The sequence below is a fragment of the Phocoena phocoena genome, chromosome 13 (genome assembly GCF_963924675.1).
Source record: "Phocoena phocoena chromosome 13, mPhoPho1.1, whole genome shotgun sequence".
NCBI lineage: Eukaryota > Metazoa > Chordata > Mammalia > Artiodactyla > Phocoenidae > Phocoena > Phocoena phocoena.
In genome coordinates this window covers 28,767,207-29,343,922 of record NC_089231.1, presented here as the reverse complement: position 1 = coordinate 29,343,922, position 576,716 = coordinate 28,767,207, and the positions used below count along the sequence as shown (strand labels likewise).

The 576,716-nt window shown below is 41.5% G+C and overlaps 1 protein-coding gene across 2 annotated transcripts; it reads left to right on the top strand.

The window, feature by feature from the left end:
* The first annotated feature begins 167,553 nt into the window (after window positions 1-167,553).
* SETBP1 (SET binding protein 1) lies at window positions 167,554-519,926 on the top strand. 2 transcript variants are annotated; one of them, XM_065890467.1, is made up of 5 exons: window positions 167,554-168,039; window positions 338,463-338,516; window positions 409,645-413,104; window positions 496,128-496,298; window positions 519,301-519,926. In XM_065890467.1, the coding sequence occupies exons 1-5, from the start codon at window positions 167,554-167,556 to the stop codon at window positions 519,924-519,926; spliced, it is 4,797 nt and encodes a 1,598-aa protein (XP_065746539.1). The 2 variants fall into 2 exon arrangements, with proteins under 2 accessions (XP_065746539.1, XP_065746540.1); XM_065890468.1 differs by lacking the exon at window positions 496,128-496,298.
* Window positions 519,927-576,716: the final 56,790 nt, after the last annotated feature.

Genomic DNA, 576,716 nt, shown 5'->3' with positions numbered 1-576,716 from the left:
TGGGAGCCTGGGTGTGGTGAGTGGAAGCCCTGAATCCTCAGCCTTTACTTGTCTAAATACTACAGGAATGATTTGGGGAGAGATATTTAACCTGTTATGTGGTGAATGTTCATATCCCCCCAAATCCATATGCTGAGGCTCTGACCACCAACATGATAGTATTTGAAGGTGGCATCTTTGGTAGATATTTAGGTTTATGAAGTCATGAGAATGGAACACTCATGATGGAATTAGTGCCCTTATGAGAAGAAAAAAAGACACCAGAGCTCTCCCTCTCCCTGCACATACACCAAGGAAAGGCCATGTGAGCACACATCAAGAAGGCAGCTGTCATTAATTTCTATTACCAGTACATACATTTTCTGATTATCCACTCACTCTTCAAGCATGTTTTATGCTCCTACTGGATTCCAGGTACTCTACTACATGGGTGGTGCTGTAAACATAAAGAAAAATATTCCTACTCTCAAACAACTTTCAGTTAGCAAAGCTAGGGTCTGTAGCTATTATAAAGTGAGCTCATCAAATTCACGTTTCTAATCTCTAAGAAATCTTTTTTAAAAAAAGAGGAAGATCGTGAATAAAAATGATGTATAGTATTATCTTGGAGGAAATTAGAAATTATTAGAAAATTTTATATTTAGGAGAAGAAAACCAGAAAAGTTTTTATTCTGCTGAACATAATATTAATAATCTTTACTAGACCTAAAATAATGCTTGTTATATTCTTCTCTGGTTCTAAAAATACACATTGGTCTGAAAGCCAAAATCTAATTTGTAATTTATTAGAATCTATTTCCTTCCAAATTGTATACTAGTGGGCACTGCCACCAATACCCAAACAGTAGCCCAACTCAAAGTCCAGCAGTTCCCCTAGGGAGGGCCAGGTGGGTTAAGTTCCATTTATAGAATCCTGAAAAAGAGTACCTCTGAAGTAGAAGATATTCAGTCAACGGAAAGTTGGAGTAGAAGACCTTTAAGCCTTTTTCCAAACCGAGATTCCATCATTCTGATAGACTTTGGCTTATGAAATGTGAGGGACACCCTAACTAGGCTGTGAATGGAAACCAAGTGTTCTCATTTCAACTTGTGATTTTGTAAAGCAGGCTATGATATGTCTGGTCTATAGCTAAAGGTGTAATATAGTACTGTCTTTTAGTTAAGGGGAATAGTTTATAGGGCAAACAAATATGCAGATTAGCAAATCATTTTACCCAAACCACATCTAAGCCTCAGTTTATGGGATACAGATAGATATACACAAAGATATAACTTCACATAAGTTAGGCACTTAATAGTATAAATTTAGAGCTGAAAATTAGATTAATGTGGAATAATAATAGCAATAATAATTTAGAAAATAATTATACTTAATTCATACCTCTTATATTATACATGAGTAAACCATAATTCAAAGAGGGGACAACTTGCTCAAGAATACACAGCTAAGAAGTCTCAGAGACAAGACCATAAGTCTTCTAATTTCAGACTATTATTCTCTCTTTGGCATCATGCTCACATATGTTGGGGTACATACACACACTAAGCAACTCAGATTTCTCTATAGATTTATTCCACATAGATTGTTCCTTACACAAGGGAAAAAAGTTCCCAAATTCTGCTACCCACTCTATAAAATAAGATTTCCATGAAGAGTAAGTTCTCAGTTCACAATACCCTATCATCTGATGTTTAATCTATTTAATCATTTGACTCAGGATAAGATGGGTGTGTTCTAGCCTATGCTTTCCTTTATTTCCCATAGGCAATCACTGGTCATTCAGCAATGCTTTGGATGAGTTATCTGATATTTACTTATTAGTGTATTATCTTTTATAGTATTAACAATGAGATGTTTAAATCTCTAATCCCATCAGGCTCACCATTGTGAAATGATGAAACGATGTGGAGATAGTCCTGTATCTCCTATCACACACCCAGGACATATATCAATGGGTTAATCAGTCCATGACCCTGGATGAGTCAATAGAAGTTCTTGGGTTAGAATCCAAAGGGTTAGGAATCTTAAATGGAAGAGGCCCCTAGAGAAATTAGGCCCCTGTCCCTCCACTGTTCATTTTCAAGGAATCAGATGACTGAGGTGCCAAGAATTATATGCCCTGAGCCAAGTTGAGGAGCTGACAGGCAGAGGAAAGAGAACACTCCTTCCTCACTCTCAGAGGAAAGAATGGTTCCTTAGGAACCTTTGATAGTTCCTTAAGATCTTTGATAATTTAATCCCTGGGAACATATAATTGGGTTCTTTGGTCTCAATTGTTTGCCAATTTATTATCCCACTGAAGTCTTAAAACTATATTGAATACATACAAGGAGGACTGTCTCTTCTGCTTCAAGCTTCAAGATAGGACCCTTTGCTCCAATGTGGGGAACAGTCTCAAATAAGAATAAGATCAAGCCATTTGAATTCTGAATTACTTATCCAATGCCATAAAGATAAACTTACCATCCAAACTACCCAGAGGAAAAAAATACAGTTTTTCAGTATACCTGAATTTGTGAGATTGAGAAGTCCTTCTCACTGTCCTCATTGATATCAAACTTTATAGAGATTAGCATATAGTTCAGTGACTCTAAAGATAAGATTCACACCATTCATTGCATCTCTATATGAGCCAGAGATATATGAGCCTATAATGATCAATTTTATATAAACTACACCTAGGGGCTTCCCTGGTGGCGCAGTGGTTGAGAGTCCGCCTGCCGATGCAGGGGACACGGGTTCGTGCCCCGGTGTGGGAGGATCCCACATGCTGCGGAGCGGCTGGGCCCGTGAGCCATGGCCGCTGGGCCTGCGTGTCCGGAGCCTGTGCTCCGCAACGGGAGAGGCCACAGCTGTGGGAGGCCCGCGTACTGCAAAAAAAAAAAAAAAAAAAAAAAAAAAAAACTACACCTAATTTCTCTGTGAACACCTGCCAAACCACACCTTCAACCCCAGGTCCTCCTCAGCACAAATGTCACATTTCAAACTGTGCATTAGGATGTGCATTTTAGGATAATTTTCTGCCACCCGAAACTAATATATTTAATATTAAATTTACATTTTTTCAAAGTACTCCATATCTTACAATAGGCATGATACAAATACTTTTTGGTTAAATCCTAAAATTCTTCCTGATCCTGATATTAACATTCCTTACTACATCATTCCCCTAGTTCACAAGCCTCATGCAAGTCATTTTCTTTGACTGTGCCCTCGCCATGAACCCTCAAGTCTAATCAGTCACCAGTTTGTCAAATATTTCTTTGAGACATATCCACCCTTGTCAACACCCAGATTCAGAGATCTTATTGAACTTTATTGAACTTCCTACTCAGTTTCTCCCTCATTCCAATCTATCTTTAATCCATTTTTTTATCTTTTTAATCTACAGTTTCCAGCCATGGTTTTGACAGCAGACTTCCCATTTCCACAATATTTAAATGTGCTAGACAGTGCTCTAAATTCCTAGAGTTTTGACTTTTATTAAATTATTGCCAAGAGCCATGGCAGTTCCATTGAGAGAGGGAGTGGGAAGCCAAGTGGAAAGGTTTCGGGTCCTCTCATCTCTTCTTCAACCAAAGATAATCCCATCTTTTCTTTCTATTTTACATATTTGGGATCTGTATGGATTTGCTTTCAAATTGTCTCCATTGGCAAAAACAAGTTTGGGTATCAATGGCTCATGTGCAAAAGGCAAAACTCCTTACCCTGATTTACAGTCCCAATCTAGCCCCAAGCACTTTTGCAATTATAGCTCATTTTATTTCTCTTCGAGTTTTCTCACTGACTATCTCAATAGGTCTTAGGTGCTCCCTCCTTCCCTCTCATCTCCCTTGATTAAATGCTGCCTATCTGTGGTAGTCATTAGCGCTGTTATTCACCATATATTTCTATTTCTCTACTCTTCCAATGAAACACAGAATTACTCTTCCTAGGATCATGTTCGATCTGAAGCCATTTGAATATGTTACTATGTCACTCACAGAGAAGGGCATTAATTGATAGTTTTAGACCCCCCAAAATTATTCCGTCTTTCTCTCTGAGATTGCAATTGGCTACACTTCAGATAGTGGTTGCCCCATCAGCCTGGGTCCCCGAGTAAGGGTAAAATTGAGCAGATGCTTCAGCAATGCCGAGTGAGTGATGACTAAACATTAGCTGTTTTAAGCCACTAAGAGTTGAGGGTGTGTTGTGTTGTTGTCATCTTTCCTAAGCATCTATACTTCTTCAAGGATGAGCTAATTATTTTCAAGGTGATTTTTAAAAAAAACTAAGCCATTTTTTTTGTACTCTTATTTCTCTTCTTCCACCAAGAAAAACTGCTTCTCAATGAATGATATCAGTTGTATATCAAGTAGCCATTCTGTAGAATTACAAAAAAACATATAATAACCTGCACTCATTTGGCATTTAAAGTGATAGGCTTCCCCACATTGTTTAACTACATATATATGTGTATAACTGTCCCCATAAAAACCAAAAATTCTTCGACTTAAATATTCCTTAGTATATCTCAGGGTAGGGAGGAGTATTGTACTCTGTGCTTCTCCCCCAGCCCCACCCTAACCCCAGTGTATTTATTCCAGATGAAATTTGGTTAAACTAATATCAAGAAAAGGTAACCTCATAAAAATACAAATAAAACATGTGCAGCCTAAGAATTAAGTATATGTGGGTGTAAGGAGGAGGGTAAATGCCTCAAAAGCTCCTTGTAGTTATTCATTCACAATTGGCTCCCTCATTCTCCTCTGTCTATAACCTCCTTGATTTAAGACAGACACCAAGAGCTTTTTAAGGTCCACTAAAATGTAGAGTAAAGATGGTGACCACACTTTGCCATATCTCACACTTATCATCTGTGAATCCCAAGACTGTGTTCACTTTCTTCTGTCATATAGCCCCCAAGTGTCCAGCTCAGGAAAGCTTAACAAGCATTCATTTCTGGATTGATGGTCTTTTTCAATTCCCCACAGAGAATAGAGTTACTTGTATGGGCATATAAAATTAAATTAGAAAATTGGTCACTGCCTAGAATTACTAAAAATAGTTGACAGTAGTTGATACTTACTTTGTACTTTCAGTATGTCAGGTATTGCTATAAGCATTTTGCACATGTTAATTTGGTATAGCACGGTGGTTAGTGTGGGTGCCTGGGTCAGACTGCCAAGATTTGAGTCCTTGCTCCTTAATTACTATCTATGTGATCTTGAGAAATCTCTCTGTACCTCAGGTTTTATACATATGAGGTCATGAAGGTTCATAGGGTTGCTTTGAAACTTTAAGTAGCACATGCCTAGATCCTTAAACACTGTCCAGTATGTGCTGGCTGTTTTCATTACAAGGAAGCCAGTCAAAATATACACTCAGAAGCCAAAGAAGGTTTCAGATGGAAGACACAAAAGCAAACATCAAACATCACAGGTCTTAATATCATGTCAGGAGAGGCCTATCTGGAATCTCCCAGCTGGAGCCACTGCTGCTGTTTTGCATTAGAGAGTTTTTCTCACTCAAGAGATAACCAATAATACACTTTCACTTCAGAACCTTTCATCCCACATATTTACAAATGTGATAACAACTCTCCTAGCATTTGTTTCCCACCAAAGTAAGCCAGGCTATCCCTGGGTAGAGCTTCATGAGAATGTCCTGCTGCTGTTAAACAGGATAAAAACCAGGCCTAATATAATTCTCCAGAGAGGGAGAGAGGATACAGGCCTGAACTGCGATACTTCCTTTTAGAGCATAAGCAATTGCCAGGATGGAAAAGACAGACTATGTGGCAAGCCTGGGCTCTGGAATCCTGTTAGGAGATACTCTCAGGTTGCTGTGTCATCCAGCTGTTACCACAGCGTGTCAGGGTTTCACTTCTCAGAACATCCATAGGAGGTAAACCAGAAGTGAAAAGCCCAATACTTAGGTGGGTTGCAGACAGGTGGGTTGCAGACAGGTGGGTTGCTCATGAAAATGTGAAGATGGCAACCTTCCAGAGGCTGTCCTGGAGAGGGATAGAGGAAGAGAAACCCACTTCCGTTTCATCAGAAGAACCCAGCTTGGAAGCTTATTTCTTCTGCACTGGCTGCCAGGAAGGCACGTGAGAGGTTTTCTGAATGTTGAATGGTAGCCCTATTGGCCAACTTGGGCAATGTGAAACAGTAAAAAAAGAAATATTTTTGCAGTGCTTTGACATAATATTTGTACTGTGAGTTTAACTATATCATCATTGTAAATTTTTTTCAATATATAAAAATAAAAATATCTCTATTACTGAGTTATAACTTCACTTTTTCAATTGCCATTCCATGTTAATTTTTCCAACTATCGTATTTCTACATAAAATTTTACATATGATTATGATACTTATTTAGCCTTTTCCTCCTCCCATGCTTAAATAATCATATTGCCTTTAATTTCTTAAAATTGCTAGTCAGAGGTAAATGTATCTGAACATAAATCTCTAAATCTCTATCATCATTTCTGCCTACTTGCTTAGCATAGATTTCCAGCAGAAAAATTGGAGTCAAATAGTATGAGTATCTTAAGAGACTTGAGAGATATATATTTCTTTTTCAGGAAGAAATTTTATACTTCCACAATTGAATGTGAAAGAGCCAGCTCTTTCAAGCCTCCTAGCCTTAATGATTCATATATACATACATGCATACATACATACATATATACATACATACAGATAGGTTGTTGACTTAATATATTTTTTTAAAATCTTAAGCTAAATTTAAAAGTAGTGGAAGACTCATCCACGTGAAACAACATCATTCATGACAAGGTATCAAAGCTTTAAACAGACTCTAAGCCATATTGGAATTGAGAGGAATAGGAAATCAGTGAAACTGAGAATTGTCAAGGAAGCAGCTATTCTTAAGCTGAACCTAGAAACATTAGCATTGTTTGGCATTTATCGAGATAGGTAGGAAAAATATATGTATATCTGGAAAGGGGGAAAGCTGGGACAAAGATAAGAAGCCAAAATGAGCAAGAAAAACTGGGGGAATGGTTTGTCCTAACCAATATTTCCACATTTATTCATTCAAGCAAAATTTATGTGGTTCATATTAGGTACCTGGCAATGTGCTAGGTGCTAAAACTACAAAGATGAATAAAACACTGCATTGGTTTCCAAATTAAATTGCTTCCTAACTGGCCTCCCTGCCTCCAAGTTCAATCCATCATAATCCATCACTAACAGTGCCATCAAAGCATCCTCCAAACTATAAACCTGTTTAATATTGGGTTGGCCAAAAAGTTCATTCGGGTTTTTCCATAAGATGGTACAGAAACATCCAAACAAAGTTTTTGGCCAACCCAATATTACACCCTGGTTTTAATCCCCAGATCACTTTTACAAGGAAGCCAGTCAAAATATCATTTTTACAGGATTGGGAAACTTCAGTAGCTTAGCCATGCTTTAAAATAAAATCCAAAGACCTTAATAGGGTTTTCATGGCTTTTCTCTATCTGGAGGTTCCTACATCCCCTAGCATCTAGTCTCTCTTCCCTCTCTTTCCAGAAATAATAAGCTTCTTTCGGTTCCTTGAACTGGTCAAATGCAAACTCTTCACACAATGTCTAGACTTTGGAATTCACACATGCTATTTCCTCTTCTGAAATACCTACCCTACTGCTTCCCCTGCCCCCACCTCCCCAAGTTCCTGCCCCACCACATTTCACCTAGTTAACTTCTGTTCATCTTCTACCTGTCATCTTCTACCTGTCAGCTTCAGGGAGGCTTCCCTCGGCCCTGAGTCTGGGTTAAATTTCCCTGCTACATATTCTCAAAGCAGCTTCTACTTACCTTGGTGTAACTCTCATCACATTTTATTTGTATATTTATTTTCTCATCTCCCCCTAAATACTATAGGCTCTATAAATACCAAAACTTTATTCCTCATATTTACCTCTAAGTTCCTAGCATTGTCTATTGCACATAGTAGTTTTTTAATAAATATTTGTTGATATATTTTGAAGTGAATCTAGTTGCAGAGGGTGGGGTTGATGCTATCAACTCAAAGGAGTCAAACAGAATCAGCACAGGTTCTGAGTAGGTTCATGAAACTAAGTGATGGCATGTCAATATAATAACAATCTACTCAGTTTGAGCAGTTCACTTATCTTAAAATAAGTAAATTCCTACTGTATTATCATGGATTAGGGTTCAGGAGACAATATCCAAACTGGGAGGCTGCAGAATAAGATAAATTTGTCTTAGCCTATCTCCACTACTTTCTAGATGTATGAGCCTGGGCAAATTACTTAGCCTTTCTGAGACTCTTCTTTAAATGGAAATGCCAATGCTTCTCTCCCAAGTCCATGAAACCAACTGTGTAGAGCACTGAATGCAACACCCATTAAACTCTCACATTCACTAAATATTCATTCCTTCTCCCTCTCAGCTCTTCCTCTTACTCCTGTAGAAACTTGGACAAATCACTTTTTCCTGGACTTTCAGGTTCTCTGTTATAAAACTAACAGATTGGGGAAAAGCCATGTTTGCTGAAACTAGTCAAATCCAAGCAGCATCAAGAGAGCTTTGGCTGAAAATCTCCAAGGGTGGACTTGAAAGCCAGTTTCTTTATAAAGTTCCCCAGGTGATCCTGCAGCAGCCAGCCCAGCTCAGAACTGCAGTCCAGTGTCTTGGAAACACTAGCCTTTTCCAGCTTGAACAGACAATAGTTTCTTTTTTTTTTTTTTTCTCTGCTTCTCATATGGAAAATGTTTATTCAATAAATCAGAATATGACTCACCTGGCTGGCAGTTTTTATTCCACAAGACCCAAACTACGCCATAATTAGCAACAAAGGCCTACGTGTGTGTGCATGTGTGTATGTGCGTGTGTTGGGAGAAACAGAAGCAGCATAAGAAATGTCTTCCCTACTTCTAACTCTTCCTTTGCTTACTGGCATGAGATAGAACTCCCAACAATGTAGCCACAGTAGGATCAAGTAGTGAACAGCCTACAGAAGTCTGCTCTTAAGTGAAGGAATCCTTTAGTTTTCTACTATTATTACATCAATATCAATCACATTGAGAGGCTTGCCAATGGTCATTGCTCTATTAAGCCAATACCAGAATTTGTGGTCATTATGGAGTCTCAGAATCGAGAGGTTTAGTAAAGACAAAATCGAGACAAGTGAAGAGGTTTGCTGTTAGTTTAACAGAGAGCACGAATAGAATCAAATCCTGTGAGGAAAAAAAATGGGGGAGTTAGACAGCCACCTGATATAATAACAGAAAACACAAAAACTGAATGGGGCATGCAAGAGGATCATGGAAAAATCTTAACTCACAGCCTTCAGGATTGTATGAAAAATTCTATAAACATTTCTTAAGCTCCTTCCATAGACCAAATGTTGTATTATAAGTTCAGGATAAAAATCTATTAAGACGGGCTTCCCTGATGGTGCAGTGGTTGAAAGTCCGTCTGCCGATGCAGGGGACATGGGTTCATGCCCCGGTCCGGGAAGATCCCACATGCCCCGGAGCGGCTAGGCCCGTGAGCCATGGCCGCTGAGCCTGCGCATCCAGAGCCTTTGCTCTGCAACGGGAGAGACCATAACAGTGAGAGACCCGTGTGCCGCAAAAAAAAACTCTATTAAGACATAGTTCATCTCTTTGAAGGAATTTCAGTCTATGGATAAAGAAACTGGAAAAGAATGGTAATTAAGGAAACACTCTGTGATACCTAAACTTCATATCTTATTTAATCTTCTTAACAATCCTGCATTGTGGATACCATCAGATAGATTCAGCAGCTTACCCAATATTCAGAGCCTATATTAGGAAAGGTGGACTATCTCTTTATTATTCAATAATAATAGATGTACTGTTCAGAAACATCATATATCATACAGAAAATATCTCTAAACATTTCTTTCTAGTGAATAATCATAGTTCAAACATTCATCAAAGGAATACTTTCATTAAGAATCATTAAGCCTGATGAGTTTCTCTGTGACAGCCCAGAAACATAATGGTAACTAGAGTTTTAAGGTCAAAGATTTTGTTTCTTGAAATGTCATTGTCATTTAGTTATTAACCCTAATATTAGTCCTCGCCAAGTCATGCAAATCTGTTCTTCCCTTTTCACTAAGCCAGAATAAGCAAAGAAATTTGCCCTTATTTACACCCATGTAAATGACAGTCCAAACTCCAAAGAGTCATATGGAATGCTAGCTGAACATTAGTGGGCAAAGGATCATGCCAAAAGGGTGGGAGCACCAGAGACAAAATTCACCCAGTGGTGAACAAAAATCCACATATTTTCTTTCTTCCCTTACCAACAAAAAAATCCATCCCCAAACTAACAGTATATCTAGGCTAATAATTGAAAAAACAAGTATTCACTACTCCCCCAAACCCTTTTAAAAAGTCTTATTTCTAGAACTGAAAGAAGTAGAAATAATCTTTGTGTCTGATTGAAAACAGGTTTCCTGATTCTCTTGGGTTTCCACGTTTAACAGCTCATTCCACAAAAACAATCTCTCTTCTCTCTGCTTAGCCTAGAGAGTTTGTGACTTTATTGGCTCACTTTAACACAGACTGTCCCCCTTGAATGTGACCTGTCATCACTGAACTTTGAATATACAAATCTCAACCATCCCTTCCCCCAAATTAGCTGAACATTTCTCTCTGTTTTGGTTGCTGGTTACTGGTTGCTACTGAACTTGAAAAGGTTGTGTCTCACTTCCTGGCATCGTTGGACAGGTTGCAGATCATAATCACACTAATTAGCACATGGATTTCTGGATTTTAAGTATGTCAGGCAAAGGGAGATGTAAGGTAGGGGAGAGATGGCAGAGGAAAGGGTCACTCGGGAGAGAATGGAAGGGAGAGAACATGGGCAAAAGGAATTTGAATGACCTTATTTTATCCTCTGAAGCAGATACTCCCAAAGGATTAAATTCAGGAAAAATCCTTCAGTTTTAGGCTTACTTATTTGTTACACAGGAGTAAACCTTCCTATTCTTGTTAGATCTCTTTACCTCTTCTTTTGAATCATGGAAACATAACAGGTTCGGGAAGGTACTGAATTAAATTATCTCTGACTTTGCTGTCAACTGCAGTCAAGTCGACTGTAATCCTATCCATTAGATAAACTAGAGAAAATAAGTCTTTGTTTGAAAAATTTCTGAGCTAAGTTTTGTTCTCATAACAAAAATGGAAAGTTATCATCTTTTTTAAAAAGTATACATGTGCACACAATTATGTGTAAGTATGTGTGTGTGTATAGAGAGAGATATATACACAAATTCACATAAATATGTATATATACATAAATATACATATGTATATATATATATATATATATATAGAGAGAGAGAGAGAGGTAGCTAGGAAGATAGGTAGATAGACAGACAGGTAGGGGTGGATAGAGAGGCAGCTAGAAAGAGAAATAGAGATATAAAATGCTTCTCGTCTACCAACCAATAAAGGGGACTTTGCTGGAAAAAAATTTCTTCTCAGAACTTCCCATCCCACAAAAGTTCTTAAAAATGGAGACTTTCTTGTGTCATCCTCCTGTTTCTCTAAAGGCTCAGGCTAATGCACAGCCATTCTCTAATTAAGAATGTATTTGAGACATATCATAAGTAGATTGTATGTCCTGTTTTCAAACATTGTCTCTTTGCTTTCTCTGCCCTCTTCCCCTTTTCCCCTCCTCCAGCCCTTCAAATAGCCCTGTCCTAAATGAATCTTCCAGGCCAGTCTGATGTTAAAAGAGAAATGTTTATCTTGGAGTATAGAGATAATTGACAATTAGAAAAGAGGACAATTTTAGCTCTTGGTCAGGGCACTGTGCTCCTGCACAAAGTGCTCTTTTCTTTGAAGCAGGGTGGAGTGCTGAGTGACTCAGGCAGGGATCTATGTGTGTTTATCCTTAGGGCCTACCAGAGTCAAGAACTGGAGTTTTCTGGGACAGATTTTTCTACCAACAGGTCCCACACAATATCAATAACTCATAAAAGACAAGATTGAATGATTCCAGCTCTTCCTGGTAAGAATTTCTAGCTTTTCCTCCCTGATGTGTTTGTTTACAGGAATTGACTGATAGAGTTGAACTGAGATCTGCCCACGGGTTTTGTTTTCATTATCCACCAAAAAATATGCTATGAGAAAAACTGGCTTTCTCCCTGATTCCAATTTGAAAAGTCAGGTAATTTATGACATTTTGTTTTCAAAAATCATCATTATACTATTATCTCAAATGTGGCTTGCTCTATTATAAACCCATTGTTATTTTATGCATTTTGGACTTTTTACAATTTTCCTTTCAAAATCCACAACTATTATTTTCTCAACAAGGGTAAGCCTTCCAATGTGTTTAATGAGTTTCTTTTGTTTTTATGTATTCTTAAAGTTAGGTATATTTTATATAAGTACATGTCTTTCTATGTACGTTATCAAATTATATACCTCACTCTGTTTCTTGCTTTTTCCTCACTCTATTTTTAAGATACCTTCATGGCACCGTGAGCAGCTAATCTATTGCTTCTATTGTGTCCATCTACCACTTCTTACTTCTCCAATGCTCTCTGTTGCTCCCTAAGTCCAGAAATGATCGAGTCAACCTTTTAAAAGAACACTAAAGGATGGGGATTTACTCTATTATATATTAAGACATACTACAAAGCCATAAAATAAAAACAGTACATTTAAGGGTCAAGAACAGAAAAATAGATCAATAGAGATCCAATAGACAGATCCCTGCATATAAACAGATGTAATATACCATAAGGAAAGTGTTGTAAATATTGAAGAAAGGGGAGATTATTTAACAAGTGGACATGGGAAACCTACCGCAGCATATAGAGAGAAGTAACTAGGTATGTAACACCACATTCAAAGATAGACTATAGAGACTTCCGGGAAGATGGTGGAAGAGTAAGAGGAGGAGATCACCTTCCTCCCCAAGAATACAACAGAAATACAGCTACACGTGGAACAACTCCTACAGAACACCTACTGAACGCTGGCAGAAGACCTCAGACCTCCCAAAAGGCAAGAAAAACCCACGTACCTGGTTAGGGCAAAAGAAAAAAATAAACAGAGACAAAAGGATAGGGATGGGTCCTGCATCAGCGGGAGGGAGCTGTGAAGGAAGAAAAGTGTCCACACACTAGGAAGCCCTTTTGCGGGTGCAGACCACGGGTGGCGGAGTGGGGGAGCTTCGGAGCCGTGGAGGAGAGCACAGCAACAGGGGTGCGGAGGGCAAAGCCGAGAGATTCCAGCACAGAGAATCAGGGCCAACCGGCACTCACCAGCTGAGAGGCTTGTCTGCTCACATGCCGGGGCGGGTGGGGCTGGGAGCTGAGACTCTGGCTTCAATCGTAGCGCCGAGAGAGGACTGGGTTTGGCAGCGTGAACACAGCCTACAGGGCATTAGTGCACTGCGGCTAGCCGGGAGGGAGTCCGGGGAAAAGTCTGGACCTACCGAAGAGGCAAGAGACTTTTTCTTCCCTCCTTATTTCCTGGCGTGTGAAGAGAAGGGATTAAAAACGCTGCTTAAAGGAGCTCCAGAGATGGGCACGAGCCGTGGCTAAAAGTGTGGACCACAGAGACAGACATGAGACGCTAAGGTCACTGCTGCCACCACCAAGAAGCTTGTGTGCGAACACAGGTCACTATCCATACCCACCTTCCGGGGAGCCTGTGCAACCCGCCACTGCCAAGGTCCCGGGATCCAGGGACAACTACCCCGGGAGAATGCAAGGCGCGCCACAGGCTGGCACAACGTCACGCCAGTTTCAGCCGCCACAGGCCCGCCCCGCACTCCGTGACCCTCCCTACCCCTGGCCTGAGTGAGCCAGAGCCTCTGAATCAGTGGCTCCTTTACCCTGTCCTGTCTGGGCAAAGAACAGACGCCCTCTGGTGACCTACACACACAGGTGGGGCCAAATCCAAAGCTGAGCCCCCGGGAGATGTGAGAAAAAAGAAGAGAAAGGGAAATCTCTCCCAGCAGCCTCAGATGCAGCGGATTAAAGCTCCACAATCAACTTCATGAACCCTGGATCAGTGGAATACATGAATAGGCAACAAATCATCCCAAATTAAGGAGCCGTGTGGATGAACGGCTCTTGGTGCCACAGTGAGGAGTTAGCACTGTGCGTCTGAGGTGGGAGAGACAACTTCAGCACACTGGTCCACAAGAGGGCTCCCAGCTGTACATAATATCAAACGGCGAAAATCTCCCAGAGATCTCCATCTCAACGCCAGCACCCAGCTTCACGCAACAAACAGCAACCTACAGTGCTGGACATCCTATGCAAAACAAGTAGCAAGACAGGAACACAACACCACCCATTAGGAGAGAAGCTGCCCCAAATCATAATAAGTCGACAGACACCCTAAAACACACAACCAGACGTGGACCTGCCCACCAGAAAGACAAGATCCAGCCTCAATCAACAGAACACAGGCACTACTACCCTCCACCTGGAAGCCTACACAACCCACTGAACCAACCTTAGCCACTGGGGACAGACACTAACAACAACAGGAACTATGAACCTTCAGCCTGCAAAAAGGAGACCCCAAACACAGTAAGATAAGCAAAATGAGAAGACAGAAAAACACACAGCAGATGAAGGAGCAAGATAAAAACCCACCAGACCTAACAAATGAAGAGGGAATAGGCAGTCTACCTGAAAAACAATTCACAATAATGATAGTAAAGATGATCCAAAATCTTGAAAACAGAATAGACAAAATGCAAGAAACATTTAACAAGGACCTAGAAGAGCTAAAGATGAAACAAACAATGATAAACAACACAATAAATGAAATTAAAAATACTCTAGATGGGATCAATAGCAGAATAACTGAGGCAGAAGTACGGATAAGTGACCTGGAAGATAAAAGAGTGGAAATAACTAATGCAGAGCAGAATAAAGAAAAAAGAATGAAAAGAACTGAGGACCGTCTCAGAGACCTCTGGGACAACATTAAATGCACCAACTTTCGAATTATAGGGGTTCCAGAAGAAGAAGAGAAAAAGAAAGGGACTGAGAAAATATTTGAAGAGAATATAGTTGAAAACTTCCCTAATATGGGAAAGGAAATAGTGAATCAAGTCCAGGAAACACAGAGAGTCCCATACAGGATAAATCCAAGGAGAAATACACCAAGACACATACTAATCAAACTGTCAAAAATTAAATACAAAGAAAGCATATTAAAAGCAGCAAGGGAAAAACAACAAATAACACACAAGGGAATCCCCATAACGTTAACAGCTGATCTTTCAGCAGAAACTTTGCAAGCCAGAAGGGAGTGGCAGGACATATTGAAAGTGCTGAAGGAGAAAAACCTGCAACCAAGATTACTCTACCCAGCAAGGATCTCATTCAGATTTGATGGAGAAATTAAAACCTTTACAGACAAGCAAAAGCTGAGAGAGTTCAGCACCACCAAACCAGCTCTACAACTGCTAAAGGAACTTCTCTAGGCAAGAAACACAAAAGAAGGAAAAGACCTACAATAACGAACCCAAAACAATTAAGAAAATGGGAATGGGAACATACATATCGATAATTACCGTAAATGTAAATGGACTAAATGCTCCCACCAAAAGACACAGATTGACTGACTAGATACAAAAACAAGATGCATATATTTGCTGTCTACAAGAGACCCACTTCAGACCTAGAGACACATACAGACTGAAAGTAAGGGGATGAAAAAGGTATTTCATGCAAATGGAAACCAAAAGAAAGCTGGAGTGCCAATTCTCATATCAACAAAATAGGCTTTAAAATAAAGACTATTAGAAGAGACAAAGAAGGACACTACAGAATGATCAAGGGATCGATCCAAGAAGATATAACAATTGTAAATATTTATATACCCAACATAGGAGCACCTCAATACGTAAGGCAAATACTAACAGCCATAAAAGGAGAAATCAACAGTAACACATTCATAATAGGGGACTTTAACACCCCACTTTCACCAATGGACAGATCATGCAAAAGGAAAATAAATAAGGAAACACAAGCTTTAAATGATACATTAAACAAGATGGACTTAATTGATATTTATAGGACATTCCATCCAAAAACAACAGAACACACATTTTTCTCAAGTGCTCATGGAACATTCTCCAGGATAGATGATATCTTAGGTCACAAATTAAGCCTTGGTAAATTTAAGAAAATTGAATTTGTATCAAGTATCTTTTCCGACCTCAATGCTATGAGACTAGATATCAATTACAGGAAAAGATCTGTGAAAAATACAAACACATGGAGGCTAAACAATACACTACTTAATAACGAAGTGATCACCGAAGAAATCAAAGAGGAAATCAAAAAATACCTAGAAACAAATGACAATGGAGAAACGACGACTCAAAATCTATGGGATACAGCAAAAGCAGTCCTAAGAGGGAAGTTTATAGCAATACAATCCTACCTTAAGAAACAGGAAACATCTCGAATAAACAACCTAACCTTGCACCTAAAACAATTAGAGAAAGAACAAAAAAAACCCAAAGGTAGCAGAAGGAAAGAAATCATAAAAATCAGATCAGAAATAAATGAAAAAGAAATGAAGGAAACAATAGCAAAGATCAATAAAACTAAAAGCTGTTTCTTTGAAAGGATAAACAAAATTGATAAACCATTAGCCAGACTCATCAAGAAACAAGGGAAGAAGACTGAAATCAATAGAATTAGAAATGAAAACGGAGAAGTAACAACTGACACTGCAGAAATACAAAAGATCATGAGAGATTACTACAAGCAACTCTATGCCAATAAAATGGACAACCTGGAAGAAATGGACAAATTCTTAGAAAGGCACAACCTGCCAAGACTGAATCAGGAAGAAATAGAAAATATGAACAGACCAATCACAAGCACTGAAATTGAAACTGTGATTAAAAATCTTCCAACTAGCAAAAGCCAAGGACCAGATGGCTTCACAGGCGAATTCTATCAAACATTTAGAGAAGAGCTATCACCTATCCTTCTCAAACTCTTCCAAAATATAGCAGAGGGAGGAACACTCCCCAACTCATTCTACGAGGCCACCATCACCCTGATACCAACACCAGACAAGGATGTCACAAAGAAAGAAAACTACAGGCCAATATCACTGATGAACATAGATGCAAAAATCCTCAACAAAATACTAGCAAACAGAATCCAACAGCACATTAAACGCATCGTACACCATGATCAAGTGGGGTTTATTCCAGGAATGCAAGGATTCGTCAATATATGCAAATCAATCAACGTGATACAGCATATTAACAAATTGAAGGAGAAAAACCATATGATCATCTCAATAGATGCAGAGAAAGCTTTTGACAAAATTCAACACCAATTCATGATAAAAACCCTGCAGAAAGTAGGCATAGAGGGAAATTTCCTCAACATAGTAAAGGCCATATATGACAAACTCACAGCCAACATCGTCCTCAATGGTGAAAAACTGCAAGCATTTCCACTAATATCAGGAAAAAGACAAGGTTGCCCACTCTCACTACTCTTATTCAACATAGTTTCGGAAGTTTTAGCCACAGCAATCAGAGAAGAAAAGGAAATAAAAGGAATCCAAATCGGAAAAGAAGAAGTAAAGCTGTCACTCTTTGCAGATGACATGATACTATACATAGAGAATCCTAAAGATGCTACCAGAAAACTACTAGATCTAGTCAATGAAACTGGTTATGTTGCAGGGTCCAAAGTTAATGCACAGAAATCTCTGGCATTCCTATACACTAAGGATGAAAAATCTGAAAGTGAAATCAAGAAAACACTCCAATTTACCATTGCAACACAAAGAATAAAATATCTAGGAATAAACCTACCTAAGGAGACAAAAGACCTGTATGAAGAAAATTATAAGACACTGAGGAAAGAAATTAAAGATGATACAAATAGATGGAGAGATATACCATATTCTTGGATTGGAAGAATCAACATTGTGAAAATGACTCTACTACTGAAAGCAATCTACAGGTTCAATGCAATCCCTATCAAACTACCACTGGCATTTTTCACAGAACTAGAACAAAAAGTTTCACAATTTGTATGGAAACACAAAAGACCCCGAATAGCCAAAGCAATCTTGAGAATGAAAAACGGAGCTGGAGGAATCAGGCTTCCTGATTTCAGACTATACTACAAAGCTACAGTAATCAAGACAGTATGGTACTGGCACAAAAACAGAAAGATAGATCAATGGAACAGGATAGAAAGCCCAGAGATAAACCCACGCACATATGGTCACCTTATCTTTGATAAAGGAGGCAGGAATGTACAGTGGAGAAAGGACAGCCTCTTCAATAAGTGGTTGTGGGAAAACTGGACAGCTACATGTAAAAGTATGAGATTGGATCACTCCCTAATGCCATACACAAAAATAAGCTCAAAATGGATTAAAGACCTACATGTAAGTCCAGAAACTATCAAACTCTTAGAGGAAAACATAGGCAGGACACTCTATGACATAAATCACAGCAAGGTCCTTTTTGACCCACCTCCTAGAGAAATGGAAATAAAAACAAAAATAAACAAATGGGACCTAATGAAACTTAAAAGCTTTTGCTCAGCAAAGGAAACCATAAACAAGACCAAAAGACAACCCTCCGAATGGGAGAAAATATTTGCAAATGAAGCAACTGACAAAGGATTAATCTCCATAATTTATAAGCAGCTCATGCAGCTTAATAACAAAAAGACAAACAACCCAATCCAAAAATGGGCAGAAGACCTAAATAGACATTTCTCCAGAGAAGATATACAGACTGCCAACAAACACATGAAAGAATGCTCAACATCACTAATCATTAGAGAAATGCCAATCAAAACTACAATGAGATATCCTCTCACACCAGTCAGAATGCCCATCAACAAAAAATCTAGAAACAGTAAATGCTGGAGAGGGTGTGGAGAAAAGGGAACCCTCTTACACTGTTGGTGGGAATATAAATTGATACAACCACTGTGGAGAACAGTATGGAAGTTCCTTAAAAAACTACAAATAGAACTACCATATGACCCAGCATTCCCAGTATTGGGCATATACCCTGAGAAAACCATAATTCAAAAAGGGTCATGTACCAAAATATTCATTGCAGCTCTATTTACAATAGCCCAGAGATGGAAACAACCTAAGTGTCCATCATCAGATGACTGGATAAAGAAGATGTGGCACATATATACAATGGAATATTACTCAGCCATAAAAAGAAACGAAATTGAGCCTTTTGTAATGAGGTGGATAGACCTAGAGTCTGTCATACAGAGTGAAGTAAGTCAGAAATAGAGAGACAAATACTGTATGCTAACACATATATATGGAATTTAAGAAAAAAAATTTCATGAAAGACCTAGTGTTGAAACAGGAATAAAGACACAGACTTACTAGAGAATGGACTTGAGGCTATGGGGAGGGGGAAGGGCAAACTGTGACAAAGCGAGAGAGAGGCATGGACATATATACACAACTAAACGTAAAGTAGATTGCTAGTGGGAAGCAGCCGCATAGCACAGGGAGATCAGCTCGGTGATTTGTGACCGCCTGGAGGGGTGGGATAGGGAGGGTTTGAGGGAGGGACACGCAAGCGGGAAGAGATATGGGAACATATGTATATATATAACTGATTCATTTTGTTGTGAAGCTGAAACTAACATACCATTGTAAAGCAATTATACTCCAATAAAGATGTAAAAAAAAAAACAAAGATAGACTATAGATAAAGACCTACTTGTGAAGGATAACATGTAAGGTTATAACAAAGAAATACGAGTAAGTAACGTTGTAACCCAGGAAACACGTTTCAAAGAAAACCTGAAAGCATCAAAAAAGGGATGATTTGTAAATAATTAAGAGTTTCTGTTCAGTGAAAACTACCAGTGACAAAGTAATTTTTTTCTACTTACCACTTGGGTAATGAGTAAGAAATTATTATCACTTCTTTTCACTTGACCTGCTCCAAATTCCAAAGAACACTCATTCATTTTTCTATTCAAAATTGATTAGCAAATCAGCCTTCATTCTCTCCAAGCTCTTCATAGTTTTCTAGACTGGAAACACCTTATCTTTTTAATCTGGCCCAAACTAGTAGGCTCAAAATGGAAAAGGGAGTCTTGGAGAGTATCTTGATGCACTAAGCAAGAATGTGTGCATGGAGATATTTCACTTGTTTCAAAGCACCAGAACATATAAGCTTATTTCTTCCCCTTCTGTCTCAGGCCTGATACTAAACATGCATGGAATTCCTTAGATATTTCCTCTGAAAGAATCGTGAGCTTGCAGAACTAACAGAGATTGGGAGTGTGGTGGTAGAGGAGAGGTGGCTGAATTCAAGACCAGGTTTGTCCTCACTTTCAAAACAAGGATCCAGAAAAATGACTATTTGCTATTTAAGGTAGTAAATTCTTTCCAAGCTTCCTTAGCAGTATGATGAAATAAGAATGCATTTAATCACAGACACTGAAAGCAAGAAGAAACCACAAGGAATGAAAAAATCCCGACATCCTCCATTATGGCAAGAAAGCTGTAGTGGAGAATTCTTACATGACCAGCCCAGTGTCAGAGGTAGTTAAGTGAGCTAGAGTCATAACTCAGATAGTTGACTCTGCTCTGTTCTCACAGTTCCCTAACTGTATTAGCTAAGGTGTGTCAAAGTGCCACAGTGATCTCACAGGCTTTTTGTAAGATATTTTTAATTTTTAAGGGAAACAGTAGTTGATAGTGGTCAGAAACCACACAAACTACTAGCTCAAGGTAGTTTACAATTTCAAAATTAGATTGTGTTGCATTCCTTTTGATGATATCACATCGAAGTGAAGCTTGGTTTTCATCTATTCCTGTGATTAAAAGCAAATGCCACACAAAAGTCAGTGTGAAACAGGAAATGAAGATGATGACATCTAATCTGATTCCAAGATTTCAGTATTGTACAGGGCCCAACAAGCATACCGATTCCATCAGCAAGTAATTGTAGTTGGTTGAGAAAAAATTAAAATATAATTTTTCTCCAACATATATACTACCTATTCAAATGGCTACTAAATTGTTAGGACATAAGTACTTATAAGCTGCGTGGACCCAACTACTGAATAAATGGAATATTTAGATGTTTCCTTTGGCCTAGAAGCTCCATGAAAAAAAATTGCTGACATACAAAGGCCACCAAGAACCAAAAATATTGGGGAGCTTTTTCCCTGTTCTCTAGTCAGTCAGAAGGGCAACCTTCTCCATAGTTGTAATAGTGTCTCTTTAGAGCTTCTGAGACGTGGGGTGAGAATACCCATCTCAGCTTCAACAAAGCAGGTTCTTATTTACCTGCTTTACATTTTGTACATTTATATAGCCTTTCATTTGGGGAAAAGGTTGAGAAGCTGGGGATGAATTAATTGAATCCACGGGTATGGTAGACAGACTAGATTGGGATTAGAAGATGATAAAATTTCTCTTATTAAAAATGTAAGGTTAAAGCATGATAAATTTCCTCCTGATCCAGTAGATGATGCTAAAAATATAAAACCAAGGAGTACCAGAGAGATTTTTAAATATCCAGAGAAGCTCAAGTGGTAACATTCCTAGGCCTAGCCTCAGCTTCCAATTTAATCTAAGTTTCAAAGTATCTTTAGTTTTATCTTAAATCCTAAAATGATTTAGGTTCAGACTCATTTTTACTGATCCACAGTGTTATTCATTTCTGTTGTTAATATTACCATGTTCCAAATCATCTGGACTTGAAACTTAGAATTATTTTTGCCTTCGCCCTCTGTCTTACTCTCCACAGTCACTTCAGGCACCAAATCTTAGACATTTTACCTGAACAAGGTCTTTGACATCCAGCATATCCTTTCCATGGTGATATAACTAGTGGAAGTAAGGATGTGGTGTTGGTTTAACCAAGTGAAATGATGGTTTTCCTGAAGGCATGTAGGTAGTTTTAGGAATAAAATAAAGGAGGAAGGTATTGGTGTCATTTACATGGAAGAGATATTTGAAGCACAAAAGAGAAGGTCAAAAAGAAAACTCTGGAGAACATGTTAAACAGCAGCACAAGAAAGAGTGACTCTATAAGAAGGGACAGGAAACCAGTCACCCAGACAGAATTATCATCCAGTTCAGGATCATAGTGATCAAATGATGAAAGAGATCAGGAGACAAAGGGTTGAATACCAAGTATCAAACTGTGTTCACATATTATAGTGGCCAAGGAGAAAATAAAAATTTAAAAATAAAACTTCTGGTGCTAAAAACGCTATTATAGGGACTTCCCTGGAGGTCCAGTGGGTAAGACTCTGCACTCCCTATGCAGGGGCCCAGGTTCAATCCCTGATTGGGGAACTAGAGCTGCATGCCTGCCACAGCTAGGAGTCTGCATGCAGCAACTAAGAAGTCCACATACAGCAACTAAAAGATCCCATGTGCTGCAACTAGGACCCAGTGCAGCCAAAATAATAAATAAATAAATACTAAAAAAAAAATTAAATAAGCTATTATACAGTGGAGGATAGAACACATTCACAGAACAGTTTAAGAGTAATGCTGCCACTGGGACATCTTGAAAAGAGCCTTGGAGACTCCCGGGAAGATGGAGGAAGAGTAAGACGCGGAGATCACCTTCCTCCCCAAGAATACACCACAAATATACGCGGAACAACTCCTACAGAGCACCTACTGAATGCTGGCAGAAGACCTCAGACCTCCCAAAAGGCAAGAAAACCCCCACGTACCTGGTTAGGGCAAAAGAAAAAAATAAACAGGCAAAAGGATAGGGATGGGTCCTGCACCAGAGGGAGGGAGCTGTGGAAAAGTGTCCACACACTAGGAAGCCCCTTCGTGGACAGAGACTGCAGGTGGCGGAGTGGGGGAGCTTCGGAGGAGAGCACAGCAACAGGGGTGCGGAGGGCAAAGCGGAGAGATTCCAGCGCAGAGGACCAGGGCCGACTGGCATTAACGAGCCGAGAGGCTTGTCTGCTCACCCGCCGGGGCGGGCAGGGCTGGGAGCTGAGGCTTCGGCTTCAGTCGGAGCGCCAGGAGAGGACTGGGTTTGGCAGCGTGAACACAGCCTGCAGGACGTTTGTGCACCGCGGCTAGCCGGGATGGAGTCCGGGGAACAGTCTGGGCCTGCCGAAGAGGCAAGAGACTTTTTCTTCCCTCTTTGTTTCCTGGTGTGTGAGGAGAGGGGATTAAGAACGCTGCTTAAAGGAGCTCCAGAGACGGGCGCGAGTCACGGCTAAAAGTGCGGTCCCCAGAGACAGACATGAGACGCTAAGGACGCTGCTGCCACCACCAAGAAGCCTGTGTGCGAACACAGGTCACTATCCACACCCACCTTCTGGGGACTCTGTGCAGCCCGGCACTGCCAGGTTCCTGGGATCCAGGGACAACTCCCCCATGAGAACGCACAGCGCGCCTCAGGCTAGCAACGTCACGCCGGCCTCTGCCATCGCAGGCCCGACCGCACTCCGTGACCCTCCCTACCCCCACGGCCTGAGTGAGCCAGAGCCTCCAAATCAGCGGCTCCTTTAACCCTGTCCTGTCTGAGCAAAGAACAGACGCCCTCTGGCGACCTACACGCAAAGGCGGGGCCAAACCCAAACCTGAGCCTCTGGGAGCTGTGAGAAAAAAGAAGAGAAAGGGAAATCTCTCCCAGCAGCCTCAGAAGCAGCGGATTAAAGTTCCACAATAACTTTATGTACCCTGCATCTGTGGAATACATGAATAGAAAAAGAATCATCCCAAATTAAGGAGCCGTGTGGATGAACGGCTCTTGGTTCTGCAGCCAGGAGTTAGTGCTGTGCCTCTGAGGTGGCAGAGACAACTTCAGGACACTGGTACACAAGAGGCCTCCCAGCTGCATATAATATGAAACGGCGAAAATCTCCCAGAGATCTCCATCTCAACGCCAGCACCCAGCTTCACGCAAAAAACAGCAACCTACAGTACTGGACATCCTATGCCAAACAAGTAGCAAGACAGGAAAACAACCCCACCCATTAGGAGAGAGGCTGCCCAAAATCATAATAAGTCGACAGACACCCTAAAACACACAACCAGACGTGGACCTGCCCACCAGAAAGACAAGATCCAGCCTCAATCAACAGAACACAGGCACTACTACCCTCCACCTGGAAGCCTACACAACCCACTGAACCAACCTTAGCCACTGGGGACAGACACTAACAACAACAGGAACTATGAACCTTCAGCCTGCAAAAAGGAGACCCCAAACACAGTAAGATAAGCAAAATGAGAAGACAGAAAAACACACAGCAGATGAAGGAGCAAGATAAAAACCCACCAGACCTAACAAATGAAGAGGAAATAGGCAGTCTACCTGAAAAACAATTCACAATAATGATAGTAAAGATGATCCAAAATCTTGAAAACAGAATAGACAAAATGCAAGAAACATTTAACAAGGACCTAGAAGAGCTAAAGATGAAACAAACAATGATAAACAACACAATAAATGAAATTAAAAATACTCTAGATGGGATCAATAGCAGAATAACTGAGGCAGAAGTACGGATAAGTGACCTGGAAGATAAAAGAGTGGAAATAACTAATGCAGAGCAGAATAAAGAAAAAAGAATGAAAAGAACTGAGGACCGTCTCAGAGACCTCTGGGACAACATTAAATGCACCAACTTTCGAATTATAGGGGTTCCAGAAGAAGAAGAGAAAAAGAAAGGGACTGAGAAAATATTTGAAGAGAATATAGTTGAAAACTTCCCTAATATGGGAAAGGAAATAGTGAATCAAGTCCAGGAAACACAGAGAGTCCCATACAGGATAAATCCAAGGAGAAATACACCAAGACACATACTAATCAAACTGTCAAAAATTAAAAACAAAGAAAGCATATTAAAAGCAGCAAGGGAAAAACAACAAATAACACACAAGGGAATCCCCATAACGTTAACAGCTGATCTTTCAGCAGAAACTTTGCAAGCCAGAAGGGAGTGGCAGGACATATTGAAAGTGTTGAAGGGGAAAAACCTGCAACCAAGAGTACTCTACCCAGCAAGGATCTCATTCAGATTTGATGGAGAAATTAAAACCTTTACAGACAAGCAAAAGCTGAGAGAGTTCAGCACCACCAAACCAGCTCTACAACTGCTAAAGGAACTTCTCTAGGCAAGAAACACAAAAGAAGGAAAAGACCTACAATAACGAACCCAAAACAATTAAGAAAATGGGAATGGGAACATACATATCGATAATTACCGTAAATGTAAATGGACTAAATGCTCTCACCAAAGACACAGATTGGCTGAATGGATACAGAAACAAGACGCATATATCTGCTATCTACAAGAGACCAACTTCAGACCTAGAGACACATACAGACTGAAAGTAAAGGGATGGAAAAAGGTATTTCATGCAAATGGAAACCAAAAGAAAGCTGGAGTAGCAATTCTCATATCAACAAAATAGGCTTTAAAATAAAGACTATTAGAAGAGACAAAGAAGGACACTACATAATGATCAAGGGATCAATCCAAGAAGAAGATAAAACAATTGTAAATATTTATGCACCCAACATAGGAGAACCTCAATACATAAGACAAATACTAACAGCCATAAAAGGGGAAATCAACAATAACACATTCATAGTAGGGGACTTTAACACCCCACTTTCACCAATGGACAGATCATGCAAAAGGAAAATAAATAAGAAAACACAAGCTTTAAATGATACATTAAACAAGATGGACTTAATTGATATTTTTAGGACATTCCATCCAAAAGCAACAGAATACACATTTTTCTCAAGTGCTCATGGAACATTCTCCAGGATAGATTATATCTTGCATCACAAATCAAACCTTGGTAAATTTAAGAAAATTGAAATTGTATCAAGTATCTTTTCCGACCACAACGCTATGAGACTAGATATCAATTACAGGAAAAGATCTGTAAAAAATACAAACACATGGAGGCTAAACAATACACTACTTAATAACGAAGTGATCACCGAAGAAATCAAAGAGGAAATAAAAAATACCTAGGAACAAATGACAATGGAGACACAACGGCTTAAAATCTATGGGATGCAGCAAAAGCAGTCCTAAGAGGGAAGTTTATAGTAATACAATCCTACGTTAAAAAACAGGAAACATCTTGAATAAACAACCTAACCTTGCACCTAAAACAATTAGAGAAAGAAGAATATAAAAACCCCAAAGGTAGCAGAAGGAAAGAAATCATAAAAATCAGATCAGAAATAAATGAAAAAGAAATGAAGGAAACGATAGCAAAGATCAATAAAACTAAAAGCTGGTTCTTTGAAAGGGTAAACAAAATTGATAAACCATTAGCCAGACTCATCAAAAAAAAGGGGAGAAGACTGAAATCAATAGAATTAGAAATGAAAATGGAGAAAGAAAAACTGACACTGCAGAAATACAAAAGATCATGAGAGATTACTACAAGCAACTCTATGCCAATAAAATGGACAACCTGGAAGAAATGGACAAATTCTTAGAAAGGAACAACCTGCCAAGACTGAATCAGGAAGAAATACAAAATACGAACAGACCAATCACAAGCACTGAAATTGAAACTGTGATTCAAAATCTTCCAACAAGCAAAAGCCCAGGAGCAGATGGCTTCACAGGCGAATTCTATCAACCATTTAGAGAAGAGCTATCACCTATCCTTCTCAAACTCTTCCAAAATATAGCAGAGGGAGGAACACTCCCCAACTCATTCTACGAGGCCACCATCACCCTGATACCAACACCAGACAAGGATGTCACAAAGAAAGAAAACTACAGGCCAATATCACTGATGAACATAGATGCAAAAATCCTCAACAAAATACTAGCAAACAGAATCCAACAGCACATTAAAAGGATCATACACCATGATCAAGTGGGTTTTATGCCAGGAATGCAAGGATTCTTCAATATACGCAAATCAATCAACGTGATACACCATATTAACAAATTGAAGGAGAAAAACCATATGATCATCTCAATAGATGCAGAGAAAGCTTTTGACAAAATTCAACACCAATTCATGATAAGAACCCTGCAGAAAGTAGGCATAGAGGGAACTTTCCTCAACATAATAAAGGCCATATATGACAAACCCACAGCCAACATCGTCCTCAATGGTGAAAAACTGCAAGCATTTCCACTAAGATCAGGAACAAGACAAGGTTGCCCACTCTCACCACTCTTATTCAACATAGTTTTGGAAGTTTTAGCCACAGCAATCAGAGAAGAAAAGGAAATAATAGGAATCCAAATCGGAAAAGAAGAAGTAAAGCTGTCACTCTTTGCAGATGACATGATACTATACATAGAGAATCCTAAAGATGCTACCAGAAAACTACGAGAGCTAATCAATGAATTTGGTAAAGTAGCAGGATACAAAGTTAATGCACAGATATCTCTGGCATTCCTATACACTAAGGATGAAAAATCTGAATGTGAAATTAAGAAAACACTCCCATTTACCATTGCAACAAAAAGAATAAAATATCTAGTAATAAACCCACCTAAGGAGACAAAAGACCTGTATGGAGAAAATTATAAGACACTGATGAAAGAAATTAAAGATGATACAAATAGATGGAGAGATATACCATGTTCTTGGATTGGAAGAATCAACATTGTGAAAATGACTCTACTACCCAAAGCAATCTACAGATTCAATGCAATCCCTATCAAACTACCACTGGCATTTTTCACACAACTAGAACAAAAAATTTCGCAATTTGTATGGAAACACAAAAGACCCCGAATAGCCAAAGCAATCTTGAGAACGAAAAAAGGAGCTGGAGGAATCAGGCTCCCTGACTACAGACTATATTACAAAGCAACAGTAAACAAGACAGTATGGTACTGGCACAAAAACAGAAAGATAGATCAGTGGAACAGGATAGAAAGCCCAGAGATAAACCCACGGACATATGGACACCTTATCTTTGATAAAGGAGGCAGGAATGTACAGTGGAGAAAGGACAGCCTCTTCAATAAATGGTGCTGGGAAATCTGGACAGGTACATGTAAAAGTATGAGATTAGATCACTCCCTAACACCATACACAAAAATAAGCTCAAAATGGATTAAAGACCTAAATGTAAGGCCAGAAACTATCAAACTCTTAGAAGAAAACATAGGAAGAACACTCTATGACATAAATCACAGCAAGATCCTTTCTGACCCACCTCCTAGAGTAATGGAAATAAAAACAAAAATAAACAAATGGGACCTAATGAAACTTCAAAGCTTTTGCACAGCAAAGGAAACCATAACCAAGACCAAAAGACAACCCTCAGAATGGGAGAAGACATTTGCAAATGAAGCAACTGACAAAGGATTAATCTCCAAAATTTACAAGCAGCTCATGCAGCTCAATAACAAAAAAACAAACAACCCCATCCAAAAATGGGCAGAAGACCTAAATAGACATTTCTCCAAAGAAGATATACAGAATGCCAACAAACACATGAAAGAATGCTCAACATCATTAATCATTAGAGAAATGCAAATCAAAACTACAATGAGATATCATCTCACACCAGTCAGAATGGCCATCATCAAAAAATCTAGAAACAATAAATGCTGGAGAGGGTGTGGAGAAAAGGGGACACTCTTGCACTGCTGGTGGGAATGTGAAATGGTTCAGCCACTATGGAAAACAGTATGGAGGTTCCTTAAAAAACTACAAATAGAATTACCATATGACCCAGCAATCCCACTACTGGGCATATACCCTGAGAAAACCAAAATTCAAAAAGAGTCATGTACCAAAATGTTCATTGCAGCTCTATTTACAATAGCCCGGAGATGGAAACAACCTAAGCGCCCATCATCGGATGAATGGATAAAGAAGATGTGGCACATATACACAATGGAATATTACTCAGCCTTAAAAAGAAATGAAATTGAGCTATTTGTAATGAGATGGATAGACCTAGAGTCTATCATACAGAGTGAAGTAAGTCAGAAAGAAAAAGACAAATACCGTATGCTAACACATATATATGGAATTTAAGGGAAAAAAATGTCATGAAGAACCTAGGGATAAGACAGGAATAAAGACGCAGACCTACTGGAGAACGGACTTGAGGATATGGGGAGGGGGAAGGGTGAGTTTTCACAGGGCGAGAGAGAGTCATGGACATATACACACTAACAAAGGTAGTAAGGTAGATAGCTGGGGGGAAGCAGCCGCAAGGCACAGGGATATTAGCTCGGTGCTTTGTGACAGCCTGGAAGGGTGGGAGGGGGAGAGTGGGAGGGAGGGAGACGCAAGAGGGAAGACATATGGGAACATATGTATATGTATAGCTGATTCACTTTGTTATAAAGTAGAAGCTAACACACCATTGTAAAGCAATTATACCCCAATAAAGATGTTTAAAAAAAAAAAAAATCTAGGAATAAACCCACCTAAGGAGACAAAACACCTGTATGCAGAAAATTATAAGACACTGAGGAAAGAAATTAAAGATGATACAAATAGATGGAGAGATATACCATGTTCTTGGATTGGAAGAATCAACATTGTGAAAATGACTCTACTACTGAAAGCAATCTACAGATTCAATGCAATCCCTATCAAACTACCACTAGCATTTTTCAAAGAATTAGAACAAAAAATTTCACAATTTGTATGGAAACACAAAAGACCCCGAATAGCCAAAGCAATCTTGAGAATGAAAAACGGAGCTGGAGGAATCAGGCTTCCTGACTCCAGACTATACTACAAAGCTACAGTAATCAAGACAGTATGGTACTGGCACAAAAACAGAAAGATAGATCAATGGAACAGGATAGAAAGCCCAGAGATAAACCCACGCACATATGGTCACCTTATCTTTGATAAAGGAGGCAGGAATGTACAGTGGAGAAAGGACAGCCTCTTCAATAAGCGGTTGTGTGAAAACTGGACAGCTACATGTAAAACTATGAGATTGGATCACTCCCTAACGCCGTACACAAAAATAAGCTCAAAATGGATTAAAGACCTACATGTAAGTCCAGAAACTATCAAACTCTTGGAGGAAAACACAGGCAGGGCACTCTATGACATAAATCACAGCAAGGTCCTTTTTGACCCACCTCCTAGAGAAATGGAAATAAAAACAATAATAAACAAATGGGACCTAATGAAACTTAAAAGCTTTTGCGCAGCAAAGGAAACCATAAACAAAACCAAAAGACAACCCTCAGATGGGAGAAAATATTTGCAAATGAAGCAACTGACAAAGGATTAATCTCCATAATTTATAAGCAGCTCATGCAGCTTAATAACAAAAAGACAAACAACCCAATCCAAAAATGGGCAGAAGACCTAAATAGACATTTCTCCAGAGAAGATATACAGACTGCCAACAAATACATGAAAGAATGCTCAACATCACTAATCATTAGAGAAATGCAAATGAAAACTTCAATGAGATATCGTCTAACACCAGTCAGAATGGCCATCATCAATAAATCTAGAAACAATAATTGCTGGAGAGGGTGTGGATAAATGGGAACCCTCTTACACTGTTGGTGGGAATGTAAATTGATACAGCCACTATGGAGAACAGTATGGAGTTTCCTTGAAAAACTACAAATAGAACTACCATATGACCCAGCAATCCCAGTATTGGGCATATACCCTGAGAAAACCATAATTCAAAAAGGGTCATGTACCAAAATATTCATTGCAGCTCTATTTACAATAGCCCAGAGATGGAAACAACCTAAGTGTCCATCATCAGATGAATGGATAAAGAAGATGTGGCACATATATACAATGGAATATTACTCAGCCATAAAAAGAAACGAAATTGAGCCTTTTGTAATGAGGTGGATAGACCTAGAGTCTGTTATACAGAGTGAAGTAAGTCAGAAAGAGAGAGACAAATACCGTATGCTAACACATATATATGGAATTTAAGAAAAAAAGTGTCATGAAAAACCTAGTGGTGAAACAGGAATAAAGACACAGACGTAGTAGAGAATGGACTTGAGGCTATGGGGAGGGGGAAGGGTAAACTGTGACAAAGCGAGAGAAAGGCATGGACATATATACACTACCAAACATAAGGTAGATAGTTAGTGGGAAGCAGCCGCATAGCACAGGGAGATCAGCTCAGTGCTTTGTGACCGCCTGGAGGGGTGGGATAGGGAGGGTGGGAGGGAGGGAGATGCAAGCGGGAAGCGATATGGGAACAGTAATGTTGGAGGGGGGAGACCTTCAAGATGGTGGAGGAGTAAGATGTGGAGATCACCTTCCTCCCCACAAATACCTCAGGAATACCCCTACTTGTGGAGCAACTCCTACAGAACACCTACTGAATGCTGGCAGAAGACCTCAGACTTCCCAAAAGGTAAGAAACTCCCCAGGTACATGGAAGAAAGGAAAAGAAAAAAGAGAAAACAGAAACAAAAGAATAGGGATGGGACCTGCACCTCTGGGTGGGAGCTGTGAAGGAGGAAAAGTTTCCAGACACTAGGAAGCCACTTCACTGGTAGAGACAGGGGAAACTTTAGAGTCATGTAGGATAGCACAGAAACAGGGGTTCACAGGGCAATGGGGAGAAATTCAAGCACAGAGGATTGGTGCCAACCTGCACTCACCAGCCTGAGAGGCTTGTCTGCTCACCTATAGGGGCAGGTGGGGGCTGGGAGCTGAGACTTGGGCTTAGGAGGTCACACTACAGAGAGAGGACTGAGGTTGGCTGTGTGAAAACAGCCAGAAGTGGGTAGTGCACCACAGCTACTTGGGAGGGAGTCTGGGGAAAATCTGGGAACTGCCTAGAGGCAAGAGACCATTGTTTTGGGGTACACAGGAAAGGGGATTCAGAGGACCCCCTAAATGAGCTCCAGAGATGGGTGACAGCTGCAGCTATCAGCGTAGACCCCAGAGACGGGCATGAAATGTTAAGGCTGCTGCTGCAGCCAACAAGAATCCTGTGTGCAAACACAGGTCACTATCCACACCTCCCCTAGTGGGAACCTATGAAGCCCACCACTGTGGGGGTCCAGTGATCCAGGGACAACTTCCCTGAGAGAACACAGGGCACAACCCAGCCTGTTTCAACATCACACCAGCCTCTACATCTGCAGGCTTGCCCCACATGCCGAACCCCTCCATCCCCTCGGCCTGAGTAAACTAGAGCCCCCTAATCAGCTGCTACTTTAACCCTGTCCTGTCTGAGTGAACAACAGATGCCTTCAGGCAACCTACATGCAGAGACTGGGCCAAATCCAAAGCTGAACCCCAGGAGCTGTGCAAACAAAGAAGAGAAAGGGAAATTTCTCCCAGCAGCCTCAGGAGTAGTGAATAAATCTCCACAATTAACTAGATGTACCCTGAATCTCTGGAATACATGACTAGACAATGAATCATCCCAAACTTGAGGTGGTGGACTTTGGGAGCAACTGTAGACTTCGGATTTGCTTCCTGCATTTAATTAGTTTCTGGTTTTATATTTACCTTAGTTTAGTATTTAGAGCTTATTATCATTGGTAGATTTGTTTATTGATTTGATTGCTCTGTTCCTTTTTCAATTTATATATCTTTTCTTTTCCCTTTTTCTCTTTCTGTGAGTGTGTATGTGTATGCTTCTTTGTGTGATTTTGTCTGTATACCTTTGCTATTACCATTTGTTCTAGGGCTTTCTCTGTCCTTTTTTTTTCTTTTTAGTATAGTTTTTAGTGCTTGTTATCATTGGATTTGTTTCTTAGCTTGGCTGCTCTCTACTTTCTTTCTTTCTTTTTCTTATTGCATTTTTTAAATTTTTAATAATTTTTTATATTAATAAATTTTATTTTATTCTTTCTTTCTTTCTTTCTTTCTTTCTTTCTTTCTTTCTTTCTCCCTTTTCTTCTGAGCCAGTGGCAAACAGGGTCTTGGTGCTATGTCCAGGTGTGACGCCTGAGCCCCAGAGGTGGGAGAGCCGAGTTTTTAGGACATTGGTCCACCAGGAACCTCCCAGATCTGCCCACAAGTAAAACAAGATTTGAAGGATAAATTAAAACCATTACAGAAAGGCAAAAGTTAAGACAAATCAACACCACCAAATCAGCTTTACAACAAATGCCAAAGGAACTTCTCTAGGCAGGAAACACAAGAGAAGGAAAACACCTATAAAAACAAACCCAAAACAGTTTAAAAAATGGTAGTTGGAACATACATATTAATAATTACCTTAAATGTAAATGGATTAAATTCTCCAAACAAAAGACATAGATGGGCTGAATGGATACAAAACCAAGACCTGTATATATATACTGTCTAAAAGAGACCCACTTCAGACCTAGGGACACATACAGACTGAAGGTGAGGGGATGGAAAAAGATATTCCATGCAAATGGAAATCAAAAGATAGCTGGAGTAGCAATTCTCATATCAGACAAAATAGACTTTAAAATAAAGACTATTACAAGAGACAAAGAAGGACACTACATAATGATCAATGGATCAAACCAAGAAGAAGATATAACAGTTGTAAATATTTATGCACCCAACAGAGGAGCACCTCACTACATAAGGCAAATGCTAACAGCCATAAAAGGGGAAACCGACAGTAACACCATAATAGTAGGAGACTTTAACACCCCATGTTCACCAATGGACAGATCACCCAAATGGAAAATAAATAAGGAAACACAAGTTTTAAATGACACATTAAACAATACGAACTTAACTGATATTTATAGGACATTCCATCCCAAAACAACAGAATACACTTTCTTCTCAAGTGCTCGTGGAACATAATACTCCAGGATAGATCATATCTTGGGTCCCAAATCAAGCCTTGGTAAATTTAAGAAAACTGACATTGTATCAAGTATCTTTTCCAACGAAAACACTATGAGACAAGATATCAATTACAGGAAAAAAAATTGTAAAAAGGACAAACGCGTGGAGGCTAAACAATATGCCCCTCAATAACCAAGAGATCACTGAAGAAAACAAAGAGGAAATCAAAAAAACCATAGAAACAAATGACAAGGAAAACACAATGATGCAAAACCTATGGAATGCAGCAAAAGCCATTCTAAGAGGGAAGGTTATAGCAATAAAATCCTACCTCAGTAAACAAGAAAAATTTCAAATAAACAACCTAACCTTACACCTAAAGCAATTAGAGAAAGAAGAAGAACAACAACAACAACAAAAACCCCAAAGTTAGCAGAAGAAAGGAAATCATAAAGATCAGATCAGAAATAAATGAAAAAGAAATGAAGAAAACAATAGCAAAGATCAGTAAAACTAAAAGTTGTTTTTTTGAGAAGATAAAAGAAAATTGATAAACCATAAGCCAGACTCATCAAATAAAAGAGGGAGAAGACTCAAATCAATAGAAATAGAAATGAAAGAGGAGAAGTAACAACTGACACTGCAGAAATACAAAGGATCATGAGAGATTACTACAAGCAACTCTATGCCAATAAAAGGGACAACCCGGAAGAAAGGACAAATTCGTAGAAAAGCACAACATTCCGAGACTGAACCAGGAAGAAAGAGAAAAAATTAACAGACCAATCACAAGCACTGAAATTGAAATTGTGATTAAAAATCTTCCAACAAACAAAAGCTCAGGAGCAGACAGCTTCACACGTGAATTCTATCAAACATTTAGGGAAAAGATAACACCTATCCTTCTCAAACTTTTCCAAAATATAGCAGATGAAGGAACACTCCCAAACTCATTCTATGAGTCCACTACCACACTGATACCAAAACCAGAAAAAGATGTCACAAAGAAAGAAAACTACAGACCAATATCACTGATGAACATACATGCAAAAATCCTCAACAAAATACTAGCAAAAAGAATCCAAAAGCACATTAAAAGGTTCATACACCATGATCAAGTGGAGTTTATCCCAGGAAGGCAAGCATTCTTCAATATACACAAATCAATCAATTTAATACACCTTATTAAAAAACTGAAGGAGAAAAACCATATGATCATCGCAATAGATGCAGGAAACGCTTTTGAGAGTATTCAACACACGTTTGTGATAAAAACTCTCCAGAAAGTAGGCATAGAGGGAACTTATCTCAACATAATAAAGGCCATATATGACAAACCCACAGCCAACATTGTTCTCAATGGTGAAAAACTGAAACCATTTCCACTAAGAACAGGAGCAAGGTTGCTCACTCTCACCACTATTATTCAACATAGTTTTGGAAATTGTAGCCTCAGTAATCAGGGAAGAAAAAGAAATAAAAGGAATCCAAAGAAGAAGTAAAACTCTGGTACTTTTTTATTTCCTCTTTAATTTCTTCAGTGATCTCTTGGTTATTAAGTAGTGTATTGTTTAGCCTCCATGTGTTTGTATTTTTTTACAGATTTTTCCAGTAATTATTATCTATTCTCATAGCATTGAGGTCGGAAAAGATACTTGACACAATTTCAATTTTCTTAAATTTACCAAAAGCTTGTTTTGTGACCCAAGATATGATCTATCCTGGAGAATGTTCCATGAGTACTTGAGAAGAAAGTTTATTACGTTGTTTTTGGATGGTGTGTCCTATAAATATCAAGTCCATCTTGTTTAATGTACCATTTAGAGCTTGTGTTCCCTTACTTATTTTCATTTTGAATGACCTTTTCATTGGTGAAAGTGGGGTGTTAAGGTCCCCTACTATGATTGTGTTACTGTCAATTTCCCCATTTGTGCCTGTTAGCATTTGCCTTATGTATTGAGGTGCTCCTCTGTTGGGTGCATAAATATTTACAACTGTTATATCTTCTTCTTTGATCGATCCCTTGATCATTATGTAGTGTCCTTCTTTGTCTCTTGTAATAGTCTTTGTTTTAAACTCTATTTTGTCTGAAATGAGAATTGCAACTCCAGCTATCTTTTGATTTCCATTTGCATGGAATATCTTTTTCCATCCCCTCACTTTCAGTCTGTACGTGTCCCTAGGTCTGAAGTGGGTCTCTTGTAAACAGCATATATACAGGTCTTGTTTTTGTATCCATTCCGCCAGTCTATATGTTTTGGTTGGGGCATTTAATCCATTTACATTTAAGGTAATTATTCATATGCATGTTCCTATTACCAGTTTCTTAATTGTTTGGGGTATGTTATTGTAGGTCTTTTCGTTCTTTTGTGTTTCTTGCCTAGAGAAGTTCCTTTAGCATTTGTTGTAAAGCTGGTCTGGTGATGCTGAATTCTCTTAGCTTTTGCTTGTCTGTAAATGTTTCAATTTCTCTGTCGAATCTGAATGAGATCCTTGCTGAGTAGAGTAATGTTGGTTATAGGTTTTTCCATTTCATCACTTTAAATGTGTCCTGTCACTCCCTCTGGCTTGCAGAGTTTCTGCTGAAAGATCAGCTGTTTACCTTATGGGGATTCCCTTGTATGTTATTTGTTGTTTTTCCCTTGCTGCTTTTAATATTTTTTCTTCATATTTAATTTTTGATAGTTTATTAATATGTTTCTTGGCCTGTTTCTCCTCGGACATATCCTATATGGAACTCTCTGTACTTCCTGAACTTGTTTATCTATTTCCTTTCCCATATTAGGCAAAATTTCAAGTATAATCTCTTCAAATATTTTCTCATTCCCTTTCTTTTTCTCTTCTTCTTCTTGGACCCCTATAATTCAAATGTTCATACATTTAATGTTGTCTCAGAGAGTCTGAGACTGTCCTAATTATTTTCATTCTTTCTTTTCTTTTTCTGCTCTGCACTAGTTATTTCCACTATTTTATCCTCCAGGTCACTTATCCGTTCTTCTGCCTCAGTTATTCTGCTATTGATTCCTTCTAGAGAATTTTGAATTTCATTTATTGTGTTTGTTCACAATTTCATCATTGTTTGTTTGCTGTTTGGTTCTACTAGGTCCTTGTTAAACATTTCTTGTATTTTCTCAATTCTATTTCCAAGATTTTGGATCATCTTTACTCTTATTACTCTGAATTCTTTTTCAGATAGACTGCATATTTCCTCTTCCTTTGTTTGATCTGGTGGGTTTTTACCTTGCTGCTTCATCTGCTGCATATTTCTCTGTCTTCTCATTTTGCTTAACTTACTGTGTTTGGTTCCCCTTTTTGCAGGCTGCACATTCCTAGTTCCCATTGTTTTTGGTGTCTGCCCCCAGTGGGTAACATTTCAGTGGGTTGTGTAGGCTTCCTTTTTGAGGGGACTAGTGCCTGTGTTCTGGAGAATGAGGCTGGATCTTGTCTTTCTGGTGGGCAGGTCCACATCCGGTGGTTTGTTTCTTGGGGTCTGTGACCTTCTTATGATTTTAGGCAGCCTTTCTGCTAGTGGGTGGGGTTATGTTCCTGTCTTGCTAGTTGTTTGGTATAGGGTGTCCATCACTGTAGCTTGCTGGTCGTTGAGTGGATCTAGGTCTTGGTGTTGAGATGGAGATCTCTGGGAGATTTTCACCATTTGATATTATGTGAAGCTGGGAGGTCTCTGGTGGATCAATGTCCTGAACTTGGCTCTCCCATCTCAGAGGCACAGGCCTGACACCAGCCACAGCACCAAGACCCTGTCATCCACACAGCTCAGAATAAAAGGGAGAAAAAAGAAAGAAAGAAAGAAAAATAAATAAATAAATAAATAATATAAAATAAAGTTATTAAAATAAGATAATTATTAAAAATTAAAAAGTAATAAAAAAGAGAAAGAAAGAAAGAAGAGAGCAAGCAAACCAAAAAACAAATCCATCAATGATAACAAGCACTAAAAAGTATACAAAAAGAAATAAAATGGACAGTCAGAACCCTAGGACAAATTCCAAAAGCAAAGCTATACAGACAAAGTCACACAAAAAAGCATACATATACATACTCAGAAAAAGAGACAAAGAAAAAAATATATATATATATAGTTCCTCCCAAAGTCCACCGCCTCAGTTTGGGATGATTCACTTTCTTTTCAGGTATTCCACAGACGCAGGGTACATCAAGTTGATTGTGGAGATTTAATTTGCTGCTCCTGAGGCTGCTGGGAGAATTTTCCCTTTCTGTTCTTTCTTCACACAGCTCCTGGGGTTCAGCTTTGGATTTGGCCCCACCTCTGTGTGTACATCGCCTGAGGGCGTCTGTTCTTCGCTCAGACAGGACAGGATTAAAGTAGCAGCTGATCGGGGCCTCTGGCTCAGTCAGCCCAGGGTGAGGGAGCAGTACACAATGCAGAGCGAGCCTGCAGCGGCAGAGGCTGACATGACTTTGCAACAGCATGAGCCGCTCCGTGTATTCTCCTGGGGAATTTGTCCCTGGATCATGGGACCCTGGCGGTGGCAGGCTGCACAGGCTCCTGGGAGGGGAAGTGTGGATAGTGACCTGTGCTGGCACACAGGCTTCTTGGTGGTGGCATCAGCAGCCTTAGCCTCTCATGCCCATCTCTGGGGTCCACGCTGATAGCTGCGGCTGGCACCCATCTCTGGAGCTCGTTTAAGTGGTGCTCTTAATCACCTCTCCTCGCGCACCATGAAACAAAGAGACAAGAAAAAGTCTCTTGCCTCTTCGGCAGTTCCGGACTTTTTCTGGACTCCCTCCTGGCTAGCTGTGGCACACTAGCTCTCTTCAGGCTGTGTTCACGCAGGCAACCCTAGTCCTCTCCCTGGGATCCGACCTCCGAATACGGAGCCTCAGCTCCCAGCCCCCACCTGCCAAGGCGGGTGAGCAGACAAGCCTCTTGGGCTGGTGAGTGCTGGTCAGCACCGATCCTCTGTGCAGGAATCTCTCCGCTTTGTCCTCTGCACCCCTATTGCTGCACTCTCCTCCGTGACTCTGAAGCTTCCCCCTTGCCACATGCCCCACTGTCTCCGCCAGTTAAGGGGCTTCCTAGTGTGTGGAAACTTTTCCTCCTTTGCAGCTCCCTCCCTGAGGTGCAGGTCCCATCCCCATTCTTTTGTCTCTGTTTTTTCTTTTTTCTTTTGCCCTACCCAGGTACGTGGGGGTTTCTTGCCTTTTGGGAGGTCTGAGGTCTTCTGCCAGCATTCAGTAGGTGTTCTGCAGGAGTTGTTCCACATGTAGATGTATTTCTGATGTACTTGTGGGGAGGAAGGTGATCTCCACGTCTTACTCTTCTGCCATCTTGAAGGTCTCCAAGTCTGCCCAATTTCTATGTAGCTATGGTAATGGCATATGCACTGCTTACTTTGTAGGATTGCAGTTGCAAAAGAAGAAAATATATTTTTAGTGTTCTCTAAAAATTAGGAAAACAATCATTTTTTAAAACTAAAATTAGCCAAAAGTCATGAGTTCTAGGCCCAGTTCCTCCACAATATAGTTGTATGAATTTTCACAAGTTTCTTAAACTCTCTGGTTTCAACTGCAAATATTATTTTATTTTTCATGATTTTTGCAAGGTTAATCTCATTCATCAGTTTTAAAAATGTTTTTCTTGAACTAAAACCTTTATTACTTGGGCCAAACCCAGTGATGTATTAAATTGAGAGAGAATGAAAGTGGACTATTGAGCTGGGTTTACTTTATGGGCATGTCAGAGGCACATGGAGATGTTGATAAGGTATCTTCATTTGAAACCTCAGCACCTCCTGCTTTGGAACAAAACAGATCTCATCAAGAGTAGAGACCCAGAGCAGAGCTCAGAGAGGAAAAGCAGAGATATAAATGACTGGAGAATTGCTCCCAGGGTGCTGAGTCAGCCAAAACAGAGCCTCCTGCTGAGCTCAATGGATCTTTTCTCATTTGCCTGGAACATTGGCTGGAAGCTGCTTTGGCAGTGCCTGCTGGGAAGACAATTTTTAGTCCATTGATTCATTTGAGCTGGGCAGTTTGCCCTAGTACTTAGGCACTCGGACAAAAATACCCTTAATCGCTGGCAAACCCTGGGATGTAGAGACAGCCAGTGGCTCAATCAGCACCTCGGGGCTGCCCAAGGGAGAAGGAGAGTCTAGAAACCCTGGGATGCCAGTCACTGAGTATTTACACAAGTCAAGGCTTGATTTTTCAAGCCCAAACTCTAAAGAATCCCTGATTTGGGGCTCAGGAACATCCTAACTAAAGAGCACTGCACTCTATCTTTCACCTTCAGTCAAACCAAGAGCAGCTGGGGCACAGGTCCCCTCCTCATGTTCTCATGATCTATGCTGATCTGACTGCTACCTCTCTCAGGGTATGGCTTCCCCAGGAAGATTTCCCTGACCTCCCTCTTTCTCCTTGTTGGGATCAGGTCCTATCCTGATCCTCCTCAAAACCTTGCCTACTTACCAGTATTTTATCACCATCACAGCAAATTATAATTACCTCTTATTTATCTTTTCAATAAGACTCTTACATGAGACTGAGAACTTCTATTTAATTACTTATCTCTAGCACCTAGCACAGTCCCTAGCATATTAAACACCCTTAAATCCTTAAATAATTATAAAGAGAAGGAGGGAGGGAATGAACAGAGGAGGGACAGAGGCAGAGGTGACTACTCGGACGAAGTAAGTCATGTGTTGACCGAGGAACTAAAATGGTACATCCAAGTTGGTGACCAAAGTCTCTCAAAGCAGTGCTAACAGGAGAATCTGATGTCTCAATAGTCAATACAGTAAGTTGGAGGAAAAACTAATTCTGGAACTGAGAATCAAAAGGCCTTAGTTTTACTTTTGACTCCACCTCTACAGTAACTGCCTAATACAGGGCCACACAACAACATGTGCTCAGCTTCAGCATCCTCATCTGTAAAGCCTTGAGATGCTTAGACTCCACCTCTACAGTAACTGCCTAATGCAGGGCCACACAACAACATGTGCTCAGCTTCAGCATCCTCATCTGTAAAGCCTTGAGATGCTTAGGTGAAATAATTAGTGTACAAGTATTTCAGAAGTTTAAAGAGTCCTATGAATGCAAAGGATTATTAAAGTCTCTGTCAATACCCTGAAAGAATTAGGACTACTTTCATCAATTAATGGTTCCTTTCTCTGTCCAAACCTGAGGCCATATGACTCAGATAGGAAAAACAAAAAAGTATTATCTGCTCTGTTTATGAATTTGCCTTTTTAAATTTTATTTATTTAATTTATTTATTTTTGGCTGTATTGGGTCTTCATTGCTGGGAGCGGGTTTTCTCTAGGTGCGGCGAGCAAGGGCTACCCTTCATTGTGGTGTTCAGACTTCTCATTGCAGTGGCTTCTCTTGTTGCGGAGCACAGGCTCTAGGCATGTGGGTTTCAGTAGTTGTGGCTTGAGGGCTCAGTAGTTGTGGCTCACTGGCTCTAGAGTGAAGGCTCAGTGGTTGTGGTGCATGGCTTAGTTGTTCCACGGCATGTGAGATCTTCCTGGACCAGGGCTCAAACCTATGTCCCCTGCATTGGCAGGCAGATTCTTAACCACTGCATCACCAGGGAAGCCCCTGAATGTGCCTTTTTGTTGTAAGTAAAATTTCTTCATGAAGTAAAAACTCCTGTAACACAGAAAATACACCATGTTTTAACAATAATGACAAGGATGCCTTAAGCAGATACAACATCATAGAAAGTCCTCAAAACATACTCATGTTGGATTTTTACAAGAATTTCTTCATAAAGGCCAATCAGATAGGATAGCCCCAATTTACAGATGGTCAAAGTGAGACTCATTGAAGTTAAGTGACTTGTTCAAGATTGTATACTTGGTAAGCATCTGGAAGATTGCTAAGCACAAGGTAAGTTCAAAACTATTTATAGAAATATAGTGCTGGAAAGATCTGAAAGGTAAACAAATCCAACTTCCTGCGTACTGCAGGAAACCCTTCTGACAGAAGGATATACCAAACAACTGACAATTACTTAAACATCCTTTATTTTCCAGAAACAAAACTTTTTCCATTAATCTTTCAACTCAGGAGCCAGTTAGTTCATTGTATAAAATAGATAATAATTAATACATATTTCATAGGTTTTTATAAAGATGAAATAGATAATATGTGTAAATCACTTAGCAAAGACAATTTCTGGCACATAACAAGTATTCAGTAAATATTAGTTCTTATTACTCTTAGTACTATAATTTTCACTTGTCTACTTTTGTTTTGGTTTCTGGTTTGTTTTTCCTGGATCCTTTTTAGTCTCTTGCATCTTTTTGCTTCAGACTCTTTCACTGTTTCAGGTGAATAGAGGGAAATTCATTTTCATGATTCTCTAAATCATCCTCACTAGAGTGAAAATTGTTGGTCTTAATCTTTCTGTCTGCATCACAGAAACTTAAATATGTGATTAATTGACAACAGCTGAGTCAAAGGCAAAGGCTTTTGAGAAAGCTAGATTATTTTCTTCCTGAATCTGAAAGAAACCTATTTGGTAACTCTCCATTTCAACAGCATGGACCATGTGGCATCCAGTACTAAAAATGTAGATGAAATTCTTGTAAAATAAAGTTTTACAGTGACAACTTGTCATTGCTTAGAAAACTCTGATTTAAAGCATATTACCTAAAGTGTCTTATTTATGTTAACAAACTCTTTAAGTGAGCGTGACCCAGAATGTGGGCAAGACCACCCATTGGAATGTAGAAAGAAACAACTAGAATTTAAACTTTTATATTAATGTAATATCTTCTACTTGAATATTTATCTTTGAAAGGTTTTAAATGTCCATAATATATTACTGCAATTTCACATGTATAGAGTTTATTAGTAAATGTACATATATTTGGGGTCTATGATCATAATTTTATAGTTAAGGCATGTAATCAAGAAGGTTTTGAAACCTTGTACAAAACCAGAGATTAGTAGGTGTTTAAAAAGTGGCTATGTAACAATCCTCACCACTATCCATGAAAGAAAAATAGAAAAGATATGCTCATTTATAAACTAATATTGTCATTTTATTATTTTTTCAATATGAATTTGAAATTTGATAAAATTGGTTCAGTCCCTTAAATCTCTACTCTCTACCTCTCTTTATAAAACTTAATTCATATTTACTGTGATCTCTGTACAAAAGAATGTGTGGTATGCTACCAACTGTCAAAGGAAATATTCCTAAGGTTGATGGAAAAAAACAACCACAAATCCCACTGAAGATCTTGACATCCTTTATAGCAAATGGACCAAATATTAACTATATCAGCCAACATTTTCAGAAGTTTTCATGGAACAAACAGAGACAAATACCAAATGCCAAGTAACCAAGTTACCCCTCACTTCCTTTAGGCAGTGCTGTTATAAGCATGATTTTAGACCCCTCCCCTTCCCTCTCAAAATGTAGAAACAAACTGTGAAAGATGTCTTCTCCATGGTCCTCAGGGTTAGTTAATCTCTCAGAGATGGGTAGGTATTTGAGAGTCTTTCAATTTTCTTTCTCATTTGCAGTTGTTTTTCCTCTCCTGGTGGTTTAGTGATGAAAGATTATAGACTCTTTGTGCCTCCAAGTCAAATTCATTTGTTGAAACCTAAACCCCAATGTGCTGTTATTAGGAGGTTGGGACTTTTGAGAAGTGATTATATCAAAAGAGTTGAACCCTTATGAATGGGATTAGTGCCCATATAAAAGAGGCCCCAGAGAGCTCCCTTGCCCCTCCCACCATGTGAGGCTACAACAAGAAGCTGGCCAGCTATAAACCAGGAAAATGGCCCTCAGCAGACACTGAATTTGCCTGGCACCTTGATCTTGGACTTCCCAGCCTCCAGAACTGTGAGAAATAAATCTTTGTTGTTTAAACTAAGAAATGTATTTTTGTTATAGTACCTCATGTGAACTAAGACAGGGAACATAGTGGGTTAAGCACCATTAATCTCTGCAGAGACACCTAGAAACATCAGAATCTTTCAAGATTACTTTGAAGAAATATATTTCCACTGTGACTCCATTCTAACACTTTCCCACCTAATTTCCTTAGGTGGCCCAGCAGGCCTGGCAACCTAAGCTATGGCACCCTGCAAAACATACCCTTTCACAAATGAATGTCCAAGGCAGTGTTTTCCAACCATATATTAGTCATAAACCTTGTAGGAGAAATCATTCTGAATGTTCATCAAAACATTTCACTTTTCTGCTGGGCATCAAGAAACCTACATTTCTCAACTTTTTAAAATCTAAATAGGGCTATGTGATGGGTTCTGCCCAATAGAATGTGCAGAAATGATGTAAACCACTTCCAGGCTAGGACCTAAAGTGTCCTATAGAATCATCCATATGGTATATCTTTTATCATTAGGTGGTGGTTGGATTCAAAGTGTCCAGGGGAAAGAGACCATGGGGAAAAACAGAACACTAAAAAAAAGAAACTGAGTCACAACTCATGAAATAAGAAACTGATAAGTTGGACTTCATTAAAATTAAAAAGCTTCTGCTCTGTAAAAGACACTGTTAGAGAATGAAGAGACAAGACACAGACTGGGAGAAAATATTTGCAAAATAAATATCTGATGTAGGACTTATATCCAAAATATACAAAGAACCCTTAAAATCAACAACAGGAAAACAAACAGCCCAACTTAAAAATGGACTAAAGATCTGAACAGACACCTCACCAAAGATGGCAAATAAATATATGAAAAGATGCTCAACATCATTTGGCATTAGGGAATTTTAAATTAAAACAAAAATGAGATACACATACCTATTAGAATGGTTAAACTTTTAAAAACTTTCACTGAGTTTCGGGGGGCTCAGAAAATGGTGGCATCAGGCTCCAGATGCTGCTGCCCCAACCACTCTTCCCAAAAGAAGCCCCATCTTGAGGAATCTTGGAGCTCTACAGGGGCAGCATAATAATCCTGGGAGGAGAAACACCTGGGTTTCTTCCTCTCTCCACCTGGACCCGTGACAACACACTTATCTTTTTGCCATCTCCGAAGTTTTGTCCTCTCTGCAATGTCTTATGTGGTTGGGATCATGTGATATGTGACCTTTTCAGATGGCTTCTTTCAATTGGTAATATGCATTTGGAGTTTTCTTCATGTTTCCTCGTGGCTAGGTAGCTCATTTCTTTTTGTCCCTGAATTGCATTCCATTGCCTGGATGCACCCCATTTCACGTATCTTCTCACCTGTTGAGGGATATCTTGGTTGCTTCCATGTTTGGGTAATTACAAATAAAGCTGCTGTAAACATAAAAAAAATTTTTTAACTGACAATACCAACTGCTGACAAGGATATAAAGCAACAGGAATTATCACTCATTGCTGGTTACAGCTACTTTGGAAGATATTTTGGCAACTTCTTACAAAGCTAAACCTAATTTTGCCATACGATCCAATAACTGCACTCCTAAGTATTTACCGAACTGAAAAATCATGTCCACACAAAAACGTGCACATGAATGTTTATAACTCTATATTCCTAATTAACAAAAATTAGAGGTATCCTATTGTTCAGTAGGTAAATGGATAACTAAACTATCCATATAATGAAATGTTATTTGGTGATAAACAAAAGGAAAAGATGAGACCTATGAAACTATAAGGAGACACGTTAATCTTGGAGGCATGTTGCCAGGTTAAAGAAACCAGTGGTGGGGATAGGGGGATTGTATCACATTCCAGAAAATGTACCATATTCCACAAAATGCAGAATTGATGGAATGGTAGAAAGATCAGTGTTTATGCAGGAAGAAAGCGTTGAATAAGAAAATCACCAGGGATATTTGGAGCCATTGAAACTATCCTATAATGTTACTGTAATGGTGGACACATGACACTGTGAAATTGACAAAACGCATAGCCTTCTACAGAACAAAGATTGAACCTTAATTTATGCAAAATTTTAAACATAATTTAGGAGGTCAAGGAATCTCAGGATGGAATGCAAGATGTGGCAAAACAATCTAACGACATTACAAGTTCTTTTTTTTTTTTATTGGAGAAGAATTGCTATACAATGCTGTGTTAGTTTCTGTTTCACAACAAAATGAATCAGTTATACATATACATATGTTCCCATATATCTTCCCGCTTGCATCTCCCTCCCTCCCACCCTCGCTATCCCACCCCTCCAGGCGGTCACAAAGCACAGAGCTGATCTCCCTGTGCTATGTGGCTGCTTCCCACTAGCTATCTACATTACATTTGGCAGTGTATGTACGTCCATGCCTCTCTCTCGCTTTGTCACAGCTTACTCTTCCCCCTCCCCATAGCCTCAAGTCCATTCTCTATTAAGTCTGTGTCTTTATTCCTGTTTTACCCATAGGTTCTTCATGACATTTTCTTTTTCTTAAATTCCATATATATGTGTTAGCATACGGTATTTGTCTCTCTCTTTCTGACTTACTTCACTCTGTATGACAGACTCTAGGTCGATCCACCTCATTACAAATAGCTCAATTTAGTTGCTTTTTATGGCTGAGTTATATTCCATTGTATATATGTGCCACACCTTCTTTATCCATTCTCTGATGATGGACACTTAGGTTGTTTCCATCTCTGGGCTATTGTAAATAGAGCTGCAATGAACATTTTGGTACATGACTCTTTTTGAATTATGGTTTTCTCAGAGTATATGCCCAGTAGTGGGATTGCTGGGTCATATGGTAGTTCTATTTGTAGTTTTTTAAGGAACCTCCGTACTGTTCTCCATAGTGGCTGTACCAATTCACATTCCTACCAGCAGTGCAAGAGTGTTCCATTTCCTCCACACCCTCTCCAGCATTTATTGTTTCTAGATTTTTTGATGACGGCCATTCTGACTGGTGTGAGATGATATCTCATTGTAGTTATGATTTGCATTTCTCTAACGATTAATGATGTTGAGCATTCTTTCATGTGTTTGTTGGCATTCTGTATATCTTCTTTGGAGAAATGCCTATTTAGGTCTTCTGCCCATTTTTGGATTGGGTTGTTTGTCTTTTTGTTATTAAGCTGCACAAGCTGCTTATAAATTATGGAGATTAATCCGTTGTCAGTTGCTTCATTTGCAAATATTTTCTCCCATTCTCAGGGCTGTCTTTTGGACTTGTTTACGGTTTCCTTTGCTGAGCAAAAGCTTTTAAGTTTCATTAGGTCCCATTTGTTTATTTTTGTTTTTATTTCCATTTCTCTAGGAGGTGGGTCAAAAAGGACCTTGCTGTGATTTAGGTCATAGAGTGCCCTATGTTTTCCTCCAAGAGTTTGATAGTTTCTGGACTTACATGTAGGTCTTTAATCCATTTTGAGCTTATTTTTGTGTATGGTGTTAGGGAGTGATCCAATCTCATACTTTTACATGTAGCTGTCCAGTTTTCCCACAACCACTTATTGAAGAGGCGAGGCTGTCCTTTCTCCATTGTACATTCCTGCCTCCTTTATCAAAAATAAGGGGACCATATGTGCGTGGGTTTATCTCTGGGCTTTCTATCCTGTTCCATTGATCTATATTTCTGTTTTTGTGCCAGTACCATACTGTCTTGATTACTGTAGCTTTGTAGTATAGTCTGAAGTCAGGAAGCCTGATTCCTCCAGCTCCGTTTTTCATTCTCAAGATTGCTTTGGCTATTCGGGGTCTATTGTGTTTCCATACAAATTGTGAAATTTTTTGTTCTAGTTCTATGAAAAAATGCCAGTGGTAGTTTGATAGGGATTGCATTGAATCTGTAGATTACTTTGGGTAGTAGAGTCATTTTCACAACGTTGATACTTCCAATTCAAGAATATAGTATATCTCTCCATCTATTTGTATCATCTTTAATTTCTTTCATCAGTGTCTTTTAATTTTCTGCATACAGGTCTTTTGTCTCCTTAGGTTGGTTTATTCTTAGATATTTTATTCTTTTTGTTGCAATGGTAAATGGGAGTGTTTTCTTGATTTCACGTTCAGATTTTTCATCCTTAGTGTATAGGAATGCCAGAGATTTCTGTGCATTAATTTTGTATCCTGCTACTTTACCAAATTCATTGATTAGCTCTCGTAGTTTTCTTGTAGCATCTTTAGGATTCTCTGTGTATAGTATCATGTCATCTGCAAAGACTGACAGCTTTACTTCTTCTTTTCTGATTTGGATTCCTTCTATTTCCTTTTCTTCTCTGATTGCTGTGGCTAAAACTTCCGAAACTATGTTGAATAAGAGTGGTGAGAGTGGGCAACCTTGTCTTTTCCCTGATCTTAGTGTAAATGCTTTCAGTTTTTCACCATTGAGGACGATGTTGGCTGCGGGTTTGTCATATATGGCGTTTATTATGTTGAGGAAAGTTCCCTCTATGCCTACTTTCTGCAGGGTTTTTACCATCAATGGGTGTTGAATTTTGTCAAAAGCTTTCTCTGCATCTATTGAGATGATCATATGGTTTTTCTCCTTCAATTTGTTAATATGGTGTATCACGTTGATTAATTTGTGTATATTGAAGAATCCTTGCATTCCTGGAATAAACCCCACTTGATCATGGTGTATGATCCTTTTAGTGTGCTGCTGGATTCTGTTTGCTAGTATTTTGTTGAGCATTTTTGCATCTATGTTCATCAGTGATCTTGGCCTGTAGTTTTCTTTCTTTGTGACATCCTTGTCTGGTTTTGGTATCAGGGTGATGGTGGCCTCATAGAATGAGTTTGGGAGTGTTCCTCCCTCTGCTATATTTTGGAAGAGTTTGAGAAGGATAGGTGTTAGCTCTTCTCTAAATGGTTGATAGAATTCGCCTGTGAAGCCATCTGGTCCTGGGCTTTTGTTTGTTGGAAGATTTTTAATCACAGTTTCATTTTCAGTGCTTGTGATTCATCTGTTCATATTTTCTATTTCTTCCTGATTCAGTCTTGGCAGGTTGTTCCTTTCTAAGAATTTGTCCATTTCTTCCAGGTTGTCCATTTTATTGGCATAGAGTTGCTTGTAGTAATCTCTCGTGATCTTTTGTATTTCTGCAGTGTCATTTGTTACTTCTGCTGTTTCATTACTAATTCTATTGATTTCAGTCATCCCCCTTTTTTTCTTGATGAGTCTGGCTAATGGTGTATCAATTTTGTTGATCTTCTCAAAGAACCAGCTTTTAGTTTTATTGATCTTTGCTATCATTTCCTTCATTTCTTTTTCATTTATTTCTGATCTGATTTTTATAATTTCTTTCATTTTGCTAACTTTAGGGGTTTTTTTGTTCTTTTTTCTCTAATTGCTTTAGGTGCAAGGTTAGACTGTTTATTCGAGATGTTTCCTGTTTCTTAAGGTAGGAATGTATTACTATAAACTTCCCTCTTAGGACTGCTTTTGCTGCATCCCATAGATTTTGGGTCGTCGTGTCTCCATTGTCATTTGTTTCTAGGTACTTTTTGATTTCCCCTTTGATTTCTTCAGTGATCACTTCGTTATTAAGAAGTGCATTGTTTAGCCTCCATGTGTTTGTATTTTTTACAGATCTTTTACTGTAATTTATATCTAGTCTCATAGTGTTGTGGTCAGAAAAGATACTTCATACAATTTCAATTTTCTTAAATTTACCAAGGCTTCATTTGTGACCCAAGATATAATCTATCCTGGAGAATGTTCCATGAGCCCTAGAGAAAAATGTGTATTCTGTTTTTCTTGAATGGAATGTCCTCTAAATATCAATTAAGTCCATCTTGTTTAATGTATCATTTAAAGCTTGTGTTTCCTTATTTATTTTCATTTTGAATGATCTGTCCATTGGTGAAAGTGGGGTGTTAAAGTCCCCTACTATGAATGTGTTACTGTCGATTTCCCCTTTTATGGCTGTTAGTATTTGTCTTATGTATTGAGGTGCTCCTATGTTGGATGCATAAATATTTACAATTGTTATATCTTCTTCTTGGATTGATCCCTTGATCATTTTGTTGTGTCCTTCTTTGTCTCTTCTAATAGTCTTTATTTTAAACTTTATTTTGTCTGATATGAGAATTGCTACTCCAGCTTTCTTTTGGTTTCCATTTGCATGAAATACCTTTTCCATCCCCTTACTTTCAGTCTGTATGTGTCTCTAGGTCTGAAGTCGTTCTCTTGTAGACAGCAAATATATGGGTCTTGTTTTTGTATTCATTCAGCCAATCTGTGTCTTTTGGTGGGAGCATTTAGTTCAATAACATTTAAGGTAATTATCGATATGTATGTTCCTATTCCCATTTTCTTAATTGTTTTGGGTTCGTTATTGTAGGTCTTTTCCTTCTCTTGTGTTTCTTGCCTACAGAAGTTCCTTTAGCAGTTGTTGTAGAGCTGGTTTGGTGGTGATGAACTCTCAGCCTTTGCTTGTCGGTAAATGTTTTAATTTCTCCATCAAATCTGAATGAGATCTTTGCTGGGTAGAGTAATCTCTGTTGCAGGTTTTTCTCCTTCATCACTTTCAATATGTCCTGCCACTCCCTTCTGGCTTGCAGAGTTTCTGCTAAAATCCCTTATGGGGATTCCCGTATGTGTTATTTGTTGTTTTTCCCTTGCTGCTTTTAATATGTTTTCTTTGTATTTAAATTTGACAATTTGATTAATATGTGTCTTGGCATATTTCTCCTTGGATTTATCCTATATGAGACTCTCTGTGCTTCCTTGACATGATTAACTATTTCCTTTCCCACATTAGGGAAATTTTCAACTATAATCTCTTCAAATATTTTCTCACTCCCTTTCTTTTTCTCTTCTTCTTCTGGAACCCCTATAATTCGAATGTTGGTGCATCTAATGTTGTCCCAGAGGTCTCTGAGACTGTCCTCAGTTCTTTTCATTCTTTTTTCTTTATTCTGCTCTGCAATAGTTATTTCCAATGTTTTATCTTCCAGGTCACTTATCCATTCTTTTGCTTCAGTTATTCTGCTATTGATCCCATCTAGAGTATTTTTCATTTCATTTATTGTGTTGTTCATCATTGTTTGTTTCATCTTTAGTTCCTCTAGGTCCTTGTTAAATGTTTCTTGCATTTTGTCTATTCTATTTCCAAGATTTTGGATCATCCTTACTATCATTATTCTGAATTCTTTTCCAGGTAGACTGCCTATTTATCTTCATTTGTTAGGTCTGGTGGGTTTTTATCTTGCTCCTTCATCTGCTGTGTGATTTTCTGTCTTCTCATTTTGCTTATCTTACTGTGTTTGGGGTCTCCTTTTTGCAGGCTGCAGGTTCGTAGTTCCTGTTGTTTTTGGTGTCTGTGCCCAGTGGCTAAAGTTGGTTCAGTGGGTTGTGTAGGCTTCCAGGTGGAGGGTAGTAGTGCCTGTGTTCTGTTGATTGAGGCTGGATCTTGTCTTTCTGGTGGGCAGGTCCACGTCTGATGGTGTGTTTTGGGGTGTCTGTCAACTTATTATGATTTTGGGCAGCCTCTCTGCTAATGGGTGGGTTTGTGTTCCTGTCTTGCTAGTTGTTTGGCATAGGCTGTCCAGCACTGTAGCTTGCTTGTCTTTGAGTGAAACTGGGTGCTGGTGTTGAGATGGAGATCTCTGGGAGATTTTCACCATTTGATATTATGTGCAGCTGGGAGGCCTCTTGTGTACCAGTGTCCTGAATTTGGCTCTCCCACCTCAGAGGCAGAGCACTGACTCCTGGCTGCAGCGCCAAGAGCGTTTCATCCACATGGCTCAGAAGAAAAGGGAGAAAAAGTAGAAAGAAAGAATTAGTAGAAGTAGAAGGAAAGAAAGAAAGAAAGGAGGGAGGGATGGAGGGAGGAAGGAAGGAAAGATGGAGAGAAGGAAGAAAAGAGAAAGAAAGAGGATAAAGTAAAGTAATATAAAGTAAGATAAAATATAATCAAGTTATTAAAATAAAAAAATAATTAATAAGAGAAAACAAAACAAAACAAAAAAGAACGGATGGATAGAACCCTGGAACAAATGGTGGAAGCAAAGCTATACAGACAAATTCTCACACAGAAGCATACACATACACACTCACAAAAAGAGGAAAAGAGGAAAAAATCATAAATCTTGATCTCAAAGTCCACCTCCTCAATTTTGGATGATTCGTTGTCTAACGGAGGGAAGGAAGGAAAGAAAGAACGAAGGTAAAGTAAAATAAAATAATTAAAATAAAAAGTAATTATTAAGAAAAAAATTTAAAAAAAGAAAACAGAAAGAAATGGACGGACAGAACCCTCGGACAAATGATGGAAGCAAAGCTATACAGACAAAATCTCACACAGAAGCATACACATACACACTCACAAAAAAAGGAAAAGGGGAAAAAATCATAAATCTTGCTCTCAAAGTCCACCTCCTCAATTTGGGATGATTCGTTGTCTATTCATGTATTCCACAGCTGCAGGGTACATCAAGTTGATTGTGGAGCTTTAATTCACTGCTTCTGAGGCTGCTGAGGAGAAATTTCCCTTTCTCTTCTTTGTTCTCACAGCTCCCAGGGGCTCAGCTTTGGATTTGGCCCCGCCTGTGCATGTAGGTCGCCGGAGGGCGTCTGTTCTTTGCTCAGACAGGACGGGGTTAAAGGAGCCGCTGATTTGGAGGCTCTGGCTCACTCAGGCCGGGGGGTAGGGAGCGTCACGGAGTGCGGGGGCAGGCCTGCGGCGGCAGAGGCCAGCGTGACGTTGCCAGCCTGAGGCGCGCCGTGCGTTCTCCCGGGGGAGTTGTCCCTGGATCACGGCAACCTGGCTGTGGCGGGCTGCACATGCTCCCTGGAAGAGGGGTGTGGATTGTGACCTGTGCTCGCACACAGGCTTCTTGGTGGCGGCAGCAGCAGCCTTAGCGTCTCATGTCTGTCTCTGGGGTCCACGCTTTTAGCCGCGGCTTGCGCCCGTCTCTAAATCTCCTTTAAGCAGCGTTCTTAATCCCCTCTCCTCACGCACCCGGAAACAAAGAGGGAAGAAAAAGTCTCCTGCCTCTTCGGCAAGTCCAGACTTTTCCCCGGACTCCCTCCCTGCCAGCCGTGGCGCACTAACCCCCTTCAGGCTGTGTTCACACCGCAAGCCCTAGTCCTCTCCCTGCGCTCCGACCGAAGCCCGAGCCTCAGCTCCCAGCCTCACCCACTCCGGCGGGGGAGCAGACAAGCCTCTCGGGCTGGTGAGTGCCGGTCGGCACCAATCCTCTGTGAGGGAATCTCTCCGCTTTGCCCTCCACACCCCTGTTGCTGTGCTCTCCTCCGCGGCTCCGAAGCTTTCCCCCTCCGCCATCCACAGTCTCTGCTCGCAAAGGGGCTTCCTAGTGTGCAGAAACCTTTCCTCCTTCACAGCTCTCTCCCACTGGTGCAGGTCCCGTCCCTATCCTTTTGTCTCTGTTTATTCTTTTTTCTTTTGCCCTACCCAGGTACGTGGGGGGTTTCTTGCCTTTTGGGAGGTCTGAGGTCTTCTGCCAGCGTTCAGTAGGTGTTCTGTAGGAGTTGTTCCACGTGTAGATGTATTTCTGGTGTATCTGTGGGGAGGAAGGTGATCTCCGCGTCTTACTCTTCCGCCATCTTCAATATTACAAGTTCTGAAACAACCTTATAGAAGGGAACATGGACAAAAATTGCTGACCTACATAACTGGAAATGAGTAGAATCCATAAGTCTAAAGGCAAAAACACACAAACAAACAAAACTGACATAAGTATTGAACTCTTGCTGATCAAGTTTTCTCCCCTGGGTTAACAATTCTGATACCACTAATACATAATGATACAATTAAGAAAATGAATGACAGTTAGAGGGAACCAGGTTTCTCAGTGTTGGAGTGGGATATTACAAACAAACAAGGGGAGGAACCTAGAATGATGCATGTGGTAATGGATTAGAGTTGGAGACATCAGTATGCACTTATGTTTAGTCTAATACAGACAGATACAGATGGCAACACATAGAAAAATGTATTCATTTATGTATATACACATACATATCCTTGCTCTGTCAGCTGATTCTGTAGCAACAGCACACTTAGCACTCAGATATTTTCTAATATCATTGCCAAGTAAAAGAAACCAGGGTCCCTTGGAGAAGTGGCTGATTCTAGGACTGGGGCAGGAAATACACAACATGAGCCTGGAGCTTCTTGTAGTGCCAGTAAGGAAGTGTTCAGAAAAAAAGCATAATTACAGGGTATAAATAAATAAATAAAGATAGGGGGAAAGGGACAAATCTCCCTTGTAGAAGAATTACAAATAATTTATGTAGATATTTCACCCTCAAAAGAGGTAAAGCATAACTCACCACTCTTTAAACAGTTGAGCTGCACACAGAAACTTCCTTCCAAAGAGTACAGTAAGTATGGAAAGGGGGAAGGTGGCAAAGGTAGAGTAACTTTGCAGTGGAGAAAGACAATAAACACTACCTCAGTCAAGTGATTAAGGATCACCGACAATGATAAACCATGTTGATGATTTCCCTTAATATGCTTCAATGAAAATGGCACTTTACATCTGTGATCTTCCTCCCAAACACCCACAACCCCGGTATATGAAGCAGAACACACTCTCCCAATCTCCCCAACTGAACAGGGCCAGTAACAAGTGAGAAGTCAATCTTTAGGCCCACAGTGATTTTAGAGTTGTTTGTTATAGCAGTTAGAAAGGCTGACTAACACAGATTTCTTTGAAAATATAATGGAAGACACATTCTCTCTTAAAAGAGTAATGCAAATATGTCCATACACACAAAAACTGGTGTACAGATTTCAGGAGCCCATTTGTAGATTTCTCTGGGAGAAATCCTATAGCCAGTATCAACTCAGAGTCCTACTTATCCCTAGTGGTGCTTTGAAATCCTTCCACCATCACACCCTTTATTTTGAATAATTTTTATTTTGGGTTTGATTGATGTGATAAGTTTCCCTCTCATCATGCCCCAAATAATATGAAATCCATGTTATCTCTTGGTCTATAATTCCCAGGGAGACAGATGACCGAAGAATGACAGGCCTAGGTGTCTGCGGAGTCCAGTAATGCAGAAACTTTCTCTTTCTCACTGGGAGTAACTGAGCTCTTGATGTTTTACTGGCTCCCCAGGACTGAGGAGAGCTGACAGTTATGGAGTTTAACTGAACAGATTTTCTAGTTTTAACCATGTCAATAAAACATCATTTTCAGTATGGTTTCTCTATCTGACCCTCTTCTATGTTTCTAGACCTGGGCACGTTTATGAAGTTGTATTTGATATTGAGAAGCAACTAAAAGCAACTGCACTCCAACACTAATAGTGCCATATGTAACCTTGATGTTGGCCCCTGACTTCACTCCCCCCACACTCCCCTTCACTCAATTCGCATTATAATCAATATCTGCATCACCGCTTACCTTATTCCCCTAGCTCTCCCAGGTTAATCTATGGCATCTGGTGGTAAAAGCAGCATTGATATCAATTGTGTAATTTGATTTCATTTTAAAAATAAATTTGTAGGGTGTAGTTTTGCAGTTTTCCCAGTGTGTAATTTTATTTAAATTATTTGTGGAAATAAAAGTGTTTACTTATATATCTGCTTGTTTGTGAATTATTTAATTACTTACTGGCAATCTGAGCAGCTTTCTTAACCAGCAAACACAATGTGGCACTGCTGACATTTATAGCTAAATCACAATGGCTAGAAGCCCAGGTTTTCCCAGATTTCCTCTCCCTCAAGCAATTCTTAGAATCACCAAAGAGGCTTATATCTATCAAGAGTCAGCCAGCCAAATTAAGGTCACCCACAGCTTCCAGGTTCCATCAGCTCCCCAGAGTGGCCTTTCAGCTCTGTTAAGCTCCTTCACCTGATAAAGATGAGAACATGCTCAACCCAAGGCTTCTGGACCTAGAACAGGCCTGCTGCACCTTCCAGTCAGAAACGCATGTGGCAACTCCTGTGACAGAAGGTGATGCTTTCTATTTTATAGCCCTTCTGGAGATGGGGGCTGGGAAGGAGTAGGTACAAACTTAAGAGTCATGAACCCAAAAGTGTAAAAACTTTTAGTGATACAACCCTCAACTCATATATACACCAACTTTTACACAGAGGACAAGGGCAAGGCCAAGACTCAGCTTCAGCTGCCCTGCTGTATTCAGAACTTCATTTCCCAAGACTTTTTCACACAACGTTCCTCTGTTCCTTGATCCCTGTGTCTGATCATTCATGTAAATGAACACATGGGAGAGAAGTGTCACTGTATTTTTATCACCTTGTTTGCACCTAAGCCCTAGCATCAATGCAGTCAAGGTAACTTGGTAAGTACTCCATTGCACACTTACATAGTAACAAATAATAGACACAAACTAGTTTACAATAATGAGACTTTCTTCAAGCTTACCAGGAAAATTGCTTTTAGTATTTAGTCTTCCTTTATATTTTTATTCTCAGAAAAAGTGATACATATTTATGTATATACCTATGCTTAAAAATACCAATTAGCTCCCATATGCTGAAGAAAAAATAATAATCCAAGTGGAAACAGAAGTCAGAAAGGAAAGGTTTTATTCCCAGTTTGTTCATTGTTAAGAGTGTATTGTTTCTTCTGTCCTGATAAATAGAAAATTAGCTTTTTCTACAACATTACTGAATTCTAAGCACAAACACTTTGCCTTGAACTCATAAATGGTCAATTTCTGAATTGGTATTACTGATACTACTAGTTTTATTTTTCAGTGTCTGAAGGAAAAGATGTGAACATGGTACGGAAATGACAATGTCTATTAATGCATTATAAAGAATATACATAAAGCAATTGTCAGATAAATGTTAGAATTTCATTCAACTCACAGAAAACATTAAGCACAGAATATTGAGAGGTCAGACTATTTTTGAATACTAAGATATAGAGCTTCTGAATTTAGTAATCTCATTTTAATTCATAGTTGAAGAACAGTTAATGAGGTTGGGATATTTTATTAATCTACTTCTTGATTTTGGTTAGCTTCCAAAATAATTTGAAAAACAATGTAGAAATTTGTACACACCTTAGATTTTCCTTATCTATTCAATATTTACTTTGCAATGAAATGATAATAATAACTTGTATTTGTGTACTTCATAATTTTCAAAGCACTGTCAAATCCATTGTCTCACCTGACTTTCCAACATCCCTATAAGAAAGTAAGGCAGAACTAACACCTGGTTTTAAAATGAGGGAAAAGGAATATAAGCCAGACTCAGGATGCTTATTGAAATCAACACAAATAGAATATTGGAGTCTAGAAATCAGTTCTACAAAATCTCATTCAAAGTCTTTGCATATCTCATCTTGTCCAAAAAAAATGAGTAAAAATTTGAATCTGTCTGTAGCCTCCTTTGGCAAATTAGTCATCATTCCTAAGCCTCAGTTTCCTCATCTATAAAATAAGAAAATTTCTCACAACTTCATTAATGCTTTTGTGAAGATTTATGTAAAACCATGTATGTAAAATTACCAGACCTTGTATAAGTGCTCCATAAATATTCATTCTTTTCCTCTCACTTTCATTATTTACAGAAAGACCCAATCAGACCATCACAGTTCCTTTGAATATGAATCTCTGCAAAACCACAATCAGTATCCATCTGGAACTAGGAAGAGATTAAGTTAGGAAATCATATCAGGTGGGAAATTCAGTGGAGAGGGGCTGTCTGCTGGGCATTCTGACATCTCTGAACTGTCCTGCCCAACTTTGTGAGACAGCTTGCCTCATTTACAGGTCTCTATGGAGCAGCCTGTCTCAAAAAATTCACCTCCTTCCATCCACATGGTCATGGATGTCCTTGGCATACATCATCGTAGTTGGCTCAATTAAAAAGCCCCTGTGGCTTAACAGTATAGGAAGAGAATCATTTGGCTTTGGGTTGTACCCCACACAGCTAAAGAGCATTATTTTGACACTCTCCCAGCTGGAGTTCTCTGAGATTTCAAGGTGCCTTATGATCAGAGGAGTCAGTGTGGGACAGCAGTCAAGCACTGGAAAGGTTGAGGGAGACATGGGTCAGAGCCTTAATCAACATCTAAGTGTTAACTCAGTAAAGGTTTTTCACATATCTGAGCTTCCTATTCTTTGTATACAAAACACAGAGGGTAGATATGTAATTAGACCCATCTTTACAATCCTGTGAGTTTATCATGCAAAGCAGCCTTGCAGTTTTTGGTCCAAGGATGTCAAAAAACAAAATCACACAGAATCCAGTAAAGGAACAAAAAGAACATGGGAAATCTAAGGCAGTAAAAGGATGAATGAAATCTCATTTGTCAAGGAGTGAACCAGGGGCTGAAAGACTTGTCAACCAGACAATAAGAGGATTGGAAGAAACCCTAGATGAGATGGGTAAATTTGAGAGAGGGAGTAGGATGGGAAGTGTGGAAGAGAGAGGTGGAGGCAAGCAAAACTCCAAAGAAATTTGAGAGTGGCCTGAGGAGACAGAACCAGGCTAGGAAGCTCCTTCTGCGGAAAAATGTGTTTTGGCCACAAGGAGAAAAAGGTTTCATCTGGCCTGTTTATTCTAGGTCCCTCCTCCCTCCCAATTATCTTAACATTCGTTGTCAAGTTATTCATCCTAATTCTATGAGATACTGGCTGGGGTATCTTATTATGGGCTGTGTAAATGAGGTGTAATTTGACAGTCTCAAAAGATGAGTAGGAACTCATAGGTGGGGCTGAACTCCATACAACAGGAAGACAGAGGAGCATCTATTTTATGGAACATGCCTTTTTTTGCAGATTCTCTGTTAGGTGCGTTGCATGCATCTCATACAAACCACACAACACCACCAGGAAGTAATTATTATCCCCGTCTGAAAAATGAGGGAGAAGAGGCTCAGAGAGGCTAAGTAATTTGCCTGTGGTTACTCAGCTCCCAACTTTAAAACCTACACTAAGTCCATTATGCAATTTCCCCTTTCCCACTGTACCTCTCAACACATGCAAAATCATGGAGTTGCAAAAGAATAAGGTTTATTTAGAAAGCACTCTGCTTTCTCTGTAATCAGAGTAAGTATAGTTAAGTGGGATGTGACAATTGGAGATGTGGTTCAAAAGATAGGTTGAGGCCAGACTAGAAGTGGTCTTGAGAGTTTTAATGTAATCTTGTAGACAATGGGAGACCATTGAAGTTTTGAAGGGATGACAACAGAAGACAGACAAATTGACACCTAACTAGTCTGGTCTCTGGCATAGTGCCTGGGAATGCCTCGTGCCTCATTAAGTGTTTACATAATATTATCAGAATCATTTTTATTCTTGAGAAATATCATCATCTAGAACAGGTATAGGTCTTTCCAGGTTACCTCTGTTATCTGTGATTAAACTCCTCCTCTGTCATCAGGACATTAGGTCCAAAGGCCTACAGGTGTCAAGCCCATCCCCCTCAATCTAAGAGGGAAAGAATGCAGTTGCAAGCACCCAGCTCATCTTACCTATCAGACTCCAGTCAAGAGACTATACCCTTTAAATAATTATCCCTTGGTGGGGATCCCATCAGCAAGCCTCCACATCCAGTGGCACTCAGAGTTTTCATGTCCCCACTGGAATCTTGGATTCATGTCTCTTTCATGTTTTTTAAACCAAGACCAGCTTGTTGTAAGTTCCATTTTTTCCATTGTGCTGTATAGAGAATCAGAAGCTCATGTGTAAAAAATAATAAAATAACAATAGTAGTATTACGTTTCTCTGCTCATATCTGGCTACCTGCCTGCTGTACAGACCCAGAATTTATCACTCTCATGCCACTCTACACACAGCCTCTAGCAATTTGTCACAACTAACATGTAATTTCTTTTTTACCAGTTTATACCTCTAGAAGCTTCTGTTACAGGACATATTAAGAATGAACACAGGGGGAAGATGGTGGAAGAGTAAGATGCAGAGATCACCTTCCTCCCCACAGATACACCAGAAATACATCTACACGTGGAACAACTCATACAGAACACCTACTGAACGCTGGCAGAAGACCTCAGACCTCCCATTCCCACGTACCTGAGTAGGGCAAAAGAAAAAAAGAAAAAACAGAGACAAAAGAATAGGGACGGGACCTGCACCAGTGGGAGGGAGCTGTGAAGGAGGAAAGGTTTCCACACACTAGGAAGCCACTTCGCGGGCGGAGACTGCGGGTGGTGGGGGGGGGGGGGGCTCTTCGGAGCCGTGGGGGACAGTGCAGCAACAGGGGTGCAGAGGGCAAAGCGGGGAGATTCCCTCACAGAGGATCGGTGTCGACCGGCACTCACCAGCCCGAGAGGCTTCTCTGCTCACACGCCGGGGCGGGCAGGGCTGCAAACTGAGGCTCAGGTTTCAGTTGGAGCGCAGGGAGAGGACTGGGGTTGGCAGCGTGAACACAGTCTGAAGGAGTTAGTGAACCACGGCTAGCCGGGAGGGAGTCCGGGAAAAGGTCTAAAGCTGCCGAAGAGGCAAGAGACTTTTTCTTCTCTCTTGGTTTCCTGTTGTGCGAGGAGAGGGGATAAAGAGTGCTGCTTAAAGGAGCTCCAGAGACGGGCGTGACTCGTGGCTAAAAGCGCGGACCCCAGAGACAGGCATGAGACACTAAGGCTGCTACTGCTGCCACCAAGAAGCCTGTGTGAAAGCACAGGTCACAATCCACACCTCTAGGGAGCCTGTGCAGCCCGCCACTGCCAGGTTCCCGGGATCCAGGGACAACTTCCCCGGGAGAACGCACGGCGAGCATCAGGCTGGTACAACGTCAAGCCAGCCTCTGCCACCGCAGGCTCGCCCCGCACTCCATGCCCCTCCCTCCCCCCGGCCTGAGTGAGCCAAAGCCCCCAAATCAGCAGATCCTTTAACCCCGTCCTGTCTGAGTGAAAAAGAGATGCCCTCCAGCGACCTACACGCAGAGGCAGGGGCAAATCCAAAGCTGAGCCCCTGGGAGCTGCGAGAACAAAGAAGAGAAAGGGAAATCTCTCCTCAGCAGCCTCAGAAGCAGCGAATTAAAGCTCCAAAATCAACTTGATGTACCCTGCAGCTGTGGAATACATGAATAGACAACGAATCATCTCAAATTGAGGAGGTGGACTTTGAGAGCAAGATTTATGATTTTTTCCCCTTTTCCTTTTTGTGAGTGTGTATGTGTATGCTTCTGTGTGAGATTTTGTCTGTATAGCTTTGCTTCCACCATTTGTCCTAGGGTTCTATCCGTCCGTTTTTTATTGTTTTTTTTTAATTTTTTTCTTAATAATTATATTTTATTTTAATAACTTTATTTTATTTTACTTTATCTTCTTTCTTTCTTTCTTTCTTTCTTTCTATCTTTCTTTCTTTCTTTCTTTCTTTCTTTCTTTCTTTCTTTCCTTCCTTCCCTCCTTTAGACAACAAATCATCCCAAATTGATGAGGTGGACTTTGAGAGCAAGACTTATGATTTTTTTCCCTTTTTCCTCTTTTGGTGAGTGTGTATGTGTATGCTTCTGTATGAGATTTTGTCTGTACAGCTTTGCTTCCACCATTTGTCCTAAGGTTCTATCTGTCCATTTTGTTGTTGTTGTTGTTGTTTGTTTTTTAATTTTTTTCTTAATTATTTTTTATTTTAATAACTTTATTATATTTTACTTTATTTTACTCTATCTTCTTTCTTTCTTTCTTTTTTCCTTCCTTACCTCCTTCCTTCCTTCCTCCAACCGTCCCTCACTCGCTCCCTCCTTTCTTTCTTTCTTTCTTTCTTATCTTCTTTTCTTCTTTCTTTCTTCCTTCCTTCCTTCCTTCCCTCCCTCCTTCCTTTCTTTCTTTATTTCTTTCTTTCTTCCTACTTCTACTAATTCTTTTTCTTTACTTTTTCTCCCTTTTATTCTGAGCCGTGTGGATGAAACGCTCTTGGTGCTACAGCCAGGAGTCAGTACTGTGCCTCTGACGTGGGAGAGCCAACTTCAGGACACTGGTCAACAAGAGACCTCCTAACTGCACATAATATCAAATGGCGAAAATCTCCCAGAGATCTCCATCTCAATGGCAGCACCCAGCTTCACTCAACGACCAGCAAGCTACAGTGCTGGACACCCTATGCCAAACAACTAGCAAAACAGGAACACAACCCCACCCATTAGCAGAGAGGCTGCCTAAAATCATAAGTCCACAGACACCCCAAACCACACCACCAGACGTGGACCTGCCCACCAGAAAGACAAGATCCAGCCTCATCCACCAGAACACATGCACTAGTCCCCTCCACAAGGAGGCCTACACAACTTAGTGAACCAACCTTAACCACTGGGGACAGACACCAAAAACAATGGGAACTATGAACCTGAAGCCTGCAAAAATGAGACTACAAACACAGTAAGATAAGCAAAATGAGAAGACAGAAAAACACACCGCAGATGAAGGAACAAGATAAAAACCCACCAGACCTAACAAATGAAGAGGAAATAGGCAGTCTACCTGAAAAAGAATTCAGAATAATGATAGTAAAGATGATCCAAAATCATGGAAATAGAATAGACAAAATCCAAGAAACCTTTAACAAGGACCTAGAAGAACTAAAGATGAAACAAACAATGATGAACAACACAATAAATGAAATGAAAAATACTCTAGATGGGATCAATAGCAGAATAACTGAGGCAGAAGAACGGATAAGTGACCTGGAAGATAAAATAGAGGAAATAACTATTGCAGAGCAGAATAAAGAAAAAAGAATGAAAAGAACTGAGGACAGTCTCAGAGACCTCTGGGACAACATTAAATGCACCAACATTCGAATTATAGGGGTTCCAGAAGAAGAAGAGAAAAAGAAAGGGAGTGAGAAAATATTTGAAGAGATTATAGTTGAAAACTTCCCTAATATGGGAAAGGAAATAGTGAATCAAGTCCAGGAAGCACAAAGAGACCCATACAGGATAAATTCAAGGAGAAATACGCTGACACATATTAAAAAAACTGTCAAAATTTAAATACAAAGTAAGCATATTAAAAGCAGCAAGGGAAAAACAACAAATAACACACAAGGGAATCCTCATAAGATTAACAGCTGGTTTTTCAGAAGAAACTCTGCAAGCCAAAAGGGAGTGGCAGGACATATTGAAAGTGATGAAGAAGAAAAGCCTGCAACCGAGATTACTCTGCCCAGCAAGGATCACATTCAGATTTGATGGAGAAATTAAAAATTTTACAGTCAAGCAAAAGCTGAGAGAGTTCAGCACCATCAAGCCAGCTATACAATAAGTGCTAAAGGAACTTCTCTAGGCAAGAAACAGAAGAGAAGGAAAAGACCTACAATAACGAACCCAAAACAATTTAGAAATAGGGAATAGAAACATACATATCAATAATTACTTTAAATGTAAATGGACTAAATGCTCCCACCAAAAGACACAGATTGGTAGAATGGATACAAAAACAAGACCCATATATATGCTGTCTACAAGAGACCGACTTCACACCTAGAGACACATACAGACTGAAAGTGAGGGGATGGAAAAAGATATACCATGCAAATGCAAACCAAAAGAAAGCTGGAGTAGCAATTCTCATATCAGACAAAATAGATGTTAAAATAAAGACTATTAGAAGAAACAAAGAAGGACACAACATAATGATCAAGGGATCAATCCAAGAAGAAGATATAAAAATTGTAAATATTTACACAGCCAACATAGGGGCACCTCAATACATAAGGCAAATACTAACAGCCATAAAAGGAGAAATCGACAGTAACACATTCATAGTAGGGGACTTTAACACCCCATTTTCACCAATGGACAGATCATCCAAAATGAAAATAAATAAGGAAACACAAGCTTTAAATGATACACTAAACACGATAGACTTAATTGATATTTATAGGACATTCCATCCAAAAACAACAGAATACACTTTTTTCTCAAGTGCTCACGGAACATTCTCCAGGATAGATCATATCTTGGGTCACAAATCAAGCCTTGGTAAATTTAAGGTAATTAAAATTGTATCAAGCATCTTTTCTGACCACAACGCCATGAGACTAGATATCAATTACAGGAAAAGATCTGTAAAAAAATACAAACACATGGAGGCTAAACAATACACTACTTAATAATGAAGTGATCACTGAAGAAATCAAAAAGGAAATTTAAGAATACCTAGAAACAAATGACAATGGAGACACAAGGACCCAAAATCTATGGGATGCAGCAAAAGCAGTTCTAAGGGGGAAGTTTATAGCACTACATGCCCACCTTAAGAAACAGTAAACATCTTGAATAAACAACCTAACCTTGCACCTCAAGCAATTAGAGAAAGAACAAAAAAACCCCAAAGCTAGCAGAAGGAAAGAAATCATAAAAATCAGATCAGAAATAAATGAAAAAGAAATAAACGAAATAATAGCAAAGATCAATAAAACTAAAAGCTGGTTCTTTGGGAAGATAAAAAAAATAGATAAAGCACTACCCAGACCCAGCAAGAAAAAAAGGGAGAAGACTCAAATCAATAGAATTAGAAATGAAATAGAAGTAACGACTGACACTACAGAAATACAAAAGATCATGAGAGATTACTAAAAACAACTCTATGCCAATAAAATGGACAACCTGAAAGAAATGGACAAATTCTTAGGAATGCACAACCTGCAAAGACTGAATCAGGAAGAAATAGAAAATATAAACAGACCAGTCACAAGCACTGAAATTGAAACTGTGATTAAAAATCTTCCAACAAACAAAAGCCCAGGACCAGATGGCTTCACAGGCAAATATATGAAACATTTAGAGAAGAGCTAACACCTATCCTCAAACTCTTCCAAAATATAGCAGAGGGAGGAACACTCTCAAATTCCTTCTACAAAGCCACCATCATGTTGATACCAAAATCAGACAAGGATGTCACAAAGAAAGAAAACTACAGGCCAATATCACTGATGAATATAGATGCAAAAATCCTCAACAAAATACTAGCAAACAGAATCCAACAGCACATTAAAAGGATCATACACCATGATCAAGTGGGGTTTATTGCAGGAATGCAAGGATTCTTCAATATATGCAAATCAATCAACGTGATACACCATATTAACAAATTGAAGGAGAAAAACCATATGATCATCTCAATAGATGCAGAGAAAGCTTTTGACAAAATTCAACACCCATTTATGATAAAAATCCTGCAGAAAGTAGGCATAGAGGGAACTTTCCTCAACATAATAAAGGCCATATATGCCAAACCCACAGCCAACATCGTCCTCAATGGTGAAAAACAGAAAGCATTTCCACTAAGATCAGGAACAAGACAAGTTGCCCACTCTCACCACTCTTATTCAACATAGTTTTGGAAGTTTTAGCCACAGCAATCAGAGAAGAAAAGGAAATAATAGGAATCCAAATCGGAAAAGAAGTAAAGCTGTCAGTCTTTGCAGATGACATGATACTATACATAGAGAATCCTAAAGATGCTACCAGAAAACTATTACAGCTAATCAATGAATGTGGTAAAGTAGCAGGATACAAAATTAATGCACAGAAATCTCTGGCATTCCTATACACTAAGGATGAAATATCTGAAAGTGAAATCAAGAAAACACTCCCATTTACCATTGCAACAAAAAGAATAAAATATCTAGGAATAAACCTACCTAAGGAGACAAAAGACCTGTATGCAGAAAATTAAAAGACACTGATGAAAGAAATTAAAGATGATACAAATATGATACATATATGTGGAATTTAAGAAAAAAAAATGTCATGAAGAACCTAGGGGTAAGACAGGAATAAAGAAACAGACCTACTAAAGAGCAGACTTGGGGATATGGGGATGGGGAAGGGTAAGCTGTGACAAAGTGATAGAGTGGCATTGACATATATACACTACCATACGTAAGATAGATAGCTAGTGGGAAGCAGCCGCATAGCACAGGGAGATCAGCTCCGTGCTTTGTGACCACCTGGAGGGGTGGGATAGAGAGGGTGGGAGGGAGGGAGATGCAAGAAGGAAGAGATATGGGAACATATGGGAACATATGTATATTTATAACTGATTCACTTTGTTATAAAGCAGAAACTAACACACCATTGTAAAGCAATTATACCCCAATAAAGATATTAAAAAAAAAAAAGAACACAGGGGTAGAAGATGGTATTTGAAACCAGCCAGAGAACCTAGAAGGGTAGAGGGCATTTCTTCCTACCCAATAGCTGGGATGAGAATGGGATGCAACTTTACCTTCTGGACACTAGTTGCCCCAAAGCTGTTGTAGTACGAGATGCTGGGACACCTGACAGAATGCAGCAGAAGGTGAGAATTCCTACCATGTCAGTTAGTGTGCTGGATCTCTGCCTGCAGGGTCTGTTGGAAACAAGAGTACCGTGTGACTCACAGGGTCTTGGTGTTCCACCCAGGTGTCAGGCCTGAGCCTCTGAGGTTCTAGTGTCAAGTCCAGGACTTTCGAACACCAGACACCTCATGGCCCCATGTAATATCAATCAGTGAGAGCTCTCCCAGAGATCTCTGTCTCAAAACTAAGACCCAGCTCCATCAAACAGCCAGCAAACTCCAGTGCTTGATGCTCCATGCGAAACAACTAGCAAGACAGGAACAGAATCCCACCCATTAGCACAGAGGCTACCTAAAATCATACTAAGTTCACAGACACCTCAAAAGACACCATCAGACATGGCACCACCCATTAGAAAGACAACATGCAGTCCCACCCACCAGAACACAGGCACTAGTCTACTCCACCAGGAATCCTACACAACCCACAGAACCATACTTACCCACTGGGGGCAGACAGCAAAAACAATGGGAACTAGGAACCTGCAGCCTGTGAAAAGGAGACCCCAAACACAGTAAGTTAAGCAAAATGAGAAAACAGAAAAATATGCAGCAGATGAAGGAGCAAGGTAAAATCTCACCAGACCAAACAAATGAAGAGGAAATAGGCAGTCTTCCTGAAACACAATTCAGAATAATGATAATAAAGATGATCCAAAATATTGGAAACAGAATGGAGAAAATACAAGAAACATTTAACAAGGACCTAGAACTAAGTAGCAAACAAACAATGATGAGCAACACAATAAATTAAATTTAAAATTCTCAGGGAATCAATAGCAGAAGAACTGAGGCAGAAGAACGGATAAGTGACCTGGAAGATAAAATACTAGAAATAACGGCCACAGAGCAGAATAAAGAAAAAAGAATGAAAAGAATTGAGTACAGTCTCAGAGACTTCTGGGACAACATTAAACACACCAACATTTGAATTATAGGTGTCCCAGAAGAAGAAGAGAAAAAGAAAGGGTCTGAGAAAATATTTGAAGAGATTGTACTTGAAAACTTCCCTAAGATGGGAAAGGAAATAGTCAATCAAGTCCAGGAAGCACAGAAAATCCCATACAGGATAAATCCAAGGAGAAACATGCCAAGACACATATAAATCAAGCTATCAAAAATTAAATACAAAGAAAATATATTAAAAGCAGCAAGGGAAAAGCAAAAAATAACATACAAGGGATTCCCCATAAGGTTAACAGCTGACCTTTCAGCAGAATCTCTGCAAGCCAGAAGGGAGTGGCAGGACATACTTAAAGTGATGAAAGGGAAAAACCTACAACCAGGATTATTCTACCCAGCAAGGATCTCATTCAGATTCAACAGAGAAATTAAAACCTTTACAGACAAGCAAAATCAAAGACAATTAAGCACCACCAAACCAGCTTTAGAACAAATGCTAAAGGAACTTCTCTAGGCAAGAAACACAAGAGAAAGTAAAGATCTACAAAAAGAAATCCAAAACAGTTAAGAAAATGGTAATAGGAACATACATATCGATAATTACCTTAAACGTAAATGGATTAAATGCTCCAACCAAAAGACATTGACAGGCTGAATGGATACAAAAACAAGACCCGTATATGTGCTGTCTACAAGAGACCCACTTCAGACCCAGGAACACATATAGACTGAAAGTGAGAGGATGGAAAAAGATATTCCATGCAAATGGAAATCAAAAGAAAGCTGGAGTAGCAATTCTCATATCAGACAAAATAGACTTTAAAACAAAGACCATTACAAGAGACAAAGAAGGACACTACATAATGATCAAGGGATCAATCCCAGAAGAAGATATAACATTTGTAAATATTTATGAACCCAACAGAGGAGCACCTCAATACATAAGGTAAATGCTAACAGCCATAAAAGGGGAAATTGACAGTAATAAAATAATAGCAGGAGCCTTTAACACCCCACTTTCACCAATGAAAAGATCATCCAAATTGAAAATAAATAAGGAAACACAAGATTTAAATGACACATTAAACAAGATAGACTTAACTGATATTTATAGGAAATTCCATCCCAAAACAACAGAATACACTTTCTTCTCAAGTGCTCATGGAACATTCTCCAGGATAGATCATATCTGGGTCACAAATCCAGCCTTGGTAAATTTAAGAAAATTGAAATCCTGTCATGTATCTGTTTGAACCACAACACTATGAGACTACATATAAATTACAGGGGGAAAAACTGTAAAAAAAAAAACCAAACACATGGAGACTAAACAATATGCCACTCAATAACCAAGAGACCACTGAAGAAATCAAAGAGGAAATCAAAAAATACCTAGAAACAAATGGCAAGGAAAACACGGTGACCCAAAACCTATGGGATGCAGCAAAAGCTTTTCTAACAGGGAAGGCTACAGCAATACAATCCTCCCTCAAGAAACAAGAAACATCTCAAATAAACAACCTAACCTTATATCTAAATCAGTTAGAGAAAGAACAAAAACACCCCAAAGTTAACAGAAGGAAAGAAATGATAAAGATCAGATCAGAAATAAATGAAAAAGAAATGAAGGAAACAATAGCAAAGATCAGTAAAACTAAAACCTGGTTCTTTGAGAAGATAAACAAAACTGATAATCCACTAGCCACACTCATGAATAAAAAAGGGAGAAGACTCAAATCAACAGAATTAGAAATGAAAAAGGAGAAGTAACAACTGACACTGCAAAAATAAAAAAGATCATGAGAGATTACTACAAGCAACTATATGGCAATAAAATGGACAACCTAGAAGAAATGGACAAATTCTTAGAAAACCACAACCTTCCAAGACTGAACCAGGAAGAAATAGAAAATATGAACCTACCAATCACAAGCACTGAAATTGAAACTGTGATTAAAAATCTTCCAACAAACAAAAGCCCAGGAGCAGATGACTTCACCGGTGAATTCTATCAAACATTTAGGGAAGAGATAACACCTATCCTTCTCAAACTCTTCCAAAATACAGCAGAGGGAGGAACACCCACAACCTCATTCTACAAGGCCACCATCACCCTGATACCAAAACCAGACAAAGATGTCACACAAAAAAGAAAACCACAGGCCAATATCACTGATGAATGTAGATGCAAAAATCCTCAACAAAATACTAGCACAGAATCCAACAGCACACTAAAAGGGTCATACACCATGATCAAGTGGGCTTAATCCCAGGAATGCAAGGATTCTTCAGTATATGCAAATCAATCAATGTGATACACCATATTAACAAACTGAAGGATAAAAACCATATGATCATCTAAATTGATGCCGAAAAAGCTTTCAACAAAATCAACACCCATTTATGATAAAAACTCTCCAGAAAGTGGGCATATGGGGAACCTACCTCAACATAATGAAGGCCATATATGACAAACCCACAGTCAACATCATCCTCAGTGGTGAAAAACTGAAACCATTTCTTCTAAGAACAGGAATAAGACAAGGTTGCCCACCATCACTATTATTCAGCATAGTTTTGGAAGTGTTAGCCACAGCAACCAAAGAAGAAAATGAAATAAAAGGAATCCAAATTGGAAAGGAAGAAGTAAAACTGTCACTTTCTGCAGATGACATGATACACTACATAGAGAATCCTAAAGAGGCTACCAGAAAACTACTAGAGCTAATCAATGAATTTGGTAAAGTAGCAGGTTACAAAATTAGTGCACAGAAATCTCTTGCATTCCTATACACACATGATGAAAACTCTGAAAGAGAAATTAAGGAAACACTCCCATTTACTATTGCAACAAAAAGAATAAAATACCTAGGAATAAACCTACCTAAGGGGCTTCCCTGGTGGCGCAGTGGTTGAGAGTCCACCTGCAGATGCAGGGGACATGGGTTCATGCCCTGGTCCAGGAAGATCCCACATGCGGCAGAACGGCTGGGCCCGTGAGCCATGGCCACTGAGCCTGCATGTCTGGAGCCTGTGCTCTGCAACAGGAAAGGCCACAACAGTGAGAGGCCCACATATCACACACACACACAAAAAAAAAAAAAAAAAAGCATAAACCTACCTAGGGAGAAAAAAGACCTATGTGCAGAAAACTATAAGACACTGATGAAAGAAATTAAAGATGATACAAACAGATGGAGAGATATATCATGTTCTTGGAATGGAAGAATCGACATTGTGAAAATGACTGTACTACCCAAAGCAATCTACAGATTTAATGAAATCCCTACCAAACTATCAATGGCATTTTTCACAGAACTAGAACAAAAAATTTCACAATTTGTATGGAAACAGAAAAGACCCCGAATAGCCAAAGCAATCTTGAGAATGAAAAACAGAGCTGGAGGAATCAGTCTCCCAGACTTCAGACTATACTACAAAGCTACAGTAATCAAGACAGTATGTACTGGCACAAAAACAGAAAGATAGATCAATGGAACAGGGGAGAATGCACAGAGATAAAACCACGCACCTATGTTCACCTTATTTTTGATAAAGTAGGCAAGAATATACAATGGAGAAAGCACAGCCTTTTCAATAAGTTGTGCTGGGAAAACTGGACAGCTACATGTAAAAGAATGAAATTAGAACACTCCCTAACACCATACACAAAAATAAACTCAAAATGGATTAAAGACCTAAATATAAGGCCAGACACTATAAACTCTTAGAGGAAAATGTAGGCAGAACACTCTATGACATAAATCACAGCAAGATCCTTTCAGACCCACCTCCTAGAGAAATGGAAATTTAAAAAAAAACAAATGGGACCTAATGAAATGTAAAGCCTTTTGCAGAGCAAAGGAAACCATAAACAACATGAAAAGACAAGCCTCAGAATGGGAGAAAATATTTGCAAATGAAGCAACTGACAAAGGATTCATCTCCAAAATTTACAAGCAGCAGCTCATGCAGCTCAATATCAAAATAACAAACACCCCAATCCAAAAATGGGCAGAAGACCTAAATAGACATTTCTCCAAAGAAGATATAGACTGCCAACAAACACATGAAAGGATGCTCAAAATCACTAATCATTAGAGAAATGCAAATCAAACCCACAATGAGGTATCACCTCACACTGGTAAGAATGACCATCAACAAAAATATACAAACAATAAATGCTGGAGATGGTGTGGAGAAAAGGGAACCCTCTTGCTCCTTTGGTGGGAATGTAAATTAATATAGCCACTCTGGAGAACAGTATGGAGGTTTCTTAGAAAGCTAAAAATAGAACTACCATATGACCCAGCAATCCCACTACTAGGCATATGTCCTGAGAAATCCATAATTCAAAAACAGACATATACTACAATGTTCATTGCAGCACTAGTTACAGTAGCCTGGACATGGAAGCAACCTATGTGTCCATCAACAGATGAATGGATAAAGAAGATGTGACACATATATACAATGGAATATTGCTCAGCCATAAAAAGAAACGAAATTGAGTTATTTGTAGTGAGGTTGATGGATCTAGAGTCTGTCATACAGAGTGAAGTAAGTCAGAAAGAGAAAAACAAAGACCGAGTGCTAACACATATATATGGAATCTAAAAAAAAAAAAAAAAAAAAGTGTTTCTGATGAACCTAGGGGCAGGACAGGGATAAAGATGCAGATGTACAGAATGGACTTGAGGATACGGGGAGGGGGAAGGTTAAGCTGGGACGAAGTGAAAGAGTGGCATGGACATATATACACTACCAAATGTAAAATAGATAGCTAGTGGAAAGCAGCCACATAGCACAGGGAGATCAGCTCGGTGCTTTGTGACCACCTAGAGGGGTGGTATAGGGAGGATGGGAGGGAGACGCAAGAGAGAGGAGATATGGGGATATAAGTATACGTATAGATGATTTCTTTGTTATACAGCAGAAACTAACCTAACGTTGTAAAGCAATTATACTCCAATAAAGATATTTTTAAAAAGTAGTAATTATGGGACCAGCACCACATGACAGCAGCCATAACAGCTTTCAAAATCCTTTGAGTGTAAAAGTCTTACTTGTTTTATGAGCCGACACACGGAGCTAGTCTTAAAAATAAAAAATAAGAATAGTGTCTTGCAGTTCAGATTTCATAAGAAAAATATTGCATCTTTAATTAAGATTTATGGGCCTCAGTAGAGCCCAGCAAGAGGAGAGAAATGGCTCAAGAGTGTAAAAACTAACAGTTTAAGTGGGAAAATATGATTAAGGGCTTTAAATTCCTCTTTTGCAGAGCTTCTAGTGGCCCCAGGCAAAAGCAGGCACTTATTGTGTTTTAAATAGCATTATTCTTGGCGTAAAATGTTTATGAATTAAGATGAAATTTGTACGAATATCAACCTTACTTGGAAGGCTTCTCTTACAAGAAACAATATTTTGCTTGGTGAAAAAATATTCCTTAAGAGAAAAAACATGCATATAAGTTTACATACAAGGGAACATGCATATAAATTGATATCTTGCCTGGTGTTGGTTTAGCACCTTTCAGTTGTCATCATAGCATATGCTTGATCTCGCTGCATCTTCTTGAGAACCTTGAGAGGCAGTCACAGCAGATATTATGATCTCTACTTTGAAGATGAAATTCTTATTCAAGATGTTAGGTCACTTGTTCAAAGACTGGAAATGGACATAAATAAAAGTTTGATTCCAAATCCAGTGTTCACTCCACTATACCATAGAGCTGTTCCTCTAAGAGTTTATCTGTGCATGTTATTTATATGTCATGTACACATTTTTTTAAGTTTCATGAGGATATTTTTGTAAAGCATAAAGAATACACCTTAATATTTTGTATTTCAAAACTTTAAATATTCAAACTAAGCAATAAATATACCTTGTGCATTGATATTAAAATGTGGTTATGGAACAATATACAAATAATTTGATACAGAAAATGTAGTTCATCAGGTTTCAGCCTATGTCCTTCCTCAACACGTTGTTTGAGAATCAAAGAAAATCATTCTAAAAATACCTATAGCTATTATTGCCCAGCCATCACAAAGACAATTAATTATCCAATTCTATGTTTGTTATTTTATCAACAAATCATTCTCTCTTCTTTCTCTACAAACAAAATGAAGCATTTTCAAGAAAAGACTATGTCATCAACTGCTATTACCCTAGCTAAAGTTGGGAATGCTGTCAGTATTTGGTTTGTTGATTAAGTAAGATTTTAAAATTACTTCCTTAATGCCTCAAGGCATGCCCTCTTGATCTCATATTTTGATATTAATATAAAGCCCTTCCTTTCTTGATCACACAGCTTTAATTATCCATCACTCAATGTAACTTCTCAAATTCAAGTTCCAATCTGGTTCTAGCTCTACTACACACATGACTAGCCTATTCTTTCCACTGAGGAGAAGTAATGTCTGTGGATATCCACATCCAGCACTAACTTTAATAACCTTCATTCTGCTCCAAAGACTCACAGATCTGGTAGTCACTCTTCCAACAACCTCAACTTTCCAGAAAGAGAAGGAATCCTAAAAAGTAGATGAAAAAGGCTTCCAAAGAGCATTCAATATACTCATTATTCATAAAAGCAGTCCTTATGCTCTCCCCACTCTCTCTTGATGAATCACTTCCATGACTTTAGAAAATATTGTTATGAAGATGATTCCTAAATCAATGACTGTAGCCTCAAAACTGCTCCAAAACACCAGCCCTAAAGAGACATCTGCTTGAGAGACATTGTCATCTGTATGTCCGAGCAGCAATGCAAGCTCATTATATCTAAAATTAAATTGATGATTGTGTCCCTAAGCTCTGCTTCCTTATGTCCTCTAACAGTACTTGCTTTACTCGTTCCAATTCCTTAACCTGGAATAACTACATTTCTATCACTATCCCTTCCATTTTTCAATGATAGCTTGAATCTCATCTCCTCAATGCACACTCATAATCCCTCCTGCTAAAAACAATCTCACTCTCTTTTAAACTTGTAGAACCTATATTGTAATTCTAATAGTAACCAAAGTATCAAAAACTAGTGATCTGTGTGCTATCAAGAGAAATGCCTTTCCTGGAATAAATTTGCTTCAGTTTCCTAAATAAAAAAGAAGTTTAAGGGGAGTTGTCTCTAAAGGGAGTTGTACAAGGTGATCAGTGAGAGACAGAAAGAAAACAGAATTTTTATTGAAATTCATCTTAAAATTAGGAAATTAATTTTATCAATATTTAATATACAAATTGCCTGCATTGAATCTTGCGTGAAAAGGTCTCATATCCCATGCAACATACAGAAATCCTCAGGAAAAAGCAGAAATTTCTCAAAGCCAAAGGGTGGACAATGGGAGCCTTATTCTTCCATTTGCTTTCCAAGTAAGGTAATGTGTTACATTTTATTTGTGCCTAGTTAAGTGGATTTGTGTGTGATGTTGTCTATTGTTAACTAAGCACACAAAAAAACCACAACAAAGCAATAGCTTAAAATATTTCTTTCAAAGTTATTTGGAAAAAATGAAGTTAATAGCAGTAATAATATAAACATGAATGAATAATAAGAAAATGGCAGAGCTGAAGTACCTATGTGTAGTATAGATATATAGATATAGAGATAATATAGCTGTTCATCAGGAATGTTATGAGACAAAGCTAGATTATATAATTAGATATTCTTATTCTACTATACATAGAGCCTTGTGATATAGCTATTGATGGTTATGATGTCATGATATTTGGGGATACATTTTATAATGTTTTATCTTGCATTATTTGAAAATTATATTTTGGGAACTTCCCTGGTAGTCCAGTGGTTAAGAATCTGTCTTCCAGTGCAGGGGACGCAGGTTCTATCCCTGGTCGAGGAATGAAGATCCCAAACGTCATGGGGCAACTAAGCCCATACACCGCAACTAGAGAGCCAGCACTCTCTAGAGCCCACGCGCCACAACTAGACAGAAGCCCATGCACTCCAATGAAAGATCCCGCATGCTGTAACGAAGATCCCACGTGCTGCAACTAAGACCTGACCCAGCCAAATAACTAAATACTTTTTAAAAAAAGAAAAAGAAAATTATATTTCGGTTATATTTTTAATGTTCATAATCTATCAGTACTATGATGTCTTTTATAATTTATAAATAAATATATATTTATGTTTACAGGTGCTTTTTGTTTTGTTTCTTTTTACCAATAGAAATGTATAATGACATATTGGGCTGGCCAAAAAGTTCGTTTGGGTTTTTCCATAACCCGAAAATGTTTTACACAAAAATCCAAAAGAACTTTAGTCCAACTCAATAATTCAGAGACCACTTCCCTGGAGACCTAATTCTTTCACCAAGGACCTCTGGATAGCTCATTGGTGGAGAGGTGCTGGTTGTGATGGTACTGCAAAATCCCTGGTATCCCTCAGAGATGGATTGGGCAACCTAACACTGCTGGCTCCAATCTGGTGCTTCCATCTACACCACTGCTGCCACTTGTACAGATCTCAGCTGTGTAAACATCCTATAGAAAATCTGGCAGGCCTACAACATATTCAGCTGTTATCGATATTTTCTCCAGAGTAACAAGGTCAGAAAGCATCAGGAAAGCCTAGAGCCAGAGCTTATCTCCAATAATTAGTCCTGCTCTTCATTTTGTCAAAAATCCAGTATCTTGCCACCATCAACACTTCCTTAGCTCTGATAAATTTTCTCTCTTGAGACTTGTATATCGTCACTTTCCTCTAACTATTATCAGGGCCAACTTAGACTACCAGACATTTTTTAATTACTGTAAATTTGAAAGGAAGTAGTAGTACTTCTAATTCCTTTCTGCCAAGGGTCTTAAATGCCTCTTTATAGTTTCATGAACTCAGAAATGTGCAGGGGATCCCACAGGATCAGGGGCCAGATGGTCTGGATTCAACTCACAATTCCACCACTGACCTGCTGTGTTGACCTTGGGCAATCTACAAAGCCTTTCCGGCCTCAAATTCTTCCTTGCTAAAATGAAGAGGAAACTGAGGCACTGAAAATTCAATGAGCTAATTCTTAAAAATTCTTTGAATAGAATTATCTTTCACATTACAGCACCTAATAAATGTTAGCATTAAGAATTATCATTATTATCAATTTTCTATTTTCACCATGTGTTGTTCTCCATATTTACTTGCTTAAGGGATAAATTAAGAAATAGTTGGAAGAATGAACTATGAATAATGGATAATATGTTTTGCCTACTATATCATGATTGTTTTAGAAGTGTGAATTTCTTTCGTTAAATATAGTATAAGTTCCTCAATATTAAGATGGTTCCTAATTCATGCGTGTTCTCTACAGGGCCTCACCATGTTACAAATGTTTTTCTTGTTTTTTTGCTTCTCAATAAATATGAAATAAACATACAACAAAAAAGAGTATCTTTCAAGCAGCCAATGAATAATTTTTCTTTGTTGGCCTCCGATTTCCATGACTTTAACCAAGAAAAATGACAACTATGACAGGATTCTGAAAATGACATGTTCCCTTCTCTCCTATGCAATTTTTAGATGTTTGTGTTACCTGTCTTTCCCTCTGGAGTTGCCTGTATTCCTCTAATATGTTTTTACACCTCAGGGAACTCCCAGGAATGATCTCAGAAGAGACCTTCTAAACCTGCACAGGCCCACCATTAACATTTCCATCTGGTGAAACTCCTACTGCGTGGCCTCAATCTAAAAAGACAATAATCAGGAAACCTTCAGGCTTGAGCAGAGCCCTAGAGATACTCTGGTACCAAGCTGAGAGTAACTGAAAAGGTGAAGACATTGCAAAGTTTAGGCATGTTAAACACAACAGAAAATAATGGCAAGAGAGGATGTGACCAAGATATTCAACATCATGATATGTTGCCTGAAAATTGATTGTTTCTTTTGTTGAAAATGTACTCATTCCATGAGATATGAAAGCACAGAGTGAAGTTAAGGCATGTATATTTATAATGCACAGAGGAGAAATATGAATTTCATAAATAGCCTTTGGAAAGCACAGCTGATACCTGACGAATGCATTAAAATATATGCCTGTACAGAATGCTTAAGCAGGTGTTATACTGTTAATAATGTATGCCACTAAGTAAAGATACTCAGGTATCCTAAGGTACACAATCTTGGAGACATCGATGAGGGATTTTTGGTCTCCATGTGTTCAAAACCTCACATCTGTCTAGGTACATGTGCTGCTAACAGAACCACATTCTTTAAATATTTGAACTGGAGAGAAAGGTACCAAATGTCCATGCTGCCTGATTAGCCAAAGCCAGGAAAATGAACCAGTCATGTGGTTGCCCCATGTTTGGTTTTTTCTTGGAGCAGTTTGGCAACTAAAACTTCAGAAGTAACCAATCAGTTACTGTGTCAGTCAGAATGGATTAGTAGTGCTATAGTAACAAACACCCCAAAAATCTCACTATCTGAGAGCAACAAAGTTCCCTTTCTTGTTCATATTATTGATACATGTCCCTCTTGGGTGGGCTGAGATCTCTACTCCACTACATGCTCAATTTCAGGCCCCAGGCTGACAGAGCAGCCACTACCTAGAAGCTGATAGCCACTGTAGCATTAGGAAAGTGTGCTCTGGGAGGTCTCATCACTACTTAAATGCTCTGGCCTGGAAGTGGCATACAACAATTCCTCTCACAACTCATTGGCCAGAATTAGAATTGGTCCAAATGTTAAAGACCCAGTAAGTTTAATTTTCCCGTGTGCCTCAAAGGCAGAGAGACAGAAATAGTGTGAACAGCATCAAGAACTTCCTCAGCCAGCAAAGATGAACTAATATCCTATTGTGAACTTGAACATAGCACCAAGGGCGGGGGATGGGGGAGTATACAACCTAAACTTTGCCTTGCAACCTTTTCAGAGAAACAGATATCCAGAAAGACAACAAAAGTTAACTAGTAGTGAAGACCATTTACATTCACAGGGACTATGAAATCCTAAGTTCTAGAACACCAGAATAGCACATAATTTCCTCTTTAAAATGCTGTGAACTATAACTGAATATTTCAAATTACACCCTTCAGATCATTAATGGTTCCACATTCCACTCTTAAATTTATTCAAATTACTCTTTAAAAAATCATTATGTTATTGGATTTTTTTCTATTCACTTCTAGTAAGTAAAATTAAATACTTTCCATGCAGAAACTATTTTACACATGCACACGCACATACACATGCACGTGCACATACACACACACACCCCCTTCAGATTCCCTTGCATTCAACCTATTTTTCATTCAAAATTCACTTCTTTAAGTCTAAGAGAGATGAGGTGGTAATCTGCAGACACTCTTTTCCTAGGAACATTGGTCGATTCTTACAACAGGAAAAATCAGAAATATTCAGGCTAGGCTTTACCTGCTCAGAAAACCACTACTGGGGACTGGTAACCAGTATATTTTGTGGTCTCATTGGACTAAGAGACTATATTAGAGATTTGAGAAAAGTCATACGTGTCTGATTTCTCCATCAAGAGATTTGTCAAATTCTGAGAATGCACAGGGTAGAAAGTTAAAAGATAATCAGAAGGCTCTGAAAAGCAGGGCAGAACTGTTGGTAGTATGGCAGTCCTATGGACAGAAAGATTAGAATTCAAGAGCCACCACTCGACTGAAAGTTCTCTAGGGATACACCAGATTGAGTCTTCCAAAATTGCAGCCCAGGGTCAATTGAACTCAGTCCCTGATTGGAATAAAGATAATCAGCCACCATTGAATGAGCCTAGCAGAGGAAAGGGTGAATCCTCTCAGAAGAAGATATCTTCTTTCACTAACAATGTTTATATACAACATCAGGCGTTCAATCAAAAATTACTAGGCATGCTAAAAAGGAACAAGAAAATTGAGAACAATGAGAAAAACATAATAATAAACTGACAGTGATCTAGATTATACTTCCGGAAAGAATAAAAACTTTGATGTTAAAATGATAAATGTGTTTTTAAGATAGAGATATAAATAAAATGGGTTACAAGTAGAAAATATCACCAGAACTTGTACAAAAACAAAGAATCAATAGAAATTCCAGAACTTAAAATACTTGAAAATAAGAACCCGAGGGATAAGTTAAAACACCCGTAATACACAGAACACTAGATTAGATAGATTATAGGTAGATGATCTATAGATACAGATACCTTCCAATCTAAAGCACAGAAAAAAAATGGAATATACAAAAAGGTGCACAGATGCATATGAACACAAAAACAAATATAACTGGAGACACAGAAAAGGAGTCAGAGAATGGGCAAAAAAATATTTGAAGGAATCATCAGCTGAACTTCTATAGACTAGTGGCAAACAAATAAAAATTTTTAATATACCATTTAAAATTTATAATAGTATCAAAAACATCAAATACCTAATAATAAATCTAATAAAGCATATGTAAGAGGTGAATACTGAAAACTGTATTATTGAGAGAAATAAAAGAAAAACTAAATAAATTGAAGAATATACCATGACCATGGATTGGAAAACTCAATACTGTAGAGACTAATTCTCCCCAATTAATAGAGATTCAAGTCAATCCAAATATAAATCACAACATGGGTGTGTGTGAGTATAAATTGACAAGCTTGTTCTAATTTTATATGGTCATGCAAAAGGCTAAGAACAGCTCAGGTAATCTTGAAGAAGTATAAATCCTCTTCCTGGACATCAGCTGAAAGTTTTATATTTCCAGATGGCAAAACTTATTATAATGTTTTAATACTTGAGAGAGTGTACTTTTGGCAAAAGTGTAGCAAAACAAACATAAAGGAGTAGAACAGAATGGAGACCCATGCCTATAAAGTCATCTAATTTATGATAAAGATAACATATAGTACCTTGGGAAAGAGATGGGCTTTTCAATAAATGGTGCTTGTGGAAAAAAAAATCATAAATAAAAAAATCAGTTCCACATGGACTATATATCTAAATATGAACAGAAAACCAATAATTGTTTTAGAGGAAATCATAGGGGAATCTCTTTAAGATGAAGTAGGCAAAGATTGCTTAAACCCAATACAAAAAGTGCTTTAAAAAAAAGTGCTGAGGGGGGAGAGATAGATTGGGAATTTGAGATTGACATTGTACATACTGCTATATTTAAAATAAAATGCCTTGGGCTTCCCTGGTGGTGCAGTGGTTGAGAGTCCGCCTGCCGATGCAGGGGACACGGGTTCGTGCCCCGGTCTGGGAAGATCCCACATGTCGCGGAGCGGCTGGACCCGTGAGCCATGGCCGCTGAGCCTGCGCGTCCAGAGCCTGTGCTCCGCAACGGGAGAGGCCACAACGGTGAGAGGCCCGCGTACCGCAAAAAAAAAGAATAAATAAAAAATAAAATGCCTTTCCATGAAAAAAATAGTGCTGATAAATTGAGCTTTATTAAATTTAAGAACTTCTGTTTACAAAAAGAAGCCAATAAGAGTTAAAAGGAAAACTGCAATGAGTTAGACGGTATTTGCAATACATGAATCCAAAAAAGACTCATGCCCAGCATATATAAAGAACTCCAACAGGAAAGCCAACAGAAAAATGAGCAAAAGATTTGAAGAGGAACTTCTTGAAATCCAAAAGTCCAAAAGACAAATTAACATATGAAAAGGTTCTCATGTTCATTAGTTATCAGGACAATGCAAATTAAAACCAAAATAGTATACAATAGCACAGAATGGCTAAAATGAATGATGATGACTGGAACTTTCACACCTCAGTGATGGGAATGTGAATTATTAACAACCACTCTATCTGCTAGAGCTAAACATGTACATCCAGCTCAAAAAAAGAACACTCCTTTTAAGGAATTTAAGTAAATTCACATTTTTAAAATGATCCATTTTAACACAAGACGTAATCACAACAACTCTGCTGCTTTAGCACATGATCACCTAAAAAAAATCCATATTTGTAGATGTATGAATCAAGTTCTCCGATGTCAGTTGAGCAAAAAAGCAACATTCTTAGTATTTATGTCTTTATCTCCCATACCACACACATCCCTGGTCAAGATATCAGCCACCATTACAATGTGTGCTATTGACAGGAAAGATTTTCTTAACAGACTTCTCTGTCCCAGGAACATATGTCTGCAGTGGAAACATTTTTGCTTTTCAACATTGAACATAGTATACATTTCATCTGGAGTCTATGTGTCCCATCAATGTTTATGTCACAAACAGCTAAAGCTGTCTACTTTAGATACCCCCACAAATATCCATACTAATATTAATCTTCCAACAAAATTATCATACTTTATAGAGTATCATGGTAGTTATTTTTGTAAGTTTATCTTTTTTTTTTTTTTTTGCGGTACGCGGGCCCCTCACTGTTGTGGCCCCTCCCGCTGCAGAGCACAGGCTCCGGACGCGCAGGCTCAGCGGCCGTGGCTCACGGGCCCAGCCGCCCCGCAGAATGTGGGATCTTCGCGGACCGGGACACGAACCCGTGTCCCCTCCATCGGCAGGCAGACTCTCAACCACCGCGCCACCAGGGAAGACCTTTTGTAATTTTATCTTTTAAACAGCATAGATGTCTAAAAAGGATTAAAGACTTCAAGGTGTTAATGATCAGAGCTGATCATACCTTGATACCAATGAACAGTGGTTAGCAGTGACCATATAAACAATGCATGCTCATCTTCTGGGGCTCCCATCATTCTGCCTTATTGCTCTACACCGTCTTCCCTCATCAACTTCGCACCCAAATTCTATAATCTTCTGGATTATAGACATTTATTAATTAATTAAACCACAGAAGTCATTGCTTTACCTGTAATACCAACAGTATGAATTGAAGCTGCAGTTAACCACTGCAACTACTGGTGGCGCAGTGGTTAAGAATCCTCTTCTACCAAGAGAGGACTGAACTTTTCCAGAGTTTGCTTGGGTTATGGAAACTGATACTTATATTTTGGGTAAAAAAATGTTTTTGCGTGTAAGACAAATATGGTTTAAGTATTGCTCTCTTCCTGTAACCTTTTTAAAAATCTAAACACCCTTTAAAGGAATAATATACTCAGGTCTGAATACTTAATATAGGCTAATTATCAGATTGCTTTCCTCTCAAAGGAAGGACAGCCTAAGACCACAAAACCATGAAAATGATATATGGGGATATATAAGGGGGTACAAAAATTGAAAAGTGGAGGGGTAATTTGGAAACACAAACATTGGCTCCTTGAAAATTATCTCAGCGATAAAAAAAAAAAAGAAAAGAAAAACAGATTGCTGTTCTCTGCTGTGGCTGCCCCTTGAACATAAGAAGGCTTCCCATGTGGTACTGGGGTTGACATCAAAACTATAATAAAAAATACCGAATCCCTTTCTAAGCCAAACACTGACTGTTAGGTCCCAGGAGTTCAGAAAAGATGAGAGAAAGAGAAGCTTCTTCCTCCAATGAAGCTGGAGTTTACAGCAGCCAAAGTCATTTTAACCCATATTTGGCAAGGCAATCCAAAGATTGTACCCAATCCTGCAGCTAGACTAATCTCAACTTTCAGCACTGTCTGCAAACAGATTTAGGAGTTGCCAGCTGCCCGATTCCACTGGCCTGGGAAACATTCTTTAAGCTGAGAGATGCTCTGTTCTTTACTTCAGTATTGTTCTTGGGCTATTAGGTGGAATGGGTAACACCCATAGGACAGGATTTGAGAGGTGGCAAAATAGGCAGGTTCTCCCCTCTTTCATTAGAGGGGGTTTTGGAGAAAGTAAATTCTCTATTAAAAGGCAAATACAAAGATGAATAACAGCTCCTTACCTGCCATTAACATCTTTTAATGAGTTAGTCAGTTCTGAATTTTGGGCCAGCAAGTGCACCCAGCACTAAGTGACACACCCAAGGTTGATATTACTATAGATAGGGGAAAGAAAATGTGTAGGGCTTCCCTGGTGGCACAGTGGTTGAGAGTCCACCTGCCAATGCAGGGGATACAGGTTCGTGCCCCGGTCCGGGAGGATCCCACATGCCGCGGAGCGGCTGGGCCCGTGAGCCGTGGCCGCTGAGCCTGCGCATCCGGAGCCTGTGCTCCGCAACGGAAGAGGCCACAGCAGTGAGAGGCCCATGCACCAACAAAAAAAAAAAAAAAAAAAAAAAGAAAATGTGTAAATTGTCTTCAAGGAGGAACAGAAACTCAGTGAAGCAAAGCAATTAGCTTAGTACTCCAGTCTTAGTACTCCACCTTTTGGGAGAGACAACAATCAGATTAGGGGACAGCAACAACAAAAATCTGTGAGAGGAAAATTGTGAAGAATTTTGAATATTGGCCCTTTAAGACTGATAGAGGTGCATCCTTGAGGTAAGATAGAAGTCCTGCCCTAGGAATAATTGTCAAGAGAACTGTATCTGGGGGTGATCGCCAGCACTAATTCCCAGGACTTTCTCCTTATAATCTCCAGTCTATTTCTGGCCCCAGCAACCCCAGAAATGCCAATTCTTATTGGAATTGGGGGTTTCTATTGTGCTTACTGGGGATCTGACCCTGAATTTTTTCCCAGTTCTGCATTTTCTTTGCAGACTAAATCTTGGCATCTTGCCCAGGTTCCACTTTCCAGGGTTTGCCACTTTCTATTTTTGGCTTTGCTAGTCCCATCCCCTGTGAAGCTCTCCATGAGTTCTGATGGGAATGTACCAGAGACGAACTTTGTTTGCCTCAGTTTTCATGCCTCCACCAATTCTCTAGGGAGCTAGTGGGTTGGAGAAGTGTGCTGGTGGTGACACCACTTGTCTGATAGAGAAAGAGTTCCACAGTCTTCAGGATACCTTGAAAGGGCTAAAGAGGAAGGCACTTTAATGTAGGGACAGAGCTCTATTACATCCACAGCAGCCCTGAACACCAGCAAACTCAAGTCAGAAGCCGTTGCCATCACACATCTCAAAGCTCATTAGCATTTTAAGGAGGCCTGGAAGCTTCAATCTCCCAGTTAAACATGATTTCAACTGACAGCTTAAGGGAATCAAGGTATGACCCTCCATTTACTTACACATAAAGTAGAGATAAGCCCCAGTGCCCCTGAGGGAGGAAGGTCTGATTATCACAGGATAATCTTATCCCTTCAGGAGTAGTTGCCAAGCTCATGCAGTTGCTGCCCTCAGCTAGCCCGCTTCTCAGAGGACTGTCTCATTTGCGGTGAGGGTGGGGGCAATTTTCAGGTTTGGGAATAATTTAGTGAGGCATCAGGGTGGGATGCAATTGCAGTTAAAGGCAGGGGTCAGCACACAGTTTTGAACCTCACGATAATCCTTCAGAGGTTTTGAACTGACAGTGAATTTTCCTCTTACTCGAAGAGGAAAGGAAGAGCGTTTTCCCATGGAGAACGCCAAAGAGTGGAAAAAGAAAAACTTTGAGGCTCATACCAGGGGGGAAGGAGCAGGAACTATGAACTGTCCGTTGCTGAGTCTGAATATCCATCCCTCTGTGTGCACATCCCTGCAGCTATGCCACCCATCAGCACTCAGGAGGAGCAGCTGATGCTATTGCCACAGGACTCCAGGAAGGAAACATATCTCCATCTACCCATAGGTCTGAAGTTTGAAAAATAAATTTCCTTATTATTTCAGCCTCAGTAAGTTAGAAATCCTCACAAAATATTTTCTATAAAACAGATGAAAAAAGAAAAGCATTGAAACAGCTGTGTTGAAATAAAGATGTGTTTTACTAACTAACCTAAAGTCCACTCATAAATGGGATTGTCGCTACTCTCTTTGCTCATCTACCTTTTATCTGGGGAGCGAGTGTGCTGAGTCACCACAAGCTCTGCAGACCACCAATCCAAAGCAGAGTTTGGTGGGCACTGCCACTGAGTATGGTGGGACCCAGATCCTGCAGAACCCCAACCACTGGTATTACTGACCCAGAATGTGAACTTCCTGTGGCCTCCTCTGGCTGTGAGTAGGCTTCACTTAAAATCTCTAGTTCCCTAGAAAAGGAAAGTAATGCATTATTTGCCCTGCAGACTGTCTCCCTTTGGCTTTAAAGCATCTTAAATTGTCCTTTAAGCTGTCATTTTCACACCTCCTGGCAGTTCCTTTGATTTCTGCATTTGCAATCACTCCCCTAAAGCTATTTACTCCAAGTGGCTTGTCTGGACCATATCCACTTTCCTGTCATTTGACTTCCTCACCTAGTGTTCTAAGCTTATATCCAGGCTTATGGTCACTGACAGTCATCTGGGATCAACAGATTTTACAGTTATCCCTAAAGTCCATGTGTCTCAGTACAAACTCTTTATAAATTGAGGGATGCCCCCAATTTCTTATTGTTGCAAAGCAATAGCTATACTCATCCAATCTCTCTCTAGTACTCACTAAAAGGAAGTTTTAGATCTGGATACTAATTATTATGGGAAGAGTTATCTTGAGGATATATGGAGAATTGTTTCCTCCTCAGTGGTCTTTATGCTTTGAAGATCCATGAGGCTGGTATACATTGGAAGGGTTAGTGGAGGGAAGTGACATGAGGTTGTTATTAATCAGGTTTAGTCTGGGAAGAAGTATCATCACAAGTATCATGGAATAAGAAATTTATTATAGGAATTAGACCTTATGTGATTGAGGGAGTCACTGGGGAATAAAGGTTTGGAGTGGAAGGATCAGAGAAAAGTCATTAACTAGCCATGGTGTGACTGAATGAATTGGAGCTTGCAGGAACATTTGGAAGATAAGAGCACCTAGCTTCTGTAGTCCAACTGTGGGGAGGGCTATAGAAGTCTGTAGAAGGTTTTTGGTTCTACGCATTTACCAGGAAATGTCAGGTAGCAGACCATAGATGCTGCTGGTCATCAAGGCTACCAGTTGAGAAGATCAAGAACAAATTGGACCCCACCTCTTCCTTTGTGTCTCTCTCTCACCATGACTCATTGATAAGGACCTTCAAAGCATAATGACTTCTGTTTCACATCTACCTCCTAAATCTCATGCAACTTCACTTTTGTATAACCCAACTCAGAAAGTATCAGGCATTCCCACAAGATTCTGGGAAATCTAATTTCCAATGTAACACAATTGGCAATAGACATCCAGCATACTTATGCACAATCTGTAGCTATCCCATCACCACCATCATCGAGGCAGAAAGTCATCTCTCCCATATCTCCATGGCCCACCCATATCTAAACACTCCATTTCCTTTTTGTGACTGATGTTTGTTTAAACCTGATTTCACCTTAGTTGAATAAACATTAAGGGACACAGAATGTGTGGGTATATGGTATAGTTTTCCCTGAGAGGTCTTCTCTTGGTAGAGTCTGGTTACAGATAACTATGGAATATGCCCATAGAATATCCTATGAGATATGCCTATGGAATATGTCTCCCAGTATATCTTCAGCTGGCCTGATTCCCATCCTCTCACTGGCACTTAAATTTCCTGAATCCCCTTAGTGAACCAAAAAGAGGTTTTTTAGAGGACTCTAGACTCGTTTCAAGGTTTAAACTGAGACAGAGTGAATTAACTGTTGTCTCTGCCAACAATTGCAAATGCCAAGGCTGGAATTCAGAAGCCAGTTATGATAAACTGAAATAAACTGAACTTCTTGCTACAAAGTTGTAGCAGGCTCCATCCCTTTTCACTGTGACTTGCTCTAAAATGCAGTTCTGCCCCATGGCTGCCCTCACTTCTTCATATCTGAATTATATCTCAGTTTTCATTGTTGTTATTTTCCAGTCTCTTTCCTTTTCTCCAACTCCCTCATCTTTTTCTTCTCCATTTTCTCAAATTTAGTGTGAATGAATTTGCCCTTGAAAAGTTCATTGTGAAGTATGGACACAGTGTTTCTCAGTGTGATCAGTGAATTGCCTGTTACAGAAATGCTCAGGGTTTTATAAACAGATTCTAGGCCCTACTTCAAAGCCACTAAATCAGAATCTATGTTGATGGGCCCATGAATTTGAATCTTTAACAAGTATTCTAAATAATTCTTACGCAAACCCAATATTTAAAAGTACTGCACTAAAGGCTTTAAGGAAACAATTTATTTTTGTTATTAATGGTTGGCCCCTGATACATAATCCTTATGCCACAAAAATATCATTTACCTTCCCTTTATTTAAATATCTCCTAATTGTATTATTCAATATGTTTTGTTTTTGTTGAAAAGTCTTCCTCAACCAAGAGGAGGCCTAGCTTCCAAAGACCAGAGTCAGTTAGAACTGTGTTATCGGAAAGGAGTTGTTAGGAGATAGCATTGGTGTGGGGATGGCAGGGGCATCCTCGCTGATACTCTTCAGTGGAGGAAAGCCTGAGCTTCACTCTCTTACCTTTTCCCTTGTAAGATAGTCTTGGAGATCTTTATTATTTTCTGTTCTTTTTTAGTTGTTCAAGCTTCCTGAGTATCTTGGTCTGTTTAGGGTGCCATCAAAATACCACAGGCTGGGGGCTTAAACAACAGAAATTTCTTTCTCACAGTTCTGGAAGCTGCAAGCCACAGATCAAGGCCTAGAAGTGTTCAGTTTCTGATGAAGCCTCTTTTTCTGGCTTGCAGACAGCAACCTTCTCACTGCATCCTCACATGGCCTTTCCTCTTAGTGCACAGAGAGAGAGATGGAGCTCTTTCTTCTTATAAGGACACTAATCCTTTCAGATTATACCTCATTTAACCTGAGTTATTTCTATTAAAGCCCACATCTCCAAACACAGTCACATTAGGGGATTAAGGATTCAACATACAAATTTAGGGGAGGCACAAACATATAGTCCATAACATTGTGGTTAATGCTGGGACTTTGGACCAAGTGTATGGCTCTCAGACCCAAAGGGGTCAAAAGTTATCTTCAGAGAACCTTTGTGCATAAGCAAAACAATGGATTAATCTAATGATAAATTTAGAACCTCCTTGTGAGAATACTGGTTAACAATGTGTCCATCACAACTTCATCTCACCATCAAATGCTCTTAAAATGATTCACCTGTAATCAGACATCTCACCACCTTATTATCCTGACAGAAGAAATTATTTGGCCATTATGTTTGGAGATACAGTTTGTAAATGGCAGTTCTCTATCCTTTGTTCTTGGCCTTGCCCTCTCTCTTGAGCTGACAAGAACATCCACTGCAGGGTTTTTCAACCTATTGACATTTGGGGCTGGATAATTTTTTGTTGTGAGGGACTATCCTTTGCGTTCTAGGATGTTTAGCAGGATCTTTGACCTCTACCCTCTAGATGCAGGTAGCACTCTCCCAGTTGTTGCTACAAACAATGTCTGCAGTCATTGCCAAATGCCCCTTTGAGGACAAAATTGAATGTGGTTGAGAACTGCTTAACCTAACCATCAGTTTCTTCATTGTATTCCTTTCTAGGGACTTGAGTACCCATTTAACTTACATTGAGCCAGACATAACCTAATTCCCACTCTGTTTTTAATGTTGTTAGTACTCTAGGAAAAGTATAAATTTGTGCCAGTCTTCTCCTCCTAATGCCACAAGTGCATCCTGAGAGCCTCTGAGGCATCAGAGAGAAGGCACCCAGAGAGTTCTACAACCAAGCACACAGCAATGCTGTGCACTCAGAGAAGTGATTTGTCTTTGAATATTTTCATTTATAAAATGAAAGGGATCTGATTAGGGTTTGTTAAGGTCCCTTGCAGCACTAATATTCTATGAAATATCCCAATTTCTGTGTAAAACATCAGCAGACATTAAAAACAATTATACTTCTGATTCACAGCCGGAATAATTTAGCCAGATCTGAGAGTCAAGTTTCCAGGATGCAAGAGCAATAAAAGACATAGCCCCTGCTCTTTTCAAAAAAATTTTATTGAAGTATAGTTGATTACAATGTGGTATTAGTTTCTGCTGTACAACAAAGTGAATCAGTTATACGTATACATGTATCAACTCTTTTTTAGATTCTTTCCCCATATAGGTTATTACAGAGTATTGAGTAGAGTTCCCTGTGCTGTACAGTAGGTCCTTATTAGTTATCTATTTTATATATAGTAGTGTGTATATGTCAATCCCAATCTCCCAATTTATCCCTCCCTCCCCCTTACCTTACCCGGGTAACTATAAGTTTGTTTTCTACATCTGTAACTCTATTTTTGTTTTGTAGGTAAGTTCATTTGTACCTTTTTTTTAGATTCCATATAAGTGATATCATATGATATTTGTCTTTGTCTGTCTGACTTACTTCACTTAGTATGACAATCTCTAGGTCCATCCATGTTGCTGCAAATGCCCCACTCTTTTTTTTTGCCGTACGCGGGCCTCTCACTGTTGTGACCTCTCCCGTTGCGGAGCACAGGCTCTGGACGCGCAGGCTCAGCGGCCATGGCTCACGGGCCTAGCAGCTCCGCGACATGTGGGATCTTCCCAGACCGGGGCACGAACCCGTGTCCCCTGCATCGGGGCGGACTCTCAACCACTGCGCCACCAGGGAAGCCCGCCCCAGTCTTTTAAGTAGGTTAGAGTACTGGTCAGGAAGTGCTTGGGTATTACAGATGGCAAAGTTCAGTAATACACAAACAGATGGAGGAAGCAGAGAAGACTTCACAAAGGAGATGAAAATTAAGCCATCTCAGAAAACTATTACAATAAGAGAAAATAGTGCTTTGAGTTACTTGCATTGAATCTCAACCCTGACTGTATATTAGAATCACCTGGGGAGTTATTTATCTCCCCGCCCCCTCAGCCTTCACCCTAAATCAATTAAATCCAATCTCTAGAGATGACACCCGGTCACTGGCCTTTTTTTGCCAAAGTTGCCTAGGTGATTCTAATCTACAGGTAGTGTTAAGAATAACCACTAAGCTAGGCAGAGCAAGATGAGCAAGGCTCTCCTTATTTTAATAACAGTTAGCACCTGTGAGGTCTTTTCATGCTCTTGGCATTTAACTTGAAACACATATTAATTACTTTACCAAAAGAAAATCCCAAAAAGCCTTTCCTTGGCCCTCGACCTTAAGTAGGAGCATGAACACCTGGGTGCTCTCTGTGTGCCTCTGCTGATGAATGCTCACGCCTGTGCCTCCCCGCCCACCCACACAGCAGTTGGAATAAAAGCTCCTGCAGTGTGCTCCCACAACAGCCTGCACATACATAAATTGCAGGTGCTTATCAAGCTGCAGGGCAATGAACCTGTTTCTCTTTACTTCCCCCAACAGATGGTATAATAGTAAGAACAGTGCCAGCACATTTTGAGTAGCTGAAGGAATGAATGAACAAATAAAAGAAATAAACTCAGCCAAGGATACCAACACAGTTTTGATATCTTCTGCATACTGGAGATGTACTCACAAATTCTCTGACCTAGATCTGTCCTGGATAGCCCGGTGATAACTTCTTGGCCTCTTACGTCTTTACTGTCTATATTGAACTTTCTCTCTCTCCTATGTTCACTTATGGAGTGTGCATGGAATCCTCAACCTTCCCAGGTCCTCTGGAAACACCCTCTTACCTGACCAGGCTGCCAAGCTAAGCTCCATATCAAGCAGAGCCTCCAAGCAGCCACCCATGTCCCAGAGAAATAACTGATCTGGAGAATCTATGTAGAATGCACTGACAGTATACGTAATCCATAGACAATGTACTTAAGTTTTCACTTTGAAAGTTTGCTCCAATATACAGACGGCGGCTATGGAAAATATAAAAACCAAGGCATTCCTGCCTATAATAGTTGTATGACTGCTTCATGTGCCTCATTCAGGCTTTCCTTTGCAACTATTCTACAACCTTCTACTTGGAAAAATAAGCCTTATCTTTCTCATGTCATCCAAATCATTCAATTTAGTAACTGACTCGCCTAATCTTGTATCTTCTTTGGTCTAGTGTATTATTCTTGTCTCCCCGCAGAATTATAAGTTCCTTGAAGACAGGGAGCCTGTCTTTCACTTCTCATACACTCAGCATGGCAGCTAGAATGCAAACTCTGTGAAAAAAGGGACTGTTTTATTCATTGCAAGGTCTTCATAGGCTTCTTTTAGCACTCTCTAAAATGTGACAGAGAGCAAAAAACATTTGCTGTATGACGATAGTTGCATGAGGATATAGTTATACAGTTCTCGTAGCCAATCATGGATAAACCTCAAATTTAGGCTAAGTAGGTACACCTTTGTGTACCTACTTAAAAGAAACACCTTAGGTTTCTTTTCTTAACAGCCCAGTATCTGGTTTGCCCAGAATAAAATCTGGCTACATAAACTCATCCCCTACATTAGGCTGGCCTTACCCTACAAAGTATCACTTTGAGTGAGAGATCACAGCTCCAGAAGAAACTTCCTTCCTTGCAGCTCAGTGAGGTCCACCACACTCTTTCATTGGCTCAACTCAGTTTTCGGGAGAAAACAATTTATATAGACACATGTATAACTAACAGGCCTCTACTTGATCTCACAAGGTGTCTGCACTTTCAAAGAACACTTCTAAGCCCCAAATGAAATTTAAGAGATGAGAAAACTAGTAGTAAGGAATTGTAAACTTAACGACATTTTGGGATAGGGATGCTTTTTATTGGGAACTATCTTCTATTATGAATGAGAATGTGCTTGTTTTAGTCCTAGCTAGGTAATCAAAGGCAATTATTTTTTCTAAACTTCAAACTTCTTATTGAAAAAGTGAGGGTATTGAGCCACACCATCAGTTGTCAAATTTCCATCTTCCATTTCTCTTCCCTGGGATGAGATGATACAGGGGCAGTTAAGAGAGACAAGGTTAACTACAAGGAGTCATTGAATGCATATGTGTTCCCAAAAAACTGAATGAATGACATCTCAAGAATGTATTTTAATGTATATATATATATTCCATTATGATTAATTAAATACAAATTAATTTTAATAAAGCCTTACTAAATTTAGAGTATTTTCTATAAGGCATGTTCTCCCTCATAAGATGTAAACTATACAAACAGACTCTCATATTCATCAATATTGGCAATTACTAGTCTAAAGAATCACTATAGATCCCTCCAGTTGTTTTAGGGAAGAAAGTAGAAGTTATTCTGGGTATATAGGGTTTTATATAAGAATAAGGGGCTTAGTCAACTTTTAGAAGAGGTTGGAGAACAAAGTTCACTGAAGCCAAAGCCAATAATTCATAAGAGCTTGCCAGAAAGTCCCTTCAATCCACAAGAGCTGCCATGAAGCTCCCACCAATAATATTAGTTTGCACCAGTAATCAAAGTGGTTCTCAAGAGCTCACCATAAAACTCCTGCATATTTCACATTTACTCACAGATCTAGCTGCAACAGCCTCCAGAGAATGGTAGCTTCTCCTTTCATTTTGTCTTCTAAACCTTATGTAAGTGGAAGATGCTAAACTAAAACTATTTATGAAAGGATATCCTGGGAAATGTAGATTTTGTTTTTTCCTCTGCAATACAGAGGAGACCTTAGGAAGGTATGGTATTGATGCCAAGTTGCCAATAGACAGTCTAGCAGAGACAACATCATTCATCACCTCAGCATTCCTACACATGATTTACCCATTTTAACCTCCAAATAAGATATTAACATCATTTTGATATGACATGGTGTAACTATACCTCATATCACCTACTCATTTTCTGCCCAAAAAGTGACGTAAAGCCCTATGTGTCATTTTATCTTTCAGTAATGTCCTTCATTTTTAAGCTCAGACCAAATTTCCTTTGTTATCCTCTAACTTAAACCCTGAATAATATATTCACATATCTTTTATTAGAAATAGGAGATTCAGAAAGGAGAAGGGAAGAATTGGTCAATATGTAAAATACAAAAGAGCAAGGAAGAAAATATGCATAACTCCAAAGTTCTCACTTTTGTAACTCATCAGAGTTGCCAGAGTTGGCTTAATAATTTCCTTCTTATACCACACATTCCTTGTTTCCTTTGTCCTCAGTTGGTAATGAATCTCTACCTGGCAGGGTATTCCATGACTGTATGTCCCCAAATTGTGGTTTTGGAGGTACCACCGAGGGCAGAAAAAGCAAATACAAACCTAAACTGTATATATTCTAGTGAAGATACACTGTTATTCTTTCTGTGGTAGAAGAGGTTCATTCTAATCACCTGTCTGCAAGTGACAGTCTCTTCTCCCAGAGAATGGTACCATATAAGGGTTTCACTTCTGGTCTTTTCTATAGGCAGTTTTGACACTCAGCTCTGTGGTAGCCAGATTAGCCTTAATGAATAAAAGTCCATGTTGTTGAGTTCATGCATAACCCCCACCCCCCGCCACCAACACGGACCTAGATTTTGTTTATGAAACTAATGAGCAATGACTGGGGTATCTGAGGAAAGAGGCTAAATAACATAAGCAGCACAGGTCTTCTTATCCACCTAACCTGTGAAAACCCCTTCAGCACTAGTTACTCTTTGTTATGCATTTAACTGGACATCGATATCTCCATATTCTCTATGTATTCTGTTAGGCCCTTCTACAAACTTCTCCAATAGACTGTTATTACCAGTGTTCTAATCGTGCTCCTACTACATCCATGACCATCTAGCCTAATCATTCCTGAATAAATGTGTACCCCTGGTCATCTTTCCTCCAAGAAAACTGAAAAAAGATGTGCACTATTCTAAGTTCTGCCCATTTAGATGAATTTCTCTTCAGCACTATCCTCAAATGCTCTCCTGAGAGGGGCCATTGTACTCAGTCATCCACTTTTTGGGTGATTCTAACATATTGTACAGAATTATCTTTAAAACAGGTTCATTGTTTTTCTTCCTTATTCTTCTGGTAAGAGAGAACTCCCCACAGAGCCATACGTGATGATTGAGGCAGAGGTATCATTGTAGCAAGAATAATAATTGCCATGGAAATCTATGTATGTGCTTAAAATTGGCAATGACACATTGAAGTTCCTGCCATTAACTGGTAGAATCTATTTTCCCATCTCTTTAATCTGGGCAGCTCTTATTATCCTTGTTATCAAATAGAATGTGGCAGAAGTAACTTGGCCTTCTGAACATTGGCCTCAAGAATCCTCACAGTTTCTATTCTTGCATTTCTTGGAATTCTGCAACCTCTTTGCGAAAAATCCTGGGTTAGCCTTCTGAATGATGAGAGATACATAGTCCAGTCATTTTCATTGCCCCTGCTGATAGCCTGTCAACAACCACACATGTAAATGAGGCCATCCTAGATCCTTCAGCAATCAGCTGATCTGCCAGGTAACAGCAGACACATGAGAAAACCCAGCAGAGGTCAGTGAAACTGGCCCAGACCAGAAGAATGACCTAACTGACCCTTACATTGTAAGAATTATAAGATAAATGGTTGTATTTTAAACTATAAAATTTGGGGGTGCTTGCTATGCAGAAAAAGTTAACTGATATAGAGTCTTAGTCATGTGCTCATGCACTTCAATTATGTATTCAGATCCTGATCAAGCCCAAGCTTGTATATCCCATTTCCATGGAGTGATAGAATGCTGCCAAGCATGCCCAGATTCATGACTTTGAGAGTCACCTGTTACAGGTGGATATTTCATGTCATATAACAACTTGGTGTCCCAGAGTAAATGTTCATCTTTACCAGGGCCCTGTAGAAAGCAGAAGGTGCTTTTCAAAAGAACCATAGTTTTGTGCAAGAAACAGCATAGCTTTGCCCCCAAAATCTAAGAATCAGTGCTATGATTCTTCTGTTGGAATTATGAAGCATTCATTCCCTATCTTCTAAAGACACTTTGAGCACCGTGAAATCTGCTTGGTCTGAGAGCTCAAGAAGCAGAGTACCTTATAATTTCTACAGAACTTTACTTGGGCCCAACTCAAAACTGGCAACAGATAAATGGGTCAGGTTAGCATGCCCTCATATAGATAAGTTGTTTCTGGAATTCAAAGAGGTCCACAAATGCTGTGGCCTTTCTTAGAGGTAGTAGGTACAAGATGCAACAATTTGTTCCTCACCTTTGCAAAGAAATCTCAGTACTCCCCAGACAACTAAAAACTTCCTCAAGGTGGGAAATACCTGAATTTTTACAGGCTTTTCTTTCACCTTCTGACTTTCATATGACTTACCAAGGCATCTAGTTTATTTGTAACATCATGATCATCATTTCCAAGCAACATAATGTCATTGGTGTTATGAATTAGCACCATGTCCTGTGTAATAGTGAGACAGTCAAGATCCCTATATGCTAAATTGCAATAGAGTCTGAAGTAAAATAGTGAATGTATACTGACTGCTATCCATGCCAACTAAAAGCACACTGTTTATCAGATTTTATTTTTTTGCTAACACAAATAGAAGAGAAAAATAATTACCGGAGCAGTAGCTGGATAGCAGACATCAGGAGTTTAGTTGGTTTGTTCAATTAAAAACTAAACAAAAACAAAACAAATCGAAAACTATATCTGAAATAGCATCTACATTTGGAACTGACACCTGATTAAGTTCACAAAAATTCACTTTTATTCTCCAAATTCCATCTGTATTTAGGAGAGGCCAGGTACAACTATTCCAATCTTTGAGCATACCACTAATCTCTGTAATTTCCCCTAGTATGTTGTATTGGTTATGATTTTTTATTTTGGTGGAGATAAGCTATCACTTGGTTTTTCTTATCACTGTAGCTATCTTTCCACAGGTCAGGAAGGATGTGGAGGATTTTGCCAGTTCTTAAGTGTCTTTATTACAACCACTCATTCAGGAACTAAGAAAGAACTACTGGAATTTTGTATATCACGGAACCTGGTTTGAGATGGAACTTAGGCTAAAGCTCCATTCATCACTTGAACTTTATAAATTTCTATTCTACATTTGTAGAATAATGGACATTTTGAATACTCTAGAATTAAGCATCAATTTGGATGTCAAATGATTACTCAGGATTCTAGGTATAGAATACCTAGTGACTCTGATGCAGAGTCACCCTTACGAATAAGCTCAAGTCAATCTGAGGAAGAACAGGAGGAAGATACATGATGTACATGTTGACAGTGGAGTAAAGTCCTCCTTTAATGTGGTCACAACTTTTCCTCTACTTAAGAATCTTGAGGGATTTCCCTTGTGGCACAATGGTTAAGAATCCACCTGCCAATGCAAGGGACATGGGTTCGAGCCCTGGTCCAGGAAGATCCCACATGCCACGGATCAACTAATCCCGTGTGCCACAACTACTGAGCCTGTGTTCTAGAGCATGTAAGCCACAACTACTGAGCCCACATGCCACAACTACTGAAGCCCGTGCTCAGCAACAAGAGAAGCCACCACAATGAGAAGCCCATGCACCGCAACAAAGACTACCCCCTGCTCGCCGCAACTAGAGAAAGCCCAACTGCAGCAATGAAGACCCAACGCAGCCAAAAATAAATAAATTTATATATAAAAAAATCTTGGATCTGTGAAGTTAAGTCTGAGAACTGGGTCAGAAGCCATGACTTTCTATTGTGATTACTCCAATTTAACATTAAACTCTTTACTCCCTGGCCTAACACATATAATCTCGTCCTACACATAAACCACTATAACTTGACAAAATATTGTAATTATTCTTGGGTGTATGGTTCTTGCTTCTCAATCACAAGTTATGTTTTATTTCTATCCTCCTGGCTTTTACCAGGACTTAAGTCTAATTATGGGTCTTGAAGCAAAGAAAGGTAGTTTGTGGGTCTAAAAGAGAATCCATATTTCTTGCAAGGTGAATGCCTGAGTTGAAACCACTACAGGGTGGTAAGGCAGCAAAACAGATGGTGCTGCTTCTGCTGGCACAGGAGGCCTGGTAAGTTTGGTTTTCAAGGTACTTAACATTCTTCGAAATGTGCCCAAATGTCTCCTCTATGATTTTCAAGGTTCCGTTCCTTCTTGGTTAATGCTCTAACTATAATATAAGAGACCTAGTAGGCCTGTACATTCACCTTGAATTTCAATTTACCCACCTTCGGGATTATACTTTTGTTTGGGTTTTTTAAATATTGGCCAGTGGATACAAGAAAAAAGGATTTTCTTCAAGATACTAATTAAAGTCATAGTGTATGGTATTATTTCGTTCCTTGAATAACTAATTTAAAACGCTTGCTTTTTTTTTTTAAGTTCTACATTGCTCTCAGAAATAGCTAGCCCCACTCCACATTCCTTGTACTCTTTCCACTATAAAGTCTTATTACTACTACTACTATTGGTACTTTGCCTCCCAAAATCTTGCCTACTATAGATATACAAAATCCAGAAAATTAGAGGTGATAATGTGAATAACTGTTTTGTTACTGCATACCATGGACTATCAGAGACCCATTTTGTACTGGCAGTGAAGTTATTACTGTCTTCAATCATAATTCTATTAGAGAATCAATTAGAAATTTCATCCTTAAAGTTCCATTATCTCACAACCATTTGCAGAGTGAAAAATTAAAACCCTCTTTAGTTAGAGTTCAGTCAAGAAACAGAAGCCCCTGTATTCCAAGTGTAAAGAGCTTAAGTCAGGAAACAGGGGCTTCACTATTATAAGAACTTGAAGTCACAGGCTGGGGAAGCAGACATTAAAGATTTTACACCAAAGCAGAGAGTTTCAGGAGCTCTCTGGAAAGCTGTTTCAATCCTCAAAAATCCCTGAGAAGTTTGTACCAAATCTCTCAGTTCTCAGAGGTGAACCAAGTGGCTCTCACCAAGAAGTTACTGTGAACCACTCATCTGCCCATGAATTTGGCTGAAACCATCTCCAAGGATAGTGACTTCTTATTCTTTTCCTGTTTCCAAATAACATGCAAATGTCTCTCACTGATAAACTCTAACTTGAAACCATAGAGAGAAGGGATTCTGGGAAAAGGAGTCTTTCATTTCCTATCTATAATGCAGAGGATACCATAGAAGGGAATAGCAGTCATAACAAGTTTGCTGCAGATATAGTCCAGCATAATGATCTATCATTTTCATGTGATATACCTTTAAATCTTGAGTCAGAAAATGAATCCTTATATCCTATAATTTCCACGGACGCTACTTCACCTGCCTAAATCTTACAGAGGCATCCCAATTAAAAATGGGAATTTTTCTCACAATTCACCCTGGCTACTTTCCTTTCCAGTCCAGCAGGGAAAAAAATATATATCTCTCCTTTTTTTAAAAAAAAGAGAGATTCTTTAAAAAAAATAAAAAGAGCTTCAATCATCCCAGGTGTTGGTGATGTTAATATTTCTATGAGTTTTTATTACTAACTTCAAACGGTAAACACATCCAGAGGTTGAAAACAGAAGCTAATTTTGGAACATGGTCAAATCACATGAGCACCTAGATTCAATTCAACTAGAGTTAAGATCTTTTTTTAATTTAAATAGAGTTCATCTAGCATGGGATAAAGGCTAAAAGATTAGACTTTTACAGATTAGATTTTCCAGCCAAGGTGTTCCAAGAGTTACAATGAAATGAATTGTCTTGATTCAGAACTTCCTAATAGATACCTCCTAATCTATCCAACGTTACTTTGAGATGTCCTTTAATTTTCCTTTTCTTGAGACAATATTTATCAGAGCATGTAAATAAGCCAGAGAAGAAGATTTTCACTTTAGAAACAGCAGAAGACAAGAGAACTAAGAGAAGACTGTTCACTTTTTAAAAAATATTTTGTAAACATACATATGTATATATAGCCTATTGAAGACAACAAAATAAACATAAACAACAGAAGAGATTTAGATTTGGGTTTGGCAAATGTTTTTCTTGTCTGTACCAATTCCAGTTAGTCAGTAGTGGTGGCTAAATAAGCTACATTGAGAAGGATTCTGAGGCTAAAGCCTAGCTAGGGAAAAAGAAGAGAAAAGAAAAAAATAGGGCCACGATCAATTAGTAATGTCAGCCCATAGGCCCAGGAGAAGAGATGGTGACACTATATAGTTGCCATCTTTTGATTAATGTCATTAAAACCTTGCTAACCAATTATACTAACATACCTTATTTGGTCATACAACCTTCCCTAAATTAAGATTTTTGTATCATCCTCAAAAGTAACCAGGGAAGAAAGCAGTCCAGGTATCATTATTTACATTTTTACAAAGATGAACTCTGAAGCTTAGAAATATTCAAAGGTTGTCAAAGTGTGGATGACTTCGAATCATCACACCTAATAAGCTAGTAAGTGGCAGAAGCCACACTAGAACACATTTCTCTGTGTCATGTATCCAAAGGTTTTTCTAACACAGTCCACATAGTATGAGAATAAGTGGTCTACCTCTTATTGGAAGCAGAGGGCAAGTGTGAATGCAGCTCTTTAAGGTGTTATAACTAGTTCTCCATAGGTTAAGTTTGATAAATAAGACTGCATTTAGCATTACAAAGAAGACATTAGAATATCACTGAGCCATTTCTTATGTCTACCCTTTAAGGCTAATGCAATGTTTCATGAAGACACACCTAACTAAAGTCTGAATGTGTAACTAGGTGACTAAGGACCTTAGCTAGCTAAGGAGAAGAAGGGATTAATGAGATAAAAGAGAAATAACCATGCTGACCTAATTCACAGGGATGCAATTACCCAATTAGCCATTGTAAAGTACTTTGAAAACAAAGTATGGTATAAATGCTAACTAATATTATTACCAAAGCTAATTTCATGTTTCTATCCCATGTATTCATCAGACATATCTTGCCCTGCCAGCCCACTCCTGTGAGACAGCATGTTAAAAACTCCAAAATAGTCACTATATCTACTTTCCCACAGGAGTAGTAGGAGTATAGGAGAGTATAGGAGTATAGGAGTAGTCCTATTCTCCTTGAATTCACATTCTCATTTTTTCTCACAGCCATGACTTCACACCAAACTCAATCATGAAAGAATCTTGGGTTCAGTTATTGGCACTGAACAAAATGTCATTAAGCTACAATAGTTTCCCTCTTTCTTTATGATCAGCTTTCTTTTGTGGTTTTCTTACCTGAGCACAGTAGCCATGCCATATGCCAAAGGCTACTCAAGAAATGCTAATAATACACTAACACCTCATAATTTGTCTAGTCCTTTTATTTCTACAAAGCACTCTCCAAGCTGTTCTGTCATAAAAACTGTGAGCAAGACAGGGCAGGGCTGATCACTGTGGACAGTTGAGTCAACCAACACATTAAGAGTTTAGGTGACTCCATCAAGTTCCTATTAATATGGGGGTGGGGGATGGTTAAAATACTCAGCTCCACAGTTACAGCAAATTAGCACAGTGCTGGATACATCATAGGCCCTCAATAACATCTGCTGAATTAATGCATGAATGAACAAAATAATGAAGAAATGCAAGTGTGTATTGAAGTTTCAGCCCAGTGCTCTTTGCACTTGTCACACTGATACCACAAGGACAAAGTTCTAGTAGTTGGGGTTTTGCCTAGAGAAAGAGTGCCAGGGTGAAGTGAGTTCTGCTCCCACTTTTCCAGTAATCTGAGTTGAGTAGAAGAAGGTGCCAACAGCAAGCTCTGTTCCTTGGAGATTAATGCCCTATATCAACAATCCTTCTGAGAAGGAGAATGGGGTTAGAAACTGACCATTTTTATCAAAGATCATTTATTGAGGGCCAATTATAATAACTACTACATTTGAAACTGTTTTCCCGTCTATTAGTCCATTTGATCCTTCAAATAATGCCATGGAAGATATGTCACCATTACCTACATTTTGCAAATGAGTAAAATGTGCTAAAGGGAGGTTAGGTAATTTGCTCAGAGTTACCTAGCACATAAACAGATATGGCCTGCAAACAGAACCTACCAGTTTCAAAGTTAGTATTCCTTCTACTACATTGCATTGTCTTCCAAAATAGGGGACTCATCTTTAGAACGAGCAAGGGGAGCAATTTATGTCCATAGAGGCAAGACTGAGGAATAGCAGGATCCTATTTGGAACTGCCAACCCAAAGGAATGAATTTTCCAGAAGCTTTCAATAAGAATTTGCCCGTTCACTCTTTCCTGCAATTGTAAGTGCTTAACTCTCGGGCTTGGAAGATGCTACAATATGATGATGAATGGGAATGAATGACTTCTAAAACTATTTACCTAATGTCTTCCTGCTTTCATAAATTCATCTATTTCCATGGATTTTTTTTTACATGAGACAAGGTGGGCCTCACCCTTCCAACTGCAAGTCAGAGGCATTGGAACAACATAAATATATCCTTGCTGTAGAGTGGTTACTAGTTTTAATTTTTGCCAAATTTTTTTTGTTGATTGGTTTGAGTTTTGTTCTATTCTGCTGTTCTGTTTTCTAAAGGAGAGTCTGCTGATCAGGCAGGCCTAATAAGTCTTTTCATTTGTAATTCAAAGAAGCTCCAACAACTGTTAAAGATCAGATTAAGGATGTTAGGCCCTTCCTTCCACTCTTCCCTCAAGCTTACTGTCCATTTAGGTTACAGAGAAAGTCATTTGGAAGGGGGAAGAAAGAATTCAGATTTGAGAGTCATCATTAGAAAAGAGATTGAGGATTGGCTACTAACCCATGGAAATGACTGGAAGCAAATAGACTTACCACAGAAAACTGTGACTGTATAAGAATTAAAACAACACTTGAGTCCCCAAACCAGCACCAGCAGAAAATAGGTGACAAATGGTGGGCATCCCTCAAGGAGGACAAACTCCCCAACACCAACTTCCAGCATGTCCATAAGGAAAATGTTCAAAGAGAGTCCACGAGAAACAGTGCACAAAGGAATTTCTCCCAGAGGTATAATCAAGGTCTCATCCAGAACTTCCTCAACCCCTCCCATAAAGAAACTTTACAAGGAAGGGTCACCCAGCAGGATTTCATAATTGTTGAGGAACTTTGCAGATGAGAGTTTTTATAGCTGTTATCCTGTCCCTACTTTACAATGTAAACTGGGGGTGGGAAGGTGGGGTGGGGAGCTGTGGGGGTAGGGATGGGAGGGCAGAAAACGTGTCCTTAGAGTTCACAGGTCACCAGACCATAGGGAGTCACACGGGGGCTATCCTCATGGATAGGACATGCATCACCCAGAGTGCCTGAACATTGAGCTGGATGCACAGAATAGATGGGTCTTTGGGTTGTCTTCCATGGGGCAAGGACAAGTGTTCTATGGAGGAATGAAGGGATATTTGATGCCCAGAGGAGTGGGCTGGTTGAGAGACTACTACTATTGTACGTATTCTTTTCTTTCTGTGCTTACAGTGAGACTACATATTCCAGCCACTCTTGAAATCACACAGGGCCATGTTCTGAGCTCTGGTCAATAGAACAGAGTGATGTGCACCATGGCCTGACCAGGCCTATCTTGTGTCTCTTTTCCCCATCCACCAGCTATAAGTGAATGACTAGAGCAAAAGGATGGCAAAAACACTAGATGAAAGGAATCTGGGTCCTGAAATCATCACATGGAAGACAACCCACCAAACACTATGGTGAGAAGTCATTAACTTCTATTGTGTTATGCCACTAAGATTTTAAGGTGTTATTGTTTTGGTAGTTTGTGTCACCTAAGGATACACAACTGTATTTTGAATTCTGGGGAAAGGGTTTGAATCTCATTCCTCTCTGTTTCCTGCAACTCCTAACATAGCTCCTGATATACTTCTACATAGAGTAGGAGATGAAAAACATTTTTTTCAATAAATATACAAACAAATGAGTGAAGACAGCTACATCAGAATGTAGAAAGACAGAATTAGAAGTCCGCTAATCAAATCAAATAGGGAAAATTCCTTAGTTGTTTCATCTGGTAAAGAAAGATAGTACCTACTTTATAGGGATGAGAATAAAATTATATAATAGATGAAAAGTAACACAATACTTAGAACAAAATGAGCATTTAATAATTAGTAGGCTATTTTATTATTAGCTGTGAATTCTACACAGAGTGGTTTCTTGGTTACAACAAACCCTATCTCTGAGAACAGAGAGGAAGTGATTTTCTCAAAATTAAAACTGGTATCCAATCATGTTGTGTATCTCAAAGCCTCAAGCACAATCATACACACAGAGTTGCAGGTAAGGTTGAATTGCATTCTGTGGAAAAGGAAGGGAAGACGAAAAGTTATTTGAATTATATTAAGGAGAAACACAAATGTAAGAATGTAGATTAATAAATAATTCTATTGAAGATTTATTATTTCTGTGAAATATAGTGTTTGTGGTTTTGAATCAACATTGAGAAAATGTTTATTCTCATATAGATGTAAATTCACATTTTAGGGTTAATTGTCACAAACATAGCATAGGATTGCAAAAGGTCAGTATATTGCTGAAATGAAATCTCTTTAAGGGCTAGGATATAATAAAAATTTATGGAATGACTTTCATTCAAACCCCAAATTATTTGAGGATAAACATATATAGCAATCCTTTGATCATTTCAAACTTGGGAGTATTAGGAAGACATCTGAATGCTGTTAAGCCCCTATGAGACTTCCTTACAGGCATTTAGGTACAGTTAAGTATAGAAATAATTACTTTTTCTAATGTTTTCAGGTGATTCATGTTAAAAACAGAATTTAGTTATGAGAGTCAGAGAAACAAATTTTACTAGCCATCTCTTGAAAATTCAGTCTCATAACTTCAAACTAAAACTACAATATAATAGTATATCAGAAAATGAATTTTGGCATCAAAGCTATGTGTACTTAAGTGTGCATTTATTACCCATGGAATGGGATATGATGCAACAGAATAGATCCAAAGAGAACTACATGTCACCAAATGGGATTAAATGTTGATGATTTAAACAGAAATGTCAACTCTACGGCTCCTTTCTATGAGGCACACTAGGGACTTCCAACCTCAACCTCATTTCCCTCTCTTAGGTAAATGAATGACCTGAGTGTCTCTGGGTGCTAGGAATGGGTTGCCTGGGCACATTTCCAAACACTCCACATTCTTTGGAGAGAATATATTATCACTTCTCAGTGTTGAACCTTGTCATTAATTCAGGTGAATCATGGGAGAAGAGAGTTGTGGGTAGACCTCATGTTTCATAAGCAGTCATAGCAGTGATGCAGGGTGGAGGTTGGGGCAGGGATCCAAGACCAGTAAAGCTAGGAAAGGTGGTGATGGAAGGATGATTTTGTCTTGGCTTATGGGAGGGTGTGCTGTCAAAGAAGTCTGGGTTACCAGGCTAAGTGCCAGCACACCAAGTTCTTTTCCTTGGCCTTACAAGGACACAAGCACAGAGTTGATCAGAACTTGCACCAAGAACCTAGTGAGAACACAGGCCATGCCCTCTGGACTGATTGCCTAGGACAGGTCATTGTGACAGGAGCTCCAGTCCACCTGTAATTCCAGGATGTGGAGAGCCAAGGGAGCAGACAGCCAGGAGCACTGGGGATCTGATTTAACAGGTGACAGTGGCAGATATTATATATGCAGGCAGCTAAAAGGCTGTGTTTCAGAATGTCAGTGGCAAAGCAACCAACAGGACTAAGCAGAATTGTCAAGGTTATGGAGGGTTAGTAAAAGTGGCCCTACCGAGCTGAAAATATCAAAGAAGGAATGATCCTGGAGAAATATTCTCTACCTCATTCTATACTTCTCTTGGAAGCTGATTTCCCTTGGCTTATTCATTCATCCATTCATTCATTTGTCGTGAGGAAAATCAAATAGGATTAGAGGGCAATAGAGTCAGAGAGCTGCTATTTTACATATGGTAGGCAGGGAAGGCTGCTCTGAGAAGGGATCATGTGGGCAGATCCTGAGGTGAGTGCACATTTGGGGAGAGAAGCCTTCCAGGCTGAGGGAACCAGTTGCAAAGACCCCGGACGAATGCGTATTTGGAGGAGTACTTGCATGGAGGCCAGTGTGGCTATAGTGAGGCCAGTGAGGAAAGAAGTGAGACATGGGGTCATGAAGCCTGGATCAGGTACTGCCTTGTGGATTATTTAAGCTTTGGGGTGAGGGGGGTTGTTTGTTTTGGTGAGTGAGTTGAGAAGCCGTCGGAGGGTTTTGAGCAAAGGTCTGACATGGTATGATTCGAGTTTTAAAATAATCGCTCTGATAGGCTATGAGTGGGTGAGGGTAGAAGTAGGCAGACCTTTTGAGACACTGTGACAGAAATTCAGGGGTACCAGGTAGATGATCCTCTGTGACATCCTGAGACCCACACAGGAGTTCAGCTGCAATGGCAATGTACAGCTCCTACCCACACTCGTCCAGCCTCCCCACACAAGCACACCCAGCTTTGTTTCTCTGCCTGAGGATTTTCCTCTAGAGCTAGAGAAGTTTGCTCAAATTTCTGGTACCAACTACCAGAAATTTGACACCCTGGGGCAATCCTGTACCAAGGAGAGATAAATGCCTTGGTTTTCCAGTCCCTCAATGGGACAGCTCAGAAGTCCATTCACACAGACCACAGTGGGATTGAGCCCCAGTCCACAAAGCAGTCAGCAGTGTATGAACACACACTTTGCTGGCTTTTCTCCTTTACTGGACTTTCTGCTTCCTGGATCACCTCCCAAATCCAATTACTTGCCCTCTAGTTCTTTTCTCTGCGTCTACTTTCAGGAGGATCCAAGTGAATATGTCAAGTAAAAGGTGACAGTGGCTTGAACAAACGTGGTAGCTTGGGTGAGAAATTGTCCAATTATATTGAAATTGAATAAATAATATGCATGTTTTGTAGAAACATAAAAAGCAAAAGAGAAAAAAGTTATCCATAATTCTACATTTAGAGGTACATGCTGTTTCAATATAAGTATTATTATATACTACTTAATATAAGTATTATTCCTGGAAGTTGATTCTGCTTGGATATTGGTGCACAAGTGTGTGTATGATTTTTATATTAAAAGAATTATACTACACATACTATATTGTGGTTGCGTTTTAACTTTATATGTTATGAACATCTTATGTTTCAGTAAACTCAGTGATTATATTTATAAATTCAAACACTTAAAGGTTCACTCTACATAGCATTTTCTACTCCACATAGCATAAATTTCAAACCAGTTCCCCAAAGCTGAATATCTAGTTTATTTCCAAATTCTCAGTACTATTAACAACATTTCAATGAACACCCTTGTATAAACATCTTTCAACGTTTGTCTGGTTATTTCTTTAGGATAAATTCCTGAAAATGAGGCTTCTCTGTCAAAGCATGGTTACAATTTTAAACTTTATATATTTTCAAATTCTGCCACAATCTTTTACTAATATATATTCCTGTGAGAGTGTGTTTCCCTTTAATCATGAGCAATATGCTAATGCTCATTTGGAGAAAGAGAGATAGAGAGAATGTTTCTGGAGCACATCACAATATGTCAATATTTCTATTAGACTTAACTGATCTTAATTTAATCTGATGCTTAATTTTTAGAACTAGATGATTTATTAGCATTTAATTAATTGAAAGATTCCACGCTGATGTATGAACACTCTAATATATAAACTATTTTAAAGAGTATTTTTTCTTAAAAATAAAACAATAATATTACCCACTAGAAACTCTGCACTGTGTTCATATTGAAATCCATATTCCTAGTTCCCTGTATCTTTTTATAAAAGAAATAATGCATTTCTCATAAGCATGTGATAGACAAAAGTGACTTCCATAATTTTGAAGAGCAACAACAAAAATTTTCCAGAAGAGTATTAAATTCCACAAGAACAATGCACAAACCCTAATCTCAAAAATATCAAGCATTATCTTCATTTTCTTCTTTGCCAATTCATTTGAGAAAAAAAATAGTCTGGTATTTCATGTTGTTTTAATTCACATTTCTACAATAACTAATGAATATAAAATATAAGTATTATATATATACATATATAATCTGTCTGTACACATACATACACAAGCATACACATACACTTTGTTTTATCCTTTGCTCCACTTCTGTTTATTGAGAGATAATCGACATGTAACATTGTGTAGATTTAAGGTGTACAACATGATAACTTGATACATATATATATTGTGAAATGATTCCTACAGTAAGGTTAGTTAACAAATACATCTCAAATAATTACTATTTTTGTGTGTGTGGTGAGAACATTTAAGATCTACTCTCAACATCTTGCAAGTATATAATACAGTATTGTTAACTATAGTCACCCTGCTAAATATTAGATTCCCAGATCTTATTCATCTTATAACTGGAAGTTTGTACCCTTTAATGAACATCTCCCCGTTGGCCCCAACCCCTGGCCACCACCATCCTACTCTCTTTCTATTACTTTGCCTCTTCTTTCAAGTTTCACATGTTAGTGAGATCATAGAGTATTTGTATTTCTCTCTCTGACTTATTTCACTTAGCATAATGCCCTCAAGGTCCATCCATGTTGTTGAAAATGGCAGGAATTCCTTCTTTTTATGGCTGAATAATATTCCACTGTGTGTGTCTGTATGTATCCCACATTTTCCTTAGGTCGTTTTCATGTCTTGGCTATTGTGAATAATGTTGCAATGAATAATCACTATCTCTTCAAGATACTGATTTCATTTCCTTCAGATATATATCCAGAAGTAGAGTTGTTGAATCATATAGTAGCTTTTTAAAAAATTTTTGAGGAACCTCCATATTGTTTCCAAAGTAGTTGTACCAATTTATATTTCCACCAACAATGCAATAATGTTCCCTTTTCTCCACACCCTTGTCAACACTTCTCTTACTGTTTTGATAATAGCCATTCTAACAGGTGTGATATCTCATTGTGCTTTTCATTTGCATTTCCCTGATGATTAGTCACGTTGAGGAGCTTTTCATGTAGCTTATTAGCCATTTGTATGTTTTCTTTGAAAAAATGTCTTTGGATCCTCAGTTCATTTGTTTTATTGCTTTTGAGTTATATGAGCTCCTTATATATTTTGGATATTAACCTGGTATCTGATATATGTTTTGCTAATATTTTCTCCCATTCTGTAAGTTGCCTTTTAATTTTACTAATTGTTTCTTTTGCTGTGCAGAAGCTTTTTACTTTGATATAATTCTACTTGTTTATTTTTACTTTTGTTTCGTGTGTCTTTGGTGTCATATCTAAAAAATACTGCCAAGACCAATATCAAGGGGCTTCTTCCCTACGTTTACTAGAATTTTTACTGTTTCAGTTCTTACATTTAAGTTTTTAACCCATTTTGAGTCCATTTTTGTGGGTGATATAAATAGGGGTCCAATTTCACTCATTTGCATGTGAATATCCAGCTTTCCCAGTACCATTTATTGAAAAGACTACCTTTTCCTTATTGAGTATTTTTGGTTTCCTCATCAAATATTAGTTAACCATGTCTGCATGGGTTTGTTTCTGGGCTCTCTTTTCCACTATTGCTCTATGTATCTGTTTTTAAGACAGTACTATACTGTTTTGATTACTATAGCTTGAAATCAGGAGGTGTCGTGCCTTCTGATTTGTTCTTTCTCAAGATCACTTTGGCTATTCAGGGTGTCCTGTTGTTCCATACAAATTTTAGGATTGTTTTTTCTATTTTTGTGAAAAATGCTGCTCAAATTTTGATAGAGATTGCATTGAATCTATAGATGGTTTGGGATGGTATGGACATTTTAATGATATTAATTCTTCTGATCCACAAACACAGGATATTTTTCTATTTACTTGTGTCTTCAATTTTTTTCATCAGTGTCTTAAAGTTTTCAGTGTACAGATCTTTCATCTCCTTAGTTAAGTTTATTTCTAAGTATTTTATTGCTTTTGGTGCTATTGTATATCAAATTGTTTTCTTTATTTCTCTTTCAGATATTTTGTTGTTAGTGTATAAAAATACAGCTTACTTTTTACATTGACTTTGTATTCTGCAACTTCACTGAATTCACTTATCAGTTCTAACAACTTTTGTTAGAGTCTTTAGGGTTTTCTGTCTATAATATCATGTAATTTGCAAACAGAGAACACTTTACTTTTTCCTTTCCAATCTGGACGCCTTTTATTTATTTTTCTTGCCTGACCTCTCTGGTTAGGACTTAGAGTATTATATTGAATAGGAGTGGTAAGAGTGGGCAGCCTTGTCTTGTTCCTGATTTTAGAGGAAAAACTTTTGGCTTTTCACTGTTGAATGTGATATTCGCTGTGGGCTTGTCATACATGGTCTTTATTATGTTGAGGTATGTTCCTTACATATTTAATTTGTTGAGAGCTTTTATCATGAAAAGGTGTTGAATACTGTCAAATGCTTTTTTGCATCTATTGAGAAGTTCATGTGATTTTTTTATCCTTCATTCTATTAATGTAGTATATTACATTTACTGGTTTATATATGTTGAGCAATCTTTGCATCCTAGGGATAAATCCCACTTAATCATGGTGTATGATCTTTTTAATGTGGTACTGAATTCCTTTTGCTAGGATTTTGTTGAGAATTTTTGCATCTACATTCATCAGGGTTATTGATCTGCAGTTTTCTTTTCTTGTAGTATCCTTATTTGGCATTGGTATCAGGGTAATGCTGGCCTCCTAAAATGGGTTTGCGAGCGTTCCCTCGTCTCAATTTTTTAGGAAAGTTTAAGAAGGATTGGTATTAACTTTTTAAAAGTTTGTTAAAATTCATCAGTGAGGGGCTTACCTGGTGGCGTAGTGGTTGAGAGCCTGCCTGCCGATGCAGGGGAGACGGGTTCGTGCCCTGGTCTGGGAAGATCCCACATGCCGCAGAGCGGCTGGGCCCGTGAGCCATGGCCGCTGAGCCTGTGCGTCTGGAGCCTGTGCTCCACAACGGGAGAGGTCACAACAGTGAGAGGCCCGCGTACCACAAAAAATATATATATATATATTCATCAGTGAAACCATATGCTCCTGGGCTTTTTTGTTATTGGAAGGTTTTTGATTACTGATTCAATCTCCTTAGTTGTTAACAAGTTGTTAATTGTTCGTTAAAATTTTCTATTTTTCATTATTCACTTTTGGTAGGTTGTATGTTTCTAGAAATTTTTTCATTTCTTCTAATTTATCCAGTTTTTGGCATACAATTGTTCATAGTAGCTTCTTATGATCCTTTGTATTTCTGTGGTATCAGTCGTAATGTATATTTTTTCATTTATAATTTTGTTTATTTGATTTCTTTCTCTTCTTTTCTTAGTCTAACTAACATTTTGTCTATTTTCTTTATCTTTTGAAAAAATGACTTCAATTTCATTGATTTTTTCTGTTGTCTTTCTAGTCTCTATTACATGTTTCTGCTTTGAACTTTATTATAATTTCTATTTTTTTGCTACTTTGGGCTTAGTTTGTTCTTCTTTTTCTAATCCCTTGAGGTGCAAAGTTAGGTTGTTTATTTGAGGTTTCTTCTTCTTAATGCAGGCATTTCTCTATAAACTTCCCTCTAAGAATTGCTTTTGGCTGCATCCCATGAATTTTGGTATGTTGTGATTTTGTTTTCATTTGTCTCAAGACACTTTCTGATTTCCATTTTGATTTCTTTTTTGACTCATTAGTTGTTCAGGAGTGTGTTATTTAATTTCCACACATTTCTTTTCCTCTGTGAATTTTTCAGTTTTCTTCCTGTTATTGATTTCTAGTGTTATATCAAAGGTCAGAAAATATACTAGATATTATTTCAATCTTCATAAAATTATTAAGGCTTGTTCTGTGGCCCAACATGTAATTTATCCTAGAGAATGTTCTATAGGTTATATTTGAGAAGAATGTGTGTTCTGCTACTGTTGGATGGGATATTCTGTATATGACTGTTAGATTAATTTGGTCTATAGTACATTCAAGTCCACTGTTTCCTTATAAATTTTCTGTCTGGATGATCTATCCAATGTTCAAAATGGGGTACTGAAATCCCCTAATGTTATTATTGTATTGCTGTCTATTTCTCCCTTCAGTTCTGTTAATATTTGCTTTAAATATTTAGATGCTCCAAAGTTGAGTGCATATATATTTATAATTATTATATCCTCTTGATTAACTGACCCCTTTATCACTATACAGTGACCTTCCTTGTCTCTTGTGACCTACTTTTATTGAAAGTCTATTTCATATCATACAAGTATAGCCACCCCTGCTCTCTTTAGGTTACCATTTGCATGGAATATTTTTTGCCACCCCTTCACTTTCAACCTCTGTGTGTCCTTAAGCTAAAGTGAGTCCCTTGCAGGCAGCATATTGTCAGATCTTGTTTGTTTATCCACTCACCCACTTTGTGTCTTTTGATTGGAGAATTTTGCCCATTTCTATTTAAAGTGATTATTGATAAATGGGGACTTATTATTGCCATTTCATTCACTGTCTTTTGACTGTTGTTTTTTTTGTTGCTGTTCTTTTCTTTTTCTCTTATTGTCTTTTTTTGTTATTTATTTTTTATAGTGTCATGCTTTAATCCCTTTCTCTTTCTTTATTCTTGTACCTACTGTAGATAAAGCCAAACAGGCTTTTGCCAAGTCTTCAGGGGTACAGAGCTGTTTCTGTGTAGCTGAAACCACAATCAGCAAGTCAGTTGCCTTGTTGGGAGCCTGTCTTTTAAAAATAGCTCTTTTCAATCTTGGGCTGCACCAAAGTTTCACAGTCTCCCACCTGGATCATAAAGCTCTCATGAAAACACATTTATCCATGAATGGATGCCAAATTATTTTTGTTGAGGAAAGGATATACATGAGGGATGTCTTATTCAGCCATGTTGCTGACATCACTGACCCCTTTGCTTCCATTTACATTATTGGAATAACTGCCTCTTTTCTTATAGATTTTCAATACCTTTTTCATAATAAGATTATTAACTCTTATGTAAAGGAGAAAAAAAGAAAATGAGCATGATATCTTAAAAATTGTGAAAACAAATAAAATAGCTGTTTTGTAAATATTTACCTCAGATTGTCATTTCTCTTAGCTTCTTTTCCTACAGAAAAATTTAATTGCTTATGGTTAAAGGGATTGTCCTTCCAATCCCCAGTGGGCTCTACTTTTGGTATTATGCTGAGGAAGGACTTCTCTGTGATGAATTTTCTTCTAGTTTGTTTATGGATTCATTTTTTAGTATTTGAATTTCTAATCTAATCTAATTTCTAATCTGAAGTTTTATCATTGTTTTCCTAAATTGACAGCCACCAATGTAAATGCTTTGTACTGAATTATGACAATAATAATAATAGCTTCCTTTATTTTTAGCATTTACTATGTGCCAGATATTGTTCTAAATACATTTACACACATTAACTGATCCCTCTGATTCCATCTGATTTGAAAGTCTACTTTTACCATGGAGTAAATTATTTTATGTCTTGGATCTATTTCTACTATTGAAGTTAATCTCTAAAACAGATGTTCCACAGTCAGCCTGAAAGGGCTTCCCTACTCTGATCTCAACAGGGTGAGAGATCCATGCAGGGAAGGACACAGTTTAAAGCTCTTTAAGGCTACTTTTTTCACTCTCATCTGTGTATCTTTTATCCGGGTTCATAATTGACGAGGTGTCATGTTTGATTTATTTTAGTTTGGTTGTTTTTTTCTCCTTGGAAGAGTGATACATATTCCTAAGGAAGACAAGGAAAACCTAGTCAACTAGAAGACAGCTATAATTTCATCACTTTGAATACTTTGGAGCACTTCCAGCAGTCTTATTTTCCAGCATAGTTAGTGGAGGAAAGGTGTTTTGCACCCTTGTGATTATGCCATATGTATGGTTTTAATTTTTCCATGTAACGTTGCAATGCCAATATTTTTCAAAGTTAGTATAAAAGCTTTAAGATTAATGCTATTCTTCTAATGGAAATTACAGCTATTTTAATTTAACTAATTTGTTTATTATCCCAATGAACATTTAGCTTGTTATCTTTCTTTTTGTAAGTATATAATGCTGTATGAACATCTCTGTGTGTAAAAGTTTTTGTATTTAAAATGATCTCAACAATATGTTTCCAGAAGTAACTGTGTATAGGGCCAAAATCCATGAACACTTTAAAAATACATGCTATAAAATTGATCTCCAAAGTGCACTGTCTCCAACAATGTGTGATGCTGCATCAGAAAGTTATGTCAATATTAAATATACTCTTCTTTGTCTCGGATTATATCACTTGTGTTTTAGATCCATCAAGACCAATTACAGGCTGTCTGGTCTTTGGTCACAAATCTCACCCCTGATTTCAGTCTTTTTTTTATTTTTTCCATGAATTCAGAAAATCTGTCCTGGCTATATAAGAGATCAATTCCTGATGTGCAGGTTAAGTGAAAGGCTTGTATCCATAAATACAATGGTTTCTGTCATAAATCCAAGAATGATCTGCTTTGGAGTTCTGATCAAGCAAGCAGGACTCCAGAGCTGAGGATTCAGATGCTGTCATATTGGGAGAATATTGTTTCCCAGAAATTAGGGGAAAAGACTAGTCATGGCAAGACTACAAGGCTGGGCTGCATTTCACGTGGGAGGACTATTTCTAGAGAAAACACAGAATCCTGAAAGGATGATAGTATAATGTTCAGAGAAAGAGCCATGACTACAGTGTTGGATCAATGTGGGAGAATAAGAAGCTGGTAATAGCGAGGCCAGGGCTTGGGGAGGCACACTAACTCCTGAGTCTGTCTGGTAATAAAAGCTCTTATATTGGATCCTGGGGGGACTTCACTTAAAATCTCATCAGCTAGGGTCATTAATATATTTCTTCCTTTTACCATATTTATTTTGGAAAGTTAAATGGAACTGAAACTACAAGTAAGAAAGCAGAAGTGAGCCCAGTTCTAAAGAGCTAGGAGAGGCTGCCTCAGGAAAATAAGTCCAAAACATGCTCAATTTTCAACTGACTATAGGGCATCACACTCAAGATACCCACTAACAAGTCTCTACAAATTGGAAAGAATACTGAATACAGAGTCTGAGCCCAGATCCCCACTATTTCAGTGGCCTTGGTCAAATTGCTTAAGGACCCTGCCAAATTTCCTCAACTCCTGAGAGAGAGGACCATACTAGAATACTCATTAGAGCAGGGGTCCTCAACACCTGGGCTGCTGACCTGTACTGGTCCGTGGCTTGTTAGGAACTGGACCACACAGCAGGAGGTCTGCGACGGGCGAGCCAGTGAAGCTGCATCTGCCACTCCCCATTGCTCCCTGTCGCTCGCATTACTGCCTCCACCCCCAACACCAGCTGTGAAAAATTATCTTCCATGAAACCTGGTAGCTGGTGCCAAAAAGGTTGGGGACCACGGCATTAGAGGACAATGTGAAAATAAACTGTGGTACAGTCACAAAATGAAATACTGATATATAACTGTGCAAATGAGTGGATCATAGACATATATCAAAACAATTGGGCTTCGCTGGTGGCACAGTGGTTGAGACTTTGCCTGCCGATGCAGGGGACACGGGTTCAAACCCTGGTCTGGGAAGATCCCACATGCCACGGAGCAACTAGGCCCATGAGCCACAACTACTGAGTCTGCACTTCTGGAGCCTGTGCTCCACAGCAAGAGAGACTGCAACAGTGAGAGGCCCGCGCACCGCGATGAAGAGTGGCCCCCGCTTGCCGCAACTAGAGAAAGCCCTCGCACAGAAACGAAGACCCAACACAGACAAAAAATAAATTAATTAATTAAAAAAATAAAAATATAACATAAAAATATCAAAATAATGTCAATGAATCTAAACAGTATAAAATTGAGTGAAAAAAAAGTTCCAGGGGATTACCTGTGAATCATATACTATTTTTAAATGAAATTCAATATCAACAACAATGAAAGAATATATTCTAAACAATATACAGTTTTAGATACATACATATATAATAAAACTATATTTCAAAAGGAAGGAAATTATAACACAAAATTCAAGATAAATATTTTGAATGGGAGGGCAGAGTGTGTGAGGGACGGAGAGGTCAACATAGGCAGATGACTGTTTCTGATAATGTTCTGGTTCTCAGGTTGGATAGTAGGTTTATGGTGGTAATTATAAATTAATTAATAAGTAAATAAACAAATAAATAATCCAACAAATGCTATTCTACTATTTTTATTTATTCAGCAAGCACTTAATAGATATCTACTACTTGTCAGAGATACAGAAGAAAACAAAACAGAACTCATTCTTTTGGGAAATTGACATCCCTGTTTGGAAAATGTGTATGTTAAATGAATAAAAAGTGGATACATTATATAATGTCAGGTTGTCCTAGCTCCTATAAAGCAAAGTAAAGCAAGACAATGGGCTAGAGAGGGACAAGAAGCCAGTCTCAGATGGAGTGATCAGAGAAGGCCTCCTTAAGGAGGTTACCCTTAAGCAGAAATCTCAGTAAAGTGAAGGAGTGAATGTGAAGATCTGAGGGAAGTGTGTTCCAGGCAGAGGGAACATCAAGGGCAAAGGCTCTGGGCCATAAATGTGCTAAGCATCTTTGAAAAGCAGCAAAAGCACAACGTGGACAGAGTGAACAAAACAATAGGAAATAATTAATAGGAAACCAGGACCAGGTCAGCAAAGGCCTCTAGGCTGTGGTGAGAACTTTGAATTTTATTTTAACTGTAATGGAAAACCGTTGGAAAGCTTTGAGCAGTAAATCGACGAGAACTGCTTTACCTTTCAAAAGATCTTTCCAGCTACTGTATGGTGAACAGACTGTTGTGGGTCAAAATTGAGCAGACCAAATCTCTTCCACACACTGTTGTATGTAGCTCCCTTCCTACCCTGACATGTTATGGCCAGATCACAAATAAAATTGCTTGCAGTATGTGTATAAACAAACTCAATTCCCCTACCATATACATATATACATTTATAAAAACATATTTATATGAATTTTATGTGTATATTATAGCTTCAAGATAGATAATACACTGAAGATCTGGGAGCTGGTGAAGTGATAAAACATTTAGCCTATAAGTATGTATGTCATGTTCTTCTAGTGTCAAAAGGATTTTAATGATACTTTATTCTACAAACAGAGCTATTGCCACATGTAAATATTTGACCAATGGAAGAAATGAATTTGTGAAATTAATGCATGTTTTTGAAATACAATCTCCTTTTATTAACCCGGAGCCTCTGCATGAGGTGTGTCCTCTTAGTTAATCAAATACAACATCAACTTTGTGAATAGGTATGTAGATAAAAACACAACTCATAAATAGGTTAATATTTTTTCTCTGTGGTGGACAGTTCTGTCTTGAACCATGAAATGAGACCAGGTCCTAAGTCTCTCATGGTTTTTCCCATGGGTTGTACCTCACTTGAGTGAGAATTTATTTAAGGATGTGGAAAATGAGCTCTTGTGAACAAGGAAAGTTTCTGGATTTATAGATCATCACTACATCACAGTATTACACAAATCTACAAATTATTTCTAAAGCTTGATTTTCTAGGGTTATTTCTCTCAATGTGGGAAGTCTCATGAGCAATTCAAGTGTTCTATTATCTTCCAGAAAATAGTCCCATGTATGTCAGGAATATTCTTGCCTTCTAATCTTTCTACTCACTCCTTGGGATGACCTGCTGCATTCTTTACAGGGATCCCATGTTTAGAATCCAGATAAAGGTCCCTTGCAGACTTCTCATTCTCAGAGCCAAACTAAAGCCCTAGTAATCCCAGGGGACTTCTCTTAAACTCCTCAGAAGTAGTTACTTGTGCTATGCAATTTTACATTTAATTACACAGTATTCTTTCACGCTTGCATAGGGTGAGAGTTTTAGCCCTAGTCTGATACTAAATTACTATGTATTGGGTTGGCCAAAAAGTTAGTTCAGGTTTTCCATAACATCTTATGGAAAAACCCAAACAAACTTTTTGGCCAACCCAATATTTTCTGGATTTTTTTTTAATTTCACCAGATTCCTAGGAAAGTGCTAAGCACACATAAGATATTTAATAAAGCATATGGATTAGAAAAACATATATATATACATAAATATATACATTTATACATAAATACATACATATATAATATATTTGATTAAATGAGTATACTACCTGCTTGTGAAGTACTTTGGAAATTTTAGAACCTCCACATGTGTAATGCATTGTTACCAATATTAATATTAACTAGAATTAAAGTTACTACTAATAACTCATTCTAATTAATGAATGGCAGCAAAGTAAGATGGGACACCAAATGAGCAGTCAGGCACATTCTTGGAATTTAGGAGGAAAAGGCTCTGCATTACTAGAGAATGGAGAAGTCACATTGACCTGAGCGTCTGAGACCCCTCCAGGAAACCTGGTTCTGCTGAGCCTCCTCCATGAAAGGATGGCTTCCTTCCTAGAGGGGAAACTCTGTCCTTTGGCAAGATTTGACTGTGCATGTTTTCTTTAGCTGTGAATGTTCATTACTTGTATTTGTACCTGAGCCTGTATTTACAGATAATCTATTGAGGGAGGAAATATGGCTCAGGAGAGTGGGAGTGACAGGGCTGTATTTAATGACTACAGCAAATAACCTTCTAATGGCTGAAAGAGTGTCATATCTCACAGTTATGATGTCTTCAAAAGGTGATATTTCTGGCTGTGTCATCATAGCTGTGAAAAGCATTTTCTCAGCATCTAAAAAAATGAGAAGGCCGTGGGGTGATGGAAGTGCCCTCCAGACAGGTTGGTATTAATCACATCACCCCAGCCTCAACTTTTGTCTACTGTTAAGGAGTGGTATTTAGAGTAGCGGGGATGGGTGGGAAAGACACCGACTTCCCAGCCTTCAAGGTGGGTGGTTCAAGGCTATGCAACTATGATAGTGCACCATGCCTTGGGAAAATAGGTTAGGAGAGCTGGTTATCTGTAGTGGTCCACATTCTCCTTTTGCACAGCCTTTCTCTAGCAAAGCCCAGAGTTCCATGTCTATCATCTCATCCCACCTTATGTTTCTAATCCACTAGTAAATGTAAAGTGAGTTCTTCTCAATATACTTGGAATGATGCTGGGTGTTATAAGGCTATAGGAATTATAACAGAGCTCTAAGCTTTTGCCTCAGGTGATATTTCCTCTGGAGGCAAAAATCGTTTAGAAGTACATATTTTACTTACACTGTAAGCTTCTGCAAAAGAACTCACTGCATGATATAACTCTACGTTTATTTTCTTTATTTTAATATAAACGGTTGACCTGGGGGGTTGTAGAATAATACGAGGATTACTTAGGACTAAGTAGGTAGAAGTTCTCCTTAGGTAGAAGTTCTCCTTCTACCTCCACCAGTGCTGTTCCTGAAAACACATCCCCTTCCTCTCCACCTGCTGCAAGTCAGACCTAACTCAATCAAACCTTCTTTGTGGATCTAGTTCATGTTACCCTCTACCTTTCTTAACACTTTTTGTTCATAGTATCTCAGCATGGTCTAGTCTCAAGTTTTTGACCTAGAACTTAGCCTTATATTGGTAAAAAAGTGTCTTGTTCACTGCTTATTTCATGTGAAAACCTGAAAACCTATATGAGGAAGGAAGTACCATACATTTCTTTGTACTTCATGATATTTAGCCCAGATTAGGCACAGCCAAACCCTCTTGGTATGTAAAATTTGGTCTCCTGTTGCAGCCCTAAATTCCCTGCTTTCTTAACCACACTCTGAACCTAACTAACCATCTCACTATAATAATAATAACTATTATTATACATCAATATAGACAAAGAAGCTTTTATTATCCACATGTACCACAAATAAGGAAACTGAGGCTCAGGATAATGTTTTCTATTCAAAGCCACATAAAGCACACAAGAAAATATTTTTTCAGTACACCATTTTTTCTTGTGAAAATATAAAACATTATCACAAGAGGACAAGGAAAAGGATGTGGATAAAATCATGCAGTTAATTTCCAAACTGTAATATCATCTCATTGCATTAATCACAGAGAAAAGGTCTTAAACAGGAAAGGGTAGAGTTTAGGAAAGTGTCCTGTATGTGTCCATACAGAGCACATTCAATGAATGTTTGCTATTATATGGTATGTGTTATTATTATGCTATATGTTTATTATATCAGAATCATTTGGGAAACTTTTTTTCTAAATCCACAAAACTTCCTCACAAGTATGTATTCAAATAAATTGGGGATGGGGGAAAGCCATAGAGATGTGCAAGAACACTTGGAATAAGTCCCCAGATGATTCTGTACCTCTCTCCTGCCCTCCCCACCACCATTTCCCACATACACACATACAACCCCACCATCAATTCAAGGAACCTGTAGGTTATGGATCTGTACTCTATTGTTGAAGTGGAATTCAATTAACAAACATGAGTTGATTGTTCACTATTATTTTGTTTGTATGATGATGATAACAACAATAAAGGCGACTTGTCACTTTCCATCATAAACACGCTTCCTGATCCTGGTCCTATAATTTCTGCGGTTAGCAGCCACAACAGTGGCATGACTATTTGCAGAGTGACTGGGGACTCCACATAATAAAGGAGGAATGTTGACCCAAAAGAACATAGCCACATGTCATCCACAAAATATGTGATGCAGAAGGTGCACTGGCAGTTTGATTACTGCTTGTTTGGAAAATATGGCAGAATTTCTTGTGGTTCTATTGCTGAGAAGAGTTGTAGTTGTCCCAAGTGGGTGGCAGCAAAGTTTTGAGGGCAAGCCCCCTCATCACGCTTGTGTATCTATAAACAAAAGCTCAACAGGAATTAAGATCTCTATTCCATGGCTCCAAAAGCGGGTATCATTTACCAAGTTACACACACAACAACTGAAGTGTTTTCCCTTAAGGCAATTTGCAACTTGCAAAAGTGACTGTTCAGCTCTTGGATATCCCAAAAGCTAGACAAAGAGGAATAACTCAAGTTGAGAGCCTGGTGGAAAATATTACAGGCTATGCTCTATGCATGCATAAGCCTTAAATCAAAGGCAGGACAGGTAACTTGGTTCTGTTTGTTTACGGGAGTTTCCATGAGCACATAAGAACAATATCCCATTTATTGTGCAGCTTTCTTGTTTTGAGTTAATTTAGATGTTTTTATTCATCTTAGCCCAGACTTTTCTGTTAGAGTTTCTATTTCTAACAAACCTTTAGGTACTGAATACAGTGAAACTTTAGCTATTTGTGAAAAAACACAGGGAATAAATAATTAAAGACAATTGAGTTTTCTACATAAGCAGGTATTTAAGCATCAACATTAATTTTTATTCTAACCATTTTTAATGAAAGTCTTTATTCTTCCTTACCTTGTCAAACCTGTTGCATAAATACTTGCTATGGACCTGGCCTGAAACAGCAAGGTCTTCACAACTTATTGGGGTATGTAGATATGTATTTCTAGTTTAAAAAGCTCTCAGATGTTATACTCTTAAGTTGTTGTGTTTGTTTTATTTAGCTGTCGTCTCAGACCATGGTCCGTCACTTTCACTGGGCAGCAAATATGACTCTGTCAGTCCCTTCTCTAATTCTGTTCTTAGCACTGCCCTGAAATCCAAGCCAAATCAGCTCTACAGGGGGCTTTCAGAGGGCTCTTCTAAGAGTCAAATGCTCAAACGTTCATACAGACATTTGCAGAATCTGCTTTGCTACTGAGAGCTATTGTTTGCTTCTTTCTTTTTCTGTGTTCTGATGGTGAGATTGGAGAGAGTGAAATTTCAGAGAGGCGAAATGTTACTGACCTCTGTAGACTGCGTTTATTTTGCAAATAACTACGGGCTTTGTAGAATTTTCACAATGACAATATAGAAATCATCTAATAATAGCTACCCTCTATGACAAATCTACCAATGCCAGCTCCTTAATCTGAATGATCTTAATGGATACTCACTACAGCTACTATGGATATTACTACTATGACCATACTTAAGAGCAGTAACTGAAGTTTTAGAAGTAAAGATATTCATCCAAGAACGCAAAGCTTGTTAGTGGCAGAAATGATATTTGAACCCAAATGTGGCTTGTCTCTAAGGAATGTGTTATTTCCATTATAGACAGCCAGTAATAGAGAACATTTTAAACTGTGGCAAGATTATTCTGGGATTATTATATTTTCCAATTTCTTGGCCAAACTTCTTTTAAATATTGTACTTTCAGAACATGTGGTTAATAACTCTTCTAGGTGTATTTTTTTAAAACTGCCAAACAAAGTTGTTATTAATCTGAAACTACTGAAAATAGCCATAATGAAGAATTTCTTCACATCAGGAAATAGAACAAAGTGGCATAGGTTACTGGGGAGAATACTGGATTCCTCTCATGCAATCCCCTCATGGATTTCTCTCTCCATCTCTCTCTCTCTCTCGTTTTATTTTTTTTATTTAATTATGAATAGGTAATGAATTCACATGGTTCAAAAAAATTATTTTAGGAACATGTGTAGAGTCAAAAATCTCACTCTCCTTCTTATCCTCCTTTAGCCTCATACTCACTAATCTCCATCCCCATAAACCACTGACAAGCTTGTATATCTTCCAGTATTTATTTAGGTTTATATAAGTATTTTGTTTTTGAAAGTTAGCATAATATTTACCCTTTGATTTTTTCACCTAACAATATACCTCTTTCTAGTTTTGTGCATTCCATCATATGATTATACCACAGTTTATTTGAGCAGTCTCCCACTGATGGACCTTTGGGTTGTTTCCATTTGTTTACTTTTACAAATATTTCTGAATGAATAACTTTGGATGAAAGTCATTACACTTGTGCAAGTTATAGTATCGATTCTCATAAAAGAAAATCTGGGTGAAAAGGCTATACACTTATAATTTTGGGTATTTTTGACTTACTCTCCAAAAGGCATGTGCTAATTTGCCCTTCCATCATGAATGAGAGTGACTGTTGCCCCATAACCCTGGAATAGAATATAGAATCAAACTTTTGAATTTTTGCCTATCTGATAGGTGAAGAATAACATCTCAGTGAAATTTAAATTTGCATTTCTCTTATTATGAGGGAGGTAGAAAGAATCTTTACATATATGTAAAAGGTGTTTATGTTCCTTTTATTGTGAACTGTCTGTTCATTTGCTTTTCCCACTTTCCTATCAGGTTATTGGTCTATGATACAAATTGCCAAATACTTAGTTCTAGTCTGTCATTTGCCTTTTGACTTGCTTATGGTAGAGTTTTGTTTTGCTTTGGTTTTTGCTGCTAAAAAATCTTTTTTTTCAACGTAGTCATTTTTCTTAATCCTCTTTTTTATGATTTCTGGATTTTAAGTCATGTTTAGATGGATTACTTTGGCACTTTAGACAAGGCTTTGGATTTGATGGTGTCTAATTTATGCCATGGTGTAAAGCACGTTAGAATAGGACTCAGCAGGCTCTGGTGCTAGGCTGCTTGATGCTTACCACTGGATAAATAATGTCAAGTTATGCAACTCATTTGGATACCACCTTCTTGATTTCTGAATAGTGTTGGCAGTACATATTTTGGAAGCACAAATAGCTTCATAATTGAATAGCCAAATTGATCCTTCTTAATTGATTGAGAATAAAAAAGCCCAATCAATTTAACTGTGTATTTGTCAGCTTGGGGTGCCGTAAGAGAATACCATAGACTGGGTGGCTTAAACAATAGAAATTCATTTTCTCACAGCACTGGAGACTGGAAAGCCCAAGATCGAGGTGTCGGCCAATTTGGTTCCTGGTGAGAGCTCTCTTCTTGACTTGCAGATGGCTACCTTCCAGGTCTCTCTCGCCTCCTCTTCTTATAAGGCCACCAATCTTATCAGATTAGGGCCATACCCTTCTGACTTCATTTAACCTTAATCACCTCCTAAAAGTCCTACCTCTAAATATAGTCACATTAGGGATTAGGGCTTCAACATATGAATATTTGAGGTATGCAGTTTAGTCCATAGCAAACTGAATAAAGAAATTAACCAAATTTGCAATGCAGAAGCAAAATTTCTTCAGATATGGATCAAATACTGAGACATCAATCATTCAAAAGCATTAGAATGACAATATTAGGGCAATAAAGAGTAAGCACCAAAGTTAGAATCATGAGGCCCTATTTTAATTAACATTTGTTTTGTTTTGGTTTGCTTTCCTTTTTTAAGACAGAGTACAAATGAGGAGAATGGAGAATGGGAAAGAAGAGCATCTTTAAGAGAGTCTGATGGAAGCTTTGGCATAAGCATCACAATCAGACATAATGCCATGCACCTGCTCAGCTCTGTGCCAGGCGAAGATGCTAAAAAAGCCTGGCCCATCACAACTTCAGGCTGTCTTCCATCCCTGGAATCAGCTCACCTCCCAGCAGTCCCCAATTCCAGAGACTCAGTTTTCACTCCATGTGATATGCAGAAGAGCCAAATCTACAAGTACAGTAAAAATATTATGAGGCCTTCCATTGGCAAAATGCAAATATAAAAGTGTAATAACATACCCTCATCCACTAATTTTATAATTCTTTTGAGACAAGCTGTAAAGTTTTTTCTCCTGGTTTTATTTCTCTTTCTTTATATACACACATAATGTTTCCCACTGTATTCTTTATGTTTACAGTTAGTCTCTTTGCTCCATTACTTTCCTAAATCAGATGGAAATCACTTGCAGTGTTTCCAGGACTAAACAGGAGCAACAATGGGGAAAAGTGGCAAATTGGACACAAGGGATGGCCCTAAAACAAGCTGGTTTTACATGCTGTCTCCTTCAGAGGCTTTGTTGATCTGATTGATCTTAATTGATCTGATTAGACTGTACAATGACCAGTCCATTGATTAATGTACTGTCCACTTATACAGCACTTTAACTTTCAGAGGATTGCAACATTCATAAACCTAATTTGATCCTGACAGTAAGTTGAGTCATTAAGTGGGCAAGAATTTTATCCTCATTTTGTTGATAACTGTGGACCTGAGAGGTTCTAGATATTTGGTGTCCAAGCTACACCTCCTGGCTTAACTGATCATTTTGGCTTGGGCTGCCTAGATTCAGCCTGACACTGGCTGAAGTAACATGGTTGACCAAATCATTTCCAGTCAGAATCTCACAGCCTCACGCAATTGTTGCAGAAGGGAAAAAAGAGCTTTGGATCCATGTAGATAGCTACATTAATCATGTCTGATCAAATGTATTTATTACCATAATTATCTGATCAAAGCGGTTCAGACAACGTATGTCTGCACAGAGCAAAAAGATAGTGAGGAATTGAGTCAGTTAACTATAGATTTCTGGCTAAGGGTCCTACTTGCTTTGAATCACTAAAACTTGACCAAGATTCAGCTTTAACCTATGGATGTAGGGCTATTCTCCCAGGGAAAAAATGTTCTATGAACAGTCTTTTAATTAAATAACCATGATTGTATTACAGATGCTGCTAAAGAAGGTGGAATAAAGGAGTCACACTAAAGTGGGAGTGTATCCAAGGGTGAAAAGTGGGCTCAAGGGTGAAGGTGAACTCATACACATGCACATGTCACAGAGGCAAACAAACAAATGTGACTATAATATAAGGCTATAGGGCAGTAGAGCCTACATAGGCTGTAGCCGTACCTGTGACAGTTACTCTGTTCCTCCTCTCAACCACAAAAGGTCAGACATGGAATCATAGCAACTCAACATTTAAAATTCCTAGAGTATAGTTAATACCTTTCCTATGATATTTGTCACATTATATATTTTTAGAGAATTTGAAAAGTATAAAGAAAAAAGGAGCTTTTGTCCATATTCCTGCCACCCATAATTAACCACTAACATGGTATCTTTAGGGTCCATTCCTCCAGAAACTTGTTGTCTTTTGCTGATATTGTCTCCTTCACATGTTCCACAGCAGAGACACACCTGGGACTGCGCTCCAAAACGCAGATGTCTTCCTTCCCTCCCTCCTTCATCTTATCATGACAGCTTTGCATCCTGCTTCTTTCCCTCCATGCTTGACCTCCAGATTTCCAAGGATACAGGCCCCTAATCTGATAAAAAAAATCGTGCCAATGTGCTAATTAATGGATGGTACTGTGCAAATAACCCCACCCTTTAGTCTCTCCTGGGTGATCTGTGTATTCTAACTGTGAGATGCCTTCTGGAGGCTCTGAGGCTGGACTCAAATAGGTCATTATGGAGGCCAAGAGTAAGCTCTTTGAGGGAACCTTCACATCACACTGAACAGACAACCACTTATTGCAACTAGCACTGAATCAGCTCATTGACAGACAGTGACAAGCAGAGATAAAAGTCCTGAGATCCAACCCAAGCTAGCTATTGAGAGGTTCTGGATAAAGCTGGGTTCTAGGTACTCAGAAGGTGGGAGAAGGCAGGCAAACATTAGGCAAGTTATGAAAGTAGCACAATAGTCCTGGCCTTCTCTGAGCTTCATTTTTGCAAGGAGGAAATGGTAATAGCTAAATTAGGTCAGTCTGCTGCAGTGGCTTTAACAAAATAACAAAGGCAATAGCTTGCTGTGCAAAGAATTATAGGACACATGAAACCTCATGAGACCATCTACTCCATCCCTCACCAAGCTGAAGCTCAGATGTGCCCAGAGAGACATCTGTCTTCACCACAATACTGAGTTTAAAGATGATGATCTTGTATGTCCCAGACTCAGAACTGGTGAAAACTCCCTGACATCATCACCAGTGCTTTCTCATGTTCCTGGCTGATAGGTTGGTGATTGAATGAACAGATAGCCCTATACCTGCCCTAAATGGCTTTGGTTGATATTTGGACATTGTAATGGGCTTAGAAATGAACAATGTGTTTCAATGAGATACCACTTCACACCTGTCAGAATGACTATTATCAAAAGTCTATAAATAACAAATGTTGACAAGGATGTGGAAAAAAAGGAACCCTAGTGCACTGTATATGGAAATGTAAATTAGTTCAGTCACTATGGAAAACAGTATGGAGGCTTATCAAAAAACTAAAAACAGAACTACCATATGACCCAGCAATTCCACTTTGGAAAAAGAAAACACTAATTCAAAAAACTACATGCACCCCAATGTTCATAGCAGCTTTATTTACAATAGCCAAGATATGAAAGCAACCTAAGTGTCCATCAAAAGATGAATGGATAAAGAAGATGTGGTATATATATATATATATATATATACATATATATATACACCACAATGCATAATACACAATGGAATATTACTCAGACATACAAAAGAATGAAATTCTGCCCTTTGCAAAAACATGGATGGATCTAGAGGGTATTATGTTAGTGAAATGTCAGACAGAGAAAGACAAATAGCCTGTTATGAGATATATATATATATATATATATTCCAAAAAATAAAACAAACAAATGTATGTAACAAAACAAACACACTCACAGATAAAAAGAACAACCTAGTGGTTACCAGTGGGAAGAGGGAAGCAGGGAGGAGCAAGATAAGGTAGGAGAATAAGAGATACAAACTACTATGTATAAATAAAATAAACAGTAAGGATATATTGTACAGCACAGGGAAATATAGCCATCAGTTTATAATAACTTTAAATGGAGTACAATCTATAATATTGGATTACTATATTGTATACCTGAAACTAATATAATATTGTAAATCAACTATACTTCAATAAAAAAAATAATAATACTCATCAGAAAAAATAAATGAACAGTGTGTTAGATATGTTTTGCCTATACTTTATTATTTAAGCTTCATAACAATGATGAAGGCAGATTTTTTTAATGTCTTTACTAGAGTATAATTGCTTTACAATGGTGTGTTAATTTCTGCTTAAAAACAAAATGAATCAGCTATACATATACATATATCCCCATATCTCCTCCCTCTTGCGTCTCCCTCCCACCCTCCCTATCCCACCCCTCTAGGTGGTCACAAAGCACAAAGCTGATCTCCCTGTGCTATGCGACTGCTTCCCACTATCTGTTTTACATTTGATAGTGTATATATGTCCATGCCACTCTCTCACTTTGTCCCAGCTTACCCTTCCCCCACCATGTCCTCAAGTCCATTCTCTACCTCTGCATCTTTATTCCTGTCCTGCCCCTAGGTTCTTCAGAACCTTTTTTTTTTTTAGATTCCATATATATGTGTCAGCGTACGTTATTTGTTTTCCTTTTTTAAAAAAATGTTTATTTTTTATTTATTTATTTTTTCTTATTAGTCATCCATTTTACACACATCAGTGTATACATGTGAATCCCAATCTTCCAAATCATCACGCCACCCACCCACCCCCTGCTGCTTTCCCCCCTTGGTGTCCATACATTTTTTCTCTACATCTGTGTCTCAGTTTCTGCTCTGCAAACCGGTTCATCTGTACCATTTTCTAGGTTTCGCATACATGCGTTAATATACGATATGTGTTTTTCTATTTCTTTTTTTTTAACATCTTTATTGGAATATAATTGCTTTACAATGGTGTGTTAGTTTCTGCTTTATAACAAAGTGAATCAGTTATACACGTACATATGTTCCCATATCTCTTCCCTCTTGCATCTCCCTCCCTCCCACCCTCCCTATCCCACCCCTCTAGGTGGTCACAAAGCACAAAGCTGATCTCCCTGTGCTATGTGGCTTCTTCCCACTAGCTATCTATTTTATGTTTGGTAGTGTATATATGTCCATGCCACTCTCTCACTTTGTCCCAGCTTACCCTTCCCTGTCCCCATATCCTCAAGTCCATTCTCTAGTAGGTCTGTGTCTTTATTCCTATCTTGCCCCTAGGTTCTTCATGACCTTTTCTTTTTCTTCTTTTTTTCTTAGATTCCATATATATGTGTTAGCATATGGTATTAGTTTTTCTATTTCTGACTTATGTCACTCTGTATGACAGTCTCTAGGTCCATCCACCTCATTACAAATAACTCAATTTCGTTTTTTTTTATGGCTGAGTAATATTCCATTGTATATTTGTGCTACATCTTCTTTATCCATTCATCGGTCGATAGACACTTAGGTTGCTTCCGTGTCTTGGCTACTGTAAATAGAGCTGCAATGAACATTGTGGTACATGACTCTTTTTGAATTATGGTTTTCTCAGGGTATATGCCCAGTAGTGGGATTGCTGGGTCATATGGTAGTTCTATTTTTAGTTTTTTAAGGAACCTCCATACTGTTCTCCATTGTGGCTGTATCAATTTACATTCCCACCAATAGTGCAAGAGGGTTTCCTTTTCTCCACACTCTCCCCAGCATTCATTGTTTGTAGATTTTTTGATGATGGCCATTCTGACTGGTGTGAGGTGATACCTCACTGTAGCTTTGATTTGCATTTCTCTAATGATTAGTGATGCTGAGCATCCTCTCATGTGTTTGTTGGCAATCTGTATACCTTCTTTGGAGAAATGTCTATTTTGGTCTGCCCATTTTTTGACTGGGTTGTTTGTTTTTTTGATACTGAGCTGCATGAGTGGCTTGTAAATTTTTGAGATTAATCCTTTGTCAGTTGCTTCATTTGCAAATATTTTCTCCCATTCTGAGGGTTGTCTTTTCTTCTCGTTTATGGTTTCCTTTGCAGTGCAAAAGCTTTTAAGTTTTCATAGGTCCCATTTGTTTATTTTTGTTTTTATTTCCATTTCTCGAGGAGGTGGGTCAAAAAGGATCTTGCTGAGATTTATCTCATAGAGTGTTCTGCCTATGTTTTCCTCTAAGAGTTTTATAGTGTCTGGCCTTACATTTAAGTATTTAATCCATTTTGAGTTTATTTTTGTGTATGGTGTCAGGGAGTGTTCTAATTTCATTCTTTTACATATGGCTGTCCCGTTTTCCCAGCAGCACTTATTGAAGAGGCTGTATTTTCTCCATTGTATATTCTTGCCTTCTTTATCAAAATAAGGTGACCATATGTGCGTGGATTTATCTCTAGGCTTTCTATCCTGTTCCATTGATCTATATTTCTGTTTTTGTGTCAGTACCATAATGTCTTGATTACTGTAGTTTTGTGGTATAGTCTGAAGTCAGGGATCCTGATTCCTCCAGCTCTGTTTTTCTTTCTGAAGATTGCTTTGGCTATTTGGGTTCGTTTGTGTTTCCAAATAAAATATTTTTTTCTAGTTCTGTGAAAAATGCCATTGGTAGTTTGGTAGGGACTGCATTGAATCTGTAGATGGCTTTGGGTAGTGTAGTCATTTTCACAATATTGAATCTTCCAATCCAAGAATGTGGTATATCTCTCCACCTGTTTGAATCATCTTTAATTTCTTTCATTAGTGTCTTACAGTTTTCTGCATACAGGTCTTTTGTCTCCTTAGGTAGGTTTATTCCTAGGTATTTCATTTTTTTATTGCAGTGATAGATGGGAGTGTTTCCTTAATTTCTCTTTCAGATTTTTCATCATTCGTGTATAGGAATGCAAGAGATTTCTGTGCATTAATTTTGTATCCTGCAACTTTACCAAATTCATTGATTAGCTCTAGTAGTTTTCTGGTAACATCTTTAGGATTCTCTATGTATAGTATCATGTCATCTGCAAACAGTGACAGCTTTACTTCTTCTTTTCTGATTTGGATTCCTTTTATTTCTTTTTCTTCTCTGATTGCTGTAACTAAAACTTCCAAAACTATGTTGAATAATAGTGGCGAGAGTGGACAACCTTGTCTTGTTCCTGATCTTAGAGGAAATGGTTTCAGTTTTTCACCATTGAGAACAATGTTGGCTGTGGGTTTGTCATATATGGTCTTTATTATGTTGAGATAAGTTCCTTCTATGTCTACTTCCTGGAGGGTTTTTCTCATAAATTGGTGTTGAATTTTGTCGAAAGCTATTTTTTGTATCTATTGAGGTGATCATATGGTTTTTATCCTTCAGTTTGTTAATATGGTGTGTCACATTGATTGATTTGTGTATATTGATGAATCCTTGCATTCCTGGGAGAAACCACACTGGATCATGGAGTATGATCCTTTTAATGTGTTGTTGGATTCTGTTTGCTAGTTTTTTGTTGAGGATTTTTGCATCTATTTTCATCAGTGATATTGGCCTGTAGTTTTCTTTTTTGTGTGACATCTTTGTCTGGTTTTGGTATCAGGGTGATGGTGCCCTCATAGAATGAATTTGGGAGTGTTCCTCCCTCTGTTACATTTTGGAAGAGTTTAGGAAGGATAGGTGTTAGCTCTTCTCTAAATGTTTGATAGTATTCACCTGTGAAGCCATCTGGCCCTGGGCTTTTATTTGTTGGAAGATTTTTAATTACAGTCTCAATTTCAGTGCTTGTGATTAGTCTGTTTATATTTTCTATTTCTTCCTGTTTCAGTCTTGGAAGGTTGTACCTTTCTAAGAATTTGACCATTTCTTCCAGGTTGTCCATTTTATTGGCATATAGTTGCTTGTAGTAATCTCTCATGGTCCTTTGTATTTCTGCAGTGTCAGTTGTTACTTCTCCTTTTTCATTTCTAATTCTATTGATTTGAGTCTTCTCCCTTCAGATTTTTTTATAGAAAGTAAAATTGAATCTCAAAAATGTTAAGTAATGGACCCACGGCCATGCAGTTAGTAGAAGGTCAGAGACAAAATATAAATTTGGACCTATACAGCCCTGAAGAACTTCTTTCTACTTTTCCAGTTTTCCCTGAGATTCAGATACATCTAGGGAGATTCACAGATGTTTTCCTTTTGGTCGTCTCTATAAAGATCATATTATACATATGATATTCACCCAAAGACTGAAGACAACACATGGATAGAATGGCAATTCATTGTTACCTTCAATTCTTCAATTCACCCTCAGAATTTCTCCCCTCATCTTACTGTATTTATTCTTTAAAATACTTGTGCATTTAAAGCATAAAATGTAAATTTTACGAAGGTTCAGCACAAACTCCAAGTTCCCCATCACTTTCAGTAACTACTTAGGTTCCACTCAAGACCTTCTGAGTGTTTTTCTTAAATGACAAACCGAAGTCAGCCAGGAGTCTCCAGAGGTTTTTTACCCTGTTCAGAACTATGACTGTATCAGTTCCAATCATTGTTTGTCTTCCTATAAGCTAATGCAAATCAGTGTTTCCTGGGTTTCCCTGGTGGCGCAGTGGTTGAGAGTCCACCTGCCGATGCAGGGGACACGGGTTCATGTCCCGGGCTGGGAAGATCCCATATGCCGTGGAGCGGCTAGGCCCGTGAGCCATGGCCACTGAGCCTGCGCGTCCAGAGCCTGTGTTCTGCAACGGGAAAGGCCACAACAGTGAGAGGCCCACGTATCGCAAAGAAAAATAAATAAATAAATAAAATGGCCAAACTATCCAAAGCAATCTACAGATTTAATGCAATGCAATTCTTCTCAAAATACAGAACATTTTTCACAGAAATAGAACAAATAATCCCAAAATTATATGGAACCACAAAAGACCCTGATTGTCAAAGCAATCCTGAGGAAAAAAAGAACAAAGCTGGAGGTATAACCATCCCAGACTTCGGACTATACTACAAAGTTACAGTAATCAAATACAGACACATAAACCAATGGAACAGAATAGAGAGCCCAGAAATAAGCCTCCCCACCTACCTTCAATTAATCTATGACAAAGGATGCAAGAATACACAATGGAGAAAAGAGAATCTCTTCAACAAGGGATGCTGGGAAAGAAGGACAGCTACATGTAAAACAATAAAAATATAAAGTTGAAATAGTTTAAAGACCTAAATGTAAGACATGATACTAAAAACTCTTAGAAGAGAACATAGGTGAAACACTCTTTGACATAAATTGTAGCAATATTTTCTAAGATCAGGCTCCCAAGGCAAAAAAAAAAAAAAAAAAAAAAAAAAGAAATAAAAGCAAAAATAAACAAATGGGACCTAATCAAACTTAAAAGCTTTTTCACATCAAAGGAAACCATCAACAAAAGGAAAAGACAACTTATGGAATAGAAGAAAATATTTGCAAATGATACAACCAATAAAAGATTAATATCCAAAATATACAGCCATCTCATTCAACTCAATATCAAAAAAACCCAAACAACCCAATCAAAAAATGTGCAGAACTGAACAGACATTTGTCTGAAGAAGACATACAGATGACAAACAGGCACAGGAAAAGATGCTCAACATCACTAATTATTAGAGAAATGTAAATCAAAACCACAATAAGGTATTACCTCACACCCATTGGAATGACTATAATCAAAAAATCTACAAATAATACGTGCTGGAGAAGATGTGGAGGAAAGGGAATTCTCGTATACCATTGGTGGGAATGTAAATTGGTGCAGCTACTATGGAAAACAGTATTGACGTTCCTCAGAAAGCTAAAAATAGAATTACCATATGATCCAGCAATCCCACTTTTGCTTCTATATACACAGAAAATAAAAACAGTAATTCAAAAAGATACATGCACCCCAATGTTCATAGCAGCACTATCCACAATAACCAAGACATGGAAGGAACCCAAGTGCCCATCAACAGACAATTGGCTTAAGAAGATGTGAGAGAGATATGTGTATGTGTGTGTGTGTGTGTGTGTGTGTGTGTGTGTGTGTGTATGCAATGGAATATTATTCAGCTGTAAAAAGGAATGGAAATATTGCCATTTGAAGCAACATGGATGGACCTAAGGAATATTACGCTTAGTGAAATAAGTCAGACAGAGAAAGACATATACTATATGATATTACTTAAATGTGGAATCTAAAATATAATATGAATGAATGTATATACAAAGCAGAAACAGACTCACAGACATAAAAAACAAACTTATGGTTACCAAAAGGGAAAGGGAAGGGGGAGGTACAAATTAGGAGTATGGTATTAACAGATACAGACTGCTATACATAAAATAGATAAGCATCAAGGATTTACTGTATAGCACAGGAAATTATTTCCAATATTTTGTGATAACCTATAATGGAATATAATCTGCAAAAAAACTGAATCCCTATGCTATATGCTTGAAATTAACACAATATTGTAAATCAGCTATATTTCCATTTTGAAAAAGAATATTATTTATGTAACACACATAAATACAAACCCAAACATATATAATTGACAATAAGCTCGTCAACAAAATTTTTTGCGAAAGCCAAAGCTTTTTGTTTCTATTTAAAAAATGACTCAAAGCATCTCAGAAATGCATGCATGCATACAGGTCAATAGTAAGAAATCCAAGGTGTATATTACCTGGCAAAATCATTTCAAGTTTTTGAATCATGAGCCTACATACAAGTGTATAAGAAGCTACTTAACCCTTTTCAAAATGTCAATATAATTTACTGTATATTTGTTGTCTTTTTCTATTAATTTCTGTTATGATTATTTTTTAATCTTTATTATTTCCTTTCTCCTACTAGCATTGGCTTATTTTGCTGTGCTTTTTCCTAACTTCTATAGCTGCATAATGGGATTGTGATCTTTCAGGCTCTGCTGTTTTCTATTACATACATTTAGGACTATAAATTGCACTCCATGCATGTCTTTAGCTGCATTCCGAAAGTTTCAATATGGTGCATTTTAGTTATTATTTACCTCTAATCTATCACTGTGATTTTTTTCTTTGAATCATTAGCTATTTAGAAGTATATTGTTTAATTTCCAAACATATGGGATTTTATGTTATTTCTGGGCTCTTTGTTCTTAATTTCTAGTTAACTCCATTTTGTCATAGATCATTCTCTGAACTGTAGAATATTTTAATCCTTTGAAAAATGTTAAATCACTGCTACATAGTTCATGTTCCAGGCATATCTTTTCTGTATTTTTTATTAGTCTATGCTTTAGTCTGGATCTCTTTTGTTGACCTAACTTCCAGTTTACCATTCCTCTCTTAAATTGTATCTAGTTGGCCACTGAACCCATTTACAGAGAACTTACTTTCTGTTTCTGAGTTTTCTTCTTCTACAATTTCTGTTTCTTTTTTCAGTGAAAAGTATGGATCTGGTGAAATTCTGCAACTTTTCTTTTTTTTCTTAATATGCTAATCACAATTATTTTATAGTCCATGTCTGATAATTCCAAATCTGAATCAACTTTTACTCAGTTTTAATTGTCTATTTTTTCTTTTCTCCATCTCCTTGAATGCCTGTTACCTTTTGATTGATGCCACGTCTGGCATGTGTATAAAAATTACAGAAGTTCTAATTCATGTTATTTTCCTCCAGAGATAACGTTCTTTTGATTCTCGCAGGCTGTTCACTTTAATTTAATCAGATATTGAATTAATTTGGAGCTGGGCTTCTAATATTGTAAGGTCTTCTAATATTGTAAGTAGTTTTTTAGTTTACCCTTACTCCTAAAATGAGAGACTTCCACGATTCCAAATGAAAGTGTGGGAATATTTACCAGAATCCATCTTTCTCAGTGGGGCCTGAATTGGAATACTTTTATTCCCATGCTACATATTCCTTAGGAATCATCACATTCTGTGAGAGGAAAATCAGTACAAGAGCTTACTTCTCTGTGCTGTACTTCTCTCTGCGACTCTGGCTCCTCAAGTCCTGGCTGCCTTTGAAGTCCTAAACTACTTTTTTTGTCTGCCAGCCTCATGACATACTTAGACCCTACTCAGCTTTTGTGCTTTTTAGTTACTCCTTTCCGCTTGGTTACTCGGACTCTTACTCCACGTAGGGTTTCTGAATCAGCAAATGTCTCGAGGGAACAAAACAGTGCAGAGTATCTGGCTTTCCTCAACACCTTTTCCTTCTTTTGGGGATCCTGACACTTCATGTTTTGGCTTCTTAGATGCTATCAAATGCCTTCAAACAGATGTGCTTTGTTCTTAGAGGGTGGGTAGGTATGATACCAGACACTTCATTAGAGCCAGAAGTAGAAGTCTATTTATCTCTCCACATAACCAAAAGCCTACTGTAAGTCAGCATAAATCATAACCTTAAGCCCTGCTTAGCCAGTGGAGACATGTAGAAGGGTAGAGAGAGCTTGGGAATATTATTAAGAGAGTAGAGGGGATAAAAATTGGGAGGAGCCTGGCTGGAGGTTGCAAATCATCTGATATCTACCACTGTAGAAAATGATTAAGCTAGCCATTGCCTTCCCTGGCCAAAACTCTTGACTGTTCTGAGCTGACCTGCTCTTCATCTCTGGGCTTCTCCTTCCTACCTCTGCAAGGGCAGAGTCTCCTAACTCAGTATACATGGGCAGGTAGAACCCCATGTTTCTGGCAGCCCCTCTTTAGGGTGGTAAGGACTAGGTAGACAAGTACTTTAACCAGGCACTGTAGAAAGGGATTGGTGATAAATACAGAAAATAACCCATGCGGAAGATTGTGGGGCAGTGGTGGTGGTGGTAGGTATCAGTTGTTGAGGAGGAGTTGCAGCAAGAGAGAAATCCACGGTAAGGAAAGTCTCTAGCAGTAGTTGCTATTCAATAAATACTTTGAAAATGCTGAAGTAAAATGCTTGTTTCTCTTCCTGATTCACTTAAAATCCACTGGCAAAACAGAACACTTGTATTCATACTAATTCATATTAATCCATATTCAATTAGATAATAATTCTAATTTTTTCTAAGTTAGCAACTTTTAAAAATTTACTCTTGAAACCAACTAACTAAAAGCTAGATCCTGGGTAGAAGCTGTTTCCTAATATAAATGAAATTGTATTTACAACATATAAGGACCTTTTTAACAACATCTCTCTGCCATCTCAGTTCTTCTGCTGGTATCTTCCTCACCTTTCCATAGTAGACAAATTGATTTCTACACAAAAGTTCAACCACTCCAGTCTCTCCATTCTCTTCTTTAAGCGATAGGGTGATGCTTAGAATCCAATCATTGTGCAAGTAATGTTGGGGCCGCCTAACATGATCTGATGCTGAATATTTGATTTCCTCCCAGGATAGTCTATTCCTGTACTAATATTTGACAGGACTCACTGCCCCACCGGGGCTTCATTCTGACTGCCAGAGTCCCTCCATTTGAGTTTCAGAGCCAGAGATAACTTCTTGGGCATCACCACTCTACAGTGGGCTCAGAAGACTCCACTTTAGCTTTAATCTCTATTATGACTACCATTTCTAATGAACTGGTTTGATCTGGGTCCCTTTCTTACTCTGACAATCTCCTCTTTCTCCCAAGCCATGAACAGATCTCACAGATGTTACCTGCAGAGTTTTGCTGCCCTGGATTCACTTTCATCATGCTCTGCCTGCCTGTTGGCACACCAACAGCTTTATCGTTGACCCTTTATAGAAGTTGTGACTAAACATTTATATCTCTGTTGGAAGCTTGCCCTGCCTATATGGCTGATCCACTGCTTTCAGGCGGCTTCCCCCCCAAAGTCTGCCACACCTTCTGAACTGATATAACACTAAGCTCTGACCCTTTACACACCTATCCTGGCACAACTAATAAATACATGAATCTTTAGATAAGGAATAGAATTGCTTTTTATCAGTCTTGTGTCTGAACTAGCGAAAATGCTTAGTCACCACTTTCACAGGGTGGCACCCTTATTTAAAGAACAGCATTATATAAACAAGCCAATGCTTATCTTATGCACTAAGGTTAAACAAAATTAAATTTTATTAATTTGCTCATTTCATTTATCCTTTGTTCTTTCAAACTTGAGTATATTAGTTTGAGATAATTGTATTATGTATCACAACTCTGCAACTATATACAGGTTGCTCCCATGGTTAAAGCATTAGATACAGATAGTAATAATCTCCAAAGGATGGTATATCACCATGAGCAGAATTTTGAGTTACCTGAAGAAATGAGAGTTCAAACAGAAGACAGAGAAAGATAATCTAACACTACTATATGTAAAATTGACAAACAAGGACCTACTGTATAGAACAGGGAACAATATTCAATATCTTGTAATAACCTATAACGGAAAAGAATCTGGAAAAGAATATATGTATATGAATCACTTTGCTGTACACCTGAAACTAACACCTAACACAACATTGTAAACCAACTATACTTCAACTTTTAATAAAAGATAATCTAGGTGGGTAAGATAAATGGAAACTATTCCCATCTGCCTACTTGCCAGCCCATTAACCACTGTGCTTAGTATTTTGTACACATTACCTTATTGTCTAGAGAGAAGGAATTGACTGTTGAGAAACTGAGAACTAGGTTGGAAATACAAATACACACACAAATAATTTAATTGATTGTAGAAAGTCTTAAGGCCTGATGGACGTTCATCCTGCATGCCAGTTTCTTCGAATTTTAAATAACAGATGATACAGATTGATTACAGACAATATAATCAAATATGGGTACCCAAATATCGTCTACAAGGGAAATCATTTATTTATAATACTATGTGAGATGTTCAGAAAATGATTGCCTTAGTAAAATTAACTGAGGATCTGGATAAGTAAAGTTGTAAGTTATTGTATTTGGGCATTATTTCTGATTGAACTTAGAATCATCTTGAATCAACTTCTCTGCAGACCTGACACTAAAGCTTGTGAGTTCCTGTCTAGATTGAGAGTGCTTCCCATGCTGGGATGGTATACTACCCTTCTTTATACATCTCATAGTGCTTATCATTATGCCCTATACCCAGTGGCTTGCAAGATGGGTGTATGAATCCTATATCTTTCAGTATGAATATATGACATTATAATTGATTTTGCTTTACCAACTGTTTTCAGAAATATCCGACATGCAAGTTCATACTTATAGTTTATACTTTACTTCTCTAAATATTTTTTCTTCTACTTTCCTCTAATATGTCTTCTTACTCTCAATTATTACAAGACAAAAATTAGAGTAATTGCTGAGAGAATATCAGTCTAACCATGAGGCATTCAACCCTATTTTCTTTCCTCTGAGCTACAATTTGGAGTAAAAATGGACAATCACAAAAGTATATGCCAAATTATTTTCTCAAAGAGAACATGCCTAAATCTCCCTGTTTTGGAGGTTCATGGGTATGTTCATTTGGTGAACCTCCTAATTCTTAGTTCTCTTTTTCCTAGTCTGAGTTGGTCTGCAGAGGGTACAACTAAAGCCCTGGCAGCTGAGTATAATGGGAAGGGCTCTGGAATTGCCAGTCCATTGTGCTGGTTTCTAAACCTGGCTTTGTCACCTGCATGGAAATTTGGGAAATTTATCAGTTTATCTTTCTGGTTCTCAATTTTGTCTCATCTCTAAAATGAATTTCTTGGTCCAAATGATCCCTAAAGAACCTGCCAGCTCTATAATTCAAAGTTTTAATGTTACTATGATTTTTTTTTATTTAGAAGGCTGAAATCAACAAGCTCATTCAATACATTCTAAAGAGGTGATTTAAGGAACATCCAGGTGTCTCTGTGCTGCTTCCTGGCTATGCATTATTGCAAAAGAGCAGCTGTATGGGTCTGTGAATAAGAGGGTGGGCTCTGGACTCAGACTACTGAGCTTCGAAGCCCAGTTCCACAAACTAGTACTGTAACTTTTTTTTTTTTAACATCTTTATTGGAGTATAATTGCTTTAAAATGCTGTGTTGGTTTCTGCTAGTGCTGTAACTTTGAGCACTTTGTTTCAGCTTCCTTAGCTGGTTCCATTTCATGGCCCTTGTGCTGAATCATTTGCAACTGGGTTTAAACCAAAGCCATTTTGAAGATCTGCCTAGTGTCAAGATCCAGAGCTCTATATTTGATAGGTGTACTGACATTAATAGCTTAACTATCAAGGGGCAAAGAGGGATTCTGTGGATTCCAACTCAAGTATAGAATGAACCCATTGGTGATGAAGCATGGCTCAAATTAATGTTTACCGAAGCTGTCCTCCCCATATGAGCATTAGGTCTTTCTAATGTTCATATGACGTTGGTCAAGCCATGAGACAACTCCAAACAGCAATAATGAGCTGACACTTCCACATGCTTATAATTTATCACATGGTAAAACTGAGCTACCCATACTGAACTACCCAGTTTCCTCTTGATCTATGTCCTTTTTTTTTTTTTCAGGAAGTTCAAGTTGACTGTAAAGGCTTCTATTTTAACTGTAGCTTACTTGGATTTCTTTTTCTTTTCAACTCTTAGTTTCATAGCATCATGTGGATAGACAGCACTTTAAAGATCATCTCACCTAATCTCTTTCCTATGAGGGAATCCCTTCTGCAACTTTACATTTGTCAGTAGCAGGCACAGTTTGTATTTTTAATTTACTGGTTCACATGTAATCTTGTCTGCCAAAATTTGATTGCAGGCTGCATGAGGTCAGGGAAAAGCTGCATACAGAAGACTCTCCTGCTATTAATAGCTAGAGTTGGCCTTGGGCAAGAGGTCAAGAATGAGTCAATCTGGTTTTCAGGTTCAACCACTAAGAAATGAAGAGGGTGGAATGACAGTCGGGTTCTAACATTGCCTGGGTCTCTTTTGCTAGACTGAAATTTCTCAAGGTAAAGGACACATCTTAATAGTTTTTGTATGCCTAGTAAAAAGTACAGGTCAAACACAGTAGTTTCTCTATGAAAGTTTATTGACCAAAAACTATGCTATGTATCTTCTGTACTTTTTTATAGTATCTAGCATAATCTTGGCCACATAGGTCTTTTCATACATTATCTCATTTAATTGCACTTAATCCTCACTAAAACCCTAAAGATTTGATGCTACTAGGAGTAGGCATATTTTTTTCAGATGAAGAAGATCAAGTCTACTAGAAGTAAAAGATCAAGAAGAAGATCAGGGCTACTAGAAGTAGCCTGTCTAATTTTTCTCAGAGTGAGTCAAACCCAAGCCTGTCTAACCTCAAAGCTCAAGTTCTTCCCATGTTGCAAGATGACCTTGGTGCTGGAAACCTAAGTTTCCTGAGAGTTTTAACTCTTCATTCTAAGTATTCCTGGAGTTCAAGTCCAGCCCAGGCCCCATCATAGATATATTCCCTACAGTCCTCCTGAAGAAATGCTTAAGGCTGTAGAGCCATGTGTGTGCCAGCCCCTTGGCCACAGTCATGGGTACCAGGAATGTCCTTTTGATGCACTGGGAGGCAATCAGATATTTTTCTATGAGGAAATGGAATCACAGAAAGGATGGCAGGTGAGGGTTGTCATGGAGGATAGGGTAAACTAAAGTCAGATAATTGCCAAAGTTGTGAAGGAGCAAAACTAAGCAGCTTGCAGAGAGAATTTGTCTCTGAAAGGATAAAACAGATAGATAAAAAGAGGCATGGACAAGAGACAGTGTGACCATGGAGAGGGAGAGAGAGAGGAGCTGCCTGGCAACTTCCCAGTTCCCGCAAGGCCTGGTGTACTTCCGATTTTTGCCTTCCATGAGGTTCCTCTTTAGCTTTTCAATAAATTCCCTTCAATATAAACAAGCCATCCTTACAACACATTTCTGTGCGTACTTCTGTCTGTTTTAGCCCAAGTAGATGGATTTTTAGGGGCAACGAAGAGCCTACATCCCCTGTGGTATTCCTCCCAGATCTCCTTTCGGCTCCTGTGCCATACACAGTGATATAAACATAAATTCCTTATAGCTGGGCTCCTAAGGCTCAGTTAAGAATTGTGAAAATTCCAAATCTTGCTGCAGATGTAGGGCACTCTGAAATCACAGTGAAAAAAATGTGCCAGGGAGCCAGAAAATGAAAACCCAGAAAAATGCTCCTTTCCCCACCTTTCAAGTAGTGAAAGCTGGTCTCTTGGAGCATCTGCAGAAGGAACCACGTGATGAGAAATCTTCCTGTAGTGAATTTCTTGCAACCAGGAAGGCAAGGATTCCAAAACTGCAATCCAGTCATTGTCAGACCTGGAATTCCCTTCCTGGGACAATTACATTTTGTTCCTGCTTAGCTCCCTGTTGCTTAGCAACCACAGTAGCATAAGGGGAAACCACTGGAGAGAAGAGCCCTTTCCAAAGTGGGGCTGGGGTGGGAGTAATCAGGAGTAAAAATTGCCTTCTCACTTCCTAGAAGAGAGAAAAATACATTGTGATCCTCAGAGGCGGGTAGAATTAGGCTGCATCCGGAGGCAGTGATTTAAATGTCCACATCATATTTAATTATCAAAACAAGTATTTGAACAGAATTATTTAACATGCAATGTAACTTTATATCTGATATTTCCGGTAAGACTCATGATGATTGATACCTTAGGATAAGATTATGATTCTCAGTTTACACATGAAGAAACTAAGGTAGAGGGGGCTGAAATAATGTCTTCAGCTTCACCCAGCCAGTTAACGGCAGAACAGGACTAGAGTCCAAGTTTATCAGTTTCTACCTCTCCACTGTAGCTTTTATTGATTGATTCATTCTTTCTTTCTTTCATTTTTCATAATATAAAACCAATGTTAATCTAATATACATAGATAGGCCTGATGGTGTTAAAATATTAGAATTTTTAAATAACTATTGCTCCAAACTCACCCCATACCCTTCACTGTATCATCCTGTCCCTCCTGAACCTCCAAAGGGTCCAAAAACTAAAGAGATATCAACTGGCTGAGCAAGGCCATGTGTCAGTATACATTCTGACCAATTGGCTCCATATCATATTGACTGTTAACTATTTTTGACATTCCATGAACTCTTACTGGACGTGTATGCTGGGCTCCAGGTACAATTTTATTCAGTGACAATACGGAGGTATAATGCAAAGCCCTTGACCTCAAGGAGTTCACAGATTGTGGTTGGGGGAAGTGAAAAATAAGGGTACACAATCTTTCCCTGAGCACTTCTCAAGGCAGGGAGCTCATTACTATTTAAGATGATCTGTTCTCTTAGGTCCAATCATGGAATCATCTTACGTTCCATTATATTGAGCTGAGATTTGCCTCTTCATTACCTGAGCTGATTGTGGCTTGCTATGCCCTATAGAACAGAGTCAAACAAACTAATCCTTATTTTTCCAAAATGTCTTTCTTACATTTAAGGACAGCTTTCACATCCCACTCTGACTGTTCCCAATATGTTCTCACTGTCCTATTGGGACTCTCTTGTGTCCCGGAATCAAAAATGGAGAGAATTCTACAGCTGGCTTGGTCCTCAGAAGACTTTAAGATAAACTTCCTTTTTCAAAAGTGGGATCCTAGAGTCAGAGAGATGAGAGGACTTTCCGAATAAGCTTAGAAGTTAGTCTCCTTAACAATTTGGTCTGTGGTCTTTTCCTTACATTGTTGGAACATACTCCCAATTTTTAGATTTCCAGAATTGCTCCCAAACTCCAAAAATCACTACAATTCACTGTGGCTATCACCTCCGTTGGTTAGGTACAACTTCTTTAATGCTACCTAACCTAAGAGGATAGGAGCTTTCGAAGTATCCTGATCACATTATGGGGCATGCCCTTCCTATTGGGTCAGTGATTATCAATGCTGGTTGCATATTAGAAGCACCCAGGGCATTTATTATTATTAAGACCAATTAAATCAATATGGGTCTCAAGCATCAGTAATTCCCTCAGGTAATTCTGATTCACAATAAGTGTTGAGAAGCACTACATTAGATAATACTACTTCAGTTTCTAAAAAGGTGAAAATCAATACAGTATTTGAACTGAAGAAGGGAAGATGACTGGCTCTGAGGATTTGATTATACAATTTGATCTCAACTTCTTACAAAGGAATAATGGATGTGTTTGACTCATTTCTTTCTACCTTTAGTTTCAGAGATGTGAAAATGACATGACCAACCTTTGTACTTTGAACTACACATTGCTTATATATGTGCCTTTTATCTAGCTCTCAAGCCATGTAGGGACATGATTAACTTGCAGCTCCTTGCAGTATCTCTCGTGTGGAGCCTGGAGTGAGGGGGTACTATTATGGTCATTTTACCAGTTAGTCACAGGGATGCCTAAAGCACAGAGCAACAGCCCAGCTGGCAGCAAGTCAGTTATTTGGTGATATCGGGGGACATTTATTCTTGCCTATATTTATTGACATTGCGTGTGCAAGGAACAGCCCTGTCCTCAAAACTTTTACCTTTGGTTGGAGAAACAGGTTATGGGGAAAAAAAGGTATATGTGTAAGAAAGTGGAAAAAGAAATATGTATGTTAAATAGATATTGGGTTGGCCAAAAAGTTTGTTTGGGTTTTTCCGTAAGATGGCTCTAGTAGCACTTAGTTGTCATGAACTTCGTTCGAAGCAGTTTTGTTAGATTGTATTGTGACAACTGTCATATCAGCATGCATTTAATAAAAACTTACCAAAATTGGTGAATTTTTGTGTAGCCATTTTAATATTGAAGATGGAAGAAAAAAATCAACCTTTTCAGCATATTATGCTTTATTATTTCAAGAAAGGTAAAAACGCAACTGAAACACACAAAAAAGATTTGTGCAGTGTATGGAGAAAGTGCTGTGACTGATCAAACATGTCAAAAGTGGTTTGCAAAGTTTCGTGTTGGAGATTTCTCGCTGGATGATGCTCCACAGTGAGGTAGATGAGTTGAAGTTGATAGCGATCAAATTGAGACATTAATTGAGAACAGTCAATGTTATATCACGCAGCAGATAGCTGACATACTCAAAATATCCAAATCAAGCGTTGAAAATCATTTGCTCCAGCTTGGTTATGTTAATCGCTTTGATGTTTGGGTTCCACATTAGTTAAGCGAAAAAAACCTTCTTGACCGTATTTCCACATATGAATCTCTACTTAAGCATAATGAAAACATTCCATTTTTAAAACAAATTGTGATGGGCGATGAAAAGTGGTTACTGTTCAATAATGTGGAACGGAAGAGATTGTGGGGCAAGTGAAATGAACCACCACCAACCACACCACAGGCCAGTCTTCATTCAAAGAAAGTGATGTTGTGTATATGATTGGATTGGAAGGGAGTCCTCTATTATGAGCTCCTTCCAGAAAACCAAACAATTAATTCCAACAAGTACTGCTACCAGTTAGACCAACTGAAAGCATCACTGGATGAAAGGCATCCAGAATTAGTCAACAGAAAACACATAATCTTCCATCAGGATAATGCAAGATTGCATGTTTCTTTGATGACCAGGCAAAAACTGTTACAACTTGGCTGGGAAGTTCTGACTCATCTGCCGTATTCACCAGACATTGTACCTTCAGATTTCTATTTATTTTGATCTTTACAAAATCCTCTTAATGGAAAAATTTCAATTTCCTGGAAGACTGTAAAAGGCACCTGGAAGAGTTCTTTGCTCAAAAAGATAAAAAGATTTGGGAAGATGGAATCATGAAGTTGCCTGAAAAATGGCAGAAGGTAGTGGAACAAAATGGCGAATACGTTGTTCAATAAAGTTCTTGGTGAAAATGAAAAGTGTGTCTCTTATTTTTACCTTAAAACAGAAGGAAATTTTTGGCCAACCCAACCCATAATAAATGTGCAGCAGTTCTCAAGAAGATATGGTTTATGACTTCACCCTTCTACTATTTCTGCATCTGTGCTCTGTGTACTTTGTAAACATCTCCTTTCTGATATTTCCATATATTAGATGTAGTTAGAAGTTTGCATGTCAGTCTCTACCACTGGGTTGTGAATTCTGAGTTTGAATCTCTAGTTGCTACCATCTTGTCTGGTATAATTCATGCTACATAATTATTTGCTGAGTGACTGCAAGATGCTGACATTGGAGACTGTAGGACTAAGAGATATGTATTGTGTGTATTCCTGTCAGCTGCTCATATTGCCCCTTTATTTTCTCAAGGATCCTGGGGCAATGGGAATAGGTATCTTAAAATTGCATGGCACTGATTTTCAGACCAACTTCTTTACCAGTTAGGACTTTCTGTGTTTTAGGATCTGGTTCTCAGATAACCAAAAAGTGGCCTACCAGGGAAAGAAGATAAGAATTCCTGTGGAGCTTCCCTGGTGGCGCAGTGGTTGAGAGTTCGCCTGCCGATGCAGGGGACACGGGTTTGTGCCCCGGTCCGGGAAGATCCCACATGCCGCGGAGCGGCTAGGCCCGGGAGCCATGGCCGCTGAGCCTGCGCGTCTGGAGCCTGTGCTCCGCAACGGGAGAGGTCACAGCAGTGAGAGGCCCGCGTACTGGAAAAAAAAAAAAAAAAAAAGAATTCCTGTGATATTTAGCTAGGATTTGAATACAGGTCCCCATTCCATCAATAAACATATTGTTCAGGGGTGTGGCTTTAGTTTTTTCAGGAATCCCTTATTATTATATACAAAAATTATATTATTAATGTTATTATATGCTTAAAATTTAAAATATATCCAAAATACAGTATATGTAATGCATATTAGTATATGTAGATATACACATATATATATATGTGAATATGTATGTGTGCTTTATATATAGCTATATAAAACAAAGAGTGAGAAGACCTCCCTTTCCTTCCCCTCCTCTCACCCTCATGATCAAAAAATGGGCTACATGTATGGAAGGAACATTGACTGAGAAGTCACAGGACATAGAGTCTGTTTATGGCTTTGCCTTAATTTAATGACTTGGAGCAGTCCACTGCATCTCTGTCTCTGTTTCCTCAATTTTAAGATGATGGGGTTTGACTAAGTGATCTCTCAGGTAAACTTTTACTGCACCATAATGCTGTAGACTTACCATCTATTATAGTGAATTTTTAATATGCCATGTGCTCTCTGAGCTGCTCTTCAAAGAAACACAACACAGTATGCAAGACCCTGTAAATATGCTAAGGTTAAGAAGGGAAAGGACTTGGGCAACAAGCTTTAGTTCTGGCTCAGATGACACCAGCCAGCCATATGCTCATGGGCACACCCTTCTGATTTCTGGAGCTCAGTTTCTCCATTTGGAAAGTGTAGGCAAAAACCCACATGCTATCTTAGTCCTCTGTGGGCTTTGGTATAGGATTTCAGAAATCTAGGTACAGAAGGAATCAGGCAAAGGTCATCTGATTGCACAGAATCTTTGTTTGTGACATCAAATTTTGTGCCTAGATCTTTATTTCTATTATCAGTTCATATGTCCTGCTGATTTTCTTTTCTAATTAAGCATTACCTTTCCACTAATAAAAACAGTATCCCAGTATAGGGGTAAGAGAAGACCTATTGAAACATTGCTCTAACAGAGGTCTTGCAGTGATGAGTAACAGAGGAAACGTTTTTGGCCAATCAGAACATTTCTTTGAAAAAAAGAAGACAGTAAGGGCACTTTGGTCAGTGATCTTTTCAGAATCAGACTGAACCTGATCCAGGGACATGGACCAGGATGGGAGTTACGGGGTCTGTGAAAAGAGTGATGAGAGTGAAGAAGCTCTGTGACAATTCACACGAGCAAGCGACCCAGGTCTTCAGTGGCTGATGTGGTTGGTGGGGGTCATTCCCAATCACTACCAAATCATTCCTCAATCCAAAGTCCCAGAACACTCAATATAAAACGTGGTAAGCAGGAGTTCTCTCACAATCCGAGTTTTGAGTAAACTCTACACAAGGTCTTTAAGCAAAACCACTTGCAAACCTTCCTGAATCCCTATCTGTCCTATAATGTAGAAACACCCCTGAGGGGTTACATTCCTCAGTTGCCTGGGGTTGCAACTGAGTGGCCTGAATAGGTCCACTTTTGCAGCCCCAATACAAATAGTCAAAGAGATTAAAATACCACTGTATTTTGTATGAACTGAAGACATTCCACCTTATTCTTTTCACCATCCTTAATAGAGAATTGCATGCCAACGTCATCTCTCAGTGTCTTTCCCCTCATCAACTGTCGAATTTTGGTGAATAACGAGAAAATGCACACAAGCATCTGAATGCATACATGTCGCTTAACAAAAATATAACCCCCTGAAATGTAATTACCAGGTTAAAAAAATGCACCCAGTTTCAGAGCCTATCACATCTCGCGCCTCGGCGCGCAGTTCCCCCAACACTGCTCCTGTTGTGTCAGATAGTGGCAGTGTTGAGCCCGGGAGCCGGTGCCGAGCCCGCGGCGGTCCCCGCGGCAGCCCAGTCTCCGCGGCGGACTCCGGCGCGCAGAGCCACTGGGCCTCTAGGGCGTAGGGGAGCGGGAGGGGCGCGAGGGCGGCGAGGGGTCCCCGGTCCGCCTCCACGAAGTGTTTTCCTTCTCCCCGGGCACAAGCCCCACTCCCTCCAATTGATCGAAATTCACAGAAATTCATTGCAGGAGGGTGAAGGGAGAGGTCGCTCGCCTGTTACTGGCTGTGCCTCCCCCGGCTCAAGTCGGGGAAGCGGCCCCCGAGCTGCTGTTCGAGCGGTGTGGGTTCCCGCATCCCCTCCGAGGCAGATCGCGGGGTGGCTGTCCCCGTTCGGCTCCGCCGCGCTGCCGCTCCGATCCTCCCCCTCCCCCGCCCGCGCCCTCCCCCTTCCTTTCACTAGGACTCCGGGACTCGGGAGAGGGCGCGGGAGGCAGCCACTCGGGCCCGACCCCACTCCAGCGCTCGCCGGGGACGCGGGCGGGTGGCGAGGGGACGCGGCGGGGGCGCGGGTCGGGCGCGGCCATGGAGCGGCGGCGGCGGCGGCGGCGGCAGCACTAGCGACCGCGGGCGGACAGGCTGGCGGGCTGGGCCGCCGGGCGCCGCGGACCGAACTGCACAGCTCAGCAAAAGCGCCCTCGCCCTCCGCGCGCCGCCTCCTGCGAGCCCGAACCCGGCAACATTTTTTAAGGCTCCAATCCATCCTTTGAAGAAAAGAAAAAAAAATAGCATTGATTGGAGAGACTGGGATATATATAATTTGGGGGGTGGGGGGGCTCCTGCTAAAATTAGCCAGGCCCGCGGCGCGCGGTGTGCGAGTGTGTGCGTGCGGGCGTGTGTGTGTGAATGTGATTACTCCAGGACTCCTCGGGCTCCGGAGACGCCATTTTCCCCCTTGATATCTCTCTCCGTAAATCGGTGGCGCGGCGCAGGCGGCAGCGCCGGGCGGGAAGCGCGGGGCCGGCCGGGGCGCCCGCCGCTCGCCTCCGCCTCCGGGCGCCCGGGGGCCCCGGCGCCCCCCGAGCGAGGGTGGCCAGCCCGCGGCTCGCCGTGTGACAGATGCTCATCGCCATGGAGTTGCCGCAGCAGCACCTTCGGGGGCTCGGGCGAGCGACGGGAGCCGGGATCTGAGCGAGCGCCGGGGCCAGCGGAGCCGGAGTCGCCGGGACGTGGGTGAGCACGCGCGGCGACCTTGGCCCGGGAGCCCGGCGCCCAGCCTCCAGCCACGCCGCGGGCCGCCGCACGCTCGGGGTCGGGGGCGGTGTGTGTTCCCTGCATGAAAAAGTTAAAGCTGCCTCGCCGGGGCTTTGACTTTGCACCGATGGGAAGGGGGAGACCGGGCCGAAGGGGCGGGATGCCGGTCCCAGCGAGGCTGCCGAGGATGGGCGCGATTACGGCCCGCCGGCGGTGGGCAGAGATGCTGGCTCATTTGAAGTGACTCGTTGGTGGCGGCGTTGGGCTGGAGGTCTGGGACCTTATTGAGTTTGGCCTAATCTGATCCGCCCCCCCCCCCCCCCCCCCCGCCCCCGACCCCGGCCTTCTCCTTCCCCACGTCTTTTGCACCCTCCCTCAGTCCGGCCGCTGACTGCCGGGGCTGGCGGGTTTGGCGTTGGCGGAGTGGACTAGAGAGGGGGAGGGGGGAGGGAAAGGGGTGGGAAGGCGGCAGGATATTTTTTTCTCTCTCTCTTTGTAACTTGCAGGTTAAGTGGAGCTAGAGAGCTACATTGTATCTAGTTAGATTTTTTTTGGGGGGGGTGGGGGGGAATGTATCAGAATCTAACGTGTCGTTAATAGAAAGAAGAACAGGGAAGAAGTGGTCCAGCCGGCGAAGGTTGGTGTGTGCTTGCGTCGTGGGTCTGTGTTAGTCTTTTTCTTAAAATCTTAATCAATGGATCTGAGTCTCTTTCTCGTGCTCTCCGGTTTGGGGACTCTGAAAAGACAGGAATTCCCTTAAAAGCAGACGAATGCCTTTTTTGAAAGCACGCATTGTGTGTGTTTCTAGAGGAGCCGTGGTCTTGGGAATTAACGACAGGCTTCCCTGTTCGGTGGTTTCCAGTGGGAAATAACTCTTGAAAGGGAACACTTCAGTATCGATTTATTGTTTTTGTCTTTCAAACGATTATCTCTTTGACTAAAATACTGTAGAAGTTCCACAAAGTCAGGTAAACTGGACTGGGCAGATCTTTAGCAAGATGGTGATAACGCTGATGCTGTTTTTGGTGTGTATTTGTGATGGAAGCATTGTTGGGTAATAGCAATTTCTGATCGGTAGAGCATGCTGGCTCTACAAAAATAAGGAACTACCGAAATGCTGTCTTCCAGTCCCCATCCCCTACAGGCTGCACACACCCCTCCTATCACAACCCACACCAGTTACAATTCTGAAATAGGATCCAACTGGAAGTATTTTCTTTGGAGATCGGAAAGTTGTGCAGTTGGAAGTATGAGATGAGGCTAGAGGTGCTGGGAGTGTGGGGAGCGGGTTCTTATTGCCCCTTGATGCTGCATTTATTCTTTATGTGTGTCTCTGTGGCTTCTGAGGGTTTGTATATTGGTCTAGGAGGACTGTTCAGGGAAGGATTTCCGATTCGTTTCCGCTTCAAATAAACTGTCCTGATAATCTCATGGTTGACATCTAATGCTAAAAGGCCAATTTGTGTTTCTCTGTATCCCTGCAGAAGCTCTCCTCCGAAAGGGCAGTTTATTTTGGAATTCTACCACAGCTACTTTTCCTTCCAAGCTTCCCCATCCCCTTCATCACTATCCACATCTTTTTTCCTAAAGTTAGTTGGAGTCTATGGTATTTATGGAGATACTAATATTACTTATTTTCCTCTTACATTATGTTATTCTCTTCCTTTTCATTCCTTTACTCTTCATCCTGTTTTTCTTCTTTTCCTGTAGTTTTATGCAAAAACTAACTTCATAAAGTCGCTATTGCCAAAACTATCTGGCAGTCCTGCCCCATCTTTTACTCTCCTGTAGTTTACACAGGTAAATCAGATGTGCCCTTCCTAATCCATCCTTATCCTCAAAACGTGTGTGTATGCGTGCACACACACACTCGTGTGTTTTGGAGGGGCAGGAGTCGTTTGGGAAAGAAGGACGTGGAGAGGAGAGGAAGGGTGTTCTATGCAGTCCACATCTGCAACACTGGGGCCAGACCAGGATGGTCTGGGAGAGTTATCCTCACACACCCAGTTGGATGTTGTCTGGCTGGGATAGGGAGGCGGAGCCAGCTGTCCAGGGGCCTGTGAGGGAGGAGAAAGTTTGTAGCACTTTAAAATGTAGCCAGTTTACAATCCCAGGTCACTCCCTCCCCTTTCTCCTGCTTTCTGCCATCCCAAGACTAGTGGAGGGAGGAGTGATATCTTTTGCCCTGACTTGGAAGTCCCAGGTTTCAGTTAAGCTGAAGATGCAGTATTTTCCTCTGTACTTAATTGCTTTGCCTGCTACCAAAGAAGGGCTCCAGGACAGATCAGAAGAGTATGGTTAAAACACAGAGTATTTGCAAACTCCAGGGTATATGTAGCCTGAGAAGATAGGAGACCAGGTACTCAGAAAGTGCTGCTTTGCGCACCATCTCCCCTCCCCCATTAAGGAAATAAAAGTCTTAGTCTTTGGAAGTTGAATTGGTGTTAGAGCTGGGCTCTGGGAGCTGCTAGCCACTATAGTAACCTGAGCGGGGCTGGGGGGAGGAGGTGGTGAGTGAATGCTATTGGGAGCCAGAGGAGGGAAACAGACTTGTCTACCTTAGCAGGGAAAATAGATGTGTCACTGGAATAAACAAATTGGAGGTGGGGGATGGGATGGCTTGTAGTGAACATAAGGAGGAGTGGCTGAGAGGCAGTGATGTGGTTCCGAAGGGGGCCACTGAGAGCCTGGGAGAAATTATCAACTGCCTTATATGCTCACAAATGGGGTAGCCAAGTGAAGGAGTGTAATCCAATCTTTCGTATGTTAACATCAGAACATCCCATAGGAAGGCACTGCTGGCAGGCCCATTTCTGGAGTTCACACAGGGGAGTCCTAGGGGGGGTACCTGAGTGAACCAAGGAGCCCCTTTGGTGGTGCCACGAGGGCTTCTGGTCCTGTGAGTGCATTTATTATTCATGGCAAGCTAGTTTGTAAATCACCTGACCTAAATGAGGGCTGGGGGCAAAGAGAGAACAGTGCTTGGAATCTCTGTAGAAAGTTTAGTTGAAAATGGTCAGTGGGGAGAGGCAGGAGTTTGCTGAGGAAGAAATAAATAGGTAGGCACTTTCCCCTGGATCCTTGATTCCATTTCTGCTGTTATCTGGACTTTCAATTCCATTAGGAGCGGAATCAATACTTCTCTGGCACAAAAAATGTATCTCTAGGAGGGCAGAGTTCTTTCAACCTGGTCATTATTTTTAGTTGTACTTTAGTCTCTGCTCTGAAGCTTCTATATGATGATATGCAAAAGGAGGAAGATGAGAGGTGGCTGGCTGGATGGAACTTCCTTTCTGAAATCTTGTAGAGACACTGAAACTTGGCTGGGCCTCAGCGGCCCAGAATGCCAGTTTTTCCCTTGGAGACTTGAAGTTTTAATTGAAACCAGATAGCTATCAAGAGTGGACCTGGCCAAACAAAACCTTGTTTTCTTCACTGCTCAGGAATGGGAAATAAATAATTTTTTGCTGATGGCATTTCAAGTTGCTTCAGTTTTGCTCCTGCCAGAAGAATGGGGTAAATTATTATTAACACATTAACATTGTAAGAAGTTGCAGTGCCTTAAAAAATGAGATAATGTTACCGAGTTTGCTTAGAGACCCACTGTGTGGGAGAGGTCTATTTGGGGGTGGAGGTGGAGACAAGAGGCTGCTCTTGTCCTGGAGGGGTGGCAGCACTGCCCTGAGAAAAGGAGGCTTATAGAGTCCTGGCCACACATCACTATGCTTGGTCCTTGGGTTCCTGTGAAGAAGTGAGCAAAACAGTCCAATTCCATTGCTATCCTATGGTATATTGTGAAACCTGGCGAGCTTCCCAAAATGTTTTGGGTCTGGATTGAATAAGGAGTACAGCCATCAGACCTATTGCCATAGGTGTGAGCTTCATTTAGGGTTGTTTCTAAAGGAAACCCTGGTGTTTCACAAACTCTCCATGAAGTTGCAGACACTTTGGGCAGCCAAAGGCTTGTTAAGTGCAGAAAAGTAAACACCAAGTTGCCCGCAGAGTGTACTACTTCATAAATGCAGGGGAAAGATGCCAACTTACATTCTTGTTTGGCTTTAAGTATTTATTTCCATTTTCACTTAGCCTACTACTAGATTCTCATGCCTCCTTAGACATACCAGATTGGGGCAATATGAAGTTTTGGGGGAAACTGGTGACCTTAGATAACTGAGTCCAACTTAGTGGCCCTTACATTTCACATCTGGAATTTTCAGAGTCGGGTCAGAACAGCTTCCCTTTCAGAGTTGGTTTTTTACCCCCTTAGAGAGTACCATCTAAGGTTGAGGAAACATTATTTTTTTAATGGCCTTTGGTGTGGAAACCCACAGTTGACTTCCTATCCAGTTCAGAGCAAATAATGCCAGGGTCAAATGGAGAATGTGAGCAGCCCTGAAGTCCACAGGATCTCTTGGGAGGAAGCAGCTACCCCTCCCCAGGAGCTGATGATGGATTGTGATCTGCAGATCCATGAGAAATAATTACAGGCAAAGCCAGCTGAGCTAACCCCCAGGCAGGCAGAGGCTTCTACCTTTCCAAGTGCTGGGAAGGGAGAGGGGATGAATGGAGAGCAGGTAAGAGTTTCAGAACTTTGCCAGCTTGGAAAAATGTTTCTTTGACCCAACTTATCTTTTCCTATCAAAACATACTCCTTTTTATATGCATGGCACTTTTTTCTTTTCAAAAACATCTTTATACCACATCTGCCCCCTTGATTTTCTAAGGAGGGAGGCTTACAAAGCATTTTATCCCCTTTCAGAAGATGAGGCCATTGATGTGCTGACTTGCTGAAATGACACAAGTTGGTGGCCCACATGGGACCAGATGGCTCTGTTAAAGTGTGAAGAGCATCACACCTGAAGTGACAAGATCTGCTTTGGATCCTGTCCCTACTATTTCCCAGCTAAATGTCCCTGGAAAGTTATTTAACCTCTTTGAGCCTCAGTAAACTAATCAGTAAAATAGGGATAAAATATGCTTACCCTGCCTACTACATAGGGGTTCTGCAGATTAAATAATACCAGCTAATTTCAGTAATTGAACTCCGAGAGGATTTCCACACTGCCTCCTGGAAACTGATGTCTGGGATTATTGTCACCATCGCTTGGAGGTTAATAACCTCTTGGCTTGACCAGAAATGCCTGTAGAGGCCCCTTTTGTTCTAAGACAGTCAGGGAATAGTTGCTTTGTGCTCCTGAGTTGACCAAAGGGGAAAAAAAGTGTGTACAGTATATGTATTTTTAAATCAGTTGAATTGTTGGATGCCTACTTTGCATACACATCTGAGACTCAGAGTCTCAGATAGTATGCAATTTTGACTCAAGGATGTATTGGTGCTCAGGAAATGCTCTTTGAGTTAAGAATGAGAAGGAGAAAGAAAAAGACATGGAGACACACAGAGAGGAGAGGTAATGGGTGGCGAGTGCAAGGGGGAGAGTTTTCATCAGGGAGCCACAGTGGCTGAGAAATGATATTCAAGACAGAATTTGTATCCTCTCTAAAGAACAGAACTGAGAGCAAGATTGCATCTGTCCCGACAAACCCAGCAAGTTCTCTCGAATCAGGGAAGTTCTTCACAGTCCATTTGCTGTCTGACTCTTCTGTATTGCTCCTCTTTCTCTTTCCCACAATTCCTGGCTTGCCCTGTCCAGCAGCCTGTACCAGGCATCTTGCAGCACTCTTGGGTGAACCCCGTTTTATGCAGCATGCAGAGGCCTCTGCTCCCATCAGACTGATTTCCTTGCTGACCCTGGGCACTATGTACACTTGTCCACCTCCACACCTCTGCTCCTTCTGTATCAACGACTCCTCTCTGGAAGGTGTCCCTATTGGTTCCTTTTAGCCAAAGTGTCTACCTCTTCGGACACCTGACCAGCTCTTAGCTCTTCACTGCCTTCTCCAGAGCCCTTCAGGACTAAAGTACTTGCCGGGCATCTGGCACGTGCTGCTTTGTTCTTCGTTGTCACTCACCTCTCCAGGCTGTGAGTCCTTGAAGGATGGGGCCGAGTTTGCCTCACAAAGCCCTACTTATGAATGATTTCTGTTGCATGAATGAATCACAGAATTTATGCAGAGATAGAATATTAAAAGTGAATGTTGTTTAAGATACACTAAAGCTCTGCACGGTGAAGCAACACAACGAGGACCTCTTAGACAAAGTGAATAATAAGTACTTAAGTCAACGGCTTTTTATACTTTTGGCTATCTTTCAGGGGCAATTGCCCACTCTCAGTTTCTCCCTCAACCCTAAGAGTTAATGTTTTACTGCATGTTACATCCTATCAGTCACTGATTCACTCATTCATTCAATCATCAAAATATTTATTAAGTACCTACTAGAGCCTCCTCGCCCCTCTCGCACACATAGCTCTTGACTTTCTCTGAAAATTCCAATTGCATTTTTTTGTCCACCACACTCATTTTGGCACTTAACCATGCAATCTTCTTTGTTACTTAAGTCTAAGTACTTCCCACTCCTCGGTGACTGAGTGTGCCTGGCTGCAGTGGAAAAGAAGGCTGAGCAGAGAAATGCACTCAGAGGGGAAAGTTCCAGGGACAGGCTTCTGAGAGGCAGGATGCAGGCTGGGCTGGCTCCCCGTCAGCGCGTGGTACAGGACAAGCTGCACTGCCTTTCTGCTCCTTAGCTTGAGCCATGGTAAAGAGAAAGAGTTTGGATTGATGTGGAGGGAGGGCCCCTTCTGAAATTCTGTGACTCTATAGGTAGAAGTGTGCTGGGAATTTTAAAGGTTTCTTAAAGCTCAGAACTCCTGGCACCCCAACAACTGTTCACACCACTCCCACTGAGGATCAGTGAACTTTGCTAAGTGTTTGCTGTGGATGAGAGTTACCTTCAGAAGGGGAACTGGGACCAGGAGAAACTCCCTAGTGAGCACCAAAGAGCCAGACTTGGGGACACGGAAAGGAGAGGAGGAGATGGTGAGCTAAGTGTGAAGAAGTACTGTAGTGAATAATGTGGAAGGAAGAAAAGGATTGATCCTCTACATCTTTTGAAAACTGGCCCCCTTTGGTGAAATGACTGAGTTGAGACAACGGGAATGAAGCAGACAAAGACGGCTTCTGGAATATCTAGACTATATTCTCTATCTGGGCTTTGCTACTGCTTCCTGTGCCCAATAGGCATTTGGAATCTCTGCCATGGTTACTTTCGGACCTCATGGATCTCGGTGGCTAGGCATTGTTTTCTTGTGTAGATTCTGTTGGGCATGAAGGCTAGGGCTGTGCCTGTGCTCCCGGGATGTCTGCTCAGTCCCCACAGCAGAGTCTGCCCTTTCATGGCCTGTGTTCAATAACAATTAGTGAGTTGGTTTGTATGCATTTTGAGATGAAAGTGAGTGACCCGCAGTTTGTCCAAAGCCAGAGGCCTCTGAGATTAGGGTTGGGGTGGAATCAGAAAGCTGGGTTTTGACCTGAGTTCAGAGGGCATTCTGAGTCACCTAGGAGCACACTGCTTGAGTATTTAGGAAGAGCAAGGCTCTACAAGCTACTGAGATGCTGCAATTACTTTTACTCTAGGACTTGGAATAGAAAAAAAAAAAAGGCAAGGAACTCAATTAGCCTAACTCCGTAAAAAGCAATTTCTTCTTTATTCCTTTTATCTGCCAAAGATTGAGAGTTCTGTCAGTGGAAAGAAACTGCTTGGGGTTTGAACTTGGGCCTGGAAAGATGTAGTTGCTGGAGATGCTGAATTTGATGAATTCAATGCAGTGGCCTGAGAACTCTCATTAGAGGCAGTTGGGGCACAGTTGTTGTGCTTGTAGCAAAATAATGAAATCTGGGTGGCAAGTCCCTTGCAGTTGTTGGGTGGTATGTCTGTGACCTATTGTTATTCGAGCAATGAGAGCTTTGGTTTTTTTTTTAAAGTATTGATTCATAATGGTGACTAAAAAGGATGATTTGATGTGAAAGCCCTGTGGGCCTTCTCTCTGTTCATTATTTTGTACTCCAGAGCTTGATTACAGTTGGTTTTTGGATCCACATATGTTTATTAAGGTCTCAGCATTGCAGTTTGTTCCATTGTTCTTGGCACTGTTGGGTGAAAAAGGTCTGGTATGAGACATGGCTTTTGCCCTTGGAGAATGGACAGTATATCTGGAGAGACAGGCTTAGCTCAAAAGGAAAGCATCCGTCTGAAGCCAAAGTGGGAGCATGATCTACGTGGAATTATGCTATTTGGTTGATCAGGCATAAAGTGCAGTCAGGGAAGGCTTCAAGGAGGAGGTGGTTTTGGGGTTGATGGTGGAACTGAAACAAGGGGACATTTTTGGTGGGTACAGTAGCAGAGATGGGACAGAGTTTGAATGTGAATTTGGAATTGCCACAAGGAAACGAATGCTAATCATGAACATGTACTGCATCTGGTAGGAGCAGGGAGGCCTTGATGCAGAAGGTCCAGCTGGCTGATATTGAGGCACAGGTCACCCATAGCAGGCATCTTGCTGGTCTGAGGTTTCCTGACAGCAGTGCGAAGGACAAAATTCAGGGCTAAGTTGGACCCAGTCTTAGCTGTCCAGAGTTTTCATTCAAACTCCTCAACTTTTCAACCTTCTGATTCAGCAAACTTGGTTTGCTCATTCACATTTAAACATGAGTATGATAGACTCTGATGGTGCTGTGGGGACCTCAAGAGATAGAGGAGGTTGTCTCTGTTCTCAATCTGATGGAAGACTCCATGGGAACTCATGAAAACCAGTGGAGGAGCAGCGACAGAGGACAGTCATGTAGGGCTCTGTGGAGTGTCAGTCAGCAAAACAGACAGGATGGGGTCCCGTGAGGAATAGGCCAAGGCTACATCTCCCCTGAGCTGAGATGGGAGCCATGACTGGAGTTTTCAGAATGTGAGGAGGGTAGGTGTGAGGAACACTTCCACGCATGCCATACAGGAGAGAATCCTGACATCTGACTGTCCTTCCCACTACTAGTCCTGTCAGCCACCAACTCTTCAGTCTGGAGTCCAAAAGAGGCACCTTTAGGACAAAAATAAAACTACATATAAACATTCAGAATGGGGATCAGCCACTCTGGGAAACAAAGCTCTGTGATACAGGTACTCATTTCCAGGAGTTTAAAGCATAATTGGAGATTGAAGTTTCAAGTAACAATGCAATATTTAAATGACCATGCCCGAAAGCTGAAGGAGAAATATCACAAAGGACAGGAAATGGAGCCAGTATTTGTTTACTCTCTGGTATGCCTAGCATCTCCTTTGTGGCAGAAGCACAAACATGAAAGTGTCAGATTACACTTTACATTCAGATGACAATAAGCAAAGCGATTGCTGAATCGGACAGTTGAGAAGTCAAGGAATTTGAATTAAGACTGAACAGGTAGTGGGGTAAAAATTAAAGGGCCTTGAAAGAATGACTAGGGAATTTATTATCTGTTTGATTATTCAGTTTAGCTGCATTGCCCTCAGATAAGTCTACCATTTTCATCCCAGTTTACACGTGGTACGGTGGAGGATCAGAGTTTAAGTGACTACTAATGCTGGATATTTAAAGACTGGTGGCATTATGGTTCAATGGAAAGCAAATGACAGTTGGAGTCAGACAGAACTACCTCTGTGATTTCAACAAATACCTTAATTTCAGTTTTCTTATCTGTAAAAATGGGTACATCTCAGGGTTAAATCAAAGAATAAACTTAGAGCACTTATTATATACTGTTTCCCTCTTCAAAGTTAGGATCATTTTCTTTACCATGTGGATCTTCTTTAATATACTTGGACAAGAAGTATTATGATCACAGTTATTTCTTACAGGCCAACCCTACATATTTAACCTATTTAGGTGCTATTCTGCATATATTATTTACTTTTTTCCTTGGAAGAGTCTGTGAAGAGATCAGGAGGCCGATGAGAAAACTGATGCCTAGAGAGTTTAAGTGATGCGGCAAGTCAGATGGCAAACTGGTTTTAGAGCTCCTATGTATAGAAGTAGCTATAGGAGTGCTTGGCCAAAAGCTGGCATCACTTTGTGTTTTAGAGACATCAGGATCTAAAAGTCAAAGCACAGACTTTGGAATATCATATAAGCCTGAATTTGACTGTGGCTCTGGCACAGGTAGCATGTGCCCTTGAGCAAATTATTTGCCTTCCTGGACATTTACATTTACATTTCCACATCTTTAAAATGAGGATGGGTCTTCTGCATCACAGGGCTGTTTGGATTAAATTGATAATGGCTGTAGAGGCCATTTGTTGTATTTAACCCCCTCTCGCACTACAAGTGTGTGCTTTTCTTGACTGAGTGGAAAAATGCAGGCAACAGGTATTATGCCAAAACCAGAGCTCCACCTGTAAATTTGAGGATTGGCCTAGCCAGTGCTGTGGAGACCTCTCCCCGGGGCCGAAGACCCAGGGCTCGTGCTGTTGTGTTGTGTTATTGGTTCCCAGAGGAGGCACTGTTTTTGCTGCTAGAACTGGAACTGTTGGTTAACAGTGTGCTTTCGGCCTCAGGCCTCAGGAATTTGATTCTGCTTCTCTCCCTGTCATGGAGATCCCTGGGCACAGGGACTGATTCTTAGTTTTATGTTAGGTTCAGCCAAGCAGACCTGCAGAACCAGTAAAACCTATGCAGAGGTGTAAGGTACCAGCTCTGTCTTTGAAGGGCTTCTGGTCATCAAGTTGAGGAGAGAGGGCTCAGCACCTGAGAAGGTCAGAGCTGGAGGGCCACAGAGCTCACCTCATCACCTCCCGTGTTCTACAAATGAGGATGGGGAGACCCAGGGAGAAAAAAGAACTTGCCTAAGTTCACCCAGCTCCGAATGGCAGAGCAGGGAATTGAGTCTGGAATTCATGGCTGAACTAAGTCTTATTTCCTCCACAAGACAAACTGGGTAGAAGAAGAAAGCGATAGTCAGACAACAGCAAAACACTCACGTTAGTAGGTGCAAATTAAACTACTTGTTTGTGCTTCCCATTGTAAAGGGAGGTGGAGGAGGTTGGTCTCCAATGCCCAACTCTCGGGCTTTACTTGGGATCTGCAAAGAAAAGGCAACATTTAGCCAAAAGCCAGTGTGGGTGACATAGACTACAGGAGTAAATGAAATTTACCAAAAGTTTTGAATGCCCACTAAGGTGATCCCAACATGATCTTTCATAAATATCTTATTTAATCTTCAGTTACTTCTCAAAACAGCCCTTGAGGTAGGATTATTACCCAATTTCCAAATGAAACTTGAACGGTTTAAATGTAATTTCCAAGAACACTACTACTAAACAGAAAAAAGAGGTTAAGAAATCTAAACCTGCGACATTAAATCAGTGCTGCTTCCGTTCCTCCTTTCAAGGGGAAACGTGGCTTGGACACTTGCTGTTGGACACTTACTGAGTATGTTCACTGCCTTCAGAACTGTGGCAGAGACCCACTTAAAACCCAGCTGTTAACACTGCAATACAGTTTGCCAAATGCTTTTTTTTTTTTTTTTTTTTTTTTTTTTTTTGTGGTGCGCAGGCCTCTCACTGTTGTGTTGTGGCCTCTCCCGTTGTGGAGCACAGGCTCCGGACGCGCAGGCTCAGCGGCCATGGCTCACGGGCACAGCTGCTCCGCGGGCATGTGGGATCTTCCCGGATCGGGGCACGAACCCATGTCCCCTGCATCGGCAGGCGGACTCTCAACCACTGCGCCACCAGGGAAGCCCTGCCAAATGCTTTGATAGCAGAATGCCCAGGGAAGTGAGAGCAAGACTACCTGTGAGTGTGAGTGTGAGTGTGTATAAGTGTGTGTGTATACATGTGTACACACAAGGGGAAAGGAGGAGAAAAGGAAGGCCCAGCCAGTCTTCATGAAGGAAGTGAAACTTGACCCAATTCTTGAAGGATGACTTAGAGGTAACCAGGTAGAGAAAGAAGAAAGGATGGGCCAGCCAGAAGAATTAGGGAATTATATGAAGTTAAGCAAATCAGTGGGATTTGGGGGAGCTGCCACTCAAGAGATGCTGCTGGGGAATGTGGTGGGTGTAGGACTCAGAGAACGCTGCTTGGAGGAGGTGAACTGTGATCAGGAATGTACCACACAGGTATGTAATATAAAAAAGCCACTGAGTCTGCTCTTCATTCTCTGCTGGAGACCACTGGTGTGTTTGCAGGGTCAGAGAGCTGTGGCAGAGCTGCCTTTGCCCTCGCTGATTGAGAGCTGGTAATGGTTGGGTTGCCTGATCACTTTATCCGTGTTTATGGAGCTTTTACTCCGTATGCTTCTGCAGCATGTGGACTTTAGAGGCACAACATTCAGAGTCATGGGCATCTGAGTCAAATGGCACCTGGCAGGTCTTTGACACAGCCTCTCATTCAGCATTCACACAGTGAATAATTTGGATCCATGGATCAGGAGCTGTGCCAGGCCCTGGGGGTTCCATGGTTAGCTAAACAAACACAGCATGTACCCTCAAGGGCTTCCCATTTAGTGGGGCAGGCAGAGTTGAAACCAAGAGTGGCACAAGTATTAATTATAAAATATAGTAAGTGCTAGGAAAGAAAAGCTCTATGCTCTAATGGCACAAAACAGGGAGTCCTGATGTGGTTTGTGAAGCTCAGGAAGTACCCTTTGACCTGGGCCTGAGTAATGAAGAGGTGTAAACTTGAGGGAGCAGAAGAGGATCCCAGACACATATAAAGTCCCCCAAGAGGAAAAGGCCACTTCTGACTCCCCACCTAAATACCTCAGAAGACATATAGGGAGATGAACGCTCAACCACCCCAAAGCCAAAATCAGACAGATGGTCAGTCTCTTGCCAGAACCTGAGAAGGGATTTCTTATAACCGTAGCCAATGAACCTAAGTTGAAGATGCAGCTGCTTTGCTATCTGTTGTCAGGTAGGCTTACACTCCATCCTTTTACACAGTTTGTTCCCCTAAGATCAGAAACTCAAATTTCTGTCAATAAGAAAAATAGGCAGTCATCAGATCTACTGCACAGACAACTTTGATAAAACAACCAAAGACTGTCTTCTCCCTAACATCTTTATACATATTTTCAAAGTCTACAGCTTTCAGAGAACAAATGGGCAAGACTGGAGGAGGGAGGTTTGGGAGGAGTCGTTGACTTCTGGGCAGAGATGTTTCCTCAAGGAAAGTTCTGAGGTAGACATAAAGAGTCTATGTGACAGTGCACATTGTGGATTTAAGCTCCTCAGAGTTGCAAAGAATCTGACAGAAGAATCCCCTTTTAGTCACAAATAAGAGTAGTAGGTAGATGTCTGCTATCAGTTGTGTAAATGCTTAACACCCTGTTCTCTTGATTGTTTCTAAGCCCTGATTTGTTAAGTTTGCTGATTCTTGTGGTGTAAACACTCCTACCATAGCCAATTTTCAAGCTATCAACTTGACACCACAGAAAGTGGACCTGGGATGAGACTCACATGGGTGGGCTCTCATGAGCCCCAACATACCACTGTTACTATTCACTAGGAACTGAGGTGACCAGATCACTGATAATAGCGATAGCTCTGAGAGAAGGACTTGACTGACTTCAGGATGGATGGATGGCTGGAGGGTAGCAGTCTAGTGCTTTCTCTGTAGACAAGACTGCCCTGCATGGCTTTTTCCTCAGAGTGTGAGTGAAGAGAACTAATCAAACACAAGACCTTAGGCGAGAAACACTCAGAACAAGGAAAAAAAAACAGTATTGTGATATTATTTACTACAATAGCAAAATAAGAATTTTAGATAGCTGCCAGACATCTGCAACAGGAAGAGGCATGACCCCCGATGGAAAAGGAACATAAAGTAACAAGGAGAGAGAATGCTGAGATGAAAAAGCATCAGAATTAACAGAAAGAAGGATGAATAAGGTTAGATTCCAGGGATACAAAATGTGCAATTGCAAAATTAAACATCCACAGTGAAGTCAATAAAGGCAAAGGGTGGATGGAAGACAGAATTAAATTGGTGTTATGGACCTTAGATTAAGGAATGCTCTCCCATGGTGCAAAAAACAGTGAGAGAGAGAATGAGAGAAATGGAGAACAGAGATGAGAATTCTAAACTGAGGTTACAGGAAAAAATTAGAAGCCAGAACCACTGAATAGAAGAAATAACTAAAGGAATAATTGAAGGGAACGGTTCTGAACTAGAAATAACCTGCACTATAGATCCAAAAGACACACTATATTCCAGGAAAAATAAAAGAAGTGACATCCACACTACTCATTTTGTCATTAATAAAATTCTATTACAGTGAAGAAAAAATCTGCAATTAGAAAAGCATGAAACAAGTTACTGACAAAGGAAACAAAACCAGGCTGGCTTCCATTTTCTCTTCTGTTACTACAAATGCTAGAAGACATTCTACAGAGTTTTAAGGGAAAAGGTTCTGACCTGAGGATTGTATAGGCAGCTCAGTGTCTTCTACATGTAAAGATGAAAGAAGTGTCCAGCCTTATGGGGTCTGCAGAGTAAGGAGCTGAGGATGAGGAGTTTGGGGGGGAGTTTGGGAAAGGTCAGGAATGAGGCAGCAAACTCTTCCTGTATTTGTCATTGTTTGCCTTTAAGACCTTATGAGGTGCATTTGCTATTAAAAAAAAATTTACAAGAAGCATATAGTTCCATTAGAAAAAAAAAAAAAGAGATAAAAACTATAACCTAATGAGGAAGACCAAGAAGACATTTTTTCTCATTTCATTGATGAGACACCAAGGCTGAAAGAGGGCTTATGAGGGCTCCTAAGTGGCAGAACTAGGTCCAGAATCCGCATCTTTTGACTCCTGTTATATATGCCAAGGGCTGTATCAGTTCCACCATGTTGACACTTGGGAAAGCAGTGGTCAGGGTGATGATGGCCTGAATGTGCCCTGGAAGCAAAGCAGATGGGAGAGGTGGATGATGCTGGGAAGCCCAGCCCAAGCTAGTTTGTTTATTTATTAATTCAGTCAACCAACATTTCTTGAGTGCCCATTATGCACTGGGTACTGTGCTAGGCATTGGGATTGCTTAGATGAATAAAATGCTGCTGATGTCTGTTCTTAAGAGACTAAAAGTAAAACTGTAAGGGAGAATTCCCTTTAAACATAGAGCAGTAATGCTCTTTGGTCAAGTCAGTTGCTAAGGGTAAGCACATAGGCAAAGCCTAAGCCCATCAGAACTGCCTGGAGGCCTTGGTACCAGCCAGAGTGCTGGGCCCCACCATAGGTGGGGCCTGAGAATTTGCATTTCCACCAAGTTCCAGGATTAGTAAGAGTTCCCTCAAGGCTGCAGGTAGTGAATGTGTTCTAGACTAGGAATAATACTTCCATTTTGTAGATCATGGAGGAGAGAGGATGTACTTACTCCCTGGGACTTATTTGGGTCATGAAGCACATGGAGCCAAGCAGGATTCCCCTGGGCCCTCAGACAAATAATTCTGTAGGCTCACACTACCCACTTTGGTCTATGGCTGTGCAGTGTATAATCACACAGTCTTGAGTATGGAACAGACCTTGGCCCTGCTCAGTTCATTGCTGGGATAAGTATGGAGTAAGGGACTCAGAGTGACTTGTCTAGCATCTCACGGTCGGTGAAAGGCAGGCCTAGTCTTTGGACTGCTCTCTCAGTGTTCTTTCCCAAGCACATCACAGCCCCTCTCCTCTCCACTCTATTCTCCTGGAACCTGCTGAGTGGTCATTTCCTAAGCAAGCGTTATTGTTCCTATGCTGCTCCTCTCATTTCAAGTCCTGCAAATAGCCACAGAGGGGTTAACTTTTGTTGGCCTGAAAGCCTGAGCCAGTACAGAGTGTCCATTGTGCGCTGCCCCCTCTGGAGTCATTGCTGGCTGCTGGAATGTGACAAGGCAAACCGTTTTCACCTTGCTCTTGTTTTCACCCTCCTCTGAGTGCGTTGAGTGAACGTGTGCGTGTACTCACAGGACACGTTGGCAGTAGTGCCACGAGAGGACTCACAGTGGTCTCTCTGATGCACCAAAAAATGGACTGTGAATTTGGGGTGGTAGGTACGTGCTGGGAGAAGGCAAAAGGAGAACAACAACCTTGTGTGCTTGTGAAGTAAACAAACGGGTTATGTTTCTTTGCTCTTTACTTTTGAAAGTGTCTCTCTTGCATGTGGTCATGAGGGGCATAGACAGTGAACTGTGCAGGGGCCGCCTGCCTGGGTGGAGCTACAGTTGGAGTAGTTTGAACCATAGGACTTTGATGAGCTGTCAGGGGCTAATTCATTTTCATTCAGAAAGAACTCCATGAAGTCCTCCATGTGCCCATCCTGCACTGGGTGCTGAAGCAAATGTAAGTGTTGTACAGCTACACTTGGTCTCAGCTTGAGCCTGAATTGCAATAGAGTAAGGAAAATAAGAGTTGTGTACTGAAACAATGAGAAGACAGTGTATGACTAGTATTTAGTTGCAAGCTCTGCAGCTGTGAGCAGTGTTAAGTCAGGCCAAGGAGTGAGTGCTGTGGTCCAGAGTTTGCAGTATGTTGCCATGGAGAAGTGAAGACTTGGGCATGACCTTGAAATGTGGGAAGGCTTGGGATCTGTTTGTTCATTTGCTCATTCATTCCTTCATGCAACAAACATTTGGAGAATACCAGTTGTATGGCAGGCATCACCTGCATGGTTGGAAGAGGGTATAAGAAAATATTCTACAAAAATATCAAGGCAGAAAGAACTCTGTGTGTGTGTAATGCCACTGTGGAGAGTGGTGTGACTTGATAGGGAATGCAGCTTGTTGGCTAATGAGCCCTAAGACTGAATTCTTAAGGTAAACCAGTAGGGAAAGTCTGGAATTGATGTGCTTCTGGATGGGATTATTTGAAATTGCATTACTGTTTCATCTCTAGTTTTTATACTTGCACTGCCCTGGTTTGGTCCTCCTGCAACAAGAATTGAATTTCAGCCGAGCCTCTTTATGGTCCCCCTGCCTCTAATATCAGGTTCCCTTAATTCAGCCCTCACACCACATGCCGGAATTATCTTTCTAAAGCATAACTTTAATAATACCCCTTCCCTACTGACATCCCCTACGTAAATGGCTTCCCATTACCTTTAAGATAAAATCCAGCTCATTAGCGTGCCATTCAGTGATGTCCATGATCTGGCTGTAACCTTTTATCTCCAGCTATACCTCTTACCAGTCACCACATTGTACCACACCTCCTAGCCAAACCTCAGCTTTTTCTTTCCTGAACATAACCCTGTGTGCTCCTGCCCAGGCCTTGCCTCATGCTGTTCCTTCTGTTTGCCATGTCTTCCTTCCCACTCCAGTTATTGAAGCCCCTCAAGGTCAGAGCCATATCCTATGCTCTCTTGAGGACTTCCTGTGTAGTTTCCTATCTATCAGTCTACACCTTGCCCAAGTGGAAAACTCTTTCTCTTCCCTTTGTTTCTATCCCTTATATAAAAATCTGTTTTGTTTTTCAAATCGTTCTTCAAGAGTGTAACCTCCTTGAGGAAAGAGATTGTATTTAAATTGTGTATTTTAGGATCTTGACTGGAGGAGAACTGAAAAAAAAATTGTTGAATATTCTTTTTTTTTTTTTTGCGGTACGCGGGCCCCTCGCTGCCGTGGCCTCTCCCGTTGCGGAGTACAGGCTCTGGATGCGCAGGCCCAGTGGCTGTGGCTCACGGGCCCAGCTGCTGCGCGGCACGTGGGATCCTCCCGGACCGGGGCACGAACCCACGTCCCCTGCATCGGCAGGCGAACTCCCAACCACTGCGCCACCAGGGAAGCCCTTGAATATTCATTTTTTGTGGATCTCTTACTATTTGAGTTTCAAGTTTTGGAACTTTGTCTTCTATATTAATTAGTTAATGATTTATACTACTAAATATAAGAAACTCTGAAGTGAGTCATTTTTTAAAGGGAAGATACTTTCTCAATATAGATAATTTATCCACTTCGTACTCCTATCTATTCCTCTAAAGTTTAGATTTTACTTTCTTTTCTCTTATCACAGAACCTGCAGTAGCTATTGACCTACTCTGGTTTAAAGGTCCAAATAGATTTAGTTTAGGAAATTTTATGGAGACTATGCCTCAGCTTTTGCTCTGACCAAAGGAAGCTTTACAGGTAGGTACCAGGGTATTAAAATGTAACACTGGAGATTCCTGCCAGAGGGAGTAAACCACTGAACACTGTTGCCATAAGAAGCATGGCTACCAATTTGTATGGTTTTTTGCTCAGTAGAGGTAAATAGGGACAGGTTCTCAGGCATCTTGATGCCTCCAACAGCAGTGTGTTACCTGACACTAGTAAGAGAGGCCTCAATGAATGTTGACTTGAATATGACTTTTTAAAACCTATGTAAAGGGCTTCCCTGGTGGCGCAGTGGTTGAGAGTCTGCCGCTGATGCAGGGGACACGGGTTCGTGCCCCGGTCCGGGAAGATCCCACATGCCGTGGAGCGGCTGGGCCCGTGAGCCATGGCCGCTGAGCCTGCGTGTCCGGAGCCTGTGCTCCACAACGGGAGAGGCCACAGCAGTGAGAGGCCCGCATACCACAAAAAAAAAAAAAAAAAAACCTATGTAAGGTTTTGGGCAGGTAGGCAGATCAGTCTAGATGAGACAAGAATCTCACAAGTAAAGGAAACATAGTGTCATCTGGTCTAACTACCCTCCTCTGCTCCTAAGTGGGGACTTGGTCCCTTTTGTAGCATGGGGCACAGGTGGCAGTCCAGTGTTTGCTTGACAACTTTGGGGAGGAGCCTCATGTTCTCACCAGGCAGCCACTTCTCTTTCAGAAGTGCTGCATTCATTGGGTTTTCCCCTAAGTGGAAGCAGTTGTAAATGTGTCTTTCTGTGGGGCTGCGCAGTTTCCAGGAGCTGAGTATGTTCCTGGGCTTCTCTGGGGAGCAGGGTCCATGTTGAAGCCCTGCTGCCTTGCTGGCTGTCTTCCTCACAGGGCATCAGCTGAAAATGTACTGATTCCAGTGGGAGGAAGTACCCGCTCGGTTTCCAGTTCTTGGCTGTTCTGAATGTATGTTTGCAGGCATTTTTTGGCATTTTCTGGTGGGCACATTTGCTGGTCAATTCCTTAAATTGATGGGTTCAAAGGTAGCAGCCTAAGTTATGCTGTAATGCCTTCTGCTGACTGTTCAGCCATTTGTGAAGGCTTGGATGTAATCTTACCTACAGCCAGGGGTAGAAGGAGATGATGTCTTGAAGTTGAGGGTGGCCCCAGGGCTTGAAGTTTTTCTCTTGAGAATGAGCATTTGGGCTTTCTTTTGAGCTTTAAAAATGATGAGTATGAAATTGGGAATAATGGGACATGGAGTGAATAAGGGTGAAGGATAGTTTAGCTGATCCTATGATGGTTTGGTGAGGAGGAAGGCAGAATAAAAAATCCTGGGGGGATTCCTGGCACTTCCAGAGGCCTGTGAAATGCTCCCTCTCTCCCCTCTCTTTTTTGTTGTTATGTAGACATACGGCACTTTATTTAAGGTCTAGGAAGGGAATTAAAACTGTCTCGGGTGACTATTTTTATCTAAATGAGGATAATGATTAAATAACTTTTGTGTTAGAAACATTTTTAGCATTTGTTTTGCATTAATCACAGCATTAGAAGTAATTTCTCACTGAACTCTTTTTGTTTTCCTTTTACAAGCCTTCACCTAAGCTTTGCATTTGTTTATTTTAAGAAATAAAGACAAGACTTGTGCATGATTAAAATAATTCATAGTGAAAGATAATAAAGGAAGAATGGTCCAGAAGTTCTTCTTCTGAGGGGATGGAGAGATTGGCCCAGGCAGCCCAGGGTTGTGTTCAGCTTTGCAGACTGTTCTTCACATGTGAGAGGGAAGTTGTGCAAGAAGCCAGCCAGATGCAGTTTCCACAGACCTGAGCATCAGCACTTAGACCTCCTTTCATCATGGTTGGCTCTGATGATGACTCAGCCAGCTGTGGCTTTAGTATAAGAAGCATCTAGCTTGTTACTGGACTGGAGGACTCACCTCTCTGATCTTTATCCTTGGGTCCACAACCATAAAAATTAATAACAATTCAGTGGAAGGCTGTGTGTGTGCGTGTGTTTCCCCCTCTGCTCCAATATAATTTGGGGATGTGCACTTTCTGGTTTGATTTCTTTCCAGTCATTTTTTTCTGATGCCATAGATAAGTGAGGTGGGATGGGGCTTCTGGAACTTAGTTTGAGTTACCTTTGAGGTCATTTTCCTTCCTGCCATGGCTAATTATCTCTCTGCTTCTCAGTTGCAGATCTGATCCCTTCTGAACAACCTCACCGTGTCTCCATCCCTGGGACTCTGAACCCAGCAGCTGGACCACTTTCTCCTTGGAATTTTGGCTGCCCTTTCTTCTCACCTTTCCCTTTTCCCTTTTCCCCATCCTCCTCCTGAGAACTCTTGGAGACTGTAGGATTGTCATGGAGTCCAGGGAAGTCTTAAGCGGTTCCCGGCAAAGGGGGAGCGAGTCGGAATTCCTGCCGGTCTCCTCAGCCAAGCCCTTGACTGCTCCTGGCTGTGCAGGGGAACCTTTGCTCTCTGCTCCGGAGACTGGGAAGGGGATCCCAGTAGGCGGAGAACGCATGGAGCCAGAGGAGGAGGATGAACTGGGCTCAGGACGGGATGTGGATTCCAACTCCAATGCAGACAGTGAGAAATGGGTGGCAGGAGATGGTCTGGAAGAACAGGAGTTTTCGATCAAGGAGGCAAACTTCACAGAGGGGAGCCTGAAGCTGAAGATTCAGACCACGAAGCGGGCTAAGAAACCCCCAAAGAATCTGGAGAACTATATATGCCCACCCGAGATCAAGATCACCATCAAGCAGTCTGGGGACCAGAAGGTGTCCCGTGCTGGGAAAAATAGCAAAGCCACAAAGGAGGAGGAAAGAAGCTACTCCAAAAAGAAGGTAGGGATCCCTGTTGACTAGGTTTTTTCTGTTTGTTTTTGCCATTTTATCCTCAAACTTTAAGGGTCTATTTGCTTATTACTTAATTATTTATAAATTACTAATCTCCTTGGTGGCATACTTAGGACCTGCAGAATAAATGTCTGTGATATCTTGGTATAGTATCCAATTTATAATTATGGATACTATCGACCAAAAACAAAACAAAACAAAGCAAAAAAGAAACTACTAGAATTATAATTGTGAAAGTTCCTATTTATTGTGTAGCAGCCAATTGGCTGGGTCAGATCTGGCTAAGCTGTGACAAAATTTGAGAGTGTTTTTTGTTTTTTTTTGCTTTAATATTTGCATTTGTTCTCACAGTCAAGAGTAGGATGTTGAAAATTTTGGTCAATCAGAACAGTCAAGAACAGTTTTAACCTCCTTTTGGTTTCAATCACTGCCGTAAATCTTTCTACAATAGATAAATCACTTACTTGACTGAGGAAGCCCAGTCTTTGTAGTAAATGAGGCTCTTCTAGGGCTGAGAGATCATTATCCTGGAAGCCAGTGGTGAGCTTTAGAGCTGGAGAAAGGGAAGGGGTAGGGGACTGGCATGAAGCTTTATCTAACAAACTGTAGACTTTTAAGGTTGAGTGTTGAATGAACTTGGTACATGGTCATTTTCCTCATAAAAGTCAATGTGGCTGTGGAGCTCTCTAGGTGATTTAGTGATGTTCTTTGGTTGGGAATGTATGGATCTAGGTTTCATTGTATTTATTTTGTGTCACAGAGGGTTACAGAGACCTCCCTTTCTGGGAGGGGTGTGGCACTCAGCTGTGATAGCAGAGGGCTGCCCTAGTCTAGAAAGTTTTTGTTTCCAAGAATCTCTGGGTCTTGTGAACAGCTCTGAAAGGAGCCCTCTTGCTGACAGAGTTTTGCAGTTCTAGGTAGTAGATGTTAACCAGAGTCTTTGTTAACTCTTTCCCCCACATAATTTTTTGGACTCTGGACATGATGGAAGATAAAATGGTCTATATGAATGAATCTCTCTCCTTTATAGCCCAGAGATAATCTGTAGTGTTTCTGTTGACAGTGGTTTTTGAACTTTGGGGTAGTCATTTTCAATAAAGCTGCTAAGGATCATGTTGTTTCTTTAGTGTAGGGCTTGTGCCCTTCCTTATGCTAGGCATTTTGGCAGATTTGTCGAAGTTAAAATCCAAAAACTTGGACTAGAAGAGATATTTCTGGGTGACCAACACCCCCAGTTTGCTGAGACTATCCTGGTTTTTAAACGGAAAATCCTGCATCCAGGTTCAGTCCTGGGCAAGCCAGGGCAGTTGACCATTTTACTTTAACATTTGGACCACAAAGGAATCTTTACAAATTGGTGTGTTTTTATGTAGCATAGAGCTAGTGCTTTCCCCTCTCCCCTCCCCATTTACAACTTTGTGATGCTTTCTGGGTTCTCTGTCATAAAACCAAGGATTATCTAGATGCACATGGAAACTTTTGAGGTTTTTGCAAGCAAATGCAAAGAAATGCAAGCAGGCTCAGAAAGTTAGCCTTTGCTTTGGAGTCGGGTCTCTTCAGCTTTGAAAATGAGTGTCTTTGTCCCTGGTCACTGAGATGGCACAAAGAGTGTTGTTGGATTTTTGTGTGGGTGACCAGTCTTGAAAACTGTGGTAACAGTTTTCCCTCCATCCCCATCACTGCCAGAGTTTGAGTAGCAGCCCACAGTTTTGGGTGTGCAAACCCAAATTCACTATCCTAGAAAGAGAGTAAGTTGTCCTGGTCAGTACTACTTTCCTAAGGCCATAAGATTGTTCCCAAATATAGGCTTCTGTCTATTAGAATGCCCCAGAATAAAACTCTGGAATTTGTGACATGGGGATGATTTCAAAGCTGAAATGTGTAATGGACCTCCACTCTCATATCTGAAATTCTCAGGCTGGTCATTCTCACCCAAAAAGTTGGATGCCCTTTTGTGCTTTATTGGAAAGAGAGAAGAAATTGCTTCTTTGAATACGTGACTTACCAAGTATGCATTTCTAAGCCTGAGCAATTGGAGGGGGAAGAAAGGAAGGAGAAAGGCTGAAATTCAATGTACAGTGCTGTGTTATGCTGGCACTGTAATGGGAATATCTATGAAAATTTTAAATTGTTAGAAGCTTGCTTCATACTGTACTCCTTTATTCTTCCTACGTTATGCCTAGAGCTGATTCTTTCCAGAGATGAACGAATAAAGTTATCGGTACTGGGTCTTAATCATTTGATAGATGATAGGAAGTTCTCTGATCTCTATTGGAATAGAATGTGAACTTTATTACTCTTCAAGTGCCTGTTGTTTTGCAAACAAGGAGTAAGCAAAAGCTGGAGCTGAGGTGGAGAGGTGGAAACCTTGGCTTACCATTTGTAGGGAAAAGTTCAGTGGAATGAGCTTGCAGAATTTATTTATTTGTATGAATGGGAAGTACATGATCAGTAATTTGAGATAGGGAAAAGGATGAGGATGGCATTTTGTAAGCATCAGATCAGTGTCTCACTCTAAAACTAGTCTTCTGGATTTTTTATTTTGAGGCAGGTTGCTCACTGAAGAAGTGTACATGGAGTGGCCCCTGGGACTCAGGTCCTTTGCTAAGAGCTTGGAAAAAGGCTCTGTTGAGCTGGTGCTTGAGCAGGTGGAGATGCCTAGTTGGGTATCACCTGATCATATATGCTGACTTAGAGCAGGTTTGGCAAACTGTAGTCCGTGGGCAAAATCCAGCCCCCCGCCTATTTTTATACAGCCCACAAGCAAAGAATGGTTGGGAAAAAATCAAAAAGAGAATAATATTTTGTAAGATGGGAAAATTATATGAAATTCAAATTTCCCTGTCCATAAATACATTTTTATTGGAATGGAGCCACATCTATTTATTTACATTTCGGCTATGGCTGCTTTTGCACTTCGACAGCAGAGCTGAGTAGTTGTGACAGAGAGTGTATGGCCCTCAGAGCTTAAACTATCTGCTATCTAGTTCTGACCAAAAACACTTGTTGACCCGTGACTTAGGGGAAGGACAGTGAGTTTTAGGATAACAAGGATTTTGTTTTATTTCATTTTGTTTTGAACGATTCAGCCTCCAAACTTGGAGGCTGGGTAAAAATGAGCATTAATCATTATGTGCTTTTCTTGTTGTTTTTTTGTTTTTGTTTGTTTTACTTTTGCAGACCAATCAGTTTTGTTCAAGTCATTGTTTGACAGCCTTTGGCAAAGACAGCTTATATTGGATCCCAAATGATTTGCTTTCTCATTGTTTTTTGTAAAAAGAACGTTCTGTAGGATAATTATGGCATTCCTTACATATCACAGCTAGTTTTCTGCTACTTCTATCTGTACACGTTCTACTGCTGTGGGGTGAGGAGATGTGGGGTGAGGAGATGTATGTGTGGTATGCTTAAGAGCTTTATTCCAAATTTCAAACCTAGGCCCAATCCTCCAAACTGGAGAGTTGTTACAGATTTTCAGGTAACAGCGCCACTTCAGTAGTAGGATGTTAGGAGGGGCCCATGAAAATACCACTTAATTGGCTCAAGGATGCGTGGACTCTTCTAACCAGCCGACAGATCACCTCCCTTCCATGTAAACTTAGGATGGCACTTGAGATGCTGCCTGGAAGAGGGTTTATGATGAATTGATTTATGTGAGGTGTAAGAGCAGCATTTGGTAAGAAGTGGAGGCTGAAAAGAGAGCTGAGAACATATTTTAGGGCCTCAGAATTGTCCTTTGGGCAGGTCCTGAGTTGCAGATGGATGATCCCATAAATGCACCTTGCTCTTTATCACAGCACCCATGTTGTTGCATCTTAGACTGACTCAGGTAAGTGGTATAATAACTTAAGCTTCCTCTACTTTCCTTCTAGGTCACTCAATAAAAACAATAGAGAACATGAGAATGAGTCTCTAGAAGCAAGTTCAGGTATAACACGTGAACTTAAAATGTTCCAACAGTGACAGGTTTTTTTTTGTTTTTTTTTTTAACATCTTTATTGGAATATAATTGCTTTACAGTGGTGTGTTAGTTTCTGTTTTATAACAAAGTGAGTCAGCTATGCATATACATATATCCCCATACCTCCTCCTTCTTGTGTCTCCCTCCCATCCTCCCTATCCCACCCCTCTAGGTGGTCACAAAGCACCGAGCTGATCTCCCTGTGCTATGCGGCTGCTTCCCACTAGCTATCTGTTTTACATTTGGTAGTGTATATATTTCCATGCCACTCTCTCTTTGTCCCAGCTTACCCTTTCCCCTCCCCGTGTCCTCAAGCCATTCTCTACGTTTGTGTCTTTATCCCTGTCCTGCCCCTAGGTTCTTCAGAATTATTATTATTATGTTTTTTTAGATTCCATATATACGTGTTAACATACTGTATTTTAAGAGGCTCTCAGCTGGGCAGAGTTTAGCAGCTCTCCTCTTTCTGAGGACTTTCTGTGGGTGTCAGGACACCCACCAGGTTCAACGGCGTGAGAAGGAGAGGGTGTTCTGAGACAAGCACTGTACAGTGATCCAGGGTAGAAAATGTGGTGTGGTTATCTGCACCAACTGTCTTTGTGACTCTGGATCTGGAATATAACCTTGCTGAAGCCCTGGTTTCCTCATCTGCCAAATTGAGATGCTAGTTTCCACATGATATAACCCAATGTAAGATTTTAGGAGAAAATGGGTAATTTACAGAGCACACGTCATAGTAATAGTTCCGATTTACTGAGCCATGTGGCAGACCCGCAGCTAGCTCTTTTATCTGTATTCACTTTCTCTACTAGTCCTATTACAGTCCTGTCGGACAGATGGTATTTATTTATTTTTATTTATTTTATTTTACTTTATTTTTTTTGCGTTACGCGGGCCTCTCACTGTTGTGGCCTCCCCCGTTGCGGAGCGCAGGCTCCGGACGCGCAGGCCCAGTGGCCATGGCTCACAGGCCTAGCCGCTCTGCGGCATGTGGGATCCTCCTGGACCGGGGCACGAACCCGTGTCCCCCACATCAGCAGACGGACTCTGAACCACTGCGCCACCAGGGAAGCCCCAGATGGTATTTATTTACAGATGAGGAAATTGAGGCTCAGTGGCTTCAGATAAGCAGGAGCAGAGTTGGCCTTTGAAGTCAGTTCTTCTAGACTGTTTGGCCAATACTGGAGTCCAGGCCTCAAGTGCCCACACGAGACAGGATTTCTGGGAGATGAGGATCCAGCATGAGGGCATTTCTCTCCCACTTTCCCATATTGGCGAGGATGGCAGGATCATAACCTGGCCTGCTGTTTTAAATTCCAAGTGTTTCAAAGCCTAATGAGTTAGAGTATTATTTTTTCCTTTATTGTGCTTATGGATTGTTATTTGCTTCTATTTTGTTTCCTTAGACTTAATGTTCCCCTTCCCCCAGCTTCATCAGGAGAACCTATTTTCTCTAGCAGCAGAGACATCAACCTCATATTCCTCAGGGCCTGCGATGGTCCTAGGAGCATGATCAGGATTCCTTCTTAGTAACCCCATGTACAACATCATCACATGTGTATGGAAAGACCCTGTATTCTCTTTTGAGCACTCATAACCCTCTCTTGGGAAGTCTGATAGGTCACAAATTCATGTACTGATACTTCAAATAGCACCTTCCTCGTGTCAAACACACAAAGTATGGGAGAGAAAAAAGGCTTTTTAGGTGATGTAGATGGGAAGCTAGTCTGGCATCAGATTGCAGAGAGTGATGAATACCAAATAAATGAATGGGTTTGCATTTAATTCTATAAGTAATGGAAGTGCTCAGCAGGCTTTGAATTGGGGAAAGGAAGGGTTGGGGGTCCAGGGAACATGATGAAAGTGATGTAGGGAAGAGAAGCATAAAAGGAGAGTCTTGGTAGTACAGTTGTCAGTAAGGAGGGCTGCACCAGGGTTCTCCATTTACCCTGTAAACTGCTGAGATGCACATTTCTCGCCTGACCCTCTATGGGTTATAGCATTTTGGAGGGGCTGCAGGAGGGAGGGCATGTTGGGCAGGGGATGAAAGGTGGCTCAGATTGCTGGACCTCTGGTGCTGCACCCATTTCCATCTCCTCATCCACTCTGATGGGTGGTCCTGAGCATCCAACAGAGAGCCTTCCACCCTCCTTAGGGTTCAGGCGTCCCTCCCTCGCCATCATTTGTGCAGCCCCTTCTCTGGTCACTCCGAGGTGCATTGCTTGGCTGAGGGCTTGCCCTCCCTTCCTCAGGGTATGTGAATGTGGTGCTTTGAACTCCTGGGAGTATATGAGCTTCTTACCCTACAACACCCTCAACCTGGCTGGGAGAGCAGGTCTGGTCAGCATTTCTTCACAAGAAGCTGAATTTCCCCTCTCGTTTAATTTTATATTTTCTCTCTATAGATTTTTTTTAAAAGCAGCACCATTCCTATTTATTCATCAGAGTGCCTGAAAATTTTGTTTCCTGATAGGTTTCTCTATAGTTATTTTAGAGTTAAAAACCTTTTCCATAAAGTAATTGTATCTACCGAGCAACAGGTTACATTTGACATCTGGAGTTGGTGTTCGGGAAAGAACACTGGACTTGGGGACAGGAGCCCTAGGTACCAGCTCTGCCTCTGTTATTAACAGCTTCAATAAGAATGCTTTACCTTCCTGGATCTCAGTTTTTGCGTGTTAAAAAAAAAAAAAAAAAGAGAAAGAAAAAGAAAACAAACAGCTTTTGACCTCTGAAGCCTTATTTCTCTTCCCAAAACTGGAAACTTCAAGAGTCATTCTGTTAGATGAGGCAAGACTTTCTCTTTAAGAAAACTAGTTACTATAAACAAAATTTTTGACCTCTCTTCGGGACCCACTGTTCTGTTATCAGATTGTTTCCTTTTTGCCCCAGTGTCAAAAGGCCTAAAATCGTGGGAGCAAATGTCAGAGTTGAGCTTAAAAAGTGGTGAGATTTATCAGACTTGCATTCCATGAAGATATTCTGGGAATGTTTGGTTCCCGTCTTCCCTCCTTGTGTGCTTCTTGTTTTCTTCCTGTGTTTGGGATTCTCTGGGGGTTTAAAGCATGGTGCTGGCTCTTTTCCTCTTGGTACTTAGTTTCATTTTGGACTTCAACAAGGAACATCCTTTGGTGAACTCCGTGCCATTGAAGATAAACCTGTCAGAGTAAAAGCAAGAAAATTGTGTTCTCGTCTGATAGAGAGTCATTCATTCCCTGAATTGTTCAGGTAAGAAATAAGGGATCTGTTAGAAAGAGTACCTGTCCTGAGAGTGGATTTGAACTCAGATCCCCTGATTCTAGAGCAGGTTCTCTGCAGAGAACCTGCACTAGAACCTGGGCTCCCTATAACCTTAAGCAAGTTACTTAACCCCTTGAAACAGTTTCCTAACTGTGAAAACCAGGATAATAGTAGCATCTCTTTGCTTGTGTCTTGTGGAGATGAAAGTGCCTGGTGCGCTTAGCACAGCACCTCACTCAGTGTGCATCACCTTTATTCCCGTTCTGCCTCTCTCTCTTCCAGGTCACCCACAGGACCCTCCTCAGTACAGTCACAGCTAGGTACACAGTGACCTGCAGTTGTGCTGGGTGCCTAGGAGGGGTGGGCTGTCTAAGAAGCCATGTGTTTCTTTAGGCTGATCCTGTTTTAATACTGCTCGTGGCTATGTTGAATTGTGTTGGCTGGGTGGCGGTGCCAGTGTCTTTATTTCTGATGCCTGCACAAGCATCTACTAATAAAGCATGCCACTAATGCTTTTTTTTCTTGGTGGTGAGAATTGGTATGGGATTTATTTAGAGATGATTCAAAGGTCTTTTATCTCTGTGGTCACTTATCTGCCAAACCAGGATTGCTGCTAAGCTCAAAGCATGACTCAAAATGAAACTTTCGAAGTAGTGTCATAAGAACGACCAAGTGGGGTTCAGCTGGTGCTTCCTTGCACCCCTGCCATGCTCCCAGCATTTGCAGAGTCACCCGCCCTTCTCCATCATCCCAATTCTACATCCTTGAAAAGTCCTCTCTTAAGGCATTTCCAGTTGACCTTCAGTTGCATTGCCTTTTTTTATTTTTAATAAAAGGCAAGAGAAATAATCCTGTTTTGCCCTTCTCTACCCCATCCTTTGGGTCTTCTGATTCCTGCAACTCTAAATGAAAAACATCCCACCTTCCAAACACTACAATGCAGGACATCCCAGGATGTCCCTCTCCTGCCTTTCTTGTTCATGAGACATGAGTCACTTTGGTCAGGAAGTCGCTGGGTCTGGTTAAGGGTTTCCTAGGCAGAGAACATGGGGATGTGGCAGTGAGGTTCTCAAAGCCTGGGCCCCAGGCATTGGTTCAGGCTCCTGACTGCCTTACATACAGAAATCAAACACATGAGCAATGAAGCCTTGTGTTATAGGGGTTTGGTTTATCCACAATAAGCTAAAAATTCGTGTTATAATTTTCACATGGCCAAGTTACTTTGGGGAAATGGTTTCAACTCGTTTGGTCCTCAGGGTGACTTGACTTGGAAGGTGGCATTAAGACTCTGCTCCCCGCATGCCCACAAGAGGAGCCAGTGGCCAGAGGAAGAGGCTGCCAGTGGGAAGGCAGAAACTCAGTAGAGCCAGGTTCCCAGGAGGTGTGCAGACAGACACAGCATGCAAACACCCACATGGACTAGCTGTTGTATGCAGTGTGTGCAGGAGTCTGAATTATGTGCTGTCTGGCAAAGCTGCAAGCCCTTGGTGCAAGCTGAGGCCGCATTCAGAGCATGTCAGAACACAGATAGCCAGCCCAATCCCTGGACTGAGGGCAGGTTTGGATGACATAACTTCTAGGGCTCCTTTCCACCTTCCATAGTATTCCATTGGATCTTGGCCTATGAAGGCAGGGGGCCTCCGTCTGTACCTGGAGTGTGCCTTAGCCTCTGAAGTCCCAGGTTTGTTTTTTTTCTTGCCTGCCCCTCCCTCCTCAGACTAACTTCCCTCACCTCCCCACCAGCCTCTGACCTCACCAGGGGAAAGAGTGGAGGCCTTTATTGACTCTGAAAAATCCAAGCAGTTCCCATCTTGGTACCAGGCCCTTGAGGCCATTTGATAATCATCATTTGTATCAAATGCGGGTTGCTTCAGTGTGTTTTTCTAGACCTTGTTTATGGTGTTTTTCCCACAGTGTCTTTTTCGGCCCTCACAAGTTTCTAGCCAGTTTCACAGTTGGGGTGGGGTGGGGGAGGATTGGTGGAGATGGAGCAGAGTGGGTAGAGAATTCTTGAAGGGACAGGGACAGACAGCAGTTCTGTCCTTCAAGGTGGACCACCATGCCTTGCCAATAAGAAGTAATCATTTGCAGATATGAATGTGCCCGGGAACGTGGGCAGCCTTTCATGCCAGGCCAGTTAGTTCATTTGTTCAGTGCTGTGAATGAGAACCCATTCACAACACTAAACAAATCGGGGGTTTCAGCATTGTTCACAACAGACTGTATCTCTGGAGAACAGCCTTAAAGGAGTGGATCATGGGTGTGGTTAAAGGAGATCTATTTGTAGCATACAGTGGGAATCTCCGTGATTTCTCCATCCTTGTCCTTTCAGGGGAGCAAGAGGTGGACACGGGTTTATTTGGCTGTGGGGCTCTTTCTTGCACCATCAGGTTCCTGAACTTCCCAGTCTTCCCACTGGATTATTGCCATTGAGTAAGCGGCAGGGCAGCATCACGCTGGGATATGGGTGCCATTGGGTCATGAAGGAAGGCAAGATCAGGAGATCCAGAAAGGGTCTGAGAACCAGGAGTTAAATCTGACACAGGCCAGAATCTGGCACCAGGTCAGGAGGCAGGCGAAGGCCAACCACAGAAGCTATGGGTCAAAAGGAAAGAATGGGCCCACAGTTGGGTCACACTTCCAGCATCATGGACCTCACTGAGAGTCAGAAGATCCTCTGAATATTTCCATTGCAGCCTCGCTCATAAACAAACAGAAGACACCTTCCAAAATCCCTCATGGACAGTTATTTGGCCGCTGCTCAATGGCCCTCAGGGAGGAGGCTCGCTGCTACCTCTTGAGGCAGCTCTGGTTTTAGTAAAGCTCTTTCTTATATTGCACTAAAATCATTCTTTTAAAGCCTAAATATTTCCAGTTCCTGAAACTGTTCCTGGGATTCCATCGTTTCCTGATGCCAAAGCACCTTGGTTCCTATGCCAGGAATGCTACTTTGTCAGTGTCCTTCCTAAAAGGCAAGTGGGGAGGGCTCACAGAGCAGAGGACAAAACTGGAAGGTGGTCTGGGGCTGCAGGGGACTGTGCCCTCCTCCGCTCTAAGCGTAGTATCTCTATTAACAGGATCCCGGGCTCTGTCAGCTTTCTGGCAGCTTCATCATTGTCAGTGTATACTGAGCTCAAGGTCAAGGAGACTCCAATTTAATATTGCCTTCTGCTACTTTTGCTGGTCCACATCATCACATCCTACATACAGTGGACTCTGGGCCAAAATGCAGGTGTTTGCATTATCCTTCTTATCATTTCTTTGTGCATAGTTCTAGGCAGGGATCTGAGTCAAATATTAGTCAGATGGTCTAGTTAGGGTCTGTGGACTACGCAGAAGGCACAGAAATAGGGCAACTTTGAAATGTAGATGCCCTCTCACTCAGAGTTCGTCTTCTGTGCTTTCGTACTGGGGCATCCCTAGATGGTTCTGCACCATCTATGAACCTGCTTTCTCATTTACATAGTGGCCTTTTTGGATCTAACTAAAAAAGTTTTAAAAGTGTGTTATCAAAGGTAAGGTATTTTCTTCTCGGTTACGGTGTAAGCTCTCTGAGGACAGAAGCTGTGTCTTTTATTTCCTGGCCTGGGTGTTAAACAAGTTCTTGTTGGCTCTGTGCCAATGAAGGTAGCTCTATGGAAAAAACTCTCTTTTCTATCAAAACAGCTTCTGCCTAGTCAGCCCTGTATATTTTGCATTGGTTTTTTAGAAACATCTGAAACTTTTCATCATGCTGCCTTTTCTGTGCTCCCATCCAGATATACCATAGAAGAGTTGAAGCATCTAAATTCGACATGAATCTACAGAGTTGTAGGTTGTGTTCAGCATAAATGCTGTGTGGGGTATAGACAGTTCTTATTGGAAGAATTGATCTCAGAGCATTTAGGGTAAAACCCAGGACAGTACAACATACTGTCAAAATGAGTGTTTCAGATAGTGCATAGTGTGGAAAATTGGTAGCAACCGTCACGTCTGCCCAGTACCTTTACAAAGGGTTTGCATCGCCCAACTGTGACCTCTTTCTGGTTTGTTTTTGGGATAGTTCCATGAAGCAGCTGTTATTCCTCCCTGTTTTAAAGACTGAGGGAGGGACTTTGAGGGTTTTTAATCTGGCTTGCCCTAGGTTACAACTAATTTACCAGGGGAGAGGGAGTGGAGAGACTCAAACCTTCATCAGACCCTTGGTCTCTTGGTTTCTAGCAGTAGGATGCCATCGTTGAATGGTGCACTTTAGCTGGTCCTGCTGGTACCTCCTCAAGAGAGAATAGTTGAGTCCTGTGCAGCTCACCTAATTGCTCCTCCTGCATGTTCCCAGTCTAGGCTGTGGGTGAACCTGGGCATTGTAGCTTCATCCCGGAGACCTACAGCCACCTCCCCGCTGGAGAACATTCCTCATCAGGGCATGGCAGCAGTGAGACGTGGTAAGAAGTGATAGCTGGCAGTACATGCAGCACAGAGCTATGGATAATAGGCTCACTGAGACTTAATCTAGAAGCTGTTTACAAAAGTATTCTTAGGTGTCCTGGTTTGGACTGAAAATGTGGGATTCAGCAAAGGACCTGTCCAAAACAAGATTCCATGAGCCCTGTCTGGCCTGAGACTTGAGGGGAGGGTGACCACTCCGTGCTGGGGGTTCTGGTTTTGAGTCCTTCTGCTTTTAGCAAGTGAATCTCTGTTTTCTCATATTTAACAGGGAATTAATACTGTGTCTCTTCCTTACACATTACTTTGAAGATAATCTGAGCGCACGGTTGTAAAGTGGTTCTGAAATGTTAAAAGTGAAATGGAAATATAAGGTGTTTTTCTGTAGAACTACCCTATATTAGATTCTTAACAAGCTGTAGTCTCTAATTAAACTTTTCCAGACTTCCTCTAACATCCTTAGGCTCTCTCTTCCCCAGCTTTGGATAAAGCCCCCAGACGTGGCTGTGATCAACAGCAGCTGCAGGTTGGATGTGATCAGCGGCTTAGTCCAGATCACCAGCACATGGTGTAATTGCCCTTTGTGAAATTCTGGGGCGAGAGGTCAGCCTTCTTTACCCATCTTTGTCACTTCTCAGTCATCTGTATCCTGGTGGCAGTTGGGTTATCCCGGCATCCTTCGCCTACCCCCACCTCCCTGCCCCACCCCCCTCTCTTGGAGCCCAGGAAAAAACCATCTGCTGAGTTGGCTTTCAGAAGATTTTTTTTAAAAATACCAATTTCCCTTTGTTCCAAGGCAACCTCCAATCAGAGCTGGGGTCTGCTGGGTTTGGCGAGAGGCTGGTATTGTGTTTCGTGCTCCCGGAGGAAAGGTTGTCCACTTGCTTTTCTTTTTGATTCGATTCCCTGCCATTCTGCAGGAGAGTCAGAAGTTGCAGCTGCCGCTGTCAGCTGTAAATGGGGGACCCTCTTGTTTAAGAACCTGCATGTTAATCCTTTGGCAGGGGGTGGAGAAAATAAAAACAAAAACAAAACAGAAAAAAATGAAAACCATCACTAAGAAAAGTATTTCTTTCTGTTCCCACCTCATTTTGTAAGTCACACAAAATCTTACTGGTTGCTTAAGCTTAGGCCTTGCTGTCCATGGATGTTTGCTTGGAGATCCTTCGGTGTACAGCCTCTTAACATTTCCTCATTTCCTGCTGAAGAATATGAGCTGTGCATCAGAGGCAGAGGGGAGTCATTCTTTTATGGAAAACTTGAACCACAGGGAAGAGCAACTGGCCGTGCAGGCTGCCTTCCTGAGCAGAGCCACAGCCACCATTTTGTTGCTGAGCGCAGCTGGGAACGTTGCCAAGCACTCAACACACACTGTCTACTAAATCCGCGCCACCCCGGCAGTGGAGATGTTATTATCCCCATTTTACAGTTGTATGCAGTGAGGTGCAGAAACCTCCAGTGCCTTGCCTCAGTCTCAGGGTCGGGAAGCTGGGATCCCAGCGTGTCCACCCTCTGAGCCCTGAGGCAGCTCCTCACTCAGGTCTCGGGGGGTTGAGCCCAAGCCCAAGGTTCTAAACCTGCCTTCCTGAAGACCCACAAGCAGGTGCCTTCTCAATGTTTCCATTTCTCTGTAAACTGGGACCAGAATAGTTAGATGCCTGAGAACCCAGAGGGACAGTTTCGTCAAATCTTGTGAAAGTTTTATAAACTCTTCTATTCCTGAACCATGTGCATTTGTCCTCTTTTTCTGTCATGTTCCACAAAATAAGTGAAAATCATCTCAGCAGGTTCAGGAGATGCTCTGAGATATCTTCTCAAGTGGTCCTGCAACTTTGTGAGCAGAGCACCCTGCTGGCCTCTGGCCTTGCACGCCCAGCCCTCGCTTGCTACACACACTCCCAACCTTCACTCATGGGCTTTCCTGGGTGAGAGCCTTTAACAAACCAAAGGGTATGTTTTTCTCCTTTATGGTGATGAGAGGAGAGGTCAGGGAATGAACACATGATGAATTCTGTAAATTGGTGAAAACCCATAAAATCCATAAAGCTGTTTTTAAACATGCCATCTCCTCCATCCTCTCACTATTAGGCTGGAATTATGACACAGAGCATCGGGGGACTGGAGGATTCCCCTAGAATGGAAAATAAAATAAAACAAACACAACAGAAAGAGAGAGAAGCCAATGGTTTCTCTTTTGCTTCCTCCTAAGGATATAGAATTTTCCTAGATAACTTACAATGCATGTGTGTCTGTATTTATTTTACTATCTTAAAATACATTGTAGGCACCTGTTAATGTGAATTATAAGAAATACGGTGACTTGACTTAGCAATGTACTCAGCTGTGCTCCTGAAACTCTCCGATAAAGTCTTGTTCAAAACCTTACTATGTGAACTGAAGTAAATTTTACTAACTGGTCTCTCCTTCACTTTCTAATACAATCCAAGAGTAAAAACAAATCTCGCCTGAAGCAATTCAGAGAGAGAGAGCAAGAGAAGACAGCATATAGACACATTGGACTAGGTGAGAGAGGTTTTAAGTGCCGGTATTCGTAAACTGGGTGGTAGCGGGTACAGGGGCAGTGGGCCAGGGGCCAAGAAGAATGGTCCCTGCTTTCAGCTCTGCCAGCTGACTCAGGCTGCACTTTGGGTTAGCTAGGCTCCCTTTCTAGCTCTGTTTTACCTGAGGCTGCAGATCCCAGAGGTGTGAGAGCAGGAGAACAGGAGGAAATAGTAAAGGGAGAATGTTGACTTCCGAACAGTGGGCTCTGCTGGACCTGAGAAAGATGCCCCAACAGAGAGTCATAGAGCTGAGCTGAGCAGTACTTGGGTACCCCTGCTGATGCTAACTGTCCCATTTACAGGGCGCCCTTTCTTCTGCATCACTGAGTCATTCATTCATTTATACACTCATTTAATAAAAGGTATTTTCTTCAATTCCTATGTGTCGCATGCCAGGCACTATCATGGAGTTATAACTGGGCATTATTCTTAAGTGGGGTAATGTTGTCTGTCTGATTTGCAGGCTACCTCAAAGTAGGAACTGAGACAGAAAAACTTCTTCATAACACCTCAACTAGGAAGAAGGATGTCAGAATTCGCAAAAAAATACCTTGTAGTTGACTGGTTGATTTGACTGAGTGATAGGGACAGTCCCTGGCTAATTAAAAAGAAAGACGAGAAGTACCTTGAAGCAGAACAAGAAGAGACGTGAGTTGAAGGCATCTATTCTGTGAGACACATGTGGCTTATGGTACTGATGTATTTAATTAATGGGATGTCCTTGAGATTTCCAGCATAGAAAGAAGAAGAGAGAAAAGCAAGGTTGGCTGAAAACCTGAAAAATCATGTCACACATTTTGTTAGAGGGAGCAGAATCCAGACAATCTTGAAGTGTAATTCCAGACTGATGATACTGATACAGGATGTAGTTATTAATTAATCCATGTTAGCCCACCCCAAACTAACTTAACATTGGTAAAAATGATCACATATACATAAATGAATCCCTATTAATAGTGATGCTGCCTTTTCGCTCTTCATACAACTTAATGTCCAGTTTCAGCCATCTGATGGGTCTAACAGAGAACCACTTACATAGTTAGTCACTTAATAAAGATTTTATTTTCTGTATTTGATGGTAACGACAAAGGCTACAGCCTAGTACTTAAGCTACCCAGTGGAGGAGATGGAAGTAGAAAAGTAGAAATCTCCGGTTACTGGGGCAAATCAGGTGCAAGGGTGGAGGCCATGTGAGAGCTGGCCCCTGCAAAGGGAAGGAGGGACGTTTGGCATCTGAAAGAAGAGGTGGGGTCGGGGGCAGAGAATTCGCTCATGCTTATGGGCTGGGGGAAGGGCTGTCTCTGAAAGGCTCTCTCAGTCCAGGCAACCAGTGCAGAGGAGGGATGGAAGAACTGGTGAGAAAGTGGGCACTCCTGGATGAGCTTGGCCTTTGGTCCTGGACCCTCTCAAAAGTACTTACTGCTCCACCCGAGGTACTGGTGGCTTTCTACTAGTGTGGAAGCCACTGCTCACACCCCCTTGGGGGCAGCTGTGCAGGTGGGCCTGAGAGGGGCCGCCACGGGCTGGACCAGCTGTGCCCCCTCCACCTCTAGGGAGGAGCAGGTGCTGATCTTCTGGATGCCTGGCTTTCCTTCTGGCTTCATTCCTAAATGACAGCTGACCTTTGCTCCCGATATTAGGCCTGCAGCAGAGCACTCTCCGTCTGGGCCTGACTGCTGTGCAGCAGTGGCTGCTTCTGCTCATCTCATTTAACACAGGGAGACAACTGCTCGTCCTTGGAGCTTTTCTTTCTCAGAAGAGGACAGCCCCGCTATGGGGTTAAGCCTGTGGGCAGTGGAGGCAAAGAGCTGGAGAGAAAGACATATATTTAGGAGGTAGTCCGAGTCATATCTAGAGAACATCAGAGAAGGACGCACAGTCATATACATCCTTCTGTCATCATGTTTTCTCTGATGAGCTCTGTCTGAGGAGCCCTAAGAAGGTGGTGTGGTTTGGTGTGTGCATTAGAGAGTATTTGGTGTTAGGTGCACATACATGTATGTGTGTGTGTCTGGCCTCTGGGAAGATAGATACTGTATATGATGCAATACAGCCCTGACTGAGAAGCAGGAAATTAGTCTCTGCTCCCAACCACCTGGGTTTCCTCACTGTCTCTTGTTCTCAGGAGTCACATCTTGAAATGAAGGCAATGAAGCAGAATATACAAAAGTCTTTTCCAACTGAGATATTCCAATAAATCCCCATATAAATACTGATTCATATAACTAGGAGGCATATTAACATATGGACTTGACCTAATTATTAATATAATAACATGCATAGTTTTGTTAAATAGCTGCCTATAAGTATAAAATACATATTTATTAGAAAAAAGAGTATAGACATATTCTGCTACACTTGATATGAATGATGATTAAGAATGAAAATCTGGGCAGGTGAAAGGATACAGAGCCATCACTCCAGGTATATACAGACTTGTTTGGCCTTCAGAGAAGCCTCCAAGCTTCACCTTTGGTTGGGAAGGTTAGGCCCAAGTGTGATGGTCATCTTGTGCCAGATGCTGGGGTGTGTGAAGAATCCAGAGAAGGATGAAGGAAGAGAGGAGGCTTGAATGGGCCTTGAGGGAAGCAGAGGATGTAGGCAGGAGGAAAAAGTGGCCAGGGCATTGTTTGAACCATTGTCCAGGGGGCAGGATGCTCACTGTCTGCCTTGAATCCGCTGGGCTGGCCTGCAAGGTTTACCTGGAAATCTGGAGTGCAGGAAAGCCTCGGGAGAGCAGATAGGGAGATATGTTAAAACAAACAAACAAACAAAAAAAACCAAACAGACAAAAAAGATATTTTGCTACCCGCTCCCAAGTTGCGGAGAAGAGAATGCGGGTGTCTGCAGAGAGCTGCTTTAAGAAATCAAAATACAGCACCAATGGAGGGAAGCAAGCCCAGAGTGGACAAGAAACAGAGGTCTGCTGCAGCCCCCAGTGAGGAGAGGAAGTGCCCTTGGTTTTCGCTATCACCCTGAAGAGGCCTAAAGAGCCTTCAGGCAGGTACAAAGGAACGCCTCCAACATTCTGATTCCTGTGAGTTAGAGAAGCTCAGTCATTTTCTTAAGAATCCATTGATTGTGTGTTAGGGACACTTATGAAAAGCTGATTAGAAAGTGCCTGGAGTGAAGAAGAGCTTAAGGTGTCCACAAAGTTTCCAAATCCAGTATTTTGCTGTGGACTTTTGTTTCCAGCTGTCTGTTTCACTATGCTTCGTACCCATTCCTCTGCTACTACTGAGTTCTCCAGCTCAGTATAGGACTCAGTAAATATCTGCTTTTCCACCCCTTCTCCAAACAGCTGAAATGGGAGAGAAAAGCCAGCATATGTTTGCTTCCACCATCATTTCCTCTCAAACTTTTTTTAACTCCTTTAGGTGTAATCTACCCATACACAATGAGGAGGAACAAATTGCACTTTTTGTGTGTTAGAAAGGAACAAAAATGCATATGGCCATGATGGGGAATTTCCCCCACCCTCAGAAGGTGGGGGAACAGGGCAATGGTGTGAAAGAATGAATTAGTTATGGCAAATCTTGTTAGTGTCCATTGTAAGGAGAGAAGCTAAGCCATCTGTGGCCACTTGCAAAATTGTTCCTTGTTTGTTCAGGCTCCCCACCGAAGCAAATCTTTGTGGCTTCTGCTAATTTGCGTACTGTCACTTGTTTGCCAACTGGAGGGTGTCTGGACATGTGTATGTGAGAGGGCGTCTGAGTGGACATGTATGTGTGTGTTGGTATGCTGTAGAAATAGATGTCTTGGGGGCTGGCTTTGATGGGGCTCTGGGCTTAGGAGAAGAGGGAGGAATCCTGGGAGATCCTATCTATGTCATTTTTGGGCATTCCTTGTCAGTATCTCCAATTGTCTTCTTGCGCTCCTATCCTTTACTTCTCCTCTGAGTCTCCTGCTGCCCTAATTTCTCTCCCATCTTTGCTTCAGCTTCAGGTCTTAATTGGTGGTGTGTGTTCTGAAAGAGGTAGAACATGTTTAGGGAAGTTTACATCCTAGTTAAAAGCTAAGAGAGGTATGTGCCACCAGTGTGACCAAATAGTTCTATGTCAAAGATATTGTTGTTTCACCTGCATTCATTCTACAAGTGTTTACAGTGAGCCTACTGGAGACAAGTGGTGTACCGTATGCTGTAGGGATCTAAAGGCTTCGTGACCTCTATTACCCTTGTCTTCAGGGAGCTTCCATGGAGTAGAAGTGATGCATGATGAGCAACACATGCTCTGTGGATGGGATGAGCTAAGTTCTGGAGGTCATGCATGGAGGGATTAGTTATCATCGTCCATTGACCACCAAAGGCTTTGCTCCTGAGGGAGTGTGGGAGACAGAAGATTGTGTAGGGTGTGTGGTCAGGAGAGCTCTCATGCTAGACTTCTGGGATGTCCAGGCTGGCATCCTAGGGAAAATGGTAAACACAAATCTACAAAAATTAAAAAGCGAAAATGCTCCTTTTGCTTATCATCAGGCCATCCTATGGGAAGGTTGATATAATAGGATAAAAATCTGGGAAAAAATTTGGAGTTCTTCTGTGTTTATGTCTAAAAGCACCAGTAATTTATTCTATGATGTTGTGAAACTGCACCTTAATTTCCCTTTTGTAAAAAAAGGACATCCTGCTTTTTCCTTCTCTTCCTCTTACTTTCCTTTATATTGGGCAAACTCTGGCTATAAAGAAAGTTGGTGCTTTCATCTCTTCAGAAGACCCTTTTTTTATGCTGTAGGGGGCATTCTCCATAGCCATCTGAGTGGGCCAGACTGCTTCCCAGTGCTTGATGGATACACGTAAAGAATATTAAAGCTGAAAGAGACCTTGAAGATCATCAGAGCAATCTTCCCTTTACAGATGAGGATAGAGTCCAAATCAGGATGTTTCATGATTTGTCCGGGATCACATGGCCAATCAATGAAAGTCTGGAAAAAAAATCCTTTCTAATCCTCACAATGCTGGGTGCTAAAGAAGAGACAGGACACTCGATTACTGTGGCCATTCATTGCCACTGCACGGGAGTCTGCCTGCCTATTTGCTTGGCCCATCTTATTGCAGTTTGGCACTTCTCTCTTGAATCCTCCTGAACTGACATGGCTCTGTCTAGGAGGATCAGATAAAGGAGACTTTATTTCCTAGCTGCCCTGTACATGCAGCATTCAGAGAAGAGGGGCTAGAAATGGGGGTGGGGAGGGGAGAAAACATTCGTCTTTTAATACTGGCCTGACATGAAAGCCTCACTGACAGGCACTTTGAGAACCCAGCTAAATAATGGTCGCAACCAAGACAAAACATAAAACTGACCCACTAGTTATGCGGTTACTTAAACATGATTTACCTTGCATTAGGCTGGCTGGGATCTGGGGATCTCATTTCTAATGAACCAAGAGACGACACAATTAATTACGTTAGAAGGAGTGCTATTAGACAGCAGACTGGTCATTGCAAAAGAAAAGGTCCTTAGATATTCCCCACCTTCCCCCAAAAGTTGCAGAAATACACAGGAATAGCACAGGTCACATATTGGTGGACACAGACAAGAACGGGAAAAGGATGACTGCTAGTGGTCCCAAAATGGGATGTGGGATGGGGGGTGATTAGCTAGAACCAGAGAAGTTGCAGTGATTGGGAGAAGGAGGGGCAGGGGTTTGGAAGGCAATGGTTATGTGATTTGACCAAGCGTGAAAAGTCCACCAGGAGCTCTGCATCCTCAGTGCCCTGGTGGACCTGATCTGCATCTTATGTGTACATCTGACAGCCAACCCTGAGCCTCTAATCACAGTGACCTGCCCACTTGAGGTAGTTAGGATTTGGGAGTGGCTGGACTAGAAAAAAGGCACTGAAGGCTGGGAGGCCACATTTAGGCCAGTGAGAATGGGAGCCCAGTTACAGGAAGAGTCCCATCCACCATGATGTGTAAATGTGCCTAATCATCTTTTGATCACGCAAGCGGATTGCAGAAGCTCTCCTTTGACTCTGATTGCTTTAGGGTTGTTGTCATATCTCCCTTTGGTTGAACATAGTAGTCAGAGAAGTCAGCTCTGCGGTGGAGTGTCTGAGCTGGAAAGATGAGAAGGTAAAGCCTTGAAGATTTGAAGAGGGCAGGGCCAAAGGTTAAAGGAGAAAGGTTAACAGCAGGCAAAGACCAGGATTGAAATATTTGCTGAAGGCTGACAGGCAACAGAATAGAGGCAGACAAGTGGCAAATTCCTGTTTTCTTCTCTAAATGAGAAAATATTTTGAGTGGTATTCAGTCAGACTGCATAATGCATTGGGGTGGGGGCCGGAGATGGAGAGAGAACATGAATGAGAGAGAATATTAAATAACCCATGAAGCCAAAGTGACTACAGAATTCAAGGAGCTGTGTAAGCATCATCCTCCTTTGCCTCCTTATTTGGGCAGCTCAGCATTCATTTCTTCACTCACTCATCCAGCACGTGGTCATGAGGACCTGCCTTATCGGGGGAGGGGTTAACAGCTGCCCATAGGAATTAGCATCAGACAAATGAAAAAGAGGCCAGTCCTTTCTCTCAAAGGCACGCAGGTGCATGAACGGTGATTCCAATGCAAGCTGCAACTTTTGGTTTAATGCTGTTAAGGTTGTTTTCTTTTAAAACCTGAATCTTACAGTCATCTGTGTCTGCTCACAGTTTACTGAATACTTCTATATAAATCTTGCGCCTGAGAGAGAATTTAAAGTGATTTCAGCTACCCTAGTGCTCAGGCTATCCCAGGGCATTGTTTCCAAGTGGGGTTACCCTACACTGCTTGGGGGGAATTTTGTAGCAGGGCTGGGGCGCCGTATGTGCAGGTGGGAGAGTCTGGATGTGGGGAAGTGGTTAGGAAGTAAAACAGTTGTTTGTTTTACACAAACAAACAGCTCAGTCAGAGCCAGCTCTCCTCCTCCTTGCTCGGTCCTGTCTGCTCTTGCTTGTGAGAACGGCTGCGGTGCTCAGGAGTGCAAGTTCATTTAGGTTTCCAGGCTGATGGTGAGTAGCATTGGTGGTTTATTCACTGGGATATTTATGAATGACAAGAATGTAGAGCTGGGAAGGCTGTGAGGGTCATATCACAGAGGGCAATCCGCAGAAGTTAAGTGACGTCCCCACGGTGCCTGTGAGGTTGTGGCAGAGCTGGGACCCAGCCTTAGCCCCCTGACTCCCCAGCCAACTTTGAGTTCGCTGCCACCTCTTCCAGGAAGTGATGACTCAGAGTATTTCCATCAGCATCTCTTACCACTACCCCTCCTCCATTTTCTTCCTACAGCCACCAAGCCAATAATAGACCAAAGCGGTTTCAATTTTAGGCAGTTTCCTTTTTTACTTAGAAATCTATGGTTAGAAAGGGTGCTGGGGTAGTGATGATGGCTGGGGGTGGGAGGGAGGTGTGAGAAACTTCAAAGGGGGTGGGTTTCTCCTGGTTCTCAGGTAACCTGGAGGAAATCAGAACTGGGTGCCTTCATGGAACCTGGAGTAGGTCTCTGAAAGATTCCTTTCCCTCTGAAGTTTTTCTGGCTTTTTAGTTCAGGAGGGAATTTTCCTCCTGTCAATTCTGGGAACATCCTAAAACTTCATAAAATTCTTATGTAAATTTTAAACTTTAAAAACTAACTAGTGTGAATTATTACAAAGTACTTTGTAAGTGACATTTCAAGCTTTAGGATTTTAGTTCATTCCAATAGTCCTAGATACATATTATTTTCTTTTCGAGGAAGGTAGAAACTTTGCTTTACTGTAGGGCCTAAAACTGGAAAGAAATTACTGAAAGAGATTATGAATAAGCTAATGATAATTGCTGTCTCTTAAGTTCTCTATATTAGGCACTGAGGCACATTTATATGTGATCCTCCCAGCAGCTCTAAGAGGTGAGTCTTATTATTCCCAATTTGCTGATGAGCACCCTGTGGCTTTGGGAAGTTAGATAGCTTGCCAAATGGCACATAGCAAGTGTATATGGGTGTGAGTATTTGAAGTCAGGTTGGTCTGATTTTAAAGTTCATATTCTTAATCATGAGGCTATATGGGCCTCACATTTGCAGTTTAGAGGTCGTAATATTACATCAGTATGTAATAATATTGCTTTTTAATTTCATGACATGTTTGCTTCCCAATGAACTATACTTGAAGTTTATTAAATTTTTAAGGTATACAAAGATTTCCTGAAGGCCTTGTTTTAACAAATGCCTCAAACCACACAATTGTGTGCTTCGTTCCATAATTCATTTTTGGAATAATATGTGAAGAAGAGCCCAAGATGAAAGGATCTAGCTAAATTGTTGTATGACAGCCATATTCCCTCTCTGGTTTCTGCTTTCACATTCTGCGGTCAACTGGGGAGATAAATCCCTTTGCTATTGATCTTACTGAGGAGGAGGGGGTGTGAAGGTGATGGCTATCAAAGGATCTTGGGAAGTTGAAAGCATTATCCAAATGCAAGAATAGAATATGTTAACAGATTTTTTTTTTCTTTTTAACAGTCTAAACATGTTTCAGTCTCACTTTTCAGATCTTAAATGAAGCCTATTTAGTTTGGGTTGCTCAGTGTTTTAGCTCTCAGGAAGAGTTATACACATTTGACTCAAATATTTAGTCAGGATGTATAAGGGAATGTGTGTGTTTTTGTGTGTATATATTTTGATTCCTAAACAAAAACAAGCTTTTAATTTGTTTTACTGTCAGTGTTCTCATTCCTGTCACCCAGTTTGGGGTAGAGATGATGATGAATGCTATCTGTTGAGGTTCCTGTCTTCAAGGGCCTTATCATCATTTCCTTTTCATTTGAAAGTATTTAAGGATTTGTTGCTGAATGTCTTATGTGTCCCATGAAGATGCATTTAGATGAGAAACTTGCTGTTCTAGAGGCAGCCTGGGCACTGAATGGCCAGAATCTCCTTTGAGTTCAGGAGAGTGGATAGTTGGCAGACACTCTCTTCGTATGAGCTCTGTTGGTGATTGCCAACTATATGATTTGAGGTACCCAGAATGTTCCCTCCAACCCTAATGAGAACAAGAATCATTTAAGCAACCCCTTCTGTATCTTCACTAAGCTCCCAAAACACCTTAAATGTGAAATCTTGACCACCTTCATAAAATTGGATTCTTACAGGTGAAATGGACCCATGCTGGTATCCCTGACAGACGCTTAGCTGCCCTTGTCTGTGCTTTGTGAGTGGCCTTTCTAGTGTTGGATAGTTCTGGGCTTAGCTGCTTTTTCCCATTTTGGGTTAAAGTATTCCTCTTTGTAACCCTGCCTTTTAATCCTAGCTAACCCTAAAGCATAGAAGCTATGCTAGAGAGTTGGTGACACTTTTCTAAGACCCTAAACTGAAACCCAGATCACTTGTATCTGGTAACAAAAGAGACTTGATTTGGGGGGAGATCCTCAGAAGTACCATTCATGCATTCCCTCATTTGTCCTGTTGCCACTTACGAAGTCCGGTCTACAGAATGAATGAAGGCTATCTCAGGAAGAAATCAGAGTCTTCTCTTCTCTCATTCAAGACTCATTACTTAGGAATATGCTGATTCTGAGAGACTGAATCATGCACCTCTAATGCGTTGTGATCACATTAGCACAGCTTGGCTACCTTATTCAAACTCTGGTGTTATAATGTCTGATTTATTCCAGATAGCAGGGCCGTCAGGGGATAGGGAGAAGTAGAAGCCTTTGGGATGTTTAGTGGATATTCACTATTTGAAACTTGAGTTTCTCAGAACTGGTCATCTCTCTGGATATCATCACATTTCTCTGTGCTAAATTTATTTGCAGTCTATTAAAAATCACAGAAGGTATGCATGCTTGAAAAGTGCACTGTTTTAAGTACAGGTAATCAAATTTAAGGTGCATCTGGGTACCTGTTATTAATGTCCCATAGTGATCATTTATTTATTCCACTAACAATGAATGCATTTGGATTCTGAGGCAGTCATTGCACTCAGTATTAAGAATATAAAATCAGGGCTTCCCTGGTGGCGCAGTGGTTGAGAGTCCGCCTGCTGATGCAGGGGACGTGGGTTTGTGCCCCAGTCCGGGAAGATCCCACATGCCGCGGTGCGGCTGGGCCTGTGAGCCATGGCTGCTGAGCCTGCGTGTCTGGAGCCTGTGCTCCGCAACGGGAGAGGCCACAACAGTGAGAGGCCCGTGTACCGCAAAAAAAAAAAAAAAAAAAAAAAAAGAATATAAAATCAAATAAGACATGTCATCTTCCTTCAAGAATAACACAAACTTTCGTAAATCATAGCAATATTTTTTTGGATCTGTCTCCTAAAGCAAAGGACATAAAAGCAAAAATAAACAAATGGGACCTACTTAAAAGTTTTTGCACAGCAAAGGAACCCATCAACGAAATGAAAAGACAGCCTACTGAGTAAGAGAAAATATTTGCAAATGATATGACTGTCAAGGGGTTAATATCCAAAATATAGGAGCAGTTCACACAACTTAACATCAAACAAGCAAACAAACCAATTAAAAAATGGGCAGAAGACCTGAATATACATTTTTCCAGACATACAGATGGCCAACAGGCACATGAAAAGATGCTCAACATCATTAATCATCAGAGAAATGCCAATTAAAACCAAAATGAGATATCACCTCACACTGGTCAGAATGGACATCATCAAAAAGAACACAAATAACAAATGTTGGCAAGGATGTGGAGAAAACGGAACCCTTGGACACTGTTGGTGGGAATGTAAATTGGTGCAGCCACTGTAGGAGACAGTATGGAGGTTTCTCAAAAAACTAAGCATACAGCTACCATATGACCCAGCAGTTCCACTGCTGGGCATGTATCCGAATAAAGCTAAAATACTAATTCAAAAAGATAGATGTACCCCAATGTTAATAGCAGTGTTATTTACATTTGCCAAGAAATGGAAGCAATCTAAGTATCTATTAACAGATGAATAGATAAAGAAGATGTGGTATATATATACAATGGACTATTACTCAGCCATAAAAAAAGAATGAAATTTTGCCATTCATTTTTGCAACAATATGGATGAACTTGGAGGGTATTATGCTAAGTGAAATAAGTCAGACAGAGGAAGACAAATACTGTATGATATCACTTATATGTGGGATCTTAAAAATACAACAAACTAGTGAACATAACAAAAAAGAAAACAGACTTAACAGAGGTAAAGAACAAACTAGTGGTTACCAGTGGGGAGAAGGAAGGGGGGAGGGGCAAGAATAGGGGTAGGAGATTAAGCAATACAAACTGTGTGTAAAATAAACTGCAAGGATATATTGTACACCACAGGGAATATAACCAATATTTTATAGTAACTATAAATAGAATATAACCTTTAAAAATTCGGAATCACTATGTTGTACACCTCAAACTTACATAACATTGTACATCAACCATACCTCAATAAAAACAAAAAGAATCGGGGCTTCCCTGGTGGCGCAGTGGTTGAGAGTCCACCTGCCGATGCAGGGGACATGGGTTTGTGCCCCGGTCCGGGAAGATCCCACATGCCGCGGAGCGGCTGGGCCCGTGAGCCATGGCCACTGAGCCTGCGCGTCTGGAGCCTGTGCTCCGGAACGGGAGAGGCCACAACAGTGAGAGGCCCGCGTACCGCAAAAAAAAAAAAAAAAAAAAAAAAAGACAAAAAAAAACAAAACAAAAAGAATCACACAAACTTGAGTGAGACAGGCTAATAAAGTGAAACTTATCAAATAATATACTAAATGCAGTGAACAGAAAGCTTCAGGGATGGAAGGGGAGGGAACCCTTGGAGCACGTTTTGAGGGACAAGAGGAATCGGTTGGACTAGGGTGGAGAATGGACATTCCACAAAGAAAGAATAGCCTGGACAAAGGTCTGGGTGGTAAAACACAGGTTCTATGAGAGGAAATACAAGTAGTTCTGCTCAAATTAATGCCACAAAGAGTGTATTGGGAGCAGTGATGAAGGTTGAGCAGTGGGAAGAATGCAGATAGGAACTAATATTTGTTGCATCCTTATTAAGTGCTGGATAGAGTTTTAAGCCCTTCACCTGTTTACCTAATATAATCCCCATAAAAGCCTACGAAATAACTACTATTCTTATCCCCACTTTACAAATGAAGAAACCGAGGCACAGAAACACTGAGCCATTTTTCTGTCACACAACTAGGAAGACATGGGACTTCCCTGGTGGTGCAGTGGTTAATAATCAGCCTGCCAATGCACGGGACATGGGTTTGAGCCCTGGTCTGGGAAGATCCCATATGCCGCGGAGCAACTAATCTCATGCACCACAGCTACTGAGCCTGCACTCTAGAGCCCGCGAGGCACAACTACTGAGGCTGCGTGCCACAACTACTGAAGCCTGCATGCCTAGAGCTCGTGCTCCGCAACTAGATAAGCCACCACAATGAGAAGCCCGCGCACCTCAAGGAAGAGTAGCCCCCACTCGCTGCAGCTGGAGAAAGCCTGCTCGCCGCAACTAGAGAAAGCCCGCGCACAGCAACAAAGGCCCAATGCAGACAAAAATAAATTTATTTAAAAAATTCTATTAAAAAAAATAAAAAGAACTAGGAAGAGGTGGAGGTTGTAATTGGACCCATGAAGCCTGGCTCTAGAGCTCACTTTGAATCACTGTTCTTGGGCCTTGTGTACAAGGAGGTTGAACCTTATCCTGAAAATTATGATTTATTTTAGACACAGGAATTACACAGACAGAATTATGTTCTGGAAAGGTCACATGGAGGGTCATGTGGAGAGCAGATCATAGGGGAGAGAGGTTGGAGGCCTTTAACATAATCTAGGTGAGAAGTGATAAAAACCTGAAACACACTGGTGGCAGGGGATGTCATCAGAAGAAAATTGATTCAAAAGGCATTAAGCAAGTAGAATCTGTTTGACTCTGCCTAATGGGATTAAGTTGTTGAATGAGAAGATGGAATTTATCTCCTAGGTAAATGCATATCACCATTCATAAAGAAAAGCTGGTTAGGGAAAAGAATGCTAAGGTATGTGATTCCTGTTGAATTTCCAGTTTCAAGGGAAATCATGGGTGTGGTTTAATTTGCCTGGGGTAACTTGTAGAGTCTGAGGGCTGTGGAAAGACCTTGGGGATTACAGGCACTTAGGAGATAGGCAGAAGAAAAATTTTTGCAAAGAGTGATGGGGCCAGAGTAGAAGAAATCTCAAGAGCCTCAGAAGTGTATGCTTTATGTAGCACAGGCTTTGGCAACATTGCTCACTGTGACTTTCGGAGAGTGTTTCCAGTGAAGTTGTGGGATCAGAAGCCTGTGAAGCCTGTGGTGCATGAGCTTAGTTGCTCCACAGAAACTGTAGTGTAGATCAATCTTTCCAGAAGCCTGCTGGTGAAGTGAAGTGCAGCTATGCATCCATGTGAGTCAAATTCTTGAAAACACATCATGGAACATTTGCAGAAACCTGAAGTAGTGAGCCTGGGACATAACCTGCCCTTGGTGTATGGGCAGTACTGAATTTCAGTCCCTAGACACATATTGAATAGGACTTCCTTTATTGTGTTCAGGTCTGGGCCTGGTACTGTGGAATGTGAAGGGAAATTATATAACATAGGTTCTTCCCTCAAATAATTTTTATTCCAGTTGTAGGGAGAAGACAAACATGGGAAACTAAGAGGAAAGATAAGAGAAACTGTCAATCAATAGGTCTTCAGAGATTGCTGGAGTCCTTGAGGATGCAAATGGTGGAGCCAGGGAGAATCTGGGGAGCACAGTGTGAGCTTGGATGTGGAAACGTGCAGAGGGCCTGGGGGAGGAAGGCAGTGAGGAGCCCTGCTCATGCCTCTCACACTCAGGGTTTTCTTTTCTCCAGTTGTCTCCTTGACTGTATGCCTTTTCCGAACCTGCTTTTTCGCAACTTTCCATGTGCTCACAACCTGTGTTCCTTGGTCTCTGCATCCAAGAGGCTCTCATGTATCACTTCTGCCTACCGAGGGGAGGACATTTAATATCTGCTACCTGTCTTGCCTCTATTCTTTTTTAGGCTCTCAACCGATTCTTTTCCCTTCAGTATTGCCCAGAGGTCCAAGAGGGACACCAAGGGAGCAATGAGAAAGCTGTGGTTGGGGCTGGGGGAGGAGAAGGCTCAGATAGTCCCAGGAGTTTTGGATGGTTGGATCATGCTGGGAGCACTTTATGCAGGAAACAGAAGTTGTTCTCATTGTCTAACTGCTGCATAACAAACCACCCTGAAACTTAGTGGCATTAAAACTACAGCCATTTTATTGTGGTCTCCCTGTTGTGGATGAGCATAGTGTGGATGGCTTATTTCCGCTCTTCAATGGTCTGGAACTCATCTGGAATGGCTGGGACAGCATGAGTTTGCCAGACTTGTGACTAGCTCTAGCTGTTGGCTGGGTCTCTCTCTTCTCTGTGTCGTGTCTGCTGGGGATGTCTGGTGCTTAGGCTGAGATGCCTGGAGCAGCCGGGGCTGTCTGGGTGCTGCTGCCTCCACACAACCTCTCAACATGGCTGACTTGAGTTTCCTCACAGCATGTCAGGCTCAGTATCGTTGGATTCTTCCCTGATATCCTTCCAAGAGAATTGGGTGGGAGCTTCAAGAGTTCTTATATACTAGTCTTAAAATTAACAAATGTCACTTCTGCTACATTCTATTGGTCAAGCAAGTCACTAAGGCCAACCCAGCTTGTTAGGCTCTGTCAAAGCCCTGCTTTTTCTACATGGCCACAGGAGAGAAAGGAACCACTTGTGTAAGTGATATCTTCCTGACAGAAAATAGGGTCCACAGAGAAGTTTTGGAGATTGTCGCAATCCTTGTGGGGAAGGCCCTTGTCCAGTGGCTTAAAGAGCCCTGAATCAGGAGCCAAGAGACCGGTTTCTGGCTCTGGCTTTATCTCCATCTAACCAACCTTAGAATAACTTTAACCTGTGAATTAAAATCCTGGTCATATTGGTTTTATATTTTACTCTACTAGACCAAGACCCCGGGTTGAATGGAGTTACACTGATTGTAGAAGATAGAGTTTCGTACGTGCGCGCATGCACACCCACCCCCCCAGGCACACACAAATTCTTATATTCTCTACAAACTGGAGAAAGGGTTGAAACTGAGTGTAATCAGGCAGACCTTGGTCTAATTCTTGTTTCTGCCACTTTGTAAACACATGGCCTCCCAACCTCATTTTCCTCATCTGTCAAATGGGGATACCACTACTTACCTGGTCAGCGTGTCACCAATATGAAATAAAATCTTCTACGTCTGTTTAGACTCATAGATTCTTATAGAATCATCATTGTCATTCTGATTTCTTGCCCTAATAAGAGTTGGAATTTCCATAACATCTGGCTGGACTACTTTTCCTCTTCCTTATGCCATGTCCGATCCCGTTTTGACATGTTTTCTTTATCACTAAATACCAGTGGCTGGGGTGTGTGTGTGCATGTGTGTATTTGTGAGGTTTGCATTCTCAGGTTTTGTGCTGGGACTGTCTAGACCTACTTGATGAATGATGTGCTGTGTGAGTGTGCATATGTGCTGGACATGCGTGGAGGATTTAGATTCAGAACTGACCTAAGAAACCTAATTACCACTCAAGTAGATGTTCACATATCCTCATTATGAGAATTGAATTGGTTGAAATTCATATCTAAATATGATCTTCTTGGAATTTACCTTACTGCTCCTTGAAGACGAGCAGTACTCTGAGATTCTATTTTCTTTAACATGCTGCAACTTGACTGCAGGGGCTGCCCGCCCTATAGCCCCTGCTGTCTTCTGCATGTACAATCACAGACTTCTCCCCACAGGAACTTGGTGTGCTGAGCAGGCATCCAGTGAAGGAGGAAACCCAAAGCCTGTGTCAGGACAGATAAATAAGTAAAGATGTTTGTCAAAATGCATGGAGTGCTATTTCTCACCCTTGTACCTTTGACAGGAGCAACCATATTGGATGTTGCATTTATTTAGACCCTCACTGCTAAGGATAAAGTACTCTGTAAACATGTCCTGCTTAGCCCTCACTGCATGTACTGCTGCCTTTCCGAGGTCTTTAATTCAGTGAAATAAATTACTTTAAAAAGAAGTGCTGTGCAGCCTCTTAGAACAGTAAACAAGAACACTTCAGGTCTTTTTAGGAACCTGAAGCCAAGGGCTGGTTTGTTGTTTTGGTCTCCAGGAAGAGCTGGTACAGAAGGAGGTATTGACCTCGCTGCTTTGGCTGGCACCCACCAGGTCCCTTCCTGGCGCTCACATTCCCCAGGCATGTAACTTAACACCTGTCCTTCTCCCAGCAAACAGAGCTCACAGTGATGGCTGAGCCCCCTCCTGCGCAGGCCCTCCCAGCAGCTCGGCACCCTTTCACCTATGATTTCAAACCCTGACAAACCAGAATCAGAGAATACATTTCCCCTCAGGATTCTGATATTAGGCCAAGAAAATATTTAATCAAAAAACAACTCCCAGGGGGAGGTCCTGGGATCGGTATATCCCTCCATTTCTGTTTCCAGATGTAGATGAGGAAAAAAGGTGTAGGGATTGTAGAGCCCTTTAAGACTAGCAAGTAGCTTACCTCTCTGCTGGAGACGGGCATGTGGTCTGAAAGGTGTCCTCTCTTACTGTTTTAACGCCTGCCCATATGAGCTACAGCATCACCCCTCCTATTTCCATCTGACATAGTCAGGCTGAATCTCTGGTAAGTAAATAATTAATATGGAAGTTGGGGATGTCAGTGGAAAAGTCAGCTGTGATGGGCTCAAATAACAAGCCCCAAAAGTGATAGCCACTCTGGCCTCTGAGAGGACCTGTCGGCTCTGTAAGACCCAGACAGCCCTGTCTTTGGGCCTGTCTCTCCACATTAAAGTCAAGGGCCTATATCTCTCCATCGTTGAATCACATCTTTGTCCCCAAATGCTTGTACACACGGGCTGACTGGTGTTTTCTTTCCTAAGTCCACCAGGCCCATGCAAGTCTGCGTGACTCATGACAGAGAGGAGTCTCAGTTCCAATATCTCTGTGGGTTTAGGGAGGGGTCAGGCTGTGAATAAACCATTACGTGGCTGATTCTACATCCTTCTCTTTTACCACAAAAACCTCAATTTCCCTTTTTGTGGAAAACAAAACCCTCTTTCACTGCCCCATCAACAGGACTGTGGCCTTTGAATTACAAGCTGTCCTCAGGAAATTTTGAAGATTAATCGGCTTTTGGATGGAATCGCTGGGACAACCCCTGCCCCCTGTCCACTGGAGAGTAAGGAGTCTCCACTTCCATCCTCTGTGACCTCTGTGCCAACTTCATGTGTAGATGAGGAAATTGATCAGTCTGTGAATGATTTGCGAATCCACAGATGTGTGGCTGAGAAGCCCTGAGGGCATACACTGCAGATTAGCTGGGTGGGAGCTCCCTTACTCCCGCCACAGTTCAAGGCCTCCATGGAGCTGGGGGAAGGAGTGAGTGAGGATGGGACCACAAATCCCAGATCGCTGCAAATGGGATCAAGAGCAGAGACCGAAAATCAGAGGACCTCTTGAGGCCTACTCCAGTGGGCTTTCCAGAACACAGGATGAGGTCATTTCTAGAAGGATACCAAAGAACAAGATCAGACACCAACAGTATAAAAATTTGTAAACTGTAAATGTGATATAAGGGTAAGATGTGATACTTATTGCTAGAGAGAGTTTCTTTGCCCTTTCATGCATCTGGATTTATTTGTGAACTATTAATTAACTCCCTACTCTGTGCTAGTTTTAGCTTCTTCCCTGGGCCTTCCCAAAGACTGAGTGTACATCCTGCTAGCTGGCTGCTATTTGAGCTCTTTTATGTACTTTGGGAGTGTATGTGGATTGACCTAGGCCCTTGTAAATGCCATTGCTCTTACAAGACATAAAAAGACAGTGAAATAACTTAGTATGGCATTCAAAGAGGCTTCTAGTTTCACCCAAACTTCTATTTAAAGTCTTGTCTCTCACCACTTTCTGAGTGGTCTGTTCATTCCCTGGCCGTTTCCCGCTTCTATTCTTCTCTTCACATTACTGTGACCTTGTATGCCTTCCTCTCTCTCTCTCATGTGGCCAATAGTCACCTTTCCATGAAAAGTCCTCTCCTTCCTGGTTCCTCAGCACGCACCTTCCTTTTCCCAAACTCCTAGCATATCTATTGCCAATGTCAATTATTTAGTGACAAAATGTGTCCCCATTGTCACATTTCTTCTTTTGAACTATTTAAATTTTATTTGTTTGTTTACTTTTTATGTTGCTTTCTCCCATTTAGATTAGGAAATCTCTTTTCGGGTTAAAGAATTTAATTTATTAGCATTCCCCACAGCACTTAGCATAGCACCTGGTACATAGTAAGTACTCAATAAGTATTAACTGACCCTATATGATTAACTTCTGGACAGTATAAAATTGTTATATTCCATTCCTGCATGTAAGGAATTTTGCTGTACAATAAGTAAGAGGAGATGAGGTTACCTGTAAGTCCACATAGAAACCTTTGTAGAGATGTTCATTAATTAAATATTGTGAAGTTAAATAATCAAAGCTAAATTTCTCAGTATTTGTTGGAGAAGAGCATCCAGAGAAAGGGGATTTGGTATAAGGGCAAAGGATTTAATTGAAATGTGCTTAAAGATTAATCTGTGGAAGACTGATTGTGAGTTCAAGTCAAGAGGGATTATAGGTTGAATATGGACATCAGGGTTATCTGTCATAGTGGGGAGCTGAATTCAGCAGTGCCCCTCCCCAAGCATTCCGTAGCTTCCTCTGGAGAATGTTCTTCCTTTGTGGAAAATGAAGAGTATAATTAATTGGAAGAGAAAATGTTGAAATTCAGGAACATGACTCAATAGTGACAACTCTTTTATAAGTTGACTCATATTCTTCTCATAACCCACAGTGCTTTTAGAACAAGTTGCAGACCCACAGTGCTGACCAGGAATTTGTTGATTGATTCACTGCCATCATGATTCTGTTTCTCATAGAGATTGCTTGGTTTGCAGTTCTTTGAAGGGATGACATTGCTGGAAATGATAGGACTAGCATGACTGAGAGATTTATCTGGAGCTGTCTTATAAAGCCTTCTCTGACCTCCTTTGTGCCCTTGGCAAACTTGGCCACTCTGTTCTCTGTACTCCCTGTCTTCCTTCTACACACGTGGTTGCCCTCCCTCTCCAGTTGTCTCCTTAATTATATCTCCAATGTCCAGCACAGGACCTGACACATAATAGACGCTTAAACCTTTATAAACGAATGAATGGTTAATGAATTAATGAGTGGATATTGAGCTCTAGGAGTTCAGATGGCAGTTCAGGTTGGGAAGGAGGGGCAAATTTGGTTACAAGTCTGGCAAGTTGCTTGGTGAGTACTGGTCAGCAGGCCTGGCTTGCTGGAATCCTGTGTTGAGTTTATCTGGGTCAGACCTGGTCTTCCCTGAGTGTGTAACCTTAGAAAAGTCACTTCTCTGTTCCCAACTTCTGTCTGTAGGATGAGTGCATGGACTGCATGATTTCAGACTTAAAGCTGGGAATTTCCAAGGACAGAATGGGTTGCCATTGAAATCAGTGAGTAAAGCTGGGAATTTCCAAGGACAGAATGGATTGCCATTGAAATCAGTGAGTTTCCAGTTGCTGGAGGTGTTTTGTAGCAGGAATTCTGTGCCTCGGAAGTGTGGTATTGTTAGATGACCATGAGGTCCCTTCCAGCCCGAGACTCCGATGTGATAACTTTCAGCTGGTTTGAATTGCATCGGCATGGGCCAAACTGATGTCAGGGAGGGAGAGGGATTACATTTTTCGCTGTGTACCACTCACAAGTGAATTAATTACCTGCCATGGCTATTTTGATAGAGACAGTGTCATCCCCGTTGTCCACCGCTTTTTGAATCCTCTTTTTTCAGGACTGTTAGTTGTTGGACATCTGTATATCCAGAAGCACATACAACTCCACATGTTCACATGCTTGTGCCATTTCTCCTATTCCTTTGACAGACTGGCATCTGGAGTCCCTTTGGACTTGCCATGCTAACTGCTATTGAAACTGGGGACTGAGGTGCCCCATACTAGCTGTGTCCCTCTGCAGAAGGCTCAGTTACTGGGGTCTCCAGTGCCACTTAATGATTTAGTTGCCCTTGTTTGGAGAGTGACATTCACTCTGTAGTCATATGTGTCATGTTGATTTCTTTTCATTCACTCTGCAATCCTGTCTAGTGTCTATGCTGACAGAGATCTTTATCAACATTAAAATGCTTCTGAAGCTTCATAGTCCTAAGAGAAAATTGTGACGTCATTTACACGTCACTTGATTTTATTTTCCTGAAACCATAGGAGGACAAATTTTCACATTAAAAAAATATTTGTGTTTGTAAGGAAAACATACATAGGAGCATGTGCACACAAACACATACACACACATAGACACAGAGTCACAACTTCTGTATTAGTTTCCCATTGCTGCTACAACAAATTACCACAAATTTAGCCACCCAAAGCAAAACAAATTCATTACCTTAGAGTTCTGGAGATCAGAAGTCTGAAACGGGTCTCCCTGAGCTAAAATCAAGGTTTTGGCAGAGCTACATTCCTTCTGAAGGCTCTAGGGGAGGATGTTTTCTTTCCCAGCTTCTAGAAGCTGTTGGCATTCCTTGGCTAATGGCTCCATTCATCTATCTTCAAAGCCAGCAATGTCAGTTGGAATCTTTTTCATGCCGATATCTCTCTGATAGTACCTTCCTCTTTCACTTTTAAGGAGCTTTTCGAGGATATGTTGAGCCTACCTAGTTAATCCGAGACACTTTCCCTATTATAAGGTCAGCTGATTAACAACCTTAATTATATCTGCAATGCTAATTGCCCTTTGCGATGTAACATAACATACAGGTTCTGGAGATTAGGACATGGGGTGTCTTTGGGGGTCCATTCATTATTCTGCCTACCACACCTTATTATAGTAGTGATAATAACTTGGATTAACAAAACATCAAAAAACAATCTTACCTTGCCTTTCCCTCCTTGATCTGTTACTACACGCCCAAGCACAATCCTTTACACTTGAAAATGAAAATAATTGCTTTTTGTTTAATCAGATTTGCTATAATTTGTAGAACTGTTGGAGTCATAACATTTTTAAGATATGTTTTACTAATAAGATATTTGTATAGTTGTGAGTCTAACTAAATATTTTCATTCATCAGAGGTTCTGGAAAGTCTGTTTTTCATTGTCAGTGATATCTGATTTTGGATTCAGGTCCTTCACATTTGAAGTACTCTGAAAAGGATAATTTGGTTTTGTTATTTAATCGAATGTGTAAAGGATACAGAAGAGGTTGGCAGTGTGCTCATTAAATTTACAAAATCAGTATATTAGGTTATAGTCCAGTAAGTGCACACTCTTGGCAGGTGTCTGAAGCCCAGGTAGGAGCAATTCTGGTTTCTGGGCAACGACTTGACTCTCACGGAGTTGCAGGTATACACATGGGGAGTGGGGAGATGCCCGGTGACCTTCCATGATGATCAGAAGAATAGAGTCTGAAGAATAGACTTTGGTCAGAAAAATAGGACGTCTGCCTGGAGTTGCTTTGGAATACCAGAGGATGAGGTACACCTATTTACTGAGAGTTGTCACAGTTCCCTGGAACTTGTCTTCCCAATCCCTGTCAGGAACCCTCCCAAAAGACTTGCCAAGGTTAAGCATTTATAGGTTTTGCTGGCCTTGAGTCTGGAGGTGTTGAAGTTTTGATTATTATTCCAGAGTGTGGATTGTGACGATAGGGCTCCAAGGATTCAACGGTAGAGTTACATCAACTCCTTTTGGCATTTTGAAGTGAGAATAGGCATGTGCTTAGTGTTCTGCTGTCAGCTTAGAAAGGTGTACATCAAAACTACAATGAGGTATCATGGTACACCAGTCAGAATGGCCATCATTAAAAAGTCTACAAATAACAAATGCTGGAGAAGGTGTGAAGAAAAAGGAACCCTTCTACGCTGTTGGGGGGAATGTAAATTGGTACAGTCACTATGGAGAATAGTATGGAGGTTCCTTAAAAAAAATAAAAATAGAGTTACCATCTGATCCTGCAATCCCACTCCCAGGCATATATCCAGAGAAAAAGGAGAAAACTCTAATTCAAAAAGATACATGCACCCCAGTGTTCATAGCAGTACTATTTACAATAGCCAAGACATGGAAGCAACATAAATATTCATCAGTAGACGAATGGATAAAGAAGATATGGTGTATACATACACACACACACACACACACACAAACACACACACAATGGAATATTACTCAGCCATAAAAAAGAATGAGAGGGCTTCCCTGGTGATACAGTGGTTGAGAATCTGCCTGCCAATGCAGGGGACACGGGTTCAAGCCCTGGTCTGGGAAGATCCCACATGCCGCAGAGCAGCTAGGCCCGTGAGCCACAACTACTGAGCCTGCACGTCTGGAGCTTGTGGTCCACAACAAGAGAGGCCACGACAGTGAGAGACCCGCGCACCGCGATGAAGAGTGGCCCCCGCTCGTGGCAACTAGAGAAAGCCCTCACAAAGAAACGAAGACCCAACACAGCCAAAAAAAAAAAAAAAAAAAAAAAGAATGAAATAATGTCATTTGCAGCAACATGGATGGGCCTAGAGATTATCATACTGAGTGAAGCAAGTCAGACAGAGAAAGGCAAATATATGGTATCACTTTATATGTGGAATCTAAAAAAATGATACAATGATACTTATTCACAGAACAGCAAGAGATTCACAGACATAGAAAACAAACTTATGGTTACCAAAGGCGATAGCAGGGAGGGGTGGGGGAGAGATAAGTTAGGCGTTTGGGATTAACATATACACACTACTATATGTAAACTAGATAAACAACAAGGACCTTCTGTATAGCACAGGGAACTATATTCAATATCTTGTAATAACCTATAATGGAATAGAATCTGAAAATGTGTGTGTGAGTGTGTGTATATATATATACACACACACACATACACACACACACACACACACACACCTGAATCACTTTCCTGTACACCTGAAACTAACACAACATTGTAAATTAACTATACTTCAATAGAAAATGGTTTAAAAAAACCCCAAAAAACCCAAAAAACTTTGGATCACCGCGCATACACACACACAAAAATAAAGGTTGTACATTTCATCTTTACACTGATGACCACATTATACATTTTATACACTGTGGCCATTACAGCAGGAAAGGAAACAGCAAGAAACCTGGTGATCAACACTTGTGATCAATTACTTCATTTCCTCATGTTTGGAATGGAAATAATGCTTCCTGCCCAACTTATCTCAAGAATTAATATAGAGACTGCATATAATGTGAATGTACTTTGAAAGTGTCAAGTATTAAATTTCCAGTACTTCAAAAGAAAGTGGAACATAAAGGGAAGGGTAGAGTTGAGATGATCCAATTCAACTCTGTGATCCTGTTTTTCACTATGTCTCCCATGGGCACTAGAAAGATAGATTGTCTTTGTTTAGAGTTACAAATCCTGCACATTAATTGATGTTTCATTAATTGGTGGAGCATCATTCCCGGGATGGAGTTTGAGGATTGTAGGATCGAAGGCATGTATGTTTGGGATAGAGTGAGCTAAAGTTGTATGATCCATTATCAGTTTAATCCTCGTTTTTAATCGTTTTAAGTTTAGTGTTTTATCTCAAGTGACATTCTACATTCACAAAACTTTATTGGATGGTTCTGTAGGTAAATGAAACCTGTACTTGGATAAACTGGAACTTACATCTTGATTTGTCTTTATTCTTCTAAATGTGGAGCCCTATTGTATCTTGGAGTACAGGCTAGTAGATTCTAAGATCATAGAATGTTAGAGATTGGAGTGACTTCAAAATTATCTGGCCTAGAGGGTTTTTTAAAAAGAAAAAAGACAGTATGGCAAAAATTGGGCATTCATTCAATGTAATATAATATTTTCATTCAACCAGTGAATATTTTTGAGTACCTGCTCTGTGCCAGGTCTTAAGCTAAGTGCTAAGTACACCAAGATGACAGACTCAGTGCCTGTCTGTAAGGAGTTCTTGGTCCCTAGAGGAGATGGGTATTAAACAGTTAGTGTTCAGTGCTCATCCTGGGTCTGGCTGATAGGAGGATATACAGGATAAACAAACAACAAATAGGAAATGTCCCTGAAATTGCCTGAGGGTGTGGGCTGGGGCAGTAAAAAAAAAAAAAAGCTAAGTATTTTCTATCTCTTTCTCTAGATAAATAGAATAAGACTAGGTCCATAAGAGACTAGCTCTTACCGCCTGACCAATCAGGACCTCTTTTTCTTTTCCTCCATCAACCTATGATCCTGGAAGCCTAAGATCTATTTTTTACCATCATCCTTCTTATTGTTATTATTTATGACGGTCATTGTTTTAACTGCTCCGAGGAGATAATTGCCTTAGTTGCTAAGGCAACCCAACATATTGGGTATAAGAGCAGCCAGCAGAAAGGGTTTGCCAAATTGCAGGGCTGGGTGGGAGGTGTGGGGTGGGAGAGCAAGGAGCTCAGCTGTGGAGCTTGAAAATAGCCATGTTCAAATTATCTCTGCATTTCTTCCACTGAGGAGCGTGAAGCCACTTGGAATCTGGTGCCTGCCAGCTCCTCGGCTACCCCTGACGCTTCCTGTTTTCAAACCAGCTAGTGCACTCTCTCTCTCACCAACTCTCAGTGCTCAGCCCAGGCTTCTTGCGTCTGGTTCCCAGACTCACGACTCCTATCTGCTGCTATTCAGCCCTGGAGATGTTCTTGTCCTTTATTTCTGGGGCCCGCAAGGGTGGAGATGTAGGTGGTGTAGCGCCCCTCTCTAGGCACTGCACATTGCCCATTTCAAACAGATCGTAATCCTTGGTGGTCTTGCTCAAGGCTGTAGTCTCCTCCCTAACTTGGGGAAGAAAGTATGGACTGATCACAATGAACTTTTCCATTTTAATTTTTGAAGATTGGAACGTCTTGGGAGGTCAGCTTGGCTGCCCCCATTAAGTAGATAAATTGAAGCTGAGGGAGAGGAAGGCATGCAGACCCGGTGATGCAGCAAAAGTGGCTGATGTAGGCCTTGAACCTTATACTTCTTTCACCCTATGCTTAAATCAGTGCCATTGGCTTTTGTCCTTGGTTACTGACTATCTTAGTCTGAGGTCTTCTGTGTCCTCTAGTTAGCTTGTTTTCTGTCTCCTGACCCTCTGTTCCTTATGCCAAGATGGGGAGTGGTCCAGAGGGAATACTGGGGCAAGAAGCTGCAGGAGACAAGTGTATCTCATTGGCTAGCTTTCCTTGGCAACATTTGGCCATCCAGAAGCAGCTATTGCCATGAAATAGGATAATGGGCATGGGAAAGGGCAAGGTGACAAAAGAATACCTCACCAGAAGATTTGAGTGGGTGTTAGTGACTTCTTTCAGCAACTCCTTTCTCCTCTTCTTTCCTGCTCACCAAGCACACACTGAGCCCCAGGATATCTGTGGGGAGGGCCAACTTGCCTCTGTGTCCTTAGCAGCCTCCAGGGTGTCTCCCTAAGTGTGTCCCGGCGCCCTCTGCTAGAGTGCAGCCTCAGAGTTGATCTATCTGAGCAGGTTAAATAAACAGGTCTGTGTTTGGGTTAATTATCACTGGTTCTGTTGCTCTCCATTACTGCTCCATCCGGGCCTCTGGCCAAGGAGCAGATGGGAGAGGCTGCATCATCACCCCTGCCTCCTCATTGTGTCTGGCTCTCCCTCCTTCTCTCTCTCTCTCTCCCTCTCTCCCCCTCTCCCTCTTTCCCTCTTTCTCTCTCTCCCTTCCTTACCCTTCCTCACCCTTCCTCATTTTCCTCCTTCTTCCCCCCTCCTCTCTGCCCTCCCCCTGCCCTCCGCCTGCTTCCCTGCTTTCCTCCCTTCTCCCCCCCCCCCCCCCCCCCCCCCCCGCCATTTTGCTCTTTCTCTCCCTCTCTTTCTCTTTTTGGCTGAGCAAATAGGCCAGATGGCAGTGAGGGGAACAGACAACAAGTGAGGCATGGCATATGGGGAGCTTGTTTAATTTCAGCTCCTGTAGGGAAGTAGATTGGAGGAGGTGAGCTACAAAAGCAGAAAATGGAAAGGGGAAGGGTAAAAAAAAAAAAAAAAAAAAAAAAAAACCACAACTGACCCTTCCAAGAGGGAAATTGGATTCAATTTACTATTGTTGGCCAGTGGAAGCCGCTGAGAATGAAGTGAATCTAAAGCAGAAAGTACCCTTTTTGCATCTTGAAGGTTCAGCCCCCTCCTCCAGTTATCCCACCTCATACCATATTGTCCAGGGTTCTAGCTCTGAGAGGATGGTCTGAGAGGGGCAGTGGAAGGTGGGCAGGATTTCTTAAATAACATGGTAAATGGCTGTCTGTTCATGTATTAATTCCAGGAAGAAGTTTGGCCAGTAATTTAGTGAGAGAAAAATAGAGGTATCTGTGGCTAAAATAAGGGGTTGAGGGAAGACTGGCCCAAGTTAACCCAGTTCCAGCTTCTACTGAGAGCTTCTTGCACAGAGTTTCCTGTGCCTTCTCAGTTTGATTCAGCTCTCTCCTGGGCAGCTGCCCACATAACCACGCCTTGTCCTGCAGACCCTGTCCACTGCCTGTGCTGACACAGAAAAGCCAAGGCAGGAGGGCGGAGGGAGATTTAGGGACCAGATGAATGGCTTCCATCATACACCCTTTGTTTTCAATCAAAGTTTATTTAACCTTCATGGTGGCCACCTAGAAAGTCAAATTTAAGGCAGCTTTACCTGGAGTTTCAGGAGAGATTCTGGCCACAGCATATATAATGGGCCACGCCTTGGTCACTCCAGTGCATGCATCCCCACAGATCAGTCAAATGTACTCTGCTACCCGTAGCAAGGTTTCACTCGGCCATTGCTGGGGCGCCTTACTCCCTAGGTGCAGTTTAAATTCGGCCATCCAGGGGAGACTGTGGCCCAGCGTAGCGCTGGGTTTCTGGCACAGTGATCTCCGCCTTGGTCTCCGGGACTGGGAGAGACCTAGGAGCCTTAACAATGACCCTCGGGGTACAATCCGGGCTCATCTGCTGGAGCGGCAGCCTGCCCGCCTTCCCTGCAGGACTTTCCCCAGCTCCACCAGGCAACCCGCTCTGCAGCTGATAACCGGATTAGGCAGCAGAATGGGGCAGATGAGCACCTCCAGGGGCCCTGCCTGGGAACAGGGGCTGCCTGGCCTGGCGTGGGGGCTGCCACTGTCAACACCCTAAGCCCCCGCCTCGGGCGGGGTATTTGCATGTGTGTGCGGCCTGCGCCCCGAGCCACTGGGAAAAGTGGGCGGAGGAGGTTCACACGGGCCAGGGCTGCACAAAGCCTGAGGCCAAGCTGCGCAGTGGCCCTGGCTGGCGAGTGTCACGCCCGGGGTCCCAAAGGTGGCTGGGCGCCTGTGCCCGGGTGGGTGGGAGCCAGCACAGTCACTGCGCGCCGTCTCCTCCCCAGCCTCCTCTGAAAAACTCTTCTTTCGTGCTTGCTTTCAGGGGCAAGCAGGCGGTTTGATCTCCCCTGAATGCTGTCCCCTCGTTTGAGCCTTCGATTCTGGGAAGATTCAAGGCATTGTCCAGGGTGGCGGGATGTCGGATTGATTTCGGGGCCTTTGTGTGGACGTGGGGCTCCTGAATGAAGCTGTTATGCGCGTCTGGGGCTGGCGGGCAGGCTGTCCGGCTGCAAGCTGGGCCTCCCTTTGTTGTGGGGGCCTCATTGAGTCCAAGGAAGAGGCTCATTTCAGGGTGATTTACTACCACCCAAACACCAGCTGTCTGCTGCTCTGCTGCGCGCCCTACCCGGCCCCCTCTTGGGGGGAATCTCTTCCCCTTCTGAAGTTTTCAGAGTCCCCACCCTTTTCTTTAATCATTGGGTTACATTCATATTCATATATGTGTACGTGTGTTAATATTATATATTTGTGTAAGTATAAATGCATGTATGTACATGGATATGGATATATACATATACATTCTTTTTTCGTTTGTTTTTTAATAGAGGGCCCTGGGCAGAGGCAGGGGCAGGTGAGAAAACTGCTATGTTGGGAACTGTGTCACCAGGGTTTGGATCTCAGCTCTGTCCCTCATTAGTTGTCTGACCTTGGGCGAGTCACTCAATCTCTCAAAGCCTCAGTTTTTTCATTGGAAAAAATGAGAGCATTCTCTTTTGATAGGAAGAAACTACTCAATTATTTCTTGAAACATTAATGTTTTTAAAGCTATGAGAGAAAAGAGTGTGCTGTATTACTCTAACATTTTTGTAAAGCATTGTTCAGTGGGAAATAAAGCCACAAGGCAAGGGGAGGAGGGAGTTGCACTAAAGGAGAAGGCCTCTCCACCTTTCTAGGTGATGTGCCAGGTGCAGAGGGAGCAGCCTCCAGACTTGGCCCACCCTAGGGTCTCAGAGTCAAGGGCCATTAAGTAAGGGCCACAATCTGTTGGAAGTGCTAAATGAACATCAAAGAGGGCCACAGGAGGAAGCCTTGGGGGTCAGGAAAGCTCCTGGAGGAGGTAATGCAGGATTATTTTGAAGTTCAGGGTGGTCTGTAAGAGAAAGGGCTGGGAGAATTTTTCCAGGGAGCTTGAGTGGCTAGCATAGTGGTGGCCATCCCTCTCTGGACAGCCGTCCCTGATCTCGAAGGCTCACCTGCACCGAGGAGCAAAGAGAGGGTTTGAATGGAGGTGGAGGACATGGTCAGACATGCAGGGTAAGAGGGGTGGGTCTGCCATTTCTGTTTTGGGTGATTTGAGGTCGAGGGATTGTCAGTCAGCCAGAAGACCATTTAGAAGGCAACTCTAAATAGTTCCAACAAGAATAGAGATTAAGCTTTGGTGCTTCATGGGAGCGCTGACCAAGGTGGAAGGGAAAGACATTTATGATGTGCAGCTGACCTCAAGACCGGTTAGATGTAGGGAGGTGGAAAGAAAGGCATGGATCTGTACACATTCTGTAAAATAGGGCAAAAATTGTACAAAAATTGTACAAAATTCATAGCATTGCTAGCCTGGCACATAATAAACACTCAATAAATGTCATCTGTAATGATGATGATGATGACTGCTGTTTTAGGTGACCAAGTGAGTAGATGCCTCCAGGTCATGTCCTCAAATGGGGAAAGCAGGAAAAGGAACAGAATGGGGAGGTGGGAGGGGTAGGAAGAGCAGGATGAGAAGTTTTGGCACAGTTAAGTCCTCATAGATGTTGTCTAATGTAATTTCTTTGGGAGCAGGATCTGATGGGAATTCTCTCCTGGTTCCCCCATAATGTCTAGCTCAGTGCTCACAATAGGTAAGGCACTTAATAGATAGTCAATGAACTTATAAATTAATGTGTTTTCTGAGTCTTAAAAATCAGGAACTATTAGCTTAGAAATAATCATTTATTTTGCAGATATTAAAGAGTACCAATTGATGCCACACACTGAGGACACAGTGAGGAACAAGCTGGCAAGTTATGTGCCCACATGGAGATTGTTGTCTGATGTGGTCCTAAGGATGACAGAAAAGCTACATGCTCATGTGATTGCAGAGGATTATAAATATTGTTCCTGGGTGTCTAAGCATTACCTTAGGGAAGGGGTGAGGAGCAGATAGAGGATGCCGTGGATGCATAAGGCATCTAAGTTGTGCTGAAATATCCTCATGTTTTTATCTAGTGCCTAGGGTCCAGAGACAGATCTTGGCACAGTGGTTAGTCATAACTGAGCCCTAGCCTTAGCTGTGGTCTAAGCTGTGCTCCTCGAGCTTAGGTAAGCAGTGTGGGGGTGGGGTTTCCCGGTTCCTAGTGACTACAGAATCAGCCACAGGGACTCTGATTGCCTCTCCATACAGATGGTGACCTGGACTCTGTCTCTCCCCTGCTTCCTTTCAGGGGTATCTTCATGACCATGGGGGATTTTGCTGTTGGTTTCTCCTTTGTGTGGGTTGACAATTTCATGAGCTTTTTAAACTTTAAATTTAGAAAAACTATAGGCTCACACTTCTGGGACTTGCTCCAGGAGGTGTGACAGCAAGTGTTAGAGTCTCTCAGTATTCCAGAAAAGGGAATTGAAAAGAGCCTTAGAAATCCTTGGAAGAAAAAAAAAAAATCCTCCTTTTACTGAGAATGAAAATAACTCTAGAAAGGAAAGGTGCTGGCTGAAGCCACACAGCTAGAAAATGGCTGGGAGGAGATTTCACGCAGACATCCTGGCTTCCTAGTCTATAGCTTGCTGTACTTTTTATGTAGTGCTTTGTATTGCCATTCATGGGTGAGATTAAGTAAGTTAATGGCCCTCTCTGTTTCTTACTGTCCTTATGAGAAAAAGGAGAGTATTGGACTAGGTCAGCATTTTACAATATGTGGTCTCTGGAACACACTTATTCAGAACATTAAGAGGTGTTAGAGGCCAAAAAAGATTCCATGGGCAAAAGAAGATTGGGAAACACCTGGTTAAACAAAGCCAAACAGATGTTTTTGCAGTAGGACATCTCAAAGCCTTTATTCAATATGTTAATAAGCATCATGGATCTGCAATGTGGTTGTTTATGGTGTTTCACAAATTCATTAGATCACAAGCTAATGCCTACTAGACCAGCTATCCCTGGACCACTCCCAGCTCTAATTCTTGTGTAGAGATAGCCTCTCTGAGACTTTGTAAAGATGTTGCACTGATTCTTGTGCCTTGGGAGGCTGGATGGGGTTGGGAGACACAAGGAAAAGACTCTGGAAAAGGAAGCTTTGTGAACCACCAATTCCATTAAGTGTCACTGCCCCCGCCCCCAAAAGAGAGGAAGGAAAGAAGGAAGGGAGGCCATTCCACTAACATGAAGAGGGACATGAATATCTTTCTCTGAGTTAGGATAAAAACGATCTCTGTTTCTTCATTTATCAGGAAGAACAAAGTTTGGAAATGTAGGACTACAAAAGCAAAGGGGAAGAGGAGAATAAACAAGAACACTTGCTTACTTTTCTAGAGGAGGAGGGGGAAGAGGGCAAACAAGGGGGATATCATAGCTTTGTAGTTTTATTAGCTTTTGGCTCATTACTTTTATAGGATGGTTCCTGATCTTGGTCAGACCTCTAGTATTTCAGGAGTCCATTGTTTTGCCAAAGGTCGATTGAGGGTTTGAACAGATTAAGTCTGTTCGAAACACCCCTCCGGCGGAAGGTGGTCTGTGTGGGCATCACATGCGTCTTCACGCATGCACCCAAATGAGCGATGCAGGTAAAGGGAACTGTGTCCAGTGCTCATTTAGCTTCTACCTAATTGGGTTGGTATTCCTGGACCTTGGATCCAGACATAAAGATCAGCCTCTGATAAGCTGCTCTTGGCAACTTAGATTGTGTCTGTTATTTATTGGGCAACACAGGATGGATCATGTAACAAGACATATTTGTATGCTCTGCCTGGGCATGTGGGAGGACACACAAGTAGATACAGACTGGTAAAGAAAGGTGTCTCCAGAGACTGCGGTGGAACCGTCCTCTAGCTCTCCTCACCGTCAGTATTCTCTCATTCTGTCCATGACCACTGAGACTTTCTTGTTTGTCAGCAGAGTATTTTCTGGGGTAGTTGTTATGGAGAGAAAGGGAATGAACTTAAGGAGAATTGTCATGGTGATGCACTGCTACAGAGCAGCAACCTTAGAATCTCCAAGCTTCCTTCCTTTATCCATCATTGGATGCAGCATTCCCCTGGGGCAGGCACTTAATAATACTCATGACCTCCTCTACAGCACTTGTAAGATATTATCATTTAGTTCTGTTTCAGTTATTACCCCTCTCTGAGGAGGTAAGTATAATTGGACCCATTTTATAGAAGAGAAAGTGAGGCTCAAGAGACAGATGTTACTCTGGGTTTCAGAGAGAGAAACTGCAATGGAGCCCGTGTGTGCTTCCAATTCTAAAATCTTATGATGCTGTGGGAAAGAAATGACCAAGAATTAAGCCCCTTCACTATCCACCATACCCAAATCTCTGGCTGTTCTCTGCTTTTCTCATCCTTTTTCAGGAGAGAAGGAACAATTAGGGAAGCAGTTTCCTCTTTTAGCAAGAACGTGTAGAGGATCTATGCTCTCCAGGAGATCTTTGCCAGACAAGTGAAGGAGAACGGATATACAATGTGTGAGTCCTTTTCTAAAAGAGCTTGCAGTTTGTTGAGGAATAAGGACATACATATGAAGAGTGAAGTACATCATCAAATCTAAGATGCCACAGACTCTAAGACAATTTCAGAGATGTTAGAAATGAAAAACTCTGCATTTTATTTATTTAATTTATTTATTTTTCACACACACACACACACACACTGTATTTTATTTTTACAAGAGATAAATCAACTGACACCAAGCATTGTAAATGGATGACCACAGCAAAAGCAACAATGATTGCAATTACCAAACACGAAACCCAAACTGTGCATTTTAGAATCAGTGGGACACGGTAGTAATACAAAGGTAAATAAAAACAAAAGTTGGTTATCCAGAGTTATCATAAACCATATGTGTTCATTCACCAGTTGCTTCCATTGATATGCCAACGTGTGATGAAGTAGCCAAGACATGGTACACACATGCATTGCTCTGAGCTCACAGTGAGGCAGGAGGCCTGGGTGCCAGTAGGGTGGGCTAGTAAGGGGAGGATTCATGGATGATGTGAGACTGGGTAAGGACTTGAAGAACAGGGCAGATTTCAAATGAGTAGAGGGGAGGAAGGTGTGGTGAGGAATGTTCAGCTCTGGGGGTAAATCGCCAAAGAGGATCATGGAGACACTAATTTATTCATAGGTGCATTAAAATATTGGTGTCTTAGCTCGGGCTGCAATAGCAAAATACCGTAGACTGGGTGGCTTAAGCAACAGACATTTATCTCTCATAGATCTGGAGGCTGAGGAGTCCAATATCAAGGTGTCAGTAGAATCAGTTCTGGGTGAGGGCCCACTTCATGGCTTCCTTCTCCCTGTATCCTCACGTGGCAGAGAGAGAAACTCTAGCGTCTCTTCCTTTTCTTGTAAGGGCACTAATCCCATCACGGGAGTTTCATGACCTCATCTAAGCCTAATTACCTTGCAAAGGGCCCATCTGCAAATATCATCACATTGGGGGTTAGGGCTTCAATACATGAATTTTGGGAGGACACAAACATTCAGTCCATAACAGTTGGGAAACTATTTAAATGAGGTTTGGCTCCTGGAACTTAAAACAGTGGACAGGCTTGGAGAACTTTTGAGGATCTGAGTAAGGTAGCATTATCAGGTGGCTGTTTTGAGGGGCAATCTGAGTCTGTCTTTAATCAAACTAAATATCACTGGAATTCTTCTGGGTTTTACATCTCAGTTCTATACAACTGTCACAGCATTCTGCTCCCTGAAGTATATAAGGGGAGGGGAACACATGTCCTCTGCTCTTAGTATGCTTAGCAAGGGCATACAAAATTTATTATGAAAGATTGTAAGAATAAGAACAGTAAGACGGAAGGTGTGTGAGATACTGACAGTCTGTTATAAAGGTGAAAAGATAAGAAATTAGTGTGGGCTAGTTGAGTAGGACAAGGCTTCTTGGGGTGGGTAGGGTTTATGGTGAACCTTTAAGATGGCAGGGCTTACGGAGTGGGGCAAATGGAGTGGCAAAGGGCATAAGCAATGCAGACATGAAGGAGCCGGATATTTGGGAGCCATTGAGAGGTATGGCCAGGTGAGCATCATTCCAGCATTTATCTAGCTCATGCAGGACATGACAAAGCAAAGATTTTTGTTGTTTTTTGTTTGTTTGTCTAGGGAGTAGTCAGTGAAAGGGCTGGAAGTGAGGAGGGAGGAGGTAGGGAGACAGGGAACATACCTTGCATATCAGCATCAGCACTGTTCTCCATGTCTATGGGGAGGAAGATGGAGGGAAGTTTACGCACTTAAACTTACAAGTTGTAAAACTTTGTAGCCGCAAGAATTCGAGAGAGCTTGAAATGGAGAGAAAGTGAAGGAGGGAACCTATTGGAAAGGAAAGGGCAAAAGGCGTTCATATTTGGACTAGTGTGCATTCTTTGCCTTCTATGCCCCTTCCTCTTTTTCTACCACTGTTTCGGCAATTAATCTTATAGGATGGTAGCCTCTATTTAATTACTGTTTATAGTTAATGCTATTTGATTTATTTCTAACTTGTTTTATTTATTGTTACTTGATTAATTTCTCCTCTCTCCAATTATAATGCCAGGTCTTTGAAAGCAGGAGCTGTTTTTTTTGTATCTCTCAAAGCGTTGGGATATGTTTTCTTTTTCTTGGTAAATAATAATGTTGACTTCAATACTTTCGTGAAATAGGGTGCAATTTTTTTTTATTTTTATTTTTTTGCGGTACGCGGGCCTCTCACTGTTATGGCCTCTCCCGTTGCGGAGCACAGGCTCCGGACGCGCAGGCTCAACGGCCATGGCTCACGGGCCCAGCCGCTCCGCGGCATGCGGGATCCTCCCGGACCAGGGCACAAACCCGTGTCCCCTGCATCAGCAGGCGGACTCTCAACCACTGCGCCACCAGAGAAGCCCAGGCCATGGAGTTTTTAACCTAGGGTCCAAGGTTGCTATAGAATCTCTATAGGTGGTCTTCATGTTTTCCTCTAACCTTCTGAAATTGGATGCACAGGTTTGCCTGTATGTGCATTTAAGCATTTTCTGGGAAGAGAGTTGACGGCTTTCATCAGATTCTCAAGATCATCTGTAACCCAGAAAAGTTAGGAACTACTGCAGATAGAAATTTCTCAGATCTGCAGGTGAGGAAACCAAGGTTTAGAGAGGGTTACTGACTTTCCCAGGTCACTCAGAGCTGGGACAATTATGCATGTTCTAGTCTTAGAGCATAGCATTCTCTCTAGTATTCCTCTCTGACAGATCAAGAAGTCACCTTTGCCTGTGGATTATTTCCAAAATCCTACTGAGAAGGATGAGCCACTAAAAAGAGATTAGCGATTGATTTCCTGCCAGGCCTCTAATCCACAAGGCTACTCTTGTGCTGGAACCAAGGTGAACCAGCCACAGGCTCACCACAGAAGAATAAGAATTTTCTGCAGTGAATCATAGAACCCCAGAAGGATAATCTGAATCTGATTAGGTCCTGGAAGGCGGGTGTGAAAATGCTTCTCCCCCCTCAGTGAACATCCATTTAAGCAGCCTTACCTCCGGAGATGGGGTCCTAAGAATAGGGAATAGACACATGGTCTGACTTGCTTAATGTCATAGAACTGCCTTTGCATAGCCTTTGAAAGTCTTGTATGTTAGAACCAGTGCTACCTCAGAAATTATAGGAACAAACCATTCATGAGCCCTTCCAGGTCATTGTCTCAGTCTCTCATACCCAAGGAAGTCCCTTCCTCAAATCCCTGACAGATGGGCCTTTGTCTCTCTACCCCATGACTGGTGTGACCATGAATGATCCAGACAGAAATGTTTTAGATTAGCGTGAGAGTTGTGTTGGAGACAAGGCATGCAGTGTGGCAAGGCACATGTCCTGGTTGGAAGTCAGGGTCAAGTGTATGGGGGAAAAATAGTGGAACATAAGGATGGGGTGTGGTGGACCTGGGAGAGGGAGCTGAGGGTGGAAGGAAGGAGAGTCGAATCATAGTCATGAATGGGAAGGAAGTCAGGAATCTGGGATAGACAGGATGAAGAAGCATGGCAGAACTCCTGGAGAAAATCTGAGGCTATCCCACTTAATTAAAGCAGACAAAGTCTGGTTAGAGGTGGCTGTTCAGAGAATGCTGGACGTCTGGCTTCCTGCCATTTGTGGGCAGCTCAGATTTTTAGAAAGTTATTTGTTTTATTGCACTGAAACATTTTCTTCTTGCATTCCCCATAGATTGCCCCTGTGCAGTTTCTTAAAACCCTCCAAACTAGGTCCTTCCTTTCTTCCACAGGAGAGCTTCTCCTCTATTTGGAGACAGCTGTGATGCAGGGTTTTAGTCTTCTCTAGCCTTAACAACTGTAGTTTCTCCAGTTTCCAGTCACTCTGAGGGTTGTTCCTTGTAATGCTTCTTGAGTAAGAGGTACTCCCTCTATGAACGTCTTATTTAAATATAACTCAAATACATATAAATAAAGTGGATTCCATTCCTCCAGCTGTAGTCTGATTAGTACAGAAAAAAGTGGGATCTATGTTGTGTATTTTAGTAACCACCTGGATTCCTTATGGTGTGCTAACTTAAACCTAACTAACTTTATCAATGATAAGTCGATTTTGGGTCAGCATCCCAGCCTACCGAGATAATTTCAGATTTTTTTGTCCATTGCTTTCGTTATTCCTTTCCATTTTATGTCATCAGTGGATTTGACTTTTAAAAAAAGCATTTTATGACTTAATTTAAGAAGTTGATGGAGCTATTGAATAGAGCAGGGTTAAGTTAAGAAGTTCTGGGCATTATGGTAGAGAAGTTCCTTTATGTCTCTGCTCTTGACCTCTTGAATTGAGCACCACACACTTATAGCACCCCACAGTGGAACATGTAGATACCCAGCCCAGGGCATGGGACACCATGTCAAGAGTTTATTTAGACCCAGTCAGCCCCGTCAATGTGAACTTTGTCACTGTGGTTCTCCTTGGCTCTCCATCCCCTGTTGGACTCTGCATTTCAGCTTCATGCAACTGTTGCTGGCCCTAATGACTGATTTTGGATATGTTTTTCCTGTTCAAACTTGAAATGCTCCTTTGATTCTGGAATTTACTATAATCAAACCCCAAGGTAGGGGGTAAAAGGCACTCCTTCTTCAGGCTGCTGTTGATTGAGAGTGTGATCAAAAGGCTGATATTGATCTACTGATCAATATTCTGTGCCAGCATCTTTGCTGATTTTCTTGAACCTATCCACACAATGTCATATACACTTAACTCACTGAAAAATAAGAACTACTAACTTGTTTGTGACCCTTAGTAGATCACTAAGACCTCAGTGCATCTGTTTCATATTTTGTAAAATGAGGGAACTTGGATTAGAATAGCTCTTCTGAAAATGTTTTCCAAAATGAGATGTTGCTAGGTCTTAGATTAAAAAATGAGAAGAGGAGGAAAATGATTAAATAAGTTTTATAAATGCTTGATTAAAAAAGTTAGGCAAGTTTCTTTATAAAGCATTTCTCAGAGCCTTCCACATGCTAATGTGCCTTATGAATCTCCAAGAGTAAGAAATAGTATACAGTTTTCTTCATACTTTATTTGATCATGGAGCACTTTCAGTTGGGACAAATATTCTGTGGCACCCCTTTTGAGAAACACTGAACCATCTGGTTTTGGCAGAATCTTTAGGGATCTCTGTGCTGAGAAGAACATTCTTCACTCAGAGAGCCCGGGGCTGGATGTGAGGGCAAGTTGCTGCCCAGCCATCAGCCAGGCTCCGGTGCCCACCAGAAAGACTTATCCTTCCACTGCAATTATTACCACGAGGAGGGCTCCTCCTGACCACACCTGACATCGAAGAATGAGAGTGATTCCCTGTATATGTCTCTACCACCACCCTGTCCCCTCCTCTGCTGTCCCCTTCCTGATGTTCAGGGTATCTGCCTTGTGAAGCTCATTAACCTCTTTAATGATGCAATATCATTTTTTTCATGTAAACGTCTGTCCTGAAAATTTGCCACTGTCTGTACCTCCCAGGAGGAGAGTTTTCACTCGTAAGCTGTTCTATGAATTGGAACTTGCCCCTCTTTTGGGGGAGAATGATGGGCACTCTAACTGTAGTGTGGGACGTGCACCAGGGACAGTTTTTTGGATTTCTTGAATTTTCAGAATGGCTTTACTGATTCGCAAATGTGACATTTTGGTGTTGTGCATATGAATACAGTGCTAAATTTGACAAAAGGCAGAGCTGGCATTTTTTATTCTTTTTTGGGGGAGAATGAGGTACATAATTTAGTTCACACATCTAACTTCTGAGCCATCCAAGATAAGAAGCAGCTATTATGATGAGACCCTTTGTTTTTGTTCAGCAGTACCAGGTGATGTAGGGCTGTGGGGAAGACGATTTGGGTTCATTTCTGAAATCCCTCCAGTGGCCAGAACTCCACAGCCCCCTCCCCTCTACCCTGAGGTTGGCTTTAGGGCCTGACAGTTTGGGTTGACATCTCAGCTCTGCCACTTACAAACAAAGCGGGTGATCCTGGACAAGTCACTTGATCTCTCTGACCACTTCTGTCAATGAAGTATGATCTGAATTAAATACTCTTAGGTTTTGTTTAGTGGATTCCCAACTATCTGTGGTCCACAGTATAGCTTCACACCTCCTGGGACATAGCAAGCACAGCATTATATGGAGCCTACCTCACTGCTAATGCCAGTTCTTCTACACACATCCACACTGCCCACCAACTGGCCGCGGGTCCATGCCTGCACACATAAACGTGGGTGTGCTTGAGCCTGTGTGCTCTATGTCTCCTGCCAGTCTCCACTATGGTTAATGGGATTGTTATTATGAGGTTTAAATAACATTATGCTAATAATAATGGCTAACATCTCTTCAGGGCTTACATACTTTTTGCTTCTCTGCTGTGTGCTTCTTTTGCACTATCTCTTTTCATCTTCCCAACAGTTCTGTGGGAAGTATTTAACAGATGATGAAATGGAGACTTAGAGAGGTTAAACAGCTTGTCTGAGGTCATACCTCTGGGATTGGAACCCTGACTTCAGAGTCCAGGCTGTCAACCACTCAGTTATAAAGTACAGGGAAGCAATCTGTAAGTCATGAAGTGCTTTGCAGATCAGGGACCATTGCTGTGGCTGCTAACCCTCCATTCAAAACATACCAAAGGATAATGAGGAGAATCGAAACCCCCAGATACCCCAGCCACACTCCATGTCTGGTTGGAGATATGTCTGTTACACATATCTCTGAGGGTCCTGAGGTTGAGGAGATTGGAATAGACAAATCTCAGTGTGACTCTTTATCAAGAGAGTGAGGTGGGAAGTCCCAGCTCCCCTCCTCTCCCATCTGTCACCCCCTTAGAGGCCTGTTCTAATTTGGTCTCTGGGCCAGGAGACAAACACTGCTGAGGTAGAGGATGACATCAGGACACCACAGAGCACAGGGACCAACAGATCCTGAGCTGTAGCCATGTTACGGAGATAATCAAATAAGTCAGTCCTCAGCTAATTCCCTTGACTTACCAGCACTTTCCTTTGGGCAAAAAAGCAAGCAGTGGCTGAGAATAGATCTCAGGAACTAAATCTTGAGACTCCAAAAGTCCCATGGCTAAAATAGATTTTTTTTTTTAAGATCTTGCTATTTACCTAATAACTTGCATCTATGAACTATTGCATATTCTGGACAATCCAGCTTTTCTGAGTGCCTCCATTCTGTTTCTTGTTTGATGATTATTATGGTCTTATGGGAAACTATGGACCTGGGTTTCTATCTATGTTTCCACATAAGAAAATATAGAACTGGGTTTAGGGACATTCATCCACTGATGAAAAGGCACCTTATGGGTTCCTGGGATACCTGCAGCAACCACCACAGCTGCTGTATTCATGTGATGTTGGTTCATGGTCTAAACTCAAGCTCTCGTCATAACCAGTTTCTTGAAGTAAAAACACTTTCTGTATCAGAAAATGTAAGCTTGGGCCTTTCCAAACTGGAGAATGTTATCTTTCTTCTATTTAGTTTGTAATTGGTGAATTAGGTCCTTTTGGGTTCTTTTGTGATGTGGAAGGGGGACAATATTTATTTCAATTATCAAAACGAACACGTTAGGAGTTGCTGTGGTGGTGCTGTTCACAGGGCTTGGAAAGGTGGCCTCTTTTTTTTTTTTTTTTTTTTTTGCGGTACGTGGGCCTCTCACCGCTGTGGCCTCTCCTGTCGCAGAGCACAGGCTCCGGACGCGCAGGCTCAGTGGCCATGGCTCACGGGCCCAGCCTCTCCGCGGCATGTGGGATCTTCCCAGACCCGGGCACGAACCCGCGTCCCCCTGCATCGGCAGGCAGACTCTCAACCACTGCGCCACCAGGGAAGCCCTGGCCTTTTGATTTTATCTATGGTGATCTATGAGCAATGATCACTGCCCTCCTGTTTTATTTCAGGAGGTGTGGTTTCAATCAGCAGACTGTTACAGTTCTGCAGTTGCCCCCAAGAAATGCTGTGTTGGCTAAACTTTACTGCCTGGGGGATACTTTCAACATGTAAAATATAATCCTTCACTGAAACCTTAAATTATACAAACTGAAAGAACTTTCTGGGTCTAACTGGCTTTTCTCAGTGAGTTGGTTTGTTTTCATTTGCTTCATTTCTCCAGTTTTGGCCTCTGAGCTGACTCTTGTCAGTTTCGTTCCTATTTAAAGTCAGTTTCGCCTTTCAGTTCCCTTCTTCCACCTTAGCCTAATAGAGTTTCATTTCCCTATACACTGTGTGTATGGGGTGAGGTGGGAAGACTTTATAATTAAGTCTGAAATAAGAAGATTTCCCTGAAATATGACCAAACTATTGGACAGTAAGGGGAAGAAGGCAATTTGATTTAAGAACAAGTCACTCATTAGGGACCTTTGACCTTTGTATTCCTCTTCTATATGTAATGATATTGAAGTACATCATAGTTCTCAGTTCTGGCTGCATGTTGGAATTACTAGGAACTTAAAAAAAAAAAACCTGATACCTCTGCCTTATCCCAGACCAATTAACTAGAAAATCTAGAAATGGGTTCCAGGCACCATTATTTCTTTTAATTAAGTTCCCTGGGTGATTTTTATATGCAGCCAGGGTGGGACCCACTGGCCAGGATGCTAGCTGAGGACCTCTCTCCTGACTGTCAGGATTATTGTGCTGGTGGTGCCTTTGTCACAGCAGCAGGAAGAACTAGGTTCATGTGTCTCCTGCACTGATGGTTATATCTCCTGTCAAATTGTCTCTCCTGGGTGGGTAGTTAATATTTCTGAAATCGTTTTTGTTTTAAAGGTGATCATCTGGAATGCTTTCACCTTAGAAGGAGAGGGCTGTCTCCCATCAATCCTCACAGAGCTCTCTCTGGATGGCGGGGTGGGAAGCTGGTTCACGTGGGGCACTGCAGAGAGCTGGCTGGGCATGTGTCTGTGCTCAAGGATGCTCAGTCTAGCCTCTGCATGAACACCCAGGGCCTGTCCAGAAGACCAAGCTCTCAATGCAGCAGTGGCCCGTGAAGCCAAATTCTGCATCTCAGCTAACTGACCTCATTTCTGACATCTAAGAAAGGAGTGAGGCTTTGACTGAAACCCAGTGGATTTCATTAACTTTAAATGTTCAGGATGAATTGGGAGGTTGGGATTGACATATATACACTAATATATATAAAATAGATAAAAAAAAATGTTCAGATGGTTAATGAGCCATTCTGGTTTACACACCTCCTCTGCAGCCCCTGTCAACCCAAATATGATAGAAGCACAGAATCTAATCCAAATTACAAGCATGGTATGGGATAACAATGTATTTTTCAGTTATTCCACAATCAGCAGACCTGGACTTTTTTTTTTTTGAAGGTGTGTAGGGAGACAGGGAGAGGTCTTTAGAATATTTTCTAACACGCAATGTATTTAAGTAACATTGTATGCTGACTTCTACTATGCCATTTTTCACAAGTAAAGTTTTCACCGTGTCACTTTCAGAAATGAAGGACATGCAAAAAGAAGCAAGGAGTCTCAAATAAGATTTAAATTATGTTTATGATATCAAAAACATTTCAATCCTTTGCAAATGGCTGACGAATTTGATTTGGTATCTCTTGTACATGAGGTCTTTCGTATGGAAGCTAATTGTAAGAATGTCTACAACATTTGTGAGTATCTACTGTGTGCCAGGAACCAATTTAGAAACTTTACACGAAATTGTCGGTAATCTTCACCACAAAGTAGGCAGTGTTGTTTTAACTTTACTGATAAATGAAACAAAACAAAAACTGAGGCTTAGCAAGTTTACAAAACTTGCCCAAGGTCACACAGATAGCAAATAACAGAGCTAGGAATCAGTCCAAATCAGTCTGATACCAGTGTTCTCGCCAGCACCCCAGATTCTAAAGAATTGACTAGTCCCTCATCAAGAGAATGTGCTCTTTGAGGGAAAGGTAGTGAGGGGTTACAGTGCTCTCCTTAGATCTTAAGACAACCTACCCTGTTTTTGCTAGATACTTATTTCAGATACACTGGTGTTTTTTTTTTGTTTTTTTTTTTGCGGTACGCGGGTCTCTCACTGTTGTGGTCTCTCCCGTTGCGGAGCACAGGCTCCGGACGCACAGGCTCAGTGGCCATGGCTCACGGACCCAGCCGCTCCGCGGCATGTGGGATCCTCCCAGACCGGGGCACGAACTCGTGTGCCCTGCATCGGCCGGCAGACTCTCAACCACTGCGCCACCAGGGAAGCCCCAGATATACCGCTTTTGAACAGAGCTTTGACAAACATTATTGTATATGAGCCTCATGATAGCTGTATGAGGTGGGTGGAGCCATTGTCCTCCCCCCCAACCCCCTTCTTCCCTAAAGGGAGAAAACTAGAGCACAGAAAAAAGTGATTGCCTTGTTTATATTTGTAAGTGTTTTCTGTGGCAGAGCCAGGGCTGGGACCCAGCCAGGTCTTCTGACTCCTGGTCCAGTGCTCTTTCCATCACTTGTGACTAATGGGCAATCTTTGTGCACAGGCTGGTCTCACAGTTGTACCTTGGATGACCCAGATCATCAAAGGCACAGAGGTAAAGAACTGGACTAGCTGGTTAGACTGCTTTTCTCAGCTTTATCTTTCACTTTGGCCAATCCACAGCCCCACCAAGCTTCAGGATTTGCTAACTTCCATTCCTGGCATGTTCTCCTGTCCTGTTACCACTCTAGCAAATCCTTCTCATTCCAGAACATACCTCCTCAGGAACTCCTCCTTGATTATAGCCAGTTCTTGGTACCTCCCCAGTCCCCGAATTCCTAAGATGCTGTATCCAGACAGTACAACTCGTTTAGCACTTTCCACATAGAGGAGGTTTGAGGTTTGTTCAGATCTTAAGTATATGTACTACTGGGGATATTTGTCAGTTCTTTTCTGTGTGCCAAGTATAGTGCAGGAGGTGGGGGTGGGAATGATTAGTGTGGCTCCGAGTATATAGTTGGCCCTACCAGGTATGCACAGGCCATTTGCTTTTCTCTGGTTTACTACATAGTATTATCTCAGTGGTTACCAGGGTATGCTGTGAAAGAGAAAGGAAAGAAGTCATTATTTTAAAACCAGGGATGGGTCAAGAGTTTCCCGTTGAGGCTGGACTGTGGGAGTGGAGCCCAGAGAAGTAAAGACTATGCAAGCCTGTTCTTGGTGCAGCCAAGCCAAGGACTTCAGAGTGTGTTTAACGGTTCTGTCACCATCAACAATTGGCTTTGGCAGAATAAGGGTAGGCATTTCTGAAGAGTGGATCTGGGTATGTCAGAACTTAAACGTCCTGAACTGAGCTCAGCTACTGACTTGCTTTTAGCTCTGAAGTCCGTCATTCTTTGTTAAGAGCCATTCATTCACCCTCCAAGTAATCATTAACTATCAATACTTATTTGGGGTGAGGCACAGTGTTGTGATACACAGAATAGGGATGATGACGATATGGTGTCTGTCAAAAAGATAACAAGTTAACAAGATGCAAACAAAATGTATATAGTAAGTGCTATATGGACAGGATAAAGAGAAGGGAGAAATTATTCTACACTTGGGAGGCGCCTCATTTACAGAAATCTTCATTGATGAATTTAACTGGGCCTAAAAACTGTATTAAATAGGCAGAGGTAGGGAGGGAAGCATCCCAGTCCAAAAGTAAGGAAGTGTTCCAGGCATTGGGGGAACAGTGAGTAACCGCATGGGTTGACATAAATAGTTGGGATTCTGAGATAGTAGATTATAGTGGACACTGAATGCCAGGTCATGGAAGTCAGACTTTGATGGGCAGAGGGGATATATAATATTAATGAGATGGACCAATGTGGCATAGCATCCAAATTAGTGTTTCAGTGTCTCCACATCTAAAATGAAAAGAGTTAAGTGATTGCTCCCTCTTAGCCCCCTGGTGTGTGGTGAAGAACAGGGGTGTGATTGACATTGAGATATCTGTATCCCTGAGGTGGAAGCAAGCATCACCAGCTACATACAGCATGTCTGGCTTATTCATTGTTGATTTACTATGTGAACAGTTTGGAAACTCAAGAGGGATGATAAATGACAATGATCATTAAAGCTGTGAAGCCCTTTCTCCAGTACTCTTCTGATGTATGCTGAAAGCCAGAATTTAAGTAATCTTAGGAGAAATATTCTTAAGTTTCTGATGACATTAGTTACTATCTGACCTCTTGACCACATTTGACACATGTGGTTTTTCCCTCCTTGAAACATTCTTCCCTTGGCTTCTGGGACGGTGCTGTCTTTGTTCTCCTCCTAGCTCACTGCCTGCTCTTTTTCTGACTCTTTTTCTGGTCTCTCTTCAACTCCCTGACCTCTAAACATTGGAGTGCCCTAGAGCTCAGTTCTCCAAACTCTCTTCCCTCTGTTATCCTCTCTCATGGCATTGAATATTATCTACACACAAAAACACTCAAATGTTTGCTCCACTCTAGACCTACACGCTGAACTCTAAATTCATATGTCCATTCTATTTTTCACAGTAGCTAGAGTGATCCTTTAAAACATCAGTCAAATTAGGATACTTCTCTGCTCCAAACCCACCAAGGGCTCCCCATTTCACTCATGCAAAAATCAGCTCTTGGCAATGGCCTACAGAGTCCTAAGAGAGCTGGCCCTATTACCTGTCTGGCCTCACCTCACTCTGCGCCACCTTACAGAATACTCTGAGCACCAGCCTACCTCAGGCACTTGACTTTTGCTGTTTCTTCTGACATGAAGTCTCTCACCCAAATATCTGCAATGCTTGTTTTTGACCTCCTTTCCTGACTACTCTATATAAAGTAACAGACTCCATCCCTTCTGACTTTCTCTGTTCCTCTTAACCTGCCTTATTTTTATACCTGGCACTTATCTCTGTCTGATGTATTATACATTTTACTTGCTTATTTGCTATTACCTGCCTTTCTCTGTTAGAATGAAAGCTCTTTGAGAACAGGGACTTGGCTCTGCTTGCTGATGTGTCTTTGTGTGTACAACAGTGCCTGCCACATAGTGGTTGTTGCTCAATAAATATTTGTAAAATGATTCATGAAATGAGCTCCTCTGAAAACAGAACTCAGAAGACACCGTCTGGGTTAGGATCTAGCCCAGGATGAACTTTGTCAAAGGTTGCAGCAAAAGATAGTCCACAGGGTAGAAGCCTTGGGTTGAGACCAGGTTTTACTGTAAACATGCTCTGTGGTTTGGGGAAATTTGGGAGTAAATATGCCAAATCACAGTTTCTGTTTGTGTTGAATGGATGTTGATATCTTACCTACAAGACAGAAGTAAAGATCAGTTGAGGAGATAGATGTACTTCTGCCAATTAGATGGCTGGTCCTTTTCCCTCTCTGGAAAAGGAACTAGACTTGGCTTCTTTTCTCTGCTGGGAGAAGGGTACGTGTCCAGGAAATTTTGTTTGTCTTTCTTTGACGCAGGATAGTAACATAGGGTTTTTGCTGTTGTTGTTTCTAGCTTTAAGCAGGTATTTTGTGGGTGGATGTGAAGGCATTTGGCTTTATTTGGGGGATGCTTTCTTATTTTATCCTCTCTTGTTTATGTAGGGTTTTTTTTGGTTCTGTTTTAATGTGATAAATGGCCAGCAACTTCCCTGAACCCTGTGGAAATGGTATCTAGGCTACAGAATTATTTAGTGAATCGTGGATCCAGTTTATGTATGGCACAGATCAAATTAATCATTATTAGTCATGCCTTCACTGACAGTAACCTCATCCCTTGCAGAAATGCTCCTCTTTTATTAAGAGGTTATAGCTGTGAGGAATGGCTAAGCCTGCACTCTGGTTACAATGTACTGTGGCTTTCCCCGTATCTTGCCAAGAGAGATAAAAGCACATATCCAGATTAAAATCCAAAACAAACAAACAAAGCCACCCATGAGGCACTCTCTCTCCCTGCTACTGCTGCCCAGCACAGGAATTCAACTTCCAGTATCGAAAAGAATAGAAAAGAAAAGAAAGGAAAAGAGGAAAAGAGGTATGCTTCCTTCTCAAAGGGAACAACATAAATAATTGTAATAGTAATTAGAACAACCCTTGAGGAAGTGGTGTTTATTATAGTAGGACTAAATCCACATGCTTCCTACCCTGGTTCCCCTGTTTGCTTAGATCTTGGGGACAGCAGTCTCCAAACCTCTAAACCCCTTACTATCTGAAGGTATTTCCCATTCTGGGGTGTGTGTGAAATGGCTTCCAAGAACAAGGTAAGCCTGGAAAAGGTTGATAAAGGAGTCTCCTCTTCAACTTCAGTCCAAATTGAAATGTAGAACATTTGGAAAATAGAGAAGGATGAGATGGGCAGGGAGAAAACAGGGAGTCAGGGCACGTAGCTTCCGTTCTGGTTGTGAGACCCTAGGACAGCTCTTAACTTCTTGGAGCCTTGTTTTTCACATCTGTAAAGTGGAATGGTCATATGGAATATTATTTAGCCTTAAAAAGGAAGGACATTCTTTTACATGCTACAATGTGGATGAACCTCACATTATGTTGAGTGAAATAAGTCAGTCAAAGGACAGAAACTATATGATTCCACTTATGAAGTCTTTACCTAGAGTAGTCAGATTCACAGAGACAGAGTAGAGTGGTGGTTGATGGGAAGTGGAGATGGATAGGGAATGGGGAATTTGTGCCCAGTGGGTACAGTTTCAGTTTTGCAAGATGAAAAGAGGATGGATGTTGGTGATGGGAGGACATCAATGTCGATGTACTTAATGCCACTGAACTGTACACTTAAAAATGGTAAATTTTAGGGCTTCCCTGATGGCTCAGTGGTTGAGAATCTGCCTGCCAATGCAGGGGACACGGGTTCGAGCCCTGGTCTGGGAGGATCCCACATGCCGCAGAGCAACTAGGCCTGTGAGCCACAGCTACTGAGCCTGCGTGTCTGGAGCTTGTGCTCCGCAACAAGAGAGACTGCAATAGTGAGAGGCCCGCGCACCACGATGAAGTGTGGCCCCCACTTGCCACAACTAGAGAAAGCCCTTGCACAGAAACGAAGACCCAACACAGCAAAAATAAATAAATTAATTAATAAAAACTCCTACCCCCAACATCTTCAAAAAAAAAAAAAAGGTAAATTTTATATTATGTGTATTTTACCACAATTAAAAGTTTTCAATTAAAAAAAGGAATAGTAATAAACTCTAAAAATTATATCTTAGAGTCTAAAGTCTATTGTAGTTCCTCAGGTGGTGGTGAGTCCTTAAAGTGAAGAAAGCACTGGAGGCCAATCTATAGGGTCCTGACGTATTTGAAAATGAGCTTCCACTAGGATATGTCTTTGAAAGTGCCTCATGAAAGGGACTGTGTGCTTTCGTAGAGCAGATTTAGAACCAATAGGTAGAAGTGACAAGGAAGCAGATCTTTGTATTAAGAAGAACATTTTTTTAAAGAAAATAAGTAAAAAGGCAGTCCAAGAGGAATGAGCTTCCCCAGGAAGATGTCAACTCCCTCTAATGGAGGTGCGGAGCACATGCAGTCATTTGCCTGGTCCCTTCTACCCCTGTGGGATGCTGGATGACATAGTTCTAAATTGTCTTCCTTTCTAAGGTTCTATAGTCCTCTTTTTCTTTTCTCTCATGGCTTGAGTGTTTTCTTTCATTCTCCCAAATAACAGCATCTGTTACTGCAAAGAAAAAAACAACTGTGGAGTTATTAAGGACTCCACAGGTTATGTGGTAGTAAATTGAATTATCTAGGGACAGATCAAATCTGCTTATAAGAAACCATGTGACTCAGACGAGTCACTGTGACTTGGACCTCAAACTTAAGGGTTTCTAGTTCAGCAAAGGGAAGGAAATCAGCAAACTCAACTCAACCAAATTGATATTAAGCTTAGGAAATCTATACCTACTTAAAATGGTTATAGTAAATGCTTGTAAGAAAAAGACTTAATGGGTAATTAAACTGAATTAAGTGTTATACATGCTTATAACTTTAATCTTCGTGACTAGTGCCAATATAGGCCACCATATCATTCACAGAATCATAATTCTGGGCTAGATGTATACTGTTGGATACAGTGTGAAAATCCTCTTATTCCTCAAAAATTTGGCATCATCACTTATTTACAGGGTGAATAGTAAGTGCTTTTTACATAATTCTTGGGAATAAAACAAAATAACTTCATTTTATAGAGTCTGTCTCAAACAAGCCTTTAATATATATATTTTTTCTTGGGCTGGCGAGTCTTCTGCCCCAGAGTTGATGAAGTGATAAATTAAAGGCAAAGTTCACTCTGGAACAGGCTCAGTGTCTCAAAACTTTTGGTGAGATGAAAACTGGAATCACAAAGCATCTGGTGACTACCTTTATCACATTACTCACTAATGTTTCAGAATATTCTGATGCCTTGTCTTTCCCATAACAGAATATGAGCTCCTTGAGATCAGGATTCATGTTGCTTTGGCCTTGGTGTCTCTGTATATGAGCACAGTGGATGTTCAGCAAATTAGAGAATGAAGAATGAAGGGTGAATGTCTGTCTCCATCCCCTGTGAAGAGAACCCACACCTGGCGTCAGTGTGGCTGGTGGTCTTTAAGATGTGATTTGGGAAGCACTGAATGCCTTAGAGCCCAACATTGGGTGCCAAGAGATTGCTAAATGGGTAGGACCCCATTCTAATGCTTCTAAAAGAAGTCTGCTTTTATCTGTTTTACATATTACATGTAAAGTTTTCTATAAAAGTATTCTGAAAAACACGCACAAATACTCAAAACATCAGGAAATGTTTTCATGATGTGTTTGTGTGCATGTCTGTGTTTGGTGTTTTGGGTATTACAGAGCTTGGAGTAAGATATAATGTTTTCAAGTTTCTTTACTTGGTTTAACTCTCCATTAAATGTTTCTCTAGTTTGGAGGAACTGGGCTGGTTATAATACAAACTGCTCCATTAGAGATCTTTCAAGACTAGCTAAGGATTTTGTTCATGTTTACCGAGTTTTGGGTGATTACCAGGTGTTTTGTTCTTTTCCTTCTAAGGAGATTTGAACTTCCCATTAGTGGATTTATAGACATCAGTGCTTAACCATATCAGACAATGAATTGTGTAATAAACCTACAGTATTTGAATTGTTGCAAACCTCATGCAATATATAGAGAGAAGTATTTCACCAAGGACTCTGTTGCTTTGACAGTTGCCCCTGGTGGCTGAAGAAAATCCTGTGGAAATCCTCAGGAATAAGACGAAGACTTCTGGCTCTGTAGTCATCCCCTATAGCCACAGAGAGGTGATGGAGTGATAGGTTTACGGATTCTTTTATTTCTGCAAAGGGCTGTATGAAGAGAGATGGGCAGTGTGACCTGTGGGCTATAATACGCCAGCTTGTGACTTTCTTCAAGTGACAGAGGAAAAAGGTTCACTAGGAGGGGGGAAAAAGGAGAAGAACAAGCTGGAGGATTAGCTCAACGGTCAGAGCTGAACCTGCGATCCCGAGTGCTGGGGCTGGGATTCAGTGAGGAAGCTGGTCCAAAAAAGGAATTCTCACCTATGAAGAGTTCAGAGGGCCCCACAGTTGGACACTTCCCATGGGAACCTGGATAGATTCCTTCTACTTAACACACCTCCCCCCTTTTTTTTGTCTTTACCATTTTTTGTTTTTCTTTCCATGGTAGCTCAACATCTAGAAACTTTTCACTTAGCCTGAAACTGATCTTTACTATTTAGTACTGGTTCTGAAAACCTCAAGTCCCTTGGGAGCAAAAAAAAAGGGAAGATATTTTCTTCAAATTACAAGAAAGTCTTTTAAAAGTATGCTCTTTATCTCTACTTTTATTGGGTGGTGATTTTTTAGAGATGTGTCAGTTAGAAGAGACCCACCTAGATGACCTTGACTCAGATCAAGTTTTCCTGGAGATTCTAATCTTCTAAATGTTTCCTCCTTTTCTTCCACCTTACGTGGAATTCAGTGTCTGGAAGTAAGTATTGGGATAAAAGTGAGAATGGGGAGTAAAAACTTAAAAATTTTATTCTTTTCTATGACTATTCTTACAAAGAAATCTAGTAAAAACAAACAGAAAAAGAAACCACATACACAACTCCCTTTCCTTCCCACTATATGTCACACAGTAGTTCACTTAGGGCCACCTTTCTGCTGTCATGGAATGGAAAAGGCCGAGGGCTGACTGGCAGCCTTTCTGGCACTCACATATATGCAATTGCCATGGGGACCCTCTTTCAACATCGGCACCTGACACCACCTAGGTGCCCGTATGCCACATAGACCATGTAAACAAAGGCACACCAGCTTCTTTGTGGGCTCACTACTGACATTTAATCACAGAAATTCCAGAATTTTTGTTCTCAGCCCCACCATCCAGAGAAAGCCTCAGACTGTTCTTCACTGCTAGTGGATCCTGCAAGTTTTTCAAAAGTAAAATATTCTCTCTACCTCCTCCTTCTCCTCCCCTCAGCCCAGTTGAGAAATAAAACAAAAGATGCTGAGTGAAGGTTGGGAGCCTGGAAAACACAGCATCTCCTTGAATTGCCCAAGCCTGGCCCTGAGATGGTAGAGTAACAGCCTTACCACACGTGACTAGATTAGTTTGCCATCAAGCATGTTCTGAGTTTACCTACTTTGTTTAATTGGTTTTTATTTACCTATTTTTCATCTGTTGCTTGCCTTTGGGTTGTCCTTCCATTCTAGAATTTTGGTATTTTTTTGTAGTGTCTTTGGGATTGCCAGCGGAATAATCTTTTTTTTTTTTTTGGCTGGGTTGGGTCTTTGTTGCTACTCACAGGCTTTCTCTAGTTGTGGTGAGTGGGGGCTACTTTTCGTTGTAGTGCGCAGGCTTCTCACTGCGGTGTCTTCTCTTGTTGCAGAGCATGGGCTCTAGGCACGTGGGCTTCAGTAGTTGTGGTGTGTGAGCTCAGTAGCTGTGGCTCACGGGCTCTAGAGCACAGGATCAATAGTTGTGGCACACGGGCTTAGTTGCTTTGCGGCATGTGGGATCGTCCATGACCGGGGCTCGAACCCGTGTCCCCTGCATTGGCAGGCGGATTCTTAACCACTGCGCCACCAGGGAAGCCCCAAATTAATCTTTTTATCTTTTACATCTGGATGGTACAAATGAAGTGCCTCACTATTTTTGGTTTTGCTTTTAGCACTTACCAGAACAAAATATTCCCCAGCCTCAGTGGTTCAGAAACAGTTTACAAAATTTTTTGTCATTTCTTCAGAAGTTTTCAATAACTGAATACAGATGTCAGGGAGCTTAGTGAACCAAATTCTGTCAGAAAGTAGGGGAGACATTATAGAACAAAAAATAGGCAGCCACATATTTTATGACAGTAAGGTGGTAATAGGGAAAGATGGTTTGGAGAAGGCATGAGTATGGAGCCATGCCTCTAAGACCCAAGACTGTCATTTGAACACAGTGCAGAGGTCTGCATGGCACTCTAAATGGGGGTTCTGAGTCAGTTGTGGCTCATGGTTGGTAACTATCCCAGTGGCCTGCTACAAACTGGGCTACCTGTCCTGTACTACTTGCAAGGAGGCCAATACCGTGATCTCTAATTTCCTGTAACACCCACTTGCAGACTGCTTTTGGGATCGCAGACTGCATCAGAATTAGCTGGGAGCTTTTTTAAAAAATACAGATTCTTAGGATACACTCTAGACCAACTGAATCAGAATTTATGAGGGTGGGGCTGGGGAAAACACACACACATACACACACACACAAACACACATGCTCACAAACATGCACATGTGCACACATACATGCACACGTGCACACATTTTTATGTTCCCCAGGTAGGCCAGGTGAGCGGCCCGCGTGGGAAGCAAAGGGAATGGACAGAGAGCTTACCCTTGCAAGGGGACCAAGAGCAGCTGTCCAGTCCAGTGGGTTCCCCTTAATTGTCTTGGGCTCTGCAAATGGGCATTTTTCATGTGGGGCCCAGACAGAGGTGGGATCTCCACAGATCTGGGCACTGGGGATGAAGCCCCCCAGTGAGGAGGACACAGACAAAGAGGAGCCCATTCATCTCAGGCCACACTTGGGCTCAGTGGGACCAAGCCTTGCCTGGGAAAGTCAGCAGAGGGTGGAGGCAGGGTTGTGCCCTGCATTCTCATCAGCCTGTGACCCTTCCCACTCTTCGCAGAATATGCGTGGGCACTTCCTGCTGACAGGCCCCCTGAGGTGCGGCAAGAATGGAGACCGGCTGGGAAGGGAATGGAGGAGAAGCTCTGTATTATGGATTCAATATCAGTTCTGTGGTTTCCCCCCATGGGATAAATATTGTGCTTTGCAGCTTACATGCTGGAACAGACTTCCTATGTGTACGATTCCAGGAAGAGAGTTAATAAAACCTTGATACCTTGCCTCCCCGGCAGCATTTATTTGTCTAGCAGTGAGGCTGTGTGCTATTCATACAGTACTGGTGTTAGGTTGACATTTGCTTTGACCTTTAAACTTTCTGCTTCCTTCTTCCCCGTCCTCTCCCCGACCCACCTCCCAACCTCCTGCTGTTGCTCAGCGAGTGAGTTTGATCTTCTGTGACCTGGGCTTTTCCACAGGTTGACTCTTCCAAGCTTGGACTGGGTGGGGTACAGGCTTTTCCTCTTTTCTCTGCACAAGGGTCATTGTGTGACTAAAATTATTGTCTGGTGGCAGCAAGAGCGGCATTTCACATGTGGGGAGTGTGGAGAGTTTTGTTTATTCTTTAAATAAGAAAAGGAAAAGAAAACACCTCCAGGATCCACATCTGCCGTGGGGAGTGCAGGGCTGGGCCTCCCGCCTTGGCTGGAGAAGGCCCGCTCCTCCTTGGACCCCTGCCCCGGCCCAGCAGGGATGGAGAGCTGCATCCCTGGGAAGGCTGGTGCTTGTCAGGAAAGGAACATTCTTGGCTCCGATGCTTCTTCAGGACCTGGGGGTATTTTCATAAGGGTGTAACCCCCGGGCTGAAGGAAAATTCCACTCTTGAGCAGTCTGATACTTCTGTTCTTTGTCATCTTCCCAAGTTGCTATGTGCTGTGCTTTAAGCTTTCAGGCTTTGCACTGGGACTGACTGGGTTTGAATCCAGCTCCACTGAATACCACTGACCAACCTCAGATAGGCTATATGTTTCTCCACCTTGGTTTTCTCATCTGTTCAGTGGGATTCATGGGGGCATCTTGAGAATTAAATATGCTGATGCATATAAAAATGCATGGAATTATACCTAGCATAGAATAGACACTGAAAGCATGTTAGACCTTAATATTATGATTCCTCCTTAAGTATCTCTTACTTAAAAGAATCTTTGATTCTATTGGTATTTTTAGAATGCGGTTGGACTTTTGAAGGTCTGGACTTTTGTGTAGAAATATCTAGGAGAGGTTCACGTCTACTTTAAATTCCTTTTACTTTCTTGATATCTGTTGAAGAGCAGAGATACTTTCTTCCTGCAGATCCACAAATCAGACTGCTACTCTCTCTCATCTTTCTCCCCCATCTATTCCTATTGAATAAGGGTTCATTGTTATCCATCTGTGACCTGCAACGATTTTTTAATAAAGTTTTAGAGACTGTAGAGAAAGCCTGCTCACCAAAGTGCCCCTCAGTCTCCTGCCTGCAGAAGAGACTTGCCAGCTCTTCCTGCTGGCGTTCCTTGTGCTGTGAGCAGTCTCCCTTAGAGAGAGCACATCCATGGAGGGGACCTCGATGGCTACACCCCTAACCTGTGGGTCTTAGTTGCAGATGTGCCCCCAAAGGCCTCATGGGAAGGTCGGCTCAGGCCAGGCACAAAGTAAAGGGTGAGAGGAGACCCCAGAGGACCTGCCAGCTCGGGAGGACTGTGGAGGCTGCTGTGGGTAGCATGCTGAGGTTTTGTTTCAATACATCTGTTACATCAACAGCAAGCTGCTTTCTTCTGGCTCTCAGAATGCAGAGTAGACAGTGGGGATGTTTTGGAACCTCACTCTTCAAGTGCTTATTCCTGACTGATGCAAACCAAAGCCAAAACCAAAAAGACAAACAAATAAGTAAACAAATAGCCAATCCAGCTGCTAGGATCCTGCAGAATATCTCAGGCTAGCTGAAGAGAAAGTGGTCTTAAGCTAGGTGCATACTTCAGATTCTAAGTAAATATTAATATTTCTGTCTCTCCATTTTCCCCTTACCCTCGCTGAGTGTGTATGTATTCATTTCTTTCTTGGCATGGCCTGATGAGGAAAAAGGCAGAGCTTCTGGGTGACATGTTAATATACTCTCTTCTCCCATCACGACCACTTCTCCCGGTGGGGACAACATGGTCATTGAATCAGATTGAAAACAAAAGTTTGAGCCAGCGGTAGATCATAGTTATTGAGGGGTAATGTGAGAAGAAGGAGTGGAGGCCCAAGATTTATGTACTAATTGGGGCTAGAAATGTGCTTGGTTTTCTATGGGCTGTGGCTATGACTTTGAAGATGTTCTTCTTAAAAGGATGACAGTCTTTACTGCCTCCTTAGATGTAGGCATCAGGGGAGTTTCAATCAGAATGAGGGATGAGGGTATGGAAACTCGTTGTATCCAGGGAACTTCACTAAAACATACATTACTGATTTCTATCATTGGAAGTACCCTCCAGGTGTGTGTGTGTGTGTGTGTGTGTGTGTGTGTGTGTGTGTGTGTGTGTGTGAATACTTGCATCATTTAAGAGATCTACAAAGAAATTCTGATGACCCGTCTTTGACCTTTACCCCTTGCCAACCTGAGCATTAGGGAACCACTGATATAAATGATGGTCACTGGCTATGACATATGCTGGTGATTAGCATGAGTTGTCATGCAGAATGTGACTTGGCAGTAGATGATTTGTGGATAGGGAGGGACTGCCTGGGACTGTGGGAACTTGGAGTTGGAGGTAACTTGGGGGTCATCTAATCTAATTCCTCTACAGGCATTCTGGAAGATACTCTTCAACCTCAGCTTGAAAAACATTATACAATCCAGAAGGGTCCAAGCCAGGAATTGAACCTGGATCATCTGATCCCAGAGTTCACACTCCTGACACTTAGGCATTCAGACAAATGACTGTAACCTCTCAATATGGGTGAGTCACATATCTCTAGGTACTTAACAATAGATTCATGGGATTCTATATTTTTACTCAGGTTTTATTTTAAGTCAAATCACTTCAAAGTTGGCATAATGCTTTGCAGAGAGGATAATGACAAGGTCTCTGGAGGTAAATTTAGAAAAATTTTTTTAACTTTCCTGAAAATACTAATGAGAAACTCTGAGAACGCCGATACTTGCAATCAGTGCACCTTGCCTTGCTACTGAAAGTCTCACCAGAAATTAAAATTCTTGTCCTGTGACCTGGATCATTTTTTCTCTTAATTACTATTGGAAAGTAATTTCAATACTTATTCATTCAAAATATTTTTGACTAATTACTTTGTACAGGCTCTGTACAAGGTCCTTCACATACGAATTTCAAAAAAAGGCTCTTCCTGTCCTCAGAGAACTCACCATCTTCTGGGAGAGACAGAAACTAAATCAACATGGATATTTCTGTATGACAAATGCAGTTAGCAGGAAACAGAAGGTGCTATGGTAACAGAGCCTGGGAAGCCAGGAAGGTTTCCAGAAGAGGTAATATAAGGTTAGGATGTCTAGAGTCCTCTCTCTTTCTTATTGTGTGCCTGCAAGAATTCAGTACTTAAGCTTTGGTTACTTTTTTTCTGACATCACTTCCTCTACAGCCTTGTTTCCAACCAATGAATTAAATACAACTTTTGTCTACCTTAGTTTCTGACCTTTTTTCTGTAGTAGTTTTATTTTAACTCTTAATGCCCTTACTCAATTCAAGTAATTAGGATGGAGCATAATTTTCAAATTTAGATCAGTTGAGGAATTCCCAAGCTTGGAAAGCATTACTTTTGATCATTCCTTCATTATCTTACAGTGAAAAATAGTGAGTTGTAGAGATTGGACTTAAAATGATGGAATTCAAGAGTATCAGATTTGGAGGGCCATTTAAGGCTGTCTTACTGATTGCTGGTGTGTTATACATGATGCATCTGTCACCCAGGTGAGCCTGCCTCAGTCACCCAGGCAGTTAGGCTTGGGTAGATCTCTGCTCAGACCACTTTCTTTGCAGTTGGATCTCTACCTAAACTGTTCAAATTATGATCACCTCTAGAATGGTCTTGCTTCTGTGTCTTAATTGCCCTCCAACATTCAATGACCAAGTCCATTTTAACTGAGTTGCTCTTTACCTGTATCTTTCTTTTATCTCTTATGAAGTTGTGAGGTATGGTCATCTATGTGAAGATTCCTTGGCAGGTAAGGGGGTGGTATTATGAATAGTCACCCCCTCCTGAGGGCAGTGTGTGGACTGGCAGTGCAGGCCAGGATGTTAAGTCGAGAAGCACTTTTTTAGAGCCCTGTCACCACTGGCTTTTTCTGCCCCCTCCCTATCTCTGTCCATAGCAGGTGGGCACCCAGCCCTGAGTGTTCACATTCAGCTGCTCCTGGTTGATGTCAGGACTGCGGGGCCCTTGCTCTTTGCTCCATAGTGCAGCCCATGCTTTCAGTGGATGGCCATTTAGACCTAGCCTAGATTGATTTTTTCCTAAAGAGCCAAAGAAAATATGATTTCCAAACCAGACAGAATCTACTCTCATTTTATTTAGCAGCACTGTGAGGTGGAACTGTCAGGATAAGACTCTATCTAACAAGTTAGAAACTCCCAAAGCCAGAGGGACAGGAAATTTCATGGTCAATGTTTAAGCTCCAGGGCTCGAGGGCAATGGAAAGTACGTGTTAAGAAGCTTTCCTCTTTCCCTCTAATTCCCCGTATTTATCACTTGAGCTGTGCCATTTGAGCTTATCCTTTATGCCTAAAGAAGTCCTGCTTTTTAATCTGTTAGCTAGGGGAAAAAATGTAAAGAAATATAAAACACCCTAAATAATGGCACTGGGAGGCAATATCCTGGCGGGGGCATTCAGTGCTCAGATGTCCCTAACCTGCACGCATGTATTCGCAGATGCCCAGCTCTGATGGTGATCAGTTTAATAGAGGGGATACATGATACAGGATCAGGAGAACTTGGGACTGGTCCTGGGTATTCTGCTGTACTTACACTTTTTCTGTTTGTGTCTCCGTTTCCACACTGATAAAGTGAGGAGAAGATTTTTCCTTTGGCTACCTCCCAGGAGACCAGGAGGATTCAAATGAGACAAGGGGCATAGAAATGCTTTAGAGGTCAAAAGGTGGGCAATGGAAATCTGGTATAACTGTGGTCTCCTCGGGCCAGCATCATCCTGATGTGTCATTGGTGCTCTGGAGTGCTGCCTTCTCTCTCCTCCCAAATACAGAAGGAGAAACCAAGGATTAAAATGTGAAATTGTTTGCCTGTGTGCCCATTTATAAGTGGCAGAACTGGGTTACACACTCAACTGAGACTCTCTCTGAAACGCAAACTAAGTGCCTGGCACTTGATAATCATCCCATCAGCATGCACTGTTATGTTGTGGCAGTTACGGTCATCCTCATGGTTATGCCTTGTTTCTTTGTGGCCCTGCCTTTGCTTCCTGGCCCAGCACTGTTCAGCCTGTGTGTCCTTGTCAGGTGTCCTTGTCAGTTTGCCTCCTGCTGTTCTGCCCTGTCCCTCAGAACAGGCACCCCTTTCGCCAGGCTTCTGAGAAGGTAAGCTGAGTATACAGGAGGCTCCTGGACACTAGTCAGGAAGAAAGCAGGGACTTGTGACAAGCTGAAATAGGCCCCATTTGGGGCCAATGATAAAAATCTGATTTCTCAAGCACTTTATCTATTGGGGCAAAATGGCACTGATTAGTACTTTCCATGGAAAAGCAAGAGCTGGGGAAAAGCAAGAGCTAGGGAAAAGCAAGAGCTGGGGAACAGCCCTCCCATTTCTGAACTTGGTTATTATATTTACAATCTCTGAGCAAATTTTTGGAATTTTACCAACAGATTCCCTGGGGCTTGGAAATCAATTTCCTTGTGTGTGGATGGGCTGGGGGCGGGCTGGTGTGTGCTCTAAAGTGCCTTTATCTGCCAAGGCCCCCTCCTTCCCTTCTCCCTGAAGGAGACAGTGCCAAGACTTGAGCTGTTTAGTTTGGCTTGAGTTTGGGGGCATTGATGCTGAGCTGGCCTGTATGAAACCCACTTGCTGATTGCTTGTCTGAAAGTCAAAGTGTAATAGCCTCTGGAGAACAGAGCCATCTCTCCTCCTGTCCCTCTTTCATTGTCAGCCGACAGGGAGCTGGTGCCCCAAGACCCGGAGACCTACTCAGCCGACTTTTAGAGCTGGGAGGGGCCCCTAATTGCTCACCATTTCCCCTCAGATTTTATTCTGAGCACTTTGTAAACTTGGGCTCAGTGTTGAAAAGTTCCTCAGAAGCTTACCAGTGAGAAATTGGGGTCACTTGTTTGGCATATCCATGAAGAACTCTCAGGCACTGAATCCTAAGTGTTCTTTATTTTTATCATTTGATTTTCTTTATCTGATCTTGTGAATTTTACTAAGAATGCAATTTTTTAAAAAGTCAATATTTTATCTTTTCTGGAATCAGGCGTGTAATTTTCTTAAGTTGGCAAATCCAGTGGTGAGATACTATACTTTTCCAATAAGTGACTCATTTTCTTTTACTCTCCAAAGTTCTTACTCTAGTTTTTGGCCCTTCCCTCGCCCCCTCTTCAAGCTATCTCAGTGTTGCAGAGGAAGGCTGAGGAGCCTGTGGAGGGTGGAATTGTGGAATTTGTAATTCCTGCCCAAAGCCTGAGGCAGACCTGGGATCTCCCCACTGGACCCCCTGCAGGCTTGGAGCTGCCTGCTGAGGCCTATTTACTTAGCCCCAGAACATTTAATCCTGTTCAGCGTGGGGTGATGTCAGTGGGTCAGGCCTTGGAGCTGGGCAGCCGAGTGGAAGCAGAAGGATGAATGGCTGGTTGAGGCCGAGGTGTTGGGTGGCCACTGAGTAGTGGCTGGAGCATACTCCCCGCCACTGCCGCGTGTTGATTTTGTAGTGAGATCATTACCTTGCCTGGGTTGTTACATGCAGTTTAATCTTCCTTAAGGCAGGGCTGGACAGTGTTGCTTTTGTGACTTCAGAGAGTCACTAGACACATTAGGGGCTAGGTTTCCAGAATTCTACCAGGAGAAAATCACAACCTACCAGAGAGTCGGGGATGTGCAATGCTTCTGTTCTACTGCGGTAGGCACCACATCACTGCCATCAGAGTGTCACACTTGGTGGGGGTGTTGGGAGGTTGGAGGGCACGCACCAGGCCCCCACGAAGTGCTTAGAGCTTGGGGCGACTCTCCTCACACAGAGCACAGCACTACCCCAAAACCAGGAGTGGACGTTCCAGGAGTGCAAGAAACACCCCCATTCATTGCAGACGTCCAGATACGTAAACTGCCCGGGCGTGCGTTAGTTTCCCTTTGTGACTGGGTTGAGTCTTAAATTTCCTTTTTCTTTTTAACAGTAATGGCCTGTGAGTGGTTACTTTGAGGACAAACAGTTGGCAGGAGTGTTCGAGGACTAGGGAAAAGGAGGGAGAGAGGAAAGGAGGGAGGGAGGGAGGGAGAGAGAAAGAAAGATCTCTTATCCAAGCTGCCCACTGTGAACTGCAGGAAAACTTTGTGAGGAGGTGGCTTTGAGGAAAAGTCTGCAAGCATTCTTGGAGTCTGTGTGTGAGCCTCTTCAACCCTCTCTGAGGGTAGTCACCTAATTACCTTCCTTTACTATCGTCTTCTTACCTCTGCGCTTCTACATCTGGCTTCTAAGTCACTGCATTTCCCTCCTACTGCTTTTTATTTTTCTCTGTGGTTGTTTTCTTCTCTCACCTTGTCTTAATAGTCTAATGGAGTAAAATTTAAATTACAGCCTCAAAGATTCTACCAACCACCACCATCTCACACGCCTCTCCCCACACACGCACACTCACATGTGCACACACCGTACTTTCCTAGCAACACTTCGGGCTACAGAAGAGAGCTCCCTCCCTGCTTGACAGTGGGATACTCACAGCTTCTCTGCTCCCACCATGACCTGTGCCCACCTGTGCCATCAAGTTTTTCAGAAACAAGAAACTCTCAGGCAAGCCAGGCCCTTCCAACTCTCCCTGGGAGGCATGTATTGCAGGAGACCATTGTGCTCCATGATGATAATCCTCAAAAGGCTCCAGAAATAGGAATCTGTTTCCCTGCCTTTCCTCAGTTACCTTCCTGATGTTTTACAGAGGAAGAAGACGTATAGCTGGGCAGCGAGCCCCAGGCCCCGGACTCCTCGTCTCACGAATTGTGCCTTTCCTATTATGGAACTGTCATTTCTGTATTCCTTTCATCCTTCGGTACATGACATTTTAAATTGCTCTCATCATCTTTTAGGATGCTGAATCTTAAATGTTTGTTTTCTCCAAAGGTCCTTTTTTTCATACTTTAGAATGTGTCCGCTTGTTCTTGAATTCCATTGAACGAGTCCACGCTGGAACTTTTCATCCCAGTCATGGTTTTGTGGTATTCCTTATTTGAAATGTCCATATGACACCTTCATGTTTATTCTTTCATCCAGTCATCCATCCAGTCAAACAATGAGTGTTTATAGAAAACTGGCTCTGTGACAAGCATTGCTCTAGACCTTGGCCTTACGGTGAACAAAACAAACATAATACTTGCCCTCATTGGGTTATAGTCTCCTGGGGAAGAGAGACTTTATCAAGGAAATGTAATTAAGCTGTTGGAGGTAAGGCTCACGAAGTAGGGTACTATGGCAGCTCCCAGCAGGCACTCTTATTAGTACTGCGGGTCACAAAGGTCTTCCTAAAGAAGTGGTGTCCACTCTGAGAGCTGAAGAATAAGGAGTCAGCCAGGTGAATGGCAGGTTGGATGGGGTGGTGACAAGTCTGGCTGGGTCAAGAGAAGGAGTTCCAAAGAAAGGGGACAGCTTGTTCAAATGGCACCAAAGTAAGATTAAGTCTAGAGCTTTGGAGGAACTGACAGGGGCCAGTACGGCAAGCCTGAGGCAAGCAAGGGAGAGGGCTGCTTGAAGGACTGGTGAGGGAGTTGAGGGGAAATTCAGAGGGTGCCTTGTAGGGATCTTCCCAACCCTCTGAGGGATTCTGGAAATCATCCTATGGACAATGGAAACTAACCGAAGAATTTAAGCAGGAGAATGACATGACCTTAGTTACTTCTTTCAACGATTGTTCCTGCTGCTATGTGGAGAATGGATTGTAGGATTATAGGGTAATAAGGGTGGATATGCAGGATGTGCTCACCTAACTGAAAATTCTTAGAGATGGGGAAGAATTGGCCCATGATGGGCTGATTGGTACCACTCCCACTGTGATATTTTTTGACATGCCCTCTTTTTATCACTAAAGCTACAATGTTAAGTGTGCTTCAGGCACACACACACACACACACACACACACACACACTCACGCACTAAGGGAAGGGTCCACATTATGTTCATTTACGTACCCCCCCCAACCCATCATTGCTTAGCATAGTTCCTGGCATAAAAGGTGCCCAGTGAATGTTTGCCAAGTTGATGAATGAAGAAATGCAAAATTCCTTATTAGACCCTCTTTTGAAAGAATTTTCCTGTTAAGGTTTACCTTGATGTTCAAATGATGTGCATGGGAGAAAGAAGCTATGCAAAGAACAGAACCAGGTTTCCATCCTACCTCTGCCTCCAAGAAGCTGAGCAAATGGGGGAGCAAAAGCTGCATCTTCTTGATACCCTGTTCCTTCTATTATAAATTGAAGGAGTTGGGCTAGAGAAAGCCTATTAATCTCGCAGTTTTTGTGATTCTATGACTTAAGGCACTGTAAAACTGTTTAAATCCAGCACAACCCTTACTATTGGCAACCGTCGACATTTTGAGTTTGTCATAAAATGTCCTTTGCTAGAAGGATGTTGGACAACAAGGACTACTTTATCATAGGTTACTGCATTATTCCCTTCCGGTCTAGGGATTAGGGAAAATGAAATAGCCATTAGGAGTGCAGGGCTACCTCAATCAGAGTGTTAAAAGATACTTAGAGGCAAGCTGCTTCCAGCAAGGCATAGACGAAAAGAAGGGATTCCATTATGAAGAGAGAGATTGGTTTTCTTCTTCCTCTCCCTCGAAGAGAAAGAAAGGGGTTAAAAGAAAAACAAGACCTGAACTTTCACATCCTGCTAAGAATTTCCTGCTATTTACAACATGTAGAATAAACTTTTATTTTATTTTTTTTAAGAAATGTGTTTTTGCTACTTCACCAACATGACTGCTTTGGGGGAAAAATATAGTCATTTGGTTCCAATATGTAGATCAGACAGAACAAAAGAGTACACAATTTTCTTTCTTTTTAAAATATTTATTTACCTCATAGGGGAAGGAAAGAAAAGTCAGGAGGAAGCAGAAAGGAAGCCCTGTCAAGGGTGCTAACTCAAATGGAGTTTCCTAGCCGTATGGAAATTGCCTAAACTGGGTTGTGTTCGTTTTCTCCCTGCTGGAACTCCAGGTTGGGGTGGGTGAGGGGGAGGCCTTCTTAAAGGACTGGGATGGTTCCAGTGGACAGAGCTGGACAGTCTTTCGGGCTCAGCTCAGACAATCAATCAAAAAGGATTAATAAAGGCCTACTGTGCGCTTTTCCAGATGTTCTAGGGGAGGCAGAGTACGCTGGACCAGTCCCCCTTCTGCCAGCTTTCATTCTAGATGGGCCGGCATCATTGACTGGTCAGGGAATGAGGACAAAGGAAAGTAGCATGTGTCGTGGCTGGGAACCCCTAACAGTTTTCATATCCATGACCTCATTGATCTTTACTAGATTCTTACCTGAAAGAGGCTCAGTAAATTTAGAAGAGCCACTGGACTTGGAGTCAGAATACCTAGAAGACATCTGAGATGTGATGAGTCACATAACCACCAAAAGCCTGTTTTCTCCTCTATAAATTTGCTTTCTTCACCCCTTTTCTCACTCCTCCCAGGGTTATTAAGAGGATCAAATAAAATAATGGATTTGAAATTGTTCCATAAACTCTGGGAGACTCAAAAAATATATCTTATACATTGTGGAGGGCAGATGATAAGTGTTCTGCACATTCTGGGAATGAAAACATACTACATAAATGGCAGCCTAAAGTTCAGAGATTGCTCAAGGTCCCATGGCTTGTCTTTAGCAGTATCCTGGGTCTTCATCCAGGAAGGGGTGAAGTCTGTGGTTGCTTCTCCCACTGTGTGAAGTCAGATGAAAAGGAAACAGTGGGAAGTATATTCATGAGGCAAATTTCGTAGGTCATCAAGTGTTCATGGAGCTCCTTAGATGCAATTTTTTTAATTCCCAGAATAGAAAGATACTCCCAAGGTCTATCCAAGGTAATTGTGGTGGTGCAACATAGTAGTAGGATGTTGGGAGCAGTACATGGTCAATGATCTAAGGAGAGACTACATACCAAAAAAATGACAAGGATAATGATATTCTAATGTGCTTCATAGTTTATTCAGACTTTCATGTATATTATAATATTTGACCCTTTCAGAATTCTATAATATAGGGAGAAAAGGCATTTTCATTATCCTCCAATTTTAAATGCCGAACCTAAGGCTTTGGAGAGTTAAACTTGTCGAAGGTCATGAAACCTGTAAGTGGAGAGTCTAGCATCAGGCCTGGGTGTTGAGGCTTTAAATTTTTATCTCCATGATGCTAATGCCACCAGTTGTTTATTTTAAGCCTTAGGTCGTCCTTGGTTTGTTTCACCTATATTACAGGTTTCTTGTAGTAAAATGAGTTAGCCCAGAAAAGAAGTGGGAAGCCCTATTTCTAAGCAGCCGTGGCAGGGAGGGGATGGAGGGTGCAGCTTGAGAGATTTGGTCCTGAAAGGCTGCTGACGTGGTCTTGGGTAAGTTAGTGCCTTTGTTCTCTGATCTGGAAGTTGAAGGGATTGGACTATTCTCTCTAGCTCTAAAGGTTATGTTTTGAGATACCTGGATGAAATATACTACAATTCTAAACTTTCCTTAAAGGTACAATATGGAGGATAGGAGTTTTCCTTCGTAGTATGCTGGTTCCAATAATCCAATATATTTTGTAGAGTATTTTAAATTTTCAAGGATTTGCCCATCTTGTTTCATTTAGCCCATACCACATTCTTTAGAGAAGTTGACCAGTTTTTATGACTTCTTCTTTTAAGGCCATTCTAGCCTTTTGGTACCTTAAGCAGTCCTAGCCTAGACCCTCCTCAGGGACTTTGCTCTTGCTATTACCTCTGTCTGGAGCACGGTTCTCAGCCATCATGTGACCTGCTTCTCCTTGTCACTTGGTTTGGCTCATGTGTCACTTACTCAGAGGCCCCCTCAGTTGAGGTCCCCATTGCCATCATTCTTTTTTTTTTTTTTTTGCTGTACACGGGCCTCTCACTGCTGTGGCCTCTCCTGTTGCGGAGCACAGGCTCCAGACGCGCAGGCTCAGCGGCCATGGCTCACGGCCCCAGCCGCTCTGCGGTATGTGGGATCCTCCTGGGCCGGGGCACGAACCCGTGTCCCCTGCATCGGCAGGCGGACTCTCAACCACTGCGCCACCAGGGAAGCCCCCCATTGCCATCATTCTTTATCACACTGACCTGTTTTAATTTTTTCAGAGTATTTATTGCTACCTGAATTATGAATATCTGTTTACATTATCATCGTCTCTCCTTTCTGGAATTTAAGCTCCAGTAGAGCTGTTTTCCTCGCTCTCCATTGCATATCAAGAACCCAGAACAGTGCTTAATATAGTAGCACGTAGTAGGAGCTTAATATTTGTTGATGGAAATCAACATCTTATGAGAAATTTAGCAACTTGCTCAAAATTACATGGTCAATGAGTAGCTGATATAGGACCAGAATTCAGCCCTGTACTCCTAGTTAACTGTTCTTTCCACTTGATATTATGCTGCCAAAATGTATGCATGTTTATACCTGGGAGTTCCTGATGACTACTGATAAAATTTAGAATGATCGTGAGACATTTATGTGAAACTGAAATGCATTTGTTAAGGGAAATGAGGAAATCCCTGAGGCTTACACCATTGAGCTTATGATAGAACTTTACAATCTATGTACTTTGTATATTCAACATCAATCATCCTGTATTTGTTTAACTCATTTTTAAAGGAAGCTTATTTTAGGAGCACTTTCAATATTTTTTATTGACGATGTTTGGATTTTCATATATATAAACAACTGTCATGCACACACACTTACAAAAGAACATAAACAATGACATATGGGTTAGATTCCTGGTCAAACTACAGAGATTTTCTCTCTAACAGAAGCTCAAAGGGCTTCATGTGTGAGACTATTTTACAAAAGGCATTGCCAGGACATGGCTGTTCCCTCTAAAATCAGCCTCAGAGGTTACATTTACAGGATTTCCTTGATGGCCTAGTTTCCCTCAATTACCCATTATAAATCTATCAGTTTATTGGAATTTGTTTTGGGGATCAGCCAGAGTTGGATGTCACCTAGATTGCCTCTTAATTATGTAGTTTATTTAGTGCTGTGTTAAGCTAATTGCCTTCGTTTGCCCTGTGTTTTCTCTTTTGGGCATTAAGGAGATTCCCCCTGGGTGAAAATTTTTGAGGGTTGGTAAACAAGGCTATGCTTATTGATTTCACACTCTCTGCTTTCTTGTATCTTCACTTGGCCTTCCTCTTCCCATTAGATCCCAAATATTATTAATCGATTATTTCAAGACCATTGTCCATCTTCTTGTTGATTTTAGTTGTGTTCCTCCCCTCGAGATATAATATCCCCAATAGCACATGACATTTCAGGTTAGGGATAAGTATGATTTCATCAAAGGATAGGTCAGCATTGACTTTTTCTTTCATGTCTTTAGTGATGTACCAGAGTTTAGCCACTTAGGATTTTGTCAGTGTGACCTACTCATAAATGAAAGGATGGTGTCATTCTACAAGTATACTCCAATAATACTCCACCCTCAATTAAAGAATTACCTATGTTTGTGCAAACTGAACATTTTCCTAGCTCTTTTTCCTTGCCCATTCTCCCAAGAGTTTCTTGTTGCTTCCCCCATTTTTATATATAAACTTCTATAGCTCTATGTTCCATGGGGTCCTTCTTCCTCTAGGTCATTTCTGTCCATCCATTCCACTACTGATTTTTCAGAGAGGACACTGAGACTTGAAGAGACATGCCCATCCTTCACACCCTTTATTTCTGCTCTTTAAGCCAACTTCCTGTCTGTGACAGAGCATTTCCTTTATCCCTTGGAAATGCAATATTTTAATAGTTATTGCTTGATATATTTTCCAATGTTTTTGAAAGGTACAGAGCTGACATCCTGGATTTTCCCTGTATGCAGACTTATTAACTCACATAAAGAACACAGGCACCCCAGACTCTTTGGGTTAATATTTATATCAGCCCAAATTTAGACCTAATGCCTAGCACACATGAAAATACAAACATGGGATTTTAGGGCTCTTAGATATTTTTTCTAGAATTACCATTTTCCATACCACCTGTTTATGGCATCACTGTGCACTGTTATACAGTCATAAGCAGAAGTCACTGGACAAAACAGAGGGACAGAGATGCTGTATGGAACTTGGACATGTTACTTTTGGAAAAATAAACCTTCATAGTAAAGACCAAAGGAAACAGGCAAGGTCAAGATCCCATGTAGGACGTATGGGGAGGAGATAATATGTTTCAGGCTCTAAGACAACATCACCTCTGCTTGGCAAAGAGCAGCTATTCATGGCAGTAAGAAAACTTTTTTTTTTTGACATTAGTCACCTATTCCATTAAGATTTGGGCCTTTCTTCTTGCCCCCACCCACCAAGAACAAGTTCAGTGGCACAGGGTTGGAGAAGCATATGGGACCAGAGGAGGTGGGGGGTTGTATTGACCTTCACTTGATTTACTCAAGCAGCTGAGTTTGTCAGGGGAATGTGATCATCTTCGTCAGCTGTCATGCTGAGATACTCCTGTCATGCTGTCAGTAGCTTTCAGGTTCTGACCCTTCTCTCAAGTTCGCTGTCTGTGAGGAAAGCAGAGGAAAGATAGTTTGGGTCCCAGGAAGGGAGAGCATTTTGAGCTATTCCTTGGGAATGACTTTACAGGCTTTGAAGCCCTGCCAGCTGAGTCCTGATGGTGTGTAGTAATGTACAAGGGACAGTAGTGCTTTTGAAGGTAATTTAGATTTCTCTCTCTAGGAATGGTTTTATTTATGAGGAGATGAGCATGAAGAGCACCAGGATGAGAAGGGGCGCCGCTGTGTAGGCAGGCTCGTTTCCTTAGTTACGGTGATAGCGCTAATTCAATAGAGAACAGTGGCAATAATTGGAAGGATATTTCATTTATATAGCACCTGTTAGACTGAGGTACTGAGTACTCACAAACAGGCACTACTTTCCTTCTCAGAAAAGTGCTACTGAGTAAAAGGTGGAACCAAGGCAAGGCCTGGAAGCCAACTGATCGACAGCTGAGTGCACTGCGTGTAGACACATGGGGACAGGCACCCCTTACTTTATGAGACAGGTAATTACTGAAAAGATATGTAGAAGATGAGGATTTTTTGGAAGTCAGTTCTTTAAAAAAATATCTTAGCGGCTGGCCATTTAAAGAAAGTGTGGGAAAATCCTTCTTTAAGAAAAGAAAGGAAAGCAGAAATAAAAAGCTTCTTGTAATGTGAATAAAGACCTGTGATTTGTCTCTCTTCCTCTTTTGGACTTGTATACATTCATGTTTTTTTTCAAAACTGGAATAGAACTATGTTTTAAAGGTCAAAGATAAACTGCAGCCCCCAAGGGTAATTTCCCAGATAATGTTGGGTGTAAAAAACCCTCAAGCCACTGAAGGAAGTTCATCCTCAGGAGTACAGGATCTCAGTTTCCGGCTGGCCCCCAGGAAAGCCGGTCATGATGGTGGAGAGAAAGGGTACCCCCTTCTATTGAGCAGATGTGAGGAGAGGCTGCCTCTGTCCAGAACCTCTGCCCCCAACAGCAAGAGGTAGAGATAGGGAGACTCTGGGGGTTGATCCAGTGACTTTAGGGGATAGTGTATAATTTCTGATTCCGATTATGATGTCACTGCAGGGCAGCTGCCTTGTTCCCTGTAGAACTCTCAGTGTGTCCAAGACTTCTCCATCCATGCCTCTGTTTTCTCTTGATGAGGACCCTATGGAAGGTCTCAGGGGATAACTTTAGGTGGCTGGAGCCCTTAGCAGAGTGAACGGGAAAGACAGCCTGGAAGCCCTCCCTCCTCCACACCCCACGTTGCTCTCATAGTGTGCTGTAGAGCTTCAAGACCTCATCTTTGCAGTATTTCAGCTTCTTATGTTGTTATTTGTTCTGCTAGAAACACTGGGAAGAAGGGAGCAGAATCGTTTATGGAAAAGGCAAGCACGTGGCACTAATTTAATTAGTGAAATTATCAGCCATAAAAGTGATCATTTAAACATGAACAACTCCCCACTCAAAGGAGCTTATTTCTCCCCATGTTTCAAAACAAATAGCTGACTAAGAAAGTCTTCTATCCCTTGGATCTAATGTGATCAGTGGTAGATTTTTTTTTAGGGACACTGGATAAGAGGAGAAAAGGGTTGTGTGGAAGGAAACTTGGGGTTTGTTGCTGCTTTACTAAAAATAGCTCTGTGACCTTAGAGAAATCATTTAAGTTCCCCATCCCTCCACTTTTCCCTCTGAAAATGAAAGATAAAATGGTTGTTGGTGTACTTTCCAGCTCAATGTTTCTAAGGTTCTAAAATTTAAAGCTACATAAAATATATTTATCTGAATAATCTTTCCTTCCTGTGTGTTTCAGCAAGTACAAATGTACTCTCTTGAATCTGACTTGATTCAATTTATGGAGAATGTAGGAAAAAGAGGACAGTAGTGGGGGGGTCCTTCAACAGAGTTTATCTTTGGCCTGTGTCCATTTCATTCAACACCTTCAGTACTGATAATCCTGTGTGGACAGTAGTTGTCACCCCACTGCTCTCTTGCTCCGTTTTTCTCTGCTTATCTTCTTTTTTTTTCTTTTTTGCGGTATGCGGGCCTCTCACTGTTGTGCCCTCTCCTGTTGCGGAGCACAGGCTCCAGACGCGCAGGCTCAGTGACCACGGCCCACGGGCCCAGCCACTCCACGGCATGTGGGATCTTCCCAGACCAGGCACGAACCCGTGTCCCCTGCATCGGCAGGCGGACTTTCAACCACTGAGCCACCAGGGAAGCCCTCTGCTTATCTTCTTAAAAAGCAAACGAGAGTTTATTTTCTGGTGAATCTCTATCAACAGAGATAGAGATTCTCTATCAACAGAAGTGAATCTCTATCAACAGAAGTAGGATGGACACTGTTATTAGCAAACTGAGTCTGTCCCAACCTGTATGCATAGTAGACAAAGTCTGCCCACATTCCTGAAATTTAGCAAAGCTAACTCTGACACGCCTGGTTTATGTTAGTTTTATTTCAGAAAGTACTTTTCCACACTGATTCCTCTTATAAGGCTTGCCCGGGGCTGCTTTGCTGGCCTTGGGAGAGTTAGAAGTCATTGTGTGACAAGCTGTGTGATCCAATTCACTGGGCAAACCCAGGAATGATGTAATTTACCCAGATCTATTCTTTAAACCAAATCTCCACGTATTATGAGATTTTTCTTCTTTCTTCTTTGAATCCTGGTAGCTGCAGCCCAGATTACTGTTCTGTGATCTCTACAGGAAGAACAGTCTGAGTTTTATGTAGAAGAAATAGCCACATTATCCCACTGTCAGTTTCTCTTGTGATCACTTTTGCTCTAGAAAGGGGGAATTTGGGTACTTTTGCCCCAGCATCAAGAATGACACAACAACAATATTAATTAAAAAAAAATCCTCAATCAAATCAATCAGTTTGGCAACAAGTATTATTCAATTCTTTGCCTCTGTCAGGCATTTTGAAAGATAAAAGGCAAGTCTGGGATACTACATCCAACTTATTGTTCTGACATGGACTCACATTTACAAAGATTTTGTTTCCTGAGCTGAAGGTATTTATTAGATAACCAATCATTAATGTTCTTATTTTGATTATTCAAAGCCAACTAGAACTTCTGATCCATGATAGCCCATGTAGTCCCAGTAAGACGTTATAAACCCAAACAGAGGTTGAGAACACATGGCAGCCTCATCCCAGTATGCATAAGACTTCCCTGTGCTTTTTGAAGTCGATTTCCACAGTCCATTCACAGAGCTGCAGGGCATAGGCTGTTAGCATTGGCTGCATAGCAGATCACTTGCGGAGCCTTTAAGAACTAGGATGCCTGAATCTGACCCCCCCACCAAGAGTCTTTTTACGTGGTCTGTGGGTGCTATCTGGGCACTGGGGTTTTTAAGAGGTGTGTGGCCCAAGTTGAGAACTGCTGTCCTAGGGGCTCCAGAATCACTTGGCCAGAACTTCTTGCCTCAGAGAAGTTTACATTTGTTTGATGAGGTAAAATGTACATCTGTAAAAGAGACCAGTCTGAAGAAACGTGTAACCTAGATAAACTGTAAGAGCATTTGTTTCTTCAAACATATTTATTCATTCAATAATGTATTTATTCAGAAATATTGATTGAACACCTCATATGTGCCAAGCACTGTTGCACACCCTGAGCGTACAGAGGGACAAAGCTGGTAAGGAATCTGCTTTCGTGGAGCTTATAGAAGTTCAAGGACAGTTCGGTTGCCTGTGGTCTAGGGACACTTTGGGGGACAGGCTGCCCTGGAGGCAGGCCTGGAAGGTTTGATGGAGAATAATGGGGTAAGGGCTCTTTCCTGGAGCTAGAAAGAAGACAGGAGACTTGGCCATAACATGTTAGACTACTGGGGTGCTCGTGATCGTCCCAAGGTGCCTGGTACTTGGCTTTATTCGTCTATAAGTTTCACAGTAGAAAACATATGAGTTTTGATGAAAATATGCAGATTACAAATCTTTAGCTCCTTCAAAGAGCACACACCTTTGAACTTTTTTTCCTATTAATGTATGGTGGCAGGGACATTCTAGAACAGTGGTTCTCAATCAGGGGTCAATTTTGCCTCTCCCACCAGGAGATACTCGGCAATGTTTGGAGACATTTTTTTTTTTTTTTTCGGTATGCGGGCCTCTCACTGTTGTGGCCTCTCCCGTTGCGGAGCACAGGCTCTGGACGCGCAGGCTCAGCGGCCATGCTAACAGGCCCAGCCGCTCCGCGGCATGTGGGATCTTCACGGACCGGGACACGAACCCATGTCCCCTGCATCGGCAGGCGGACTGTCAACCACTGCGTCACCAGGGAGGCCCTGGAGACATTTTTGATTGTCACGACTGGGTGGAAGTGCTATGGCATCCAGTGGGCTACAGGCCAGGGATGCTGCCCAACATCATGCAATGCACAGGTCAGCACTCCCAGCAAGGAAGGATCCAGTCACAAATGTCAGAAGTGCATCAGTTGAGAAACTGTGTTCTAGAGATAAGAGAGAAAAATGGGAGAAAGGCTTCCTGCGGGATAGTCCTCTTACTGCAATGCCTGTTACTGTAATGCCTCTCACCACCACCACCACCCCGCCTCCGCCTCCCGCCCCCACCCCCCCACAGCCCTGTGCATACCCGCACAGATAAAACATATAATTCAGTGCTTTGTTTTGTGGTCTCCCAAACAGCCGCAGGGGAGACTTGCGTCTTCCAGGGATGGGGGACATCTTCAGGGTCTCCACACCTCCCCCAAACCACAGTCTTTCCCTGAGCTTTCAGCACTTTGGAGAAATTCCCATGGAGAGGGAGAATTGCCCCTGGGTTGCCCATGCAATTTTCTGGGCTTCTCCCAAACTAAGGTCAAAATTGAAAGGTTGATATTTCCCTCTAGGGACCAGAAAGAGCTAACACACTCCTCCCTGGACATTTAAAAGTTCTAAATAAAGTTTTGGGTGAGGTGTCGGAAGGCATAAAGCCATGGCAGCTGAGGCAGGCCTAGCGTGGTGGGTGAAGCCAGGGAGGAAACCGCTCACCAGTGCTTTTTCCTCTCACGACTGTGCACCGGGCAGCAGTTTGGAGCAAGAAACCTGCATCTGAATCCTAGCTCTGACTCTTAGCCATGCCATTTTGGGCAAATCATTTCCTCTCCTTTTGCCTGTGTATCACCTTCTATAATCTGGACACGTACTGATCCCTGGGGGCTTGAGGAACATTCGATGTAATGGGTATAAAGTTCCTGACGCATAGTAGGTTTTAAATGGTAGCTTTTACAGTGTCCTCTGTGAGTGGAGAGGACAGAACTGGGTGAGCAGCAACATCCCATCCAACTCCAATGCTCAAATATATCATCATGTTGGGAAATGGAGAGGCTCGGCTTGCTCTAAAATAAGGTGGAAGGGTTTTGTATTTGTGTGAAAGAGAAGATGTGATCGTCTGCATATGTTCCAGGCAAATTTTAGGTTGCATCAAATTCCCCATCCTGGAAGGAGCAGTAGGAGCCTGAGGGCAAGGTCAAGCGTCTGCGCTTGGCTGGGAAATGAAGTCGGAGCTCTACCTGAGCCCATCTCCCAGGGAGCCAGCAGCCCACACGGCAGAACCGGCATGGGGACGGCTGCCAGGGCTGCTATCCTGTGGCCTTCCCCTTGCCCACTGCCCTGAGCCTGTTGCCCATGCTCCTTCCCCCTGCCCACTGGGCTCCGGGATGCATTAATTGTCATTTGCAATTACACTTCCCCCTCGCACTCTGCCCCCCTCCATGCTCACCACACGTACAGAGAGTATGAATATCCTTTTTGATGTTGTCCGATGTTAGAAGTTTGCCTTCCACTTTTTTCTCCTCCCAAGAGGAGAACAATCTGAATACCACACACAGTGTTATCTCGCTCTGACTTTGAAGAGGAATTTCTCCCCTTAGGGCTCTATTCCTGGTGTAGCATAATCTAAGGAGAAGAAAATTTATCCCAGGGAAGCCAAATCAGCCAAGAGTTATTCAGTGTCTGACTGCCTGTTATATTTAGAAACAACACAGAGGCGAGCTTTAAGAAGGCTCACAGCCTGCCAACACCGCGTGGCCCTCTTTGATTCCTTCTGGTTACTTGTAGTGGCCAGATGAAGAAAGAGTCTCCCTTAGCCTTGGGGTGTTTACCTGATTTATTATTTGGGTGTGATGCGATGGGAGATAAAGGAGAAATGCAGCTACAGAATATTACACACATGGGACTTTAAAATCACCAAGTGTCCAAACTTTCCCCTTTTGCAGTTGAGTGTGTTGAACTGGGCATCATTTGACCCTCTGAACTTCACTTTTATCATCTGTAAAATGAGGAGACTGGACTTGCTCAATGCCTCGGAACCTTCACTGTGCACCAAGATCATATGGAGAATTTGTTAAGAATATAGATGTCGTGACTGCGTGACCAGAGTTTCTGATTTACAAAGTCTGGTGCACCCTGGGCATCTGCAGTTGCTCAGTGCTCCTCAGGTGATTCAAATTTACAGCTGCTGTTGACAATCACGGGGCCAGATCAGTGGTTCTCAAAGCATGGCCCCAGGACCAGCAGCGGCAGCAGCACCTGGGAACTTGTTAGTAGTGCAGATTCTCAGACCCCAACACAAGCCTGCTGAATTAGAGACTGATTATTGAGGCCAGCAGTGTGTTCTGTCAAGCTCTCCAGGTAGTTCTTATGCATGAAAAAGTTTGAAAGAGCAGTAGACTGGATAATTTTTTAAGGGTTCCTACTAGGTTTCAAAACCTGTAATCCTATACACAGCCTAGATAGGGATCAAGATCAAGCCAGGGCCACAGAGCTGGCTAAGTAAGTGGTGGGGCCCTTACTAGAATCTAGGCCTTTGAACTGCCCTTCAGAGCTTGTCTGATTATCCAACTAAGAGGATGTTTAGGATTCATGGCATGTCTCTCTCTCTCTCTGTCTCCCTGTCTCTCTCTGTCTCTTCTGTCTCTGTCTCTCTCTGGGTTTAGCTTCTAGTGGGCCACAGGATTGTGGAGAAAATGTTATTTTTAGCTCATGGTATGTACCTGCAGTTCAGGATCTGTTTATTAGAAAGATAAATTATTCTTTAATTCTTAGGCATGTAGCAAAGGGTGAGTTATTTGTGAATTATTGGCCCCTTTATTGGTTCTGTAACTGTGACTGAGCAGTTTTGTTGAAGTTGATTGGCAGGTAAATATCCTGAAAACAGCACAGCCTGCTGAGCGAGAAGAGGGGGGTGGGCAAGGCGCAGCACCTTTCTCTTAGGGTACAACTGTCATTCTTTTAGCTCTTCTTCAAAAATATTTAGGATTGCAGTCATTGTACTGCGTTTTGTAAAGTCCACTCTCTGTAGTGGTCACAGCAGTTTCAAAAAGATGTTCTTAAGCAGGGTCTAGAGTGTGTTTTGGAGCTGAATTTGAGTTGCATTAAGAAATAATTTCATCTGCTTGCCCTAGAGATTAGTGAAGGCCTTGCTTGCAGTCCTCAGCAACCAGGAGGCAGGGCTGGGACTAGGACCTTGGCCTCCTGACCCCAGGATGAGGCACGTGGAGTGAGGAAGAATGGCAGGGACCTCCAGGAAGATCTGAGCCCACACACAATCAGGGAGGTTACTGGAAGCAATGAGATTGGGAACCAGAGTCTAACGGGGCTGATGGAAGGAGCCCTCGAGATTTTCTGGTACCTCTCATTTTATAGAGAGGAATATTGAAGTTCAGATGGGGAAAGTGACATGCTGGAGGTCACAGGTGCTGAAATAGCTCCCAGGCCTTTGGATGTTGTTCTTATCCAGCGCTCTTTCTGGCACTCCACATCATTTACCAAAGGCACCAAAATAAGAGCTAGGCAGATTTGCTGGTCCTCTTACCTTTACATGCCACCTCAGACTGGTGGAGACAAACTGTTTTTGTGAGATCCAAGATTTATGTATTATAATTCTTCCTTGAGCTATAAAACAAGGAAACAATTGACGGACAGGAGTTTTCTAATCATTCCACAGGCAGGACCCAGATAAAGTAGAAGATCATGGCCTTAGATTTGGCAGGGGTCCTACCCTCTGGTTTCAAGAAACTTATGATTCCCATGCAGCAGTAAAGCAAGTCAGTAGAGGGCTGCTTTTATTCAAGAGCAGTGGGTCTAGAGTGCCAAAGAGTGGTGTCCTGTCAGGAAGTGTTATTGTGAATAATTTCACTGCTTGCCACAGCATTTTACTGATACATTAATGGATCTTCTAACAGTTCCATTGCTGTTTTCCTACTCATTTCTTTCTCTCTTCTTGGAATAAACCATGACTTATTAAAGTGCCTCAAATAATTGTGATTATTGCTAAAAGAAAACGCATCGTCTCTCAGTCGGTCAATCTCAGGTTCCTCGTGGGTCCTCACTATGTCAGCGGCCCCTAGAGCTCTACTTTTCATGCTCTGCTGCTTACTGCACTTGAAACCAAGTCTTCTTCCTCACAGCCTGACCTGAGTTCCTTTTATTCACTACAGATTTTATTAGAAGTAGGGTAGGGGGTGGTGGAATAATTTTAGAGAGGGTTTACTGACTCAGAGTGGCAGGGGAAATTGCTGTTGCTATCTGTGTCTCAGGCTGCCCACCTGCAGATTCTGGGGTTTCTGAAGTTGTTTATTGGTTACATCCAGGGGTGACATTATCTGATGAAAACCTGAAGAGTGATTTTTGATGTGGAAAAGGCTACAGATAGCAGGTCTATTTTTAAAATCCTGAGAAGAATACAGTGGCATTTAGGCTGACCTCTAGTGTTTTGAAAGATTGAAACCATTGCTTAGAAAAATCACCAAATACATATACAAACATATACACATATACCCATGTCCTTGCTTTGGTAGGTAGAGTTCTCCCCTAATTGTTAGCAGCATGGAGAGATAATCTGAGTCTTTTAATATGAGTGGAGTGGTTTGCTTCTGCAACAAATGCACCCAGACTGTGTTTCCCATTGGTTCCTGTGCTCTGTTTTTGCAGTGTTTTAGTTTTCTCTCTCACTGTCAGGATGATGGTTCTTCTTTAACAAACATAAGCAGTTCTTTCACCAAACCACTCTCCAATTTGTGCTTCTAATCTACTGGGGGTGGGAAAGGACATAACCAAGCTGGTGAAAATAGTGCTGAAAGACAGAGTAAACAGGTCCTGAGCCAAGACCGGAGCGGCTCTTCTGTGATGGAGCTCTCTTTCCACGGATCTTCCTGTCCATCTGGCTTCAGAGAACTCTCTTGTTGAGTATCAACATTTCATGTATTGAGTTTCCCTCAGGATCGTGGTTCCTCCCACAGCCACAGAGGAAGTGGGGAGAGCATTGTATATGACTGATTCCAGTAGAGTTTTCGAGCCAGAAATGGCTCGAAATGTCACCCGGGAGGGGACTTGGGTGTGATGTAGACCAGTGCGACTGAATGTGCATTAGGGTGACCCGGGGAGCTATTAAAACACCAATGCCTGTTTCCTACCTGAAGAGCTTCTTATCTGGGGTGGGGTTCCAGGATCTGTATTTGTGAACAGCGTCTTCATGTGATTCTGATTGCATCAGAATCTCATGCCCTCCGCTCATATTACAGATGAAGAATTCAAAGCCCAGGAAGTGTGAATGACAGGCAAGACAGTGTCGTATCTGCCTGCAGTCAGCCTCCAGTCCTACAAAGGGCAGAATGCTGTTACGATAGCCATCCTTACATGCGGTCTTTACTTGTCTGAACAGCTGTTACTCCTTCAGCCTTTCCTCAAGTGACATGATTTCAGGGTTTGACCAACACACATACGCACATACCTGCTACACACACATACACACCACTTTTATAAACTGTGGAATTCTCTACAGTGGCAAAATGATCATTTCTCCCATCTCTCCCTCTTTCCCTCCCCTGTCCTTTTCTTCTGGACTTCCTCCCACCTGAAAGAGGGTAAATGAGGCCTTAGGAATGCACTTGCTCAATATCGTTCACTGAACTTGATCTGCTGGTGATATATTAATTAGCTGGGGCACTGCACCTTAATGAACAAGTTACAGACAGATCCTGTTGTGTGTTAATGCTTAACCAGAGATGCTCAGCTGTGGTCTCATTTGTGGCCTAAATGTAAAGAGAGAAATGTGGTTGACTTTATTTTTATAGATGATTTCTTACTTATAAGTGTTGACATATTGATTTCAATGCCATATGTCAGCATATTTGCTATGAGTTGTCTCACATATGTTTAAACTTTTGGATAATAGCATTTACTTTATAAGTTATAATTCCTAAGCCTCAACTTATACATGGTTATGTTTGTTTTCTCACATGCATGTATAACTGTGTATGGTGTAACTTTCACTCTGTCACTATATGTTTCAAATTTACCTTAAGATCATTGATGAGATCTATCTTGCAGTAATCTCAGAACTGTCATGGCTTGTTCTCTGTCACCCTCAGAAAAGGCCCCAAACAACTCCCCTGTCCCCACCCGTGGTGTGGCCTGGTATGGTGCCTCCCCATCCAGGCTGAGTAATAGGTACAGACTCAGGATCTCCCAGCCTTCTCCGGGCAAAAAGAGCCGCTCTATCTGGGGTGGACTCCCAGTCATGAAACCAAGTCCTGTTCTTCTCTTGAACCCAGAACTGTGATGCTGGTGCTAATAGAAGACATGCAGGAAGAAGAAAGTGTGTGACCCTCAGGTACAGTGGAGAGAGGGCTAAATTAGTACAGTAGCCAGGTTTATTTGTTTGAGAGCACAGCGTATTTTACCCAGAAGTATACTTTTGCATGGGGTTCCCAAACTCTCCTTCTCTTTAGCATTCCACCTCCCTTGATCCCATCTCAAATCAGGAGCCATCCTGTTCCTAAAATCTTCCTAAATATGAGGTCCCAGGGTTTTGTCTTCCTTTGAACCCACAGCACGTAGTGGCTGGGTGGGTGTATCTGCTTCTGGGATTGGTCACTGGTGAACACATCTGAGACATTCACATCTCATCTGAGATCTGTCGTCTGCACATTCACACCTATGCTTTTCTGGTAAAAGCACATAGAACTCATATATGGACCTAAAAGTTGTGGACCCTTTTTTCCAGGAAAAGTACACGTAGGCACAAATGCTGTATTCATTATCAAGAGATTCAAAGACCTTCCCAGGAGGCCCATTAAGCATAAGATAAGGACCCTTGTGGGATATGGATGGTATGCTACCCCCAAGATAACACAATGGTGAGAACATATTGACTCTTAAGACGTATTTGCTAAAATTAAAAATAAAAAGAATGGTGCTTAAAATGATAACATCCAAGGATCTCATAGATCATTCAATACAAGCCATTCATTTTACAGATGAGAAAACTGAGCCCAGAGAGGGATAGTGTCTCTCTGAGGCCACATTCAGATTAGTTACAGTAATGGCTCTGAATCTCTGCCCTACACGTTTTCTATCTGGTGCAATAAAATACCTTCGTGTAAAATGAAGGTTGACTTTTCTGGCTCCTTCTTGGATTCTTTATAACTTTGAGGTATAGGGAGATAGACATGAATGAAACTTATACTGACAGGTGAAAAGAAAGAGAAAAAAAGAAAAAATGGCTGAATCAAAAATATCACTTTTGAAGATGGCGGAGTAGAAGGATGTGCACTCACTACCTCTTGTGAGAGCACCGGAATCACAACCAACTGCTGAACAATCATTGACAGGAAGACACTGGAACTCAACAAAAAACATACCCCACATCTAAAGACAAAGAAGAAGCCACAATTAGGTGGTAAGAGGGGCACAATCACAATAAAATCAAATCCCATAACCACTGGGTGGGTGACTCACAAACTGGAGAGCAGTTATACGACAGAAGTCCACCCACAGGAGGGAAGGTTCTGAGCCCCATGACAGGCTTTCTAACCTGGGGGCCTGGCAATGGGAGTAGGAATTCCCAGAGAATCAGACTTTGAAGGCTAGTGGGATTTGATTGCAGGACTTCGACAGGACTGGGAGAAACAGGGACTCCACTCTTGGAGGGCACACACAAAGTAGTGTGCGCATCAGGACCCAGGAGAAGGCGCAGTGACCCCATAGGAGAGTGAACCAGACCTACCTGCTAGTGTTGGAGGGTCTCCTGCAGGAGGGGTGGTGGCTGTGGCTCACCACGAGGACAAGGACACTGGGAGGAGAAGTTCTGGGAAGTACTCGTTGGCATGAGCCCTCCCAGAGTCCTGAGTCTGCCATTAGCCCCACCAAAGAGTCTGTAACCTCCAGCACTGGGTCGCCTCAGGCCAAACAGCCAACAAGGAGGGAACTCAGCCCCATCCATCAGCAGACAAGCAGATTAAAGTTTTACTGAGCTCTGCCCACCAGAGCAACACCCAGCCCTACCCACCTCCAGTCCCTCCCATTAGGAAGCTTGCACAAGCCTCTTAAATGGCCTCATCCACCAGAGAGCAGACAGCAGAAGCAAGAAGAACTACAATCCTGCAGACTGTGGAATGAAAACCACATTCATATAAAGATAGACAAAATGAAAAGGCAGAGGAATATTTACCAAGTGAAGGAACAAAATAAAACCCCAGAAAAAACTAAATGAAGTGGAGATAGGCAAGCTTCCAGAAAAAGAATTCAGAATAATGCTAGTGAAGATGATCCAGGACCTAAGAAAAAGAAAGGAGGCAAAGATTGAGAAGATGCAAGAAATGTTTAACAAAGGCCTAGAAGAATTAAAGAACAAAGAAAGATGAACAATACAATAACTGAAATGAAAAATACACTAGAAGGAATCAATAGCAGAATAACTGAGGCAGAAGAACGGATAAGTGACCTGGAAGACAGAATGGTGGAATTCACCGCCACGGAACAGAATAAAGAAAAAAGAATGAAAAGAAATGAATACAGCCTAAGAGCCCTGTGGGACAACATTAAACACACCAACATTCGTATTTTGGGGTCCCAGAAGGGGAAGAGAGAGAGAAGGACCCAAGAAAATGTTTGAAGAGATTATACTTGAAAACTTCTCTAACATGGGAAAGGAAATAGCCACCCAAGTCCAGGAAGCACAGAGGGTCCCGGGCAGCGTAAACCCAAGGAGACACAATGTAATCAAATTGACAAAAATTAAAGGCAAAGAAAAATTATTAAAAGCAACAAGGGAAAAATGACAAATAACATACAAGGGAACTTCCATAAGGTTAACAGCTGATTTCTCAGCAGAAACTCTACAAGCCAGAAGGGAGTGGCACAATATATTTAAAGTGATGAAAGGGAAGAACCTACAGCCAAGAATACTCTACACGGCAAGGATCTCACTCAGATTTGATGGAGAAATCAAAAGCTTTACAGACAAGCAGAAGCTAAGAGAATTCAGCACCACCAAACCAGCTCTACAACAAATGCTAAAGGAACTTCTCTAAGTGGGAAACACAAGAAAAGAAAATGACCTACAAAAACAAACCCAAAACAATTAAGAAAATGGTAATAGGAACATACATATCAATAATTACCTTAAATATGAATAGATTAAATGCTCCAACCAAAAGACACAGGCTCGCTGACTGGATACAAAAACAAGACCCCAATATATGCTGTCTACAAGAGACCCACTTCAGACCTATGGACACATACAGACTGAAAGTGAGAAGTTGGAAAAAGATATTCCATGCAAATGGAAATCAAAAGAAAGCTGGAGTAGCAATACTCATATCAGACAAAATAGACTTTAAAATAAAGACTGTTACAAGAGACAAGGAAGGACACTACATAATGATCAAGGGATCAATCCAAGAAGAAGGTATAACAATCATAAATATGTATGCACCCAACATAGGAGCACCTGAATACATAAGGCAACTGCTAACAGCTATAAAAGAGGAAATCGACAGTAACATAATAATAGTGGGGGACTTTAACACCTCACTTACACCAATGGACAGATCATCCAGACATCCAAAATTAATAAGGAAACAGAAGCTTTAAATGACTCAATAGACCAGCTAGATTTAATTGATATTTATAGGACATTCCATCCAAAAACAGCAGATTACACTTTCTTTTCAAGTGCACATGGAACATTCTCCAGGATAGATCACATCTTGGGTCACAAACCATGCCTTAGTAAATTTAAGAAAATTGAACTCATATCGAGCATCTTTTCCAACCACAATGATGAGATTAGAAATAAATTACAGGGAAAACAATGTAAAAAACACAAAAAAATGGAGGTTAAACAATATGTGACTAAATAACCAAGCGATCACTGAAGAAATGAAAGAGGTAATCAAAAAATACCTAGAGACAAACAACAGTGAAAACACAACAATCCAAAACCTGTGGGATGCAGCAAAGGCAGTTCTAAGAGGGAAGTTTATAGCAATACAATCCTACCTCAAGAAACAAGAAAACTCTCAAATAAGCGATCTAATATTACACCTAAAGGAACTAGAGAAAGAAGAACGAACAAAACCCAAAGTTAGTAGAAGGAAAGAAATCATAAAGATCAGAGCAGAAATAAATGAAACAGAAACAAAGAAAACAATAACAAAGATCAATAAAACTAAAAGCTGGTTCTTTGAAAAGATAAACAGAATCGATAAACCTTTACCCAGACTCATCAAGAAAAAGAGGGAGAGGACTCAAATCAAAATTAGAAATGAAAAAGGAGAAGTTACAACGGACACCGCAGAAATACAAAGCATCATAAGACACTACTACAAGAAACTCTATGTCAATAAAATGGACAAATTCTTATAAAGGTATTACCTGCCAAGACTGAACCAGGAAAAGTTAGAAAATATGAACAGACCAATGAGAAGTAATGAAATTGAAACTGTGGTTAAAAATCTTCCAACAAACAAAAGCCCAGGACAAGATGGCTTCACAAGTGAATTCTAACAAACATTTAGAGAAGAGCTAACACCCATCCTTCTCAAATGCTTCCAAAAATTTGCAGAGGAAGGAACACTCCCAAACTCATTCTATGAGGCCACTATCATCCTGATACCAAAACCTGACAAAGATACTACAGAAAAAGAAACTTACAGGCCAATATCACTGACGAATATAGATGCAAAAATCCTCAACAAAATACCAGCAAACAGAATCCAAAAACACATTACAAGGATCATACACCATGACCCAGTGGCATTTATCCCAGGAGTGCAAGGATTCTTCAATATGTGCAAATCAATCAATGTGATACACCATATTAACAAACTGAAGAATAAAAACCAATATGATCATCTCAATAGATGCAGAAAAAGGTTTTGACAAAATTCAACTCCAATTTATGATAAAAACCCTCCAGAAAGTGGGCATAGATGGAACCTACCTCAACATATATGACAATCCCACAGCAAACATCATTATCAGTGGTGAAGAACTGAAAGCATTTCCTCTAAGATCAGGAATAAGACAAGGATGTCCACTCACACCACTCTTATTCAACATAGTTTTGGAAGTCCTAGCCACAGCAATCAGAGAAGGAAAAGAAATAAAAGGTGTACAAATTGCAAAAGAAGAAGTGAACTGTCGCTGTTTGCAGATGATGTGATAGTATACATAGAGAATCCTAAAGATGCTACCAGAATACTACTAGAGCTCATCAGTGAATTTGGTAAAGTGCAGGATATAAAATTAATATAGAAATCTGTTGCATTCCTATACACTAACAACGAAAGATTAGAAAGAGAAATTAAGGAAACAATCCCATTCACCATTGCAACAAAAAGAATAAAATACCTAAGAATAAACCTACCTAAGAAGATGAAAGACCTGTACTCAGAAAACTATAAGACACTGATGAAAAAAATCAAAGATGACACAAACAGGTGGAGAGATATACCAATTTCTTGGATTGGAAGAATCAATATTGTGAAAATGACTATACTACCCAAAGCAATCTACAGATTCAATGCAATCCCTATCTAATTACCAATGGCATTTTTTACAGAATTAGAAGAAAAAATCTTAAAATTTGTATGGAGACACAAAAGACCCTGAATAGCCAAAGCAATTTTGAGGGGAAAAAAAAGAGCTGGAGGAATCAGACACCTTGACTTCAGACTATACTACAAAGGTACAGTAATCAAGACAATATGGTATTGGCACATAAAGAGAAATAGAGATCAGTGGAACAGGATAGAAAGCACAGAGATAAACTCCACACACCTATGGTCAACTAATCTATGACAAAGGAGTCAAGGATATAAAGTGGAGAAAAGACAGTCTCTTCAATAAGTGGTGCTGGGAAAACTGGACAGTTACATGTAAAAGAATGAAATTAGAGCACTCCCTAACAACAGCATACACAAAAATAAACTCAAAATGGATTAAAGACGTAAATGTAAGACTGGACACTATAGAACTCTTAGAGGAAAATATAGGAAGAACACTCTTTGACATAAATCACAGCAAGATCTTTTTTGACCCACCTCCTAGAGTAATAGAAATAAAAACAAAAATAAACAAAAATGGACCTAATGAAACTTCAAAGCTTTTGCACAGCAAAGGAAACCATAAACAAGACGAAAAGACAACCCTCAGAAAGGGAAAAAATGTTTGCAAACGAATCAGTGGACAAAGGATTAATCTCCAAAATATGCAAACAGCTTATGCAGCTCAGTATTTAAAAAACAAACCACCCATTCAAAAAATGGGCAGAAGACCTAAATAGACATTTCTCCAAAGAAGACATACAGATGGCCAAGAGGCACATGCTTCTCAACATCACTAATTAGTGGAGAAATGCAAATCAAAACTAAAATAAGGTATCACCTCACACCGGTTAGGATGGGGCATCATCAGAAAATCTGGAAACAAGAGATGCTGGAGAGGATGTGGAGAAAAGGGAACCCTCTTGCACTATTGGTGGGAATGTAAATTGATACAGCCACTATGGAGAACAATATGGAGGTTCCTTAAAAAACTAAAAACAGAATTACCATATGACCCAGCAATCCCATTACTGGGCATATACCCAGAGAAAACCATAATTCAAAGACACATGCACCCCAGTGTTCATTGCAGCACTATTTCCAATAGGCAGGTCATGGAAGCAATGTAATTGTCCATCGACAGACAAATGGATAAAGATGTAGTGTATACATACAATGGACTATTACTCAGCCATAAAAAGGAACAAAATTGGGTCTTTTGTAGAGATTTGGATGGACCTAGAGACTGTCATACAGAATGAAGTAAGAAAGAGAACAACAAATATCGTATATTAACGCATATACATGGAATCTAGAAAAATGGTACATATGAACCAGTCTGCAGGGCAGAAATATAGGCACAGATGTAGAGAACAAACATATGGACACCAAGGGGGGAAAGCGGGTGGGTGGTGGTGGGATGAACTGAGAGACTAGGATTGACATATATGCAGTAGTATGTATAAAATAGATAACTAATAAGAACCTGCTGTATAAAAAAATTAAATAAAAAAATAGAATAAAATATCACTTTTCCTTTAGCAGAAAATGCATCATGTTTTAGGCATTGGGCCTTTCAACAATCGTAACTGTGGGTTCTAGGGAAACCTCCAATTTGTGGGAACTGGGCAGCATGAAACCCCACACGTGAGACTGAATTTAACATGTTACCCCCTGAACGGAGGTCACCACTTGTGTCCCAGTTCTTCTCTGAGGCATACCAGGGACCAAAATAACTCTTGCTTATCTCCCATCCTAGGACCTGAGACCTGAGCAAATGTTATCTGAAGATAAGTGTAATTTGTCCAAGGTCAACCTGCAACTTAGCTAGAAGTCAGCTCACCTGCATTTTATACACCCACCTTCAGTGACAGGCAGTGCTAGGTCTCTGCTGGATTTTGCTCCTCAGTCAGTCAACCAATCAGTCAGTTGCAAATGTGTCTTAGTTTGAACTGCTATAGCAAAATATTGTAGGCTGGGTGGCTTAAAACCGAAATTTGTTTCTGATAGGTCTGAAGGCTGGAAGTCTGAGGTCAGGGTGCCAGCAAGGTCAAGTTCTAGGAGAGCCCTCTCCCAGGTTGCAGACTGTATCTTTTTGTTGTGTTCTCACATGATGGAAGGGAGCAAGAGAGCTCTCTGGGGTCCCTTTTATAATAAGGGCACTAATCCCGTTTATGAGGGCTGCACCCTCATGACTTAATCACCTCCCAAAGGCCCCACCTCCTTATGCCATCACATTGGAGGTTAGGGTTTTCAATGTATGAATTTTGAGAGACCACGAACATTCAGTCCATTGAAATATGTTTATTGGACTTCAACTCTGTGTATATTTGCCAATGTGCTAGGTGCTGTGGACAAAGTCGTGGCTGCCAAGAAGCTTTTATGTATACTAGAGGATTTTTATTAATATTATTATTATCATCAACATTTCATATTTGTGCATTCATTTAAAATGGCAAAGTGTGTTCCCCACAAAAGCTTAAATAACGAAATGTGAAGTAAAGGGCTGAGACCTTTTGTGTGAGAGTCAGCAAGAGTGAGGGAAAGAAGGTGTGACAGGACCTTGGAACACGTTGTTCCCTCTGCGTGGGATTCTCCTGCTCCCTCCACTAACCTCCTACCAGTGTCCCACCTAAATTTTCCTGGTTCTGATGTCAGCCCAAGGATCAGTTTCTTTGGGAGGCCTTCCCTGACTTCTGGTCCCACAGCCACCACAGATCACAGAAATGCAGGCACTCATGGAGCACATTCCTTACTTCCTCATACTCAGCTTATTTGCTCATATGTATGCTTCTTGCAGTGAAGTCTCTCCACCTCCAGAACTGAGCTGGGTGTAAGGAAACCACAAAGGTTGCTGGAGTATCCCAGGAATAGTAATAGCCTAGGAGAGCTATGATCACCCTTGACTTGAAATGGGAAGGATCAGTTCCCTGAATGTATGGGCGTGTTGGGGATGGGGAGTAAACTAGAGAGCAGGAGGAAGTCATGTTGGGGGAATACGTGATAGGAGCTGTGGCCTTTGGCTAACACAGCCTGGGGGACCCAGCAGGGAGGAGGCTGGCAGAGCAGTGCTCCTGACCTTGGCTGAAGCCAGAGGGTGAAGGAACTTTATTTGCAGCCCATAGAGGTCAGGGTCACTGAGAGAGAAAGGTTAGAGGAGATGGGGAGTGAACCTGGAGAGGCACTTGTGGGATGGCCAGTCCAGTGGACAAGTTACCCCAATCTTCGTTCCTTTCAGCTCCCTTTCAGGTCAGTACCTTGCAAACTGTGGAAAGCCATCCACAACTGACTCATTATTTCTACCACAGTTAATATTTACTCTCCTTTGGCTGCTGGCACCTTTGGAACCAGGTGTGCCAGGCCCAGGGGATGTGTTCCAGTACCAGGGAGATTGTCAAAACTCAGGCTGGTGTTCGTGGCTCCACTGGCCCTAGGGAAGTGGATTTCTGTTTGCTGCCAGTAGATCCCAAGGCTAATCATTCACCAAGTTATGCCTGCTATTGTCTTAGCCCTACATAAAAAGGAGCCTACCTTTGGAAGTCATTTACTTGTGATGTCTGGGGAAAGTGACACCACTACTGTTTCATTTACATTTTGTTTTGAGGGCAGGGAGTTAGTTAAAAGTAGCAATAGAAAAGCTATGATTTCCACTGGGATCCTGTTTACAGTTCTTTAAAGATTTCCATAGGGCTTCCCTGGTGGCGCAGTGGTTGAGAGTCCGCCTGCCGATGCAGGGGACACGGGTTCTTCCCCCGGGCTGGGAAGATCCCACATGCCGCAGAGCGTCTGGGCCCGTGAGCCATGGCCGCTGAGCCTGCACGTCCGGAGCCTGTGCTCCGCAACGGGAGGGGCCACATCAGCGAGAGGTCCGCGTACCGCAAAAAAAAAAAAAAAAAAAAAAAAAAAAAAAGATTTCCATAGTTATTCTATGATTTGATCTTCACAACCCTAGTGGTGATAGGCATCCATCAAACAATCAAGATGTAAATAAACAATTTCAAACATGATAAGGACTCTGAAGCAAAACTTCTGTGAAGGTCTGGAAGGCAAAGAGAAGGTTCTGTGTTAAGGTGCTGAGAGGGAGTAGCGTGGCTTAGGCAGTGCTGAGGATCTGGAAGGAGGTCAGTGCAGTGGGATGTGCAGTGCAGAATGACCAGGGATGGGGGACAGAGATGAGGCTGGAAAGGGAGGGCGCAGCTGCACCAGCCCCTGTTGACAGGAGAAAGATTCCCGGGGTCTCTAGCATAGAAACAATGGGGGCCATTAAGGGGCTAAGTAGGGATATGGCAAAAATAGATTTGTTTGTAAAGGGATTTTTCTGGAAGTTCTATGAAGAAGGGATGGAAGGGAGTCAGAAATGAATTATGAAGCTGTTGTGGTGGTTTGGGTAGAGGATGGGGATGGGGGTCTAGGTAGAAAGTATCAGGTTTGGGAGATGTTATGGAGGCAGAAGAACAAGATTTCTTGACAGGTATATGACTACATTTGGGGATTTGTCCAGGTGAACTATGACACAGATCTGTCACTGCATAGCCATGCTCAGCAGCAGAAGTCTTGATTTTGTCGCCAGTGAGGGGTGTGTGTGTGTGTGTATGTGTGTGCGCATGAGTCCCTGTGTTTCTCAGCACTGGGACCATTCATGTTCAAATGCTGCTCAAGGTTTGGATGTATTCTATTTTTTCTTTTAAACCAGATATTAGGCTTGTTTATTGATCTTGCCATCTAAAAAGAATGAGGTGTGGGAGAAGGAGTAATTTAAAGCCTACTTTTTAATAGCTCTTTGGTCTTTTATTCAATTTACACAGAATCCAAAAGGAGCATTTACCAAGTGTCGTTGTTAAACTGTTACTTTTCCAGGCAGACATGCCTATAAAGTCATTAATGTATTTGTGGGGAACCATCTGGACTGGAAATAACCCATTTCATACCCTAAAGAGAATGTTCTTCTCTCAGTCCTTCCTTCAGTCCAGTCTTGGTTAAATGAATTAGACAGCTAGTAGGTGAACTCTGGCTAAAGTAAGCTCCTTACCCCACCTGGCCCTTGCCTCCTCACTTCCTCTGCTCTGCCAGGAAGGAATGATTGGCATACACCATCTTCTAGGGATTCTTCTTTTCAAGTTCAGACCAGGGCAAGCACTGCCATCATTTTTCCCTGTTAATGTCACTTGTCCTGTATTTTTTTTCTGCAGGACAGACAACCATTCTTCCAAGGACCCAGGCTTTCTCTATGCTAGTTTTTGCTTACCTTTCCTAGTCTTGTTTCATGGGAGAGGGACTTTTGGCTTCTGGTTTGTAGATAAGGAGGTTGCTTATTGGCAAAAACCTTTGTGCACAAGGCTTTTGTTCCAAGAATTAATTATGGAGAATCTACTGATATTTGTTAAGGCACAGGATTGGGAACTTCAGTTTTGCAAAAGCGTCCAACTATACACAACCAAAGAATGAGGAACATATTTGCTTATTTTATCTCCCCCAACTGGAATGTTCTCCTCCTTCCTCTCTGCTTATTAATAGCCTATTCATTTTTGGAGAAAGGAGCCTCCTCTTCTGAAAAATCTTCTCAGCCTTCCCAGATTCCAACTGCCTCTTCTCCCCTCAGCATTCATCTGGAGCCCATTCATCTATTCCCTGAGCCACCTTGTGTGATTGTTGTTAGACATGCATCATAACTGAATCTTCTTGAGAGTGAAGGGAATGCTTATGTGTGATTTTTGCCCCACAGAATTCAACTAGGATGCCTTACCCAGAACAGTGACTCATAATTATTTAATATTCAGGTTGAGCACTGTTGATTTTCTAAACTGTTCCCAGTCTTAATACTTCTCCCATGTGGTGCCAGGGTTTTCATTTCTTGCATAGGGTGTTCAGGTTGGTAACCTGCCAACCCTTTAATAGCCAAACCTTTTTTTTAGTAGAAGTCTGCCATGTTCCCCTGGCATCAGAGGAAACCTTCAGGTATTTCTACGTGTCAGCTGGGTCTGGGGGTGCTTGAGTAGATACCAAAGAGTATTCTTCCAAAGCATAGAGCCCTCTGTGGAGTTGAAGTGAGGACCAGAAGATCAGGGAAGTTCTCAGGAGAGAACACCACAAAAGGTAAGGGCTGGTATTTGCCTACAGGGGCTGGGGTGAGAGACATCATTCAGAAACAGGAGTCATGACTTTGGGCTTCTGAAAACACTTTCCTGGTGCAGTCCTATCAGTTATGTTCAAAATGCTGCTCTCTTGTATATAAACACAGTGGATTCTGTGGCTACAAAGGCCCAGGCCCTTGACACGGCTGTTCCAGGGTGGGTAGTAAAATGTCTCCTCAGGACTGTGCCGCAGCTGCCCCAGTGGAATGAATACTAGTGGCTGAAGTTACATTGGAACTAAATATAGCTGGTGCTTTTGTTCACAGGACTGCATCTGAGCCCGGGCGGGGGTGCCCCTCAGGGCGCAGGCTTCTTAGACTCTGTCTCTACAGATGCCGCTTCCAGACTCAGGCTGTCCTTCCTTCTCCTCCATTCTCTTCTCTCTGATTACTCTTTCTTTTCCTGTTTCTTCTCCAACACTCCAACTTCTGCCCCTCCCTCCCCCTCATACTGTAGGTCTCACTTTCCTCAATAGTGAAGACAAGGAGTTGGACAATTTTTTAGTAACATTCTTAAATTCTCTTTATGTTGCCTTCTTCTCTGTCTTATTCTTTCCTCCTCACCTCTTTGCCCTATCTTTTTCTCATTCTTTACCTTCTTTTATTTTTCTCTATTAACTCCTCCTTATTCACGTCTAAATAGAGTATGTTCATTAAAAGGAGCCTCCTCATATCCTAGGCATGATATACTGTTTTCAGGCAGAAAACTCTTCATAGATTGAGACAGTTATATATATTTTTTCCTTAAGTAGTGATTTCTTCTCATGGTTTGTTGGAAAATGACAGAGAGGTATGTGGGAAAATGACAACATGTTATTGGAACAATTTTTTCTCCCTTTTCTTTTCCAAGCAACATTCTTTGGCTAATCAATTACGCAGGAAAAGAAGAGAGTTAGAATCTGGGATAAGTAGATTGTATTCTTCACCTCATGGCAAACCAGTTGTCCAGATATGTACCATTTTGAAGAAGTAGGGACACTTGAAACAAAGAAAATGGACCAAGCTGGTATAGAATTGAATGGATAAACCTCACCAGCCTGAGTGAAGGGCGTAGTGAGTGCATGTTCATGTGAGTCTGTGAGGCGGCATGTTGTGGGTAAGAAAGGGGAGAATAAATAAGTTGGCTTGGGCCATCTTGGTGTCAGGATGTTATCAACCAAAATGTTTTGAATTCCTTATTGTGGGATATACTCTGCTTCAAAACAAGTGTACCTCATTTCAAGCAATAGATATTTCCCCAAAGTGTTGTATGAAATGAATTTTTGTAAATTGAACTGTAGAGTCAGTGGAGAGCCCTGGGAAGAGTATTCTGACAGAGCATTACCTGTCAGTAATGGAGTAAGAGAGCTATTTGAAAGCAATCCTGTGGCTAACTTATTTTGTAAGGACTGGTTTTTGTGTCTGGGATTTTTTCCCCCCATTTTTTTTTTTTTTTTTTTTTTTTTGCGGTACACGGGCTTCTCACTGTTGTGACCTCTCCCCTTGGGGAACACAGGCTCCGGACGCACAGGCTCAGCGGCCATGGCTCACGGGCCCAGCCAGTTCGTGGCATGTGGGATCTTCCCAGACTGGGGCACGAACCCATGTCCCCTGCATCGGCAGGCGGGCTCTCAACCACTGAGTCACCAGGGAAGCCCTTCCCCCCATTTTAATGGGTACCTTGGAAGAACTAATGTTTTTACTAATGGATCTCAAAGTATTTTTGTAACTCTCATGGCCTGTGAGAGGATCTGAAGTTCTAGCCAATGTTAGGAAAGTAGAAGCCCATACTATGATTCAACTTGTCTCAAACACAGAAACATGGAATTTGAGTATTAGAAGGGACCTTGGGGTCTATTGAATCCAACCTTCTTCTTTACAAGTGGAAAAACTGAGCTTAGCATGGGGCGGTGATCTCTGACACGGGGAGTCTTATTGTGGAGTGTTCTTATGTGGCCTGTGCAGAAGCCTGACCTTCTCCAGGTCTTGCCACTGATCCATCTGCCTGGCTTTCTTTTCCTGGGGAGATACTCTACAGTGAGACATAACTAACGATTGGAAATTTCTCTGGTGGGCCTTCGGCACAAGGCTACTTTACGGTCCTGGCTGTCCCTGGAGGAGGCACTGTGTGAGCTTTAACTCCTAGACACTGTCTTCTCCTAAGATGTCAGCTGTCTGCTCACAGAACTGAAGTTTGAGGGCAACTAATACAGGAAATTTCCTCTCTCCAGGGATTTTAAGTATAGGAAGACTTTGAAAAGAAAAATCCCTCAAGACCTCAAGGAATGAAATAATACATTGATAGGAGTATTTTCAGCATACTAAAAGTTGACGTTGGACACTTGGGTAGAGGAACGTGTTCAGTGCCTCCCAGCCATGACCTGAGGGGTTGACTTGCTTTGTGTGTCTAACAGCTGCCAGGGACTCATGGGGATGACTGTGGCTCTGTAAGTGTGCATGTATATGGGAGTAAGGATGTGTGTGGGGTCGAGGGTGCAGGCATGCATGTGTGCTTACTCCTCCGCTTTCCCATCTCACAGCCTACCAGTTCTTCAATTTCTTGCTCAAATCCATGCCCCCCACAAGGTCATTTTGGACTTCTCCAGAGGGGCCACAACCCTGGACATATCCTTTCTTTAACTTTTATTATGTTCTGTTGTTCTTACCACTTAGTATGCATTTTCATGGTCTGTTGGATTGTTCTTTCTTTATTTCAGGCATTTACTTTTTATTCTGAGCTAGACTGCCTGTTACCTGAAGGTATGAGCTGTCTTCTGGGTTTCCGCACAGCCTCAGCAAGGCCCTGAGCTCAGCTCTGATACTGTAGGGTTAGAACATCTAGGGTTTGGGAGTCCAAAAGAGACTGACTGTCTCTTTCAACAAATGAGATAACCAAGCACTTACTCCACTTGTTAAGATCAACCAGCTAAAGCAGCCTATCATGGGAGGGGAACCAGCTTCTACAGCCTCATGGGATCACTGACCTGTACAGGTCTGTGGCTTGTTAGGAACCAGGCCGCTCAGCAGGAGGTGAGCAGCAGGCAAGTGAGCAAAGCTTCATCTATATTTACAGCCACTCCCCACTGCTCACATTACTGCGTGAGCTCCGCCTCCTGTCAGGTCAGCGGTGGCATTAGATTCTCATAGGAGTGCGAACCCTGCTGTGAACTGCGCATACGAGGGATCTAGGTTGCACGCTCCTTATGAAAATTTAATGCCTGATGATCTGAGGTGGAGCTGAGGCAGTGATGCTAGCACTGGGGAGGGGCTGCAAATACAGATTATCATTAGCAGAGAGGTTTAACTGCACAGAGACCATAATAAATCAGTTGCTTGCAGACTCATATCAAAGCCCTATCCGTGAGTGGCAAGTGACAATTAAGCTGCATCTTACAGAGTAGACTGGACATAAGCAACACACTTCAGGTGTCACTGTCTCCCATCACGCCCAGATGGGACCATCTAGTTGCAGGAAAACAAGCTCAGGGCTCCCACTGGTTCTGCATTATATCTATCTATGTATATCTATCTATCTATCTATCTATCTATCTATATATAGATAGATATTACAATGTAATAATAATAGAAATAAAGTGCACAGTAAATGTAATGCACTTGAATCATCCCGAAACCCGCCCCCCCCCCACCCGTCCCGATCCCTGGAAAAAAAAATCTTCCATGAAACCGGTCCCTGGTGCCGAAAAGTTTGGGGACTGCTGATCTAAAGGTATTCGTATCCCAGTGTGTTGGGATTTTCCCACCTATGTGACTACTAGTAATACCTAAACTCTAAACATGCTTAAAACAAGTCTATGTCTTCCCACTGAGTTTTGTTTTTCCACCATAGGTCTGTGCTTATGACAGGAAACTTCTCTTCTGGTAGTGGCGCCTTATGTAGTGCCTTATGGTGGGAAGACTTAGTTTCCTTCCTCCTTGCCACCTCAGCTATGTCTTCCCATCTTTTTATGTCTAGCTCCTATTTGCACTTTACTCAGCCTGAACTGACAGCTTTCATCTGGGGATTCCATTACCACTCACAGTAAGTTATAGGCAGCCAGTACACAACTGGGCACACAACTGTTTCAAGTGTGTTAGTTTTCACTTTCTAACTACACTGTGAACTCTGTAAGGCAAGGACAGGAATCTTGTATTTTTTCTGTGACAACAGTTTTGCATAATGATCTTGGCAATATAATGCAAACTGAGGCTGATCAAGACTCAGGGCACAGGGGACAGTATATATTAAAACCACATTTTGTAGCTTTTACATGTAGCTCTTTCCTGATTGTACACTTACATCGTAGAACTAAATTTTATGTCCATCAATTCTATTTTTCCATCTTAAGAGTTTATTTTTTGTTGTTTTCTGTTACGATGTTAGTAGCTACTCTACCAAGAAGCATTTAAATTTGTTTTACTCAATTTAGAACCATGGAATCTTTTCTATCTTATCTTAAATTATCCATGCACCATCATAGAGACATTTCCATTCATATTTGGTGACTTTGTTTTCTTTTGTTTCGTTTTTGTTTTCAGACGTTTCAAGCCAAGAGTACTTGGCAGTTTTGCTTTAACTTTGAAAGCCAAAGAAACCCCCAAATGGTAATAACATAGAATCCCCTGGGCCAGTCAACATTTTATCATTGTGAATTTATTTGCTGAAGGGCCTTTATGCCTCCTTGCTTAATTTTTCAGTTATTCCTGATGCTGGGGAACTAGTAGGATCATTCATTTCTGAAAGATTTATATTGCTAATTTAGGATGTCCTGTAGAGTACTTCTGCTGGAACCCAACACTCTCTGGGGCCTTGTACCAAAAGGCGTGAGGTCAGGCCAGCCCCTCAGAAGGGGACTCTAAATAACTATTATTGTTATTATTATTTCTTCTCATTGAGTTATCTTCACAATATTAAGTTATTTTCCATATTTTTTGTGTGTATGGATGTAACCAGTTTTGGCAGCAACAAATGTTATTTCTGAATCTTCCCTGAATTATCTTGACCTTCTGATTACAAAAAGAAGAAATGGGTCCTTTGGGATGTGACCACATGGTGATGTGGAAGAAGTCCAAGATTCAGACACAAAATACATATCTAGTTGGCCCATGTCCCTCTGTCTCTGCTTAAACTCAGACCCTCTTCAGCTTTCACCTTTTTTGGTGTTCATCAGAGATACAAGAGATACACACCTGGAAGCTGAAGGAAATAAGTAACGTTACTCAGGAGGGTTAGGAAGGCCCAAGGAGAATAGACATTTGGGTTGAATCTTGAAGGACAAGTAGGCCTTGGCTAGTTAAAGAGGGCATTCCAGTTAAGGTATAATGCTATTTGGCAGCTCTGGAAGGGACATGATGAGCTGAACAATGGTGGTTGGGTCCTGATGCTGAAAAGCCTGAAAGAGCAAGCCAAGGAGTTTGGGCTTCATCCTCAGGACAAACAGAAGCCGTCAGAGCTTAGAAATAAGGCAGTGGGATCTTCATATTGGCCCCTTAGAAAGCTGTTTCTAGTGACAGAATGGAGACCAGAAGACACTGAAAACCTACCAATCCTCTGGAGGCTCTTGTGGTTCCAGTAACTGCTCCCTTTCTGTACTTGAAGTCTAGAGATACTAACAGCTTCTCTATTAATCAGTCACTCCTTATGCTTCCCTTACATCATCCACACTGTTGTAAATTAATTCTCCTTGACTATCCTGATTTGGGTGTGCCATCTGTTTCTTATTAACACCTTGGCTGATATACCCTCCTTCATACTTCCTTATGTGAGCATCCGGAATGTGGATTGTGTCCATTTGCCATTCATTTTCTTTCTTTTTTAATTGAGATATAGTTCACATACAAAACTATGTTAGTTTCAGGTATACAGCATAGTGATTCAACATTTAAATAAATTTCAAAAAGATCTCCACGTTGTCTAGTAACCATCTGTCTCCATACAAAATTACTACAATATTATTGACCATATTCCTTATGCTGTACATTACATCATCCCATGACTTACTTATTTCATAATTGGAAGTTTGTACCTCTTAATTCCCTTCATGTATCTCACCCATCCTCCCACCCTGCTTCCCCCTGGCAACCACCAGTTTGTTCTCTGTATCTATGAGTCTGTTTTTGTTCTGTTTTGTTTGGTCATTTGTTTTCTAGATTCCACATATGAATGAGATCATACAATATTTGTCTTTCTCTGTCCAAGTTATTTTACTTAGCATAATACCCTCTAGATCCATCCATGTTGTTGCAAATGGCAAGATTTCATTCCTTTTTATGGCTGAGTAATATTCCACTGTGTGTGTGTATATATATCACATCTTCTTTATCTATCCATCTGTTGATGGGCACCTAGGTTGCTTCCGTATCTTGGCTATTGTGAATAATGCTGCAATGAACATGGGGGCACATATGTCTTTTCAAATTAGTGTTTTTATTTTCTTTGAGTAAATACCCAGAAGTGAAATTGCTAGATTGTATGGTAGTTCTATTTTTAGTTTTTTTGAGGAATCTCCATTCTTTTTTCCATAATGGCTACACCCATATGCATTCCCACCAACAGAGCACGAAGTTTCCCTTTTTTCCACATCCTCACCAGCACTTGCTGTTTATTATCTTTGTGCCATTCATTTTCAAGTCTTTACTAGGCCAACTGAAATTTACCATTTGCCAATTAAGTTTTATTTGAGGCAATGACTGCAGAGTCAGGAAAGGTCAGGGTTAACCAGGGTAGCTCAGGAAGGCTTCAGAGGGGAGACTGATAAGCATGTGCTGGCTGGGATCTATGAAGAGAAACAGCGTAATTCTAAGAACCGCAAGAGTGTGTGTTAATAGGAAAGCAGGAAAGACACTTGCAGGGGCCACAGAGATCGTCTTTCATGGGACACGTGGTGGGTCGTGTGGAGAATCAGCAGGACGTACATTTGGGAAAACCTATTTCCCCTCTAGAGTTATTTCCCTTTCTAATTACATTTGACCCAAACTAATCTTACCATGATTTTGCTGACCCTTGAGCATTCGTTGTAGTAAGGTCAGGAAAGAAGTTTCAGAAACTGACCTAAGAAGAAACATGTTCAAAACAAAAAAAAAATTGCCATCAGCTAACTTTTTGCGAGTAACTGAGGGTTGATACAAATCCTTTATTTCCCCATCCTAAACACCAACAGGATGCACATCCTATGCAAAGTAGGATTAGGTGCCTTGCAGTTGGATGTAACAGCCAAAGGTGCTGGTTGCTTCTGTGTTTTGATTTTTGGAAGCAGAATCCTGAAAGGCAATTTTTTGGCCTGAATGTTTCCACTTGCCCCAGTGTGAATATTGTGCTTTTCTATTGAGGTACTAGAACGTTCAAATGGGGACAGTAGGGAGGATGTAGCAGGAGTTTGAGCAACTAGATTTTTTTGAAGGAGTATATAAGAAATATTTGGATAAATCTGGGTAATATGACTTTCAAAATTGCAATTAACTAGAAATAGGATATTTCTCTTCGTTCTCATATAAGGGCAGCTCCAGGAAAACCCAAAAATTCAAAAAATTAATTCCATCAATACATATAACCCCTATCCTCCTAGTCTGGACTTACATGTCTCAGGGAAGTGAAATGTGTATGGGGATTCCTGATCTCAGACTTTAAAAAGAAAATTAATGGGCCATACAGAAAGACTCCTTGGAACTGTCTTGGGAAATGAATATAAAGGGATCTGGCCTGTAAAAGCTAGGTCCAGGGGGCTTCCCTGGCGGCGCAGTGGTTGAGAGTCCGCCTGCCGATGCAGGGGACACGGGTTCGTGCCCCGGTCTGGGAAGATCCCACGTGACGCGGAGCGGCTGGGCCCGTGAGCCATGGCCGCTGAGCCTGCGCGTCCAGAGCCTGTGCTCCGCAACGGGAGAGGCCACAACAGTGAGAGACCCGCGTACCGCAAAAAAAAAAAAAAACAAACCAAAAAAACCCCCCCAAAAAACAAAACAACAACTAGGGCCAGGGGGTTACTTGTGGCCTTCTGTATTTTGCTGGATTTAGGGAAGACACTCTGTCAAACAATTTTTCCTTGATGAAGTCTCACATACAGGTAATATTGTTCCTTCAAAGAAAAGCTCTGTCTCTCGTTACCCAGGTGTCCAAAAGTAAGGAGGTGGGTCGAATGGAGAAAAGTCCAACCCAGGTGTTAGGAGGTGTGATTCATGGAAGATCTGTCCAGAATGGACAGGAGAATCTCTAGAGCCTGGGGGTCAGTGGATAATAATCAGGTTATAAAATAGAAACACTCAGAATAATCCTTTTCAGGAAAGAATCTTAATGCAGAAAGCAAGGGTTTCTACACCCTCTTAGAATAGCCAGTGCTGGGACTGACCCAGTCCTCCAGTCTCCCATCTGCCCTGCAAAGGGGAAATTGCCCTTAGAGCCTCCCTGCATGGGTTATTTCTCCCGTTTGTACAGGTCCCCATGTGTTTAATGGATTTTATTTCACTACATTTGTGGGAAAGGAAAGCAGCAGGAGAGCTCTTATCCATGGATACCCTTTTCTTCATTTTATAAAATATCCCCACCTTCCCTCTCCTCCCAACACATTTTAAATCTGCTTTATTTTCCTGTGTGAGGCCTCTGAAATAGGCAGCAAAGGACAAGGAAAGAAATCAAGATTTGCAAGTTGAGAGAACTGAGTCTGAGTCCCATTCTACCTGGTGAGCATTCACCCCTCTGAGCCTTCATCTGAAATGGAGGTTGTGAACTAGACAATGTCTGAGGCACCAAGTTCTAAAATTATGTAATTTTAAGGGAAGGAAATGGAAGGTGTACTCAAACTCCTTTATAAAGATGGAGAGAAAGTAACTTTATAATATTGGGCTGAAAGAAATGTGCCTCTGTCTTCATGGTTTCCTGGTGTCCATTCACAATTAGATTCAAGCACGTTTCAGGTAGAAGACCCCCCAAAGAAACAGAGTCACCTAGTAGGGGATATTAATTCCCAAGGCTTTCCTGAAAATCTCTGCCACAGCTGAGTGAATGATACTTGATTTCGGGATTGGAAACCTTAATTGTAATATCTTTTGCTTCCTAACATAACATACCCACTTGGATATGGGAAGCAGTTTTATAGAACTTTAGAGCTTTAGTGCTTGATGTAACTTTGCAGGTATATCACTGTGTTGAGGGAATGAGGAAAAGAGAAGCTTAAGTGGAAGCCCACAGGTCCTGATTTTCTTGCTCAGAAATATAAAGAAGAGATTTTTAAAGGCTGAAGGGATGCTGGACATCTTAGAGCCTGAAGGGATGCTAGGAAGAGGCTTCAGGTGATAAATCCCTTGGAATGTCATGCAGAATTGTATTCAGATGTGAATATGTCCATTTTCTGAGGAGAGCTATGTAAATTTCAGAAGATTCTGAGAGGGGTCCAGGGTGCAGCAAAGGTCGACCTTTCTCATTTTACATATTAGAAAGCAGAAACCCCGAGAGGAAAAGTGCCCGAGAGATCATGGTTCATGTCAGAGCCAGGACTTGAACCCAGATTTCTTGAAAACAATTCTGTTTGGGTCTTTTGCAGACAATTTTAGACCAGATCTTAAATTTTCAATTCTTTGAAAGCATAACATAATTCACTTACTTGTAAAGAGACAAAACCAGTCTGGCAAGATTTTCTAGGCTGCAACCCTGTCCCATGCACCTGTCTAGCTCCATCACTCTCTCAACATTCCTCCAGGCTGAGGTGTTTCAATAAATACACGCATGCATGCACACACACGTGTTCACACATACACGTGTGCATATGCACATGCACTATTTTATGTATGTCCTTGTGGCACTACCTCACATGCTCTGCAAAAGGAGGGAGACACCAATGAAAATAGTGGTTGAAAAAAACAGTTACGGGTTTCCTGTAGGGCTGACCATTATCTTCCCTCCTTCTTAGTACAGTCATGTGGTTATGACTGACCTCTACCCACCTGGGTATGGAAGACTTGTTACCAGGTAGAACTTGTATTTTTGGAATATACAGTGTTTACCATGACTGCTGAAGATACCAACAGACCTAAGGAAATAATGGGGGCAGAAATTAATTTTATTTAAAGTTGCAGTTAAACTTTTGCATTGACACTGAATGTCAGCCTCTGTCTTTCTTCCCTCTACCACGAGGAGATTAAAGCAACACCGCAGCACATGCCACCATATGGGGGTACAAACCTATCATGACTCAGTGTCCACAAGAGGCCTCCAACTACAATCTGTCATTGGGGGTCCCAACAAGGATGGGGATTCTTAGGGCAACTGGCCCAAGTGCTGGCATAGTCAGGGAGGCTGTCGGCTTATTCATGCTCCTATAGATGGGTGTGGCAGCTTTTCTGAACAGGACAACATACTGGTTCACCGGAGAATAACAGCGTGACCTTGTTCCCTATAGAAATAAGCTCCAGTAGGCCCAAGTGTATTGGACTGGTGGCCTGAGCAGCTGCCCCATCTCCAGTCTCAGGTCTCGTGGAGTTCAGGACTATGGGAGACACAGAGAATGCAGGGCAGTGTCGCTCTGTGGCTCATGGGAGGAAACCTCTGCATAAGCCTCTACAGACATCCCTCTTTGCCTCTCTCCCCCAACCCCTCCTTCTCCGTGGCATACACAACACAAACACACACACATGTGCGCACACACACACCTTCAGAGGTTATGCCCTGTGCCATAGTGATCTCATTCCTAAAAATGCTTGAATAAATTCATTTTTTTCAAATTCAATAATATTTTATTGATACACAGGGGCTGTTTGGATATCTGTGATTTGGCTAGAGTTCTGATTGATTGTTAGTGCTCCCTGATTTCTGTAGAAAATAGCTGAATGAGAGGAAATGGTCTCTCAAGCTATCGTGGGTGAATTATTTTATTAAATGAACACTACATTTTACTCTCCCCATCATTGTGTTTGAGATATTTTTGCTATCAGCTTGGCATGGTGTGCCGTCCACTTGAATGGTGCCCTGGCAGAGCACCTTTTCTTGGACTCTGGGTGGTTGCCTCTTTTGTGGCAACACTGATGGCTATTCCCCAGTTGTACATTGAATCACCTCCTACCAACACCTTGAAAATCAAATTTCTAGATGTGAGCTGGGATGATTCCAACATGTGAGCTGGAAAATGACAAGTAGTGAGCAGTGTTTCTAAGCATTTTTGATTGGATGAGAGCCTTAGAGAGGAGGGAATGCCACACTCCAGCAGGTCTAGGCTTTCTCTAGTTTGAAAATTGTTTTCTTTAATGTGAAAGCCCCACAGTCCAGGGGTGGTGCCAAGATTGTCGCTTCTGTGGCATTAACAATAGGTGACTCTAAGAGGTCTCTTTGGGCCCATGTTAATGACATGTTCATTTTGAGTGTCAGTTATGCATAGAGCAGAGAGGAAACAGGCTGTAAAAGGGGAGGAAGGCACTAAATTCTTTCTCTGAGAGTCCTTTTCCATTGATGTTCTACAGTCAAACAAAACTCAAGTTCAACAGTCCATTCTGTGTCTGTGTCCTTTCATGAAGATTGTCTTTGAAATTGAGGCAGTACCATTGGAAGATACCATATGAAGATGGATCCTCTCCTGGAATGTCAGAGGACAGAAGAAGCTTCTGGCTTCTAACTGGGAAGAAGAAAGGCTTTTTTCCCCACCTGTTTCCTAGAGGAAACTCTCCTCACTATCGAGAGACAAGTGCTGGACAGAGATGGAAAGAAAGAAGCCAAGAGTCTTGTGGCTCAGCCATAGGCCTCACAGGCTCTTGGGTTTCCTGCAAAGTGCAGCAGAGTGACAGAGTTGAGTGCATGCTAGACTGAGAGTAGGAGGCCTTCTGTGAGATCTTGGACCTCAGAGTTCCCATGTATAAATGAAAAATTTGAATCAGCTCCCCATATCCATCAGGCTCTGAATTTCTATGACTTTGCCAATCATTAAAAAGGGAAACTTACACAGCTTTGCCTTCTGAGGAAAGAGGGAATGTATGGGAATTGATCCAGTTTGAATTCAGTAATTAATTTATTCCACATACACAATCATTCTGTAGAGTGTGCCAGACACTGTGCAAGGCTCTGCAGATGCAAGTCTTGAGTCATAAACTCAGAGTCCTCTGAGAGCTGATACCCTAATAGACCACATCTGTTTTTGGACTGGGGCCCCAAATTTGTGGGGGTGTTAGAATAGTGCTGGTGGCCCTGTCTGCCAGGCCAGATTTATAAGTCCTTTGGTCCAGTTCCTGTATTGAGTTCACAAACACCATTGATGAAATGCTAAATTTAGCAAGTCCTATAGGCTGGAAATACAGTGATGAGTAAGGACAAGGCTTCCTGCCCTCCAGGAGCTCCCAGCCTAATGGGAGATGGAGGCCACATGTGACCTGAGGATGTGGTCTATAGTTGAGGCAAGGGTTGGAGGAATAGAGAAGGGGCACCTAACCCAGTTGGAGTGTAGGGAAAGGTGGGCAAGTTAGAACAGAGAAGGTGGTCAGAGAACCTCACCTGAAAAGCAGAGGATAGAATCTTCCAGAAGCTGCTTCTCACTTATTTGATTTGGGCAAAGTTCTATGAAACTATACCAAGAACCTGCTTTGTGCAAAACCTACACCGAATGCGAGGTCGTTGTGGTGCAAACGGAGGTTGCAGTGTGTGGAGAGGTGTTCTGGCCTAATGAAATCAGGCAGCGAATTTAACAGAGGGCCTAACTGAGTATCTCTGAAGATATACCCGGTGGGACCTGTTTCCTGCCCTCAGGAATCTTGCCCTTTGCGTGGGGAAGCAGGTTCTTTATCCAAAATAGTAAACGTTCAAATGATATTCAAAAATTCAAAGATGATGGCTTTGACAGTAAATTCCCTGGATGATCAGGAAAATAAAGCATTTGACCACAGACTAAAGTAAAAAGGAAATGACTTCAGAGCCTCTCAGACTTGAGTTTTCAGCTGTACTTCACAGTCTCTGGCTGAGAACAGAAAGTCTTCAAGCTTTTGTTTCCGTATATGTAAAGTGAGGGAGGACAACCCTGCCTCTTGGAGTTGCTGTGAATTGGGGTTCTAGCGATGTGGAGATGGAGGGGCACATAGGAGCAACTCTTGTCTTCAGATTACATCATGGTTAGATTGCCCAGACTGTAAGTCATTTCTTCCTCCCCAGAACACAGGGAAAAATTACCTGGAAGAGATGCTGAACTGAAGATAGCATGACTTTTCTCTGGAACTAAGGCTTGTCCCAAGTCATAACGTCCAGCCCAGACTTTGTGTGTCCTCGCTTTCTTCTCCCTCATTCCTTAATCTCACTCTGCTTTCCCTCTTTGGTGCAGACCTTGGATTCAGCCCTCCCTACGTGTCTGGGTTCTGGAAGAAGTTACATTGAGACACTAGCTGTAAGGCTTCTGTTTTTTATTCAGTCATAAATCTTGCATTTGTCCTTCTGGGTTGAGGTAGGGAGGAAGAGGCAGAGTGATGGAGGAAAAGGATAGATTTCCTTCCTCTGCAGGCTTAAGGTGGTGGGGGATGTGGAAGTGGAGGTTGCTGTGTGGGGTTGGGAGGAGCTCTGGCCCAAGGGAATCAGAAGCAAATCAAATAAAAGGCCAAGCCCAAGGGCCTAGTCAAATGCCGCTGATTCCTTAAAGTAGAATTTATTACAATAAATAGGGGGGAAGTTATCTATGGCTTCTCAAACATCCAAAATTGGCAAAGGAGAAATATTGTTGGCTTAAATGATGGCAAATTTTAGTTGGCCTAGGAAGTAGGAGCTTCCAGCAGTAAGTAGAGGCTAAAGAAAATTCCCTTCCTACTTAATTGAATGTTTGATTAGGGGACCCACATGGTAAATCCTTTAAAGTCAGAGATCCATGTGAGCAGAAGTACTTAAGGCTTCAGGGATGGATGCAAGCTTGCTGCATTGTGAACTGTGGCCTCCTATGTCGGGTAGTGCACAACTCATGCAGCTGTACATGGTGTTCCAGGAGGTCAGAATTTGAGCAGATTTTTAAAAAATTGGATTGTATTTGGTAATCAGATTTGGAGAGGAGGCTTTCCTGGTTGGTGAAATAGCATGAACACAGGTGTGTGGAGGTGGCTGTGAACATGAAGTATGTGGAATTCAGGGTCTTTGAATTCTGTTTAGCTGTATTTAGTGTCAGTTGGAATCTCATAAATTGGGCCATGTTACTGACTCTCGTGTCATAAACATATTGCTGGGCGGGGAGGACTGGGTGGGAAGATGTGGAGCTGTTGGGCCTGACACATACGGTGCCAGGAGCTCAGTGTAGACTTGGATTCCTGTTCTCTGTTCAGTTCAGAAATCAAGCTACTAACTGATATTTACTAAGCTCTTACTATATGCCCAGTGCATGTTGGGCAACAAAGGATAATGAAGGAAAATATAGTTCCCATCCTTAAGGATTCATCTCGGGACTTCCCTGGCAGTCCAGTGGTTAGGACTCTGTGCTTTCACTGCCGTGGGCCTGGGTTCAATCCCTGGTCAGGGAACTAAGATCCCACAAGTCGTGAGTCACGGCCAAAAAAAGAGACATTCATCTCTCGTTGAGGAGACAGAATTAGACCATACACAATCTAACATTAAACTGTATGGTGAAATCCATCAGGACTTCAGAATTTAGAGATTTTTGCATTGAACTTTAGGAGTTGGGTTTGAAAATGGAGTGCCGTAGGAGGGAGTCTATATCTACTTCCCAGGGGCAAGGAAAGGAAAAATGGGCAATAGATATTTGGGATCTCCAATAAGATTCATTCTACCAGTCCCCTCTATTGCTGCTTTTTACTTTGGTCATTTTCTTGGTATTGGGGTTCCAGAAATCTGAAGACTTTTGACACTACTTCTTTTTTCTTTCAGTTGTATCAAGATATAATTGACCATATACATGAAGTTTAAGGTGTACGAAGTGATGATTCAATACATGTATATATTGTGAAACGTTTAATTTAACACAATAAGGTTAGTTAACACATCTTTCACCTCCCATAATTATCATTTTTTGGTTGTTGTTGTTATGGTTGACACTACTTTTTGGTACCTACTAATACCAATGTTTAATATCTCTGTGTGATTTGTGCATGTGGTGCCTTCTAGTTTATGGTTCTCTCTTGTTTCATTGTCCCTGAAGGTCCATGGAGTCAGCAGGGTAGACTCCACCTGTTAGATAGAACCCCTGTGTTAAGGGTGAGGATGGAGTCAAGGTTACACATTTACTGATAGGGTCAACCAACACAATTACCATCTTTAAGATGGCCTTTGAAGTTGAAACATGTTGTTTCTGTTGCCAGGCAGATGAGGAAACTGAAACTGAGATAGGCAAAATGACAGCCTAAGGACACACAGATACCCAGGGACAAGGAAACTGTAGCCTCTCTGGGCCTTCTGTTTCTTCATCTGTGAAATGACAAGCTTGAAGGAGATGATCTTGGAGGACCCTCCCAGCCCTATGTCCTGAGTCTGTGTCTAATACAGCTTTCCTGATTCCAAATGAATGTGTCTTCTGTAACACCAGGCTGTTTCTTTGCCTGAACAAAGGTGATTTGATTCCCCAAATCAATAAACAAATTAGAGAAACAGTAGAGAGCCTGGGAACCAAAGGACGGCAGATGAGAGAAGAAGCCTGGGGGGAGGAGATAGTGGGGAGGGAGAGGCTCCCAGGGAGCTTTCTACAAAAGCCAGAACAGGACAGGCAGGGCAAGCAGGCAGGAGAATTGCAGCCTTCAATGGCCTTTTTCATTCTGTGGCATCATCTGCCTGGGAATCTGCTAATGGGTGGGAGGGGGATTAGGGCAGACCCCTGAGCAGGGAGAGAGGGGCAGGGTCTGTATAGCAGGTGCAAGTAGGGCTAAAATGCAAATACTCAGGAAGGATCCAGGGACCAGCTGGAGGGGCAGTTGTGAAGCCTATCTTGGGAAAATACAGGGAGAGGTCCGCAGATGGCTGAAGGGCAAAGGTGCTGGAGGGGAGACGTAGGGAACCCACAAGGGCAGGGCTGGGGTGTGCGGTGGGGGTGTGGGTGGGAGTGGAGGCTGGCCAGACTCTGGAAAAGGACAGTGGTGAGTTTTCTAACTCAGTGGTACCTCTATGCCTGCCTTTACTAGAAGGGACATTTCCCATTGATGTCCAGTTATCAACAGGACCCAGGCCCCTTCTCTAAACATCAGAGCATCGGAAAGAGGAGAGGTACAGATTCTTCACGAATGAGGCTTTAGCTGCCTGTTTTTATAACCTGTCAGAGGCCTGTGTTCAGTGGAATAGGATACCTCAGTTCATCATCTCGTATTGTCCCCTCCTTTAATTTTTTTTTTTTTTTTGTGGTACGTGGGCCTCTCACTGTTGCGGTCCCTCCCGTTGCGGAGCACAGGCTCCGGACACGCAGACTCAGTGGCCATGGCTCACGGGCCCAGCCGCTCCGCGGCATGTGGGATCTTCCCGGACCGGGGCACGAACCTGCGTCCCTGGCATTGGCAGGCGGACTCTCAACCACAGCGCCACCAGGGAAGCCCCCTCCTTTAAATTTTTATTCTTCTGGATTCCAGTTTTAACAAAGAAGCACTTAGAATTTTTTTTAAATACCTTTCAAATTTGTCACTTTCTGTACCTCCCTTCCTCCTCCATGGGTCTATTTGCCTCTTTCTGACCCAGAATACTGTGTGTCTTGCTCTTAGTTGACAAGAATGCATTAAACATGGATCCAGCCACTGATTTAAGGGAATGGACGATCTTCTGGAGCTTGTTCTTTTTGGGGTCAGATGATAATATTGCCCCCTGGGTTAAATCCAGATAGCACACAGGGACCTCCAGGTTTACCTTGTGTGTTCCCTTAGTTGACAGGAAGCAGATCTGCACAGCAGCAGCAGACCAGCTACACCATTGAGGGTAAACCAAGAGGCCGTGGATCCAAATGACTTCATGTAGAAATGAAGGTAGAACCAAAGCATTTACTAAGGGACTTTACTAAGAGTGCCAGCTGCTCACAGAGATGCACTGCATTTGAAAGCTGAAGCCTTAATCACATTCCAGACCAGCCCCCTCACCAGACAGCTGTAGCCCAGACTGGGCAACTGACTTCCCTAAGGTCACATGGTTAAATATTGGGGTCTCAGAAATATAATATCCAGTCTGTGTCTTTGCCCATTAGACCTTCCTCGTGCAGAACTCAGGCAAGAATCTGACCAAATATTGAGCACTGCACTTGAGTGTTGCACCCTAGTGGTTAAGGTTAGGGTTAGGGTTAGGGTTAGGTGACCGTGAACACTCTTTAAAATAAGAGAGTCTTCTTGGTCTGGGATGAACATGGGTCTCAGTCAAACCAGGAGGTGCACTGTGGGTGGCCAGACTTTCCAAACAGAAACCCAGACATGTGTGTCTTCATGGTGACAGTGGGCAGTCAGGTTATGTGACATGAGAAAGTTTTTTGAAAACCAACAAGACACATGTACCAAGCAAAATCTGAGAAATCTGGCTCTTATGGTTCTTGGAAATATACAACCTTTCAGAGTATCTTGGAATCTTCCAAAAATAGACAGACTATTGTATATGACATATATTTTGTTATGTATTTGCCATTTGGCTTGAATATAGTTTTAACCTGTGTTTTTGGCCACTCAGCATCAGTGTGGAGTTTCATAAATTATCACATTTGATTCTCTTTTACAGCAAGATTGATTGATTTCCTAAAAGAGTGTAAACGTCTGGGAAGTGGCAAATCAGATTCAAACCTTTGTCTAACTCCACATTCACACTCTTTTGTTAGTCTGTGGTTGACTTTGAGAAGCAAAATTCTTTTTTTACTGTAGAGATATTTTATTATAAAGGATTACACTTATAAAAATGAATTTTTTCTGTTGGAGATTCAGAGAATCATAAAGTCACTGATCCTTAGAAAAGAGAAGGACTTCAGAATTTGTTGATCTCAAGCCCTTGTTTTGCAGATGAGGAAGTGAGGCAGGAGCTGGGAAGTGACTTCGGCCTGGTCAGGCGGCACTGAATCAAGACTCTGAAGGGAGTGAGCTCTCAACTCTGATGCATAGACTCCTTAGGTTTAAAACTAGTGCCCATGGCCCTTGGGGTAGTAACCAAAGGTTGCCAAGGCCACAAGTGTCCTTAGTGGGGCTTGTTGAGTGTCTTAACCCCTACTCCTATCCCCCAGTAACAATAGCCACTTTTAAGAAAGATTGATATCATACCTGCCTACCTTTTGCAAAGTTAAAGGTGGCCTACAGAGAGCTCAGAAGCGTGAACTATTACTTCTTTGATATTAGCTGTCTCCACAAAAACATTTGTAAAAACATTTTGAGATTTCTTTGCATGAAAAGAAACACACACACACACACAATCTCACCAGCCTAACAGGATTATGTTCAGTTCTTAGAATGCTCCTCTCTGCCATCCATCTCTGTGAAAAAACCCTGCAGCGATCTAATCATTGTTTATATCTATTTGCATTTGCTTTCACTTAACATTGTCACAAATACTTTCCCATGTTTTCTTCTCAATTTTAGTGAACAGATAATATTTCACTGAGTGACTATATGTGTGTGTGTGTGTGTGTGTGTGTGTGTGTATATATATATATATATATATATATAATATATTTTAATAGTCTGCTATTATTGGACTTTTGAAAGCAGTTGAGCAATTTTTATGTAGCTTTTTATTTCCGGGATTGTTTCATTAGGACAGATACTTGAGAGTGGGAGTAGACTTCCCTTTTTCACTTGGTAAATGTGTCTTGTTGGTTTTCAAAAGACAAATCAAAATGCCCCCTTAAGTGGGGGTGGGTGATCACCTGGTTTCCCCTGAGCAGCAATAACAAGCACCAGATGCACCCACCGCTGATCCCCTCTCCCATCAGAACTTCTGAATGCTTCCCTACCACTCCGTCAGCTGAGAGTATGGGTGTGCTTCTTTCCTTCTCATCCTTCCTCTACAAAGCATTGGATCATTTCTTTTTATAGTAAGTCTTACTGTATATGTTTCCTTCATTGCAGACAGTCACACATTTTTGGAAGTAGATGGAGGTGCAGACAGAAATGGAAGCTTTGTCTCTCACTTCATCAGTACAACCTCCCAAATGGGGGCAGAGGGCACCCCTGTGTTACTGTAGGGACTAGGGCCCCAGAGGTCAATAACCTGCTCAAGGTTCTGTGGCGGAAGCAGAAGTGAGTCTTCCACCCAGAACCTTGTACTGGGAATCCAGTGTTTTTTCACAACCCCATAATGAAGCATGTTTTCATGTTCACACGGAGGACATGCATGGGGCAACTGTCTTGTTCAACTTTGGCTCAGGTGATAATGCTGTCATAGGGTTAAAGTACAGCCAGCAGTCAGCAAGTGGATGCTAAGAATTTCCACTGATAATGATTCTTCCAGAATGCGGTAGGACTGCTTGCAACCTACTTGTTCCCTTGGGAACAAGACAAATTATAGTGATCCCCAAGCAGCAGCAAAAGTTAAGGACTCACAGCCAGGTTAGGGCACACAGGATCATTCTTTGACAAAAACTACTGCCCTTGGTGTACATGTTGCTTGCTGCTGGTGGTGGGTTGAGCAGGCAGCTGGAAGCTGGACCAGGCCTGCCAGTCCAGAGGCTTAAGGAGGCTGGCTGGTTCATGGGGGTGTGGCAGCAGTCACTGGCGGCTCTTTCTGGCCTCCTCAGCAGGAGAACATTTCTCACCAGGCCAGTCCAGGCTGGGCTCAGAGCCACCCAGCTGAGCGCCACGTGGCGGGTGGGCAGTAACATGGCTGGAGCTTGGGTTCTGGAGTCCAAAGCTGAACCTACAGCCTAGTGGTTTTCCTGTTTCAGGGCTTTAGTTTCTTCCTTAATCGCACAAGATAGTTGAGAATTATAAATGTACCGGGGGAGGACCCTAGAGGGCAGTGGAAGGCCTCGCCCCCTTAGTTTCCTAACTCTTGCAGCTTCTGAGGGGGTGCTTTCCTGGCCACCAAACTCTGAGCATTCTGGCACCTGCTCATCCTCTAGCTGGCCTAGAACTGTGGAGTCTGGCCTGGTGTGCGTGCCTCTGTCCTAAGTCTGGTGTTTCTGAGTGGAGGGGTGTACAGGGGCTGAAACTTAGGCTCCTTTTTCCCTTTACAAACTGTGAGCACACAGGGCACAACTTCAGGAAAACCTCCATGGTATGTGGGGGAAAATAATGCAGCACAAGCTGCTCTGCTCACGCTGTCATTTGCACACCGTATTGGAGCGTCAGCCCTGTGTGTAGGCACCGAAGGTGCACAGATGGAATGACTCCAGACTTGTCTCTGCATGGTAAGCAGAAGCCATGTCGAGTTCACCTGCAATGGACTACCCTGTGGCCAGCACAGTGCCTGGCACATGGACGTTACTCAGTTAACACTTGTCTGAAGGACTGACTGAAGCTACAGTCCCCGATAGCAAGGAGCTCACAATTTAGTGCAGAAAGGCAGGTGGGTAACTAGTCACAGTGACATCCTGGTTAAGTGACTTGATAGAAATGTATACATGATAACTTGGGAGCCATCAAAGTAACATCTCCTTTCACTGAAAGAGAGGATTACAATTTCTTATTGGCAGGTAAGGATTCTGCTTCCCACAGGATGTCCAAAAAGATATATTGCTTCCCACAAAGATATATTGACTCTGGAAACAGCCTGTGTTGGTGGAAAGCAGTCTGAGTTGGGGGTAGGGAGACCTATGTTCCAGACCTCACTGACTGAATGGCCTCAGGCAAAATCTCTTTGTGCTACAATTGTTTTCATGTACAAAATCAGAACATTAACTCCTTCTCTGCAAGTCATTGCTTAAAAGCAAGCCTCTCCCAGCTCCCTGCCACCCACAGAATAAAATCCAGACTCTGGGAGGCAGAATCCAAGCTCTTAACAGTCTGACCCATCTTTCTTTCTATTGCACCTGGTATTCTGGTCACAGCAGTCTCCTGAATTTCCTTAAACTTTCTTTGTCCTTCTATGCCCCTGTGCAATGCTCCTGCCTCGAGTGATCTTTCAAAATCGGCCTGTCCAGAGACTTTCCAAGCTCAAATATCACCCTTTTTTCGGAGTAGAAGAGTTGTTCTCTCACCTGTAGCTGGTCCCATGCTCCTTTAGGTATCCTTCTAACAGAGCATTTGCCCCATTTCATGCTTCCTGTTTATGCACCTGTCTCTCTTCTTCCCTGGTTTCTGGATTGCCCCGTCCTATTCCCCATCCTTGATGTAAGGCTCAGTGTTAAATAGTGCTTGTAGCATTGTTGAATGTACTGAAACAGACTGACTACTCGGTCTCTCACTCCAGTAGGCAGAGGAGAACCGTGGGTGGAAATGGTGAAGCAGAAGTCAGTGTTCAGTCTCTACAGAATCAGAGCAGGATAGCCAGGGCATGGATCCCCTTGGTGTATTTGGGGACTTGCGTGCTGTCCATAACTAGGAACACCTGCCTGGGGGAGTCGTACCCCACATCTGTAGCAGCACAGCTTCTTCAAGAAGTGGCTCTGGGTAGAGCAGAAAGGCAGAAGAGATAGGTGAAGGATATCCCTCTCTTCCGATTAAATTCTCCCTTATCTCTTCCTTTTTCCCTTTGATTTTCTCATAAGTGTTCAATCACTATTTCTTGACTGAGTCACTGCATTTATTAGTACAACAGTGACTTCTGCTTTGCAGAATGGAATAGTCCAGGTTGGAGCATGACTGATTTGGGGAGGAAGTTTGCTTTCTCCATTTGTGGCCCTTTCGTTTGACTCAGCAGCCCCATCCTTCCCTTAGGGAGTGTGGGAAGAGAGTTACTTAACCTTAGGCTATCTAATCCCAGCTCATCATCATCAGGCAGTCCAGGTAGCATCTGGGAAATTAGAATTTCCTGAGCGTAATAATCATGTATCTATGAAGCGTATCTTCATAGCATCTAACAGCATCTTTCACCTAAATATTCATCAATTGAAATTTGCCTTCTAAAATCATTGTCAGTTGATATTTAACCACTGACTAGCTAACAAGTTCCAATCAAAATGTGAGAGAATAAAGGGTCTTAAAATTCCTTAGCTATTCATCCCCAAATTCTTTTCAGAATTCACCACCTGCTGTGGAAAAGGGGTTTGGTGTTAAGGTTGGGACACTAGACTGCAATCCTGTCTTTGCACCACACGTCTCCACCCCTGCTCTGCACCTGGCCTCCCTCTCCTGCTGACCCCTCTGAAGAGGTCATAGGTATCAGCCTGAAGAACTGAACCTCAACTTGCCTGGACAGTAGCTACATCTAGAAACTGTGGCCTTCGGGCGTAATGCATGGCAATGGCTTGTCCGCTTTTTGAAAGCCTAGGTCTCTGATTGAGATGTCCCCAGTGCGTCCTCCCCTCAGGGACGCGTATGCTCAAAGTCACCAGCAATTGTTTTCAGTTTGGGTATAGAAAGAAAAGAGAATTTACCTTTGCTTAGCTCCTTATGTGTTATTCATTAGATAGATTGTTGCCTACAGAAAATATCAGGCAGACTATAAGTCTTAGAGCATTTAATAGGCTAAAAAGAAATAAATATTCCTGGGATAGATTTCTTGCAGGTGATATTAATGAAAATGATACATGCTTCCATGCATCTGAGGGAGAATACCTAACAAAACAAAACCCTCCCTTTTCTAGCAATAGCAATTATATTTTAAGAAAATAAATAAATGAAGAACACACCTTTTATTCAGCAAGACATAGCTGGCATTTTTTTTTTTTTTTTATTCCTAGCTCTATCGTTTGGTACTGAAAACATTTACTCTGTGATGAGAACTCACGTCAATTGGGGACTTAAGTATCACATACTGATGGAAAGGCATTCTAGATCCTATAGCAGCAAGACAGCACTACCTGAGGAGTCATTCTCAGGTCAAGGAAGTTCAGACTTTCAAAACAGACTCTTTGATTTTGAGACCAAAGGCATTTGTGCAAGAGAGAAACAAGAGTAATCCTTATTAGCCAAAATGCCAAAGAATTAGAAGGGAAGATAACATAAATGTGAGAACCAAAAAGATCTTTGAGAATAATCCTCTTGATTCACAAATAGGTGATTTGACTTTTCCTTTCATCGAACTGCTTAGTTGTTGTAAGTTCTTGAGGTGAGCAATGCGGTGAAGACCATTTAGGTATGGGATTAGTTCAATCTAAGAGACAAAATAATACTTGATGAATCTTAGTGTATAAGCACTTTGGCTTAATAACAACCATGGCAGTAATCCCAGATGGCTGAGAAGATGACTCCCCAGGGTCCCAATAGGAGGCATTACTCATTCTCACTCCAAACTCCATCTGGGTTCCACCCTTCACTCCTGCCTTAATCTTAAGACCAGTTATGGTGCCTTGGAAGGTGATAGGTGGGGGATGGGTGGCAAAACCGTGGATTTTAAGGCTGCAGCTCCCTTATGCTTCTCGACTCCTCTCCAGAGTTCAACCATCCTTCAGTGCTCATCTCAAGCCTTCCCTCCCTTGAGCCCACCTCTCAGTGCATCCTGCCTCCGAGAAGCTGGTGCACATCTTCTCTAGAACACTCTGCCCCAGCACCCGCTCATTTGCTGCATGTAACATCACATGTAGAGTTTTGTATTATTCACTTACGTGGCTATTTACTGTGGCACACGTGTCTTACTAGATTCTATCCTCCCTAAGGTAAGGGTCTCCAATAACATTTGTTTCTAGTTTTAATACTATTGCCCCACCAGCCCAGGACGTCCAATAGAATATATGCTCCACAGGTATTTGCTGGTGGATTTCTTGATTGCTCTTCTCTATTTCTGAGAGTCTAACATAATATTTTGACGGATTTGTCCTTACCTTTTCTTCTGAAGGATGCATTAAATATTTAACACTAGCAAACTATTTTTCTAAATGAGAAATTATAACTTTTGGCTGTCTCTTTCTCCTTTTTCCTTTCCCAAGGTATTGTCCTTTTGAGGCAGTTGGGAAAAAGAAGGGGAGGGGGAGAGAAGAAGCAGGAGGAAGAAAGAAGAGGCAGCAACAATAAGGGAAGGGAGTGTCTAGGAAAGCAGATGAAGAAAGCGGGTAGAAAACTATAAAAGTAAGTGAGGACCCAGGCCCCAGCATAGGGAGATAAAGGAGCCAAAGGAGTCTTGGTCTTGGTGGAGCCATGAAGACTGCACTGTCCTCCACAAAGACTGTTGGTCTCCTTCACTTACTTGGGTCAGCTGCTTCCCAGCTCCTCTCCTAGGAGAGAGGGTTACAGACTCTGCAAGCACGTTGCTCACCAAGTCAGACAGAGTTGTTTTTTTCACTTCTATTCAGGAACTTGCTCTGTCTTACTCTGCTCTGTCCTAGGTGTGGACATTAAAATAAGATGTTTTAGATTATGATGACAGCCTGGGATAGACGTATATACTGGTCGTTTACTTATCAGGGAGTTATATCTTATCTCTTTTCAAAGGAATTTCAGAGGTTTATATGCATAACACAAAATTCAACAATTATGGGAAAAGCAAAGCAGAAACACCTAAAAGGAGTGGGAGCTACCTGGCTCCTTTAAGGCTCTGTTTATCTACACTGGGGACTAACTTGGGCTGTAAGTTTGCTAGAAGTTACAAGAAAAAAGGAAACTTTTGTATAATCATTTTCATTAACAGAAGGCACAGATTTACCCACAGAATATTTCTGAAATTATCTTTAAACAAGAATTGTCCCTTATATAGTAGAAAATATTTTCAAGTGCAGTTTTAGAAATGACAGAAACCCTAATCAAGCAGATGGCTTTCAAACTGATCCTCTTGAGAGGTACAGGATATATGACTGAATTGGAAATTCAAGAAAACATTTCCAAGGTAGAATCAGATAATATGGTTCATCAACTTTGGGGAAGCCCTCATCTGACCCATTTATTCCAAGACAGTCATGAGGAGAAAGGCAAAAAACTAATTTCCTGGGTGATGCAAATTTCTTAATGCAGATTTACTGGATGGTGCAAATAATAATACTAGAAATAATAATAATGCCCCTTCCTTTGTGCCTCATTCAATTTTTCTTTGATTTCTCAAAGTTTACTGAAGAGTAGAGTAAAGCATAAAATGTATGGGTATATGAGTCCCACAGCATTGCTGCATATTTGCTGTGTGATCCAGGACAAGGGAATTCATTGCTCTGGGCCTCGGTTTCCCCATCTGGTAGTAAGGAGTATCTACTACCTTATTGTTCCAAGGATTAAGTGGCATTGTGAATGAGCAAACAAGTAGCATAGTATCTGAGATTTAGTAGGTGCTCAATAAATGTTAGTTGAATCTTTTTGTAACAGAATGCAATTGAAAATGTGATGTCTTCTCTCAAGGGATTTCAAGGGAAGCCATAGAGTTCAAAAGGAGAGTTGTGGTAGCGTCATTTTCACTGTTTCAAAATATACTTGGTCCTTTGGAGTATCGGTGTCATTGCCTTTCTTACTAAGGCAAAAAATGTTTGGCGAGGAGGTACAGAAAGACCCCCTCACTCCCCTCCCCAGCCTCTTCCTGCTGCTGGGCCCTGGTCCTCACACAAAAGCTCACCCCATTCGGCTGGCTCTCCAGTTACTTTGTACCTGTTGGGCCTGCCCCCATCCAGGGCCCTTTTTGGCCTTCCTTTTTTCCTCTCTCAAAGGACCCCAAGGGGGTCCCAGGGCCTAGTGGCTGGCTCCCAGGTCGCCTCACAGAGGCTGTGTTGTCCAATAGAAAGGCATGTGGAGTCCCAGGGTGAGAGAAAGGACGACATTATCAATCATGAGCTGTGAAAAGCCAGGAGGGAGAGGGCGAGCCAGCCAGAGCAGGGAGGACTGAATTGAAGTAGAGGGTTTTTTTCCTGTTCCTGTTGTTGTCGTTGTTGAAGGGAGCGTTCTTGGACATCTGCCCAGACACATGCTGAGTTAAAGAAGCAGCAGGATAAATTCTTAAAGAATGAATTGGGAGAGGGGAAGGAGCTGGGGGTGGGGAAGAGTAGTGAAAAGAAACCAGGGAATGATTCCAACCCCCAGACAAAGGAGGCCCCTGCAGATCAGCCCAGCCCCAGCTCGGCCTTTCTGTGGTTCAAATATTGGTTTGTTTAGCACAAAATCCAGGAGCACCAATGCCCCCTAATAGCTGCTTTGGGGCCCACTAAGGGGCCAAGGAAAGAAACTACAATTTCTTGGGCTTACTTTTTGTATCCAGTGCAGGCTGAGAATGCTTTGTGGGAGCAACTCTCCTTCACTTCATTGGCCCCAGAGGTGCTTGCTGGTGAGCCACAGTTCACGATGCAGGCAGAGTGGTGATGAGAGCATGGGCTCACCATTGGTGATGGCATGTTCTGTTTGGTGACAAATGTCTTTTTCCTTTTAAAGAGAAGAAGCTCTTCTGGAGTCTGTGGTAGGAAATCAAGGACTTTTAAATTAAAGAACCCTCAGTATAGTTTCCAAAATGAGAAAAACAAAGTAAGACCTTGTGATGATGGTGGGACAACTAGATTCTAACTACATCCCCCCATCACCGGACTGGAACTGCCCGTAGAAAGGTCAATAGAAATGTACTTGTATTTTCCTATTTATTATCTTTGCAATGAAATTCCCTAATAGGAAGTATGTTGCTCGCTGCTTCCAGACTGATCAGACCAGACTTCAAGATAGAATAGTTGGTGAGCATCAAGCAGCCAAAGAGCCCATGATAGCTCATTTACTCATTTTTTGGTTGTTGTTGCAGCGTGTATATCTCAGCCATCCAGTGGGTATTCATTAAAGGCCCCTTGTAGCCCAGCCGATGTGAGAGCCTAGGGATATGACAGGTATATTGGGCCCTTAGCCTGGCCAGTGAAACTCTAGATGGTCAGCATTTTCAGCAAGACTTAGCAAACCTTTCTCTTCTTGGGTGAGTAGGTTCATGCCACAAAAGGTAACTGCACAACTTATAGAGACCATGGGGGGACCAAATGTTGTAGTTACAATGTAATAAATCTAAGTGAATGGCAGCTCCTTGAGTTGAGCATTATATACTCTGTGTGTCATATTTATTTATCCCCTAGGCTTCCAACTGGCTCCTCCATGGGTGTACACACTTTCTCTCCAGTTCAGCAGGTAGGAAATGGAGAGAGGGAAGAACAGTGAAAATTTAATAAGACAATCCAAATTCGACCCTTGGGACCTTATATTAATGGCTTAAAATGAAGAAGATGGGCATGTTTTCATCCAAAGCATGGAAGAGTAAAAGACTAACTTTTCAAAACACACACTGGGTCTTATTATACTTCCAAGTAAGTGGAGTCACATTTCAAAGTCTTCTTCTGAAGAGGCTATGCACTAAATATTGCCATTGTTGAAAATATGTTTTGAAATATCCTTTTTTTTATTTTCTGTCTCTGTGTCACTGGTTTAAAAAAAAAGAGAGACCATCACAGTGGTTTCTAACTTATATAGCTGACTTTTTCCAACAGAGCCCCAGGGATCTACAGTTAGGAAGTTCCGTTATACAGAAATGTGCTGGAGTAGGTTACCCGTGACCTTGTCACAAGGCAGTGGAAACAATGGTACTCGATGTCTGTGAGCTGCTACAAGTTCTAACTTGTCAAATCTGGCAATGTTTCCTGAACCATAAGTCATCATCAATGTAGTGGATCAAAGTTCAGATACCACTGAACTGGGTGTCTCTTTGAATATGATGATTTCAGGGGCAGCTGAGGACATGAGGTGTTTTTGATCCATTCTGATTTGTTTTCAGTCATTTTGAAAATTATTTCTTGAGCTTTGGATGTTTTTCCTATTCTGTATAATATGAAGAGTCAGACTGAAAGGGGGTAGATGGAAGGAGGAGAAGGGAGAGCGAGAAAGAGAGGGTGCCTCCACTGACTTGGGCTTCACATCTTCAGACCTGCTGTGAATTGAATTGTGTCACAAAATTCATATATTTAAGCCTTATCTTCTGATTTAACTGTATTTGGAGTAAGGAAGTAAAGTTAAACGAGATCGTAAGGATGAAGTCCTGAGCCTCTAGGATTAGTGTCCTTACAAGAAGAGACACCAGAGACCTGATTTACTCTCTCTCTACCATGTGAGGTCCAGTGAGAAGGTGGTCATCTGCGAGCCAGGAAAGGAACTTTCACAAGAAACCACACCCTGTAGGAACCTTGACTGTGGACTTTTGAGCCTCCAGAACTGGGAGAAAATGAATGTCTGTTGTTTAAGCCACCCAGTATATGGTATCTTGTATGGCAGCTGGAGTAGACTAAGACAAACCCTTTTTCCAGTTACATCTATCAGATAAGTGGAAAAGAATGAACAGTAGTGGAAGTTTCTTTCCCGACTTTCTTTTTCTCTCCCAGAAGATTGAATCTCTATCTAATGACAGAGTAGAAACTTAGGGAGTGGAGACAAATGGTTCCCCCTGCAAGGCCTGTTTAGATCCACTTGGGATTTTTGAAGCTGGCTTAGACTTTAAGATGTTACAAACTTGGTTGCCAGTGCACCTTCTCATTTCTCATGCTTACAAGTGCAGCACATCTTATAAATGTTACTGATACACTCTATTACACTGGTGCCTGTTAATGATTTTTTTCCTTTTTGGTCACATATAATTCTATTGATCATACTGAATTCTGCTGATAAAATGGATCTAAACTGAATTTATTTAAACATATTAAGTCAATTGAACAACTGAAAATACTTGAACTTTTTTTAATCGCTTAGGAGAAATAAGAATTAGTAAAGTAAAATCCTGGGGCTAGTCACATTCCAATTTCCATTCTGCCAGAAGAATAATAACCATGATCAGGTTTCTGTTTTGACAATATGCCATTTTTATAAATCTGAAGTCATCATTGGGCACCTACAGCATGTCTGCCACCATGATTATGCTTAGAGAATACCAAAAATGTGAGAAAGTAGCCTTGTAGTAGGAAGTAGTAGTCCTGGAGCAAAAAGAGTTCCAAAGATGAAACCAGGGAAGATTTCTACAACAGAGGATTTTGGTCAGTTGCTTTGGTCTTTGAATTTAATCCCTTTGGCCGGACACAGTCCCACCTTTAAAATTTGGCCATGACCAATGCCAAATTGCTGTCAAAGTTTGTTTAGCATGTCTCAGACCCTTATTCTTTGTATCCAGATTCCTTACCACTGCTTAACTCTTCTTGCCAAGGGGAAATTGAGACTTGATAAGTCCTACGTAACTGAATGTGAATTAGTATAAAATACTGCCTTTAATTGTTTTCCTGGTAGAGGAGAGAACACACTATGATATCATGCAGTATTTTCCAAATGGCTTACACAAGGACACTCATTCCTCTGCATGTTAGTAGAAATCATATTGTAAAAATTTTAAGTAGCTAAACTGTTTGGGAAAAAAAAAAAAAGTTGGTTCTTGATAGTAGAACTTCTTGGAATCTTTAATCCAGTAATCTGTGTTGTGAATCTGCAAAAGAAAGAAGGGAGGTGATATACTGTGTGCAGAATTTCCCAAAGCAATTTGAACATGGGATACTTATTTTGACCAAAGGTCAGAAGGGGTCAACCTTACATGAAACGAATTAACATTGAGAAAGGCTGCTTCAGTTGAAAACCTGAATCCTTTTGCAAGGCGGTAACCTTACATAGCTACAGTTTACTCAACCCTAAAATTTGGGGACTGACCTAGGTGATCTCAAAGGCTCTTTCCAGATGATTCTTACTATAAAATCCTTAGAGGCATCTCTAAGGGCAGAATTTCAGACTAAGGGAAGAGGAGGTATAGAGATATTTGGAGCTTCTCCAATCACAACGACAATTTCCCATCTCCTTTTTGCCTATACAAAGGGCATTTCTGCTTATCTTGTGTGTTGGAAACTTTTGGGACTTGATTTAAGATGAAAGCTGGGTGGGGCAGCCTTCAGAACTCAGTGACTGGGGATACTGCTGTGCTTCCCTGGCCAGAATACAATTTTATTCTCATCCTCTGTAAACAGCAAATACAGGAAAAACACAGATGTTTTAAAACATACTGTTGCAAGGAGATTGAAAGTACTGTGCACTGTTGTGGGGGGTGTGTATGTGGGGTAAAGAAACTCTATACATTGAGCATTTGAATTGATTCCAAAAGTCTGGATTCACAAAATAGTACATAGTGTTTTCTCTAGTTTGAAGTGTTTCCTTGGTTTCATGACTTCCTTATAGAGAGAGTGGATCATTCCAACAAAGCATTGGGAGGATGGGGAATATGTCTCATTTGGAGAAACTTAAATTCAATTTTGTGCTCAGTGACTTTCCAGAGTGCTTATTCGGTAAAGCCTCGTATAGAGTTGTCTTTTCTTTTTTGTTTTTATTCCCAATCCTCCTTTAAAAAATGAAGAACAAGCCCAGTTGTACATTTTGTGAATCTAGCAGAGGCCTGTTTGTGAACATTGCCAGTGATGAACTGTTCCTATCCTGGTCTCAACTGATGCAGAATAGTATGAAGTGAAGAGCAAGCTCAGTTTGACTTGTTTTTGTGGATCATCTTAGACTTAACTTTTCTGTCGGGGATCCCTAGGGCTTTTCAGCCTCTGTTCTATATATGGAAAGACATGTGGTCAAAGGGTACCTGTTAGTTAAGGGAGTTTCAGAATCTCCCTTTCAAAGGTCCATTTCTTCCATGAAGTTTACTCCTAACTTCTACACACTTCTTTGCCCATTTCTTCCTTTGGGGTGCCATTATGCCTTTTAATTATCTTTCCCATTTCTGACATTTTAGTACATGACACCTAGATTATTCATGATTGTCACACCACAAGACTGACACAGGTTATTGGAATCAGGCACAACTAAGCCTACTTTCTAACTCCAGCCCTTACTAGCTGTGTAAACTTGGGCATGTATTTAATAACCACAATGCTCAGAAACCTCATTTATAATTGAAAAATAGTTGTACCCGCCTCATCAGGTTTTGGAGAGGATTAAGTGAGGTAATATAAGGGAAATACATTTGTACCACTCCTGGCACTACGTAAATATCCCATAAATAGAGGTTATTGCTATCATTGCTTTTGGATTATGGGAGGTATATCGATTTTCTGAATTAAACTAATAACAGGTAGGTGACTATGTCACTGATTGTAACAGAGTTTAAAATAACACTCCCTCTGTCCAGTTCTCTCACTCTCTGTGTTTTTTGCCTTAGTGTGTCCATCGTGCCTGAGTTGTATTTATCTCACTGTGCTTCCTCTCCTTCTTTGTATTTGCCTGGTGGAGTGATAAGCACAAAATTGGTATTCAGTAAATAATTGTTGATTACTAAATAGATTGATATAGAAAATGCCAAGAATGAGAAGCCAAGAATGAGAAGCCAAGTGCTTCCCTTGGTGCTGGAGAACATGTGGTCTTTGGGGTACAGTGTACAGAGGAGAGTCATCCCTTATGGTCCATGGGGTCCTTGATTGCCAGACCTGTCAGAAGAGGCTAGACACCATTTATAGATTTGAAGAAAAGGCACTGAAAAGGACCTCAGCTTCCTGCCTGTGAAACCCAACCCACTCTTGCTCCGGTCAAACATCAGTGAACAGAACAATCAGTTGGGGAGATTTTGTAGCATGCATATTCCCAGGCTGGGCCTGGGGTTACCCCCAGAGGTTCTGACTCTGTAGACCTGATGGGGCCTGGGAATCTGCACATTCTGTAAATGCCAAGGGGATTCTAATGGCCCTGGTTTTCTGACTACTTTCTTAGGAACACCTCATCAGAGAAACACCCCCATCAGAGGCACCCCTTCTGGCCCTTTCTCTGAGTTGCCTCAGAATCCCAGGATGCAAATTAGTCATGACAAAACTTTATATCAATAGTTACCCCCTCCTTAAAGCATCAGGACATTTTGCTGGGTATAGCCTACGTACTCAGTCTCAGTGTCCTCTGGGTCCCCCCTCCATGGCCTCATTCCCCTTGCCCTGCCCCTCTGTGGAATGGCTGATGTGCCCTTGGGGTTCTGATTGCAGGGGCCTGGCAGGACAGTGATGTGCTTGGCTTCCCACTCCCTGGGCCCTGCTGGTCCCTGAATGGGAAACAGCTGTCTGCCCCCACCGCCTACCCCACTCTGTTTACGCTGGTTACACAAAATGCATGCTGTTCTGCAAGCCAGATCCCAGCTCTCGCAGTTCTCTGGCCTCTGAAGCACATCATAATTGGGTTTTAATCACGTTGGACAAACAGCTGCTGTAGGCCAGGGCCACCCCTTAGGGCACAGTCTTGCCTTTTGGGTTCAAAGCCTGATTGTGTGTTCCTGGGGACAGTGGGGCGGATGGGGAATATCTGCTGCAGTCAGGGGCCCACAATGCTGGGCAGTGTGTCTAAGAGCGCCCGGGTGGACACATGGAAGCCAAAGTTCAAAGCCAGTACTCAGGCATCCCCATCACCGAGGAGCTTGTTAGAAATATAAAATCCCAGATTTCCCCTCAGAACTTGGGGCTTAGCTCTCCAGATGTTTCTGATATGTGCTCCAGTTTGAGAATCTTTGCTTCAAGAGTATTTGAAGTTAATCCAGCCATTGAGTTTAGGCTAGAAACACTTTTCTGGAGAAAGGAAAACTGCTGAGGGCCTAGCAGAGGTTGGTTTCCTCCAGTGTTCCAAGAAATGGGAGCTTGGCAGTTTGCCGCGGCCAGGGGGCTGGGAGAATAAGAGTCCCTAGGAGGGTGATGAGGGTGTTAGACAGAATCTGGAAGACTGGGAGGAACAGCCATGGGTACCAGAGCCCACGTTTGTACCACGTGGGCCTTGGAACTGGATGGGGAGTGACAGGGAAATAGGGCTGTGTGTTCAGAGCCCAGGCAGCAGTCTTCCGGTCAGAGGGCAGCTTCCGAGAGGGGAGGCCAAGAAGTGGGCCCCACGTTCCTACTCACAAGGCAGACATGCCAAAATGGGTTAGTCACACTCAATCTGGAGAACACAGCCTACCAATGCTACATTTCCTGGGTCAAAAATGGTCTCTTTTTACTCCAAGCTCCCCTGGCATATAACTATTACTCCCTGTAATAGTTACTTTAGTTAGAAAGGAGAGAAGGTAAAGGATCTTTCAAATTAAAAGATTTGCCTCTCATTCTTCCTCTAGGGGAGTGAGTGGGTTTTTTGTTTAACAAATACCTGGTTTGCATATGAAAGGTGAGGCCTCCAAGGCTTGGCATGAAAGGAAACTAATTGTTCTTCATTAAGAAAAAGAAAGAAAATTTTGCTGTAGGTGAGACCTGAACAGAAAGCTGAAAGGCAGGGCCGTGGAGGGGGAAGGTTGTGATTTTTATGAGAATAGAAAGTAAAAAATAAGAATACAGGATTGGATTCCAGGAATTTGCAGAAATTTGGGGCAGGCGTCAGACCTCTCATTTAACATGAGGTAATATGTATAAATCCACCGTATATAGATCTCCAAGGATGGTTCAGCTGAAATGTGGATTACCTTCCATTTTACCTTAAGTATAAGCTCCCAAAGGGCTGGGGCCTCACTTCCTGGCTTCATTCCTCACGAAGAACGTGATACTAGCCCTTGCCTAGAGAAAGCTCTAATGGGATACTACTGCTAATGGGAATGACGATACAGAACATAATTCAGGGAGTGGCACAAGGAAGTTTATGGTTAATTGCTGGATAAATGCAAACTATACCAAGAGTATAGGTTATAAAAGGGTAAAGGCCAACTCAGAGTTGTGCGTTCAGAGGAGGGCTTGCTCAGTGCTTTGCAGAGTGCAGGAGAGGTATATGGGGATGGGTAGAAAATGGCTAATTCCAGAGATGATTTGTGACCCCCCAGGAGTTATAGAAGAGGCACAGAGCTGGGGAGAAAGGGGCTAATCAATTCATTAACAAATGTCCTCGATCAACAGGGACCAGCGAATGTAATAATTAACCAATCAAATAATTACTGTACTCATCAAATGCCAGGCACTGTGGCAGGAACTAGAGATTCAGAGATGAAGTTAAGACAGAGATGCATACTTGCCCTCAAGGAGTAGGAAGTGACCAACAGTGTGAATGCATGAACTCGAAGACAGGGCGATACCCTGCTCAAGAGAGGCCCACCTGGGACACAGTGGAGACCGGAAGGCAAGGGAGATGAGCTAAATCGAAAGGAGAGAGGGAGGAGCCAGGGCCATTCTCTGGAAAGGGCATTCAGAAAGAGAAACCATCTTCTAGGCAGGTGGGGGAGGAAAGCTAGCTTATGAGGTATGAGGTGGGAAGGGCAAGAGACCAGGCTGGGGTTGGGGGTTGGTGGGGGGAGGGTATAGCAGACCAAATGGGCCTTCTGAGAGCTTCTAGGGAGCTTGGATTTCACAGAGCAGCGGGAGGGAGTCTTCGAAGAGTATTACCAGGGAGGGAAGTAAAGGAAGTTGGGAAGAGCAGTGGAGAGTCAGATTACAGGCATGAAGTGGCCGCTTACTGCTTAGGACAGCTCTCCCTGGAGCCCACTTCCTTTCCAGGGAGGGCTCTGGCAGCCTGTGCATCTTGCTGAAGCCCTTGAGTGAGGTGCATTTTATGAATGTCATTGCACTAGGTCAGCCCTCAAAGAATTGTGAAGGAGGCGGCATTATGCTTGGAACTACCTTCCTGCCCCCATTTCTCCTCACTCCCTGCCTTTTCCATTTGCTGCCCATGCTCCCCCTAGAATCTCCCCTCTGGAGAGAAAAGCCCATCTGATTAAGGTTGCCAGATTTAGCAAATAAAAATACAGGACTCCCACACTTTTTTTTTTTTTTTTTTTTTTAGTTTAAGTATACATGGAACATACACTAAGCACGTATTTATTATGTATCTGAAATTCAAATTGGACCGGTTGCCCTGTCTTTTATCTGCAACCCTACCTCTGATATATCAGGGAATCTCATTTCAGGGTTTAGAGGTCCATCTTATCTGCCTGCCCAATGTCCCTTTCCCATAAGGAGGTACTGAGGCACTGAAAGGTCAAGTGGTTTATTTGCCAAGTTCACACAGTCAGGCCAGAACAGAGCTGTGACTTCCAGATGAGCCAAATGTCTACTTGACGACCTGTCCTCCACACCTTATTAGAATGAATCAGTTAGAAGTCATCCTTCCCAGAAGTATCTGTATTTTTGAAAGAAGGCCCGAGGGCAAAAACTCCAAGAGTATGAATCTCTAGGAATGCAAATTCTGGTTCTATAGTAGATGTGAGGGAGGCATTCTGGTCCTGGAGCCTTTTTGGAATTCAGCTAATGCCTCTCACAGTCTGCTCTGGTGGCCAGCGGAGCTCTTGTGGCCTCTGATCCATCAAATAAACATATGAAGAATTTGGCCCTGGACAGCAACCCCTTCCATTGGGACAATACCCTGCACTTTTTGGAGCACATTCTCAGACATCATTTTACTTAATTTTACAATTTAATTTCTTTAGATTTTAAATGATATTTACGTACTTTGCATGTCTCCGACTTGGTTTCTGCCACCAAACAAAGAAGAAAAGTTTCCACAAACACTGAATTACATATCAGCTTTTTATAAACACTCCGTAGTCAAATTTTCATTCTTTTCTTTTCTCCCCGCTGCCCCTTCATTTTTTAAAATGCCCTTGCTTCCGAACCTAAGTTTGGTCTTGTTTAGCACACATCTGCTGCAGCATTTCTGCTGTGCAAGAGAGGAGGCTGGGTTGTCAAATCCAGAGACTTGAGGAACTGGGAGTGCCCTTGGGTGCAGCCACGTAGAGCTGGTGCTCACAGGTGTGAGGTCTGTGAGCTTCCTCACCCCTCCCTCACTCCACTCTTTCCTTAGGATCCTTCGTCCTGCTTCTTCCCTGCTCTGGAGCAATGCTCTGAAGACTCTTGAGAACCATGGCTTTGCCCACTCAGGAAACTTTGTCATAGTTTCTTTTGCTTCACAATATTAGTCTAGTGAACTCTAGGCTTGATCCAGGTTTGTAACTGTCTATTTGGCAGATGAAAAAAAGAAAGACCAGGTTTCTGAATGTCCCAAGCCAGACAATATGTGACAGGCCACGTTGTCCTCGGCCCTTCGGTTCCTACCCAGTTTGGGTTTTGCTGTGACCTGTCCTTAGCAGCTTCTCTCCTCACACCTGGCCTGGGAGGATCATGGCATTTGTATTGTTATCTTCCTGTATACAGCAAGCCACTGCAGTTGTTAGGCCTGACACTTTCATGCCTATTTTCCTGCAACTGTATGTGGCCGTGAATTTCTCACCGTTCATTTCCATTTCTTTTTTAGAATCTTTCCGTGTTAATTTTTTGAGTTGTGTGTGCTCTCCAGCCCCCACAAAGGATTTCCAGAGGGCACGGCAGGCTTTACTCCACAGGCAAGCACCTCCTTTGATGTCTTGGAAACCAGTAGTGCTGGTGCATCAGCATGCAAGTGCCCTGGATATAGGTCCCTGTGCACCCTGAGCAGTCTTTGATATGCGCTCCCTCCTTCAACTGATGCTGACTGTGGGAAGAAATGAGAAAGTGTGATGTGAGTACAGAGTGAGAGTGCTTCATTCTGGGTGGAAGAGTGTCAACCAGGCTTCTTGGGGGAGGCTTCTTTCCCCTGCATGGGAATTCAATTCTCTGCTGGCAAATTATCAGTAATGTGATCCATAACAAGTCTTTTTCATTTTAAATAATTTATTACTATGACATATCTTTTATTTGATAATGAATATGGAATTACTATTTGTTCTAGTCCTGCAGAAACTAAGAGAATGTGCCTTTTGTATACAGTCATCACTTAACTGCCTTCCTTGCCTCAGGAGTGTGGGTTGGGTGGGTGGGGGCCTGGCCTCAGCACACTAGGCAACACGGATGTTTTGCCCCAGCCCAAGAGTTCCATTTGCTGCAGGCAGGACTGGGGGGACAGGTGCACTCATAGGACCAGCGTGATGGCTTCCCAGCTGTTCCTGACTCAGGTCTTTAGAGACATTTCATTATTTCATGGAAAGTGTTGCAAGCCCTACATCTCCTTACCCATCCATATCAATTCCAAGACATAGATACATGCTAAATGATGTTTTGATTATCTGTCATTTCAGATTATCTGCCCTAGAGTCATCCGTGTATACAGAGACATACGCAAGCACACTTCTCTTTCTGGGCATGCCTTGTATCTATTCAGCTGAATTGCCCACCATTCCCTGTTATGGGTTGTATGTGCCATGTTTCCATAATTCTCAAGTCTCTTTCCCAATTTTGCCTGTTTCCTCTTGCTGGCACATGCCTGGTGGGCTCTTTCTCCTCCTTTCTGTAATGAAGATGCTCCCAGGTCCCTATCAGAAGCATCCCATGCCTGGCTCTGTCCTCCGGCTTTCTCAGTCATCCATAAAACGTATTTTGTGAGCCATGTTTAACACCCAGCTGCATTCAGCTTAGCATTTTATTATTTACTCCATATTATTTGTCACATATTTTGATGTACGGGTCTTTCCTTGCTTATCTACTCCTTTTATACTGACATTTAGTACCATGCTACACTCACTGCAGACACTGTGCAGTGTTTTCCCATTGATATGAATGGTAGGCTTCAATATAGAGCAAAACAGTGGAAGATTCTACCCTTTCCTTTATCTGAAACTTTAGCTTAGCTCTTGCCTTTATTCATAACAGAATGAGAAGGAGCCTGGGCCCTATGAAATAGCTCTTTAAACGGGTATCAGGGACATCTGGAAGCTCTGCTGCAGGTGTGCTGGGTCATTGGCCAAAGCTACATGGCCCTTGGGATGTGAGGGAGACACACACTTGTGATTGTCATATTCCCTTTACAGCATCCCTTAGTAAAGTGACTTATTGCAAGGCCTTACTATTGCTGCTTAGATAATGTGGACTGTAGCTGTGGCTCCTCCCTCCTCCCCAGCCAATGGGGTGTGGGATGGGCTGGATGGGAACTGTCTTCCTAGACCCTTCCTGAATGCAGATGAGCAAAGCAACCGCATTAATTACTCATGCGCTAACTCTCATTGTCTGCTCCTTTGGAAAACACACACACCCAGGCAGACCCACGCATACACCTGCTACACCTTAATAACATGATGCCTGGAGCTGACAGTTGTTGTGGCATGCGGGAGCCACACACAGACAGATGTGACGAAGATGAACTGATCCCATTTTTAAGAGAATAAAATAAGCTCTTTAAAACTAATAATCGGGCTCTCTCTCAGGCTGATACACACTCAACTGTCGCTTTGAAGGATGAGACCCTGATGTGACTTCTCAGCAATAAATGATTTTCTTAAAATCTTAAAAAAACAAAACAAAAACACCCAGCCTTCTTGTTACTTCTTTCCAAAGAATTAAGTATTACAGAGTAGACAGCTGGGACCTGGGAAGGATTGCTCCTAGAGAGCCTGAAATTCTCACTGGCAGCATCTTAAACGGTTTAGGCACGTGAATGAACCACAGAAATTGTGCTGCCTGAAGTGGGAATCAGGGTGAGGAGGCCACCAGGGAAGCAGCAGACATCCCCCTTGAACAGAAAGTCTAATCCCTTTTCTCTACTTCCCTCAACCCCAGGGGATGGGCAGGCTGATGTGCAGATATGGAAGGAAGGAGATTGATTCAGGAAGTCCAGGCAAAAGCTGGTGCTGCTGCTACGGGACTGCTTATCAGCCCACACTGGCTGCTTGAGCATCTACCGGACTCCCAGCTATTGTAACAGGTGATACAGAGAATGAGGGACATAGCTCTGCCCTTATGGATCTTCACCTCTTGGGAGCCTGGTCCTATACTGTGCAAAATGAGTTGCCAGCATTGGAGATAACACGAAGGCTGAGGCAAATGTGCAGTATTATGGGACGTCCAGACTGCCTGAGACTGTAACAAGGGATTGAGGACCAAGGTGTAGCATCCAGATAAGTGGAGACCTGAGATAAGAGGTAGACCTGAATAAGCATTCCTTCCTCCCTCGTATGGTTTTGAAGGGTATTTGTGTGTAGTAAGCACACCGTAAACACTTACTGAATGAATCGGTGGATGGCTGAAGGAGGGACTCAGACTTGGTGTTTGCTAGACATCCAGAAATGACAGAGAGGTGTTTAAACCTCCTTAGGAAGGGCAGGTAGAGAATAATAATAGCATGTGACTACTGATAGTGGCAGGAGTGGAGACCAGGGAAAGGTCTTTCTGACCTTTTGGGGGCAAATTGTCTTCTTGATCCATATTGCTCTCTTATTTTATTTTATTTTATTTATTTACTGTTTATTTTTTCTCAGAGAAGGAGACCTGTGTTGGTAGTGGAATTCCTTCCATGGGTTTTCATGGTTCAGGGTCATAGCACTCTGATGTGTGTACACTACTGTCTGTGAGGCTTTTCACGTCTGTTGTCTCATTACTCCATTTGACAAGGTCAGTATGGGAGATATATAATTTCCGTTTTCACAGGCTTAGACCCTGAGTCACAGACACGAACTGACTTGTCCAGGTTCTCACAGCCAGTGAGCAGCAAGTCTTTTGGCTCAAATCCCAGTGCATGACTGCTACCCAGCACCACACCTGCCCTTGCTTAGACCAGCAGGGGCGTGATGCTCCCTCACAAAGGCTCCATGCTTGACCGCACTCCTCTTTGCCAAAGGAGTCTGCTAAGCCGAGGATGGCCCATGTTTGACTCTCTTTATGCAGTGGGTTAAGAAAACTGATCAATGTCAGCTTTCCTCAGATCTGGGCTGTTTTCCTATTCCCTGGGACTGGCTCATCCTTATTGTAATGATATTTTACTTCTTAAAATATACTTCTTTGTCTTGGGCCAGGTTTCACTAGCTGGAGTAAAGGAATTGTCTCTGGCTCTGCTGGACAGTGTCCAGGCATCCGAAGTAATGAGAGGGAGTTGGGAATGAAGAAATAGCCCAACTCTCACATTCTCAATTCCCAGACCTGCCAAGGGTTTCGTAAAATTGTAAAATGTATTTTTAGAACATAAACTGCATCTAATTCAGTGGCACTCAATTCTGGCTGTACATTAAGAATAACCTGGGGAGCTTTAGAAAATGCCCGTGCTGGGCCTCAGTGTGCCCAGGGACTCAGCTTCAATTGGTAGTGTGTAGGTCCTGAGCACTAAATGCTTTTGAACAGCTTGCAAGTGATCCTAATGTGTAGCCAATCCTTTATATAAAAATAAGGAAACTAATACCTAGAGTGTTTAAGCTTATTGCCTTATATTAGCTATCTATTTCTGCATAAAAATTATCTCAATTCAGTAGCGTAAAATAATAAACATTTATTACCTCTCAGATCTTCTGTGGGTCAGGACTCTAGAAGTAGCCTATCTGCATCTGATGGCTTAATGGGGCTGTTGGATCCTCATCCAAGAGCCATCCAAGGTGGCTCATTTGCACGCCTGACAAATTAGTGCTGCCTCTTGTCAGGACACCTCAGTTCCAAACCGTGTGGACCTCTCCATGGGGCTGCTTGAGTGTCCTCACAACATGGCAGGTGGCTTTTCTTAAAGTGAGTGGTTCAAAGAGGAAACCACAATACCTTTATGACCCAGCCTTGGAAAGCACACACCTCACCTCTGCCACAATCTGTTCATTAGAAATGAATCACTAAAGCCATTCCATATTGATGGGGAGGGGATATAGGCATCATCTTTTGCAAGGAAGAATATCAAAGAATTTGTGTTTTAGAACCACATGTAACTACATTTAGTGCCAGAGCTACAAGTCCCTTAACTACTAATCCAGTGCCCCATCAACTAGTCTCATCGATTGATTCTAAGTAAGGAAATCCCCATAAAATATTTAAGATTCCGTCAATTACCTCCTTCCAGTGAATTGGTTGGTTCTTTAAAATATCAGCACCCAGAGAAGCGCCCCTCACCTGTCAGGCATGCGTGTGACCATCCCATCCCTGGCGTGATTCACTTCGACTTACTGCCTCTTTTCACCCATTAGAGTCCTCTGAAGGATCGGATTACCTTGCCAGTGGAAAAGTATGAGCTCCCTGTGTGATATACCATAACTGCAACAGCACATCATATAATTTTCCCCGAAGGCTTGTTGCAGCCTATGTCGAGTCAGTTGTATTTATGACGGCTCTGCCGTGATTTAGCGCGACCTCACTTTGATAAAAGCCATTTAAAGCTCATAAATATGGGTGACATCTGCCTCCCTGGCCTGTTTTTTTAAAGAGAGACTGAGATTTGCATTGCCATTCAACTTCCATTGTTCAGAAAAAGAAAAAGAAAGAAAAGAGTGAGGGAGAGGGCAAAAGGGAGGGAAAGAGTCAGAGAGGGATGGAGAAAGACGGAGAGAGGTGAGAACTTGCTGGTGCCTGGGACTGTGGAATCGGTCTCCTGGCTCTCCACTCCAGCCTGTCCCTGGGCAGCCTGGGAGATGTGAAGGGCACCAGCTCGGAGGGAGTGCTGATGAAGCACGCAGGAGTGACTAGGTCACCAGACTTTATGAGCCATTTACTTCCTCTTTTAAAAGCATTGTTAAATCACAACGAAATTACAGTAAATTGTCGATTTTTATTGGAACAAGAAAGCCCTGTAGCTTCACTCCTCACCACATTGCTCTCTGGGGACAGCTTGACTACCAGGTGGAGCAGGTGACTACCTGGTTTTAGGATCTGAAGGGCATCAGCCTGGGACTCTCCCCAAACAGTATCTCACAGTGACCCACAGGGAACCTGAAATTCCATCATTTTAAGAGCCAACTTTTTGGTTGGAGGCCTGCACAGGTTACAGATTCCTAAAAGGAAATGGTCTTCAGCTTATCAATTAACATGCAGATTATGGGAATTAGGCCCCCAATTGTGGGGGTGCCCACCAGATGCCAGAGACAGGACACGGGGGAGAAGTTGGAAGGAGAGACCACAAAATAGACATTTACCCAATTTTGTGAGTGGGCATTGGTCTGACTACCCTGCCTATTTGTTGCCCTCATTTCCCATCTGTATCAGGGAACCATTAGAGGGTAGACCCTCGTCTCTCTTGGTTTTCCATTGTTTAGTCAGAACCATTTGAAGACGCTGAAGTCATCAGCCATGGCCTTGGAGCTGGTGGGGACCCGGGAGAACCTCCTAGTGCAGCCCCGTTGTTCTGCACACGAGGAAACGAGGGTCCATACACTGTGGGCCAGGAGACTGACCGCAGCAAGGTTCCTCAGCCCAGAGGTGCTGTCACACCTGCAGGAGGCCCTGGTGAACTCTCCTTTCCTTAGCTGGCTCACTTCTTTTATTCAGAAGTGTCTGCATATCAGGGATTTGGGAAGGAGTGTGGTGGGAGGGCAACTCACTAGGCAGTCATGAAATGTGAAGAATGAAGGGGCTTCTGACAACACTGAGGGCCAAATTCATCCCACAGACATCTCTTTTTTGGCCCACACAGTGTTTTACCAAAATTTGCAAACATTTGAAAATAAAGTGATTCCTCATATGCACAGACAAACACGTCCACACCAGTTTTAGAGTTTTGGCTTCTGGAAACAATTGGCTGGAGTGGAGTGGGGCAGCTTTGGTCCTTCAGTCACTGCAGTTCCCCAAGTGACCCTCCACACCCACATTTCTTCTTCGAATTTGCAGCTGTCTCGTTTGACAGGTGGGAAAACTGAGTCTCAGAGGGAGAAGCGGCTCATTCAGGGAAGCACAGAGGAGGTTAGTGGCAGCGCAGGGGCTGGAATGCCATTCTCCTGATACCCATTGTTCAAGGTCCTACGTGAAAACCCTGCCTCTCAGCCTCCTGCAGCCTCTGTTTCCACACACTTCTCGACCACACGCTTCTCCTACGTGGTTCTGTGCAGATCACAGAGGCCCCAGCCGGAGGGCGAGCCCTCCAAGGCCCTGCACGTGGAGGAGGTGGACAGGGGCCTCATGGGCACAGGGAGGATTCGCTGTTCACCCATCCTGGTACCTCCCCCGCCCCCGTTCACCTAGGCATGCAGGAAGACTGGGAAACAGCCCCGGTTTGCACATGGGGAGGCTGCGTGCGTCCTCACTGACTGCAGTCCATACCTGCAGCGACAGTTCGTCTTGGCAGTCACCATTATCAGAGTTCCCACAGCAGAGAGAGGATAGTTTTCCATGAGTTGTCTCCAGTTTGGTCCTGCTGACCTCTCAAGTCCACAAACTCTTTTTGTCTTTGATCCAGGTTCTTATTTATTCTTTTTCCAAAGGTTTAATTTGCGCTCCTATTGTATTTTTTTCCGCTGTGCGTGTGGGGGGGTGGGGTGGGGGTGGGGGTTGGGAGTTCTGTTCTTTGACTTACAGTACGCTTATTTGCAATAAGGAAATTTATTTTCTCAAATAAATTAGTTGTTAATTAAAGCTTTTTGATGTAGTGCAGAAAGAGGGTGTATTTGATAGCAGCTGTGTGCTTTTCAATTTCTTGTTTGTCTAAGTTCTGTCAGGAATATCAGCCTTCACCCCCAAATATAGCCCCTCCCTCTCTTTGCTGGATCTGTCCTCCTCCGTTCTCCTCTCTCCTTCCCCTCCCCCATTCTCTCTCATTCATATCCACTCTCTCTCCCCTGTCTCTGCCTCTGCCTGCCCCCGCCCCCCCCTTCTCCCCCACACACATTAGGCCACTGCTGCGTTGTTTCGACATCAATTGGAGAGTCTCTTTCTGCTTCCTGCTTTCTTATCCAGCGCCTTGTGCTCCTGGAGGCCCCCCGTGGAGATGTGTGGGCCTTGAGTCCACGTGGGAGAGAATAAACTGAGAGTTTTTCAGTTTGCTTAGGTGTGGACGTTTAGTAAGGCCAGAGCTGGGATTTGAAGTCAAGTAGATCTACTCCAAAACCCTCCACTCGTCATGCGATGAGGGAAGAGAAATCATGGGCTTTGCCTTGTAGGCGCTTACCATCCACCTGGAGGGGCAGGTAAAAACCTGACTCAGTTGACCAGTACAACAAGGCAGCATATGCTGGGTGTCCCCTTAAGGATGATCAGTAATTGAAGTTTACAAGTTTAGAAGAGGAGGTTGCTGGAGGGTCTTGATGGCTGGGGAAGCAGTGCAAGATACACAGAAGCTTCCAGAAGGAGACAATCAGGAGTGGCCGCGTGGAGGGCAGAGGTTGTCAAAGGGGCTGGTGGAAAAGCAGCGGTGGGCAAAGTTTGCTTTTCAACATGATGTAACATTCACACTCATGCCTGGGGCCAGGAAAGAGATTAGTTTTGTGGAGAGAAGGGTCTCGATGTGAATTGGTGACTGATAAAGTTTGATCATGTGAGCGAGAGTTTTTTCTGAATGGTAGAAGAGTTACAAGTGGCTGTTCTCTTTTACTGTTGGGCAATTGCCAGATAGTGATTAGAGAAGAGACAAAAATCCACAAATATTGCATTTTCTTTTAAACTCAGAGCGGAGGAGGTTTCATTGAGTGTGGTTATCACACTAGATGGTGCTACTTCTAACTATGTTGGTTTTCCCACCCACAGTGAAATAGCCTCCTTGGACCATGGTTCTGCAGGGACCTGGGATGTCTCCAGGAGTCTCAGGCAGCTATCCAGCCTCTTTTTATTTTTACTTTCCTCATTACCCTTGGCCCCTTCAGAACTGCCTGATTGCAGCCATTTATTCACACAGAACTTTCCAGGAAGCAGGAAGCTTCACACTTCATCTCATTAACCTACATGGGCACCGGTGAGCTGAATTCCCACTCAGGGCACCAAGGTATTCTGTTCAATGTTCTTCAGCAGTCAGTCTCTTGTCTCTGGGTGATGAATTTCCCTGTTGGTTTGCACAGTGCATTGAATTTGGAGGAAGACTGCAGCTGGGGGTCTGCAGAGCCATAGGTCCCCATAGGGATGGCCTGTTTCATACACCCAGTGCTGCCAGGGCATGGCGTGCTCTGCCCCGATGCTCTGGGGACTGCTCCCTCTAAGGCTTGTTCCAGGCAAGGCTAGCCCCCCAACCACTGCTTTCTCATTTATCTGTATTCATCCAGGAGCCCAGCTAATTAATTACCATCTACAGTCTATACTCAAGGGGGAAATCTGCTTGGGGGAGAGTTGGGGCAGTGGGGGGGAACATTTAGAAATTCAATCAAGATCTTCAGGTTCCATGGCCCGCTGTTGGCAGCAATACTTCTTCCTGGGGTAAATGAGAACAGAGCATCTGCTTTGTGCAAAGCTGAGTCTGCATTTGGCTTTCCTGTGTCCCCAGTGCCTAGCAGAGGGGATGCCTGGAGGTGCCTGAGAACATGAGTCTCCCTGAGCTTCCACCTGGAAACTCAGGGCTCCTCAGGTTCAGAATTTACATAAACACATTCTTGCCTGTTGCCTTGGGAGGGCTTAACCCTTAATCTGCTGCAGTCTCTTTTGAGATGATTCAGGGAGTGAGCACAGTGGTTTTCAACCTTGGCTGTGCTTCCCAACTACCTGTGGAACTTTTTAAAAAATTTAGAAGCCCAGTCCTTTTCCTTCAGTTTTTAAAAATTTAATGCTCTCAAAGCATCTTTTTAAAAATTGAGATATAGTTCACATTCTAAAAATTCATTATTTTAAAGTACACAGTTCATTGGTTTTTAGTATATTACAACGTTGTACAACCATCACCACCAGCTAATTTCAGAGTATTTTCATCACCCCAAAAAGGAACCTATACTCATTAGAAGACATTCCCCATTTCCCCTCCCCATCCCCAGCTCTAAGACACGTTTAATCTACTTTCTGTCTCTCTGGATTTGCCTATTGAGGACATTTCCTATAAACAAAATCATACAGTATGTGCTCGGCCCCATTCTGAACCTTGTGAACTGAAATATCAGAGCCTTATATGTTAAACATTTCCTTTTATTTTTTATTTATTTATTTATTTTGCGGTATGCGGGCCTCTCACTGTTGTGGCCTCTCCCATTGCGGAGCACAGGCTCCAGATGCACAGGCTCAGCGGCCATGGCTCACGGGCCCAGCCGCTCTGCGGCATGTGGGATCTTCCCGGACCGGGGCACGAACCCGTGTCCCCCGCATCGGCAGGCGGACTCTCAACCACTGCGCCACCAGGGAAGCCCAAACATTTCCTTTTAAAAACAGTCTCAGGTGATTAGGCACAGCCAGGGTTTGAGCGCCCTGGGCATGAAGTGCTGAAGCACCCTGCCCAAGGGCCGCCTTTGCTCCAGCACACAGTAAGTGCTCAGGAAATGTTTGTTGAATGACCAAGTACACATTCTAGAGGAATCTCTCATAGCCTAGTGTGATCAGGATGTTTGCCTCCCAAAATATTGATTAGTCCTAACTTCTCCAATTGGCTGTTTCATCAATATTATCTGGAAATCTCAGTCAAATCCACTGTAGTCTCTACTTTCCCAAATCAATAAATTGAATGAGTCTCAATGACTGTTACCATCCCCCCACCTTATGTAGAACTTTTCCACATGGGGCTGTGGCTGGGAGCTCATGAAAGGTGCTCTCCTTTCCAGAGAACTCTATAGTGACAGGGGTAGTCCTGGTCAGTCAAAGGAACTTAACTGAAATGGCCATACTGGGCTCTCATGCATGTATCAGAACCACAGCTAGACCGACATTGGAAAGAGGGGATAAAACATAGCCTGTAACAGATGTTAGAGTTAGGAGCAAGGGTGGGTGGGGTGGGGAGGTTAAGAACAGGCGTAACACCACAGTGGTCCCAATCTACATGATGGCTGTAGGGTCTGCTCAATAGTCCAAGTCCTGCTTTCCCACTTCTAAGGCCTCCTGTTTCCCGAAGGAGCCAGCCCCAGCCAGAGGCCACTCAGGCTGTGCCTGTTTGCCTAGTGCCTTACACAGTTCTGCCATGGTGCCTGCCCAGTCATTTATCACACTAGCATCTCCATCCTCCACTCTGTGCCTTCCCAGATAAGAGCTCTGAGCTAAGTCATCCACAGCCACCTCTCAGTGGGTACACAGGGCCATTGGCTGAAAGTCCAAACCTGGCCTGCACTTATGTGACAAAGTGGAAATGGCTTGATGCAAACCCATCTCCAGTGCTGGGAACACAAAGCAGATCCCTCCTGATTGCAGAGCAGAGAGATATTCATGCCTTGCTTTGCGCAACAAGTCCTCATTTAGCTCCTACAATGTGCCAGGCACTGCTGAGATAGAGGAGTAAATGAAACAAATCTCTGCACTTTGGGAGTTTACACTGAAGCAGGATGGGACAGGGGTTAGAAGAGAGACAGACAATAAATGAGTTAAGAAATATATAATAAAATGTCACAGAGCATAAATGTACAAAGAAGGATAAAACATGTCAGAGGATGGAAAGCAATGGAAAAGGTGCTGATATGGAGAGAGTAGCCTGGGAAGGCCTCTCTGATACATATCATGGCCTGCATAAAGTTAGGGAGAGAGCTGGCAGGCATCCCAGGGAAGAGAATTCCAGGCAGAGAAAACAGCAAGTGCAAAAGCCTTAGTCCTCAACCCTGGCTAAATGTAATAATCACCCTGGCAAATCTAAAAAAACCCTCTAGGGTCAGACCTCACCATGGAGTGTGTGTGTGTGTGTGTGTGTGTGTGTGTGTGTGTGTGTGTAAAACACTAGGCTATTCTGTAGTACATCTGACAAGAATTGCAAGCTGACTGTGTAAAAGGAACATGGAGCCATGGCAGCTGGAGCTGGGTGGGCCAGAGGTCTAGGGGATGAGAGGATAAGTGTAGAGGGCCTTGAAGGCCACAGTAAGGATTGCAGATGTTATTAGAAATGATGGAAAGCCACCAGAGAGGATAGGAGCAGTGGTTGCAGTGAGCATCATAAGTGCGCTGTGACAGATCAGCACACGTGCATCTGATCCATGGACGTATCGACGAAGGCTGGGAAGCAGCATTCAGAGAAGCTGTCTTTGCTCATATCAACGTACAGATAGTTAATCCATGTTCAGTTATGTGTCTAGAAAAAACGTGTATACCCACTTTATGGGCTAGAAATTGCCAAACTAGAAAGCCTCTGAACTCACCACATTCTAATTTTTCCCCTGGCGTTTCAGATGAAGAAGATAAATCTATCTCTAGGTGCAAGAACAGGGAGGACTTCCAACTGTCTCATTTCTTCCTCAAGAGGTGGTTTAAAAATGCAAACACGATGAAACAGATGAGAAGAGTTGCAGATTACATTATTTCTGACAATACGTAATCTCCGCTTGTTTGAGCATGGTCATTAGGAAGCCTTCTGATTATTCTGGCAGCTCTGGTTTCTAACTCCCTGTGGACAGAAAGAGGCATGAAGAGAATTACATTTCTCCAAGGATGGGGCTAAAGGTCGTTTTGTGCATTGGACAGCTGGCTCGAGTCATATTGAAGTGCCATGGCCTCAAGTGTTACTAACAGAATAGCTGATGGCCCTGTTGTCAGTTTCTTTACGCTCACTACCTATTACAAATTAAGCTGAAATTGTGGATTCTCAAAAATCAGGGAAGAAAATCTCTACCTTCTCTCCCCGATGTCCTGTGTTTATTGTGAGTCCCTGGTAGCGCAGTGTTGTAAAGGCCGGGTGGATACAACACGCTATGTCCGGAATGGATGCCTGTGCCAGAGCCACCCTGATCTGCTCCTGGGAGGCCGAGATTGGCACTTGGTCCCATGTGCCCCTGGTGTCAACATTTTAGTAAGTTACCTCTGGACATTTTAAGTAGAGTGTTGTCCTTGTAATGCCAGTGCCCAAAAGACAGATACCCACAAGTCCCCACTTCCCAGCCACTGTTCCATTCTCAGATACCACAATTCCATAAAAATAGCAGTGAACTGAGAGTCAGAGACTTGGGTTTTAAGCCTGGGCCTATCACATACTAGCATCGTGGTGTTGAGCAGGTGATTAACCTTTCAGAGCTTTACTTCACTAATCTGTAAAAAGAGAAGATTCAATTTGAATATAGTCTAATGTTTTTTCCAGCAGTGTGTCTGTGGTGGTTTGCCCGTTTGTCAAGGTGCTGAAGTGTGGGTAAACAGAGAGATGAGGCAGGTACTGAGATACCTGGGTTCTCCCCGTGCCGTGTGGCTGCAGTACATCAGTTAGGGCCTCCCGAGGTGGAGCTGAGCCAGAGGTGGTGAAAGCCACGGAGAAGAGCGTGCATCAGTGGGATCAGAGACAGGAGTTCAGGTCTCAACTCAGTCACTTTCTAACCAGGCGGTCTTGGGCAAATGACTTAACGTCAGTGAATCTGCAGAATGGAATTGCTGATGCCCATTCAGAAAAATTGTTGTGAGAAATAAATGAGATTTGTCTGACACACCCAGCAAACGTGAGAGCTTATTAAATAAAGGTTAGTTATTACCATCAGTGTCCCACTCTGTACTGGGTAATTATTTATTATTTATACCTTTGGAGTATTTGGTTATCTTTCAACATGACACAGGACTCAGCAAAGGAAAGATTAGTTCTCTTAGTATTGGGTTCTATTGTAAATGTTTCTAAATTGCCTCCCCCCCCCAGGTCAATTGCCCTCCCACTTAGCTCTCAGCTCCCAAACTTGATCATTCTTGGTGTGAAGGACTACACAAAGTCATACACAAATTGGCTCTGGGATATTCCTTTATCCCCTAAATCAGTGGTGAAAACTATAGCCATGTAAACTGTTAATACATGTATATCGTGTATTAACTTGTGATATATCACAGAATTTGCATCCCAGGCACCCATTGGGGTCTAAAAGAATGCATGCAACTCCCAAAGGACTCTTTCCCATGTGGGGAGATTAGAGTCTCCCCTAACTGAAGGGGGCTACTCCCATGCAGTATTGCCATGCACCCAGGTCATGTGTACAGACCACTTGCCCCACTCCCCCTTACGCCCTGTTCTTCTGCTTTCTGCGGCTCCTTGAGAATGGTTCAGAAGTTTTGGTGGGAATGCAGCACCTCTGGGCAGCCTCACTGACCATGTTAAAAGGCAATCACAGATATGTTCATGCAGAACTCTTTGTGTCTTTCATTCACTCTTCGGCAGACACTTGTTACAGGTCTGCTGTGTCTGAGGACTGTGTGTGGCCCTGGAGACAGATGCAAGGTTATCCAAAGTCCAGCACTGCCCTCAAGAAGCTCCCAATCTCCTGTCAAAGACACCTGATCAACCCCAGAGCAGCTATGGAGGGGTGTCCTGAAGGGCACTACACAACAGCTGCCCGTAGGGGCTTCAGTCTGGCTGATAGAGCAAGGCTCATACACTCAGCATCATTGTCAGTGTCATCATCATCATCATCTGAGAGTCAGAGGAATTATATCCCCTGTCAACCCAGAAGCTATCAGAAGGACAAGGCATGCTAAGTACCAAATGAGTGTTAAAGATAGAACATGGTAGGACGGTTCAGAGAAGGGAGGTCTGGGAAACTTCTTGAAAGTCTTCCTTTGGATCTTAGTGATGTTCGTAATCTGGACAGCCAGAGAGAAGTGGGCTATCAAGCTTTACTCAGGCAGAATTTATAAATAGAGGACAAGATCTGGGCTGGGATTTCACTGCTTTTAGGGAGACGGCTCAGAGAGTTACCGGAGCTGGTGTGTAGGAAGGAGTGTATAGACTATTAAAGGCCCAGAACATCTTGACTCCTTGGCTCCTCCCACTCTACTTCTTTAGCCTTGCGTTCTTTCCTTTCTCAGCTGTGCGGCACTTGGGGTAACTTCGTCTCATCTTCTCTCCTGGCCTCCTCTCTCTTCCTCTCTTTCTTTCCTTCCTACCACATAACCCACAAGCGCCTGCCAGGCACATACTGTGCTCCCTTTGTCTGGGTCTCAGTGTCTTCTTCTATAAGTGAGAGTTTAGGAATCCTTCCTGAGTCTAATACTAAGTGTGCCCTACTTGGCCGCAGTCTACCCCTGCCTCCACCTGCTCCCCCAAGTCTCTGAGTTGGGAATGTCAGCCTCCAAAGGGGAAACCTGGGCCAGGGGCCTGCCTCCCCAAGGCTGCTGAGCCTCATGCGGGCAAGGCTGCATTTGCTGCTCCCATTTCTGCTCAGGGAGCCCACATTACCTCAGATGACCAGGGCCTGCCCGCCCCATGCCCCAGGTTCAGAGCCCTCCATGCTCTCCCAGGTGCAGGCAGCTCTGGGAAGTGGGCAGGAGCTGTGGCTTTGATCACACACACAATAACCTCAGCACCAAGACATCCATGCTAATGACTTTTGATTACAAATGGATTAAACGGGACAGCAGCTGCACAGGGCTGCTTTGATTCAGGCCTGCTCAGTAATGAGATGCACAGGCACAGGCTGGGAGGCTGCAACCAGGAGCCCTGCCCAGCCCCCAGCCCACCTCCTTCAAGGGCATCTCCGGGCAGGGGGCACTGCTCAGAGACCCGAAGGAAATCGAGGCAACTCACACAGACCCTGCACTCAGCTAGCCTCTGGGGTGCCCTCAGCCTCTTCGAGGTGTCCCCATGGCTGCCCTGCATGCTGTGCCCTTGGCCAGTTGTTCAGCCGTGCTCTCTACTGTGGCTGCAGGAAAGGCGGCCTGTTCCCTCCATGTTCCCATGAGACAAGGTGTGGCGCTGCGGGTCAAATAGCAGCTGCTCTTCCGAGATGAATACCAAGTCCAGCTCAGGAGCGTCCAGCTCAGGAGCAGCCAGCTCCACAAGGGATCCAGCGGGTCCTCCCCTCTCCTGACCATGGTTGTTTGGCTTATTTGGAACAGGAGAAATAATAATAACCTCAGTAATATCCTTTGTTTGTAAAACAGGTATGAAGGACGTTCCTGGCCCCCATCCCAAAAATATCTTCCCAAATATTTTGGGAAATATTTTCCCCAAAATCCTGTGAGCCAAGCAGGATTTTTGGGTCTTCTTCAGAAATAAGGAAGCTGAAGTTCAGACAGTAAAAAGGCTTTTCTCAGGTGCTTGTGTGTACCCTCTCTGGATTGCTGGGGGCCAGCCCAAGCTCTGTCATTCTGCCACATAATCATCTACCAGCTCCTCTTTCCCCTTATTGGAGAATGTCCTGAGCAGATCTCATTTCAGATGATGGCCCCATGGAAGCAGTGACTGCCTGCATGTGTCTATTTTTGTATACAGATTGAACCACTCTGGGGTTGGGATGGTGGGTATAAGCAGCTGCCTTGGCTAAATTGCAAGGCTCCAGGGAGGGAGGGGAGATAAGAAGGATTCCGCACTGAAGCCAAGAGTTCTCAGGGCTGTTAGATGCACTAATAAATTTGACCTTGGGACATTTAATGTGTAGCCAAAAGAGTTTGAAAGAACATTGGGGAATCCCCTGCTTCTAATAAAAGATTCCACAGAAAAACCAGCATTTCCAATCACCTCCTGCACACCCCTCACCCTCAGCCCAGGAAGGCAAGTTGCCACCCTTCTGCTGAGGTGGCCATTTAAAACCTAGCCACAGCAGAGCCATGGCCAGAGCCCCTCCACGTTGCCCACAGCCCTCCCACATGAAAAGATTTCAGAGGTCATGGGCTTGAGGGCAGGCAAGGGAGAGGAAGGCATTCAAGGCTCACTGCCAGCCATCCCATCTGTCCATGGGGTACAACACACCCTCCCCACCATCCTATTTCAGCGGTGTAGGTTGAGCCTCAACACACCCCTGAAGGGTCTGAGGAAGAGGGGGGCGACTGACGTTTATGAAGCACTGACCGCCTAGCCTCCTCAACGGGCATATATATCATCATCCAAATATCTCTATGAGGTAGCAGCGTCACCCACCTTTTACGGTTAAGAAAACAGAGGCTGAAGATTAAGCTGCTAGGAAATATATGAACCTGACTGGCTGACAATCCAGCATGGACCTCATCTGCGTTCCCACTTCACAGATGAATAAAATGAGCTGATAATAAATGAGTGGAACAAGGTCACAGTGCTGGCTAATGACAGGATTTGGTTAGAATTTAGGAGCCCTAACTTCAGTCTAGCTTTCTTTTCACATTAGGGATTGTAGGGCCCTTCCAATTTGCAGATCGTTTTTCTGCTCGAGGCCTTTGGAAGATGATACTCCATCTCTGAGGTGCCTTTCCCACAGCTCTCAGCTTGGCCACGTCTGCTCATCCTTCAGGGCTCAGCTGAATTGTTGCTTCCTCAGGAAAGCCTTCCTTGACCAGCCCCAAATTCTAAATCAGGTCTCTCTCTGTTAACTCTCTGTCATACCCATACTTTTTTCTCAGACTTTTTTTTTTTTTACTTTATCACAACTCTAAACTACATTTATTTCTGTTATTCAAAATAATTCTGTCTTGGGCTTCCCTGGTGGCGCAGTGGTTGAGAGTCCACGTGCCGATGCAGGGCACACGGGTTCGTGCTCCGGTCCGGGAAGATCCCACGTGCCGTGGAGCGGCTGGGCCCGTGAACCATGGCCGCTGAGCCTGCACGTCTGGAGCCTGTGCTCCGCAGCAGGAGAGGCCACAACAGTGAGAGGCCCGCGTACCACAAAAAAAAAAAGAAAATAATTCTGTCTCCCTGATTAGACTCTTGGGTTTCATGAGGGCAGGGACTATATCTTATTTGCTCATTGATGTATCCTCAGAATGCAGGGTACTTGGCATTCTCATCGGCTGAATAAGACAAAGTTGAAATTTAGACCTGAGTGGACCCAGCAGACGAGAAGGGACATGGGTCTACAGGTCCGAAAAAACTCACACCCAACACATTCAACCAGGATAGAGAAGAAACAGGGCCAGGTTTAGCACTGTCTTAGTCTTTTTAGCTGCTGTAACAAACTACTGTAAACTAGGTGTCTTATAAATAAAAATTTATTTCTTACAGTTCTAGAGGCTAAGAAGTCCAAGATCATGGTGCCAGCTGACTTGCTGTCTGGTGAGGACCTGCTTCTTGGTTCTTCTCACTGTGTCCTCACATGGAGGAAGGGGCTAGAGAGCTCCCTGGGGGTATATTTATAAGAGCACTAGTTCCGTTCATGAGGGCTCCATCCTTGAGCCCTCATGAGGGCTAATCCCCTCCCAAAGGCCCTGCCTTCAAATACCATCATGTTGGGGTCAGGATTTAACATACGAATTTTGGGGGCAAACAAGCATTCAGTTTACAGCAAGCAGATTCACCACATTTATCTGGGATTTCCTCAGGTTCATCTTGAGTCCCTAATAATGCAGATCTCACGATGGCTTACATGCTGGGTAATCCCACATACCTTTCAAGTCTCCTTGCCCGGGACATCCTCAGCTACCTTGAGTTCTAACCAGGGCAGGCTGTGCATTAGCCCACATGGCCCCTGTGCATATATGTTCTGCACTGAGGCTCTCAGTTCTTAGCCACACCTGATGCTCATGGATTGTGAACATGCCTACACCACCACCCACCCTGATCTTCCCAAATTTTTAGAAATGATAACTCCATTCTCTCAGCTTCTCAGGCAAAAGCCTTGGCATCATTCTTCATTCCTTTTTCTCCCTGTCACTCCACAGCCAATCCATCAGCAGATACTGTGGGCTGTTCCCTACATAGCAGCCAGGGAACCTTTAACAGTGTAACTCAAATCGCGTCCTGTGTCCTCTTCTCCAAAGACTTCCCATGTTCTTTAGTGTGATGTGCTATGCCCTAGACCTCCACACTAATACCTGATGGCTCTCTGTGGCACGGCCTTGCTCGGCTCACATCTCCAGCCACCATCCCCTTGCTCACTCTGCCCCAGCGACACCAGTCTCCTTGCTGTTTCACCACCATGTTGAGCACATGTCCACGTCAGTAACTTTGCACATTGTGTTCTCTCTGTTTGGATTGTTCTATTCCAAATGTCACACAGCTCACTTCCATACTTCTGTCTACTGAGATAGTCGCTTGTTAGACAGGCCTTCCCTGACTGGCTTATTTAAAGCAGTACATCCCCAACTTTGCCCCTTTCTTCTGCTTTATTTTTCTTAACTTTTATTACAGTTCACAGGTTATATCATTATTTTTATTGTTATCATTTTACTTTATTGTCTTTCATTGAAAGCAGGTACTTTTTTATGCTTATATCTCAGTTCCTAGAAAAATATATATTTATTGAATGAACTTATTTCATGAATATCAGCATCCTTCACATTTACTCCATTCAAAAGTTTGGCTTACTTCATACACAAATTTGTACAGAGAACATGTTAATTTCTGAGCTTGTTGGGATGTCCCATTTCATACAAGTCACCTGATCTAAGTTCCAGCCCAGTTGTCAGTGGTCTTCAGCAGATAGTCTCGTGGGCACTGTGGTGTGCTAGAGCCAGCTCATGGTGGCAAGAGGCAACAGGGCACATCTATTTCCAGCTCTGCAATCAGCACCTTCAGGTTGGTAGCTTGAAGTGGTGAGAATATTTACACTGTGGAAATTGGCAACCTTGCATCAGGGTTTTTTTTTCCCCCCAGAGAGTCAGTTATTAAAGATAGGTCAGGGGCTTCCCTGGTGGCGCAGTGGTTGAGAGTCCGCCTGCTGATGCAGGGGACCCGGGTTCGTGCCCCGGTGCGGGAAGATCCCACATGCCGCAGGAGCGGCTGGGCCCGTGAGCCATGGCCGCTGGCGTCCGGAGCCTGTGCTCCACAGCGGGAGGGACCACAGCAGTGAGAGCCCCGCGTACCGCAAAAAAAAAAAAAAAAAAAAAAAAAAAAAAAAAAAAAAAAAGATAGGTCAGGACAAGACTTGTTAGTAACAGTTAGTCCTCCCACTGGCACAGTGTGCTCAGATCTGAGAGCCACATTTTGAGGGAGGCATTTGTAAGTTAGGCGATGATGATACCAGGAACCGTATCCAGGGAAGAAGAGTTGAAAGCCCTTAGGATATGCCACCTGGGGATGTATGGATATGATACCTGTCATCAAATGTATCAGGGATGGCCAGTGGCAGGAGGGCTAAGCATACTATAGTGTGGGCACATGGGCAGGACCGGAGAATGTATGGGAGACGATGTGTCTGAAATCATCGAGGCTTGGTGTCTGGCTCTAACTTGAGATTTGTTGCCTGGAGTGGGCTGGTTAGTTTCCTCACTTGTAAAATGAGGTTCACATTATCTATTTAACAGGAAGATCTTGACAATAAAAGCAAAGCAGTTAGTTCCTTTTGCTCAGAACTAGGGGGATGAGTTTCAGTGAGGCATATTTCAACTGAATAAAGGTAGAATTTGCTAAAGACTAAAATAGTGAGTGGCACTTCCTCAGAAGTGTTCAAGCTGTATGTCCATCTGTCAGAGAAGTTGGAGAAGGGGATTCCTGCATTGGAGCGGGGCTGGTCTGGATAATCACCCCCTAGGATCCCTTCTACACTAAGACTTCTAAAGCCAAATACATCCCTAGGCAAGTCATTGACCAATTTTTTTGCCTCATTTCCTCCATCTGTCAAACAAACAGGATAGTTTCTGTCCGTTCATGTCTTTCATTGTTGTTGAGATGATTAAGTGAGATCATCATTTGAAATGTTTTTAGATCTAAGAGTAAAGACATTTTGTCAATCTCATACTTCACCATTCTTTTTATAATAAAACCACTTTACACCTTGGAATAGGGCAACATTCCCTGTGATGTGACTATGAAGAGTGCCTGCTGTATTGTACTCAACAGATAATAGAGGGTAAATAATTAAAAGACAGCATTATTGTCAAATTATTTTCAATATTATGTGGAAATAAGCTTGTGTGTCTTGGAATTAGGATGCTTGTTAATAGTTAATATCCCATGAGGTCAAGGAAAGCCTTAGGGTGAATGGAGAGATTAGGCCACTGCTGTTGACAGGTGCCTTCCATTTAGATATGGCAAAGGTAAGTGGCTGGACACAGCTAGATACGGCTTCCCTACCCTCTTTTTCATCTTCTTTCCCAGAGTGAAGCTTGCTTCATATAACTCACAGTGTAGCAATGGATCCTCTGCCCTCCAAATTATGGGCCACTCACCTCTATTCTTAGCTACAATTCCTTAGATCTGGGATTTTTTTTTTATCAAAGGACCTGGAGATTCCAATTTTTCTTGCCCAGTTAGAAATGAAGCACAGCAAATAGCTATAGTGGGAATAGTTGCAGTGTGATTATAGTGTTACTGATTGATAGTGGATACTTTCCTAAAACCAGGTTTAAGTAGTAAGGGATGTGGAAAGAAACAAGAGGCCACTTATTCTCTGAAACAGCAGTAAGAGATGGAGAGCATAGATTCTCTTAAACATACACTTAGGCCTCACCAGCTTCTCTGTTCTGTCAAGGGCCCTGCCTCCCCTTACACCCTACCACTCTACCATTTTTCCTTTGATAACTCACCCCCAAGTACCTCTAGTAATAGACAATTTGTGTGAAGCCTAACAATGCTTTGGGTGAGTGACAGGGCCATCCATAGCCTTTTCCAGAATTCATAGCCTGTCATATCATGAGGTGATCTTACAGAGTTTCTCGTGTCAGAGGCGGGGAATACCAAGGGCCAGGCAGAGACATGGCTTGCCCAAGGTCACCAAATGAATTGCCAAATGTAGCTGCAAAAGTGAACATCATTAGTCTGTGTGGTGGACCCTTTGTGCTATAAATAAAGGGCTTGGGCATATGATGATTGAAGGGGTCTCAGACTAAGTTAGCAGCTACTTCCTGTCCTGCTGATGTAGCATCTGTGTGTTACACTCATTTTGCTCAGTCTCAGTGGGTAGCATATAGAGAGGCTTCCCCCCGCTGAGCCAGCCGGAAATTCTGGGCAGTTTGTCCAAAACTGGGGGAACTGTGAGTCAGGCACACACATGATTTCAGGGAGAACCAGTTAAAGGATATCTTATTAGGAGAAGAGATCCAGGGAGATATAATCCATATACGATGGATTTTGATGAAAAGAAAACCTCTGTTTTCCAGATACCACTCTGAGATGATCTTGTTCTTGAGAGTAAAATCATAAAAAAACATTTTTAGCAAACTGTAGTCTCAGCAGGGCTATGTGAAACAGGTACATACACACCACAGCAAAGAAGAGTTACTGGTGAACCAGCTGCTTCCAGAAGTCCTGTATAAAATACAAGAGGGACAGATTTTTAACAAAGTGCAAGGATATCTGTATTTCAGAGAACCATGCCTCCTTCAAAGTTGTTATGCTAGGAATCTAAAGCTTAATATACTGGGGAACAACTTTAGAAAGATGTGGCAGACTCTGTAGAGTATCTTTAATGGTGAAGAATCATTCTGGAAATAGCCAGATGTCTCGATCCTCAAAGAGCTCCTGTCCTAGGGAATGGCAGGACCGAGTAAGTACACAGCACGTACAGTGGCTGTAATGTTGTACAGTCTCACAAGGCAAGAGCAGGACCATTTGTGAAAGAGATTGCACATTAATTGTGCAAACAGTTTTCAAGTAGAAGCTCAAAGAGATTTTTATTTCAACCAATAGCAAAGCATATAAACAAACAAGTTCCACTTGGTTAATTAAAATAAATAAGCAAATAACCTGATTTACTTCTTTAAAAATACGTAATAACCTTTCTAATGAAAACTGTAAGCAGAAGTATTTGGTAAACAAAGACCGTCTTTTAACTTTTAGTTTTGTGAAGGTTATTTCTTGAAAATGAGAGGAAGAACTCGGGTTTCACTTCTCTATCTTTGTTGAATATGGTTGTCTGTCTTCCCTAAAGATCTTACCTCCTGTTGTCCAGTTCCTTGATTCTGTCAAGTGCCAGACTATCCTTAACAACTTGTGCTCCTTTTAGTTCTCATGCTATGCTGGATTTGAAGATGACATAAAAGCACATTTCTTGCCTGTAGTAACAGAGATGGCCTTTTCTGTATTATTAAAAGTGCCCACTTACATGGTCATAATGATATTACTCTTCCTTGGGATGCAACTATCCTCTTCCCATCATTGGTTGCCCTTTTTTATAAATGCCCACCTCTTGGCATGTGTCTCTAAAAGGCAGAGGTCTTTTCTAGGTGGAATGAGGTTACCCACGACAGCATTTAGATTATCGGCAGTGCCACATGTATGGAGTAGTTAAGAATGAACATAGGCTTTGGTTTCAGATGGAATTGAGCATGTTCTCTGGATCTGTCAGTTACTCTCTTGTGACTTTGAATAAGCTACTTAATGTAGCTAAGTTTCTGCTTTCTTATTTATAAAATGGGTATAATCATAGTACTGCCTATGAGGTTCTCCAGAAGAATTAATAATAGGAGCTGATCCCTGGAAAGCATTCAGTAGTTTATGGGGATTCCCAGCATCTGCGATGGTGCCTGGAACTTGGCACACCCTTATTAGCTAGAAGAAAAAAGAAAAGGAGGAAGGAAGGAAGGAAAGCAGGAAGGGAGGCAGAGGGGGTAAACTTGGTTAGGGAGAGAATGAATATCCACGTGATCATTAGCGCACAGCACTACAGTGCAGACTCTAGTGAGTCCTTGGTCAGCCAGGGTTCAGGAACGAAGCTTCTTTGCAAAACGTCAACTTGAGTTCAGAGAAATGTGAGGAGAAGATCAAGATGTTACTTAGATGCCTACACTGTGAGCCTGCATGGGGCTGATGGGAAGTGGGAAGCCTGGATCCTACCTGCACGGTGGGTCATCTGGGGCCTGGCTGTCAGTGGTTCCAATGTCCCTGTGCCAGGGATGACTCCCTGACAGAGTAGGGAGGGAGAAAGCCCCACTCCATTTAGGGATTCCTGAGGGGGTCATGGATGCCTTAGAGGACTGGACTTGTCAGGATTTGGAGCTATGTTCAAATTCCAGTTCTGCCACTTTTTGTCCCTATAACCCTGGACAAATTAGTTAACCGATTTGAGCCTCAGTTGGCTCAACTGTGAACTGGTGAAAATAATACTAACCTGCATTAATAATGTGAAGATTAAGAGGAATAATAGAGTTAAAGCATCCACCTGGTACAATAACAGGCAAAAGTACATTCTGAAAAATCAATTATTTTTTTTATTTTATAATTGCCAAGAGTTCAGGGTAGGCTTTCAAAAGAGGAGATCCTTCCACTTTACCTGAGACTTATAAAAGCTGTGGCTACCTTCAGCTATAAGGCCAGCTATCACTGGGTCCAGCTTGACTTTATCCCTTTTAGATATTCACCTGTAATTGTGATTAATTGCTCTAGATTTGGCCTGAGGGGCCCAGATTCTCAGCCAAGTTGCCTACACTGAGCTGAGCAGCCAAGCTTTTGACTCCAGTACTCAGATACTCTCTGAAGCAAGCACCTTCCGACTTTGCCATTCTCTGCTGCTGAGTGAGCCCAGGGGTGTAAATCAATTTCCTTGGATTTGCCAAGGGGATGCATTATAAAGCTTCAATACTAGTCTTCGAGCCAAGCGAGCAGATCATCTGGTCAGTTCTAAGCAGAAATTCAGTACATGATGTGAAGGCAGAGATATGAATGGATTCTCCCCAGTATCCAGCTTTTCTTGGCATACGTTCAGTGTGGGAACCTCCTTTACTGGCCTTTTACTGACTTTGGGAACAGCCCACAGATGCTTCCAATGGAACGTGAATTTTGCATTTTGTTCGAAGGAAAGAACCTATAGCTCAGATTGTGCTCCTGAGAAGCAACACATCTCTAGCTCCTTTCTTTCCTGGTAAGTTAGCTATGCTTTCTTAAGTGTATAGTTTGCTGAACTTCAGATGAAAAGAATAGACATCACTGCTTTCAGAAAATGGAAAGAAAAGAAGATAAAGCATTTTCCCGATGAATAACTCATGGCAAGTATTAAAGGCTGTGTTCTTAAAAATGAGGTCTGCTCATGCATCCATTCCAATCCTATTAAGAGATGACTGTCTTAGCATCTTTAAAGAGATGAGCTGGTTAATTCTCTTCCCCCAGGTATATTCTGTTAGCACTGGGAGTGTCTTCTTCACCTATGTAGGGGCCTTCTCTTTTAAGATAAGTGCATTCCAATTTTATTTTTTATAAAGTTTTAAATCAAATAGATCTTAAATGGAAGTCCAGTATAAAATGCCAATAAGAGATGTGCTGTTCTGGCTAAAGTGGGATGGGCTCCTTAGAGCACAGTTTGAAAACCACTCTTCTGTAAGTTTCCTGTGCATGGTTTATTTGGAAACATCAGAGGCATCATATAGGACCTGATAGAACCTCTATTAATACACATTCAAAAAATAGTGGGGCTCATGGAGTATTAGGATGTAGTGAAAGGGAACACGCATCCTCCAAACCAGGCTCCTGTGCCTCCCTACCACCTGCAAATGGTGTAATCTCAGAAACGACTTAACCCGCTTGAGCTACTTCTTAACCAAAATGCGTAATAAATGAGGATATGAACATTCATGTCACCAGTTCATACCAGGTTTACCTCTGTAAACTTCCCACCCAACACCACACAAGATGCCCTCCATCCTTGAAATCCAGTTTCCTTGGTCTGCAGAACAAGACATTTACAAAGAATTTTACTGGGAAGTTCAAAAAGTGCAGGGTGAACTTCTGTAGATTCACCAGCTTCAAATAACATAAAATAAGACTACTTGTCTCAGTGAGTTCTAGATTAGGGCATTCAGAGGCCTATTCTTTCATTAAGCTCGATACTTATAGCTCTAATCTGCAAGAAAGATTAAATACATTCTCACCCAGAAGTTGAAATAGCTGTGTCTTGGACAACAACCAAATAAGAACATAGGTTATATGTGTGATCTTGCAAGATCACACATGGAATCTTTCAAAAAAATGTATAAGCTCTTTTGGCTACATGTCTCGGGGAATTTGTTACAAATCTCATCTATAAATATTAGAACGCCATTATTTAAAAGATAATACAAGAAAAATATAAGCAATCAAGACCAGGCTTGCTTGGAGTTATATTCAGTTATTATTAGCCATCCTTGTTGCTCTTTGGAACAGAACCTGAAAGTGAGACTGGAGGTATCAGTGGTTTCAGGTTTAACCTTTAAAATTTCATGAGAGTGAGGGGATTTAGCAAAAGGACACTCAGCCCAGCTAGGATGGCCACTTTGAGTGTGTAACTTACTTCTTAGGCTGGGAGGAAGCTGGCTGCCTGGCCCCTGCATCACCCACCCTAAATGCTTTGGCAGTTAGAACTAATGCTTTCCAAATTGTAAGGTTGTTTACCTTTAGCTTGGATGTGGATGTGACTGCAACCTCACTGGGATGGTGACCCCGTGTAGCAGCCTGAGTGACCACTCTCTAAGTTCCTATTTGCACACCAATAACAGAGACACAGTACAAGACCATCTCATTGACCTCCCATCTGTCCTTCTGATTAGAAGTTCCTCCAGAGAATGTAGACAACCTCTTAGAAGTGTTTAGTGGGGAAAAGTTCCTGGAAAAAAAGGAGAGAGGAGACTAGATAGTCTAGAGTCTGTTCCATCTCTTTCATCCCTGAGGTAAGAGACACACACTGGGGCACTGGAACTGTGGGGTCAGAGGGAACACAGAATTCACTTTATAGGTGGTAAAACAAGACCTGAATAAGTGAAGTGACCCCAAAACAGATCCCATAGTGAGTGGAGGCAGACCCGGGGCCAAGACATGAGTCTTCTCCCTCTGAGTCTAACTTTTGTACAGCAGTGTTCCAGTTATCATCCTGTGAGGAATAGCAACCTGTTGGTTCCATTTTACCTCCCTTAATTCAATTAACACATTTCCTTCTGTGTGCCTGGAACTCTATTGCAGGCTCACTCATGGTTGGTGTGGTTCCAGAGCCTGTTGTTTGGTCGAAACCAAGCTTTCTTCCTTAACTTTTTTTCCTTTTCTCTGTCTTAACCCCTGCCACTCTCCCCTCCCGATTTGAATCTCCCAGTCCCCAAGTGTTAGGTCATCTAAAACTTTCTTTGGGTTGCCTACATATGGTTGGATTTGTTGTTTCTGCTTTTTCACTGGGTAAGCCACTTACTCTTTCTGGACCTCAGTTCCTAGTTGGTTTCTAACAACCCCAATCACACACGTAATTGGGTGTTTATCTCCCTTGCTGGGAGGCTGCCTTCCACACAGGCTGTCCCCAACTATTTTGTCATTTGAGGGATTGGAGTGGGATGTGGTTCATGTTCCATCCTGTAGCCAAAGTAAGAAGCAAGTGACACTTCACAAAATAAAGAGGGGGAAAAATCAATTTCCTACAAAATAGAAAAGGGAAAGGAGCACAGATTGAAAAGAGGACAGGTGAGGTAAAAAACGCATTTAATGAAAGGATGGTGTCTTTAAGGGAAATTTAAAACAGGGTCATTTGTTTTCCCCGAAGCCCCGAAGCCATCTTTGCTCTGTTTTCTTTGTCTGTGTACCTGCCTACCGCTGCATCCACCCATCCACCCATCCATCTAGCTCACATGTTGTCATCTACTTTTCTGGCCCACGGGGAGGGAATATTTGAGAAGAGCAAATAACCTAGAGGATCCCTAGCACAACCGGGCTTCAGTGTGTCCAGCTGCATGTCTACAAGGCTGGGATCCTTTCAGCCAGATGTCCAGCGTGAGTCCCCCCACACTCCCCATTTTGTGTCAGGGACTCCCTTACCGGATGTAGTGTGTCCTTTTGATGAGGGGCCAGAGGAGGGGAAGTGATACTCCTGGGGCTGGAGGACACAGAGAAAAGTGGAGCAGCTTCCTCCCCTCTTTTGAAGGAAGCTCTGGAAGCTGTAGAATTTAGCAGGTAAAAATGAAGCTATTTGAGGGGCAGTCTGAGGCCCACGGAGGTCCCAGGGTGATGCTGGCTGCAGCTGTGCTGGGGGTGACTTATGGTGGTGTGGGAAGCAAAGGGAGAATCCTGTTCAGGAAGCTGGGTGTGAGAGGAATGCCAGCAGAATGCCTCTGCCTGTGAAGCTGAAGGTATTTCTCTCACCTTAGGGTCCCACAGTTTCCTTCATCTTCCCCCAGTCCCCCTGCTCCCCAGCCTGCCCTTTGGGCTTGGAGAGACCAAGAAAAAAAGTTGAACTTGCACCAAGAGAGAAACTGCAGCTCCTCAAAAATGGAAAGCAGGGTCATCATCATAATATTCTGAATGTGGACTGTTCCAGAGAGCAGGGAGACGTGTCAGGAATGAGAATGGTTTGAGACAGGGCCCAAGGATGCTGCCCAGCTCCACCAGAGAGATGAAAGAATTTTCCTCCTTCCTTTGCCTTTTAAATGTAATTCTGTCTGCCTTTCTCCCCCACACCCACCCAACCCTTTTTCTGGGAGCAGTGCAGACATTTAGCCATCCTGGGAAAAGGCAGGATCCTTTTCATTAACTGCAACCTGACTGCAGTCCCCAGAGCCATGGCGGAATGCATTTCCTCCCTCTTCGCCTCCCTGTCCTGGATCCCTCCCCACACGGCTAGGATGGTCTGAGCAGTGAACTCTTTTTCTGTGGGACAGAATGAGGAAGGGGTCTGGTCGGGGGGTGGGGGTGGGGGGTGGGGACAGTTTGGACCGGGTCTGGATCAGTGCTTTTGAGGGCAGTGATTTGTGGAAGCACATTCTCATCTCTTCTCCGCCATGCCTCAGCCTCCCCTACTGATTAATTCATTCAGATATTTGAATGCTATTTCATGCAGGAAATGCTCTAGGTGCTGAGCATTCTAGGTGTCATTTCCTCTTGGCAGCTTGAAGCATGTCATAAGCTGTCTCTCACACTTCCCAGTAACTTAGTCGTTCTAGCCCTCACCTCTAGTTTGACAATATTCTCCACTTTTCTTGTAAGTCATTTGACCAACAGGTACTTAATGACTGTTTGTCCAGACTCTTCTTAACACTTTGAGAAATGCAGAAGTTATGTAAGATTTATATAAACTATGGTCTTGTTGGGCATGGGCTTGTTAGGCGAAAAAAAGAAAAATACAAAATATATACAAAAGAGAAGTTTAAATAAGACCTAAATTGCGGGAATTCCCTGGTGTCCAGTGGTTAGGACTTCGTGCTTCCACTGCAGGGGGCACGGGTTCGATTCCTGGTTGGGGAACTAAGATCCCGCATGCCACAAGGCACGACCCCCCCACTGCCAAAAAAAAAAAAAGAACTAAATTGCACACATCTTTCTTCTGCTTAAGAGAAGGGAAAGAGGATGTAAGATGTAAGTTTTCCAGGGAGGATGGGATAGATCCTAACTTTGCTGAGCAGGGGACCTAAGGAATAATAACCAAAAATTCTGTATCTTTATTTCCATTCAAAGTGGATATGGTCATTTTTCAATCCCAAACCACTAACGTGAGGGAATAGTACATATGCTGAGATGCCATGAACACCCTTGTGGTTTATTTTCTGTTGCAGCATCTCAGAACTGGGAAGAACTAGATATTTGGGGCTTACTTCTTCTGTCTGCCTGGTGAACCTCGTGAAAACGCAGTAGAAGAGTCCCTGCCAGCTCGACTTCCAGAGCCTGGAGAGTTTGAGACCTGAGTCCTATACACTAACACATGTCTGCGGCCCTGTTCTTGCAGAGGTCACTCCCATGCCCATACATCACCCTAGCCTGTCTGTCCCTCCTCCCCAGCTCCATCCCAACCTGTGCTTGAATCAGAGGCCCTAAGCCATATTGACAAGTCCTGAAAAGTAGATTGTTGTTACCAATTAAATAAAATAGTGTCTGAAAGGAAGGGTTAGTTAAGGGTCATTCATAGGGGCACACATTTTTTTTTTTTTTTTTTTTTTTTTGCGGTACGTGGGCCTCTCACTGCTGTGGCCTCTCCCGTCGCGGAGCACAGGCTCCGGACGCGCAGGCCCAGCGGCCACGGCCCACGGGCCCAGCCGCTCCGCGGCACGTGGGATCCTCCCGGACCGGGGCACGAACCCGTGTCCCCCGCATCGGCAGGCGGACTCCCAACCACTGCGCCACCAGGGAAGCCCGGGGCACACATTTTATGTTCCTGCCTGTGGCTCATTTGACTAACAGTCTGGCCCTCATCTTTTTTCCTATGTCATGTCTCCTCAACAAATTATCTCCAGTGTGCCTCCACCAGAGGCATCATGTTAAAGAAGAAAGAGGATAAGCTTTGGGATAATATACTGTTGGATTTAAATCCCAAAAATGTGTTCTACCTGTGTGACCTAAAAAAGGTTTTTTAACCTCCATAAGTCTCAATTTTCCCATCCATAAAGTGGAGATACTTTGTATTTCATGAGGGATTTATGAAGATTAAAAAATAAAAATTCTATAAAGCAGCAACCACTGTGCTGGGCACCCAGGCGATCCTCGATGTATCATGATTCCCTCCCTTCTTCCTTAATGCATGCCACAGCTGGCAGAGAACAGACACAAAGGGAGCTGTGCTGGGGTTGGTAAACCCCTTTTCCACATCTTCTCCCCACTGCCGACTTGAAGCGGCTCCCCGCCTTGCCGCCTGTCCATTTTCAAGGCTCAGTTCAAACTCCAGCTTATTTCAGCAACCCTACCCTGACCCTCCTTGCCTTACGTTGTTCACAGTTTGACACTGACACCCTACTACACTTTGCTCACACTGACACATGCGTGTCTTACCCTTGGACCAAATTGTATGTTCCTTGAAGGCAGAGATGCTGTATAATTATGTTCAGCCCCCAGTGTCTCGTCAGGTACCCTCACGGCTTGTTGCTTGGCTGTGTGTGCAGTCAGGGGCTGAGCTGGCTCTCTCTCAGGATGGTGCCACCTTTCCAGGCAAATGCCACTTGGGGAATCCTGCCTGCAGGCCTGGGTGTGGGGAGAGAGGTACATTCTCTACCTCCTTCCTGCTCCATCCCAGAGTTTACACACCTTGTGCGTCATTTTTGACAAAGTCATTGAGAGAAGCTAGGGAGCCCAGGTGAGCTTTTCTGAGGGCTGGAGGCACTACAGCCCAGCGTGACTTCCTCTCTTTCTTGAACCAAACAAAATATTGTTACAGCAAATATGAAATCTTTCCTAGTTTTCACAGACGCTGTCCAGGCCTAACAAAGCTAGCAATCACACACCTTGAATCAAAATAAGCATCTGCCTTTTTTTCTCTTTAGCCCATTTTCCCAGCATTTTTGAGCAACAATAAAGAACGTGATTATTCTATTAATTTATGATTCCATTGAGTGCTTTCTGGAGAGCATGCAAAAATATTAAAACCTTAACTTTACCCTTTAATATTGATTAAACACAGAGCTACAGAAAATACATAACCTGACTCTCCTCATCTAACATTGTGCATAATAGTTGGAGGCATAAGCTATGAATACCTCAATAACATATAAAATCAAAGGCAATGTACGATAAAGGGAAACTGAGTCATGTGCCGCTGCAGAGAGGAAAGGGTCATTTTCACTGGTCTGAGTTTTAAAAAAGAAGAGGAAGAAGAAGAAGCAACAGCCCTCCCAGAGGAGATGGGCCTTTAACTGTCTCTTTTACTTGTCATATCACAGAATAATTTGATAATAGGAAAGAAGTCAGGGACCTTCTCCCTAAGGAAGTGTATGGACTCACACGTAATTTGTACTTACAATCTCAGGGAGTCTGTGGACTTGATGGAGTCCATCCATAGTTCATGATCCCTAACTTAAGGCTCTGAAGAATTAGTGGCACCTAGAAAGAAGGTAGGAGAGGGCAGCAGAGATAGTCAGAGATTGAGTAGACACAAGGTGAGAAGGCCATTCAGTCCAGGCTCCTATCCCAGAAGCACCGCATTTGCCTTTTGTGATTCTGCTGCTTTAGCTCCAGATCTGGGCTCTGGTGAGTCCATTGCCGATCAGTTGTTCTGGGGACACTGTACGCAAACTGTGAGAAGTATCACTAAGGAAGACTCCTTTGTTCTTTTCCAGCTCCTCCCAGCCAGTGACCTTGCAGCCAGCGACCTCAAAGGATTTCAGCCACAGGTAAGTTCCACTGATCCTTTTATGAATTGTGAGCAAACAAAGTTGGCACCAGGGCACAAACCCCCCACCTTGGATTACCAGCTTCTCTGACTTAAGGAACCAACCTTGACAATGACTTGGTAGTTTGTCCTCTCCCTCTGGCTCCTCCCATCTCATCATGAGCAAAACAACCTGTTTCTGCGTCTTTAATATTTTATAGTACGCAAGAATGTAGACCAAGCTGCTTGGAAAGCGTGGTGGTGGGTGATTCAGCTCAGGAAAACGTTAAACCAAGGAGGTAGAGGGTGAGGTTCTCTCCTGCATTTCTCCTCGTTGGGACAGGATACTCATATTTGTGGAATCTTTGTGAGCAAATGCCTTGTAGCCATGGTCTGGCAGCCAGGTTAATCTCAGACTTCTGCAGAGGCAGATGGTTGAGTTTTGCTGATCTTGGTTAGGAAACAAGCCATTATTATCTCTGGCCAGAATGTTTTTTGGAGGTCACTATGAGTAAGCCACAAGCGGCACAAGAAAGGGCTCTCTGGGGACCTCCCTGGCAGTGGTGAAGATGGAAAATCACCCTCCCTGTCTTTGGAAGGGAGCTTACTGTCACCACACAAATGCATAACCACCAACACACACACACAACAAATGCACAACAGACACACAAAGTCCTTGTGTTCCCCATGGATCCTAGTATAGATAGAGTGTGTATGCAAAGATAGGAAAATCCAAGAGCAAGAGCTGAGATGCTCCATCCCTTCCTCTGTCCCCCTTTCAATAGGAAACTTCCTGTCACTCCCCAACTCAGTGCTGCCCAAGGCCCCACCTGCTGCACCTCTGCAGAGACTCCCAAGGGCAGAGCAGGTAATTTCTAATAACAATAATTCCATATACTTGGGGATATTTTCTTCTTTAAATATGTTTTACATCCAAGAACTCCCTGTACCCTCACTACACTTCTCCCATGTGTGGTGCTGAGATCCCAAGACCTGGGGAGAAGAGGCCCCAGACCACTCAGAGAGCTAAGAACCAGAATGGGAGTGGAGCAAGAGGCTTGAGGGAGAGAATGAACAAAATAAAGGGCCCCGTTGGTGAGAGTTAAAGATAAATCCATGTACGGTTTGGGGTGTTCTGATCACAGCTTGTTGATCCTTCTGTCAGGATGCAATGGGGTTTTAAAAATAGATAGTAAGGAAGCCTTTTGACAATACTGAAAAATGACGATTTATTCAAGTACTTATTCATATAATTCACACAAGCTTTCAGGTGATCTCAGGGAATATAAAACAAAAACAAAAGAAAGTCAGCATTTACCCATATCCCACCCACCTCCACACATATTCTCACAAAGCAGTGGGATAAATATTTATCTCAGCTAAATATTTATTTTTATCTGGAAATTTATAAAAATAAAGGGAAAAAAGGCTCTGTGTGATGTTGTTTTGTGGCTTGAAAAGGTTACATAGTGGAGACCGATTTTATGGAAGGGGTGTGTGTGTGTGTGTGTGTGTGTGTGTGTGTGTGTGTGTGTGTGGTTTTGACATTGTTTCTGACTTGACCATATTCTCTCCATGTTTGTTGAGCCACATTTCTAAAGATATTAGATTTAAAATGAACTATTAAGTTAGGTATATTGGGGGTCTGTCCACAACATTTGAGGCCATGATCCTAGAAAGGCAGCTTCCCTGCCCTCCCCACAGATAACCCCGCAGGTGGTTGGTACAGATGGCTCACTCCCCTGCTTCCATCTGACCTTTCCACATTATTCCATTTGTGTGTCATCCCCCCAAGGCTGGAATATAAATGCATATTTTTCACTCCTCAGGATGTGTGTTCCCGAGGCCAGGAAGCCCTGGAACCTTGTGGCTAGAGTGTAGTACCCAGATCAAAAAGTCAGTTCTGCAGTGTTGTTCCTGAATCAAAAAGCACCTGATGTGTCAACACCTAGTCAACATCACCCTCTCGGGTGCTTTTCCAAAGAGAGACAGAGCACTGCCCACAAGCTTGGGGCTGCCTCCTTCTGGCCCCACTGCACCACATCGTTGGCTTCTGTTGTCATTTTCCCTTCTCTCTTTGGGTTTCAGGTGAAACTGAGCCCCAGGCATCCTGATGTCCACAATCATTCATGGTCGTGTTTCCTTCTAGGCACTGTCACTGACTTTCAGGAGGGAACTTGCTGAGGGCCCCTCCCTGGGTTCACTGTCAGTGGGCCTGTCAGCTTTCACATAGTCCACATTCACCACGTGCATAGAAAAGTTTTTGTCTTTTTTTTTTTTTTTTTCCTTGAAGCCCGTCCCGCTGCAGCCTCTTAAGGAAAATAGTCATGATTTCCTCCCTAATCTTTGCTGCCCCTCCACTTAGAAAGTGTGGAGAGGGGTGATTGTATGAGGCTGGCCTCTTCTTGTCTCTCTTCTCCTTTCTGCATCCAGATAGAGCAGAGGAGGGTAAGGAGGTGACTATCAGCCTTTCTCCCTGTGATTATTGGTTTGTAAAGACACCATGTTCATTCCTGGAAATAAACACATTACTTTGAAGGTAGAGCCCAATGCTGAGATTCTACGGCCCGTACATTAGCGGTGGGAGTTCTCCCAGGCCAGCGAGCTTGGCCTCTGAGCCACATGGGGAGAACTGTCTGACCGGAGGCTACTAGTCTCAGCAGGTTTAAAAAGCACAAATGGAAATGCTCCTGAGATTCACACCTAAGTCACCCACACTCTTCTCTTCCATTTGGTTCCCCCCAAACACATCATTCATTTTCCAACGCCTTGTTCTTCCTGCCTTTAAAGGAATGAACACACTTGAGTCCTGACCTCTTTTCTTGCCTTCGGATGATTAGAAATGAGGACCCTCATCTCCCTTTGCCAGACCATCTCTCTCCATCCCCAAAAGGAATAAAAAGAGGCATCTCATTCCCTTAGTAGAAGCCCCACAATCGTATGATTTCTTCTTCATTTTACTTGTACTCTTTTTTTTTCCCCTCAGTTTAAGAGCTATTAAGTGTTCACTAGAGATTTTGGAATGTGTGAAGGTGGTCAAAATGTACAAACTTCTAGTTATAAAATAAATAAGTCCTGGGGGTGTAATGTACAGCATGGTGACTATAGTTAATAGTACTATATTGTATATTTGAAAGTTATTAAAAGAGTAGGTCTTGAAAGTTCTCATCACAAGAAAAAAATTTGTAATTCTGTGTGGTGATGGATGTTAACTATAAAAATTAACTAAAAAGAAGAAATTTGGAAATTATAAAAAAATAAGAAAAAAAATCTCTGCACCCCAGAAATATTTATAATGACATTTTGGGGTATGGTCTTACAATAGTTACTGTACATAGACATACACATCTATGGGATTTTTTTAAAAAATTGATAATCGTATTTTATATGCTTTTTTTAACCTTCTATTTTGTTTGTTTGCATGCTTTTCATGTCACTGGAAAATCTTCTAGCAACTGGCTATTTTTGTCCGCTTGCTAGTACCATCATTTATTTACCACGCCCCTCTTGCTAGACATTCCATTCCTTTTGCAGGCTGAGCTCTCCAGGAGGAATCCAAGGCAAGTGCTAGATTCTCTGCTCTCATCTAAGATACAAATAGCATCCACGGCTTCTTGGCATTTAGTTCTTCTTTATCTCTCAGTTCCTACAGACATGTGAAGGTTGCTTAAATTTTGTAGTAAAGTGTCCATGTGTGCCCATGGGCATTTAAGCATCTGCTTACAAGGGCCCAGGTTGGGGATGCTGGGAAGAAATAACTGTAGTGTGGGGCCCAATCTCAGATGCAAGTTTCACCTGTCCAGCTGCAGTGCTAGGAAAGCAACCCTGAGAAGACCCATCCCCCACAGAGGAGAGCACCCACAAAAGGACTTGGTCCTCACCTGCTTCATAAATGCCTCACTGTCTCAGAGGAGAGAGGATTACTTCTTTCAGGAAAAATTGAGTTTTACTTCAAGTATGCCTCATGACAGGATTTTGGGAGGCAAGTGTAATAGCTGTTCTATAAAGGGTCGCCATTTTAAAGGAATTTCTAAAATGTCCATTCCCATTATGGCCAAGGGGACATTTGCAGTGAAGGGTAAGAAGAGTACCTCAGAACACAGAAAAACATTTTTCAGTGCGGAGAAAACAGGGCTTTCAGTCACTGAGCTGCCATTTCATTCAAAGGCGCCCATGGAGACCTTTATGTGGGGCTCCCTGCTGCACAGACTCTTCCCCAGAATTTCGACAATTCTGGAATGTTCTGCCACTACTATTAGCTTTGTGAACCTGGGGAAGTTACCTAGTGGCTTTAATCCTCATTTTCCTTATAAAGCAAAAAAGCTGTGCAGCTTATCCCACAGATTGTTGTGAGGCTCAAATTGTTGTGAGACAATATTGTGAAAGCAACCTAGCATGATGCCTGCCACACACAGTGAACACAACTTTTTCTTTTGATAGAAAAGTACAGGTTAAATTATTTAAGAATTGAGAAGAAGGAGAAATTATATCTGTATAGAGCAAGAAGGGAAGTCTTATAGGGAGAGATGTCATTCATTGTATGTGTGCCAGGATAGCTGAGAAGGAAGTGAGGCGGTGAACTTACTCCAGGGCAGGGGAAGCCTGGATGAAGACCAAACCAAGGGTGGAGATGCTTGGGTATGGTCTGGAGACTTGGAATGTTTTAATTACTCTGGTTCAGAGGGAGTACAGTGAAGATATAGCTGCAAATTAGGTTGGGACCAAATTGCAGGAGGTCTCCAAAGTCCAGAAAAATAGTTGAGCTTTTTTTTTTTTAAATGAACTATTATTGAAGTTTTCAAACTTATACAAAAGTAGACATGATAGTTTAATAAACCTCCATATATTATTCAGCTTTTATTATCTATTATTCAACTTTAATATATTGTTACAAAAGCCTTGATTTGGAGCATTTGCTGATTTCTGTGGTGTAAATATCCCCATGGTGAACAACTTTAAGCTGCCAATGGTTTAACAACCTGTTTGCAAAGTCTTTGACAGCCGGCTTTCCTGAGTTGGTGTGATCGGTTCCCCGCATACCACTGGGCCAGCTTCAGTAATCATTACCATTTGCCAGTCTTACCTCATCTATACTCCCAGATACATATATATCTTTTTAATTTTAAATTTGGGGAGACTGTTTTTTAAAAATCCCAGTCATCATGTTATTTCACTCATAAGTAATTCAGTAAGCTTTTCTAACAAATAAGGGCTTAAAAAATACAATCACAATGCCATTATCACACCTATAAAAATAACAATCATTCCATAATATTTTCTAATGCCCAGTCCATGTTCAGATTTCTCTGATTATCTTAACGTGGCATTTTACAGTTGATATGTTTGAATAAGGACCCAGATTTTAGATTGTGACATCCATCTGAGGACAGTGTAGCCATTGAAGGTTTGAGGCTGGGGAAGAGTCGCAACTGTGATGCAAGAAGGTTATACCATAGTTAGTAGGTGTGATGAAAAGAAGAGGGGATCCAGTAATAAGCCTGTGCCATTGGTCCATGTGAGACATAGTAGGGAATGAAACTGGGCTGGGGTCAATGTGGACATGTTCCTGAGGGGATGAATGCCAGATAAAGTACAGGGGCAGAATCAGTGGACCTGGTAGCTGCTAGGCTGGTTGGAGAAATAAGGGGACCATAAACATAAAGGAAGTACAGGCTGAGAAGGTACTGTGTTCATTCCAGGATTAAGTGTGATTATCGCCCAGTGTTCAAAGGAGGGGGACTTTGTCACCCCTGAAAGAACCCTTAATCCATTTTCCTCAGGCCCCACAATCAGTTCTACTCATAGACCATCAGGGGATTAAACCATCTGCAAAATATCCTGGGCTCCACGAGTCCTAACCCAGAAATTTTTAATGCAGGCATGAAATCCCTGAGTTCCCAGGTTGCTTGTTCTTGCAGGGTTGATAGTGTCCTTCAGAACAGAATTCCCATTGTCTGATTCTGCTCCCATGCACATCCGCTGCCTACAGGCTCAGAGTCAACAGTCGTAAAGATGGAAAAGGGAGCTCGGGATTTTCCAGAGCACCCAGCCCCTGTTGGACTCAGCAGGAGTTGGTGTTACTACATGTCCACACGGCCTTTGATTGAGTGTACATATGCCAAAGACTTACTAAAAGTGAACTGAATGCCGGAAAGTGTTCTTTGAACTTTACATTTATTCATCATTTAATCCTTACAAACCTCTGTGAAATCAGTAATAATATTATTTTCATTTTAAAAGTAATCACAGAGACGTTAAGGTCACAAAGCCCATAAGTGGCAGAATTAGGATTTGAACCCAGGCAGTCTGGCTCCAACACCTGTGTTCTTTACCTCTTATGCTATGACACCTTGAGTTAGAGCTTATCACCATTGTTAAGATAATTCAAACCCAACCTGACCACTGATAACACCAGGGCAAGCAGCCTCAGCTTCACTTTTGTGTATTATATTGAGTTTTCTTGATCTCAGCCTGTTCAAGGAAAAGCAATTCATCTATCTCAGAGTAAGAGAGGGAATTGTTGTGGAGCATTTTGCATCCTTTCATCTTGGCAAAGCATTTCTGTTGTTCTCATCCCCTTGCTTCCCCAGTTCCCAAATGGAGAGTTGTGGTAGTTGTTGTCCCTTCTACAGAGGAAACCCAGTTGAGGCAGAGGTAGGTGGTGTAGTCTCCCATCTAAGACACACAACAATGAGAAGACAGGTTGGCTTGTTTTGAACTCGCCCTATAGTATCTACTTTGCCATTTTGGGAAGAACCACCCTAAAGCAAAACAGTGTATAAGGAAATCCCACTATCAGTGCTTACTTACTCCTTTCATTTGAGAACTGAAAGAACAAGACAGAACACCTAGAGTAGCAGTTCTCAACCTTGACTGCAGATGGGATTATCGAGGGAGCTTATGAAAACTACAGGAGCCCAGGCCCAACCCCACTGAATTAGTCTGGGTGGAGTCCAGAAGCTCCAGGTGTTTTCAGAAGCTCCCCAGAATCTAAATCAGCCTCCTCATTTTCTAGATAAAGACTGAGGCACAGAGGTAGTCTTGAAGAGGAGAGAAAATAAAAGACCCCACATTCCAGTGGCTTCTACCCTGTGTCGGGAATGTGCCATGAGCTTCACTTGCCCCTGGTGACTAAACCCACAGCAACCTTCTATCAGACAGCTTACTTCTTCCCCTTTCACTGAGGAAGAAAACGGGATCCAGGAAGAGGATGTATGGCTAAGCAGGGATTCTATAAAGCCTACACCTGTGCCCACCGCCTGCTATTTCCACTCAACAGTTGAGATTTGTCCAGTATTTTAACCTAGCTAGTGATGGTGTTGGGTTTATGACCTCCTCTGCTTGCTACCTAGACATTCTAGACTCTTAAGACACATACAAAAAGGCCCAGTTTTCCAACGCTGCCCCAAGAGAGAATGCGTGTGGTTGGCTGGTGCACCGCATCCCCTGACTTAAGGAGCGAGGTTGATCCCATACGTCCTCCTTGCTTAGGGTCCTGCTTAGTAAACTCACACGTTTTTCTCAAGGCCTTTATTCAGGCTTGCCCTCTGCCTCTTGCTGTGCATCTTTGCTCTCTGATTCAGTGCAATTCGGAGCATGGACTGCAGACTAGTGCTGGCCTGTCAAGTGTGTGTTACTGGTCCACAATGAGAAGCATCGAAAAACAGAGTGTTTAGAAACTTTTATGGCAACTTGATATTTCCATGATATCCGAGCATGTGATCATTTTCCTACTAATTTATCTTTGTAGTATTTTACCAAAGTAACTATACAGAAATATGGGTTGGGAAAAAGAAAAACATGTCGTCATTCCCCAAAAATTGCAGATGCAGTTTCCTGGTTTTATCAAAAGGGTAGGATCTCGATTCTTGTTTTTTTTTTTTGCCTTCTTCTATGAGCTCACGTGACTATGTTTGTATTGTAAATAATGGTCCCCCTCAAAAAAATGCCTCCACCCATAAAGGTGTTTTTCTGGCTACTTGTGGGATACCTACATAAAACATGGATCTTTCCCCATAATTCCTAAGGCAACCTACTTTATTTTGCTTACCTAACATGGACATCTGTGACAATAGTAGAGTACTTTAAACAAAAACATTTGTTCACATGCATACATATACTTTGCACTAAAACCCAAACTGACATTATTACTTTTCTTACATGAGATCAGCCTCTTCGTACTACAGGTATATCTTTTTTGCACTGCCTGCCTTGACAGTGCTTATAGCAGATTTTTTTTTTTTAAACCAGTATTGGCATTTAGTCCTGAAGAGAGAAGTTCTCCAGGTGTTTCCAGACTGTCTGGCATTTCAGTGGAATATTCTGAAGTCTTAGTCAGTTCTAAATCTCTTTAGACTTTAATGAATATTTTGTTTCTCCCAAGATGTTCTGACCACCTGAGGGCCGCGTGCAGGTGAGTCCAAATTAAAACAGACCTAATGTGCAGAAATTCACACGCAGGAAAATTTCTGGTTGGCAGGTGGGCGTTGGGAGAAGAAGGGCTTCCTCATATGCAGAAAGATTTTTCTCCTTTATCAAAGGAATCAATGTAAGTTATCCCTGCCAGCATATTCAAATATGATTTAACCCTCAAAATCTGATTTAAACTCAATTTTTCAGAATAGAAGTATAAAGAGTGAGGCCAACCAGTGATGATTAACTTTGAATGTCATTCTCTTCTCTTTCAAAGACAGTTTTCACCTGAAACAAAAACAAAAACAAACCAAAATGCTTAGCAGCAAGGGTGTAGAGTTAGATGATCTCTATGATCCCTTGAGACACAAAATGTTTAATTTCACTTTGACTTCTTCCACTGACTTCATGTTTCTAGTTTTCTATTCTTGTTTTTCTCTTCCATCCTTCTGGTAAAGTGGCTTCAATTTGAGCTTCTTAAAAATCATCCTGTAATTCCGCTCACTTGAGGCTTGGGGTCATTGATGTTTTGTGATATATCTCAAGTATCTGTGTTTATTAGTGGATTGAGTTACAGATTTCCCTGTCTAAATTTTAATGTGATGCATCACTTCTATACATTTTTAGGGCTAGGAATGACTCACATGCAGAAAATACAAATTCACAGACCACCTTTAGGACTTGAAAGGAGGTATTTTCTTCAAAATCCCTTTAGCAGGATAGTTCTAAACCTGCCTAACGAGGAGAAAGGCCCATCTCTCCAACAAATAAGCACACTCACTTTTTATTTTTAAGTTCTTTCCAACCCTACTGTCTGCTTCACATTTCATTGGCCTCCTACATATCTACCCAGCCCCTTTCTGACCATCTTGTGCCAGACCAAAGGGGTCGATTGAGAGGCATCAGGAGACCCCTACAAGAGAGGGGCCCCTCGTAGTGGAACAGCTTGCAGACCTCAAGTGGCATCTTCCAGCCATCTGTCTACTTGTGTTTGGAGCCTGCATCAAGTCTGCAGACAGCCTCCACCGCAGCATTCTGATATGTCCCTGATAAAGACCATCCCCTCCCCCTTCTCCAGTTCTGCACATGATCTTCCTTCTGCATCACTCGCTTCTTAAAAATGTGTATCACAGCCTCTGACAGAACCATGTTGCCAACATGTGTCCCAAGCCAATGATTCATGAGACAGAAAAACTTTACGTGATGTTGTTGTAATCTTTATTACTATAAATAGTAAAAATTGATGCTTATTTAGGAATACAACATGAATCTCTCTCACCCTTCTGTATCCAGTAACTAGCACAGAGAACATTTCCCATTACTTTATCATTTAGTAGTTGAAATCACAGGTCTGCCCTGTATTAGCTGTGTGGCCCCCATTGAATATTTAATGTGTATGTGGCTCGGATACTGTTTTAGTGAAAGAAGGATACCTGTTCCATGGGATTTTGAGGAGGACTGAATAGATAGGCCCACAAAACAGTATCTGGTATCTGCTAAGCGCTCCATACAGCAGACACTCAGTATGTGCTGTAGTTCTTATTTTTCTTGTAAGTTACATACTGAAATTGAACCTGGACTGCTGCAGCAGACTTCAGAACACAAATTGCAGCTTTCCAAGACAATATAATTAGAATGTGGGATTACCAATGAAAAAGAAACCATAAAAAACAAACAAAAAATCTAGATCTTGCCTGATGTTTTCACTAGTTTGTTTATGACACTTGCCAATTAAAGTAAGCAATGGTAGACAGCCCAGCCCTGTGAGAATGACCCTACAAGAGGAAGGAGGAAGACAGGATGAATGGGATGGATAAGGGACAGATAGGAACTGTTTGGCGGGGACATGAGAACACCCAGAAAGAAGTGCCTTTGTTGCTTGCTTCTTTCCCTTACCACCTGTGGCACTTTCCCATGGAGGAGGACTAGCTAGAAAGTGTTCAAAATCGGCTGTCCCCAACCTTTTTGGCACCAGGGACTGGTTTCGTGGAGGACAGTTTCTCCATGGACCAGTGTAGGGGTGGTTTCTGGGTGATTCAAGAGCATTACATTTATTGTACACTTTATTTCTATTATTATTACATTGTAATATATAATGAAATAATTATGCAACTCACCATAATGCAGAATCAGTGGGATCCCTGAGCTTGTTTTCACTTGGCACTCACTGATAAGGTTTTGATATGAGTCTGCAAGCAATTGATTTATTATGGTCTCTGTGCAGTCAAACCTCTCTGCTAATGATAATCTGTATTTGCAGCCGCTCCCCAGCGCCAGCTAGCATCACTGCCTCAGCTCCACCTCAGATAGTCAGGCGTTAGATTCTCATAGGGCGTGCACAACCTAGATCCCTCACACGCGCAGTTCACAGTAGGGTTCACGCTCCTATAAGAATCTAATGCAGCCGCTGATCTGACAGGAGGCGGAGCTCAGGCGGTAATGCGAGCCATGGGGAGTAAATACAGATGAAGCTTCGCTCACTTGCCCGCTGCTCACCTCCTGCTCTGCGGCCTGGTTCCTAACAGGCCACCAGTACCAGGGTTGGGGACCTCTGTTCAAAATGACTTCAAACAAATGGCATCAAGAGCTTTTTCAACCACCAGAGCATTGCCTCATCTGAACCAACTCCCTTGGGTCTAGTGATCCTCGGCATAATTCTGGACATCTACTTCAGCTCCAACCCTGTAAAAGAATCACAGGCACAATGATTTATTGCCCAGAAAAATCAGTGAGGAATTGTACCAAAGTGCATTTGGATGGGTGTTGTTCAGGGAGACTGTGTTAGGGCTTGGGGGCTTTGGGGGGATTTTATATGATGACTTTCATATCCATAAATTCAGTTGTTTCTATATTAAAGATGAGATAAGAGCTGATTCAAGGAGCATATGGGTTCTGGGGTCCGTGGGCTGTCAGATGGAGGTGGCACCTGCAGAAGGGAGCCGTCCTGGCTGCAGGACTCTTGTCTCCAGTAAGCAGTCCATCGTCAACATGCTGACAGGGCAAGTAGCTTGCTGATGGGAATGAGAGGTCTGTACCCAGATGCGAGCCTTGTTTGTACTGTGAGAAAACACAGCTGGCTAAATTTGGCTTTCTTACTCTTCATCTGGTTAGGAACAGAAATGCCAAAGTGGAGAATGGGGGGATAAGATGAGCATTGTGTAAAAACATAAAGAATCTGTGTACAAAAAGTAGATGCTCAATGAATATTTGTAGAACCCATTCTAGGGATGCATGCATATCAGAAGTAAAAATAGATCCCCCAAACAAAAATGCATGTATCCAAATTCTGATATTTCTTTAATGCCTCTGGCCTTGTGGTTATGATAAAGATAGCTTCTATTACTTGTCTTATTTTTGGAGCTAATGAATTTTGTGAGCCTTTTTTTACGACAAGAAAATCTTTGGAGCTTTGCGTGTCTTTCACCATTATTTAATCGTATAGCAGGAGCATCCAGGTACCTCTGGAATTGGGACTAGAAATACACAGCTTTGAATTAAATCAGTTTGACTCACCCACCTCCGACCTATTGCATTATTGACATCTTGTGAAAGGTGACTAAGGCATGGGGTCTTGAGAGAGGTGGGAAGAGTGCTGAAAAAAGAACTGTCTGTGAAATCTCAGCCTGCAGGCATCTGGAGAGACAGTGCGTTTCATTCTTGATAAACTCCAGCAGAAAAGAGCAATCAGCTAACCGAGAGCTGGACAAATTAAATGGCTGAGTATTATTTCAAAGGGGAGCTCGGGCAGCATCAGAAATTCCCCATCAGCTGTAATAACGCCAATTACTTTGCTAACTGCAGATTCCATCATGATGTGTTTCGTGCAATCAGGCGTAGGACTCTTACAGGGGCCTGATGGGTTTTGTTTACTCTGAATGTGCATTTGTAGAGAATCTTTTGCACCCAAAGGCTTAGAGCTCTGAGCATCTTCTTCTCCGTCCAGACTCATCCACAGCTGAGGGAGATTATCTCTGAGATGGAGGCGGGAGCAGGCTGGGCAGGCTGGACCCAGTGCCCCTCTCACTGGAGAATGCCTGGGATTTAAATACAAAGAGAACAGCTGGGTGTGGTAGTTCTTAGTGAATGTGGCAATCTCTAGAAAACCTGTTCGTTACCCAACTAGTAAATAAATACGTATCTCTGATTATGAGCGAAGCTTCTTGGCACATCGGAGCGTTGGACAGATCACCTTAAACAGTAATAGCAAACAGAAGCTCTGGGAGGAAAGACGGCGCCAAGAGTTCATTAAGCCTTAAATACTGACAAATGGGGGTGCAGGGCTTTCATTGTCTCCCTCTGAGAATCATTTGGCTGGATGTCAAACAGCTCATTTCAAATATGGGAAGACATTGTAAGAGAGGAAGATATCCCTCCTCCTCCCAACATTTTAGCAGGGGAAATAAAATTTGGAGAGTCTACAGGAGCATTCATTTTCTGTTTACATTTGGCTCCGTAGAAATTAATGGGTTTGTGGTTCCAGCTACTTTAAGGAGTGAGTTGTGATTCTCCATTTACACACCCAATTGAGGAAGGCGCTAATCATGGGCGTTTACCGTGTGCTTCGGCCTGATTGACAGCTGGAGTGGAAGCTGTATCTGTGGCTGCTGGGGTGCAGAAGAAGAGCTAAAGGCTGATTTGATTCCATTTGTGCTGAGCTGTCATCTGAGGCCAGAGCCTGGAGGAGAATGGGAAGCTATTCTCTTCCCTCTGCTTTGTGACAAGCAACCTGTGTGTCATTTTATTTTTTTAACCTGCCTCTTCCTCCTTCACGCCTATGATAAAGGCCCCTTTGCCTAGGGAAGAAAGGATTCTCCTGAATTCAAAGGCAGCTGCCAGTGCCTCCGAGTGAGTGGCTCATCTGCTCTCCAAGCCCTCCCTCTCCCAGCTGCTGCCCAGGGCTCCCAGCCCACAAGACCAGCATCGGGGCAGGTCCTACTGTAGGTGGGAAGGCAGCCGTAAGATCAGGTGGGAACAGAGGAGAGGTCCATAGGATACCAGTTAGTGTGGCAGGGCTCATGCCTCCAAGATCATTCATTCCAGGAGTGTGTGTATGCACGCACACACACGTGAGCATGTACATGTGTTTGTTTCCCCTAAAAGAGGTACTTCAACTAGTGTATTTGGTTTGACACCAGCCTTTCTGCAGGTGGCAGCTGTTCAGATAACGTTCTTGGCTCTCTGATAAGAGGCAGAACTTGTCTTCTGCAAATCCCCAGCGACAGAAACAGCCCTTCGAAGTCACGAGATAACATATGAAGCATTAAATGGAGGTGAGGGCATCAAATCATGCCACGTGTACTCAGCATCAGCAACTCCATAACCAATGGCGAAGAGAGCTGCCATGTCCGGCCTCCTCATCAGCATGACTTGGAAAGTATTCAGGTATCTCCTTGTTTGTGGGGCAAGTCATTTGTTCACATGTGAACTCAGAGGACAGTTCTGGCTTGGTGACACAGCCTCCACTGTGAGCAGTGTGTTCCAAGATGCATTCATCAAAATCAGTCTCAGTGGGGTGTGGTCCTGTGTCTGAGCCCTTGAGGCTGGGCCAGCCTCAGATGCACTAACATAGCTCAGCTGTGAAAATAAACTCTCTTGCAGCAAATACTCTTCTCCCATCTTCCTCTATAATATCCTTTTTTAAAAACACATGCCGTAAGCAATCCAACGTTTTAAGAAACTGGGCCCTTGTACCAATCTTAGTGATTCCACTTTCCTTAAATATATGTCAGTCTAGATCCGCTAGTTAGGACATCTGCCAACATATTAATACATCTCTACTAGGTGCAGGACACCTACCAAAAGGCCAGAGAAACCTTTTTAAAAGACACTTCATTCCTTGCACTTGTGTAATGAATAGGGTCATGCTCTAAGCCCATATACAGGATATGAAACAATAAAATCACCTTATATTTATGTAGCAGTTTTATATACCTTCTTATACCTGGTGAGCACCAGAAACATGTGAAATAGGTAACTCCATTTTACAGAAGAAAAAGTAGAGACTGAGGCAGATTAAATGATTTGGTCAAAGTCCTCAGCTGTTTAGTGATAAAGTGATAAAAGGGATTCACCAGGACTCTAAAACCCCATTCCCCCTTTGTTCTTTGCCGTCTTGTCCACAGATGTAAGACAACAGGGTAGCTGGTATTGTGTACTGGTGACATTTCTGCTTTACCTATAGAAGAGATTTAGAATTTCTGCTAAACTAAATGTTCCCCAAAGGAAAGCTAGAACCAATGCGAGTTAGTTGAGGGAGACAGATTTCCAGTTTATTTAGAAAGACTTTCCCAGCAACAGAAGGCACTTACCCCCATGTGCTTAGTTAGCACCCAATCTCTGGATACTTATGAGCAGAAGGAAAGGCAGTACAGCAGAGAGGTTTCGTCAGGTGCAGGTACAGGTACAAGACCTGAGACTGAACATTTGCTAGCTTTGTGACTTTGTTCAGGTTAGATAACCTCTCTGAGTCTTGGTTTTCTCATGCATACAATGGAGAGAGCAATACTCACCTCACCTGGTATAAGATTGATTAAGTACGTATGTAAGGGACTGAGCACTTTGCCTGGAACAAAGCACTTTCTCAGTAAATGTTTGGCATTTCTCTAAGCCATTGCATCCCATGTGTCTCCTCTATCCTGGCCTCCATGTCCAAGCAAACGCTCTCTGTACCAGGTGAGGAAAGTCGTCCCAGCAGTCCTTCCATTGGCAGCATTGGGGCCCAGATGCTGTGGTCCCCACTCACAGGTCTGGGTCCAGCATCTTATTAAACTCATTTTAGATTTAGAAACCAGAAGAAGGTCATTGGAACTGGAATCCCCAGCAACTCTGAGTAATTCACAAGTATGTCGTTTGGGAAATAGTTTTTATGTTTGCCAAAAGATGGTGGAAAATGTGTCACTGAAGACACTCTTGTTCAAATAAAACTTCTTTCAGTCTATTATGCTAGACTGTGCTGGCATCTTGAAGAGGCCTTTCCAAAAATAAATGCCCTGGGTAATCCGAGTCTCTGAGTATGTCATGAGCTCAATGCCTAGGTGTGTGTCTCAACTTCTTTATGGCCTCAGATGACAGATGAGCACAAGTGGGGTCAAATCAGCCTTAGCTCTTTGTCTGCACCCCCAGCTGTTCCAGATACAGGTTCCACTCCAGCTGTCGGTCAGGCCATGTGTCTCAGTTTCTTTATGTACAAATGGAGGGCTGTGCTTGAATGATGCCTAAAAAGTCTTCCAGCTCTAGTATTTTATCCTTTTCCATTCCATCCCATTCCTGTAGACATCAGACTTCTAGAGGCTGTAAAGAATATAAATGAAGGTTTTTAAAGAACAGGCATAGCTCTTCCATAGCTCACTGCTGAGGCCACTGACTACTTAAATCTTTATTTACTCTGTCCAAGATGTTCCTCAACCTACTTGGATCAAAGCCTTCCCATTTCATTTTTTGACACTTGCATATTTTTCCTAGTTGGATACTATACTTTCATATTCATATGTAGAAGTAGTTTTAATTTAAAATAAAAAGAGTGCTTGGAATCTGTAGCCCTTGGTTGTACCCAGATGCCTTCTGCAGGAAGCACCCTGTCACCTTTCAGGTGTATCCAGTTCCTCTTAAAAACTTTAGCACCCATCAGAAATATGGAGAAAACCCCATCTTTGGGAGTTTCATTAGCTTGGTAACCACTTCACCTTTTGAAAGATTACTGGACTGTACATTTTATTATTATTAATAATTAAAAGGAAGCCAACTATCCTATTTGATGCCACACATAAATGACAGCTTTCTAAAGCCCCCCCAAAAGCTTCCAATTGAGCTCCTCCAAAGTGACCTTCTAATTCCTGGTGAAGGATCTTCTCATGCTGAACTTAGCAGAGGCCCTGGCTTGCAATGGGCCATCAGGAATTCTTGCTGAATGAATGAATGAATTGGTGAATGAGTGAGTAGTATTACTATTTGGTATTTGGGAAGAACTTGGAGCTTGAGGTCACATGGAATTGGGTCTGAATTTTGATCTTCCTTTTAGTAGGTGCATGATCTTGAGAAAATTCCTTAACTTTTTTTCCTTTGTCAAGTGGGGACATGAACTCCCTTTAAGTGTTACTAGAAGGATTAGAAACGATCGATGTAAGTGCCTGATACGTGGGAGGTGCCTGTTAAAAGAAGGCTTTTTTAACTCTCCTGCCTCATGCAGTGCTGGTGCCCAGTGGGCCTTTAGGAAGTGTTTGATGACTGAAGAGAGCCTAGCACCATTCATCAGAGGCCACAAGTCATCCACACACATAAATGACACCTCCTTCATCTACTGAGCTGCTGTTCTCAGCTGGGGAAGTCCCCAGTCCCCTGGTTGGCACATAGGTCCGGCCAACCAGTTGTGTACAGCTCTCTGTAGCTATTCTGAGCATGAACAAAATTACCTGGGGATTCTTTTCTTGACAGGACTAGAGACTTCTGCTCTTAGGGAAGAAAAAGCAGTTCTGATAATGAGATGACAGAGCAGAGGGCTTTTCCCTGTTCTCAACTAGGGCTCAAGTGGTGGAGAAGCAGGCCAGAATGTGCAAAGGCCAAGACCAAGGACTGTGGCAGGTCTTCAGGATGAGAGAGGAGCAAGGACCAGCTAGGATCAGTTATTCTAGGGTGAGCATCCAGACTGGGTAAAATTCTAGGGCCACTGACCACAGAAGGCACAGGCAGAAAATACAATGAGCCAGTGGCCAACTATGTCCACGACGCCCACAGCTTATCCAGGCAGGGGCAGGACAGGAGGATGTCAAAGGTCTTAGCAGATGTGATCAAACAAAGGTCACATGAAGGAGAGGCAGCAGGACATCTGATCAGAGATACCAGGAAGCCAGGCCCCCAAATGCAAGGGCTCAGTTGTAGGAAGGTAGGGTACTGAGGTGTGAGACAATAGAGCCAAAGGAGAACCCATTTGGACAAACAAACAAATCATTTTCCGGGCTCAACAGGAACTTACACATTAGAGGAGCATTCAGGCTCCATGCCTGATGAAAGGCAACCCAAACCCCTTCCTTGGTGGAGTCGTTCAGAGTGCTGGTTCTTGCTCTGTGCCAGGGAAGACGATCCATTTCTACACCAAGCTCCCAGTGAGGCAAGTTATGTAGGCTGAGCCTGCAGCCCCGCTCTTCAGGTGGTGAGAAGTAGAGCTAAGGAAATTCAAACCAAGGGTTTCATACCCTTGTGAGCCAGTTAGCTCTACCTGTGTGAAGATGAAGTCCTAGCAGCTCATCAGATGTCACAAATAGTTCACTTTTAGAGCACACTCAGGGGTTGTGTTCAGGTCAGTGCTTGGAGGAGCCCTTTTACAGGATCCCAAGAAATGGAATTTTGAAGCTGATACTGTTCTCTCTATTTTTAGCAAGATTTATCTTCCCTGAAACCTTATGAATTGCATTGGCTCCAAAAGGAATAGGCTTCCCATTGGTGCAAAATATGTTATATAACAGATAAAGGAGCTTTGTGCTTTTATTAAAACAGTGACAATCAGCCTGTTCATTTCCTCAGACTTACCTTGTCTACTCAAGGCCTAATGCCCCTCTATTATGTTTATCCCTTGTGGGGACTTACATGAGCAGTGACTGTCACTGACATGGCCACTGAAGATTAATAACATCGATGCCACTGAGAGCTTACCCAGGGGTTTGGAGCATAGCAACTGAAGGATAGTAAATTGGAGGTAGAAGAAAAAGGCCCCAAAAAAGAGAGTCTCGAAATAGTTGACAACCAATCCTTCCTGGAAGTCAAGTCAGCTGACTGCTTTAGTTTCAAGACCTCCTTGAAGATGTAGAGATGGCCTCATCTCTGTCCCCAGTGGTACCCACCCATTCTCTCCCAAAGGTGTAAGTAACACCCCTGATCACTCACCAGCAAGTGGAAGTTTCTCTCTCACATACTTTTTTTCTCTTCCTGCTTTATTGAGATATAATTGACATTTAGCACTGTGTAAATTCAAGGTGTACAGCATAATGATCTGACTTACATACATCATGAAATGATGACCACAGTAAGTTTAGTGAACATCCATCATCTCATATAGATGCAACATTAAAGAAATAGAAAAAAATATTTTTTCTTGTGATGAGAACTCTTAGGATTTACTCAGTTAACAACTTTTAGATGTAACATAGAGCAGTGTTCATTATCTTTATCATGTGATACATTACATCCCTAGTACTATTTATCTTATAACTGGAAGTTTGTACCTTTTGACCACCTTCATCCAATTCCCCATCCCACCCCCCACCTTTGATAACTGCAAGTCTGATCTCTTTTTCTATATGTTTGTTTGTTTGCTTGTTTGTTTTTGAAGTATTAATATAATTGACCTACAACACTATGTTAATTCCTGTTATACAACATAGTAATTTAATCTCTCATACTTTTTTATTCTAGAAGAATAACAGCAAACTGATTTCATTTGCCTTTACTTGAAAGTTGAATACCTTCCCTAATCAACTTTTTTCTCCTGCTTATTGTAAAGCCACACCCCTCCCACCTTTTTTCCCTTCAGCATTTCAAAACAGAGGTAAACAATTTTGCTGATGCTTTTAGGATTTCTCTGATTCTTTGATTAATTTCCAGGGACAACGATAGGCCTCTGTGGCTTTAAGAATGTTCTGTTTTCTTGCCAAACTAGGAGGGGAAGAATCAAAAGAGGAAGTTAACTTTGTACTAAGATGTTCATTCTTCCTCTAAAAGTTTAAGAGCTATCATCAGAGCCTTATTTATTGTGCCTACTCAAGCCTGTCCTAAAAACCAATAAACAGTTAAAAACAACATGATCAGTTAGCTTAGACTATTTTGATTCCCTATGGGGCTTAGTTTTGCCCCAGCCAGATGGTGAGTGTACACCAGAGTCATAAGAAATACCATTTCTAGATGTTCAAGTCACCATCCACCAAGCATCGCTAAGGGGGTGGCAACAGTGGCTCCAGACATGAATATACTGACTCTCCACTTAAAAGAGCTAAAATGAGAGTCTCACTTGTTACATTCTGCTGTGAGGGTCTTAGTGGATAGCTAAATTAAGCTGTTGTGATGGGGCCTTTTGTTAGGCAATTAACCCAGGAGAGATTTCATATCCTTATGCCTATATACACATAGAAGGAACAGATAAAAGTCATGGTAAATTTAGATGTTGATAATTCATTGCCATCTATGTGGAGAAGCCCCATTCCACAGCTTTGACAAATAACTGACCATTGGAAATTCTTATGAAACTCTAATTTCTCTGAAAATATTTTCCCTTTTCATTGGATAGTTTAATTTTCCCCAACATTTAATGGAGGATTTGTTTTTTGTGTTCTTATTCCAGTAGTGGTAAATCGTTATGTGTAAAAAGCAGGATGAGAACACCTGTGTAAAACTTAGAGGGGCTATTAATTCTGTATGTTACTAGGTCTTCTGCTTTCTGGGTTTTTTCTCCATCTAAGAGGTCATTCTGTTTCTCTCTACCTGGCGAGGAAACTTTATCAAGATGGGGAAGCCACTTCCATGGGAATTTTGTTAAAGGGCAAAGGTGGAACATTCTGAGATGTTTGTGTAGGTCCTGTTAAAATTATATATTATCAAATTATCATTAGAACAAATATGCCCATTTTTCTTTAATTCTTTGATTTAGGGGATCCCCCAAAGTAGCCTAAGCCTGCAGCTGGCAGAAGAAATGGAAAGGGATGACCTATAGACTATAACTTATCCACCTCATCTTACATTTGTTAGTGCTTTGTTGCTTAAAAAGTAATTTCCTAATGACTGTTGTGTTTAATTTTCACATCAAACCTGTGGCCTAGTCAGGGTGATTACTTTTATCCAAATTGTAACTCTAAGGAACTGGGAATCAAGAGATTTGAATGATTTGCCTGAGCTCCCAGTGTTATTAAGTGGCCACACTGGCTTGGAATTTACATGGGTCTTCTGATTCCAAGTCTAGGATTCTTGGCAAACGCTAAAACGTTTGACAAGAAAAAGCACATCAATACAAATGAAATAAAACAAAAGCACTGTAAACACTCATATATTTGATCATCCATGTTTAATCTACATTTTATCACACATATTGTCAGCAAATTTAGTTAAGTGCCTGCTGTTTGTAAGGCATTCAAGGAAACTGGTTTGAGAAATAGACCTTCAGTTGAATGGAGTCTTGATTTATTATTTTTCTTTCCTTAGACTTAGTTCTTAGGTAGAAACATTCAATTCCATTGTATTTTCTTTACAGATGTGAACAGAATCTTACATTATGGGGAATACCCAGGGGCCTGCCAGGTCACAAGGTGTACAGAAGCAGAGCAGAACAAGTTATCTTGAAGATGGAGCAATTTTTTTTTTTTTTTTTTTAAGTACGTGGGCCTCTCACTGTTGTTGGCCTCTCCCGTTGCAGAGCACAGGCTCTGGACGTGCAGGCTCAGCGGCCATGGCTCACGGGCCCAGCCGCTCCGCGGCACGTGGGATCTTCCCGGACCGGGGCACGAACCCGTGTCCCCTGCATCGGCAGGCGGACTCTCAACCACTGTGCCACCAGGGAAGCCCGTAGATGGAGCAATTTTGATGGAGAAAGGAGAATGAGCTGAGAGAATTTATAGCAAATACGTATTATCTAGTCTGGGCCAGAAACCATGGCACACTTTGTATATTTCAGTATAATCCTGGGTCTCCTGGAGGAGAGATAGACATTAATACTGGGACCAGAGATAGACATTAATACTGGGACCAGAGACAGACACTAAACAAGTAAGCACACATATAGTTTTAATTGCACTACTTCTTGCCATGTACATCATCATCCTTTTTCCTCTTAATCCTTTCCTCCCTACCTGTCTTCCTCTTCCCCATCCAGACACCTGTGAGCATAAGCAAGAGTGGGACAGTTTGTGCTTCATTATAGCCCAGCCTCGGCTTAAGTGGAAGTCAGATAGTAATGAGTCTCTGCTCTAGCCATGGTTTCCAAAATCATTATGAGTGGGTTTATTCCACCGAAGGAGCCAGGGTTGCTATAACTGTACAGTTAATGCAGGCTGCAGGTGCCCTCTTCCTGAGAAAAATGATGTGTTTGAGGCCTCAGTGACCCCAGTTGGCTGTAAATATTTATCAGGTTTCCTAGACCATTGCTTAGGCTTCCATTTTCCCTTTCCCTGTTTATCTGACCGATTCCGAGTCCTACTTCAGAAATGCCAGGACATGTTGGTTCTGTATAATGGAGGCATATTTTTCTTCTTCAGGTTACATGTCTTTTCACAGAGATTTTTGTCTTAGATGTCTTGAGATGGGAACTGTAAAAGCCATTATTTTTGAACATTTGAACATTACTTTTCATTTTCTCAAAGGCGTTTACACATGATTGACAGACATATTAATCAAACCCACCTACGAGATGAGAAACCCAGACTCAGAGCTGAGGGAAGGAGGAGGAGCCCTGGGTGCTCTAGTGTGAGAAGAAAGTGTAGAAATTAAGCTCAAGTGTCTCATACAATGAATCCTGAATAATCCTTTTACGTTCAAACATTTTGACAGTTTTTAGGCATGAGAGGGAGTGAGGAGTTTACAAGAAGCCCAAATTATCTCCAAATTGTTTGTTTGCTATTAAAGGGATAAAAGAAAACATAACAAACTCCTGGCTTTTCACTGTAGACAAGAAGTTGTGTTGCACAAAGATGTAGCTGTTTTGTTAGTGGGGAGTTACATGGCTGCCCAAATGTTGCTTGAATCAGGAACTTTAGGACTAGTCATATGTAGGAATTAAGGATGGGAAGCAGAATGCCTTCTGGAGGACTTACAAGGCTTTCTGGGTGGTGCAGACAGGTGCAGCCAGCACTAAAATAATGACACTGCATATGTGCATGGCTTTCGGCCTTTTAAAGCCCATTCGTATGTGTTATCATGTAGAATTTTAGCTCTAAAGAGGCTCTATCTGACTTGATCTTGCTACTAATTCAAGAATTCAATTAAGCATACTACTAGGCCATCTCATCTCTGCTTGAATGTTTCCTGTGATGGAGAGCTTCTCTTGGACCAGGCAACTTATTTTGTGGCTAGACAGCTTTTACTGTTTGGAAATTAGAGTTCAAATCTATTTCACTGAAACTTCTATCTACTGGTTTTATCGTAACCCCTACACAATAATTTTTCAGTCATTTGAAGGCAGTTATCAGGGCTTCCCTAAATCTTCCCATCTCCATGCTAAACACCTCCTGTTTTCACAGCCAACCCTTAAATAATTTGGTCCCTAGCCTCTTCTCATTTCTGCTCACCTTTCCCTAGAATACACTCTTCTGGTGTCTCCAGACTAAGCAAAGTCCTCAGACTCTGACACAGCCCTAAATGTGCCCTGAGCAGTGTGGTGTGAGTGTTAGCAGTGTCCCTTGAAATTTTCTCCTTCAACTTCTGCCATCTAGGATTATGACAACTATCTTAGAAACCACTGCTGGCTCAAAAAGAGCTTGAGGTCAAATGACATCACCAGTCCTCTTCGCAGAACAACTTTGAGTCATTTCTCCCCATTTAATTCTTTCTCATCTCCTTAAAAACAAACAAGAAAAACCTAAGTGAAAGGTTTGGGTAGTTAGAACAGTTGCTATCACCTCAGTTTTAAAAATATTAGATAACATTTGCCTACTGCTTCCTAAAAGCTGGGCATTGGCACTGTTTTAAGCACTTTTCATACATTAACTCACCAAATCCTCATCATAACCCTTGAGGGTATGTCCTCTAAATGCTCCATTTGAAAGATATGGAAACTAAAGCATGTAGAGGTTTAGTAATTTGCCCAAGATCACACAACTTATAACCAGGGGAGGTGGTATCCAAACACAGTTGGTGGCCAGCAAGAATAGATCCTCAGCCTCCTGGCTGCTAGATCAGTGTTCTTTCCTCACCCCACTGTGGCTTCCTGTAGTGACAAAAAGTCTTTCACTTTTGTTCCCTATATAAGATGTTTTGTTTTGTTTTCCAAACTGAGACTCGTGATCCATTAGCAGATTGTGAATTCAATTTAGTGGGTTACTACTAGCAGGAGGAGAGGAGAGGAGAGGGGAGAGGAGGAGAGGGGGAGGGGTGGGGGGAGGGTGATCAAAATGCCTCATGCTTAGTAAGTGTAAATTTTGTTTCATAAAACTCTTATTGTGTGTGAAACACACATACACAAATATATACTGTATGTACAGTTAGAGTGAAAAATGTATTTCTTATTGTTTCTTATGATCAAAGCAGTTTGAGCATTGCTGCCTAGTAAATTTTATATGTCAGACTTTGTTCATTTCTTTAACTCTAAGGTTAAACAGGCATTGCAGGGCACACCTAGGTTTTAGATCTCCACTCTTGATCTGCAGCCAGTGAGAACAAAACTTGCAATTAAGCAGAAAGCTTAAGCAAAGAACTTTAGAGAGAAAAGAAGTGATTGAGAACTGAAGTAAAAAATAAAAATCTGTTCTAATTACAGTAGAGTTTCCATTCAGCAGCCTGATAAATTCCTAACTCATCACCTCAGGCAAGTCACTTCCCCTCTCCCAAAGTGGTTTGCCAGAGCCATCGAGAGAATTCAGGAAATGGTACTCTCTTTTTCTTTGTGAAGCTTGGCTAAATGACTTCAATTTACCCAGCCAAGCAGGAAGCAATTGTAAATATAAACTTGCTTTACATATTCCTCCCAGAGGAGACATGCAGTTTACCTCTCTAGTAAAGGGAATTCCTAGACTTAACATTCCTTGTGATCTTGCTTGCATCTTTTCTTTTTTTTTTCTTTTTACCCCTCAGTGTAGCAATGTCCTTAATTGAGATAGTAATGTTGAGCTTGTTGGATTGTCATGGAGTTTAATTTGCATGCCTGAAAGACCCCCTTGGTGCTAAGGAGGAAAAGAAAATTACGATGTTGATCAATTATAGGCATATAGGATTTCTGTCAGTTATGTCCACAATGATATGTAGATTGGAGACTGAAAAATAGTAACTTTCCATGAGTATTTCGAGAGTCACCTTAGACATTTGGAAAAATGCATTTAATTTTTAAATTAAGCATTTAACTTATGTCTAAGAATGAGGGAAGTATAGCATAAAAATTTCCAGGAATCAACAGAGGCCCACCAAGAGAACCTAAATGGTTTCCAGCCATTGAGAACAGAAGACCATTTAGGCCCAAGTCACTGTTGAAAATAAAGCTGAAAAACTATTATTTCAAATGCTATGGATAAAAGTATTTAACCAACTTATTAAGAATTTTGAAAAATTACAATCAGCAGAAAGTACCGTGAATTTTGAATCTATTCTCCCTCTCTGAGCATGGTTCTCATATATAATTCAGGGGGTGTTCAGTCTTCTCTGTTGGGTGGTTATGGTTGGGTTGCAAGATGGTAGTAACCTTTGACAGAAGAAGTGAAATGGCTGCCCAGGGTGCCACAGCAAGTTGTTGGAGGAGGTCACTGGACTCACACACAAGTGCTCTTTCCACAACTCCACGCTGCCTCCAAATGGGAAAGTGGCAGTTGTGTTAGGATGTAATCTCTTCGTAAATTACTACCTTTTCTTCCAAGTGGCTAAGAATTTTAGGATGGCTTAAAAACTTAGCAACTTAATGTTTAGTGTCTAATTTGAGGATTAAATGACTTCCCTCCAGGGAAACTAAAATATTTACCTTTATTTCAGCCAAAGAGAAAAAAACATAAATAGCATCATAAGCTATTTATTAATATCAAGTGGTAAATCACAAGACCATTTTAAAGGAGATTTGGTGTAATACTTGATATAATGGTGGGCTAAAAATCAATTTCCCATTCCTCCCTACCCACCCACATGCTCCCTGATATAGGCATTATCACTCCATCAGTGAAAGGAAAGGAACATTCACTCATTCACTTGCACAGGGCTTCATGGGTATTACATACCTGTAACATTTGATCCTCTTAACATTGCTGATTGTTACTTACCTCACTGACTACTCCTGGCAGGTGGGTTGTGGAGGGTAGTATGGGGGAGATGGTGGGGAACAGGCTCTCAGTACAGAACCTTTGAATTGGAGTTGAGAGGTATCTGGGAGATTCACTGTTCTAGCTTCTCATCTAATGAAGCACTATCTCTACCAATGGACATTCTACCTCTTCAAAAATTTCCAGCAGTTCCTTCCATTTCTGAACAATTCTGATTTTCAGAAAAACACTTTATGTTTAGCTGAAATCTATGTCCTAGTAACTTTCACCCATTAGCCTATTTCTACCCAGTTGAACTATATGTACAGTATAAATCTTCCATGCCATGATTTATTTGAAGAGAATCATCATCCCTGATTCTCCCTACTCTGCATCCAGGTTTTGTTTCTCCAGGCTAAATATCCACTTTCTTCCCCTGTTATAGCATACCTCTTTCATCACCATCCTTATTTGTGTTTCTCTTCATCTGTTTCAATTTGTCAGTGTCCTTACTCAATACTCTTTGGTTGCAGATATTTAAGCAGCTATCAATCCACCCAACTGTGCTATCACACACACACAAGGTTCTATCAAAACTGTGAGTCTTTCTTTATCAGAAATGTTTACCCAGCTGTCCTCCAGAGCATGTTGGTTCACTCCTGTTGGGACTTTGCTTCGCTTCTGGCTGGGCAGCTGTGTGCACTCCTAACTTTTGATTTTCTGCCTTGTTGCAGGAAAGCACTTTAGAGGTTGAGATCGTTTGAGCTCCAGAGTTGCTGCATTTCTCTGCTTTTAATTTTGACAGGGTCTGTTTTGGGCTATTTAAAACCCAAATTGTTTAGTTATATCCCTGCTTGTGGCCATGAAACTCACCGTGGACTGCTTCCCTATCCCAAACAGTAAGCTGAAGCTTTGGGGCATCACTGTGTTTGATAAAAACAATCTGGGACTTTCTGTATATTAGAAAGGGTGAGCATCTAAAGCTTTTGTGAAGACAATATGGTGCTTCTATTGATCCATGTGAGCTGAACATATGGAGACTCTGAGAAAAAGAGTCTGCCCTATTTAGCGACCCAGGGCTGATGAGAAGGTGTGTTACAAATCCGTATTCCTCCCAGCATGTGGTCTGGGACACATCAGCTCATTTTACTGATGAGTTCCTCAAATCAAGCAGGGACCATCTTCCCTTACCAGTTTATAGCATTAATTGAGTTGTGTGAGAAACACACTGCAGGTGCGTCTGAGAGAGGAGAGAAATGTAGGAAACACTGTTTCTGCTCTCAGAGAACAGATAAATAGAAAAGAGGGAGAAGACATGTAACTGGCAGTGGATGAACAAGAGCAGATGTGCAGGTGGTAAAACAAAGTCATCTTTTTCGATGGAGGTAATGTGGGAAGACAGTCTAGTCCTGAGCTTTGGGCTTTTTCTCTGAGTTATGGTGACCATATTCACTGAACAATAAATGCAGACCCATGGCCTAAGAAATTATTTTAATATACTTCTGGGTGTGTTGAATTAGTGTAATTAGGATATTTAAATGTTGAGATTTCTAGTATATGCCAGGGTTAAATGGAGACAGAGTGTCAGAATATTGGAAGTGCAGGCAGTCGCAGAAAAGCTGCGTGGTGGGTGTCATAGTCATAGTACCCAGACCTCTGAGGAGTGGGTACTCTGACAGTAAACCTAGATGAGCCCATTTCACATTCCTCCACATTCTTTCTGGATCCCAGAGCAATGACCCGTAGTGATCAAGGGCCTTTTTAGCAACACCATTTAATGATCCTGTATATACTTATAATTCATAATTTTTAAACTGGGCTATAATATTAATAACTATGTAGTTTCCTAGTAGTAACACAAAAATACAGAGAATAGAAAACAAATTTATGGTTATGAAAGGGGAAAGGGATAAGTTAGGAGTTTGGGATTAACATATACACACTACTGTATATAAAATAGGTAACCAAGAAGGACCTACTATATAGCACAGAACTATACTCAATATTTTGTAATAACCTATAAGCAAAAAGAATCTGAAAAAGAATCTCTCTCTCTCTATATATGTAGATGTATAAGTGAATCGCTTTGCTGTACACCTGAAACTAACACAACATAGTAAATTAACTGTACTTCAATTTTATAAAAAGAGAAAGAAATACAATGAATATACATTGAGGATATGGATGGCTAACCACTTGGTTCTTAATTTTTTATACACATGAGAATCACTTGGGAAAAATTAAATATAGATAGATAGATAGATAAAGACAGACAGAAAGATTTCCTGTCTCCAAATTCCAATTTAGTATGTCTAGAATGAGACCCAGAAAGTTAGAATTTTACCAAGCCCTCCAGGTAAATCTGATGCAGGCGTCCCAGATCCATATCTTCAAAATATTAGCTAGAAGAGGATTGTCTCCAGGGGTCCCAATTTCCTGAATTTCTGGAAGGAAGCCAGGAAGCCTGTCTCCAGGATTTTCTCTCCCTTCTCACAGTCTTTGTGAAGGGCTTCAGGTTCGGCTTTACAGGGTCTCACCAAGCAGAGTTTGGAGCAGTGTACATTCTTTTCAGGATTATAGGATTAAGAAATTGAAAGGTGATTCAAATTCTTGATTAAACAGAGAGAAGGAAACAGGAGGGGATGCTCCCGAGCATGCACATCACTCCAGTGTGTTTTCTCTGTAATTAGAGGAAGTGATTGCAAAATATTTGAGAGGATTAAATGCTCAGAGAATATAGTGATCAAATAACATGAGATGCTGCATTCTTTAAAATGATCACTGGCTTGGCTTTGCACATGTTGTTGAACTGCTGTCACTTACACCTCAGTACTGAGGAAATGCCCAGCGGAAATACTCTCTGCTACAAGTTTGGGAAAACAGCCCTGGGTCTCACATTGACAGACACTGGGTTCTATTGTGGCGCCCTCCATGAAATTTTGAGTGATGGCAAACTAAGCTATAGTATCTTTATTGCTCCATTTTCTCTTTTGTAGAATTACAATAATCCCTGCAATGTCTTTCTTCACTTTAGCCTTTATTGATATCCACTAATTCAACAATAATTTATTGAAAAGCTATTTTATTTGAAATCCTCTGTAGTACAAGGGGAGCAATTTTTTACGTAAATAATTATATTTATTGAGTGGAGCATTTGGGGGAACACAGAGATTCATTTCTCCCCCAAGGAGGTTGTAACTTGGGCTCGAGAAGAGGGTGGGGTCATACATAGTACACGGACGTTGGAAATACACTTGGAGTGGTTTCTCAAGAAAGAAGATTCCATCTCCAAGGAAAAGCTGCAGTAGTTCACCATGACAATGCATGTTGGTCATGGTATATGAGACTCGTGGGTCAGCCATGCAGGAGAGAGTTTCAAACTTCAGAGGCAGCCAGGTTCAGGACTGGGTGCTCTGCTCAGGTCATGGTCATGTGACCTTTTTAGTTACACTGGGCCCCACACTTGATTGAATGCTCTGATCTCATCATCTTGAAATTCTTCTTACTTTTTGAACAAGGGAACTTACAATTTCATTATGCTTTGGGCGCCACAGACTATACACTGGGTCCTGATTCAGTTATGCAAATTACTAGACCCTGTGATGTAGAAGGGACCCCGAATCCATTTATATTATTGTGAAAGAGTGGTCCCCAGACCAGTTGCATCAGCATGGGAACTTGTTAGACATGCAAATTCTTGGGCTGTATCTACTCCAGGCCTACTATAGGGGTTTTAACCAACCCTCCAGGTGATTCTGAGCACACTCAAGTTGGAGGACCACTGGGTAAGGGCATTAGGGCTTAATTCTCAACACTGCTTGAAAAGGGCTGCCACGATTACCCGGTGAAGGAGATGGGTATTAAAGTGACTGCTTTAGTGCACTTGCATGGTACCAGGAGGGGTGTGGATTTGAGCCTAAATCTTCCAGTTCTGAATTCAGGGCCCTTATACTTTGCCAAGTAATACTAGAAACAAAATCCATCCTCTGACCCTACCTTTTTAATGTAACATATGAAACCACTTAACTCCACAAAAACAATAAACTGAACATGGGTCTTTCAGATCTAAAACAGAGCAAAAACTGCTAATCTGACACCCTGAGAAGATTCTGCTTCCTCACTTGAGCGAATAATGTTATTTCAGTTTTATTCTCTTTTTTCTGGGGGAATTAGCTGCCTCTCACTTTGATAGGTTCACTCCTTCCTACCTTACCCCTCCCGGCATGACAGTTACTTTCTAGTATTAGTGTGTAGCACTGACTATTCGGTGCTATTCTGTCTATTCTGGGATAAGTCTGGACCTTCTTTCTTATCCTTTGTTCAGGCAGAAACAATGACACTAAAAAGGTGAAAGAAAAATAAAGTCAGCAGGAGATAGACTTTGGCGATTCTAGCTTTTGAGGCCAAACAGACCCATCTAATGAATTGAATATTTTCCTGATTCTCTGTGTTCTTAGCATCATCTTTGCCTGCAGGTGAATGCCTTCTGCCCACTGGGGAAGTGGGCAGCCTATGATCATGTAGGAGGCATCCTTTACCTCTTGGCTGAAGTTTTGCGTGGTGAAGTAGGTGATATGATCCCTTGCCTGTGGCATTTCACCCACTCAATGGGCCTGGAAAGATCCTGGTGATTTTATGTATCCCACCCCTTAGAATCTACCTTTGCTGTCATAATAGCCCACCATTATATACTCAGTGCATAAATATGGTACATGTATAAGCTATATGTAGAGATTTGGTAGTGGGCACATCCACCCTGCAATAATTTTGACTTGACCAATTAGAAATATTACCCAGTAGTATGTACCACCACTTTTTCATTCTTTCCCCACCAATTATACATTTTAACATATCTTTTTAATTCCCTTAGGAAATGTTAATTCCACAGTTACCAACTCACTTATAGAAACTATAGTTTTTCTGCCTCTCCAGGCTCATGTCTCTCTAGAGCTGCATAGTTCAATATGAGAGCCACCAGCCATATATGGCTGTTTAAATTTGAATTAGTAATTAAAATTAAATAAAATTTGTTCAGTTCTTTAGTTATACTCGACACCTTTCAAGTACCCAATAGTTAGATGTGGTGGTGGCTGCCATGTTGGATAGAGCAGATGCATAATATTTTCATCATTGCAGAAAGTTCTGCTGTACAAGCACTGCTCTAGAGTTCTGTTCCCACCCACCATATCTTTCTCTGTCTCTATCTCTCTCTTGCTATCTCTGTCTCTCTCAGGAGTCCCATATAAATTCTTATTTTTTTCCCCGTCACCTCTAACCATCACCTCTATTATGTATTTATTTATATGTAATATAATCTGACTAATTGCTAACACTGTACATGTAGATGTACAGTGTAAATGTATATGTACATTTCAATATGAATAAAACCCTTCAGCTAAATTGGGTTGAGGCTCTTGACTGTAGAATTCCAGATAACAATTAGAGAAAGAGAAAGTAGAGGCAGAGATGAAATGGGCTGGGGGTGGGGGTGGGTGGGGAGCATTCAACCAGACCTTTAAGTTGCCCCAAATCACACATGGTAGATAAACATTTTTTAGCCAACTTTTTACTATGAAAAGGTTGAAATGTACAGATAATTTGAAAGGATAATACAGTGAACATCCACATACCCTCTACCTAGATTCAGATAGCACTAACATTTGTCAAGTTTATCAAATTTACTGAGACCCATTTGAAAAATAGATTGCAGGCAGCATGGCCATTTACTCCTACCTACTTCAGTGTGTATCTCCCAATACCAAGGCCATTTCACATTATCGTTATCACACACACAAAACGAATGCTAATGCCACATCAGTTAAGCATTTACTCACACTAAGCATTTCAATTGTATCCATTCTTTCCCAAGTGAAAAATGGATTTTAGGTGAACAATGAGGATTTTGTTTCCCTTCAACTCTGGGCAGTACCTATCAGATATGTGTATACCCGCTGTCCCACCCAGGTAGTCCAGAGGATTTTATCTTCCCTTGGTTGCCCTGAGATGTTAAGGAGAAGGCATAGTAATAGATCACTATCTGATATTGTCAGCAATGCGGATCCTTTTCACTTACCAGCCATCCTGTGAGAGAGCTTGTAGCCCAAGGTACAGGGAGGCTAAGGGGACTTAAGGAGAGTGACTCAGATGATGAGAGGGCAAAACGAAGAAATGTAAGGGGGGCTTCCCTGGTGGCGCAGTGGTTGAGAGTCCGCCTGCCGATGCAGGGGACACGGGTTTGTGCCCTGGTCCGGGAAGATCCCACGTGCCGCGGAGCGGCTGGGCCCGTGAGCCATGGCCGCTGAGCCTGCGCATCGGGAGCCTGTGCTCCACAACGGGAGAGGCCACAACAGTGAGAGGCCCGCGTACCGCAAAAAAAAAAAAAAAAAAAAAAAAAGTAAAAAAAGAAATGTAAGGAGCTGTCCTTGGCCCTCAAAGACTTTGTGAAACAGGGCTTTTGAACTGGACGAACGCCATTACCATTTTCATTGTAACACCTATCATATCTCCTTTTCTCTGCAGTCAGCTTCTTGCAGCATCTTTAGCCCAGTGCTTAGCATGGACTAGGCATAAAATAAATGCTTATTGAAATTAAAATCTCAAAACAATCATCAGAACAGATTCATCTGTCACATGCTAAGTGCTCATACATACCATATTACTTAAATAGAATTGATTTATCAATCTCGTTTCTGAAAACTCTTTGATACTTGATATTTGTACTGCTCATTTGATGGCCTAAAGTTGTTGTTTAATCCTTGACATTTCATTTACTTTTCCTTATATATATTTCTTGTCTCCACATTAAATTATAAGGTCTGCTGGGCTAGGAACCGTATCTTCTAATTCTTATTATCCTACATAAAACTTGCTATAGTGCTGAGTCTACAGCATGCATATTTGCTAGATGGATGAATGGATGAGTGAATAAATGAGTGAAATAAGCAGAATTGAATTTTACAAACAGGAAATATAATTACTTTAGAAACTAGGTTTGGTGTGGATCAATGCTATAAAGTCTATGACACTACCTCTTTATAAAAGATAAAGATGAAATGAATGGCCTCCTCATGACTATTTTTTGTTTGTTTGCTTATGCATAAGATTTCTGGACTTCTGACAACACATATACACAAAACACAACACCAACACGAAGATACCTGTCACTCTATGCCTAGGGATCGGTGTTTGCTTCTTCTTATTTTCTAGGTATATGTAGCCTCTGTTCATTTTGCCTTGAATACCCTACTCTTGCAGGTGTAACACTGTTGGTTTAAATGCCCTCCTTACAGAGTTTTTCTCATGCTTAAAGATACCAAATTGAATTATAAATGAGGTTTGTATTACCAAAAAAAAAGAAGAAGAAACCCTCAAAATTTAAACTGATTTGCACAGACTTAGCAATGCAAAATCCTATGATTTTTTAAAAATAAATTTATTTATTTTATTTGTTTATTTTTGGCTGTGTTTGGTCTTCATTGCTGCGTGTGTGTTTTCTCTAGCTGTGATGAGCGGGGGCTACTCGTTGCAGTGCGCAGGCTTCTCATTGCGGTGGCTTCTCTTGCTGCGGATCATGGGCTCTAGGCCTACGGGCTTCAGTAGTTGTGGCACACGGGCTCAGTAGTTGTGGCTCGCAGGCTCTAGAGCACAGGCTCGGTAGTTGTGGTGCATGGTCTTAGCTGCTCCGCGGCATGTGGGATCTTCCCGGACAAGGGCTTGAACCCGTGTCCCCTGCATTGGCAGGAGGATTCTTAACCACCGCACCACCAGGGAAGTCCACAAAATCTTATGATTATTTGAAATTAGCTAAGTGTGCAAGCACAGGTTGTACTTGATAACAGTTTATCTGAAAAAATATCTGGTTAATTATATTAGGTTAAGCTAGACTGCTTTAACAAATATGTGACAAAGTATGTAGCACTTCAGGGCCACATGTTTCTGGTCAGTGAGCAGTACTCTCCATGTGATTCAGGAACCCAATCTCCTTCCACCTCTTGGCTCTGCTAGGTCTTGTTTTCTTGTGTGAAGTTGGAAAAACTGGAAAATGGGGCAAGGCCAAGGATATACATTTCTCCAATACTTGGTTGGGAAATTATACACATCTCTTCTGCTCGCATGCCTCTTGCTAGAATTCATTCTGGTGGCCACATCTAACTGAAAGGAGTCTGGAAAACATAATCTAGCAGCATGCCCAAAAAACAAATGGATTTTTCACAAAGAGCTAGCAATCTCTGACACAGAGTTTTAGGTGACTTCAAAATGAAAAAGATAAAAGGAAATGTAAGCCCCATGAACAGAAATATAAGGGTCCACAGTAAGAGAGGAAGTAGTTTTAGGACTGTACATTGGTCCAACAGCGTCTGGGTACCACATTGTAAAGGGAACGTTGAAAACCCAGAGCTCAGAGGACAGACTAAGAGAGTAGGAATCCAGGAAGCATGTCTAGGAAGAAAGGAGACGTAAAACTAGAGAGATCTGTCCTGGGCAAGAGAAGTATGGGACCATTCAGTGATGGCTAAAGATCTGTTAGGGGAGGAAGTTGGAATCCTTTGGGGGGTTCTAGAAGCCTCGACTTTGACTCCTGTAGAATTTAGGACGGTAAGAAATATGTATTCCCCAGCTCCTAGCACGTTGCCTAACACATCTCAGGCAGTCAGTAAATATGTATGGATGGATTTAATTAATTAATTGCCAGGACACCATATTTCTGGATTGCTGGATCCTAAGAGGGGGCTCTGATACCAAAGGTACAGAAGAATTGACTGAACGTACAAGGAATGTTGTAGCTGTGTTACCACGCGGAGGTTGCAACAAGCCACAGCATTTGCATCATACAGTATTCCCTTCTCCAGGGTCTTTCTTTTCACCTCTGATTCAAGGGGTCATCATCCCAGATCAGCCTTTCAGAAGCAGCCATGTCACAGAAAGTTTCAGCATTCCAGCCACCATCCCCAGGAGTCACACAGAAATTAATTGACCTAGTGATCTGTCAGCAAAGTTGTTTCCTCAGAATTGGAAGATGCCTTTGGAAAACTCTTCTCCATCCCTTGCCTCCTAGCCAGGGTTTTCCTGTTGCTGCCATGGGTTTGGGCTTAGGATTTTATTTCTACAGCCTTTTAGCTACACACTCCTCCCTATCGGAGCCCTCACAGCCAATGGTCAGAACCACCCATTGGGCACCTTTTCCTTTTTAAATGTCCTAGCAGCGGTCCTGCTGACCAGAAAGCTGCAGGGTGTGAAACCTCTGAATCCTACTTAAAAGATATCCAGGCCTTGTGTAGATGGGGCCACTAGCACTGAGACTCCAGGAAACACTGGAAATCTTTGCCATCCATCTGAGTCTGGAAACTGGTTGTGATTCTTGGGCTTATGTGATTAAGAGGAGCCTGAAACACAAGAATCGTAGCATTACAGAGTACTCGAGAAGGCTCCCAGGAAGTGACTAAGGGCTTCCTTCTCCCTCTTTGAAAAACGGCCTTAAGAACAGGTAAAGTGCCTAGCACCCATACTGTCTTTTCTTAGTGTTCTCCATGTTCTCAGTGACTTTTTTATGTAGTTAGTTCACCAGGTGAGACTTGAAGGGAGAAAATACTTTGGCAAAGATAAAATTATAGACAATCTACTCTTCATACCTTACTTTCATCAGGAGAAAACCTGCCAGTACACAGAAGGAAATGCTCCTCTCTCTTATAAAAAGGAAGAAATACAGTATACTAGGAAGTGTCCTAAATTGAGTCAGGAACTAAAATTTGGCTAGATTGATTTTATATGTTTATTTATTTATAGACTCCTTGTTCTAGAATTGATTTTAAATGGCTTCAAAGATAGACGAAAACAAGAGAGGAAAAATGAAAAGAAGACACAGGGACTTCCCTGATGGTCCAGTGTTTAAGACTCTGTGCTCCCAGTGCAGGGCGCCCAGATTTCGATCCCCAGTCAGGGAACTAGATCCTATATGCTGCAACTAAGACCTGCACAACCAAATTAATCAATAAATATTAAAAAAAAAAAAAAAAGAAAGGAAGACACAAAAGAAAAAACAAAAGTGGGGATGTAAATGAACTTAAGAAAGCAACAAATCTAACTGATCCTGTTTGTGTTGTCAGGTTGACCTCGGTAACTCTCTTAGGCTCTTTTTTTTTTTTGGGTGTGTGTGTGTGCTGTTTTGCTTTTAATGACTGCTTTAATGAGGTATAATTACTCACCATAAAATTCACCCTTTTGATGTGTATAATTCAGTAATTTTTAGTATATTTGCAGATTTGTGCAATCAATACCACAATCTAATTCCAGAATATTTTCACCATCCAAAAAACATATTCTGTAGCCATAAGCAGTCACTCTTCATTATCCACTCTCAGCAGTGTGTAGCAACCGCAAACCTACTTTCTATCTCTGTAGATTGTATTCTGGACAGTTCACATAAGTGGAATCTTTTGTGTCTGGCTTCTTTCATTTAACACAATGTTTTGAAGGTTTATCTTCTGTAGCATGTACCAGTACTTCATTCCTTTTTATGGCTGAATAATATTCCATTATATGGATATACCACTTTTGTTTATTCATTCATCAGTTTATGGACATATGGGTTTGTTTTTACTTTTTGGGTGTTATAAAAAATGCTGCTGTGAACATTCATGTACAAGGTTTTATGTGAACATAGGTTTTCAAATCTCTTGGATATATACCTAGAAGTAGAATTGCTAGTTCATATGATAACTGTATGTTTAATTTCTTGAAGAACTTTCAGACTGTTTTCTGAAGCAGGTGAGCCATTGCACAGCCTCCCTAGTAATGTATGAAGATTCCAATTTCTCCATATCCTCATCAGCATTGGCTATTGTCCATCATTTTTATTATAGCCACCGTAGTAGGTATGAAGTGACATCTCATTGTGGGTTTGATTTGCATTTCCCTAATGGCTAATGATGTTGAGCATCTTTTCATTTGCTTTTAGCCACATGCGTCTTTTTTTTTTTTTTTTTTTTTTTGGTGTATGTGGGAGAAATGTCTATTCAAATCTTTGCCCATTTTAAAATTGAATTACTTGTCTTTTTATTATTTTGCAGGAATTCTTTATACATTCTGGATACAAGTCCCTTATCAAATATATGACTTGCAAATATTTTCTTCCATTCTGTGGATTGTCTTTTCATTTTCTTGGTGGTGACCTTTTAAGCACAAAAGTTTTTAATTTTGATGAAATCCAACATTTTTTCTTACTTTTTCTCTTGTTTATGTTTTCGTGTCATGCCTAAGAAGACTTTGCCTAACTAAAGGATCAGGAAATTTACTCCTATGTTTACTTCTAAGAGCTTTATAGCTTTAGCTCTTACATTTAGGTCTATGATCCATTTTGAGTTAATTTTCTTTTCTTTTTCTTTTTTTTTTTTACTTTTTATTATGGAAAATGTCAAATATATACCAAATAGTATATGTAACCCCATCTCTCATCACCAGCTCTAGCAATTACCAGCTAGCTCCTGGCCAGTGCAGTTTGAGTTAATTTTTGTACATGGTGTGAAGTAGGCATCCAACAACACATCTTCTTCTTTTTTTTTTCCTCTCCTCCTCCTCCTTCTTCTCTTTCTCCTTCTTTTGTATGTGTATATCCAGTTATCCAAGCACTGTTTATTGAAAAGACTTTTTTCCCCAGTGTGTTACCTTAGCACCTATAAAAAGACAATGGACAATACATGTAAGGGTTTGTTTTTGGACAGTCAATTCTGTTCTGTTGCTGTATATGTCCATCCTTATGCCAGTGCCACACTCTCTTGATTGCTGTACCTTTATAGTACATTTTGAAATCAGGAAATGTGCGTTCTTCAACTTTGTGCTTTTTCAGTATTGTTTTGGCTATTGTCCCTGGCATTTAAATTTCTGCAGAAAAACGCTCTGCGATAGACCTTTTAAACCTCCATTTTCTCAGCTATTTAAAAAGACTGATAATCTGCCTGCTGTGGAGTTCTTGTGAAGTCTCAAAGAACATGAACCTGCTATAATGTTAAAAATACTAAACTTATTTTAATCCTCATTTTCAGAAAAATCTGCTTTGCCCTTTTTGTTGACCTACCATTGCCAAGTCATGACTAGCATTATAACTGTCCAGCTTCTAGACTCAATGAAACTATGATGTCTCCCAGTTTCCACAAGGACCGGCATGATGCTGGGTCCCTCTGTTAGAATCACAAAATTCTGAGTCCGTAAAATAAAATGAGCTCCCCTTCCAGAAGGTGGGATAGGGTTACTGTCAGAAAAGAGAGAAGGGAGGAGCATTTGGAGGGCTGGGAAAACAAGGAGAAATGGATAACTTCTTTGGCTGCTGGCAGTGCATAGAGAATTAAACTGGAAGCAGGTTTGTCTCTTGAGGGGTTAGTATCTGAGGCCAGAATATTTTCCATCTCCCTCCAGACTTCACTCCACCTCTGGCTGGAAGGCCCATTATTTGAATGGATCAAAAGAATCCAGTGACTCAGTTTGTAGGTGTCTGCTTGGCTGCCTTTTATTTTGATTGCAGACTCCAGATATAACCAGAGCAATGAGGAGACAAGGGGGACCATCTTGGTCAAGGCCCAAGGCAGTGAGGTTTTCTCATACAGGCTGCCCTTCTGAACTTAGGAGACAACAATGTTGCCTTCTTGCTGCTGAGGCCAGAGTGGCCTGAGATGTTGTGGAAGCTGAGAGCAATCCAAGGACAGCTCTTCTTCCTCCTTCTCTCTTCCACCTACTATTTATAGTAACTAATGCTACCATCACAGTTATATTAGCCCAATTCATTGAAGGTAATACATTATGCCATGTGTTTTTCATGCGTTATAGTATTTAATTCTAACCACAGCCCTATGAAGTCAGCACAGTTATTATTATCCCCATTTTACCAATGACAAAACTGACACACAGACAGGTTATATGCTTTGTCAAAGTTACAGAGATTTAAAGGGGGCATTTCCAGGATTGATCTGAAAGACATTAAGCTATAGTAGGACAGCCATTTTTACTTATTTTTCTTGTCTTTTTGGTTCAAATGAAAATGTTCGTTTTACCAATACTTGGGGATCAGAGAATCAGCTTATAGTCTTTAGAAATTAAAAACCTCTCAAGGGCAATGTCCTAATCCTATTGTTCCAAGGAAGCATATTCCAAACTCTTCCAGACCACACTATGCTCTCCTATCTCTGAATTCTGGTTGTGTTTTTATAAGAAGTTAGCACTGATTCCATTACCACTGGATGAGTTTGTCTGATGGCTGAGACCCACCTGACCTTCTGAGTTGCTGGCCTCACGGGCAGTGCCCAGAGAGTGCCTTGACCTCTCCAAGAATGTTTGCTGTCTTTAGTAGTTAGCTCTCAATAAAGGTGTACTGATTTTTGTTCTGTGGCCTTCCTGATGTAAGTTGCCATGAACTGCTGCTGTCCTATAATAATAGGAGACCAGCCAGGGAATGGCAACAGTGAAGGACTCATTCAAGAGGTGGTGATGGGGTGAGAGGAAGGAAGGCCAGGTGAAGCCAGGTAAACTGAGGTTCTCTTAGAGCATTCTTACTCCCTTCAGAGCTTCATTTGGGTCAGACCTGGTTTTCCCAAACTTTTGTGTCTTTGATGGAATCAAGAAGATGAAAGAAGCTGTTGCATGAACAACGCAAAGCACGCACATATTGACTGTTCTCCCCCATGCGAGTTGAACTGAAATGAAACTGTGTCCCATGTCTGTTAAAGAGCAATGTCCAGATATGGATGATGCGGGCAAGTATCCTGCCATGAATCCCTGTAATAATATAGCTGTTGTATCTTCACTGGAAACCCTTTTTCTCCCAGAGGAAACTAAATCTCTTGTCCCATCAGAGTAAAAACCAGCAGGGTTTTTGTTTGTTTGTTTTGTTCTATAAGCATACACAAGTGTTCATGAATTGATTTTATGTTGTTCGTGGTGAGAAGGGGTTATTTCTACTTTTAGATCTCAGCTAGTGCCTCCCCACAGGGAATTGTAGACTTTGATTCCTGTGTATTTTCAGTTTATAGGCCTCTGGCTTGCCTCCTGCCTTCACCCCCTTACCATCCACCCTACACTTTTCTTATTTACCACTCTTTGAAGTTATAGGGAAGGTGGAATCTGGGAATATTGTAGGCATCAACACAGCACTTAGAAGTCCCTACACCCCTGCCTGTGCACTCTTGTTACTTGCTTTGCAACACAAGACTATCCATGTATGTTTCTTTTGAAAACAGAGGAAAAGTGAGAGGTTCCATAAAATCAAATGACCATTGGACCTGGGGCCCTGAATTTGAGGTGGTGGGGAGTGGGGGTGGATTCCTTATCTAGAAATTTTGTGTCTGTGATACGAGGCATTTTTGTCTAATATGATCACACCCCCATTTTCTCCAGTGTACCTTTAGCTCATTGAGGCTGCGATTACCGAAATACCACCAGCTCCTTAAGTGGAACCTGTCTTAGAATATAGAGCTGGCAGAGAATTGAGAGCTGAAAGGGCCTTTAGAGATCCATTGCTCTGCCCTTTCCTCCTACACATGATGTTCTGCAATGAGCAGAGTTAAAGTAACTTTCAAAGATTCTCCACAGGATCCAGATTAGTGCCAGAAAGCTGCTTCTGCTGCCCACCAGCCAACTGTGTGCAGAGCACCTGTAAGTTTTGTTTTGACTCTCGATAGATGAGGAGACCTTCATTTAGGTTGAAGGTGGCTCCTGCCTGAAAGCTAGCTTCATCTCAGCCCCTCTTCTTACTATGATTAGGCTTATAAACAAAGAGTTTTATCTCCCCAATGCTAAGGTAAAGCAACTGCATTGTTTAACTTGGAGAAGTTGAACAGCATCTCATCAAAGGTGAGGAAACAATGCCACCCTCTGGGTCTCCCACCATTAGGTAGTAATGCTCTTCCCACTCTGCTTCACCTGTTTAAATTCTACCAGCACAGCCAGAGCTTACCATGGAGTCTCGCTGAGCTCTCCAGTGAGATTCTTCATCATAAAGGGCCTGCTCTACACTGTTCCACATCCCTTACCTCTTCTCTAATAGACATTCAGCCAAGATCCACCAATGCCTAACTGTGTGCCAGGGACTGGGACAGATATCATGAAGGAGGTACAAATGTGTAAGACTTAATGCTTGTCATTAAGGAACTTAGGCAATGGAGAAGGAGAGAATATGCATGCTTACTCACACTCACACTCACACACACACAGAGTTAAGTCAACATATGACAGCTTTAAAAAGAAATGTGCTGGAGGGGGAGTGAACACTTCCAGCAGGGGTGAAAAGAAGAGGTCTGTTTCTGATGGAAGTGACATTAAACTTCTCCTGAAGTACAGGTCAGGTTTACTCATAAAAGCTTCTTTCTAGATGATGTCCTTATTGCTTGGTAAATGTTGGTCTTGACTTCTTACTAAATTTGAAGCTTTTCAAGGACAGGGACCATGTTTATGACACATAGTGTTAGCTTAATAAATAGCTGTGGAAATGCTAAGTTTTCCTCTAGAACTTGTAGTAACATTACCCAAGTAATGATGAAATTTAATTGACTTGAGTCTGTAGGGAAGCATATATGTTATCAAATGGATGCTACTGATTATCTTCGTTCCAGAAACCTACTTTATTCCATGATGCTCACTGAGCACATCTGTATACAGATTTCTGAGGTCACTTTTCCTACACTGTTCTCTATAATCAGAGGATTCTCACGCCCTTCCTCTACTCATGCTCATTACACAGATCTCAGACAGCCACTCTCTTCCTCTCCTTTCCTTTCTTCCTCCTTCTTCTTTCCTGGTTACTCAGCCTTTTTTCTCAGGTATAACCAAGGAAGCAGTGAGCACTGATGGTATGTGCGTTCCCAGTGCGCTGCACTCCATTTCAGTGTCAGCAACCATAAAACAAGAAGCTCCCTTGAGCTTTGGCTTTTAACCCAGAGGAGTCAAGAGTTCTAAAGCTGAGGATTCAAGTGTTTTGAAGAGGAAGAATATACTCTTTGAAGAAACCCACTGCTCTAAGCCCACTTTTGCTCAGATTAAGATATGGTTTGCCTGGATTCAGGTCACCGGGGGTATACTCCTCCACAAATACAAGTTGATGGGTTTCCATAACAACAAAAGTTGAGTTCAGCTTCCTATAACAGAAAACCCACAGAACAAGTCTCAGACAAGAAAGAAGTTGAGTTTTCTCATGACTAAGGAAGCCTAGAGGTAAGAAGGCAAGGACTGGTGAGGCTGCTTCACCCTGTCACCAGGACCCGACTGTGCTTCTCCCTTTCTCCTCTGCCATCCTGACAGCAAGGCTCCTGCCCTCATGGTTACTCTCAACTCTAATTCAAACAATTGGTGCTGTGGGCATCCTGAGAGAAGAGTGAAGTGTATGGAGTATGCAGTGCCATCTTCACAGAAGATCAGAAATAGAGGTGGGTTAGGACTGAAATGTAGATATGACCAGAACATGTAGAGAAGAAAGGGCCTGGAAACTGTTTTCCAGAGGATGCTCTTGGAAAGGGCTAGAGTGAGAAGGAAAGTGGTTTCCTGCTACTCCATCCAGGTCTAGGGCCGGGCCATGGGCCCACACTGGCTGCCCCTACCTGTCCAAATTACAGCTTCCTCGTGCTGCTGGAGCAGTAGGAGAGTGTGTATCTCTGCCACAGTCAGCTTGGAACTCTGTGTGTTGGCTTTCCAGCGCTCTCTCTCAGACATCTTTGCATGGCCCACAGTGACCATAGTTGGTCGTGTAATGGTTAAGGTGACACCATACTATGGCTGAGCCCATTCCATTTTTAGTTACTAAGGAAGTTTGGTTTCATCGGTTTATTTTCTGTTTCTACCCCCCTTCTACTCCTTTCTCAGCCTTTTGCAATACAGGACCTGCATGCCATTCTGGTGAGCTTAACAAAATAATACAGGGCCCAGGACGGGTGCCCAGACGTGGCCTTTCAGTGTCTCCAGCTTTTGTCCTTAGATGGGGGACAGCCCGAGGCTCAGTATAGAGTGTCTGGAACTGCAGAAGCCACCCTCATCTCCCCTTCCCCAGCCTAAGACGTGCTTTTCTTTCATGTTCTTTCTGTGTGGTTTCCCTCTGCTACTTGTACATGCTTTGCACAGACATCAACTCAAAGTGAATTGCAGTATCATGAGTTACCTAGGATGAGAATATTTGTCATTCAAAACCTGATAATCACTATTAATTGTTGATTTATGAACACACTGGCTTAGGACAGAATTTGACTAATGAGGCAAGGCCCGGCCCTCTAGGGAATATTCTGCTCTTAGGCAACCCAGAGTACACTTATGCAACTGGGAAAATCATGCATCATATTTTGTTTTGCCATTTCAACACCAAGGTTTGAAGTTTGATTTTTAGTTTATTTTTGCTGGGCAGGGTTAAGGTCACAATTTCTCTATGTGGCAGGCAAAGACTGACAGTAAATGAGTGGATTTGGCATTGTCTTTCCTCTTTGAGTGACTCTTACGTTCTAGATTCCAAGAGAAGAAGAGATAATTCTTTCATGGGTCTGTATAATCAAATGATAGTAGGAAGTGATAGGGAAAGATAAGGATGGATATCATCATATATTATTGATTAGGACAGTTTTGGGACTGAGGTGAGATTTTTTTTTTTAATAAAGATCTAGACGAAGCCAAAAAGTTCATCATGACCCACCCTTCATGTTACAAACAAAGTAATTTAGTAACAGAAATAGGACTCGAACCCAGGATTAAATTCCCAGACCAGCAATCTTGACATTAAGCTCTCTCTGAGTACTATTATGCCAAGACTTTACCCAGCCACACGTTCTGAGAAAAGGTGCCTTAGCACCTGGTCCCTGGAGTGAGCTCTGGTCTTCTGAATAAGGCCTATTTTAATTTCTTCACAGATCATAGAAAACAAAGGAATTCATTAATAAATAGTAAATTTTACTAAGTAAATGGCTCAGGTTTTGACTGATATCATTACTGTGCAGTAAATGTGTGCATCAAATTGATTTGAATATAATGTGGAAATTCATGATGAAGAAATATGGTCTACTGCGTCTCCAACTTAGCAATCGAAGATCCCTGATAGAATGGGGTCTCCTCAGAGGAAAGCACGGGAAACATTTGCCCCCTATAATTCCCTTCACTCCATTATGCTCTAGAATGACAGCTCTCCAAGCAGTTCTCCTGACTTGAGAAATACAGTCAAGAACCAATCTCCAAAGGATGGATGGGGTTTCATTTGGTGACACAGGGAAATATTATAAATCTTTTTTTCTAGTCAAAAGAACATGAGTAGCAAGTGGAGGGTACAGGTCGCTCAGCTAACCAGTGAGTCAATGAATAATTATACACAGGACACTGAACAGTGTGTCCAGCCCTATGCTAAACTCCATGGGAATTTAAGAGCAAACATGACTCTAGGCCTCAAGGGGCTCAGAGCATTATTTAGAAGAAAAAAAGATGTAAACACATAAAAATAATAGTAAATAATTAAGGGCTTGTGTTAGTCAGAGTTCTCCAGAGAAACAAAACCAATAGAATATACACCCATATAAAGAAAGAGATCTGTTCTGAGGAATTGGCTCACAGGATTATAGACACCGAGAAGATCTGCTGTCTACAAGCTGGAGGCTCAGGAAAGCCGGTGGTGGATATAGTTCCAGTCCAAACCCAAGGTCCTGAGAACCAGGCGAGCCAATGGTGCATTTTCAGTCCAGGTCCAAGGGCCTGAGACCAAGGAGTGCTGATGTCCGAGGGCAGGAGAGGATGGATGCTCCAGCTTAAGTGAAGAGCAGATCCACCCTTCCTCAGCCTTTTTGTTCTATTCAGGTCCTCAGCAGATTGGATGATTCTCACCCACGTGGATGATGGTGATCTTTACTCAGTCTATAGATTCAAATGCTCATCTCTTCCAGAAAGACCCTCACAGACAAATGCAGAAATAATGGTTTGCCAACTCTCTGGCAGCCCTTCTTAGCCCAGTCAAATTGGCATCACAGGACTCAAATGTTCAGTATTGACTGTTAATAGCAGTCAGATGTTAGACGAGGATAAAAGATGTTGAACAATAAAGAATCCAGAGCAGGCTTCAGGCAGACACCAGAGCTGGGCTTTACTTGAACAGAATGTGGTTGAAGCAGGAAAAAGGGAAGCTTGGGGAAAATTACCCATGGGCACCTGTTCCCAATTACTGAGTGCCCTGGGGGAGGCACTTCTCTCCTTTATCTCATTCTGTCCTCCTGATACCCCCACAAGGGAGCTGTGATAATCCTCATTTTACAGATGAGGAAACAGGGTCAAAGGATAGACAGGCGTTCCTTATCACCCAGTTAGCAAGTATGAGTTAAGATCCCAACTATGACTGGATGACTCTGAGAAGTGTCCTCTCAACCACTGTCCTTCCCTTTCCAGTTATCCCATTGATGCGTTTCTCAGTCCGAACAAACACTTGTTCTTTTCTGATCTTCAGTTTCTAGCCTGACTTGAGTTTGTGTGATTAGGAATTCCATGATGAAATGTTCCTTACAGTTTTCTCATAGAAAAAACTTCAATGCCCGCCTCCCCTAAATGCTTCTTTCTCCTTCCTCCCTTCCTCCTTTCCTCTTCCCCTTGCTCCCTCCCTCTCTCTCTTCCTTCCTTCCTTCCTTTCTTTCTTTCTTTCTACCTACAAATTTTTATTAATTTCTTTTCAAACACTAAAATTTCCTAAACATAATTTTTATAAATATGATTCCAGTCCAGGTCACAATGGAATCAGATATTGAGACACCACCTCATGTCTGCAGATGAATCGTAAATTGGCGTTGCCCCATTTGGGGGTATGGGATAAAGTGTCCAAGAAACAGCCCAGACACGGGAGGATATTTTCAGAGCAGTCAGTAAAAGGTTGAATGAGTTCTAAATCATGTCAAGGAATCTGTATTTAAATCTCAACTGTACTATTAAATTCTCTCAACCTCAGAGAAGTCATTTGAACCCTTTATGCAGCACTTTCTTCAAGTATAAAACGGGACTGATAATTCCTTCCTTAATGAACTTTACAGGGGTGTTGGGAGGCATGAGAGGTAACGTATGTGTGAAAACTGTTCCAGAAACTGAAGTCCACTCTGGGCCCCATGACACTTGCTGAATGAGCTGTTTTGCTGGTTCCTGGACCTTATGACTACAGGCCAACTTGTCAACTCATTGACTGCACCATACTCTATTATTTGATTCTAGGGAACCCCCATCACAGGAAGAAATTAATAGATGTAATGGCTTGGAGGTAGCCCCATTCTCCAGAGAACTTCCTGAATGTCCCTCTGAGTGGACACCAGGGGAGGGACATCTTCCCCAGGAAGCTGAGTGGGGTAGAAGGTGCTTGGACCACACCTATAAGCCTGTTGAGCAAGCAGGGTGACTTTGCACCAGCCCTTTCTCTCTAGGCCTCAGTTTCCTTATTTGTAAAATGAAGGGTAATTGACTTACCTGGTGGCTCTGCAAGATCTCTGTGGGGCCCACTTTGGGGTCACCGCCTGGGGAGAGGTGGTTTGGTACAGGTAATTGGGAGCAGCTCCAGCCCTCTGATCCCAGAGCGGCTCAGCTCTTATCTTCTTTGTTTGTTTATGTTCCAACCGAGATTTCATTTAAACCAAGAACTACAAAGCTTAAAAAAAATTGTCTTAAAGCACAGGGCCAGGTGATATTTAAATGCCTGACTCTCTGGTCCTACAGTCCAGTTAAAGGGTGAGTTAGCTTCCATCTCCATCCCCCATCCATGTGCAGGTGCAAGGGCTTCAATGCTTCCTTCCTCCCTGCCCACCCCAGCGGGAAGGCTGGAGCTCTGACTCCTGGCCTCGGGATTTCTGAGTCCCCCACACTCTCCAGCCTCCCCTCGGCTCTCACGGTCTTCCTCCTGCAGCAGAGGCTGTGAGGTGCGGCGGGGCTCCTTGCTTTTACCTCTGTACTCAAAGCCAGTGCACAGGAGGGCTCTGGGGTGCCGTGCTTCCAGGGGACAAATGCAGCATTCAGTGTGACTTCTGGGACTACCAGGAGCCAGGGTTGGAGAAGGAGCAGGAGAGGAAGAGCAGCCAGAATGTGGCAGCCGTTGCTGCAGCGGGCTTGTGTCTCGGCTAGAAAGCCTCACTGCTCACGTGCCCTTACATGGACTTGTTCACCATGGCCTGCCTGGAGCATTCTGCCCTGCGTTTGTATTTTTGGAGGGCTCAGTAAAGTAAATTAGATATTTGAAAGCCAGAATCCTTCCCAGTGCTGCTGAGCCATCCATACTTTCCTCTCAATAAACAGTTGTCAGAGAATTTGATTAAATGAACACCCCACACACACAATCTATTTCAAAATAATAATCCACAGGACAGCCTGTACTTCTGTGTGATGTGTGTTTGCATTTGGATCTGGTCGTCATGCTCTGGTTGTGCTTCCTGGGGACATGCACTTGTTTGTCAGGGTGGAGTGAGAGCCTCAGCCTGAGGAAGAGGGGGCCAGGCCTTCTTAATAAAAGGCTTCCTCAGCCTTGGTGCAAGGCGAGTCCTTCGGAGTGAGGGCCCCAGTGCAAAGAGCACTCGACTGGGAGTCAACAGACATGGAATTTATCCCACCTGACCACTAACGAGCCATTAGGCCTCCAGGAAATGGAAAAGATTGCTTTGGGAGCCATGGGTGCCTCATCGTTAGAAATGCTGAAGCAGGGATGGTTGGCCATTGCTCAGAAATGCTGAGGAAAGAAACCAGCAGCGGGTAAATTGTTGGGTCAAATAGCCTCAAAGTTTCTTTCCAACAGAACATTTCCAGTCTGGCCATTTTGCTCAACTCTACCTAATCACAAAATGATGTATATAAAAATATTTGACTACTACACTATGGCATGGAAGTGTGAGAGTTTGTGTTCTGACTAGCAGCATTAAACCTGAGATGATGTCTGAGGTACATGCCACTGGACTAGACCTCCAAATAGCCTCAGCACAATCTTAGTGGAAACTCTACTTTTCCTGGAGCAATTAGCTGAGATTATGGTGGTTAACAGCTAACTCTTTCTCTAAGGCCAAGCACCTGCCAGGCCCACTTTGGATTCCCTCGGAGATAAAGAAGAAACATAGGCAGCATAGCTGTCCCAGTGTCCCTTTTTGTGTTCATGTATTTAACTAGCCCTGTCCCTGCACTAGACCATGCATTTCACAAGGCCAGGCCATGCCCACATCATTCCCACAATGTTCCCATCATCTAGCCCACAGGGTCTCACATATGGTACACTAAGAGAATTAAGGGGTTAACTATAGGGTCCTGATTCTACATATACTTGATAAGTGTTCATTTCTGTTATATCTTTGCTTGCATGTCATTTTCTCAGAAAGAGCATCCCTGACCAGCCTGTCTCAGATAAATCTTTCCACCTTTTATCTTTAAACTTTGTCTTTACATCCTGTTTTATTTTTCTTAATAATTAATGGAATTTGGTTAATTAATATACATGTATGTGTATATACTACATGTACTTGTATGTAAATATACATGTTTGTATATATCAGATATATGTATGTACGTGTACACATATATATAGATATAAATGTAGGTTTTTGTTTGTTTTTCTCTTTTCCCCCTCTTGAGTGTAAGCTTCATCCCAAGATCCTAGAAGGTGGCCCAACATACAGTAGTTCCCCAAAATATCTCTTGAATGAATGAATGAATCAAAGAATGTTTGTGAGACAAGATGGACTTGAGTTGGGTCTTACAGACTGATTAGAATGTGGCCAAGCCCAGCAGGAGAGGGAAGATCCTGAAGATGAGGGGGCAGCAAGATCAAAAGCAGATTAATGAAAAGGAGCCCAGCAAGAGCCCAGCAGTTAAAGTAGCCTCTATGCTGATTTATCATGATCTGGGTGGCTGGCAGTCATCAGTGGTTGTCCACTGTGGTTTGTAGCTTCTGCCAGGACCAGCCATGAAGGTCCCTGCCACATGTGTTAGAGCAGCTCTCAAGGACAAGAGCCACTTACTGGGAGTCTGGAAAGCTCCTCCACTCAGGCTTCCCTGGAACTTACGCCTTAAGAATATAATAATAGATTAGTTGCCACCTAGTTCCCAGCATTGGCATAGTCACCTTAACTTTTCGCAGGTGACTTGCTTGCCTGGCCATAGTTCTCCAGTGTTCCCCTTTGTTCTCATATATACTACAGTATACTAAAACATTACCGATAGTAACCAGGATATGGTGTAGTGGAAACTGAGCAGAACTGACAAGTCTGAGGTCTAGGCCTCAGTCCTCACTCTATCATTCACTAGCTGGGTGACCTCTCTGGTTTTCGGCTTCCTTATTCATAAAAGGATATGATTGGGCTATGGCAATGTTAAGACATTTTAATTCTCAAATTAATCTTCAAATTCTACAGTTTTTTTTCTTTCATAATAAAGTCAACCCTTGATTTATAAACAAAGGCAATTCCCAAAGTCTACTGGCAGACCAGTGGTGAAGAACCTACTTATAATGTAACAATGGGTCAGTTCCCAGGGTAGCTAGCAAAACTTGCACACACTATTTGAAAGGGAAAGTAGTTGAACTCTCTTACTGCTAGCCCAGTGGTCTCCAGCATGACTGACTGGTGGGTGTCAAGGGTTAAACTCCTCTGAGGCTAGCCTTGTGAGCCTTGAGCAGGAGGGGGCCAGACACTGTCTGATGGGACTGGGTGGGGGTTCCAGTAGCAGCCGGTCTTAGAGGGGCCATGTTAGAAGGGCTAAAGGCAGAGCAGAAGGGACGCGTGGAGCGCTCCCAAATGAAGGCTGGTGCACTAGGGAGGCCCACAGTCAAAAGAACAAAAATACTTTGCTGCATTACAACTTCTGAAATGCCAATACATTTTTTTGTCATCATAGTTTAGATGCTAAATGTTGTAAGGGATCCCCTCAAAAGATTTACAGTCCAGGAGGGAGAAGAGTAGCAAGTAACTGTACTGTAAGGCTGACTGCGCTAAGCCCCTTAGGACAGGGGTCCCCAACCCCCAGGCCAAGGACCAGTACCAGTCCACGGCCTCTTAGGAACTGGGCCTCACAGCAGGAGGTGAGCCGTGGGAGAGCTAGTGAAGATTCATCTGCCGCTCCCCATTGCTCGCATTACCGCCTGAACCACCACCACCACCCCCACCTCCACCCCCGTCCGTGGAAAAATTGTCTTCCATGAAACCGGTTCCTGGTGCCAAAAACGTTGGGGACTGTTGCTTTAGGATATACAGAACAATATTATGGGAGCCCAGCAGATGGGGGGATAAATGGTAGGGTGAGGGTTTATGAAGGAGGCAGCATTAGATTTGACTTGTGCCAGATGGAAAAAACGTTTGCAAGGGTGACAGAGAATGGCTTTCCAGAGTAGAGGGAACAGTGTGACCAGTGTCACATGTGGAGGCTCCTTTGTGATGCCAAGGTCTGCTATGGGGCATGAATTTTAGGACTTGAGTTTGGAAGGATTGATTAGCCAGGCAGAGGAGTTTGAACTCTATGAGTCAAAAAGAACCAGAAAAGACTTGTAAACATAAGAGAGACTCACACATTTTATTCCAGTTACTTTGCTGTGCAAAAATAAAATAAAGAGGTTTAAAGTGGTCTTGTTCTCCAAGTGCTTATAGATTTGTAGAGTAAAGAGCACATACACATGGAGAGAGGAAAAAAAAGAAAATATAAGCTATCTCTCTCTAAGTATCTCATTTCTTCCTCACTGTAACCCTGGGTAAGGCATTCTCATGCCCATTTTTTACATACGGGCAAATAGATACTTTAGTGACTTGCTCAAAATCCCTAATGTACTAATTACAGAGCCAGAACAAGAGTTTGAAACTGCAGAATCACCAAACCGATGATGGTCTTTCTTTTCTTTTACATGTTTATTGGAGTATAATTGTTTTACAATGTTGTGTTAATTTCTGCTGTGTAACAGAGTGAATCACCTATACGTATACATATATCCCCATATCCCCTCCCTCTTGCGCCTCCTTCCCACCCTCTCCCACCCCTCTAGGTGGTCACAAAGCACGGAGCTGATCTCCCTGTGCTATGCAGCTGCTTCCCACTAGCTATCTATTTTATGTTTGGTAGTGTATATATGTCCATGCCTCTCTCTCGCTTTGTCACAGCTTACCCTTCCCCCCCTGCTCCCCATGTCCTCAAGTCCATTCTCTACATCTTTATTCCTGTCCTGCCCCTAGGTTCATTAGAACCATTTCTTTTTTATTTTAGATTCCATATATATAGTAAAGTATGTGCTAGCTGTGTCTGTGAACCTTACTGAGATCCTAGGAAGAGAGATGTTTTGTGCCCCATCAAGTGTTACCATGTGAGCTACAGCCATTGTTGGAATGTAAAGTGTTGATGTTGCAAATTACCTTTATAAAGAGCTGTTGTAATTATCTCCTCCTCCCCTCCCCCAAGTCACTGGGGTTAGAATCTTAGCTCTGTGTAGCCCAGTTAAAAATCTCTTTTCTCCAGTTCTTTGGAGCAGCTGTTGAAAAGACAAAGGCCCTGTTTTAATGACAGTGTTTCCCTTGCGTAGCTGAAGTGTGAACCCTAGTGAGCAGGGCACTGCTCAGCTCTCATCCCCGGGTGAAGTGTCCTCTCTTTCAAGCTGATGGGGCACAGTATCCGTAAGGCAAGGAAATCTAATTACATGGCACATGTTCTAGCTTTAAGATGCTTTCGGTTATAAAATATCAGAGAAGCAGAAGCATTAGCATAGGTACTTACCAGAGATGACAGTATCCTCCAAGTGATGAGAAGAAGAGTGTTGGGGACCCCTCTTGAAAGTAATTGACCCGGAGCTCAGAGATTCCACAGGTTGATCTTCAAACCATGAATTACCCCAACCTTGAAAAGGTTGCCACATGCCCAGTTGCCATAGACCAGCTGCCATGTTGGTTAGTGTGTAGCAAGGAACTGTGGTGTCATGATGTTATAGATTTCTAGGATGGCAGTGCTGGGAATAACTTTAGAGATCATGTCATCTGACCACATGGTTTTATATTGGAGGAAACATACAGGGAAGTAAACTGAATCACTAAAAGTCAAAGAGTATGACCCTCTGGACATCTGAAGGGCATGTAACTTCCCCTGCAGAAGAAAATGTAGATTTCAGCTCAATGCCATTTGTGTGACATTAGCTCCTTTCCTCTTACACAGTATGGCTGAGCACTCAATAGGCAGGGACGGTATTCCTATTTAACTGGTGAATAAACTGAGCTCAGAGAGTGTGCCCAAGATCACCAGGGATTTAACATTGCGCTGTGTACCAGCAGGCAGGTCTCCTGATGCCATTGTCTTTGCATTGACTCACAATCATTTGGTCATTTACTTGGGATAAATTTGTCCTGAGCCAACCATGCCCTTTAAATTAATTATCTTGGGCTTCCCTGGTGGCGCAGTGGTTGAGAGTCTGCCTGCCGATGCAGGGGACATGGGTTCGTGCCCCGGTCTGGGAAGATCCCACATGCCGCGGAGCGGCTGAGCCTGCGCGTCCGGAGCCTGTGCTCCGCAACAGTGAGAGGCCCGCGTAGCGCAAAAAAAAAAAACAATAAATTAATTATCCTTATGGCCAAGAATATGCATTTTTGAGCCAGCTAACAAGTCCGGGTTACTACATTTGAAGGTAGAATTGAGTAGAGATAACTGTTTGACAAACCATTGAGCATGGAGCCCTCAGCATTGAACACTAGTTATCTTGATATGCTTTGTTACTCTTCCATCTATGGACATGATTGAATCCTTAGTCTCCACAATTAGCCAGAGCTTTGAGAATTTGTTATTGAAGTTGAGATATCCAATAAGTTAAAACCCATAATACCTCTCCACCTTGCCCTAATTCTGCCTGGAAGAAGTAATACAATCTAGAAGATACAAGAAATGATCTTTGATACCCTTAAGGAAATAAGCCAGCAAAGTAGTGGTTTGAAGGTTAAGAAAGTAGGGTGTTGGGATGCTTTTATAGAAGCTCTGTAACTGCCAGGGAGACCCACTCTCCAGGCTTTTTTTCCTTCTCCTGCCAAATGTTCTACTTTTTAGGAAATCCCTGCAAGGATGCTTTTTATTTAGTTGTAGATAGACACAAATAGAAAAACCAGGATGACCCAGTTGTATATGTGGGACCCTGGAGACTATGGCCTCCTTTCAACTTACACTGAGAGGGTGACTGCCATCTAGTTAATATATGTTGCCAGGTTGGAGATTAGGCACCTCTGAGCTTCCAGTTCCCCAGGCTCCTGTCACTCTGTCCTTCCCACTGATAAACAGGCTTTGGGATCAGGGAATCAAATGTCATCCACAGCCTAGGGTTTTTTTGTAGAATCAGCTCAGGCAAACCCTATAAGAAATAGCTGGAGAGAGAAAACTACCTCAGCTGTATTTAGGGATTTCAAGAATGAGGTTCCTCCTACATGTTTAATACTAAGTTAAAAATAATTGCACTTTAGAGTTTATGATGGTTGAGCCAGAAGAGCCTTGGACATCCTCTGTCACACTAGCCATTTTGTTTTATGGTTGGGGAAACTGAGGTCCATAGGGGCAGTGCATGCACTAGAAATCAGGGTTCCTGATGCTCACCCTAATGCTTTCTGCCCACTGTGTCTCAAACTGCCCTTGAATTCCAGGAGCCAACTTCACCCACTTGGCAGGACATGGGTTCATTCAAAAGAAACCTGGAACTAACAGCGTTAGTCCCAGGGATGTCTCAATGCTAACTCCTCTGCTTATTTGGTGCGAAACAGACTCCCAAAGTACATTGCTCACTCCTCGTGAGAACTGATTCATTTAGGCACCTATTCAGTAAATTACCTCGTGTATGGCGTCAAGTGATTACCCAGGTAATTCAGAGGAGCACAGTCAGCTGTCCAAGGCCTCGAGAGAAGAGCACAACACAAGTTCAGAGATAGGTGGGTACAGCTCAGGGAACCTACTGTGCTCCTTTCCTTCTTGAGCCTGTGTGAGTTTTTTTTACTTCTCCAGAATGACCTAAACTTTCCAGGGTCTGTATAATGGCTGGAAAAATTGCCTCAATCTCACCTGGATTTTTTTTTTTTTAAGATACAGAGCCCAAGCTGTCTGGTACATACCCATGAGGCAGTAACCATAAAACAGAGGGACAATTAAATCTTACTTCCATCTCCAAAAATGTATACGTTTTTCCCCTGTAAATTCACACATAATAAAATACTTTAAAATTGCCTTTTATTTCTCGATATATGCAGGGCTGTGAGGGAGGGAGCATAGGCTTGAGGAGGAAGGGCAGGCTGTAGCCTGCGCCAGAACTAGGACCCACTCAACCCACAGACTAACTGCAGAAAAATGAGGCTGGGTAGTCAGGCTTCTTTTATGATGGGAGAAATGACTGTTTTTATGGCACGCTAAATAAAACCTGCTTTGGAGCTAGAAGTTTATTGCCAGAGTGGGGAGAGCTGTTGTTTGTGTTTTCTGTTCCCCTCCCTTCCTCTCCCCTCCCTCCCCTTCAGCTGCGACATGGAAAGATGGGTGGTAAGAATTTAGAAGTCCTTAGAAAGTGTATAGAAATAATATGATTTTTAAAATTATACTAAAATTTATCTTAACTTTTCCCTGCATCTCATGCTGATTTTACAGGGAGTGTGGTCAGCATTCTTGGCTTTCTGAAATCGTTAGACGAGTTCTCAACCAAGCAATAACAAACAACTGCAGTGACCTGCATGTATATAGTTGCTTTATGGTTTCCAGAATGTTTTCACATGCCCTAGATCCTCAGGGCAACCTGGAGAGGCAAGCCAGTGATCATTTCTCTATTACAGAAAGAAGGATGGACACCCAGAGCGTCAGGTTACTTCCCAAGGTTGCACCACTAGTTAAGGGTCGAGTGAAAGCTGAAACCCCGATTAATTAAATAAAGAGGAAATGAAATTAAGATCCTTACATGGACAGTGGCGAGCTTGGAGAGCATTAGATTGAAGGAGAGGCAAGGCTAAGACACTATTAGTCTGTAAATGTTATAGAAGGTAAGTTTCTGTTGACCTGCAGCTGTACATGGGATGCGTCTTTGTCTTTAAAAGCCTTATGCCCTGGTGCAGAGTCAGCAAAGGCAGGAAGAAAAAGACGTAGCATACCTCAGCATCCATGAGGCTGCAGAAGGAAGTTTTTCACTGTATGATTTTTGCCTGATGGCTAATGCCGTACCATCAGGAAGTGCCGGGGCAAGATGCTTGCCCTGTCTGGGATGCACTAGTCTCATTGAATGATGAGGTGTTTCCTCGGGGCTCTGCTAGGTCCCTCATCCCCTGTCTCTTCTTGCATGTGGGAAATTGCTGAAAACAAGCCCAGAACTACCTGGACATGGTTAAGCCAGTGGGCCAACGAAGGAGGGTCTCAAGGTGACTGCTATTAAAGCAGTTACTGACAAGGCGGGTGTCTGAGAATGGGCCCACTTAAGGAGCAAGTGGAATTATTAAGGCCAAGCTCTCTGACCAAACTTGACAAGGAGCCGAGGGAAAGGCAGGCACAAATTCTGAAAGAGATAATCCAGCAACCAAGCTGGGACAGAAGCTTCAGGTTGGCCTCACCTTGGAGGCATGTTCAAGAATCCAGAGCTATGGGGGTAGGTCCAACAGGTGCAACAAGGTTCAGCGAAGTGCATGAGCTTGCAGGTCCCAGAGAGTAACGTCAGAACAGAGGGTGTCATCGCAGTGCCTTGCACCTCGTCTCCTAAATGGAGAAGGTTCTCACGAGGGAATAGAAGGAGCAGCTGGAAATTGGAGTCAGGACACTCGGGACCAACTCTGACCATGACTATCTGTGTGAGTTTGAGCAATCCTTTAGTCCTCTGGTTCAGTGTCTTCCTCTGTAATAGGAGAAGAGGGTCTAAGATTGTGAGAGCACCGTACCTCATCTGTAGTCCGGCCAAATATACATTTGCTTCATGAATGATTCCAGAATAAATTGAGTCAGATACATCAGACCCTGACCTAATGGAGGCAGACATAGATTTTCAACTTACATCCAAACTTCCCTGTCACCTTTCAGTGATGCCAGCTGCCCACAGACAGGCGCTGGTATTCATCATAGATAGTAAGTGGTGCATTTTGTCCCCATGAATTTATAGCATGGCAGCACCCCAACCCAAAGCACCCCCAACAAGAACTCTGTACAGTGCTTTGCTTTCTATGGTTTGGTGCAGAAATGGCCTGAAACCCTATTAAGCTAAATCACGACAGTCAAAGACAATGGGGAGAATGTGTGTCCAATTCACAACTTCTAGACGGTTGACACCATAAGATATATTCACTCCAGGAAGGCACCAGGTACAGCTGGAGAGATCAAGACCAAGCCATGTGGCCCAGAATAACTCTGCAGAATCATGACGAGTGAGTGTGCTTGGGCTGGATTCTCCTTCAGACTAGTTCGTGTCACTCTGGTTATCAGAAACCCCCTCCCAGACCTGGCATCACACCCAGGAATTTGAGCTGAAACTCTCACCTGGAGGCTGTGAGGATAGCTAGGAGTAAAGGATGCATGTGTCCTGACCCCTCTTACTAGAGAACTGAGTTTCAGATGCAGCAGGGAGGGTGATACCAATAATTATTTTTATTTTATTTTTTTACATCTTTATTAGATTATAATTGCTTTACAATGTTGTGTTAGTCTCTGCTGTACAATAAAGTGAATCAGCTATATGTATATCCCCTCCCTCTTGGGCCTGCCTCCCACGCTCCCCAACCCCAAATAATTAATAATCATAAAGTTATAGTATTAGTAATAACTGGAAATTGTTGAACACTTACAATATGTTCTATGATAACGTTTTTACCAATGTTGTCATGTTTAATTTTCAAAACAACACTATAAGGTAGGCATGTTATTTCTCCCATTTTAGAAGTAGAGAAGATAAGAAACAAGTCCCAGGCCATACAGGTTGTAAGAGGCAAAGCTAGAATTTGAACTGAGTTCCTTCTGATTCCTGACTCTGAGCGTGCCATCGGGATTCTCCACTGCATAGTGAGCACTGGAATAGCCTTGACTGTACACCCAGCACTGGATGAAGTGCTTTACATAGATTGACATATTTGATTCACCTATTGACCTTACTAGGTAAGTGTAGTATCATCCCTGTTTTGCAGCTAAGGAAATTGGGACACAGACAGGTTAAGCAACTTGCCCAACGTCACACAGCTAGTAAGATTTTAATACAGTTTTCTTAGCTCAAGAGTCTGTGCTCCTCACTGCTACACATTTCTTCTCCACTGCCTCTCAAAAGAAGATAGAAGACAATCCATAACTGACAGATGCCATGCTACCTTAAACAGGAAGCCTCCTAGAGAAAGTTCAGGAGCACAAATTGAACAGGAGACTCTAAGGGTGGTCAGCACTGATTGACATAGAGACCCACGTGATTGCCGCACCAGGGACATCACCGTTGGCAGCCACCTAGGACACGATCACACTCCAGGGGCAAGAATGATTCTGGGTCTCAGCCCCCACCACAAGGCTAGCCCCGTGCCTTTGCTCTGCCCTCCTGCCCTTCTTCTAAATGAGACTCATGCGAAATGAAGGATGCACCAAATGCCTGCAGTTTGCAGTGTTTATGGGAAACTTTAAAAGCTGGTTTTGCAGGCTAATTCAGCATCTCCATGACATTTTTGACTTGATTTACAATCAATGGTTATTTTAGCCCTACTGGTAAAAAGCACCAGTTTTGCAGTAAAATGGATTTATAGAAAGGAAACATGAGGTAAAGAGGGGAAAAAATACTTCTTTTCCTCCGCCCTCTCCCGTCTTAAGACTTTTTCCTCTAACAAGCAAAAGCTAGATATAATCTTTGGGCTTAATCTTTGGGCCCTTTCCTGCCTGGTCTCTGCTACTCCTCCACCCTGGAACAAAACTGAACAATTCTTAACCCCTTCCATATAGAAGCCCTTAGGTTACCAAGTGTTTACCAAGCTTGACTGAAGTAAGGCTCTCTGGGCCCTAGCCCAGAATCGTGACTCCAGACTTTCAGGAGAGAGGCCTGGTGAACTGTGAATTTAACAGCGGCCACTGGTAGTTCTTAGCTGCAGGCAGGTTTGGGAAATGCCCTGTTTTGGGCCAGATTAGCCATCCACTCCCCTTATTCATCCAGCTTTCTTTAAGAGATAGCTTTCCTAGATCCTGGGCCATTCTGGTTCTCACTCTGAATGCACTTCAGGTTTTGTACCTCTTTCATGGATGTGACATTCAGACCTTAATACTCCACCCTGCTAGTTTGCCACTTCATCGTATGCTACTGATTCTCAAAGAAGAAGAGAAGAGAACATGTTCTTTTTCCTCCTTTTTTTGAGGGAGTGGCCTGAAGAATAGGCCACATGGAGAATAGCTGACACATTTTTAAAACCCAACTGTTGCTCCGTGATGCTTCATCTTCATCGTCAGGATCAGTGTGCACCTGTTGCTTAGGACTTTCACTACAGAATATGTCCCAGGCCAGGACTGTTCCCTGTCCCTTAGGGTTCCTGGGACCCAGCTGGAGGCCTAGAGAAGCTTGGGCAGGGCGGGCAAAGCCTATTTGCTGGAGCAAGGCAGAGGTGGTACTGTTGGTGGGATTCTGCTTCAGCAAGTTCTCAGCACCTGAATGGCTCAATCAGGAGACCTCCGTGTCCCTTCCAGAAGGATGTGGCAATGTGCACTCCAATTAGCCCCGCCAAGCTTACGCCATGGCTGCCTCTGAAGCGGTAGCCCTGCAGCTCCACACCATTTTCTCTTTGTCTAAATTTTCTTGAGTTGACTTCTAGCTCGTCTGCTGAGAGGCTGTTTTTCTATTTGTATGTCACATAAATGAAAGCCCAGTTTTTAGCATTTTCCCCTAACAATAGCACTTTTCCAGACCCACTGGGGAAGCCCCTTTGAGACCTGCTAAGACCCCTCAGTTCTGCTAAGAACTGTTATAGGAGGGGTTCCCAGGAACTCCCTCCCAAGGGTGTGTTCACTCTCAGTTACAGGATCCTGGTCCTCAGATCCAGGCTAACACCTGCAGGGATGCTTGTCTCCCCAGCTTGGCAAAACAATCCAAGGGGCAAACAGAATTTCGGCTCAAAATGGGAAAGCAGTGTCTAATAGATAGAACAATGTATTTTGTGCAGAAGTAAGCTCCCCGTGACTCTGTATTGTCAAGTGGGTCCCAGGGAGGCTCTGAAGGAAGAACTTGAGCGCTGAACATTGGGTTAATAGGTTGAGGGTGGCGGTGGAGGTAGCGACAGACTTCTGGAATGAGTGACTGCAAGAGCACACCACCCGAGCTTAAGTGAGGCACTCCCTGTTTAGTGCCTCTGCCCTATCCCCTGTTTCTGCTGGATGTTACTTTTCAGAAAAGTAGTTTATTGAAAAATACAATACAAACGTTTAGCTATATTAACATAGTACCTACTAAGGGCCAGGCACTGTTAAATACTTTACGCTCACCAGCTGCTAATACTCCCACTCCCCTTTGACTTGGATACTGCTGTTAATTTCTAGATGAGGAAGCTAAGATAGGAAGAAGCCACAGGACTTGTCCTGCGTTGTGGTCCTGGGATTCAGACCCTCGCATAGATCTCAAGCCTCCCCACCACACTGCGGCCTCTCAGCTGTCCCTTGGATCTCAGGAATAGTGACCTCAGTCAAAGGCTTGAGAAAAGAGGGTCTGGGCCAGCACGTCTCAAATGGTTGACCTTGGACACCACCTGGGAGCTTGCTAGAAATGCAGAATCACAGCTCCACCCCGACCTTCTATATCAGAATATGCGTTTTCACAAGATCCGCAGGTGAATCGTGTGCAATTTAAATTTGAGGCGCTCAGGGTTCCAGTGTCACTCTCTATATGGTCCAGGTCTTTCATTTATACTATAGCTCCCTTCCCACAGTTGAGGTGGGGGGAGGGGGAGGGAACAAGGAACAGACTTTTAAAACATGAAATCATCTCTCATGCTCTTACCGTTTTAACAAATTCCTCTCACCTTCAGGTATTTTGTTCAGTCCTCGTCAGAGTCCTGATTTGTGCTGACAGGGAAAGAGACTCAGGCTAGTGGAGGTGGAGATGGTACAGAAAGGAGGAGGGCAGTGGAGACAGTGGTGGGGTCCACTGGGGACCAGGCCGGGTCTGCACCCCTGCTGCACTTGCTGCTGCTCCCTGCTCCCCCGCCTCCAGGCCTGTTGGCTTCCCTCCTTTGGAGCATAACAAAGGGTGGCTCCCCCACCAGGAGAGCCCTGATATGTCCCTGAACGTGACAGTCCCTCCAGCCACCGCCAATGTTATTAATTTTTAAAACAAACTTCCTGATTGAGGTCTGGCTGCCTCTAAATTGTCTCTACAAGGAGACTGTGTACTAATTAACCCATAGAAACAATCAATGATGTACCTTTTTCAAGTTTCAGGGTGATTAGAATATGAAAATGAAGAGCACAATGGTACAGATGTTTTAGAATCACAGCAGACAGCAATTAGTGACACGGAACCAGCTGCTTCTCTCTCCAGATAAAGCCTCTTAATAGGGAATTACACTGGAGGAGTCATTACCCAGATGGATCTCACATGATTTACAGAGGAGGCGGGGCAGCGTTAACTGATTTGTGAGCAGGTTCTTGTCAAGCTTCCTTCTTACCTCAAGGAAGGTGGATTTGTGGCTGGGGTGCAGGGGGACTTCACCTTTCTACCTGTTGGCCCGGGTCAGGGAAGCCACCAAGGATGAGGAAAGGAGAGAATGGGGCCTGCAAGAAGCCACAGGCACCTGTCTCCTTGATTCAGGCTCCATTGTTTTGGGGTCAACTCCCTCAGCTGTCCCTGAGCAAAGGGGAGAGTGAGGCCTGGGGAAGGGGAAACACTGAGTTGTTGGCTGCCTAGGTGTTCATTGGAAAGAAAGTGTCACTAAGTTCTGCTGAGTGGCTTTGGGGTGTGAGTGTGCATGTGCTATAGAGAGCTCTTAGTAATCTTTGTTTGATGTATTTTCTCTCCTTCTTTTACATAATTGAGGTAAAATTTACATATTCTGAAATGTATACATCTTAAGTGTACAGTTCAAAGAGTTTTTGACAAATGTATACAGCTGTGTAACTCACACTCTTATCCTGATACAAAATACGTGTATTACCCCCAGAAACTTTCCTCCTACCCTTTCCCACTCCCACCCAACCTTTAAGCAACCATTGTTCTGATTACTATCATAATAGATTAGTTTTACCTGTTCTAGAACTTTATGCAATGAAATCATACAGTATGTACGTTTTTGGAGTCTGGCTTTTTTCACTCAGCATAATTTCATGTGTGTGACTTTTCCATATTGTGGAATATATCCATACATTGTTCTTTGTATTGATGAGTTTGTGTGTTCTTCTGTTGATTGACACCCACGCTGTTTCCAGGTGCTTTCTACTCTGAATAAGCTGCTGTAAAGTTTCTGTAAAAGTCCGTTTGTGGATACATGTTCTCATCTCTTGGGTAAATACACAGGAGTGGAATTGCTGGGTCATAGTGTATATTTAGCTTTAAAAGACATCACAGGGAGATCAGCTCGGTGCTTTGTGACCACCTAGAGGGGTGGGATGGGGGGGGTAGGAGGGAGAGGCAAGAGGGAGGAGATATGGGGGTATATGTATATGTATAGCTGATTCACTTTGTTATAAAGCAGAAACTAACACACCATTGTAAAGCAATTATACTCCAATAAAGATGTAAATAAATAAATAAGACATGGCCAAAACAGCTTCCAAAGTAGTACCATTTTGTGCTACCTCCAGCAATGGATGAGAGTTGAGAGTTTCAATTGTTCATACCCTTATCAATGCTGGTTATCTTCAATATTTTTAATATTAGCTATCCTACTTGGTGTTCAGTGGTATCTCATGGTGGTTTTAATTGGCATTTTCTTGCTGACAAACGATGTTTGAGGACGTTGGCATGTGCTCCCTATCCACCCCTAATTTTGTGATTCAGCATATTTTGGTGAAGGTGTTTTGCAGTTGTGTGAGGTTAAGTTCATTGAGAGCATTGATCAAAACTTCTGTATATTTTTTCTATTTTTTTTTTTAGTCAATTTGCTCTAGCAATTACTGAAAGAAGAGTGTTAAAATCCCTTTGTGTCATTGGCTATGTCTTTCTTTAATTCTCTTAGTTTTCATTTCAAGCATTTGATCCAAGTATATGTTACGAGATGCAAACAAATTTAGGATTATTGTTTCTTGATGAATTGACTCTCTTATTTTGAAATGTCCCTAGTGCCTCTGGTAATACTCTTTGTTCTGAAGCCCATTTTGCACTATATTAATTCACTCCAGCATTCTAAGATTTGGTGTTTGTGTGGTATGTCTTTTCCCATCCTTTTAAGCTGTCTTTATCTTTGTATACGGTCGGCCAAAAAGTTAAATCGGGTTTTTCATGTTACGAAAAACCCAAACGAACTTTTTGGCCAACCCAATATTTATTGTGTATCTCTTGTAAACAACATATAGTTATGTCTTACTTTTTTATTCAGTTTGACAATCTACCACCTGCTTTTTGGTTTGGCTTTGCCTTCTGTTGTTCATTTGTTGGGGGGAGGGGTTGTTTAGTATATTTAGAGTTAATTACCTATATTGTTGAGCTTAAGTCTACCATGTTACTATATGTTTTCTGTTTTTCCCATCTATCTTCATTCTTTTTTCTCCTTTTCTACCCTCTTTGGACAAATCAAGCCTTTTTAGTGTTCCGTGTGTTTCCTTCTTTTGGCATTTTAGATATATAACTTTGTTTTATTTTTAGTGGTTGCTCTGGTGATTGGTTGCTCTGGTGATTACAGTATGTACCCTTAAAGTATCACATCTACTTTAATCTAATATTACATCTCTTCAAATATAAGCACGTTACAAGTGTATACTTCCATATACCTTCTCTTGCTCTTTGTTTTACTACTGTACATTTTATTTCTATAAATGTCATAAGCTTCATGATACACTGTTGTTATTTCCACTTTAAGCAGTCAGTTGCCTTTTGAAGATTTTAAGACCGAGAATAAGACGTTGTATATATGCCCACATGTTTACCATTTCCATGTTCTTCATTCATTCATGTAGATCTGAGTTTCTATCTGGTGTTATTTCGCTTTAGGCTAAAGAACTTCCTTTTACATTTCTTGTAATTCAGGTCTACCAGCAGTGAATTCCCTCACTTTTTATTTATCTGAAAATATCTTTATTTTTGCCTTCATATATGAAGAATGTTTTCATGGGATAGAGAAATTTAAGTTGACTTTATTTTCATTTTAGTACTTTAAAGATATTATTTCATTGTCTTCTGGCTTGATTTTTATTGATAAAAATCAGACATTGTTTTTGTCACTATTTCCCTGTATATAATGTGTCTTATTTCTCTGGCTGCTTTTAACATTTTCTCTTTGGACTTCATCAATTTGTTTACAATGTACTTAGATGTAGTTTTTTTGTGTGCTTATTCTGCTTGGGATTTGTTGAGATTCTTAGCTATGTGAATCCACATGCATTATTCTCTCTTCTCTACTGGGATTCTAATTATATGTGTGTTAGACCACTTGATACTTTTCTATAGGTCACTGAAGTGCTGTTTGTTTGTTTGTTTTTTAATCTCCCTCCCCCACCCTATGCACCCGTCAATTTGGATAATTTCTGCTGTCTTTTCTTCATGTTCTCCGGGCTTCTCTTCTACTGTGTCTTGTATGCTATTAAGCCCATCAAGAGAATTTTTCATTTCAGATATTGTATTATTCCAATTTAGAATTTCATTTTGTTATTTTGGTATAGTTGCCATCTCTATGCGGAGATTTCCCATATGTTCATCAGTTATTCCCATCTTTTCCTTACTACTTGACCATCTTTATAATGGCTGTTTTGAGGGCCTTGGATCTATATCTACCCTCCTGGGTATGCGTCATATTTGCTTCAGTGTTTGTCTAATAATTCTTTGTTTGTTTTCCTTTAAAGAGTTTGACTTTTGTTCTGATTGGTAGTTAATTTACTGGCAGAGTTGCTTTATCTTATTAAGGATTCTTTTTAGACTTTGCTAGCTTTTATTCTAGGGCTCGAGTAATCCTACTCTTAAGGAGAACCAATTCTGGGATATCAACTGACCGTCTGGGATATTTATTAAAGTCTCCCCATTCTGGCTAGTCAGAAATCCAACAATGCCCAATATTATGTGACCTTAGGACTCTGTGTTCAGCTTATAGCCCCCAGTAGCAAATATCTGCTATGCTTCATGGAATCTTGCCCTCAAGTGCAGATTAAAGTTTGGCCAAAGACATAGGGTATTTCTATTAAGGTTTCTAGGATTCTTTTTCTGCATATCTCCCTCTTCTCAGGTACCCTGTCCCCCAAGTTCTAGTCCCCTCAAAAGTCTCAAACTATAATCTCTGTTTCCTCTACCCAGTGAAATTACAGTTCTCTGGCTTCCGCTTCCCTGTGCCCAGGTTTAGAAAGTTCTCCTGGGCAGAAAACTAGGGATATGGCAGAGCCTCTTAAGTTTCCTTCTATCTAGAATCACAGCCCATATTACCTGTTGCTCAAAGCCTGAAAATAGTTGCTTCATGTATTTTATAGTTTTATGTTTATTTCCATAGAAAAGTTAAGTCTAATACCTATTAATACCATTATGGTTGGAACCAAGTCAGCAATCATTAATTATGCAGAATTACTGTGTACTCAAGGAAGCATATGATAGTGCCTCTGTATTTGTGTAAGCTGTTATCACCCCCAATAAAAGGAGTGCTTTAATATCACTCACAGTCCCCAAATAGCAAATCAGGAATGGTTCCTATGGGAACCACACTAAGGTACCTTCCCAGGGCAATTCATGTGACAGGAAATGAGGACTGTATATATGTAACTGGAAACTTCATGTCCATTTAGGGGCTTTTCTGTGTTCCATTGTCTTAGTCTGTTTGGGCTGCTATAACGGAATACCATAGACTGAGTGGCTTGTAAAAACAGAAATTTATTTCTCACAGTTCTGGAGGCTGGGAATTCCAAGAGCGAGGCGTTGGCAGATTCAGTGTCTGGCAAGAGCCTGCTTCCTCGTTCATAGATGGCTGTCTTCTCTCTGTGTGCTCACATGGTGAAGGACAAGTGAGCTCTCTGGGGTCTCTTTTATTATAAGAGCATTAACCCCATTCATGAAGTCTCCACCCTCATGATCTAATCACATTGTGCTCCCATAGGCCCCACTTCCTAATACCATGACATTGGGAGTTAGGATTTCAACGTATGAATTTTGAAAGGACACAGACATTCATGGAATTCTGTGGAATCAGAGGATCGTAAAGCCATGGTTCAAATAGGGTACTTAGTGACATTCTTCTCTACCTACCATTAGCAAATGCAGGAACGAACTGGGCTGAGGAGAGATGCTTTGAGAGCAAGTTCAATGGAAGCTGGCATGTGCATTCCTCCTATTCATGAGCCTAAATGGTAATTTTCAGTCTTTTCTTAAGTGACAGAACCATCTCTCTCCACCTCCTTTCTCTTTAATGAAATCCTTTGCAAGGCTGCTCTGTTCAATTGGGGGTTAAAAGAATGGAGCTTCTCTGTTGCCCAATCTACTGGCTACAGTTCAGAAATGTCTTTACAAAATCCTAGGACTCTGTGGAACACATTTGAAAACCACTGAGCTGGAACATCTCCTGATAATATCAGAGCCTCTTTAGTCCCTAACCCAGACCCCTGTCTTTGATATAATCCAGTGGTTCTCAACTCTGTCTGCACATTGGGATAACTGAGAGCTTTGAAAAATGTACTACTGTTCAGGTCCCACCTCTAGAATGTTGACTTAATTGGTCTGGATCAGATCCCAGCTATGGTGTTCTTTATGAAGCTTCCTGGATGATTCTAACATGCAGCCAGGGTTGAGAACCTTTAATCAGACAGTGTGTGGTTGCATTCCTTTTCTCCCACACTCAGCTCTTGCTCAGGCTTGAGCACTTGCTTCAAGACTCAGGGGTGGAATGCCAAGATTCCCCAGAACTCTGGGGATTGGCTTGGATGAGTTGGGGAAATAGAAATCCCAGGGTGGGAGGTCACGAACCCCTGCATGCCTAGTTCTTTCTGTGAGGACAGTATTTTCATCCACCCATATAACTGACCTCTGCCCACCATGCAGTGTACTTGGAAAACCTAAACAGAGGATGGACTGTGTTAGAGTTTCTTACTATGTAAATTACAAAGAGTTCAGAGAGCAAAACAGGAATACTCAGTGGTGCCAAATTGCATATCCTAACAGGCCTGTGGTGTTTTGCTCTGCATATTTACCACCAAAAAGTGCTGTGAATGTCACAGCAACCACGGAAGAGCCCCACCCCAGAGGAATTATGGTGTTAAAACATTAGATAAGTGGTTTTACAACTCAATTATATATCAGAATTATCTGGGGAGCATGTTAAAATGCACATTCCTTGGCCCCACCCTGGGAGATGGCAAATGAGCCTATCTGCAGTGGGGCCTAGGAATCTGTATTAGTAACCAGTACCTTAGGTGGCTCTGATACAGGGACCTAGGACCACATCTCGAGAAGTACCAGGTGCCAAAATAAGAGATAAAGCTCCCCTCATTCCTTCATACCCAGGCACATTTTCCTGTTCACGTAAAGCAAAATATCCCACAAACAGTAAATCTAAATGATTGCTGTCAAAAGTAGCACAAACACAGCTAACCCAAAAGAGTAGTTTATCATCCACAAAGTCATGCTTGGTTTTTGATATGATTTTTCTCAGACCCAAATCGTCATGTCCTCCTCTCATTGTGACAAAACTTGCTTTAGATAAGCCTGAGATAAGGCTGGGTGACTTCCTTTCTTCCATTTTCACAGACTTTTAAGTTTTTATGCAGTGATTTAATGCTTGTTTTTAAAATTATGTAAAAATAAAGTGCTTTTTAAAAAGAAATCTGACTTGTACAAAATTTAGATTCTGTATAAGCCAATTTATACGTTGGTTGTGGGGGAGGAGATAGTTATCTACTTTACAAATAATTCTTCACATTACAGAAGGACTTCCTTCCATACACACATTCTGTAGGAGAGAAATCTGTCTAGTGTTTTGAGAATGGTGTTTCCCTGATGAATATTTGGCCTAGGCTCAAGGTGCATGGAAAGCACTGCTCTTATAAAAAGTAAGCCATACCTTCAGAATTGACTGTGAGTTCCACAAACAATCAATCAATTTGTGGGGATGGGGAGGCAGCCAAGATGAAACTGGAGGGAAGGGGGCAGCACACAACCTTAGAAAGAATGACATAGCCCAAGGACATGACATAAACTGATTAGAACCAACTGGGTCCAAGATGGCAGACGGGTCGACTTCCACTAGACCTTGAGCCTCAGTATACACTCATTGTAACACATCAGCAAGGTAAATGACACACCCACAGGCACCATGACAGTTTCAAGGCCAACCACAAGGATCAAAAAGTGGGCGGTGGCCCAATTCCTAGAAATCCTCGCCCCTTCCCCAAATAGCTGGAATACTCCTCCCACTCATTAGCCTATGAAATTACCCGCTCCTGTAAAATCTGACAACCCCATACCCTGGTGCCTTTCTCACCTTCTGAGATGGCCCACACTCTGTCTGTGGAGTGTGTTTCTCTCTAAATAAATCCACTTCTTACCCATTACTTTGTCTCTCACTGAATTCTTTCTGCGATGAGATATCAAGAATCTGAGCTTCATTAAGTCCTGAAACTAGGTGTGTGATCTCAGTTGGAAGACCGTGGGTTTTGGCCAGGTTCGAGTCCCAGCCATGTGGGTTCAAGCCCTAATCAGGGTTTTGGCTGGGTTCAAGTCCTGGCCGCATGGGTTCAAGTCCCAGTCTGGATTTAGGCTGGGTTCGAGTCCCAGCATGTGGGTTCAAGTCCCAATCTGAGGTGCACAGTTTCAAAGAGACATGCTGAGCTTGACGGTATTAAAAGCTTTCCATAAAAATAATCTGGCCCAATGTAGTATTCCCTTATTTGCTAACTGTTTCAGAGATAGCCCTGCTGGGGGCTGAGGGTAGTATAAAGTCCATAGAAGATTCAGGTCTGATCCCCCAGAAAAATCTAAAGGGGAAATGGAAACAAGTGCTATGTGGGTTAATGAGGCCCCAAGTTAAAGCCCCCTATATGGAATAATATCCCCAGACCTCTGGAGAAGGATGGGAGGGAGAGCTGGCTTGCCCCTGCATTGAGCTGGGAGCCTGTTTTGCGATGTCTGGCTCTGTCTCAATGGAGTAAGTGCTCAGTTCTCAGTGAAGGGCATATTGGAACTGACAGTCTCACCATTGTGTATATAATCTGTCATGGCTGACAGATGAAGAAATGGGATTTTGTGAAATGCAACGAGATATAGCCATCAGCCACTGCTGGAAGGAAGCCTTGTTCTTCTGGACCCCTTAAAAAGCACTCATTCTCAGTCCTCTTTGCCCCTTCACTGCAGCCGTCTGAGCGCTGGGTTTAAAGCACCATTTCCCCCCTATTACTGCTGATCTTTTGTTGTGCTTCCCTTTTGTCCACCCTGCCCTTTGATTGCCAAGCTCTCCCAGCAGGGCAAATTGCAGCTGAAATGGTAGAAACAATGGGATCAGGCAGTGTCCAGATGGAGGCACTGGGAACCAGGCATGCTTAACTGCTTACTTTCAGCTGGTCTGCCCTGAGTGTAAGTGAGCAGGCCCCACCTTTCAATTGCCAGAGTGAAATCCACCCTCCTGACAGTCACATGGGCTTCCCCAGAAGCAGGGTTAATTGGAAAATGAAACAATTAATGGGAGATGAGAAAGAACTAACAGTAAAATTTGCGCTGAAGGGGAGTTACCTTGCAAGTGCCTTTAGTCCTTAAGTATTTGGGAACAATCTTTTGTTCAACCTGTAATGCATCTGAGCCCTCCAGTTTCATCATGAGCCATTATGAAATGAGTGATTGGTGGCTTATTGTCTTTTGTGTGCAGCCATATATTTTGTCATGGTAATAGGCATCTTAAATATTATTTTGTTTGTTCGTTCAACAAACATTTATTGAGAACTTTCTGGGTGGTTTGCTTTGTAATAGATACTGGAGATAAAAGGATAAATGAGTGTGTCTGACCTCAAAGTACTTACAGTCTAGGAGACAGAGACAGAAAAGTATACAAATAAATGGCACATCGCATTACAAGGATTGTGATAGATGTCTTCATGAGAGACAATGGTGCATGCAGAAGGAATGGCATAAGAAATTAGGCTGAAGGAGGTAACAGTGTCTGCAGACAATATGTTGCAATATACAGGTCATTAATCTCACTAATGACAAAATGGAATACCCATAGTAAAGCGGATGTTCCTTCATTTATTCAATAAATGTTTATTGAGTGCCTACTATTTGCCAGGCACTGTACTTGGTATCTCTGTGATGGTGTATACAGGCTAGAAAGGGAGACAGGCATTAATTCAATTAGTACAAAAATCAAATGTAAATTTAAAACTGTGATAAGTACAACAAAGATGAGATACATGGTTTCATGAAAACTTATAATAGGAGTATTTCTGTAAGGTAGGGGGCCTCACTAGGATTGAGCTGAGATTAGAACATAAAGAAAAGTTAATGAAGGACTCTGCTAGTTGCCAAGAGTAAGATGGAGCAATAGGGAAAAACTGATGGGAATTAGAGGTGAAGATTCCAGCTTTACCACGAAGCCCCTCTGTGGACTTCAGTATACAGATCTGGAAAAGTGGAGAGGGGTTGATGACAAGGGTAGAGGTGAGAGGGTGGCTATGAGTGCTGTTTTGTCCGGGTCCAAAATAACTTAAACCTTTTGTCCTACGGTTTTTATTAAGTACTACCACTAACTCTCTAGAATGTTCTAGCGTGAGCAACCAATTATTTTGTCGCCCAAAGAAGTGGGAAATTTTGTTTCCAAGCCCTCTTCTAGCCTGTCATCCTGTGAGTATACACATAGTGCCAACTAAAATCCAAAGCATAAATGACAAATTAACAAAGCCTTGACTCATAAAAGATAAGTAGGATTTACTATTTTGTGCCATGAATAAGATTTCTCTATTTTTGCCAAAAATGAGATAGAGCCTATGTCCACAGCAGTAATACCTAGCGGCCAAAGTCAAGTGTCAGGATTAGTTCTCTAGATGATGATGGCAGTGTCTCTACTCTAAACTGCAAGGTGAAGAAAAAATTAAATACTTTTTTTTCTTAATTTTCTCCTGGGCACTTAACAGGCTTAGCTTGGGGAAGCTCTCTCATGATTCTTAAAAAATATGCTTCAATATTGGAAGTATAAACAGGATTTCACAAAATCGGGGAGGCAGAAAATAACGCTAGGGATTCCAGGAACTGGTGTGAATGAAACCCTGGTTGCTTTACTATATTGAATTTTACCCATAATTCTTTCTGCCATCTGCATTTTGACTCTTAGCAGGGACAGTAAGAAATGTTTTCTAATAAAGCATAAATCCTATAGCATCAATGGCAAAAGACAGAGAAGAGATAGGTGATAGATATATAGCTAGCTAGCTAGCCAGCTAGATAGACACGTACAATACATACATACATAGACAGGTAGACAGATACATATTATAGGTTAAAACTTCCTAAATTCACTAAGCCATTATCATATACTCCTTAGTTGGGATATTATCAAAGCTTTCTTAATTTACTAATATTTTCCCTTTAACAAATCTTAGGGAAATACATCCTCTGTGTATAAAACAGGACTTATAATAAGCTTCAAAGACTGCTTTCTTTGTACTGGTAGCCTGGCTTAAACTCTATCTGGAACAATGTGAACATATCTATATTAAAAATAGCTTAATATCTCAAAACAGTGTGTTCACTATCCATTCCCTTTGTGAGTTTATAAACGTTGGATATGTTGTGTCTCTAGCACACGTTCTGCCTTTGCTGGCCGAAGAGTTAGTCTAAGGAAGGTGCAAAGTCTGAAGACGTTCATATAGAGCCAATGTAGGGAAAAACACAGCTGACAAAGTCCAATGGAGTGATCTTGAATGATAATTTTTTTTTTTTCCTGGCACATTCGTCCAGGAGACTTGTTTCCTTTTTTTTTTTTTTTTTTTTTTCTTTTTCTTTTTCCAAGGTTCCTTTTGAGAATATCCACGCGTTTTCTCAAGAGAGTAGTCAGGGCCTAATGTGGGCTTAAGGATGTCTTAGCAGGCTCACTCCCAAACACGCACCACTCCTAGAGTCGGCAGAGATTTGAGGGCTCTTCCATGTTTCTTTGCTTCTTTTCGTTTCTTCTCTATGCCCTTGACTGGCCCACTTTTCCCCACGCAGTCGTCAAACTTCCCCCCCTTAATTCCTCAACTTGTGCTTTTTCTCCTTGTTGCAGTGGTTCCTAATGAGTTGCTTGTTTGAGTGCAGAGATGCTGAACTCCAGGATAAACTCCAAACAGAAATGAACTGCAGCAGGCAGAAACAAGGGAAAGATGTGTGTTTGAGAAGAAGCTGGGGCAAAAATAAGCTGCAGCTGGAGTTAGGGAAACGCGTGCAGGGAGTCTGGAAGTTCAGATGCTCTCCTGAACTCTGCCACCTTGGGCAGGACTCTTCATGGCTAAAGTTTTAGCGTCTTCATTTGGAAAATAGAAGCATTGGACTGAGGGACCTTTAGGGCCCCTCCTGACTCTAAACAGTTCTTATTCTGAGATTGCATTAAACCAAGATAAGTTAAAGTTCCTGTTATCTAGGGAGAGAAAGACAGCGATTATAGCATCCTTATTAATATTCAAAATCAACACAATGTATTTTTACTAAAGAAATTGAAAACAACCTTCACAAAGCATTCTGGAACTAAAGGTGTCTGTTTCCAACTTTTGAATAATTAAGCCTTTTGACATTAAATTTTAAATAGTTTCACCATGCTGATCTTTGTTTCTCTCTCTCTCCTTCTCCACTCCACCCACCCTTAGGCTTACGAGCGGCCACAGAAACACTCAGCTCTCCATTATGACCCAGGCCTCCCACAGGACTTCACCGGTGACACCTTAAAACCAAAGCACCAGCAAAAAAGCAGCAGCCAGAGCCACGTGGACTGGTCCACCAACTCTGACAATGGACCTGCCACTCAGAATTGCTTCATCAGTACAGAGTCTGGCAGAGAAACTGCAAGCACCAGCAAGATCCCAGCTCTTGAGCCCCTGGCTTCCTTTGCAAAGGCCCAGGGTAAGAAAGGCAGTGCAGGGAGCACATGGAGTCAGTTGTCCAACAGTAGCAAAGATCTGCTCTTGGGAGGTGTGGTCCCATCTCCAAGCAACCACAGCTCACCAGCTCCACCCAGCAGCTCTGCTGAGTGCAGTGGGCTCCAGCCCTTAGTAGATCAAGATGGAGGAGGTGCAAAGGAGCCCCCAGAACCACCTACTACTATAGGCAGCAAGAAAAAGTCCAGTAAAAAAGATGTGCTAAGTCAAACCATACCAAACTCAGACCTAGACTGGGTCAAGAATGCTCAGAAAGCATTTGACAATACAGAAGGGAAACGGGAAGGCTACTCTGCAGATAATGCCCAAGAGGCATCACCAGTCAGGCAGAATGTGAGTTCCGTCAGTAATCCTGAAAATGACTCAAGCCATGTCCGGATTACTATCCCTATCAAGGCACCCTGCCTAGATCCAAGCAGCCATAAGAGGAAAAAGAGACAGTCCATCAAAGCAGTGGTGGAAAAGATCATGCCAGAGAAAGCCCTGGCTTCTGGAATCACTATGAGCAGCGAAGTAGTTAATAGGATACTTTCCAACCCCGAAGGTAATAAGAAAGATCCCCGTGTCCCTAAGTTGGGTAAAATGATAGAGAATGAGTCCCCCTCAGCTGGCCTTGAAACTGGTGGAAATGCTGAGAAGGTTGTCCCTGGAGGTGTATCTAAGCAGCGGAAGCCACCCATGGTCGTGACACCTCCAACGTGCACAGATCACTCTCCAAGAAAGCTGCCAGAAATCCAGCACCCCAAATTCGCTGCAAAACGGAGGTGGACGTGCAGCAAACCAAAACCCACCAGTCTCCTTCGGGAGGCAGTCATGGCCACCTCCGATAAACTGATGGTGGAACCACCGTCTGCTTACCCCATAACCCCGTCCAGCCCTCTGTACACCAACACAGACAGTCTTACTGTGATCACGCCGGTAAAAAAGAAGCGGGGACGACCAAAGAAGCAGCCTTTGCTCACGGTTGAGACGATTCATGAGGGGACCTCCACCAGTCCAGTCAGTCCCATCAGCCGGGAATTTCCTGGAACCAAGAAAAGAAAGAGACGACGTAGTTTAGCCAAGTTGGCCCAGTTAGTGCCAGGAGAGGACAAACCCATGAGTGAGATGAAATTTCACAAAAAAGTTGGAAAGCTTGGGGTGTTAGATAAGAAGACCATCAAAACTATCAATAAGATGAAAACACTCAAAAGGAAAAATATCTTGAACCAGATCTTGTCCTGCTCCAGCAGCATTGCGCTGAAGGCCAAAGCTCCCCCAGAGACCAGCCCTGGGGCAGCAGCAATCGAGAGCAAATTGGGCAAGCAGATAAATGTCAGTAAGAGGGGCACCATCTACATTGGCAAGAAGAGGGGCAGGAAGCCGAGGGCAGAGCTGCCACCCCCATCCGAAGAACCCAAAACAGCCATCAAGCACCCGAGGCCAGTTTCTAGCCAGCCGGATGTTCCCGTCGTGCCTTCCAACTTTCAGTCACTTGTGGCGTCTTCACCAGCAGCTATGCACCCACTTTCGACACAGTTAGGTGGGTCCAATGGCAACCTGAGCCCCGCCAGCACTGAAACCAACTTTTCAGAGTTGAAAACTATGCCAAATCTCCAGCCCATCAGTGCTCTTCCAACCAAAACCCAAAAGGGAATCCATAGTGGGACCTGGAAGCTGTCTCCACCCAGGCTGATGGCCAACTCCCCTTCACACCTTTGCGAGATCGGGTCACTCAAGGAGATAACACTGTCCCCTGTGAGCGAGTCCCACAGTGAGGAGACGATCCCGAGTGACAGTGGCATTGGGACAGACAACAACAGCACGTCTGACCAAGCAGAGAAGAGTTCCGAATCCCGACGGAGGTACTCTTTTGATTTCTGCTCCCTGGACAACCCGGAGGCCATCCCATCTGACACCAGCACAAAGAACCGGCATGGCCACCGGCAGAAGCATCTCATCGTGGACAACTTTCTGGCCCACGAAAGCCTCAAGAAGCCAAAGCACAAGAGGAAACGGAAAAGCCTGCAAAACCGTGATGATCTCCAGTTTCTGGCAGACCTGGAAGAGCTCATCACCAAGTTCCAAGTGTTCAGGATCTCTCACCGGAGTTATACTTTTTACCATGAGAATCCATATCCCAGCATTTTTCGGATTAATTTTGATCACTATTACCCGGTGCCATATATCCAGTATGACCCGTTGCTCTATCTTCGTAGGACTTCAGACTTAAAGTCAAAGAAGAAGCGTGGTAGGCCTGCAAAAACCAATGACACCATGACAAAGGTGCCTTTTTTACAAGGGTTCAGCTACCCTATTCCCAGTGGAAGTTACTATGCACCCTATGGAATGCCTTACACATCAATGCCTATGATGAACCTTGGTTATTACAGTCAGTACCCAGCTCCTCTGTACCTGTCGCACACGCTCGGAGCAGCGTCCCCATTCATGAGGCCAACAGTGCCACCACCTCAGTTTCACACAAGCTCCCATGTGAAGATGTCTGGTACGGCTAAGCATAAAGCAAAGCATGGAGTGCACCTGCAGGGGCCCGTGGGCATGGGCCTCGGTGACAGGCAGCCATCCCTGAATCCTCCCAAGGTGGGCAGTGCCGGTCTGTCCAGTGGTCGTCTCCACAAGAGGAAACACAAACACAAGCATAAGCACAAGGAAGACCGGCTCCTGGGGACCCACGACAACCTGAGTGGTCTCTTTGCAGGCAAAGCCACAGGCTTCTCCAGCCACATCCTGAGCGAGCGGCTGAGCAGTGCAGACAAAGAGCTCTCCCTTGTGAGTGAGAAAAACAAGCATAAGGAGAAGCAGAAGTACCAGCACAGTGAAGCCGGCCACAAAGCGTCCAAGAACAACTTTGAAGTGGACACCCTGTCTACGCTGTCACTTTCTGATGCCCAGCATTGGACGCAGGCCAAGGACAAAGGTGACTTGAGCAGCGAGCCTGTGGACTCGTGCACAAAACGGTACTCTGGCAATGGCGGGGACGGCAGCAGCGCAAGACCAGAGAGCCTGGATGTGTTCAGTGAGATGAACCCTCCGAACGACAAGTGGGACAGTGATGTGAGTGGGAGTAAAAGGAGGAGCTATGAAGGCTTTGGGACGTACAGGGAAAAGGACATCCAAGCCTTCAAGATGAACCGCAAGGAGAGAAGTTCCTATGACTCCTCCTTATCTCCAGGTAAGGCCGAGTTTTCTTCAAACTTGGACTGTCTTGTTGCTTGGTTGCTGGGCACTGCCCTGCAGCAGTCCGCCATCTTTGGCACATTGGGTTCACTAGTTTGCAGAGAGGTAGAAACCAAATGAAAACAGGTCTCCTTGCAAATTTGAGTCTGCTGCACATTTTATGCATTGTTTAATCAGTTATTTTCTGTCTTTCCTCTCTTGGAGCCATTGCCTGAGAACTGTGGGCCCAGAGGCAGCCCCAATAGCTGCCAAGACTACAACCATACCCACTACCTTTATGCTTTTAATTAAAGATGCTATGCCTAAGTCTTCATCTGATCTGATGGTAAATTTGCTAGTTGGGTGAAACCTCTAAAACTCTCTAGGAATACCAACAAGATCCCAAGGAGGTCAAAGTTGGATGGGAATGAGTATCTAGTTTACCTGACATGCTAGCTCTAGAAGTCACACATCCTAGGTTGAAACATCTACAGTAGAGCCATTGGAAGCTGATGACCAGTGAATCTTGAAGTCTACCTGATAAGGAAGCCACAGATCAAAGCCATGTTGTCCTCTTTTTGGCATTTGATAAGCAGCTCTTGGTAGACCCCTAAAGTGAAGCCCTGACCTGTCATTTCCCTGCATAAAGGTGAGGGTGGGCGGAACCGGACTGAAAGGCACTGTGAGCCTCCTGCCTCTGCTGGAACCTACCGCTGTGTCTCTTTGCATATCCACTGGGGATGGGATTTGCCCACTAATCTCTAAATTGAAGTGCTGGTGGCTACTAGGAAGAGCTCATTCCTTGTCAGTTGCTGGGAGAATTTCCTTGCTAACCTGCCCACCCACATAAACCTTCCTTGCCATGGAAGCCTCACACTTCTGCGTAAATATCCCTTTGTCCCCGTCCACACATCACACAGATGATAAAAGACTCCTGTAGAACAGAGTAGTTATTTACTAGGAAAAAGGTAGAAACTCCTTTCTTAGGAGCTGCAGAAGCTAAAAGGATTCCTCGTGCTCTCCCTGCCCCCAAACAGTACAAACCCTCTGGCCAAAACCTGGTTTAAAGGACTGATCACCCCTGATAAGCTTTGGGTGCACTATTTCACCTCTGTTTATGATGTGTATTCCTTGTTTGTCTTCTCCCTTCATGCGGAGTCCATAATTAGTGAAGGTGAAGAGGTCTGTTCATGAGGATTTAGAGACTTTCTAGGCCAGCAGATTTCGAAAAGAAATATGTTTTGATAATGGCCATTCTGACTGGCTTGAGGTGATACCTCATTGTAGTTTTGATCTGCATTTCTCTAATAATTAGTGATGTTGAGCATCTTTTCATGTGCCTCTTGGCCATCTGTATGTCTTCCCTGGTGAAATGTCTAGTTAGGTCCTCCGCCAATTTTTTAACTGGATTGTTTGTTTTTTTGATATTGAGTTCCATGAGCTGTTTGTATATTTTGGAGATTAATCTTTTGTCTGTTGTTTCATTTGCAAATATTTTCTCCCATTCTGAGGGTTGTCTTTTTGTCTTGTTTATGGTTTCCTTTCTAGAGGGTTGGGATAGGGAGAGTGGGAGGGAGGGTCAAGAGGGAGGGGATATGGGGACATGTGTATGTATATGGCTGATTCACTTTGGTGTACAACAGAAACTAACACAGTACTGTGAAGCAATTGTACTCCAATAAAGATCTATTAAGAAAGGAAGGAAGGAAGGGAGAAAGAAAGAAAGAAAGAAAGAAAGAAAGAGAAGGAAAGAAAGGAAAGAGAGAGAGAGAAAGAAAGAAAGAAAGGAAGGAAAGAGAGAGAGAGAAAGAAAGAAAGGAAAGAGAGAGAGAGAGAGAAAGAAAGAAAGAAAGAAAGAAAGATATGATTATGAGTTAGAAGCTACTTAAATATTGCTCCAAATCACCCCCAGCTCTGAGTTGCTGTCATGGTAGATGATCTCCTTGGATAATGAAGAGACCAATTAGCAGTCATGTTTCCTGCACTTGCTAAGGTGATAAATGGCCCACACTTCATGTCTGCCCAAGTGGATGTGATCTTCTGGGTTTCCCCATTTCTGACCATCAGACTTTGTTGAAGGTGTTTGTTTTTTGTGCAAAGCCTAAATTAAGCCCACATGGACAGGAGTTGCTAAAAGATTAAACTGTAACATGAGAAGTACTGTTGCTTTCTCTTTCAGTGTGGTGGAATTTATCCATAGAACCAGAACTATCCATGACAGAAGGCATTCTTATTTCTATTTTCTTGGCATTGTTTAGCTAGAAAACAATGGTGGTATGTTATTGCTGAGAACCTACAGGCAAGAATCGTAAGTTAACAGACCTGAGAAACGAGGTCTCAGAAGCTAAAACCAGCCATTGTTGCCATTAGGGTTCTCAGCAGTCTTACTGGGACTTCTGCATGTCTGGACCGTATTACAGTTGGGTTCTGGTTGAATTTTGCCAGCTGGGGTTCATCCGGTCACTGTGTCTCTGAGGGCGGCCACACTCTAGCCATACAAAATTCCTTGTGTTTGCATTCACAAGGTGGTCGTTACTTCATTTAAAATTCTCCCTCCCCTTCCCCAGCTTACTTGTTTTGCAGCCATCCACAGAAAGCTGGATTCAGCCTAGGAATTGAGTACTGCACCCAACTCTGTTATGACCTTAGGCATGGTATCCTATCTCTCTGGGGTACATCTGCCAATCTGTAACTCAAAGAGTTGGGCCAGACCTCTTTTGTATGGCATGTTTCAATTCTTAAAGCCATTTCACACGTATTTCTTATAACATCCTTCCTGCAATCTTAGAAGAGAAATATTTTCATTCCCATTTTACGGATTACCACACTGAGGCTCAGAGATCAAGTGACCTGTCCAAGTTCAGAAAGCTGTCACTTTTTATTCTAAGCCCAGGGCTTTGCCCACTGCATTGCAACTCAGCTGCATGTCACCCAACTAGTTAAGGCCAAGTCTAGAACACAGGTCCTGGTCCCCAGCCCAGTGTCCCTATATCCCACCACCACCCTTCCTCTCAGAATCCCATCTATCCTCTTGATTACATGCTTTCCCCTAGGGCATCTGCACAGTGATTATGTGATAAGTGCAGAAGAGAGTAATTAAGACAAAAAGACATTCCTTTATTCAGTTCCCAACCAATGAAGGAGGATTTCTTATGGCCTAAACTTTTCTAAATATCAGCCTGGGAATATTGATATATACATTGACAGGGTTTCCACTTCTGTCCTTACTGAAATCCAGTTCCCTGAGTTATTTATGCCACTGCTTTGTGCTTATTTTTGTGTTGTGTGAGGTTTTTCTTTTTTTTTCTGAACATTTTTATGAATCTTAATTGTTAGTGGCTTCTGTGTCTATATGAGTTATGCCTACACATCTTGTTGAATATCTTATTGGAACAGACCAGATTCCTTATCATTCCCTTTCCTTCCAAACCTTGGCCTCGCCTTGCCTATATCCTGAATATCCCCTCTATTCCTGAATCCCTAAAGCATCAGGAAAAAAATGTCCTTAGTAGCACTTGGAACCCAATGCATTCACCTTAATATTATACACTCCAAAGAGTGCCAAGACCCATTAAAAGCTGGGAGACAGATAGGATGAGGCTGAGGTTACTGGAGGCACTAAGATCTTTCAGAGTATCTGAGTCGAGGTGTCTGTTCAGCTGGATGGTACTGAAGGTCATGATTAGAAATAAGCATCTTCCCTTCCACACCTTCTCTTCCTCGACCTCTTCCTTCTCCATTCTGGGTTCATTTCCATAGCATCTTAATGTCCAATTTCACATGAGCTAGTCTTCTCCAAAATAGATATGGCATAAATACAGATATCATTCTTTACCCTGTTGAGGACCAGATTTAGGGGTGGAGTGAAAAGAGGACTTTGAGTGCTCCCTCAGATCAGAACTGATGAAAGGCACCATATAAATGGAAGTCATTACCATTATGGAGAGAGGAATTAGAGACCCCATTTAGCAATAGCAGCAGTTGCACACCCCATTTCCTCTTTCCTGCTTGGAAAGTCATTCATCCTCCATCCCCCTGCCCCAGCAGATGGATGCATTGTCTTGTTAGCCCCCTTTCAACATACCTAGATCTAAGAAATTACACAGACTCCTTGCCTTTTTCCTGTATTTTACTCCTTCTGTCCTACTGCTTCTTTGGTTTCAAAAGGCAGTGACTCTTTTGACCTATTTTCTAAATGCACACCATCTGGTAAATCTTCATTTATAAAAATGCTTGCTTGGGGCCAAATAATGGATAAATAGTGGGAAGGTGTAATCCACAGACTCTCAGAGTTGGGAGAAGCCTTATTGGCCCTCATTTGTGCTGCTCTCCCACCAGGCACCACCATCTCACGCACCCTGGCATGCAGCAGATTCCGAGAGAGGAAACCTGTCCAAGGGTGCCGATACATAGAATGATGCTGTATGCTCTCAGAGCCAAGTTCTCATGAGGCGGTGGAAGAGGTCTCTAGTGTGAATGATGTTCTTTCTTCCTGTTCCAACCTCTTGGAAACAATCTTTGCATACTTTGACCTAAAATTATGCCAGGAACTCCAGGCATTTTGACCACTGCCGTCCAGGCTCCCATCAGATGTTGGGGAAACAGTGAGAAGTGTAAGTCTATACCTGTTACCTCTTATTCCAATGCCATTCTTAGTCAAGGTTGCCATCCTGAGTCCCCAGTGTCAGGTACTTTCCTCATGATGAATGGATGCTGAGAATTCATTCTTAGCTCACCTCTCACATATCAGAGTCCTGCCATGTATGTAGCTGGATTCCTCTGAGACTGGCTGACTCCACCTCTCCTTGTGGCTCTATCTTACCCTATGCCAGCTCCTCTTATCGGCACTGTGGGCATTTTGGGAGGCAGTCTCTGTTGTCACTCACAGGCAGGAAATGGATGCCCAAGCCAAAAATAATACAAAAGTCTCCTCAAAGCAGTCATCCAGATGAGGGAATTAACCACATGGACAAAATGTCATGAAAACCATACAAAAGAAACATGTGTGAGGAAAGTTTTCTAAAACTGGAATAGAAGGAAGAAGAGGACTCATGGGAGGAGAAGGTTAAAACCAGGAAAGAAGGAAGAGTAAAAAATGGAAAGTTGATGAAGTGTGGTCTGTTTAACCTTAATCCAAGTTGAATTCTGGGTCATCCTGTAGGAGGAAGTGAAAGATTAATTAGTGAATGGTTGCTGTGTGGTTTAGCAGGATTATGAGTACCTGACCCAGTCTTGTCTCCTATGCTAACCAGCTGAAAGACCTCTTTATATTTTTGACTTTCAGTTTTCCCAAGTGATACGAGGACAATAAATGTTCTGACCAGACATGATAGTCTAGGATTCTCAAATTTATACAATAGAATTTGAATACACACACACACACCCCTCCCTAGATTGTGCAGTTAAAGAGAAAGTGCTGAAGTTATGGCCAAGTTGGCCAATTAATTAGCTATTCAGTGAAGTTTCAAAACAGATTCCTCTGGTCCGTGTCTTAATCTGTGTGACACCCCATTTATCTTTGGCTCAAGTGACTTCACTTAGCCATTTGATCTCACCTTTCCAAAAGGTGGAACCTCATAGGATCCACCAATAAATTAGCTTGTTCTTTGTGCGGGCTAAAACCACAGTTCATCACCTTAGAAACAAATAAGTTAGAGCACTAATATGACCAATTGTATAGGAGCAGATAGAGCAAACTTGCATTTATATTCACGCTCAGAAGTAAAAGAATCTTAATAATGTAATATAAACACATCATTTTGCTTAGGTGTTTGAGCATACTGGAGCTTAGGAAGTTCAAGTGACTCATCCAATGATACATATCTAATTGGTAGAAGAGCTCAGACTGGGAATAGTAACATAAGGCAGGGGAAAAGGGAAAGGAAGAGAGAGAGAGAGAGAGAGAGAGAGAATAAAAGAAAAAGAAAAACAGAAAGGTGAATTGTGGGAGAGATGTTAAGCTATATGTTTTCTTTTGCTGTGAGCTGTTGTAAAAGGTAAGCCTCTCTTTGACAATAATTTGGCTTCCAGGCTATCTCTGGGGACCCATGTTTGGGACTGGAATTGATCTTTGTGGGCTCTAATGGAAGTCATTTTTTTTTTCCTTTCCTGTCTTAACAATTGCACATACTTATTTTATCAAGCCTCCCACAGTTCCTCCTAAGGTTTCCTTTTGGAATTAATCAAATTAAATGTTGTGACCCATAACTTTCTGGCAATGAAAAAAACAAACAAACAAATAAACAGCATCTCTTTTGCTACGCTGAACCAGAAATCCAGCACTCTGCCTTTGGAGCATGAAGTCTCCAGGTCATTTATCTTCCCACAGTTGGCAAACATTCCCCCGTCATGTTGTAAGTTTTTATATATACTTCTGTGGCTTTGGAGAATTATGAAGATTCAGGTGTGGGTGCAGAGAAGTCACAATTTTGACAGACTTGGCTTTGATACAACATGGAACCTTTCTTGGCCAGAGAAATCAGTAAAGCATGGCTTCCAAAGGCTAGCCTGTCACTCGGCAGAGATAAGGATGGTGCCTTTGAAAGGACCCTCCAGAAAACCATCTCTTCACTCTATAAACAAACAATCAGCAGGACTGAATACTTGTTAGGATTGTGAACTGTGCTTGTGCCAGTATAGCACTTCACACTGAATTCAAGGGGAATTGACAAAAACAAGAGAAAAACTTTTAAAATTATTTATTTAGTGTCTAGTATATGCATGGCTTGGTGAAGTCCTGGGGGAGTCCTTAAGTAACTCAATGCTTTTGCTGTCAAAGAGGTTACAATCCAGAAGGCTCTCCTGTATAATTTAGGGGAGGAAAACGGATGCAACTCATAAGGCAGACTGTAACGGCAATCAGAAAGTCATAGAGAAGAGACTGGGCTGTCAATAGAGAAGGACGTGCTTGGCTGTCCAAGTGAGGGTGAGCCACCGCCACGTTTTCAGTGGGGGTGGAGAGGTGGGACCAGGAAATGCTTCTGTTTGGTAGTTACCATTCAAGATGGGTCTTAAAGGATGGAAGAGTCTTTCGGAGAATGGAGATGGTGAGATGGTGTTGGGAGGGAGTGGAGGCAAGCACAGAGTAGGAAGGAAGCTATGTAAACAAATGTATTTAGGTGGAAATACCCAAGAAACATTTGGGAAATGGTGTTTTGTCTACTTTTATTGAGGTTAGGATCTGTAGTTGGGGAATCATGGTAGATAAGCTTGGAAAAGAATGTTGTGCTGGAGTTTAAAGGTTTATCCCCACACTCTGGGGCTTGTGCTTAATTAAGTAGACAGTGGGCAGCCATTTCATTATTCAGAGGAAAGTCACGAAATGACCAAATTATAATTTGTCTTTTTCCCCTGACTGCTCCCTCCCTCTAGCCTGGGTTGGGCAAACTTATCCCATCTTTGAATTTTTCATATGATATTGTAATTATCCCTTTCTTATTTGAATTGTACCCACTACCCTGCCCTTCCTCCCGCAGACCACCCCCAGATTTATAAGCATCATAAAAGCATCATTACCTACTCAGGTGCTCAAGCAAAAAAATAATAGAGTAATTCCTGACTCATCTCTTTCCCTCTTTAGCTAAAGTCAAAGATGGTTCCAATACGTTGGCCTCAGGCAACTGGAAGAGTGGTGGCACATGAACAGAATTATAGAAATCCAAGAGAGAATCTGGTTGGTGTGTGAGGAGATGAGTTGTTGAGGCAGCAGTTGGCAGCACTGTACAGAGCTAGAGCTAGAGGTTTACCAAAGGGGACAATTGTGGAGCATGAAGGAAAGAGGGTGGACGGGGGGACCCCTGTGGCTCACCTTAAAGAGAGAGGCAGAATAATAGGGGGTCAGGCAGATACAGAGAAGAAATGACAGAAGTGTTGGAGAAGAACCAAGGGCTCAAGGAAGAATGGATTTCAGAAGAATGGGGTAGCCACTAGGGCCCAAGCTGCAGAGTTCATAGAAGATGAGGTTAGATGAGAATATGTATGAACATACTGGTGGCTCTGGAGACAACAGACAAGTTAACAGTTACGTATTTAGTGCCTTATATGGTTAAGAGGTGGTGGGCTATGTGCCAAATTCAGATGGCAAAGAGGGGATGAATAAGTGGGTGATGAGAAAACGGGGCTACAGGTGCAGCAAGCAAAACTTGGTTGTGGTTCTAGCAGTGCTCCAGCTTCTTAGAAGGCTTTGTTCTGTAGTCAGTCCTTGACGGGAAGTGACACACTCATTCTTAACAGGCCTTCAGTCTAAGGTCTCCCAATTCGCGGAGCATAAAAACAACGCCAGACTCCTTTATCCTAAGTCATTCTGCCTCCCTGCGAAGGCCACATATAGAAAAGGTGAGTATTTAAAAAGAAGTCAGTGATTCCAGGCAGGCTCCACCTTTCCCGTCCCACAGATGCACAGGTGCTTAATTTTTGGTCATGGTAATGGCTGTTTGATAACTTCTGAAAACTCCTCTTTGTGGTGCCATGGGTATTTATTAGCTGTGCTGCTGTGAGTGTGTGGAGGAACTGCTCAGGTTATCACAAGTTCTGGTAAATGGATCTTTTATTGAATGTTTACTGTGTGCAAAGTATTATAGACTAAAGCTTAATAGTTGATCTTTCAGAGGACTTTACTACTTTGTGGAATAAAATATATATGCTGTTTCATAAAGAGCTTACATTCTTCAAAATGATTGGGAGCTCTTTAGTTACTTAACATGTAACATAGTGCCAAGATATAACAAATAGACCAGAATAAACGAAAAGCAAGGAAGGGCCCCTGACCTTAATTTCCTTATACTATACTGCAAAGAGACTTAAGTTAGCATACATAAAACAACCAGAGAATAAATGCAGACCAAGTTTAATCTGTGTGAACTCAGTGGCCAACAATGGGAGCCATAGTGATCCAGGATCAGAAAGGATGACAGTGTTCAGTGAAAAACGAATCCTGGACTTGAACCTTTGAGAGTGGATGCATAGTGATTGAGTGAGGCACCAGATGAGCTAAGACCTGGAGGTGGGTGTATGTGGGGGTTACGGGAAGGCACCTAGCTAGACTGAAGTTAGCAGTTGAGTGAGGATGGACTTTTAAGAGGGTATAGTTGCCATGCAGAGAATGTGGAACTGCATCCCGGAGGGATCGAGGACACACTGGTGTTAAAGGGTGCTGGGCATGAAGGGTGGTGAGCCTGGTGCTAGGTGCTGGGTGAAATGATGAAGTACCAGGAAACATGCCTCCCTCAAAGACTTTGTAAAGCTATCAGGAGACAAGAGGTAGATATATACACATATGGAAAGTAATTAAAATAATGAAAGACTAACCATTAATGACTAGAAATAAACACCCATTCTACAGGAAAAAGGACCCATAAAATAAATTTCAGAGTAGTAAGTTGCATACTATAAAAGCAAGTTGATATGAGTGTTTGCCCTATTACATAAGGATTTAGAACAAGTTGGATTAAAAGGAGGCATTAAGAGGGAGGATCAACAGAGTAGAGCGAGCAAGTCCCAAGAGCTGCCTCTGCTTGGAGTTTCCCATTCTTCTCTGAAGGGCTTGGGGAGCTTGAGAAGGTGGGCATGAGTGTGCCGGGTTGGCTCCCATGTTGATGGAGGATCTGAAGACACAGAGAGAGAAAAAGCTTCCCCTGAGGCTACATCCCAGTTACCCCTTACCTCTGAACAGGGCATTCTGCTTTTCAAAGCACATTTCCTGACTTTTATTTGATCTTCAGACTCCACTGAGATTTGCAGATAGGTGTTCTTCTCCCACTTGACAGGCAAGGAAATCAAAACCCAGAGGGTTAAAGTGTTTGTCCAATGTCACTGAACCAGTTTTGTGCAGAGAAAGTGCTAGGTTCCAGTTTTTCTGACTTTTCCCATCACCTCCTTTTTTCCCCACTGTTTTTCCAAAGTCTTTGACAAGGTCAGTAGTATATCTCAGCTTCTGAGTTATCCCTCAAGAACCCTTGCCAGTGGGTTAAATATTCGAGCCCAGAATAAGGAGCTAGCTAATAAGCAATTTGATCTCCACTACAGTTAGCTTTTTTTATATAAAGGGAGCTCTTTGGAGCCAGGGCTGGCCAAGCCCAGGCTGTGAGGCCAATTCTCTGTGCAGAGCCTTCACCTCATCTGGTGAACAGAGACCCTGGTGGAGTGTGTCCATTCTGAAAAATCACAAAGGAGATGCAAAGGGAGAGCAAGAATGGTCTTATTCACTAAGTCACAAAACACTAAGCCTAATATTTAAAACTTTGTTATTTTTTAAAGAAAAGTTTGAGGGATTTTACACACCTAGTAGCAAACATACAAAATTTGCATCTTGGGAGTGACATAGGATAAAAATAAAAACAGACCAGAGCAAATCACTAAGGAAACCATGGGTTTAGAGCTACATCTAAAAAGTTTGGTAAAGTGTTAGGAGACTTGGTCCCCTTTTGACCATCCACCAGGAATTGGGATTGGGTAAAAAAAACTATGGTTCTGAAGCAGTTTATCATGTCTTATATTCCATGAAAGACCAGTGGACCAAAGAGGTTTCTCTTACAAGATATACTTCTTTGTGCTGTTGGTTATAGTTTTACTTTATTTATTCTATTCATACAATTTAAAAAGTATCTGAAATGTATAAGACATAGTACTGGGCAGTATTACAACTACAAATATGTAAGGGACATCTTGTCATCTTTCAGTAGAAGTGACATAGTCCTAAAAGTCTGTCCAAATTTCTCCTAGTTTAGTAATGAACTGCTTTAGCATTAGATATTATTTTTCTCTTTGAGACCCCAACAACAGCAATAAAAATGGCTTCTCCACCCATTGCATAGAGCCAAATGAGTATTTGGGAAAACACTTACTGTTTATTTTATCATCTAAAACAAAACCTGTTAGTGAATAAAATTTGGAAAATTTAGAAAAACATGTATAAGAAACATGAAATCACCTACAATCTCACTAAATAGCTATTATGATAAGGTAAATAACACGGGTCCCCAGCTGGTGTTGGTAACTGCTCACCTTGCAACCTGCCTCCCCAGCAGCCCAGGAAACCCAGCCCATGCTCCCCTCCCCCATCACCCCTCTTTCTCCTCTCTTCTCATCGCCACTTCAGCTGCCTGGTCGTTTCAGTTTTCTCTCAAGTCCCTTCCCAGAACTGACCACCATAGTACCATAAGCTTTCATTCTGCATTCTGTGTCATTGCCCAAATGGGGGAGTATATTTTTAAAATAAATGCAGCAGCAATTGGGCATGAAAACCGTCCAGATTTCCAGACTGTCCTATTTAAGATCTCCATAAGAGTTCAAGTTCCAGGACAGCAACCGGGCAGGGGACAAATTAGTCACAGCTGAAGATGGTTGCCAGAACTTTTTCCCAAGAGTTGCCGGGTGTTCAGTGTTTCTCTCAAATCAGAATCTGACGAGGGGGAATGCAATAAATTTTCCAAAGCTTGAGATCCACGACTCCACCCTGAAGTGGAAAATGCAACCAGCCAGTGTCTGTTACAGATACCACCTCCACTTCACACACACACACACACACACACACACACACACACACACACACACACACACACACACACGTCAAGTTATAGCTACTCTCATTGGTCAGTGTTGCTGTCACTCATACTGAGATGAGATCACTTAAAGAGACGGAGCCAGCTATTGATTACCGGTTTGTGACACAAAGAACTACCTGTACTTGCTTATTTTCCTTCCTCATATACCTATGGATATATCTAAGGTGAAGCTGGAAAGACAGTAGTTCCCATTTCAAAAGGCAGCTCCCCTGTTTGTTTTTTCTTCCATTCCTCCTCACCCAGGAAGCCTACATCAACGTATGCTCTGAAATGGGTATTTGCATAGGTTATCAGGCAAAGGAGAGGAGAAAATCTTCCAGATTTCTTAAGTCTTCATGGACAGTACAAATAAAATTTTATTTTATTAAATAAAATAGCTGAAATAACTTTTCGTAGTTACGTTTTCTCCATTATTTTTCTAGGTCCAATTGATATTAATTATAATAGTTGAAACTCTGTCTCAGTGGTCTTAGAGAGGAAAAGCTTATTTCTGGGTGTCTTCTTCTGCCACTGGTGAGGACACTGGGTAATGGCTCCCTCAAGTGATTTCCCCAGTGCAGGATGTCAGCTCTGCCTGCCTATGGAAGCCCCTCAAACCCCAGAAATACTTCGTTCATGTGGGCTGGACTTCCACCAGGCCAGGGTTGCACCTTCTTGGTCCACAGCAATGCTTCTCTACTTCATTTTGCATTTCAGGGATCCTTTTGGCAATAATCAACCCAGAGCAAAGCTCCTTTGTTTCCATTCCTTACACCCCACCCCTTAGAGCTCTAACTAAATAAATATATTAATTATTGAAACGGAAAAAGAAGAATGAAATAGCTTTTCAGGGAACATCCATGAAGGTAGCCATAGTGAAATGTGTAATTGATGCCAGATGTAGAAGTATCCATTCCTCTTGCATCAAGTCCAAGATTCTTTATCTGGCTTAAAAGACCCTCTATTATCTACCCGCACAGTCTCACCTTGTTTCCTGATCATTTTCAGCTTATTGACTTGCTGTGAGTTCTGCAAAATCCACCTTACCCTACAGAAAATACCATAAGTAGCCTTAAGCTGAATCACCAGTCACCACATTGCCTCCTTCACATAGAACATCTCTTCAATCTGGCTTCTAAATCTTACCTACTTATTTCCTTAACCATTCTGGCATATCCTGCTTCTCTGATATAACTAATATCTTCACGTTCATTTCAGCGCTTATTTCTATATGGCCTCATATTGTTTATCTTTATTTTAGGTAAGAATGTCATGACTCACTCAGATAAAATCTGAGCTGTACAGGACACAGTTCACTAGCTTAAGAATCAATTCAGCAACTCCTAAGGCAGCATACTAGATCGTTAAAATGCTAGGGAGTTAAAGCCTCTTGGATGCAGATTGGGGTGCTAAATCCCCACTTACTAGTAGTGTGACCTTGGGCAACTGAGCCTCTTTGATCCTCTTTTTCCTCATCTGAAAAATGAGGCTATTAATACCTACCTGGCAGAGTTTTATGAGGGCCAAAGAAAAGTAGAATATACATGAGAGCATCCAGCACACAGCTTACCACATGGTCATTAATAATGTTCATTTCCTTTCACTTCCACTTTGGATAATATATTCAAGCACAGGAAACAGTGGCACCTGTTTTGAAGACCAATTTATCTACTAACCCCAGCCATAAAAATGTAGTGATAAGAGAAATAGTGAAATTTGTATTCATTTTCTATTGTTGCTGTAAAAATTTATCATAGATTTAGCAGCTTGAAACAACACAAGTTTATTAGCCCACAGTTTCTGTAGGTCAGAGGTCCAGAAGCCTTAGCTGCTTAAGATCTCATGAGGTTGAAATCAAGGTGCGTGCAGGGCTGGAGGTTCTGGACAAGGATGGGCCTCCAGTCTCATTCAGGTTGAGCTCTCATTTAGTTCCTTGTGCTTTTATTTTTTGTTTTGTTTTTTGGGTTTTTTTTGTGGTACGCGGGCCTCTCACTGTTGTGGCCTCTCCCGTTGCGGAACACAGGCTCCGGACGCGCAGGCCCAGCGTCCATGGCTCACGGGCCCAGCCGCTCCGCGGCATGTGGGATCCTCCCGGACCGGGGCACGAACCCGCGTCCCCCTGCATTGGCAGGCGGACTCTCAACCACTGCGCCACCAAGGAAGCCCCCTTGTGCTTTTAGCATCGAAGTACCTGCTGGCTGTTAGCCAGGGGCTGGTCTTTGCTCCTAGAAGCTACCAGCATTCATTCTTCTGTTTTCCATGTGGCCCCTCTGGCAGCAGAGGGTCCAATCTCTCTGCTTTCCCTTCTACTGCATCTCTCTGACTCCTGGACACTCCCCTCCCCCATGCTCCAGTGCCTGGGACTTCCTGCTGTTCCCTGAACACAGGTACCTTGTGCTTCCATACCTTCTGACTTTTACACGTGCTCTGTCTTCCTTTCAGAACAGCGTTCAGAAGGGACAATACTAACATTTGCCTCATGACTGATTACCTGTGTTCTTTGTCGATTTCTCCTTGTGATCTGGTAGATGAAGGTCTATCTCGTGGATAATTTTGAAAATGCAGTAAAAAAAATAAAAGTCAATTATCAAACCACAAATTGCTAAGCTGGATGATAAAGAACTCGGAAGAGGGACAGTTTATTTGTAGACTGGAGTCGCACATGGGACACTTCATGGAGGAGGTGGTACCATACCTGGGCCTTGAAGAATAGGCTGGATTTACATAAATGGGGAATAGAGAGGAACAGCTTGGGGTTAATATGAATATATATACAGTGTTCTTCGAAAAGCTGTGGCATTTATTCATGCATTACATATATATTTTTTTAAAGTCTTGGGAATATAAAAATGATCAAGAAAGATAAGGCTTCTGTATTTATGGAGTTTACAGTCTACTAACTGATGCAGAAGAGAAAAAGAGCAAATAAAATAATTAATTAACAACAAAGTATGATACGTTTTGGGAGAAAAAAATATGAGTAGTGGGGGCATGGTCTGCTTAATTGGCTATCTGTGTGGAGGATTAGGGGGGTGGCCTTGTCAGAGAGCTTCCTGTTGAGTGGTAGATTTCAATCGGGTTCTACCAGCAAGAGGGGACCACTGGGATCAAAGAAATGGCACGGTAACCACTGTCTTCCACAGATTAGTATGGCCGTGATATTACTTACCTTGATCATTTAAGCAGTTCTGGGCCATCTTGCAATTCTGTGACATGTCTGAATGGATTAACAAACCCTTTTCTCATAAGTAGGTAGCAGTGGCTTTTCCTCTAATCCCTGTCTGAGCCATTGAGTTATAATGACTTGCTCTGAGCGTGACCCGACAGCTAACCAACCACCAAACCTCAGTCTGTAATTCAGGTGTAGCTCTCATGCTAGGAGGAGGTGGCTCGGAACATGTATTAAATCAAAATATTTCTCACTCTTAATTTCTTTTCACAGTTCAGAATCTGTGTTCAATTCCATGCGGAAAGGAAAATAACTCCCTTGCTTGGATTTCTTGCTGACATTTCTCTTTGGTGGGGGTCAGGAGTGGGGGGTCACTCTGAACACTTGCTGGTCCTCGTAGTACAGCTCAGTGGCATGTTCATAAAATACCAACCACTGAAATTCTAGTAATCACCAAAACATATGCTTTCTCCTTATATCCACTAACATTCTTTCTCTCATTAAAAAATAGAAAATTCAGAAATTGAATTAGAAAGCTAAACTCAATATCTTTACATTCTTTTGGTTTCTAGAAAAAACAAAAAAAAAGCTACAGCTTTTCTGATTTCCCCTCAGTTAAATATTACCCCTGAATGGGCAAAATTATACAAAAAGTGTGAAGAGTTGAGACTCTGACATGAGGGGAGGTTTTATATTTCCTCGCTATTAAAGAAGAAGAAGAAGAAACCCTCAGTTTTGTCTAATCTTGAGAAACGCAGTGCCCCGTCCAACCCACAAACTGTTGGCAGCATCATGGTGCTACACAGAATGTTCTTTTACGCTTTCTCCCTCCTCCCAAACCTTTCCTGTGAAGTTATAAATGTCAGCATTTAGAGACTGTTTTATTCAAATAAAATACGGACTTTAGGTTGGGTCCTTGCACGTTGTTTCTGCTGGCTGTGCACTAGAGGGGTGGTCCCAAGAAAAGCAGACACATTTTAGCTGGCTGGGGCCTGGGTTTGGCTTTCTTTGTAAAATCTCATTTTCCCCTCCTACACCAACTACCTGCCTTGTGAAGCTGGGATTTAGAAGCCCTACGCCCAGAGGAAATTTTACGGGACCCCTGGAAACACCCTCCTGATTGGAAGATGAAGTTACGCTGAAGGTCACTCCACCAGACCTTGCACTTCCTCACCTTCTGTTTACACTTGACCTCCTGACTCTGCCTATATAGTGCTCCCTTTCGACATTGCTATAACAGCTGATCAGCTGTGACCTCAGGTGTAGCTGCACCTGGAGAAATCCCAGATAATGTTCACTCACGGTCAAATAGGCAAGCAAATGCTCTGAAGCTGCTGCTGCCTTTGAGTCAAGGAATCCTATCTCCGGATCTGGTTATTTTGCACACTTGGGGATAGTGACTTCCATTTTACAAAGTACATTATAGCCTCATAAGCTGAGGACTCATATTACTTCCTCAGCGAGCAGCCCCCATGGATTTGCTTACCAACTCAAGCCTAAAAGTGATGGGCAGCCTCTGATTTATCACTGGAAGGAACTGGGAAAGGAAAGAGGCTGACCAAAGAGATCAACCCAAGAGATCTTGGGCAAGTGACTTAAGCAATCTCTGCCTCGGATTTCTCAAGTTTAAAATAGAGATAACAATAGTTTCCACCTCGTAGGGTATGTTTGCTTACAAAATTGTAGCATAAGGCCTGACTCATAGGAAATATGCAATAAATATTAATGGTTATAATTACTGTTATTAAACACATACTGTGTACCCTGGTATGCCAACCTTTAGTTCACGTTTTGTATACAGTGATTCCAGTTGGTGTTCAATAGTAGAATATATCATTGTTGGTATAATTTCAAATGCATTTGATTGTTTTAAACAAATGTGTATTAAACATCTACCTACTTGGTGTCCGGAACTCAAATACACAAAGGCCCATACGACCCAGTCACTGCTCTCCACAGGTTGCCATTCTGAGAGAGAGATATACTTAGAGACAGAGAAGGACATTGGATGCCTTCAGTGCTGCAGTGGTGTGTGCCTGGGGCGCATGGGGGCAAATGAGATGAGAGTAGTCACTGCTACCTGGAGGGCCAGAAAAGGTGGCATTTGGATGCAGCTATGAGGGCCTAGTGGCTGGATAGAGAGAAAGAGCAGATCCAAGCATTGGCAGCAGTGAGAGTAAAGGCTGGAGCCGTGTTGCCTTCTGTCCCATTGGGGGCAAGAGGATTCTGGGAGTGGCTGCGCCTCGGTTGAGAGGTGCCCAAGGGTGATCTGGAGAGGCAGACAAAGAGGAGGGGCTGCTGCACCAGGTGGAGGAGCTTGACTGTTGACCCTGCACTTTGGGATTCCACTCAAAGGTTTTAAGCTGGCACGGGGTGGAGGATGGGGTGATTGATACTCAGAGTTGTGCCTTAGAGCAGGGCTTTTCAAACTATCTGTGGTCAAGAGCTATAGGCCTCAGAACTGTGGAGAGAGAGGGAGAAAGAAGGAGGTGTCTAGGATTGTTCACCTCTCATACCAGGGTGCTTTCACTGTATAAAAGGCCTGGAGGTTTTAAACTAAGGCCCAGAGAGGTTCTCTGCTGATTCAGATCTGGGAGACATGACTGTTGTGGCCTTCTGCGCCCCACCCAGGTGAGATGATTGGATCTACCAAAGGCTGGTAAAACAAACACCAACCAAACAACAAATACATTGAAGAGGAGAAGGGTAGTACCTGATCTTTTTAAAATAAAATAAGAGCATCCCAAACTGTCACAATTAAGAGCAAGATGGGTCAAAAGCAGAACAGTTTCACCTAAATAACACCTTTTATAAATTTTATTTTCCATTCAAATATAAAATATACTACATAGAGGAAAAAAGAAAGCAATAAAACAAAGATGCCTAAGTAGAAATACTAAATTAATCTGCAAGTAACTCTCTTTAAAAATTGGATTACTATGTTTTTGGCCTTTGTGAACAAGCATCCCTCACAAAGATACTTTATGAAATGTGATTTGACCAATCCCTGTTTATTAAATTCTGTGTGTGTAACCCTGTTATCAATGCCACATGGTATATGAAGATCAGTAAGGGATACAAAGATAGGATTGGAAGTCTTCATATCCAAGGAGATAAGCTCTCTTCTATTCAAATGTTTGAATTTCTCTGACCTTAAGAGCACTTCTGCACTAAAAAAGAAATTCATCATTAAGAACCTGGGACTATGGTAAACACTGTCTGCATCTTTAGTTCTGCTGGATGTAGGACACTGTCAACACCTCACCTGTGGGGACCATTCATTTACCATTTAACACAGAGATGGATTTTACACTTCGATTCTACTATCTTGTCAACTGGTTGCCTTACATGAAAATAAGTTCGCTTTTAAATATCTTTTACTGTTTTTCTCATGTTAGCGGTGCAGTCATTTAGCAAATCTATTAGCTGTTTATTAAGTTACTAAAGTTTGAATCTGGAGGATTCTGGGCTTGATATCCTAAAACTCATTCTCAGCATTGTCCAGCACCCCAAGGAGTGTTCATAGGTGTTCTGTGAAAACAGAGTTTGATTATCAAGTAAGTTTGTTAAATACCAGAATAAAAAAAAAAATTTGATTGTCTACTACATAACATCTCATAGCTTTGAACACACCAATAGAAGAAAAGTCACTTTCCCCAATTTACCTGACTGAACAAGTCTTATTTTTCCAAACCCACCCATTAATATATCAAGGAACACTGACATTCTGCAGAAGATGGTTTGGGAAATACTAATCTAGTTTAATCCTCTAAAATTAAAAATGACAGAATCAAGGCTCAGAGGGTTGTGTCCTGGCTGAGTTGGAGTGGTTGTGGCCAAGCTAGGCCTAGAACACAGGTCTCCTGATGCCCAGCATGGGCCCTTTCCACCTCTCTCTATTGAGGGATTATTCCCTCAGATCCCCACTGCCACCTGCAGTAGACTGGATGTGTGTGTATTCACTTATCAGTGAGACAAGCATTGGGAGAGGTGTGTGTGTGTGTGTGTGTGTGTGTGTGTGTGTGTGTATACACATACATAACGTACATACACACACACACACCAGAGCCCCTCAGGGCATCAAGGCCCCATTCACACAAGACCCAGGAAATGAGCTGGAGCAGGAAGCAGGTGCAGGGAGCAGACCCACAGCCACAGTGGGTTTTGGAGGCCCCTTGTTTGCAGTCTGCATTAACCTTGGGCTGTTGCAAAGGCCAAAGCTTGGCTCGCATTTGAGATCTGAAGCTCTGACATTCAAAAAGCTCCAAAGCAAATGAACCTGAGTGAGCAAATAATTAAACCACAAAGAAAAAGCCAGTATTGAAAAAAATATTAGCAATCTGGTATAAACTTCGGAGAACCACACTGTTGAGAAGTAATCTGGCCCTTACCAGCCCTGCTGTGCCTAGTCTCTGCACTAGAACACAAGTGGCTTTAGAACGGTGAGACAGGTACAGGGCCAAGGTTCCATTCCAGACCGGAGTAGGGGTTAGGTGTGAGGAATTCCAAGTGCTCCCCAGCTCTATCACTCACTAGCTGGGTGATCTGGGTCAGTCTCTTCCTTCCCTGTGCCCCACCCCCTGAATAATGATATCCTACATCATAGATGTGCTGTGAGAATTAAAGGAGGGACTTCATGTAATACGCTTAGAACAGAGCCTGGCGTATAGGAAGTGCTCAAAATGTATTTTTTTTTAATTGCTGTTATTCTGAAGCCTATGGACCCTGAGGTTAAAATAAAAAATATGGCCTTTGGAATCAGACATACCTGACATACCTGCACCTCAGTTTACAGAGCTGAGTCCCAACTCTGTGACTTACTAGCTCTGAGACCCTGTAAGCATATAACTTAACCTCTGAGCATGTTTGCTTATATTTAAAATGGGGGAAAATAGTGTCTCTTCTGGGACTTACTGTAAGGATTAAGAGTTGATGGATATGAAGAATGTACAGAGAGTTTCTAACCTGTAGTAAATCATCAATACAAGGCAGCTCTTTTTGTCTTCAGATTTCTCCTGTCTCAAACCCTGAAATGATTCCTAAACTTTCATTATGAGGCCATCTCCCAGGGCACTGAAAGGCTTTGCTTAATCATCAGGTGAAATGGTTTTAAAATTGCCCGTCAAGGATGTACTAGAGAGGAAGGTGTTCCATTGTATGTTCTTTTTGATACCAAGTAGAAAGAGCCCAGGGCAATGGCTTTTGGACATGTTTAGGTCTATTTTGGATACTTACAGAAAAAGAAATAGAGGAAGTACGTGTGTACAAGTAATATTCTGTAGAAAGAGAAAGGGAAAAAAAGAGCAAAGAAGGGAGGGATGACAGATAAACTTAATCTAAGTTTGGTTATAAATCCTGGCAAATGTTCAATCCAGAATGAGCACCAGCCAGAAAAACTGGCTGCAGCTGGCAAATGTCCCAAATCATTCTGTAGAACGAGAGCCCATGAGTGGGGAAATGCTGCTTGATAGATGGATTGTGAATAAAATGCTGCCTTCCAGGCACTAGCCTTTGAATTACCCTATGTTGATTTAATTCAGATCCTTGATGTTTCCTGAGCGTTGACTTTTTAACCTTAATTGTCTTCTGATTTATTAGTAAATCACTGTGCTTTTTATGTTTCCCTGGTAGAAGTTTCAACCTTGTTTCCCAGAATAATTCTGTAACCTGGGGCAGATCTTAGGGCGGCCAAGCTCAGTGGCCTGTCAGCCTGTAAACACTAGTGTCCCTTAAGCTTTAGCCCTGGGCCACCCAGCTGAGAGGAGACTGTCCCAGAGAGCCCCTCACTGACACCGCAGATAAGAAGTTCTGAGTTTGTAAATTCTTTCCCAGCTTCCCAAGAGCAGTCTTGAAGTACCAAAAAGTTCACTGGTGTGACACAGCTTTCAGCTTGAGGGCCACGTACTCTCCCTATTCTTGAGTCTGGGATTAAACACACAGCATCATAAAGTTTCCATATTCCTAAAACAGATCTCTCCTCCCACCACAGACAGGGCGGTACCCAGCCCATGGGCCAACACTAGTTTGGGAAGAGCGAGAGAAAAATAGCTCCATTATTCCTCTCCTTGCAGAGGAAACTGACAGTCACAATTGATGACATAAAACACTGAGACAGGCTCATATTTTAAGAATGTCAATACAAATTTCACCCTCAGAGGCCCAGATTTCAAGAGGCATCGTGTTACGTTTTTTGCAGGCCAGCTTCTCTCCTGTTCCTACTGCAGAGAGGGCAGGAGAGAAGCCAGGAGCCAGGCTTCGTAATGAGGTGTCTGCCTCTGCAGAGGAAACAATGTCATTTTATCTTACATCGTGTAGTGTTAATAATCACGAAACCCTAAAGAGTGAGCATTCAGAATCTAAAGCTAATAGCATAATTCTACCCAGAATTTACACTCCTCACAGCACCTTTCCCCTCCCTTACCTGCTGATCCTCACAGGGTCCCCCTAAGGTGGGCAGGGGTGAATATGATTAGCTCCATTTAACGGATGAAGAGACAAAATTTCAAAGGAGGACTGTTACTGGGTGTCAAAATAGAAAGCTGAGTCACTTTCATTCCTAACGAAGTGGATAACACCAAGCGTCGTGAACTTTGTGGGTGGATGTGAAGATGTATGTCTACCGAGCCCCCTTCAGTCCCCTCCACCCTGGCCTGATGTGCCTGCCCATGATGGCACTCCGGTGAATTAGAGCTGTCAGCTGACATTCGTATAAAGCTCCAGGATGTCATGCTGTTTGACATTTCTCATAAAATATCTTTAATTATTTCAGATCTCTCGACAATAGGCACTATTATCACATTTTTTTCCAGTTTTATTGAGATAAAATTGACATATAACTTGTATTAGGTTAAGGTATATAAGATAATGATTTGATATATGTATATATTGCAAAATGATTACCACAATAAGTTTAGTTAACATTCATCATCTCACATAGTTACAAATAATTTTTTGTTATGATGAGAACATTTAAGGTCTACTCTCCTAGCTACTTTCAAATATACAATAAAGTATTGGTAACTATCATCACTGTGCTGACCATCACATCCCCCAGAACTTTTCCTATTTTAAAGGTGAGGACATTGAGCCTCAAGGAATGAATGATTTGTCTAAGATCGTGTATATAATAAGTGGCTGAACCCAAACTTGAACGCAAATCTGTCTGACTTCAGAGTTGGTGCCTTTTCTCCTTTACCAAGGCGCAGATTTGAACTCATTTGTTGCACAATTTTTGGTTGGTGTGCCCATGAGACCCCGCCTCAGGTGGGCTTTTCCTCTCACCTCTGGTGTCCTGCTCTAGAAGTTGAGCACAGAGCAGGGCTGGGCTCCCATCTGGTGAATGGTACCTCAGCAACTCTATGAAATGACTCTCGTGGACATTTGGGCCCATAGAGACCCAACCCAGATCTGCCGTTGCTTCCCATTGTAATCCAAGAGGTCAACTCCCATTTCTTCAGAATTTTTCTGCTTGGGACTGTATTCCTGGAAACTGTCTGTTTTTAACTTTATCGCTAGGCCTTTCATATTTTTTTGGCCCTTTTGTTCTAGGATGACGTCAAAGGAGTTGCCACACTTTAATCAAATTTAGTGTGCTAGTGGCTGTGCCCATTAGAAGTGTGGCTCGGCTTGAGGCTCAGTGCACAATCCTGAAACAAAATGGTAGTCAGTGAACATTTCTGAATAGCATTATCTTTCATAATTTCAGACAATTTAGTAAAGTTTGGTCCATGGAGATGATCACAGAGGTATGTGATTCCACTACATATAGTGGAATAATTTTTTTGTTTGTTGAACAAATCTGAAATTTTGAGCCATATTGGTAGAGCTGGTGGTTTTGCTGTAAGAATTTGGGAAGAAAGTATTCCAGATCTAAGTGCTAGCAAATGATCCACATGAATATAAAAATGACAAATAGCTCTTACATAGAGAGGCTTTGGTCTAATAGAGAGGCTCTGGTCTAATTTCAAGAAAACTCACCTGATGCGATTTAATATTTATTTTTTCTGAACACCATCTACTGTTTATATATTGGCTGACAGAGATGAAATATGCAACGGTCTTGTTCCTTTATTCATGTTCTTCATTTAATAGATTTATAAATATAGGAGTTCCTTTCTGGTTACTAAATTCATATTTCTGAAGACCTCTATAGATGCTAATTTGGAGCTAATTCCCTTCAGAGTTCATCCACTGAGCACACGCTGATCCGGTGCCACCGTGTGCTGGATACTACTGTGGTTGTATCTACAGTGGCCAAAAGAAGTAACGTTTTGTTCTCACAGAGCTTATATTATTGTCTTGGTGGGCCCAGACAATAAGGCAATAAGTCTATAATAGAATTTCAGATATCAATAAATGCTAAGAAGGCAATAAAGCAGGTTAAGAGGATGTAGAGTGACTGGGGGTGTTTTAATACAAATGTCAGGACACGTACTTTGTAAATTGATTGCCGAAATAAGTTTGCACAGTAAACTGTTTGCAGGGCTCAGCATTATTTGATCACAACTTACAACTTGTTACAGACTATGGCTGTAGTAAGGTACGACTGAGGAAATTTTACTACAATATTTATTAAAAGAGCCAATTTCATAGATCTTAGATTCAGAATTAGAAGAGAACTTGGAGGTCGTCCTTCTAGGGAAATGGCAAAGACTCTAGATATGAAATAGAGAAATGCCAGTTTTCTAGGCCTGTGAGGGTGCAGCCTCTACAAACCAGTATTTCTCTCTGGGTCTGTGTTTATTCACCTGTGAAATGAGAGGGTGGTGTTAGACCAGTATTTCTCAAAGTGCAGCCCCCGGACTGATAGCATCACCCCCACTTGAGAACTTGTTTGAAATGCAAATTCTCAGGCCTCATCCAGAACCTACTCAATAAGAACCTCTGGGGCTGGACACCAGCAACTGGTGTTTTAACAAGCTCCCCTCCCCACCCCCACCCCCGCCCGACTTCTACACACGCTCAAGTTTGAGAACAGCTGTTCTGTATGATCGTTACGTCTCTTGATTCTAGCTGTAACCTGCTGTGAATCCCCAAGGCAGAGCAGTGAAACCTGGCCAGCACACTTGCCCCATCTCACCATAATCTCTCAGGTTCCAGTGGCTTCATTCTCTCTCTCTTCGGATCTGTGAGCAAAGCTGCAAAGCCGTCAGCTTCCGTAGGTGACTCTAACTCCCAGGGCATGCACCTCCCTTAAAAAAATCTATATCCGGTCTTACATGGGATCAATGCTTACAGTCACCTTGTATCTAAGCAAATTGAATAAAGCTGGGAGCTCAAGCAAACCTGCTTATTTATCTCACGCCAAGGGAAACAACTTTCAGTTCTTCAGGACTTGACACCTTTGTCAATAAAATCTGCAGATTGCACAATATAGAGTTGTTTTAGAATTCATCTTTTTGACAGTAACAGGACTTTCCAAGAGAAGAGCATCTAGGGGTTACTGTGGCAGACATATCTTTGCCCTGAGATCACTGACTGCCCTGCCCATGTTTACATTTTACATGGGAACCATTCAGTGAATTTGCATCGGTATAGAGAAGAATAAGGAAAGAATTTTAATACACATGCCCCCCTTTTTATTCATACATCTAAAGAAGGCAACCAGATCTGATTTTTTTTTTTTTTAAGAAGCACTTAGGTTTAATAGCTGATTAGCCTGCAATAAGGGCAAACTTGTGTTTTGCTTCTAATCAGCAATAAAAACAACAGGGTATTACGTTTGCAGTTGCTTCGCTGCAACATCTTTCCAAGATTTTCTCTTCACACTGTTTGAAAGTGCCATATACATTGGAAATGTGCATTATATTTAGAGCGGGCTTATTGTAGGAAGCATAAAAAAGCTCCCCATAAAGCAGAAGTTTAGGGAAGGTAGGGTGGAGTTAAAGGTAGTAAAAAGCCCCTCAGTTGCTTGATTATGTGAATTGAAGTTCCTGGTAGAGTGAATCGGCATTTGCGGTTTCACAGTTCTGGAATAAATGACGCTTCCAATAACATTCTCCTGTACAGGTGTAAGATATACAAATTGGGTGAGGAAAATGGTAGCATCATTGAAATGCATAAAAGCAAAAAGCCTAGGAAGCAAGCATATGGCAGGGAGCCGGCCTGGGAGGCGGGGGCACACTGCAGGGTCCTCACACTGCGTCTGTCCGGAGCAGCCGGGAGCACAGGCTCCATCTTCCACCCCTAATTTGGATGATTCTGTGATTATTATATCATTTGGATATTCCCTGCCTTGAGTCTTTTTTTTTTTTTCTCTTTATTCATGGCTCTGGTTTGCATTTTTGTTCCCCCTCAACTCTTCTGAGTTTGGCACGAGTAGTTGAAAAGTATATTAAACCAAGCAACAGTGCAACTTTTTTGATTGTATCTATACAATGGTGGTAAAAGAACAAACTTGGTGAGCTATAAGATAAGTTGTTATCCATGCAGATCAATTGCAGAGACTGAAAGAGTTATGTTTTATGTATTTCCCCTATAGCTGAATATATTTGACTCTTTTTCTGTTCCCAGGAGATCATATAATTCCCGGCCGACTTATGAAAGCAACTTTTAAAAGCCTGTTTTGACTAATTTTAAAGGCTTTGGAAGTGAGTGTGACATTGTTGGGGGCACTCCAAGCTTTAGCGAGGAGCCTGGCTCTAGTACCAGTTTCCTCTACAAGCCCAGTCCACAGCCTGAGGTCACCTTGTGTTTCTGCTCCTGATTTTATGGATGGCAACACCAAGGTCTAGAGCAATTAACGGATTTGCCCAAGGTCACAGGATGACTTCATTTCAGCCACAGCTATAGTTGTAATTACAGTATGTGAGCCCTCTGAGGAGTTACTGAAAAGCCCTGTCTAATATTTCCCTCAGGTTCCAGACCCCCAAGCCTCGTAGTGAACTTACTAGGTGGGAGCCATGCCTAGTGAGTAAGTCCCAATTAGGACACTAATAAATAAATGAGGTGAGGTAGAACATGAAGGGACCCATTTTAGTTTACAGAATCATAGGACTGAATGCTTTTGTGCGTAGCCAAACAAGACTAGGAGAAAAAAGGTATGAAAGAATTTTTTAAATAATAAGTAATTGTTACGGGTTTACTAAGTTTTAGGTGCTATTCTTTCTTTCTACCTATGCACTAATATCTTGCGGAAAAATCCGAACGAATTTTTTGGCCAACCCAGTAAGTGCTCTATATGCATGATCTCATTTTTCTGTTGACCAGCCCTAAGGAACAGGTACTATTATTATCCCCATTATACAGATCAGGGAAATGAGGCCCAGAGAGGTGAGGTAGTTTTCTCAAAGGGACTAGAACTATGGTTTGCCCCGAGCCAGCCTCATTGCAAGTCTGTGTTCTGTACCACTGCACCACAGGCCTGCCACTCAGGGCAGGTCTGCCTGTCTAACCTGAACCCCTCACACTGGAGCAGCAGCCCTTGTTCCTCTTGCCAAGAAACAACAGAAATGGCCATCACCCATGACAGCTTGAGTGACTTCTTCTAGACTTAGTGACAACTATAAGCCATCAGCCTACTTCAGTAACCCCTGCTTTTCATCCTTTTCCAATAGATTGTGCTGGTATGAAACTGGGGAAGAACCACAGCGGTAAATCCCCGTTTGCTGTCGGTCTTTCTTTGCACAAGTAGCCCATCTTTTCTGAATTTCAGTTTTGTTATTTATCAAAAGATGATTATCCCTGCCCTGCCTATCTTGTAAAAGGTACAGAATCAAAAGGCCATATCCAATATAACTATAAAATACCGAATGATGATAAGCTGTTGATGTGGTTATGATTATGATTATACATCATAAGGGTGTGGCGTGGATTAAATGAGGTCATACAGCTAAAGGACTTTGCTCTAATAGTTCCTGACACATAGTGGGCACATACTGGTTACTATATTGCTAATTTTTATCATTATCATTGCCAGTGTCCCCTGAAATGATTTAAAGTTTCCATATAAGGCTCAGTCCACATTCAATTTGCAGAAAATGCTCAGTGCCTCTGAGATAAGCAGCAGGGACTATTGTTTCCATTTTCAAATAACTTGTAACTTCGTCCAGATTCTACTTCCCTATAGGTATGTTATTCCTCTCTCTTTTTACCCAGCATGTAATGATATAACAGTAATAATAATAATTCTGGCTTAATGCACTTATTAAATTTGACTATCTAAAGCTGTGGAATCCATCAAGGAGCACAGTCGTACTTATTGTGTACGAATCTCACACCAGGCCATGGTAACTTGTGTGTTGATTCTTTTCCTTCTCCTAAATGATCTTAATTTAAATCAACAGTACAACTGTTCTGTTTTCACAGTGTCTAGATGCCAGTCTCTCCATTTTTCAGTAATCACTTTGTAACCCACCATTTAGTACCTCCAGGGTTACTTTTAATCAGCTTTTAGGACTATAGATTCTCCGTTGTTCATTTGCAGTTGTCAGCCTTTAACCAGCTACATTGTCATAAGTACCATGATTTCCTCCCAGATTTACAATGATGTCTAGAGAAATCCTGAAGGGGAAGCTAACATAACTTTCTGTTTTAAAAACAGTATTTGGAGCAGAGAACTAGCGTATTCAATACTCTAGTAAGTCTTGTTGCCTGAAGAAAAACACAGGCAATTTCTAGGCTTTTTGGTTTTAAAGTGAGGAAGAAAAATATATGTTTGCCACAGAGTATCCAAGGAACAACTGTAAAGTGATATTGCTTCTTCTGGTGTGCATAACCAAACAACTCCATCCCAGTGGGCATTGCTCCTCGAGATGTCACGGTGTTACCTTATCCCAGAGACATTCGTAGATGAACATATTCAGATGTCCTTCTGCAGAGCAGCCCTGAGTTATTTTGTTGACTATTCCTAGATATATTTGATATTTGAGAGATACAGGAATAAGATGACTATAAAACATTGAGACTCAATGCTGTGACACCCAAACCCCAAAATAAGGACTGTTGCCTGCCCAGCAGTGACCAGACAACACAGATTCTGTTACAGCTGCCTCTGCTCAAATGTTTTGAAGCTCTCTTGGAAATTCTTTTAAAGCCCTGCCACATTCTTTTGAATATCTGAACTATCTTCATCTTTGGAAGGAAGATGTGATTTATGGAAATGGCTGAATCACTTGGAGCCAAGTCTGGCAGGGAGGTCAAGATGGGTAATGTAGTTTAGAATTACCCATTTTAGATAAGAATGCTGTCAGGGTTTTCTCAGCAATAACCGGTTTGTTTCTCTCAGTGAAGATCAAGCAGTTTATTATCCTTAAGCTTACAGTAGAAAAATACACATAATTAAAACAAATTTATTATTGATAACCCCAGTCTTTATTCCCATTTATGATTACATTTTAGCAGAGTAGCATGTACATGCATATATAAAAGTGTGGGCATGTGTGTGGGTTGATTATGTATAAATAGGCAGCTTGATCTGTAGTTAGACAAACAGACATGTATAGATAGATATAGCTAAGTATACTGTTTCTCATGGGATATTTTTCATTCCCTTTTCCCAGACATAGTTTCCAGGATTCTCCTATAAATGTGGACCTTTTTCATTGTTGGTATTCCTCTAAGATAAGCAATTCTTAACCTTTTTTTAAGGTTCATACTTATTTTAGAATCTGCTAAAAATTATACACCCTTTTGTAGAAAAAATAGAAATGTATACACATGCATGTGATTTGGAAAAGAGGGAACATGGATGACCTGTCCAGAAATTTTGTCTTAGGATTTAGAAAGAAAAGTGACTTCAAATTCCATGTCATAGTATATACTTATAGAAGCAAGTTAAACATTACTTTTCAAATAGAAGCTCCGTATTATTTATTATATAGCATCTTTAGTTAATTAACTGAATTTTAGATTGGCTAAATAAGGCTTAAAAAATGTGATGATAGTAAAGAAGGAGAAAAGTGAGTGGGTCACTTTGTACTGACAGAAAGGTATAACAAACAAGATATGCTTTAAAACTCTTCTTCTGCAAAACATTTAGAAGCTGAATAAAGTGTAAAAGACATCTTTATAAATGTATATACAGGTTTGGGAGGGCGTTGAGTCTTAGAAGTTACAATTGATCAGAAAGCCCTAATACAAAGAGGTAGCTTGTCTTAAAGTTGACAGTGTTTCCGGGGACATCTGCCTATCCCTGGGTGTCCAGACTTTTTGGTTTATTGGGCTTCACATAGAGAATAGAAGACAAATGCAGTGTGCATGCATTGTGGGATGTATGATCCAAAATCCCTTCATAAATGCTAGATTTTATAAGACAGAATCCTCAGTGAAGGAGCAAGGTAGACTATAACCCACCTCACAAGGAGAGAAAGGACTCTCACCTGAATCCACTCTGGTTGGAGGGAAGAGTCACCTCTAAGAAATCTTAACACCAAGACAGTTTTCACATGAATGAGGGCCAAAAGAGATACTTTTTTGTGACTTGACAGTGACCAAACCAAAATTTTGGTTTAAAATGCTCCTGGCTGGTAGAACCCCTAGGCACCTAGCAGATGTGTATATTATACCTGGATAAATGCATTTAGAAACCCCTTGACTCAAAATGTCAAAAACATGAATCATGATCAAATATAATGCAAAATGCATGAAGCAACAAGCTTTTATGAGTCAGCAGAAACAGCAAAGAGTTATAATTAGACCCACTGAGTCCGCAAAAATGTGAATCACCCTCAAATATAAACTAAGTAAGCTTCATGTGTCTGAAAACATAAAGGAGGACATCAAAAGATGAATTAGTACTATAGACTGTGAAATATGACAAGGCAGATTTGGAAAGTACACAAGTAGAAATTCTAAAACTGAAATATATGATAATTTAAATTAGAAACACAATGATGCATAATATAGCAAATTAGTCAGAACTAAAGAGAGAATCACTGAAGCAGAATATAGGTCCAAAAATATTGTAGATAATACAGACAGAATATAGAGGAAATTAATAAACAAAGTGTAAGATCATAGGATGAAGAACAGTTTTTCATGCATTTTGTTGAAGGTCCAGAAAAGAGATAGTAGAAGGAATAGGAAAAACTATCATATTTAAGAATTTCCAGAATAGATGAAAGGCATGAATCTCCAGAATCAAAAGGCCCAAGAAATTCCAACAAGGTGTGTTTACCCCCAACCAAAAAAAAAAAAAAAAACCTCAAAGTAGACACTGTAATCAAACAGCAGCCAGGAGGAAAAGATAAATAATCTTAAAAAAATAATAAATAAAAACAACCTTTAGGCTTTTAGGTGCCTTGTTTACAGTAAGTAACAATGAAATCCAGTAGACAGCTGAAAACTACCTTCAAAGTGCAGAGAGAAAAAATGTCAAATTGGAAAAATGTTCACAGCAATACAATCTTTCAAAAACAAAAATAAAGATACTTCACATAAAACAAAACTGAGACTGTTTAGTACCAATAAGCTCTCCCTAAAGAGGTTCCTAAAGTTTGTAAGAAAAGAAAAATATTATTCCAGAAAGAAGATCTGAAGTAAGAAGATATAGTGAATAAAAGGAATGGAAAAACTGTGGATAAATTTAAATGTGCAAACATTGGCTACACAAAATAATTTTTAAAGTGTCTAATATGCAGTGTTAAGGACAAAATAGAATAAAAGGAATGGAAAAACTGTGGATAAATTTAAATGTGCAAACATTGGCTACACAAAATAATTTTTGAAGTGTCTAATATGCAGTGTTAAGGACAAAATAGAGGTAAAATGCTGAATAATTATAGTATAAATGGTTAGGAGTAATAAGGTTAACATACTCAAAAATTACTGTTTTGAAAAAGGCTAATAATATTAACTTTCAACATTATTACATTAAATATGGATTTTAGAAGGTCTAGGGTAGTCTGAACAGATAGCATTAAAGGTATAACTTATAAATAAGTAGAGAGGGGTGAAAAAGGAATGAGAAAAAAAGAAATCAAAAAAGGAGGAAACATAAGAAACTGAAAATTGTACAATAAAACTACAAATAAATCAGTAATCACAGCAAACATAAAAACTTAAAAAAGATCAGATTGGACCTTCAATTTCATAATCCAGAAATATGCTAGTTATAAGACATATACCTAAAATATATGAAAACATATGACTGAAAATAAAGGTATGGGAAAAAAATATACCAGATAAATAGTAACAGAAAGCTGGTATACTGATACATTAATATCATATAAAATAGTCTTTAATGACCATCACCTTAAAAAAACTATTGGTAGTCATAAAGGTCATCATACAACATTAATGACAGAATGTTCAGTTAAAACCAAGATTTATAAATTCCAAGTTGAATGTACATAATAACATAGATTAAAACTATATAAAGATGACAAAAAGAGAAATTGACAAATTTGATCTCAAAATGAAATATTTCAACCAATCTTTCTCAGTAATGGATCAAGCAAACAAGAACAGATTCAGTAAGGATATAGTAAACTGGAGAAAAACAACTTTCAAATCTTATTTTAATAAACATACATAAATGCCACATCCAACTAATAGAAAATACAACAAAGCAAATGTAGAACAATAATGAAAATTGATGACAAATTTCAAAGAATCATCATCATAGACATCATATTCTCTAACAAAAGGCAATTAGATTAAAACTCAAAGACAAAAAGATAACTTTAAAAACCTCAAATCATTGGAAATTAGAAAATATATTTCTAATTAACTGATGAGTCAAAAAATTTAAAGTTGAATATTAGTAAAAATACTGTGTATCAAAACTTGTACAATGCAGCTAGGTTAGTTCTTGTAAAGAAATGTAAAAATTTAAAGATTTATATTAGAAAATAAGAAGGGCTAAAAGAGAAAAGTTTACTGCACAACTTAAAAAATTAGAAATTATTTTTAAATGAATATATCCAAAGAAAGTAAGAACATCATAAGAAAGAAAGCATACAAATAAAAGCAGAAATAAAAAAAAACATACAAAACACAGATGTAAGAGAGAGAGTTAACAAAGTCAGGCATCTGTTTGAAAAGACTGATAAAACTAATGAATTTGTGGCAAGAATAATGGAGAGGGGAAGGGAAGGATAGAAGGAAAAGTAAGATAATAGAGAAAGAAGGAAAGATAAAAAACTGTATTATGCAGGGTATACAACTGCAGATGCCCTTGAGAGGAAAAGACTAATATATCATGAACAACTAGATACCAATATATTTGAAAACCTAGGTGAAACAGGGGTAGATTTAGAAAAAGACTATGACTCATCAAAACCATTAAACCATTTCTTTAACCATTAAAGAAATTAATAGTTTAAAATTTTCCCAAGAAAACCTGTCCAGAAGATTTTCAGTTAGCTCTACCAAGTATTCCATTCTTACCCTAACCTGTCCATAGCATAGAAGAAGGAACTCTCCTCAAAATACAGTCTAGATCATCATTGTCAAACATAAACTGAGAAAATAAACAGCCAGATTCACACAACATAGATATAAAATAGATATACATAAAATAGATATAAAAATCCCAAACAAAATAATAGCAAACCTAATCTAGCAATGTATCATTATTTGAAAAAATATATTCTGACCAAGTTTGATTTAACCAAAGAATGCAGTTTTGATTTGACATTAGGAAATATATTAGGGACTTCCCTGGTGGCACAGTGGTTAAGAATCTGCCTGCCAATGCAGGGGACACGGGTTCGAGCCCTGGTCCGGGAAGATCCCACATGCTGGAAGATCCCACATGCAGCAACTAAGCCCATGCACCACAACTACTGAGCCTGTGCTCTAGAGCCTGCGAGCCACCAACTACTGAAGCCCGCGAGCCACCAACTACTGAACCCCACGTGCCACAACTACTGAAGCCCACGTGCCTAGAGCCCATGCTCCAGCAACAAGAGAAGCCACTGCAGTAGGAAGCCCACACACTGCAGCAAAGAGCAGCCCCCACTCAACGCAATTAGAGAAAGACCGCGAGCAGCAACAGAGCCAATGCAGCCATAAATAAAAATAAATAATTTTTTTTAAAAAAGAAAGAAAATATATTAATGTAACTCCCCGTATTAACAGAACAAAGGAGAAAAGCCATATGATTATCTTAATTGATGCTGAACTTGTTCAATGAAAATCAACATTCATTTGTGATAAAATCTGTCAGCAAAGTAAGAATAGAAAGAAACTTCCTTATAAAGGATATCAAGAAAAAACCTTCCAGTAGGCAACGTACCACAACAGTGAAACATTCCTTCCCTTTAATATCAGGAACAGGCAAGGATGCCCACTGTCACCACCACATAAATTACATAATTAACTGTAATAGGTGAAATTTTAAACTTTTAGGAAACACTTTATGACCTAAGGATAGGAAAGTATTTCTTAAGACAAAAAGAACAAGCCATAAAGAATTGATATATTTGACTCTCTTCATGGAAAATGTTTATCAAAAGACGTTATAAAGTTAGTGATAACCTATCAGCTAGGAAAATATTTGCATTTCATATAACCAACAAAGGAGGAAGATTCAGAATATTTAAGAGCTCCTACAATTTAATAAGAGAAATACAAGCAACCTGATTTCAAAAGAAAACAACCTGGATAAAAGACATGAAAAGGACACAAGAAAAACAGTTAACCTCATTTGTAATAAGGAAAATGCAAATTAAAGCCACATCCAACAGATTGTCAGCAATTAAAGTCTGATACCAGTGGTTGGAAAAGCTGTACAGCAGTGAGAATTCTTTACATCCAGCTAGTAAGAGTATCAGTGGGCGCAATCATTTGGAAAACAATTTGGCTTTATATAGTAAAATTAAAGATGTAATTTCTCCACATCTTACTACTCAGCGCTTCCATTCTTAAATATCTACTTTGGAGAAGCTCTTGCACACATACTAGAAAATAAATATCAGAGTGCTCACGGGGAGTTGTTTTTTTTTAATCAGTAAACACTGGACGCAGCTTGGGTGTCCACTGAACAAGAAAATGGATTAAAAAATTGTGAGCTATTCATACAAAGAAATGCTATTAGCAAAGAAAATGAACAAGCCAGCCACATCTACACATATCACCCAGGGTAAATCTCAGAAATTGGATGTTGACCAAGGAAAACATGCGACTGTTTCCATAAAGTTCACAAGTATGAATAAACAAACAATATATTATTATTCAGGGATCCATGTATATATGATAAAACGCAGAAGGGGAGGTTGGGCATGGTTGCTTATGTATTTTCATACATCGCACAAGGATTTCCACTCAAGAGGGTAATTGGAACTAAAATCTAGTCCTTTATAGCTACCCCCAAGCCTTCTATCATGGTGTGAGCAATGCAACTCCACTTGGAAGAAAAGGGACCTTTTTCAAGTTTGCTCAAAGGCACCATGTCAGGGGTGGAGGTAACATACATGAGAGTATCAAAGGAATTGTCAGTATTCCATGTCTTAAGCTGGATGGTGTTACATAATTGGCCATGTTATTTACATTTTGTAAGTGAACATATGAAGAACACTATATTTAAATACAATATGCATACAGATATAAAATATACATAGATAATTACATATGTAATGTATGCAGTTAAAATTTAATACATATTGGGTTGGACAAAAAGTTCATTCAGGTTTTTCCATGTGATGTTAAAGAAATTATATCAATAGTTTAAAATTTTCCCAATCAAACCTGTGCAGAAGATTTTCAGTTAGCTCGAACTTACTGAACCTGAACTTTTTGACCAACCCAATACATGGAATATACACAAACTATATTTGTATAAGCTTTGTATGTATGATGTATATCTTATATTTTAAAATTTTGTATAAAGCACAGGGCATTAAGTTTTCTTAATATAGCTATTTTATTAACTAACAAAAAGGGGGTAAATAATGTATTTCTTATGGCTTATCACTATTTCTTTGGGGAAAATAGTGTATATTTTATATAATATACTTGTATCATGTATATAACCTTGCCAAATGATTTGAACTGATCTTTGTCTGGGAAATGTCTTTTCCCAACTTTGAGAAATCGGCAGTCAGCAGACCCATCATGAAGTTTGAAATCCCAGTATAGAGCTTATGTTTTGTTAAACATCAAGTAGCTACTGTCCTTGTCACTCTTTCTCTCTCTAAACGTGTAATACTTATGAAGCTGCAGAGAATGGCATCTTTAAATAAAGCCTGTTGGTCCGGAACGATGTTTGCCTGGAAGACAAAAAATCTTCTCCAAACACCCTCTCAGAGAATGATGAACTAGAGCCTACTTGCCCAGGTCCAGGTTGTCAGTAAATCCGGGCTCTCGGCGTACAATGTCCCCAGATCTTGTGGAGAAGAGGAACTTCCCATGTGGAGTCAGGGGCCTGGATGGAAGCCAGCTTCTCTCCTTAGCTCCAGTCAGCTCTGCAGTCACTCCTGGGAGCACCACCCTGTGCCTGTGTCAGCACCATGAGGAGAAAGCGAAGCACCGCCAGCACTGATACCTCTACCCATGAAGATGAAATGGTTGAACTAAGAATCCTTCCCTTTCATATACAACTTTATAATTTCCAAAGGACTTTCACATGTGTGATCCCATTTGAGTGTCCAAGCACTGCTATGAAGGAAAGGAGAGAACAGCAGGTGTTAGCATTTCTGCTTCATAAGATGGAGAACCTCAAGTCTCAAGACGGAAGGTGACTTGAAAAGTCGAGTCAGGCAGTTCTTGCTTCCCCTCCAGCACTCTTCCTTTTTACTCCATGGAGGATTGGATTACAGAAGAAACAAAGGAGAAGACAGAGGGAAGAGGGTTAAAGATAGGGGGCTGGCTGAAGAACAGGGTGGAGGAAAAAGACAACATGAGTGAGAGTTACAGAGGCAAGTCTCAGCCAGAGGGTATATTCCAGAGTGTTTCCTTACAGCCCCGTCACTCACTAGGAGAGAGCAGATTAGGGTGAGGGGCAACATTTGCCACAAGGAGAGTGGCATAATCAGGGATGAGCAGGCCCTCTTGAGGGTGTCTGGGACTGAGAACTGAAACTTAGGTCTCTGTATCCCAGGACCTTCTCTTTGTTTCTTCTTCACAGCAGCCCCCATTAGGCAGGAAGCATCTGCCCCTGTGATACTGACTGCTCATCCAGCTCTCTGAAATAGGCATCCCTAGTACCCTTTGGATGTCACTTATAGCCACCATGACCTCAAGATGGGCTTGGGCCTTCGCAGAAGCCTACCATCTCAGGACCCCACTCTGCAACAAGCACATACACCTTCCACTGTTGGCACAAACAGAGGCCTTATGCTTGGCCTCTTTGCCAGTTGGCTCCCAGCTCTAATCCTTAAGTACTGCAGCATTGCCAGTGTGATGCTGAGTATTCCTGTGTAACTTTTTTTGCAAAGTTCTAGCCAAGCTCTGGCAAGATGCAATTGAAGATGAGAAGAAATAGTCTCCCCTTAGGTGGAGGTCAATATACAATGGTGCAATTCTTGAAATCTAAAGATGGAGTTTTTTAAACTAACAATTTGATCTCCATTGCCTTAGTGTAAATTGGAAATGGATACCATATCTTTAATGCTAATTAGGCATTGCATTACTTAGTCTTCCAGGCCTCATGTAAATAACAATTAGCAATAATTTAGCAGTTGTACATGCTGGCATCTTCTAAGCCATACCATTGTATACCATTCCAAATTCCTTTGCATTAATTAGGATCATAAGCCAATCAGTACTAATTAGGAAGAAAATAAGTATAATAATAAATGCAACAAAATTAGTGATTTGTATCTGGTCGGTAGTTCCTTCCCTCTGCAGTTCATCAAATAGTCTTAATGCGTAGGAACTTCTTGTAACTGAAACTAATTATGAGGTTTCCCCTGCTACTTTGAGCCTCATGTTCAAATCCCACGAAGCTCATTAAATAAGTAACAAAACTGGAATCTTTAACACATATTGTAACTTGGATCATGCTAATTAGTACCACACGCAAAAGGCAGCTAGAGGCCGTTTAGCAGCCCCTGCTCTAGTTAAAGCAAAGGGAGATTGGGATCTTTAGAGCTCTTCAGTGCTTTGAAGAAGCCAGGCCAGTGGTGGGAGAGCGCTGTGGTGAGAAAGTCTGTGTGGTATTTCAGGGGCAGAGAGGGGACTTGGAATCCCGGGCTAAGCTAGCCCCTGACTGGACATCTCCAGCAGTTCCCGTCATGTACGGAAAACACCTGAGGGGGCTGGTGGCCCAGTTACAGGGGAGTCTCATTACTTCAGGAATTTGCCCCACACTTGACTGCTCTGTAGCTCTTGTTTTGGGCCAGTGATAGAGCTTTTCTCTTCAAGGTTGAGTGGCGAGCAGGAAGGACCCCAGAAAATTCACTTGCCCTGCACAGACTGAAATTGTATACACATAAACCCATGTGTCTGTTTCTAGTCAGACATATGTACCATTCAGTAGACATATTGACTATATTCACAGCTTCCAGCACTGATCTTAACGACTGCCGTTCCTTTTCCACGCACAGCTAGATCTGTAGATCGCTCTCGAGGCCTCGATTAAAAGATACTTAGAAATCCACTCACCTTCCAGTCTAGCTCTCCTTCCCATGCCGTGGAGCAGTCTAAAGTCAAGCACTGGGCAGAGTGCTGGGGAAGGTTGGATGGGGAAGTAAATCCGCAGGGATGTTGGTTTATGTGCACCCACCTATAGTACCAGAACTCCACAATAATAGTATTTACTGCTGTTTTATGAGAAGTCGTTCTAAAATAACCCTAACAAAAAACACTTGTTACTCTACCACTAGCTTGAGGGCTTGGATGAGAAATAAGTCATGACAAAAGATTTCCAGGCCTCCTGTTGAATCAGAGCTAGTGATGTTAATGTTAAACCTTATATATTTGGCTGTTAATGTTAAACCTTACATATTTGGGGACAGAGTCTTCTGGTTCTCATATAATAAACAATTAATAATCCTGGACATCCTTCTAGCCTCAACTAAGGCCTCAGTCCTAAATAAAGCAGCTCCTACTACTTACTCTAGCTCATAAAAATCATTCATTTTTTAAACTCCTATAGCTCTGATTATTGATATGAGAGCTACTTTTGCATGGCTCCATGTTGTTTGATAAGACTCTTATAGGCAAGTCTGGTCTCCCTAACCAGACCTATCTGTTATTCAAGAGCAGGAGTCCTCATGTGTCACATCCCTTTTAAGCCCAACAGTGGCTGCTGACTCAAAACCAGTTTCCAAGAAGCTCTGATTCGTTGATTAATTAAGCATTTAAAAGATCATCCAGAACGCAGCATAACAATGATACTTTGAAAGTACAAAAATATAATTTTAATTATTCTTATATTATTCACAGTATCTTAAATGTTATGTGGAATAAATAAATACATACATACAAACATAAATGTTATGTGGTATGAGTGGGTGGGAAGGCGAGAAGTCTGCAATCTTGATATTAACTACCAAATGATACCTGAAAAGAACTCTGAGACATGTGCAGTATCTTATCATTTACATTACTTTATTCAATATTAATAAATTATGAATTTGAAGCTTTGTCTCCACATAGACACAATGCAGTAGAAAGTTAGAACAAACTAACTCATGGCAAACCCTCTTACTAATGCTCCATATTAATAGGGGAAATGATAGTTATTAGTTTGCCTGCATTGCTAAAATTAGCTGACCTGGTTGATCCATTTTGTACTGGTTGATTCAATTTGTCTGTGTATGCAGAGCCCCCAGTATCACACACCAGTACTTTTGAGGACATAATTCTGCATCATGTAATGCTGAATAATTCATACACCCTGCCACTAGTAGGTTACAGTCTAGAGGTTTTCTTACCAAGAGCTTGTGACTTGATCTAAAGAAATTAAATATAGCTGAATTAAAATGTTTAACCAAGAGAGAGAAAAAAAGCAGAACACAAAAATCTTGTTCACGTTTCTTTATTTAACCAGAGCCAATATTCTTTTGTCCATAGTCCTGTGTCATACTGTATGACAAAGGTCTGTTTGCATGCCTGCCATCCCCACTAGCACTGGACTGTGACTTCCCTGTTGGCAGGAAGGCCAACAACAGGTCTCAGAGGGTGTTTAAGCAACGGGGATCCTATTTGGCATAAGGACGCCTAGACTGAGCTTCTGAGACAGAATTCCTATACCCAGTAGAGGATGAAACAGGAGTCTGGTCTTGGTTATTGGGGAACCAGTGCAGACGTTGAACTTGGACAAACAAGAACACACTGGGGTTAGTAGAATCAAGTCCTTAGACAGAGGCGCAGTCACAAGGGAAAAGCGGGAGCGGGGGATGAGAACCAAGGCCAGGGGGCAGAGCAGGGCAGCAGTGAGCAGCCTGGATGCTGGGCAGCCCACATGTTGCCCTGAGGTTTCCTGTACATGCTCCTGACTGGAAACAGAGTGAGGGATTGGAAGGGTGAGGGAGAGCTGTGTGTGTGTTGGGGGGGGTGGGGGGGAGGTGTTGAAGACTACAGTTAGAGCCCTGCAATTATTACTAAGCCCCGTCCCTATCAAATCTGTTCAAAATGTATCTAAATCTTACTAAATAGAAATTTTTAATTAAAAGTATACATGTATATTTTAGGCTTGATAAGAAAACCTCTAAGAGTTCTACAGCTTTCCCATCTTATGATTTTCTCATTGAAAAAAAAAGAAAGAAAAAGCAGAAAAGTTGTATTGGAATGTAGTGAAGACCTTAAGCAGCAGCTAAGGTGCTGCTAAAAATCTATACAGCTAGATTTGGGGTGTACCACTGAAACGCACACACACATACACACACACACACACACACACACACACACACACACACACACACACCCCTAGGAAACTTTACACTAGACAGTATGCATGCTTTACATTTTTATCCACTTAAATGTGGTGCTGAGTTACAAAGACAGCATGAGCAACAAAGACGAGGCCAGGAGGCACTGAAGGACTCAACAAAATGGAGGTTACAGAGGTCCAAGTACTGACTACCTTGCAAATAGGATGCTTCTTCAGTATGTATGCATTTGTTCATTCATTCATGCATTCATTCATTCTCCGTTTGCTGAGCATCTCCTCTGAATTCAACACTGCACTAAATGCTCAAGCTACAGAGGACAGTTGTGTAGCATAGGGATGGCTGCATGACTGTGAGACAGACCGACAGACTTGGGTTCAAGTCTCAGCTCTTCCACTTGCTATGTAAAACCTTTTTGGTAAGCTGCATAGCCACTCAAAGCTTTGGTCTCCACACGTGTAAAATAAGGACAATATTAATTCCTACCTTACCGGTTATATGAGGATTAAATCCAGTGATGCCCGAAAAGCTTCTTAGGCCAGTGCATGGTACAAAGTAGGTGCACAAAAAATGTAAGTTATTTTTGTTGTTGCTTTTAAATGTCAGTGTTCTACCTGAGTAGAAAGTAAAGGGAGGCAAATGTTGCTTGACAGAAAGAGCTTTCTAATGGTGGCGCTGTCCACATGAGATGGGTGCTTGAGGAGGCAGTAAGCTTCCCATCCCATCTCTGTCTGCCTCAAGCAGACCCTGGCTTTCCCAAAATCAGGGATGTGGGTGAAGGGACTCCTCTTTGAGAGGGAGGCTGGGACAGATGTGATGCACAGGCTTTTCCAACCCTGCATTCCCAGTCAACTGTAGCGGGAAAGGAAGTAACATTTCTGATGGCACCCTGTGTGCTGGCCCACTGATTGTTACTTTACAGATGTGTTCTTATTTGAGCCTTGCAAAACCCCACAATGAAGATACTGCTACTCTCTTCTTGCAGTTAGGGAAACTGAGAGCCAAGTAATGTACCCAAGATGGCACAAGCCGGAAATGGTTGAAAAGACATTAGCCCCCAAATCCGTGGTCTTTCACTGCACAGCATTCACTTTCAGTTAATTCATTCTGAGAATCCTCAGGAAAGTGGTCCAAGACAAAATGAAGTCAAAATGAAATGTTCTCTCAAATTTAGGGGAGATGCACCTCTTTGCATCTCCAGATCTTGTGCCCCTGCCTATAAAAGAAACAAAACAAAACCTGCATAAAAATACCTCATATCCAAGAAGTCTGAAGAGCTCCCTCAGAAAATCGTCACTTCCCCACACTGATCTCTTTTTGAAAAACCAAAGCCACTCTGTTAGCTAGCTGCACTGATGAAAAACAGGCCCAAACCGAACATTCCAGAAATTCACCATGGAACCCAATCTTTCAGATCTGGGATCAGAACGGGTCATGGGGTGAAGGGGTGGTGGATGATGAGCGTTGAGGAGAATCTTTTTTTTTTTTTTTTGTCAAGAGGAACAGATTACATTCTTGAATCCTTCACCATGTTATAAACAAGACTAAGCACACAGCATTCCTTCCAAAGCACATGGCCCTGTTTTTAAAACACAGGTCTGGTCTCCCCTGGAATTTAGTGTTTGTCTCAGTACTGTTCTTCCTATTCACTTGGGATTTATTATAATCTGTGCTATTAATGGTGGCAGGAATGGAACAGTTCTTTCATTCATCTTCTCTTTTCCTTCATCTCTCCCTCCACACCCTCTATCTTTTATGATTCCTTTTTTAAGCCTGTAAACGTTTCCAAGAGCAGTGCCAAATTTTAAGTGCTGCTTCTTATTACCTGTGTGGGTGGCTTCCCCCTCATACTGACAGCCTCCAGTTTTTTTGTGGTTCTTTTGGCAAAGTATGCAGACCTCAGCAGCGACCTCACTTGAGATAATACTGAACTTCTTTCCTTCACATGAAAAGATGTTAGTTCTTTTCACCTTTTCAGGCCAGTTTAAGGAGTCAGTTGAAAATGTGATCCTCAGGAGACAGTGGAAACTTGGCTGAAGACTAGAACACTACGGGTCTTTGCTCTCATTATCTTGGGGATCGTACTTAAGGATTTGGGCTGTTGAGGTGGGGGATAAGTACCTTGGCATATATGAGATGTTAATATTGAGTAATTATATTAATGTATTTAAGAAATACACTGACATTTTCCAAGCCAAATGCATAAGTCCTTGTCTCAAGAGGATACATCACATTCCACATCTACCATTGCTCAGAGAATTTTTGGAATATTTCTGGAATTGCCTCCAGAGACTCTGGTGCATTTTCTTTTACATATTCTCAATCAGGAAAAATATTCATCCTCTACACAGCACTGGTGAATCAGTGTATTTTTTAGTTTCCAATTCATGATTATTATAGGCTCCTGAGACTGACTTTGTTGGTTGGTTCAGAATCTGGTTTTAATGGTTCCCAACCTGGAGCAACATTTGAACAATGGCAGTATCATTGGGATGTGTGATTTGATTTCTGTGATGACTCCCTTCCATTACAACACATTTATGTATGTGAGCCCAGGCCTACTCCGTGGGCTGTTATCCTATTCAAGGAGCATGATTACACTGGCAGTCTATGCAACCCAACACCATCAGGAGCCCACTGAGTGGGCAGTGTCTGCTCTGGGTGCAGCTTCAGAGTAAGTGCTTCCCACTGTAAACACATGAAGAAGACCACCTACATCCTCATAGTCAAACCATGTCGTCATGTGGGTCCAACAAAAGACCCACTTCCCGTCCACATAAAATGCCCAAGAAATAATGTCATGAAAAACAAAAACAGCAGGAAATCTGAAAGCCACTTTTCTTAAAACTTTAGAAGGCATTTAGTTGCACAGGGACCCAAATGTCTGTTGATACCATAAGGAAACATGGTGGCTTTCTTTTAAAATTCAGGAGGGGTGACCTTTCTTAAAGTTGTTCTCTATTATGTGGGTGTGGTTGTCTTTTGGCAAGATTGTATCCCACTAGAGCAGTGGTTTTCACTTTGGTGTAATTTTGTCCCCAAGGAGACATTTGGCAATGACGAGAAATATTTTTTATTGTCACACTGAGTTGGGAGGGAGGGGTGTTCCTTCTGGCATCTAGTGAGTAGAGGCCAGGGATGCTGCTAAACATCCTACAAGGCACGGGAAAGCCTGCCCCCAACCCCTAATAACAAAGACTTATCTGACCCAAATGTCAAAAGTGTTGAAGTTGAGAAACTACACCTAAACAAGTCTCAGCTGGTGAAAAATCAAGGCAACGTATGGCATAAGTGTGAACATAGCCCTAGCAAAATACCATGTACCCCCCTGCCTTCTTTGAGCAAGATTTAGTACAGGGTCCAACTACTGTGGTTCTATTCAATCCATACCATGAAAATAGGAATGTTCCAAGTCAGTGTTGCCCTTAGCATCCCAAATTCATCTTTTCTGCACCAATGTTTGGTGTGAACATTGCACTCATTTCATCCTATCAGCATGCAGTGTGCTGAAGACACACAATGTCTCTGTTATCCATGCTTTTGTAATCTTCACTTTCTGTTGTGTAACCAGATGCCGATTATAGAATCAGAGACTATCAGAACTGAAAAGGAGCTTTTAGTTACCTTACCTGTAAGGAAACAGAAATCTCGAGAATTCAGCTAACTCTTTGGGTAGCTAGAAAGGGAGCCAGAATGAAGAACTAGCTCTCCTGGGATCCAACCTGCTGCTTTTCTCACCACCTTATTTTTACCACACTTCCTTCGTGTAGGCATGAAGAGCAGCAGCTCCAGTTTGATTGTACCCAGCTTATGATAGATTTCTTTACATGCCTAGGCAGTGAAATCACGGGCTCCACTCAAGGGTGAGAGCGTATTTCTCTCTGCTGCTGGACCCTGCAGAGTCTCTGAACTGTAAAGCTCAATTCCCTCACTTCTCTGCTGGGATTAGAGAATGTTTTCTTTCTTCAGTTCACCCCCCGTGTCATTTTTAAAACATTATTAATTGACATTGGGAGCAATTCTGATAAGCTTCTCTATCATTATAGTCAGGGAACATACTGGGAACAGAGCTGATGTGGGACAAAGGAATTTCGTAGATTGAGGTTGCTATTTTAAAAGTAAGTAAAAGCGATCTGAAAAGTACTATAAGGGTTTTGCTACAGTATCTCAGTGAAGGAGTGAAACCAATATTGTGACAAGACAGACACCAACCATCATCACTACACGAAGGAAAACTTTATATTAAGAATGTACAACCTCAGTAATTAGTCACATTTTGTTTTCCCTGGAATTTACTAAAACAAAAGTATCGATGGTTAGTCCTTTAAAAATCCCTCAAATTGAGGTGACTTTCCAAACATTCTCAGGCTTAACATCAGGTAAGTGAAAGGAGGTGTTAATAGTGATATTTCTGATGGGAAAACAGAGCAGAAGACTATTCAACCCAGCAGCCAGAGGGGGACCTGGTTTATGATGAGGCCTCTGATAGAGTTCTGGTTATAGAGTCAACAGACTCCTAAAATTTAGAAAGAACTTCTAGGCCACCCAGACCAGCTTCCAGAAAATGCACACTGGATCTGGGCTCAGGACTTTATATAAAAAAGGAAATGTGAACTAAAACTCAGGGGAAGAGATGCAAGTACCATAAACAGTGGTTGGAGGGGATAGAATGCAAAACCACCTGCAGAATCACCAAATCAGGGAATAAGCTTCAAAAGTATTCAAGGCCTGACGCAAGAACCCCTCCTCCAGGAAGGGTTAAAAACTCTCTTCACCAGCATGTTTCTCCCTTTACTCAGCACTTTTAATTAATATATATTCGTTCCTGCTAACTCGCCCTTTAATTCTTTGTAGATTTGTTCAGAGTCTCTACAACTGATTAGTTTGTCAGAGCTGCCATAACAAAGTATCACAAGCTGGGGAGCTTGAGCAGCAGACATGTACTGGTTCTTCCTGAGGGCTATGAGGATGAATCAATCCAGTGCCTCTTCTTGCTTCTGGTGGTTTTCTGGCCAACTTCGGTGTTGTAGACACATCACCCTGATCTCTGTCTTTATGTTCACCTGGTGTTCTTCCTGTATGCTTTTCTGTGTCCGAATTTTCCCTCTTTTTAAGGACACCAGTCATATTAGATAGATCCCACCATTGTCTGTAACTTTATTACCTCTGTAAAGACTCTTATCTCCAAATAAGACCACATTCTGGTACTGGGGTTAGTTAGAACTCCAATATATCTTTTTTGGGGGGACACAGTTCAACCCACAATATCAACTAAGTCTCAAGGTCTTGAGGACAAGAATTATCTTATATTTATATGGCCTCTACTGCACCAGGCTAACTATGCAAGTCTGTTGGTTTATCAGAGATGCAGTGTGAGGCATGAACACATGGTCTGCCCAGCTCAGGGTCTGGCCTCTGGTAGAGTTGCAGAAGGCTGTTTTGTGGGAGAGTATCCACCAAAACATGCCCTACTTCCTCCAGCTGTACCCCTTCTCATTTATCAACTGCAAAGTTGAGAAAACTCTGTGACTCGACCATGCCATTAGTGGAAGAGTTACCGTTCTGTCCCCTGTGACCTCATTCCTGAGCCAACACCTGCCCCACCCCATCCCATCTCCTTCCGAATCTGTTTCCAGTTCCAGGTGATTCCAGTCAATGGAGCACATTTGTTTTGTGAAGCTGTTCTTTTTCTCTGTTTATCTTATATAGTAGTATGCTACGTTAGGCAAGTGTTCTTTTTCATATGTCTTGTTCTGTATTCCTCAATATTTTTACTATAAAACAATATGCAATTTTGAGGGCTTATTGTTACGATGGAAGAAAAGATCTCCAGTAATGCTTAAAATCCCACTTTGATGATTATTCTCCTCTTCAAGAACTTACACTGACTTGAGGACCCACCAGATGAAGCCTGTATTCATTATCTTCATGATCAAGGCCTCCAGATAATGTTTCTGCATTCCTTTCCAACTATCTTCCCCAATGTCCCTTTATAAATCCTTTGCATAAGGACATGGTCTCCTGATCTCTCCCATCTAGTCTTTCCCAGATCACAGCTGTGAATTTTTTCTATTTCCCATTTTTTTTTCTACCATTATTAGGATTTACTCACATGTCTAACCTGGAGATATTGATAGTTAGGGACATTCAAAACTGAGGAATTTTCTAAATTAAGTCAGCTGCTCATATTTTGTCTCTTTATTCAGGCCAAACTCTTGCTTAAATCAAGATCCAGTGGCTTTTAAACTATACCTTTGAGGATTCAAAAGGTATCCAGGTTGAACTGTGACTGAACTACCCAACGTCAGAGTGGATCTGTCAGTTCAGGCCCAGAAGTCCTGCAAGGCAGGTATGCTTAGAGTCTCCTCCAGAAATGAGCCAGTAATGCCTCCAGAGCCTTCTGAAGCACGGCAAGGGCTCCTTCAGAGCTCCTAAGTTATCAAAACTCCACATTGTCCCAACAACTGGTGCCCAAATCTTCCCATGAATTCCTGAGAAATCCAGTGCTCTTCATTTGTGCAAAGCAGGAGGAAGTTTCAAAGAGAGCTCAGGATAACTCCCTGGCTATCATTATTTGATTCCCCCCACCCCTTTTTATTGTGGCTGGAGCAACATAAACCAAATTCTATCACATGCCTAGTTTTCTTCATCAACCTCTTGTGTGTTGAGTCTGTTAAAAGATAAACTAAGACTTGTTAAATTTTTAAGAGTTTATGTGAGCAGAAATTGATTCAAATCAAGCAGTGTCAAACCAGAAGTGATTCAAATTACTCCACCAACAGGAGCTCAGAGAGGGACTTTTAATGGGAAGAAATGGAAACGAAGCAAGGAAATTATTTGACTGGCTCTAACTTAAGCAGTTGCCTTATTTGGGAAAGCCTAATTGGCTGTTTATGTTTGCTGGTCCTTACATTGTGATTTCTTTAACCTTGAAGCGTTTCAGGCTTAGGTTTTGGTTTGCTTACTTATGTAGGCAACTAAGCCATTAAAGCCACCTCAGTTTGTTGGCCTCCTTATTTAATTACTTTAACAATTGTATGGGTATAGAGTCTCAGTGATAATTGACAGGCATCCTGAAGCCTGGTCCTGAAATGATGTGTGCCCTCCATCAGAGACCACGTATGTTCATCAGGGGTCTAATGGAAATTTTACCCTATGCGTTTGCTTTTCTCCTGCATTTTCCTATCTGGAGTAAATCCAGACGTACTTTCAGGAAAGGCAGCCCAGGATCCGCTTTCAGGGAAGTGATGATGCCGAAGATCACATCCTGTTCTTCTCCCAAAAGAGCAACTTGAGAAGGTCCAAAGAGCAATGAATTTGGAGTTTAATAGACCAAGCTTCTACATCTGGATCCAATTGTTTACTAGTTTCTACCTCAGGCAAAATGTTTGGGCTCGCTGAGCCTCAGTTTCCTCTTCAGAGAAGTGGGGGTAATAATGCACACATTGAGAATCTCCGAGCGGAAGGGGGGCTGACCAGTGTATCTTCATCTTCCTGAGGAAAGGCATGGTGAAGTAAATGAGATGGCCTGGTGGAAAGCCTGGCCGTGTGGCTGACAGGGTCTTTGTGCTCTGGCCAGGTGACAGGCCTGTGCCTCTGAGGCGGGAGAGCTGAGTTCAGAATATTGCTCCACCAGAGACCCAGCTCCACATAATATCAAACAGCAAAAGCTCTCCCAGAGATCTCCATCTCAATGCTAAGACCCAGCTCCACTCAATGACCAACAAGCTACAGTGCTGGACACCCTATGCCGAACAACTAGCAAGACAGGAACACAACCCCACCCATTAGCAGAGAGGCTGCCTAAAATCATAGTACAGTCACAGACACCCCAAAACACACAACTGGATGCGCTCCTGCCCAACAGAATGACAAGATCCAGCCTCATCCACCAGAACACAGACACTAGTCCCCTCCAAAAGGAAGCCTACACAACCCACTGAATCAACCTTAGCCACTGGGGGTAGACACCAAAAACAATGGGAACTACGAACCTGCAGCCTGAGAAAAGGAGACCCCAAACACAGCAAGTTAAGCAAAATGAGAAGACAGAGAAACATACAGCAGAAGAAGGAGCAAGGAAAAAACCCACCAGACCAAACAAATGAACAGGAAATAGGCAGTCTACCTGAAAAAGAACTCAGAATAATGATAGTAAAGATGATCCAAAATCATGAAAATAGAATGCAGAAAATACAAGAAACGTTTAACAAAGACCTAGAAGAACTAAAGAGCAAACAAGCAATGATGAACAGCACAATAAATGAAATTAAAAATTCTCCAGAAGGAATCAATAGCAGAATAACTGAGGGAGAAGAACGGATAAGGGACCTGGAAGATAAAATAGTGGAAATAACTACTGCAGAGCAGAATAAAAAAAAAGAATGAAAAGAATTGAGGACAGTATTAGAGACCTCTGGGACAATATTAAATGCACCAAATTCGGATTATAGGAGTCCCAGAAAAAGAAGACAAAAAAAAAGGGACTGAGAAAATATTTGAAGAGATTGTAGTTGAAAACTTCCCTAAAATGGGAAAGGAAATAGTTAACCGAGTTCAGGAAGCACAGAGACTCGCATACAGGATAAATCCAAGGAGAAACATGCCAAGACACATATTAATCAAACTATCAAAGATTAAATACAAAGAAAAAATATTAAAAGCATCAAGGGAAAAACAACAAATAACATACAGGGAATCCCCAAAAGGTAAACAGCTGATATTTCAGCAGAAACTCTGCAAGACAGAAGGGAGTGGCAGGACATATTTAAAGTGTTGAAAGGGAAAAACCTACAACCAATATTACTCTACCCAGCAAGGATCTCATTCAGATTCGTTGGAGAAATTAAAACCTTTACAGACAAGCAAAAGCTAACAGAATTCAGCACCACCAAACCAGATTTACAACAAATGCTAAAGGAACTTCTCTAGGCAGGAAACATAAGAGGAGGAAAAGACCTACAATAACAAACGCAAAACTATTAAGAAAATGGTAATAGGAACACACATATTCACAATTACCTTAAATGTAAATGGATTAAATGTTCCAACCAAAAGACATAGACTGCCTGAATGGATACAAAAACAAGTCCCGTATATATGCTGTCTACAAGAGACCCACTTCAGACCTAGGGACACATACAAACTGAAAGAGAGGGAAGGGAAAAATATATTCCATGCAAATGGAAATCAAAAGAAAGCTGGAGTAGCAATTCTCACATCAGACAAAATAGACTTCAAAATAAAGACTATTACAAGAGACAAAGAAGGACACTACAAAATGATCAAAGAATCAATCCAAGAAGAAGATATAACGATTGTAAATATTTATGCACCCAGCATAGGAGCACCTCAGTACATAAGGCAAATGCTAACAGCCATAAGGGGGAAATCGACAGTAACACATCATAGAAGGGGACTTTAACACCCCACTTTCACCAATGGACAGATCATCCAAAATGAAAATAAATAAGAAAACACAAGCGTTAAATGATACATTAAACAACATGGACTAAATTGATATTTGTAGGACATTCCATCCACAAACAACAGAATTCACTTTCTCCTCAAGTGCTCGTGGAACATTCTCCAGGATAGATCATATCTTAGGTCCCAAATGAAATCTTGGTAAATTTAGGAAAATTGAAATCGTATCAAGTATTTTTTCCGACCACAACGCTATGAGACTAGGTATAAATTACTGGAAAAAAACTGTAAAAACTACAAATACATGGAGGCTAAACAATACACTACTTAATAACCAAGAGATCACGGAAGAAATCAAAGAGGAAATCAAAGATTACCTAGAAACAAATGACAGTGAAAACACAATGACCCAAAACCTGTGGGATGCAGCAAAAGCAGTTCTAAGAGAGAAGTTTATAGCAATACAATCCTACATCAAGAAACAAGAAATATCTCAAATAAACGACCTAACCTTACACCTAAAGGAATCAGAGAAAGAAGAACAAAAAAACCCAAAGTTAGCAGAAGGAAAGAAATGATAAAGATCAGATCAGAAATACATGAAAGACAAATGAAGGAAACAATCCAAAGATCAATAAAAGTAAAAGCTGGTTCTTTGAGAAGATTAACAAAATTGATAAACCATTAGCCAGACTCATCAAGAAAAAAAGGGAGAAGACTCAAATCAGTAGAATTAGAAATGAAAAAGGAGAAGTAACAACTGACACTGCAGAAATACAAAGGATCATGAGAGATTAGTACAAGCAACTATATGCCAATAAAATGGACAAAGTGGAAGAAATGGACAAATTCTTCGAAAAGCACAACCTTCTGAGACTGAACCAGTCTGAAATAGAAAATATAAACACAATAATCAGAAGCACTAAAATTGACATTGTGATTAAAAATCTTCCAACAAACAAAAGCCCAGGACCAAATGTCTTCACAGGCAAATTCTATCAAACATTTAGAGAAGAGCTAACACCTATCCTTCTCAAACTCTTCCAAAGTATAGCAGAAGGAGGAGCACTACCAAACTCATTCTATGAGGCCACCATCACCCTGATACCAAAACCAGGCAAAGATATCACAAAGAAAGAAACCTACAGGCCAATATCACTGATGAACATAGATGCAAAAATCCTCCACAAGATACTAGCAAACAGAATCCAACAGCACGTTAAAAGGATCATACACCATGACTAAGTGAGGTTTATCCCAGTAGTGCAAGGATTCTTCAGTATATGCAAATCAATCAATGTTATAAACCATATTAACAAATTGAAGGAGAAAAAGCATATGGTCATCTCAATAGATGCAGAAAAAGCTTTCAACAATATTCAACACCCATTTATGATAAAAAACCTTCCAGAAAGTAGGCAAAGAGGGACCTTACCTCACCATAATAAAAGCCATATATGACAAACCCACAGCCAACATCGTTCTCAATGGTGAAAACCTGAAACCATTTTCTCTAAGATCAGGAACAAGACAAGGTTGTCCACTCTCTCCACTATTATTCAACATAGTTTTGGAAGTTTTAGCCGCAGAAATTAGAGAATAAAAAGAAATAAAAAGAACCCAAATTGGAAAAGGAGAAGTAAAGCTGTCACTGTTTGCAGATGACATGATACTATACATAGAGAATCCTGAAGATGCTACCAGCAAACTACTAGAGCTAATCAGTGAATTCGCTAAAGTAGCAGGATACAAAATTAATACACAGAAATCTCTTGCATTCCTATATACTAATGATGAAAAATCTGAAAGAGAAATTAAGAAAACATTCCCATTTACCACTGCAACAAAAAGAATAAAATACCTAGGAATAAACCTACCTAAGGAGACAGAAGACCTGTATGCAGAAAACTATAAGACACTGATGAAAGAAATTAAAGGTGATACAAACAGATGGAGAGATATACCATGTTCTTCGATTGGAAGATTCAATATTGTGAAAATGACTATACTACACAAAGCAATCTACAGATTCAATGCAGTCCCTGCCAAACTAACAATGGCATTTTTCACAGAACTAGAAAAAAAATTTCACTATTTGTATGGAAACACCAAAGACCGAATAGCCACAGCAATCTTGAGAAAGAAAAGTGGATCTGGAGGAATCAGGCTCCCTGACTTCAGACTATATTACAAAGCTACAGTAATCAAGAGAGTATATTACTGGCACAAAAACAGAAATATAGATCAATGGAACAGGATAGAAAGCCCAGAGATAAATCCACGCACATATGGTCACCTTATTTTGGTAAAGGAGGCAAGGATATACAATGGAGAAAAGACAGCCTCTTCAATAAGTGGTGCTGGGTAAACTGGACAGATCCATGTAAAAGAATGAAGTTAGAGCGCTCCCTAACACCATACACAAAAATAAACTCATAATGGATGAAAGACATAAATGTAAGGCCAGACACTCTAAAACTCTTAGAGGAAAACATAGGCAGAACACTCTATAAATCACAGCAAGATCCTTTTTGACCCACCTCCTAGAGAAATGGAAATAAAAACAAAAATAAACAAATGGGACCTAATGAAACTTAAAATCTTTTGCACAGCAAAGGAAACCATAAACAAGACGAAAAGACAACACTCAGAATGGGAGAAAATATTTGCAAATGAAGCAACTGACAAAGGGTTAATCTCCAAAATTTACAAGCAGCTCATGCAGCTCAATATCAAAAAAACAACCCAATCAAAAAATGGGCAGAAGACCTAAATAGACATTTCTCCAAAGAAGATGTACAGATGTCCAACAAACACATGAAAGGATGTTCAGCATCACTAATCATTAGAGAAATGCAAATCAATACTTCAATGAGGTATCACCTCACACCGGTCAGAATGGCCATCATCAAAAAATCTACAAACAGTAAATGCTGGAGAGGGTGTGGAGAAAAGGGAACCCTCTTGCACTGTTGGTGGGAATGTGAATTGATACAGCCACTATGGAGAACAGTATAGGTGTTCCTTAAAAAGCTACAACTACCCTATGATCCAGCAATCCCACTACTGGTTATATACCCTGAGAAAACCATAATTCAAAAAGAGTGATATACCACAATGTTCATTGCAGCTCTATTTACAATATCCAGGATGGGGAAGCAACCTAAGTGTCCATTGACAGATGCGACAGATGAGTGGATAAAGAAGATGTGGCACATTTATACAATGGAATATTAGCCATAAAAAGAAATGAAACTGAGTTATTTGTAGTGAGGTGGATGGACCCTGAGTCTGTCATACAGAGTGAAGTAAGTCAGAAAGAGAAAAACAAATACCATATGCTAACACATATATATGGAATCTAAAAACAAAAAGTGGTTCTGAAGAACTCAGGGGAAGGACAGGAATAAAGACACAGACGTAGAGAACGGACTTGAGGACACAGTGAGGGGGAAGGGTAAGCTGGGACGAAGTGAGAGAGTGGCATAGACATATATACACTACCAAACGTAAAATAGATAGCTAGTGGGAAGCAGCTGCATAACACAGGGAGATCAGCTCATGCTTTGTGACCACCTAGAGGGGTGGGAGGGAGACGCAAGAGGGAGGAGATTTGGGGATATATGTATATGTATAGCTGATTCACTTTGTTATAAAGCAGAAACTAACACACCATTGTAAAGCAATTATACTCCAATAAAGATGTTAAAAATAAAAAAAAAATGCACACCTCAGGATATGAAAAAGGAAGCAAAAATTAATCCCCAACTTCTTAGTTGTCTTTCTTCTAGCTAAAGGCAAGGTTCTGATTGCCCTATTAGGTGGAAATAGAAGACCCGAACTCCTGGGAGGGCCTGGTGGCTAGCATTGCAGCAGCCAGGTGGGAGGAGGAAACCAGGCCCACCTCCCCTCCTTACCATCCGGATTGGGTTTGGAGCTCATGTGGTTTACAGCAGCTCTGACAGCAGAGCTATAAAGGAGAGGCTGCAGAACAGCTAGCGTCTCCTTGTCTGTGGGTACGATGTGGGGCCTCACTCCAGGGCCCAATTCCACAGAAAACAGAGACAGCTGGGCAGGCGATGGCCACCTTGCGTTGTGGTGGCAACGATCCTTTTAGTGAGGGCTTTTCAGAAGTCATGTTCTCAAAAGGGAGGACGCAGGAAAGAACTGTGTTCCCTCCCAGCCACCAACGGTACCTACAGGGCACCAGAAGGGGTTTCGCTTTCAGCATTGGGCCCTGCAGCCAACCTCACAAAATGATTTCTGGCATTTGCCAACAAGGAAGCTCAGTCTGCAGCTGCAGCAGTAGGTGCTGGCTGCCAGGTTCCCCCGGAAACCCAGGTGTACTCCAGTTTAGCAGCTCTGCCTTGGCTCAGTGGCCTCCATCTCTGATGCATGCGGCTCTAGGCACAGAGTGGAGCTGTGTTCCCCCACAGTGGGAAGATAATGATTGGGCTGGTTTTTATGGGGTATAATATAACCTCAGTGGGTGGTTCAGTAGTAGTAGTGGCGTTTAGAGGATATGAGAGATTGTAACATGCCTGTTGATGTTTCTTGTTTGAGGGATTTTGGAGGGGTTGTCATCATTCAGTCCAATTCATTATCATTCACGGATTTGCTCAGGCCCTTGGCTAGTATGTTTACAACTCAGGAGGGCACTGCTTCCAGCCCCATGATAATTCAAGTTTGTATTTGTATGTTTTGCAGAAATGTTCACATCTAGGAGCTTATTTGGGGATTTCTATGAAATCATGAGTGAGATAGAGTAGGAATTGCTGAACTGGTCTGTTTGATGTGTAATCTAAAGCCCAGAGAATGACTTGCCTGGTTGTATACCACGTGTGTACTAGAGCTAGTACCCCAGTTCAGGTCTTCTGAGTCTCAGTGCCCCATCCTTTCCAATCTACCACGCTGCTCTTGCCTCATGCTGGCCCCTGTGTTTTTGTTTCCAGTTGCCAGTGAACTGTTTAATCACACGTCTTTCTCTCTGATCGGTTGTGGTCTTTCCTTTGGTACACAGATCAATGCCTGTTAACCACAGTTGCCCGCCTCCGAGGCTCTGTTACTGAGCACAGCAGGAGGAAGAAGAAAAGAGAAATTCCGAGATATAAAAGCAGCCTCTTCTCTTCACCACACCTCTCTTCTCCATATGCCCCCCACACTGCAGGCCCCCATCTCTACCTCTTCTGGCCACCCCAGAAAGTGTGTTTGATCATGAACTGATGGACCTCCTGTAGACTCAGGCTAAATGGGGCATCAAGGCAGGCTTAACCTGGTCCCAAAAGCACTTTGGTTAAAGATCATCTGGTGCTTCTGCCCCTGGCACATTGGTAAATTCACACCCTAATGGACTGATAACTTCTAATTCTTCTTGATATAAGAGGAAGCATGAGACTAGGAAATTCATAAAAGCTCTTAACCCCCAATTACATATGTACACACGCACACACACACACACAAATACTTCCTATAACTTTTTAGGAACTTGACAGTGATATGTGTCATGACATTTTTTAACTTAGGCAGATGTTAAGATATGTTTGCATTCCTTAGACAAATAATTAAATACGCACGAAGGCAGCCCAGAAGTTTATGGAAACATAGTCCCAAGACAGCATGGACCATGATAGTTCTTCTGGGCATTACCAAGGGAACAGTTTCTAGGACTCCTCCCCTCTTTCTTAATTCACAGTTAACTGAAAGTAATAACAACAAACTCTTAAAGAGCATTTACCATGTGCCAGACATTATACTAAATATGGTGCATGCATTACTTATTTGTTCCTCACAGCAACCCTATAGACTGGGTGCTGCTAATATTTACAGATGCGAAAATTCAGGCTTACGGGAGTTAAATAATTTCTCAAGGTCATGGCTAACATAGCTGGTGTGGACTTAGGCTGGAGTCTGAAGGAAAACAAAGTTCTAATTTTTTTTTTTAGCTTTATAGCAAAGTGTTTGTTTTACCACGTTATTCAGGTATAATTTACATGTAAAAAGCTGTGCATATATAGTGTATATAACTTGTGTTTGGGAATATGTATATACCTATGAAACCACTACCATGATGAAGGTCATAGACACATCCTTCCCCTCCCAAAATTTTTTCCCAACCCCCCTTTATTATTATTTTTTGTTGTTGTAAGAACACTTAACATAAGATCTAACCTCATAGAGCCTTGCCAACAATACTGTATTGTATACTTAGAACTTTCTAATTTGAGAAGGTAAATGATAATTTTATAACTGGATGCTGATAAAATTACATATGATATTTAGTAAGAAAATATAATTCATGTAATCAAGTCAAATCAAACAATCTACTGGCTTAGATGGTGTGGGGATGCCACAGAAATATGCAGCACAGTTCTAGGATTAAAGATTCTACAACCTGTTAGGGCTGCAGATATAAACATATGATATAAACATAACTCACAAATGATGATTTTGATTTGATTGGAAAAAGCCTGTGTTAGACTTGTAGGGTAGGAGAGACTTGCACTCCAGGTAAGTATGACAAATGAAACGCTGTGACACTAGCATGCACCACAGTGCTAGGCACCTGATAAAGATTCCGTCAATATTAAATGAATAAACCAGCATCTAGGCCAATCTCTCCAGTGAAGGATTCTCAAAGCAGCAGTCCCTGTGCCTCAGAGTGTGGGGCAGCATATACGATTTTATAGCAAGTATTACATTCAAAGTGCTGATCCCGAGAGCAAGATTAGGAAATGGTGCCTTTGTGGGAATCACCAAACTGCTTCCTTCATCCACAAAGTCTTACTAGGAAAATAAATAAATAACTGAACTAAACAGTATGCTCAGTGTCAGACTTGATATACACACAGGTGCGATCTCTTTCTTTCTTTCTCTCTCTCAGGAGCCAGTTAGCAAACAGTCTACTTCTTGTTCTTGTTTAACTGCACACCAACAGCCGGTGTGCAGACCACTTAGCACCCTTCTAGGGCTGTACACATTAGGTCTCAGTGCTCTCCTAAAGCTCGGCTTCCCAGGCGTGGCTGCCCCTCAGTGTGCACTGCCCTGTGTGCTGCCTCAGGGGTCAGGCTGCTGAGATCTGAGTGCCGCCTCTGTCCAGCTGTGTGATCTTGGGCAATCAGTTATTCTCTGACAATCACAGATGGAGATTGTCTGAATTAAAGAAAATAATCCATGGAAAATGCCTAATATATGGAAATACTTTATACCTGTTAGTTCTTGTTGCTGTAATTGTTGATAATGTTGTTGTTAGAAACATTTGGAAGGTTTTATGTTTTTTTTTTTTTTAACTTATTTATTTATTTAGGCTCTGTTGGGTCTCCGTCACTGCACGGGCTTTCTCTAGTTGTGGTGAGCCGGGGCTACTCTTTGTTGCGGTGCACGGGCTTCTCACTGCAGTGGCTTCTCTTGTTGCGGAGCATGGGCTCTAGGTGCGCAGGCTTCAGTAGTTGTGGCTCGCGGGCTTAGTTGCTCCACAGCATGTGTGATCTTCCCAGATCAGGGTTCGAACCTGTGTCCCCTGCACTGGCAGGCGGATTCTTAACCACTGCGCCACCAAGGAAGTCCCATAAGGTTTTTTTTAAAAAATAAAGATCCAAGCAAAATAAATATGCTAGCACAAAATAAAAAATAGAGATCTTAGCTTATATTAAGGGATGAAGATAGGGTAGGAGAGTGACCTCTTAATTCTCCAGCCTTAACCCTGGAGTTGAGGAGGTTTAGGGATAGGCATGAATCTTGGTGTGTTAAAGGGTACCTGGGACTTGTTTTCATCATAAGACATGCAGGCATAAGACACGATTATCATGAAGGAAGAAGTTTATACTCATGGATCCCTAGAAAGCAGAAGCACACCATGCCATGCCTGTGGTGTGCAGGACCGCATGGGTATGCACCAGGACAAAAGCCTTTATTGTAGTTTTCGTGTGAAGGAATGGATGAAGTAGGTGAGGAAGGTTTGGGATTAGCTGGTTTGAATAATTTCAGCAGACTCCAGCATCTAGAGACTGCCCGTAGTTGCCTGGTACTTGACCCTGGGGTGATATTAAGGCAGGGGCATAGTGCCTCAACCAGTGAAAGCTCCATGAAGGAGATAGTTGGAGGATATGGGTTCTGTGTTGATTTGTTTGCACATGAAAAGCATGCTGTCTGGGGAGTGGTTTATTATCTCTAGGATTGGGGCAGTCTCTTCAGGATTAGCAAGACCTCAAATGTCACAGCATCATAAAATATGGAAAATAAAATACACAATTAATAGATGTGGCACTGCAATCCTGGTTGACAGGGGTAGGGGTGGTACTTATAAAAGGCATGATGAGGCTTATCTGGTGGCTCAGTGGTTGAGAGTCCACCTGCCAATGCAGGGGACATGGGTTCATGCCCCGGTCCGGGAAGATCCCACATGCCGCGGAGCGGCTGGGCCCGTGAGCCATGGCTGCTGAGCCTATGTGTCCAGAGCCTGTGCTCCGCAATGGGAGAGGCCACAACAGTAAGAGGCCCGCGTACCGCAAAAAAAAAAAAAAAAGGCATGATGGTGGTTTCTGTCAAGCTCACAACCAACTCAGCTTCTGGGTTAAGGAATCCTATGGGTTTCTCCATAGTAGAGAATAGAGTGCTGGGCTGGTGCCAACCATAGTGCCCTCACCCTACTACCATTCCCAGTGGTCAAGATGGTTTGGGGAGAACCAAGAACTCACCCCTTTGTCCTTTAATCCTACCTATGGGCTTTACCTTTGATAACTCATTTCATGAGCAGAGCTATGAAAATCTAGTTGCCTCAGCTCAGTGGGAGTTTTGAGAGATCTGTTTCAAGAGCTGGACCCACTTAGACACAGGCTAGTTAGGACAGTATCTGATTGTTTCTGAGCAGAGGCTGCCACTTACTGCCCTTGTCCTTGTGTCAGTCACTAGCCATCTCCAGTCATGCTGTGAAGTCTGGTTGTGGTTGACAGACAAAACTCACCCACCAGGTTTCTCCATACTCTGTTTTGAAATTTGCCTTCAGGAGAAGGCATGTGGTGTCCAAGACACTTGGAAATACACAGATGTATTTAAGCAACTTGATTACTTCTCAGGTTCTGCCTTAATTCAATAATCCATTCATTCTTTCATTCAACAAACAAATGACGTTTGGCAGAATTCTTTTTTCTGAGTTCCCAGTCAGCAAAATGAATCACTGAACTTTGGGACTCAAATTCTCCAAAGTGGCAGGATGGGGAAAGCCAGTGTCTGCTATACAATCAGCAGCCAGAATGTAGTCTGACAGAGTTAGTGAAGACAGTCTGTGACCATCCATGAAGCACCAACTCGCCCATGGCAAGGAGATGGAGATTTAGCGGTCTCAGAGGAATTGGTTTCACTCCCATATTGCCCAGGTAGCCCTGTCTGCTTCACTGGCCACAGGGTCTTCCCTCACTCTGACCTGTGACCTAACCCAAACAGCAAAGGAGGAGGATGTGCTGTGAAGCAGGGCCATCCACCCCAACCTGGGAAAATAATCAGATGTGTCCTCCCACTGTTGGGTCAGGGCAGCACATTTCAACTGAAGCCCATGCAATCAGAGACATGGTTCATATAGATAGGAATAAATTAATAAATATGTTCTTGTTTAACTGGCAAACCTGGTTTAGCTTCCTGTTACCATCTGGTCTAGTGGCTACTTATTGAATTTCCTCCTGGCACACACTCAGGAAACCAAAACATAAAGGGAATCCATCACCTAGTTCTTGAGAGGACCAAATATCTAAGAAGCCAGAACCATATGGCATTATTTTATGGTTAAGTCTTTGGAGCCAGCTTGCGGGCATTCAAATTCTGACTCTGCCACCTACTACTTGTGATGACGGAGAATGAATTGCTTGTTCTCTCTATAAAATGGGAATAGATATAATACCCCTCCCATATAGGCTTGTTGGTAAATTTGAAATGAGTCAATACACGTAAAGGGCTTGGAGAGCATCCTTGCAATCGAAGTATTTGCTATAAGTATTATTAGCACAGTTGTGAAAGAGTTTTGGGAACTGGAATATATCCCTCAAACAGCCAGAGGAGAGCCTTTTCTGGCCGCTCTGCTGTAGCACCACTATTTCCTTGCCAGGCATTTTAGGGTATGGGGAGGAAGCTCCTGGAAGCTGGATCACCTCCTGCAGGTTTTCCAGGATTGAGGGTGCAGAGAGTAGAAAAGAACAGCTGTGAGCCTGGCCAGACCAGAAGAGAAGGAGCTGGGCAAGCCCCAACACTGAGAAGGAGGTACTAAGGTACTAGAATACAGCCAACTTCTCAAGAGTCATTTCTACTCTCTTGGGCTTATGAGTAAGATGGGATCTCCAAGTGCATGTGTCAGGTCATCTCACATTTTGGCCCTAATTCAGAAACCTGCCAGCTCTGTGTATTCGCACCTTCACCAGAGCTCTGATCCACCTTCAACGCCATCACCATGAAACCTCTACCTAAGACCTCCCCCATAATGCCTATGCAGTGCCTAGAAACACTCTCACCTTTCCCAAGGCCTCAAAATATACCAGACATGCACCTGCATTTCACACCTCCAGCCACCCCAACTCATGCCCTGGGCCTGTCAGGCTCAGAGGGCTTCTGAAGATGCCTCAACAGCCATGTTTGTGTGAAGTACAGGTAGAGTGTTGGAGCCTGCTTCATACCTGTTCATCTACCTTTCTCAGTGTTTCATACTGACAAGCATGTGTGTAATGAAAGGCAATGAGGGAGGGAATTGGTGGCAAAACTATGCTATGGAAAAAATCCTGGAGAAAAATAGATCAGTGTATATACATACTTATGCCCATAAATCATCTCTATAACAGAGGGAGAGAAAAGAGACTTGACATTTGGTTTTGGTGATACTCTGTTCTTGAGCTAGATGTTTTTGTAAGATTTTTCATTCATTCAGTCCTCATATTTACCTCATGAGAGGAATTGTTACGATTTACACTTAAGGAAACTGAGGCCCAAAGTCCAACTCACAGTCTCCACCAATAGGAGGTTACCCCCTAAAACAGCAGTCCCTCAAACCATCACCGAAAGATACCAAGCAAGAGCCCAGGCATGATAAAGCTGGCTGACTGCTTGTTTTCTTTATAGAGGCAAATAATTAGTTTGAGCTCTTGCCGAGTTTCATAAGAACTGGGCTGGTTGGGGTGGGGGAGATTTCCCTTTATATATACTATTTTAGGAAAACCCATAATTGAATCTAATTTCTGCAGCTGCCATTAGAAAGCAGGATGGCAGCGGCAGCATCTGGGAGACAACAGAGGCCCACAGAGCAGGGTGGAATATGCTGTGTGCAACTGAGAAACCCCAGGCAGAGGGCAGAGCCACCTGCCCTAAAGGGACACCAAAGCCAGGGTCGAGCCAGTGAGGAAAGTGACAGGAGAATGTGCCCCCCTCCCCCACCCCCAGTCCCCACCTAGGAACGGTGGGCGAGCATCTCCCAGAGTTCCTGTAGCGGGAAACCTTCTGGATCTTTGTTCTCCCTCCGCCACGGCTTGTAAGTATTAGCCTGATGTTGTTTACTTCTTCTCCCAATCTCTCCAAGGAATATGATTCACACGTTTTCAGATTTATTTGAACAAAATGCAATAAATATGCTGCTTCAATTTTAACTGCTGGCCTGTAGCCAGGGTTTTTAATGAATCTGGCCTGTGCTACTGAAGTGTTCCAGGATCTCCAGGGCTCTGGGCACTGTGAGATTATATACACTGGTGTGCGTGCACACACACCACACACATACACACACATACACACACCTCCCCACCTCCTATTCCCTGGAGGGCCAGTGACTCACAGTCAACTGCAGGTTTTTCACAGCTGACTCTGGTTAAAATTAGCAGGAGCCTTTATTGTCCAAGGAGAGGAAGGATTCCTCCATCTCCTTTCATGGCTGCATGGAAATGCCATCTTTTCATTTCCCGCCCCCCCACCCACGTTGGAATTACTATACCCACCTCCAAAAGCTGCTATCATCAGCCTTTTTTTTTCTTCCTTTGTTTCCTCACAAATGTCCACTAGACCAGGCCCAGCCTATGGAGACTTCCATATAAAGACAGCTAAATATGGGGGCTTAACATAGAGATAAAGGATTCTCAGTTGATTTTGACCATGACTAGTCAGTGCTCCATGCTTCTGAGAGGTGGAAGAAAACAGGAGGAGAGACACCCACAACGGCAATCCTGGGCCTGGCACCCTTTCTCAGAAGGAGGAGGAGGAAAGGAGAAATGCCAGCCTCAGACCTGGAACACACATCTCCCAGACCCAACCCTCCAGGAAATATGGCCACAGAGGGTAAAACTGAGGGATCTGCAAAATGGACCCCCTTTGATGTTCCCAGCCTCCTCTTCTGGAGGAAGATGATTGCCAGGACCCCCTGCAGTTCCAGAAACCTGAAACTCCAAAGTTTTGTGCCCACAGTGAACAACACTTAAGGCCATTGTGGGTTGGCATCTGGGAATTCCCTCAGAAGGAAGGAGAATTGCATGGAGGGGTGATTTTAGGGCCTGGGGCTTGGTTTCCCACTGGTGGCAGAGACAAAGAAGTGGCTCCAGAGACACCATCTATAAGTATGGTGGCCAAATCCTGCCTTGTTGCTAGTAGACACTACTATCTATTTCTCTTCTTTCAAAAAACAAACCATAGTCTAATCTCTTCTGTTATTACCAGTGGCTTTTATTAATGTCAGGAGCCCTTGTTTTCTTATCCTCTTTTGAAGTTACTATCAAAAGCAAATTATAGATTGTTCTGCAGGGGTCTGACCACCCCCGTTTCATCACATCCCCTAATGGGATCTTCACAATCATTATGCAAAATAAGCACAGCAACTTGGAAGTCAGGCACCTGGGCAGATAAATAACATGAAAGACCTGGCTGCCCTTAATGACTGGGGAAGAGGGACAGAGTGCAGAGGTCCAGCTTGGGATAGCTCCAACAACAACGTGCGTTGTGGCTTCTGGGAGCCTTTGTTTCCTCATCAGCGGAATGATCTTTCCAACCTGGTTACTCTGTGACTCTGGCAGACTTTGAGTGGTTTTCCTCGAACGTCTTTTAACTTCCTAGTATTTGACACCTCCTTCTCTGTGTTTCACTTTCTTGAAATGGAATAATAAATAGCTCATATTTCTGCCATGATTCCTCAAGTCATGAAAACCACATCCTCTTATTTATAATATTCATAGAATTGTAGAACATTTCTTATGGAGACTGGAAAAAAAAACACCATCTTGTTTCCACTTCAAGTGGTGGTATCAGTGATGTGATTTTGTGTGAGTCTCTCCCACGCACTTTACAAGCACTGATGCAGCTCCATTCAACACATATTGGTTGATCACTTGATCTCTTGCTAGCCCTTTGCCAGGTAGACACTGTTGGAAGCATATGAGAAATATAGGACACAAGCTCTTATCTCAATTTACTAATTATCTTATTGGGAAGTCAAGATCACTGTTTATAATAATAATAATGTTAATAACAGCATGCCTGTTAGGAGGCAGGCACTGCGCTAGATACTTGATAGATATTTACTTCATTTAAGCCTCAGCAAATTCCTAAGGTTCCTAAATTCCTTTTTAGTTCTGCTTTACCCACAAGGAATCTAAGACTTAGGTCAATTCGTCTGCCCACAGCTAAACAGTGATTGAAGATGTATCTGATTGCGTCCATGAGTTTGAAATGTCATATAACCAAGTGTTAAACTGAGTGAAGCAAGGTCTGCAGAGCTGTGGTGTAGGTGCAGTGCTCTCTGCAAGGTCAGAGATGTGGAAGTTCTGGGTAAGGGACGTTACCTGCTGCTTGAGTTTACCCTGAAAGGAATAAGCAGGAACTACCCCTGGGCAATGTAGAGGAGGCCCTAGTTCAGAAGTGAGAAGGAGAATATGGACTCCTGATAGAAGATGTTAAAATGAACACTGGAAGACTGTTTTGCCACCCCCAATCCTCTTTAACAACAGGCAAGCCTTTTCTGAGACCACAGTGGAGAGAGAGCTTCCACCTGCCCAAACCTTGACCCCAGTCACACCCTTTATGCTGGATGTCCTTCAAGCAAATTCCTGGCTTAACAAAGGGATGCCCTCACATAACTTCAATTATTTTTAAATTGGTGCTTATAAAAACAAACACATTCCACTTATTACATAACCAAGGCTGAAAAAATAATGTCTTACTGTCAGTTTTATTAGTTGGGAAATGTAATAATTTCCAAGTTTGAGAAATACTGTCAAGAAATTATTTTTAATCTTTTGTAAAGACTTACATTTGCTTCATTGACACCTCTTGGCAATTCCATTTGCTCCCTGAATCCTGGTTTCCGGCTTCCTTTCCTTTCTTAGGAAAGCTTAAGTCAAACATTGAAGTTGTTTTTTAGCTCTGAGTTCATGGAGATTGTCCACAGTTGTAGCCTCATTGCACATTCAATCCGAATTTTTTTTTTCAACAGGTTCCGCAACTTCTTAATCCTATATTAAGCTATTATCTGCTTATACCCAGGACTAACTAGACAAAATTAAGAAATAAATTGTTTGCTGACAAAAGTTCTTTTCCTAAACCTTTTCCTAAAGAAAACCTCTCACTCCTTCTCTTTTTGGAGTCCAGACACTAAAGTATCAATCTGTGTTTCTCATAACCATGGGGAAGGAAGGCTGTTTAAAGGAAAGCACCTGACAGAGAGACTTGGGTTCAAATTCCTGCTACCATTAATTCTGTGAGACCCTGAATGTATTTCTTAACATTTCTAAGCCTCATTTTCCTCATATATAAAATATAGTTAATATTATCTATTTCATTGGGTTGTGGGGACTTTTAGATTAAAAGTGACACATGTAATTGTTTGATCTTCAACCAAAAACAGTTTGTCCAGGAGTAACCAAAAGGACCTCATTAAAAAGTGGCACACCCTCCTGAGTCACTTTCACCATGAGGCACCCACAAGTGAGCAGGACACATGATAGAAACACGCAGATGAGCCTAGACCTAACTGGGTTTCCCAGGCCTTTCAGGTCCAGTAACTTGCATTTTATTTGGTTTATCTAATAGAAATGATATCTCTGTTGTCTCCTCAAAAATAGAAGTGCTTTTGGCTCTCAGATCTTCCTTATGATGGCCAGGTGACTTTCCTCCTGTTTAAGATTACCAGAGACTCTTTTGTCTACTCGAGATGCAGAATCAGAAGGAATCAGAGACCATAAAGAAACGCAGGACAAAAAGAAGTGTCATGCCCAAAGTCATAGAGCTAAAGATAAGTAAGCCTGGGAATTGCCATCTCCTGAGCCTCTTTGGCCCTCCCCACACCCTGCAGCTTTCCTTCATGACCATAAACCGTGCAGTAAACACACGAAGTCACCCTGAACGGAGACGCTGCTGTCCAGCAGGTTTCTAAATGAATCACTGGGCCAGTGTGCAAAATATTCCGACAACCTGAGTGCAGTGTGGCTCGTTATCTACAGCATATTCATCCATAAATGTGAGGTGTTTCTGTGTTGGACTCATCCCAGTGTTCACTAGTCCTGTTTCTTAGTGGTCAGAGATTCAATATGTGTGATTTGCCTTTAGTTTGGGTGAGAGTCATCACTGCCCTTTCTCACTTTTTATGCTGACTCTTGACCATCTTTTGCTGTGCTGCAATAGCATTTTTACCAAGATCTGCCAAAATTCCTTCTTCATTATAGATACTCAATAGATGTTGGTTAAACAAATGGACAAATGAGCATATACATGAATATTCCCAGCACATATCATTCCAGTGGTATTTATGACCTGCTGGACTGACTTTGGTTTACAAATTAAACAAGCCATGAAATTTGAATTTAGTAAAAAGAATTTAGTTTGGGCCTGTATGTCAACTAATAACTATCTGTACTATTTTTAGCAAGTTGTTAGGATGTCAGGATTTAAAGCTGTAATATACCTGCTTTTTTCGGAAAGTGGTCACATGCCATCCCCTGGCCATCTCTGTTCTGGTTAAGCTAGTTGCATAGTTTCTATCTGCATAGCCGTCCTCTGACTATAATCAAATACCAGCCCATGAAGACAGGAAGAAAAAGTGAAGACCTCAGTGCACAGGTATACAAATCCTTACTTGAAGAACACGTACATCAGATGGGGACTTACCTTCTTGAAAACATATAACTTTCTAAAAGCCCTCACCTCCAGCCTCCTCTGGGCAGTGAGCTGTCCAAATGAACAAAGCAAGAGTTGATTTACAAAAATATTATTTGAACAAGCCTTTGGGTGTCTTCAGTGCAAGACCCATAATTCATTCATCAGTGTTTCCCCTCTAATTCTTTGAAGGGAACTTCCAATGTACAAGTTGCCCAATAAAGGTTGAAGAAGGGAAAAGGAAACAAAGGGAGGGCAAGTAGGAATTGTGAACAGTAGGGCACACTGGTTAAGCATCCGGGATCAAAGGGTATAAGCACAGAAACCTTATTTTTTGTTGGCTCCCTTCTCAGAAACCTACTGGGAGCAGCTTTTGTCCCCTCTAATCACAATTGTACCCACAGAGAGCAAATCATCTCTTCTCCATGGCTGGGTGTCTGTGTGTCTACATGGAAATCCTTCATGACTCCCCATTACCCACAATGAAATCCAAACTCCCAGCATCATTCCCAGCCTGACCCAGGGCCCCATCTTCTGCTACACTTCACCCACCCACCTTAGAAACTATATTGTAGCCACACAGGAATTCTTGCCTTTTGCCAAACATACCATTCTATTTTATGCTTCATGCCTTTGCACCTGCTGCCCTTTCTTCCCCTCATCCCCTTTCAGCCAATGCTTCCAAATTGTTAAAGACCCAAGTGAAATGTCACCTCCTCAGTGAAGTTCTTCCCTACCTAGGAGGGAAGTCACTCATTCCCTTGAGTAGTCATGGCTCTTATGACTGATCCTGTTGTCTTTATCACAGAATATTGAAAACTAGTAAATACTAATCTATTAGTAAATACTAATATGTCTTTACCTCCAGCACTTTGATGATTGAGATTTATCTTTGTATCCTCACATGTAAGCCTAGGAGATATGTACTATTATTAATTCCACTATTGATGAGAAAACAGATATATAGAGAAGTTAAATAAGTTGCCCAGGTCCAGACAACCAGTAACTTATAACTCTCTGATTTGAACACAGGGAATGAGGGCTCAGAACAAACCCTTCCAACTACCTTGAAATGCCATTTTTGTTTAAAATAATCATGCTGGTTACCTTGTTACCTTTACTATGGCATCGATATTAATATAAATTCTTATTCTTAATCAGCTAGGTCAATTATTTATGTTTGTATATGAGTTATATAGATAATAAGTTCCATTATCCATCAAATTCCTGCTACCTAGAGTATATGCTAGTTGTTAAAATCTCCCCAGTAAATCTCTGGCGTGCCCCAGGTGCAATGGAAGGTAATATGGGTAGTCTTTTCAGCTCAGGGGAGATTGTTATTTTTATTTAAATTTCTTGTTCCTGCATCTTGTTTCTTCAGCTAAATATTTGACTACCCCAAGACTGGACCTGTTCTTTTATTTTAAGGGTACCCCAAAGGACCTGGAGCAGCTGTGTTCATGATAGGCACTGAAACTTTTACTGAATAAATTAATGCAAGAACAAAACTGCTTCCTTGTTGCCATCCACCAACAATTTATTGAAAATGTGGCATCAAGTTGAATATCTAAGAGTTGACAAACTTTCTTGCTGGGGTCCCAGGTTTCAGAGAGTTGGTAGTTAGTTTGGATGGCAAAGATGGAGTGATTACTTGACCAGAAATCTCTCCTCCAATTCTCCAACCCTTTCTTCTGTCAAGCATCTGGTGGCCTCCATCCTAATCACCTTTTGTAAATATCCAGCGTTTCCTCTTCTCATTCCTGACTGGCTCATTCTGGGCATATTCTCTGTGCCAGCCATTGTGCTAGGATGTGGGGACAGAAACATTCTGTATAAGAGAACCAGAATCCAAATGTATTAGCCAGTAATTAAGAAATACACTACCTACAAGGAAAGGAGTTTTGAGGTGGTAGATGAGCTGTAACTTTGGAGCCAGAAGACCCTTGGTTTAATTCCCAGCTCTGTCACTTAACTAGGTATTTGACCTTGTTCAAGTTATCTAACCTCTCAAAGCTTCAGTTTTCTTATTTTAAAAAGTATTTAATAAACCATCTACCTGAGAGGGCGATCATGCAGATTAAGTCTTTCCACTTAACCCATCCCTCCTTTTTAAATAAAGACAAAATAATTTTATGGATGTTTTTGATATTTAGCATCTCATCCTCACCTCCGTGATTCCATGACCCTGGATAATTTGAAACTGCTTCTCCTGAAATGCTTATTCCTTTTTTTTTTTTTTGGAAAAAAGCATTGTGCCTCCAAACTTTAGAACTCCCACTTCTTGGCCTTTGGAATGAAATCTAGAATGTAGAGGTCCTTCTTGTATATCTTTATCTTAAGACTAGGCCCTGAGTAACTGGATTGACGTCTTGTGACTCTGAATCAAATTCAATAGTCTCTTCCCAGTTCCAGACTCTGCCAGTGACTATTTCCCTCTCTGATCTCAAGCCCCACCAAGGGCTCTTCATTCCCATTGTCCACTTTTGGAAACTTCCCCTCACTCTTCTCTGGATGACTGCAAGTCTTCCTCAGATGAACTAACTTTTAAAATACTCTCCTTTTATCTTAAATCATATAATGGCATATTGTACATTACCTCTATTTATGCACCATGCAATGTTAGAACCAACACAGGCATTATTCAAACATAACTTATTTGGGGCTACTTTGGGGTCTGGCAACAGTGACATTTCCTTAGAGGATGGTTGAAAAAAAATGCACTGCATCCTATTTCTTGAATAGAGGCTTGCATAATCAACCAAGTAGAAAGAAATGTTGAGATGCATTTAACCTCATTAGTTTCAAAAGGACTGACTCCAATCCATTAGAGTTGAGATACATTAGTGAAACTCAACTATTTCCAAATCTCATTTACATAATGGATGAGATGTGAAATGAGCCCAATGCAAGGGGAGCCGCCCAGAGGCACTAAAGTTTATCATGATATGTAAGAGCTCTTTTAGATCATTGCATTAAATTTCCACTAACAATATAACAAATTAATTGTATTACTGTACTAGCTCAAAGTCTACTGAGTGGAGAGTACCAGTGAGGAAGGCAGCCAGGGTTTCAAGGACTGTGGATGGGGAAGGATGCTCAGAGGGATATGATGACTGTTACTTTACCTTTCTTCTGCCCCTTTAAGAAATTCTAGGCACCTCTGTAATCTGATGGTGGACTTTGGCTTTATTAGTGAGGTAAGCAAGGATGAGTAAATCAACTGTATCAGACAAGCCTCAGGACATCTAGAAATTGATCATTCTGCCGAAATAAGCACTCTGTGTTTATTAGCTGGGAGTTCATCACTATCACTTCTCCTCATCCAATTCCTAAGAGATTTCAAAGCCATCATCATGGTATTAGCTCGTCTGACTGAACTAGTAGAGATAAAGATTAGGAGATCTATCTAAAGATGGGTCTGAGTTTCTGTGATTTTTTTTCTCTTCTGTTGCAAAAAAGAGAGCTTTTCTAGCACACATTCTGTGTCTGTATGTGTATGCCTACACACAGTCACAATGTGTTTGCATTTTACAGGATGATTTCAAATAGTGGAACAAAGTAGGTGGTTTGAAGAAAGCCATATTCAATGAAGCCCTTAAAACAATGCAACTTTCCCACATATAAAGCAATGACTACTTAACAAAGGGGCTGTATGCTGAATTGGCTTCTCTAGATGACACAGTGTGTCCATACAGTGGGGGATCTTACACTGAGAATAATTAGATTCCGTAACCACATTTATAAACCTAACATCCATACATGGCCAGACTCCTACAGATATGTTCTTAAGAGATGAATACATATTGGACTGATCTTTCACAAACCAGTAACTATGCATTTATCTATTTACACATATATTTATAGACACACATGCATTTAAGCTCCTGATATCAAGCTCTTTTCTCAATGTGGCTTCTAAATAAGCAGTAATCAAAATGCAAATAAGGTGACCCAGTTAGCACCAAGATCTGTATTACCATGCAGATGTGCACTGCAAGTCTGTGTTCTAAAGGTAAAAAGGAAGATACTACAAAAGATGCTTATATTAACAGCTACTGAGGCCTTCACATTAGGGAGAGTCTAGGGAAGAATCCTCCAGAGCCAGTGGTCTTATAGCTTGGATCACAACCGCCATTTTTGGCTTGGTCTGTTTTAAAACTGCCCTGTGAGTATAGAATAACCAGCATGCAAGAAGGCTGCTTCTGTGAAGTCGCAGAATGTAATCCTTTTAGCAGAAAGCCAACATGCTGGCCTGAGACAGTCCAAGAATATGGCTGGGGTCAGAGTCATACCCCTGTCACCCTCTTTGTGTGACACTGGGCAAAGCAAGATACATCTGTTTCTGGGGCTCAATTGCCCAGGAAGGACTGGACTACTTCCCTTCCAACTCTAAACTGCCTTGATTTTACTTTGCTGAAGCTCCTTTGTGCTCATCTATTGAAACCTATAACATGCTTTATGTGCATCAGTTGCAAATTCCTAACCTACCTGATCACCAAGGATGTCACAAGAGCATACTTGATGCAGTGTGCTACTAAATTGGTTTTAATTACATGTATGCATCCTTTCTTCCCTTGTTAGTATCTTTTGAAAGTCCATTTGTTATATTTTTCAGTGAAACAGGTACCACTCTATTGTCTCTGTTTTTTAAGCATGGGAGCAGTTACATCAGCATTCTGTTTGGTTCTATCTATCTGCTCTTAATCCTTCTGGTGTGTGTGTGTGTGTCTGTGTCTGTGTGTCTGTGTGTGTGTGTGTGTGTGTGCAGGAATTGACTTAGGCAGGCCAGGGTACTAACCTGAGCTTAAAAGTATCTTTGAACCTTAAGCTGTGTACAAAATGTGTTGTGTGTGTGTGTGTCTGTATGTCTGTGTGTACATGTGTACGCTTTTTTCCTAAGAAGAGGTTCTCATGTCTAAGATGCAGAAAGATTAAAAACCTCTAACCTGAGATGTCTCCTCTTTGCAATTTTGATGTTCGCTTTATTTCCATTCTGGGTGATATCACTGGGCACATCTAGAAAATACCTTTCATCTGGTGTGACTTTTTCACTGTAGGATTAGGAGAGACTGACTTCTACATCATTAGAATTTACTGTATAAGGGATTCTTTAATAAAAAATCTCTTTGAAGTTCCAGTAGACAAAATGTTCTCTCCTCAGCCCATTTCTTCACTTCTAAATTAAGAGAAGCAAGAACTAATCAGATTGTTCAGCAGTTTCTCTGAATCTAGACAACTTAGAATAGTAAAGCTAGAATAGATTCTGACCAAGAGGAAACTGAAGCACAGTGAGATTCCAAGTCCTGTTCAAGTTCATCCAGTCAGTGTGGAGCAGAGCCTGAAATAACTCAACTCTCAGAACTCTAGTGTCTTAACTTTCATATTAACAAATTATTTGTCTCTGGTACAATTTATTGACTATAAGTATTCATTGTATAGTTTCTTTGTGTCTGCATTATGCTAGGAAGATATAAGAAAATATTATAAAATCTCTACATCCTAAAGAATTTAAATCTTGTAGGAGACATACACGACTTGAACATATGAAATAATTTTAAAATGAAACAGTTAGGACAAAGACACTGTAGTGCTAAGTAATAATAGTTAAAACAATTGACTTCTTACTCTCTAGGCACCATAATAAGTGTTTTTGTATGTGTTCGTTTTTCTATTACTGCTATAACAAATTTCTACAAACGTAATAGCTTCACCAACACACATTTATTATATTACAGTATTGGAGGTCAGAAGTCCAAAATGAGTCTCACTGAGCTAAAATCAAAGTATCAACTTCCTTTCTGAAAACTATAGGAAAGAATCTATTTCCTTGTCTTTTCCAGCTTCTTGAAGCCATTTGCATTCCTTAACTCATGTCCCTCCTCCTCCATCTTCAAAGCCAGCAGCCTAGCCCCTCTCTTACCCTACTTCCATCACCACATCTCTTTCTCTGACTCTTCTTTTCTACCTCCTTCTTTCACTTCAGTGGACACTTTTGATTACATTTTGACCATCTCGTAATCAAGGATACTTTCTAGATGTTAAGGTCAGCTGATTGACAATATTAATTCTGTCTGCATCCTTAATTCTCTCTTGCTATGATACATAACACATTCACAGGTTCTAGGAATTAGAAAGGGGGACATTATTTTCTGTCTACCACAATATATAAACTCCTTTAATCCTCAGTAACCTCGTTTAACAGATGAGGAAACTGAGCATAGAGAGCTGATATGAATTGCCCCAAATCACACAGCTAGTAATGCAGGTTGTCTTACTCCAGAGAATGTGTTCTTCACCTGTACTCTATACTGTACTGAAAAAGGAGTTTTAGATTAGAGGACCAAGTGTGCATGGGTGGCTTCCCCAGAAGGTTTGGGCCTAGAAGAATAAATGTGTATTCCATTTGTCCATTCATCCATCCAACACTTTTGAGTATGTAATATCTATCAAGCTAAGTGCTGGGAAATCAAAAGAAAGTTAGACGTGGTTCCTGGCTTCTAGAATTTTGCAGTTGCCTACAAAAATTGTCAGAGAAATGAACAAATAATTACACAATAGGAGATAAGTCCTATTACAGAAGTCTGTCCAAGATGATAAGACATGTTTGTGGAAGGGAGAAACTAAATCTACCTGACAACAAGATGTGGGTTTAATTTTCCCCAATTGCCTTTCCAAACATATCTTTCAGTGTTTGTTTTTTACAACTCAGCCCAAGCACTCTTGTCTCAGTTGCACAAAGAAGGCTTGTTATTTCTGCTTTTGCTCTTGTCTTTTCCCAGCCCTGGCAGGCTCTCCCTCTACTTCTAGTTATTGAATTCTACTCATCGTTCAAGACTGGGGTTTTTGTACCTGTAACTGTCTTCCTGAGTGGACAGGTTAGCCCCTTTCAGAGAAGGTTCATGATCCCTGTACTTAATGGTACCTGGTACTTACAGGCTCTTAATGAATGTTGAATTAATATATGCATGAGCACAAAACCACCTCAGATCCCACTGAGATCTCATTTTCCTCCTAATTTGTGGAGGACTCATTTGGCTTCCTGTCTCATTTGGTTTATCAGTTTTGTAAGTGTTTTTGTCTTATCCCACTCTCCACTTCTAAACCTTCTCTACAAAGACAGAGATCACATCTTCTGAGTTGTGCTGTGCAGCACTCAAATATCTGTTGATTTTAAAATGATTGACTCCAGGCTAACTGAATAGCATCCTACTTACAAGTGACCTTGCCTGAATTTCATCTCTCAAGGTCCCAAAATGAAGTAAAACTCATTTGACACAAAACACATGTTGATAAGACCACCACCTGCAATTGGGCAAGTAGTTCACTTTCTGTAGGAACCTGGCTCAAGGGGAGAAATGCACTGAAATCCAGTGCATGCTCCTCTCTCCAAACCATGAGCAGTGGGGGTGCATGTGCACACAGGAAGCCATAACTTAATCTAACTTTTACAATGGTGCCCTCCCTTTGCTAAGAGCTGGGTCCTTGGGAATCTCCACCTAGGTGGGATGGCTTTTACAAATTCACCCAAAGATTCTGTATCGGTAGCAAAGCCTCTGTGTTTTGATGATTAAAAAAGTACTTTAGGATCTTTCAGTATCCTTATAAAAAGTAACAGCTATCTTTATGCTATGCAGAGATTATTAGAATGCACTTCGTAGAAAACTTAGGGACTTCACTGCTTAGACCAGTGTCACGTCCCTGGTATGGTAGATGTTCAATAAATATTTGTTCAATTAATGAATAAAGTGATGCAACAAAAAATAACACTTTTATTGACTTTGGCACAGAAAAATATTGTTTTCCAAATCCCAAGGTTATCTATTTCCTTTTTCTCAATTTTATTTTATTTATTTATTTTTATACAACAGGTTCTTATTAGCTATCTATTTTATACGTATTACTATATATATATGTCAATCCCAATCTCCCACTTCATCCCACCAGCACCCCCACTCCCGCTTTCCCCCCTTGGTGTCCATACATTTGTTCTCTACATCTGTGTCTCTATTACAGCCTTGCAAGCCGGTTGATCTGTACCATTTTTCTAGATTCCACATATATGCGTTAATAAACGATATTTGTTTTTCTCTTTCTGACTTACTTCACTCTGTATGACAGTCCCTAGGACCATCCATGTCTCTACAAATGACATAATTTCATTCCTTTTTATGGCTGAGTACTATTCCATTGTATATAGGTACCACATCTTTATCCATTCATCTGTTGATGGACACTTAGGTTGCTTCCATGACCTGGCTATGGTAAATAGTGCTGCAATGAACATTGGGGTGCATGTGTCTTTTTGAATTATGGTTTTCTCTGGGTATATGCCCAGTAGTGGGATTGCTGGGTCATATGGTAATTCTGTTTTTAGTTTTTTAAGAAACCTCCATACTATTCTCCATAGTGGCTGTACCAATTTACATCTGCACCTAAAGTGCAAGAGGGTTCCCTTTTCTCCACACCCTCTCCAGCATTTGTTGTTTGTAGATTTTCTGATGATGCCCATTCTAACCGGTGTGAGGTGATACCTCATTGTAGTTTTGATTTGCATTTCTCTAATAATTAGTGGTGTTGAGTAGCTTTTCATGTGCCTCTTGGCCATCTGTATGTCTCCTCTGGAGAAATGTCTACTTAGGTCTTATGACCATTTTTTGATTGGGTTGTTTGTTTTTCTGATATTGAGCTACATGAGTTGTTTATATATTTTGGAGGTTAATCCTTTATCCATTTATTTGTTTGTAAATATGTTCTCGCATTCTGAGTGTTGTTTTTTCATCTTGTTTATAGTTTCCTTTGCTGTGTAAAAGCTTTTAAGTTTCACTAGGTCCCATTTGTTTATTTCTGTTTTTATTTCCATTACTCTAGGAGGTGGGTCAAAAAAGATCTTGCTGTGATTTATGTCAAAGAGTGTTCTCCCTATGTTTTCCTCTGAGAGTTTCATAGTGTCCAGGCTTGCATTTAGGTCTTTAATCCATTTTGAGTTTATTTTTGTGTATGGTGTTAGGGAACGTTCTAATTTAATTCCTTCATATGTAGCTGTCCAGTTTTCCCAGCACCACTTATTGAAGAGACTGTCTTTGCTCCATTGTATATCCTTGCCTGCTTTGTCATAGATTAGTTGACCATAGGTGCGTGGGTTTATCTCTGGGCTTTCTATCCCATTTCATTGATCTATATTTCTGTTTTTGTGCCAGTACCATATCGTCTTGATTACTGTAGCTTTGTAGTATAGTCTGAAGTCAGGGAGTCTGATTCCTCCAGCTCCATTTTTTTCCCATCAAGATTGTTTTGGCTATTCGGTGTCTTTCGGGTATCCGTACAGATTTTAAGATTTTTTGTTCTAGTTCTGTAAAAAATGCCATTGGTAATTTGATAGGGATTGCATTGAATCTGTAGATTGCTTTGGGTCCTATAGTCATTTTCACAATATTGATTCTTCTCATCCAAGAACATCGTATATGTATACATGTTTGTGTCATCTTTGATTTCTTTCATCAGTGTCTTATAGTTTTCTGAGTACAGGTCTTTTACCTCCTTACGTAGGTTTATTCCTAGGTATTTTATTCTTTTTGTTGCAATGGTGAATGGGATTTTTTCCTTAATTTCTCTTTCTGATCATTCATTGTTAGTGTATAGAAATGCAAGAGATTTCTGTGCATTAATTCTGTATCCTGAAACTTTACCAAATTCATTGATTAGCTCTAATAGTTTTCTGGCGGCATCTTTAGGATTCTCTATGTATAGTATCATGTCATCTGCAAATGGTGACAGTTTTACTTCTTCTTTTCCAATTCATATTCCTTTTATTTCTTTTTCTTCTCTGAATGCCGTGGCTAGGACTTCCAAGACTATGTTGAATAAGAGTGGTGAGAGTGGACATCCTTGTCTTGTTCCTGGTCTTAGATAAAATGCTTTCAGTTTTTCACCATTAAGAATGATGTTTGCTGTGGGTTTGTCGTATATGGCCTTTATTATGTTAAGGTAGATTCCCTCTATGCCCACTTTCTGGAGAGTTTTTATCATAACTGGGTGTTGAATTTTGTCAAAAGCTTTTTCTGCATCTATTGCAATGATCATATGGTTTTTATTCTTCAATTTGTTAATATGGTGTATCACATTGATGGATTTGCATATAATGAAGAATCCTTGCATCCCTGGGATAAATCCCACTTGATCATGGTGTATGATCCTTTTAATGTGATGTTGGATTCTGTTTGCTAGTATTTTGTTGAGGATTTTTGCATGTATATTCATCAGTAATATTGGTCTGTACTTTTCTCTTTTTGTAGTATCTTTGTCTGGTTTTGGTATCAGGGTGGTGGTGGCCTCATAGAATGAGTTTGGGAGTGTTCCTTCCTCTGCAATTTTTTGGAAGAGTTTGAGAAGGATGGGTGTCAGCTCTTCTCTGAATATTTGATAGAATTCACCTGTGCAGCCATCTGGTCCCAGACTTTTGTTTGTTGGAAAATATTTAATCACAGTTTCAACTTCATTACTTGTGATTTGTCTGTTCATGTTTTCTATTTCTTCCTGGTTCAGTCTTGGAAAGTTATACCTTTCTAAGAATTTGCCCATTTCTTCCAGGTTGTTCATTTTATTGGCATAGAGTTGCTTGTAGTAGTCTCTTAGGATGCTTTGTATTTCTGCAGTGTCTGTTGTAACTTCTCCTTTTTCATTTCCAATTTTGTTGATTTGAGTCCTCTCCCTGTTTTTCTTGATGAGTCTGGCTAAAGGTTTATCAATTTTGTGTATCTTCTCAAAGAACCAGCTTTTAGTTTTATTGATCTTTGCTATTGTTTTCTTGTTTCTATTTCATTTATTTCTGCTCTGATCTTTATGATTTCTTTCCTTCTACTAATTTTGGGCTTTGTTCTTCTTTCTCTAATTACTTTAAGTGTAAAGTTAGGTTGTTTATATGAGAGTTTTCTCATTTCTTGAGGTAGGATTGTATTGCTATATACTTTCCTCTTAGAACTGCTTTTGCTGCATCCCATAGGTTTTGGATCATCGTGTTTTCATTGTCATTTGTCTCTAGGTATTTTTTGATTTCCTCTTTGATTTCTTCAGTGACTACTTGCTTATTTAGTAGCATATTGTTTAGCCTCCATGTGTTTGTGTTTTTTACATTTTTTTCCTTGTAATTTATTTCTAATCTCATAGCAGTGTGGTCAGAAAAGATGCTTGATATTATTTCAATTTTCTTAGATGCACTGAGGCTTGATTTGTGACCCAAGATGTGATCTACACTGGAGAATATTCCATATGCACTTGAAAAGAAAGTGTAATCTGTTTTCATATGGAATGTCCTATAAATATCAATTAAATCTCTCTGGTCTGCTGTGTCATTTAAAGCTTGTGTTTCCTTATTAATTTTCTGTCTGGATGATCTGTCTATTGGTGTAAGTGAGGTGTTAAAGTCCCCCACTATTATTGTGTTACTGTCAGTTTCCTCTTTTGTAGCTGTTAGCACTCGCCTTATGTATTGAGGTGCTCCTCTGTTGGGTGCATATATATTTATAATTGTTATGTGTTTTTCTTGGATTGATCCCTTGATCATTATGTATTGTCCTTCATTGTCCCTTGTAACATTCTTTACTTTAAAGTCTATTTTATCTGAAATGAGTATTGCTACTCCAGCTTTCTTTTGATTTCCATTCGCATGGAATATCTTTCTCCATCCCCTCACTTTCACTCTGTATGTGTCCCTAGGTCTGAAGTGGGTCTCTTGTAGACAGCATATATATGGGTCTTGTTTTTGTATTCACTCAGCTAGCCTGTGTTTTTTGGTTGGAGCATTTAATCCATTCACATTTAAGGTAATTATCGATGTGTATGTTCCTATTACCATTTTCTTAATTGTTTTGGGTCTGTTTTTGTAGGTCATTTTCTTTTCTTGTGTTTCCCACTTAGAGAAGTTCCTTTAGCACTTGTTGTAGAGCTGGTTTGGTGGTGCTTAATTATCTTAGCTTTTGCTTGTCTGTAAAGCTTTTGATTTTTCCATCAAATCTGAATGAGATCCTTGCCGGATAGAGTAATCCTGGTTGTAGGTTCTTCCCTTTCATCACTTTAAATATATCATGCCCCTCCCTTCTGGCTTGTAGAGTTTCTGCTGAGAAATCAGCTTTTCACCTTATGGGAGTTCCCATGTATGTTATTTGCCATTTTTCCCTTGTTGTTTTTAATAATTTTTCTTTGTCTTTAATTTTTGTCAGTTTGATTACCATGTTTCTTGGCATGTTTCTCCTTGGGTTTATCCTGCCCGGGACTCTCTGTGCTTCCTGGACTTGGGTGACTATTTTCTTTCCCATGTTAGGGAAGTTTTCAACTACAATCTCTTCAAATATTTTCTTGGGTCCTTTCTCTCTCTCTTCTCCTTCTGGGACTCCTATAATGTGAATGTTGTTGCCTTTAATGTTGTCCCAGAGGTCTCTTAGGCTGTCTTCATTTCTTTTCATTCCTTTTTCTTTATTCTGTTCGGTGGCAGTGAATTCCACCATTCTGTCTTCCAGCTCACTTATCTGTTCTTCTGCCTCAGTTATTCTGCTGTTCCTTCCCTCTAGTCTGTTTTTCATTTCAGTTATTTTATTGTTCATCTCTGTTTTTTCTTTAATTCTTCCAGGTGTTTGTTCTTTAATTCTTCTAGGTCTTTATTAAACATTTCTCGCATCTTCTCAATCTTTGCCTCCGTTCTTTTTCCAAGGTCCTGGATCATCTTCACTACCGTTATTCTCAATTCTTTTTCTGGAAGGTTGCCTATCTCCACTTCATTTAGTTGTTTTTCTGGGATTTTATCTTGTTCCTTCATCTGGTACATAGTCCTCTGCCTTTCATTTTGTCTATCTCTCTGCGAATGTGGTTTTCATTCCACAGGCTGCAGGATTGTAGTTCTTCTTGCTTCTGCTGTCTGCCCTCTGACAAGCGTATCTATTTCTTGATTCACTTTATTCTGTAACGTATATCCCCTTATTTCCATGGGTGAAGTTCATTTGCAAACAAGAAAAAATAACAATGGGAGCATTCGAACAGACAACCAATATATGAGAAAAGGAATTATAATCAAGTTTTCAGTGTGAGTTTCCTCTTGTGAAAGATATATTATCTACTGGTCTGCCCAAAAGTCAATGTGTCATGGGACAGAAAAGAATATTGAATTGAGTCAAGAGGCATGGATTTCAGCACCGCTTTCTTCGCACTTGTGATATGTGAGCTTGAGCACATCACCTGGTCATCTGTGCCTTGGCTTTCTTATTTGTGAATTTGGAGTTTCATCATCTGCCTCTTGTCATCCACAGGGATACTGCAAGGGACAAATAGCATAATGCATGTCATTGCTCTTTGCAAGGTTAAAAGCCACCGAGTGCTCAACAAAACATGCCTCTCAGTCCATGCCAAGCACTGAATTCTACAGTGAAAGGGCCAGGAAGGTGACAGAAGGAACTAACCACCCCACTGGTGTTGGCCTCTATCACTATGCCATCCTATGTTTTGTCTCCAAGAAACATCTGCATTTGCAATCTTAGAATTAAAATGTTAATTAAACCTATATTAATTGCATAGTATTTTCCAGATATACTGCTTTCTGTAGTAGATGTTACAAAATGAATTACGTATGATCCCTGGCTGATGATTTTATCAGCCCCTTTATTTTAAAGAAACTATGAGATGAGGACTCAGTCAGGAGTTAGGATCTATTTCTTACCACTTCTTATCAGCTGTGTGATTTCAGATGAGTTGTCTGACCTCCTTGAACCTCCATTTTCTCATCTAGAAGAAAGGAATAAATAATAACTGTCCCACAAAGGTTTGTTTGTTTGTTTGTTTCCCCATAGAGAAAATGAAATAAGTAGATAACTAACTTTACAAACCTAGAGCAACATACAAATTACTCTATGGTGAGGCTGTTTTTTATTATCCAAGGTCACAGAGCTCATTAAAGAGATCCTGGGAAAGTCAGCCACCGTAGACCCTGCTTTTCTTCCATGACCCCTGTAACCTTGAGCAACCTGGGGAAGAGGTAATTGAACAAAAACTACTACTTCGGAAGAAGCAGAATCAAAATATCGAAACTATTGACTCAATATTGACTCACCCTTAAGGCAGTAAACAGTGCTTCGGTCTCTGACCTTTCCACATCCTGGGGCAGTCAATAACCTGGCCGCTAGATGCAGCGCCTGCCACTGATTCTGATTTGGGAGTACTTTAACCTTGAACTGAGCTCCAAGTAACCAAGGCAACAGGAAGTCAGCTTCTGCGTCAAAGGGGTTGGAATCCATAAATCAAGTCCCTAATGCAAACACGGTGTGCAGGTAGAGGTTCAAGAGGATAAGTGGTCTGTGAGAAATTACCTTTGAAAATGAGTGACTGTCCCTCGATAGGCTACTGCACGGTTTCAAAGAGTTTTTTAAAAATTTATCAATAGAGGTCTACAGGTTATAGTAGAATGTTTTCATATAAGTTTAACTTTTTTTATTTCCTTTTGGCTTCTCTGTCTTAATTATAAACAGATGTTGGATCCACAAAGTTATTAGCATTGTTATTTCCTCCTTTAAAAATGTACTGGCCTCCAGATATGCAAGCCTCAATACAATTTGTCCTGTGTTGGGGTTTGGTGATCCTCTGAACACATCTACATAGTGTGCTCTCCATGCAGACTGCTGTCCGAATTTGACATAGTGATCCTTTCCCAGATCAAAGCCATCCTTGCTTTTCCTCATGCCCCAGTGTAAAGAGCAGTGCCACATCTCAGTGGTCCAGTCAGTACAGTGCTGAATCTGGGCTTCTTTATGATTGATCTCCAGCCTCAAAAATCTTCCTCCCGTGGAGAGAGCAGCCAGGCCCATTCTGGGAAGGAACTTGCCAAATATCCCACCACTCTACCACCGCCGAGCATTTGTGAGAACTTGTTTCTGAACTGTTTCATGTTCCTCTGGTCCTTTGGGTACCTCAGCATGGAGCATCAGCTGCCACCTGGAATGAAGAGAAACAAAGACTTCCAGTGGCCAGCCTGCCCAATGCTCTCTCCCAAGAAGTCACCCATTCCAGTCTCCTGAGACCTCTGCTCTCAGACAGAGTTTATGCATTACAAGTACTGTTATATTAGCCTTTGTTTAACGGTTATCTAATATTCTTGCCTACATATACTACTTCTGGGATTGTTTCCCTAATCCTTTCAAAACTTAAAAATGTCTGAGCAAACATCAGGATTTTTTTTTTCAATTTGTTTTCTAATTCATTGGACGGCAACTGGCAAAAAGTACTATAATCTAGAAAATCCTAAATTATCTAGGGTTTTCAAGATAGCTAAAGAGTGACAATCAATTATAGAGTGTTTTAAGTGTCATCTTATTACTTTTAACTTGTTCTGTACCATAAACACTTGAGTAGCAAGGTACACCCGATAGAGGTGTGATCAGATCTGCTTTAAGGGAATGATGTGGATTGTGAACATTTGCATGAAAAGGGGTAAAACTAAAATGGCTTGAAATCACTGTGTTTCCAAGTGAGAGTTAAATATCTGCCTGCTAATCCTGTTTATGGCTCATTCCCTGCACGTATAATAATGTGAGCAAAGAACTCCCTGTCCCACCTGTGTCCACAGGTACAAAGAGGACAGACAGATCAGGGAGTTTTTCCAAAGGAGCTGTTATCCAATAGAACTCTGGCAGCTTAGAGTCCCGGAGGTGTGCTGTGCAAAGAACGACTGCATCCATTTGACAGGAACAGGACCAGGGTGGCGCGGAGTACCACGGTGGGGAATTTTATCAGACTCAGGCCTGCTGTCCCATTGCAGATTTGTTAGCAGCCCACTATTCTAGCACATCAGTCAGTCTACGCAGATGACCATACTGTGAGAGACTTCTAGATTCTTTCCAAACTATGTTTATTTTGTTAATGGAAAAAGAGTTTAATATATGTTTGTGGTTTTAAAAATATTACCAATAAAGAAGGCTAAGGAGCAAAAGTAAAAACTCCCTCACTAATCTTCCCTGTGCTCTCCTTCCTCAGAATAACCATGGTTAACTATTTGGATGTATCTCCTTGCAGAAGATTCTGTTTGCATTTTACATATACTACATGTGTATACCTTGCGTATTCCTGGCACACCTGCATATTTTACAAGCGGGCATCATCCGGGGATCATGTACGTGTTTGCTGCACCTCCTGATTTCTTGATGGTTGTGCCTTGCGGTCTCTCTGTCATAGAATTTGATGTTTGTCCACTCCCATAGTCAAACGCTATGAAATATGAAATCAAAAAAGAAAAATTGTATTTTTATTTACAACACGTCAAGTGGAGGTTTCAGAGATCGGGATGGAGAGTAGGAGGAAGGTAGTAGACAGTAAATGAAAAGTGTCAGCATTTCTTCCTTAGGTGGACACAGCTGCCTTTTCCAGGTGTGATATAGGCCCTCTGTGTCCTCAGTGTGAAGCATGCTGTTGGTAGACCAGGTCATGGGCAGAAGTTGGAAGATGGTAAGGTAGACCAAGATGATCCCTGAGTTTAGCGTCTGGCTGCTTGAAAACTTCGAGCTCTGACATTAAGAGCTGTATGAGTTTAGTCAGTTATCTCAACATCTCAGAAATACGTTGTCCTCATCTATAAAAGTAAGAAAAGAGTAACCTCCACACTACATGCTTCACAGGGCTGCTGTTAGGCCAAAGTGAGCAGATCTCACTGGAAGTGAGCTGTTACTATAGGAGGGACCAGTGTCACTCAAGTTGGTTAAGATGGGAAAAAAGGTCAGGAACTACCGTGATACGGCCTGTTCATGTTATTGCTATCAGTGGCATGTAGCCAACAAATAAAGAAATTCTGAGTAGATGACCATTTGACATGGATTCAGACACCTGCAGCTTCTGAACTTATGTTTGGATGAGTTGGAGAGTGACTTTTTTTGCAGCTAGTGATGTAGAAGGTGTCCAGAAATCCTCGGTCATGTCAGGGAAGAAAACTGAGCCTTTGTTGGCTGGTTTCCGTTTGGCCTGAGGAGCAGGTTATAATAGTGATAGCAGTATAATAGGAATAATCATAATAGGAAACAATTATATAGCATGAACTATGTGCCAGACACTGTTCTAGGCCCTTTATTTTGATTGATCATGGATGCCCCCAACCACCCCTATGAGGTAATGCAGTTCCATCCCATCTGCACAGTTAAGGAAGCTTGAAGCTTGGAGAGGTTAAGTAACTTGCTCGTGATCACACAGTTGAAAAGTAAGAGGGCCGGGATTTGAGCCCAGCAAACAAGGCTCCAGAACAGTTCTTATAATGTGTTATGTAGTAAGTTTCGAGGCCCTTTCAGAGGCACCTCATAAGAGTCTACCCAGGCTTTTCAGCATCAAAAAATTGTGACTATTATGACCAGACACTCAAAGGCCCCCAGGTTCAGCTCTTACTTGGCCCAGTCACTGTTGTGACACACCAGTCCCTACAGGGCATCTCCGGCCTCCAGAAGGCCGGCCTCTTGTCTGTATCATCTTCATTCCTCACCCATGACTTAGCAGACGCTCTTCTCAGCACCGGGAATGCCTTTCCTTCGACCTTGCTGCTCTAGCATGAACTCTGGGAAGGCTTTCCTTACTTCTTCCCACACGAATCCCTGCCTCCTGAGAACTCCCCAGGCACTTGTAATGAATAACACACAGGCCTGCCCATACTTGTTGCCCAGTTTTTCCTTTTCATTCAGTCTTGTCTTCCTAGCTGGATGAGATGAGAAGCCTCACTAGGGTAGGGTCAACTTCTCCCCTCCATGCTCTGCACACCAACACCTCTGTAAAGACAGGCTTCTTGATCCATGGAAGGTAAAGCATGCATGATGGCTTACACTGCTTCATTAGGCCTGTGCCCCGACCCCCACTTTCAGGCAGGCCACCTGGAATGTTGTCACCACTAACCTCAGCCACAAAACCAAAACCAGTCATGCTGCTAATTTGTTTTGTTTTGTTTCCTTTAAACATTCTAAAATGTCATTCTTGCACCAGAAGGAGGTCAGATCATTTGATGATTTCTTCAGGTCACTTTCAGATTTTATGTTGTCTGTCTTCCTATTTCTTTAAAGTAACTGCAGGCTTTGGGGTTATTTTTTTTAGGGATTCCAAGTCCCCACTTAAAAGTGGACCAAACAGCAGCACATAGTAAGAACGAGGGCTCAGCGTCCACTATGATGACCAGGAAGAAGCCAGCTGCAGTGGACAGTGTTGCAATCCCACCAGCCCCAGTGTTATCTCTCCTTGCTGCATCTGCAGCAACATCAGATGCAGGTGAGCACTTCACATGCTTTGGGTTCACCCCAGGGAAGGTGGGCATGGAGAAGGCCCTCCAGGAATGTGCTGCTGCTAAGTACAGGTAAGAGTTCTCTCTTCAGCCAGCCTCCTGCAGACACTGAGCGTGTGAGCTGTTTCAGCATTGGAGTTTTCAAGTGGGAGAAGGTCTAAGAAAGGAAGGAGATCATCTCAGAACCTAGAGGCAAAGGTCAGTGAGTAGTAGTAACAGTATTAATTGCTCTTTATCAAGGCTTAGTAACTTCTAGTCTCTGCATATAGGACCTTATATATCTCATGTAACTCATAAAATAACTGTGAAATAAATACATGTGTCTCCATTCCAGAGGAGGAAGCTAATGGGAAGGAAACTTGCCCCAGGAACCTGTGGACACTCAGAATTCCAACTCAGGTCCAAGACCCATGCTCTCAACCACTGCATTTCACTACCTCCTGTGCTCACCGTGGTTGAGAGGTGGTAATCAGAGTTTCCCTGAGGACTTGATTCATTCTAGCTCATGATATCTTGAATTCCTCAATAGTCACCAGACTCCTCACTGGCAGTTTATAAAGTACAAGCGCCTTACTCAGACATCCCATATGCTCTGCCTTCCGCTACTCCCCACATCACCTCCCAGCAGTCCTGTGCACCAACCCCAGTTTGCCGCGCTCATCCCTACTGCCAGGAAGGAAGGCCTTGTACTTGGCTTAACACCTTTCTTTAGGACAGCCTTACTCGGTTTCTATTCACATCCCACAGATCTTCAAGGCCCAGGGAGTCACACCTCCTCTGAATGCCTGTTGCATCCAGTGTCTCTGCCATGCATTTACCACCCACTTGTAGACTACATGAGAAATGCTTCTGTTTAACTTCTTCTCTCTCATGACAGAATTGTTTGTACATCAGAGATAGAATCCATGATTTAGATTTTTGCTATCTTCATGGCACACAGAGTGATGGCACATTCCATAAAATGTGTTGAATTGATGCACTGGTAAATGTTAAGCATATTGCAGTATTTACAAATGCCTGTTATGATTAGAAGCCCAAGAAGACACTCATTATTGATATTCACCTAAACTCATCTTCTAATTCAGCAGTTTGCTTTAAGCAGAGAACTCAGCTACATACCTACCTCCTTCATGGAGACCATTGGTAATTAGAAAATGAGCCCAACTGAAATAACAGAAAGAGCTATTTGGAATGACACTTCCCAAACCGAGTTTCACAAAATATTGGTAGGTGTTTTGGGATAGACGTTTTCATAGTTAGGTGAGTGTGAGGAATGCTACACTGCATATGCTTCCTTTCTGCAGGGTTTTTCTGAGCTTCTAATTGACCGATGTGCATTGTGAGGTTCCAGGAGGGTGAGACACAGAATTTCATGGTCTTACCTGACCACAAAACACATTTTTTGGGGAATAGCTCTTAAAATCTCTTGGAAGTGGTATTCTTCCCAGGCACTTGGGGAATCTTGCTCTGAAGAAACGGGATCATCTCTCAAATACGATCAAGAATATTAACATCTTTCACATGCTAGGTGTGAAATGAAAAGTTTTTTATGGAAATGCCAGGTAAACGAGAACAAGGAGAGGTCCTAGGAGGAGAGTCACAGAGGAAAGGGGAAGAAGCTGCCCCTGAGACTTGCAGCACCTTTATGGGAGAGCACCTGTGGAGGGAGTCCGAGAAGTGGGCACTGCTGCCATGCCTGGAACTCTGGGAATTCATCACTTGTCTGGAGCGAAAGATTTGGGCCAAGGTCTGCCTACCCACCCAGATAATTGCTTGCTCGACCCTGTCGGTTAAGCTCTGGAGGCCTCCCTTAGCCTCCCTTTATGGATTTAAAAGTTAGCCTGCATGTTTCCGCCTTTGCTTGCCAAGCACAGATATTTCCCAGAGGCAAAAGACAGGTGATCCCCTATTTTCCTTCCCTGAACTCTTTGCATGCTGTGTGAGAGACCACATTCTTGGGATCCCAAGCTTCTACGGGCTTGCCTCCTCTATTTGCATTCAATAATTTACAAATATGCCAAATGGGCGTAGAAACAGGTGGGTATTAAACTTTTAAACCTGCCTCTCTGGTAATCAGAGCTGAGCCAAAGCTCTCCTGTTTCAGGATGTAGGAATGGGCTGTTTATTTTTGGCAATGCTCAAATGAGACCCTCATGAGAGTTTCACAGATTTGGTCCATTTCCGGGTCTTAGGCTGCAGAGCAGAACTTTTGTGGGAAAACAGGCTAAAAGATCTACTCCAGGTGCTGAAGGCCAGACCTTCCTGAGATTCCACTCCCCACAGACAAACGTCTTCCCACAAACCTAAGAGAGTTAGGGTCGAACAGCCTGGGCTCATGCCCAATACCCTGTTTCACACGTGAAGAAATTGATGCTTCTGAGATTCAGAGATTTGCCTGAGGTCATGCAGTTGGATTGGAACCCAAATTTCTTGATTTACTGCCTGATTTCCAGTGGAATCTCATTTCTATCATAGGCCCAACAGTAGCAAAGGCAGATTTCTTTCTCCCTAATTACGGACTCCTACTTCTTTTAGAGAACAGTGAGTGAAACTCATAATGTGAGGCTTTAAGCAAAGTCAAGCATACAGAAGGCAGCTAATAAATAGGTTCTGGGTTTGATTTCATTCAGTTGGGTGCTTGTACATTAGTCATACATATTTCTGATGAGACAACTCACTTAATTGTTGTTTTCTTTAGCGTCCCATCTTTCATTATAAGTAAGGTAATTTAGAATTACTTCTGGCCATATAAAGAAATCAACTTATTTTTCAATAGGTCATCATTTCTACAGAGTGGTTTTAAAGGCTCAGACAAGTGCAGAGAAGGTAAAGGAAAGAAGAGTAAAATTAAGTGGCTTATAAAGCAAAATTAATTTAAGAAATCATTTATTGAGTTTTTTTTTTTTTTTTGGCCACGCCACACGACATATGGGATCTTAGCTCCCCGACCAGGGATCGAACCTGTGCCCCCGACAGTGGAAGTGCGGAGTCCTAACCACTGGACTGCCGAGGAATTCCCTATTGAGTTTTTTAAATACTAAAATAATTCAATTAATTTGAAATTACTTTTATTTTAAAATAATGGAAACTAAGGTATCTAGTACAGTTCCTGACACATAGTAGATGCTCAATAAATAATCACTAAGTGAAATGAATGATTACGAGGCAGTAGCTGTGTGTTTATTCTGTACCAGACAAGATGGGAGATGTCTGAGAAAAACATGCTTGATATTGGAACTGCTTAACAAGCAAATGGAAAAATCTTTGACAGACATGTGGTAAGCTGTCAGTAAATACTTGCCAAATAATTGATCAGTCTATATCCTAATGGTATTTTTTCAAACAGGTAATCTTTGGTAAAAGAAGAAAAAAGGAACCTTTCCCACCTTATTTTATAAACATTATAATGTGGAAGAAATGAATGTGGGTCAAAGGCTTAAAAATATGTCTTTTTCTAGCTCGTGCATGTGTGTGTATGTATATTTTTGTTTGTTTAAGGCAATTTTTTAGCTTCTCCGAGTCTGAGAGTCATGCTGATTATGAAGTTATTGATTTGGAGGAAGACACAGAAGAGGAGCTGCAGGAGAGGGTGGCCAGACTGAGAACATGTCAGTCTGTGAGCTACTGGGAGGGAGGGAAGGCACTGGCTGCCACTGGTGCTCAAGCAGTTCAGCCTTCGTGATCAAACTGCTCAATAGCCATTGATCAGCTGCAGTCCCCTGGCACAACAAAGGAGGTCTGGTTCAAGGGAGCACTGCATCATTATTGTGAGTAATTAGGGCTAATGCAATGAAAGCTTCAATAAAGTTTGTTCAAAATGATGCATAATTTGAAATAACTTCCATTGCACTGTCCCAATAATGACTGAATACCCACACCAGATAATCTGTACCTGAATAAGTCAGCCTTATTTTTCTGATCTTCTACACGTTGAACTAACTTCTCAGGGAGGTTATGCGATATGTAGAGAGTGCATAATTTTACTACTGAAACGTGCCCCCCACTCACACTTTGTATTAATATTTAAGATGAGACTATATTATTAAGTAAATTACAAATTTTGTAGGAACTTCATAAAACACCAAGAAAAAAAAAATTTCTTTGGTTCTACAACTGAAAAGTCTAGAGTAGTAGTGATGGAAACGCAAGCAAACAGGAAGGCATTTCTTTCTTGTTTTCTCTCTTTCTCTCTCTCTCTCTCTCTCTCTCTCACACACACACACACACACACACACACACACACACTGATAGTCTCTCATCTTAAATCCAAGTAGGAAAAAAGATACGTATCAGGGTTGCTATCACCAAATCTCACCTGCTCAAGGTGTAGCCCTGTTAGAGATGACAAGGGCAGCAGAGGAAGCACAGCTCTTAATTTATAGTTTGTATCTGTTTCATATCAAGGCTAATATATTATTCTCTCAAACTGTGTCATCTGCCCTGTTTAAAACTATCAGAGCAAGTGAAAATATTTAAATTTCACAAGTCAGACATTTTGCTTCTAAAAGCAAAGACATATTAGGTAAACCATTTCGTTATTAAACCAAACTATCAGCCCAATCAGAACTGGTTGTTACCTGTAATCAAGATGCTAGACTTTAAGCTTGAAAAATTACCTTTACAAATTAAGAATGAATTCTTAATTCTAATGAAATCCAGCATTCTAGTAGCTGGAGCAAAAATGATCACGAAAATCGCTTCTAACTCCCAAATTCTAGGATGCCTGACTTTTCTGTTAACCAACTGCCATTTATGGAGAGGGACCCAAAAAGATGAAATGATATCCAGGTACAAATGCAAAAAGCAGTGAACAGGAATTTCAGAATTGTAAAGTAATTTATTTATTTTTTGTCCCGTGTGGGATCATGATCTGAAGTTCCTAACCAAAATAATGGGTCGATTCAGCCAAAAGTCTTGTCTTTCCAAAAGAACCAAAATAGAGCAAATAAATGCGCAAGTTAATAGGATTTGAAACATCCAAGAGCCATAAGTATACAAACCAAAGAAGTCATCGAGTTGTAAAATAAAATTCTCTAAGTCCAGATTAATCACTTAAAATATACAGTAGGAAAAGTTCAAAAAGATCTAGAGAAAATAAAGCTTTATTTTAAAAACAAATCATTCAAATTTTCTGAAAAGTGCTACCTACCGGCCCATGTTGAAGCAGCACAGAATCACTCTGTTTGCCTAGCGAGCTCTACTGAACATGAGGTTCTTGATGAGCCCTCTCGCTTTGGCTTTGGGCCATGAAGAGATCCAGCAGGGCTGCAAACTTCCATGCTTCCCTGAAGACCCCATCACACCAAAGGCCTTCTGAAAAACTTCCAATTTTTTTGCCCGAAAAGGAGAAAATAAGCTATTTTCTGATTTAAACTGGACATTCTGGAAAAGCTGAGCTGTTCTGTGGCTAAGGCTGTAAACATCCCCAAGAAACACCAAATTCTCCGGAATCTGGGCCCATCTCCTTGGAAATGTCAGCCAGCACCAAACTCCTTTGGAATCCCCACTGTCAGAGTGGAATTTGCATAAAACTAAAAACTCATGTCAAGGATTCATTCAATTCTTTAATGAGGAAACCAACATGGTGATAAAGCTGGTCCAAAAAGAATTAGAACTAGAAGAAAAGGGCAATTACAGGAATGTAGGCATTGGAGAAAGAATGCCGAGCAAGATTGTTCAGTTAATGTCCTAATGGACAATAAAACCATAACCTCTGGGCTTATCTTTTCTACTGGAAAGGAATCATTTGCATATTTTCTGGGCAAAAATCTACAAGTTAATATATTACCTGGCAGAATCTGGGGCTTAATTAGTAGTGGATAGTGAATCCCCTGTAAGATGGCACTAAGACTCCGCAAGGACACGCACCCTTCCATTTGCCTTGTTTCTAAGTTTTGGCTCATTTTTCTTGACACCACTTGTGGGCTGTGCAGTGCTCTAGTTGAACGCATGTGTTCTTGCTTCCAATCGCCTGCATTGGAAGTTCAATACTGCACTAAAGCAGCTGGGTGTTCAGTCCTCAGTGTTCACACCTGTGAAATAGAGCAAAGCATGTCACCCAGTGTAGAGGATTGTGGTGAGGAATAAATGAGGTAATCCTTGTGAAAAATCTTAGCAGAGGGCTCCCCTGGTGGCACAGTGGTTGAGAGTCCGCCTGCCGATGCAGGGGACACGGGTTTGTGCCCCAGTCCGGGAAGATCCCACATGCCGCAGAGCGGCTGGGCCCGTGAGCCATGGCCACTGAGCCTGCGCGTCCGGAGCCTGTGCTCCGCAACGGGAGAGCCCACAACAGTGAGAGGCCCGCGTACCGCAAAAAAAAAAAAAAAATCTTAGCAGAGTGACTTGACACATAGGAAGAGTTCAGCAAATTTGTGCTATTGTTGCTGCTACTATTGTTGTTGTCATTGTTATTGCTATTACCTGTTTTCCACCCTGGGTTGTTCCTGTCTCCTTCACCCACTCCTCAAGCTATTTGGATATCTCATGATTACGACTCAGCTTAGGTGCCTTCAACTCTAGGAAGCCTTCCCTTACACCCACTTTGAGAATCACTCCACGGCCAAGTTAGACACCACATCCTCTGTGCTCCTCTCCCTACAAGCTGGTTGATCACTGGTCCCTACATTTAATGTAGTGTCTGTGTCTCATGCTGCACTGTCCACTCCCCTATTGTCAGGCCTTATTTGACTTTGAAACCCCAGTACCTAGCACTGAGGTGGGCAAACAACAGCTAATCATTAAGTATTCATCAAAATGCACTGAACAACTGTTTCCTGCACAAAACCATCTGGTGCATGAAAACATATACTCTAGCATGATATTTATTAGAGCTGAGAGGCAGTGATTTGCCTTTATTTTCCATGGCAGCCCCAGAAACAGCAAACCATCCTGATACTGTTCAGCAGAGGGAGCAACCTGAAAGGGACCCCTGGGGCCTCCAGAATCTTCTGTTCAGTAACGGCAGACTAGCTCCGGGCTAATCCACCAGGATATCCTCCAGGGAAGATTAATTTCAAGTTAAGGAGTCAGCCTATATGGCATGGTATGTGTAGTGCATAGGTATGTGTTTATTCAGAGAAGGAAGAACTTGTACACATAAATGTGTCCCTTCACTCAGAAGTTCTGTGGGGTTTTCAGGATGAGCTTCTCAATGGAAAGCTGGAGATTGTACTGGACTAGGTGTAATTTAATTATTTTATATATGCTAGTCTTGCATTCTGTTCATAGTATTGATTTCCTGGGGGCAGCAGCCATTTCCTATTTAAGATTTGTCCCATTTGATGAGTATTGTGTATCCCATGAATTCTCAGAACCTTGGGTTCAATGGGATGAAAACAAGAGAAACAAAATCCAGGAACACTGTTATTAAGCAACATATAATCATATTTGGGTGTCAAGAAGCTCGTTCAGTGCTCGGTGCATAGTAGATACTCGGCAAACATGCCTGGACTGGACTTAACTAATTTTCCTCTCTCCAGAGCTGAGATTTTAGGAAAGACAGAAGGTTTAATGACAGGTTGGAAAGTGCCGTGTCTGTGAGAAGTTTAACTCAATTTATCTTCTCTGCATGTTTTGTACAGATTATACTCCCAACCACCTCTTGCCACAGTCAGACCCTCTTAAAAATCGAGTAATGATAATAATACATTTTACCTTCTTCCCAGTGATAGTATCATTCACACCTCCATTGAAACCCAGTGGGAGGTTTGGCTGTGAGGCATCACACCCAGGGGGAGTCAGGTACGATTATTGTAATGAGACTCCACGCTCAGAAATGCAGGAAAGAAAACCTCCCAAACATGAAGCAATTTCTGTTAAGATACTCATTTTATATCAAATATTCAAACTCCTCTTTGTAAATAGGAGAGAATGAAAGGACGCTCTTCCAGGGAAGATTTTATGTGGACGAGAACAAAAGGGCACAATATTTTATGATCAGTTTTGAGATGAAAGTGGCACGCCTGCCTTATTCATTGGCTTTTTCCATTTCCAGAAGTCTAATTAGATTGTTGGTTTAATGGTGGTGAGATAATGTAGTGGCAAGTGAAAGCAACTGTGTTAATGAGAAGAGGGGACAGTGCTTTGGGTTTCCTGTAATTAATGGAGAGTTTTTGAAAAACTTCTTGGTTCCAGTGAAGTTGGCATACTGAGCCCAGCTGTGGAGAAGGGGGACAAGGTCTTTCCTGCTTATTGCTGTGGAAATGGCCTCAGGCAACGTGGAAGAACTGTGTAATGACCGTCATTAAGAATGATCTTTAGTGGTCCAGGCAGACTGTAAGTCAGTCTAAGAGACTGGAGAAAGAATTTAGAGAGAATAGACAGGTGTGACAAAGAGAAAGAGACAGACAGAAAGACACAGAGAGAGGTATAACTCACCCGCAGCCCGCTCCACTCTAAGTTTGAGGGTCACTGGAATAATCCCAGAGCACCTCCCAGGGGGCCTCCTTCTCCTGCTGCTTAAACGAGAATTGACTAGACAAGACTGGATTAGAATAGACTAGAACGGATCTCTGCAAACCCCTTCATGTTGCAGCTGAGGAAATTGAGCTCAGAGAAGTGAACTGAATTACAAATATTACCTGCTAGGAATTGGGAAACCTGGACTCTTTCTGGCTACCACACAGACGTAAAGTGAAAACTGCATTTGAAATTCAAGGACCAGTGTTACTGCATAGCCTGCAGTACTTAATTCATTTCCTTAGGTGAGTCACAGTCTAAATGAGACTTCTGAGTCTCAGTTTCCTTACCAGTGAAATGAGAAAAATAATTTCTGCTTTTTAGGCAGTGGTGAGAAAGAAATGAAACAGCACCAATCCCATGTTCAAAACAATAGATCACTATTTTATGCCCCCTCTCATGTTAAAAATGAAGTCATGTCATTCCAGGATTTAATCATGTTGTCATAATTTAGTCATGTTATGACTCAGATCATAATACCCATTAACTATCTTTAGAAGTTTTATCCTCACTACCTCCTCCAAATACCCTTATCTCAGGGCACAGTCAAACCCCACCCCCTTACCTGTTAGGGCTTCATATTGAGCTCATCTTACTGGAACTTCTATAAGGCTTTGTTACAAATTGTCAGATATTTTTTAAGTACCTGCCACAATGATACATACAAGTAAAGATTAGTGCTTGCCCTAGGAGAACTTTCACACTATTTGGGAAGGCCTGACTCTAAGACGTGAGATGGCCAAGTAATATTTTTAACTTAATAGATTGAATAATAATCTCAGATACTAACAGAGCTATCATTTAGCAACCAAGAAATCATTCGTTTCCAACTGAAGGGCACTAAGGGAGTTCAGAGGACACTGAGATGACCTGTGCATGGGTATGTGTTTATTCAAAGAAGGAGGAACTTGTACACATAAATGTGTCCCTTCACTCAGAAGTTCTATGGGATTTTCAGAATGAGCTTCTCAATGGAAAGCTGGAGATTATACTGGCCTAGGTGTAATTTAATTACACTAGGACACTGAGATGATCTGGGAAGAGAAGAGTTGAGATGGCCTTCTAAGGATGGAACAAATTAAAAGCACAGAGATCTCTAAGACAGGAGTGTATGTGGAAGTAATGGCAGATGAGGCTGGAAGAGAGGTTTAGGGTCAGAACCTAGAGTCCCTGAAATTCTAGAATGAGTCATGGTGACCCTTCTGAAGGACAGTGATATCAAAATAAAGCCATGGGCCAATAGCTGTCTGCAGTTTTATTTTGATTGGCCTACACAGGTTTATACATTTTTTTTTTTTTTTTTTTTTTTTTTTGGCGGTACGCGGGCCTCTCACTGTTGTGGCCTCTCCCGTTGCGGAGCGCAGGCTCAGCGGCCATGGCTCACGGGCCCAGCCGCTCTGCGGCATGTGGGATCTTCCCGGACCGGGGCACGAACCCATGTCCCCTGCATCAGCAGGCGGACTCTCAACCACTGCGCCACCAGGGAAGCCCAGGTTTATACATTTTTTTAAATTAATTAATCTGCAGATTGTAAACATCAGGAGATTTACATAATAATCAAGAGTTCTGGCTTTTTGAAACTCATATTATCTGATAACTTTGGGCTTAGATTCCTACCTGGCAACAATGATTGATACAGAATAACATTTGCCCCATTAGATGGGCCATATTCTCTTTAGTTTCCCATGTCCTCCCCTATTCCCCCCACCTTTCTTCCTAATCCTGGCCAACCTCACTCATTATATTGGCTGTCTGGCTCCCTATAGGGAACCCTTAAAGGCATTTGACCTGGAGAAAGCAGCAGGATCAAAACAATATGCAAGAAGGCCTAGTCTAGCAGAAGTAGGGCAGGTGATCTGTAGTAATACCTTGTGTTATTCAACTATGAAATTTGGCGGTTAGAAAAGGCCTTTGAAATTGTAAAACTGAGAGAAATTTGGTGTTCTGATGCAGTCATTAGTAGAAAATTAACAGGAAACCCAGGTTTTCTCATTTCTTGTCCAGCTCCTTGTCTTTTTTTGCCTTAAGGAAATATGGTATGAAACTCACTTTGAAATAGGGCAACCCTTGCTTGAATCTTTGAGTCCATGACTTCTAAGATGTGTCCTTTGAGGCAATTATTTAACCTCTGAGGTCTCAGTTTTCATCTCTGTACAACAGAGATAGTAATGTCTTCACATGGTTGTGATCACAATTAAATGAGGAAATATGTGAAGTACTGCAGACTGCACCATAGATTCTCCAAAAATATTAGGTTCTCCCCCTTTCCCATAGTTTCATATGAGAGCAGAGATGATGCTGTCCACTTACCTTGTATGGTCTATGGTACGCCACAAAGAGTACATGCTACAAAAACAATCATTGAGTAAATGAATGATCCAAGAACACGTACACCCCACCCCACCCCCAACAAAGAATAAAAATTCTTTTTCTCCCACTCCCCCACCCAAGCTCCTAAAATGTGACATCTGTTATTTTACTGTCCTTTGTAAGTAACTCTATTAGTTTGCTTTATGAGGTCTACTTTCGAAAGAGACAAAAGGAGAGAACTTAGCTGCTTACCATCTCTCTCAAAGTTTCTCACCTGTTGAAGAATCCTCTTCCCTAGGAATTGTTCTGTTTCCTTGAAACCTCTTTAAACTAAGAGAGACCAGATAGCCTTCATACAACAATAAGGAAACATGAGTCTGTGTACCAATGGACAATTTCTAAGGACAGAGAGAAAGTACTGATGGAGGGAATTTCAACTGTTCAGTGATTCCAGCAATGTCTGTGAACACCCTGTGTGGCCTGGACCCAGGACTTGCCCCATAAAGATGACAGAGCTCAGAACAAAAGAGAGTAAGCCTGATATTACCTTTAAATTCAGCAGGGGATCAGACCAGCCTCAAGCAGTGTTCCTGGGTTGCTGGGAATAGTTTCAGTGCTCAGAAACACTCCTCCAAGGGATTTTCTTGCCCTCCAATACCTGAAAATATTTTGAGAGAACTTTCATTATTTTGAAATTCAGGTTTTTGTCAGTGCCTTTTAGGTCCAATCCTGGTCTTTGTCTCATACAAGTTGCCAGAGTTAAGTGATTTGGGCTTTACATATGGAAAGTTCATTTTGTTGTGTAATTAATGGGAAGCAGACTTTGGTAAGCTGATGATCCAGGCCCTTATTTATATGAGAGCATATGTCTGTGTTTTGTTTATGACTCACTCTCTTACTCCACTCATTGTAACTTGGGTTTGTTTACACTAACTTTTCCTAGAATCCGAGCCACATGGTATATGAGCCAATAATTTATGGTTTCTAAAAGGGAAAGATGATGAATGAGCTTTTTCCTGTTAAATTGTCAAATCTTAAATTGAGAAGGAGTATTTGCTGCGTTAAGTCTGTCCAAGCTTATATTTGAAAAAAAAAAAAAAGGTAAAGCAATAGCAACAAAAACAAAAACCCCAACCTACTGGTATAGTGCTCACAACTTGAATGTATATATAATTTGCCAAGAGAGCACGTGACCACTCCCCCGCAATAAACCATTATAATTCTGATCCAAATGTTCAGCAATGAAAAGACCATTCATCCCCCCACCCCCCACCCCTCCTCTGTCTCTGGCTCTGTCTCTCTCATTTCTGGTGTTACATAGTTAATATATAATATGTACATGTCTCCCTTTTCCAGGGGACCAATTGTTTTAATCAACCGGTGGACTTAAATGTTCAAGCTGGTTTTCTTAATGGTGCTAAATAAGTTCCAAACTTGTTTTTGTCATTGAAGCTTCACTTCTCCTATGGGGTGGTTTGAATTTCAGTCTATATTTCACAGTACTTCAGTGCTTTTTGTCATAGCTTGGATACTCCAAACAGTTAGTGGTGCTCTGAGGAGAGTAGGGAATCGCTAAAATATGTGAAGATCTAGTTTAATTTACAGTGATTTGGATCCCCTTCAATAAATCCTTTTCTATTTTACACACAGATTTTACAAAATAGATGGTAAGTGTTGGCTTAGGGTGAGTCATATGGATTGATTCCATTTCAAGTAAGTCAGCTGAGCTTGTGCTGGTCCCCAGTAGGAGGAAGTTGGAACTGAGTGCCTAGCACAACGCCTGGCACAAAGTGGGCTCAATCCATATTTGTTCTAAGAATACATAAGAATGGCTAAGATACGGTCCTTGTGCCTTAAGAAAACACAATTTAAGAGAAGAGATAAATGCAGATTAATCCCATAATCTTAAAACAGGACAGACTATGTGAAGTGCTATCAGAGAGATATAAGCAATGTACAGGGGACCAGAAAGATTAACGTTGAAATGAAAGTACTTCATGGCTTTTAGGAAGAGGACTTTATTTCACTGAATTCCAGCTGAAATTGGAAAGCACTGGAACCACACCTAGCATTGTTTTGTCTTTTTCTTTCCTTTTCCCACTAGGGTGGGAGAATTGCCTCTGGATAAGAGAAAAATGTAAGGCTTTTCTTTCCCCACTCCAATGTCAGATGCAATATCCTTTCTGGCAGAAATAATAGAGTTGGGCATACACCTGTAGGCTATGCAAAATTATTGTTTCTGTGGTACATCCATTGTCTACTAACCAGACACAAAAATATATGAAAGTCTAAAGCAATGGGTATAAATTGCTTGCTGGTGTTATGAAGAATTCAGGGATATTTTATTGTATAAATTGACATTTTTTCTTGAAAAACTTCAATAAAGAGAAAAATAGTAGCAGGCGCTTAAGTCACATGAATCATGCCCAGATGGATTAAAGGGAAGGTTAACATGAGGGTATTCAGACTCTCTGGAAACCTCACAAACATGGACCCTCTCTGAGAAAACAAAAATAAGATTCCAGACTTTCACAGTGGACTAAAACCAATAAAATTAAATTGTGTAGAGTTAAATAGAAGGCTTGCTTTTAAGCTCAAAAACCAATTCCACATAGCAATGGCCAAGTTTGGTGGCCAAACTTATGAAAGTGTTTAAGAGCGTTAATTGAGCTTCATTTAATATGAACTAACCGTGTGATATTGCTGAAAAAAAAAAAAATGCAGGTTGTTTTGTTGGTTGTCTGTTTTTAATGTGGCTCACATTAATAGAACATTAATAGAAGTGTAGTGCCTTATGCATTCATCACTTCATACTTGGAAAATCAGTTCAATTCTGGGCACCAAAATTTAAGGTGGGATTTGTCAGATGATTAAATCTCCAGAGGAAGGTAATCAAAATGGAATATAGCCTAGAAGTAATCTCATATGAGACACAGATGAAGGAATTGAGGATATTTTACCTAGAACAGAGAAGACTTGGAGGTGTATAACTATTTTTACAGAATCATATTTATTCTGAAGTGAGGGTCCTGCCAAGAAATTAAGAGATTTGTCTGATGGCAGAGAACTGAGGGGTGAAAAGTCATGATGAGAACTTCATTCTCCTAACGTCCTGGTCAATATGTTTTCTAACAAAACAAATTGTAAACAAAAGTCTGAGTTTTAAGTAAACAAATGTAATTATTAAGTCCAGTTAGAAAACAGAACATGAATACCAACCATTTGATGTAATTCTTGAAGTTCTAGCACGGTCAATAAGGATTTATTTCATCTGAGCCTAAATATTAAAAATGTGAAAATTTTCATGAGAGCATGTTTGTTACATTATTCTTTGTTCTTCTAATTTTTTTTTCCAAATTTAAAAGAAAGGGAATCTCTCACAATCAAGTATGAACATGCATCTACAATAGTTGGAGTATTATATAAGGGATGGTATTTATGGTTAAGGATACTGCTATGCCACATTTGAGAGGAAAGAAAGAAGAAATATAAAGAGCCCTTTGAGAGCGTGCAACCACCCCCGCCGTGTGACCACCTGGCATGCTGTGAGACTCAACAGATGTAGCGTCAAACTTTTTGGCATTAACTGCGTTTCTATCCAGCCTCTCACGTTGTCTAGTCAGTCTGCTGGGGCTTGAGCTACATGCAACATACAAAAGCCAGAGTTGATTGAAACAGAGAGGGGTTAAATGTCCCTAGTATTCCTCAGTTTACGAGTGCCACCACTCACAATTCACTCCTCTTCAACCCACTCTGACTCTAATAAGTATCACCCCCAGAAGAACTCCCAGAGTTAAAATTCTTCTGTGGATTCATCCTGGGCAATTCCTACTAATAATATGCACAGTGCACCTTAGAGGCTGATACAGTTGCCCCTGTTTCTAGTTCTCTGATCTCTGAACTCTCACCCTTCACCCAGCTTTCTCAGGCCAAAGCCCTGGTTCCCTTCCTTAGAGGTTCTCTGAACAATCTGGCAGTGTTCTTATTCATCTTAGTCTCTGCAAATCTTAGTCTCTGGAGACAAGTTACCACTGCCTTTATCTGTCCAAAGCCACAGCTGGTTTGTCCAAATTCCAGGCTCATGAAATGACTGGCATTATTACCCTGTGGTCAGAAAACTCAAGGATTCTGAAAACCTAGGGACCAGGACCACACAACTGCCTTACCGAATAAAGGAGGTCAGCATCAAATCCCATTCCAGAGTCCCATGGATGGGACACTCTTGACTGCCTTGGAATTACATGCAATTCAATTAAAGGTGCTCTAGGGAATAGGAAGATTAATGATATTAGGCTTTGGCTTCTAGGATTTACAATCTGAAATGCTCTAGCAGGAAATATTAATCAAGCATCTACTATGAGAAAGGAGCTGTGCTCTTTGTTATGAGGGGTACAAAGAACACATGCTGTCTTCAAGAAGCTTTAATGGCTTCTTAGGCCTTGCCCTCATAGAAAGTTAAATTCCTCTAGGATTAAATACTGTATGAATGAAGTCTTCAAGAGTCTAGAAAAACAAAGGAAAACTTTTAAGCAGTTCAAATTTTTGATCGTGAATGATATTGGTAACATAATTTTGAAGTTACCCCATGTAAATACATATTTAGAATATGTGTACTCATCTTTTAAAATGTAAACTTTAAAAGGTGAGATAAATCTGAAATAAATAATATTCTTAAAATAAATTTAAATTTCATTTAACTGTATTATTAATGAAACAAATTTTTACTAATATTAATATTTTGAATAATGTTCAGAGAGGACCAAGTGATTGAGTTTGAATACTTCTTTTTGAAAATCTTGGGGTTCTTCTAACACTTGTGATTAAGCAATTTGAAGGTCTCATTTCAAATTCAGTTTGTTTCAATACTTGTTAGTAGATGTTATAGGTTAAAAGGATATTTCACATAAACGTAGATCCAAAAGGAGACAGCGTATCATTTTGCTTAAATCATAATACTATTTTTTTCAATCCCATCCATCAATTAAGTAAAGGGTTTTTTTGCTGAAATTCAACTAACCAACTTCCTTTATTAACAGTCAGATGGTCTTGCATTTCAAAAGACATTGCATTTTTTTAATGAGTTCAAATCTCTGAAACCCTTCATTTGGAAGTTAACTCTGTTTACAAGATTTTTTAATTTGCATTTTTAAGGATGTTATAGGTTATAATATTTTCAGCAACAAAATTGTCAAAAATGGAAACATTTCCAATCAATTTAAAAAAATGCTGTCTCCATAGTATGAGTTTGCTTCTAAAAGCAGTTACTTTTTGCCCATTTTGCCCTAAAGGGACATTAAGGTTTTTTTTTGTTTTTTGACAACTGCTAGGTAACATTACAGACAGCCCATTGACAGCACTGAGAAGGTGAAAACATTTAGAACACTTCTCTCAAAGTAGAAGAAAATTGCCAAATTTGTCTTTGAAAATAGCAACTCTTTTATACAGTTTACTGCAAGGTAACCAATAAAACTCTCTGTGGTATATAACATATTTCATGGATATTCCTGACCTCATTACAAAGTATTTTTATTTTTTGTTAAAGTTTTTTTTATTGTTTAAAGATCTTAATTTTCTAAACCATGTTCAGGACCTGACAACACCTGAAGGGAATAAACTGATGGGATGCCATCAGCCCCTTGAATGCATGTGGTCTCTTCTTTTCCCAGGAACGTCATGCCCAACTGTGACAGGTGACACATCATGCAGCCCAAATAAGGGCATCACCCACCATCACTCCATATAGTAAGCATTAGAATGCTTAACTTAGTTCTTATTTTTCAGATAAGATATAAATAATATAAATTAAAATAATGTACATTTTTATATATTATATAAAAATGTATATATAATAAAGTTAAATACATCAAATTTATATTTTTACATATATGTACATATATTTACATAAAATATGTATATTATAAAATATATTTTTATGTATATTATATACTTATACAAAAATATTATTATATAAAATAATTTATATAATAATATGTCTTTATTGCAGCCCAGTTTCCTCCTTGGGAACATGCACCCCACTTGAGAGGCTGCCAATTTAGAACAGGATCAGATCTGGAGAGGCAGAGAGGAGCTCCCACACATAAACATGCAGGCGCACACCCACCGTTTCACCTCTCCATCAGTCGAACCGCTCCTCACCTCCTACCTTCACTTTTCCCGTGGAGAAATGTGAAATAGGAGCAAAACAAAGACCAGGGTCTCCTAATCCATTGCAGCTGAGATGGAATGTTCTTTCACAATAAACCCCTAAGAGGAAGCTGTCATTTAATAGTCAAGCAGTGGGCTTCCCTGGTGGCGCAGTGGTTGAAAGTCCGCCTGCCGATGCAGGGGACACGGGTTCGTGCCCCGGTCCGGGAAGATCCCACATGCCGCGGAGCAGCTGGGCCCATGAGCCGTGGCCGCTGAGCCTGTGCGTCCAGAGCCTGTGCTCCGCAATGGGAGAGGCCACAACAGTGAGAGGCCCGCGTACTGCAAAAAAAAAAAAAAGTCAAGCAGTTACTGTGCATTAAACAAGCTAGTCACATTTTCAGAGAAACCCCAAACTGTATTAAGGTGACTTTAAGAACAGAATGGAAGTACCATTCTATCGTGACAAATGCCCCACATCTGCTAACACTTAATTCTAAATTATGGCTTTCAAATTGGAAAGCAGTGGTATATAGCATGTGTGCTGATGACTGGCAGTGACTCTTCTGATGTGCTCTGACCACGAGAAGCCTCACCAGCCAAGGCAACTTGCCATCTTTTTCAAACGAGCTTTTAAGACCAGGACACAAAGGTTAATTTAAATTCTAAGGAAGAAGGAAAAAAGATTGCTTGCCAAGGCAAGTTGCTTCATATATCCCATTAGAAAATAAAAAGCAGCATTTGGAAAACGAGATCATTATTGAGTTAAGTACAAAAGTATCCCAAAAAATGCACATTTTCATGGGAGAACATTAAACAATTGAATTCCCTTGAACTTGTGTTTGCTGCCCATGTACTACGTACCAAATCTTGTACTGCTGTGTGAATAACTGGGAGTACAGAGGGAAGACATGGCCTTTGCCTTTGAAGAATCTTCTAAGTATCAGCATACAAAGCAATTCACACTGCAGCTCTGTGCCTTGACTGAGGCTGATGGTTCTCCAGCCCTGTCCATCTGGAGGGCAACTCCACTCCGGGCAGTTCTGCAGTCCCCAATATTTCTCTACCTTCCCAATTCAAACAGCAAGAAGAATTCTAATTAGTCTAGAGACAAATTTGCCTCCCTCTCTGACCCATCCAAAACTTTATAAAACTAGAATGTGTCTTACACATGGGCAAATTCTCCAAACCGTTAGCACCTATTTCTTAGGAACCTCTATACAGCTAAGCCTCATTAGCCCTTACCTTGCTCACAGTGCTTACACAACATCTGTACAAAGTCAGTGTGCAAAAGCAGTGATAAGTCCAGTGTTTGATTACCATAAAAGAAGTAGCAAAATCAACAAACACTGATGAGCCAATCATCTGATAATGGGAGCAAAGAGAAAATCTAGATCTGGATCAAAACCAACTCAATCATTTGCATGGCAATTTTAGGTACAGAAAAAGTCTACAAGATGATTTGCATTGCAGAGTTACGAAGAAATGAATTCATATTTTGCCTTGGCCACTCATAATTATTCTTTAAGGCTAACAAAGAACAGGCAAGATATAGGACAATTATAGGAAGGAGAGCAAATATGGAATCAATCTTGGTGCAAGAGCCCAGAAATTACTGTCTAATAATGAAACAATTTGAAGAGAGAAAAATCTGTTAACATTTAGAGGAACAGTGAAATCATAAGCAGTAAGGAGAAAGACTTGTGAATATCAAACCCTGCCAAGTCCAAAGCCCTCCTCTCCACCACACTAGGATTTCAAAATTATTAGATGAAACAAATGTCGTAGAAAGCCACCTCACTTTTGGTAAGGCAATAGATAATGAGTATAGGTAAGTATTATAGCAATCTTTAAATACAGAAACATCTAGTCTAACTGTTCAGTGTAATAGATGAAGAGAGACCCAGAGGGGCTATGCAGTTGGTCACAACATAAAAACCACAGTGCTCATTCATTCTTTCCTCCCATTCAGCCAGGAGGGTAGCTACCAGCAGGAGTTTTCTAGGGAGATTATGCATGCCCTTTACTGAGGACGTTTATTCTTCTAAAATTATTTAGGTGAAATAAAGCCCAAGAATATGAAAACCAGAGCACCCCCCACCCCCTGCCAGTCCTAGCATCCTGAGAAAGATGTTCTACTGACACTAATCATTTATATTTTTTTAACCATGTATTATGGAACTAGCAAGTATATACCAAAGTAGCAGAATAGCATAATAAACCTCTGTGTGCTCATCACTCAGCTTCAACATAATCAACTCATTTCACTCTTGTTTTAGGAATACTTCCACTCCCCTCCTCCCTCCCTTATTATTTTGAAGCCGGTTCCAGATGATACCATATGATTTCACCTATTAATAATTTTGTATGTATTTCTAAAAGACAGGTACTTTGAAAAATGATCACAATGCAATTATCACACCTAAGAAAGTTAGCAATAATTATATAATATCAAGAAACACCCAGACATTATTCAAATTTCCATGAATTTATAAAATATCTCTTTTGACAGATTGTTTAAATTGGTATCCAAATATGATCTTTTTATCTCTTCTCTCTTTTAATTTACAGTTCCACCCTCCCCCCTAACCTCGCAACTTATTTGTTGAAGGCGCCAGGTTGTTTGCCCTGAGCTTCCCACAGACTGCTTTACTGAATGGATCTCGGTGTGTCCTCTGTATTCCGCGGTACTTAGGTCTAGAGCTGAGCTGCCCAGTATGGTAGCCACTAACCACATGTAGCTATTTAACTTTAAATTAAACTAAATGTAGAGTCGATTTCTCAATCACTTGCCATATGTCAGGTGCCCAGTAGCCACATGTGGCTAGTGACTGCTGTATGGGACAGCATAGATATAGACCAGTTCCACCACTGCAGAATTTCTATAGGACAATGCTACTCTAGAGACTTGATAAAGTCCCATAAGGTAGCTTTGGAGGGAAGAAGTGTTGAAATCTCATCCACCCAGTCTTTGACTCACAGTTAATCTGCACTGGGGTCACTTTAAACCTTCACGTCTGGATATTGAAAATGAAATAAAAATTCAAGGGATCTGTGTATTTCTAAATTTACATGAATGATATGCTTACAAATACTTTTGTTATTTGCTTTATTCAAGTTTTTTTTTTAGATTTAACCATGTTGATATATGTATTTTATTCCTTTTAACAGACGTGTATACAATATTCCATTATTTGAATGTATCGCAGTGCTTCATTATCTTTTTAATTAATATTTATATTGTTTTAAGTCTTCTGTAACATACACTGAGCTTCAAGGGATGTCCTTGGCCTCCTGTTACATATGAGCAAAAGAGGTGACCTGGCCTTGGGATCTCTGGGGCACTGGGCACGCCCATCTTCAACTCTAGTAGTTATTGCCCAATCGCTCTCCAAAATGATTGTGTCAATTTGCTCTCCTGCCAACACTCTGCAAGTGTTCCTACTTCCTTACAGAATTATACATATTAGGTAGTTTCAGACTTTTAATTTTTACCAATATGGGTTCACATATATGCAGTAAAAGTACAAATTCAAGCAGGGAAAGGAAAGGAAATGGAATTGATGATGGAGCACTGACTTAGCTGACTCTAAAATGTTTTCTTGCTTAAAAAAAAAATAAAGCATGTATGGCAAAAAATTAATGTTTATTAAATGTGAATGGTGGGTACAAAAGAGTTGGTTATGATATTTTTATTATTGTTTGGTAGGTTTACAGTAATCGGAATAAATTTTTATTTCATAATCACTTTTCAATGCAAGGGCCTAATAGAAAATTATGCAGCATCTAACAAATTATTGAATATGGAATTATCTACTAGGTTCCTTTTTGTTTGTTTGACATTTCATGCTAAAAAATAAAAGTACTGAGAAGAAATATCCATTGGTTGTATTTGCCCCAAATGATCTCCAGCTCAGCTCACGGAGTTTTCCAGTCAAGCTTTACTCAGTCAAAAATTGCCAACTAATTGCCCAAAATGATTTACTTTGTACCTGCATGCTGTATTATGTGTCACATAGCATTTTCTTCTCTTTGGATGATATAAACTAAAAAGAAGGTAAACTGCAAGTGGAACTTTTATTTATAATAATGCCAAATGTTTTGTGGGGTATTTCTGACTAGTTTTCATTTCCTCATGAACTCTGTGAACAAGGTAAATGGCTTAGCTCTGACATGGAGACCTGCTCTTAGTGTCACTATATTTGCAATGGTCGATTTAAAAATCCAAACTAAAACTCCTTTAGAGAAGAATATGATTATAAGGCAGCAACAATCAGTGTGATTCATCAGTGGAGAAACAGTTTTTAAATCCCTTCCATGTACAAGGCACCATGCTATGCCCTGTGAGGGACATATAGACCAACAAAAGTCGGTCTCTGCATCTGAAAACTTAAAATCAAGCAAGCTTTTCCTTTTACAACACTAAGTACAAAAATTTTATTTTTGTAGCCAGAAGCTCACTCTGGCTTTGTTCTATTTTGATCTTTATAACTTATTTTAAAGATTGCTCAGTAGTTATTCATTGCACAGTAAGTCTCACAATGACCTTTGGCCAAAAGCAGTACCATTTTGGCCTGTCCTGTGGAACTCAGAGCTTCCCACTCCATGAAACTTGTGACATAAATAACTTCAAATAAAACCTTCTGGGAGATCTGTGTCGGGCACAACATGAGAGAGAAATGGGGAAAAGCAGGGAAAGAACCAAGCAGGAGTGCCCAAGAGTAAGTGACAGCAGTGTCTTTGTTTTCAGCATTTTTTCCTCATCTCCCTTAAGATATTTATTCTTCTGGTCCACTAGTAGTTGAAAAAATATGGGATGACACAACAAACCATGATGCTAAAATGAAACACATTTGTTTTTAGGCCTGCAACGTTTCGTAGGGTTGACGACAACTACATGGGCTTCTTTGGGGATGAGCATTTAGTGTAAATCACAGCAGCAAACACTAAGGACACACTTCTTAAGCTTATAAGTAGCCAGAGGGAGGAGCCAGTGTGAAGATGGGTTATCAGGACGTGTGTGAGTGCCTGTGTATATGTGTGTATACACATGTATGTACACGTTTGCCTCTAGTGAACAATACAAGGAGAAAGAACGATCTAAAGGAGGAAAGGTCTGCTACGTCTTGAAGCCATTCACACTTTATGGTGTCTGAACTTCAAAATGAAGCAGTTCTGAAGGCTATTTAGTGGCGGCAGTACAGGACTTCCTGCAACTAGAAGTTTGGCTCATAAAATAGAGACGCATCTGGCCACCAGGACATGAAAAGAGCTCCTTGCAAACAACAGCCCGGTAGCACGGGTGTAAATGATTCAGAAACACCTGGCTGGTATTTCCCTTGGGGTTTCCAGAAGGTGAACTAGTTAAGAAAGACTTGGTCAATTGGACATCATCAGGCAAGCTGACAAGTCCAGACCATTGGGGAAAAAATTAGAGATGGGATCATCCCAAATAGAGTGTTCCTGAAAAGTATCCTCCCTCTGTCATTGGAGGAGGGTTAGAAATACAATAGGTTCGGTTAGATATTCTAGTTCAGGTCAAGGCACCTCTTTTTCGAGGCTGACGGTACAAATGAATGATCCAGATTGCTTGATCCAGAGGGCTGCTTGTCATTTTTTCCATTCAGCATCTTTTACAAAAAGATGAAGTATAGCCTAATGCTAAATTGAATTAGATCAAATGTCAAAGGGCTGAATAAAAAATAAAAGCTATGATAGGAGAAAGTAATGGGAGAATTTATATTGTGATTGTGACATTGATTTCTATGGTAGATCTTCCTACATTGTGTGAGCCTCAGTTTCCAAACTTAAAAATGGGAACAAGTGTATTTCATGGGATTGTTGTAGCGACTGAAATAATGAAATGCTTTGTACACATAATATTCAACCCATGTTTATTTTTATTACTTTTAATTTTAATAAAGGAAAAAGAAGAAATAGTGGGTACTGCGTCATAGTTATAGCATTAATTTTCCACAATCTTCATAGCCAAATATAATGCCAGCTGTCACTGAAAAGACTAGGTTTAAGGCAGTCTGGCATCCTGTAATCAGTTTCTTCTCTCTTCCCTTCCCGCAGCCAGCTCCTCGCTGAAGAAGCGATTCAAGCGGCGGGAGATCGAAGCCATCCAGTGCGAGGTGCGGAAGATGTGCAACTACACCAAGATTCTGTCCACCAAGAAGAACCTGGACCATGTGAACAAGATCCTGAAGGCCAAGCGGCTGCAGAGACAATCAAAGACAGGCAACAACTTCGTCAAGAAGAGGAGAGGGCGTCCCCGGAAGCAGCCCACGCAGTTTGATGAGGACTCCAGAGACCAAATGCCGGTGCTGGAAAAATGCATCGACCTTCCCAGCAAAAGGGGTCAGAAGCCAAGCCTGAGCCCGCTCGTCTTGGAGCCGGCCGCCAGCCAAGACACCATCATGGCCACCATCGAGGCGGTCATCCACATGGCCCGGGAGGCTCCTCCCCTGCCCCCGCCACCGCCCCCACCCCTCCCGCCGCCGCCGCCGCCGCCGCCACCACCCCCGCCGCCCCCTCTGCCCAAGACCCCCAGAGGAGGCGGGAAGAGGAAACACAAACCTCAGCCTGCGGCCCAGCCCACGCAGCAGCCGGCCCCGCAGCAGCCCCTTCCCCAGGAAGAGGAGGTGAAGGCCAAAAGGCAGAGGAAGTCGCGAGGGAGTGAGAGCGATGTCCTTCCCTAGGGTGGGCCTGGGCGTCAGAACCTGGGGCTGGGGAAACTGACGCATTGGAAGTGCAGTGAGCCGGGGCTGGGTCCGAATGCCCTTCTCTCCCGAAGCTGGGCAGGCAGACTCGGGCCAGATGACGGGGTTGAGCCTTCAGGAGCTCTTGGGAAAGCAAAGCAGGGGAACGTCTTCAAAAGAAGTGTGTCTGTGCTTTACAGCAGTTCCCAGCCAAGGGGCACTTCAGTATGGCTAGATCCTTGACAGGCAGCACAAGACCCATCAAGGAGGAGAAAGACGGTGGTGCTCTCCGACAGCCGCCAGACCTCCCGCATCCAAGGTGCGCCCTTGATTCCGTTGCATTTGCTGGCCAGGAAAATTGAAAGGGGAACACCCTCAATTAGGAAACATTCCAAGGGGAGAAAAGCCGCAAATTTCTCAGCTGGCTTTGTTGTAAGCCACTTCCATTTAATTGGTTTTTATTTCTTTTGGTTTTTCAAGCTTGGCTAGGCTTTGGGGCACCAACATCATCTTCAGGTGACCTGAATCTTTACGTTAACAATACAGTTTCTCAGATGGACTCGTCATCAGAGGGTGGAATTGTAGTGATAGGCAACCTTAGACATGCATTCATAATTCTTCTGTGTGTCTCCTCTATCACACATATAATGATTTTTAGAATCATCTGTTCCTACTTTTTCTTTGCCCATTGTACTCCCATATGCCTTTTCATTAACTTACTTGCTGCCTTCTTTAACTTGGTACACACCTAAATAATGCAAACCTTACCTGTGTTGTAATGTTCACCCTTGGCATGCTGTCCCAAGGAACTTGGCTTTGAACTTCAGTCATTGTGAAACAAATACTTTGTATCAATAGAGCCTTTTAAAAATAAGTGATTTAGAGCATCCGAAGATACATTGACCCAGGTGTCAACCAGGTTATTTTTATACTTAAAACATATCAGCAAAGAATAGGCAGAATAAAATGGTTTTAATGCACCATAGAAAATGGGATAGCTGACAAATCACCAAAAATTGAAACCCCAGACCCACCAGAAAGACAAGTGTCTAGCAATGCCTTGGTATGTGGATTTTTTTTTATACAAATAACTATCAAAGGTCATTGAAAAAAGGGAACAAAAAGACAATAGAAGTACATTGTCTCTTTTCATAAAAGCAAATGGGAGTAAGTGTTCTTATCTGGGAAAAAAAAAAAAAAGAAAGAAAATGCTCAAAGGGTGTCACCACTCCAATAGTATCACACCACCTTGGACAAAGTATCCAAGTTGTGGTTGCCTTAATAAACTGAAACATTTTGTACATAATGTAATTATAAATCTATCAGTCTGCATGGATGCAAACTGTGTGTGACAAATCGTCTTTTAAATGGTCAGTTTCGACTGTACATTTCTCATCCCAGTTGTACTCTAGCCATTGGTTTAGTGTGGACAGATATTCCATCTCTATTATCCACCTCCACAGCCCAAGTAAAACATGTTAAGAAACTCAGAATGAATATGAAGTTATTCCATTGCCATAGATGTTTTCTAAAAGTCAGATGTGGAAATTTCAAAGTATTTTCAATTTCCTCCCTCACTCCTCCCCTTACCTTTCCTAAGACATCAAATACCTGGTATGATAGATTATAAAAAGAGACACTGAGAGACAGAATTAAATTTTCTAATGGGAATTAGAATATCTGGTTTACCTCCAAATTAAGTTTCTTTACAGGAAATTGCAAACGGCAGGAAATCATATTATTACTTCAGAACACAACATTATTTCCTTAGCGAAAGAAGGATTTTTGTTGGGAACATAGGAGAATAAGGGATGGGTTATCTATGGGAGTAAACTTTAAAATCCCAGGTTAATATGCTTGCAAACATCAGTGCTCTGTCATGGCACCACCAGTTGGTTGAAATTACCCACAGAGTCATCCTGTTCTGCACTGTCGCCACAGACTTCACATCATGTGCTGCCACTAGGTCAGTTGCACTTAATCCCAGCAACGTGTAAGTTTAAAGGAGTGCATTCTCCTGTTCTCCAAAGCTTATATCATAGATACTCAGTTTGTGACCTAGGTTGACCTTTGGCATTTCATACAGGTTGAACAGCAAAATCAAACCAACCACTTTCAATTTGTCATTCCCAAGCCATGTCTGAGTGGTTCCAAAGTCACTCAAGAGGAAGGTTTAAATTAGCCTTGCTCACCCCACATTGCTATGAAAGAGCAACCATTTTCATTTCAATTAGGCCATAAAGTGGTTTCTCCTTTGTTGGATTTTGAAAATAATTGATTTCATTCTTTCTTTTGCCCCTCTTCCTTCCAGTGTTGTACTCTTTCCCCAAACAAATCTGTGAGCAGACTAAGTCTTCCTGCAGAGGGGAATAAGCTGGCACTCTCTAAGCTTCTTAAGGAAGGACCTAAAGCTTAACTGGCATTAACCTCTAGTAGGTGAGAAATTTCAAATTAGGGTACATTAGAATTTTCAAACCAATGAAAGGTATTCCAGGAGAGATACAGCAGACTTGCACCTTATATGTAAATTCAGTTCTACAGTTGTCATGTGAGTCAAATGCAAATCCTCTACATTTATGATCCTAAGGATAGGTTGAAAAACTGCAGAGGAGCAAAACTGAGACAGGCTAACCTGCTGTTTGGAGGTGGAAGCAAGTCCAGTCACCTGCAGGGCTTCCCCTCTTTCCCATCAAGCTCCTCCCTCAGTATCACATTACTTTTATTTTTTCTTTTGCTTTCCATTAACCTAACCCATCTTATTAGTATGACCATTTCCTCATTTTCTAACTACCCACTTTGCATTAGCCTCTCCTCTCCTGTCCAGACTCAACATTGGGCCAGTCTCGTTTCACATCTGGTTGGTTGCAGAACAAGGATGAGAGCCCAGCTCTCCTGATCCACGTTGTGGAGGTCTCTAGTCACCCAACACTGCCTTCTGTGGCTGCATATTTATTTAGAGAAAATGTCATTTGGGATGCATGAGGCTCCATAAACAGATCCAAAAGTATTTTATAATGAGAGAAATTCCTTCGTTTTCTTTTCTGTTTCCTGGAATACTTGCCTTCAGCAAGCAGGAATGAACCCACTTATAGGGAATCTGATTAGGGGTGAGCAAAGAATGAAATCTGTATAAAAACCACCTTGAAGGTGATGATGGGTCTCTCTGATCCACCTTCCTAAGTGGCTGGGGAGCCACTTGCGTTTCAGCCCCTCATCTCAAACGAGAGGAACAGAGTTTAACTTCCTCTAACAGCACTGCTCCGGCTACAGCCCGAGGAAGACGGGGCGAAGGAAGGGAGGGCGTGTCTGGGCTGGCTGGTGACCTGGCAGGCCTGGGACTCAACAGCCACTGACAGCCCCGACTAGGTGACTGAGGGCCGACAGGGTTAGCCTGTTAACTTGGCTGCTGTCCGGAGTGGGAGGCCACGGCCGACGGCAGTTGGAGTTTGTGTTCTGGGCATTGCTGGGTCTATAAATATGATAAGCAAGTGGTGACAGAATTATAGTATAAGGTGATGCACTACATGGAGATCATAAAGGATTTGGTTTTAGGACTTAAGTACAAAATCCCACTCCTACAGCTTATTACCTGACAATATTCAGATAATGAGCTTTTGGAGAATATTTTTTCCCTACCACGAGGAAGATTTACCTGGGAACTGTCTAAAATCTATACATATATTTCCAAAGCCTTTAAATGCCAACTGTAGCATGGAGGGGGGTGGGTGGCAGAATCCGAAATGCCTCAAAAGCCATTTAAGTGTTACATTGCAGGATTTTCAGTCCTTCACGTTATGTAAAAGTAGATAAATATAGACATTATTCTCAACACTACCCTATAGTATCACAATGGTCCAAATGCCAGAGCTTACAGATAATGTCATCACAGTGCCTAGAAACTCGAACTGTAATATACCGTAGCATTTTCTTGGAGTTTTTAAAAGTTTCTTTCCACAGTACCAGGCTCCCCCTGCCTCTTGTTTCTTGGAGAGTTTGCCCTACTGATGAGTCTGCCTCCCTTCTTGGACTCAGTCACTTGGGGAACAGTCTTAGAAGCACATATCAACCAAGGAAGAAACTTCCTGGATATCTCTTGCCCACTTGCCCAGGTATAATAAACACTAAAGGGGGGAAAATTGAAAAGAGCTGCCACTGGTCAACACAGAAGGGCAGTTCCAGCTTAGGTTGGTGTCTTTCTTTTTCTTCCTTTTTTAAAAAAAAATCTATTTCTTAAATAATAAATGCACATGATGTGTTAAATATGTATATATATATTTCAAAAGAAAAAAATGGGGCACAAGATTGTCTTACAAGTCGTGCTGGCTAATTTTTAGTTTGTATTCATAAGTGGTTTTTAAAAGCCTTTTTTAAAGTGTAATTTGCATGTTCTACTTTGATTGTATGTAAACATATTTTAGAACAAAAAATGTATTTGTATTTTATTGAATATAGAGGCAAGAAAAATTGTACATTGTTTGAAATGTTCTTTTTGTAACAGTTTTTATTCATAAAGCATTTTTGTACATTTAAAATGAACATGGACTTGCTGTTATTTGAGGCGTAGATACATCTGGCATGCTTTACTGTCATGCTCCTCCATGGTCTTAGATGTTGGGTTTTAAACATTTTTTCTAAAAGAAAGCTCAGTCTTTTTCGCTACCAGATCAGGTTAGCACAGTATAGAGCACTTAACTATTAAAAAAAAAAGTTAATCCTATTCATATGTTATTCATTGTGTGAAATTAAAGACATTCAATTCAGTCTAACATGAGTTGTGAATTCTTTTGTTTTATTTTCCATCTGGTTCACATCACTAAGGAGTTTAACAGCATTTGGGGGTCTTTGCTCACACCAACTGGATATAGAATCATTGAGAAAATTCTTACCAAATTTCTGCCTTTTATATGATTCTGGGAAGTACATTGTGGGCAAGATTTGAGTCTGATTTACAGGGTTACTGTTCAGAATATATTATACCTGGACGTATAGCCAAGACTGATTCAAAGAACCAGTCAGAACTCTGCTGAAAGTAATCCAAATGTAGTGTAAGATGTTGGAGACCCATCCTATCCTAAAATTTTAGAACAGTATGGTTGGGGGTTAAGGCCTTCTTACTAAATATCCCATGATGTTAGATAGCTGAAGGATGGATCTCTGGCTGGCCTTAAAATTTGACTGGAGTGTTAGGAAAGGCTATTTAATCAACCACAGGCAGTTACTGATCACCTATCCAAAGCCTACCGGTCTGAGAAAGACCCTAAGGGCAGCGTCCAGGAATACACAATCCTTGCTCTGAAGGAACTTACAAGGTCTGCATGTGGAAGATGAACTATAGTTCTAAGCAGAATATGGCAATTGGTAGAAGAGTGATGGGGTATCAGAAGAAGGGTGGAGCCCTTGAGGTGGCACTTTCTTCTCTTCCTACTCTTTCTGTTCTAATTTTTAGTTTACATTCAGAAATAGGTTTTAAAACTCCTTTTAAAAGTGTAAGTTGCACATTCTACTTTGAGAACTTGTAAACATACATACATTTACGTATTTTTTGGTTCTTGCTTTATCTTCTGATGCACCGCTTTAAAAAGCCAGCAAGGTAAGTAGGAAATGTTATAAGCAGCTCTGCGTCCCTAACCATCAACCTGACCCACCATGACATTTATTATGACTTTTGGTATTTGCAGCAAGCACAGTGGAATGAATAGGTCTTCAAGAGTAGATTATGAGGGCAGCCTCCGGGATGGTTGGAGTCCTAATGCTTTAGATAGTCTCCTGAGACTCAGAGAATTTAGTCAGCAAACTATCAAAGTAGAACTTCCCCCCCTCTTTTCCCTCTCCTCTGCCAACTATCTTGCACTGAACCAGGAAAATTTAAAGCATTATATAGTCTCTTTTCTTTCATTAGACTGTTGGTATTTCTGAAATCAGCAAGGACTTCCAGGAATGTCCCTAATCTCCTCCCACCAGCTTCTCATGTAGGGACAAAGCTGTTGCCATGAAATTGACTGGCTCAACTTTTAGGGTTTTTTGTCAGTCCACAGAGTAGCGATGTGCTGACAGAGATTGTCAAGACAGTCAAATATGTTCATACATGTAGCTGGTACAAATCTTGGTCTACAAATAGATGGGTGAGAGGAATGTTAAAACTTAAGTTCTTTGAAGGTCAATTTATTAATTTTAAGTTCTACCAGCATAGTCGAACCTTAGTTCCAGACCTAGGAATTCTTTTCTAACCTGGAGGGGAAGGAAAGAGGGGACATTCAGAAAGCCTAGCTCCAGCTTCTTCCAGACTGTGTCTTTGTGTTCCTGTCTTTTCTATTTCCCTAGTTTCTAGTCATTTGAAACTGAAAAGCCAGAAAAAAAGTTTTTTAACATTTTTCTCGCCTCTGCTTTTTTGCTGTCAGCTACATGCCCTGAGGGGATGAGCACAAACAAGCCTAGCTGCCTGAATTGGGGGGAGGAGACTAGTAGAAACGTGGTAATACTTCAAAAATTTTAACCTGTTACACATGTGACAGGGAGTGATGACAATCGGATGTGAAAAGCTAAAGGATTTGCCCAAGTCCTAAAAGGCTCCTTATAGGTCAGATGAGATAATGAATGGGTGTGAAAGGGATTAGGAAGGTGGCAACAGTGGTGTGCATTTCCATTGTCCATTATTACTAATTCACTTTTATTGGAAATGCCAAAATCCAGGGTTTTAATTATTATAAAAGCTGTGGCAAGAAAGTCATGAGAGTTTTTGTTTCCAGGATTCATTAAAGGAAAAACTGGTGCCAAAATGTTAGTCACATTCATATATGCTAAAATTAGGAAGTAACAAATGAGAAACATTAAAATCTCAAAAGTTAGAAACCTCACATATTCTATCATTACTAAGCTTGATATTTTACCTTAATTCTCCTCTTTCCAGTGGATAAAGCACTGGAATAAAAGTCAAGAGATCTGGAATGTATTTCCACTTGGTCACTAAAAAATTCTATACCCAGGAACAGAACTGCTTTGAGTCTCACTTGCTTACTCTAAAATGGGAAGGTAAACTCTTAATGATACCTGCAGTGCCTTCCAAGTCTGTCTCCAATTCTGTCATTTTTGTACCTTCCAATCAAGCCCTACCTTTAGTTCCCAACTTCATTTGTTGTGTAGAGCCAATGACATTTTGTGGCTGTCTATCCTCAGCATAATCTATCCTATCCTAATATGAGGAAGTGAAGGTATGGAGGAAATTAATGGAAAAAAAAATAGAATCATGAAGACATATAATCAAGCTTTTCTTTTCTTTCTTCCATTCTTCCTTCCTTCCTTCCTTCCTTCCTTCCTTCTTTCCTTCCTTACATCTTTTTCTTTCCTATCTGCACATTGCCAAGTACCAAAACTGTAAGGATGAGCAAGGCAAGGCCTCATTGAGCTTTTTTCAAGCAAATCTAGACCATGAACTTCCTCCTTCCACTCTCTGCCTATCCAAATTCCACCCATCTTTTTAAGATCAAATCAAACCCTACTTCCTCAAGGAAGTCTCATGGCCATACCCACGAACATGTCTCAAATCACTCATCTGGTAACTCTTCTTAATAACTTCACATGTGACACAGTATAATCCTCAGCCAGGACTGCCATGTAAGGTTGTACAGGTTTTTCCCTGCATAAGGTGACCTGGCTGAGAAAGAAGTGGGAGCTGAAATCTAGCCTGCACGTTCGTTCCTTGTCAAGCTGTGCACACTTGGGGTGGCGTCTGCCCCATATAGACATCTTTTTCTCATTCTCACAAAAGTGGTTTTGTGAGAATAAAACCTAAAAAAGAAAAATTTCAAAATATACTGTGCAACTATGAAAGGTAGAGATAATCTCTGCCTCCCTCTTCTCACTCAGATAATCCATGCTGCCTTTGCCCCTGAGGCCTCCAAGGCCAGTCTCCCAAGACTTCTCTTATTTTAGTCAGTAAGATCATATACTCCAGAAGATCCCAACTCCATTCCTAAGCTAAACAATTGGAAGGAAACAGTGACACCAGATGTGATAGTTAATTTTATGTGTCAGCTTGACTGGCCATGGTGTGCCCAGATTAAACATTATTTCTGGGTAAGTCTGTGAGGGTGTTTCTAAATGAGATTAATGTTTGAATACGTGGACTCAGTAAAGAAGACTGCCCAATCCAATGTGGATGGGCACCATTCAGTAAATTGAGGGCCTGAATAGAACAAGAGGAGAAGGGAGAAAACTGTCCCTTGTTTTGCCTGCCTCACTATTGAGCTGGGACATTTCATCTCATTTTCTCCTGCCCTTGGACTGGGATTTACACCATTGGCTATGCTGGTTCTCAGGTCTCAGACTGGGAATGAATTATAGCACTGGCTTTTCTGGGTCTCCAGCTTGCAGAGGGCAGATTATGGGACTTCTCAGCCTACATTGTCAATTCCTCCTAATAAATGATAGAGAGAGAGAGGGAGAGAGAGAGAGATGATAGATAGGTAGACAATAGATATCTCCTATTGGTTCTGTGTCTCTGGAGAACCCTGACTAACATACCAGACAACAGCCTTGTATGAAAGCATCAGCTAGTTTCAGTGTCACATCCCCATGAATATAATTTGCTAAGCTAATATACATCTGATGGGTCTACAATTTTCCAAAGACTTTTGGAACTTTTATTGTGACATAATTATAGGTTCATAGGAGGATGCTGAGGAATAGATGAGAAAGTCCAGTGCAATCCTCTCCCAACTCCCTCTCTGCACCCCATGTCAATATCCCATACACCCGTAGTACAATATCAAAACCAAGAAATTGACCTTGGTACAATTCATAGAGCTTATTCAGATTTTACCATGAACTTATTTGTGTGCATGAGTGTGTGTGCACAGATCTATGCAATTTTGTCACCTGTATAGCCCTACATAACCACCACCACAATCAAGATACTCAGTTGTTCCACCACCACAAACATCTCTCTCTTGCTAACCTCCCTTCTCCCTCATCATCCCTAATCCCTGGCAACCAATAAGGTGTGCTCCACCTCTACAAAAATTTTTTTTTATTTCAAGAATGTTACATAAATGAAATTATGCAATTATATTTACTATATTATCATTATATTAATAATTTTATATTTATATATTTTATTTTGTTGAGCAAATTATTATAGCTATGGCCATTGGAAGTTCTTTCCATTGGCTCCTGTATTCCTTTGACATACCCCCAACATTGTGTGTTGTTTTGTTTTGTTTTGTAGTAACAAATAAAGTTACTATGGACATTCATATACAAGAACCTATGTGAAAATAAATTTTAATTTCTCTGGGAAAATTGCCCAAATCACCAATTACTGGGTTATATGGTAAATCCATTTTTAGTTTTGAAGGGAACTGCCACACTATTTTTCAGAGTGGTTATACCATTTTACATTTCTACTAACAATGTATGAATGATCTAGTTTCTTTGCATCCTCACCAGCATTTGATGTTATCACAACCTTTCATTTTAGCCATTCCAATAGGTTTGTAGTGATAACTCGTGGCTTAAGCTTGCATTTCTGTAATGGCTAATAATGTTAACCATCTTTTCATGCATTTATTTGGACATCCTCTTTAGTGGAATGTCTATGCATGTATTTTGCCTATTTTCTAATTAGATTTTTTTAATGCTGAGTTTTGATACTTTTTCTTATATAGTCTAGATATAAGGTTTTTATTGGGGATGTGACTTGGGGATATTTTTCCTAGTCTGTAATTTGTCTTCTCATTTGCATTTAAAGTCTTAAAACATCCTGAAACATGGCTGTTATTTGGATCTTAGCATGAGGAAACAGGATCAACAAGATAAAGGACTTTTTAAAATACACAGTTATTAAGGGCATGGCTGGAATTAGAACTCAGTACATACATGCTAACTCTTAGTCAAGTACTTTTTTTTAATGGATGATAATCTTGGTGATGTCACACTTGGTAATTTGTTTTCTTTTCTTGATGCCAAAGAGTCTTTCAACTGTTATTTTGGAGGGAACATTAGAAAGCTTATAGCTCAAGTCCCCCAATTTACAACTGATAAAACTGAGCTCAGGGAGATGAAATGAATCGTCCATACTCAGGTGGCTTACCAATTAACGGTGGAGCCCAGCCTAGAGCCCAAGGCCTGACTCCCAGTCTGATTGTCTCCCTGTTCTGCCACACTCTCTCTCACTACTGCTCAAAGCTCCCCATGTCCAACACGCTCATGTCCTAAGACCTTGTGGGGAAGGAAGGATAATGACTTGGGAGCCCAGAAAAAGCTCTTTACCTTGGAGGGATGAGAGAAAGTAAAGAACATCAGAAAACAAATGACATCAAAGGAAGTGACGTGGTCACATGGATGCTGAGGAGAGCCTTGGAAGTTTCACGAATGAGAATGTGTGGGGGCTGCTGGCACCTTGTATATGTCATCACTACACCCCAAAATAGATGTATTATTTATTTCCCTCCAATATCTGTGACAATCCTAATAGAGACTGTGCCTAATAGTTTGCTCTTATCTTGACTCAAAACACTGAAATATATTTCTCTTAACTAAATTATCTTCCCCATTGCAACAAGATGTCTATTCCATTGCTCCCTCCGTCACCCACTCCCACCCTCCCACATGTATCCAGTCACAGACACATCTTGATTCCAGCTAGGGTGGGTGGTGATGGACACACACAGCTTAAGGAAAGAGGTTCTGCTTTCCTTTCTGCCAGAGCCAAAGGCTTTGGGTTAGGAGGGTGTAGGTTATACATTCCTGTGTTTGTGGTGACCAAGGAAATGTGTATGTTTAGCAATAACTGTGAGGCCCCTAAGGGCTCTCTGGGTATCTGGGGATATTTCATTTCATTTTTAAAAACTTACATTGTAAAAATAGACCACTGATACAGAAACCGCACAAAATATGGTTTCACGAATTACTGTAAGGTCAATCCTCAATAATCACCACCCAGTCAAAAAATAGAACCCATCAAGCTACCCCAGAAGTGCCCCTGGTGTTCTTCATCCCAACACAGCCAAGCCCTCCTCCAGATGTCTCCTGACTTTTATGGTAATTACTTCCGTGCACTTCTTTATGGTTTTATCACTGAAGTATGTAGAGTTAAAAAACCTTGATATGCTTTTAGGACTCTTTGAGTCCACATGTGTCCCTTCCATTCCTTACTTTTTCTTTACATGTACCTTTTGAAGAACCTGAGCTATTTGACCTGCAGAGCTGCCCCCAGTGTGGATGCTGCTGGATGCATATTCATGGTGCAGTTCAACATGTTCCTCTGTCCTCAGGCTTCTCTGAAAATTGGCAGCTAGATTCAGAACAGGATCCAAAGATAGCTGGATTCAGGTTGTAGGTAGACTTGTAGCCATTCATCAAGAGGCACATAATATCTGATTGTCTCTTTGTTTTGTTAACAGCTATTGATGCCTGATGCAGAAATCTATTCATGTATTAGGGACCGAAAAGTAGTGATGTTTTAATCTTGTCATTACCTTCACTGATTAGTTTGGCATGCTTTCATACAGAGGTGCTTTCCCTTGTCTTCTCTTTGGATACCTCATGGCACAGATGGTATAAGAAAAACAGGATAAATATTTGATTCTTCCTTTTATTTTCCTATCACCCTCTAAAAGTGACCAAGTGGTTTTTGTAATAGTATTTTGAACTCATGGACAAACATATTTGAAAGGTTTTAGCCCGCTGCAATTATTGTCATTATTGAAGCTCAAATTGGCCCATCTGTGGCCAGCTGGAGTTTCTTCAAGTTGGTTCCTGAAACTTTTTTATACAATCCCAGTGGTTTTATATAGCATAGTACACTTTGGTAACTTGGCTATCTGGTGTGATAAGATGTTCTAAGCTCATTTCATAATTTTTCTTTTTTGTTTCAGACAAAAAAAAATGAGCCATTTCTCTAAGAATTCTTGTTTTATTTTTTTAAGTGAGAGATGACATTCCAAGACCACAATCTCGGCACTAGGGATAGATAGATTAGATAGATATATAGATTGATGGATAGATAGATAGATAGATGATAGATAGATAGACAGATAGATGATAGATGATCAATAGATAGAATCTGAAATAAATTTGAATTACAAATCTCAGTACAAACTTGGCTTGTATGTGTGTGTGTGTGTGTGTGTGTGTGTGTGTGTGTATGTGTGTGTGTTCATACTGATACTTCTAAGTCAAATTTATTTCAACTTCCTGAATTTGGATTGTAAGAGTTTTTTAAAATAAAACTTATATCTATATCTCCTCACTTTCATCTCAAGAAACTTAGGGACATAAGGGTAAAAGACATAGAAAAACAGTAATTACTCTTTCTTTTTTACTCCACATATATACAACAGTATTAGTGAAACATCCGTAATAAATACCATCAGTATGATTTCTGAAAAGATGAGTAAAAGCAGCATATGCTTTCCTCCTCCCATTTTTTACAATTGGTCTATATGCCTATATTGTACATAAAGAATATATGTACTTGTTCCCTCTTAGCATACATTCAATCTCAGCTTTACAAGTAACTGACTGTTTAGTGCTCACCACCAGACATGTCAATGTCTCTCTAGTCATTTTGATGTCTAGCTCACCATCAAGTAAATTCCTAAGAAAAGCCTCATGGGAATACACTTTCCTGAGCTCTCCATGTACATAAGAGTTGGTGCCCTTTATACTTAAAAGTTCATTTGCTGGATATAAAATCCTTGGCTCATACCTTCTTTCTTTAGTAAGTCTCTCCTTTCTCATCTGGCATGAAATACTGCTTTTGAAAAACCGAATTATGATCTAATGTTTTTTTCCTTGTAAGTCACTTGTTCTTTTTGTCTAGATACTCAAGTAATGTGGTTTTTTCTTTTAAAATCCAATCACTTTACTAGAATATACTTTAGTGTTGGTCAATAGTCTCTTTTTTTTTTTTTTTTTTTTTTGCGGTACGCGGGCCTCTCGCTGTTGTGGCCTCTCCCGTTGCGGAGCACAGGCTCTGGATGCGCAGGCTCAGCGGCCATGGCTCACGGGCCCGGCCGCTCCGCGGCATGTGGGATCCTTCCGGACCGGGGCACGAACCCACGTCCCCTGCATTGGCAGGCGGACTCTCAACCACTGCACCACCAGGGAAGCCCCAGTCAATAGTCTCTTTAAAAATGTGATTTAAATTTTTTTTAAGGGAAGACTTTCTGAATGATATTTTTTGTGTTTATTCTGTTTCCTTGCTTTGGTTTTCTTCTTTAGGGACACCTATTATGTTCGGGATCTTCTTTTGTAGTTTCAATCTTAGTCACTATGTCATGAATCCTTTTTATCTTTTTATTTTACTCCTTTTGGATTTTTAAATTATTTTTCTTCCATTCAACCTTCAATTTCTCTTCAAGTATTTACTGTTGTGTTTATTCAATCTTTTGTTTGTTTGTTTGTTTGTTTTGTTTGTTTGCTTGTTTTTGAGGTATGCGGGCCTCTCACTGTTGTGGCCTCTCCCGTTGTGGAGCACAGGCTCCGGACACGCAGGCTCAGCGGCCATGGCTCACGGGCCCAGCCGCTCCGCGGCATGTGGAATCTTCCCAGACTGGGGCACGAACCCATGTCCCCTGCATCGGCAGGCGGACTCTCAACCACTGCACCAGCAGGGAAGCCCTCATCTTCATTTTTGACATATTTTCATTTCTTTTAAATTTTTTCTGAGTTCTGTCACTTCCTTTGTGAGGTTTCCTAATTCTAATTTATGCTCCTCTTTCATGTCTTTTAGCATTTTCTTCAGATCTTTTAGCTCATTTCAAAACAGCAGGTTAGCATTTTTATTAGTTTTGTGGACATGTTTTACTGGTATATTTTTATTCTGCTTCAGTTCTCTTAAAAAATTTTATAAGAGAAATTTGAAAGTTGATACTTTTCTGTTTCTAATTTTTACTTGAAATTGGTTTTCCTGAACTTTTAAAAAGAAGCAGGGGCTTCCCTGGTGGTGCAGTGGTTGAGAGTCCGCCTGCCAATGCAGGGAACATGGGTTCGTGCCCCAGTCTGGGAAGATCCCACATGCTGCGGAGCGGCTGGGCCCGTGAGCCATGGGCACTGAGCCTGCGCGTCCGGAGCCTGTGCTCTGCAACGGGAGAGGCCACAACAGTGAGAGGCCCGCGTACCGGAAAAAAAAAAAAAAGAGAGAGAGAGAAGCAGGACTGTAGATAGTCCTTCTAATTTTGCAGCCTTCCATCTTCCTTTTCCTTGCAGTGTTCAAAATGTTGATTTGTTTTCTAAGATTTCCTGACACTGTTTCCTTCCCACTTTTATCTGAACCTTCTCTTTCCATCCTATTATCCCTATTCTTTCTAGTGTTGTTTTAAATGGGGATTTGACCAACAAGTATGTTCTCATTGGCCATGTACTATTTACTAGGTAGATTTTTAAGAGGGCCTAGAAGCCATCTCAGCTCAAAGTTAATGTTGTCTCCAACTTTAATTGTGGAGATGACATGCAAAATGAAAAAAAATGAATGGGCCAGGGCACCACCAGTATTTGAGAAGTTAAGAGGGGAAAAAGATGTATCTGGGTGTAGATAGTTGAGCATGGTCTTAAAGGGTAGACTGCCTGAAAGAATAAAAAAGAGGCATCCCCTGGCATGTTTCATAAAAGAGGGGAAGAAAATATAAGCAAACATGTTGTAAGAGTTATGCACATGATCTGGTTATGAGGCAGAGAGGAAATCAGCCTGGCCGGTGGGTGTCACAGAAGAAGAAGAAAGAATTAGTGGGGAATAGAAGTGAATAAGTAGGAGAGTATCATAATGTTAAAAACAAAACAACAAAAAATGCATCTGAAATTGCTGCACACTTATGATACATTTTAAAAAAGTAAACCAGGATTCATAATTCCAGAGAGATTGGCTTATGATTTATGGTCCAAGTCTTATATTTTGATTATGTGCTCCATTTAATACTTACTACTGTGCACATAGAATAGTCTCAAATTTGCTGATTCAACACAATAATAAATTACTGTAGGTCCACTCCAAAAAAAATCTGCAGGAGCCAGTATAAATATAATGGCTATAAAGCAGGTGCTGGCCTTCAAGGAAAGTATATCCTATGATAGCTAGCACAGTTTATATTAAAAGATTCACAAATCATCGTGGCTATGAATGATCATCAGCCTAGCTCAACTAAAAAAAAAGTACACCCCTTTTTAATATGTTTAAGAGTTGTTATTTTTAAGAACCATTTACATATGTGAAGCAAGCAAAGAGTAAATGAGTTTAAACTCAGATAGAAGGATATGTCAGTACTTAATAAATGCTCTCATTCTCCATCTTCCTCTCCTTCCCTCCTTTTCCACCACAGGTGTGATAATGCTTCTACAAGACCGGAGTTGGCAAACTATGGCTCACTGGCCAAATCCAGCCTGCTGCTTGTTTTTGTGTGGCCCTCAAGCTAAAAATGGTTTTTACATTTTCAAATAGTTTGGAAAAAAAAATCAAAAGAAGAATAATATTTCATGTCCTGTGGAAGTTATGTGAAATTCAAATTTCAGTGTCCATCTATAAAGTTTTATTTGAATACAGCCCCTGTCATTCATTTACATATTGTCTGTGGCTGCATTCCTATCACCACAGAGTTGAGTAGTCACAACAGAGACCCTATAGACCCCAAAGCCTGCATTGTTTACTCTCTGGCCCTTTACAGAAAAATTATGGAGGCCCCGGGAATAAACTAACTTAACCATTGGTCTCCAGGATGTGAAAACACAGACTGTATACAGGTTTTTCATTTCACTGGGACATTTGCCTCACAGCATTTTACTCAGCCCCTGTGAGGGAACAATAATCCACACCTCATTTTTTATAATTCCCAACCCAGTCACTTATGCTGCACTTATTTGGTCTGTTCTTACCAAGCTCTCAATGTTTCAACTGTGTCCAGATTTCCAGGCAGTTAAATCTCTCCTGGGCTCCAGAATCTCATCCTATGTTTTACCAAAGGAAAGTATTTAGGCACTGAAGCCAGAAGTCCTGCTTAATAATGAACCGTCTCTCATTTTATCAGCGGTGATAAGTATCTGCTCAAGCCTAAAGTGAGCACCTCAGGGATAGAGCCTCTGCTTAGTATTTTGTTCTATGCCTCCCACCCAGTGCCAGTCACAGCCCTCAGTAGATGATCAGGATGTTTGTTGATTGACTAACCGACTGATTGAGCAGCTGAGCCAGTGAGGTGGCAGTGCGAGTGTAAGGGAGGAGCAATCCAGAAGTCCTTTATGTGAACACTGGGCCTGGGGCAGTATTCATTTATTTTGTGTCCTTTCTCCTTTAAGTTCCTTCTGGGTTCACTGGATTTGAAAAGCCTTTGAGAGGAAGAGAAGATGGTGCAAGTGAACCAAAGCAACTCGCCTCCATCTGCCTTCAATTCTCAGACAGGGAAAACATTTCCAGAAGGCCTGGTGCATGAGAACCTGACGTGGTGACAGAACGTTCTGTCTCCCTCTTGTTACAGGAGCAGTGAGCTGAGTTTCTGCAGGCTCGTAAATCCTGAGGGCCTTTTCCAGCCGCTGGCCCCCATTCCAGGAAGTGGACGCTTTGAAACCCCCGTCAAAAAAGAGCATTGTGTTTCTGCACTCTCAGCCCCACTGAGGGCCAATTGCTCCCAGCGCAGGTAGTCAGGGCATCCAGTTAGGGCAGATGGGCTTTATGCTTCCTGAGCTCTTGCCTTTCGGAACTTTGCGGGAAAATACAGTTGATCAACACTGCTCAGTGATGTGTTTGAGTGAGCTGAAGGGTACAGTAGGAGTTTATTAAACTAAATTTTCTGGGAGGAGACTGGGGAAAGTGTCCTCCGGGGGGAAGTGGAGAAAACCAGCGTCAGAGCGGGGACGAGGATGGACCTGAGGACTCTGTAGGCACCACTGCTCTGGGGGGTCTCCCCCACTAGCCAAGGGGCAGAAAGTCTGGTGCCCAGGTTGGGGGTGGGAGGGAGGAGAGAAGCCCAGGTTCACAGAACTAACCAGCACATACTAACCAGCACTTGTGCACACCCTAACCCAGGCAGCTCTGGTGTCTCAGTGTTGCCTTCTTCGCTGCTTCTTTTCCCGTCAAGATTTGTGGTGCTCCTGGCCACATCCAGAGTAGCTAGTGTTTGGCAACACATTCGCAAAGGCATGTTGTAGCTGAAAGAGTGTTGTGTACAGGCTGAAAGGCAGAGCACTGGACACGAGAACTTGGGCAGCAATACCTTCAGGTCCCTCTTCTGTAAAATAAGAGGCTGTAATATCCACCTCCCAGTGTTACCAGGAGAGCAAAATGAGAAAATGACTGTGAAAGTACTTTATTAACCACTATGTGAGTAGGAAACAGTATTACTGTAACTGGCACTACTGTGTAAGCTGCTGCTGTTGCACTTACTACTACCACAATTACTAATCCTGTGATACTAATATTACCAGCGATACTAATCTAAGGGCTAGATGACTAAGGTGAGGAATCTGGTAAACCACATCATACCTGAGAGGAGTGGTTGAATAAACCAGCTGGAGTCGACTCAGACAGAAATCTCAGTGGGAAAATAACTGTCTACAAGGATCTAAAGGTTTGCCATGGAAAAGGACATAGCCTTGATCTGAGTGCTTTCATTGAAAACTCAAGACCACAGAGCAGAAGTACAAGGAACTAGTACAAGAAGTACAAGTACATTACAGGACAATAAGAACTTGCTCTTAATGTAATTGCAAAACAATACAGAATACTACTGTAGGACACAGTGAAGACCCTGTATTAGGAAATGTTGAGGTAGAGAGATGAACATCTCTACAGACATTCATTTAAGAATTTATTTCTGCAACAGTGTCTATTGATGGCCCATTGAATGCCGGGCAGTGCTTTAGGGACTAGGAGTACCACTCCCAGTGAACAAGACCAACTCTTGCTTTCATGGAACTTGCTATTAGATTAGAGCATTGGGTGGAGGTTGGATGCTGTCACGACAACCATTTCCTATCACTTTGATCATTCTGACTCTTTTAGAATACTGTGATTTCATAGGTACACAATTTAGAGAAGGGAACAATCAACCGGTTTTTGCCCTGCTCATAGATTCTCCTTCTAGCCTGGCTGGTGTAGGGGAGCAGAATTTGGCACCATAAATGTTTCTCTTTAACATATTAATTGTTTCAAGCTGGTTATTTTCTAATAAACAGCAGACACAGAGAAACTCTGAAAACCAAGTAGGAGTTACCCTTTTGATAGAAATATTTATATTTGTAAGGGAAATCGCCAATTGTAAGGGTGTCTCCCTTTCGAAAACTCTTAAGGGGTGGAGAAGGCAAGAGCTTAAATCTGCATCACAATTACCCTTATTTACTGTACTTTTCCTGAGTAAACTTCCTTAACTAGTTCTCCCTACCCTCCTTTGTCTTGAGCAGAGGATGGTATTTAAGGTGAGGGCTTTAGCCATTTTGGTGAGTCACTCAGTTTTTCTGGGTCTCTCCCATGTATACATCTTACTAAAATTCTGTTTGATTTTCTCCTGTTAATCTGTCTCATGTCAGTTTAATTCTTAGACCATCTAGAAGATCTAGATGGACAGAGAAAAATTTCTTCCTCCCTGGCACAGGGAATGGCCCTGGCAGTAGAGAACAGGTAGTGGAAGGAGCCTCTAACTCCCAGTGTATCCGTTTCCTGGACCAACTCTCCTTGGTTGGGAGTGACAGCCATCCCGCGGTGAGTTTCAGGTGGTGATGACTATTCTGGGAGCTAGACTTCCTGTTCTTAGTCCTCTAAGAACAGCACCTGGAGGATGATGGACCCCAAACCACCAAGACCTCTTGGAAGCTTCTGCAGGGTGAGCAGCAAGGTTCTGAAACTCAAGCAAGGGTGATGGCAAACAGGATGATGAAACCTTGCCTACCTAAAATACATTTCCTCTTGTCTGGAAGGGAGTCTGCAATTCCTCCAGGCAGCCTCTCTTTAAATGTAAACATTCCTGACTGGAGTACACAATACTGTACCACTCTGTTCAAGCAGTCAGCAGTTTCTAAGATTCACCCTCTAAAATTCTCATCTGGCCACCTGCTGCCTCCGCATCACCTCTGCCTCCCCACATCTTGCCTGAATCATTGCAATAGCCTCTGGCCCTTTCCCCCACTACTTCTTATTGGCCATCACGCCCATCCATGCTTTACACCTTTACCTCAGTGATCCTACTCAAAAGCTTGCCACTCTCTGGTTGACCTTCAGGGGCTTCCTGTTGCTGACAGCATGGTCTTTAAAGGGAAGTGCACATGCCCCAGGACTCTGGGAAGGCAATACTGGAACTTCTTGCTAGAACTCACATACAGATCAACAGAGGGTCCTACATCTAACACAATTTAAAAAAGGCCACACCCTAAGATCACATTCTTCAAATATGAACTGCCTTCAAATATAATCTAATAATTATATGACATTAGCAATACATTTAAAACATAAGCAGTCACAGTTTTATAAAAACAGATAAATGAGTAGTATTTATACATATGCATTAAATTTTATTTGAATAAACATTTGAAGGATATATGAAAAGCTAGTAAGATTTGTTACAACTATACTCCAATAAAAATTAATAAAAATATTGTAAAGCAAATATATTCCAATAAAAATTAATTTAAAAAAAAGATTTGCTAAATATGAGAGCAGGGGTGGTGAGTGAGTAGGCTGAGGTAGGAGAGAGAGTTTTCAGTTTATAGCTTTTAAAATCATGATGATTTGGGAACAATGCAACTATTAATTATTCAAAACGTTAAATGAAGAAATTAGACTTGAGAATATGATGTCAAACTATAATTCTTTTTTTTTTAATTGAGGAATAGTTGATTTAAAATGTGTTAGTTTCTGGTGTACAACAAAGTGATCCAAATATATATATATATATATATATATATATATATATATATATATATATATATAATTTTTCATTCTTTTCCATTATGATTTATCACAGGATATTGAATATAGTTCCCTGTGCTATACAGTATGACTTTGGTGTTTATCTATTTTATATATAGTAGTTTTTATCTGCTAATCCCAAACTCCTAATTTATCCCTCCCCCACCCCCCTTTCCCCTTTGGTAACCATAAGTTTGTTTTCTATGTCTGAGTCTGTTTCTGTTCTGTAAATAAGTTCATTTGTATCATATTTTAGATTCCATATATAAGTGACAACATATGGTATTTGCCTTTCTCTTTCTGACTTACTTCACTTAGTATGATAATCTCTAGGCCCATCCATGTTGCTGCAAATGACATTATTTCATTCTTTTCTATAGCTGAGTAATATTCCATTGTATATATGTACACCACATCTTCTTTATCCATTCATCTGTCAATGGACATTTAGATTGTTTACATGTTTTGGCTATTGTAAATAGTACTGCTATGAACATAGGCATGCATATATCATTTTGAATTATAAACTATAATTCTTTAGCAAAATTGAGTCACGTGATAATCCAGGTCTTTGCAAAATTACACTTAAATTGATAACAATGTATAGAAAACTTTTTTGCATTTTCTTAAAAATTACAAATACAACAGAACATGTGTAAATTTTAGATGTAAATAAAGACAGATATGTTGGAAATGTATGCTCAAAATTGTTTTGTAGACAGTAATGTGCAAACAGAAACATTTGGTGATGACTGTCTGGAGGATTAAGTCCACACTCTGGAGGTGACTCTCCTATAACATCCCAGCCTCCAGTTCTCTTCCCCAGTGAAATCTATGCTCCAATCACATTTTGGTTAACTTTGACCCACAACCTGCAGCAACCTGCCCTGGAAACCAACCGCTTATCTACAAACCAGGATGCTAGCTTGTGATAAGTCAGATTTGTAGGAAGCAAGAGTGCTGTCTCTAATGACAATGCAGGAAGCTAAAGAATACTTTCTGTAACAACTGACCCCAAATGGCCAGGACTTGATTAATAATTAAAAACTTCCTTAATTTTTGTCTCTACTTCCACCTTAGAACCAAAGAGAGAAAGCCAAATATGCACCCCTAACCCATCACATAGGACACCTGGTTTCTATTTAGCCCTCCTACAGCTTCACCAGGCCAACAGCCTCCAGTCAGGACATACCTGAAGACTTCCCTGTTTCTTAACCATAAAGCTTTTCCATTCCTCTGCCTGCCTTTGAGTCTCTGCCAAAACATGTCTCCTTTGGTTGGTCTTCGTTTATTTCCACACCTGACATGGGGTTGCCAAGTGTCCAAACCTGACATTACAAACTGCTCCCATGGCCTGTCTCCCTCCTCTCTCTCTCCTCCTCTAGTCTTCCCATCACATTGGGAGTACAAGCTGTTCTCTTACCAGGCTGAGGCTCCACCTACCTCTCCATCCTCACTTCCTCTGATTCCCCTCCGGTACCACTCTCCAGCCACAGGGGTCTCCTCTCAGTTCCTAGAATGTGTCCAGCTTGTCCCGGTTCATGTCCCCTTCACATGCTGCTGCTTTGCCTAGAATACCTTGCCCACCTCATTCCTACACATCCCTCAAAGTCACCGTTCAGTGTCACCTTCCTAAAAAAAACTTTCTTACACACACTCTTCCTTTCTGACCCACACTCCCTAAATTAGGTTCCCCTCTTATTTTCACTTAGGTATATTACCTATAGTATACATTTTGATGATTTATAACTGAATGTTTATTTTAGATATGTATGTGTTTACTGCCTGATTTTCCTGTCAGAATGCAAGCTCGATGAATGCAGGGACTACATTTACTTTCTTCCGCTAGTGTATACTAGTGATATAGCACAGTGCTTTGCATAAAACAGGTACTTGACAACCATGTGTTGACTGAATGTGTGAACATTGAAATCATAGTCATGTTACAAAATACATGCCTGATATCCCTCCCTCTGGAGTCTTCCCAGACTCCCCAGACAGAACATAAACCTCCTCCTCTGCTCCCAGAATGCCTTGCACATGTTTTTATTTCAAAACTTGGAGTCATGTTGTACTTATCAACATGGATCTGCCTACGACCTATTTGTTAAACCCAGACATATTTGTTTGTTCTACAGCCTAGCACAGTGTCTGCTGTAAATGGATGTGAGATGTGTTAACTCACTGAATTAATGACTAATGATATATGTCAGTGCAAACATTTTTTTATCAAAGGACTTTCTCTCTAGACAGGAAATCACATAACTGAGAGAAAGACTTGGGAATGGCAGCAGTGAGGAGGGATAGGATTGGGGTGGAGGTAGTTTGGGGGGAATGGCAGGAGGAAAAGGTAAGTGAAATGGATATAAGGAGTATAAGTAGTTTAATATTTAAGAGAAAAGAAAGACCTGAAATAAAAAAGACATGGATTCAGTCTTGTTCTGCCATTTCGTAGTGGTGCTACCTTGAGAGGACAACTTACATTATCCCTCAAAACCGCAACTTGCTCTTCTGCAAGATGGACATGATGAAATTTCCTCATACTCTTGCAGTAAAAAGTAAATGAGATAGTGTATTAAAATGTTAAAAAAAATAATTCCTAGGATGTAGTTAGTACTCTGTAAATGTTAGGTATTTTATCATTACTGTGGTACAAAGATGCCTAATTTAAATTTTTGTCCAGGGTTGGTTGCCTTTTTTATTTTTGGCCATGCCATGTGGCTTGTGAGATCTTAGTTCCTCAACCAGGAATTGTACCCAGGTCCTCAGCAGTGAAAGTGTGGAGTCCTAACCACTGGACTGCCAGGGAATTCCCATGTCCAGTGTTGTCTTTGAGCAAAATTTATAAAGTGTTAGTATTTAGATGACTGAGGGAATCAAAGATAATCCTGGACTGGACAGTTATATCAGAAATTTGCATAGGAGGCGGGATTTATGGAGGGGAGGGATGTATACTATTGAGGTGTATGTCATTATGTTTATAGAAACACATGGCAAATGTCCACAGTATCTATCCATTCATCTATCCTCTTTCTTTTCCCTTCCTTCCTTCCTACCCTCCTTCCTTCTTTCCTTCCTTCCTTTCCTTTTTTTCTTTGTTTCTTCTTCCTTTCAGTTAGGACTAGAAGAAATAAGAGGACTTCCCAGCCGAGAAAGGAAGCAGAAGCCTAGCATATGTGGATTTTTTCCTCAAGTGCACAAATTCAGTTCCTAAATGCAATCCTGAACCATAAGAGCCACAGATGGGTGGAATGGTGGTTTGAGATATCCAGGGGGTGTGGAGTTTGCTATTTTACAAAAGAGTTAAATATAATAGTAATTGAGGGAAGCAGTTGGATCAAAATAAATTATTTGCTAGGCAGTTTCAAAACCAGAAAATGCTTAAAATGCAAACCACAAAATGAAGACAACCTCAAAGGTTAATGAAAACCTGCAACAATAGACAAAGGAAATGAAGAATTGCATCAGAGCCCTCCTCTCAATCTATTAAGCAGTCATACCAACATCTTTCCAAATGGGGGATGCTATCCAGCTCCATCTATTCTGCCTTGGAACTGGTGAAATAGGGATAAGATGTTAAGACAAAATGCATTGGTGGCTTCTCTCTTCACTAGACCAAAATTAAGGACACTATTCCCTCCAAACATTGCTGAGACAGCACTGGCTTGTGCAGCTATACATGGTAGGTGTCCCCTAAGGATCTGTTGAATGAATTAGTGTCTAGCCAGTTTAAAAGTCAGGTATTTACTAAGAACCAGAGAGAAGAGTAGTAGAGAAACTGTGTGGTAGGTCTAGGGTAGAGCCAAAAATACTGGACCAGGGAAGGCACTTGGACAAAGTCAAAGAATCAAAACTCATAGGAGCGACAATAAAACTTAAAGAGTAGCAACAAGGAGGCTGGAAAAGTCCAACTGAGTAACAGGTTCTGGATTGAGAGGAGAGAATGGAGTGCTGTAGAGAGTACAAGTTCAAGATGAAAGGATTCAAGAGTGTGCCCAAGTCTGAAAAACAGGAGGACATTCTGCCCTGAGAACAGGAATGGAAACAGGTGGGCCTGGGCCTGTGGACGTAGCAGAGAGAGTTGCCTCCACATGTTTAAGATTTCTACTTCATCCCTCCCAGCCCTATTTCTATCAGAATGTGTTCTTAAAACAGCACCATGTTCCCTGCACTGTGGTAGGGCAATGAATGCCTGAAAATCACAAATTGTAACCTGCTGAAAGTGTCTTTTTCAGTGCCCTTTGAGAAGTCACTGAGCTATACAACAGCCAGGGCACAGAAAGGACAGAAAGGCCACCTAACAGTTGTCAGGAGGCCTGGTTCAAGGTCTAAGTCCATGGCCAATTCCTGTGTGGCTTGGATAAACCAACTAGACTCTCCCAAGCGGATGGGGATAATACATCTCATAACTTGCTCTTCAGGAAATTGTGGAACCCAAATGAGATCCTTGCAGGTACAAGTTCTTTGAAAACTTTAATTCATTATTCAGACATCATGACTTATTATTTTGATTTGCTGGCAGGACATCTAAGTTTTCAAACTATTACTTAGGGCATCAGTCAGCACCATCCTAAAACAGTGCAGTTTCTTCACAAGAGTTGAATTTTGTTGTTTTTGCTCTATTTTGTTTTATTTTTCTCCCTAAAGTCTAGCTTTCTCCTGGGAAACTGATGGTTGGCCTGATCCAAGCCTGGCATGCTCATCCTTTTCTTTACCTGGTCCCAGATTTCAGTTACTTTGATGTCAGATGCTCTGGTGAGCATCTCCAGCACAGGCTGCATTTCCCTGCTTATCCTACAAGCTGTCAGGACAACAGGAAATTTTAGAGTTGGCATCAGAGTGTAACCCAGCCACTCTGGACTCTCTTTTCTCCAAGAGATAAGCTTAGTTGACTGTGAAGGCTAATGGAGGGTAATTCTATGGAAAATCTCAGAGAATTGGCCCATTTGGGTGCCATGTTGTGGAGATCTTGTGTGCATTGGGCAAATTTATTTTCAATGAAAACGTCACCTTCTGTCTGTTCCTTTTTTGCTGACAGCACACAGAAGGAATGCTGAGCCAGGGAAAATGATTGCAGAGTTTGGTCTGTGATCTTCTCCACACCCAGACACACAGCATCTACTGGCAGAAGCAGCCTCTGGGGGTCAGCTCAACAGCAGTATGATAATAGATTTGCTCTTTCATGCTTTTCTCTCCTCTATCTCTTTAACCATTGTTCCCTCCCCTTATGGCCTCTCAAAATTTTGCTTTTATGAAAGAATCTGTTATCTTAGTAAGATTCATAATGCAATGAGCCCAAACAATGTATCTAGAGGCTTGGGTTCAGCCCCGAGTCTTCTGCTGTGCTTTTGAGTGGCATCAAAGCTGTCTCTGAGGCCCAACTGCTTCCAGTATCAACCAAGTGAGACATAATAATACTGTAATTTCCCTACTTGCCTTTTATACTTGTGAAGGTCAAATAAAATTAAATATAGAAAGGCACTTTGACAAAAGGAAAGTTATAGTAATTTTGGGGGGGTTCATTATTACTATTAGTGGTAGTAGTATTATTTGCATTGGTAATAGCAGCAGTAGTAGCATTAGTAGTAGTAGTCTTTGTAGAATCCTAGAGTCTTGGTATTAGAAAGAATCAATTTCTTGCCAAATATAGTAGTACTGTATTAATTATTAACTTCATTATCATAGTGACTGTTTTATATGCTCCTTCCATTCTGTTTTCTCTAGCGCATTTACTAGAACATAACTAATGTCTGTCTATCCTCTTCCTTGTCTCCCTCATCCAACCTGCTCTTAGGAAGTGATCTGATCTCAGTCAATAAACCAAATGGTAGATGTAGTAGAATGAGAATCCTAAACCTAGAACAAAAAAAAAAGTAAAAAGGAAAGAGAGAGGCCAAGGAGGAGAATATTCTCTCAGGCTTAGAAACTCAGGGGAAAACAGAAGAAAGCAAGATGGGTTCAATGTCTCATTAGGCCTCCCTTCCTTCACTTTGTTAGGCCAGAGCACTTTGGCCAGTGGTCATTTTCACGGCTGGCTTCGAATTCCTCTCTGTGGGAAAAGAAAGCTCTTATAAAAGTCCTGACAGGATTTGAACAAAGGTGATTCTGCAAAAGGTGATTCAGGGTAAAATATCTGTGTTATTTTACACAATTAATTACTTCCTCCACATTTGCTTTAGGATGCTATTTCATAGCCAAGAGAGCCACAGGAAGCACTAAGACTCCCTGGGCTGAATAGATGCACTGTGTCCTGGTGATCAAAATTCATTTCCGAGCTATTTCCTGAAATGGTATTTTGACACCTGGGTCATCTGTTTGCTTTATGGAGTTCCTCTGTGACATGCAACAACAATGCAGATAGGCAATAGAACATTATTCCACAGGGAGGTAACTTGGAAGTTCACTGCTGTTTGTCAAACTGGATTAAGTAAAGGGAAATGTTTAAGAAGCCAGATTTACTCAAATGCAAAGTGAAAAAGCCTAGTTTACTTTTTAGTTGAGAAGATCTCCTGTGGCATAGTTCCAGACTCTGTTGTCTACAGCAGAGCCTTGTAAGACTCAACTGAGAAAAAGAGAATTCCATATCTTAGGGCTAGAAGGACTCTAAAGAATCATTTTTTTCAGATTTCTGCCACTGGAAAAACATTATTATCTCCAATTTCCTGATGAGGAAACTAAGGTGTAGAAGTTAAGTGAGTTAGTCACAATTGTGCAGCTGATAGGTAGTCTCATAACCAGGGCTTTGTCCCAAGTAGAAAGGTGCCTCTAACTTTTACTCATAATCAGCCAGGGCTACTGTTGCAGGTAACAATGAAATACTCTTTGTCCTGGGCTTGAGAAAGATCTAGAAGTCAGTCATCCTCGGCTTTCCTATTATAATTGCCAGTGTTTTCTCTTTACTTTTGGGCCAGCCCTGTGAATTGGCAAAATAGGAAGCTGTTGACAGGACGTGAATATCTTCTCAGCCCTCCAGGACCTCCAACACTTGAAATACCTTCACCCACAGCCAACACCTCTCTTTCTTCATTAAGTGAGAAGATTGAAAATGCAAATCTTTGCATGGCATCATTCTACCCTGATTAAAAGAACAGGTTCATGTTTAGGAACATCCAGGACCAAGGGGCTGTGTCACCAACTAGCTGTGTGCTCTTGGGCAATTATTTATATATTATGATCAAGTTTGCTTGTTTGTTAAACAGTAGTATAACATCTATCATATGAAGTTAGTCACTGGTTAAATGAGGTCATAAGATGCTGGCATATAAAACAGATCCAAAGAGTCCATTCTGCCAAGATGAAGAAATAAGGCAGTGCTTGGCTCCCTCCCCCAGATCAACTCTTGAAAAGCTGTAGAAGCAAGAAGCTAATAAGATTTCCAGAAACTAAAAACAAGTGAGGAATCCCTGGGGAGTCTGGTATATTGGGAGGTGCATAGCTACAGGGGGCAGTGAATGGTAAAATTGAGGGAAAGATTATATTCTACTATTGCCTCTCCCAGAATTAGCATAACTTTGGACAATCGCTGCATGCACTTTTGTGTCATATATCTGAAGCAAGAACCCAGACCACCAGGGCAGGTCAAAAGCCTTGCTGAATGAGTGAGAAACGGGTTGCAAGGGGCTAGTTGTCCTTGGGCGTTCATTGCTACCTCAGCCCTCTTCCCCATAGGCTATCAGCTGGTGTATTAGTTTTCTATTGCTGCCGCAACAAATTACCACAAACTTAGCAGTCAGAGTTTGGATGTAGCATGGCTCATTTGGGTCCTCTGTTTAGTCTCACTAGGCTGAAATTACAGTGTCAGCAAGGCCATGCTCCTTTTGAGACCCTGGCCAAATTCAATTCCTTGCTGTTTTGGGACTAAGGTCATTCTTTCTTTGCTGGGTGTCATCCAAGGGATGGTCTTAGCTCCTAGAGCCTGCCTGCATATTTCTTCTTGTGCTTTCCATGTGGCCCCTTCCAGTAAAAATGAGTTGAGTTCCTCTCATGTTTCAAATTTCTCCAACTTCTTTTTCGCTTCAGCCGGAGAAAGTTCTTTGCTTTTAAGGGCTCATGAGGTGAGATTGTGCTCACTTGGATAATACAGGATAGTCTCCTTATCTGAAGATCTGTAATTACATCTGCAAAGTCCCTTTTGCCATGTAATATGTTCCAGGGATTAGGGCATGGGTATCTTTGGGGAGATCATTCTACCTACCACAGCTGGCATTAATATAGGCATATTTTTTCAACATGCAAATCTGTTTCATCACTTGCTCTTAGCTAATCGCTTCACCTGTGTCTGATCTGGATTCTTCCTCTCCTGCCTTCACCCATTAGTTTTTTCCTCCTTTGCATGTGTTTTCAAACTCTTTCCCCACAGCTCATTGCCCATAACCTGTAAACATTTCCTAGTCCTTGCCCCCCACCTTTTAAAACCCCTCTTAATCCTTTTATATATGTCTTTCTCTTTTTTTCACATTCTCCTCCTCCAAATAATTTTCTTTTCTCATCCCTATCATCTCTTCATCTGCCCATTTTTCAATCATCATAACAAGGCTTTTGATCCCCAACAACTCAAGGGAATTTCCCACCAAATGTCATCAATGACTTTCTAACTTTCCAGCCCAAGTGGATGAGAATCCATGATTATGTTATGTAAAGCAAATGAGTTTTATATTTGATGTTACCTATGATGCCCTTCTTCCTCAAATGCTCTCATCCCTTGGTTTTAATGCCCTCCTTATTTTCAGATTTCTCTTATTCTTCTGGCCACTCATGGGCTTCTCTCATCTACTTATTTCTTTAAATGCTAGAGTTCTTCAGAGTTTTTCTGGTGTCATCAGCTCTCTTTGCCTCACATTCTCTCCTTAGGCAATCTAGGCCAATTTTGAAGCTTCAAGTTGCCATCAGTATGCTTTGGGTTCTCAAATATTTATTATAAACCCAAGCTTCTAAAATGAATTCCAGATGCTTTTATCAAACCACCTGCTGGATATTTCCACTTGAATTCATCACCTTTTCTCCAAATCTCCTCCTCTCCCCAGCTATGTATGTATGTATGTATATATGTATGTATATATGTATATATGTATGTATGTATGTATCTACCTATCATGTATCTGTCTGTCTATCATCTATCTATTTTTGTAAAGAAAGAGATTTTATCCTTGATTTCCCTTTCTCTAACTCCTGACATGAAATCAGGAGCCAAATCCTATACAGTAGATTTTACTTCTATAGTAACTGTCATATCTTTACTTATTTCATCCCCATTGCTATGCCTTTATACTAGCTACCATTTATTGAGCTCCTTCATATGAGAGACAGTGTGTTTTTTTAACCAGTCTCCCTATAACTCTCCTTGTCCTCTGCTAATCCCTCCTCCACTCATGCAATCAGAAAATGTTTATAAAATGAAAATTCAATCATGTTACTCCCTGGCTTAAATAAGCCTATCATTGGATTGCCCTTGTCACACTAGAATGATTTTTACCTCTTAAAATAGTCTCCTTTATGATCTGCTTTTGTTTCCAACTTCTTTTCTTGTCTTATCCCATCTACTCTATGCATCCAGGTTATAGCAATTCCAAAACTTGCTTTTTATAATTGCGTGCTGTACGTAGGGTCTCTTTTCCTACCTTGTATTATGGAAAAACTCTTACCACCATTCAGCATGATTCAGCTCAAATTTCTTATTGAAACTTTCAAACCTCCTGATAGAAACCTTTCTAGGCTTTCCCCCCACAAAAGTGCAATTACATGCTCTTCTTGTATATGTGCATCCACCATGCCCTGTACATATTTCTTTGGTTGAACTCAACTATACTGGTCTTATTTGTTTACTTATACATCTTCCCCCTTTTATTAGAACTATAAGGTCCATGGAACACATATTATTTGATTTATATTCTTAATACAGTACCTCTCACCTTAGAGGATTCGATGGTTGTTAAGTGCTTGAATTCATGAAAGACAGAGACTTGAAGGCCAAACTAAGCAGTCTGGATTTTATTCCCTAGACAAAAAAATAAATAAATAAAAAAGACATTGAACTTTTTGGGGCATTTGTTTGCTTGTTTTTGAGCTTGACAGTGCCATACTCAAGGCAGACAAAACTGACAGCAATGTACAAGATGGACTGTGATGGGGAAAGCTGGGCAGTGGGGAATGTTTACTGAGACATTTCTACAGGCAAGGTAAGAGATGAAGATGAGGCAGAGGAAGTCACTGATGATGACCTCTAAGATGATGGCATTCAACAAACAGAAAATGAAAGTACTGTAATGATTGTGCAATAAAATACCCTTTGGATGGACATATCCACAGGCAGAGACCACATGGAAAAAACAAAGAAAAATGTCATAATGCCTTTGGCTTTTGGAAACGGTGGGTGAACTGGGGAAGAGTTTATCATTTCTTTTTATATGTCATAAATATTCCAGGCACCATTTGAAACTAAAGGCAGCAGCCTGAGTGTTTATTTAGATTTTATGGTCCATTTATTGTCTCGTATTCCTCCAGTCAAAGATAATTATTTCTTAATTAATCATACATAAACAGTCTATATCCTTTGCAAAGCTGTCTACTTAAAAGAACATTTATCATAGCAATTGGTCCCATATACCTAACTGCAAATCATCCACTTTCAGCTGGTTTTGCGCTAGTTGACTCCTGATCGTTTTTGTGTTTCTGATGGTTTGGGGGGAGAACAGAAGTTAGAGAAGGCCACAAAATGGATAATATTTGGAAATATCCATTTTTCTTGTTATTTCCTTTTAGGAAAAATGCTTGAGGATAGAAATTTTTGTGAGTCGAGATATTGGCAATTTGTCTTGGAATTTGTCAAAAGTGATTTTATTTCATCAACAAGAAAGGGTCCTTCAAGAATTTGCCCAATGGGCCTTAAGGATGGCAGAGGAATAAGATGTGGAGATCACCTTCCTCCCCACAAATACATCAAAACTACATCTACATGTGGAACAACTCCTAGAGAACACCTATTGAATGTGGGCAGAAGACCTCAGACTTCCCAAAAGGCAAGAAACATCCCACGTACCTGAGTAGGGCAAAAGAAAAAAGAGCAACCAGAGACAAAAGAATAGGGACAGAACCTGCACCTCTGGGAAGGAGCTGTGAAGGAGGAAAAGTTTCCACACACTAGGAAGTCCCTTCACTGGTGGAGACAGGGAGGTGTGCAGGAGGGAAGCTTTGGAGCCACAGAGGAAAGCACAGCAACACGGGTGCAGAGGGCAAAGCAGAGAGATTCCCACACAGAGGATGGGTGCCAACCAGCACTCATCAGCCTGAGAGACTTGTCTGCTCACCCGTGGGGGGGTGAGGGGGGGCGGCCTGGGAGCTGAGGCTTGGGCTTGGCAGATCAGATCCCAGTGAGAGGACAGGGGTTGGCTGTGTGAACACAGCCTGAAGGGGGCTAGTGTGCCACAGCCAGCTGAGTCGGAATCTGGGAAAAACTCAGGACCTGCCTAAGACCATTGTTGCAGGGTACAGAAGGAGAGGGGATTCAGAGCACCGCCTAAATGAGCTCCAGAAACATGCGTGAGCTGCGGCTATCAGAGCAGACCCCAGAGATGGTCATGAAACACTAAGGCTGCTGCTGCAGCCACCAAGAAGACTGTCTGCAAGCACAGGTCACTATCCACACACCCCTGGGAGCTTCTGCAGCCCACCACTGCCAGGGTCCTGTGATCCAAGGACAATTTTCCCAGGAGAATACACAGCACACCTCAGACTGTTACAATGTCACACTGGCCTCTGCTGCCACAGGCTCGCCCAGCATTCCATACCCTTCTCTGCTCACAGCCTGAGTGAGCCAGAGCCCCTTAATCAGCCACTCCTTTAACCCCATCCTGTCTGGGTGGGGAACAGATGCCCTCAGGCCAGCTACACACAGAGGCGGGGCCAAATCCAAAGCTGAACCCAAGGAGCTGTGGGAACAAAGAAGAGAAAGGGAAATTTCTCCCAGCAGCCTCAGGAGCAGAGGATTAAATCTCCACAATCAACATGATGAACCCTGTATCTGTGGAATACCTGAATAGATGCATCATCCCAAAATTGAAGCAGTAGACTTTGAGAGCAACTGTAGACTTAGGGTTTGCTTTCTGCATCTAATTTGTTTATGGTTTTATGTTTATCTTAGTTCAGTATTTAGAACTTATTATCTTTGGTAGATTTGTTTATTTATTTGGTTGCTCTCTTCCTTTTTTAAAAAAAGATATATATTTTTCCTTTTTCTCTTTTGGTGAGTGTGAATGTGTATGCTTCTTTGTGTGTTATTTGTCTGTAGAGCTTTGCTTTTGCCATTTGTCCTAGGATTCTGACTGCCCGTTTTTTTAATAGCATAGTTTTTAGCACTTGTTATCAATGGTGGATTTGTTTTTGGTTTGGTTGCTCTCTTCTTCTATTCCCTATTTTGTTTTTTTATTACTTTTTTATTTTTAATATTTTTTTATTTTAAAAAATTTATTTTATTTAATTTATTTTCTTTCTTTCTTTTTCTCGCTTTTCTTCTGAGCCATGTGGCTGACAGGGTCTTGGTGCTCTGGCTGGGTGTCAGGCCTGAGCCTCTGAGGTGGGAGAGCCAAGTTTAGGACATTTGTCCACCAGAGACCTCTAGGCTCTATGTAATATCAAACAGCGAGAGCTCTCCCAGAGATCTCCATCTCAATGCTAAGACCCAGCTCCACTCAACAACCAGCAAGTTATAGTGCGGGACACCCTATGACAAACAACTAGAAAGACAGGAACACAACCCCACCAATTAACAGAAAGGCAGCCAAAAATCATAATAAGTTCACAGACACCCCAAAACACAACTGCATACATGGTCCTGCCCACCAGAAAGACAAGATCCAGTATCATCCAACAGAACATAGGCCCCAGTCCCCTCCAACAGGGGGCCTACACAACCACTGAACCAACCTAACCAATGGGATCAGACACCAAAAACAATAAGAACTATGAACCTACAGCCTGCGAAAAAGAGACCCAAAACACAGTAATTTAAGCAAAATGAGAAGACAGAGAATTACACAGCAGATGAAGGAGCAAGGAAAAAACCCACCAGACCAAATAAATGAAGAGGAAATAGGAAGTCTACCTGAAAAAGAATTCAGAGTAATGATGGTAAAGATGATTGAAAAACTTGGAAATAGAATGGAGAAAATACAAGAAACGTTTGATAAGGACCTAGAACAATGAAAGAGCAAACAAACAATGATGAATGACACAGTAAATGAAATTAAAAATTCTCTACAATGAATCAGTAAAGAATAACAGAGGCAGAAGAATGGTTAAGTGACCTGGAAGATAAAATAGTGGAAATAACAACTGCAGAGCAGAATACTGAAAAAAGAATGAAAATAATTGAGGACAATCTCAGAGACCTCTGGGACAAAATTAAATGCACCAGCATTTGAATTATAGGGGTCCCAGGAAAAGAAGAGAAAAAAAAAAGGGACTGAGAAAATATTTGAAGAAATTATAGTAGAAAACTTCCCTAAGATGTGTAAGGAAACAGTCAATCAAGTCCAGGAAGTGAAAAGTGTCCCACACAGGACAATTCCAAGGAGAAACACTCCAAGACACATATTAATCAAACCATCAAAACTTAAATACAAAGAAAAAATACTAAAAGCAGCAAGGGAAAAGCAACAAATAACATACAAGGGAATCCCCATAAGGTTAACAGCTGATTTTTCAGCAGAAACTCTGCAAGCCAGAAGGGACTGGCAGAACGTATTTAAAGTGATGAAAGGGAAAAACCTACAACCAAAATTACTCTACCCAAAAAGGATCTCATTCAGATTCGATGGAGAAATTAAAACTTTTACAGACTAGCAAAAGTAAGACAATTCAGCACCACCAAACCAGCTTTACAACAAACGCTAAAGGAACTTCTCTACGCAGGAAACACAAGAGAAGGAAAAGACCTACAATAACAAACCCAAAACAATTAAGAAAATGGTAATAGGAACATACATATCGATAACTACCTTAACTGTAAATGGATTAAAGGGTCCAACCAAAAGACAAGACGGGCTGAATGGATACAAAAACAAGACCCATATATATCCTGTCTACAAGAGACCCACTTCAGACCTAGGGACACATACAGACTGAAAGTGAGGGGATGGAAAAGAATATTCCATGCAAATGGAAATAAAAGCAAGCTGGAGTAGCAATTCTCATATCAGACAAAATAGACTTTAAAACAAAGACTATTACAAGAGACAAAGAAGGACACTAAATAATGATCAAGGGATCAATCCAAGAAGAAGATATAACAATTGTAAATATTTATGCACCAAACATAGGAGCACATCAATACCTAAGGCAAATGTTAACAGCCATAAAAGGGGAAATCTACAGTAACAAAATAATAGTGGGGGACTATAACACCCCACTTACACCAATGGACAGATCATCCAAAATGAAAATAAATAAGGAAACACAAGCTTTAAATGATACATTAAACAAGATGGACTAATTGATATTTATAGGACATTCCATCCAAAAACAGCAGATAACACTTTCTTCTCAAGTGCTCATGGAACATTCTCCAGGATAGACCATATCTTGGGTTGTGAATCAAGCCTTGGTAAATTTAAGAAAATTGAAATCATATCAAGTATCTTTTCTGACCACAACACTATGAGACTAGATATCAATTAGAAGAAAAAATCTGTAAAAAATACAAATACAAGGAGGCTAAACGATACACTACTTAATAACCAAGAGATCACTGAAGAAATGAAAGAAGAAATCAAAAAATACCAAGAAACAAATGACAATGAAAACACGATGACCCAAAACCTATGGGATGCAGGGAAGGCAGTTCTAAAAGGGAAGTTTATAGCAATACAATCTTACCTCAAGAAACAAGAAACATCTCAAATAAACAACCTAACACTACACTTAAAGCAATTAAAGAAAGAAGAACAAAAAAACCCCCCAAAGTTAGGAGAAGGAAAGAAATCATAAAGATCAGATCAAAAATAAATAAAAAGGAAACAAAGGACACGATAGCAAAGATCAATAAAACTAAAAGTCAGATCTTTGAGAAGATAAACAAAATTGATAAAACATCAGCCAGACTCATCAAAAAAGAAAGGGGGAAGACTCAAACCAATAGAATTAGAAGTGAAAAAGGAGAAGTAACAGCTGATACTTCAGAAAGAGAAAGGATCAGAAGAGATTAGTACAAGCAACTATATGCCAATAAAATGGACAACCTGGAAGAAATCAACAAATTCTTAAAAAAAACACAACCTTCTGTGACTGAACCAGGAAGTAATAGAAAATATAAACAGAAAAATTGCAAGCACTGAAATGGAAACTGTGATTAAAAATCTTCCAACAGGGACTTCCCTGGTGGTGCAAGAGTTAAGAATCCACCTGTCAATGCAGGGGACATTGGTTCGAGCCCTGTTCCGGGAAGATCCCACATGACATGGAACAACTAAACCTGTGCTCCACTGCGCTCTAGAGCACATGAGCCACACTACTGAGCCAACATGCCACAACTACTGAGGCCCTTGCACCTAGAGCCCATGCTTCACAACAAGAGAAGCCACCGCAATGAGAAACCCATGCACCACACCCAAGAGTAGCCCCCGCTCACCACAACTAGAGAAAGTCCGCACACAGCAACAAAGACCCAATGCAACCAAAAATAAATTAAAAAAAAAAATCTTCCAACAAACAAAAGCTCAGGACCAGATGGATTCACAGGCAAGTTCTATCAAACATTTACAGAAGAGCTCACACCTATCCTTCTCAAACTCTTCCTAAATATAGCAGAGGGAGGAATACTCCCAAACTCAGTCTATGAGGTCACCATCTCCCAGATACCACAACCAGACAAAGATGTCCCCCAAAAAGAAAACTACAGGCCAATATCACTGATGAACATAGATGCAGACATCTTCAACAAAATACTAGCAAACAGAATCGAACAGCGCATTAAAAGGATCATACACCATGATCAAGTGGGTTTTATCCCAGGAATGCAAGGATTCTTCAATATATGCAAATCAATCAATGTGATACACCATATTAACAGATTGAAAGATACAAACCATATGATAATCTCAATAGATGCAGAAAAAGCTTTTGACAAAATTCAACACCCACTTATGATAAAAACTCTTCAGAAAGTAGGCATAGAGGGAACCTACCTCAACATAATAAAGACCATGTAGGACAAACTCACAGCCAACACCATTCTCAATGGTGGAAATGTGAAACCATTTCCACTAAGACCAGGAAGAAGACAAGATTGCCCACTCTTACCACTATTATTCAACATAGTTTTGGAAGTTTTAGCCACAGCAATCAGAGAAGAATAAGAAATAAAAGGAATCCAAATCGGAAAAGGAGAAGTAAAGCTGCCACTGTTCGCAGATGACACAGAGGATCCTAAAGACTCTACTAGAAAACTACTAGAGCTAATCAATGAATTTTGTAAAGTAGCAGGATACAAAATTAATGCACAGAAATATCTTGCATTCCTATACAATAATTATGAAAAATCTGAAAGAGAAATTAAGGAAACACTCCCATTTACCATTACAACAAACAGAATAAAATACCTAGGAATAAACCTACCTAAGGAGACAAAAGACCTGTATGCAGAAAGCTATAAGACACCAATGAAAGAAATTAAAGATGATACAAACAGATGGAGACATATACCATGAACTTGGGTAGGATGAACTAACACTGTGAAAATGACTCTGCTACCGAAAGCAATCTATAGATTCAATGCAATCCCTATCACACTACCAATGGCATTTTTCACAGAGCTAGAACAAAAAATTTCACAATTTGTATGGAAACACCAAAGACACCGAATAGCCACAGCAATCTTGAGAAAGAAAAGTGGATCTGGAGGAATCATGCTTCCTGAGTTTAGACTATATTACAAAGATACAACAATTAAGACAATATGGTGCTGGCACAAAAACAGAAACATAGATCAGTGGCACAGGATAGAAAGCCCAGAGATAAACCCATGCATATATGGTCACATTATCTTTGGTAAAGGAGGCAAGAATATACAATGGAGAAAAGACAGCCTCTTCAAGAAGTGGTGCTGGGAAAACTGGACAGCTACATGTAAAAGAATGAAATTAGAACACTCCCTAACACCATACACAAAAATAAGCTCATAATGGATTAAAGACCTAAATGTAAGGCCAGACACCATCAAACTCTTAAAGGAAAACATAGGCAGAACACTCTATGACATAAATCACAGCAAGATCCATTTTGACCCACCTCCTGGAGAAATGGAAAGAAAAACAAAAATAAACAAATGAGACCTAATGAAACTTAAAAGCTTTTGCACAACAAAGGAAACCATAAGCAAGACAAAAAGACAACACTCAGAATGGGAGAAAATATTTGCAAATGAAGCAACTGACAAAGGATTAATCTCCAAAATTTATAAGCAGCTCATGCAGCTCCATAACAAAAAGACAAGCAAGCCAATCCAAAAATGGGCAGAAGACCTAAATAGACATTTCTCCAAAGAAGATATACAGACTGCCAACAAATACATGAAAGAATGCTCAACATCATTAATCATTAGAGAAATGCAAATCAAAACTACAGTGAGATATCATCTCACACCAGTCAGAATGGCCACCATCAAAAAATCTAGAAACAGTAAATGCTGCAGAGGGTGTGGAGAAAAGGGAACCCTCTTGTACTGCTGGTGGGAATGTGAAATGGTACAGCCATTATGGAGAACAGTATGGAGGTTCCTTAAAAAACTACAAATAGAACTACCATATGACCCAGCAATCCCACTACTGGGCATATACCCTGAGAAAACCATAATTCAAAAAGAGTCATGTACCAAAATGTTCATTGCAGCTCTATTTACAATAGACCGGAGATGGAAATAACCTAAGTGTCCATCATCGGATGAATGGATAAAGAAGATGTGGCACATATATACAATGGAATATTACTCAGCCATAAAAAGAAATGAAACTGAGCTATTTGTAATGAGGTGGATGGACCTAGAGTCTGTCATACAGAGTGAAGTAAGTCAGAAAGAGAAAGACAAATACCGTACGCTAACACATATATATGGAATCTAAGAAAAAAAAATGTCATGAAGAACCAAGGTGTAAGACAGGAATAAAGACACAGACCTACTAGAGAATGGACTTGAGGAAATGGGGAGGGGGAAGTGTAAGCTGTGACAAAGTGAGAGAGTGGCATGGACATATATACACTACCAAACATAAAATAGATAGCTAGTGGGAAGCAGCCGCATAGCACAGGGAGATCAGCTCCGTGCTTTGTGACCACCTAGAGGGATGGGATAGGGAGAGTGGGAGGGAGGGAGACGCAAGAGGGAAGAGGTGTGGGAACATATATATATGTATAACTGATTCACTTTGTTATAAAGCAGAAACTAACACACCATTGTAAAGCAATTATACTCCAATAAAGATGTAAAAAAAAAAATGAAAACCATGCTTCAAAAAAAAAAAACAAAACTTCAATGAGGTATCACCTCACAGCAGTCAGAATGGCTATGATCAAAAAAACTACAAACAATAAATGCTGGAGACCATGTGGAGGAAAGGGAACCCTCTTGCACTGTTGGTGGGAATGTAAATTGATACAGCCACTATGGAGAACAGTATAGGTGTTCCTTAAAAAGCTACAACTACCCTATGATCCAGCAATCCCACTACTGGGCATATACCCTGAGAAAACCATAATTCAAAAAGAGTCATTACCAAAATATTCATGGCAGCTCTATTTACAGTAGCCAGGACATCAAAGCAGCCTAAGTTGCTCAATGGCTAAAGAAGATGTGGCACATATATCTAATGAAATATTACTCAGCCATAAAAAAAAAGAAATTGAGTTATTTGTAGTGACGTGGATGGACCTAGTGTCTGTCGTACAGAGTGACATAAGTCAGAAAGTCTAACCAGTAATAGCTTCAGCCTTCATATAGAGCCTTCTCTTTGAGAGCAAAGAGGCTTTATGGTTACTCTCTATATGCTCCCTAGCAATTAGTACATTTCCTGGCTCTAAATAGCAATAACAATGATAGCAAATATTTTTACAAGACTCATTAGGAGCCAGGTACTATTCTAAGTACTTTCCACATATTAACTAATTTAATCCTATCAACAGTCTTAGGAAGTAAGCTTCTGTTTGTGTTTCCATGCTACAGATGAGGAAATTGAGACACTGAGAAGGTGACTTAACCCAAGTTTACACAGCTAGTATGTACAGGTGCTTAATACATATAAATCAACTGGAATTGAACTGAATTGTAAGTTCAAAGATGAACTAAGCCAGATTTTCTCAGTACCTGAGTTACTAATTGTAGTGCCTTAGATCCAAGAAGATGATCCCTCCCACCCACCACATCACTGACATAAAAGTTAAGAACAAAATCATTTACCAGGCCTTCTCTACTGCCAGCAAATCCACGAGGTTAACTGGCATTGACAGTGCCAATGGGATATGGCCAAATCCCACTGCTCCTAGTGGACCCTTCTGTACGTCTCCTTTAAATGAAGACTTGAAGGAGAACTTGCATTCTCTCTTTTCTTCTTCATTCTCTTCTTTGTATTTTCCCTGCCTATCTCTATCATGCAGATTGTTCTGAGGAGAGTAAACATGTCTCATTCATGTTTATTTTCCTAATCCCTTTGTACAAAGCAGGCACACAATAAACGTGTTAAAAATTTTTTATAAACAAAAAGTTTAATGAATTCTTTCAGAGTTATAAATTTTAACTTAATTGTACAAACACAACTTTATAAGTCATCCAATTTAATTCTCCTCTCACTTAGAAATGAGGAAACTGAAATCCACTGGAGACAACTGATCTGTCCAATACCCAGTTGGCTAGATTGCAGGAACCTGGAAATTAGGCTACTATGGAATCTTTTTCCTTATTTCTCTACCTCTCCTTCCAATTTCTTTCTTTCTTTCTTTCCTCCCTCCCAAAGGTCATGTGTCTAAAGTTGTACCAAGGGCTCCACTTACTTTCTAACTTACTTATCTTTGAAACTTTGTACACTTTACCAACTTTTCCCTATTTCCTCCACACCCCAGCCCTTGGCAATCACTTTCCTCCTCTCTGTTTCTATGAGTTTGCCTTTTTTCCCCTGCATGTTAATGGTACCATGCAGTATTTTTCTTTCTCTACCTGGCTTATTTTACTTAGCATAATAATCACAAGTTATATCCATGTTGTTGTAAATGGCAGGATTTCCTTCTTTCCCATGGCTAAATAATATTCCATTTTGTGTGTGTGTGTGTGTGTGAGTGTGTGTGTGTGTGTGTGTGTGTGTGTATTTCCCATTTTCTTTATGCATTCATCCACTGATGGACCCTTGGCTGTATGCATATCTTGGTTATCGTGAATAATGCTACAAGGAATGTGGGAGTGCAATATCTCTTTGATATCCTGCTTTCATTTTTCTTGGATACATACGCAGAAGTGGAATTGTTGGATCATATAGTAGTTCTATTTTAAATTTTTGAGGAACACGCATAATGTTTTCCATAGTGGCTGCACCAATTTACATTCCCACCAATAGCTTACCAGCATTCTCTTTTCTTCATATCCTTGCCAACACTTGTTATTTCTTGTTTCTTTGATGACAGCCATTCTAACAAGTATGAAGTGATATGTCATTGGGGTTTTGATTTGTATTTCCCTGATTATTAGTGATTCTGAGTACTTTTTCATATACCCGTTGGCCACTTGTATGTATTATTTAGAAAAAAGTCTATTCAGGTACACTGCCCATTTTTCAGTCAGATTGTTTGGGTTGTTAGTTGTTTGTGGTAATTCAGTTATATGAGTTCTTTATATATTTGGATATCGACCCCTTATCGAATATATGGTTTGCTAATATTTTCTCCCATTTCATAAGTTGCCTTCTCATTTTGTTGATAGTTTCCTTTGCTGTGCAGAGGCTTCTCAGTTTGATGTAGTCTTTCTGGTTTGTTTTTGTTTTTGTTACCTTTGCTTTTGATGTAAAATACAAAAAAATCATTGCTGAGACCAATGTCAAGGAGCTTACCCTCTATGATTTTTTTCTGGAGGATTTATGGTTTCAGGTCTTATGTTTAAATCTTTAATCCACTTTGGATTGATTTCTGTGTATGAGGTAAGATAACGGTTCAGTTCCATTCTTTTGCATGTGGCTATAAACTTCCCCCAACACATTTTATTAAGAGACTATCCTATCTCCATTGCATATTCTTGACTCCTTTGTCATAAATTAATTGACCATATATGCATGGGTATATTTCTGGGCTCTCTATTCTGTTCCATTAATCTATGCCAATAACATACAGTATATTTATTTTTAACGTCTTTATTGGAGTATAATTGCTTTACTATGGTGTGCTAGTTTCTGCTTTATAACAAAGTGAATCATCTATACTTATACATATATCCCCATATCTCCTCCCTCTTGCGTCTCCCTCCAACCCTCCCTATCCCACACCTCTAGGTGGTTACAAAGCACTTAGCTGATATACCTGTGCTATGCAGCAACTTCCCACTATGTATTTTATATTTGGTAGTACATATAAGTACATGCCACTCTCTCACTTCGTCCCAGCTTCCCCTTCCCCTTCTTTGTGTCCTCAAGTCCATTCTCTATGTCTGCATCTTTATTCCTGTCCTGGCTCTAGGTTCTTCATAACCACTTTTTTTGGTTTTGTTTTTAGATTCCATATATATGTGTTAGCATACGATATTTGTTTTTCTCTTTCTGACTTACTTCACTCTGTATGACAGCCTCCATGTCCATCCACCTCACTACAAGTAACTCAATTTCCTTTCTTTTTATGGCTGAGTAGTATTCCATTGCACATTTGTGCCATATCTTCTTTATCCGTTCGTCTGTTGAGGGACACGAAGATTGCTTCCATGTCTTGGCTATTGTAAACAGAACTGCAATGAACGTTGTGGTACATGACTTTTTTTTTTAACATCTTTATTGGAGTATAATTGCTTTACAATGCTGTGTTAGTTTCTGCTTTATAACAAAGTGAATCAGTTATACATATACATATGTTCCCATATCTCTTCCCTCTTGCGTCTCCCTCCCTCCCACTCTCCCTATCCCACCCCTCTAGGTGGTCACAAACCACCGAGCTGATATCACTCACTGTGCTATGCGGATGCTTCCCGCTAGCTATCTATTTTACGTTTGGTAGTGTATATATGTCCATGCCACTCTCTCACTTTGTCACAGCTTACCCTTCCCCCTCCCCATATCCTCAAGTCCATGCTCCAGTAGGTCTGTGTCTTTACTCCTGTCTTACCCCTAGGTTCTTCATGACCATTTTTTTTTCTCTTAGATTCCATATATATGTGTTAGCATACGGTATTTGTTTTTCCCTTTCTGACTTACTTCGCTCTGTATGACAGACTCTAGGTCCATCCACCTCACTACAAATAACTCAATTTTGTTTTTTTTTTATGGCTGAGTAATAGTCCATTGTATATATGTGTCACATCTTCTTTATCTATTCATCTGTTGATGGATACTTAGGCTGCTTCCATGTCCTGGCTATTGTAAACAGAGCTGCAATGAACATATTGGTACATGGCTCTTTTTGAATTATGGTTTGCTCAGGGTATATGCCCAGTAGTGGGATTGCTGGGTTGTATGGTAGTTCTATTTGTAGTTTCTTAAGGAACTTCCATACTGTTCTCCACAGTGGCTGTATCAATTTACATTCCCACCTACAGTGCAAGAGGGTTCCCTTTTCTCCACACTCTCTCTGGCATTTAATATTTCTAGATTTTTTGATGATGGCCATTCTGACTGGTGTCAGGTGATACCTCATTGTAGTTTTGACTTGCAATTCTCTAATGATTAGTGATGTTGGGCACCTGTTCATGTGTTTCTTGGCAATCTGTATATCTTCTTTGGAGAAATGTCTATTTATGTCTTCTGCCCATTTTTGGTTCGGTTGTTTGTTTTATTGGATATTGAGCTGCATGAGCTGTTTCTATATTTTGGAGATTAATCCTTTGTCAGTTTCTTCATTTGCAAATATTTTCTCCCATTCTGAGGGTTGTCTTTTCATCTTGTTTATGGTTTCCTTTGTTGTGCAAAAGCTTTTAAGTTTCATTAGGTCCCATTTGTTTATTTTTATATTTATTTCCATTTCTATAGGAGGTGAGTCAAAAAAGATCTTGCTGAGATTTATCGCCTAGAGTGTTCTGCCTATGTTTTCCTCTAAGAGTTTTATAGTGTCTGGCCATACTTTTAGGTCTTTAATCCATTATGAGTTTATTTTTCTGTATGCTGTTAGGGAGTGTTCTAATTTCGTTCTTTTACATGTATCTGTCCTGTTTTCCCAGCACCACTTCTTGAAAAGGCTGTCTTTTCTCCATTTTTTATCAAAAATAAGGTGACCATATGTAGGTGGGTTTATCTCTGGGCTTTCTATCCTGTTCCATTGATATATATTTCTGTTTTTGTGCCAGTACCATACTCTCTTGATTATTGTAACTTTGTAATATAGTCTGAAGTCAGGGAGCCTGATTCCTCCAGATGTACTTTTCTTTCTCAAGATTGCTGTGGCTCTTCGGTGTCTTTGGTGTTTCCATACGAATTGTGAAATTATTTTTCTAGTTCTGTGAAAAATGCCATTGGTAGTTTCATAGGGTTTGCATCGAATCTGTAGATTGCTTTGGGTAGTAAGGTCATTTTCATAATGTTTATTCTTCCAATCCAAGAATATGGTATATCTCTCTATCTGTTTGCTTCATGTTTAATTTCTTTCATCAGTGTCTTATAGTTTTCTGCATATAGGATTTTGTCTCCTTAGGTAGGTTTATTCCTAGATATTTTATTCTGTTTCTTGCAGTGGTAAATGGGAATATTTCCTTAATTTCTCTTTCAGATTTTTCATCATTAGTGTATAGCAATGAAAGAGATTTCTGTGCATTAATTTTGTATCCTGCTACTTTACCAAATTCATTGATTAGCTCTAGTAGTTTTCTGGTAGAGTCTTTAGGATTCTCTGTGTATAGTATCATGTCATCTGCAAACAGTGGCATCTTTACTTCTCCTTTTCCAATTTGGATTCCTTTTATTTCTTTTTCTTCTCTGATTGCTGTGGCTAAAACTTCCAAAGCTATGTTGAATAATAGTGGTGAGAGTGGGCAACATTATCTTCTTCCTGATCTTAGTGGAAATGGTTTCATTTTTTTACCATTGAGAAAAGTGTTGGCTCTGTGTTTGTTGTATATAACCTTTATTATGTTGAGGTAAGTTCCCTCTATGCCTACTTTCTGGAGGGCTTTTCTCATAAATGGGTGTTGAATTTTGTTGAAAGATTTTTCGGCATCTATTTAGATGATCATATAGTGTTTATCCTTTAATTTGTTAATATGGTGTATCACATTAATTGATTTGCGTATATTGAATAATCCTTGCATTCCTAGGATAAACCCTACTTCATCATGGTGTATGGTCTTTTTTTTTTTTTTTCGGTACACAGGCCTCTCACTGTTATGGCCTCTCCCATCGTGGAGCACAGACTCCGGATGTGCAGGCTCAGCTGCCATGGATCATGGGCCCAGCCGCTCCATGGCATGTGGGATCTTCCCAGACTGGGGCATGAACCCATGTCCCCTGCATTGGCAGGCGGACTCTCAACCACTGCACCACCAGGGAAACCTGGTGTATGATCCTTTTAATGTGCTGTTGGATTCTATTTTCCAGTATTTTGTTGAAGATTTTTGCATCTATGTTCATCAGTGATTTTGGCTTATAGTTTTCTTTCATTGTGACATCTTTGTCTGGTTTTGGTATCAGGAGGATGGTAGTCTTGTAGCCTGAGTTTGGGAGTATTTCTCCCTCTGCTATAATTAGGAAGAGTTTGAAAAGGATAGGTGTTAACTCTTCTCTAAATGTTTGCTAGAATTTGCCTGTGAATCCATCTATTCCTGGGTTTGGTTTGTTGGAAGATTTTTAAACACAGTCTCAATTTCAGTGCTTGTGATTTGTCTATTTATATTTTCTATTTCTTCCTTGTTCAGTCTCAGAAGTTGTGCTTTTCTAAGGATTTGTCCATTTCTTCCAGGTTGTGCATTTTATTGGCATATAGTTGCTTGATGTAATCTCACATGATCCTTTTTATTCTGCAGTGTCAGTTGTTACTTTTCCTCTTTCATTTCTAATCCTATTGATTTGAGTCTTCTCCATTTTTTCCTTGATGTGTCTTGCTAATGTTTTATCAATTTTGTTTATCTCCTCAAAAAACCAGCTTTTAGTTTTATTTATCTTTGCTATTGTTTCCTTCATTTTTTTTCATTTATTTCTGATCTGATATTTATGATTTCTTTCCTTCTGCTAACTTTGTAGGTTTTTTGTTCTTCTTTATCTAATTGCTTTAGGTGTAAGGTTAGGTTGTTTGTTAGAGATGTTTCTTGTTTCTTAAGGTAGGATTGTATTACTCTATACTTCCCTCTTAGAACGGCTTTTGCTTCATCCCATTGGTTTTGGGTCATCGTGTTTTCATTGTCATTTGTTTCTAGATGGTTTTTTTTTTTGTGTGATACGCAGGCCTCTCACTGTTGTGGCCTTTCCCATTGCAGAGCACAGGCTCCAGACATGCAGGCTCAGCCACCATGGCTCACAGGCCCAGCCGCTCCACAGCATGTGGGATCTTCCTGGACTGGGACACGAACCTGTGTCCCCTGCATCGGCAGGCAGACTCTCAACCACTGTGCCACCAGGGAAGCCCTCTAGATGTTTTTTGATTTCCTTTTTGATTTCTTCAGTGATCTCTTGGTTTTTAAGTAGTGTATTGTTTAGCCTCCATGTGTTTGTATTTTTTACAGATTTTTTCCTGTAATTGATATCTAGTCTCATAGCATAGCGGTCAGAAAAGATACTTGGTATGATTTCAATTTTTAAAAATTTACCAAGGCTTGATTTGTGACCTAAGATATGATCTATCCTGGAGAATGTTCCATAAACACTTGAGAAGAAAGTGTCTTCTGTTGTTTTTGGATAGAATGTTCTATAAATATAGGTTAACTCCATCTTGTTTAATGTATCATTTAAAGTTTGTGTTTCCTTATTTATTTTCATTTTAGATGATCTGTCCATTGGTGAAAGTGGGCTGTTACAGTCCCTACTATTATTGTGTTACTGTTGATTTCCCCTTTTATGGCTGTTAGCATTTGCTTATGTATTGAGGTGGTACTCTGTTGTGTGGATAAATATTTACAACTGTTATATCTTCTCCTTGGATTGATCCCTTTATCATTATGTAGCTGTCCTTCTTTGTCTCTTGTAATAGTCTTTAATTTGAAGTCCATTTTGTCTGATATGAGAATTGTTATTCTAGCTTTCTTCTGATTTCCATTTGCATGGAATATAATTTTCCATTCCCTCACTTTCAGTCTGTATGTGTCCCTAGGTCTGAAGTGGGTCTCTTGTAGACAACATACATAGGGGTTTGGTTGTCTATCCATTCAGCCTGTCTATGTCTTTTGGTTGGAGCATTTAATCCATTTACATTCAAGGTCATTATCATTATGTATGTTCCTATTACCATTTTCTTAATTGTTTTGGGTTTGTTATTGTAGGTCTTTTCCTTCTCTTGTGTTTCCTGCTTAGAGAAGTTCCTTTAGTATTCATTGTACAGCTGGTTTGGTGGTGCTGAATTCTCTTGGCTTTTGTTTTTGTCTGTAAAGTTTTTAATTTCTCCAACGAATCTGAATGTGATACTAGCTGGGTAGAGTAATCTTGATTGTAGGTTTTTCTCTTTCATCACTGTAAATATATCCTGCCACTCCCTTCTGACTTGCAGAGTTTCTGCTGAAAGATCAGTTGTTAACCTTATGGTGATTCCCTTGTATATTATTTGTCTTTTATTCCCTTGCTTCTTTTAATATTTTTTCTTTGTATTTAATTTTTGATAGTTTGATTAATATGTGCCTTGGTGTGTTTCTCCTTGGATTTATCCTGTATGGGACTCTCTGTGCTTCCTGGACTTGATTAACTATTTCCTTTCCCATATTAGGGAAGTTTCATGTATAATGTCATCAAATGTTTTATCAGTCCCTTTCTTTTTCTGTTGTTCTTCTGGGACCTCTATAATTTGAATGGTTTTGTTTTTAATGTTGTCCCAGAAGCCTGAATTTGTCCTCAATTCTGTTCATTCTTTTTTCTATATTCTGGTCCTAAGTAGTTATTTCCACTATTTTATCTCCACATTACATGTCCATTCTTCTGCCTCAGTTATTCTGTTATTGATTCTTTCCAGAGAATTTTAAATTTCCTTTATTGTGTTGTTCATCACTCTTTGTTTGCTCTTTAGTTCTTCTAGGTCCTTGTTAAACGTTTCTTGTATTTTCTCCATTCTATTTCCAAGATATTGGATCAGCTTAACTCTCATTACTCTGAAATCTTTTTCAGGTAGACTGCCTATTTCCTTTTCATTTGTTTGTCTGGTGTGTTTTTACCTTACTCCTTCATCTGCTGTGTGTTTCTCTGTCTTCTCATTTTGTTTAACTTACTGTGCTTGGGGTCTTCTTTTCACAGGTTTCAGGTTTGTACTTCCTGTTGTTTTTGGTGTCTGCCCGCAGTGGCTAAGGTTTGTTCATTGGGCTGTCTAGGCTTCCTGGTGGAGGGGAGTTGTGCCTATGTTCTGGTGGATGATGCTGGATCTTGTCTTTCTGGTGGGCAGGACCACGCCCGACGGTGTGTTTTGGGTTGTCTGTGAACTTATTATGATTTTAGGCAGCCTGTCCACTAATGGGTTGTTTGTGTTCCTCTCTTGCTAGTTGTTTGGCATAGGGTGTCCAGCACTGTAGCTTGATGGTCTTTTAGTGGACCTGAGTCGTTGCGTTGAAGTGATCTCTGGGAGAGCTTTCGCCATTTGATATTATGTGGAGCCTGGAGGTCTCTGGTGGACTGATGTCCTGAACTCAGCTCTCCCACCTCAGAGGCACAGGCCTGACAACCAGCTGGATCACCAAGACCCTGTCAGTCACACGGCTCAGAAGAAAAGGGACAAAAAAAGAAAGAAAGAAAGAAAAAAAGAAAATGGCATAGAATAAAGTTATTAAAATAAAAACTAAATAATTATAAACATATAAAAATTTAAAAGGAATAAAGAAAGAACAAAAAAAAAAAAAAAGAAAAGAGCAATCAAAACAAATCCACCAATGATAACAAGCACTAAAAATTATACTAAAAAAAAAAAAAACTCAAACCAACAGACAGAACCCTAGGACAAATCGTTAAAGCAGAGCTATACAGATGAAATCACACAAACAAGCATACTCATACACACTCACAAAAAGAGAAAAAGGAAACAATATATATATCATTTGTCCCAAAGTCCACTGTCTCAGTTTTGGGGTGATTCCTTGTCTATTCAGGTATTCCACAGATGCAGGGTACATCAATTTGATTGTGGAGATTTAATCTGCTGCTCCTGAGGCTGCTGGGAATAATTTCTGTTTCTTTCTTTGTTTATACAGCTTCTGGGGCTCAGCTTCAGGTTTGGCCCCACCTCTGTGTGTAGGTCACCTGAAGTTGTCTGACCAGACAAGATGGGGTTAAAGTAGCAGTTGATTAGGGGGTTCTTCTTCACTCAGTCTGGGAGGAGGGAGGGGCACCGAATGCAGGGCAAGCCTGCAGCAATGGAGGCTGGCATCACATTGCAACAACCTGAGGCGCACTGTGTGTTCTCCTGGGGAAGTTGTTCTGTATCACGGGACCCTGGAAGTGGAGGGCTGCACAGGTTCCCAGTAGAGAAGTTGTGCATAGTGACTTGTGCTTGCTTGGCTTCTTGGTGGCTGCAGCAGCAGAGCATTTCATGTCCATCTTTGGTGTCTGAGCTGATAGCCATGGCTCTTGCCCATCTCTGAGCTCGTTTAAGCAGTGCTCTGAATCCCCTCTCCTCATGCATCCCAAAACAGTGGTCTCTTGCCTCTTAGGCAGGTCCAGACATTTTCCCAGACTCCCTCCCAGCTAGCTGTGGTGCACTAACCGCCTTCAGGCTGTGTTCATGCAGCAAACCCCAGTCCTCTCCCTGGGATCTCACCTCCGACGAAGCCGGACCCCCATGTCCCAGCTCCCGCCCGTCACAGACAGTGGGTGAGCAGACAAGCCTCTCAAGCTGGTGAGTGCTGGTCAGTACTGATTCTCTGTGTGGGAATCTCTCTGCTTTGCCCTCTGCACCCCTGCTGCTGTGCTCTTCTCCATGGCTTTCCACCCCACCACCCCATCTCTCTTCCAGTGAAGGGGTTTCCTAGTGTGTGGAAACTTTTCTCCTTCACAGCTCCCTCCCAGTGGTGCAGATCCTGTCTATATTCTTTTGTCTCTGTTTGGTGGTGCTGAATTCTTTTAACTTTTGCTTATCTGTAAAGCTTTTGATTTCTCTGTCAAATCTGAATGAGATCCTTGCTGGGTGTAGTAATCTTGGTTGTAGGTTTTTCCCTTTCATCACTTTAAATAGATCATGCCACTCTCTCTGGCTAGTGGAGTTTCTGCTGAGAAATCAGTTTTTAACATTATGGGAGTTCCCTTGTATGTTATTTGTCATTTTCCCTTGTTGCTTTTAGTAATTTTTCTTTGTCTTTAATTTTTGTTAATTTGATTACTGTGTGTCTCCTTGGGTTTATCCTGCCTGGGACTCTCTGCACTCGCTGGACTTGGGTGGCTATTTCCCTTCCCATGTTAGGGAAGTTTTCCACTATAATCTCTTCAAATATTTTCTTGGGTATTTTCTCTCTCTCTTACCCTTCTGGGAACCCTATAATGTGAATGTTGTTGCATTTAATGTTGTCCCAGAGGTCTCTTAGGCTGTCTTCATTTCTTTTCGTATTTTTTCTTTATTCTGTTCTGCAGCAGTGAATTTCACCATTCTCTCTTCCGGGTCACTTATCCGTTCTTCTGCCTCAGTTATTCTACTATTGATTCCTTCTAGTGTATTTTTCATTTCAGTTATTGTACTGTTCATCTCTGTTTGTTCTTTAATTTTTCTATGTGTTTGTTCTTTAATTTTTCTAGGTCTTTGTCAAACATTTCTTGTATCTTCTCAATCTTTGCCTCCATTCTTTTTCTGAGGTCTTGGGTCATCTTCACTCTCATTATTCTCTCTCTATTCTTTTGTCTCTGTTTTTCTTTTTTTTGCCCTACCCAGGTCCATGGGTTGTTTCTTGCCTTTTGGGAAGTCTGAGGTCTTCTGCCAGCATTCAGTAGGTGTTCCACATGTAGATGTATTTCTGATGTATTTGTGGGGAGGAAGGTGATCTCCACTTATTACTCTTCTGCCATCTTGAAGGTCTCTCCCATACTGTTTTGATTACTACAGCTTTGTAATATAGTTTTAAATCAGGAGGTCTGATGTCCACACATATATTTAGACTTCATAAAAACCTTGTAAACTGAGTATTTTTGTCTCCATTTTATAGATTCAGAAAGTAAACCTTTATAATAGTGAAGAAGCTCACCCAAGACATATTAAGTTACGAAGCTTAATCTCTCTGATACCAAACCCTGTAATCTTACCTTGTTTAGTACAAGGATAATATGGTTTCCTGAAAGAGAAAACTTTTTTTGTATTGATATAGAAAAAATCAACAAGATACGCTGATAAAAAATAACCAAGATATACAAAAAAGGAAAAAAAATAGAGAATGCCACTTTGTGTGAAAAGAAAGGGAAAAACATAAAATAACATATATCATTCGCCTGCATGTGCCAACATATTTACAAGAATGAACAGTAAATTAATCACAAGGATCCCTTGTTGAGAGAAATCGAAACTGGGCAAAAAGTACTGCCTGTATTTTAAGATACATTTTCAATAAATCTGTACATGGATTCTCTTTTAACATTAAAAAAAAAAGGGAACAGATCAGTTTGGATATTGTCAGACTCATGTGATAAGTGGCCCATAGAGCAAGCTGCATGCAAATATGCACAATAGAACCACATACTTGTCTGTGATGAAAGAGGGGAAAAAAATATTGGAGCTTCCCCGCAACAGGTAGTTTGAAAAGCACTTCTGTATAGTGAAAAGTCTTCTTCCTATTCCTATGCCTCAGCTATCCAGCTCCCTCCTGGATGCAACAAATGTTGTTAGATTCTTGTGTATCCTTGCACAGTTCACATACATGCATACACATGTGTGTGAGTACTACACACACACGTGCACAAATGGTAGCATGCTAAATGTTCTGCTCTTTGCTTTTTCATTTAAGGATATAACTTGGATATTTTTCCTCATTTTTTTTAAACAGCTGCCAGATAGTCTTTTGTTTGGAGGCACTATAATTTATTTAACCACTTCCCTGCTTTGCTGTTAAGATAATGCTGCAATGAGTAATCTGATATATATTTTATTTCACATATGCAAATAAATCCTTGACATGTTGTAGCTGTGCATGTCCAAAAGCAGGAAGCTTGCTTAATATGCACTTAGTAGGCATAATTAATAAATGTTTGCTGACGTTAGTGAAAACTGCAAAGATTGGTGAAGATTCTGAAGGGAAATGGGCAAACTGGGGAGGCTTTAGTGCAGGGAGGAGTTGGCTTAGTGAGGTGGGGACAACATGAGAGGAAGAACAGTTCACAGAGTGCTCAGTGCCAACTCTGTAAGTAGGCAGGTGAGTAGCAGAACTGGACCTCGAACCCAGGTCCCTGTTATTCTGCCTTCTTGCCTGTTTAGGCTCCTGCTGGGCTGCTCTATTCCTTTCTTTCCATTAAACTATACTGTGCTCACCCAACAGTTTCGGTTTTGGGGGTGTTTTTGGAGGGGATTAAAAAGAATTTTATTGGAGTATAGTTGCTTTACAATGTTCTGTTAGTTTCTACTGTACAGCAAATTGAATCAGCTATACGTATTTATATATCCCCTCCATTTTTGTAATTTTATAGATTTCTGTCTTTAAATTTATTTATTTATTTTTGACTGTGTTGGGTCTTCGTTTCTGTGCGAGGACTTTCCCCAGTTGTGGCAAGCAGGGGCCACTCTTCTTCGCAGTGTGCGGGCCTCTCACCATCGCGGCCTCTCTTTTTGAGGAGCACAGGCTCCAGACGTGCAGGCTCAGTAGTTGTGGCTCACGGGCTTAGTTGTTCCGTGGCATGTGGGATCCTCCCAGACCAGGGCTCGAACCCATGTCTGCTGCATTAGCAGGCAGATTCTCAACCACTGCACCACCAGAGAAGCCCCTATATCTCCTCTTTTTTGTATTTCCTTCCCATTTAGGTCACCACAGAGCACTGAGTAGAGTTCCCCATGCTATACAGTAGGTTCGCATCAGTTATCTATTTTATACATAGTATCAATAGTGTATATATGTCAATCCCAATCTCCCAATTCATCCCACCCTGCCCTTTACCTCTTGGTATCCATACATTTGTTCTCTACGTTTGTGTCTTTATTTCTTCTTTGTAAATAAGATCATCTATACCAATTTTTTCAGATTCCATATATATGTGTTAATATACGGTATTTGTTTTTCTCTTTCTGACTTACTTCACTCTCTATGACAGTCTTGAAGTCCAGCCATGTCTCTACAAATGACCCGATTTCGTTCCTTTTTATGGCTGAGCAATGTTCCATCGTATATATGTACCACATCTTATTTATCCATTCCTCTGTCGATGGACATTTAGGCTGCTTCAACGTCTTGGCTATAGTAAATAGTGCTGCAGTGAACACTGGAGTGCATGTGTCTTTTTGAATTATTGTTTTCACTCAGTATATGCCCAGTAGTGGGAATTGCTGGGTCACATTGTTGTTCTATATTTGTTTTTTTATGGGACCTCCATACTATTCTCCATAGTGGCTGTATCAATTTACATTCCCACCAACAGTGCAGGAGGGTTCCCTTTTCTACACATCTTCTCCAACATTTCTTGTTTGTAGATTTTGTGATTATGGCCATTCTGACTGGTGTGAGGTGATATATCATTGTAGTTTTGATTTGCACTTCTCTAATAATTAGTGAAGTTCAGCATCCTTTCATGTGTTTGTTGGCCATCTGTATGTGTTCTTTGAAGAAATGTCTATTTAGGTCTTCTGCTTATTTTTGGATTCAGTTGTTTTTGTTGTTTTTAATATTGAGCTGTATGAGCTGTTTGTATATTTTGGAGATTAATCCTTTGTCAGTTGCTTCATTTGCAAATATTTTCTCCCATTCTGAGGGTTGTCTTTTTGTCTTGTTTATGGTTTCCTTTGCTGTGCAAAAGCTTTTAAGTTTCATTAGGTCCCATTTGTTTATTTTTATTTTTATTTCCATTACTCTAGGAGGTGGGTCATAAAAGATCTTGGTGCAATTTATGTCAAAGAATGTTCTGCCTATGTTTTCCTCTAAGAGTTTTATAGTGTCTGGCCTTACATTTAGGTCTTTCATCCATTTTGAGTTTATTTTTGTGTATGGTGTTAGGGAGTGTTTTAATTTCATTCTTTTACATGTAGCTGTCCAGTTTTCCCAGCACCATTTATTGAAGAGGCTGTCTTTTCTCCATGGTATATTCTGGCATACTTTGTCATAGATTAGGTGACCATGGGTGTGTGGGTTTATCTCTGGACTTTCTATCCTATTCCATTGATCTATATTTCTGTTTTTGTGCAAGTACCATGCTGTCTTGATACTGTAGCTTTGCAGTATAGTCTGAAGTCAGAGAACCAGTTTCCTCCAGCTCCGCTTTTCTTTCTCAAGATTGATTTGGCAATTTGGGGTCTTTGGTGTTTCCATAGAAATTGTAAAATTTTTTGTTCTAGTTCTGTGAAAAACGCCATTGGTTATTTGATAGGGATTGCACTGAATCTGTAGATTGCTTTGGGTAGTATAGTCATTTTCACAAAGTTGATCCTTCCAATTCAAAAGCATGGTATATCTCTCCATCTGTTTGTATCATCTTTAATTTCTTTCATCTGTGTCTTATAGTTTTCTGCATACAGGTCTTTTTTCTCCCTAGGTAGGTTTATTCCTAGGTATTTAATTCTTTTTGTTGCAATGGTAAATGGGGTGTTTCCTTAATTTCTCTTTCAGGTTTTTCATTATTAGTATATAGGAATGCAAGATATTTCTGTGCATTAATTTTGTATCCTGCAACTTTACCAACTTCATGGATTATCTTTAGTAGTTTTCTTGTGGCATCTATAGTATTCTCTATGTATAGTATCATGTCATCTGCAAACAGTGACAGTCTTACTTCTTCTTAGCCTGTTTGGATTCCTTTTATTTCTTTTTCCTGTCTTATTACCATGGCTAGGATTTCAAAAACTATGTTGAATAATAGTGGCAAGAGTGGACACCCTTCTCTTGTTCCTGATCTTAGAGGAAATGTTTTCAGTTTTTCACCATTGAGAACAATGTTTGCTTTCAGCTTGTCATATATGACCTTTATTATGTTGAGGTAGGTTCCCTTTATGCCCACTTTCTGGAGAGTTTTTATCATAAATCTGTGTAGAATTTTGTCAAAAGCTTTTTCTGCATCTATTGAGATTATCATATGGTTTGTATCCTTCAATTTGTTAATATGTGTATCACATTGATTGATTTGCATATGTTGAAGGATCCTTGCATCCCTCAGGTAAATCCCTCTTGATCATGGTGTATGATCCTTTTAATGTGTTGTTGGATTTGGCTTGCTAGTAATTTGTTGAGGATTTTGACATCTATGTTCATCAGTGATATTGGCCTGTAATTATTTTTGTGTTTGATATCTTTTTCTGATTTTCGTATCAGGGTGATGGTGGTCTCATAGAATGAGTTTGGGAGTGTACCTCCCTCTGCCATATTTTGGAAGAGTTTGAGAAGGATGGGTGTTATCTCTCTCTAAATGTTTGATAGAATTCACCTGTGAAGTCATCTGACCCTGGGCTTCTGTTTGTTGGAATATTATTAATCACAGTTTCAAATTCAGTGCTTGTGATTGGTCTGCTCATATTTTCAATTTCTTCCTCGTTCAGTCTTGGAGGGTTGTACCTTTCCAAGAATGTGTCCATTTCTTCCAGGTTGTCCATTTTATTGTCATAGAATTGCTTATAGTAGTCTCTTATCATCCTTTGTATTTCTACAGTGTCATTTGTACCTTCTCGTTTAATTACCTTAAATGCAATTGGATTAAATGCTACAGTCAAAAGACACAGACTGGCTGAATGGATACCAGTACAATATCCATATATGTCTTGCCTACAAGAGACCCACTTCAGACCTCGGGACACATACAGACTGAAAGTGAGGGGGTGGAAAAAGATATTCCATGCAAATGGAAATCAAAAGAAAGCTGCAGTAGCAATACTCATGTCAGACAAAATAGACCTTAAAAAAACTGTCACATGAGATAAGGAAGGACACTGCATACTGACCAAGGGATCAATCCAAGAAGAAGATAAAACAATTGTAAATATTTATGCACACAATATAGGAGCACCTCAATGCATAAGGAAGGCATTGCTAACAGCCATTAAAGGGGAAATTGACAGTAACACAATATTTTTGTGGGAGCATTAACACTCTATTTACACCAATGGATAGGTCATCCAGACAGAAAATTAATAAGGAAACACAAGTCTTAAATGACAAATTAGACCAGATAGACTTAATGAATATTTATAGGACATTCAATCAAAAAGCAGCAGAATACACTTCTCCTCAAGTGCACATGGAACATTCTCCAGGATAGATCCCATCTTGGGTCACAAATCAAGCTTCAGTAAATTTAAGAAAATTGAAATCATATCAAACATCTTTTCTGACCACAATGCTATGAGATTAGAAATCAGTTACAGGAAAATAACTGTGAAAAACACAAACACATGGAGGCTAAACAATATGCTACTAAATAACCAAGAGATCACCGAAGAAATCAAAGAGGAAATCAAAAGATACCTAGAAACAAAAGACAACAAAATCACGATGACCCAAAACCTATGGAATGTAGCAAAAGCAATTCTAAGAGGGAAGTTTATAGAAATACAATCCTACCTGAAGAAATAGGAAACGTCCCAAATAAACAACCTAATCTTACACCTAAAGCAACTAGAGAAAGAAGAACAAACAAAACCCAAAGTTAGTAGAAGGAAAGAAATCGTAAAGATCAGAGAAGAAATAAGTGAAATAGCAATGAAAAAAAAGAAAAAAAAATAACAAAGATCAGTAAAACTAAAAGCATTGTTCTTTAAGCAGATAAACAAAATTGATAAACCTTTAGCCAGACTCATTAAGAAAAAAATGGAGAGGACTCAAATCAATAAAATTGCTGGTTTGAGTTGCATTTTTCCTGTGCCTTTTCAGCACCAGGGGATAGACTGAAATATGGAGTGAGTTCAGATTTTGGTGTAGACCGAAGGTCCTGGCTTCAAAGCCATTTCTGGCTGTGACTTGGGCAAGTTGTTTAAGCTCTCCATTTCTTGTGTCTAAAATGCATGTTGCAGTGTGTCAACACTGAGTGGGGAGGATGAAATGCACTGGTTCATGTAATGCTCCCATCCTGATGCCTAGGATGTAGTACGCTCTCAAAGAATTTTAATCCCTCATGCTCACTTGTAGCAAGCCCAGGCCCTCCATAAATGCTATGGAACTAAATCTAATTATATTAACACCACAGTATATTTCTGTGCCTCTTCCCCATGTAGGTGGCTGCACTCTGTCCTTTTTATGTCTCCAAGATGCATTTGCTCCCAATTCTTGGAGGCTCCATTAGAATGAGAAAAGCACAAGGAGATGATTTTCCCCCAAGGAGAGACAAGCAAGACACTAAAAGAAACTGAGACTGCTACTATTCTAGGAGTTCAATGAGAAACAGTCATTAGAGCCATGGCCTGCTGTGCAGAAAACAGGCTGAAGTGAAAGAATGGTTTGGATTCAATGACCCGAAGTACATTCTTCCCATCTATTCACT

Coding starts and splice junctions, on each gene's coding strand:
- SETBP1 (XM_065890467.1), top strand. CDS start 167,554: ATGGAGTCCAGGGAAGTCTTAAGCGGTTCCCGGCAAAGGGGGAGCGAG. Junction 168,040..338,462: donor GAAGCTACTCCAAAAAGAAG/GTAGGGATCCCT, acceptor GTTCTTTTCCAG/CTCCTCCCAGCCAGTGACCT. Junction 413,105..496,127: donor TGACTCCTCCTTATCTCCAG/GTAAGGCCGAGT, acceptor TATTTTTTTTAG/GGATTCCAAGTCCCCACTTA.